This window comes from Pan troglodytes, chromosome 4, assembly GCF_028858775.2.
Source record: "Pan troglodytes isolate AG18354 chromosome 4, NHGRI_mPanTro3-v2.0_pri, whole genome shotgun sequence".
In the NCBI taxonomy this organism is placed as follows: domain Eukaryota; kingdom Metazoa; phylum Chordata; class Mammalia; order Primates; family Hominidae; genus Pan; species Pan troglodytes.
In genome coordinates this window covers 118,112,530-118,689,245 of record NC_072402.2, presented here as the reverse complement: position 1 = coordinate 118,689,245, position 576,716 = coordinate 118,112,530, and the positions used below count along the sequence as shown (strand labels likewise).

The following is a 576,716-nucleotide window of genomic DNA, read 5'->3' as shown; positions in this document are numbered from 1 at the left end:
GAGGCCTCAGATCTATACAATTTCCTGACGTGAGTTATCTGGACTCAGATCTTCCTTTTCCATTTGTAGCTGTCCATAGACAGCCCCTCACTGCTGTAGGTTGTTTGCCCAGTGAGAAGTCTTCTTGGGTGGGATACTGGTAATATAACTAATCTGAGTTATTTTTTATGATATCGACTGCCCAAAGAATATGCTGCTCATATCCTTGACTCAAATAGCAGCAACGAAGTCTGATCTGTAGCCACATCCTCTTCCATCTCTCTTCATTACCTTTCTTTGGCGCTACTTGAAGATGGGTCAAATCTAAACATACATATATATTATATATATAACATATATGATATATGACATGTCACATATATGTCTGTCTCTACTAACAGGAGATATGTCACATATAATGTCACATATATAACATATACCTCACATATACAACATATACGTCACATATGCAACCTATACGTCACATATATAACATATATGTCACGCATATATAACATATATGTCACACATATATGTTGTTATTTTTTAAGATGGAGTCTTGCTGTTGTCCAGGCTGGAGTGCAGTGGCACAATTTCGGCTCACTGCAACGTCTGCCTCTCAGGTTCAAGCAATTCTCCTGCCTCAGCCTCCTGAGTAGCTGGGATTACAGGTGCCTGCCACCACGCCTAGCTAATTTTTGTACTTGAAGTAGAGACAGGGATTTGCCATGTTGGCCAGGCTGGTCCCAAACACCTGACCTCAGTTGATCCGCCGTCCTTGGCCTCCCAAAGTGCTGGGATTACAGGAGTGAGCCACCACGCCCAGCCCTAATTTTTAAAGGGGAATTGCATCCTAATTTCCTCTTCTTATCGACCCTCCCCAAATGTTTACAACTATTTTTTCTAACATTTTATTTTTTCACTTGGCTTCAAAGAAGGGAAAACCAAGTCCCGTCTTCTTGATTGGAGGAAAAAGTACTTTAGCAATAATCCTCGAGTCAATCCACAAGACTCAAGAAGCTTTCCTCAAGTCCTTTTCTCTGCAATTCAAGTTCTTTCTGTAAACTAGTAGAACTGGTGGAGTAGTGCTGAACTCCAGGAGGAACTTTGGACTGTCTTTAAGAACCTGCACAGAAGTCTTTAACCCCAGTTTCTGACTGCTATGACCTCTTTAGAGTGAAAGACTTGTTTTCACTTGTGGATCCTGATAGCCTATTGTAGGTATCTAGAAGACTCCAAAATCCAGTTACATAGGTCTTAAGCAGAAGGACCTTACCACCTCCGCCATGGCTACACCCCATAATTAACCTCACCAGTGAGGAGTTCTGTCTTCCTCTTCATGGTAGCCAAGCAGTACAGAAAAATCCCCAGTCTGATTTAAAATTAACATTTGTATCAGTGAAGGTAATGCATATATTTTGTTCCACTTAATTAAAATCACATTAACAATGTTTCCAGCTTATTAAAACTTTTTGTGCTTTATTCCCCTGGGAGCAATAGCCACAAGAGTCACAATGGCACAGAAAAACGATCTTGGGTCTAGAGATCATGCAGTGAATCTTGGCATTGGGCCTTTGCCCATAAAGCTGGTCATTTTGCTCTGTTTTATGTTTTACACCTGCACATTACAAAGATCTACTTGTAATGGGTTGGACTGATGACCCCTTCTCCTTTTTATAAAGAAAGGAATCTGGTTTTAAATACCACATTTATCTCAGATGGCTCAAACAGAGCCATTCAGTGCTTATGTGGTGGCACTTTATAATAAAAGCAATCATAGGAATGAATAAAAATTGTTCTTAACACAATAATGAGGTTTTTTTCAATAAGCAGAATCAAAGATATAAATATAGAAAGCATTTGTGTTTTTCAAGTAATACTATTGTATCTTGAAAAAGTAGGGCAAAGAACCATAAGAACTGCAATGAGGAAATATCTTAAGAGGAAAGTGGTACAAATTATACTGATGGAAAGAAGGTCCTGGAGATAGAGCCTCCAACATATATTACCAAGTAAACCCCTTAGTCCAGCTTTGTCGATCTCACAAAAGAGCTGTAAGATATTGCTGTTCCCATTTTGCAATAGCATACTAGCTTTCCTGTGTGTGTGTGTTTGTGAGAGTTACTTTTTTCCTAATTGTCACCAAGAAAACCTTATGAACAGCCTTAGTAAAGCCTGTGCTAAAGAAAGCCTAATTCTGCAGGTCACAAGAAAGAAAAGGGTCTCAGATTCCCTCAGGAAATAGGGAGGGGTAGAGTTTCCTGAGGAGGGAGTTTTTGTTTTTATTTTAGCATTTTTATTCTGTTTTAAAAATTGTGTTTTAATTGACTAAGTAGTGTATGTATTCATCATATACAACATACTGTTTTGAAATATGTATACATCGTGGGATGTCTACATTGAGCTAATTAACTTACGTATTACCTCACATACTTGTCATTTCCTCTGGTGAGAACACTTAAAATCTACTTCCTTAGCAAATTGCAATAATAAATATATTGTTATTAACTGTAGTCCTCATGTTGTACAATAGAACTCTAAATTTATTTGTCCTATCTAACTAAAATTTTATATCCTTTGGCCAACATCTCCCCAACCCTGAATATCTCCCCAACCCCGAACATCTCCCCAACCCCGACTGCCCCTGGCTCAGTTTCAGATAACACCATTTTACCCTCCGCTTCTAGGGGTTCAACATTTTTAGATTCCACACATAAGTGAGATCATGTGGTATTTGTCTTTCTGTGCTGGGGTTATTTCACACAATGTCCTCCAAGTTCATACATGTCGCTGCAAAGAAAAGAGATTTTTGATGCTTAAAAGATGAGCATAAGAAGGATATAAGGGAAACTGGAAGAAATAGTGTGTGGTTGTGAGGGACATAATTGGTCACACTTTCCAAAGGCATAAACTCTTGGTGTTCCTTCCACCACCTCTGACTCTTTCTGAAGCACATGGAGATGAGCTAATTATTTTTGTCCCAACTTGTAATTCTTTGTGTGGCTTTGGGATGTTGACTCAACTGTTCACCTAAAAACATCAAGACATACATTAAGCATCTTTCTGAGTTAGAGTCTCTTCTCTCAGCAGAAGCCGAGGAAGAGAGAGTACCTGTCTCTAGTCACCAGGTGAGGGCCCATCCTCACAAAGCAGAGGAACAGTGTCTGTCCTCCTCATCTGCATTCCTAGGTGTCAAACACAACAGCAAACACTCCCCAGGTATGGGACAACAGATCACTTGTCTTTGTCTTCTTTTCATATCCTACCTGAGGGCATTCTATTCTGGGAAAGAAAGGATAAGTCCTAACACCAACCCTCTACAGTACTAAAAATAAAACATTGAGAAAAGATTTGGAAAAGGTTATGTTTTCTTTAAGTTACTAAATATAATAAATAAAGCAACCAAGATACACCATCCAGCATATAACTCATCTGACAAGGAGTAGAATCCTCTCTCTGCTTCTTTAATCTTTCCCTTGCTACTGGTTCTTTCCCCAGCATGTGTAGAGCTCGTGTCTCTCCCACTCTGGGTCTTCTGGCTATGTTTGTCTGCCTAACTCTATTTTGCTTGTACTCTGTGCGTTTCTTCTAGGTTTCTTGAAATGATAATCCACATTCCACATTTATCTCCTTTAATCTCTCTTCATTTGGTTGAAAACCCACTATAATCTGGCACCTTCACCTTTCCTGAGTTGCTCTTCTAGCCATGGTCGTCACAGACCTCAATATTATCAAATCTGACAAATATTTTCTGAATTTTATATTTTGTACATACTTTGACTATTATCAAAATTCTCTTAAGTCCAGAGCATCCCAGATTTTTCCTCCTTTTCTGGATAGACAGTGCCAGTGTCCTTTGTGTTTGCTGTGTTCACACTGGGACCCCAGAGTAGGTCCCCGTCCTGTGGTCTTTGCTCCATAACCACACCCAGCTCAGAGTTTTAACTCAACCACATTTATGCCGATGACTCTTCTAAGTCCTAATATGCCCATTCCACCATCACTGGACTAACTCATCTGAAATATCCTAAGAGACCACACATCAACCAATGTTCAAATTTTTCATTGTTCAGAAAAAATCTTCCTCTCTTCAGTATTCTTGCATGGTCTCTGGTTTACTTCTTATCTTCAACAATGCCACATATATTTTTAATGCATGAATTCATAATGTTTAATAAAAATCAGAAATAGCCGTCTCAATCATATGATGAAAGTGATTCACACTTTCACTCCAAACAATCAAGTTAATTGAGTATACAACTCCAACAGTTAAAAACTTAAAATCATTCACCATTTTCCTTCCTATTTGAAGCTTTTCTTGTCTCTTTTGTTTCTCTGCCACACCATAATCCATAGACAGCTTGAAATAAAAAATTGTTGTCTGTGTTTCCTACCATATTTACTATATAAAAAGTATCAAGCCGATCACATTGAAATATGTTTATTTGTGCATATGTAATTTTTTACTATAATTTGAGCTTCCTAAAGGCAAAAACTATACCCATATAGTTTTTATTTTATCTGTTTCTGGCATAGTTGACACTTAATATTAAATATTTTTGACAAAAAATAAAATCCATTAGATGTTTTCAATGTAGGATTTTCTTCTTGCTTTAATTTTTACATAAGACTTTATTAGATGATGTAATATACCCTTTGAAACATCTCTTTAATTTTAACTAAATGATCCACTATGCTTACAATAGGGACAGGTAAATAGTAACTGCTTCTGCTTAAAGAAAGCACCATAAAGAAAGATGCTGTCATCTCAGCAGTTTGGGAGGCTGAGGTGGGCAGATTACTTGAGGCCAGGAGTTTGAAACCAGCCTTGCCAACATGGCGAAACCCCATCTCTACTAAAAATACAGAAAGTAGTCAGGTGTGGTGGCACATGCCTGTAGTCCCAGCTACTTGGAGGATGAGGTAGGAGAATTGCTTGAACCTGGGAGACGGGGGTTGTAGTGAGCCAAGATCATGCCAGTCTGAGTGACAGAGCAAGACTTTTTCAAAAAAAAAAAAAAAAGAAGAAAGAAAAAAAAAACCCACCATAATTAATGAATGATAGTCCATAAAACTGTAGTAAATTTACTGCTATTCAATTTGAGACATGTGGATGGAAATCTCAATGATTTGGAGAGTTTTTTCAATTATAATTATACACCACAGACTCAGATTCTTCCAGACACTAGTTTTCATAGCCCTCCAAAAATCTTTGCCAGAAGGGCTACATTGCTGCTAATTGGATGGTGTCCTATCTTTCAGCTGAATTAGAGTAAAAAATTGTCAGAGGAAAAAAAAGTTGGAATCACAATCAAACACTATTTTCTCCATCTCTAAAAAATGGAATGAAGCATATTAGCTATTTTAGAGGAATGTTCCAAAAACGAATGGTCACTGAAAATGTTATTAAACCTTCTATAATTTTCAGAGCATTTTTATGTAATAAGATTACATGTATATAATTATATCATAATTCCTAATTCAGTTTTGAGATTTTGGACTAGAATAATGACAACTTTTAATTAAATGGATCAGAATATCATTACTCAATCAGTCTTCTGTACATTGATCTAGGCAAAGAATTTATGACTAAGACTTCAAAAGCACAAGCAACAAAAAACGAAAATAGATGAATGAGAGTTAATTAAACTAAAAATCTTCTGCATAGCAAAAGACATTACCAACAGAGTGACAGACAATCTACAAGATAGGGAAAAATATTTGTACCCTATGGTTCTAGAGGGGACTGATATCTAGGGTTTACAAGGATCTCAAACAATTCAACAGCAGCAACAAAAGCAGATAACCCATTATAAAGTGGACAAATAATATTAACAGACTTTCTTTAAAAAAAGACATACAAATGGCCACTAAGCGTAGGAAAACAATGCTCAACATCACTAGTTATCAAAGAAATGCGAATTAAAACCACAATTAGATATCATTTTACACTATTATGAAAAAGACAAAAAAAAAAACAGATGTTGGCAAGGGTGCAGAGAAAAGGAAATGCTTATACATCATTGGTGGGATTGTAAATTAATACAGCCTCTATGGAAAACAGTATGAAGATTTGTCAAAGAACTAAACATAGAGCAATCTCTATGTTAGTTCAATCCAGCAATCTCACTATTGGGTACCTACCCAAAGGAAAAGAAATCACTATATTAAAAATATAGCCGCACTCATGTTTACTGCAGCACTATTCACAATAGCAAAGATATGGAATTAACCTAAGTGTCTATCAAAGTATAATTGGATTAAAAGTGTGTAATAAGATAGATGATAGATAGATACATAGATACATGTGGTGTGTGTGCGTATACATACGTGTGTGTGTGTGTGTGTGTATATATATATATACACACACACCTCATACACAATGGTAAATGAAATAATTCAGAAACAGAAAGTCAGATGTTGCATGTTCTCACTTGTAAGTTGGAGCTAAATAATGTGTACACCTGGCCTAGAATGTGAGATAATAGACATTGAAGACTAGGAAGGGCGGGTGGTAGGATAGGGATGAGAAATTACTTACTGGGTACAATGTACATTATTTGAGTGATGGATACGTTAATAGCCCAGCCTTAACCACTATGCAATATATCCATGTAACAAAATTGCACTTGTAACCCTTAGATTTATGCCAAAAATCTTCTGTAGTTATTTCAAATCAAATTTCAGACCTTAAAAAGATCTCTGCCTAAATGAGTTCTACTTTTAAATCTTCTAAAGAAAATCAAGTTAATTATATAGAAATCTGCAGAGTTGGTCATTAATCCATGATTTCTATGATGAATATATAAAACTGAAAGATGATCTATTGGGTGATGTGGCTTCAATGGTTTTATAGTCTGAAAAGTTTTATTTATATAAAAATTTATATTTGTATAAAAACATTGTTACCTAGAGAGTAAAAAGTTTAATTTGTTGTAGTCAACAACTTGAAAATTATTGTGTCAATGATACAGTAATTTCACAATTTTAACTATAATTTTTTTTTAAAGGATAGGAAAAATAAACTCCAGGAGCATCCGGAGTCTCTTGGACCACACATAAAATCCAGGAGATTCTTGAACAAATGGCGCATAAATTATTTGTTATACAAAAAAAAAAAAAAAAAAATAGAAAAGAAAAGAAAGAAAGTAAAGTCAATACGTTGTTTGGTAAATAAAACTAAAATTCTATTACTCCAAAAATATATGTTTCACACTATTAAAAATATTTATATCCTCAGAATTCACCTGCCAAAATCATGATAATTCACTGATAGAATTTATTTTTCAAAATTTCTTTCTCAGAATACATATAGGTCTAATTCCCTTGCATTTAAAATGTAAAAGCAATTCCTCCATAGAAACAGCAACTTAAAAGATAAGTAAAAGATATAAAAGACATAGCTTTATAAAAATTCCTTTATATCTGGTAAGAATTTATCTTGAATATTCATATATTTCTACATCAAACAACTGGGCCTCTGAATTTTAGTGTGATTCACTTTACAAAACAAAGACATAAAAAAGCTCTAATTTGCTACAACTCTAATAAAAAATATGCCACATATATTCAGATTATTAATCTGTATTCCATTTCTAAAGAGAAGAAAACTTAATCTGTCATGACAGAGAAATTTTACTTACACTTTATGATAGTAAAACTTTAGAAATCTAAACAAAGATATTCAATACTTATTAATATGGGAACATTACAATTTTCTCAGTATTAGATAGAGACAGAAGCTGTTTGATGGCTTTTGGTAATGTGAGTCACCATGGCAAATATGGTATAAGTTAAATCTATCTTAGCCTTCCACGTAGACACGAAGCAGCTTATGACTGCACCATAACTCAATATGCTTAACAGTCTATTGCACAGCTTTGGCTGCCAGATTTTCATTTCCTACAGTCTAGACAGCCAGTCTAAATACTACACTCTAAAACCTCCCTGGAGCATAATTCCCCCAAAGGCTGCTTAAAGCTCCTAGTAGAGGGAACTACTCTAGAAACTCCCATTTTATTACTTTCCTATGGTACAGTTTATGTCCAGAAAAATAGAATACAGACTTCCTTAGAAGGGGGGAAAAAAACACTCAGTCATTGTTTAACTTGTAAAATCAATAAGACCTTAACAATCAATCACCCACTCAGTCCACAATCCTCCTGGTGGCTTTTAAGCTGTGTTCAGCAGTCAGGCTGAGCAGTTTTTAAAAGAGAAAAACTATTTTCATGAAACAGACAATACGTAAAATGTTTCCTGAGAGAAAAAGAAACCCCAGGAGTTAAAATGAATGCTCTCTATAGATAATTATAACACTCGATTTCTAGACAGATGTTTTGTGAAAAAAAGAGAGAATAAAATAAAATAACTTTGTCTCTAACATCATAGGGAGCAGTGAATCATAATCACTTTAAAACCCAAACAAGAAAAAAGGGGTTAAATCTGAGAATAACTATAAGACTTGGAGAAAGTCAGCCAAATTCAAGCAAGATATCCATAGGGGTGCTTAAAGTAAGAATATAATTTAGCAGTCAGGTACGGAAATTAATCTAAGATCAAAAGTCAATAAAAGACAATGAGGCAGAAGGATGGCAAGGAATACAGGAAATGGACGCTATCAAGAAACATTCAGAGAAGAGCAGAAAGATACTAAAATATGTGAGTACTAGTTTGACACAAGAAAAGCTGTATTAAAGAATATATGGAAATTATTATTTTGTATTGGCCTCCTGATATGGTTTGGCTCTGTGTCTCCATCCAAGTCTCATCTGGAATTGTAATCCCCACGTGTGGAGCGAGGGACTTGGTAGGAGATGGTTGGATAATGGGGCAGTTCCCCCATGCTCTTCTTCTGATAATTAGTGAATTCTCATGAGATCTGATGGTTTAAAAGTGTAGCACTTCCTTCTTTACTCTCTCTTTTTCCTGCCGTCATATGAAGAAGGTCCTTGCTTCCCCTTTGCCTTCCACCATGATTGTAAGTTTCTTCACAAATTACTCAGTCTCAGATATTTCTTTATAGCAGTGTGAAAATAGACTAATACACCTCCCTACAAAATTGTGATATTCTTACATTGAACAATTTTAAAATAAATTGTTATAAACTGCAGTTCCTGGAACATAACAATATATTCAGAAAAAAAAGTTTATAGAAGATATGGAATGGGGCCGGACACAGTGGCTCACGCCTGTAACCCCAGCAGTTTGGGAGGCCGAGGCGGTTGGATCACCTGAGGTCAGGAGTTCGACATTAGCCTGACCAACATGGTGAAACCCCATCTCTACTAAATACAAAAAATTAGCCAGGCGTGGTGGCACATGCCTGTAATGCCAGCTACCTGGGAGGCTGAGGCAGGAGAATCGCTTGAACCCGGGAGGTGGAGGTTGCAGTGAGCCAAGATTGTGCCATTGGAATCCAGCCTGGGCACCAAGAGCAAAACTCCATCTCAGAAAAAAAGAAGTTATGGAATGGAAGGAGACAAGAATGGCAGATATATGCACCAAAGTAGTTCTTGAATAATACCTGGCTCCTCTTACTTGTTAATGTCTAGAACTTACAAATAAACCTTAGCCTGCAGCTGAAGAGAGAAGTAGGTATGTAAAAGTTTATAGCAAGAGAAACAGGATCAGCAACTTACAGCTGGCAGATTGTGACGTAAGTTTTTCCATAGAGGGATCTCAGGAAAATAATGACTAAATATCACATTCAAAAGGAACTGAAAATCTAAACATTCAATTATGAGTATCACATTCCTAAATGTGTCTTCTTATTTACATTAGATTAATATGTTCTATTTTTTCCTACATTTTTCTTCATTTATGCTTTAAACATAGGATGGCTTTTTTTTTTCTACAAAGAGCCAGAAAGTAAATATTCTGGGCTTTCAGATAGCATATAGTTTATCTTACATATATATTTTTTCAGGTGTGTGCATATGTAATGTTTTAAAAATGTGAAAACAACCCTTATCTAGAGGGCTGAAAAGAAACATGGCACAGGCCATAGTTTATCAACCCCTGTTTCAGAATAAATTGCTTTTTGACATCATTGGGATCTCATCAATTGCTGTTGATCATAAATATATCAAAGGCAAACACAATCAAACAATAATTGGGTATGTGAGCATTCAGTTTGCTTCCTTCTCTCATTTCACCCACATACATATGATGTTAATATTCAAAATCTTGTGCATCTATTAAGCTGGCAAAGAGTAAGGATTGACATGCTGATGTGTCAGTGGTTTTCTTGAGTTCTGGGCTTGGTTTGTACATATTTGTAAGTTAATGGAAAGCAAAAATATTTAGCTAAGCTTGGAAATCCAACTATGTTGTGTTTGCAGGCATGTTTTATGCTAAATGGAGATGTTTAATTTACGTAAGTTTCTGATACGTTGAAATTCAATATGACCCAAATAAATGTCAGTATAGATATTGTACGATAACACCCCCTTTTTTTTTAAGAAACCAAACCACACACATGATTTTTAAAATTTTCATTGAAGGCATGTTTGGAAAGGCTAATGACAATATTTTCAACGTTTATTTCCATAAAGCACAAATATTTAAAACTGCCTTATCTATCCTCATTTTATTAGGGGGAATGTGTTAGGATTATTATTCATGTATTCAGCAGACGTTTATTGAACAGCTAACTTGTCTACTTAGAATATAATGAGGAACAAGATAGACATGGTCCTTACCATGATAGAGTCTATTTCCTATGAGATTGAGAGGTGATTTTTAAAAAGAAAAAGAAAAAGTAAGATAATTATAGTCTATGAAAAGTGAAAGATGTAAGCATAACAATCTGGATAAATGTCATAGCCTCTAGAAAGAAGTAATATTAAAGCTTAGAACTAAATATGGAAGAAAAAGAAAAAGTTTAAAGAAATGTGGACAAGCATTCCAAGCCTGAAGAGGATCAGTAAAAAAGCATCACACAAAAACAGTTTAGTGTGTTAAAGGCATTATTATGAGGTCAGTTGTCTGAGGTAGTGAACAAGTGGCATGAAATAAAGCTAAGGAAGAAACTGAGATTAAGACTCACACTGCTACTCGGAGAGAAGACTGGAGGAGGAAACAGTAGAAGCAGAAAGACCAGTGAAGAACGAATGTGCCCCCTTCCCTCTGTGAAGAATCTATATATTTTCCAGGTGATAGATGACAATGGTTCAGAATAAGTTAGTGGCACAAGGATGGAAAGGGATGTATGGACACGGAGATGTGGGACAAGGGGAAGGTTGAGGCCACAGTCTATTTTCATATCTGTGGGAATTATGCAATAGATAGAGAAAAATTAATTACGCAAAAGCAAGAAGACATAACTAAAAATTCAAAGTTCTTTCGAACTCAATTATATTTTATTTAACATATTTTAAATAATAAAAATAATGGGGGAAATTTGTTTAAACTCATAGAAAATTTTAAAATGGAATTTAAAATGTAAACTATGAACTCTTCCCTATGTTCAAGTTTAAACTCATTAAAGATAAATATTTGTCACATGCCAGCCTATCTGCTAGATACTGAGGTTAAAAATATATATAAATCTTGACATTTATGAGCTTATATTTCAGGTACTACTTTTCTTTGGTAAACATATTTAAGAGTATTTCATATTTTTTCTTTCTATTTTCTGTTGTATCTTAACCAAGCAAATCAATGAGATGCTTTAAGACTTCAGAAGGACTCTGCCTCTGCCTCTTGCTTTTCTTCCTCTCCCTTTCCCTTCCTAAATAATTGATTTGTCAAACCATTAAGTGAAGCAGAGCAGTGTATATCTGCATTGGGGATGGGAAATCTCTGGGTCCAGAGTAGGGTGTTGAAGCCCAAGCAGGGTGATGAGGATATCTACATAGAAACATGGGTGTGGCTGGACAGTTTTGTATGGGGAGTCAGGGCTAGAGCAAGCTGAGGTGGGTATGCATACATTGGGGTGGTCCTGTGCAGGGGGTTGGATCTCAAGCAGGATGTGGAGGAAATGCATCATCCTGCTGCAGGGTTTGGCGTCCAAGTAGGATGAGAAAGGTGTCCATGAAGGCACCTTATGTATGGAGTAAAAGCTCAATCAAGGTAAGGATGGCATCTGTACAAGAGTCAGCCCAGCATGGGTTATCAGAGTTGCAGCAGGGTGAGGAAGGAATCTATGCATGGGAGCAGACAGGTATAGAGGTTTGGAGCTCATATATGGCAAGGAGAACATCCATGTGGGCAAGCACTCTACTATGAGAGACTGGAGCTTGAGTGGAGTGGGGAAGGCATCCATGAGGCAACATGCCCCAGTGCCATAGAAGCCGAAGCCATGAAGAGGATCTAGTTAGAGTGGGGTTCAGAGGGCATCTACCTGGTGGAGGAGTGGTCATAGAGATGGGAGATTTGTTACTCTCAATCTCCCAGAGGAATCAATTGACTAAATATATATAAAGTGTAATGGGAGCTAGGATTCTCATTATCAAAGAAGGAATGGAAAGGAAAAACTGGAATGCATGCTGAGGTGTTGAATTGGAATTAGAAGTGTCATTGTGAGCCAGGTGTGGTGGCTCATGGCCACAATCCCAGCTATTCTGGAGACTGAGTCAGGAGGATTGCTTGAACTCAGGAGTTCAAGGCTGCCATGAGCTATGATTGTGCTGCTGCACTCCAGCCTGGGCCAAAGAGTGAGACACTATATCAAAAAAAAAATAAATAAATAAATAAATAATAAAGAAATATTGTGAATTTATACTACATAATACTTATAGATAAAAATATAATACAGTGTATATCAATATATATAAGATAATACTATATATATAAAATATTTTCTGTAGCTCTGTCTACTGAGAGGGCCTGGGAGTAGCAACACCCCAATGGCAATAAGCATATGTAGTATATAAATTGTGGCTTCTGAACACAGTCTTCTCTAACAGAAACTAGGGTTCCTTGGAGATTCAGTGAATTCCAGTGCTGGGGCAGGAAAAGTACAGAATAAACCTGGAACTTACTGCTGGGCCGGAAACTAAGAAAAGCTTAAAGTAAGGTGGAGACATGCTAAAAGAATACAGAAACCAGCTTCAGAAGGCTCCCACTTCTCAGGCCAGCAACCATATGAGTAGTATTAAAAGCAAACAAAACAAAGTGTTAGCACTAGATTATAAATTGGCTAACAAAATAAGAAACCATAATCTATATAGATATAAGCTAACAAATACATGAAAGTATATCAATTTAAAGCTTTAAAATGGAAGAGGTATCTATATAGTTTTAAAGTATCTTCCATAAAATTCATATTGTTTTGAAAGTAGAAAAGAGACTCTTTTAAATGGAGAAGTCAGGCAGATACACGTTTAATTAAAAATCAAGTACTATTATTTTCATTAGTAGGACAAATCAAAATTATGCATCACCTGATAGGTTGGATTGGTGAAAACAAAGTGTCACTTTTGTGGTATTTCTGCCAAAGGTGCATAAAATGAATCTAATCATGAGAAAATATCAGAAAGAACAAAATTGGAAGACATTCTAAGGAAGAACAAACAACAAATGAACAACAAACTAGCCTGTAATATTTTAAAATGTGAAAAATATGAAAGTCAAAGAAATGCTAAGAAACCCTTCCAGACTGAGGAAACTAAAGACACATTACAACTAAATGCAATGCTTGATTCTAAACTGGATCATTTTGAATTAACAGGTTTTTATTAAAACTATTGGTGAATCTTGAATGGGGTCTGTGGATTGGATTATAGTAATGAATCAATGTAAATTTCCCTGATTTGGGTTGTTATATTGTGGCTGCATACGTATATTCTAAGACATCGGGCATTAGATCAGTAGTTACTTTCTAGTGGTTATAAAAACAAACATTCTTCTACAATATTTAAAACATTTCTGTAATTTGAAATTGTTTCAAAATTTAAAATTAAAATACAATTTTTTAAAATTAAAAATACAAATCTACTTTGCTTTAATAATGGTCTCTGTTCATTTATTCAGTTAATTCATGTATTCATTTACTTTCATTTAGTCATGCAGAAATTTGTGTTAAAACTATTCTGTGACAGGCTTAGCATGAGAAGTTCAAACATTTGATATTCATGTTTCATTTAATCATAACATCCTTGCAACGTATGAATAGTTACTCTAATTTGTACACAGAAATAATGTTTGGCTAGTTGTGAAAAAACCCACATACAATATAGGAGAGCCTGAGTTCAATTCCAAGCCTTATAGATTCCAGTCAGAACCTAATATTTAACTCAATGAAAGACATTTTAGATAAGTCATGTATCCTTTTGATTAAGTAGTCAATTAACAAATAATTGTGGTATAATTTAAACTCACCTTAAAACCACAGTATCATTTTTCTACCTTACTATTACTGTTTTACAATAACTTCTAACAAGGAAAGAGAAATAACAGGTGAAAATATAATTAGGAAAAGACATGAAGGAAACAAATGTATATTACACAGTGAAAAAAGCCAACCTGGAAAAATTACATATGGTACAATTTCAACTGTATGACATTCTAGAAAAGGCAAAACTATGGAGACAATAGAATGATCAGTGATTGCCAGGGGTTGGGGAGAGGCAGAGATGAATAGGCAAGCACAGAGGATTTTAAGGCAGTGAAACTATTTTGTGTGACACTATAATAGTGGGTACATGTCATTGTACCTTTGCACAAACCCATGTAGTGCACAACACCAAGAAAGAATGAATGTGATTGAAGAATTTTTGAAATTTTTATCACATGCAGTTTGTGCAATGAAATTATTGAACATCACCTAATATCATCAATATGATTATATATATATATATATCATACACATATATACTACCACAAATATGTGTTTCATGATTTATTTTTACACATGTGTATGTATACCCACATGTTGTAGGTATATACATACACAGTAAAGAGAGAAAACATACCCAATAAAGTTTTGCTTTATAATGAGTTCGGTTCCACAATGAAGAGTCAAAGGCTCTTGGAAATACTTTAGGAAAATGCCTGATTTAAAACACACTCCCAGCCACTTTTATTAATTACGGAACAACAACATTTCCTCCATTAGAAATAGGTCATTATTTCTTTGATTGAGAACCATATAAAATTGGTTGACATTTGTGTGTCTTTCAACAGAATTACGTATAGCACTGTGAGTTTACACTGACAGATGATTTTCAGAACTGAGACTAAGGGGCAGCAGATTCCTAACGCCTATGCCTCACTCACCCATTAAGGGAACTTGGAAGACAGTAAACTGTAGAATTTAATTTATAAGCATGTTTTGTTTGTGAAACGAGTATTTAAGTGTAGATTCACATAGGTTTAATATATAAGACAATACTCCATGAATGTGTGTCTGTAGGTATGGATTCTGTTATAAGTCATAGAGTAGGCTCTGAAATTTATGAAGAAAACCTGTAAAAATACACCAGGAGAAAAATTGGTTAAAAAAAAAAAAGTTTTACTTGGTCAGCCACTTCAACAAATAGTTATCTGTTGCTAGTTCAATACTGCATGCTAAGTAGTGGGAAATGTTTCTGTCCCAAAGAAGTATTTTCGATGTGGGAACAAATTGAGTGAGAAGAAGAGTAGGAAAAGGGAGAGAGGACAGTTAAAGAAAGAAATTTTATAATTTTAAAAAACATACCTTAACTTTACAATATTTATATATTATACTAATCAATTTTGAATCATAGAATGTTTCTTAATTTAACAAACTAGAAATTTGTAGGCCCATTACGCATCAATAGAAATAAAAAATCTGGATAAAGAACTACATTAGAAAATTGAAAGCATAGGCAATGGGTTAAATACAATTTGATTGAGCATGTCTGACTGCAAGATTGATGAACAAAATAAGTTCATTGCTAAAAGTGTGTGTGTGTGTGAGAGAGAGAGAGAAAGAGAGAGAGAGACAGAGAGAGAGAGAGACAGAAATGTAATATTATTACTATCCAAGCAGCCTTGTATATTGGAAAAATATAACTTTGAAATCAAACTATAGAAACAAAAACTTTATTTAATATCTGAAAGTGGACTAAAAATACAAAAATAAAGAAAAAATGTGAGTGCTCTATAAAATCTATCCTTTTCTCTTTTCTTCCCCTGTAGGCCCATAGGGCAATTCCCCATGCAACAGCTCCATTGCTGATGTCTGTGTGGCAGCAAGTGACATTACTGGCTCATATAAATTATCCTAAGGGTGGATTGATGGTTGTTAAATCACTACTGAGTCACATCTATGTTCATCCTATAGAGTTGCAGAGGCAAGTATTACAACCAGTAACTGTGTGTAAGTTGCTGGCTCCGGTTCAGTAACTCCACAAAAGTCAAATCCATCTTGTTTCTTGTGGAGAATATCATAGAATGAGGGAAACCTCTCCTGCAGCAGGCACATGGGCACATGAGTGCAGCCTAAATGTCTTCTGGGGCCTCTCCAGCCCTCAAGAGCAAAGTAAGTTTACTATGAAGCTGCATAGAACAACAACAACAAAAAAAACTCACTAAGTTAAATTTCTGCTAATTCCTGAGAATTACCTCCTATCTCCATTTCTGTGGTTTTACACATGCTACTCTTTCACATCATTATTTTATTCTTCCCAAATATGGGTGTCCACAAAGCTCTCAATAAGTATATCATGAATTTTAGTAAATTTCACTAGAAATGAAAAATAGAGAGTGGGCTTACAGCCACATGACCTCTAAATTGCATACATTCCCCTCATTTCTCTTTCTTATACCCTTCTCCCGTTTTCAAAAAAAATACAAATAGTCAAAACATATTCAAAACAAAACACCTCGTCATTTGGAATGCAGATTAACTCCCTTCTCTATAAATGTCAGTATTATCTGACACTCAGGCTCACAATGATTCAAATTCCATCTTAAATGAACCTATCAAGAAATCACTCAAATATTACATGTACTATCAGAAGAATTCTAGTAAATGGTACATTCTCAACTTTATCACCTGTAGTACATATTGATATACAGCTCACATGTACTCAACACAAGTATAAAAATCTGTACACACATGACAGCCACTAAGTGTTTTCTGGGAAACCAGATGATTTCGCAAGAGGTTGAAGAGTCAAGAAAGACATTTACCTCCCAGTGTCTGCCTCTAATAAGATTACTCACTTTTTGATGTGGGAGAACTGGCCCAAGTTTGGTCCTCTGCTTTTCTCAATATATTTATTCCCTTTTGAAGCTAAATTTATTCAGCCTTTGATTTTCAGAAATATTGCAGACTAAATAACCCAAGACCGCTGCCTCTGAACAAAATCTATTTGTAAAGATCGCTAATACATGGCTCTCACATGATAGTAAAGGAAAACCTGTAATAGCTTTGATGTTCAGATGCCAACACTGATATTCAAATATATCTAAAATATGGTATCAATTTGTCTTCTAGCTCTAGGATTGCTTCTTTTGTAGCAATGGCCACCAAATAGAATAGGTGTCATATTACAGGGTAATCACCATTACTTTGGGATTGTGCTTTCTTGAGATTTCTTCTAAAATGCACTATTGGCCTCTCTCTGCCTGCCTCTCCAAACCCCTGTTTCTGCCCAGGGCTGGCGAATTTGGAAGAGGAAACTGAGTATACCCTGAATGCAGCAAAAAATCCTATGAAATATTTCAATTAACCTTATACATAAAGAGTAGAAAGCTGTTGCCCATCTTTATTGATGTGTTCAAAACTGTGGGCACAAGGATAGAGTGTAAAAACAAGAGTTGGTTATTGCTCTCTCCAAAATGCCAGCAAGATGTAATGTAGAGTCATGAAAAACACCTAATTTCCAATCACTATGAACTCATCAGTAAACTGATGACTGGTTTGCAGTACTCTGCAAGTTCCCAAGTCTATAGGCTGTGTAAAATACATCTTATTTACATCATAATCCTAATTTCATAAAATCTCCCACTGTAAACTTTCTCTAGTGAATAGTTGTCATGTTTTAATTGTCCAGGGTATTTAGATAATCCATTTTCTGTTTAGAGAATTCTTGAAATTCTAAGCTATGGAGTTAGCTATCTCTTTGTTGATTAACCAACACCATTAGCCTCTAAGCCTGACTTGAACCCTCCTGAAATTGTGTAACTTTCTCAATAACCTTTAATTGATGCCTTTTCTACTTCAATGGCTGTGGATACTGTTAAATATATCCAAAAATCTGAATAAATCCTCTGAACTTCTTTTAGGCAAAATTAGGCAGAACTGCCTGCTCCCACTCTCCCACCTATACTGGTTACAATGGTCTTTGTTAACCTGTGGCTTTGCTCCTAATAATATCATTAAATTCAAGAGAGGAGCTTTAACGAAAGTTCAGTGTACATCAGAGGTAGTTGTGCTTTTCAAGTCTTAGGAGAACTGTCCTTAATGTTCAAAAACTTTCTCTAAATACATCAGCCCCTCATTTGTTTCTTTTTTGAACTCTAAAAATACAAACTGCCTGTATAATGCAATTACCCTTTCTGAACTTAGATTCCTTTTTCAAGAGAGCAGAGAAAGCTAATTTTATCGAATTTGTACTATGGATAATGCACTGAGATAAATGCTTTATGTACATCATGTCCTTTGACTTTCCCTTCCTGACTACAAAAGCTACATCAGTTCTCTACTTTTACATTACAGAAAAGGAAAGCAAGGCTCACAAAAATTATACAACTTGCTGACAGTCACACAGTCAGGACTCAAACACAAGTCTGTAAGATTCCAGCTATTTTCTTTCACTACACTTAGCAACACAGATCTCAGTTTTAGATCCAGCTTATAAAATATTGAAGACCATGTCAGGTATAATACTTTGTATTTCAGGGAAAAAAAAGCCTCAGGGGATGATGGTTCCCATGGAAACATGGGAAAGCAGTAAAGAAGGGAATTGAAACTAGATTGAGCTCACACTCTTGGATAGGACAATCCTAGCTGGTAGGTCCTTAGGAGCAGGCTCCTAGGTGAACCTCTCAAAACACAGCAGCTTCATTTGCATCGTACAAAATGGTTTACATTATTTAATGATGGCCAAAAGAGCAATTTCTATAGTGGCTAACCCCAGGAAACCAGGATTATGCCATTCATAAGCCATAACTGGACTCCGAGTCAGTTCTGCTCATTTGTTATTGAGTGTCTGATATATACTAGTCATTATTAGGTATTGAAAATACAGAAGATAAGTGATTTTTGCAAAAATTAGCAACAACACAATCCAAAACCTAAGACACATACCCCTCCTTGCTATATACAAAACTCTAATTTTATGATGGATTTTATTATAAAATGATGATAATAGTGATAAACTAAGGAATATACATTCAGAAATTATTTAGACCAGGAATTGGCAAACATTTCTATAGAGGTTCAGATAATAAACATATTAGGCTTGTGGAAGATACGATCATTGTTGCAAAAACTCAACTTTGTTGTTGTAACATAAAAGCACCCAAAGACAGTAAACAAATGAGTGTGACTATGTTTCAATAAAAGCAGTTGGCAAGCAGATTTGGTCTATGGGGCATAGTTTGCTGACCTCTGATTTATATACTGTTTACAAGAATGCTATAATTTATTTAACAGTAAAAATTAAAATTATAGAATGTTTTTGAGCAAAGCTCAAAGATTGAAGTCAAAAGTACAATTATTCTCACATTTAAAAATTGCAAAAAAAAAAAAAAAAAAACTGAGCCAGACACAATCCCTGAGGGCTTAGCGTCCTTAAAATCTTACCACTGCCACATTCCACTCCTGGCTAACTTAAAGAGAGGAGAAAAAATGGGACAGGAGAGAGGGTTTTTCAACATAAATATACAAGCTTTCTATTTTATGAGAAATAAATGTTAGTAATGGGAACAAAAGTTCTTCTGCTAGAGGAACAAGAATGTCTTCTGCCCCCAAGTCAAGTTTCATGGCAGAAAGTTTTAGCTCAACCACAACCAAAGATTTGAGAAGGGAAGGTGATCACTTCATTCCTTGGGTGGATAACTCATGAGCTGTAGGATCCTGAGTTTCATCCTTGTGCCACAATTAGAATGAAATTAATCATAGGGAGGTAGTTATTAGGTGCATTTGACATATAACCTCTGCAATTTGAGGCAGTGTTTACACATTAAGATTGGTATCCATTTCTAGTCTATGGGTTTCTAAGAACTTGAAACTTGCTGGAAAATCTTGTATCAAAAGAAAGAGCAACAAACCAGTTACAATATTTTGGTGAAGAAGTATAATCCTAGTTCTTGGACACCTTCCCTTAAAAGCAGTAGAAGAAGAAGTTGGCATTTTTCATGAAGGGGCACAAACATTCAAATAGATGTCAGGCACTAGGAAACACCCAGGGACATCAAGTCTCTTGGGTGGACAATTTACCAAGAAAGACTTGGGGACATGAACCACTGATGAGATTAAAGGAGAAACATCTGACTTTTTCTTAAAGGTTCTTCAGTAATGAAAAAGAATTAGATGAAACTGATCACTCCTCCCAAGGAAACTTGTGCAAATCCCATAAAAGACAATCACATTGGTGGAGCTGTGTTCCACCAGCAGAAGATGACCTCAGACAAATTGACACTGCCCTGTGACCAATACAAACTTGCTTATAATAGAAATTATTATCTCTCATGTCTGTGTGACTACAACACTTGTAATAGCTCAAAAATGTTAAAGATGTGTTTACCATGGTTGCCCACGTCTTCCCCCTTTACTCCAAACAGAAATACAACTCAAGCCTATGATGGAGAGAATAAGGTTACATTTAAATTGAGTTTGAGGTGGAACTTTCAAAATGACTTAGAATTTTATTAACTAAAGGAAAAGTGAAAATTGTGGAAACTTCAGAAGTTAAGAGATGTGAAAGGAGTATTTTGCAGGTTATGCCTGGAAACAGTAAAATTAAAATATTTCTTATTCATTAATAACAGAACAACTCAAAATATGACACACAGAATGGTGGTTAGTTTGCTCAAAATATTTAAACAGATGATAGGATGGTTCAGGGAAACGTGTTTTAAAATTAGAAAGAACTTAGAAATTACTATATATGTATAAATTTTCACTAGACCACCCATCCGTGATATTGATCCCCAATTATGTCTATTGTTTAAGTTTATTCATTCAGGAAAAGAAGAAAATGCTGATTCCGCTCCTATTCCACCCATTTTTCATGTATTCTAGAACATACAGGGGAAATTTCTCTGGAAATAATTTATTTACATGGGTCACCTACACCTCAAGTAAGAGTCAAGGAGCAGTATTTGGACCCTGGGCATGTTTGAAGTAGCACTGCATTTTCAAATTGTAATTGAAGCTTGTTCTGTGACCATGTAATAAAGGCAAAAATATTATCATGTATCAGTGGGATGAATATACAATAACCCACTGGATATTCACTATGTGCTAATTCATAACAAGATGTTCGCAGTTACTACAGTATTAATTACTCAGTATGAATGCAGTAAAATAACCAGGCCTTTTATTTATTTATTTTTATTTTTTATTTTTTCAAGTGGCTAACCTTTTTTTTATTATACTTTAAGTTCTAGGGCACATGTGCACAACGTGCAGGTTTGTTACATATGTATACATGTGCCGTGTTGGTAACCAGGCCTTTTAAATATCATGTGATTATTAAACACCTTGTCTCACAAGATCCTCTAACAAAATAGCTCTGCTTTAACTAACAATGTTAATTCCAAATTTAAACATCCCCGAAATATAACTGTTTTGAAAATATGGGAGAGTTAGGTTTCACTTGATACGAGAGAAATAAATTGTCATTTTCCATTTTCCTATAAGTAAGTCAATATACATTGACCAAAATTGAAAATTCAAAAAATATTAGAAAGCATATCATTAAGCAAATAGTTGAAGGTACTGCCTCTGGAAAATGAAACACAAAATTGTGTTACAGTGAGTGTGTAAGCTGGGTCTCTGTAAAGATCCAAATCCTTGGTGATTAAGAGTTCAGAATTCAGTAATTTTCAATTTAGAGAGGCAATAGAGTGCAAAAAAATAATATGTATTATGTAACACTTCAAAAGGAGTATTGGGCAGCACCCTATAATCAATCACATTTATTCATATTTCTGATGTGAAACATTTGAAAGTTCATAGTTCATAGATTACAAAAAACAAAGATTCTAAATAGCCTTATGTAACTTTAGGTAAGGTTTTACAACAACTATTTTTTATCTTTTATTTTTCAAAGCTTTCTAAAAACTTGAATTGTAGATAAGGAATATTTTTACCTGTTTGAAATTTTTGGTTTTAAAACCATGTACATGTTATTTAATTAAAATACAGACACTTTTTTAAAAAGGTAAATAGGTAAAGAGTAAACCAATGTACAATTAGGAAAAGTTGAAGATTGTTTATAAACATGCAGTAAATTAAACATAAAAATAATCAACATGATCAATATATATAGAATATTTGAATGACTTCACAATGGCATCAAAAATGTTTCTTCACTTAATGATTTTATTGGTTCCACATTGAAATTCTACAGTGTACAAGAAAGGATTAAATTAGTAGGACGGGATTGTTGAAACCCCACAGGTTCCCAAGAGAGACCTTTTTTTCAGGACTAGGCCTTGACTGGCTCCTGACAGCTGAGCTCTGAGCCCTTGGAAGGTTTTGTCTAACAAAATGTTTCTGTATGCAGGCAGGCTTGGACCATGCTAACGATTTGACCAAATAGCTTATGCTAACAATGTGGTTTATGCTGAACAATTGTTCTTTTCTCTGGTAGTCTGGGGTCTGAGTAGCAGAATGGCTGAGCATTAAGTAATATGCAGTGCTTTACTGACTTACTCCCCAGTAGAAACCCTGGGAGCCAAGGCTCAAGTGAGCGTTTCTGGCCAGCAACTCTTCACACATGTTGGCCCACATCATTGCTGGGAAAATCAGGTTTCTCCTATGAGACTGCACTGTACTTGGCCCATGTACCTTTTTTTTTTTTGGCTGATTTTAATCTGTATCTTTTCACTCTTTTCACTGTCATAAACTGTAATCCTGAGTATAAGACCTTTTGAATCCTGTGAGTCCACTTAGTGAATAACTGAAACTGAGGATAGTCTTAGGGACCACCACATGTGGTGTTAAAGATTATCTTAAAATAGTAACATTTGGCATCAATTATGTATTTCTGATGCCAGAAATTATGTTACCAGGACTTCTTTGTTTTGTTAAGTTGGCCAGCGATTGTTACACTTATGTACTATACATTTCTTTTAACTTTTGATCTTATGTTTTGTTGTTGTTTTGCATATTAATAGCCTCTCTGAAGTCTAAAATTCTGTCATTTGAGTAGGAGCAATCAATGGCCACTACCTTACATTCTGATGCCTTCTCAGGAGATGCATTACACCAATTTTTCAGGTAAAATTTAATCCTGAGTTTTGGTATGAGCCATAACAAGTAATATGTGCCATGTGGGAGAAACTATTGATCCTTTCAGCTGGGTTCACACAAGCCAATATAGCAGAATCTCATTTAAGCAACAAGTAATGTAAAATTGCTAGCAACAAGTACCAAGAACAAATAACACGTTGCTTCCACCTAACTCATACTTGCTGTTTAGAAGATGGCCCGAAATAATGTATATGGGAAGGGCATTGTAAATTCAATAAAGATGCTAGTTCCTACCTTTACTATGCATTTATAGATTAAAGCAGTTGCCAAATTGCTCAGTTTCTTTTCCTCAAGATAGATACCCTCTTCAGCTCCGTAAAGAAGTAGTCTTGTAAGATTGCTGGTGTCTGGATGATGTCCCAGTGAGAAGGGAAAGGATTTCAGAGTAATATCCTGCTTAACAAGGTAGGATAGAATCTGCAATGAGGCTTCCCCAAAATCAGGGATAATAAATTTCTCTTGAGTGATCTATTATCAGATAGCTGGAATGGACCACATTCCCAAAGGAATTTCTAACTTGAAGAATAATTACAGCAGATTCTTTCTGACTAATGAGCCTGTTTTTTCAAGGTTGAGCACAAAATATTCGAAGACTAAAGGTTTTGTGTAAACCAAGTTTCATCTGCTGTGATCATTAACTGAACACCCTTCTCTAACACATAACTGATGTTTTATATCTTGTTTTATATCTTTTGTCTTTGAGCTGTATTTTTCTGCCAAGCATGCCCTGCCGCTTGCTGTGTTGTCGGGTCCTTCCACTTCTAGTCACAGTAAAAAGAAGCAAACCTGCAGAGAGAGAGCATCAGATATTTTCCTTCCTGCTGTGCTTTCAAAAATGTTCATATAAAAATATGTCAAATGTAGAAAATTGTTACTGTAACCTGTGAAAAGCATACCTTGAAAATAAATTTCAAATACAAATGTTTTATTTTCCTAGAGAAAAAGACATAATACATTGTAATTTGGAAAGAAAAGAAAGATTCTCTGTCCTCCACAAGTCTATTCCTTTCATTTTCTTCACTTTGCCTCTCATACAGAAGTCCACTGACATTAAGTAGAGTAGAATTCAGCCCATATTCCTCAGCACCCCATTGAAAGACAGAAAAGAAAGTATTGATGTAACTGAAAAGGCAGAAAGGAGCATAGTATGAGTCTGATCTATACCCATTCTCTTTCTATTTTCTGCTTCTTAACACTTCTATCTATTTCACATCCCTTAGGATTTGATTTTAGAAGAATGAAGTTATGAATGTGAAGGGACAGACTATTACCAATGCAAATTCAGCGAATACATATGATCATGGTTATTTACATCATCAAGGACTATCTATTAAAATGAAGAGTATCCCAAGTAAAACAAAACAAAGTCAGGTATCTAATTATACATAAATAAAAGGACAATAGCTGATCAAAAATTCACTGATTTTACTTTCCAATGCTTAAAGTCTTTGATAAATTTAGGATCTCATTTTGCTTCCAAAACAAATTGCCGTCATTTAATTGGTATTAAATTTACTCGTGCCAGATACTTTTCTAGGCACTCAGCATATAGCATTTAACAAAACAGACAAAAATCTGTCATGACAGAATTTATGCTGCAATGGAAAAGATTAGACAACACACAAAGTAAATGAATACATTAGATAATTTACTGGAAAGTAATAAGTGCCTTGGATAGAAAGAAAGCAAGTTGGTGTGGCTGGGGAGAGCAAGGGAAAGAAAGGGGAAGAGCAACAGGACCTGTGGTGAGAGAGGCAACTGGGCCAGGCTCACCATGGACTTCGCATAATTCATAATGACTCTGGCTTTTAGTTTGAATGAAAAGAAGGGTCACTAGGTTGTTAAACAGATGAGTAACATGTCTCAATTAAGAATTTTTAAAATCACTGTGACATGAAATCACAGAAAGAAAGAAAATAATTTGTAACCTCAATTTCTTCTTTTTAGAAACCTGGGGAATCAGATTGTTTATGTCGTTAACTGGAAAGTTATGAAATGGGCCAGAAGACTGGATTTACAATTCTTGGGGACAAGAAATAGATCCAAAAATGAAAATGCTGAGGGAAGCAAATCATTTAGAAAAAAATGTCCCTGGGATATCAAGAAATTTCTTGGGAAATAAAACAAGTGGAATCATTCCATCCCTCTTTTTTTTCTTGAGAAATCCTCCATTATTGTCAACTCCTGGCTCTCACTTCACTCATCACCCTGGTGGCTGCAGTCCATCCAGTCCTCCTGGCTTGAATGCACCTTGCCATCCCGAACATTCTGTGATCAGGCTACTTCACAGACACATTATCCACCTACCTCTGCCATAGCCTAATTCACTTCACTTGTTGAAGTTCCCTTTGATGTAATGTTTCTAAACTGCTGTTTCAGAGGCTTTACTCACATTAATTTCACAAGCCTTCTGAAGTACATATTGTACTTTAACCCCTTCATGTTCTTCAAAGCAGAAGGGATCTTAAGAAAGTGCAATGTAAGTTGTTAACATCTAGGATAAAGACATGCAGGGCAACTTACAGGAAACAAACCATATTAATTAAGTATTTAAAAATTATTTATTTTGCTCAGGAAATGAATAATTCTGAATAATAATAATAAAGATAGGTTAAAGACAGAGCAAGTTCCGTGAGTCATCAGACAGCTTAAAAGTGTTACAGACTGAATTATGCCACCCACCCCCTTCCCCAAATTAATAGATTGAATCCCTATCTTTCCCACAATGTGACTGTATTTGGAGAAAGGGTCTTTAAAGAGGTAATTAACAATTAGCAATATGAGACTATAAGGATGGGACCCTAATCTAATAAGACTGGTGACACAATAAGAAAATGAAGAGATACCAGGGTCTTGTGCTCATACATGGAAAGAACCCTGTGAGGACACAATGAGGTGATTCTTTGCAAACCAAGGAAAGGGGCCTTAGGAGAAAATCAACTTGCTAGTGCCTTGATTTCAGACTTCTAGCCTCTATAACTGTGACAAAATAAATTTCTGTTTTTTAACCCCCAAAATACCAGTCTGCAGCAGACTATCATGTGCAACACAAACTGACTAATACAAAGAGATTGAAGAAAGGCAGGACTTCAGTAAATAAGACTAGAGGTTAGGATGTGGGAAAGGGTTAAAAAATAGGGATTGGCGGCCGGGCGCGGTGGCTCATGCCTGTAATCCCAGCACTTTCGAAGGCCGAGACGGGCGGATCACGAGGTCAGGAGATGGAGAACATCCTGGCTAACACGGTGAAACCCCGTCTCTACTGAAAATACAAAAAAATTAGCGGGCATGGTGGCGGGCGCCTGTAGTCCCAGCTACTCGGGAGGCTGAGGCAGGAGAATGGCGTGAACCCGGGAGGTGGAGCTTGCAGTGAGCGGAGATCTTACCACTGCACTCCAGCCTGGGCGACAGATGGAGACTCCATCTCAAAAAAAAAAAAAAAAAAAAAAAAAAAAAGTGATTGGCTTGTCTTAACTGTGGAGAGATTAGTAGTTATATGACCATGAAGATGATCTCTAAGTTTGAGCTGAAGCCCTAGAGAGAAATCAGAACTACACAGGTATAGAAAATGCATACAAGTTACTTGCAACTTGTTAAAGACTGCATGCTTGTGTCCCCCCATAATTCATATGTTGAAACCCTGACCCCTAATGGGATGGTATTAGGAGGTGGGCCGCTGAAAGGTAACTGGGTTTAGATGAAATCATGAGGGTGGAGTCCCACAATGGGTTTAGTATCCTTATATGAAAAGGAAGAGATTAGAGCTAGTGCTCTATGCCATGTGAGGATACAACTAGAAGGAGGATGTCTACAAGACAGGAATTAGGCCCTAACCAGACACTACATCTGCCAGTGTCTTGATCTTAAACTTCAGTTTCCTTGAATAATGGATTGTTGTTTAAACCACCCAGTCTATGGTATTTTAATTATAGCAGCCCGAGTTAACAACGACTATTTCTAAAAAGTAGACTTTTTTTTGATAATTTAGTTCTGCCTGAACTGTGCTCAAATGGATAAAACAATGAATTCCAGTGAATTGTAACCCTATGTAATAAATGTAGATTTTCTCATTATGAAATATGAAAAAATGTAATATTTTACGATTTTGATTTTTTAACTCTACTAGTTATCACAAAGGTTTTATTATACTCTCATTTTTATATGACTCTATTATCTCCATGACAATAGGTAAAAGAATATGTCTAGTGGACAATAAACAATTACACTTAAAAATTGGAGAATTATACAAATAAGATACAGACTTATAGAACACTCTGACAAGAAACATTGGAATCATTTGGTGTAGTTCTCTCATTTTACAAATAATATAAGTGAGGTTTATGTAAGATAATAGGTTAAGGACTTCCTTATGATGGCCGTGCAGAGGAGTCGTTAGAGCCCAGGGTTTATGCTTCCTACAGCAGTGTTAATGTCTATCTCCAAACATGGGCTTCATAAACACAAACACATTCCAACATTCCTTATTGCTAAATGCTAAGTAGTTGCATTTTAGAGCTTGAATTTCAGGAATTGTGTAATCTGATTGTCTTTGTTTTGCAGGTGAGGGAATTGAAACACAGTTATTTAGTGGATGGAGCATAACATCACACATCATTCTCCTTACAGACACAGAGCTACAACTGAGTTACTGACTTACAGCTCTGTTAGCTAACAGACTCCCTTGTGCTGAAACTAGTGGCATGCCAATGATTGAGCAGCCAAAGCAGGCAATAAGATAATTCATTGTCTGTAGAGAAATTAAAAACAATAATAACACAGACTCATTTGGTCTGTTTTTAATTATCCCATGCACCAGTAATTACACAGAATTTCAGTGATAAAATGTTTCTCTCTGAAAAAAATGTTATTAGTGAATATCCTAAACAATTGTTGAAGACATCGTTTAATAATATACATGTAAGCTTCAAATTCGCACATATTTATTATTTATCCATTATAAACATTATCTCATATATGAAAGTAAATTTGGAGAATTTCCAGATATGCAGCTACACAATGAATCCCTGATGTACCTGAAATCATTTTATTTACTGAAAGCAATGTAGTCTATGTTTAGCTATCAGGATAGTTTTGTTCAGCCTTAGAGAGAAATCAGACCTACACAGATGTAGAAAATGCATACAAGTTACTAGCAACTTGTTATATAAAAGGACACATTTTGTTCAACAACGTGCCTATAAAGAGAATTTGAGTATATTCACTCCTGCTTTTAAATCAGTTCTCAACACCCAGAAATGAAGCAAACGGTCATACACAACATACATTACATTCATATGTTCAACAAGAAATTAAAAAGTTCCATCCAAATGAAAGAAAAATCAAAAACAAGAAGTGACAGCTTTTCAGATGAGAAAGAATCAGTGCAAGATCTCTGTCAATATAAAAATAGAGTGCTTTGACACCCCTAAAGCATCATACTAGCTCTTTAGCAATAGACTCTAACCAAAATGAAAATTCTGAAATGACAGGTAAAGATTCAAAACATGGGATTCAAGTAAGTTCAGTGATTAAAAAAAAAAAAAAGAGGGAGAAAATTTAAAACCAACACAAAGAAATCAGAAAAACAAGTAGGGATATGAAAGGCAAGATGGATATATTTTAAAAACAACAACAACAGAAATTCTAGAAATAAAAACATCTCTGAAGCTATTTTGTAATATTGTTGAAAGCATTAAAGACAGGTTAGATGAAGCAGAATAAAGAATTTCAGGTCTTGAAAACTGGTCTCTCAAATGAACTCAGAATAAAATAAAGAAAAAATAATTTTAACAAATGAAAAAATCTTAGGAAATTTGGGACTACGTGAAGTGAACAAACCTATGCCTTATAGGCGTTCTTGAGTGAAAAGAAGAAAAAGTTTTAAAAAATTGACAACCTATTTGAGGGAATAATTCAAGAAAATTTCCTCAAGCTTGCTAGAGATGTAGACATTCATATATAAGAAATTTGGAGAATACCTGGAAGAAACTCTATGAGATGAACATCAGCAAGGCATATAGTCATCAGACTATCCAAGGTCATTGTGAAAGAAAAAATCTTAATGGCAACTAGAGAAAAGGATCAAATCACCAATAAGGAAAATCATATAAGACTACAATAAACTGTTCAGTAGAAACCTTACAAACTGGAAGAGATTATGAGCCTATCTTTAGTTTTCATTCAACTTATTTCCAAAAAGTCATTCAACAATTTTATACCATGCCAAAGTAAACTTCATAAATGATGGAGAAATAAAGACTTTCCTAGACAAGCAAATGCTAAGGGAATTTGTCACCATTCTCAAAGGAATTTTAAACAGGGAAATAAAAGGATGATACTTGCCTTTATAAAAGCACATGCCAAAATAAAGTTCATAGATTCTATAAAGCAGTTATACAACAGAGATTACAAAAGAAATAGCTGACAACAACACTATGACAGAAACAAAACTTCACATATTCATATCAACCTCGAACATAAATAGCCTAGATACTCCACTTAAATGATCTAAGCTGTAAAACTGGATAAAAACAAGACCTAACTATCTGAAGAAATACACAGGCTCAAAGTAAAGTGGTGCAAAAATAGATATGAAGCACATAGAAAACAAAAGCAAGAAGGAATAACTATTTTTATATCAGATAAAACAGACTTTAAGTTAACAACAGTATAACAAGACAAAGAAGGTCATAATATAGTGATAAAATATTCAACAAGAAGATTTAACTGTCCTAAATATATATATATATATATACATATATACATACACAAACACCAAAGCGAACAGATTTATAAAACAAATACTACTAGACCTGTGAAAATAGATAGCAATACAATAATAGTGGAGGACTTTGAAACCCCACTGACAGCACTAAACAGATCATTGAGGTAGAAAATCAACAAAGAGACTCTGGACTTAAAGTGGACCCTATACCTAATGGACCTAATAGACATTTACAAAAAATTCTACCCAACAGCAGCAGAATATACATTTTGTCATCTGCACATAGAACAGTCTCCAAAATCGGCAATATACTTGGCCATATAGCAAGTCTCAATAAATTTATAAAAATCAAAATCATATCAAGTATCTTCTCAGACTACAGTGCAATAAAACTAGAAATCAATGCCAATAGGAACTCTCAAAAATATACAAGTACATGGACATTAAACAACTTTCTTTTGAATGACTTTTGGGTAAACAATGAAATTAAACAGAACTCAAAATAGTTTTTGAAATGAATGAAAATAGAGACACACAATAGTAAAATTTCTGGGATACACCAAAAGCAGTGCTAAGAGGAAGGTTTATAGTGTTAAATGCCTACATCAAAAAGATGGCAAGATCTCAAATTAACAGGCTAAAATTGTGTGTCAAGGAACTAGAAAAATAAGAACAAACCAAACCAAAGGCAAGCAAAAGGAAACAAATAACAAAGATCGGAACAGAACTAAATGAGATTGACACCAAAAAATGATACAAAGTATCAATTAAATGAGAAGTTAGCTCTTTAGAAAGATAAACAAAATTGATAGACCACTATCTGGATTAACCAATAAAATAAGAGAAAAGATTCAAATAAGCGCAATCTAAAATAATAAAGGTGACATTACAACTGATACCACAGAAATACAAAGACCGTCAGAGACTACTGTGAGCATCTGTACAATCACAAACTACAAAACCTAGAGAAAATGAGTACATTTCTTGAAACATACAGGCTCCCAAGATTGAACCAGGAAGAAATAGACACCCTGAACAGACCAGTAATGAGTAGTGATATTGAATCAATAATAATAAATTTTCCCAAAACCAAAGCCCAGGACCAGAAAGATTCATAGGTGAATTTTACCAGATGTACAAAGAAAAGCTTTTACCAATCTGCAACTATTAAAAAAAAAATGAGGTGAAAGGACTCCTCATTAAATTATTCTATGAAATCAGTATTATCCTGATACCAAAATCCACAAGGACACACAAAAAAGAAAACTACAGGCCAACATTCCTGATGAACATAGATGCAAGAATCCTCAACTATACACTAGTAAACAGAATCCAGTAGAACATCAACAAGATAATACATCATGATCAAGTGGGCTTTAATCAAGAGATGCAAGGATAGTTCAACATGCACAAATCCATAAATGGGATTCACCATATAAGCAGAATTAAAAAGAAAAACTATGTGACCATCTCAATATATGCAGAAATAATTCATTAAAATTCAACATTCCCTTCATGATAAAAAAAATTTCAACATATTAGACATTAAAGGAACATACCCTATAATAATAAGAGCTATATATGACAAACCCATAGTCAACATTATACTGAATGAAGAAATGTTGAAAGCATTTTGCCTAAGAACTGGGACAAGGCAAAGATGTCCACACTCAATACTCCTATTTAACATAGTTTTAGAAGTTCTACCAGATCAATCAGGCAACAAGGCATCCAAATGGAAAAAAGAAAATACAATTATCTCTGTTCACTGATGACATGATCTTACACCTAGAAAACCCTGAAGGCTCCTCTAAAAGACTCCTAAACCTGATAAATTACTTCAGTAAAGTTTCAGCATATAAAAGTCAATGTACAAAAATTAATAGAATTTCTATACACCAATAACCATTTCCATACAACATTGCTTATTGGTGTATGGAAATCCTACTGATTTTTATACGTTGGTTATTGGTATATAGAATAATTGGTTATTGGTATATAGAATAATTGGTTATTGGTATATAGAATAATTGGTTATTGGTGTATAGAAATCCTATCCAATAATTGGTTTTTGGGGTATAGAAATCCTATAATCTAATAATTTGGTTCTCAAGCTGAGAACCAAATCAAGAACTCAACCCAATTTATAATAGCTACAAAAAATATATATCTAAGAATATATTTTACCAAGAAGGTGAAAAATCTCTGCAAGAACTACCATAAAACATGGATGAAAAAATTTTAGATGACACAAGCAAATGGAAAAACCTCCCACACTCAAGTATTGGATGAATTATTATCATTAAGATGACCATACTGCCCAAAGCAATCTATAGATTCAATGCAATTCCTATCAAATTACCAACACCGTTTTTCAGAGAATTGGAAAAACAATTCTAAAATTCCCTTGGAGCCAAAAAAATGCCTAAATATCCAAAACAATCCTAAGCAAAAAGCACTAAGCTAGAGGCATCACATTACCTAACTTCAAACAATATAACAAGGCAACCAAAACAACATGGCGTTGGTACAAAAATAAACACATAGATCAATGGAACAGAATATGTGATGCAGAAACAAAGCCACACACCTACAACAAACTGATCTTTGACCAGGTTGACAAAAATGAACAATAAGGAAAGCACACCAAATTCATTAAATCGTTCTGGGGTTGGGCACGGTGGCTCACATCTGTCATCCCAGCACTTTGGGAGGCCAAGGCTGGTGGCTCACTTGAGGTCAGGAGTTCAAGACCAGACTGGCCAACATGGTGAAACCCCGTCTCTACTAAAAATACAAAAATTAGCCAGGGATGGTGGTGGGCACCTGTAATCCCAGCATTTTGGGAGACCAAGGCAGGTGGATCACTTAAGGTAAAGAGTTCTAGACCAGCCTTGCCAATATGGTGAACCCTGTCTCTACTAAAAATAGAAAAATTAGCTGAGTGTGATGGTGGGTGTCTGTACTCCTAGTTCCTCGGGAGGCTGAGGCAGGAGAATCACTTGAACCCAGGACTAAATTAGAACCACCATTCAACTTAGCCATCTCACTACTGAGTATCTACCCAAAGGTAAAGAAACAATTATATATATATTATATATAAAGATACTTGCACTCATATGTTTACCACAGAACTATTCACAATAGTGACATCATGGAATCAACCTAAGTGTCCATCAGTTGATGATTAGATAAAGAAAATGTGGTGTATATATACACTATGGAATAATATGCAGCCATAAAATAAATAAAATAACATCCTTTGCAGCAACATGGATGAAGCTAGAAGCCATTATCATAAGTGAAAATACTCAGAAACAGAAAATCAAATACCACATGTTCTCACTTATGTTTCAGAACTAAACATTGGGTAAACATGGAAATAAAGGTGAAAATAATAGGCACTGGGCACTCCAAAAGGGAAGAGGGTGGGAGGGGGATGAGAGCTGAAAAATTATGTTGGGTACAATATTCACAATTTGCATGATGAGTACACTATAAGCTCAAACCTTACCATTATGTAATACATCAATGTAACAAACCTGGACATGTACCCTCTGGATCTAACACAGTAATAACTAATTAGCTAATTAATTGGCTTTCATTATAGAATAAGTGACTCATATTTGGGAAGTCAAATTCAACTAATCTGAAATGTTTACTGAAAAGTAAACATTTTTTGAGGTAGCAAAATTGTATTATATAATATTGAAAAAAATACAACTTTATTTAAAAATACCTATTCACCTTTATTTCCTTTGTGTTTCCCACAGTGGCTTAATGTAGAAACTATGGTGGCTTAACTGAGCTGAACATGATAGAAGAGATATATTTTCACCTCTACTCTCCATAGTTTTCGTAGTCTATAAGAGGATACCCTCAAATAACTTTGCACACATGCACACGCACACACGCACACACATGACAGTGTTGCACACTACTTGCAACAAGTTTCTGGATTTTATTTTAGTACCAAGAAGTTACTTGAAATGATATAACTAGTTATTCAAACAATATTTTTAAATTATCTCAGTTATTTTAAAATTCTATAATTTTGAATCTTGATTTTCTAAACAACCGGCTGCCTTGTATTATTACGGACTCACTTATGTTTTATAAAATAATTGTGTCTATGGAAGCTCTGAAGTTTATTCACAATAGTTAATCCAGAAAAGGTTCTTTTTATAGCACAAGTTCTTACCTTGGACTTTGGACAATTCATAAACACTCTGATATGGGATATAACATTTCGTACATGTGCAAATTTTTCTGAGAGAGAATTCATAGCTGTCATCAGCTTTCTCAAAGAAGCTGGAAGTCTAGATGAGTTGAGAAGTTGAAGCCTCATAAGTGCTATTAACTACTGGATTCCAAGAATTAAAAAGTCTCATTTTAAAAATCTGGGTGAGAGACTTACAGACGTTTGAAATAATATTTTCTCTAAATGTTTGATTGCTTAAAATAGTTCATAACCAAGTGTAATGCATTTATAAAGAATGAATTTCCTAAAGACAAAAACGATCAATAAATTTTTCTTTAATCAAAACATTGTATCATTGTTGCAGAGTAAGTATTTGATATATAAATACAAGCAGATAGACAGATAGGTATGATTCCAAACGGTTTGTATTAAAAGAAGTCTTGATCTATTTGCTAACCTCTTACAGAATACTGGAGAATTGAAAAAGCTTTAACTATTTTATTGTGAAAGAGCTGTCATTAAACCCTGAGGCATTGTTGAGGCATTGAGCGTGGCCATTGGGATCTCTATGATGTCACCTTCTCACCACAGTGTAAAACCTATGCTCTAGAGGAAGTTCTGGCAGGGAGTGTCAGTTCAAAGCTGTTTGAATTACAGATACAATTTGTTTACTGTTTTTGAAAATTAAAATTATTCTTTCTCTTGTTTTGATAAGTACCATTTGGTACCAGGGCAATTTTACTTACTTTGTACCACTGGAAGCTGAGAGAGAGAGAGAGAGAAAGAAAGAAAGCATTTTTCTTATTGAAAAAAGCAAAATTAAATATTCTATAAAATAAAACCATCACTATTGTTCTATGTTTAATCAACATAATTGAATTTACTAATTATTTGTTTTATACAAATTAGGAAAATTTTAAAAGGTATCTTAAATGTCAAATTCACTTAAATTATTATAAGTCTTAAATCCACAACTTAAAAACTTTCCAATTCAATGCAGTATGGAATTAGAAATAGCTATTATTTGCAAATTGCTGGGTTAAACAAGGGTAACAATGCAAAAATGAATATGACATCATTTCTTCCCTCTAAAAGACTACATTCTAGTGAAGAAAACAGAAATTTAAGAAATTAATCACAATTTTAGCAAAAGTAAAGACAGAAACATTTAAATTTAAAGAACTGTTTCTTTTTCTTTCAGAAGTTAACCTTGTGTCATATGTATTTGTTTTTAAAAAATAAGATATTAGATATGTTATTGCTCCACCACCACTATCCTTTACTTCCTCCGACTCAAACCCTTCCCCAAATCACCACCTTGAAGTTGTGCTTATCACTGTGTAAATGCACCTATAGCAATATACAGTATTGTTTTGTGCAGATTTAAAATATTCCATGAAAAGCATAGCTCCACTTAAGTTTCTAAAGAAAGTAGTCTAGCTTCTGTCTTATCCTTTATTCTGCATCTATTACCGAAATTTCAATATTTGTTAAAATTTTCTCATTTGGAAAATAAGAATCTTTTCTTACCTGTGAAAAACCGATATAGATACAAGTTAGTCCGCATAAGATGGACAAAAATCCTGTGAATAACTGATATAGATACAAGTTAGTCCACATCAAATGGACAAAAATCCCTGTGAATATTAATGGTAAGCAAAACGATTAATAAGATATTTACATTTACAAATGAAACTAAGATTAGGAAAATATGCTTATCTTGCATTGATTATATTAAATCTTTATGTTATTTTTTAAAATAATGGTTCAATTACTTATATTTATGGTATATTTTTCTGGCAATTTATGTGAGCATAAATCTACATTAATGATTTTGCATTTGACTTTATTTTCACTATGTTTTTGTTAATCACTTTTATTAAATTTTCAAGTCTTCCTTAATCTATTGATATTTTAATTATTCTCTGCTGAAGCCCAATTATGTCAACACTCTTGCCAATTTTCTTTTTCAATGGTTAGTTGGCCTATCTCTGCTATAATTTTTTTTTTTTTTTTGAGATGGAGTTTTGCTGTTATTGCCCAGGCTCACTGCAACCTCCACCTCCCAGCTTCAAGCGATTCTCCTTCCTCAGCCTTCTGAGTAGCTGAGATTACAGGTGCCCACCACCATGTCCAGCTAATTTTTATATTTTTGGTAAAGACAGGGTTTCATCATGTTGGCCAGGCTGGTCTTGAACTCCTGACCTCAAGCGATCCACTCGCCTTGGCCTCCCAAAGTGCTGGGACTACAGGCCTGAGCCACTGAGCCTAGCCTCTACTATAATTTTGTCAGTGCCTTTTTAGCTTGAGCTTAATACCACCTTCATTAAGTAAAATTATTTAATTTGCAATTCGTTTGCATTGTCTTTTCATTGTGTGCTCAGATATTTAGCACATCAGATTATCAGGAAAGACAGATCAACAAGGATATTGACAGAAAATATATTATGATAGAAAAGAGGGTTGAAATCAGATTCCCTTTGTAATATACAATTCATTGGCAAATAATGTCATTTATACAAGTTTGTGTTATGAAATACCAAGATAACCTTAATGCTTCCTCGGCTTGACTAAATTTCAGTTAAATTTCTTTCTAAATATAGGCCCTTGACTTTCCTTTTCTTACAGCATTTACTCTAGATTACTTAATTGCAAATTTTTTACCTGCCTTCTTGTGCATATAAATTTATTTAACAGATTTGCCATAGTTAAGCTTCTTGGCATCTTTAAGACAGAGGGAATGTCATATTCAAGTATCTAGGAACCACCTATTTGAAATTTAATTTTTCATGAAGATAAGTCTTTTACATCTCAGTATCTTAGAGAGGGTGGGTGCCTAACTTTGGTAGGCACCTTGCTTCAGTCTTCATTAAGATATTAGAAAGTTTTCTTTTGGGCAAGACCCTGTTAGTGAATACAGGTGGCCTAAGATTTTCCCCTCACTCCACCACAATTCATAAAACTTTAGACCTTTGATGCAATGGTGTGATGTTCAATCTCTTTCCCAGTTGTAATATCTTGAATAAAGTCTTTCTTGCCCATTTAACTTTGCCCACTGCAATTTTTCTTTGACAATGTTTTCTCTAATTCATTGACCTAATTACTAGGACTCATATAATGGATTCTAAAGTAACCATATGTATTTCAAAATTTGGCAGTTGGTAGAGGGTTACTGTTTTCTACAGGAAGTCAAGAAACTTTGAAATGAATAAATTATCTTTATTAGCATGTTTATAGTTTATCCTTAAGAGATATATTGTATCTTTATTAATCAAATTGCAAGGTTTGATTCTAAAGAGCAAGGGCTCTGCCTTATATTCTTTTAATTTCTGTAATGCCTAACACAATATCTACCACATAAAGAGAACCACAAAAATATGATGTTACATGAATATAGTCATTTGTTTCAAAAATTAATATCTCAAAACAGTTAAGACATAATCACAAGTTATATTTTAATTTCAGTGTACCTACTTACATTTCAGAGAACACAAATATAAAACAAGTGAAAATAATCTAAATGTCCAATTGTAGAAAATTAGTTCAATAAATAATAATAATTATGTATGAAATGGAATAATGGGCAAAATGTATATCACAATATGTGATTGGAGGAATGGCTGATTACAGACCTGGGATAAGAAATAGACAAGATCAGACTGTGATGTTCTGTTATTACTGAGAAAAGAAGCTATCAAGTAATTTGGCTCTGGTGAAAATGGCATAGAGCCAACATGAAAGGGCCGTGAACAATTCAGTGTACAAATAAATAATAAATTAATGAATACAACTGATCAAACACATTAATATTTTAAAGACCTAGGAGTTCATAGTGCTGTTTTTAACAAGGAAGGAAGGAAGGAATGAAGGAAGGAAGGAAGGAGTAAAAAAGGAAAGGAAGGAAAAAAAGGAAGGAAGGAAGAAATCTGACTAATTTTACACCATCAGGATAACCATAGCACCAACTCCTTATTCTAAAACTTGACATTTAAAAGAAAAAAAAAGATATTGATTGTGATCTTCTGCACAAATTATTTTAGTTTTACCAAATCATCTGAGTTGATAGAAGAAAATTCTGTAAGTTAAATTCTAACAAATAAACATGGAATGATGAAATTTTAAAAATCAATATTTACAATTGCTGTTAAAATCATTGATTCAGGCAGTGTTTATTAATAAAATGTTAATTGGGAACTTTATAATGAAAGAATAAAGTTGCCACCACTTGAACCGAATGATCAATCTCAGCCCTCCTAAGCGTATGAAATGTAGACATTTAACGTTGTATGACTGTATGCACTATAAAACTAAAAACACCACCTGTGATGTGTTTTCCAGGAAAAGAAATGTCTAATCTAAATGCACTCAAGCTTCTAGAGCTAAAATATATTACAATAAATACAAATAAAGAGGAAAAGTTCATCGACATCACAAAGAAACAAACTAACTCACAGTGGAATACTTTGTCAGTCAACTGTACTGATTTTCTATGGGCAGCATATTACAAAAGATTTAGTGACCAACACAAACTTTGTTGTCTTACAGTTCTGTAGGTTAGAAGTTTGAAATGAGTCTCACTGGGCAAAAATCAAGGTATTGTCAGGGCTATAACTCTTTTTGGAGTCTCTATTGAAAAAATCTGTTTCTTTGTTTTATCCATGTAATAGAGACCACTCACATTCCTTGATTCATGATCCACTTCCTTTATCTTCAAAGCCAGAAAAGTTGCATCCCTCTGACCATTCTACTGCAATCTCATTTCTCTCTAACTTTCCTCTTGTGTCTTTCTTTTTCACTTTAGGACTCTTGTGATTAATTATATTGGGCCCATCTGGATAATCCAGGATAATCTCCACCTGAAGGTTTTTAATTTTATCACATCTAAAAAATCCATTTCTTATGTAATGTAACATATTCACAGGTTCTGAGAATTAGGATAGAACATCTTTCAGGGCCATTAATCTGCCAACCTCAACAACTGACCAATTTTCTTTAGTAAATCAATGACATTGAAAAGTTAAAGGTAAAGAACATTGTGCTAGGTTTAAATATACATAAGAGACACAAAAAATTGTTACATTGGTTATTTTCAATACTAATTCAAACTTTAAAAGGTAATTTTGTTAGGTGTAATGCTTCGTTTATGATGACGTGAGAAAATGTCCTGGTATTTTAGAGATACATACTGAAGTATACAGGGGATTATATAATTTTTGGACTGTCTTTAAAATACCTCAGCTACAAACAAAAAATAAAAGTGAGGCAGGGTAAGAGAACCAAAATGTAGCTATACCTATATATTAGTGAATATATTACAGGGATCCATTATACTGTCTCTTTATTTTTATGTATACTTGTGAATATGCATACTAAATATTATATACATGTATATTTGTTGAAAATAGATTATAAAGTTCTATGTACAATATAAACCTATTCTTGCTTTTTTTTAAACAAACAAGTGTGGGTGTGGGTGTGTGTCAATACTATGTGGAAAGGTTTATAATACATTAACTAGGTTATTTCCTAAAGAAGCAAATATGGATAACAATCCCCCTTTATTTTTTTTTTTGACTTGCCTATATTTTATAACTACAATGAGTATGTATTTTGGGATAATTAGAGTTAATGATAAAAATGAGAGGCAACAGAGGCATAGATTTATATCTTCCCAGGTTCAGAAAAATAGAAACACAACATGTTGACCACACACTTTCTGCCAGACATTGTACCCGAAGCTATAGTATATATTTCATAGGATCCTTCTGGTAGTCTCAATAGCTTCATACCATTTTCCCCATAAAGTAAATCCTTCAGTGGCATACAGCAAGCAAATAATGATTTGAGATTTAAATCCATATCTGTCTGATGTTAAATCCTATTGTTTTTTGAAATGCCATGCTAGCACTACTCTTTTTCCCTATGCTCAGCACAAACAGGCTCATGCATACATTTATCAGAGAGAGTTCAAGTTCCAGCTATTTGTTGATCTGGAAAACTGGGTCATTTCCTTTCAAACCCAGCTTGCACTAGGCGTCTCAATAAGCAAAACTGCCATCCACTTGAGAAATAAGTACCACTTAAATGGCATTGCCATACTTACTCCTACTATTCTAGAGCCTCTTGGGATTATTTTTAATTTCCTCATCCCTGCTGGAACTCTGTAACTGCATTCCACACAGCTATAATTCTAAGAGAGGTCCACTGTAGAAAATTCTGTCCTTCCCACAAGGCATCATATGTGGTTCCCTAAAGATCCACTCAGTACTCCACCACTATTGTTTTGGACATGAAGCATCTAAGTCACGTCTTATTTGTCATCATAATGTTCAGTAGAAAAAGTGGTATTTGTTTTACCTAAACATAAGGAAGGTGAATACCGCATGACAAAAACAGTGTTATTTACAGAAAGAGAGCAGATCGCTTTTACTTACTTTCAATGCAACTCACAACCCTGCCTTACAAAAGCAGCATCCATCCAAAATGCCTATGACGTGACTGTAGAAATAAATATCAATAAATTTATTAAATTGAGTCTATCAAAATAAAGGCAGGACTAGATTGTGGAAATCTAGCATTAAGCTTTCCTCACTAAAAGCTAAAATTTGAAAAGCTTAATGCTAAAAAAGGTGTGGATGCTCTCTGATTTGGGAATTTATTAGAGGATTTATGTGATTTATCCTTGGTCTTTTAGAATAAAATAAATTAATTCTATTTAAAATCCAAGTTCTTAATAAGCCTGATGTCTTTTGCACTGATTGTACAACAAAAAGAGACTACATCCCTAGCAACAAACATGCTTAGCAGCACACAAATTTCCAACCTGTTATTCTCTAAGCTCTGCTTTTTTCTGCCTCATAACATGTATGTCATCCACCCACATCCTTTGCAGCCCTCCCACCAGAATTTTAGTTGTATTATCTTTCACTAGAGCTACAGATGTAGACCCCAGTGGATCCAACTGCTTCCAGTCTTACCCTTCTTCAAACCACCTTGCACAGTAAAGCCAGTGGTTTTCCAAAAAGCAAATATACTTCCAATATGCCGTTATAATCTCAGTTATTTAGCATGATGTATACAGTCCTTCACAGTTTTAGCCTTTGCCAACTTTTCAACTTCATCTCCTATTATTTCTCAGTCTTCACTCTGCATTAAATCAAAAATCATTTGTATTGTCTTCAAAAAAAAAAAAAAACTAGGTTCTATCTTAAACCTCAGAAAGGACACCTTTCCACCCACACTTTTGCAGCTTTTTTCCCTACCCATAGACAAAAAAAAATTGATCTGTTTCTATTCAGCAATGGCCTTTGGGAGTATCTCCAGATACTTTAGGAAAACTACATTCTGTTTTCCTAAACCGACTGCCTTAATGACCTTACAATAGGCCTTTGACGCTCCTCTCACTTTTCTCTTCTTCTCTATATGTCTCCCCCAACTAGGCATTGCCTTATTCCCAAATTCTGTGCAAGTTAAAGACATTGATCTGGACAAAACAGAGAGATTCCTCAAAATAAAACTGCCATCTTAAATGTCACCTTAATGGGATATGCCTCCCACAAACTCTTGGTTGGAGTTAAAATATTTCACAACTTTCACAGGATTTTTGTCTAAATTTAACAAATATTTTCAAAGTAGTCATAGTCAAAAATACTCTTAAAATTTCTCAGAAGGGTGCCATTTTAGAGGATAATAGACTATCTCTCAGTATGTCTTTCATCATTAGGAGAGACCACTAATCAACATCTGAGCACCAGTGAAGGGATTTCTAGGACTGTGCTGTTCAATACAGGAGCCACCAGTCATATGTGGGTATTGAGCACATGCAGTGAGGCTAGTACTACAAGTTAAAATGATGACATGTGAGTAACTTGGTTAATAATAAGATATATTATTAAAATGATTTAACCACTTTCAGCTTCCAGTCTGGCATGTAAGGAGCTTAGAAGTTGCCACTCTAACAACAAGTAAAAAGTTGAACAAACTGAAAAATCAACAATTCTCAAATCCATCAGAGAAATGAAGTCACAAGTCAAATCACCACCTCCAAAATTGGAGAGACCAACAGTTGAACACAGAGAATCAAAACTCACTAGAGCAGAAACTCTTGACCATAAATCTCTGTAAGAATCAGTGCCAGATTAGAAAAAGCTGACCTGTAATTGATGAATTACTGGAGGTTCCGTGCGGGCTGATCTGTGTGTGAAAAACAACAAGCAGATCTCGCCATAGAGAGGTCCTCACACTTTTGTGAGGTTCACCTCCAGAAATTCTACTGTTAGGTTCTCACAGAAAATATCAGGAAAGTCTCCCCTGTGCTTCCGGCAGGGAGAAGGGAAAATCAATCATTCTGGAATAATCCAGAGAATTCTGTTTCATGGAAAAAAAAAAAGGTCTGCCCTCAGGAGCCTCAGGAGAAACTATTCTACCAGAGCCTAACCTGTTAGAGTTTTATCAGAGCCTAGAAGAAAGGCGAAGGAAATATTTAACTCCAGGACCCTCAAGCCATCCTCTCGCACCTAAGGTGTGTTTGAGGCAAGGGTAGAACTGAGTAGTGCTGATGAAGTTTTAGTCTGGGGCACAGGCTCACCGACAGACTGAGGCCTAATGATAGGACTATAGAATACCTGCTTTCCCCATACTACCACGACATTATTAAAGACTTAATTACTACAATTATTTTCACCCTGTAAATTATGCCAACTTTTAACAAAAAATTACAAGCCACAATAAAGGGCAAAAATAACGCAGTTTGGAGAGACTGAACAAGCATCAGAAGCAAAGTAAGAAGATCTCGCAAGAATGTTGGAATTATCAAACCAGGAATTTAAAATAACTTGCTGGGCCATGTGTGGTGGCTCATGTCTGTAATCCTAGCACTTTGGGAGGCTGAGGCAGGTGGATCACTTGAAGTCAGGAGTTCGAGACCACCCTGGCCAACATGGTGAAACCCCATCTCTATTAAAAATACAAAAATTAACTGGGCATGGTGGCTCGTACCTGTAATCCCAGCTATTCTGATGGCGGAGGCACAAGAATCACCTGAACCCTGGAGGCAGAGGTTGCAGTGAGCTGAGATCACACTACTGTACTCCAGCTTGGGCCACAAAGCAAGGCTTTGTCTCAATAAATAAATTAGTTAATTAAATTAAATAATTTGCTAAGTGTTTGGGGTTTTTTCCTGCAAGATGGCTGACTAGAGACATCAGCCACCAGTTCTCCTCAGAAAGTAGAACCAAAGTTACAGGTGAAAAATCATGGCCCAAGTGGCATACTGAGTGAAGAGTGCTAGAATATATCGGAGAACCTAAAGGAAGAAGTTGGAGAAGTTGGGGAACATACAAAGGACGGTAGAGTTTGGCAGAAATTTATCCCTGAACGTCTTGTAGTCCCAGAGAAAGGGTAGGTGGAGGCATTTTACTGCTTCACCCATCCCTGCAGCAGACTGCTGACTTTCAAACTGTCAGAGAGACCTCTACTGTCATGAGCCCAAGCCTTGAGAAATTTGGGAGCTCCTTCAGGGCAGAGTCCTGGTCTGGCGGTTTACACAGTTTCATTCACCCTCCCCCCAGAATTGAGCTGAGACCATGAGTGCCATGCTGGATGTACACTCACTGTGCATCCCCCCTATCCTGTCCAGGCATTGTCAACCCTTGTATCACCACACCACTAGTCTTCCTGCAAACTTTCCCCAGAATCTGCTCAGCCTGCAGCAATCACAAAGGACTAGCAGGACCCAGGAGATCCGTGGGATTCCCAGAGATCTAATCTGTAGGGTGGGCTGCTCCTAGGGGAAGAGAGAGTGGAGCATACCAAAGTGACCCTTAGGACAAAGGAAGCCAGAGCATGTGCTCTCCTCTGCTTGAGAGCGCCCCACTTGTGAACTGAAAGTGATTGTGCTCCTCCCAGCAGAGACACAGGTGTGGCACTAGGCTCCGTAAAGGAAGAATATGATTCCATCCCAGTGGCCAAGCAGCACAATTACCTGGGAATGAACAAGGAGAGGGGGATGTCTCTTGTCACCCCCCAATGGTATGGACGCAGCCACAGCTGTTTCCAAGGGGGTTAGTGCAGGTACACCAAAGGCTGGACATTCTAGGGCGATTATGCATGGCTGCACTCCCACTGATGGTGTGTTCACTGGCCCAGGCCTGCACAAAGGCGAGAGCCCCTTCTGCCTCCCTACATGGAGCAGCAGCATTCCTGCAGTGGAACACAGGTGAGCCACAAAGTTGCTGTTTTGGGCTGATGGAAAAGGTTCCACCCTGAAGCCATTTTGGCAGTAGCCACAGGATAGGCATTTTTCACAGCCATCAGTTATATTGCGATCTGGAGATAAATGACAGTGTCTATCTGAACCAAAAAATTACAAGCTCTTGGGAAAGAGTGTGATAGGGAGATATACTATATTTGTCTGAGCAGGATGTGTAGCTGGTACAGTACCCTCAGCAGGGACCTGGGTACACTTCACCATGAGCTCTCCTGGCCACCCCTATAAGGGCAGGTGCTTTGGCTCATCATTGGGATATCCAAGAAAGAGCTTAGTGATCCAACTCCACCCAGCTTTGTCCCCCACCAGGTACTGAGCAGAGAACTCAGGACATTGAGCATTCTGCAGACAAGCTCATCATCTATGACAATAGAGGTTCCCTCCCAGAAAAAAAGATCAAGCACATACCCATCAGATTCTGCCACAGCCAGCAGCTCTTACCCATAAGCACCACCTACTGGATTGGAGGTTAAACTATACAACCAAATAAAAAATCTGGGCCAGGCGCGGTAGCTCACAACAGTAATCCCAGAACTTTGGGAGGCCGAGACGAGCACATCACGAGGTCAAGAGATGGAGACCATCCTGGCCAATATGGTGAAACCCTGTCTTTACTAAAAATTCACAAATTAGCCGGGAGTAGTGGCACACACCTGTAATCCCAGCTACCCAGGAGTCTGAGGCAGGAGAATCTCTTGAACCTTGGGGGGTGGAGGTTGCAGTGAGCCGAGATTCGGAGATTCGTCATTGCACTCCAGCCTGGGCAACAAGAGCAAAACTCCATCTCAAAAAAAAAAAAAAAAAAAAGTTTCCAAAATTGACCATATGCTTGGCCATAACGCAAATCTCAATAAATTTTTTAAAAAGATCATATCAAGTAACTTTTCAGATCATGGTGGAACAAAACTAGAAATTAATATCAAGAGGAACTCTTAAAACATACAAACACATGGAAATTAAACAACCTGCTCCAGAATGATCTTTAGGTAAATGACAAAATTAAGGCAGAAATTAGAAGTTTATTGAAATGAATGACAATAGAGATGCAACATACCCTAACTTCTTGGATACAGCAAAAACAATGTTAAGAGAAAAGTTTAAAGCATTAAATGCCTACATGAAAAGCAAAGATCTCAAATTAACAACTTTATGCTGCACCCCTTGGAACTAGAAAAATAAAACTACACCAAACTCAAAGCTAGTGGAAGAGAAAAATAACAAAGACTGGAGCAGAACTAAATGAGATTGAGACCAACAACAACAAAAGCAAAAATACAAAGGATTAACATTTTTTTCTTTGAAGCAATAAAACTGATAAACCATTAGTCAGATTAAAAAAGAATTAAGGAAAGAAGATTCAAATAAACACTTAAAAGATAAAGGTGACAATACAACGGATACCAGAGAAATATAAAGATTACTGTAGACTACTATGAGCATCTGTGTGCTCCCAAACTAAAAAATCTAGGTGAAATAAATTCCTATAAATATGCAAGCTTCCCAGATTGAACTAGGAGAAGTAGACATCCTGAGTACAGCAATAATGCGCAATGAAATTGAATCAGTAATAAAATAATCTCACAGTTAAAAAAAAAAAGCCCGGGACTTTTTGGACTGGCTTTTAAATTATAGCCAAAATTTACCAGATGTATATAGAACTGGTACATCTACATTCCAATCCCACTGAAACTAAGGAACCCTTCCTAACTCATTTTTTGAAGTAGTATCACCCTAATAACAATCCAGGAAAGGACACAACACCAAAAAGAAAACTGTAGGTCAATATCCCTGATAAACATAGATGCCAAAATTCTCAGCAATATAATAGCAAACAGAATCCAGGAGCACATCACAAAGATAATACACCACGACCAAGTAGGTTTTGTTCTGGGGATTCAAGGATGGTTCAACATATACAAATAAAAAATGTGATTTATCACGTAAACAGTATTAAAAGCAAAAACCATATGATCATCTCAATAGATGTAGAAAAAGCATTCGATAAAATCTAGCATTGCCTCATGATAAAAACCCTCAACAAATTAGGCATCAAAGGAACATACATCAAAATAACAAAGGCCACATATGACAAACCCTCAGCCAACATCATACTGAATGAGGAAAAGTTGACAGCATTCCACCCAAGAAACAAGACAAGGATGCTCACTCTCACAAATTGATCTATAGATTCAATGCAATCTCAAGAAAAATCCCTGCAAGTTATTTTGTGAATATTGACAAACTTATTCTAAAATTTATATGGAAACATAAAAGACTTAGAATAGCCAACTCAGTGCAGAAAGAAAAGAACAAAGTCAGAGGACTGAATCTATCCTACTTCAAAACTTACTATAAAGCTGCTGTAGTTAAGATTTTGTGCTATTTGCAAAAGCACAAGAATGGACAAATAGATCAATGGAACAAATAGGGAGCCCAGAAACAGACCCACATAAATAAAGTCAATTAATTTTTGACAAAGGCACAAAGGCAATACAATGAAGCAAAGATAGTCTTTTCAACAGATGGTGCTGGAATAACTAGACATTGAGATTCCATAAAATAAATCTAGACACAGATCTTACTCACTCAGCAAAAATTAAGTCAAAATTACCACAGACTTAAACATAAAACACAAAAATAAAACTCCTAAAAGATAATTGTGTTAGTCTATTTTGCATTGCTGTAAGGGAATACTTGAGACTGGGCAATGTATAAAGAAGAGAGGTTTATTAGGCTCAGGGTTCTGAAGGCTGTACAAGCATGGCATCAGTATCTGCTTGTCTTCTGATAAGAGACAGGAAGCTTCACTCAGGGCAGAAGGCAAAGTGGAAGCAGGCATCTCACATGGTGAGAGAGGGAACAAGAGAGAGAGAATAAGTTTCCAGGTTCTTTTTAACAATAAGTTCTCTTGTGAACTAACAGAACAACCAAACTTACTCATTAACAGGGAGTGGAGGCCGGGAACAGTGGCTCACGCCTGTAATCCCAGCACTTTGGGAAGCCGAGACAGGCGGATCACCTGAGGTCGGGAGTTCAAGACCAGCCTGACCAACATGGAGAAACCCTGTCTCTACTAAAAATACAAAATTAGCTGGGCATGGTGGTGCATGCCTGTAATCCCAGCTACTTGGGATGCTGGGGCAGGAGAATGACTTGAACTCAGGAGGCAGAGGTTGCAGTGAGCCAAGATCACGCCATTGTACTCCAACCTGGGCAACAAGAGTGAAACTCCATCTCAAAACACACACACACACACACACACACACAAAGAAAGAAAAAAAAAAAATCAAGGGGTAGCACCAAGCCATTCGTGAAGAATCTGCCTCCACTTTCCAACACTTCCCACAATGCTTCACCTCCAAAATTGGGGATCACAGTTCAACATGATATTTGAAGGAGACAAGACATCCAAATCTTATCAATAACATAGATAACTTTGGGTATGGCCATGACTATGTAAAACATGAACGGCTTGTTACATAAAAGAAATAATTGACAAGCTGAATTGCATAAAAATTAAAAACTTCTTGTCTAAGAAAGGCAATGACAAGGAGAACACAAGCCATATATTAGGATAAAATAACTGCTTAAGACCCATCTTATGAAGGACTGTTATCCAAAACATACAAAGAACTTCTAAAACTTAATAAGAAAACAATCAATCCAATTAAAAAATGGGCAAAAGACTTGAACATACAGCTCACTAAAGAAAATGTATGAATGATAAGTAAACATATGGAAAATGTTCAGCATCGTATGTCATAAAAGAATCAGAAATTAAAATAATAATGAGATACCACTATACATCTATTGGAATGGCTGAAATCTAAAACTGATGAGTGTGAAGCAACAGGAACTTTCATTCATTGCTGAAAAGAATGCAAAATTGATGGTAGTGAGAAAAGATAGGTTCCTAGGCAGGAAGGGGCAGGTCCTTGGTGAAACCCCACCTTCAAGCCAGGGAGGGCCTGAAGCCTGGGGACTGGACTGCCAGTTCCAGGTGAAGTCTATGAACTGGAGTGAGAAATTCCTTGATGTCATTCAAGCAGTACTTTTTCTGGGCCCACCCATGGACCAATTAGCACATAATTCCTCCTGCTCATGGATCAATCATCACACACTTCATTCTGAGCTCATAAAAACCCTGGTTTCAGCCAGCCTCAGATGCTCATCACGACTACCTACCTGCAGATAGGAGCTACACATTTCATGTCTCCTCTCCTCAGAGAGCTGTTCAATCACACAATAAAATTCTTCTCCACCTTGCTCACCCTCCAGTTGTCAGCATAACCTCATTCTTTCTGGATACAGGACAAGAACTCAGGACCCTCCAAAAGGCAGGAGCAAAAGGAACTGTAACACTTTCCTGGATGGCTCACGGAGCTGTGGGCCGGAACTAAAGGGGCTGTAATATGTTCCTGGCTGGCTCACTGAACTGCAGGTGGTGACATGCTCCCGACCTGTGGGAGTGAAGAGTGGTGACCATTCTGGGGGCTCAGGCCTCAGGATTCCCTGAGCCAGAGCAGTAACACTATAGTCCTTCTACCCGCTGCTGGTGCTGGGTGGCCACCCCACACAATGAGAAGCAGCAGTGGGGCTGCGCTAGCCCAGGAGCTGTGGGCCAGAGTGGGGCAGCAGGACTGAAAAAGCGGTGACACAAATGGGCTGAAACATACCCCCCCGAAATACGCTCCCCCATTTTGCCACACTGTGGGCAATGAAAAGGAGAGAAGAGCTGCAGCCCTTCTGGGAGCCCAGATATCAGGGCTCCCTGAGCCAGGGCTGTGACACACTGTAACAGCCTCTTTGGGGCTCTGCAGTTCCTGGTGTCTCCAAGCTTTTGGGCACCACCACGTTCCCTTCATCCAGATGCTGGTGCCCACGGTGGAAGCCTGTTGTGGCACATCTGGTCCAGCTGTAGCCTTGCACAGAGCTAGAACCTATGCCAGTGCCAGGAGCTGCCCACCCCACAGCAGCAGCTGGTGTACCTGACTGTGTGTAGTGGCCAGACCCTGCACTCACTTGCTCACACACCCCTCACCACTCTGCACCTGGCTCGCTCTTTGCAGATGTGGGATCTGGGCTGGTAGCATGAGCCAAGCACAGACTGCCTGGCCGAGTGTGCAAAATGAGTTCAGCAGGCAGGAGCAAAAGTCAAGCAGAGGTGCTGCCAACCACAAAAGTTTCCGGTTGGCGAAGCAACACCCAAAGGATCCTGTGACGAAATGGTACAGCCAATCTGGAAGACAATTAGCAGTTTCTTGTAAAATGAAACATACTTTTAACATAGGTTCCACCATTGCTCTCATTGGTATTTATCTAGAAGAGTTGAAAACTTTGAAAACTTAAGTCCACATGAAAATCTTCACATAGATGTCTATAGCTGCTTTATTTATAAGCGCCAAAACTTGGAAGCAACCAAAATGTTATTTCGTAGGTGAATGGGTAAATAAACTGTGGTACATTCAGAAAATGAAATGTTGTTCTTTGCTAAAAAGAAATGATCAAGTCAGGAAAAGACATGGAGGAAACTTGAATGCATATTACTAAGTGAAAGAACCCAGTCTGAAAAAGCAACATACTGTGTGATTCCAATGATATGTCATTTAGAAAAAAATAAAACTATAGAGGGAGTAAGTCAGCAGCTGTATAGGTTGGAGTGGGGGAAAGAATGAATAGATGCATCACAGAAGATTTAGGGGACAGTAAAAATATTCTGTACATACACTTTAATGGATACATGTTAGTGTATGTTTGTCCAAATCTATGAAATGAATATACAATACTCAAAGTGAACCCTAATGTAAACTATGGAATTTGGGTGATTATATATCAATGTTTAGAGATTTTAATACATGTGTCATTATGGTGCAGGATGTCAGTACTAAAAGAGATTGTGGATATGTGTAGAAAAGAGGTATATGGGAACTCTGTGAGTTCTGCTCACTTTGGCCATGAACCTAAAACTGTTTTTTAAAAATAAAGTTTATTAATTTTTAAATATTCATGTTCACAAAGAAAATCAGAAAGGTCCTTTTTTGATGTTTTAATTATTTACATTCTCAGATAACTGACCCATATTTTCAAATCTACATGGATGGTGTTGCAATATTTTAAAACATTTTTATCAAAAATTACCTATTTATTTTACTTTTGAAACATATTTAGTAAAATATTTAAAATTACTTATGTGGCCAATATAATACTTCTTTTGGACGGTGCTTCTCTAGAAAAATAGCAGATTTACATTTCCCATGTCAAGCTACCCCCAACTGTAAGATTCATTGAAATAAATGGTGGATTCTTTTTCTCTTTTGGTTAAATTGTAAAGTTAATTTAGTAAATAAATGTGTGAAGGAGATCTGGTCTATTATTTCTACTCTGTTCATTACGCACATACTTTCTAATGTTTCTCAAATAAGACTTTTAGTCCTTCCTTCTCTTCATCTCATCTCTTTTTATTATTATGTGTTGTGGGTATGTTTTATAACATCATGTATATTTTTCAGGAAGCAATTTAAGGGCACAGGCCTTTACTCCAATAACATCTGGCACAAGGAGAAATATACATATTATAAATATGTATATTATAATATATATAAAGTATATTATAATATATGATATAAAATGCTTAATATATTAACTGTACATCATATTATAAATATAAGTATATATGTATATGTGTGTATGTAATATTTTATATAAATATAAAGTGAATAAAATTACAAGTTTATTTATGGCCAGTTTCTTAGACAATGCCAGTGACTTGAAAGAATAAACAACTGTCACATAAATAACTATTTCAAAAGTAATTTATTTTATTAAAAAGATACTAAATTTCCACTATAGACATTTATTTTTGTATGTGTGATTGAATTTAAAAGGAAAAATCATATATTTACATTTTAACTACCTACATTAAGATTGGATGTTTCCAAACCAAAATTATCATTTTTGTGTGATTCTTTGGAGCAAAGAAATTTTGCCATTGTCTTCTAGAAGTCCTTCTTAAAAACCAGCAACCTGGCTGAATGTCACATAATAATAATTTTTGATAGGCTACTGTGAAAGCAGAACATTTATAGGTGTAAATGTGTATCTGTTTGTGATGCATTGATTGATTGACGTTTTTAAAAAATATGTCATTTACTCATTTGATAGTTCAGACTATAAATTAATTGAATTGAACTTCTTTCGATAGCTGTAGGATAGCTTGTAGAAAAGACGCTTTCCCCAAAAAATAGCTAGGAAACATCTACCAAGGCAACTAGGATTTGACAGGTCAGAATTCTGAAGAGAATGAAAGCTCACTGAAGTGAGCTCAGCATTAAAGTACGCTATACTTTTCCTATAAGTTATATACCAAATCATAAGCTACACATGGAAGAGAGGTGGCCTGAGGCATCAGCTAGAAAAGTCAGAATATGAGATGAGGGTTCAGCAGTCACATGTGGTTGGCAACCTAAACTCAAAAATTCAGGTGTACTGAGCATACAAGGCCTCTGGGGCAACAATCCCAAAGAGAAAGTGCATTAAGGTGAACACACATATTGTGTTGCTTTCCCCAATATGCTCTTTACAAATGTCTAAGTAGCTTCATGGCCAAAGGCTAATAAACTAAGTAAAATTCTGGGAAAGCTCAAAACTTTTGGAAGTTTCATAGATTAGAGGTAATAGAGTTAGAATTCAGTCTGTCAACAGAGAATGACCCTGGCAAACACACCAGCCTTCCACATGGGATTCTACTATTGATGTAAGTTAGGAATAAGTAAATCTGAACATGAATTTCCCCTAATAAAATATTTGAGTCCAATTCTGCATGAATTTAATCCCAAATTGAATTATGGTAATTTATCCCTACTCTAGCTGCATGGAAGAAAGCAATTTTAATTCATTGTTCACTGTTGCTAATAATCTCTACAAGGCTTTATAAACAATGTCTGATAGTCGATCAAGGATAACTATTATATCAAATAAAAAAGACCATATGACTGAAAACCCAGGGGGAAGAAAAAACAAGAGAGACAGACCCAAAGGTTATCTAGATGTTAGATCTTACATATGGATTTTAAAATAACTGCGATTGACATATTTTTAAAAGATGAAAAGATTGAAATATAACCTGAGAACTGAATATATTTTAAAAGATAATTACATGGAAATTTGAAAAACTAAAAACATTATGTCTAAAATTAAGATACCAAAAGATTGGTTTAATAGGAGATTGGATATAGAAGAAGAGAGAAGGTAAACAGAGAATGTAGATCAATAAAAATATTCAGATTGATTCATGGGAAGCAATAAAGGATGGAAAATATATAGCATAGCTAAGAGAAATTTAATAATAAACTTGTATAATTGGAGACTAAGTAGAAGAGGGAGATAGAGAAGTGATAATTATTTGGAGATACCAGTGAAAAATTTTCAAAAGCGATAAAAAATATAAAGCTACAGATGTAGGACTCTTTAAGAACCAAAAATGGCAAATGCAAAGAGAATCACACCTAGAGACAACATAGTAAGACTTTTGAAAACCAAATTTCAAGAGAAGATCTTCAATAACAACAAGAAAAAAACACATCCTACTGTCAAAGAAGCAACAATCAGACTGATAGTTTTCTTTTCAACAGAAACAATAAAATCCAGAAGACTATTAAGTGACAATTTAAAAGTGCTAAAATAAAATAACTGTCAACCTAGAACTCTGTATTTTGTGAAATCAGATGGTGAAATGATAACTTTTTTTAAAAGTTAGAATTTGTCACTAACAGGTTGACACTGAAAAACACTTAAAGGAGACTATTAGTTGGAGAAAAAATAATTACAAATGAAAGCAAAAAATTTCAGAAAATAATAGACATAATTAGAAAGCACATGCTTGTCTAAAATAAAGATAATTGTTGCAGGCCAATTACCCAGGTGACCTTGGATCGACAAAGCTCCTCCCCTTTTCTTGCTTATAGTACTCCAGAGTACCCACAGAATGTACTGGGAATGCAACATCTGAGATAGGAAGGAGCTGGCTGAAAGAGGCCAGGTTTTGTTCTGCTCCATTCCTCCAAAACAGGATGTCTTTCAACAGTTTACCCCAGCAAGTCACAATGCCCTTGGGTATAAACCCCAGAGCAGGCTGCTTTCCTGGTCCCTCAGCTGCAATGCAAGTGGGTCATGTGCAGATGAGATTCCATCCACCTTAGAAAGCTTTCCTGAGCCTTAGGGAACCAGCTTGTGATGAATTCTTGGCTTCTGTTGTTCCTTGCTACCTAGCTGTAAGTAATAAATTTACTTCATGTAACTTGGTATGTGTGTGGGGGTGGTGGGGCATGTTCTGTCTTACCAGATTCAGACAAGTTGGTAATCAATCAATAGAACCTGCCTCGCAATGATAATGATGATGATGATGATGATGATGATGGTGATGGTGATGATGATGACGATGGTGATGATGATGACAACCATGATGGCAATAATGATGATGTTGCATTTTGGGGTTTAAAATATAGAACTGTAATATTCATTTCAACAATAGCACAAGAGGCTATATCTTAAAAGAAGACAAATTGTATAGGAAGTGGCAAAAGTATTAAATGATATTAGATTGTATTAAAGAATCCACGTTGTAATTTCCTGGGTAACCATTAATGATTAATAAAATAATATTTTTCAAAAAGTCATTACAGGGAAAAATGGAATGATTGATGACAACAACAACAAAAGTCCCAGATTGATCCAAAAGTAAGAAAGGAAAGAGAAGCAGAACACAGAGAAATTGAAGGGGAATTTGAAGGGGGAATTTGAAGGTAATAGACTTAAATTCTAATATAGCAGTATTTTATTCATAAAAAGCCAAAAGATTTCCAATTATTTGTTAGGTACTACTGAAGCTAGACATAGGCATGGCCGATGAACTAGTAATTGCACTCCCAGTCCTATAGCCCACAGAATGCATATGTACCTGTGTCAAGACAATTACAAGAATCTTATAGCAGCATTATGTAGTAACAGCTGAAAACTGAAAACAATCCAAATATCTATCAACTACCAATCTACTAAAATAGATAAATTGTATATTTTCAATAAATTACTATACAGTAGAGAAAATTAAATTACTACTAAAGAAATCACTTAAATGAATTACATAAACAAAATGCTAAGTGTAAAAAGCAAGACATAAAAGAGTATATAATGCATGAATATACTTAATTCAAAAAGAGTGAAAACTAATAGATGGTTTTAAAATCAGGATAATGTTAATCCTTGGAAAGATGAAGAGGTACTAAATGAAAAACTGCCGTGGGTTTACAGTATGTTGGTAATGGTCTTTCTTTTTTTTCTTGATATTGGTCATTTTTTGAAAATATATTAAGCCATACACTTACAATTGATGTACTTTTCTGAATGATGTTACAAGTGAATAAATAAAATAATTTAATGTAAATAGGTAATGAGAGCTCTCCATATAAGGCAAATTTTAATATGTGGTATTTTGTAAGTTAAATAAAATGAATTATGAAAATATTTAGCCAATATGCAAACTTTATTATTCTGAAAATATTATTTCTTGCTTGTCATCAAAATAATAAAAAATAGATTAGGCCTATTTTTTAGTATAGTCTCAACCCAGCAAAACGGATGTGTAAGTAACTTTCTCTTTATCTAATCCTTTAGCCAGTACTCACTGTATAATCTATGTGTAACTTTATGTACTTTGAAGAATATAAACGTATAAATGGCATAGTAGCACTCTAGTTTATGTGAAGTGTGAATGAGAGAAAAATTTGCTTCCTGGTTAATTTTCTGTTCTAGTCTAGCTTACTACCATAGCAAGCATCTCCTCCAAGGATGGTAACTTTTTTTTAGTCTAGGAAATTATGTCCAAAGCAGTCAGCAAGTTTTGTTAGTTGTTCTTGAGTCATATAATCACTTTTGGAGATGTATAAAAAATCTAAAATGTTTATTTTTTGTATTTAAAATACACGTTACTGGAACAAATCTATCATGATTTCCCCTGTTAATAACATTTGGGAAGAGCAAATACAAATAAAAATGTGTGGTTTAGAGCTCACATGTCAGCAGAAATATTCTAGAGCACTCTTCATGAACTGCTTAACCAGATTTTGTCTCAAACTTCAGGGGCTGGTGTGAATTTAAGTTCAGGACTAACGCCAGAATGATTATTTGATGGCAGCCTGAAGGGGTTCTTCTGAGAGGTCAGAGGTAATGCTGCATTTCCAGTGCAACATCTTTCACAAGAGATATTAAATTCAAATTATCCCAGGGAAACATTAAGTCACTTGTTCCACTGTTGATAAATAGAAAAGGTATGTGTACCATCTCTAAACAATACCCTTTCTAAACTTCAAGGTCAGCTTCTGGCCCTTGGTGAGTCTTAAAGTGCTGCTACATCTGCTATAAATCCCCAAAATTATATAATGCATCTCTTTATAGGGTGAGAAAAGCATGTGGGTTTGTAGAGGAGGAAATGTGCTACTCTGAAACTTGAAATCTATTAGAAATTGATTTAAAACTCTTGCCAAATTATTCCTGAAGTAAACTGACATCTGGAATTATGTATTTATGAAGCTTTGAGGATTAATTTGGAAAAGAACTTCTGTTTTGCTCAGGAAAGTATGTGCTCTCTCAGTCTACACATATACTCTGCAATAGTGTTTACATTTCATACCTAAAATTTCCATCTTATTTCCAATAAGCAAATTAAACAACATTGGTTAAGAGCTTAGTCTCTGCTGCTTTCAGGTTGCTGGGTCAGTAAGGGGCTCATAAATTTGTGGGAGTTATGAAACAGAAAAAGCAATATCAGTGTAATCAATATAGAACCAAATGCCAGACAATCAACACTAAGGAAAGCATGGTTAAGGAACATTCCAGGCAGGATAAAGAGTATAACTAAAGATCAAAACATTAAAAAGGTACCTGCTGTATTTGGGAGACAGAAAGGTGAAAGCCTGAGGGAGTAGAAGTTATCAGTTTGAGAAATAAGTAGTAAAGTATAATGAAAGCTAATAAAGTGCAGGGGATGGCAAAATTTGAATGCCAGAACAAGCATTAGGGACTCACCATTGACTCATTTCTTTGGACAAGACTTGCAGCAAAATATTAAATAGACTAAAAAGAGATGGAAGGAGTTTGAAACAGATGAGCCAGCTACAACATTTGCTGAGTTAGCCCAGCATGTGGTCTACAACAGTATTAACAAGAATGGAGAAAACAGAACCATTGAAACTTCATGACAAAATATATACAGCATGTGAAAGGAAACAGAGGGATTCCAGCATATTAAACACGCATATTGTCCTTCATTTGTGTTGTAATAATACTAATTCATAATATCAGTCTAGATTGTTTTAATTCTAATGACTAGTTCAACACATTTGACTGATAAGACTGAGTTGTTCACATAATTGTCTGTTTACTGATAGTTTAAATTACATAGATTAATAGGAAATCTCAAGGGGTAGGAAATCAGAGAGTACCTAAAATCTTAATTTCAGGGCTTCTATTGAGATAAGCTATTTTCAAAGGCTCGCAGCTTATTTTTTAGCATGTTCTAAAGAGAAAACAACAATCATAAACAATGACAAATAATATTTATGCAGCACTTAGCATGTGCCAATCACCACGCTAAGCATTTAAATAAATTTTTCCATTTGCTCCTCACAAAATCTTTATTTATCACCATATTATAAGACATAAGCAACATAACCATTACTCCCTGTTGACAAAACTCTGTCCTTACTATATGTACAGTCCTAAAATAATTTTTTTTTTCTTTTTTTTTGAGATGGAGTCTCCCTCTGTCGCCCAGGCTGGAGTGCAGTGGTGTGATCTCGGCCCACTGCAAGCTCCACCTCCAAAGCAATTCTCCTGCCTCAGCCTCCCAAGTAGCTGGGACTAAAGGCACATGCCACCACGCCCAGCTAATTTTTGTACTCTTAGTAAAAGTGGGGTTTCACCATATTGGTCAGGTTGGTCTCAAACTCCTGACCTCAGGTGATCCGCCTGCCTTGGCCTCCCAAAGTACTGGGATTACAGGTGTGAGCCATCACGCCCAGCCTAAAATAATCTTTTATAGCACACTCTGCTTAGTACAGTTGAAAAATCACATCACAAGAGTGAGTTAGGATATCTGTTTTGAAAACTTTGGTCTGTTAATAACTGGTTGTGTGACTTTGGGTAGGTGAATTAATCTTATTGGCTTACAATTTCCCCATATATAAAACGAGAAGATTGGGGTATCATGATTCCTTTAAGCAATAAAATTATATGACTAAATGATATACCATATAGCATGTTATTAAGTTTGCAGCACTGAAAGAATTTATAATGGGCACTTACTCTTGTGTTGATATTCACAGCAATAATGATCTCTTCTTTTTCTCTATAGTCAGAGAGTTAAGGATCCTGGCTGCTTGCAACCTCAACTTTTAATTACTCAGCTTTGTAGATGATGATAAATACTGTTTTTGAAGAACTTTATTTTGCTCTGCTCAGTCCACATGTTTTATTTTATTCTAGATTTCATTATGTAGAAGAGCTTTGCATCTTTACTCTCAGCATTAATATTCAATTATGAGTTATCATTGATGCTAGTGATATTATAATGTTAAACCCGCTTAATGCATAGATACATTTAGAAAGGACATATTTAGCATGAATTGCACTGGCACTTTACAATTAAGGTTCAGTCCCTTCCAGAAAGTTATAACTATGAGTATTGTGCATGGGGAAGTTGGGAAACGAGATTAAATTATTTTTAAAATTTTAAAATCCCAGATATGCATGTACACACACATATAGAAAATATATTTTTGCTACTCAACATCTGTTAGTAATCTGAATCACAACTTGCACTTGCTTGAGTTTGGCAGTAACTGTTTTCTTTAAATGTTAAGCATAATCTCTATGGATTTGTTCCAAAAGCGAATATCAAATTCATTTAGACAAATTTTTAACTAATTTGTCTAAACTAATTAACTAATGTATAAATAAATTATTAAGATTAAAGCAAATCTCATTGTATTCAGTTAATTATAATAAAAATAAGAAGTGACACATTTTATATGTACTGACTTTAAAAAAAAAAGAAAACAAATTGATTCAAGTCTTCCCAAAATATCAAGAATAATGAAATTTTATTCTTATCAAACATGAATTTCCAGTGTGTTTCATTATGACACACCATAAGTGTGGGATTCTTCAATTACATGCAAGTTGGTAGAATTTTTCAAAATCTAACTTAAAACATAGGAAGCAAACTGGCATCAAGCTGAACACACATTTCACTTGTACTAATTCAACACTGCATTTCAAAAAGATGTGAATGGGACTAAAATATCAATTTAAATAGTTGGAAAAATCACTCCCTTTTTGCATAAGCTTAGGCATGAGATGGGAGACACAAATTTGCTGTCTCCCAAATGAGTCTTCATCCCCTTGTGCATTTCAGGATGAGCATCTTCCTGGGTTTAGCATAATCCTGTTGGTTAAAGGTGTATATTTTACAACATGACCCCAAATAGTAGCCAAATGACTTCAACATGTTTTTAACCAAAACAAAACCAAAGAACGTTAATGTGTTCTCCCAATGGGGAAACATCAACTAGTTTTGTTGGAGTTATTAAAAGACTGTATGTCACCAACATAGTGCTTTCCCAAGGAATTTTCAATGGCAAGTTTGCTAACATTTCATTTTTTGTTTATTTATTTTGTCTACTGGCTTCATAAAAAAATTAAACTATAGTATATTTTTAAATTTTGAACACACCTGTGCATTTCATTTGACACTTTCTATAGCAGTATGATCATACATTATCATTGATCTTTTTTCTCCCATCCTTTACTGCAGTACCACACAACTAAAATGATCTTTTTGATAAATTCTAGAGACGATATCTGTTGTTCTGAAGACAAAATCTCTCCAGAGTACAGCTGCCATATTTTATCTTAGAGAAATAAGAAATATGAATTAGATTTTGAGGCAAAATATTGCAAATTCCCAGCCTGTGCAGACCAGAGAACACCTAATGTCTATAGAGAATTAAAGTACTTGCCTCTCTCCTGAATTTAGCCATTTTGGAAGACTTTTGGAAGACTTTTTGGAGACTTTTGGAAGGCCACTGGATCCAACTGGGTATCAGCAGCTCTGATGAGCAAAATTTCTCCCAGGTCATGTGGTTGGGAGAGAACGGCCTCTCCTCTGCTCTCATCCAAAGAGACCTCAAAAACAGAGGTCTCCGTGTCTTTCCACTACTTTCACACTCACCTTATTCCTAATGTTTGCTTCCATGTATAACTATTTAAAAATTATACAATTAGGCCAGACGTGGTGACTCACACCTGCATTCCAGCACTTTGGGAGGCCAAGGTGGGCAGATCACCTGAGGTCAGGAGTTTGAGACCAGGCTGGCCAACATGGTGAAATCCTGTCTCTACTAAAAATCAAAAAATGAGCCAGATGTGGTGGTGCACACCTGTAATCCCAGCTACTCAGTAGGCTGAGGCAGGAGAATCTCTTTAACCTGGGAGGTGGAGGTTGCAATGAGCCAATATTGCACCACTGCACTTCAGCCTGGGTGACAGTGTTAAAATCTGTCTCAAAAAATATATATATATCCAATTGGAAATTGAGACTTTTCAAAATAACTCATCCATCAAAGAGGAAATCAAAACAAATTACAGATTACTTGAAATTAACAAAAATAAAACTATTTCATATCAAGAGGTAAGACCACGTTGGTCTATGTTTATTAAGAACCTTGGACTTACTCAGTAATTGGAGATACCTCTGGAGGCAAGTAACTACAGCAGAGTTCAAAAGTGAGGACTTTTAAAGTCTTAAACCTGGAACATTCTAACTCTTCTTGGACTCCAAAAGAATTCTGGAAGAAAGTTGATTATTTCTGGAGAAGTTGATGAAAAGTGTTTTGACCTTGGGGATACCAGAAAGGTTGATAGAGAAAGTGGAGACAATTATGGAAAGTAGATTGAATGATTGCTTCATACTTAATGGTGGACTCCAATCAAGCCAAGAAAAATAAATTTTATGAAATATATGTTTATATGATAATCTATAAATTTTACAGGATTATATTTTGGTATTAAAATTATTGGAGCATCAACATGTAAAATAATACTTAAATACAGTCACCTTTGGCATTTTGCTGACTTTTAGTCATATAAAAACCAGAGCTTTTACACATATTTTTTATTCTGTCAATACAAAAGTATTTTCGTTGAGGGAGAAAGATAAAACATATTTTATGTAGTAGTTTGTTGGCTAGTCTTGTAAATTTTAAGTATTTAGACATTTGAAATGTGGGCCTCCATTTGTACTTTTGTCACAAGTCTTGTAGATATGAGTAATGGACCTGTTTTTCATATGCTACTTTTTAGATAAAATCTGCTCAGATAAAGTATAAATATGTGTATTTTGAATGGAGCACAGGTCATATTTTAACTGAAGTAAGAGCTTCTCTTAGCACCACTACTATTACCACAACACAACTCAGAATACCAAGTCAATAAGAGATATAATAAAGGTGATATCAGAAGTCAGTGTTTGGTCTTTATTTTTATTTAAATTTTTATCTTTAGAGTTTATTCATATTGATAGGATTTCTCATATAATTATAATGAAAGAAAAATTTATTTAAGTTAAAAACATTTCTTCAAAATAAAATTTATATGAACCAAACAATATTGGCAAATGGGCTTTACTGAGTATAGATTCCAAAAATGAGATCTTAATGGTATGTATTACCCATTAAAACAATTTTCATTTTACACGTGATGTTTTAAAGAAGCAATTACAATTGTAGGATAATTTTACCATAATTGTATTATTGGCAGTTTTTTAGGAAGCTGAAGCTACACTAAAATCTTTAACATGCTCTCTGTGAAAAAATGTGTTGAAGGAGCCTCATGCATACATAATTTAATGTGTCCATAAAAATAAATTCATTAAAAAACCCTATCTTGAAAATCAGAAGAGCCTCATGGTCTTCAATCATAGAGATTACAGCCTTTCTAAGCCATATGTGGAAGTAACATCTGGTTCATAAATTGATTAGCATTCCTTAGGACATCAGAAATTGCCTATGGTAAGAAGTCCAGTATGCCAGCATCCATGTCCACTAAATATTTAGTGACAAAGCAACTTTACATATGTCCCACAATACTGATTCTATAAATTTCATCTACACTTACAATTTAGAAAGGAAACAAATTTTTAAATCACCTTGTGTAGAACTCAACTATTAATAGATATAATAAAAAGCACATTTGGTTTATTTCCATCAGCATTCATTTGAGAGGTAACAATTTGTCTCAGAATTAAGTGGCAAAATAAACATCAGTTACAGGAATTGCCTAATCACAGATTCCTTTGTGGAATACAAATACTACTTTATATTTTGGCTATAACTGGATGGCACATTCTTAGTAGCTACCTCATAAATCATACTTTTTCTCTTTAAAATGTTTTGGTCAAACTGGAAGCTTGCATTGTTCCACTGCCTAACTGTAGCACCCCCTAAAAAAAGCATAAGTTCAAGAGAGCACAGCACACCTGATGCATGTAAACAATAGCCTTCTCTTTGTATAATATATTGATAGAGGGTAATTATGTGCCATAGCTCTGTGCTTAAAGACAGGTTGGAAGATGAATAATGGCTGCTTGCTTTGGGAAAGATTGCTTCTTAGCAATACATTTATAAGAAATTCTACAAAATGAATATGACCAATATATAATTACATATAGCAAATGGAAAGAACTGCTTGAATAAAGCCACATACAGGAACATGTCTCATGTCTGAAATGGTGAAAAGCAACACAAAGTCCAATGTAAACACCTCATATTTCTGGCGAATCTGATTTAATTTAATTTAATTTTTAATATTTAGAAAGTGTTTGTTTTCTTCCCCACCAGTTTGCTAAAAGTTGAAGAAAAATGAGTGCTATCCTTGTGTAAATGTACACACGCTTTTTATTCTGTTAACAGTAGGCTTATTCTTGTATTCCTGTAAAATACTGGTAGTCTCTTTAATCTTGATATTGTTTAGTTAAAGGAATAATAGATAGTTAAAATTTTATGTATACATTTGTTGCTGGCTACAACATTGCTTCCTTGGAAAAAGTAGGGAATATACTTGTATACTTGGATAAAAGCACATAAATGTTTAAACACAAAACAAAACCTTGGTTTGAATCTACTTTTTGATGTAACAAAAATAAAATGAACAAATACCACCTACAAATAATAGCTCAGGCCACCCTCATGAACTTTGCCTGAGGAGAACCCATGCCTTTGGCATGAAAGATGCAGCTACACTGTGAGAAGACTTTGGTTGGTAGATAAATAGTGCTGCCTTAAATAACCTGCCAGACTCAGGAACTGAAGCCAGGGACAGAACACCACAGTCAATCTTGTGAGTCACTCTGTAAGAGGAAAATATTGCAGAGAAGTATAGATGTTATCTAAAAATAAGTGGGAATGATAGAAAAAAAAGTTAGTGAGTATAGAACATGTAGTGCCATTTAAAGAAAATATTTGTATAGATATAGAGAATGTGTGTGCATATTCATGTTTATATCTGTGGGTATGTGTGCTTGGTTTGTGTGAGTCTGTCAGGTGTGTGTTAGATGTGTTTTCTGTGAATTATCTTTCCTAGTGTAAAAAACATATTGGGGATATGTGGGTATGCTGTCTTTTAGTAATATCATATTAATCTTAACGTTTAAGTATGTGTGTTTGAGGCTATTCTTTGTGATAATATGATATTGCTATCCGGAAATGAATGTCTTTCAATACTTACTTATAAAGAAAACAGAAGCCTCTTTATCTTTTCAGAAGTCAATGTACGTATCTGCTAGAATTTTCTCATTTATACCCAGTGTAATTATACATGCTCTCTACAAACATCTGGGACTCTTTTTCCTTCCATTTATTTCATTTCTACGAAAAAAGAAAACCCTGAACAAAAGGGTTTTCTTTTTTCAGGCAGGCATTTTCTTAGAATGGACATAAATATTTTTTCAATTAAAGTGCATGTAATAAAGTATGTGCAAAAAAAGACCTGAATCAATGTATTTCTTCCAAGAAAGAAAGAGAAATGAACTTACGGTTGTGCAATTTGGAAGGCAGAAACTGGGTTAGAGCCACATAACAGAGAACAACGTCAGAGAGGCATTTTGGGAAGAAGTGTAGAAAGGCCAGGCTGCTGGGCACTGTGTAAGAAAAAGGAGCCAACAGGCCAAAATGTCTTGGGCAAGTAGGAGAAAAAAGAAATTTAGGGGAAATAAAAGGTATCATACAATTTTTAGGTTGATACACACACTATGTCAGGCTGTTCTTACATTGCTGTAAAGAAATACCTAAGACTGGGTAATTTATAAGGAAAATATGTTTAATTGGCTCACAGTTCTGCAGGCTATACAGGAAGCATAGTAGCAGCTGCTGAAGGTGAGACCTCATGAAGCTTCCAATCATGACAGAAGGTGAAGGGGGGAGCAGGCACATCTTATGGTGAAAGCAGGAATGAGAGAGACAGAGGAGAGGAGCTACACACTTTTAAATGACCAGATCTCCTGAGAACTCATTCACTATTGCAAGGACAGTACCAACAAGATGGTACTAAAACAACCATGAGAAATTTGCTCCCACTAGGCCCTATCTCCAATACTGGGGATGACTATTCAACATGTGATTTGGCTGGGGACACGTGTGTGTGTGTGTGTGTGTGTGTATGTATATATTCACTCACACATATATACACACACTGGTTCTAAATTTGGAATATGGATTTATAGAGGATGAAAGGCAGAAAAAGAACAATAAGATAGCAGATATTCAGAATACATACGTTATATGATAATATTTAGTGCACTCTGTCCTAAATGAACTTGAATTTACTCTAGTAGAAGAGAATTATAAAAAGGGAGGGGGTTCTTTTAATGCACTGGTGAATCACCTAAAGTCAGGAGTTTGAGACCAGCCTGGCCAACATGGTGAAACCCCATCTCTACTAAAAACACAAAAATAAATTAGCAGGGCAGGTGGTGCATGCCTGAAATCCCAGCTACTTGGGAGGCTGAGCCAGGAGAATCACTTCTACCCAAGAGGTGGAGGTTACAGTGAGCTGAGATCGCTCCATTGCACTCCAGGCTGGGTAACAAGAGTGAAACTCTTGTCTCAAAGAAAAAAAAAAAATCTTCAGATAGAGTTCTATAGAGTTCTGTCTCCTGGGGCCATTTATACCAGTGGACTAACACAAGACAAAATTACAGGTTTATCAGATGACTTTATTTAGTGCTGCACTGGGAAGTAAATCCCTTTTTTTTTTTTTTTTTTTCCGACAAAAGCCCAGGCTGGAGTGCAGTGATGCAATCTTGGTTCACTGCAACCTCCCCCTCCTGGGTTCAAGCAATTCTCCTGCCTCAGCCTCCCAAGTAGCTGTGATTACAGGTGCCCGCCACCATGCCCAGCTACTTTTTTGCATTTTTAGTAGAGACAGGGTTTTGCCATGTTGGGCAGGCTGGTCTCGAACTCCTTACTTCAGGTGAAATCCTCTCTCTTATATCTACCTACTATCCATTCTAACAAGAGGTATGTGGATAAATTCAACCTAGATATGTGGAAAAAAATTAAGGCTGAAACATTATTAAATTACATTACATTACAAATTGCAACAAGACACAACTTTTGATTAGACAATTTTGAATATTGTTTCACAGGTGTTAACCAGACTTTTAAAAAATTTGACACTATTGAAATTTTGGACCATATTTCTTGTTCAAATATTAGATCATATTCATTGTATGGGTTTGTCCTGTACATTGTAATGTACAGCAGTGTCCCTGTCCTCCACCCAACAACTTCAAGGCATGACAATCAAAATGTATGTCTTAAGATATTGCCCAATGTCTCTGGGCTAGAGAGTAAAATTATCCCTAAAATTGATAGCCACTGGTTTAAACTAAGTAAGTTTAAACTCAGCACTAAAATTTTTGGGAACAGAATTTTACCAGAAAAAAATAAACTTTAGTGCCTATTGTTCCCAGGTAAAAATAATGTCTTCTAAATAGTCACTAAATAGTTTCAGTAATGTCAAATTTTCAAGTGTGCAATTGAAATTTGTGTGTTTCTATGCACCACAAAGTAACTGATACACATGAATCCTAATGCAGTAGGTCATAATACAATATTTTGGGCAAAGAGTAGCTTGAATACTGTTTGAATAACAACTATGTTGGATATCTAATTAAGATGTCACCATCTATCCACACCCTCAATATATATTACCTGTGTTCAAAAGACATGCTAATCATAAGCAAAATATTAAAAGAGAAAACCAGAAACAAAACTAGAATCAGATATTAAATAAAAAATTTTTGTAGTTTCCAAAGACAGAAGAGAAACTCAAAGCAGAGAATGGAGCTGTACTCACAGATTCATCCTCATAACTTGCTGGAATCCAGGTGCAGAATCAGGAAAGAATGGCTGGAAGGTGAAAGTGATAAGGGAGACTGAGGTTTGGCTCAATGATGGAAGTCAGTAGTTAGATTAGTATCTTTCTGTTCAACAAGCTTAAAAAAAAAAATAGCCATTGTGAAACTCTGCCCAAGGCTTCAATTTACGTATAGAGAGAAACTTCCTCTCTTTCATTTGAGACATTCCTTATGAGATGATTTTATTTCTTCCTAAAGTTTATCTTATAGAAAAGAGCTTCCCACTAGGGGTGTCAAGAATGGCTTACAGATGTACATGAGATACTGATATCCTCAGCCCTTAGCATAGCTGGTGGAGATTAGAATAGGGGGAGCCTTGGGGCTGATCTCTGGCCATGAGTATCCTCACCTACTTAAGCCAACACACTGCAAAAATATTATCATTTTATATGTGTGCTGCGATCTGAAAATGTTTAGGAGTCAAAGCATTAGTACTTCCCTTTATAAGGGTCTGTATTATTTTGTTAGGGCTGCCACAACAAAATACCAACACGGGGTGAATTAACAGAAATTTATTTCTCACAGTTCTGGGAACTATAAGTTCAAGACCACGGTGTTGGTAGGTTTGGTTTCTTCTGAAATCTCTCCCCTGGTGTGCAGATGGCCGTCTTTTTTGCTGTGTCTTCACATGATCTTCTCTGTGAGTGTCTATTTCTGGTGTCCATTTTGTGTCCATATTTCCAGTTTTCTTTTTTTTTTTTTTTTTTTTTTTTTTAAGACAGAGTCTCGCCCTGTCACCCAGACTGGAGAACAGTGGCATGATCTCAGCTCACTGCAACCTCTGCCTACTGGGTTCAAGCGATTTTCCTGCCTCAGCCTCCTGAGTAGCTGGGATTAAAGACGTGTGCCACCACGCCCCGCTAATTTTTGTATTTTCAGTAGAAACGGGGTTTCACTATGTGTGCCAGGCTGGTCTAGAACTCCCGAACTCAGGTGATCCGCCTGCCTTGCCCTCCCAAAGTGCTGGGCAGAATTCCATTTTTTATAAGGACTCCAGTCAAACTGTATTAGGGCCCATCCAAATGGCCTCAGTTTAATGTAATCACTTCTTTAAAAGCCCTCTCTCCAAATACAGTCACATTCAAAGGTACTGAGGATTAGGGCTTTAACATGAATTTGGGAGAAACACAATTCAACTATAACAGGATCTACTGTTGGTAAACCCTGTTAGTATTTTATCTGAAAATGTCTTTCTTTCACCCTCAATATTAAATGATAATTCAATTGGATATGAAATTGTCAGCTAGAGTTTTAGCCTTCACTAATAATGAACTAAGAAATTTGGATAAATCTTCACGCAAGTTACAATTTTTTTTAAAAGCAGAGAAAAGAAAACCTGCACATAAAGGCACTGCAGAACTAGTAAGGAAGTGGAGATAAATGGGGCCAAGATCTAGGAGAAGGAGCTCTAGAAAGATGACCTTGATGCTCCCCTGTAAGCATTTGACAATTCTGAAAGAGGTGGCTGAGATGCGGAGAGGCTGAGCAGTGATTTCCACAGGCTGACAGGCAAATGGTACAATACAAAGTAAAAAGCCTCATAAAGAAGGCAGTGTCTGGTAAAGCCTCTCTCCAGATCTGGGGCTAGAAAAACCCAAAAGTAATTGAAATTTGACCTTTGATGATACTGAAGCCCAGCTTTAAGTCATTTCATTCTCTGATTGGTTTATAGTAATTTGGCATTGCTGATGCCACTCAGTGCCCCTTCTGCTCCTGAAAAAGGAAAAATGAATCAGTTTTGGAGGAAGATACCATCATTGCAGACTTCAAATCATCTTTCATATGTATATAGTATCTAGCATATATATATACATATATATAGAGAGAGAGAGAGAGAGAATCTAGCATACATTTTTAAATGACTAGACATTTGAAGATAAAAAACAATGTGAACAAAATTTGTAAGAAATAAAAGGTAACAGAACAGATTGCAAGGGCTTCCAGATAATACAGTTATCAGATACAAATTTTAAAGTAATTATCATTCTGTTCAAGAAAATAAACAAAAAGATAAAATATTTATGAACCGAACATTTTAAAAGGTCTAACAGAATTTTTAAAAATAAATATATATAATGACTGAACTGACCATTTTATAAATATATTTACTAGTAAATTTTACATAATAAAGGAATTAATGAGTTGGGATGGGTCAGAGAAAATATGTTAAATAAGCACAGAGGAAAACATTAAAATGTGAAATACTGAAAGAATGTAAAGGTTCAGTCAAAGATATGCATAGGAATTCCAAAGGAGAAAAGACAGAACATAAAATAAAAAGCAATAGTTGAATAAGTAATAGCTGACAATTATCCAAAACTGATTAAAAAAAAATCAAGCATCTGATTTAAGAATTCTCAGGCAAGATAAATATAAACAAAACTGAAACTAAACACATAGTTATAAAACTACCGAAAATCAAAGACAAAGATAAAATCTTATATGTAGGCAGAAAGAGAAGAAAAATAACTTTGAAAAGAACATCAAAAGAAGGTTAATTTGCAGCAAACACATTGGGAGTCAGAAGACAATATTATATCCTTCTGGGTCCTTTGGGACTCTTTGCAAGGAAGAGGCAGGGGTTGGGAGATTGCTAACAAATGTTATAACCACAAAAATATCAATCAAAAATGGAAGAGAAAGGTTTTCGAAAGAGATAGAGGTGGTGGTTGCACAACATTTTGAATGTACTAAAAGTTACAGAGTTGTTCATTTTTAAATGGCTAATTTTGTCCAGTCACAGTGGCTCACACCTGTAATACCAGCACTTTGGGAGGCCAAGGTGGGTGGATCACTTCAGGTCAGGAGTTTGAGACCAGCCTGGCGAACATGGCGAAACCCTGTCTCTACTAAAAATCAAAAAATGACCCAGGCGTGATGGCGTGTATCTGTAATCCCAGCTACTAGGGAGGCTGCAGCAGGAAAATTGCTTGAACCCAGGAGGTGGAGGTTGTAGTGAACCAAGGTGGCGCCACTGCACTCCAGCCTGAGCTACAGAACGAGACCCTGTCTCAAAAGAAATAAAAAATAAAAATAAAATGGTGAATTTTATGTTATGTTTATTTCACCTTAAAAAAAATAAAAAGAAGTTAAAATAAATCTCCAATAATTAAAATTAGAGAGGTTTCATCATCAGCAAATTCATATTAAAAATATTTAATTATCTTAAAAGATTAAGTGATTATACCTGTAAAGATTCAATGACCGTTCATGATATAATCTTTTAGCACACTAGCAAGAAACCTCCCTAAGTTAGAGTAACATCATGCTAAATGGGAAAATTTTGAAAGCTTTCCCTCTGAGTTTGATAAGGAAACATCATTGTAATAGAGGTTACTGTCAAATAAATTCAAGAACAGAATATAACTATAATTGTACACAGACATTTAGTAGATTTTTTTAATTTTTGAAAGCAAGTCTCAAAATACAGTCACTAGAGGAACTTGTGAAGTTTTTATGTTCATTAGTAAGAATAATTAGTAACATCTCAAAGTGTTTACATCTGCTTTTGAAGCTATATAATTGAAAAAAGACAGTATATGTGAAAGTAGAGTTTTGGACCTAATGGGGAGGAAAAAGATAGGTAATCTTTTTGCGTTAGTACACACACAAAATTGTTTATAAAGAGACAAACTTCATCTGCATTATATGCATTTTTCTGACAGAGTTAACAGGTAGATAAAATTATGTGATATAAGATTTATATAAGATTTATATCACATAATTTATATATTAATACCAGTTTTATACTGGTATTAATTTTGGAAAAGAGAGGGGAAGCTATTGAAATTAGGTTTTAATTTTTCTTCATTTTTAATTTTTTATTCTAATCTTTAAAAATTTTACATACAAAAGCTAAACCAATAATATCATTTTAATGAGAAGGCGTGTTTCTTTTGGAAGCATATGGAGTATGAAAGCATTTGTTTTATGTGATTCCCCTTTATTTGTTCTTGATGAAAGCCTAATTAGATGTTCAAATTTGTATCAAGCTCAAGGTGATAACTCTTAGACATTAGAAAATTTTTAATCATTAATGAACTTCAGCAAATTTGATACATATAAAAATACTTTTTAAAATGTTTTTAAATATTAAAACATATAAGAAATCCATCCAAAATAACTCTATATATCAGGAGTGAGGATTTATGAAAATGACTATACCCAGACCGGTAACGTTCATGCCTTCACTTCTCCATCTCCCTTGGAATTGCAATGTGAGGAGATAATATTCTTACAGTAACGTTTCTTTCAATATTATATAGGAATTTGGGACCAGAGAGGCTTCTTCATAGTACAGCAGCAAATGAGATTCTTGGGACCTCTTTTGTGGATTTATATTTTTCTCTTTCTCTAAAGTCACTTGCAGGGACAAAAATTATGTCCAAATATGAGCTCAGAAGCCAAAAATAAGTACACATATGAGAAGTACGATTCTTATAAAACAAGAGCAACAAAATGGACAAACACCATACATGATGCAAAATTTCTACAAAAAAAAATGGTCAAGAGCTTTTCATAAAAATAATAAAATATCCTAAATCATATTAGAAAACATACGGTAGTAAACTTATGATATATTACAGTAGCAACATGTGAAGTCAAGATCCCATCCGGAATAATAACTGTAAACGATGTGGATAAGTATAGTTTTGAGCTTTCCACTGTTGCTGTACTCCAAAGCAGGCCAGAACATATAGAAAATAGGTATTGAATGAGTTCATTTGTAGTGTTTACTACAAGAAAAAATCAGCTGCAGAGTAGATAAATAATTTCTGGTGTAGTCATATGCTACATTACTATAGAGTATGGAAATAAATTATGTATTCACACATCAAATGGATTAATCTTCAGAATAGAATGGTAAAAGTAAAAAACAAGTCAGTAGATTTGATATGATATAATTTTTGTAAAGTTCAAAACCACGAAAAAGGAAACAACATTCTGTTTAGGGATACTCCTATATGTGGTAAAGATATTTGCAAAAATTAATTGAATAATAGGCTTTGAGTATTTACGTCTGTGAATACAGAAAGAGAATGGGATCTGGAATAGGCCTTCAGAAACCTCAAAAATTTAGTAGATTTCTGGTATTTTTCCCCTGAGGTAGAAAGTGAGTAAAGGGATGTTTGTTTTGTTGTTATTATCTATATTTGAATAATATACTAAATATGTTATTTTGTGTATATTCAATTTTCATAGAAACAATTTTGAAAATGAAAAGAAAAAGTAAAAAATCAGTCATCATAACTAGAAGAAAATTAGTATGTAAATTTTTAAATTGCTGGAGGAGTGGGGAAGCTCAAAGAAGTCACTCAATCTAGCGAATTCAGAAGAACAAATTTGAAGAATGAATAGAGGGATACAATCTCAGCAAGTGGAAAGGGAAAGTGCACACTTGGAAAAGGGAACAGCTGTCTAGGGAATGGCAAGGAAACTGGTGACTTTGCTCCAGAGGAGAGGTAACCAAATATGTGAGGTTAACCTAAAAACGTAGGTGACAGCCCAAAGTAACCTCAATGCCTGGTTAATGAGTTTGTGAGGTTTATTTTTGTTCCATATGTGAAAAGCACTGGGAGTCTGTTAAAGATTTTTAGATAGATAGTGTATCCTCAATACATTATGTTGGAAAGCTAAGCTGTTTGTCCTGAAGAAGATGAATTGCAAATAACAGATAAGAAATAGCAGAGTAAAGGTCTTGAAATCATCGAATCAAGGCTTGACTGTTACTTTTTGGCATTTAATGCAAGCATTGATTTTTGGTATTTATGCTTAGACCTTGTAAAGAAAGTACATTTCTGCAGTGTGACTTGCTATGTACCTTTGCTTCATGGATACAGGCAATTGGTCTGCATTTTATATGCTTGTAGTCCAAATGTTTATTGCAGTAAACAAACATTATTGGTTTCTTTCCCCCAGAAAGCACAGTGAAAAAAGGCTAAGATAAATAAACAAAGCAAAAGTCAGGTAAGAAAAAAAAAAAAAGAGGAAGATAAAGAGGGAGGGAGAGAGATAACACAGTAAAAAGGGCATAAACAGTGGTCTGGGGACCAGAAAACCAAGTTCAGAGAAGGTGGCTGGCCTTAAGCAAAGCACTTAACCTTTCTTGCCTTCAGTTTTCTCATCTGTTAAAAAAAGGAGTTCAGCTAGATGACCCAAATTCCCTCCAGATAAGTGTGTGGCATTATTCTATGACAGTTTATGATTCCATTACAGAGTTTACAGTCATTCTTAGAGAGTTTTCTTTGAAGATACTGAAGCAAGAATTCAAAAATGTTAAAACTGTATTACATAATTTTATATATATATAGATAGACATAAATTTCTTCAGTTTCAGAGTTTTACATTTTTTCAAGAGCTTAATTTGTATTTAGGAACAAAATGAGGACATTAAGGACAGTGTTCCAGCCTCCTAGCAAATTGTTGTTACTTTGTTGATAGAGAGCAAGAGGAGAAATCCAGTGACCTGCCCAGAACTGCTCATTATCACATGTTGTTTTCAAAACCAGAATTTAATTATCTTTTTGCCTTTGCTGTTTTAAAATGATGGTATTTTCAGCAACATATGCAGAGCTTTTAATTCTGTAAAGATTTGCCTTTTTAAGGTATCCAACCCTTGATCCCTAATAAGTATTCCAAAAAGAATAATTGTACTAAAAAGCAGCAGAGCAATTAGAAGATTTGATGATTAAGAAATTCAAATTAATCAAAATGAATACCATTAATAAGCTAATAATGGAATTGCTATTATAGTAATCACAATTATAAAGGATAGGGGACCAAGAAAGCTATTCACAGAAAGTCAGTATCAAGTAGATTAACTTATTTTTGTCTTTTCATTTCAACTCAGAAGCAGAGAAAAATATTGGTTGTCTGGTCTAATGTGTCTTTGTTTATATATTTTATGTTTCCTTACTGTAGTGTCTTTTCTACTGGTGACTCGCTAACAAATTTACATAGGTAAAAAAAATGCTAATAAAGTAAATCAGCAAGTGTGATTTAAGATAGCAAATATTTCGGGGAGCTTATTTGTATCAAAATTTTTGCTTAAAAATTTTGGTACACTAGTACAATTAATTCTTAAACTGATGACAAAGATCTTCTCCTTGACCAAACTGTAGCCAGGCTCCTCTGAACATTTTCTTGACTAGGCCTCAATCTTGCCCTATAAAAACCTGATCAAAACACTAACATAGTTTCCAGTAGTGAGGTCACTTTCCTAGGATGACCCTAGCCCTCACTTAAAGTGCCTATCTGTCACTCCTTTGGAACCCATCATAGTACTTGAAATGCACTCCCAGATTACAAAGCATTCATTCTTTTAAACGTCTCATCTTTTTCTCTTAACAATAGACGTAAGAAGTAGATTATGAGGTCCCATTTTAATTACCACCATTTTTTAAATTAATTTCAAGACTATCTGGGGAAAAAAATAAACCTTTACTATTGTCCTAAATTCCTCAGTTTCTCTTTTTTCTACTCAAAATTTTCACATTCAATTTTTAAATATTAAAAGAATTCTCACTTGCAGCCATCTTTTTAAAGCTATACTCACGTGGATGGGTGATTTCTGTTGCAGAGCAGCATTTTAGTTAGAATCTCTCAGCTACAAATTAATGAATACTTAACTAAGGTTGTTTAAACAATAATTATATTTATTTATTCCACACAAAAAAGTTAAAAATGGACTTTTATTTAGCAGTCAGAAAATAGATTCTTTCCAATTTCTTTTGTGCCATTTTCAGTTGTTGGTAAAGGTTTTTCTTGGCACAAAATGGCAGTTGCAGTACCAACGACCGTATTCTTTTTTTTTTTTTTTTTTTTTTTGAGACGGAGTCTGGTTCTGTCGCCCAGGCTGGAGTGCAGTGGCGCAATCTGGGCTCACTGCAAGCTCCGCCTCTCGGGTTCACACCATTCTCCTGCCTCAGCCTCCCCAGTAGCTGGGACTACAGGTGCCCGCCGCTACGCCCGGCTAATTTTTGTATTTTTAGTACAGAAGGGGTTTCACCGTGCTAGCCAGGATGGTCTGGATCTCCTGACCTCGCGATCCGCCCACCTCGGCCTTCCAAAGTGCTGGGATTACAGGCTTGAGCCACCGCGCCCGGCCGCCCAACCACCATATTCTTAAGCGATAGCACCCCAGGCAAGGAAATGAGTGATGGCATAAAGACTTTTACTATATGCTGTTCTTTCTTTTATCATAAGTTAAACCTTGACAAATTAAAAAAAAAAAAAAAAAGGCACTCCAACCAAGACTCCCGTTTTAGCTAAAATGCAATTCCAAAATTGTTGGCAATTAAGTGGACTATGTTTGGCCCAGACGAACACAACTTATTTGCCAGAGCTAGACATGGTTGCCACTCAAACACATTAAAATGTCTCAACTTAGAAATATGGAGACATGGCTATTTCCTGAACTAACAACAATTACCACAAAAAGAAACTTTTTCTCAATGTTGTGCAAATTGGGGCTGTTTTTAGTCACTATTTGCCTTTCACTAGGGCTTGGAATAAATTTTATAAAATTCTATGATAATATGGATTAAGGAATGGCTTTACTGAGAAAAGGAGAAACATAAAACATAAAAGCTAAATCTGTAAGGTAGGAGAAGGTAACTATTCTACATTCTCTATTTTTTTCCATAAAATGGTATGTTAACGCCTGAAATAATATACAACTTTCTATTTCAGTGAAGCGATCCTATTACCCCATAACTCTTTATTCTTATACTTAGTTAAAAGATGCACAGACTCTGAACAGCAGGGATTGGGTATCCACGTTTTTGAGGAGTTTTATGGGAATGACATAAAGACAATGTCACCTGAAGATAATGGGTCTTATAAAAACTTGTAATCTATGTGTCAACAGGAGGCCATTGCTCCTATGGAAACTTGCAGCCCTTCCAATAGAAAAGTTGAACAGAACTGTTACAGCCAGCTCATTTTTCAGGCAATTCAGAATGACAATACATAATCATTTTCAGAAAATTCTTCCCCGTGGTCTCATCACATATGAATTTTTCCAACACGAGAATTGACCTGTCTGGATACTGAATAGGAAGAGAATGAAAGTGGTGTTACTTTTTATCTCTTCATCCTAATCTCCCATTCCCTGTTTGACTCTGGGGTCCAATTAATTGGAGTTCATCTTAATTAGTCCAGGTTGACATAATATAGCATATATATGTCACACACAATCAGTCATCCCTTGGTATACCTGAAGGATTGGTTCCAGGACACTCCCACTATCTCCCCTAGTATACCATGTATACTCAAGCTCTGCAGTCAGTCAACCCTGCAGAACCCACATATATAAAAAGTTGCACCCTCAATATATGGGGGTTTTTCATCCCACCAATAATGTATTTTTTAATCTACTTTTGTTGAAAAAAATGCAAATGTAAGTGGACCTGTATAGTTCAAACCCATGTTGTTCAAGGGTCAACTGTTTAAGGAGGCTAGAAAGTCCAAGGTCAAGGTGCCTGTTGATTAGCTCCCTGGTAAGGGCTCTCTTTCTAGTTTGCAGACAAGCATCTTACTGTATCCTCACATGGAGGAGAAAGAGAACATCTCCTGTTTTTGTTATAAGAGCACTAATACCTTAATGAGGGCTCCACCTTCATGATCTAATTACCTCCCAAAAGCCCCACTTCCAAATACAGTCATGTTGGAGATTAGGGACTCCACATATGAATTTTGGGAGGATCCAAACATTAAGTCCATAGCAGAATTTATTCTTCTCCTTGGGAGTGAGTCAGATTATCTATTTTTTGTTTTGTTTTGTTGTGCTATTGTTGCTTAATAAGTTCTGTGAGGATAGAAAAGTTGAATTTTGTCACCTTTAGTGACCTCAAAGGAAAAGTGAGCATGGGTTAAGTACCACCAAAGGCAAAGCCCGTGTCTCTCTTGGCTCATTTAAACATAACCTGCCATTTTCTCACTAAGGTCAAGGTAGTAAAAGTACAAGGATTATTATTTCTTCTTGCCCCTTCCTCACAGATTTGTGACCCTGCAAAGGTTCCAGAGCCTTCAGTACATCAACCGGCAGGAATCACTTGATAAGGTTTGTCTGTGTGCCCATCCAAATCTCATCTTGAATTGTAGTTCCCATAATCCCCACATGTCATGAGGGGGCCCAGTGAGAGGTAATTGAATCATGGGGGTAGTTTCCTCCATGCTATTCTCATGATAGTAAGTTCTCACAAGATCTGATGGTTTTATAAGGAGCTTCCCCTTTATTCAGCTCTCATTCTTCTCTTTCCTGCCATCATGTGAAGAAGGACATGTTTTCTTCCCCTTCTGCCATTATTGTAAGTTTCGTGAGGCCTCCCCAGCCATGTAGAACTACGAGTCAATTAAACCTCTTTCTTTTATAATTATCCAGTCTCGGGCAGTTCTTTATAGCAGTGTGAAAATGGACTAATACAATCATCAACTCAATCAATCTCAAAGTACCAGCTGTTGGTAATCTCAGGAATGCAGGAGTGGAAAGGGCATGATACATTTTCTCCCCATCATAAGAGTGATAGTCAATACTCCTGTAAGAACATACAGGCTAAGAAAAAAAGCATAACAAATTTATCTAAAATTTTATGTGCCATGGAAACCTTCACAATGAGGAACCAAAGATACAAAGAAAACTATCCATTTTTATGCTTAGGTTTGATGAAGAATGGACAGCTATGTAGAAATATTAATATGATTGGATAAAAGGGTAAAATCTAATGCTAATAGACTGAATTGGGAAACCCAGAAAGGATGTCAGTTTAGATTCTTCTTGACCCCTCTGTATAATATTCCTTTCTCCTGGGAATCGGGTAGGACCCATCTGGAACAAGGGTCTCATGACTTATTATCAGGCAAGAGTAGGTCAGAGAATTTCTTTATAGAAAGCTTCTAGATAGGCAGAAGATTAATAATACTGGTTTGCATGACTGACTTTGGAGAAAATGGATTGTAGTTTCTATGACTTGCCTTGAATAAAAGGAATTCTGGTTTCTATGACTGGCTTTGAGGGAGAATGAGAGGCAGGAGGCAGGAGGGCAGAAGAAGGTCAAAGAGACCGTGGTTCTGAGGCTGCTTCTGAGGCTTTCCAACATCTTTTCATTCATCACATTTAGCATGCCAAGGGGCCATACTTTGGGGTATTATTTTCTGAGCTACAACAGGATCCGTGGCTACTTACACAGAGGATGATTTCTGAAGTCACAATTACTATTGTGGTGTCAAGCATGGATGACTCTGCTGTCTGTGTTGGTCAGAGCAGAGGTCATCACCTCTATCCCCTTAGGCAGTGTCAGTGTTGATGACGATTCCAGCTCCTGAGGTGCCGATGGCCACATGAAGGTTATAAATGTCAGGGTTCAGGTGCTAATTTATACACAAAAACCAATGACCCCTTGCTGTTGACTTTTCTACACAAATTCTACAAATATCTGTCATGACTTAAGTCCTAAGCCTCTTTATTTCCTATTTCACCATCTTAAGGTTTTTGTCATAATGTACAGGAAGATAATGAGTAAATTGCCCTTTACTACCATTGTAATACTCTCTATATATCAATGACCTGTCTGCTTCAACCAACTTCCCTTATAATCAGTTCTTATTAGAAGTTCCCTCATTGTCTCACATAAATACATAAATCCCTGCCTTAAATCACTAGTCTTCCAAATATGCCTGAATGGTAGGATGAACACAGCATAGGCTCAATTTAATCTCCTCCCTCCTTCCACCTCCCAACATTAGAATCTGGAATCATTATCCCTTTCTATATTTGCTATTTTTATCTGTTTCCCTATGAGGATTGTCAGTGAAGATCCTTAAAAGTAAATAAGCTTAAGTGATTATTTCTAAGAACATCAAATAAAAAAATGACTTTAATGCTCCCCTACATGTATTTCTTGCATTGCTTAAAGGTTTTTAAATAGTAATTCCTGTTTTTATAGTTTAAAAAAATATTAAAGATAAACAAAAAACACAAAGATCAACTATCTAGAAATAAAGAGAAAAACAATGTTTACAAAATGCGCAGTTCAACGATAGCTACTGAGATAAAAGAAAGAAGGCTGAATGTTGGAACTAAACAGAGATTCTTCCTAAGCGATCTGGGCAGAGGTCTGTGGTCAGTTGACAGAAGCGCCCCTGTGCATTCCCTTACAGCTCCCTCCCCACTTCCTCAGCTTTTTAATACACTTTTCAAACCAAAGTCTCTATACTCTGTGACTAGTATCTCAATTCTGTCCCTGTGTTCTGTTTTTATTTATTATTATTATTATTATTATTATTATTATTATTTTTGAGACAGAGCCTCACTCCGTCATCCAGGCTGGAGTGCAGTAGTGCGATCTCAGCTCACTTCAATGTCCAGTTCGCTGGTTCAAGAAATTCTTCTGCCTCAGCCTCCCCAGTAGCTGGGATTCCAGGTGCTTGCCACCACGCCTGGCTAATTTTTGTATTTTTAGTAGACACAGGGTTTCACCATATTGGCCAGGCTGGTCTCAAACTCCTAACCTCAGGCTATCTGCCCTCCCAAAGTACTGGGATTACAGGTGTGAGCCACCATGCCTGGCCCCTGTGTTCTGCTTTTTACATGTATCTGTATGAACCCTGTAACCATATATACAATGCAGAGAATGTAGTATTCCAACCTCATGTGAAACTATAATTAAATGTCATTTTCTGGAACAATATGATCAGAGAACAAGATTAATTCACACACACACATGCACACACCCACATGCACACACACACAAATCACAGAATGGCAAATTGACCTGAGTTTTCTGCCTTCCACTGAAATCGTGTTTGCCCTTGGCAATTTGAAAAACACTACAAAAGAAAATGAGGAAGAGACTCTGACAGACAAATTAATTGGAAGAACATCAAAATATGCTGGAACCAAAAGAAATCTTAACACTTTAAGTACATTACATTAACATCCTCAATTGATCACTCTCCCCTAATCCACATTCTTTGCCATATGATGTGGCAGTTCCTCCTCCCATGAAAGAAACAGAGGTATCCCTTGCTTTTGAGTTTGTCAAATGATCTGTTGTGGTTAATGGAATGTTAACAGAAGCTTGTGCTGTTGTACCTGCTCTCTTTTACATCTGCCATAGCATGAGAAGAATAAGCCTAGGGTCTCCCAGGAGGAGAACCGAGACAAATGGAGCAGAGCCATCCACAGAAGTGCTCAGCCTGAATCAGCTGACCCTCAGCTGACCTGCAGATTTGTGAGTTAGGCAAATGCACATCACTATATGCCACTGAGAATGTGTAGTTGATTGTTACACATCTTTTTTGTGGCCATAAATTAACTGACACTGAGCCCACCAACTTCAACTCCTCTAATTTAAAGAGGATAAAATTGGACCCCAAAAGTGGAACAGACTCACAGTAGTGGCAGGACTGAAAGTTAGGCCTTGAAATAGAACCATAAAGATCTGGGTTTTACCATAGGCTCATATACTTGCTGACCACATTGGCCTTAGAAAGCCAGTTAGCTTGCCTGAATTTCACCATTTCATTTTTAAATGGAAATAATGAAATGGGAAAAGTTCCCTTATCCCCCTTGCAGGGCATGCGACAGGGGTGTGACTCACTTCTTCAGTACCCCTCTGCTCAAACCCCTAAGGACAGCATGCAGTCATGCAGTTTGTGGGGAGCATTTTGGGCTCCAACCCCATGGAATCGTCTAAGGTTGAGTGTTTACAGCTCCCAAAGCCCCAATGGGCTTGTGTTACATCGTGCTATTTCAGTTTTGCCGTCTGCAAGCAGCTTGTGTCAATAAGCTCAATTAGACCTTCTGTCTTATCACAAGGACTAGGGCTTTCTGTATCCCATGTTCTTGCCTTCCTGTAAGGATCACACGTGGGCTTGGAGAATGGCTGCAAGGTTTTACTGAGTAGAGGTAGCTCTCATCAAGGTGGATAGGAAAGCCAGAAGGGGGATGGAGTGGGTTGGTGGTCTTCCCCCGTCATCGGGCCGCTCAGCGGCTGGTATCTCCTCCGACAACCCCCGACTAAATTCCACATTGTCCCACTGTCAATGTCCCGTTGATGTCTGCTGGTGCCTGTCAGTGTGCTCTTCTGTTCCTCTACTCCTCTTGATGTCTGGCCACCTGTGTGTGTGCCCACCAGCGTCTTGGGGTTTTTATAGGTTCAGGATGGGGAGTGTGGTGGGCCAGAGTGGTCTTGGAAAGTGAAACATTTGGGTGCAAAAACAGGAGTGCCTGTCCTCAGGACTGTGGGCACAGGTCTGAGGGTGGAGAAGCCCTCACCAGGGTTCCTGCCCTTCTCTACCCAGCACCTCCCCATCCCCTACTGCATCAATAATATATACAGTACCCTGCATAAACAATTATAAATTACATGGCCTAAATAAGATAATCAATGTGAAAACACTTTGTGGAAGAGAGAGAAAGAAGCTAATGTGAATTTAGTGCTTACTTTATGCCAAGTACATGATTAAACATTTATTTACACTATACCAAATTATCTCCTTTAGTCCTATTAATACCTATCTATTAGTAAGGTAGGTGCTCATTCATTTGGTCAACAACGGCTGATTATTACATGCTTACTCAGAGCCATTATTTAATGAATGAGTAAATTAAGGCTAAGGGAACTGGTGTAACTTACCAAGTAACTTAACCTATAGTACTTGGGATGATTTTATTAATCAGTAGGTAGCCTACTAGTTGTAGCTCAGGAAAACTGTTAACCATTGCTAAATAAATACATTTTTGCTATTGGTGACCTAAAAACATTACAAAGTTATTCAAATTAGAATGTCTGTTTTTATATCTTTTAATCTCAGATTGTATTAGAAAAATCTTTAGTTTTGGTATCCAAGGTGTCATAATCTATACATTATATCTCCTCCCATTAACAGTCACTCTATTCTCTAATTATAACTCCATTTCACCTGCACTGGAAGATGACTGCCCTTCTCTCTGAGGTGCTCCTAAAAGCATAAGGTGCATTTCAAATGTGCCACATGGCCTATATTATTATTCAAACTACACCAAACAAAACTTCCAAAGTCATTAACAATAAATAGATTTAACTTCTCTGGATGAGGATTGCCTATTTTTTCAGGTTTCTCCTAAGAGCTTTCAAAATGAAATATATCAAGATATGTACCTGCAAATTGGGAGAAAAACATAAGAGAAAAACAATTTTTATTTATACCAATGAATATTATTTGAGGAAATACGAGGTCAGTTCTCTAAGTTACTGGGAATGCTTATTAGCAGTACAGAATCTTGCCTTGAGTGAGACTTAACAGAAAGCCATAAGAAGATTGAACATTGTATGAGGGCACATAAACTCTCTGACTTTTTTCTCAGCTTCAAGAGTATTGAGTTAAAACTCCTTCTCTATTACATAGTGGTTTTACATATGAGAAGAGCTTTTTTTGAGATGAAATCTTATGCAATTTCTTAGGGTCTTCAGGCCTTTTTGTTAATCCAGATTAAAGTAAATCACTCAGAATCTGAGAGGATTAAATAATATAATTTTATTCTACCTCAAAATCTCTTCCCCAATAAAATTTATTTGACATAGATTCTATTAGCACGTCTTAAAATTTAACAATATTCTAAAGAAAATGAGGGAGGACACCAGAGGGAAGTGGTGGAACCCTGACAGAATCTGAGATGGCTTGCCTCTTGGCTAGGTTTCATTCTGATTATTTTCATTGCACTGAGTCAAAATCTTCAGAACACAAAGAAATGAAGGGACAAGCAATGAGGGCTTCCTCTTCACCTCCCAATAAAGCTTTGCAAGTCCATTCTGCTCTTTATTTTTGAATAGAAACCTTCAACTGATAATTTCTGAACAAAAATGGGCTATGGACAAGAACTGTGTAAACATTTCCTATTCTTTTCATTGATGAAAGAATTTTATTCATATTTTGGAAGGAAGCATGCAGTTGGAAATAATCTTATATAAATTGTTTAATAATAATAGTTAACTGACTTAATATTAATAAATAACGGCCGGGTGTGGTGGCTCACACCTGTAATCCCAGCACTTTGGGAGGCCGAGGCGGGTGGATCACGAGGTAATGAAATCGAGACCATCCTGGCTAACACGGTGAAACCCCGTCTCTACTAAAAATACAAAAAAATTAGGTGGGCGTGGTGGTGGGCGCCTGTAGTCCCAGCTGCTTGGGTGGCTAAGGCAGGAGAATTGCGTGAACCTGGGAGGCGGAGCTTACAGTGAGCCGAGATCGCGCCACTGCACTCCAGCCTGGGCGACAGAGCGAGACTCTGTCTCAAAATAAAAAATAAATAAATAACTAGTTTAATAGTATATATATGTATATGTAAAGTGGCAGGGCAGTCTTTCATTTCACGAAGGGACTATTAACTTAAAGGTCTTCTTTAATTAGCAAAACATGCAGTATTTTCAGTAGAAAAATATTAATGTATACTGTGGAAGATGCAGGTGGCTTTGTGGTAGTATCCTTCCTGCAGTCCACATGGGATTAAACTCTAGTAAGTGCTTCCTTATTTCCTGTCTGCGTTTCAAACAAAGCTTAAAACTGACTATGTCAGATTTAAATTATAATGTATATTTGCAAATCCAAAAGTGCTCTTGAAAAAAAATTTTTATTTCAAATGGAATTCATCCCTGGGTAAAGTGAGTTTTGTGTTTGTTGTTTTTAATCCCTACCCAAATCAATTTCCTTTTTATTTGGGGTTCAGGAAGAGAAATGTGTAAAGCTTTTATACCTTTTAAGTGGGCTTTTGCTTAAAGATAATAATAGATAGTATCTACACCAAAACACCTCCCCCATAGCCAAAGTATTTATGTCAATATGCATATGGTGGCATGATATTTTGAAATATTGTCAGAGATTCTCTTAATTTTTTTGTAATACTTGGCCTTTCTTTCATTCGAACACCTAAACTGTGGGATCTGCTTTAGGGTAATGATTTCATAAGTAGAGAAAAGAAATTTGAGATTTTAGGGGCAAAAAATAAAAAGCCTAAATCAGAGCCTTAATAAATTTGAAAGATGAGGAGTCTCTGCCTCCTACCATGATAGCCAAAGATTTTATTGGCATGGGGGGCATAGGTCAGGAAAGAGCAGCAAGGAGTCAAAGTGAGGAGGAAATAAGGAATGATTAGAACCTACAGTTCCCTAAGATAGGTGGATTTTGGGCTCTGTCCAGTAGTCTGATAATTGAGGGGTACTTGAAACGTCAATTTGTTTGGGGATAGTGATGGATGTACCCGGAAATCACTAAATTTATATCAAATAACATTTCAAAGGCAGGTGAGGAAAGATAAAGTATTCTAAGAACCCACAATTCTTAATGCCATCATGAGATTGAGACCCATTTTTTTGAAACACTCAGTCTTATCTGTTGGCCTGAGCTGCTCCAGAAGCAATTCTCAGCCATGAAGTCCTTAGCTAGTAAAAAGGAAGGAGACAGAGAGAAAGTAAGCCATTTGCAGCTTCTACTAAACTTCCTGGCAACTGGTCTGCAATCCACAGAGTCACACCTTGGTGTGTGAAGGTGGAGGGATAATTTAATGAGAAAGCAGCAGTAGGCATAAATATTAAACATTAAAGAGGAAATTTACATTTTAAAGGGATTGGTAAAGCAATATGCACACAAGTGAAATATGTTGAAGCACTATTAGGCAGGTATGTGTTATGCCTCCCTTGGTGGTAGTGTGAAGGTGCATATGTGCCTGGCAACCAGGAATGTACTGACTTTGCTTATGCTAATTATGGGCAAGAGCATGGAGTTCACTGCCCCAGAGAATCTGCTAAATAACAATGGTTGTTTGCCTCTCATAAAGCACAGCTATGTGACATAACTTGCAGAAATGGATAAAAGTTTGGAGAACTAAAAGGGAATGACTTTATTTTTTAATATATACTTTGCAAATAGTGCTTTTGTATTTACAAAAATTCAAATGACTAAGTTCATTTTCAATGACACCAATAAAACTAACCTGGGGTTCTCTATAAAATCAATCTGCCTTCTTTCTAATCATAGAACAAAGTAAGAATATCTAATACATGAGCAAAGAGCTTGATAGCTAAGAATCACCTCATGTTAAAGTGGTGTTTGAAACACACACTTTAAGAGGCATGTACCTACAGATTGATGTTGCAAAGAAACTGGGAATGGGCAAGTGTCAAAGAAAAACTGTACCAACAGTTAAACAAGACAGACTTTACCCAAGACTATTGCAGTAAGAGGGGAAAGATTGAACTCAACTTTGTTAAAATAGAAAGTGGGAGAGTTTTTAAGCTACTGTGAGCTCCAGTGAGCTACTGGAAAAGTCCTGAAGGCCTTTAGGGTCACAGGAGAGCTATTCAATGTGATTAGTACATGTGTGTTTGCTAATTGGTGCCTATGGAAGTTAGGCTCCTACCCTCCCTCAGAGATGGGAGAGAGGGACCCTATCTTTCTTGTTGATTGTTTTTCAAAGAGATAGCTCCTATGACCTTGAGAAAGACATTATTGGGTTGTAAAACTAGCAAGAGGCTAGGAGAAAATGCACATCACAAAGGGGCAGAGAAATAATTTGCAATAAGTTTTCTAAAGTAAATGCTCTAAAGAAAGGGAGATAAGGGATTTATAGTCAGGAAGAAACCTGTTTTAAAGTCTAGCCAAGATAAAAGGAATGTTAAGGCTGCCCTCATCAGAAGATGGAGCTGGGTTTGGGATGGATTTGGAGATACTATCACCTCCTAGCAGTAAGACATAGCCATGAGGACATGGGGACTCAGGACTGGCAGTCTCCTATGCTGTTATTGGGACTAGAAGAAAGAGGCACATCTCTGTTTCTTTCTAGGCTCTTTTCACCACTAGTAGGCTAGTGAATGTTTCCAGAACAAAAAAAAAGTTTATTTTGTAGCATTTGCTAATTTCCATGGTGTAAATACTTTCACCATGGCTTGTCTCAAGCTACCAATCTGATCACATTGAAAAGTGAATTTGGGAGGAGCTATGCATAATTGGCTCTTCCAAGGCTGAAGACCAGCCTGCTCAAGCATGCCTCTGCTCTTCAGCCACACATACTAGAAAAAAATAGGAAGGGCAGACACCGAGAAATGAAAATAATATATGCTAAGACTCCAACTCCTAGTTAGTGAGATTTTAGACAACTTCATATAGATAAGTTTAAGGTATGCATAGCTTAAGAATTATAACAGACTTACTGACTTATAACACCTTATAAATTACAGCTGACTTGATTCTCATTATTGATTTCAGATGAAAAACCTGAGGCTCTCACCTTCTCATAACTAGTAAATAGCCACACTGGTAATGAACCAAAGGATGAACCTCCTTCCCAAAGCCTCTCTCTCTCTGTGCTATGTAGAGTACAACCTGTGTGTTAAGTGGCACCCATAAGCTTGACCACGAATGACATTCACAAACCGTTTTCCCAAGGTCCACACCCTCAAGAATATGCTTTATTATTTAATTGAAGATCTCACAATTTCTGCAGATTGATACCCCCTTTAAGGGTAAACGTTCAGAATATTTGTCTGCGAGGCGTATCATTACTCCATCGGCTGCCTTTGCAAACTAGCAGTGGATATTCTGATATTACTCGATAGGTTAAAGAGGAAAGACATTCTTTTATTTGGGAGGAGAAAGGTACAGGAAATCTTTGTTATATTTTTTGTATGTATGTATCTTTTTAGAAGCAGGGTCTTACTCTGTCACCCAGGCTGGAGTGCAGAGGCACAACCCTAGTTCACTGCACACTCAAAATTCCATCTTAAGCAACCCTCCTGCCTCACCCTCCCCAGTAGCTGGGACAACAAGTGTGTGCCACCAGGCTAGGCCTTTATTTTGTTATGATTATTTTCTTTTTTGGTAGAGACCAGGTCTCACTATATTGCCCAGGCTAACCTCAGACTCCTGCCTTCAAGCAGTCTTCCTGCCCAAGCCTCACGGATAGTAAATTTTAATAGTTTGATGCTCTATTATAATAGTTGGAAAGCAAATACAAGTCTAAATGGAAGAGAAACAAAAAATAAAGGCTTTTGGAAACCATAATCAGTAGACATTCATCTTTGTATTCTTAGTTTTCTGCATGTTGCTTGATATGGTTGGGCTCTGTGCCCCACTCAAATCACATCTTGTAGCTCCTATAATTCCCACATATTATGGGAGGCACCTGGTGAGAGATGATTGAACCATGGGGGTGGGTCTTTCCCAGGCTATTCTCATGATAGTCAATGGATCTCGTGAGATCTGACGGTTTTAAAAACAGGAGTTTCTCTGCACAAGGTCTTTTTCTGCCTGCTGCCATCCACATAAGATGTGAGTTCCTCCTCCTTGCCTTCCGCCATGATTTTGAAGCATCTGCAGTTATGTGGAACCGTAAGTCCACTAAACCTTTCTTTTGCAAATTGCCCAGTCTCTGGTATGTCTTTATCAGCAGCATAAAAACGGACTAATACAGTAAATTGGTACCAGTAGAGTGGTGCGCTGCTGAAAACATACCTGAAAATGTGGAAGTGACTTTGGAACTGGGTAACAGGCAGAGGTTGGAACAGTTTGGAGGGCTCAGAAGACAGGAAAATGTGGGACAGTTTGGAACTTCCTAGAGACTGGTTGAATGTCTTTGACCGTGATGTTGATAATAGTATGGACGATGAAACCCAGGCTGAAGTGGTCCCAGATAGAGATGAGGAACTTGTTGGGAACTGGAGCAAAGGTGACTCTTGTTATGTTTTAGCGAAGAGACTGGGCACATTTTGCCTCTGCCCTAGAGATTTGTGGAACTTAGAACTTGAGAGAGATGATTTAGAAGAATGGTAGATTTAGAGTATCTGGTAGAAGAAATTTCTAAGCAGCAAAGCATTCCAGAGGTGGCTTGGGTGCTGTTAAAAGCATTGTTTTAAAAGAGAACAGAGCATAAAAGTTTGGAAAATTTGCAGCCTGACAATTCAATAGAAAAGAAAAAATCACATTTTCTAAGGAGAAATTCAAGCCAGCTGCAGAAATTTGCATAAGTAACAAGGAGTGGAATGTTAATCACCGAAACAGTGGGGAAAATGCCTCCAGGGCATGTCAGAGACACCTGTAGCAGCCTCTGTCATCACAGGCCTGGAGATTTAGGAGGAAACCATGGTTTCATAGGCCAGGCCCAGGGTCCCTCTGCTGTGTGCTGTCTAGGGACTTGGTGCCCTGCGTTCCATCCACTCCAGCTGTGACTAAAAGGGGCCAAGATATAGCTGAGGCTGTTGCTTCAGAGGGTGGAAGCCCAAGCCTTGGCAGCTTCCACGTGGTGTTGAGCCTGTGGGTGCCCTGAAGTCAAGAATTGAGGTTTAGGGACTCGGCCTAGATTTCAGAGGATGTACGGAAATGCCTCAATGCCCAGGCAGAAATTTGCTTCAGGGGTGGGGCTCTCTTGGAGAACATCTGCTAGGGCAGTGCATAAGGGAAATGTGGGATTGGAGCCCCCACACAGAGTCCCTACTGGGGCACACTTAGTGGAGCTGAGAGAAGAGGGCCACCATTCTCCAAACCCCAGAATTGTAGATCCGCTGACAGCTTGCACTGTGCACCTGGAATAGCCAGGAGGAAGGCTGTATACTCTAAAACCAGCCCATGAAAGCAGCCAAGAGGGAGGCTGTACCCTACAAAGCCACAGGGACGGAGCTGCCCAAGACCATGGGAACCCACCTCTTGCATCAGCATGACTTGTATGTGAGACCTGGAGTCAAAGGAGATCATTTTGGAGCTTTAAGAATTGACTGCCGGGCCAGTAGCCCCCCATGTTTTGGGCTAATTTCTTCTATTTGAAATGGCTGTATTTACCCAATGACTGTACCCCCATTGTATCTAGGAAATGACTAACTTGCTTTTGATTTTACAGGCTCATAAGTGGAAGGGACTTGCCTTGTCTCAGATGACACTTTGGACTGTGGACTTCTGAGTCAATGCTGAAATGAGTTAAGATTTTGGGGAACTGTTGGAAAGACATGATTGGTTTTGAAATGTGAGGACATGAGATTTGGGAGGGTCCAGGGGCGAAGTGATATGGTTTGGCTCTGTGTCTTCACCCAAATCTCATCTTGCAGCTCACATAATTCCCATATGTTGTGGGAGAGACCTGGTGGGAGATGATTGAATCATGGGGGCAGGTCTTTCCTATGCTGTTCTTGTGATAGTGAATGGGTCTCACGAGATCTGATCATTTTCAAAATGGGAGTTTACCTGCACAAGCTCTCTCTTTGTCTACTGCCATCCACATACGATGTGACTTGCTCCTCCTTGCCTTCTGCCATGATTGTGAGGCCTCCCCAGCCATGTGGAACTGTAAGTCCAATAAATCTCTTTCTTTTTAAATTGCCCAGTCTCGGGTATGTCTTAATCAGCAGCATGAAAATGGACTAATGCATTGCTGAACTCATGGTAGGTGCTTGATACTAGTTTGAAGGAAGGAGAGATAATTGGAAGGGAGGATGGGTGGAAGGAAGAATGGAAAGACAGAGAAGGAGAAAGGCCAGAAAGGAGGGAGAGGCACTTGGTGGTTTACACCCTTTAAGGATCTTGAAGAATGAAAAAGCTGTCACAGCAGGGAAAGTAGCCATATTTTGACATTAAACTATGTTCTGGCTTCTATAGGCTTCCTAAAATTAAGTGAATTTTATTTATAATATTTAACTTGCCAAAACATAAAATTCCCCTAGTCACTCTTATTTGTAGGGCATGCTTGTTAACTTTTATACTGGACAAAGGAAGGGCTATTTTCATTGAAAATAATTTCAATGAAAAGTATATATATTTGTATTTCAAATTGCATATACATTGTATGTATATCTTTTTACTGTGGAAAATAAGAAAGTTTATTTTATTCAAATTGCATAGCCATAAGGAATCAAATAAAAGTGCTAGAAAGCATTCCCTCTTTATTTAATAAAGTCAATGAACTGCCTAACTGGAGGGTATAGTTTTTATTGGTATCGCTGTTGTAGATTAATGGCTGCTCTGATGCAGCCACTGATAAAAAGTATTTTTTCTGGTTTTTAATGGAATACTGTTCTATGGGGAATATTATAATCTTCCATTGCAGTTATTTGTAGAGTAGTTTATTTTCTCCCATTTGCATAATTTTCATTTGCTATCTAGACAATACTACAGTTAGATAACACTGTACACTTAGGATTAATGGATTTTGTCATAGTTTTCTTTTTTTAATTAAGCAATTATCAAGCATTAAATACTTACCTGTTAATAAGTACTCGTTGACTAGAGAATAGTATTTATGTTATGGACACTTACATTACAAAAGAATATAAGGCCTCTCGAATTCTCTGTACAATCTAATGTTATTAGTCGATAACTTTTCCAAGACCCTAGGAAAATAAACCATGCTATACTACAACTATAATCATCAGGATCAGCTGCTCATTAAATTGGAGAAATTAGTTTGCAGAAGCAGAATCTGATTTTGATTATTAAGTTGCAAACTATCGTTTGTTGGTTTAAAATCAGTAAGAAGTATTTTTCTTGTGTTTTCTTCTTCTTCTTTATCTCTATCCATTCAGAAGAAAAATGATTATTGTCAGGAGGCACTAAGCACCTCAGGAAAAGTAGAACCTCTTGACAGAAAGTGCTTCTGCCAGATAAGAGAAGATGATGAACTAAGGTCATTTAAGGTTAAGCTTCGAAAATAAACCAGAAGAAGACACCCAAGATGTATTGGATGAGCTGCTGTGATGATAAGGCTAGCTCTAGGCCTTAGAGAAATGAGGCCTGGTAGAAAAGACAGTAGGCAAACAAGATTTAAAGAATTTATCAATTTCTACCTTAGGAACTCTAAAGATACTGAAAAGGCACCAAAATGGCTGTATTTTATTAATATTTAATTTAATAATATTTCCAAGATTTTTGCTGATTAACATATTTAAATATACATGCACATTGGGGTAATGCTCGGCAGGGCACCCACCATCAGAAAGAACAATGGTGACACTGATGTAGGGTCCTGGAGGAGCCCTGCTGGACCAGGTATTAACCCTTTAGGTCTTGGATTATGGAGACCTGGTAGATCCCTGGTAGAGAAGTGTCTTAGTCCATTCAGGCTGCTCTAGCAAAGTACCCTAGACTGGGTGTCTTATAAACAACAGGAATTTGTTTTTCCTAGTTCTGGAGGTTAGAAAGTCTAACTTCAAGACCCTAGCAAATTCGGTGTCTAGCGGAGGCCTGCTTCATGTTTTATAGATGGTGATTTCTTGCTGTGTCCTCACATGGTGGAAGGTAAAGGGCAGCTCTTTGAAGCCTCTTTTGTAAGGCACTAATCCCATTCATGAAGGCTCTATCTTCATAATGTAATCACCTCCCTAAGGCCCCATTCCAAATACCATTATATTGTTGATTTCATTTCAACATATGAATCCTAGGAGGACACAAATATTGTGTTCTATAGCAAAGAAGTTAGTGAATATATACAAGTTTCAGCATTTTATTATCAATGTCTTCTAATTTAATATAAGCACCTTCACATGTTTAATTCTATGGGTATTTATTTCTGCTAGTAGGTGTTCTCCAGGGTCTTTTGACTAATACACATTCCTTCATACCCTCCAAACCCTGACACACTTTTAATTATGCAATATTTCATCATGCCATCCAATTATAATTTTTAAATACTGTGCCCTTATGTTTTCCTCTCACTTTACGTTTTAAGAGTGACTTGCACAATGACACCAATATCATGAAATAAATAGTGAGGCCCTTATAGGTTGAATTTTTTTCCTGATTTCACTCATTCTCCCCAGTAAGTTTGCTAATCGCTACACTCTTCATCCTGCAAATGAGAACTATTAAACTCAAAGAAAATGTATAATCAACTTATCTCGTGAGCCAGAAATATGCATCTTATGCAGAAATATATGTAACAGCCACAAAAAAAATCAGCATATAGATATTTATAGTCCCTTCTTCCTCCCCATACACACCTATCTCATGGAAGATTTTCATCAGCATTGTTTATCCCTTGCCAGCTTATTATGCAAAGAAAATAATGGGAAATAGTACTTGGGGGTCAGGAAGGGAACACAAATATTAATACTCGTGTCATAATTCTTGTTACACACACAAACACGCACACCCCTTGAATGTGATTATCTTGTCTAACTGAAATAGTAATATCTAAAGGGATCTTGCACATCGCACCCTCTGAATGATGGATTTAACCAAATGAACAAATGAACAAGTGATTATCCAACCAGAAAGTAGTTCTTTCTAGGAAGAGTTATTTGATAGATATCTCTGCTCTTCCCAAATCATCAGTATTATATTTCACTGTGCAGTCAGCCATGAGTATAACCAAATATCAGAATTTGAAAAAAATCTTTAATAAATCAAATTCTTTTAGACTCACCGATGTTCATTACCCACATTCTGGCAATGTCACTATCTTTTTTTCATTTACTGAGTCCCTTGAGATGGTACGGTCAGTGCAAAACTAGGGGGAAAAAAAGAGTTTTATTAATTCACTGAGCATTTTTATAGTACTTAATACGTACTGGCACCAAATCACTCAATATCTCTTTTAAAAGTATGTAAAGTATAACTGCATCAGACACAGGCCTTAAATTTTAGAAAATTCCAGGGCATTAGTAAGTCCAGATAAGCATACAGAATAATAATACAGGATTAAAAGTACCATGATAAATGGAGAAGTGTACTATAGTAGCTATAAGATCAACACAGGATGGCAGCCCATGGAAGGGCAGTGGATAGTGACAGGTGAGGACCAATGAGTCTCTAAAAGAAAGAGAACAGGTGTTTGAAGTAATTTAACAAAATTATAAAAGGAACAGGCTATAAAGTTGTAAATGATTGAGAAAGATGTGAGTTTGTGTTTCATGGTTTAATAACTATAGGACCTAGGCTGACAACTTTTCTTCTAAGAAACTGTTTACTCAATCTATTTACACCTTAGAGAGTGAGAGAGCAAAAGAGAAAGATAGCGCTCAGCAGCATGTAAGTACTCAAAAAAATCGTGTTTTTTATCTGCAAATTTATGGTGACAAATCCAGGTGACTGTAAATTATTTCTGGGTATCTAGAGTGAAAAGCAGCTTAGATAATGATAAGGCAGAAAGAGTTCAGAGTTAAAGGAATTTCTGGTAGAAATTACTAGTTGTTGCTGGTTGAGATTTCTGGAAGCAGATGTAGAGGGACAGGTGGCTCAAAATATTTATAAGGGATTAAAACCTACGACAAGAGGGAACAGAAAACAAGAGAGAGCAGAGAAAGAGGTCAAACTGAGACAGAAGCTTGACAAAGCCTCAGCCACCCATATAGAAAGTGGAGGCTTATTGCATGGGCTAAAATGGCCAGGCCTTTATACTCCTGGCTCCCTCTGGAAGGGCATGGCCTTGAACAAGGAAGCTCTTCACAGCTGAGATAAACTGCTGGAATATGTTTGCTAACCAAACTTCCAGCAGCTTGGCAGCAAGAATGATTTGGGTAGTACATCACTTCAGCAGCCCACCAGTGTTCGCCAATAGGCTGTATTCTCCCGCTTCTGGGGGGAGTCAGCCCTTCTAAGTTCCCTTGGAGGTGATCTGAGCAAATGACTCAGTGATTCTTTGTAGACAATAGAAATCCCAGGTGTGAGTCTTCCGTTTCTTTTGTAAATGTGGCATTGTTAGAGACTGTTAAGGAAGACAGCCACAAGATCAGATTTGCCTTAAGAAAGATCAATCTGGCAACAATGTACAAATGTTTTGAAAGAGGATGAGGCTGGAGACATAACTAATTAGTTGCTGCTTGGGTGAGACAAATAGGATGACCAAGGAAAAGGATTTAGAGTAAAGGAAAGCAATTAAAACTACAATTAAGGGTTAACTACACTATTTAATAACAGATTGGTTGTAGGGCAGAGTATGCAGTCTGGAGTAAGATTAGTGTAATGCTGGTGTTGTTTTATTTCCCATCAGAGTGGCTCTGATAGAGCAACAGTAGCAGGTAATATTTACTAAATGCTTCTGTGCACCTGCTACTCTGCTTATCACGTTTCACGCATTGCCCTATCTTCTGGATAGTCACTAGTTATCTCTTCTACCTTGCTGACAGAACCCTGGCTTTATGTAGTAACTAGTCATTCATGTATATTTATGGGGCTTCCCTCTCCCCAGGGGGCAAATGTTCATTAGTCTATGCCAATCATAATAATTCTATTTCTCTTACCAATGATTTATTAGATATGATCATGTGACAGGAAAACAAGAGAACGAGAAAAGCCAAATCAGAGGCTTCTGGGATTGCTTTCTCCTCATAATTAAGAAAGGGAGAACTAAGGTAGGGACTTGGTTACTGGTTTGGGCCACTACCAGGTGAAGCCCAATGCCAGCAGTTTCCCCTTTTTGTGGTCAAGAGACTACCAGAGAGACCGACACAGGCCCTTCACATCCCAGCTCTGGACTTATTTGTTTAACCACTTTGGGTGTCTTCAGTTACTTGCAGCTTATTTTTCTCATTGTTTAAACCACATTTGGTGTATTCAGTTACTTGCACCTAAGAATTCTAACTAATATTAATGTGTTTAGCATTATCTGTGTATAGAGGAGGAAGGAAAAGGAGCAAGCAAAAGCCCCAGGCTTCCCAAATCTTCCAGGGAGAGTGGAAGGCCCTCTAACATATTTGGAAGTCATGCCAATGAAAACATTAAAATCTTAAATGCCAGCGTTTGAAAAAATAATTTCCTTTTTGACTTTTTCCTACAACCTGACCTCAGGCTTTCACAGTCTTGAGGTTTCTTCTCAAATGTTAAACATCTTTATTTCATAAGATTTAAACATCCCAGCTGTTTTTCCTCACTTCATACTATGACCCTTAAACATTGACTGCCACCCACCCCCCGCCTTACCAAAGTAAATGAAAAGTGTCATTAGCTCTGAATAGTTGTTAGTGGCTCCTAAATAACTGACTACACAAATTCAACTTTTCATTAGTAACTGTGTGTGCAGTTTTACAACATCTAATAGGGCCCTATGCTCTGCAGATCCAAGGACTAGGAGTGGTTCTTTCTGTAGCTGTATATTTTTCAAGGACTGTATTACTTAGAACAGAAGATGCTGCTACCAAATTCTCAGGTGGTGTCTTCTGGTTTCACAGTCTCATTAGTGGCTAGGGTGAAACTATACTTTACATCAGGATAAAATTGTCTATGTTTTCTTCCTTCAGTAAAAATAACTTCAGTCAGTAACACCTTTAGAATTGTATTCTTTTTATTTTAATTTTAAAGTGTTTTTCTAATGAAGGCAAGGATAATCCTGAAGGGTAAACATGACTGGAAAAAGCATGTGTTCTAAACCAAAAGAGGAATTAGACAATGTTAAGTATTATAATAACTGTAACCAAATCTTATCTTCATGATTTTCTAAAGGAAGGTTTAGTTCTAAATTGAGTATTTAAGTATAGACAAAAATAATACATTATCTTAATCAGATCCTATATTTCCCAAAAATGAAATTTGGTATTAAATGCCAATTCCTCCACTTGGGGTTTAGATTTTGTCTTATCTCCTTCTCAAAGACTTTCCTCAAACACATCTCTTTCTTGCATCAACAATTTCTCAATTATTTATAGAATATTACACCAGCTGAAAAACAAGCATTATTTTTTTCCTTGAAACAGAACCTCCACATCTTTTGAACTCCACATCATCTTTCTACTGCTGCCCCATTTCTTTCTTCCAAATTCATTGTAAACCATCTTGACAAACTTAGAGTCACCTCATATGATCTTCTAAATCCACTATAATCAGCTTTTTATTCTCTTTCCAGCAGAGAAAAATGTTGTCATGGTAACAAAAAGTTTGCTCAGTGGTCACTACTCTTTCCTCATCTTATTTAGACACTTCAATTCCTTTAAGCATAGGTGAGCACCTCCCTTCCTAAAACCCTCCCATTTCTTGGTGTCTAGAACCCCACAAGCTTCTGATTGAGTGCCTACCTTGTAACTGCTTCATCTCAGTCTCCTTTGTGGGTTCCTTTTTCCTTCTGAGCCACAAAATGTCCTTGGCTCCGTTATCTCCCTTAAACATGCTTTCCCTCTTAGCAATATTTTGTGAGTCTATGGCTTTAAATATAACCTGTTTGCTATGGCTTCCACATCTGTAACTTAAGATTCAAACTTGCCCTAAAACTTCAGACTTACATCCAACACACTTGATATTTGATTTATTAAATGTTATTCAATAAACATTTTAAAATTAACACAACCAAAACAGAACTCTTGATTCTCCACAGGACCCAACCCCCTAACCAGCTTCTATCTCAGACTAGTTAGGGTTTATTTTATTATTATTTTTAAATAAACAACTCCATCTGGTTTCTTTTTCTGTTTTGAGACACGGTCTCACTCTGTTGCCCAGGATAAAGGCTGGAGTGTGGTGGTGCAGTCTCAGCTCACAACAGCCTCTACCTCCTCGGCTCAAGTGATCCTCCCACCTCAGCCTCCTGAGTAGCTAGGACCACAGGCACATACCACCACATCTAACTAATTTTTGTATTTTTTGTAGAGATGGGTTTTTGCCATGTTGTCCAGGCTGGTCTCAAATTCCTGGGCTCAAGCAATCTGCCCAGCTCAGCCTCCCAAAGCACTGGGATTGCAGTTGTGAACCACCGCACCCGGTTTATCTGGTTTCTTAAGCCATACACTGGGAATTTTCCTTGATTTCTCTCTATCCATCAGATATTCTTGTTATTGGTGGCAGAGATTCAAGTTACTGGGAGCTGCCAGTGGTGTATCTGTATGGCTCCATAGCAACTTTAATTCTTGCCTCCTCAGATGAAAGAATTCGACTGAGGGGCATAAAGTAGAAAGAGACCAAGGCAAATTTCAGAGCAGGAGTGGAAGTTTATTTTAAAAGGCTTCAGAATAGGAAAGAAAGGAAAATTCACTTGGAAGAGACCCAAGTGGGCGCCTGAAGGTCAAAGAGAGAGAGAAAGAGAGAGAGAAAAAAAGGACTTTTAACCTTGATCCTTGGAGTTTGTAGGCTCACCGCTTTCCCCTGATTCTTCCCTTAGGGTGGGCTTCCCACATGCCCAGTGCTTTCTTTGCCGTTTGGAGTTGAGCACCTGCAGTGTGTTTAGGGAGTAATAAACAGAGGCTTTCTTTCCTTTTCCCGTGGCATGTAGCTGGAGATCATACATTGCCATTTTTGTCTCTTAACACCCATGTCCAGGAAGTTGCTTCTCCCTGGGGCTGGCATTCAATTAATATTTTAAATGTTAACAGTCGGTTGCATCAGGAGATTGTCACTTCCTGGCTGCCGAATTATCTTTTTAGAGAGGCAATGCAATAATTGCTGGTCTATCACCCGACATTCCTAGTGGGTCGTGGCGGGGAGCCCTCTCCTGCCCCACTCATGCCTATCTCTGCCTATATCATCCTCACCCTCATATATGCATATCTAAATCATCAACATATCATATGCAATTTGCTTCCTAGATAGATCCCACATCTGTCTTCTTGTCCTGCATTTCCTCTATTATAACCATCATTACCTACTCACATTATTCACAGTACCTTACCTAGCCTCCCTGCCTCAATTCTTGTCCCACCTCGATAGTGTTTGGTCCACTTGTTCTACTTATGCAGTTAACATCACTGAAGTATGAGTTACATGCATGAAAAACCACCTATTTTAAGTTTACAGTTGATGAGTTTATATACCCCCTCACACCAATCAAGCAATGAAATATTTCTATCACCCCCCCAAATTGTTGCTTTTGTCATTTGCATTATACGCTTGCTTACCTCTGGCCCAGAAAACAAATGATACACTCTCTGCTACTATAGATTAGTTTTACCTGTTCTGGAATTATTTCTACATGAATTCATATTGTGTATGCTCTTTAATGTCTTTGGTAGCTCAGCATAATGTGAAATTCATCAATGGTTTATGTCTAAATAGTTTCTTCCATTTTATTGCCGAGTAGTATACCATTATTTGCATATATCACAGCTTGTTTATCCATTCATCTATTAAGGATCCTTGTTTTGTTTACAGCTTAATGCTATTGTGAATAAAGATGCTATTAACATTTGCATGCAAATCTTTTTGAAGACATGTTTTCATTTCTCTAGGGTAGATAACTAATAGCAAAATTGCTGGAACTCATGCTGACAAACTCTTTCCCATGGTTATACTATTAAACATTCTTACTAGCAAGTATGAAGTTCTTTTTCCACATTCTCACCAATCCTTGCTATTTTCAGTCTTTTCAACTGTTACCGTTCTCATGGATATGCAATGGTATCTCATTGGAAATTTTAATTGGCATTTCACTGATGACTAATGGTGTTGAGCATCTTTTTCTCTGCTTAGTAGAAAGGATATCTTATGTATGAATTTTAGTAACATAACATTCATGTTACATTATGTTAAATGCAATGTTTGGTAACATTTTTTGTCCTTTACATATCATATATATCATATATATAAAACATATATGATATATATAAAACATATATATCATATATATGTTTGATATATATCATATATATCAAACATATATATGATATATATGTTTTATATATATCATATATAATATGATATATATGTTTTATATATATATCATATATAATATATATATGTTTTATATATATGATATATACATAAAACAAAAGGGTTATAAATACATATAAAAGGGTTTTATATATGTAAAAACAAAACATATATATAAGTGTATATATATATATATATATATATATATATATATATACACACACACACATATACTTCTTAAGTCAAACTCTGGGAATTTTCCTTGATTGCTCTCTATTCATCAAATATCCTCACTCTCAAAAGTATATATCAAAATAATCAACATATCATACACAATTTGCCTTCTATGTATATATAGAAGAAAATCTACCATTTTATAGTTTGCCTTTTCGAGTGTTTTAAAGAATAGAAATGTATAATTTTGATAAAATTTTAATTGACACTTTTCTTTTATATTTAGTGAGTTTTGTACCGTTTCACTAAGCTCTCTCTGCCACAAAGTAACAAAGATTCTTTTATGTATTTTCTTTTTTTTTTTATTATACTATAAGTTTTAGGGTACATGTGCACAATGTGCAGGTTAGTTACATATGTATACATGTGATATGCTGGTGCGCTACACCCACTAACTCGTCATCTAGCACTAGGTATATCTCCCAATGCTATCCCTCCCCCCTCCCCCCACCCCACAAAACTCCCCAGTGTGTGATGTTCCCCTTCCTGTGTCCATGTGTTCTCACTGTTCAATTCCCACCTATGAGTGAGAATATGCGGTGTTTGGATTTTTGTTCTTGCGATAGTTTACTGAGAATGATGATTTCCAATTTCATCCATGTCCCTACAAAGGACATGAACTCATCATTTTTTATGGCTGCATAGTATTCCATGGTGTATATGTGCCACATTTTCTTAATCCAGTCTATCATTGTTGGACATTTGGGTTGGTTCCAAGTCTTTGCTATTGTGAATAATGCCGCAATAAATATACGTGTGCATGTGTCTTTATAGCAGCATGATTTATAGTCCTTTGGGTATATACCCAGTAATGGGATGGCTGGGTCAAATGGTATTTCTAGTTCTAGATCCCTGAGGAATCGCCACACTGACTTCCACAATGGTTGAACTAGTTTACAGTCCCACCAACAGTGTAAAAGTGTTCCTATTTCTCCACATCCTCTCCAGCACCTGCTGTTTCCTGACTTTTTAATGATTGCCATTCTAACTGGTGTGAGATGGTATCTCATTGTGGTTTTGATTTGCATTTCTCTGATGGCCAGTGATGGTGAGCATTTTTTCATGTGTTTTTGGGCTGCATAAATGTCTTCTTTTGAGAAGTGGCTGTTCATGTCCTTTGCCCACTTTTTGATTGGATTGTTTATTTTTTTCTTGTAAATTTGTTTGAGTTCATGGTAGATTCTGGATATTAGCCCATCTGATATTAGTCAGATGAGTAGGTTGCGAAAATTTTCTCCCATTTTGTAGGTTGCCTGTTCACTCTGATGGTAGTTTCTTTTGCTGTGCAGAAGCTCTTTAGTTTCATTAGATCCCATTTGTCAACTTTGGCTTTTGTTGCCATTGCTTTTGGTGTTTTAGACATGAAGTCCTTGCCGATGCCTATGTCCTGAATGGTAATGGCTAGGTTTTCTTCTAGGGTTTTTATGGTTTTAGGTCTAACGTTTAAGTCTTTAATCCATCTTGAATTAATTTTTGTATAAGGTGTAAGGAAGGGATCTAGTTTCAGCTTTCTACATATGGCTAGCCAGTTTTCCCAGCACCATTTATTAAATAGGGAATCCTTTCCCCATTGCTTGTTTTTCCCAGGTTTGTCAAAGATCAGATAGTTGTAGATATGTGGCGTTATTTCTGAGGGCTCTGTTCTGTTCCATTGATCTATATATCTGTTTTGGTACCAGTACCATGGTGTTTTGGTTACTGTAGTCTTGTAGTATAGTTTGAAGTCAGGTAGTGTGATGCCTCCAGCTTTGTTCTTTTGGCTTAGGATTGACTTGGCGATGTGGGCTCTTTTTTAGTTCCATATGAACTTTAAAGTAGTTTTTTCCAATTCTGTGGAGAAAGTCATTGGTAGCTTGATGGGGATGGCATTGAATCTATAAATTACCTTGGGCAGTATGGCCATTTTCACGATATTGATTCTTCCTACCCATGAGCATGGAATGTTCTTCCATTTGTTTGTATCCTCTTTTATTTCCTTGAGCAGTGGTTTGTAGTTCTCCTTGAAGAGGTCCTTCACGTCCCTTGTAAGTTGGATTCCTAGGTATTTTATTCTCTTTGAAGCAATTGTGAATGGGAGTTCACTCATGATTTGGCTCTCTGTTTGTCTGTTATTGTTGTATAAGAATGCTTGTGATTTTTGTACATTGATTTTGTATCCTGAGACTTTGCTGAAGTTGCTTATCAGCTTAAGGAGATTTTGGGCTGAGACAATGGGGTTTTCTAGGTATACAATCATGTCATCTGCAAACAGGGACAATTTGACTTCCTCTTTTCCTAATTGAATACCCTTTATTTCCTTCTCCTGTCTAATTGCCCTGGCCAGAACTTCCAACACTATGTTGAATAGGAGTGGTGAGAGAGGGCATCCCTGTCTTGTGCCAGTTTTCAAAGGGAATGCTTCCAGTTTTTGCCCATTCAGTATGATATTGGCTATGGGTTTGTCATAGATAGCTCTTATTATTTTGAGATATGTCCCATCAATATCTAATTTATTGAGAGTTTTTAGCATGAAGGACTGTTGAATTTTGTCAAAGGCCTTTTCTGCATCTTCTGAGATAATCGTGTGGTTTTTGTCTTTGGTTCTGTTTATATGCTGGATTACATTTATTGATTTGCATATATTGAACCAGCCTTGCATCCCAGGGATGAAGCCCACTTGATCATGGTGGATAAGCTTTTTGATGTGCTGCTGGATTCGGTTTGCCAGTATTTTATTGAGGATTTTTGCATCAATGTTCATCAAGGATATTGGTCTAAAATTCTCTTGTTTGGTTGTGTCTCTGCCAGGCTTTGGTATCAGGATGATGCTGGCCTCATAAAATGAGTTAGGGAGGATTCCTTCTTTTTCTATTGATTGGAATAGTTTCAGAAGGAATGGTACCAGCTCCTCCTTGTACCTCTGGTAGAATTCGGCTTTGAATCCATCTGGTCCTGGACTCTTTTTGGTTGGTAAGCTATTGATTATTGACACAATTTCAGCTCCTGTTATTGGTCTATTCAGAGATTCAACTTCTTCCTGGTTTAGTCTTGGGAGACTGTATGTGTCGATGAATTTATCCATTTCTTCTAGATTTTCTAGTTTATTTGCGTAGAAGTGTTTGTAGTATTCTCTGATGGTAGTTTGTATTTCTGTGGGATCGGTGGTGATATCCCCTTTATCATTTTTTATTGCGTCTATTAGATTCTTCTCTCTTTTTTTCTTTATTAGTCTTGCTAGTGGTCTGTCAGTTTTGCTGATCCTTTCAAAAAACCAGCTCCTGGATTCATTAATTTTTTGAAGGGTTTTTTGTGTCTCTATTTCCTTCAGTTCTGCTCTGATTTTAGTTATTTCTTGCCTTCTGCTAGCTTTTGAATGTGTTTCTCTTGCTTTTCTAGTTCTTTTAATTGTGATGTTAGGGTGTCAGTTTTGGATTTTTCCTGCTTTCTCTTGTGGGCATTTAGTGCTATAAATTTCCCTCTACACACTGCTTTGAATGTGTCCCAGAGATCCTGGTATGTTGTGTCTTTGTTCTTGTTGGTTTCAAAGAACATCTTTATTTCTGCCTTCATTTCGTTATGTACCCAGTAGTCATTCAGGAGCAGATTGTTCAGTTTCCATGTAGTTGAGTAGTTTTGAGTGAGTTTCTTAATCCTGAGTTCTAGTTTAGTTGCACTGTGGTCTGAGAGACAGTTTGTTATAATTTCTGTTCTTTTACATTTGCTGAGGAGAGCTTTACTTCCAACTTTGTGGTCAATTTTGGAATAGGTGTGGTGTGGTGCTGAAAAAAATGTACATTCTGTTGATTTGGGGTGGAGAGTTCTGTAGATGTCTATTAGGTCCGCTTGGTGCAGAGCTGAGTTCAATTCCTGCGTGTCCTTGTTGATTTTCTGTCTCGTTGATCTGTCTAATGTTGACAGTGGGGTATTAAAATCTCCCATTATTAATGTGTGGGAGTCTAAGCCTCTTTGTAGGTCACTCAGGGCTTGCTTTATGAATCTGGGTGCTCCTGTATCGGGTGCATATATATTTAGGATAGTTAGCTCTTCTTGTTGAATTGATCCCTTTACCATTATGTAATGGCCTTCTTTTGTCTCTTTTGATCTTTGTGGGTTTAAAGTCTGTTTTATCAGAGACTAGGATTGCAACCCCTGCCTTTTTTTGTTTTGCATTTGCTTGGTAGATCTTCCTCCATCCTTTTATTTTGAGCCTATGTGTGTCTCTGCATGTGAGGTGGGTTTCCTGAATACAACACACTGATGAGTCTTCAGTCTTTATCCAATTTGCCAGTCTGTGTCTTTTAATTGGAGCATTTAGCCCGTTTACATTTAAAGTTAATATTGTTATATGTGTATTTGAACCTGTCATTATGATGTTAGCTGGTTATTTTGCTCGTCAGTTGATGGAGTTGCTTCCTAGTCTCGATGGTCTTTACATTTTGGCATGTTTTTGCAGTGGCTGGTACCGGTTGTTCCTTTCCATGTTTAGTGCTTCCTTCAGGAGCTCTTTTAGGGCAGGTCTGGTGGTGACAAAATCTCTCAGCATTTTCTTGTCTGTAAAGTATTTTATTTCTCCTTCACTTATGAAGCTTAATTTGGCTGGATATGAAATTCTGGGTTGAAAATTCTTTTCTTTAAGAATGTTGAATATTGGCCCCCACTCTCTTCTGGCTTGTAGAGTTTCTGCCGAGAGATCCGCTGTTAGTCTGATGGGCTTCCCTTTGTGGGTAACCTGACCTTTGTCTGGCTGCCCTTAACATTTTTTCCTTCATTTCAACTTTGGTGAATCTGACAATTATGTGTCTTGGAGTTGCTCTTCTCGAGGAGTATCTTTGTGGCGTTCTCTGTATTTCATGAATCTGAATGTTGGCCTGCTTTGCTAGATTGGGGAAGTTCTCCTGGATAATATCCTGCAGAGTGTTTTCCAACTTGGTTCCATTCTCCCCGTCACTTTCAGTTACACCAATCAGACGTAGATTTGGTCTTTTCACATAGTCCCATATTTCTTGGAGGCTTTGTTCATTTCTTTTTATTCTTTTTTCTCTAAGCTTCCCTTCTCGCTTCATTTCATTCATTTCATCTTCCATTGCTGATACCCTTTCTTCCAGTTGATTGCATCGGTTCCTGAGGCTTCTGCATTCTTCACGTAGTTCTCGTGTCTTGGCTTTCAGCTCCATCAGCTCCTTTAAGCACTTCTCTGTATTGGTTATTCTAGTTATACATTCTTCTAAATTTTTTTCAAAGTTTTTAACTTCTTTGCCTTTGGTTTGAATTTCCTCCTGTAGCTCGTAGTTTGATCATCTGAAGACTTCTTCTCTCCACTCGTCAAAGTCATTCTCTGTCCAGCTTTTTTCCATTGCTGGTGAGGAACTGCGTTCCTTTGGAGGAGGGGAGGTGCTGTGCTTTTTAGAGTTTCCAGTTTTTCTGCTCTGTTTTTTCCCCATCTTTGTGGTTTTATCTACTTTTGGTCTTTGATGATGGTGATGTACAGATGGGTTTTTGGTGTGCATGTCCTTTCTGTTTGTTAGTTTTCCTTCCAACAGACAGGACCCTCAGCTGCAGGTCTGTTGGAGTTTGCTGGAGGTCTACTCCAGACCCTGTTTGCCTGGGTATCAGCAGTGGTGTCTGCAGAACAGTGGTTTCTCATGAACCACGAATGCTGCCGTCTGATCGTTCCTCTGGAAGTTTTGTCTCAGAGGAGTACCCGGCCTTGTGAGGTGTCAGTCTGCCCCTACTGGGGGGTGCCTCCCAATTAGGCTGCTCAGGGGTCAGGGGTCAGGGACCCACTTGAGGGGGCAGTCTGCCGGTTCTCAGATCTCCAGCTGTGTGCTGGGAGAATCACTGCTCTCTTCAAAGCTGTCAGACAGGGACATTTAAGTCTGCAGAGGTTACTGTTGTCTTTTTGTTTGTCTGTGCCCTGCCCCCAGAGGTAGAGCCTGCAGAGGCAGGCAGGCCTCCTTGAGCTGTGGTGGGCTGCACCCATTTGGAGCTTTCCGGCTGCTTTGTTTACCTAAGCAACCCTAGGCAATGGCGGGCGCCCCTCCCCCAGCCTCGCTGCCGCTTTGCAGTTTGATCTCAGACTACTGTGCTAGCAATCAGCGAGACTCCCAGACTCCTTGGGCGTAGGACCCTCCTAGCCACGTGCGGGGTATAGTCTGCTGGTGTGCCATTTTTTAAGCGCGTCGGAAAAGCGCAGTATTCAGGTGGGAGTGACACGATTTTCCAGGTGCCGTCTGTCACCCCTTTCTTTGCCTAGGAGGGGGAACTCCCTGACCCCTTGCGCTTCCCGAGTGAGGCAGTACCTCGCCCTGCTTCGGCTCGCGCGTGGTGCGCTGCACCCACTGACCTGCGCCCACTGTCTGGCACTCCCTAGTGAGATGAACCCGGTACCTCATATGGAAATGTAGAAATCACCCGTCTTCTGCGTCGCTCACGTGGGAGCTGTAGACCAGAGCTGTTCCTATTCGGCCATCTTGGCTCCTCCCCCTCTTTTATGTATTTTCTTTACATTTTAATTTAAATTACTCTTTTACTATACTTGAAATAACTGCAGGACCTTTCATTCTGTCACTGTCAAATTGTCTTTTTCTTTTTTTCCTCTCTCTCTTTCTTTCTGTCTCTCTCATCAATCTAGCTGGGGGTTTAACAATGTATTTTAATATTTTCAAAGAACTAACTTTTGGTTTGATCTACCTTTTATATTATTTGTCCATTTTCTAATTTATTTATCTTTAGCCTCATCTTTATTGTTCCTTTCCTTTTGCTCTTTTGGGATTTGTTTATTTTTTTTCTAGTTTCTTTGGGTCCATGCATAGATCTTTGACTTGAAACAATTATTCTTTTCTAATATAAGTATTTGTTGCTAAAAATTTCCTCTTATGTACTATTTTCAGTACATCCAACAAAGTTCAATGTGTAATGTTTTTCTTTACTTTCAGTTCAAAATACATTTAAATTACTTTTATAATTTCTTTTTCAACCTATCAATTTTTCAGAAGGGTAATTTCTCAAAAGTTTGAGATATGCAGATTTTTTGTTATAAATTCCTCATATAATTTTGTCAGTTAAGGTATCTTCTATGATTTTAATACTTTTGAAGATATTGAGATGTTTTTTCGAAGTAATGATATTTGAACACAGAAAAGCCTCCCCTCTTACATCCAGAAAACTTTTTACAAGATTTTTTTTTAATTTCCACTTAGTTGAAGGTCTTATAAGAACCCATTTCTCACACAATCCCTGAGGCATAATTAGGAGAAAATTTTTATCAAATGCTATTTAGAAATGGCAGAAAATTATTCTATCAATAAAACCAATAAATAGGTCATAATAAAAACTAAACACTTGGAAATATAATGCTAGAAAATTCACCAAATGAAATAGCCATTTAAAAAATCATATAATCAAGGGGATATATGCATATAAGCTCATTCTGTAATGGGAAGTACTAATGTACAGTAAGTAGTTTAAACATAGTGAAAGAACAGTGAGTTTATGTGAAAACAGGCTACATTTTTCTGGGATAATAATGTACCAGGTTATTTGTGCTAAAATAGAATAAAATATTTTGACCACTTGGAACTCCTTACATAAAATAGCCAGGAATATGAAGCACCAGCATTAAAAACAGTTTTTTTCTTCTCAAGATAGGAAATGGGAAATTAGTTGTAGGATATTTCATCCTACAACTAATGGAAATCGTTATCCTACAACTAATTTCCCATTGTATTCCATGGGAATTAGTATTGACTACATCATCAATATAATGATGTATATTCCCAACTAATTTTACATTAGTATTGACTACAATGTAATAGTAAGTAGTAATGACTACAATGATGTATTTGGCCTATGAGACACCTGATTTCACATTGAAGGGAGGCATATTTTGGAAATGACTTCCTAGTGGTTACATAGACTTCAAAAGTGTACCCATCATTTGTTAAATTTGGTAGCAATTTGAATTCTGAAAGCAGGCATTTATTCCCAACTAATATTACATTAGTACTGACTACATAGTTGTAGTAAAAAAAAAAAAAAGGCCTGCTAAATAAAAAATTTATATAAAAAATTAGCCAGGCATGATAGGACTCTCCTCTAGTCCTAGCTGCCTCAGGAAGGTGAGGCAGGAGGATTGCTTGAGTCACAATTTTGAGGTACAGTGAGCAATGATCACACCATTGCACTGCAGCCTGAGTAACTGAGTGAGAACCTATCTCTAAAAATAATAATCATAATAATAATCATAATGAAATAAAACGTACTTCTTCTAGATGACACACAATTGTATTTAGCCTTTTAATTAAGTGTAATAGTCTCTGGATTTATTTGGAAAGTTTTGATTATTTATAATTAATCTATTTATATGGTTGTTTTGGGGTACATCTGGCTATTGGTTTTCAATTTGTCGCATACATTTTTGTTCGTTTACTCTGCATTCTTTTTGACTATTTAAATATTTTAATTATTCATTTTTCTCTATTATGGCCTTACTAGCTATAACTCTTAAATTTTATACAGTAGGAGCTCCAAAGTTTGCAGTGTGCATCTTAACTTATCATAGTCTATCTTCAAGTATGTTATTCCACTTCAGATAAATGTTAGAAATGTATAATCATATACTTCTATTTCACCTTTCTCTTCTTTTTACCATTATTGATGTGAGAGCTACATCTACTTATGTCATAAACCCAACAGATATATTATTTTTTATTTAAATAGGAAAAGATATTTTAAATAAATTGAAAAATGAAAGAATTAAAAAAAAATTCACATAGCTACTATTAACACCTCATTCCTTACTACAATTCTTGATGAATGTTTGTTTAGCCAGAAAAAACTTTCTTTAAACTTTCTTAAAGTGCTAGTCTTCTGATGAGGAATTCTCCCAGCTTTTCTTTTTCTGAAAATGTATTTATTTTACCTCCATTTCTGAAGAATATTTTTTTCTGAAAACAGAATTCTAGGTTGGTAGGCTTTTTTCTAGGAATTTAAAGGTATTGTTCCAGTGTATTCTGGTTTGTATTGCCTGTGGTGAAAAGTCAGTGTTAGATTTATTTCCCTGCATTTAATCCCTTTTTTCTCTTATTGCTCTTCTCTTTAACAATAATTTTATGAGATTTGAATTGCATGCCTCAGCTTCTTTTGTTTGTTTCCCTGGTTGGAATTTGTTGAACTTTCTAGAACATGTGAGCAAATTTAGAAAATGTTAGCCCATTTTTCCTTCAATTTTTTGTCACCACCTTTCTGGAAGTTCAATGGCACTCTTGTTCAACTTCTTAGGATTATCTTATAGTTTACTGAACATATTTAATGTTAATATAAATATATGTCTTATTATTTTCAATGTTTTTTCTAGTGGTGCTTCTGTATGGATAATTTCTATCACTATATTTTTTAAGTGCACTGATCATTCTTCTGGAATGTTTAATCTGCATAAAGTTTAGAAACACATAAAATGTATTTTCTAAATGTCTGGAAACGTTCCTTTTCCTGTGGCCCTAGAGCCGGTGTCCACGGTGGGGGCTCTCTCACGGTTTCTGAGCCCACAGTAAAATTTGTGATGACACACAGCTTGTTCTGTTTAATGCACATGTAACACAAAAGGAAGAAAGAAACTTCCTATACCAGCTCTTCAGAAATCGTGGAAACTTGCTTCCTTTGGTTCCTCAGAGGGAGCTATCTGCTTGGAGCAAATTCCCCGATGCCCTTGACCACATTTACCTTGTGCAAAAATCACACCTGGCCAATGAGTTCAAAAAGCACGTTTGCAAGGCTTCCTGAATGCCGTCGAGGCATGGCTTCATGAGGGCCATCGTGGGCACCCCGATGTCTCTGTGATTCCCTGGCAGGCTGCGTTTCTCAATACTGAGACCCTAGTTTGCTCAGGCATTTTGTCTCCAGGGCTCCCGCTGGATAGGCGCACACTGCCCTGGGGAGTAAATGCGGGGAGTTCACAAACTGTGCCCAACGCATGTTTTAGCCAGGGTCCTACTAACTACTCAGTAAAAGAACGTAATGTATTCCTCCAGTGTTAAGCTATAGCCATGTTAAAAGTCACTGTGTATTTTTTTCTCAGCATCAAATAGCTTATAAGTTCTTCTCTGCCTTGTTAGTGCATATTTTTACATTTCTGATACTGTAAAGAATATATCCAGTATGTAAATGAATGTTCTATAAATCCTTTGTATAGTCATTTTCTCTGCTCTTTAAATATCATCTCTATTCAGAGTATAATAAAATTATGAACTTGGTAAAAAAAATGTATTTTCTAGAGGGTCCTAGAGGTTCTATCTGGTTCCTTTTTAATATATTTTATTTTTCTGCTTACTACATTCATGTTTATATCGATCTTTGAAAGACTGGATATTTTCCTTTCCCAGTGCTCAGGTTACCATAATGAACATTTGTGGGTCATTCTGGTGAAGCATGGAGAATTACTACTAGGTATTTGTCATAGTGGAAAATTACCCTTTATCATAGGCCTAGACTCTCTTTTAGTCAATGAGGTTATGGTCTGAGCAATGGACAGATCTGGAACCTGGGGAAAGGATGGTGATTTTTCAGTGGACAGTTTTCCTCAGTTTCCTGATCATCCGTCTTTGATTTGCTTTGATTTTATAAATTAAATAAAACCCTAGTTGACTGCCTGTTAATTTTTCCTCAAGGACTGACATAAACTGCTAACTGTTTTCATATCTCACTGTGAGTAAAGACTCCTCTGCCTGCCACTCAGATGTTGCCAGTCACTGTACTTACCTTGCTTCTGATAGCTAAGCAACGCCATCTTGTCCTTGTTATTTTGAGGTCCAGTCATTCTAATAACTATCACTCAGTTCTGTAACAGCGTCTCTTGTGTTCTCTAGACCTTCTATGCAACACTGTCAGCAGTTTATCTAGACTTACTTTGTATATTCAATTTAGCATGCCCACCTCTCTGATGCTTTTTTTTCCCCACTATCTGCCTGGCAACTCTAGTATTTCTACTTAATTTATTTGGGGTCAGCAATTTTTTCATGTTCCAAAAACTATCCTAGAAGAAGATTAGTATGATCTCACAGGGTAGATGCATTAAATTATGTTTCCTAGGATGATACTCACATTTTGATAAACTCTCACCTCCCTAACTTCCTGTTCTGTTCCCTATGATTCAGGATTCTCAGCAGCAATCTCATGCACACAGGCTCATCTAATGATGGAAAATTGATACATAGTGGTCAGATTCTACAGTAACTTCTGTATATTTTAACAGTTTTCCTCCTTAGCCAACCTAACAGGTGTCCATATGGATGTTTTGAAATTTATGCTGGTACCATCTTAGGCTGAGTTGTCTGGAAATGGGGATTTGAAATGAGAAGGTTAATTGAACAGTGTTTTTAAATTTGCCTGTAACAATGTGAGAAAGGCAGGATTTGGCAGTAGAAGAAGCTAATCCACAGTGCAGTTGCAGTTGAGTAATCAGCCAACTTACAGGAAGTTCTGGAACTTGGGGTACCCTTTAGAGTTTTCCCAAAATAAGATAGTGATGACAGATCTTCAAACCCTGCATCACCCAGTTATCTATCACCCAGATACCAGATCTTCAAACTGCATCACCCAGTTGTCCACAGGCATCCTCCATCTTCTCACTTTACCACAAGAAGGAATATAATTTTAAACAATGCAGCTTTTTGATGAAGGAAAATCCTTTGGCTTTGTGTTATTCTGTCAGCAGTTGGCAGATAGATGCATTGGCCCTGAAGAGGTGATCTGAGAGGAAATCATAATATCTACTGCAGATATATGAAATGTTGAAAGCAAGTTTTCTAGTTTTTTCTCTTACTATTTCTACACTTACATTCAGCAATTGTTTAATGCTAAATTAATCATCTTGGTCAAGTTTAGTTTCATGTTATAACTTAGTAAAATCTACCTTTTTATGTTTTCTATTTTCTATTTCAGTTTGTGGCATTACTATTCACCTCATTTAATGAGGTAAAACTCTGGGATTCATCTTTGAATCCCTTATTTTTCTGTCCCTGGTCTTGCTTTTTCTGCTTACAATGCCGTTTCACCCTCTTCTCTACATAGTGAAATCACATGCATCCTTTAAGGGTGAGCTTTAATATATCTTCTTTTTTGGAGTCTTCTTTAATTGCTCTAGGTAGCATTAATTATTCTTCCCTCTGTGCTACTAATATAGTTTCTACATCCTATTAGTCAGCTTGGGTGGCTAGAACAAAATGCCATAGATTGGGTAGCTTCAACAATAAAAATTTATTTTTTTACAGTTCTGGGGGCTGGTAGTTTAAAATTGGCATGCCAGCATGATTGGGTTCTGGTAAGGACTTTCTTCCTGGCTTGAAGACAACTGCCTTCTTGCTATGTCCTCACATGGCAGAGAGTAAGAGGAAGCTCTCTGGTGTCTCTTCTTATAAAGGCACTAATCCTATCCTGAGGGTGCCATCCTCACAACCTCAGCTAACTCTGATTACCTCTCAAAGTTTGCATCTCCAAGTACCATTATATCGGGTTTCACTTCCACATATGAATTTTGAGGAAACATAATTTCATCTATAGCATACTTTATTCTATAAAAGGTCTCACCACATTGTGTTGGTGTAAATAGTATATATGTGTAACTTCTCTTTAAATGAGACTCTAAAAAGCAGGCACAGTCTCATTTTCTTTTTTCTCTTTTTTTTTTCTCTTAGAGACAGACTTTGGTTTTTGCTCAATCACCCAGGCTGGAGTTCAGTGGCATGATCGTAGTTCATTGTAACCCTAAACGCTTGGGCTCAGGCAGTCCATCCACCTCAGTCTCCAAAGTAGCTGGAACTACAGGAACACACCACCAAGCTTGGCTAATTTTATTTTTATTTTTGTGGAGACAGGGTCTCTCTATGTTGCACAGGCTGGTCCCAAACTCCTGGCCTCAAGCAGTCCTCCTGCCTTGGCCTCCAAAGTGCTGAAATTACAGGCATGAGCTACCACACCCAGTCTCATTTTCTTTTGATCTCCAGTGGCTAGCACAGAGACAACTATTGGGATACGTCTAAGGCCTATTTGCTAAATTTTGAAGTAATCTATATTATGCATGTGCCATATTTAATATAAAATGACAAGCCAATATCTCTAATCACATGGTTTTTTATTAATGCTGGTATATTGACAATATTAATATTGCGATAGTGATGAATTAGTTATGCTTAGGTGGTAAACCTTATTTTGCATTCATAGAACATTGTACTTGCACTTCATAGCACTTTTCATGAATGTAACGAATTAGATGTATAATGAACTCCTTAGCATTTTTACTATAGTTCCACAAGGATGGAGAATATATATGTCCTTTTTACCTACATATCTTATGCCGAGTGCAATGCCTTACACTGAAAAGGAACTCAATAATTTTTTTTTTTTTTTTTTTTTTTAAAGACAGAGTCTCACTCTGTCGCCCAGGCTGGAGTGCAGTGGCGCGATCTCGGCTCACTGCAAGCTCCGCCTCCCGGGCCTGGAACTCAATAATTTGTATCAAATTATAGGCATAAAAGTATTGAGCTTGGAACTGTGGAGAACATGGCTATGGAAAAATAGAACATTTCAAATATTCACCAAGGAAGAAAATTTTACACAGGTTAGCCTGGGTATTGATTGCCAGTGTTAATAATAATAATAATAATAATAATAATAATAGTCGCACTTAGAAAAGAAAAAGCCAGCTTTCTTTGAGAGTAATTATGAAGATTTTGAGGCTAAACTTCTGAACTAAAAGAACAATCTTTGTAAGGAATAACTGTAGTAACTAACCAGTTGATAAAGCTTTGAAAATTCCAGATATTGAAAGCCCTGAATGCCCAAATCACAATTTAGTCACAGGTAAACACATGTGTAGAAAAGATTTAAATTCCAAAGAAAGTGTGGTGATACATATAGTGTTTTCTGAAACAATAAATTTGTCTACACCAAGGTAAAAAGTTATGTAAAGGAATATTAGGGTACACATATTTGGTGAAATTTATACATGAGATGTTTACAAACTGACACAGTAAATGACTAGAATGCTAAACTGTCAGTGATTAAGAAATGGTAAGGATTATTATTTCTATATGTTTTATTAAATATTTTACATAACATCTATTTTTCAAAAATGTGAAAGAAAATTTAAAATTAATTTCAAAAATTTGGTAAACTTATTATTGCTAATCTTGAAAATCAACTGAGTGCAGAATTGTCCATTTCATCTCATGTATCCCTCTGATGACTCCTTCAGTTGACTACAAACACCACCATAATACTGGTTCTTATGAAGAGCACATTCAGTGGAAGTAACTAGGGCTTATAAACTAAAATTGACATTTGGCTTAAACTATGATATGAACCCATTAGCCAAAGGACAGTAATAAATACAAAAAGCACATATGGGACCCTGAAAATTGATGACTCAATAGGCTGATTTAAATAAGGATGACTCACATTCCAGTAAATCTTCATTACTCTGAGCAAACTAGGTTGTAACCTTTTAGTGTTCTAAGAATAAATTGGTTATTGATCATAAACAAAAGTCAGAATTTGATGCACGCATAATGGAATAAGAAACAGGGAAATATTCTTCATGATAATGGCAGTTAACACTTCCATGGACCTTCTGTTGAAGTAATCCAAATCTACTTTAATGAGCTTTTCTCCCACAAGAAACATTTTCTAACTTGTGTTCCTTCTGTGTGCTGGATGGCAGGATTTATTTTCTTGAGTAATGGCATCGAGCCCATAGAGCTTTCTTGTTTTGGACTTATAACCTCCTCATTCTCATTTCTTTCTTAGTTTATAATTAAATGGAACAGCACATATACATCTATGCAATTAATCATTAATATTGTAGCATTTTTCCTATGCAGTCTCTGAAAGTAATTTTCAGATATGTAGTTTTAAGTGTATCAGCAATTTGTCTTGGAGAAACACTGAGCAAAATGTGTTTTTACCTTATGTCTGAAATTATGGATGATTGTTTGTGTTTGTATAAAATTTCTTTTTGCATTAGCTGTTCCACATAAAATAACAATAAAAATTTCAATATTAATACAAGAAGTTGGAAAATGACATTTTAAAATAACTTATTTTTAATAATTATTAATTATAAAAATGGCTTAATACAGTCTGAGCCATAAATGGGATTTAACTTTTTACTAAGTTAAAAAGGAGATATTATGAATAAAAATCCTTAGTAGGAAAGAATAATTACTTTATCAATGACTACAAACACTGTATGTGAGTTTAAGGAATAATTTATGTGCCAGGCACGGTGGCTCACACCTGTAATCCAAGCACGTTGAGAGGCCGAAGTGAGCAGATTGTCTGAGCTGAGGAATTTGAGACCGGCCTTGGCAACATAACGAGACCCCATCTCTATTAAAAATTAAAAAAAAAAAATAGCCAGGCGTGGTGGCGTGTGCCTGTGGTCCCAGCTACTTGGGAAGCTGAGGTGGGAGGGCCATTTGAGCCTGGGGGCAGAGGTTGCTATGAGCCAGATTGCATCACTGCATTCCAGCCTGGGTGACAGAGCAAAAATGACAAATTACACTTTAGGCAGAAATATATCTATATGAAAATATAAGCTTAAATTTTGGTTTCTACATTAAAACATAGAAATATATTGCCATGTTAATTATCAATAAATATTAACACTTTAAGCAAGATACTGTTTAAGCTGATAAATTCTATGAATGGGTCAATGATTATTCATTACTTTGCACATTTTCAGAACTATGTACATTATTAGAATTAACATGTTTATTTGCAATGACACACAAGGAATCTGTGATTTAACCCTTCATACATTTGTACAGTAATTACATCAGTTGATCTTTTAAATGTATTATTTTAATTACTTAATGTATTACTTTAAAATATCATCTGAAATTATATGGTACTCTTACCAGAATGAGATAAACAAGATTAATAAAATTAATGTGACTTTAGTAAAAGTGATCAAGAAAAAGTAGAGAAAACACAAATTATTAATATTTGAAATGGAATAGGGATATTTTATAGATCATTTGTACTTAAAAAATTAAGTCTATTATAATCAACTTTATGCTAATAAACTTGACAACATAGATGAAATGGAAAATCCTTTAGAAAACACAACTTGCCAAAATTGATAAAAGACATAAAGTTTTAATTTCGTCTTAAATGCTGTAGAAATTTAGTTAATTTTCAGAATCTTATTACAAAAACTGAAATAGTTACATTGTTGGATTCTATCAAACACATAATGAATAAATCATGCAACTTCACAAAAACACTTTTAAAGATATAAGAGGAGAAAAGCCTTTACAATTTATTTTATGAGGCAATCATAACTGTAACACCGAAATTTGACAAAGTCATTCTAAGAGAGGGTTATATAAATTGAAAAAAACCTTGAATACAAATTGAATCTGACAACGTATAGAAAGACAATATATTATTAAGTTGAGGTTACCCCTGTAATAAAAAGTTGGCTTAACATTTGAAAAATAACCAACATAAATAACATATTAACAGAATACAGGAGAAAATGTCTTTATTTCAATAGTCTCAGAAAAAAACATTCAACCCACATGGGTAATAAAAAAGAGCAACTTTTATTCAATCTACAACCTACAAAAAGGCACCTAAAAATACAATTAAGATGATTTATATGATGAAATATTGAACTTTTCCCCCTAAAGTTCCCCCTGCATGTGAATTATACTGTAGGTTGTTCTAGGTGGTGAAAGAAGACAATAAGAATTAACTAAATATAAGGCATTAAGATCAGAAAGAAAGAACAATTCTGTTTATTTGTAAGTGACATGATTATCTTTGTAGAAAATTCTTACTAATTTCCAAAGCAACTATTAGGTTGGTGCAACAGTAAATGACAAAAAACTGCAATTACTTTTGCACTGACATAATAAGTAACAATAAGTAAGTAGCAAGGTTTCTTGGTACAACATCAATATACAAGAGTGTCTTGCCTTTCTAGATATTGCAGAAAACAATTGAGAGATGAAATTTTGAAAGCTTTATTTTTAATAATTCCAAATAACATAACATATGTAAAAAGAAATTTATCAAAAAATACAAGATCTGTGCACTAAAACGTTGCTAAGACAAATTAAAGAAAACAAAAAAGAAATGGGAAGATATGCTTTTTATGTATTAGAATATTCAGTATGATTAAAAATGCAGATTATTTCAAAAATTGACCTAAGATATGATACATCCCTAATCAATATCCCAAGTAACTGCTTTATAAAACCGACAAGCTAATTCTAAAATTTACATTAAACATGTCAAGGGGGATGGAAAGGATTTTCAGTAGCCTAATTTTGCAAATAAATAAATAAAGGTCCAAGTTGGAGGATTTACCGTGCCTAAATTTAGGGATAAATATATAAATATAGATCCAGTGATCAAGACAATGAAGTATTGACATAAATAGGGCAAACAGATCAACAGTACAGAGTCCAGAAATGTAGCTATACTATACCGTAATTCAAGAGGGTCAGTAAAATTTTTAAAACAAATGATATTTAAACAGTTAACTATATATTAACTATAAAACTAACTCAATATTTTGAAGGAGGGATGGTAAAAATTCTTGACTCTTACCGATACAGGAGTTAAGAAGAAATCACTTAGGCAGATAGTAAGGGTATGGGAGTCCTCGTAAGGCTTTTCTTTTTAAGGAAAAGCAGCCCCAAATCATTTTCTACCGAAGAGCAGCCTGTAAAGTCAAGCTGCAGACACAGACAAGCAAGCTGGGAGCTTGCACTGGTGAATACCAGCAGGAATTAGGGACTAGACATGTTCAACATGGCGGCTCCACCTTCCCTTCTCTTTCTCAGCCACGTGTCCTGTAAGGAACAGACAAGATGGCCCTGATCAACTGGAAAGTCTATTTGCATAATAAGACTAGGGTGGGGCCACCAGCCTTTCTTGGGCACTATGTAAATGTCATACCTGATTGAACCAATTTGTGAGCCCTATGTAAATCAGACACCACCTCTTCAAACTGGACTATAAAATCAGGTGCTTTTCCTGCCAGCCAGTCCTTTCGGCTTGGAGATCCCTTTCTCTATGGAGAGAGCTGTTTCTCTTTCTCTTCTCTTCTGCCTATTAAACCTCGGCACCTAAACTTTTTGTGTATGCCCTGTCCTAATTTTTCCTGGCACACAATGGTGAACCCCAGGGTATATACCCCAGACAACGTAGCTGCTTCATTACCTCACAGCAAACATAAAATACACATTGGAGAAGGATTATTATAGTCCACAACTTTTGAGGTAAAATTATAATGCTGTCAATGAAATCATAGGAGAATACCTTTGTGACATAGGAGTAAGCAAATACGTCTTTGGCAGGACACAGAAATAATTCTAGAAGAAAGAAAATAAAGTATCAAAACTTTTCAAAATCTGTAAATCAAAGGACAGTATGAAAAAGGATAGGAGCCAGGGGTGGTGGCTTATGCCTGTAATCCCAGCACTTCGGGAGGCCAAGGCAGGCCGATCGCCTGAGGTCAGGAGGTCAAGACCAGCCTGGCCAACACAGCGAAACCCTGTCTCCACTAAAAATACAAAAATTAGCCAGGTGCAGTGGCGTGGGCCCATAGTCCCAGCTACCCGGGAGGCTAAGGCAGGGGAAGTGCTTGAACCCTGGAGGCGAAGGTTACAGTGAGCCAAGATCGCACCACTGCACTCCATCCTGGGTGACAGAGCAAGATAGTCTGAAAAAATAAAAAAGGATAAGGGTTCTGGTTCAAGATGGCTGACTAGCAGCAGCTAGTGCATACCTCTCCCACAGAGAGGAAATAAAATCACGTAAATACTCTTCACATGGATCATTAAGAAGATCATTCTGAGATTCATAAGAGAAGTGACAGGACCCACAGAAAGCAGAGAAGAATGAAGCCACGAAGCTGAGTAGTGGCTGACTCAGGACCAGTGCAAAGCCAGAGGAGGCTAATGCAGAGAAAAGATGACTGATAGTTAGATGCCCAGGGATCCACACCTCTGCCATGGACCTTTACATTCCTATTCATGGAACCTCCACATTGACACAGAAGATCACCTGGAGAATGCAAAGGCACCATCCAAGCTTACTTGTAATCCTGTAGGTCTTTGCTCTGCGAGCAGCACAGTGCCAGCTGCCACTGTGTCTGGAATTTATTCCTTCCGGTGGGTTCTTGGTCTTGCGGACTTCAGGAATGAAGCCATGGACCCTCACGGTGAGTGTTACAGTTCTTAAAAATGGTGTGGCCGGAGTTTGTTCCTTCAGATGTTCAGATGTGTCCGGAATTTCTTCCTTCTGGTGGGTTCGTGGTCTCGCTGACTACAGGAGTGAAGCCGCAGACGTTTGCAGTGAGTGTTACAGCTCTTAAAGGTGGCAAGTCCAGAGTTGTTTGTTCCTCCCCGTGGGTTTGTGATCTTGCTGAGTTCAGGAATGAAGCCTCAGAACCTGGAAGTGAGTGTTAGAGCTCATAAAGGCAGTGCGGACCCAAAGAGTGAGCAGCAGCAAGATTTATTGTGAAGAGCCAAAGAACAAAGCTGCCAGAGTGTGGAAGGCGACCCCTAGCTGCAAGCTAGGGTGGCCAGCTTTTACTCCCTTATTTGGTCCCGCCCACATCCTGCTGATTAGTCCATTTCACACAGCGCTGATTGGTCCATTTTACAGAGCGCTGATTGGTCCATTTTACAGAGCGCTGATTGGTCCATTTTACAGAGCGCTGATTGGTCCATTTTACAGAGTGCTGATTGGTGTGATTACAATACTTTAGCTAGACACAGAGTGCTGATTGGTGCATTTACAATCCTTTAGCTAGATACTAAAGTTCTCTAAGTCCCCATCTGGCCCAGAAGCTCAGCTGGTTTCACCTCTCACCACCACCCTGCCAAGAAAGGAAGCCAGGCACTTTCGTGTGCTCCTGGTGTAGTTTCTGCAGCCATGGTACGGGAAACAGCCAGAATATGTACCACAGGACTCTCCATGCTGCTTCTGCCCCTGTAGTTCCTGGACCAGGGAGGGTTGGGGGAGGCTGGGCAATATCACGTGCCTCCAGCACAGATACCACAGCTGAGGTGTAGAGGAGTAGGGGGCAGACTAGGTGACCCACGACACCCTGCCTTGGCTTCTCCTTACCAAAAGAGGTTTGCTGGCTTCAGTGACAGGACCCCAATGCAGCTGCCACCCCTACATTGACCGAAAGGCAGTGCTCACCTCCACCCCCCACATGGAGCCGCAGTGTTACTGCCTTAGAGAACAGACAAAACATAAAGCTGTCTGTACTGCGCTGAGTGACTATGTTCTGCCTCACAAACTACAATCATGGAGAGTTGCAAGACAGGCATTTTCCATGGATCTCAGTCACACCGTGATCTGGAGATAGAGCATAGTGTGGATCTGAACCGAATGTCCTGAGCCCCAACACATGGATAGAAAAGGGAAATAGATCATGTTACTGCCTCTAGGATGTGGAGCTGCTGTAGACCCCTCACCCCCCAACAGAGACCACAGTGCATTTCACATTTCACCAGGAGCTCCCCACAACCACCCGTATCGGGACTTTTGCCTGTGCTCATCACTGAGTCATTCATGGGCAACCCAGGGTGTCCAGTTCTACCAAATTGGGTTCACCCACCCAAGCTGAACAGGAAGCTCTGCACACAGGGCACTCTACTGTCCAGACCATCACCTGAAACAAGAGAGAGTACCTCATAGTAAACAAAGATTAAGTATATACTCATCTGCTTTTGCTGTAACTGGCTCTTCCCCATCAGCACCACCTACTGGCTTGCAGGTTAAACCACACAGCTCAATATAAAATGTGCTGACAGAAGTGTACACAGCTATAGAAGCTAAGTCAAAAAGACTCTATCCAACATATTCTACAATTCCATTCCCTGTAGAGGGTGAGAAAAGGGAAAGAAAAAAATAGCAAAAGAAAACAAAATCATATTCAAATGAAAATAATTTCAAAAAGTAGAAGTTACAGCCTCTGAGAAAAAATCAGTGCTAGAATTCCAGCACCATGAAAAATCTGAATGTTGTGGCACCACCAAGGGATCACACTAGCTTTCTAGCAATGGACTCTTACCAAAATGGAAACTCAGAAATAAAAGATAAAGAAGTCAAAGTATGGATTGCAAGGAAACTCAACAAGAGCCAAGAAAAGATTGAAAATTAACAGTGAAAAAATACTAAAGCAATTCAGGAAATGAAAAATAGATAAATTTCAAATAATCAAACAGAAATTCTGGAAATAAAATAAATTTACTTAAGAATTTAAAAATGCAATCGAAGGCTTTAACAGTAGACTAGACCAAGAAGAAAGTTTCAGAGCTTAAAGACAGGTCTTTTGAACTAACCCAATCAGACAGAAATAAGGAAAGAAGAATTTTAACATGAACAAAGCCTTAGAGAAACAAAGTATTACGTAAAGTGACTACAACTACATCTATGATTTATTGAAAGTCCTGAGAGAGGAAGAAGAAGAAATAAGCAACATGAAAAACATATTTGAGATAATAATTCAAGAAAATTTCCCTAATGTTGCTAGAGATGTAGACACCCAGACACAAGAAATGGAGAGAACATCTGTGAGACAGTATACAAGACAAACATCACTAAGGCGTATAGCCTTCAGACTATCCAAAGTCAATGCTTTAAAAAAAAATATTAAAGGCAGCTAGAGCAAAGGGTCAAATCAGAGAACCAATCAGATTAACGATAGACTTCTCAACAGAAGCAATACAACCCCAAAGAGGGGGCCTATTTTTATCTTTCTTAAAGAAAACAGGTGCCAGCCAAGAATTTTATATCCTGCCAAATTAAGCTTCATAAATAAAGGAAAAATAAGGTCTTTCCAAGACAAAAGAGAATGTTTTCCCACTACACTGCTCCTACAAGAAATTCTCAGTGGATTTCTAAACATGGAAATGAAAGGACAATACTTACCATCAGAAAAGAAAAAATAAGTACAAAGCTCACAGATCCTATAAAGCAGCTAAATAATGGAAAATAAAAAAACTACTCAATAAGAACATTATGTCAGGCACAAAACCTCACATGTTAATATTAACCTTGAATGTAAATGGCCTAAATGCCCCAATTAAAAGTTACAGAGTGGTAAACTGAATAAAAACAAAACAAAACCCAACCACTTGCTGTCTACAAGAGACCTACCTACTGGGTAAAAACACATTCAGACTCAAAGTAAAAGAGTAGAAAAATATTTACCACACAAATGAAAAACAAGAGTGAGCAGGAGTAGCCATTCTCATATCAGATAAAACAGACTTTAAATAAACAAGCATAATAAAAGACAAGGGCACTACATAGTGATAAAAGATTCCATAAAATAAGATTTAACTATCCTAAATATATATGCACCCACTACTGGAACACCCAGATTCATGAAACAAATACTACTAGACCTAAGAAAACAGACAGGAATACAATGACAGTGGGGGACTTCGGTACCCCCACTGACATGACTATATAGATCACTGACATGGTTTGGCTGTGTCCCCACCCAAATCTCGTCTTAAATTATAGCTCCCATAATTCCCACACCTTCTGCCATGTTTGTGAGGCCTCCCCAGCCACGTGGAACTGTGAGTCCATTACACCTCTTTTTCTTAATAAATTATCCAGTCTTGGATATATCTTTATCAACAGTGTGAAAACAAACCAATGCAATCATCAAGGCAGGAAATCAACAGAAAAATTCTATATTTAAACTGTTCTCTAGGCCAATGTAACTGATAGACATTTACAGAGTATCGTGCCCAAAACTGCACAATATACATTCTCATCTGCTCAAGGAACATTCTCCAAAATTGACCGTATGTTTGGCCATAAGGCAAGTCGCAATAAAGCAAAAAAAAAAAAAAAATAAAAAATAACAACAAAAAATTATATCTAGTATTTTCTCAGGCCACAGTGGAATAAAATTAGAAATCAATACAAAGAGAACACTCAAAACTACACAAGGGCATGGAAACTAAACAACTTGCTCTGGAACAACTTGTGAGTAAACAATGAAATTCAAGCAAAAATTAAAAAGTTCTTTGAAACGAATGAAGATAGAGACACAACACACCAAAACCTCTGGGTACAGCAAAAGCAGTCTGAACAGGAAAGTTTATGGGATAAAATTCCCTAGATAAAAAAGGTAGAAAGCTCTCAAGTTAAGCAAACCTAAAGTTGCACCTAAAGGGACTAAAAAAACAATAAACTAGACCCAAAGATAGCAGAAGAAAATAAGTAATGAAGACCAGAACAAAACTTAATTAGATTAAGATGAAAAGAATCATACAAAGTATGAATTTAAAAAAATGTTTCCTTAAAAGGATAAATAAAATTGAAAGCCCCCTAGCTAGGCTAAGAAAAAAAGAAGATTCAAACAAACAGTCAGAGATGATAAAGGTGACATTACAACTGATAAGAGAAACAGAAAAGATCATCAGAGACTACTATAAACACCTTTACACTCACAAATCAGAAAACCTTGAAGAAATGGACAAATTCCTGGAAACATACAACCTCCCAAGAATGGAACAAAAATAAATCAAAACCATGAACAGACCAATAATGAGTAATGAAATTTAATTAGTAATAAAAAGCTTTCACCAGCAGAAAATGCCCAGGATAGATGGATTCACAGCCAAATTTTATCAGATGTACAAAGAACTGGTACCAATATTACTAAAAGTATTCCAAAAAATTGAGATGGGATTTATCCCTAACTAATTCTACAAGTCCAGTATCATGCTGATACCAAAATCAGGCAAGGACACAACAATAAATGAAAACTACAAGCCAATATCCCCGATGAATATAGATGCAAAAACCCTCAACAGTATGCTGGGGAACGGATCCAACAATGCATCAAAAAGATAATTCATCACAATCAAATGGGCTTTATTCCAGAGATGCAAGGATGGTTCAACATATACAAATCAATAAACATCATCTATCACATAAACAGAACTAAAAACAAAAGTCATATGATCATCTCAATAGATGCAGGAAAACATTTGAAAAAATTCAACAATTCGTGATAAAACCCCCAATGAACTAAACATAGACAGAAATACCTCAACAAAATAAGAGCCATATATGATAAGCCCACAGGAAACAGCATAGCAAATGGGGAAATTTTGAAAACATTCCCCCTAAGAACTGGAATAAGACAAGGATGTCCACTCTCACAATTCTTATTCAACATAGTCCTGGAAGTCCTAATCAGGTGAGGGAGGGAAATAAAGTGCATCCTAATTGGAAAAGAGGAAGTTAAATTGACTCTGTTCACTGAAGACATGATCATATATTTAGACACTTAGACTTGATAAGCCCCTTCAGTAAAGTCTCAGGATACCAAATCAACATACAAAAATCAGTAACATTTCTGTACATCAGTAACATTGAAGCTGAGAACCAAATTCAGAGACCAATCCCATTTACAACAGCCACTCAAAAAAATAAAACACCGAGGAATACATTTAACCAAGAAAGTGAAAGATATCTACAACAACTACAAACACTGCTGAATGAAGCCATAGATGACACGAGCAAATGGAAAAACATTCCATTCTCATGGATTGGTAAAATGAATATTGTTAAAATGACCTTATTACCCAAAGCAATTGACAGATTGGACACAATTACTATCACATTTCCAATGTCATTTTTCACAGAATTAGTAAAAACAATCCTAAAGTTCAACCAAAAACAAAACAAAACAAAACAAAACAAAAGACCAAGCCGGGCTCAATGGCTCATACCTGTAATCCAAGCACTTTGGGAGGCTGAGACACACGGATCAACTGAGGTCAGGAGTTCGAGACCAGCCCGGCCAACATAGTAAAAACCCATCTCTACTAATAATGCAAAAATGAGCCAGGCATGGTGGCAGGCACCTGTGATCTCAGCTACTCGGGAGGCTGAGGCAGGAGAATCTCTTGAACCTGGGAAGCAAGAGGTTGCAGAGAGCCAATATTGTGCCCCACTGCACTACAGCCTTGGTGACAGAGCCAGACTCCATCTCAAACAAACAAACAAACAAAAGCAATTCCAATAGCCAAACCACTCCTAAGTGAAAATAACAAATCTGGAAGCATCATATTTCATTTCCTTTCTTCAAATTACAGTACAAAGCTATAGTAACTAAAGCAGCATGCTACTGACAAAAATAGACACATAGAGCAATAGAAGAGAAAAGAGCACCCAGAAATAAAACTACATACTTATAACCAACTCATCTTTAATAAACTTGACTTAAATAAACAATGAAGAAAGGATACTCTATTCAATAAATTGTGCTAGGAAAACTGGCTAGCCATATGCCAAAGAATGAAACTGGACCTCTATCTCTCACCATAAACAAAAACTAACTGATGGATTAAATATCCATATGTAAGACTAGAAACTATAAAATTACAAGAGGAGAACCTAGGAAAAACTCCTCTGGATATCAGTGTAGTCAAACAATTTATGAGGAAGACTTCACCAGCAAGTGGAATAAAAACAAAAATACACAATCAGAAGTTAATTTAACTAAAATGCTTCTGCACAGCAAAATACATAATCAACAGAATAAACAGACAGCCTACAAAATGGGAGAAAACATTTGCAAATTATGCCTCTGGCAAAGGATTAATATCCAGAATCTGTAAGGAACTCAAACAACAAGAAAAAACAATTCCATTAAAAATTGGGGAAAGGACATAAACAGATATTTCTCAAAAAAAAGAAATACAAGCAACCAACAAAGATGAAAAAACTCTCAACATCACTAATCACCAAAGAAAAGCAAATTAAAACCACACTGAGATATCACATTTCACCAGCAGAATGGCTTTTATTTAAAAAGTAAAAAACCCCACAGATATTGATGTAGATACAGAGAAAAAGGAATGCTCATACACTGTTAGTTGGAAAGTAAATTAATTCAACATCTATAGGAAACAATATGGAGATTTCTCAAGGAACTAAAAATAGAACTACCATTCCACCCTGCAATCCCACTGCTGGGTATCTACCAAAAGGAAAGGAAATCATTAAATTAAAATGATATCTACACTCTTATGTTTATTAATAGTGTTATTTACAATAGTAAAGTCCTAGAACCAACCTAAGTGTCCATCAACACATGATTAAATAAAGAGAATGTGGTATATATACATATATATATGCACCATGGAATACTATGCAACCATAAAAAGAATCAAATCATGTCCTTTGCAGCAACATGGATAGGACTGGGTGATGGGTACACTAGAAACACAACCCCCACCGTTACACATGTAATTCTTATGTTACAAACAAGTACATGCACCCCCTGAATCTAAAATGAAATAAAATTAAAAGGGATAAGTAATTATCATCTGGGAGAAAATGTAGCAAATATTTATCTAACAAATAATTTGTATCCAGAGTACATTAAATAATTCTACAACTCAGTATAACTGACACAAATAATTCAATATAAAATGAACAAATACTTGACATTTCACAAGGAAATAAAAATAAAAGTAAATAAACGTATTGAAACATGCTTAACATCATTAGTCATTAGGAAAATTTAAATTAAAACCAGAGAAAATATCATGACACACCCACTATAATGGTTGAGCTGCGTTTAAAAAAACGAAAACAAAACACTAACAACCCAAGTATTTACCAGAATGGGAAACACCAAGAACTCTCATAATGTACTATGGGAATGTATACAATAAAAGAATTTTGAAAAACTGCTTAAAAAATTCAGCATATACCTTGTTCATTACCTGGAAATTCTAATCCTAGGTATTTGTGCAAGAGAAATGAAAACACACAAAGGCTTGTACAAAATACACACAGCAATACTCAGAAGCAAAAACTAAAAACAACTGAAATATTCATCAAGAGAAAAATGAATAAATGTATTTGATTGTAATATAATTATATTTTAGAATATTGCTCAGCAGCAAAAAGGAATATAATTCTTACATATACGACAATATAGTTGAATCTCATAGACAAGCTGAGGAAAAGAAGTTGGACATGAGAATATACACTTGATGATTCCATTTATGTAAAGATATAGAAAAGTCAAAACTAATGTGAAACAAATAGTCACCCCAGAGTGAGTAGACATTGAGTGTTAGGGACACATGAGAATTTCCATAGTGATGGAAATTTATATCTTGACAGAGTTGTACAAACATCTATCAAACTCATTAAATTTCACACTTTAGATCGGTGCATTTTTAATGTATCTAAAATTTACCAAAAAATAACTTTAAGCAGATATTGAATTTTAGTTACTAGGTTTGCTTTTCTTGATATTATCAGTTGGCAATTTTGAAACTATTCTGTCTATATTCTAGAGTTGAGCAAATGAATATAAATTTTGGGAATAGTGGGAGCCATATTTTTCACTGTTGGGGAAATAAATTACAAATATGGAAAAGGGAATGTCCAAAGAGTATGTTGTGTTGTTGATTTTGAAAGAGAACCATCAGTATTAACTCATGGCTTTTAATATATAGGTAAAACAAAGAAACAAATACAAATAAAGAAATAAATACAGTGTGTATACGTATATATACCTTAATATCTTGTGTATATATATATTTTCACTCTGCCTAGAAGCAATAAATTACCAGTGCTAAATTAATACATTTAGCACTCAGAAGCTTGGTTACTAAATACTATTTTTCATTTGAAAGGAGCTAGACTTTCTTAGAGAAGACTGATTCCAGATCTTGGGCAAGGAAAATGCAAAATAAGCCTATAACATATTTGCCAGAAAGTAATAATATTTTTGAAGAATTACAGTAATACATAAAAAGTCAAATTGAAGGGGTTCCTAATTCCCAAATCTGTATAAATTTGACTATTACCCAAAATACATAATTATAATATTACATTATAACCCATAGTGTAAATTAAGAATCCATTATTCCATTCTAATAAAAATTAATAAGCAAGTAGGACAATTTCTTACAGAAGAATGTCAAATGACAAAGAAGGAATCACTGAATTAGGGAATCATCAATGGATGCTAAAACTAGTCAGTAAACGTTTGACTGATGGTTGAATATCTACATATTAAACTCTTCCAGACTACTGATTAGTTGCAAGTGAAAAATAGCCACATTACAGTGGAGAAGAATAGTAGTCTCCACCTTAAGTAATCAAAGTTAATATGAACAATACAGGTATAAAACAAACTCATGGGCCTCCTGATATTCACTAAAAAGTCTATATCAATTTTGTGATACATCTTACACAAATGCGTAACCCGGGTCTATCCATCACAAAAACAAATCAGAATAACCCAAATTAAGAGACATTCTACGAAATAACTATTTTGTACTCTTTAAAAATGTTAATATCAAGTAAGAAAAGAGAGTCATTTTCAGATTAAACTGAAGAGATATGACACATAAGTGCAATGTGGGATCTTAGGCTGGATCCTGGACTGGCAGCAGGAGATGGAATTTAGCCATTTTGAGATATTTGATAAAATTTGTACATGGGCTTTTAGTAGGATAATATTGTTTTAACAACGTGAAATTTTCTGATCTTGATTACTGTGCTGTTGTGTAAGAAAATATCAGTGTTTAACAAATGCAATTAGAAATCTTTAGAGGTAAAGAGACATAATATCTACAACTAACAAATGGTTGAGGGGTAGAAAGAGAATGAGAACAAGTGACTGCAACTGGGGCAAAAAGTAAACAAGTGAGAAACATACATATGGGAATTCTCAATATTATTGCAACTTTTCAATAACTTTAAATATATATAGAAATAAAAAGTTGCAAAAATTAAAAGAGAGGCTGAGAAGTAGTAACTAGTAATGTTGAATATAAAAAATATATATATAGCCCTGGAATCTAAGTGCAGAGAGTGTGTCAAGGATGAGAAAATGTGATCAATTGTGTCAAAAGATGATAACAGCCCAAGTAAGATGAGAATGAGAAATAACCACAGATTTTTTTTTAACCAAGTTTTTATGCTGCTGATGGGAATAAGTCAGGAGATAATAAAAACAAAATAATGATCCAGGATAGAGAGGGGACAGTCACTGGAGTGATATACTTAAGTAGGTGAGAATGTACTCTAGTGCGTAAGTAGATGAATTAGTTTTAGACATAAGCTTGGGTGGATCATCTTGTGACAGATGGGAAGGCAGAGTCAGCCAATGCAGATACTTGTAGATGGGTAAAACTGGGGGTGGGAGTTTGTGGAAACTTTCTTCCTTCAGTTTAAATGTTCAGTCATCAGTTAAGAATGAGGATGTGAAGAGACATAATAGTGATTAGAAAAGAAAGGAGAATATATAATTTGAGTAGAAAAATAAAGGAAGATTTCTAAAGAGCATTAAAGACACAAACTCTTCTTGTTCATGATTTTATAGTGGAATGGAGGAGCGAGTTTATTGTTCTTTCCAGACTTATCCAATTTTATGGATATATATCTATATGTATATATGGGTATCTGAAGAGTTAGATTTAACCATAACTCTAGTTTAGCCTACAACTAGCCTAGAAGGGAGGGATAAAGGAATTGAAGTTTTATCAAAAGGAGTGTTTATAATAACTAAGTGAATAATTTAAGCTATGTAAGGAAGGAAAAATGTTAAGAATGTAAGTGGCTGTGGCTGCAATTGATTGAAGGGTGGGACAGGCTTTTGGAATGGGAAATGAGGCACTAAAGGAAAGGGTGGAGAAAGAGAAGAGGTATTCAAAGTGAAATACAGAAAATAATGAATAATGTAGAGTTTGGGGTAAAAATAAGATCTAGAGTATGGTTGGAAATGGTTGATGAAAGATTGAAGTCAAGATGAGAGGTACTCAAGAAATAAGGGGGAAAGATACTGGAAGATCCATCTATGTGTATATCTACATTGTCAAGAATTAAGACAATGGAAGTGTTGAAGATAGCAACAAACAGCCAGGAGCTATATCCAAGAAATGAAAAGGAATAGCCAGGGCATAGGCAAATGACAGAAAGAATGAAAGATAAAGGTTACTGTAATCTTTTATCGTAAGATTTAAGTCTAGGTGGTGGGGAGGTTTCCAGAGGATCAGACAAGAACGGTCTGAAATGGCCTGAAAGCAAACTACATTATAGATGACACCAACCCTCTCTTAAAGCTCAGTGATAAATACAACTAGGGGTGAAAAAGCAGCCAGTGATTGGACGCTTCAGGGGAAATTGATTCTTTCAGGAAAATTCTGGATTTTTTTTTAAGAACTGGAAAGTGAAGGGAAGTTTAGAGAAGAGTTTGTGAATGCATTTTTTTTTGGTATTGACAATGTACTATGAATTCCAAAGAGTATGTTAAACCTTTCTGAGAAACGGATAGAACAAGAGAGAGAAAGGGTAATTAGAGTGAGGTGACCATGATAGAGAAATCTAAGGTTCTTGGTGGTAATTATATAAAGACGAAGGGAAAGTTTAATAAAATTACTTGTTTTGGATTTAAGACAAATAGAGATAGCAAGGTTGTGAATGTAGGGAATAGGGAGTGATGAGTATCTGGTGCACCATCTTGACCCAGTTGATTGAGGAAAGCAAATCTGGGAACTTATGTCTTACTCACTCTGTGAAAACCTATTTATGGCTGGAATTTTAGGCGTTCAAAACCTGAAGAGATCTTAGACCAGTGGGTGTGTTTACCCCTGAATCCTATTGACAAAGGGGCAATTTTACATCAAATTCAATCCAACTTAAAGATTTTTATATTCTGTAAAATAAAAAGTTACACATTCTAGCTAATATTAATATTTGTTTAGTACTAGTACTATGCTATGTACTGTAAATGTATACTAAGTGTGTACATGTTTTAATTCAATTAATCCAGACAACATTAAGAAATAGGTACAATTATTTATTTTAGAAATAAAGAAACTGAGGTAGGGAAGTTTAAATAGCTTATCAAGATCACAAATCCAGAATTGTTTTTAAGCCAGGATTTTATCCCAAGGAATTCAGCTCTATAATCCATATATTTATGTAAATGACAACAAATGAAAATACAATGCTCCTTTATAGTCTGTCCTAGTAGAACTTAATTTTTATATGTTAAAAGCTCACCTACAGGACTTCCAAACCAGTGCAATGGAATGAGAAAACTATGTTGTTCCATCTCAATTCCTACCTTTAACAGAATACCTGGAATCATCATCTTTTATATTTGGTGATGAAAGTTATGTTTAATGGATTCACTTATTTCCTCTTTGCAAATTTTAACTATTGAACTATTAAAAACATTTGTTTTTTATGTTAATTACAGCTATTAGGTAACATAGAAACACGTTCCACCTCAGGAAGAGAGATTTAAGAAGTATTTTTAACAACAACAATGCTTCCAAGACTGTTCCTTCTCTTTGGCTAGAGAACAGTCATCAGAGATACAGCTGTGAAAGCAGCACAGAAGTGGAAGTATCACTAGAAAAAAAACTGTAAATAGCTCCTCAAGGAACAAGGCAATAGAGAGGTCAATTATTTGGAAAGCCATTAGACAAGAGCCTGCTCTGATTTGCATGTCCCAAGACTCTGCATTTGGGAATCTAGGGTGATAAGTGTGATCAAACATTATTTTAAGCAGCAGCCAGATGGATGCTCAAATTACATGCTTTGGCTTCCAGCAGTTTTCATGATAGGTTGATTGTGCAATGTTTCCTACACTTAGCAGGTGCCTTACTGTTCACTCTATGCAATTCAAATTGATGGCAAGCCAACAGTCATCAAACTAAACATAATATTGTCTTGGATTAATATTTTCTACAAATTTTATATGAGTTTGTAGCAGTAATTATAAAATATATCCTCAATTTTGCAAATGTAAAATTTATTCTATTAAATTTGGGGGCTATATGGGGGAAGGGGCACACAGGCACATACTTCTATTTTATCATATTTAATTTTTCCTTGCTATGAGTTATTATTAATTTTATCACTCTGAACAGAAATGGAACATAAATGTCCACAAGTGCTTCCCCAGTTTCTAGATGGGAGAAACCAGACTAAAAATCAATCAATGCCAGACTGAAGAAAAATCAGTAAACCGAGGTTTAATACAGTACACATGACCAGGAGAATTTTTTCTTTACTTTTAAAAAATCTACTTAATAAGGCTTAATTATGCCAGTTTATTTTTACTTTGTCTTCATGGAAACTAAGTGCTTAATAATCTTTTCTTTGTAAGCATTATTCACACATTTGAAAATTATTTGTCAATTTTCCCCTAACTTGTTTCTTCTCTAAGTTAAATCATGTCCAATTCTTTTGTTATCAATCTTCTTATCTAACCCTGTAACCATTTCTGTATGTTTTTGGCATTATAACTAACGAGTCCTGTAATGTTCTCCAGAGTAATAGTTTAACATATGAAGACTTCAAGAGTAAAAAATAAATAAACAAACTAAATGGAAGGTGAAAAATTCATCAACCACTCCTATTACCTATTATCCTGCTGATGATCCAGGACTATCTTCCACTTCCTAAGATATAATAATTACCAGATGCACTTTCTATATGTACATAGTGTTCTTGATACTCAGAATTCAAAGCTTATTTGCTGTTTGCCAGTAGTGATGGTAAAGTTAAATCAAACACATCTATTTCCTTGCTGTCTCCCTTGAGTAGTAAACATTGCTAAGAAAGTTGGAACAGATCCTGGAACCATGGATACTTGCATGTTGAAGTGTTTTCCTCTTTCGCAGGAAACCTTGAGGCTTTCAGCTACTCACACCCTAGATACAGGTTCTATGCATGCAGAAGAGCATATTATTTGATACTTCCAAGCTACTGGGAAAGCTGAAGGAAGACCTGACTACACCTGAGCCAGCTGAGCACTACTCATCCCAGACTGACAACTAGAAGTTTTGCACAGAAAAAGAGGGATGAACTGGGATAGGAAGGCAGGCTCAGGAAAAGCAGCATGGTATCAGGGATCTGGAGTGAGAATGAGTACCAAAGGAACATGGTTGAGATCTTCACATTTGTTCCAACAAAGAAGCGTGATTGGTTATCCATTATCAATGCCGTCTTGATAAAAGAGTCTTTATGGCCCACTCTATTCACATCCCCAAGTTTTTACATAAATCAATCATACAACCTTTCATTTGGGACCCTAAGCTCTGAGCGTGACATCTCTCCCCTATTGTGTTACCTACCAATTATCATGAGGCCCTCTCCCTGTCCAGATGAGCACCACAGTAACAGCCCTGCAGAACACACCAGTCCCTGAGTAACATTGCATCTAATCATCAATTATTGGATGCTCCTTGTTGCCCCTTTCTACTTTGTCTCTTATAATAAATTAGTTTTGGTTGCTTTTTTAAAAAAATTAACAATACGGTCTTGACCTCAGACTTAACAGTAATGCAAGCTGCCTGGATGTCTGTTCTTTCACCCTTCCAAAGCAGGTGTAATATAACTCATAATAGAGTGGCTCACAAATATCACGTGAATTGAATTTGTTCATGGTTGGTGAAGCTGGAGACTTAAATGTGATTACTCACCATGTCTAGTTCTAGACCAGCATCGCTATTGCACACCTAGCCAGATAGAATATGAGCCATCATCATGATCACCACGTGTAACCCTTGTAGCCTTGCCTATAAGAAGCTAATTTGCTCCTAACACATAGTTCAATATAAAGTATATAAATAGATTGCCCTTTGATTGACTACTATGCTTTTTGCTAAAATGAGGTTAGTCATTTTCACGTTATTTGGGATTTGACCTCTTAAAATACATTTTTATAATTTTTCATTTATCTTAGTTTTTCTTTTCTATTTTACTAGCCCAATGTTCACATAGCTCCTTGGTGTTTCTTCCTCATCTCTCTGACTTCCAAATAATGGAGTGTCCTAGGATTCTATTCTTGTATACTGCTTTATATAAAATATTGTTTTAATAACGCTTACTTTCCCAATCTTCATCATTTTCTATTCACCACACACTGCTGTATTTTTCTTTATATTTCTTATTAGCATTGGACATATTCTGTATTTGCTATTACATTTGTGTTTACTGATCATCTAACTATTTTCATTATAATACAAGCTCTATTGTTTTTCTTGCGTTATTTTATCCCAGTTCTTAAAATCATGCCTCGGCCTAGTAGACACTGATTAAATATTTGTAGAGTGTTAGTATCAATCCTGGATTTCTAACATATTTGTTTCTTGTATAATTAATACATTTGTAAAGTAATTAAACATACTGTATTCCCTCAAATGATTTCTGCCCTACCAAGTTGATAGAATTATAGAAATATTTGATTATTATGTTTTGTAACTACCAGTACAGATGATAACTTAAGCCATTAATGTGAACAGAAAATAAGACAGGCCTTTACATTTTTTTTTTTCTGTCTCTCTCTTTCTCAAATAAAATATAGGAACAAACAACAAAAAGAACAAGTTTAATGGTAAGTTTAATGGTTAGGTTAATTATTTTACCACAAGAGGGCATAAGTTCATTTATAAAAATCTATTTATGACAGTGCTCCATGTAATTGGAGAAAAACAAAACACAAAAAATGAAACGTCCACAGTGAATTCGTCAATCCTTCTCCTACAACTTCTGAGGAATTTCTTTGGACAGATGAAAAAAATAAATATTTCTGTTTATTTTCTATCCTACCAGGTGCCTGCCTAAGAATTTCATTGTTTTAACAAGCACTCTTTTAATTTCAAGCTTTTAGTGGAAAGCATTATATATATGGGAGTTTATTGAAGAAATTATCTCAAAGAGTTTTCTTGGCTTTGCAAAAGAAGATTTTAATGATAAAGTGCTTTATTTAAGAAAGTGACAATAATTGGGGTTTGAAGGCAGTTAAAGACAGAATGGTCTGAAAAATGTGGTCAGCTGAGAAGATGGCTGTACTTTGGATATGAAAGAGAGACGACAATGCGTAGGATATGAACAAAAAAAACCTCACATTCTGCAATGCAAAATGTGAAAATTTAGATTAATACTATTAATCTAAACACATTAAAACGAGTGCTGGCCCTTGAGCTAGGCTATCATCCTCCCGTATTTCTCTTGTTTCAGTAAAATTTGCTAGACCCAGAAAAGCCATGTGCTATTTGTGCTTTGGAGAAAGAGAATACAGGTGGTGTTCAGTCTGAGGAGAAACAGTGTGGAGAAGGACACCAAGTCCAAGGGGTGACCTGAGGAACCGAGCAATCAGTGGCAACAGGCAAGTGGAGCAGTTGGGGAAGGGAGAAAAGAACATTCTGCAGAGAGGCTGAGAAGGAACTGGTTTATCCTACAGTTGTGACAAGCAGGGGAAGAGGGAGTTTACTCAATGTGGAAAAAAAACAGATATTTAGAGGATTTGGGAACTCCAAAGTAGCAAAAAATTGACTTATACAGAAGAAAGGCTTTTACATCCAGTTATCTAGTTATTTTAAATTCTAGTCTTGAAAAAATAAGAAACAACAAACAGACTGCATTAGCATGCTCACTTACAAAACTTCTTTTACTGAAATGTACAGTACTTCATTGTTAAGCTCTTGGCTTTTATTGCATTTCTTGGCACTTTGTTTTCTTCTTTCTAGTGAATTAATTATATAGCTTAATATTCTTCAGTTTTGCCCTGATTTCTAGGAAGTTAAATTTTATGCTTTGCAATGCAAATGTATTAACCCTTACAGTAAAAGCATTTGCTTTATCTCCTTTCTTTTGCTACTAGGTTAGTGTTTGTGACCATGAATTATTTTGCATGAATTACCTTTGGTATAGGCTTCCTCAAGTCGTTTTTGGAAGGGAGCATCATAAAATAAATCATTTCAGAATACCACAGGTCAGGAACATATCACCCAATGGGCAATCCAGAAAGGACTCTACCTTCCATGCCCAGTTTGTGGAGTATTGACAGAAGATGCTTCTTTAGGTGATGTGCCACTCCAAATGGTGACTTTAGATATAGTAGTTTATTTAGAAATGGAATGGCTTCCTTTAAAGCAATCTTAATTTCTCTCTAAGAAAATATATATGCTTTCTGGCATCTAAATTCAATGGCATCAAGGAAATGGTTTGAGTATGAGTGAGCTCTACCATCCGTACCAAAGGTCTTCTCAGTCTGTATTTTAATTGCCAGATTCCTTGTCTGTCTCTAAAATAGATTCTAGGTTCCATGAGGGCAAGCTCTCTATTTGGTTCTTCATTCAATCCCTATTCACCTGATAAAATTTGGAACATAACTGCTCAATATTTGTTAAATGAGTAAAGGAGAATAGTGAAGAGCAAGATTTTAAATTGGACCTAGCCTAAATTCAAGGATTATGAGTTTCCTGGAAGAAGGGTTGATGACTTTAAAGTGTAGTATTTCATGAAGACTCTTTTAGAAGTTAAAGCTGCCAGTAGGTTGAGATAATTTGCCTCTAGAAAAGGCTGAAGAGAACTACTTTGGGGCTTCCTTTGGTAATTTAATGTTCATGTTATTTTTGTCAGTATTTGAAGCAGGTAATGTTGATAGATCTTTTCTGCTTTGAAAAACCTATATCTAAAAGAGCCTTCTCACAAAAAAGGGAGGCTGCTTCTCAAATCTCAAGTGAAAGCAAACTTTTATCTCTTCCCTCTTTTGCTTTTAGTTTTGGTTCAGTTGTTTTAATTTTCTTAGCAAATTGAATTATTTTATTTAGGAAAACATCAGTGTCCAGTTTATATCACATATGCTGAAGAAAATAAACCATGCCAATAAAATCCACTGGCAAAGGCAATTTCCACTTCAGCACTTCTCAGTATTCTCTCGAATGGTCTACATGGAAGGAGTAGTTTAGAACTATTTCCTTTTCCTTGGGGGATGGGAGTGTTTTTCTCTCAGAAAAATAAATGATTTTAACTTCTTAACCATCTGCTAATTGTTCATGACAATACAACTTTAATACCTACATACATTAGTTAATATTTGGTAGAATATTAATATTTTTAATGTGCAAATAGAATATTCTGACATTTGAAATTCAAATGGATACTTTTTATTTTCTTTAAAATAACTGTTAGGCTACATAAGTGGACAGTTTTATTTGTTCTACATTAATTACTATGTACATTCTCCTGTTAAAAGTGTTGAATTTCTAAGAGAAGCAATTTTGTGACTAAGCCACAATGATTATAAGAACACATCTCCTATTTTATGCCATAATTAAACAACTGTTTGTTTGTTATTCTTAAAAGTATGATTTCATTCCAGAGGGGGATAATATTTAATGGCATCTTTAAACAGAAGCCTTAACATTAATTGACATCACACAGCAAATAAAATTTAACAAACATGGTATTTTCTGGTGTTTTGTAAATATTCCTAAGGAGGATGTTTTGCTTTTTGAGATATATTTATCTTATTTCCTTGTATTTCCTTAACTAATGTCTACATCTGTACTTTTGGAAAATAATAATTACTGCACCAAAGGCCATTTCTCCAGTGAACGTTCCTATTACCTTTCAAACTTAGGTTTTTCTCCCTTTTTAATTTCATTTCTTGTTAATTGAGTAGAATTTCCTGAAATGAATGAAAGACTTTTCATACATCACTATCATTACTATCAAATAATAAGAATATAATTCAAAAATCTATAGCATTTATAAATGCTGTAACACTGGCTATGGATATTCTTGAAGAAAGAGGTGCTCTCAGTTTCTACACTGGAATATACACAAGTGCATAGAAAATCAGCTACACCAGTGGCCCATACAGTGTTGACTGTAAGAGCAGAAAATAACCTAAATACCCCATGACTGAGAAATGAGTGATTACATTCTCATTTAAGATAGATAAAGCATTATCATGAGATACAAGTAACAATTTAAAATATATATATATTATATATATATATCTTTTCATATATAGACAAAAAGATCTCCAAGATTTATTCTTTTTAATTTTTTTAACTTTTAATTTTGTGGGTACATGGTAGGGTATATGTTTATATATTTATGGGGACATGAGATATTTTGACCAGGTATGTAATGCATAATAATCACATCAGGATAAATAGGGTATTCATTACCTCAAGCATTTATGCTTCGTATTTCAAACAATCCAATAACACTCTTTTAGTTATTTTAAAGTGAACAATTACGATTTTTTTTTACTATAGTCACCCTGTTGTGCTAGCAAATACTAGGTCTCATTTATTTTTACAACTATATTTCTGTACCCATTAACCAACCCCACTTCCCTGCTACCTTCACTGACTACCCTTCCCAGTGTCTGGTAACCATCATTCTACTCTCTAACTCCATGAGTTCATTCATTTTAATTTTTAGCTCTCAGAGATGCATGAGAACGTGTAATGTTTGTCTTTCTGTGCCTGGTTTATTTCACTTAACAAAGTGACCTCCATCCATATTGCTGCAAATGACAGGATCTCATTCCTTTATAATGACTGAATGTACTCCATTGTATGTTAAGTTTCACGTTTTCTTTATCCACTCATCTGTTGATGGACACTTAGGTTGCTTCCAAATCTTGGCTATTGTGAATAGTGCTGCAATAAACATGGGAGTGCAGATATCTCTTTGATATACTGATTTCCTTTCTTTGGAGTATACAGCTAGGAGTAGGATTGCTAGCTCATATGGTAGCTCTATTTTAAGTTTTTCAGGAATCTCCAAACTATTCTCAATAGTGGTTGTACTAATTTACATTCCCACCATCAGAGTATGAGAGGTCTCTATTCTCCGCATCCTCAGCAGCATTTGTTATTGCCTGTCTTTTGGATATAAGCCATTTTAACTGGAGTGGGATGAAATCTCATTGTAGTTTTGGTTTGCATTTCTCTGATGCTTAATGACGTTGAGCACACGGCCTCCTGTAACCATGCCCTGGCTACTGCCTATGTTAGCTCAAGGCCCTGGAGCTCTACAATTAGCAGGTGGTAAAGTTAGCAAGGTCGGTTACCTTTCCTTCAGGACAGTTACCTCCCCCTGGCCAAGGGTGGGGCCAGAGGTGCCGTCTGGGAACCAACGACTAGAGTAAAAAAACGTAAAAGTCTACCTGACCTTCTATGGCACTGCAGCTGAGCTGGTTCTCAAAGTACAGGATGCAGTTATTCCCACTCTTCCCTACCCTTGTCAAAAGTAGAGGAGCCTTGCCCCATGGCCACTGCCACCACAGACCCATGCGGAGTACTGCCAGGCTACTTCCAATGTTCCCTTAAGGCACGAGGGCTCTTTAGTCCACTTGTGGTGAATGCTGCCTGGCCTGGGACTCACCCTTCAGGGCAGTGGGCTCTCCTCTGTCCCAGGGAAGCTATAGAAATGCCATCTAAGAGCCAAGTCCTGGAATCAGGAACCCCAAGAGCTCTCATTTTGTTCTATACCCCTGTGGCAGAGCTGGTACCTTTGGTACAAGACAAAGTCTACTTTATTTTTTCCTTCATTTTTCTCAATCAGAAGGAGTTCTCCTTATAGCCACCACTGCTGGGAATGTGCTGAGACTCACCTGAAAAAATCAAGTCTCAGAATATCACCCAAGGCCCACAATGTACTACCTGGTAGGGCTGTTGGTTATTTCAGGCCCAAGGGCTCTTTAGTTAACAGGTGATGAATGCTGCCAAGAATAGTCCTTTCCTTCAAGGTAGTGGGTTCCCTTCTATCCAAGGGTGTGTCTAGAAATGTTACCTGTGAGCTAGATCCTGCAAAGGGGGCCTTACAACTATGATCAGTGCCTTACCCTGCTGTGCCTGAGCTGGTATCCAAGATGCAAGACAGAGTCCTCCTCACTCTTCCCTCTCCTCTCCTCAAGCAGAAGGAAGGGATCTCTTTTGGAGCTACAAGCCATGCTACCTGGGGCTAGGAGAGGGATGGTGACAGCTCTCTCCCAGCCACCCTGGTGGTGTCTCAGTAGGTCATGTGCCACCACCTCCCCCCACCACACACACATACACTGGCTCTGAACCCAGTTCGTTCCTGGGACTTGTCTAGGAGTTGCAGTTCTTGTGACCTAGACGAACTTTGAGGTTTATTTAGGGCCCCAGAGCACTCCAGCCCAACGTGGCAAGGCTTGCCGGAAGTCAAGTTTCAATCGCTGGGATAAGTGATTCCCCTCTGTCTAGGGCCGCTCTAATCACTCCCTCTGTGGGTGGGCATCAGCTGAGTTCAGTCCCGTTTTGCTTTCTGAGATCAATGCACTGTCTCACAATTACATTTCTCTCCCTCTCCCAATGGCACAGATTCTCTCTCTGCAGGGTAAGGCTGCTGCTGGGGGATGGGGATGGGTGGCATTGGTGATTCAAGACTGTTTCTCCTACCACTTCAGTGCCTCTTTCAGCAATATCAAGTTAAAACCAGGTACTGTAAGTGCTCACTTGATTTTTGGTTCTTACAGTGGTGCTTTTTATTTGTAGTTGTTAAAATAGTATCCTTTCTGGGGCTACGATTGGTGGAGACTTCTATTCTGCTATCTTGCTCTACCCCTCTCTCCCAAGATCCATTTTTCAGTGGAACAAATTTAAGTGGTAGAGCATTATATAAATTATGATTCTATGAATGTAAAGCATATATGTACTCATATTCATATACACACAATTCTATTGTTCTGTTGACATTTATATTTACATCAAAGATGACAGTGATTCCCTCTAGAGAAGAGCGTGCAAATGGTGGCATATGGGGACTTTTGTTTTATATGTATTATTTTTATTTTTATAATAATGATGAATTTAAAATATTTCTTATGTAAAGTGAAAACTTGAATTTAAAGTAATGTAAGACACTATGTATCTTTCTCATATCATGGTCAAGCTTTTTTCCCTCAATTTCTAGTTATTTCAAGTTAAAGTATATTTCCTTTAAAGTACTGCATATTTCCTGCTTGCTAATTTTCCAAAGGAACTGTTGTTAGTGCACTAAATATTATTCATTTTTGCAGTCTTTCATGTTTCACTAAAAATTTACTATATATTTCATTTGGATTCAATTATAGAAACATGAAAATTATTCAGAAATAGATTCGTTAGCAAATTGCAGATTTAATTTGTACATTAAATAATATAAGAATAAACACTATTGAAATATTTAGATACTTTTCCAAATACACTGTAGAGCATCCTCAGGGAAATTGACTGGTGCTTGCACAACATATGTGTCCACGGCTTAGAACACTCATTTTGATTATAAGCATTGGTTAAATTAGTCTTCCAAGGATTAGCTTTAGTTTATGATTAAAAAGACCACAGTGTCTTTAATTCTGTGGACTTCCTTCTCTCTGATGGATCACACTGCATGCCATAATGGGTTCTATTTTTTCACTTCTAAATCTCAAATATTTCGATTGATGTAGTTGTTTTATAAATTCATAGCTGGCAAAAGACTAAAGAAAGTATATGACTGTGGTTAGGCAAGTGCTTATAACTGTGGAGACCTGCATTTTCTGTGGAACCCATGGATCTCCTTTACATAATTACTTTTAAATTTTGAGTGTTTTTGTTTCCTCAATCAAAGCCTCAGGAATACCTGAATACTTTGACTATCCTCAATAAACAATCACTTCTTTAGACATGCCCAAACCAAAAAGTATGAGGGATGCTTTCATAGAACCAGCATAAAATGTGCCCCGAAATGTTAAGTACTTGTTGAGTAAATACAATGATATACTACTTTAGTGTTCCTTTTTCCAAAAAACAAGCGATAAAAACACCATACTAAAATGTGCACAAATCAGTTATTGATAAAATATATCTACCAATACATTAAACTATCATGATGGAGTGTGAATGCCCATAGTTACAATTTCCCTTACAATCCCTTTTGTCACCTATAAAGTGTATTGTGCCTTATGAACCAGAACTGCAGTGTGATGAGCTGTTCACAACAGGAGATACGAGTCTCACCAACTGACCACTCTTGTGCACATATTTACAGAAAGGAATAAACATTAGTGTAGTAGAATCCTCGAAGATTAAATGTGCATATGCTGTGACTCGACTTTATCAATTTGCTCTTGAAAATACACGCTGAAAATTTTATTTTCTCATGTTTGCATATAATTTAATGCCTGAAATCCTCAATATTCAAACTAGTGCATGATGAATTAGTGTCACATTTTGGAAGTCTTGCGGCAGAGTTAGATGGTTGTGTATACCATCATTTATTTTCTGCAGCTTCTTTAGTGTCAGAATGCCAACTTCATTCAACATGGCCAGCCAAAAGACTAAATTCCTTAATTCTCCTTGTGCTTCAGATTTGAGCAATGCCAAACATACCAAAATACTGTATGAGTAGTTTTCAGTAAGTTTTCTTTAAAAGAAGGAAATAGCTGTCTCCTCATCCTACTGCCTGGAACATGCATACAATGTCTGGAGTTCCATCTACTGTTGTGCATCATGAGGAAAAACGTTATAGTTTAAGGATGTCAGAGCAGAAAGTTGAAAGAAGCCTGATTCCTGATGATTTCATAGAGTTTCCTTTTCAGGTATAAACAGACACTTATTTATTATTTTAAGTTTTCTGGCAAACATAGGCAAACACAATTTAACGCAAGTTAGTTTCAACACATTTTTTATATATGTTTATTGTAAGTCTATCTGCAGTTGCTGAAGTCATTATGAATTAATACAGGCCTACTGAATAAACTTTTTATCTCCATTGAGTATTATATCCTATAAAAGTTTGAAAATGCTTCCAAGGCCATTCTTAATTTTTTAATTTAGAATTTTGCTCTCTTTGGTATAGACATACCTCAAAGATGTTGCTGGTTCCAGGCCATTGCATGAAGTGAATATCTCAACAAAGCCAGTCACACAATTTTATTTTGTTTGTCAGTACATATAAAAGTTATTTTTATAATATACTATGGTCCATTAATTGTGCTATAGCATGTCTAAAAAATATATATATGAATTTAAAAGTACTTTATTAATAAGAAGTGCTAACAATCATCTGAGCTTTCATGAGTCATCTTTTTGCTGGTGGAGGATATTGTCTCTATGTTGAGGGCCTTGCTCTGGATTAGATTTTGGCTTAAGGGAATGTTGTGGATGGTTTGATCTTCTATCTAGACCACTCGAACTTTCTCCATGTCAGCAATAAGGCTGCTTCACTTTTTTGTTTTATCATTTGTGTTTTTACTAGAGCAGTTTTAATTTTCTTCAAGAACATTTCCTTTGCATTCACAACTTGGCAAACAATTTGGCACAAGAAGTCTAGCTTTCAGCCTATCTCAGCTCTCAATATGCCTTCCTCACCAAACTTAACCATTTCTAGCCTTTGATTTAAAATGAGAAACATGCAACTCTTTCTTTCATTAAACACTTAGGGGACATTGTAGGGTTTTTAATTGGCCTAATTTCAATATTCTTGTGTCTTAGGGAATAGGGAGGCCTAAGGACAGAAGAGAAATAGGGGAACGGCTGCTTGATGAAACAGTCAAAACACACACATTTATTGATTAAGTTCGCCATCTTATATGGGCGTCGTCCTTGGCACCCAAAAACAATTACAACAGTAACATCAAAAATCACATATTACCATAACACATATAATAATATGAATATCAATATAATAATGATGCATATGCTTGAAATAGCGTAAGAATTACCAAAACATGACATAGAGACACAAAGTAAATGCATGCTGTTGGAACATGATGCTGATAGACTTGCCCCATATAGGCCACAAACCTTCAATTTGTAAAAACCACAACATCTGTCTGAAGCACAACAAAGCAAAGCACAATAATATGAGTCATGATTGTATTCATTTTGAGCCTCTTTTTCTTATAGTTTATACTCAGTCAGATATATTTTAACCTATTGTTTCAAATATGTAACTTTCTGCATCTCTTTGTTTTGGCAGTGCAAGTAAATCTTTCCTGTTGATGAGTGAGAGAGATTATAGTGGACTTGGTGGTGGGAGGAAAATGTCATCTTAGTCTTTTCAGGAGTTAAACATACCTACATTTGTTGTACTGGATACATTCAGCACATAACCACATTCTATAAACAAGGAACCACGTATATTATACAATGGTGGTCCCACAAGGTAATACCACATTTTCAATGTATCTTTTCTATGTTTAGGTATGTTTAGATTCACAATTATCATTGTGTTACCACTGCTTACAGTATTCAATACAGTAATTTGTTGTACAGGTTTGTGCCCTGCAAGCAAAATAGGCTATAGCATCTAGGTTCATGTAAGTACATTATATGATGTTAGAACAATAATGAAATCACCTAACTCCTCATTTTTCAGAAAGTATCCCTGTTTTTAAGCAATACATGACTATAGTTCTGTCATTTCTGCATACTTAACTGTTTTTACCCTTCTTATTGTTTTACTCTTCGTTCTGTTTTATTCTTTATATTGTTTTTACTCTTCATATTTTTTGTTTCTTTACCTAGGATGTAGATAGGTAAGATCTGATTTCCATCTAACCAGTCTTCTCTGCACTACTCTCTTTTTTCTCTTTGCACAACTCTAGATTTTTTCAGGTCTTCTGATGTCTTACCTTCTTCTTCCTCTTGGCAGTGCTTTGCACATGATTTTTCCCTTTTTATCCACTAGTCACCCTTCAGATCTCAGTTCAAAGCTTTCTCTACCCACTGGGTTAGAGCCACTGGACATGTGATATCTCCAAACCATATACCTTTTTTTTTTCTTTTTATTTTATTTTTTTCTGAGGCAGGGTCTTAATCTTTTCAGGAGTTAAACATACCTACATTTGTTGTACTGGATACATTCAGCACATAACCACATTCCATTAACAAGGAACCACGTATATTATACAATGGTGGTCCCACAAGGTTATACCATATTGTCACTGTGTCTTTTATATGTTTAGGTATGTTTAGATACACAACTTCTGAAAGTCTTGCTCTGTCATCTGGGCTGGAGTGCAGTGGCACAATCTTGGTTCGCTGCAAACTCCTTCTCCTGGGCTCAAGCCATCCTCCCACCTCAGCTAACCAAGTAGCTGGAACTACAGGCACTCACCACCGTAGCCACCTAATTTTTTATTTTTTGTAGAGACAGGATTTCACCGTGTTGTCCAGATTGGTCTCGAACTCCTAAGCTCAAGTGATCACCCTGGCCTCGGCCTCTCGAAGTTCTGGATTAACAGGCGTGAGCCACCACACCCAGCCCACATACTTTTCTTTATAGAATTTAGCATATTGTAATTTTTTTGTTAACGTGTAATTAAATGTTTAATGTAGTTCTCTCCAACTAGATTTTAGACTCTATTAAAATAGAGTCTATGTATTTTTTCTCACCCTTTTGTTCCTAATGACCTGCATAATTCATGTCCCATAGTGAGCACTCAGTAAATAAGCAAGATTATCTTACCTAAGTAAACATAATAATTATGTGAATAGGGGCCAGCAAGGAGAGACTTGCATGTTATGTGTAAGACACCAGCACTCTAAAAGAAAATGTTAGGAAGTGAAGATTATCTACATTGGCATTTCGAGATAAAAATGAAACCTGTTAAGTAGTACTTCTCAGTGGGAACTGGCAATTGTTTAATAGATTTTGTAAAAGTAATATTGACTTGTGAGAATAGCAGGTTTAAAAGTTGAAGATGAAAGAAGAAACAGTGATGGACAAGTGAAATAACTAAGAAAGTAAATATAATCAAAACTTAAGAGAAAAAACAAACTAAATTCAAAGAAAATTTTAGACACTTTTTCTAGTCTGGCCACCTCCAGTCTCTAACTCACTTTGTAAACTACTACTGGAGTTATCCTGCTGAAGAGCAGGCCTGATCATTTCACATATTTGCAGTCTTTTAGACATTCGCGAGAGAGTACAGCTGGTAAAGTGCTGCTTATCACTGAGTATATGCACAAAATAAAGAACTATATTTTTTATCACATATGCTTGATTAATTTTATTGTCAAATATTTTTGGGAAAGTTGGCTTTCCTATTTATAAGTTCAAATAATTTACAGATTCAAGCAATCAGCATGGATTGCTTCATGGATGAGTTCAGGCATCTATACTTCAATGCCCATCATCTCACAGGAACTGGCAATTTGATTCCTTGCTTGATTATTTTAATGTACAATATATTAGTTTTCAGAGGTTCAAATCATGCAAAATAAACTAATTTTCTTCATTACATTGCAAGGTATTCTAAGTACCAGGAGATATTGCAGAGTGTAAACCAATTTAAGTGTACAGAACAACATGTTGGGAGTTTGATTTTATATCATAGTTTGGGAATAAGCCTAATGACCTATTCTTTTAATTGTTATAAGCAATTTGTTTGAATTGTACACTACAAACAGCTCTTTTTGATTGAGTTCCATTTTTGCTCCAGTATGATTACCTACTCATAGGTAGATGATAGATGATAGATAGATAGATAGATAGATAGATAGATAGATAGATAGATAGATGATAGATGGATAGATAGATAAATGGATAGATAGATAGATGATAGAAGTTCTTAGCAGACTTCTGGATAACAATAATGAGAACACTTTAGGTAGGATTAGTGACCTTTTTTTAAAATCTAATTATTACGTTCTGAACATAATTCCAGAAACAAAACTTAGAAAAAATCCTTACTGATGCAATACCTGAGCTTTCTGTTTTCTAGCAATGTTCCCTTGTATTAAAATTAATTCTCAATAGTTATAACTATAATATTAAAATAGCCCTTCACAAGAAAGTCATAGTGAAAAATATACCATGTTTTTCAGAGCTCAGAAAACAGAAAGCACAATTTTATACTACAAAAATACTTGAAATATCAATCTTCCATTAGTTCTGAATTAATATGACAAAAGCTTGCCAATGAACCAAAAGAAACTTGTTTTCTTGGTAATGAAAACCAAATCAAATAAGCAACTACAAACAATACAAACAACAGATTTATTTAGAAAAATAAACTGAAAATGCTGTTTGGCTATAAAAACTGTTATATGCCAAATACAAATTACAAATGACTTTTTAATTAAGAGAACAAATAGATGTTCAACACAAATGCTTAGTGTGCATTTCACTGTATTTGACTTCTTGGTTGTTAATGATATCAAATGATCTTCATTAAAAACTTTGGATCCCTTTTGGATTCATTTGACCACACTGATGCTTTTTCATTGTTATTCTGTAGATGTTTTTAAATTTGTTTTAAAATCAAATCCATTTTTTATTAGATAACTGATTTTTTTTTGAAAGAAGAAAAATCAATGTCTTGAGAATTCTTACATTTTTCCATTTTGGATTCCTGCAAGAAACTGCTTGCTGTGGTCTCAAAACTCATGGGACCATCTGTGCAAATAACAGCACACATCATTACCCTGAATGGAAGTGACAGTGCAAATATTAGAAGTTCACTGAGAAGTAATCAGTAAGAACTGACTTCCCTCCTCTTCCAACCAATATAGCGTGAAGGACTGAATGTGAAAATTTTTCAAGCAATTGACAACAATGCTATTATCTCAGTATGGCTTTGAGGCTATACACAAGATGGCAAACATTCTCTGTCTGCAAACAGCAACATTCGTCCTAAGACTGTGCATTGCTGCAATGTTTCTCTGTTCATTCAGTTTTCTTTTTGTCTGCATATTTTGAAATGATGTGTAATTCTGGCTACAGGTACCTCATCTCTCTATACTTTAACCTTCCCAAATGATAAATCAGTTTATAATATACTGGTTTAATTGCTTAATATTAATTTTGTTGGTATCACATCTGGGAACAGTTTATTTCCATAGTGAAACAAGATGAGTTGGTTTGGGGTTTATGTTTTGTTGGCTTCTTGTTTAGTCCTTTCCATTTATTTATTTTATGTTCATGGTAATTTCTGAGTGAAGAGATTTAAGGCTGTGGCTTTTCTTTACCCCCAAGGCTCTGCTCATGGCTGTCAGATAGAGGAAGATGATTTTATGCAGACTCTATCAGCGATCATTTGTGCTCCAAGGTTGAGGGATTTGCTGCTTTGAGATGGTCAGGCTTCTGGTTACTTTAGAAATAGATCTGTCCTCAGGAAGTCATAAAGATGAATCTGAAGTGAGAAAAACGAATTGACATGCCCCCAAGTAAAGGTATTCCTTCCAACCTGAAGTAGCTGTCAGAAGAAGGAAAACAAAATACAAATATGATCAGTTTAAACAGTATGGTTTAACAAAAACACACAAAGATTATTAAAAATGAAGCAATCATTTGCTAATAATAATCTTAGATTATTTACATTGTCAAGCATTTTATTTTAAATGTCTAAACACAGTTTAAATAAAGATTCCATTTAAATTGTATATATTATTTTATAACAGTTATCAAAATTTAAGTACAGTAGTATGATTATACCTAAATTAAAAGATCTTCCCTTATTCCTAACAGTGTTTAGAACGTCAGATAAATTTGTCATTAAGTATAATAAGTTCTCAAAATAGTTAAGAAATGCTTTTCCATTGAGGTAGATCTTTCATTTGAAATAATAACCACAAAGTGCATTTTCACAACACTGTATAATGTAAGAATGATGTAATTTTTATTGCAATCTATACAGTTTAAACTTATTACCAGATTAAAAAAGGGATATTTTTCCTTGATATAGCAGAGAATTAGCCATATAATTAATCTTCCTTCACTTTAGGAATATCTGCAATACTTTGAAATAAGTACATTAAAATAAATTATATCCATATCTCTAATTTGATTCTTTTTGGAAAACAAAAAGAAATGCCACAATTATCACCCTGACAACCCAACATGAGACATGTTTAGCACCACTTAATGTGGAGTGTGTCTGTGGTCTTCTATTTAAGTTAAGATGTAATAAAGAATATTGATGCTTACACTCACAATAATAGGTTCAGAATGTTATTACTATAAATCTAGTATAATGATTAATTGATTTATAAGTTATCAGAAAAGTCAGAGACAGAGGAATGCCTTTAAGTGTATTTTTTAAATCTTAAAGTCCATCTGAGAACCCCCTGTTTTAACCCTTTCATTTGGGGTTAGGCATACCCCAACTTATTTGTACAGGAAAGTGGAAAAGCCTGTTTGGAACTGGCCTAACTTTATATAATCCCAGCAGCATTGCTTGCCTCTATTGGTGCCATTTTTGTATCATCTAGAAATATAAGTCTCTATGTATGTTAAGGAAACCAGCACTCAAGCTGTTATTAATGAACAAGCAATAGTCCCACAATAATATTTTTGTTTTACTATTAAATAAAAATCTTAAATAGTATGAAAAACACACAAAGCCGACTTTCCACAAATGTGTGGGTACATAATTCATGGATTTGAAACAAAGATAATTAAATGTGCCAATTATATTTTTAACGGTTATGTAATATGGGAGTCTTCAGCAGCCTTTGATAAGCTGCTACAGCTTATTAAAACTTCAATCTATTATTTGTTTAAAAATATTGATGCATCACCTACTGTGGTCTACTCTAGAGTCCATGGATACAAAAAACTTATTTCTTGCTCTCCAAGGAGATTAGTATCTGAAAGCTAAAAAAGCAAACATTCATAGTAAAAAATTGGTGCCACAATATATGTAAATATAAAATGTTAGAATGAACACGGCGGTAGTGAGCCTACAAAAGGTGGCATTTGAATTGAAATTTAAGGGATAGGTTGGAATTTTCAAAAATAGTAAAATGTTACTAGTTATGAAATAAGGGTATTTCAAGCAGAGGGAGAAACATGATCAAAGGCATAGAAGCAAGAGAGAGAGTAAGACCTTTAATGTTGTATAGCATAAAATTATAAAGAGAAAATATAAGTTTCTGAAGAGCTTGACAGAGGACAGGGTGTCCTTTTATACTATGTAAAAGTAGATATTTATGCTAATGGTACTGGAAAATGTTGAAAAATTTTGATGAGGAGGGTGCCTGGAAGAAGTGTGGAAAGTACAATGGAGGAGGAGGAAGTAACTTATGCTCCATATTTTCAGTAAAGACATGGCGAAGACACCGGCTGAAAGCAATTAACTATGAGTACAGTTGCAGATGCTTTCTTAATGGTAAATTGAAGTGAGCAAACTAACCCATTCCTTCTTACTAAATTAAGAGAGCGTTTTATTCAATTACCATCCATTCAAGATAAGAGCAAACATTATTACAGGCGTTTCTTGTTCCACCAAATTTTTAGGTATCTTATGGAAGCGGATATTTGCCTCTCAGCCCTCAGTGGCCATACGTTAAAAGTAGAAAACAAAATCATCTTACCAGTAGAAGTCCATATCTCCTGATTAGATTCTAAGATTGGATATTAAAGGAATGTATTTAAATATCACTGAATTTTGAAGATTTGTTACATATATCCAGGCTTCTCACTGGATGGTATGAGATACCACATTTGATCCATTACCTCAGACCCACTAAACAAAGCCTCAAATTGCTTTTCATGTATAATTTTGCCTATGAAATAATTTTATGAACTTCCATTATTATTGGTTATAAAATACACAAATTTTTAAACCTCCACATTCTTTTTTGCATGTTTACTTCAAATATAGAGACATAATATACCATCACTGTTATACAAGTTAAATAAGTCTACTCCACATTGAAATAATAAAAAATAAATGATCAACAAAAAGATCTTGTACAATCAAAAATGAATTGAAGCATTCTCTATGGAAATGCCTTCTGACTCATTCTTCATATCAACGGGTTAATTGCTCTATTCTGTTTGAAATGACTTTGCTTAAAACCATATAAGATTTACTCACTTTTTGGATGGAATAGGTCAAAGTTTTCAAGCACTTCAAGGGTCATTTTCTCATTCTTGTAAATGTTTTGAGGCCCAAATGCAATATGCAAAATGTGAATGATGCTAGATAATTTTTAGTCTTGAAGCATTAAATGTCAAGTTAATTAATTTATGTAAGTAACATATTAAGTGACTGAGAACATTTCTATGCAGTAAGGGCAGTATGATTTAAAAATGCCAAAGACAGCAAGCAAAGCTAAGGAAATGCTAAAAATAATACAAAAAATTTTTCTAAATAGACATGTCTCATAATTATATATTTATTTGCATTTTGGTAAAATTTTTATAATTTTCTTCTTTATAATCTATATTTATATATTTTAATTACACACATTTTTGTATATTATAGTTTTGAAATATATTTTATAAAATATATATAATACTTAATTTAAAATATTTAATATATATAATATACAATTTAAAATATTTTAAACTATAGGACAATGTGTCATGTGTCTGTTGCATTATAAGAAGTAGTAACTGTTAAGAGACCAAAATCATGTTAAAGAAAATCTGTCTTATTTCTCCTGACTGTTAAAAGCAGCCCTCCGAAACCAGATACAGTTTATCCACTCTGATTTATTCTTATTATAGGCAATGTTGTCTAGTAATATGGCTGGTTTCCATGAAAATAAAACTTGAAAGTTAACCCAGGGTAATTTTTATTTTTATGGAAAAGAAGAATATGTTTTGCTATCCCTCTATTCACATTAAGAAACAGAAATATTTGGGAATTTAGATTACCAAACAGACAAGATTTTGTGACTCATAAAACAATAAAATTCAACATAACAGGTATGCCTTTAACCCAAGAAACCAAAAAAAAAAAATAACAAAAGCTTTCTTCCACAAACTATGAAATACTAATGAAAATTTAAAAATTAATAAAAACTAGCAAAGCTACAAAAAATGAAAAACTTGATTTTTTAAAATCATCTTTTTTTTGAAAAGAATGACTAAAATATATATATTGCCATGGAAGAATAAAAAGAAAAACATAAAGAAAAAGCAAATGGGTAACTTTAGAAATCAGGAAAAAAGAGCATTTAAGAGACTTCTAGGCCAGGCGCGGTAGCTCACATCTGTAATCCCAGCACTTTGGAAGTCCGAGGCGGACGGATCACAGGTCAGGAGTTCGAGACCAGCCTGCCCAATATGGTGAAACCCTGCCTCTACTAAAAATACAAAAACTAGCCAGGCACGGTAGCAGGTCCTGTAGTCCCAGCTACTGAGGAGGCTGAGGCAGGAGAATTGCTTGAACCTGGAAGGCGGAAGTTGCAGTGAGCTGAGATCGCGCCACTGCACTCCAGCCTGGGTGACAGAGAAAGACTCTGTCTCAAAAAAAAAAAAAAAAAAAAAAAGAACACACCCACACAGAGAGACTTCTATGTGTACAAGTAAATCAAATAATCTGATAGAAAAATATGAATTACTAACTTTGCCTTAGGAAACATTTAAACAATCAATACCAACAAAAGAAAATGAAAGGCAGTCAAAGCTTTCCCACTGAAATAAGGCGTCATGATGAGATGAGCTTTCTTGATGCTGGGCATTCTTGTAATTGGTCATGTTCTTTGCTTATGGGCTGTTATAAAAGATACTGATTCCTATTTGGGACCTAAGTGTAAGCCAGGATAACTCTCATACCCACGTATGGTCTCCATCTTTCATACTTGTCACTTTGCAGAGTTAGAAAAAGGTTGTAGCCCTAGACACTTGTCAAAACTCTCATGGAAAAAAAATAACCAATACTGCCTTACTGGCAAGCTTTGTTTATGATATTTGTATTATTCTAATGAAGCCATTAGCAAGTGTGGCCTACTGTAGTCAAGTGAGATTGTTCAGTTGAGCCTACAACTACTGGATGTTATACACAGGGAGAGATTCCTTTTATTTGCACTTATCAAAATGTTACTGGTTTCATCTAATAGCAGCGGGTGGTCAGGTGAGGTGTGGAGTAGCCTGTGTAGCACCTGCAACTAGTTACATAGTTTAAAGATACACCTAACACCTGAGAACCATTAGGATGGTGCCATGGATATTCCTCTCCTGGTCATAATGAGCCCATGGTTTTGTGATTCTAAGAGAAGAGAGAATTTTGAATAAGATGTTCAATGTCATTCTTCTAGGAAGAATTAGCAAAAAATGTAAAACGTGCTGTAATAGAGAGTTGAGCAAAAGTTTCCTTGAGACCTGGGAAAAAAGTTTCAAAGAGCTTTCATGGATAAAAATTATATTTAATCTAGCTCTTAAGACAGGTATTTCTTCTTTGAGAAATGTCTACTCCGATCTCTTGCCCATTTTTATTCAGATTTTTTTGCTATTGAGTTTTTTGAGTTTCTTACATATTCTGGTTATTGAGTTCCTTATAGATTATTGTGAGTTGAATAGTTTGCAAATATTTTCTCCCATTCTATAGGTTGTCTCTTTGCCAACAGGCATATACAAAATAAGCTCAACATATATAATCATCAGAGAAATGCAAATTAAAACCACAATGAGATATCATTTCACTCCAGTTAAAAATGGCTTTTATAAAATAGAGAAAATAACAAATGCTAGCAAAGATGTAGATAAAGTTAAGCTCGTACACTGTTGGTAGGAATGTAAATTGGTATAGACATTATGAAAAATAGTATGAAGAATCCTCAAAAAAATAAAAGTAGAACTACCACATGATCCAGCAATTCCACTGCTGGGTATATAGATCCAAAAGAAAGAAATTCAGTATATTAAGAGATATCTGTACTCCCATGTTTATTGCAGCACTACTCACAATAGCCAAGATATGAAATAAATATAAATGTCCATCAACCAATGAATGGATAAGAAAAAGTGGAACATATATAAAATGAAATATTATTCAGCCATAAAGTAGAAAGATATCCTTTGTAATTACATGGTTGGAACTGGAGGACATTATGTCAAGTGAAATAAGCCAGCCACAGGAAGACAAATACACATGTTCTCATTCATAGGTGGGAGCTTAAAAAATTATCTTATGAAGGTGGAAAGTAGAATGATGATTACCAGAGGCTGGTACAGGTAGTGGGAATGGGGGGGAAAAGGGGTTGGTAAATGGGTACAAAAATTCAGTTAGATTGTAAGAATAAGATCTAGTGTTTGGTAGCACAGTAGAGTGACTATAGTTAACAATAAATTATTGTATATTTCCAAATAACTAGAGAGGGTTTGGAATGTTCCCAACACAAAAACATGATAAATGTTTTAGGTGGTGGGTGTCCAGATACCTTAATTTGAGCATAATACATTGTACACTTCTATCAAAATATTTCACATACCCCTTAAATGCATACAACTATTATGTACTCATAAAAATTAAAACAATTTAAATTTTTTTAAAAGATAGATAGGCAGCATATTACCAGTTTGAAAAAAGAAAGTTGAGGGAAGCATCCTAGGTAGACAGAGAAAATGATCTCAATGCAGTTTTTAAAACATGATGCCATTCTACCTATCTAGTACGTTCTACATTCTGCCCATGTATCAGTTCTAAGTTTTGAGAAGTTTGTTTTGGCTATTATATGGATATATATAGAATTAAACACCAATGATTGAATTAGAAAAAGTCATTTATGGGTGCACTTCATTGTAATCTTTAAGTCTGATTAAATAGCTGCTTTAGAAAAATATTTCATTTCATGCTTCGCAAACTATGAATACTGAGTAAATCACATTGAAAATGATTATTGTAATGTGAAGAAAATGATATTACTAATTCTATCATTGGTTCTAATTTAACACAAATAATTCTTTCTTATGAATTATATATGACATTTTCTAAAATGCGATTGTGATTCTGATGGCTGCACCTGTTTTCCTGAGTCTGAGAGCAGTGCGAGCACTGCCTAAGGAATCTGTACATCCACCAGCAAGACATACTGCATGAACTTTGAGTAAGTTCTTCTCATATTGAGGATATTTAGTAAGTATGCATCTGCCTGACAAGCAACAACTTAGATGACAATTTAAATCTTTAAGATTAGATGGTCATTTTCTAAAGTAAGCACCTGATACCCTGAAATATAATGCACTTCAGAATTGCCCTTCTCATCTGAACTGGTGGGTTCAGACAGTTATATACATTAACATTAGTTCCAAATTACCAGGACCAGCCACAAAATTTGCAGGGCCCAAAGAAAAATAAAATTCAGGGCTCTGTTTGAAAAAGCAGGATAAAAGCTCTTTCTTTCTCATCCAGTCTCTCTAGATTTACCACTTAATGCCTGTTCCACTGGACACAGGGATGCTTACAGAGTGAACACAGACCTTCACAATCCCTGGAGCCCTACCTTTTAACTTATGACTGCAGTGCTTTGGTCCCCACTGAGATAGAGGGAAGCAGCATATGGGAGGGAAAATAGGTAGCCAGTAACTCATCCAGGGAAATGTGGAACCAACCCCGAGGGGAAGCGCTGAGATCCTAGTCACATGTCATTGTCCGATCAGGCTTCACTTTTAAAACACAAATTGAAAGATAAAACAATTAAAATCATCAAGATGGTGACTGTAGACCTCAATAAAACCCCAAGTGCCATGGGGTGCAGTTATGAAGGTGGGCTGCATGTATGGAGGGATTGTGGTTTTGGAGGTGGGTACTTCTGAACACTGAGCACAGGGGCCTGTGCAAATGCACTGGTCACACACTTATGAAGCTGATCCTGCAAGTCTGTCACAAATAGATGCTTTAATCTGTCCCACTCCAAACTTTTACATTAAAGTCCAAAATAACACCAACCACACACTCAGTTTAGATTGGTATTATGGTTTATTGTGGGTGTTTTTTCATTCAAGAGTCACTACAGAAGAACAATGTGCATGAAAGAAAAGTAGTAACATGAACAATAGTAGAAAGAATGCATTGAACTATTTATATGCCAAATCACTGTTTTTATTAGTAAATTACAAATACCCACTTGTTAAAGTTTTTGCAATTTTACCTAGAAAAATAGAATTTTTATCAATTCTTGCAACCTTTTCCCTTTAAAATTAGGACATAATTTGTAAGGTCTATCTACAATATTCAAATACTTGAAAAATGAATTTGGTGAAATTCCCTAAGAAAATAAGCTATAGGTATTAATGAAGATATAGAAGCTCTGTTGTCCATGAAACATCAGTATTCACACAAGAAAAAAAACTGCTTTTATTACTATCTGAAACTGTATCTCTTTTCACATATGTATATTGACGGGGTTGAGAACATGCTACTCCAAAATATGGCTCCTTGGCATACTGGGTATTTTAAGCTTAAGAAATTTGAGAAAACCACAGAAGCAGGAAGGTGTCCCTGACCTTCTCCTGATCTTCTCCCTGAAGCAGATCATAAAATCCTTACGTGAGAGATGCCTCCCATACACCAAGGAAAGGAGAACTTACCTCTGAAGACAAAACATCACAGAGAAGAATCTGAACAGGCTTTGCTCTGTTTCCTCTAGTTTATTACCATTAGATCATATTTTTTTATTCACTCATGCGTCTCCAAAAGCATTCCCATTTTCATCAAAACTAGCATAAAAATACCCAGGTCTACCCGTTTCTTCTGGTCTTCTTTTCTTTATAAATGCTTCTATGTCACATAAAACTTATATTTTAAAAATTTGTATGTTTTTCTCTTCTTAATCTCGTTAGTCTTGTTAGTCTTGTTTCAGAAGCTTCAGCTATGAATCTAAGAAAGGGCATAGAAAAGAATATTTTCCTATGATATGCCCATGTAGAATATCATCAGTTTGAAAAAAAATTGTCAATTATTTTGCCAATTAATTCAATTCAGTTGAAATAAATGTTAACATAATATTTAATAATTATGGAAATTAGATACATAGATATTTCTGAGATGGAGTCTCGCTCTGTTGCCAGGCTGGAGGGCAGTGGCACGATCTAGGCTCACTGCAACTTCCGCCTTCGAAGTTCAAGCAATTCTCCTGCCTCAGCCTCTGTACTACTGTACTGTACTCTGTACTGTACTCTGTACTCAGCTACTGTAATCCCAGTAGCTGGGATTACAGGTGCCTGCCACCACGCCCAACTAATTTTTGTAATTTTAGTAGCGATGGGGTTTCACCATGTTGGCCAGGATGCTCTCGATCTCCTGACCTCGCGATTCCCCCGCCTCGGCCTCCCAGAGCGCTGGGATTACAGGCTTGAGCCCGCCCGGCTGGAAATTATATTTCATGAAGGATGTCATTAAGGTTACTACGATATAGTAACTTTTTAAGATACTGAAAATATCCTTATACAATTATTCGATATGTGTATTGTAAAAAAACGTTGAAAAGCTTATCTTAGAAGCCTAGCTCAGACTTAATTTGGGATTTTTTGTCAACCTTTTGAAAAAATTGTAATATTATTATATACATTTTAGGATTAAATATCAAAGTCAAATTCTAGCACAGAAAAGGAGTAAATGATGTAAAACGAAAATGTTTTTCTGTCTCTTACATCCAAGTTGAAAATATTATCATGAAAAATGTTTTCTAGAAATCCCTTTCTACCGCCTGTTATGGGCACAAATAAACAATTAAATTAGTTAAGATCACCACCAGCTTCTTATAATTAAGTGTAAATTCCAATCACTTACACAGTACTCCTTCTACAGGAATTAAGCAATATTAATTAAATCATTTATTTATTTTATGTGCAATTCTATAGTACTTCCTTAGTTAAAGGCTAACATTGAACTTTTTATATAAATTGGTTAATTAGCAAATGCTGATGAACTCTAAATACAGTGCCTGGTAGGATGTGATGTTTTTGGAGTCTGGGGCTCATAATTAAGTTCCATCCCATGGTAGGTCTGAGAATCTGTACAAGAAAGTTTTTGAGACTCAGTTTTCCTTTCTGTAAACAACAACAACAAAAAGGATAGACATTAATATCTAGCTCCCAAGGTTGATGACAAAAGTAAATGAGAGCATAGGTAAAAAAGAATTTGCAATGTTCATTTATTTCCCCTTTATAAAGAGACATAAACAGTCAACAGATATAAATTTTTGTAGATCACTCCACAGGAATGCTGAACAAGCTACCCAAGAGCTTGATTCTTGAAAAGGACCCAAGGCTAGTTGGCACACCTCGATGGGAGAGCTGTCATACACCCTGAGTCCAATCTCTGACAACTGAAGGAGGTCGCAGTAGCAGATATGCCAAGAAATGAAACTAGAATCAAAGTAACTCTCTTGCTTTTTCCTTTGCTGTTATTAAGAATATCAGCATGTGCCATTTTTGCAATCAAAGAGTTGTAAATACCCTCTAATATTTAATTATTTTGGGGTAATACAATACAGAGCATAAAAAGTACTACAGTGTAAATGTTAAAAGACCCAATTTAGAAAGTCACCAGAATACTGTGTCATTTTCCACGAACACAGAAAAGCACACGAAATGCGAACATTTACTGCATCATCTGAGGAAGTGGGGGATTCAGCTATATAAAACAAGGATGTTTTCTCTAGGATGTTTCTTGATCCTAACTAATGGTGTTCAGAGGATAATTTGTTGTGTTTTTTTGTTTTGTTTTCCCTGAAAAAGCTCTGCTTTCAGAATGTTTCCATCCAGAGGATAATTTGTTGTGTTTTTTTGTTTTGTTTTGTTTTGTTTTCCCTGAAAAAGCTCTGCTTTCAGAATGTTTCCATCAACCTAAGCTAAGCAGGGATTTTATTCATGATAATGATTGTGAACTGTTTTCTCTACAGCCAAAAATGTTTTTGAAAACTTTTTCATCCTAAATCCCTGTTTTCCTGCTCCTCCTTTTAATTTCCTTTTTATTCACTGATGTGCTGCTTACAGAAACTGTTGCAGCCAGATTGGAGAGCGCTGTGAAATGAATGGCTGTGATATTTATCCCTCCTTCTGGCAAAACTTCTTTGTGTAACTGCATTAAACCCTGCGGAATCTAATGTTAACATGTGCATATTTTACTAAGTTCCATTGGAAATGAGGCATGCTGGAAGAATGACATCATTTTTTCATGGTGGAATGAGAGTACCTTCAATCAGAATAGAATCAAAATGCTAACATTTCTCCCTCCTCCTTGTTTAAACATTTTTGTCAAACCATTTCATTTCCATTTTTAATTTATTACTTGAAACAAGTAATAACAATACTTCCCTCTCTAATATCCACTGATGCTTTTCAGCCATAAAATGCATTAGACAAGCAATCAAATGCTGCTTTCATCTTTATAAAATCCCACTTCTTTTTCCCTCTGGCTTTCAAATAAATGACAAAATGCCTTCCATGAATCAGCAAGTTGGATTTTGTGGGTTGCAATTTTATGAATTTAATCAGGTTAACTTGTCTCCCTTACCAAAACACAAGCAGGGTTAGAAGTCAAAAACAGTTTGGTCAGCCATGACTAATCTGCTGAATACAATCACGTTAAATTCTGGAAAAGGAATCTGGGATTTTCCTCTGTTATTAAGGTCCCTGAAGCTACTGGACTTGGGAAAACATCTAGTTGTCTATTCAAGAGGGCGTCTCTATTCTCCACTTCCTTTTTTAAAACATTGTACTCAAAAGACATTAGAAATAAAGCAAAATAAAATAAATACAACTTAAATTTTATTTTTCTTCTAAAATGTTTTTCTCTTTAGGCAAACATGAATAATGTAAGATTAAGGATAGGAAAAATGTCTTGCTCCAACTACAATAGAATGGTGTTTCTTGAAAGCTCTTGAAAGTGCAACATTAATAAAATCTCTTAAAATGGTTCTGTTTTACTTGAGCAGAATAAGATATCCTACAAGTTTAATTGGCAGGTATCTAGGATATTTTTTACTTAACCTGAGAATGGGTCAATTCCTTACCACCTGTCTTTTTTTAACACCTATTATTCTTGTAAATTAGACAAATAACTGAATGATCAGCAGTCTTTATTGCCATTAAACTTGTAATTAATTTTAGGTTTTAGGCATCTTAACATTGCCAGGATATTTCCCAAATAGTATTTAATAACATAGTGTTATTAATACTCCAAAAGAAGTAAACTACACTATCGAAGTGCCACTGTCATACTATGTTCAGAATTAAATATAATAACCTCCATAATGGTGAAACCAAAAGTAGTTTCAGTGTTTGGTTCTAACTGTATTTTTGGTTCAGATAGAGTCTAATAAAGTCAACTTAATATTTTCTCTTTTACTTCCATGAACAATATGCAAACATATAGCACGTATGATTTCCACATTTTTAATTTTGCATTATCAATCAGCACTGACTTTAATAGATTCCCAGTATTCAGTGCGCTTCTGCATATATTGGATTCAGAGGACAATAAACTTAGTAAGACACTGTGGTATGTATAATGAAATAAATCAGAAGGCCTCTTTTTAGTCCTGGCTTTTTCACTTCCTATGTATATCACTAGTCTAGATATTGAAACTTTATGGTTCTCAGATTCTCATCTGACAAATGTAGATTTGGATAATAAAACCTGGAGAAATGCTTCATAATAAACCATAAAGGACAAAACTAATGAGAATAGGGAAAAGTGAGCAAAAAGGAAGGAGCAGGTGGGGAACTTACTCACGTGAAATTCAAGTCTTGCCTGATAGCTCAAAATTGCTAAAAAATACCAAATTTGAGGCCAAAAATAATTATGTTTTAAGTACGAAATAAAATATACAAAATAAAACACAACAGCAATTTTAAATTTGTATTACTTTTAGAAAAAGTTAAATAATAAGCGTATTTAACCTCTTATTGATAAATGTTAACAAGCACAGTGTCCGACATATGGCTGGCACTCAATAAGTAGGTTGAATAAATATATTGAACAATAAAACTCATTTGGTTATTTTCATTGCCTTAAAGTTATTAAACTTGATGATATGTTAAAAATTATTCACATCAAGTCTGCGAAAATGTCTCTTTGCCCTGGTGTTAACCTCTACTAATTTCTCATAGAGGTTCTCTATGAGAACCAAGAGCTTGGGGACCAAGCTGTGGTAATAGAAGTTGTTGTTGTTGTTTTAATTTACACCAAATTTCCTCCAGCCTTCTAGGATTTCTGAATTTAATTCAGATCACATAATATCTTAAACAAAATTTTGGATAGTGTTGCTTTATTTATACAATTTAAGCCTGTAAACCCCTACATTCTACAACCCCTATTACTGCATAAACCTTTGATCAACAATAATAAGAATTATGGTCAGAATAAAAACAGAGCAATACTTTTTAGAACATTAATACATATGTATTTTACAATTCATTATTAATTTTGATCCTATTCTGCAAATTTTGATATGAGAGAGACTTTAACAAAGATTGCAATGAAGTACAAATACAAATATAATCTATGAGAAATTTAAACATTATCTGTTATCTCTCTGTTTTGAAATAAATGATTTTAAATCTCAAATTCTTTTATTTAGTTGGTATTGTATTCTGTACATGAAACAGGAAATCATGTGAATTCCTCAAACTATTTTGGAACCTTATTTATCTATGCTCTTAATAACAGTCATTTAGAAAACTAAAATCCAAGCTCTAATGTTTAGAGCTCATATTGAACTTTTCATTTCACTCCTTCCATGAATTCATGGATTTTCTATTACTTAGTATTAAGCAAAGTCTAGAATTTCCATAGAGTTTTCTCTAATCCAGTTATAGAAATATTTATTGAAAATGTACATATGTGGCCTGAACTGCCCAAAGTGCTTGAAAACCAAAGATGAAAAGATGTTAAAGTACCAAATGATTTTTGAGCAGAAATATAAGAATGATGAACTCCACTTTGGGGAATTGGAAAAGACTTTGAAGCCCAGCTTCCTTATGAAGGATGAATAGAATTTCAACAAGGGAGGGAAAATCACTGAGGCAAAGTAGGAACAGAGTAAAACATACATATCCAATGATGACGAGAAATCAATGTAGTTAGCCCCTAGACTCCAGTGGGAGCAGCAACAGTGAGAGACAAGGCCCCAGAGGGAGCTTAGACCTGCATTTATAAGATCCTGACTGCCCTGCTGTAGTTAGGATGTTACCATGTAGACAGTAGGAAGACAGATCTTTTAGTGTTTTTATCTGGAAAGTAAGCTGGTTAGATTTATAGTTTAGGCCAGGCATGGTGGCTCACACCTGTAATCTCAGCACTTTGGGAGACCAAGGTGGGTGTATCACCTGAGGTCAAGAGTTCGAGACCAGCCTGGACAACATGGTGAAACCCCATCTCTACTAAAAATACAAAAAAAAAAAAAAAAAAAAAAATAGCCAGGCGTAGCAGCAGGTGCCTGTAATCCTGGCTACTCGGGAGGCTGAGGCTGGAGAATCGCTTGAGCCTGAGAGGTGGAGGTTGCCATGAGCCGAGAATGTGCCATTGCACTCCAGCCTGGGCAACAAGAGTGAAACTCCATCTAAAAAAAAAAAAGGAGTAAGAAAAAGAAAAAAGGAAAAGATGTATAGTTTAGAAAGATGTCTATCCAGTGGTGTGAAGAATGAAATGGAAATGAACAGAATCAGGAATAGCAGGTTAGGAAACAATTAATGCTATATTTCAACTAAAAGAAAATGAGATATTGAACTGAGAAAATGGCAGCAGGGGTAGAGACGAGGGGGTGGATTTGATTATTATTTAGGGTGTAGAATGGACAACACATGAAAAATAATTGAAGTTGAAAATGAGGAGGTGAGGAATATTTCCTATTATTGTTTCTGGTCTAGTGACTTGGACTGATAGTAATGCCATTTCCTAAGACAGGAGAAGAGGACAAAGAGGAGATTATGGAAAAATACCTACTTAACTGTATAGTATATGCTATTATGCAAAATAATGTGTATCACAAATAATATGTAATATATCAAGTGTAAATTTTCAACATGTTGGTTAAAGTGGAAAGTCTAATTTCTTAAATCACAAGTTGTCCAAAAGGGACTCTTTGTTGATATTGTTTCTATTAATAAAAAGGATTCAATTGGGAATCTTTAAACTTTATTTTAGTAAGTGTCATGCCTTTAATGAGTAAGGTTAGAGTATGTGCGGAAAAACAATGCCTGAAAGAGAAGCTTGGCTGCATGGAAGGAAGATAATGTGTGATTAATACAGTAAAACTCTTTGAGGTTGTAAATAAATCCAGTGGCTGGCTTTTGAAGTCATAAATACCTTAAGAGAATCAGATGAAAGCTATAGACCTGCTCTCTTATAAATATTCAGATTTATGTACATAATATTTTGCTTATGATTGTAAGATGGCTATTCATGGACTCCCTTGTATTGCAGGGACCTTAGCTTAATTAAGATCCCTTGGTTTAGAGTTTAGAGTTAGACAAGTTTAGTTGTAGAAAAGTATTATTTTAAAAATCACATATAGATTTAGTGGTATCCTTTTAGTACTAATAGGGAATTTCTCCCTTCCAAGTAAATTCCTAAAGATCAGGGTTTTACAATTCAGCAGGATTGACAGTTGTGCTAAATAATCTTTTATTGGGGTTGAGAAGCAGAGACTTGCCTGTGAACTGTAGAATGATCAGTAGCATCGGGTGGCTTCTATGCACTTTGTCAAATTTCTCCTAGAAGTTAAAATTGCCCCCGTTTGAGAGGTCTTACTACAGAGAATAATATTTATACATATAAAATTCCAACATAAGAAATCAAGTTAGGTATTATTTTCCTGAAGAAAAAAATTCATGAGAAAATTTTCTAGAATAGAACTACAAAGTGAGTAACCAGACAAAGCCACAGTTGAGCTTTCCTGTTTTGGGGGAACAACACAATCTTTTCTCCTGCATCCCTATTCTGTTATATAAGTGAAACTTATCCCTTCTCCATAGGTAGCTAAGAATCGTACAATTAAATCATGAAACCATAGCAGCTGCTTTTTACCTCTTTGCTTTCCTCTTGTTTAGAAAAAGTAATCTCCTCTTTAAGAAATTAAATACTCAACCTTAAGAAACTGAGAAACTGATATTTTCATAGCAACAGGAAATCTATCAACTCAAAAATAAAACATTATAAAAGCTAGCTAGTAATTAAATACACTACCATTTGCAGTGTGACTTTATAAACACATTAACTTTATCAAGTTTTGTAAGGGGTAATCTGCAAGCTACGGAATATCAAGTACAAATATATGTTAATACCCACACATAGAGATGCTTATTAATATTCAATATAAAGGCTGTTTACATCTTTTTGCTATTTCTGCCTTGCTCCACAAAACAATGCATTTAGTCTGCCTTTATCATAATTTATATTTCTTTGTACTTCATATTTTTCAGTAAACTAGACATCTGTGTTTGTTCCCTGTACTCATTTACTTGTCTCCTAATAATATCCCCCATCTTTATTCTAGTGGACATTCCCTCTCCAACTCTTAGCTCACATGATTCTGATAGTCTGGCAGAGAGATAGCCATCTTTCCTTCAAAAAAAACAAAAATAGAACACCTAATTTTTAGTTAAGTAGTTGACCATGTAGAATAAATTCTAACTTGAAGTTAGGTGTGGCCGTGTGACAAAGTCAGAAAAGGAAAGAAATGAAAGTATTGAGTGGCAGCTTCTGGAAACCCTTTGGAAAGAAAGCTAGACCCATACCTGTGGCCAACAATTTTCTTCCATTCCTCCTACTACTGACTAGAACATTGATTTGATAGCTGTAGCTCTGGCTGCCATTTTAAACAGTTAGTATGAACTTACTATGTCAGGAATGGCCAAGAGGAACATTCAAAACAAACTCAGTCCTTATGGACTTTGCAGACCAGAGCTGCCATATGAGCCCTCATCTGCCTCAAGGCTTCTTTGTAAGAAATACACTTGTACCTTATTGTTTTCAAGTCACTGTGATTTGGGGACTCTTATTCATGTGGGAACCTAATCTTAACTGATACTAATAAAAATTTTAACTGACACTGGGTAAGAGTCTTAACGGATACTAGTAAGAATCCATTCTCAAGTCAGGTTGGAGTCTGTGATCTAAGTCAAAGCCACACACAGATTACATTCCTTTGTTTCAGAAGTAGACACATGCTATAGCAATATCTATATAATATAGTATACTTACAGTACCTCAAGACTATTGTTCTTCCAGAAAAATTTGGGTGAAAGAGGTACAAAGATGATGTGAATCAAAAGTCCAAAATATCTAGTATATTTTGGCTTAAATGTAGAAATTCGTATGAGCTTCAGATAAAGTAAAATCTTCATGTGAAAACTGTATATGGCTTGAAGGGATGGGACTGAACAGCCTCAGGGTTATGCTATTAAAACAAATATTTAGAGAGCCATGGAAGATGTTTTGTGAGCATCGAAGACTGTAAATGAGATAGTCTGATGTGAACTTAACAAATTCTGGAATTTGTAGAAAACCATGGTATTTGGTGCCTAATTGCATCAAACATTTTGTGACAAAGCATTATCCATCAAGCTAAATCATCTTATATCCATTCCACTCAGCCCTTCTAGGTGGTTGACTAGTCTGTGAGAAAGAATAAAGAAGTTAGTAGCTTTTAAAATGTGGCAGAATTTTTTAAAGTACTAATAATGCTAGGAAATATTGAGTTCATTAATAATACATAAGCTTTACATTAACGGTATATCTCAAGTAATTATTACTAATGGCCACAATCACATTCAACCATTATTGAATTATGCATTCTATATGTCAGGTACTATTGTATATACTCCAGATACAGTAGTAAACAAAAGAGATTAAAGATTACAGATGAGATTACATGGTAAAGTAAGCTAAGTCAAAATTTAGGAGGGTTTTGGAGTTTGAGTGAGGAGTAGAAGAGGCAGAAAAACGCTTCTCAGATGAGAAGAAACATCTTAGGATTTTGGAACAGTTAAAAAGGAAGAAAACAGTGCTTGCAATACTTCATATTTTGAGTTTTGCATATTGCTTAAATTTGAAAAGATTCATTTACTTGTCAAATCTCAGAGATAGGACATGGCAGGTACATGATATTCCTATGCTTGTTTTTTAATGTTAACATATTCTTTCATCTTTGAATTAATACATGATTATTTAAAATCCTTGGAAAATAAGAACAGCTTAAAGAAAGGATATAATATCAATCTGACACTCAGAGGCATCCACTATTATAGCTTTCTTTTATTCCAGTTTTTAAACATTTTTTCTTATTTGATCTAATTTTCAATGCATATTTTTATAACATAAAAATCACTGGAATATAATTATTTAATGGCTACATAATATTTCATATAATATGAAGTCGTGTTTCTAGTCATTTTTAAAATTAAAGTATATATTTTCATAATATAAAATATACTAACAAATATCTTGGACATAGGATTTCAGCATTCAAGCAGTGCTGTGTTGGTACGGTTCACTGTTAATCCCCTTCAGACTGGAGCACTCTGAGTTGAGAGCTGGTGATTGCTGCTTCCTCTCCCTCATTCACCACTCTTGACATCCAGCCATCTCCTTTGCATAAAAGTTCATTTATGAATAATAAAAATGACTTTATTGTGGTTTCACCCTTAGTGTCATATTCCCTGACAAGCTTTGAGATTGAATTAGGTTTCCATAGAGACATCTCTCGATTGTATAGTGGCCTGTCCTAAAGCTCAAATCTCCTCACTCTACTAAAGGGATGATGATGTAAACTGCCAGAATCAAGACATCTGCTTTTGTGTATAGTATGCTGCATCATCTCTTATGCTATTCTCTGGCTCATACCTGGTCATGGTCAGAACTACTGCAATGTGTTTGGGTTGTTGCTAATGCATGTTGCATCATTTTGAGTATTAGTGCTCATTTTTAAGTAGAAAAATAGCTTTAAAAATTCCTTCTTTTAGCAGTCCATAACCAGAAAGCACATTCTTTGCCTATAATCTTTCTTTAAAATGTTTAATATATATTTAAAGTATACCTAAAGATGGTTCATGTATTATCAGAAAGGATTTCTGTCCATTGGTTTATTCTTTAGTCAACAAAAATACATCTAACTTACTTAATTTGAACCATGAACAATACAAGGTACCAGAAATGAATAAATGAATGTTATATTATCTTATAATTAAAGAATTCCCAAATCCAATAATAAAGATAGACATTCAAATAAATAGAAAAGATGCAAGGTGTGTGTGTGTGTGTGTGTGTGTGTGTGTGTGAGAGAGAGAGAGAGAGTGTTCCAATGAGTCAAATACTCACAGAGTTATGGGAATTCAGAAAAGCTAGTAAATGAGTTGTATGTCCTTGCAAAAAGATGATGATATCTCAATTTTGTTATAAAGTATTTGTAAGAATTTACAAAGCAGAGGCAAGTAGGGAGAGCTAGTCAGTGAAAACAGTGTGTGCAATAAAAGTTATGAAAATTGGGTTATTTGTCTACTTGAGTTGTAGGTGCTCCCTATATTTTTTATAAATCAACCCTTTATCAGATACATGATTTGCAAGTATTTTCTCTCATTCTTTAGATTGTCTTTTTATTCTGTTGATTATTCCTTTTGTTTTGCAGAACATTTTTAGTGTGATACAGTCTCACTTGGCTATTTATGTTTTTGTTGCCTCCTTTTCGTATCTTAGTAAAAAATCATTGCCAAGATCAATGTCAAAAAGCATTTCCCTTTGTTTTTGTCTGGTAGTTTTATAGTTTCAGACCTTATGTTTATGTCTTCAATCTATTTAAAGTTGATTTTTCTGTATGATGTAAGGCAAGGGTCCAGTTGCCTCCTTTTACATGTGGATACCCAGTTTTCCCAACGCCATTTGTGGAAGAGACTAATATCTCCATCATGGATTCAACTGATCGTGTCTGAATGGATTTATTTATGGGCTGTCTATTCTGTTCTACTGGCTTATGTGTTTGTCTTTATGTCAGTGCTACAGAGTTTTAATTACCAGGGCCTCATAATACATTTTGAAATCAGGAAGTGGGATGACTCCAACTTTGTTCTTCTCTGTCAAGATTGTGTAGGCTATTTTGGGTCTTTTCTGGTTTCACATGAATTTTAGGATTTTCTTTACTTTATAAAAATGTAACTCAACAATTAACAATTACCCAATTTAAAAATGGGCAAAGGACTTGAAGAAACATTTTTTTCAAAGAAGACATACAAGTGACCAACAGCTGTAAGAAAAGACGCTCAACCTCATTATCAAAGAAATGAAAGTCAAAAGTACAACGAAATATCACCTCACACTTGTTAAGTTGGCTTTTATTAAAAAATCAAAACAAGTGTCAGTGAGGATATGACAAAATTAGAACCTTTGTACACTGTTGGCAGGAATGTAAATTGGTACAGTCATTAGAGAAAAGAGTATGAAGTCTCCTCAAAAAATTAAAAACAGGACTACCATATAATCCAGCAATTCCGCTTCTGGGCATATATCCAAATGAATTGAAATCAGTAAGTCAAAAAAAATCTGCATTCCAATGTTCATAGCAGCTTTAGTCGCAATAACCAAGAATTGGAAACAGCTCAACATCTACTGACAGATTAATGGATAAAGAAAATATGGTACATACATAGAATGAAATATTACTTGACCTTTAAAAAAAGGAAGTTCTGCAATAGAAACAACAAGGAATGGAAAATGAGAAGTTGTTCAGTAGTGTATAAAGTTTCAGTTGTGCTACATAAATAAGTGCTAGAGATCCGATGTACAATATAGTGCCATAGTTAACAATATGATATTATGCCCTTCAAAATTTATTAAGAGGGTAGATCTCATGTTGTGTGTCCTTACCACAAAAAGAGGGAGGGGGAGACACAAGAAAACTTTGGCATGTGTTGTATAGGTCTATTGCCATTACTGGTGATGGTATCATAGTGTTTGCATATGTCCACATTTACCAAATTATATACATTAAATATATGCAGTTTTTGTGTATCAAATACCTTAACAAAACTATTAAAAATCAGCTGTGTAGAAGTGTTGTTCTGAGGACTAAAGAAATTTAAAGGTTCAACATTGTCTGACATTAAATAGGTGTATGAACCTCAAAAAAAAATAAAGGCATGAAGACATGAGGTATCTTAATTTGAGGACACTGAGAAGTATTTTATTATTTTGTAGATCAGGTACATGTTGGAGGATGGGTGGCTGAGTTTGCATATATAAATTTTGGTAAGACTGTCCAAGACTTTGGGTTTTACTCTTAGAGTAATGATCAGGAGATAATGAATGACATCGTTTTAATTAATTTTTTAATTAGCTTCACAGCAATACAAAAAAAGTATATCCACTGAAGACCACAGCTGTAGGCAATGTCTAAGCAGGGAAAGGAATCAATCAAACCTATTCTCAGATTATTTTCTTGCTCTTACTCTTAAATTAAATTTGCCAGATATGTGCTCCTTTCAAATATTTTTTGACTTTAATCAAAGTCTTAAAAATGTAAGCTGCAGCAACTCTGACTGCAACCATTTATTTGTTTTCAAAATAATTCTGCAAACCTTTGTTTTTCTCTTTGTAATTTCCTTCTTATAAAACCTCAGGTGAATATGATGAGTAAAGTGTATTATTCTCCCCATACTTATTGAGTATTAATTCAGGATTCAGAGTTCCTGAAGGTAGGTATTCACACCAGCTTCTATAATCAATTAGAGACAAAGTTGGAAAGTCAATAAATTCTATATATATATTTTTTACCAAATAACTGATAATTTTCAAGGAATGAAGGTAAAAAAATCATTGCTTAAAATACTATAGAGACATCTCAAAATAAGGAAAATATGAGGGATTAAAATGAATAATTTATATTGAGAAAATAACGAATAAATTACAATAGCTAGCACTGTTTCTTTAAAAAATATTCTAGAATTATATTGTGTGGTGCATTTTATAAAGACCTATCTACAATCACTGAAAACAAGAATAAGGGAAAATAAAGATTTGTTTTTGAAAATTAAAATATGTATTGAGTGGAAACTACATATTGTATTATTTCATTTATGTGATATGACCAAATGAGGCAAATTGCTAAAGATAATTACTGGTTGATTTGGGCTGGGAGTAGGTGGATGAGAATTAACTTTCAATGAGGTTTCTTTCTGGGGTGATAAAACTATTTTAAAATTAGATTGTGGTGATGGTTGCATAATTCTGTAAATATACTGAGAAACAAACACTGTACCCTTTTAAGTGGTGACTTTTATAAAAACAATTTTATTGTGATATAATTGATATATCATAAAAGTGGAGTAGCAAGAGCTCAGTCACTCTAAGTTGTGAATTTTTTTAACGCAAAAGTTGTATTTGGAAGGGGTATTGGAATTGGGATGAGATATAGTGAGAACCTTGTTTCAGTGAAGTCTTATATTCAAGATTGCCATATCTGCTATAGCTTTTTCATTTGCCTTTCTTTAAATAGTGCCTTTTTAATAGGCAATTTCTTCCTGTGACATCATGTTTGTTGGACTGTTTTCAACTTCCCTTTGTGATTTGGCTGTTGTGAAATAGTACTTCCAAACTTTATGCAATCAAAGTAATTTCTGTATTCTCAGGGAGGTGAGATTACTGAATTTAGGACTCAGATGACAAAAAATCTTTGACTCTTCAAATTGGAGTGAAGGAGAACAGCTAATGCTGCATTTGTAACCCTTCACTTATGTCTTTCCTGACATCACTTTGCCCCAGTCATGGCATTTGCTCATATTGGTGATTGTAAAGAGCCATGCTTGAAAGGATTGTGAAATACAGTATTTTATTGGAGAGTATAATTAGCATAGAACTTTGTGAAAGTTTGCCTTTGATTTGGGCATGACAAAACATATTGCCTACTTCTATGGTGCCCTGAGGCATCACCAAGTCAACCAATGTCCTAAAATCCTGCAATCTGGACTGAGATGTTTTGTCTTTGTAATAACAAGACATTATTAACAGCTCTTAAAGATGAGAGCAGCCTAACACAAATGTGAATGTTAACTTTTAACCCTTTAAAATTATTTGCTGTTGGCCGGGCGCGGTGGCTCACGCCTGTAATCCCAGCACTTTGGGAGGCCGAGGCGGGCGGATCACGAGGTCAGGAGATCGAGACCATCTTGGCTAACACGGTGAAACCCCGTCTCTACTAAAAATACAAAAAATTAGCCGGGCGACGTGGCGGGCGCCTGTAGTCCCAGCTATTCGGGAGGCTGAGGCAGGAGAATGGCGTAAACCCCGGGGGGCGGAGCCTGCAGTGAGCCGAGATCGCGCCACTGCACTCCAGCCTGGGCGACAGAGCGAGACTCCGTCTCAAAAAAAAAAAAAAAAAATTATTTGCTGTTAATTCTTGCTGTGTTCACATCAAAATGTTGTTATCCAGTTGTGACCATCTGTTCCCAAAATTTAAGCAAATGTAAGTGGAGTAACTTAAAGAATGGATACATAAACATTCTTGTTTTATTAATGTTTACATCAGATTTTAAAACATTTTCTCTTAGTATTCCAATTTCTGAAATAAAAAATCACTAATATTTGTCTTCATTCAGTCACCACTGAGGAGGAGATAAAACAGGTACTTTGAAATAAGTTTAAATCAAATATTCTACCTGCCAGAATTGACAATTAACCAGGATTATATTAACCCCATTTTTTTCATTTACTGGCATTAATAGAAGGGGCACCATTTGGGGAATTGTCAATTTGTAGCAATATGTCCAAAGGTCATTAATTTTTATCAAATGTTTATAATCATCTATTGTATACCCAACTCTATAATTAGCTGCTTATAGCCTTGTGGAAAAATAACGGTCTTGTGCTATATTGAGGATTACAGTTACTAGAAAATCAGTGCCATGGAAAATCAGAGTGAGCTGATTCACTTAAGATAAAATTTATGAAAAAAGAGGGAATTAAGCTGATTAATTAAAAGTGGGTAGAAATAAAAGTCACCACTTTGATAATGAAAACATAACCCACAAAGAAAGAAGATGTTTGCAATGTATATATGACACAATTGACTAGTTCTGAGTGTGTCAAAACTATGTGCATCAATGAAAAAAAGATATAATAGAATAGTAATAAAATAGTTGAATAGAGAGTTCACATTGGATGAAATCCAAATGGCCAATAGATGTGTTTTCTTAATGCTTAACTTTATTAAGAAAAAGAAAAATGAAAATTAAAACCACAACATGATACCACTACATACTCTAGAATAGATAAAACAAAAGCAGGCAATGACTAGTTTTGGGAAGGAGGCAGTGCAACTGGAACCCTGGAATGCTGCTGGTGTCAGGTGTAAATTTGCATTAATACTTCGGAAAGCTATTTGAAGTATCTACTTAAGCTAAAAATACAGACACAAAACTCACGGATTCCATTTTTTGTGTATAACTAATACCTAGATAGCTTTACCAAAGTACAGGTACTAAAATACTTACAGCATTACTGTTTATAATAGCCCTAAACTGCGAAGGCCACTTATTAACTATATCTATAAACACTGGAATGGATAAATTGTGGTATGTTTCCATAACAGTAGTACACAGCAGTGAGAATAACCATCAAAATCCACACGCAACAACATGCAACAACATGGTGAAGATTGTAAACACAGGATCAGTCAAAATAAGTTAGTTATAAAAGGCTATAAACTTACCTCTCCATGTATAAAACAGACAAAACTAAACAGTGGGATTAGAAATCAGGAAAGAAATTATCTTGAGTGTGAGAAATAGTGACTAAAAGGCATATGGGGGCTTTGGAAATGTTGGTAATAATCTATTTCTGGATATCAATGCTAGTTACATATTATGTTTAGTTTGAGAAAATTCATTGAGTTGTAAACTGATGATAGGTGGACATTAATGTATACATATTGCAATTCAATAAAGGTTTTTAAAAATGGATAAAAGAGGTTTAGAAAAGAAGGTAAAGAGGTTAATTTTTGTATTAAAGAATACTTTTTACAGCCAAATATTTTCAGGAAAAAAATGTTCTTTTAAATGAAAGGCAGAACTTTGAAAACTCTAAAAACTACCCCAGAGTTGGATGTTTTTCACAGTTTATATGATGCAATCTGCTTAAGCTGATTTATTCTAAACAGCTTTTCACCACTGTCACAGTCCAAAATCAACAACTGTTATTTATACATGTAAGAGACTTCCAAGGGACATTTGAATCATCAAAAACAGACTAAGATACATTCAACTTCTTTTAAGTCTATTTGGTTACACTGTCTCTCTTTAAACATCATTAGAGGCACATGCGATATGTAAGGGAAAATATTTCACAGATTATTTTCTGGTCATGCAATTGTTCATGACCCATTATTTATATTTTAAAGACCTTTTATTTCATTTTAGAACCATATAATTTTGTTCTCTTTCTGTCTTCCTTCTTAGAATTATATGGTGTTATAAGTAGAACATACATATTCAAAATCAAAATAAATATGTCAGGTTTCAAAAGACAGAGGATATCATTCATTCAAACATCTTGGGAAAGGGTGAAGAATAAAGCACTCAGGAGGTAGGCTCTTCAGTCTTTTGCAGTCATGGTTATTCCTCAAAAAGGAGAAATGATCAACACAGGCATCCTAGGAAATGATGCAAATTTGGGGGGAGGTTTTACATTGTTGTATGATGAGAAAGGTTAATGAATTTAAATTTCAAAGTAGAACCATAAATGCCAGTGGGTGGCAGAAAGTGCTAATTATTAATTATCTAATTTTCGTGATGTTAATACGAAATGAAATACCTTTGACAGGTAATTGAGGATGACCTCTACAAGTAATAAGGTGCTTAATTAAGAACTTCTAAATGCATTATATACACTTCATTCTTCAGTTGTCAACACTAAAATAAAATTTAATCTTTCCCTTGATTAATCAAGGATTTAAAAATCTTCATCATATGTTATCCATAGTTAATAGGCCACCTCGCCAACTAGTTTTGAAAAGCCTGACACCAAAATCAGAAAAGGACATGAACACACAGCGATAAAACTACAGGCCAATATCTAGAATATAGACACAAAAAATCTTCAACAAAATACTAGCAAAGTAAACCCAAGAGCACATTAAAAAAAATTAAATAATGATCAAGTGGGATTTATCCAGGGTTGCAAGGCTGGTATAACATAGACAAGTTGATAAATGTGACATATTACATCAAGAGACTGAAAAGATTAAAACATATGATAATCTCAATACATGCAGAAAACGCATTTGGTAAAATTCAATATGATTTCATGATAAAAACTTTCAACAAACTAGGCATAGAAGGAACACATACTTCAACATAATAAAGGCCATATATGATACACCCACAGAAAACATCACACTGAAAAGGGAAAGCTGAAAGCTTTTCCTCTAAGAACTAAAACAAGACAAATATGCCTTCTTTCACCACTACTACTCAACATAGTTATGGAAGTCCCAGCCAGAGCAATCAGACAAGAGAAAGAAATAAGAGTTCTCTAAACTTATAAACGTGAAGCCAAACTGACCCTCTTTACATTTAGACGATCCTACAGATTCCACCAAAAATCTCTGAGATCTGATAAGCAAATTCAGTAAAGTCTCAGGATACAAAATCAATATAAACAATCAGTAGCATATCTGTATATTAATAATAAACTAGCTGAAAAAGAAACGAAGAACCCAATTCTATTTATAATAGTTACAAAAATAAATAAAACACCTAGGAATAAATTTAACCAAGAAAGTGAAACACCTCTACAAGTAAACTTACAAAAAACTGATGAAAGAAATTGAAGAAGACATGAACAAAGAGAAAGATATCCCATGCTCATGGATTGGAAGAATTAATATTGTTAAAACGACCATACTATTCAAAGCAATCTAAAGATTAAGTATAATTTTTATCAAAATACCGACATTGTTCTTCATAGAAATAAAAAAATTCTAAAATTAATATGGAACCAAAAGAAAGCTCAAACAGTCAAAGCAATCCTGAGCAAAAAGGACAAAACTGTAGGTATCACATTACCTTACTTGGAAAATATGTCCAAGGTTATAGTAATAAAAACATTATTGCAGGCCAGGCATGGTGGCTCACACCTATAAGCCCAGCACTTTGGGAGTCCAAGGCGGGCTGATCACTTGAGGTCAGCCTGGCCAACATGGCGAAACCTCATCTCTACTAAAAATACAAAAAGAAGAGCCAGACGTGGTGGATTATGCACCTGTAATCCCACTTACTTGGGAGGCTGAGGCAGAATTGCTTGAACCAGGGAGGCAGAGGTTGCAGTGAGCCGATATCATGCCACTGAACTCCAGCCTGGGTGACAGAGTGAGACACTGCCTCAAAAAAAAAATATTGCTATTAAAATGGACACATAGACAAAAGGAACAGAATAAACAATCCAGAAACAAATCCACATATGTACAGCCAACTGATTTTTGTAAAAGGTGCCGAGTATGCCACAGACACATATTGGGAAAAATACATTATCTTTAGTACATGAGGCTGGGAAAACTGGATATTCATATGCAGAAAAATGACACTAGACCCATCTTACCACACACAAAAATCAACTCAAAGTGAATGAAAGACTTAAACCTAAGATCTCAAGTTACAATGTTAGTAGAAGAAAACAGAAAAATAACGACATTCGTATTGGCAAAAATATTATGGCTAAGACCTCAAAAGCACAGATAACAAAAACAGAAATAGACTAATGAAAGTATTTTAAATTAAATGCCTCTTCACAACAAGGGAAACAGTCAACAAAGAGACAACCTGTTGAGTGGGAGAAAATACTTGCAAAGTATTCATCTGACAAGGAACAAATATCTAGAACACACAAGGTACTCAAGCAATTCAACCAGGAGAAAACAATGCCCTTAAAAAGTGGGCAAAGAACCTGTATAGACATTTCTCAAAAGGAGACATACAAATGGCCAAGATTGCTTGAGCCCGGGAGAGCAGCCTGAGCAACATAGGGAGATTTCATTTCTAAAAAACAAAACAAAACAAAAAACAACATTAGTCAACATAATTAATCATCAGGGAAATGCAAAAATGCAAATCAAAACTACAAAAATCACAATAATATATTATCTTACCCTACTTAGAAAAGGTGTCAAAAATAGATGCTGGCAAGGATGCAGAGAAAAAAGAAATCTAACATACTACTGTTAGGAATGTAAATTAATTATTATGAAAAACAGTATGGAGATTTCTTTAAAAACTAAAAATAGAAATACCATGAAAATTTGCATCTCCACTACTGGATATTTATCCAAGGAAAGGAAATTAACATATCAAAGTGATACTTGCCCTCCACCATGCTTATTAAAACACTATAGCAGTAGCAAAGATACATGGAATCAACCTAATTGTCCATCAACGAATGAATGAAAAGAAAATGTGATATGTATAAACAGTGGAATAATAGCCATAAAAAAGACTGAAATTCTGTCACTTTCAGTAACATGGATGAAAACTGGAAGTCATTATGTAAAATTAGCCAAGCACAGTAAGATGAACATTGCATATTTTCGCTCATATATGGGAGGAAAAAAATGTTGATCTCATGGAGGTAGAGAATAGAATGATAGTTATCAAAGGCTGGGAAAGGTATGTTTTTGGGGGGAGGTAAATGAAGAGAGGTTGGTAAATGGGTACAAACATACAGTTAGACAGAATGAATAAATTCCAATGTTCAATAGCAGAGTAGGGTGAGTATTGTTAACAATATATTGTGTATTTTAAAATAGCTAGAAGAGAGGATTTGAAATGTTCCCAACACATAGAAATGATAATGTATATCTTTAATACCCTGTCTTGATCATTACACATTCTAGGCATATAACAAAATATTACATGTACCACATAAGTATGTACAAATATTAAGTACTGATAAAAAAGACAAATCTAAACAAAATATACCTTGATTTTAAAATAAACTTTTGATTTATGTATAATTTTGCAACCTCTAACTAGTAGATCTAAACACTTATGCATGATTGCTAATACCACGAACAAGAGAGAATCAGGCATTTCCGTTATATTCCTCTTTATAGATACAGTCTTTGAGATATAGTCTATGGGTAGTTTTGCCAAGGGGAAAAAAAATCAAATCCTTATCTGGGCAAGATTCTACCTCCAAACACCATTAACAAAAAATGATCCTGTTATAAACTACCCCTCGGGGATGTAATCAGCAAAGTTCAGGCCATGAGAAATGTATGAGTTAAACAATCCAGTTTCCTCAAAAAATAAACTAGAAGAAATACAGAAGATATGGAGGGAACCATGCATAGAGATTAATTAAAATAGGCTTAAAATACATATGAAGCAATAGATACAGGAGGGCCTTGAGTCTTTATTTTTAATATAAAACAATGTATAATAATAAATTTTATATGTATAAGACAATTAGAAATGTTAACACTTAATATTTTATCCCATTAAGAATTAACATTAATTTCTTTAGAAAATGTGACCTGGTTTGGTCTCCCTCCAAAACAGATTCTGAAACAAGAACTGTAGGACAAGCAACTTGTTTGGGAGGTAATCTCAGGATACAAATAGAGAAGTGAGGAAGCAAGGCAAGGAAAGGAAGGGATTCCATACAAGATGCACTATCCATCAGGTTTTCATTGTGCTACTGGAGCCCAATCCTGCTGTAATGTATATCAAACTTCAGAGGTATCTTAACTGAGGGAGGCAAGCTGGGTAATTTATCCACTAAATTCCTATTTGATATTGGTCAAAGGTTGCTCCCTGGGGCCTTAACTCTCCAGCCCTTGCAGCTTATTCTACACAAAGGTCTAATGTGATCCTGTGGTCAGGAAAAATGAAAGTATTAGGTAAAGTCTCAGGTAATTAAGCAAGATGCTTTGGCTTTAGAGGTAAATGCTAAGGGGATATGAAAGAAGCACCAGGCTCAGTCCTGTAGTACCTTAAAGATGTAGTGGTGATGGTGAATAAAACAAGGGGTTTCTTGTTTTAGATATAACTACCAAAATTTTATAAATAAAATATGATACCTGGAATATGCTTTAAACTAATATGAGGGGGAGGGAGAAGATGCAAGTATAGATGAGACAGGTTTGGTCAATAGTTAAAAATGGCTTAGGAGGGTATGGGTATATTGTATAATTCTATTTTCATATATATTTGAAACATTATTTCTATATGTCACCATATTTATATAAATTAATTTAAACATGAATTCTTACTGATATGCCCAACTTTTATCCATTACAACATGGCTTATTCTACCATCCTCCTCTTACTAATCTGTACATTTACTGCAACAGTGAGAAATATGGCTCCAATCATCCACCATTCATTTGCTTAATTATTCAATTCAATTATACATGTGTAGTAATATCAAAATTAACTTACACCCTGTTAAGAAACAACTTTATCAACAAGTACGCATATTTAGGTCTTTTTGCTTTTAGACTTAGAGACTCTAGTCCTATAGAAAATGACTTAGATTAGCACCTTTTACACACACCCCCTTCAGAGAGCAATATTATTTCATACATTGTTATTAGAGTTAGGTTCTGTTGTCATATTGTGCATTCCTTTTGGGATCCCCCAAACTTCTAAATGATTTTCAAGAAACAACTTTAACAACAAGTGTATTTATGCAGTTCTTTTTGTCTTTAGACTTCAAGACTCTAAATCCTATCCAAAATTACTTAGGTCAGCACCTTTTACACACACCCACTTCAAAGAAATTGTTTCATATTTAATTTAGATTCTGTTATTATGAATTCTTTTGTGATCTCCAAAACTTTTAACTGATTTTTTAATTTGTATACATTAAGGTTCACTCTTTGTACTATAAAGTTTTATGAGTTATGACAAATACATAATGTTACAAGTCCACCATTACAATATCATAAAATTTAATTACTCTTTCTAAAGACAAAATCTCGTGCTTCATATCTTCAACCCTCTATGCCTCCTCCTGAGCTCATGGAAGCCACTTATATTTTTACTGTATCTATATTTTATGCTTTTTCATATAGTGTTATATAATTAGAATCATATAGTATATAGCCTTTTTTAGACTTAAGAGTTCTTTATATGTTTTGGATACAAATCTCTATAAGATAAATGTTTTGGTAAGATTTTAATATAGCACTAAAATTATTGGGGTGATATGAATTGTAATGTATATCATAAGGGAAATTTTAAGAAATAATGGTATAGGCTGGGTGCGGTGGCTCACGCCTGTAATCCCAGCACTTTGGGAGGCCGAAGCAGGCAGATCATGAGGTCAGGAGATTGTTACCATCCTGGCTAACACGGTGAAACCCTGTCTCTACTAAAAATACAAAAAATTAGCCAGGCATGGTGGCAGGTGCCTGTAGTCCCAGCTACTTGGGAGGCTGAGGCAGGAGGATGGTGTGAACCTGGGAGGCAGAGCTTGCAGTGAGCTGAGATTGTGCCACTGCGCTCCAGCCTGAGTGACAGGAGCAAGACTCCGTCTCAAAAAAAAAAAGAAAAAGAAACTATGGTACAAAAATCAATGTACAACTCTTCAATAACTGCAATTTCTATTTGTATCAGCAAGAATGTTCAAAAGGAAATATGCTCAAAATAAAAAATATGACAAAGTTATATAACTGATAGACAAATATATTTTTTAGACTAATGTATTAGTTTGTTTTCATAGTACTATAAAGAAATACCTGAGACTGGGTAATTTATAAACAAAGGAGGTTTATTGACTCACAGTTCTGCATGGCTGGGGAGGTCTCAGGACAGTTACACCAACAGGAGGCCAAGGGGAAGCAAGGCACGTCTTACATGGCAGCAGGAGAGAGAGAGTGCAGGAGAAACTGCCACTTTTAAACCATCAGATCTTGTGAGAACTCCCTCACTATCATAAGAACAGCATGGAGAAAACTTCCTCCATAATCCAGTCACCTCCTAGCAGATCCCCGCCTCAATATGCGGGGATTACAATTCTACATGAGATTTGGGTGGGGACACAAAGCAAAACCATATTAACTAAGTAAAAACAAAGCTTTCATTTTTCTCATGCTCTACAACAGAATGAAAATAACTTTCCAATTTCTTGAAGAGATCATATATAAAAGCTGATAACATCTAAATGAAATTCAAGAGCTGATGCATATGGGGCCTATGATACAGAGCCCAGCAACAATAAGTCTTGAGAAGTATTTGCTATTATTACTTTCACTTATTATGAAAATCAGTACTCATCTAAAAATACTATATTTGAGAATACAAAAAATTTGCATAACATATTTCATAATAAATATAAACTATTTCCATTATTTTTGCATCAAATTTGATTCCAAATAAGTTACTGACCTAAATGCATAATTACAAATACCTACAGTGAAAAAATAGTTAATGATGTTAATGAAGTTTTAACAATAAAGTTACAAGAATAATAGAGTAACATGTTAATGAAGTCTTGATTGACAATAAAATTACAAAAGTAGCCATATTAAAAATAGTTTTACATTCTAAGTTTACATGTAATTACTCACTCCTTATTTATCTCATAAATCATAGGTTAATGATAATTTTTTACTCCAATGCATTTGTCAAAATCTTCATAGAATGGTTATGAATATGAAAACTATAGTTCCATTTTTCTATTTAAATCGAGGCTAGCAATATCACCTTCGTTTTGAGTATATCAGTCGCTACAATTTCTCAAAATAAAAGCAGTAAGAGATTTATATTTGCCATTAGTTACACGTCGCCAATTCACCAAACCTATGATCTCAATTCATCTGGTATTATCTATAATTATTACTTTATTATTTAAAATTAAATGAAGAATATCATGATTCTGTGTTTAGAAATATTTGTGTCAAGGAGTATTTATAATATAATAATGACAAAATAAATTTAAATTATTTTCTTGATTTCAAACACCACATTATTTTTCTTTTACTATATAGCAAAAGAAAAAGAAAGCCAGTAGATCAAATTTTCACCCAGAAAACACTGCTGAAAGAACTCACAGATGAGACAAATGGAGAAACATTCCATACTCATGGAATGGAAGAATCACTATCATTAAAATGGCCATAATGCCCAAAGCAATCTACAGAGTCAACGCGATTACTGTCAAACCACCAATGTTATTATTCACAGAACTAGAAAAACTATCCAAAAATTCATATGGAACCAAAAAAGAACCTGAATAGCCAAAGAAATTCTATACCAAAAGAACGAAGCCAGAGGCATCATGTTACCCAACTTCAAACTGTACTATAAGGCTACAGTAACCAAAACATCAAGGTAGTGGTACAAAAGCAGACAAATAGACCAAGAAGAGAATAAAGAACCCAAAAATAAGGCCACAAACCCACAGCCATCTGATCTTCAACAAAGTTAACAAAAATAAGCAATAAAGAAAGTACTCCCTGTTCAATAAATTGTGCTGGTATAGCTGGATGTCCATAGGCAGAAGAATAAAACTGGACCCCCTACCTACGTGTCCCCATATACAAAAATTAACTAAAGAAGGATTAAATAATTAAATGTAACACCTTAAACTATAAACTTTAGGTTTCCCCAAGAAAACCTAAAGAATACCATTCTGGACATTGTCCTTGGGAAAGAATTTATACTAAGTTCTAAAAAGCAACTGCAACAAAAACAAAAATTGACAAGTAGGACCTAATTAAACTAAAGAGCTTCTGCACAGCAAAAGAAACTATCAATGCAGTCAACACACAACCTATATAGAATGGGAGAAAATATTTGGAAACTATGAACCCAACAAAGGTCTAATATCCAACAAAGGTCTAATATCCAGAAAAGATTTGGAAACTATGAACCCAACAAAGGTGTAATATAAAAAGTTCTATTCATAAGGAACTTAAACAATTAAGCAAAAGTCAATCCCATTAAAAAAAAATGGGCAAAAGACATGAACAGACACTTCTCAAAAGACATACAGGCAACCAATAAACATGAAAAAAAATGCTCCACATTACTAATTATCAGAGAAATGCAAATCGAAAACATAGTGAGATACCATCTCATACCAGTCAGAATGGCTATTAAAAAGTCAACAAATGGCCGATGCTGGTGAGGCCGCAGAGAAAAGGAAATGCTTACATACTTCTGGTAGAAATGTAAATTTGTTCAACCACTTTGGAAGGCAGTTTGGAGGTCTGGAGGCAGGGAACCTAAGGCCAATTCACACCAACTTCCTACAACTAAATCAAAAGGAAAATTCCAACTTCCCATGCTCAAGTAACAAAAGGATCAGAGGGTACTCCCTTTGCAAGCCCCTCCCCGCTTCTGTGCAGATGAAAAATGGAAAGTACCTCTGATTGGTCCCCTACTGCAAACAATCAGACTGGTTGCAGGCCAAGTCTTCATGTGTAACTTTGTAACTTCACTTCATTCTCTGATTGGTTCCCTCAGGCAACCAATCAGACGTTTACATAAAGTGTAACTTTGTAACTTCATTTCAGCCTCTGAGTGGTCACCTTCCACAACCAATCAGACTAGTTGCAGGTCATTCCTTCATTTACATAGGGTGTAAACTAAGTAACCAATGGGAAACCACTAGAGGGTATTTAAACCCCAGAAAATTCTGTAACCAGAGCTTGAGCCACTTGCTTGAGCCCCCTCCCACTCTGGAGTGTACTTTTCTTTCAGTAAATCTGTGCTTTCATTGCTTTATTCTTTTGTTGCTTTTTTGTGCATTTTCTCCGATTCTTTGTTTAAAACAACAAGAACCTGGACTACTCATAGTCAAGAGTCACCACCAGTAACACTATTACTGGGTATGTATCCAAAAGAAATAAATAATTCTACCAGAAAGGCATGTGTACTCATATGTTCATCACAGCATTATTCACAATAACAAAAGACATAAAATCAACCTAGGTGGTCATCGACAGTGGACTGGATAAAGAAAATATGGTACATATACACCACAGAATACTATGCAGCCATAAAAATGGATGAAATCATATTATTTGCAGTAACATGGACGCAGCTAGAGATCATTATCCTAAGTGAACTAACACAGGCATAGAAAATCAAATATTGCATGTTCTCACATAATTCGGAGCTAAACAACAGGCACTCATGGACATAAAGATAGCAACAACAGACGCTGGAGACTGATGGGAGGAAGGAATGAAAAAGATAAGGGTTGAAAAACTAGGTATTGGATACTATGCCCAGTACCTGGCTGACAGGGTCAATCATATTTCAAACCACAGCATCTTGCAATATATCTACATAACAAGCCAAACATGCATCCCTTGAATCTAAAATAAAAGTTGAAATTATTATTTTTTATTATTTTTAGATTTTTTTTAAATTTTATTATTATTATACTTTAAGTTTTAGGGTACATGCGCACAACGTGCAGGTTTGTTACATATGTATCCATGTGCCATGTTGGTGTGCTGCACCCATTAACTCGTCATTAAGCATTAGGTATATCTCCTAATGTTACCCTCCCCCCTCCCAAAATGACAAAAGAAAGAAGTAAAAAAACTTAGTCAGTCACATAATACAGCTGAAAAATGATCAACCCTAGGTTTCAACACAAGCATTTTCTCCTCTCTGGTTTGTACACTCTATGATATTCTATTCCCAATTTTCTATAGCATTATCAACTAAAATATTTTCACTCTCCTTATACCTCATGGTTTCTGACTATTGAACTACGAGGTTTTGATCCATATCTTTTGACCTGGCTCTTAATTTTTAATTTACCAATGGTATAGAGTTAGCAATAAATAAAAGTAAAGATGTTATCAATATCGTATTCATCTGCTGAGGAAGACAACTTTTTACAATTTTGCTTATGTTTTAGTTATATCAGGAAGAAAACAGAATATTTCTAAAAATATTCTGCTAAATATATAATATATAAATACTTCATATATTATATATTTATGTAAATATATAATATGTAATATATTATATATAATATATAAATATATAATATATAATATATTATATATAATATATAATAAAATATAAATATATAATATATAAATATATATTATATATTACATATAATTATATAATATATAATTATATATTATATACTATACATAATAAAATATATACTATATATTATATAATATATACTATATATTATATAATATATAACTTATATATTATATATAACTTATTTGTATTATATATTTATATATCATATAACATATATTTATATAACATATATAATATTGATTATATATTATATATATTTATATATTATATATTATATTTATATATTTATATTTTTATATTATAATATCTAATTTATAATATATAATTATATATTATAATATATATTATATATTATAATATATATTATAATATATAATTTATAAATTTTATATTTATATATTTATATTTATATATTATATATCATATATTTATATTTATATATTATATATCATATATTTATATATTATATATCATATATTTATATATTTATATTTATATATTATATATCATATATTTATATATTATATATTAAGCGGAATATTTTTAGAAATATTCTGTTTTCTTCCTGATATAACTAAAACATAAGCAAAATTGTAAAAAGTTGTCTTCCTCAGCAGATGAATATGATACTGATAACATCTTTACTTTTATATATTATATAATATATATTATTTATATATTATATATAACTTTTATATATAACTAATATATATTATAAATAATATTTATATATATTTATAGAGATTTATAGATATATATATTATATAAGATATTATATATAATATATAAGTTTTATATATTATATATAAATATATAATAAAACTCAAGGGATGTTAGAGTACATATAATTAAATAACTGAAGAACTTTTTTATTCAAATTTGAATAATGATATTATATATCTCATATGGCAGTTGTAAGAATTGAACAAGGCAATGTATGTGAAAGAATCTGGCACAGTGATTGGCATATAGTAAGAACTAAAATGTTTCTTATGCCTAATTCATCACTATCATCACCATCACCATTGTCACCATTCTCACACTGATCTGAATTCTGAAGCAAGTGTAATTTTAATAAAAAATAAACACACAGATATAGATCACTCACCATTCTTTACTCATCAAGTTTCTAAGACTCCATTATTTAACTAAAAATTTCTAAATTTATTCAAGCAAAACTCATGGCTTCTGACTTGTCTCAACAAATGGGGACATTTCTTTTTGTTCTTGGCTCAGTTATGTACCTGTTCTTCCTCTTACTTGAATGGTAACTTATTATTTGCAGCATGCAAAAGACGTTTTAACCTCCTGTGGTCTTATTTCCAACCCTATTTCTGTGCTGAAATTATACTTTCACAAATGAGTGACTGATTGTCAGATTCAAAGGCCATTTCTTATTCGCTCCGCTCCTGGGCTTCTTTAGACCATTTAATTCATTTGACTTGTATTTTCCTTAAATTTCTTTGGTTTACTTCCCTCCAAATCTACTTTGTACACCAGATTGACCTTTTACAAATGCTCACTCATTGCTCTGCTAACTCCTCTGCTCAAAACCAAAATCATATCATTCCTCTGCTCACAACAATTAATGTTTCCTCATCTATTCGTGGAAAAATAAAAAATCCTTAGTGTGACATTTGAGATTATCAATAATATTATCTTAATTTATCTTTATATAATTTTTTAATGAAAGAGATGAAAAAGTCTTACATTGTTGTCTGATCTATTTCACCAGCATTTTGCCCATTCTGTACCTGAGAAAATATATTATATACATTATTGAAACTTCAACTTTCATTTTTTCATTTTCCATCTACTGCTTTCCACTGACTAAGCTAAATAACTATCTCGTAATGAGTATTTTCCCTACTTGAGCTAAATTGATTTATGAACCTACGAAGAAATAGAAACTTATAACCAAATATCATTCTTTAAACTTCTGAGCTAGATATAAAAGAAATAATATATTTATGACTTTTTATCCTGTTACACAATCTAGGAATATAGAAGTTAATAATTGTTGGTCTCACATAATGGTATCATTTCACATAGGAAATTTTTAAGGAAAATCTTATTTTCCCTTTTCTTTTGGGTCTCACTAAGTCAGTTTGGTCTAAGCACAAATAAGCCTAATCAGTGCATAGATAAACAGCAAGATGAGAAAATGTCTCTCATTTACCAATGTTAGGTCCCTTACTGTCCCTCCTTACCTTCAAAAAAACAATAAACAGGTTATGAAGCAAGGTTTCTCTGTTATTGTATATTATTTCCCCGCTTTCCTCAGGCCCACATTATCTCCACTGTTATCTATTCTGTAACCCATCATGGATGCCAAGGTCTCGTCTGGAATTAATGTATTTATAGCTTATTTCACATGGGTCTTCTCTTGTCTAATGGTCAAAGAAGTTGAAAATATATTTCCCTGGAGTAGGCAGTGATTCATAAAAAATGACCAATTTTCTATCTGGAATTCAGTTTTTTTAGCAAGTCTTCCTATAGTAACAAACTCCTAAATGATGTATAACTGTGTATGACTGTAATAACCAGGACAATGTAATATAATTAATATTAATTTATTTAGAGGTGTTTCAAGAACTACATTAAGATACCACAAGCTTCTTCAGAAAAAGTCAGTTCTTCTTGACAATGAACAATTTTAAAGATAAACTGGAAATCTTTGAACTATCTAAATAAAGAGGTTACTGGAGTTTAATATCACATAATTCTGAGGAGGCAAACTTAAATGAATATTCCAGAAGTACACTGAAAACATAAATACATAAAGGCCTACCTGTGAGCCTGTGTTAATGGAGAACACTAAAGTACTTCCACCCACCCCCTACAAAGATGTCCTGATAGTGAAATGAGATTAGTAATTCCATGTGATTGGTTCATTTTCATCCACCTGTTCTTTCAAAAAATGTTGTCACAAACTTATAAGGTAAGAAAGAAAGCATGTTCATATTTGAAGTAATTCAAATAAAAATATTTTACTTATTATATTTCTTTTGTGGATCCTGAGAGGTAAGTTCTCTGAAAATACACCATTATGAAAAGGAATTTAAACCGTAAAGCTAAAATTTAAAAAAAATGCCCAATATCACTAATCATCAGAGAAATACAAATCAAAACCACAATGAGATATGGTCTCACTGCAGTTAAAGTGGCTTTTATCACAAAGATCAAAAAATAGGGAGTGCTGGTGAGGAGGCAGAGAAAGAGGAATGCTCTGATACATGTTGATTGGAATATGCAAATTATTATAGTCACCATGGAAAACAGCATGGAGCTGTCTCAAAAAAACTAAACATAGAATTACCATATAATCCAGCAATACTTTTGCTAGGTATATCTCCAAAAGAAAAGAAATCAGTATGTACACCCATATTTATTGAAGCACTCTTCACAATAGCCAAAATATGAAATTACCTAAGTTGCCCATCGATCAATGAATGAATACGGAAAAGTGGTTCATATACAGTGGAATACTACTCAGCCATAAAAATGACATGAATGAACTCTCATCATTTCAGCAAGATGGATGGAACTGGAGGACATTATGTCAGGTGAAAGAAGCAAGTCACAGAAAGACAAATATCACATGATCTCCTTCATATACGGAAGCTAAAAAAATGATCTCATGGAGACAGAGAATAGAATGATGGTTACCAGTGGCTGGAAAATGTGGTAGGGAGTAGGGGATAAATAGGGGTTGGATGAAGGAATAAGTTCTAATGTTTAGCAACACAATACTGTGACCACAGTTAACAATGATTTACTATGTATTTTAAAATAACTAGAGAAGCGGACTTAGAATATTCCCAACACCATAAAAAATGATAAATGTTTGAAGTGGTGAATATCTCGATTACCCAGATTTGATCATTATACATTGAATTCTTATATCAAAATAACACATGTGCCTCATAAATATGCACATATGCATGTATCCATAATTTTTTTTTTGAGATGGAGTCTCACTCTGTCACTCAAGGTGGAGTGCAGTGGCGAGATCTCAGCTCACTGCAACCTCCGCCTCCCATGTTCAAGCAATTCTCCTGCCTCAGCCTCCTCAGTAACTGGGATTACAGGTATGCGCCACCACACTGGGCTAATTTTTGTTTTGTTTTTTTTTTTAGTAGAGACAGGATTTCACCATGTTGATCAGGCTGGTCTCGAACTCCTGACCTCAGGTGATCCACCTGCCTCGGCCTCCCAAAGTGCTGGAATTACAGGTGTGAGCCACCGCGCCAGACTCTGAAAAACTTTTTAAATAAAATGAAGTGTTATCCAATATGTTGACGGGGTAAAAGTATTGGTTGACTTGAATCCTATGGAGTTTTTAATTGGCTTGTATCATATCAGGATGAATCAATAATTTACCTATTAGGCTCTTATATTAAGTTTGAAAAAAATCAAATGACTGAGGCTGAATATATTTTTTCAAGAAGCTCTTTTACCAGTCAGTTAACAGCTTATTTGTTGTAAACTCCCACAAAAATATTACACTCAACTAAACCATACTGCTGAATGTTTTGCTACGTAAAGGTACCCAATTTTTCACAACAAAATAAAGGAAAAAATTTCAGAGAATGACTCATGTTGATTCATATGTATTTTTTCTGGCTTCAAACATATTCTAATCTTCATTATACCATGGGGGTAAGGAGAGGTGGTTAGACAAATTGTTACATGATCTTTTCTAAACAAAGAGTCTCTATAAATCTACAGAAGAAAGTTTGATTTGAAATTCGATATTAGAACATTTCAACATGAAAATACTCTTTGGTTCTTTTGTACCATTCATTTCTCAAGACACAGACTATTCAAACGAGAATATCCATGTGCATATTCCTTTCTGTAAACACTGTTTGTTGCTATTATACAGAATTCTTTCTATTTACTCTTGCTCTTTGAAAATAAAATTTCATAGCTTAACATAAATAGGTTTTGGTATTAATTATTTTGCATTATGGGTGAAATCAGTGATAATCTTATCAGCTCTCAATGCAAAGAGATTGGAAATGCCTATTGAAAATAGCACATAGCATGACAGTCTAAAATAAATACTCTCATTGAACTGAAAATATGTTACTGACAGTACATTGTTATGAATAGCAACACTTGGAAAACAAAATATTAAAAGACTTACATTTGACTTTTCTATAATAATTTATAACTATTCTATAAACATACTCAAGCTCAGGTAGCAACAACAATTTTGCCCATGGATGGATAAAAAATAATTTATGTGACATAATTATTCAAACTCCTAACATAACAATTTTGTCTTACTTGATATAATTTCAAGTTAAATTTTGTGCTTCTAAAATTTGAATGCTCAATTTAATCCTGCACATTTTTTATGTTATAGAGAACTAAAAATGTTTATGATGATGATATAAAAGATATCATAAAATTTTCAAATCATACCTTTATTTTTCTAGTGTTTTCTATGAAAATGAGTTTAACATTGCTTTAGTTTTAATTTATAGATATATGCATTCTATGTTTTCAAAGAAAAAAGTTTCATTACATGTTATCTATAATTAAATCTTACTATTTGACATATGGTAAGGCCTTGACATACTACTGCCACTTGGAGGTGGCATATACAACAGAAATATCTAGAATTTTTTTTCAGCAGGAGTAAAGTTGTTTAAAGTGTACAATTACAAAATCAAATGTAAGAAATTGCTAACAACAAAATATCACTCTGATTCCATTTGTATCATTTCCCTTAAATAAAAGTAAATTTTCATTCTGACATTTCTAGATTGCTGCACGCTCTCATAGTCCCTGGGTCTTCTCTCCCTTACTGTCTGTCCACAATGAGCCTTCTTTCAGATCTTTTAATTCTTCATGCATGCTCTTTTCTCCCTCAAGGATTTATGACATCTCATTTATCTATCTGCCTGACATGTTACCTATTAAATGAATGCCATTTCAATCCTCTGAGTTTAGCTCAAATGTCATTTTCTTCTATAAGTTTTCCCAGATTTCAACCTTGGATAATGTCTCCCAAATGTTTCATAAGACCTTGTATTCTTTTCGCATAGACTTATTAAAATTTTAGATTAAATAATTATGTCTTTGATTAATGCCTGTTTTTTTCACTATTCCATATTTTCCACATTGAAAGATACTTTTTTTAAGCTATTAAAGTCCCCAAATATACTACACACATATAAAATGTCAGGTGAATGAATGAATTTATGAAAGAATGAGTTATACATGCAAAAAAATGGTGTAAGGAAAATATGTGATATTTCAGCATTAGTTTGTCAAAAGTAAAGCAAATATTATGTTTTAGAAGAGAATTACTATTTGTCTGAAAGAGATAAATATTAACAAATCTTGTCTATTTAAAAATCATCAACCTCACTACAGTCTGAACATGTCATGAAACCATGTAATTTAAAAATAGGTGCAAAGAAGCAACTTAGTTTCCTATTTCAGTATTTTGCTCTCTCAAGGCAATATTAATAATCATTATTAAAAATCCCATCTATCCTGGAAATTTAATAATTCAATAATATATTGTCAGAGGGACTCCCAAATAGAGATCTGATAGTGCACGGATCATTCACATTTTTAAATTGTTGGATAATATATAGAGAAATATACGGCAGCAACGATTCATAAATGACATACTTTCATATAATTATAAAAAGAAGTAATTCTAAAATGTGGGGAATCAATTGCACAAAATGTAGATTTTCTAATTTTTTGGAACTAAGTGTATGCATAATTTTTTTTTTACATAAAGTCTAGTAATCTAAGGAAAACATAAATTACAAATATCAGGAACTGTTTGACAAACTAAATGACTTTCTTTCTTTCCTTTTCTCCTTCCTTCCTTCCTTCATCTTTCTCTTCCTTCCTTAAATTGTTTTCTATGAACAGATTAAAAGCCTAGGCTCTAAAAAGCACCTTATTCTACATGTACCTCTTGCTTTTGACTAAGCAATGCCTGTCACTTTAATATTAGATTATGTATCTACAGGCATTCATTGTGGGTACAGAATGCCAAGGGTAGCTTTCTTAGTTAACACACAATGTTGCTCCTTTTTCACAGTAATATCTACCACTGGCCATCTTACAACACCTTGAGAATCATTGATATGATTGGTTCTACTGGAGACTGAAGCATTTTCTAAAGGATGAAGCTTTCTACATCAGATGCAATCTAATTGAAAATGCAGCTCACACATTTACGGAAGTTTGGTTAATGGCATTGGTTCTTAGAGGAGTAAAAGTTGGTGTGCTTAATTTACATATCAAATTAACTAAAAAGGTAAAAAATAAAACTTGAATGTATGAAGCATGCCTAGGTAAATTGGCTAGTAGGTCAGTAAATCAACTGTTAAACGTAAATCTCCCCAGCTGTCCCCTTAGCCCCACACATTTAGCCAGTATGTCCTTTGGGGTCTTGTATGAAAAAATATGTTTGGGGTTTTCAATCACATTTAACTTTGAATACTTTTTCTTCACAGTAAGTTTCAAGTAAACCTAAAGGCGAACTTCTCTTCAACAGCGAATAACGAAATGAATCTCTTGGCAACTCTGATGAAGTAAATTACTTCAAATGGAGCTGACTTTAAATTAATATTTTAATATTTTTCACTTAAATTGAAATGAAAGCTTGCTTTTTATTCCTCCGAAGAGAGATGATTTTATCCAATAACTATGTTGGACAATAGTTTAAGTCAAAATAATTTCTCCTGTGACTCCCGATGAAAAGAAAATAATTTGTTTTCATTTATTCTCAAATTGTGGTCCAGTTAAGCCGGTATTCCCTTGCATCCCTTCCTGAAAATGAGTATTCCTCCTGATTGATTTTCTGTTACAATGTTTCTCAACTCTGGCTATACATTAAAGACCTCCAGGAGCTTTTGAAAAAAAAATACCACTGTCAGAATGGCACCCAGACAAATTGAAAACAAATTTCTGCAGCTAGGACCTGGGCAGCTATTGTTTTTAAAAATTCCCAAGCAATTCTCATACACAGTGAAGGCTGCAGACTATTAATCCAGTGTTTCATCTGCAAGAAATTCATCAAAGATAAACACTGAGAAATTATGGAAAAATATTGACAAAATTGGGAAGGATGTAGTTTTAGTTCCGAGTTGGCTCAAGAAGTCTTACTAAGATACACTTCACTAAAAAAAAAATCTGAGTTCCTCTTGTAACTCCAAATTTCTTACTTTTTTAAAGACTTAAGGGTACATTTCAGAAAATCAATTATAACTTCAGAAGAAAGTTGTTTCCCAAATCAAAATCACACTTAACTGGAACAATAACAGGACTAGGAGCAGATCTCATTTCCCTCAGCATCATTAGCTTTATGCCAAATTCAATCACAGTTCTGGTCACCTGGGCCACGGAGATCACATTCAGCAACATGTTTCTGTGTCAATCATTTTATGGAAATGATCCGAAGGAACAAAAATGTAATATAATTAAATAGGAAAAAAAAAGCTTTTAGAAAAAATTGAGCAAATCTAAACACAAGCCTCTAAAGATGACAGAATTATGCCAAATCTCAAAATTTCACTGCTTCCAAACTAAAATTATGAATACAAAGGCCAAGGGCCACACGTGGTGGTTCACACCTGTAATCCCAGCACTTTGGGAGGCAAAGGTGGGTGGATCACTTGAGGTCAGGAGATCAAGACAGTTTCACAGCCTGGCTAACATGGTGAAACCCTTGTCTCCGCTAAATAAAAATAAAAATAAAAATAAAAATAAAATTACCCGGGCGTGGTGGCGGGTGCCTGTAATCCCAGCTACTCCAGAGGCTGAGGCAGGAGAATCACTTGAACACAGCAGGAGGAGGTTGTAGTGAGCTGAGATCGCCCCACTGCACTCCAGCCTTGGCGACAGAGTGAGACTCTATCTCAAAAATTAAAAATGAATAAATAAATAATAAAATAAAATAAAATAAATACAAGGCTAAAACAAAACAAAACAAAGCAACAAACACAAGCCTCCACTAATACACTGGAGGCCATAAAATCAAAATCTGGTGGCCAGAGAAAGAGAGTATTTTTTTGTTGTTGTTTTTGTCTTAATATTCCACAAACCCTGAATGCTTCACGCAATTCCTAACAGTCCAATCAGAAGCAGAGGGAGATAAAGGTGATTCTAAGACATCCTGAAAAAATCTGCTAAAAATCCATGGATGGAAAGAGCATAATGAGAAAGAGTGGATGCCACGTAAAGAGAACAAACTTCCAAAACACCTCAGAAAAAGGAAAATGGTTGATCTTAATGATTTTGGTTTTCTGGATGGGAGTAAAGCAGAGAGAAAAAGCAGAAACATTTCAAACACTCAGAAGCAAGATCCCATGCATAAACAATAATTTCATCAAACATAAATATAGAGAAGAATAAAAAAAGAGATTTCTGGGGTAGTAAGAAGCAAAAGAATATGTAAAATATATCTGACCCACTTTGGACTCAGCACAGTGTCCTAAAATCACTTTGACAATCTCATTATCTTCTTATGATTAGGGAGGATTGGGAAAGACTTTTGGGAGAAGCCAGGGTGAAACAGGGTTAAAAACTGCTTCAGCAGCTGCTCTCTGATAAATATCAAGACTCTAAGGTTCTGCACCAAATTCATAGGTGCTCCTTGAAACCTGAAGATCTTCTGGCACGGATTAGAATACATCTTCTCTACAGTGAATTGGGTTAGAGGACATTAAGTTAAAAGATACAATTCAAATTTTCCAACTAGTTTTATATCTAGTTTCAGTTGATTCCCACTTTACCCCCCATTGACAATCCCTTTTCCTCAAATACATGCAAACCACACACAGAGGCGAGCTATAGCTTTGAGAAAAGATGACTAAAAGTCAGATAAGGGAAAAGAAAGTATTTATGACAAATATATGCAAAAATAATGATACAAATAGAAAATGTGGACTAAGTTGTCCATGTTATAAGTGAGTCAGGTGGGAAATGTCATGAGCTCTATTTTAAAAGAAAATAATGGATAATTTACATTGAAAATTTTAACAGGAAATATGAATCTAACATATCAATATTGTAACTGCTGGGCCAGTCTTATCTGGCTGTTCTCTATTGATAATGGAATGTCCAATTATTTTGCAGGCACAGAGCTAGGAGGATGCAAGATATGCAGACAGAGCATGTGCAGGAAAGAAAACTTAGACCTCAGGTAACACCCAGAACTAAAGATCTGTCTCCTTCCCCAGTCCCCTTCCAACCCTATGGAACTGAAAGATTGAGACATGGCCGGCGTCAGACAACTGGAACACTTTCAAACGTAAAGGGTCCCTTTTCTAGGAATGTCTGGTGAGAAGACTCCACCCCATGCCTTACTATAGTCTTGTTTGAAGTTCTTCCAACAAAACCTACCCTGCCAGCGCTTTCACATACCAACTTATCCTCCTTAACTCATAAAACTTGCCCCAGACCCCAGATTGGAGAGACAAATTTGATCAGTGCCTCCTGTCTGCTTGCTGGTTGAAATCACAATAAAGCCTTCCTTTTTCTCAAAAGCAAGTGCCATAGTATCAGCTTTTATGTACATTGTACAGTGAGTCCATTGCTCAGTAACAATATCTTGAAGATAAAGTTATAAAACAACAGAAAAAGATGAAAAGGAAAATTGAAGTATAAGAAGACAAATATAGGACCAATGCTACACTACTACTGAATTATTACATATATTAGATACATAAAGGAAAATAATAGGTAAAAATGATTCACTAACAAATAGGAAAAAACAACATATTCAGAATGAAAACAAAGGATAAAATAAAGTGATTAAAGCAAATAATAAGAAGACTATGAGTATGAAAGTTAGGCAAAGTTTATCAAACCAAGGATAACTGGAATCCCTGAAAGAGCAAATTCAATTAATAAGATGTAAATGCTTTCAGAGACAGAAGAAAAATTTCCGAAAATACAGCAAAAAGTAAAAGTAACCATGAAAGAGCATAACATTTTCTAGGAGAAACATCTGCTACAAAACTATTAATAATAAAATATATCTCAAGTAATTGAAATTAAAAGATAAAGTTTGCAAAGTTACTTACCATTGTAAAAATGTCAGGCTGTCTTCAGACAGTTCACTACAATATTCGAATGCAGAAGACAGAACAATAACTCTGAAATTCTAAGGGAAAGAAAATTTAACCCAACACTATTACACCAACTAAGCAGACATTCACAATGAAAGCTACAGCCCACACCCTCAAACATTTTTTTTAATCAGCTATGAAATATACCAGTGGTGAGACTTTCTTGAAAAAAACAATCAAACAAAAGCTTCTCAAAACTAAAATTTACTAACCAAGATATAAAAGTAACACTGAATTTATTTAAATAAAAGTGAAAATAAAATAACTGGGGAAATGGGATTATAGGAGGTGAATGCCTGAAAATGAACCACATAAAATACATTAGAAGAAAATATTCAGAGAAGAAAAAAGAGAAAAGAGTGTGGGAGTTGGAATAATGACACCAAAGATGTTCAGTTTCTAATCCTGGGAACCTATAAATAGTTACATTACAAGATAATAGGTAGAACAGGAGTTTTGCATATGCAATGAAATTAAAGATTTTTAGATGGAAGATTTTCCTGGATTATTCAGTTGTGTTTAGTGTAATCACAGCTTTCTGTCAGATGAAGGGAAAAGCAAGCTGTTATGATGGAAGCAGAGGTTGGAATGGTGCACTGATGGCTGGAAGGGGGCCATGAGCTAAGTTATGTGGGCAACCTCTAGAAGTTGAAAAGGGCAAGAAAATGGATCCTTCTTTAGAGCCCAGAGGGAGCCAGCCCTGCTGACACCTTGACTTTAGTTCCATGAGACTCATTGTGGACTTACGGGGTCCAGAGCTTTTAACAAATAATGTATTTATTTACATTGTTTTAAGCCACAGAGTTTGTGGTAATTTGTTAAAGCAGACAGGAGAAACAAATACAGATAGAAAAAAGTTTAGATGCATTATTTTAAAATTAATCTTTCTTTGAAGAAAGCCAATAGGTATTAAATACATGAATAAATTAAGAAACTATGCTTTTAATCTCTTTTGTAAAATTTAAATTAATAATTTTTTATTTAAAATTAAAGCAAAAATAATTTAAAACTAAAAAATAATTTAAAATTAAAAAATAAATTCAGAGATCAAGGGGTAGCTAACATTAAAAAATACATAATGAAGATACTTATCAAGAATCTGATATGCGATATCAAAAGTTTTGAATGTAAGAGCTGAGAAAAAGAGCATTATAAACGTTCCAAATTTTCTGAGGAAAATTGGCATACCTGCATACACAGACATCTAAACTATAAAAGACAGATGCAAAAAAAACAAAACCCACAAGTAACAAAACATTGAAAATAGAAGCATTAAAAATAAAGCGACAACAGAAATTCAAACTAACATGTTCATTACATTAGCAAATGTAAATGAATTTATTTATAGGCTTCAAAACCCATGTATTTTGTAAAAATAATGAAATATTATATATTGTATAGAAGAAATGCAGTTAAAACACTGTGATACAAAAAGCTTAATTGTAAATAAATGAAGATGTATCAAACAAATGCTAACAAGAGGAGAAAATCATCTTAATAGACACAGAAAATGCATTTGAAAAAAATTAATAACAAATTATGATTAAAAAGAAAGACACTTGGCAAAAAAACAGAATAGAACTTTCTAAATCTTATAGTATCTATAAAAACCCACAGAGGCCTGGCACGGTGGCTCATGCCTGCAATCCCAGCACGTTGGGAGGCTGAGGCAGGCGGATCACCTGAGGTCAAGAGCTGGGGTCCAGCCTGGCCAACATGGAGAAAGCCCGTCTCTACTAAAAATACAAAAATTAGTCGGGCTTGGTGGTGCGTGCCTGTAATCCCAGCTACTCGGAGGCTGAGACAGGGGAATCGCTTGAACCAGGGAGGCGGAGGCTGCAGTGAGCCGTGATCGGGCCAGTGTATTCCAGCCTGGGCAACAGAGCGAGATACTGTCAAAAAAACAAAACAAAACAAAACACTCCACAGAAAGTATCATACTTAATGATGAAATATTGAATGCTTTTTTCTGAGATGTGGAATAAGACAAAAATGTTTACTATTATCACGGCTATACAACATTGGCCTAAAATGCCAAAACTTTGTAATAACTGAAGAAGAAATAAAAGTTTCAAGAATGAAGAAAGATGAAATAAAACTTTCCTTGTTTATAGATGATAGATATGGTTGCATAAGTAAAAATTATGAAAGAAAGCTGGGTGGAGTAGCAGGTGCCTGCAATCCCAGCTATTCTGGAGGCTGAGGCTGGAGGATCTCTTAAGCCTAGGAGTTTGAAACTAGCCTGGGCAACACAGTGAGACTCTGCCTCAATAATAAAATAAATAAATAAATATATGAAGGAATTTACATGTAAATCATTAGAATTAATCAGTGAATTTAGCAAAATCAGCAAATTTAAGGTCCACATGCAAAATTAACTGTACTTCTCTCTCTCTCTCTCTATATATATAAAATTTTTAATTTAAAATATGCCATTTATGTTTGCAGCATAAAATATCAGATATGGAAGAATATAGCTAAAGAAATATCTTCAAGTGTTCTATATAAAATACTACACAATAATGCAAGAGAAGTTAAAGAAAAATTAAATACATTGAGGTATATATTAATAGGAAAATTAATTGTGCTCTTAATTTTTGTTAAAAAGATCTATGATTTTGCTATGAAAGTAAAATGTAAAGTTAAATGATACCTTTTTATGCTATCATACAATAAAAATAACATTTTAAAGTACAGAAAAATAAAAATAAAGCAAAATAAAAATAATGCTGCATATTATAAAAATGTAAATTGTCCTTCAGTTAATCTAAATGTTCAAGGTAATCTGTCCCCCTCCCCCAATTCCTATGAACTTTTTTGAGGATTTTGGAAAACTGGTTCCAGAATTTAGAGAGAAATGAGAAGGTTTAAAAATAGCTGAGGATTTAAACTACCATATATTGGCACACTTTGCACAGCTGTTATAATTAAGACAGTATGGTATTGATATAGTCATACAAAAGTAGGCCAAAGAAACAGAATAGAGAGGCAGAAATAGACCCACAAATGTATAGTCAGTTGATTTATGGCAAAAGTGACAGTACAGTACAGTAGTAAAAGTGTGGTATTTTCAAATAAAATGTTTAAAAGTAAAAGAGAAATGAACACAAGAAATTTCCAGTAGAAAGTCTGTGTGAATTTATTTATAAATTTTATATGGAAGTAGTCTTTTTTAGCCATAACATAAAATACAAAAGCCATAAAGAAAATGTAGATAAACTTGCCTATATAAATGTTTTATGAATTCCAAACAGAAAACATTTAACTTTAGTGAAGAAATCTGACAGACACCATACAGCTGCATGAGATACCCAGAGAATGGGTCAGTAAGAAGAGAAGAAAAATGAACCAGGGCACCATTTCTGCTTATGTGCAAATAGCATCTCAACAGAAGAAAAGCAAAGACCAAAGCCCCTTAAGTATTCAATGGCATTGCCATTATTTTAGAAGTAATAATCATTGTCCCATTAGTCTGTCATTCATCTAGCTAAGCTAAAACTTCAAACATTGAATAATAGTCCAGGGTCCTAGGGGTTATAATATAACCATTTAAGCATATGAGTATATTTGCCTTTGCCATAAAACATTTTAGTGGATCAAATCTGCCATTTCCAATTTTATTCATCTATTATATAAATTTTAAAATATGTTTTAGTATTTCAGTAATTTATTTGAAGCTTACTGAAAAATCGCTTCCAGAACTCTACTTCCTTGAACCTGTTAGGAATTGCAGAATTTCTAGAAGGCTAAAAATATGAAACATCCAATATATATTTAAAGATATTTAAGGCACTACTTCCTTCTTAAATTGATAATTTGTGCTAATGATTTTTTCCTAATGAGAGAAGAAGCAAAGAAACTTCTATAGCCAAAACATTTTTTGAAAGTCTTCTTAGAGAGTGGTGCTATTGTTAGGTTTAAATTTAGGGTTGTTGACGTCCTATGTACAATGTAAAATAAACCAATTTGTTAAAACTATCTAAGTAGATTGTATCACCTGTTAACTCATTTTGGTCCCAATTTTACCTTTCAGTATACTGTTCTAAAAGACTGATTTTTATATGCACAGCTCAGACATGACAACTGTCTTTGTTTTAAAGACTTGTTCTCATAGATGAGTTAGACAAAGAAAAGTAACCCATTGCCCTCTTATAACCATGTAAAGGCTTGAGATCTGCAGTTTCAGCCCTGTCTTTTGACAGCAACTCAATATTTAATGATGTGTGTTTAGATACATGCAACTTTGAGAGACCAAGTCTATATTCATATTTCAGCATTACAAATTTTTTTATAACAGTATCTAAATATCTCATAATATAGAGACCATCTTTTATATAAGCATCCTATTAAAGGATTGTTCTTGTTACATACTCACTCACAGAAACTTTGGTTTTTCAGCATCTTTCACTAATTTTTTCTGTTAGAGTGGCCTCCCAAAATTATACCTGCCTCATTATTCCACTTGCTACTGCTTATCTCTATTTATTTCAATTTACATGTATGTTCCCTGAAGACATGAGTCATATCTTATTAGTATTTTTATTCTTTGTTAGTGCCTGAAGAGTGCTAAAGGTAGTATGTAAATGATAGTTTTCTATGAAGGAAACATTAATGTCATACAAAAATTCCAGGAAGCAGATCTCCTCTGCAAAATTAGTATTTGATCCAGCCAGTTCCTTTTAATTCATCTTGGTTTGTCTCATTAAGGTGTCCCTGTCTCTCTGCTCACTGCTATTTGCTAAATAGCCTCTTGCAGTATGGAGCTATCTGCTAAAAGCTATGATTACTGACACTGAGCACAAATCAGTCAGTCACTCTCTGATGAAGTCCAATCAAGTTGGTACACAAATGCACCTACCAAGATAATAGGCCAAATTTTGAACTCTGTGCTTAAGAAGAGAAATCTAAGATAAGCTGTGAACTCGTGAACTTTTAAAATGGTTTGGTTTTATATGTTCATAGGTTTTTACTAGTTTAAAAGGGCTTTGTAACACATGCAAAAATCATTCCCTCACTTTCAGCCATAATGATGATGTTATTAAAGTTATTAAATGAACAAAGTGGAAGGGGGTAGTCATGTAAATATTAAAACTTGAAAAGTTAAAAGCAAATTTCAAATAATTAAGAACAAAATGTGAAATAAAAATATTAAATAAAAAAATTTTTTTTCATTAAGAATATCATATCTAGGTTGGAAACCCCAGATACTAGGCTGGCCAGGTTATTTTCATTTGTATACCCACCCTCCAACTTAATGAAATATTTAACTTTATTCAATAAAATCAAAGAGAAGATTAGCTTACAGCTATACCCACGAGCCCCCATAGTAGCTCCATCAGTAGATAGGAGCAATGCTTCAGAAAAGACTGTCAAATAATTCCATATTCCATATTCTACTGATTAAATATATTATTTTCTATATGGACAGGCTTTTCATCTTTTTTTTCAGAAATGTCTTCTCTTATGATTCTTTATACTACTCTAATACCTAGTTGCTACACTTTTTGCCCAAAAAGGCATTTTCTTAGGCTTTCTTTTTTTCATATATTTCCTGAATTGATCTCCGAAATTTGTCTTCTCTTTCTTTTTAAAGAACAAATTTCTCAACATCAGTATTGTGTTAGCATTCTAGGGACAAGTAATAGAATACCAAGAATTGTAAAATGCAAACAAAATAAATAACCTAGCAAAAATGGATAAATTATTAGAAATACAACCTATCAGGACTGAATCATTTAGAAATTAAGAAACCTGAACAGAAATATCACCAGTGAGGTGATTGAATCAGCAATCTAAAATATCCAAACAAACCAACAAAACAAACAAAATAATCCCGTACTGGATGGCTTTACTGAAGAATTCTACCAGAAACTGAAAACAGAATTAACACTAATCCTTTTCAAACTCATCCAAAAAAAAATAAATAAATAAATAAAAAGAAAGAAAGAAAAAACTAAGAGAGGGAGCAGTTCCAACAAGTTCAATGAGATCAGCATTATTCTGAAAAGTCAGGTAAAGCTATTACAAGAAAAGATGTGCAAAATACTAACAAACTAAATTCAACAACACATTAAAAGGATTATACACTATGATCAAATAGTATTTATTCCTGGAATACAAGTATGGCTCACCATATAAAAATCAATCAAGGTAACGCACCACATTAACAGAATAAAGGACAAAACTCACATAATTATCTCAATTGAAGCAAAAAAAAAATTGACAAAATTTGACACCCTTTCATTAAAAAAAAAAAAAAAAAAACTCAACAAACTAGGAATAGGAGGAATCTACTTCAACCCACTGAAGCCATATATGTAAAAGCCACAGCTAACACCATACTCAATGGCGAAAGACTGAAAGTTTCTCCCAATCAGTCAGGACTAAAGCAAGGATGTCCATTCTTACCACTTTTATTCAGCATAGTACTGGAAGTCTTAGCCAGAGCAGTTAGGCAAAGAAAAAAAGTAAAAGGAATCCAAATTGTAAAGGAAGAAATAAAATCATTTTTCTGCATAAATCATTTCTCTTCATAAATGACATGATCTTCTGTGTAGAACACTCTAAAGATCTCTCTCACATACACACAAATACATTGTTAGAACTAATAACAGACTTTAGCAAAGTTATAGTACACAAATTCAACACACAAAAATTAGTTGTTTCTGTTCACTGATAATGATCAACACCAAATGGAAATTAGGAAAGCAATACTATTTACAATAGAACACAAAAGGATAAAGTATGAATAAACTGAACTAATGAGACAAAAGACTTATGCACTAAAAACTATAAAACATTGCTGAAGGAAATTAAAGAAGACACACATAAACGGAAAGACATCCAATGTTCATGAGATGATTGAAAGACTTAATATTGTTAAAATACATACTACTCAAAGTGATCTATACATTCAATGTAATCCATCAAAATCCCAATGACAGTTTTTGCAGAAATAGAAAAAAATTCTAAAAATTCATATAAAATCTCCAGGGACCCCAAATAGTCAAAAAAAAAAAAAAAAAGCCTTTACACTTTGGGAGGCCGAGGAGGGCGGGTCACTTGAGGTCAGGAGTTCAAGACCAGCCTGGCCAACATGGTGAAACTCTTTCTGTACTAAAAATACAAAAATTAGCTGGGCATGGTGCTGCATGCCTGTAATTTCAGCTACTCGGGAGGCTGACTCAGGAGAATCACTTGAACCCGGGAGACAGAGGTTGCAGTGAGCCGAGATTGCACCACTGCACTCCAACCTGGGTGACAGACTTTTTCGTATAAAAAAATTAAAAAGAAAAGCAAAGTTAGAGGTCTCACGCTTCCTTCTTTCTAAACACAGTACAAAATTTTAGTCGAGAAAACATTGTGGTACTGGCAAAAAGACAGGCATATATGTCAATGCAGTAGAATCAACAGCCCATAATTAAAACCTTGCGTGTGTGGTCAAATGATCTTTGACAAGGGTGTCAAGCCTATTCAATGAGGAAAGAATAGCCTCCTCAATAATTTCTCCTGAGAAAATTGAGTATCCACATCCAAAAGAAAAAAATTGGATCCTTACCTTCCGTGGTGTACACAAATTAATTCACAATTGATTTAAAAAAATATAAGGCCTAAAACTAGAGAATTCCTAGAAGCAAACATAGGAGAAAAGCTTTATGACATTGTATTTGGCAATGATTTTTGAATAACACAAAAACACAGGCAATGAAAGCAAAAATACACAAGTGGGACTACATCAAATTTAAAAGCTTCTGCATAGCAATAACAGTAAAAAAATCAACCTACAGAATAGGAGGAAATTTTTGTAAATCATATGCCTGATAAGGGATATATAAAGAATATATAAAAATCCAGAATATATCAAGAACTATAACTCAACAATAACAACAACAACAACAACAACAAAAATATGAGTAAAAAACTGGGCAAAGGACTTGAATAGTCATTTCTCCAAAGATATGCAAATGGCCAACAAGCATGTGAAAAGATGCTCATGATCACTAATCATTAAAGAAAAGGAAATCAAAACCACATAAGCTCTCACTTATACCCACCAGGATGTCCACTATTTAAAAAATTCCAGAAAATAACAAATACGGGTAAGGATGTGAAGAAACTACACCACTTGTACACTGTTGATAGGATTGTAAAATAATGCAGCCACTGTTGATATATATATATATATCCCCACTTTTGAATGTATATCCAAAAGTATTGAAAGCAGAATCTTGATGACATTTTTGCATACCCACAGCCTTTGCAGCATTACTCACAATAGCCAAGAGGTGGAAGCAACACACATGTCCGCCTACAGATCAATGGATAAGCAAACTCTGGTATATACATAAAATGGGACAGCATTTTGCCTTTAAAAAAGAAGGAAATTCTGTCAAGTGGTACAACATGAATGAACTTTGAGGACCTCTTGCTAAGCGAAATAAGCCAATCACAAAAGACAAATACGTATGCTTCCATTTATGTGGTATTTAAGAAAGTTAAATTCATAGAAACAGAAAGTAGAATGGTGTTATCACAAGCTAGGGTAATGATGAAATGGGAACCTGGTATTCAATGGCCATAGTTTCAGCTTCCCAAAATGAAAAAGATTCTGGAGATCTGTTGTGAAACTGAAGTTTGAAAGAAAAATGTGTCTAAATTTTATTCATTCATCCAACAAATACTTGTCAAGCTGAATGTAAACATTGTTTCATTTTTATGTCCAACAAAGTATTCTTGATTTGTACCGATATTCAATATGCTATCTCAAACTAGTGAAAATCTCTGTAACATTGTTTTAAACTTGGGAAGATAAATATTTCATATTAATAGTAACAGGCACAAATACAAATAAAAGGACTACAGTTCTACTAGCAGAAATATGCTAGGTGCTGCAATATATACAACTTTGCCTTTTAATAAAGGAATAAAGTCAGAAAAAAATGTAAAAAGCATTTTGTTTTCTAATCAGAGGACATCAACCAATGTTTACTAGGTACTGGTATAAAAATTTTCAAAAAAATAAAATCCCAGCCGGGTTAGCATTCTTACTGTCTTTTATGTTTAGCAACAGCTGCTGCAAAATAAAAACTAAATAACATTTTTTGACTAAGTTCTAGATGTAATGACAATTATCAGGCTCAAGGGCTTTCCTTCCTAGTGAAAAGAACATATTATGAGAAAAACTGTAACGAATAAACATGCACTTACACACACACACACACACACAGAGGGGTGTGAAAAATGAGCCCCTGCTCCCTCTTGCCTCCTCACTCCTGTTTTTGTTCTTCAGCTACTTCCCCTTATGCTGCTTTTCCCTGGGAAGCCTAAATGGTCACCAGAGCCAATACTCCGTCCAGAGAGGCCCATGTCAGGAGCCCTCCCGCTTCAGGCTCCAAGCAAGAGAGGAATGAACACATGTGCAATGAATCCTAGGGCTTACATCCCCTGTGTGCCACTCCTTTCAGTTGAAGATTACAGATGTAACACATTTAAAAATAAGGCCAAAAAAATAATCAGTCACACAGTTGTATTAATGAATAAGTAGATTTTTTTTTTCTGCCTACACAAATGTACACACGTCACCGTAAGGGATAACACAGATTGAAATAAAATAAATGTAACTTTTAAGTATGTTTTAATGCATTGAAAGTATAGTAAAAACATTTTACTTGGTAAAGGGCTCCTTAATCTTTTTTGTTTGTTTTTTCAAACCAAGGGATACATTGTAAACACTCAAAATGAAAGAAAACAATTGATAAAAAATTACAAAAATTATTAGAAACTATTTTAATCAATTCATTAAAACTGTGGAAAGGCTAGGTAATCAGGCCGGATTCTAAAGGTTCTGTATTAATTACAGTTTGAAAACTCTAGCCGCTTCCCAGTTGCATAACAACAACGTTACTGAGAGAGCGGAGCATAGGTCTAATGCCGTTCATGATTATACAACTTCTTGAGCTACTGAATGAGTAATTTAAATAATTTTCAGCAATACAGGTAGAAATTTTGCACAAATAGGGATTTGGGGACTTATACACTGGGAAATGGGGTCAAAAACCAAATATATATTTTATAATATTACAGTCTACCATCTTTTTTAAACCCAGATTCCTTACAACAAAAGAATACACAATTTGAGATGTTAAAGTGGGAGGATTTCTTGAGGCCAGGAGTCCAAGACCAGCCTGGGCACCATAGTGAGACCCCATCTCTTTAAAAAATTTTAAACTTAATGGGCATGACGGCACACTCCTGTAGTTCCAGCAACTCAGGAGGCTGAGTTGGGAGGATCACTTGAGCTTGAGCCCAGGAGTTCAAGCTGCAGTGAGCTATAATTGAGCCACTGCACTCCAGCCTGGGTGACAGAACAAGACTCTGTCTCAAAAAAGAAAAAACAAATGGATATACAACTCCAAAGATACCACCACATTATTAGAATACTAGAATACTTCAGTCATATTAATAAATAGTCCACTGCATCATCACATTGTATGTTGGGTGAGGCCACTCAGGTTTGCAGGCTTCCATTCCATTTTGTCAGGTTCCAACAGCAAAAGTTGTCTCAACAAACATATAGCTTTACCCTTTCACGCATCTGGTATAATTGAGCTAACAGACATGTCATCTCTTACTCTGAGCCTCTTGTGAGGTGTTTTTATAATATCTCATTTTCCCTAATTAAAACCCATTTATTCATTCCTTTTTCTTCCATTTATACCCAAAATTTTCACCTTTGGAAGGGACATTAGAATCTGCCACTGTACTGGTCTAGATTGCAAACAGAAATACTAGTCTACCAGTACCTCCTTCCTTGCTCCACTCCCTTTCATATGGGGTAAGGTTACATAGGTGCTGACCTAGTGGGCCAACTTTACTATTAGGCAGTATATATGCATTCATTGTTAGCTCCAATTTTGCCAGATGGGGTAAAGGCGCAACCTATCCCCATCAGGCCGTTGGGAATTTTGGAATGAGTTTAAAAACATAGTTATAGTTTCTGCTTAGGAATTATATATGCTTCCAACACTTGCAGTTGCAGCCTTGATCCTAGGACCACTGCATCAGGTAGGGAAAAAAATCAAGTGATAGTGGGAAGAAAGAAAAAATAGTATAATCAATATATCAGGGTACTGCTGATATATTTTCCTCCAAAAAAATGGAGGAAAAGTCTAGTGGGGACATTCCTTTACTCCTACTCACGTTAAGCATGAACATACTCATGAAGGTGTGTAAGCCAGCCCTACATGTTGTAATTTTCTCCTCTTTCAGACAACTGATAAATTAATTGTTCATTATAATTCTTACCAAACTATTACTCTGAGGAGGATATCTCTATGTGCACTGCTGAACACTATGAGCTGCACAGTGTGTCTCTTGGTCTAAAGAAATGATGATTGGCCATCCAAATCTGTGCAATGTCTTTTGTTTTGGTTTTCCTATAGTACTCTGAGCACTTGCATCTCCTACTAGGAAAGCAAAGCCCAGTCCAGGGTCAGTTTCTATTCCTGTCAAGACCCATTTGTAGCTCCCTAGGGCTACCAGCACCAGTCTGTCTTGCCAGCTATGTTCAGGGCCTTTTCACCAGGGAATCTTCTACATAGTTATCACCAGTGTGTCTCTTTGGCTAGTAAACAGAGCACTTTTTATTGGCATTATTGATTATGAACCTGTTCATATTAATTTGATGCAATGTTCTAAATGAGCGAGCATTCAAACAGAATCAGTCCTATTTAGTGTATAAGGCACTGTCATTGCCAGCCTTGTCTTGATGTGAAAATTAAGAGTGGATACAACACTTTATGCAATTATATTTTAATGTTCTAGGGCACAAAAAAGAGTCCTACTAAAGGAGCAGATAAATGCCCCTTGCATTTTCTGTCTTTTCTGTCAGTGGTGCAAATCCAATGTGCTGGTAAATTTTAACAACTAGCTTTTCAGGGGTGGAAACAAGCCTTCATCTGTAGTTTTTTTTATGAGTTCCATGGTGTTAATATTTCCACCATGCCTGATTGCAATTACCAACATAATATCACTGAATGTGGACTTGAGAAAAGGTGTATACAATTGGTTTCTATGAGGTGGTACAAGCCAGATCCAGCACACCACTGTGACAACAGCAATCCCCAAATATTATTGGAATTGAAGCTCCCAATCATTATATGCAAGGCTTCTCCTATAGTTTAAGAGCATGTGAAGAACTATGAAGATTTCTAATTCCCATTCTTGTTCCCTCTATTCCAGAATTACATATTTAAGTTTACTGTAGATTTTTGAATACAAATATCTACTGTCCACATATATCTCTATTTTTTCCAGGGAAATATCCTATCAGATTCATGCACAGAACTTGTTAGATTCTGAGATCTGTTGACATATAAAGTATAACTTATACCTCAATTTTCTCACAAATGGGAAACCTAAATGCATATTTTAAACATGTGATTAAAGGGCTCATATTTAAGACAATCCTGTTCTGGTATATAATTTATGCTTTAATCATACTCCTCAATATTCATAGATGACAAAACAATTAACTCTAATGACCATATGAACAGTTTTTAGACTAAGTAAAGATAATTGAGTCCAGAGGCAATAAAAAGAGCAAAAGATTCTCAGCTAAGCATTGTGATAATTTAAACATAGATGATGTGGTAGTGCTAGAAAGATCATCTCAGGGTAAATAACAATTTTGTTTTCCATATGCATGAAGCATAATTTTGACTCTCTATTTGATCAGTTCAATAGACATCTTATATTTCATACCTTCACTTATTCCTTTTAAACTCAACATGCTCATGGCTTCCAAACTATCCTATTACCTCAAGTTAGTTAATCAAACTATCTCAGTTTTCTTTTTTACACTGCTTACCATTGCTTCATCTCCTTGCTGGACTCCTTATCCAGCAATTTGGTCTCTGAAGAGCCAGTTATTCCTAAGAATCCATCCTTGGTCCACTGCTCCTCTTCATGAACCTTCACTGGTTAATTTTTATCAACTCTTATAATTTGACCACTATGCAAATGACACCCAAATCTATGTATTCAGCTCAGAAATTTCCCCAGTCATCATATTTATCTACCTAACTTTTAGTTGGACGCCTATTTCTGGATATTCCACAAGTTGTGCAATAACAGGAAGGACCTAAATTGATTGCAGATCTTCACACTAAAATCCATGTGTGTCTCTGTTTTCCACCCTGGTTGTACCATGATTAATTCTTTTGCTTACCTTAAAAGCCTGAGAATTCATCCTGTAGAGAGCTGCTAAGATTATATATCTAAAGTATAAAATCTTCATACCGTTCTCCTACACCAAATACTCCATTGTCACTGCTAAAAAGCTATTTCTCTATCTATCATAAAGTAGTACAATGATTTCTAAAACGAAGCATACAGAAAAGCTCAAAAAGTAGTATTTAAATGCTTAAAGAAAATAACATTTCTGGTTGACGTCTCATACTGGGATTAGGGGAGAGAAATGGGAGTTGTAGAATAAAGCCCTGTCTATATGGCTATCTCTCCATTTCCTTGGCATTTTTGAGGTACTGTGAGGAGCCTATCTGGACCCACATAGCAAAGATTGAAAGCCACTTGACCACAGAAAAAGTTAACTTCTTGATATGGCATGCAAAGCCCTCCGTGACATACTTTTCCCCATCTTAGCCTTCACAGCCCAGCAAGATCAAACCAATGGCAGTTTTCCCAGGAACCATGCTGCTTGTCATTCCCTGTCTTCGCTCATGTTTTCACTTTGTGAGGAGCTTTCTAAGACTCTCCACTCAATATCATTTAGATATACTATCCAGTTTTAAGACTTATATGGGAGGATATTTCACTCATTCATTTAGTCAAACATCCATGCGTAAACAAAATAAATAAAATTCTTGCTTTCATGGAGCTTATAATCCAGTGGAAGAGAAATAGACAATAAGCAAACAAATACTCAAACCCTAGTAAATGAAGGACTGCTCAATCATCATTTATTTGCGCCATGTTGGCCGCATAATAGACACCCAAAAATGTATTAGTGAGCATCTTTTAGTTGTCAATCACAAGTCTAGATGTTTTCATACAACTCTTCATTTTAACTCTCAAAATTATGTTAAGAAATAAGTATTGTTCTGCCACTTTAGTAGATAAGAAGACATGGGCTCAGAGAGACACGAATTTACCTATGGCCACACGGCTGGAGAGCATGAATCTGAATACAAATCTGGAAATCTCCGATTTTAGAAACCATCCATGTTTATGATACTACTGGCTTTCTTTAGCTATAAAAAAAAAATATTGAGTCCTTCCTTAAGTCAATTCACATGTTCACATTAGTCCTGCCTAGATGGATTCTACTAAATTCTGTGAAGGTTAGAGGAAGTTTTACAATGTAACACTTTAGAATTCAAAGGATTTAATCATGAGCAGTGAATCTGCAAAAATATGCCATCAGAACCCCACTGGTTTCAGCAGAAGGAAGGAACAGTCTCCTGCAGCATCTGTTAGAATAAAATGGCCTAGGGAAGGTAGGGGAAAGCATAAATGATATACTGAACAAATGGTATTTAAGGCATTCTGTGCTATATAAGCACCAAATTAAATCTTCATTTATTTACTTTGAAAATGCATATAGCCTTGCAGTAAGATTCTCAAATAATAGATGCAGGCTTCAAACATAATCACCGACATATGATTTCAAAGTAATATGTGGCTGCTATAAGAATAAGTAGAGTAAACAATGCCAAAAATTAGGCACTTGAGTGCCTGGACTGCAGGTTACTCCTGCCCAGATGCAGAAAAGCACGCCATCCAGCTTGACAGACAGATGAAGCATTTCCCTGTAGAGTCTGAATAAATTCTCTTCTTGAAAATACCAACATAAATTCCCAAGAGAAAACAAAACTAGAAAGCTCAAGTTCATATTTGATTCCAAATCACCCCCTTATATTCATTGCTAAAATAAGGATACCATATGGGAATTTAGTATGATCTGGACAGGTATAATTGCCATCAATGGAGAAAATACCCTTAACATCACTTCATAATTATGTCATCAAAATTTAATAACTTTAAGAATTCTCTCCTTAATAGAAAACAGAGAAAAAATAATTTGTTGTCTTTGTGTCTCATGTTTAATATGAAACATCCTTCCAGGATCCTGTGTAAAAAAAAAAAAGGTTATTTTTGAAAAAATAAACTTTTTACTGTCACTATATCAAACTATTGTAGTATGTCTTAATGCTTATAATTATTTGGGATTTTTTTGAGATCAGAAACTCTTGCTTCAGCAATTTGATTTTGTTTTCTAAATTATAAAAACAAACTACAGTAAATACTATTTAAAAAATTAATCTCAGCTTCCAGATACTTACAAGCTATATTTTGAAATTTACTTTATGTATAATTTAATCAAACAATATATGTAATTCTATATAATAATTTTTTCATGTGATATTATATCACAAACACTGCCCCTACTTTCAATAGCTGCCTAATATATTGTTGAATAGATATTCTATACATAATCTTATTTTTGAATATTTAGATTACATTCAGGGTTTCTTCTATTATTAACACATTTGTCTAATCTGTAAGAATGTTCAAGCATTTTATGTATTTAAAAGTTTTCTTAATGATTTAAAAAATGAACTTATAGGAAGCTCTACTAGTAAACTTTCTTATTTTCTATATTTTCATATTTTAACATGAATATGTTAGATATTTAGATATCTAACATATCTATGTTAGAATATATCAAAATATGTTAGATATTTAACATAAATATCTACAGTCTTAATTGTATACATTACACAGGCAACAATAAAGAGTTTCAAAACCACATTGTTTGTTAAATCCATTGCATATCTGCAAAGTAATTCTTCAAGACAAATATTATTCTCATTTCACAGATAAAGAAATTTTTCCAAGTGTTTAAACAATATTCTCCTGGCTTTCTAAAATGGGTGTCTGCTGGGTGATGTCAGTGAAAGTTTGCAAAGAAAAGAACAGCACAGGTTTGTGGGGAGGAGCCTGAATTCTGTCTTAGACACATTGGGTTCACATTGCCTTCAGGATACCCAAATGGAGTTATGTGAACATACAGATTAGGCAGGTGGCCATACAGATTAGAAACTTGGAAGAGCAGATTCTTCGGAAGACACCAACTGGGGAGTCCTCAGCTTGTAAGTGGACTTGAAGCCATAAAACCAGAAAGGATTACCCAGAAAAGTATGCAACATGTAAGGCAAAGGGAGACAAGTACAGAATCTTGGAGCAGCAGATATACTTGGCATAAAGAAAAAACAAAACTTGAGACACAAAAAAGAGAAAAAAGTAAAAGAAAATACCCATGGGTGAAGTCTTAGAAATCAAGGAAGGAGAAAATTTCGGGATAGAAAGTTGATCATTCAGTGGATGATCAACTGGTGATTAACTGGATGCCATTGGCTTGAAAGAAAGCTTCAGTGATGTTCTGGGGCTGAAAGGGGATATCAGTGGGTTGATGAGCAGCTGATCCATTTAATATGAATAAATATTTTAGAAGACAAATGTAGAAAACAAGAAAAACATTTTGCTACTCTTCTAAACTATAGTAACAATGCTACTACATAGGCGGGTAGAAGAACAAGGCAGTTTGCCATGGAGATACTCAAACAGGCCTTCTAAGTATATACAGCCCTGAATTCAGCCCATTTCTATGAGAAGTTGACCCTGAATGTTTTCTCACCATCAAGAGTGGACATGTCAGTCAGAAGAGGCAATAAATATGACCAGTCAATTATCCTACATTCCAAATGAGTAAAACCAAAGCAAGTACTCCTTTGTTGTCTATTTTGTTCAAGGCATTATTAACTATCAAATCATATTAAACCATGAGCTATTAAACATACTAAACTAAGAAACATTAAAATTTGTAAGAATCAAAATAGTAAGTTATGACGATGACAGCTGCCTTTTCCCATCTGCATGCCATTTCTGTTTGTCAGGAGCCAGAAGAGAACAGTTTGAAATTTGTTAATATATGGTTCTTAAATATCTGTATTTTAAAAAAACCAAAATACTATGGGGTATCGAGGAAAGTTGTGCAGACGTTACTGTCTCCATATTCCCTCCCTGGATGACCTTTAAACTGTCAGTCTTAATGTTTACCCCCAGTTGCACTGCCACAGAAGGCTTACAGAAGAAAAGGGCAATTGTGATTTCTTGACATCCACAGATAATTACTACTACTGTTTGAATCCAAAGGATATAATCTTTGCTCTGCCTTTTCTTTGTTTAGCAGAAAAGAACTATTTACATCCCAACTTTCCTTATATTTTCAATGTAAAGCATTATCAGCAACTACCAAAATCACATGCAGTCTATGGAATTCTCTTATTCACTATATTCAGTACTGAACTGTGTAAAAAATACTTTTAATGGCATAAAATGAACAAATTTAGTGCCAAGTACAAGGCATGTGTTTAGCATAATAATCTCCCCTCTTTCCCAAGACCTTTCCAAAACATTGGCATGACTACGTCACCCACAGCTCTGGAGTCTCAAAGAGGATGGATTAATAATATGCTGCAAGTGGAATCTATTAATTTCCTTCCTTAGATGGCAGGGGTTCTTCTGCCTTCTCACTATAGTATTCATTCACTCATTCATTAATTCATTTAAGAAAAATTTATTGAAAATCAATTTTACCCAGTATTTTATTTTTTAGGACCCTAAGCACTCAGAAGAGTAAGATAATTTCTGCACTCAAGGCTATCACATTACAGTAGGGAAAGGTGTATAAACAGTTGAGAACTACAGCCTGAAAATTCCACAGTAAGAATATTTTTCCTCTGTCACTCAGGCTAGAATGCAATAGTATGATTATAGCTCACTTTAACTTAAAAATCCTGGGCTCAAGGAATCCTTCTGCCTCAGTTTTCCAAGCATCTAGGGTTAAAGGCACATGACACCATGCCTGACGTGTGTGAGTGTGTGTGTGTGTGTGTGTGTGTGTTTTAATTTTGTGTGGAGATGGAGGTCTTACTATGTCGCCCGGCCTGGTCTCAAACTCCTGACCTTAAGTGTTCCTCCTGCCTTGGACTCGCAAAGCACTGGGATTACAAATGTGAGCCACTACACCTGGCCTATTTAACTGAAGATGCACTGTGTGTCAGATTCTGGGTTAAGTCTTGAATATGGAAAAAAAAAAAAAAAAAAAAAAAAAACATCAAATTTACAACTACAAGGAGTTCAGAGTCCTGAATATGAGACTTAAATTAATCATATAGTCCTGATCTTGTCATGACATAACTCTTATCTACTCCTAGTTCATCACTCTGCTTCAGCCTCCAAGCCTCATAACTGGCCAAAAGGCCCAGTTGGCTCTCACTTCAGCACCTTTATACAATGCTGCCTTTGGTGGAAATACTCTTCCTCCAGATAGCACCATGTCTTGTTCTCTTATTTTATTCAGTTATCTTTTCAATTATCTTCTCTCTAATAATCTTTTTCAAGATAAAAGGATGACATGTTCACCTGTCATGTTTCAAATGTTTGTCTTCAAAATATTTATTGCTACTGAAATTATACTATATATATATATTTTTAATTTTCATGTGTCCTCCACCAGAATACAGATACCATTAAGGCTTGAACTCAGTTTATTAGTCATTAAAGCTTAGAAGAATGCCTGGTATGTGGTAGACTCTTCCTATGTATTTGATGAAACAATAAATGAGTTACATGGAAATTTAATTATGCACTGAGATGTTGTGCTAGGAAAGTCCGGGATATTAAAAGAGCATAATAGATGTGCGGGTAGGGGAGATATCTGAAAGGTCCCCTGAAGGAGTGACACTGTGACAGGTAAGTTAGGTCTGAATAATGTCAAAGAGTTAAACAGGCAAAACAAAAAATTATCATGATTCATGGAATCTGTATGAACATAAATGTAATGAGTGATTTAATCAGTCTCTGAAAATCATAATATAAAATCATGTAAAAACAGTAGGTAATATTTATTGCGAATTCACAATATTCCAGGCACTATTCTAAGTGCTTATCTGAATAAACACATTTAATTTTCTCAGCAACCCTTAGGAACAGACGCAATCCTCATCCCCAGTTTACAGATGAGGAATCTAAAATAGAGAGAGGAGAAGCAACTTATTAATCATTATATGCACAGCAAGTGCTAGAGTTAGAATTTGAACGCTTGGTCTGTGGCTGCAGGTCCTGCGTTCTTAATCACAATTCTGTGGAAAGACTAAATATAGTGAAAATAAGTTAATTATTCCCAAATTAATAAATTTCATGCAATTCCCAGTAGGGTTTTAGGAGAAAGTAAATTTGCAGGGAAGAGAACCTAAGAAAGAGTGTCTGAAGTTAATTTGCAATTAATAGCCAGTTGGAAAAGCTAATAAAAGTTTGAGAAAGCCATATGCTTAGGATGTCAACCCTGAAAAACATATTCAAAGACTGGAAGAAAATATTGCAAACAGAGGTCACCCACTTTTTAAGATTATGGGTAGTTTTGTGGTTTTTTTTAATGCCATAATTGTCTGTATTTTTTCATTTTCTTATTTGATAATCATAAAATTAAAAACCACTTCATATAATGCAAAACCTTAAGAATAAAATAAAATTAATAGCCTCAAATAATTCCACTTTGGAAGATAAAGTATTTTGAATATTTACGAATAATAACATAATACCAAGAAAAAGTCCTAACTAAATAAATATGTAATGCATAGGGACAAAATAAATGAACAAGAAGTACAAGGCCTGGAATGTCAGGCAATTCAAAAGCACAGGAAATTTACTAGTCTGGAGTAATTGCAATAAACGCTTGAGTAATTTATAAACAGTGTGAAGTTCAGGCTTTGTGAAAATCAAGAGTCTTATTTCTGTCTGGCACAAATATTAATATAAATGACTTGTATTGTCAAATACAAGTACCAGCACATTTGCTTTACTGAATATGTAAAATGTTATTTGACATCAGCACATTGCTTGTATGCTAATTATATGGTTAAAGTCATTAAATTTTTGTAATTATGCTTTTTTAAATTATTAATTTACTTAGGGAAACTATTTCTCATAGACAGCATAAGAATTTTCTTTTTTCCATGCTGAAATTACTGATAAGATGCACAGAAATGAATGTGGTTTTATGTTTTATAAAAGCACAATTGAAACTGCAATGAGGTTACTCAGAAAATAAACATATAAATTGAGTACCAAATACATACCAGGTATGAAGCATAATGCTAGCCACTATCATGTAATCAATTCTTCTTAGTCCTATGTAAAATCAACCATTTTATTAATAATTACAAATTACTTTAGATCACGTATCCTTAGATATAATTCTATAAAATTCTTATAGAATGAACTACAATGATGGTATTGCTGCAAAAGCGAATGTGACAACTCAAAATATGGTTTATACAGAATATTAAACTGTATCCAATTTTTTACTTTGATATGACTGCATTAAACAATTTTAATATTTGTTAAAACATCAGTAAAACTTAGTAAAAGTTTATAGCTTATTATATATATAATTCTTAAAATATATGGAGAGTATAGAGGTAAATATAGAGTTAGATACTTTAAGAATATATATATATATTATACATATAATATGTCTGTCTGTATATCTACAGATCTGCAGAGAAAGAAAATTCCCACAACTCCAGGTGCTATTGCTACCCATAATTTACAGATAACAAAAGCTTAGAGAAAGAACGATTAAGTAACTTACTCAAGTTCTCACAGCAGTATGTGGTAGAGACAACTATGGTAATGAAACAGTCTGCTCTAGAGTTCATAATCTTCACCATCTTGATACACTGCTCAGGTTAGTGAAAATTTGAGCTTCTAAGGTAATTGAGATATCAGGACTGTTCATTAGTTCTTTTACCAGAATTTTAGTGATTTCATATTTTTTTACATTGGGATTTTCCATTGGCTTGAGATAGAAAAATACTAGAACCCTCAGATATTGTAAATCACTCAAAGATATAATGTGTGTAAGAGCATTTTCTACAAAACCTGGACCTTACTATACATTCAATAAATGTGAACCACAGTTACTGTGGCTGTTGACTCTATAAATTCTATAATTTATTACATTAAAGTTTAACATAATATATCTTGCCAGGAGCTTACCCCATATTTAGATTCCTGTATTGTTCTTAAAGAGAATGCTTAACCCTGAGATATACAGAACGATAGTATCAGAGTCTTTTCTTTTTCTCTCACAACCTAGGAAATCTTGGATCTATAAGAATACTAACAGATGGAATACTATGCAGCCATAAAAGAGGATGAGTTCATATCCTTTGCAGGGACATGGATGAAGCCTGAAACCATCATTCTCAGCAAACTAACACAGGAACAGAAAACCAAACCACATTCTCTCACTCATAAGTGGGAGTCGAAAAATGAGAACACATGGAAACAGGGAGGGGAACATCATAAACCAGGGCCTGTTGGCAGGTAGGGGGCTAGGGGAAGGACAGCATTAGGAGAAATACCTAATGTAGATGTCAGCTTAATGGGTGCAGCAAAGCACGTGTATACCTTGTAACAAACCTGCATGTTCTGCACATGTATCCCATATGTATCCAAGTATAATAATAATAAAAAAATACTATTAGTATTTTATAGATTTTATAACTTCCAATGGGGCTATCTGGTACAAGCACCAGTTTTTTTGTCTGAATTACTATAATGGCCACTTAACTGCTGTTCCATCTTGAACTCTTCCTCTTTATAGTATATTCTCAACATAGAAGCAAGAACAATAATTTTAAAATGTAAGGCAGTTCACATTAGTTTTCTTTATAAAACCCAGAAACTTTACAATGGCTTTGAAGGTCCCATATAACATGGCTTCCTTCCACTACTTGCTCACAACAATTTGGCACACTGACCTCCCTGTTCTTTCTCACTCAAGGGTGCTGCCTCTTTAGGGATTCCACATTTGCTTTTCTCTCTGACTCCAAAGTTCATAATGCATATAATTTCATCGCTTAGTCTCTCATCTGCTGCCAAGTTCTAGCTTGAAAATACTATCTCCTCACTTAGGTCAAACATGATACCACTATTTGAAATTGCAAATTATATGCCCCTTCTTCCTAACCTGTCATTCTAGATCATCTCACCTTGATCTATATATATTTTTCTATGGAATGTATCACTTTACAACATGCCCTATAATGTAATTATTTAATGTTTATTATGTAATTGATTATGTTTCCCCCTAAGATAAGCTTCAACAAGAGCAGGAATCTCTGTTTTGTTCACTGATACATCTCAATGTTCTTAGAAAAATCTGTAGTAAATAATAGTCACTGAATAAAGTCTTATTTAATAAATGGATGAATGAATAAGTGAATTCCATATATTTTATTCAACAACTATTTATGGAGCATACACTTACATGTGTAATTTGGATAAGAAATTATGATGTTTAAAAGTTTCCATATGATGATGGTCATCAATATAACCTTTTCCAGTAAATGGCGAGATAAATGATGAAATGATGGAATGAGATAATGTATTAATTACCATTGCAAGATTACCATAGTTCTCTAAAATATGGGAGAATCCTTTTTCATACTGATGAAATCTGAAGGATAGGGTATTTGAATATTCCATCTTTTTATCCCAAAAAGGACACTTACAGTTCATTTAAGTAAAACTATGAAATGGGAAAAATATAAATCCATCATAAAACTGTTCAAGACACACTTTGAGAAAACATTTGCCTTAAATATAGAACACACATACAAACATAATAAAATTGTGCATAATGCAGAATTTTCTGTTATTTTGAATCAACTATTCAGGAAACATATTTATTTTCCAAATTTCAAGTTTTATAATCTCCTCATCAAAAAGTAGGAAAGAGAAATGAGAGTGGATTTCAACTATCCACCCAAAAATAATTATACTATAAATTGATAAAGCCAGAAAAACAATTGGCAGATATTGAGACCAGTTGTGTGAATGTTAGAACAATTCTGATGTGTCTTGGGGTGAGAACTAATATTCTCTGACATTTCAAGAATTAAAGCATGTGAGAGGGTTGGGAGGACTTCACTTTTTTATATGTAGAAGAAAGATGCATATATTTTCACTTGGAAAAGATGAAGAAGATGGTAATGGGTCAAAAGGAAATTTAATAAATCTTAATTTTGGTGGAAAAATGGCAGAATAAAAATTCAACAAGAAGAATGATGAAAATGAAAAAGGAAGGAAGAAAAGGTGAAATAAGTAGGGACATAAAGGTAGAGAACATGCTGAATCCTGAGTTTGGTGTGCCACATTCACAGAGACTGAGGTCCCACTTAGCAAGTCAGGAGAGAGGAGGCAAGACTATTATTCTTATGGCTATGAATAATTACTTCACTCTTGCCACCAGTTGACAAAATGAAATACCAATAAAATAATATAGACTATACAATAAATGTGTGCTCTACTTTGGGCCTGTCTAAGTAACTGATAAAATCTTCCACTGTGTGCAGGGGTTTATAAAAGATTCTTTAATTTGGGGGCAGTTTGTGCCATGACTTCTTCCAAATTAAGAACAAATTTGGTAAATATTTTATTTTAGATAAATGTTATACAATTTTCTGGGATTTCAAATCAATTAGATATAACACATGTCATTCTCACCTAACATAAATTCATATGTGAGATCAAGATAAAATAATTTTTAAAAAATAAATTTAACTGAGTCTAAGATGTGCCAAAGACAAGGGTCATAATATCTGTGTCATTAATCTATTTTATTTGAACATTTCTACAAATAGAAAATTTAAATTAAAGTTTTTCTCTTAGAGCTGCCATGCTATTTTTCTAGTTTTACCTAGAATTGGACATATGCATTTCATCAGACAACTGGCTTCTTTGGTTGTTATGCAATATGTCGCAAATCATTGTACTATTCAAAAATGGATTTAATGAGCATAAAAATCTTCCCATCGGCAACAAGTCCAGAATCTCATATCTCTCTGTCCTTTTGCGATTATAACAGAAAAATTGAAAAAGACAACCTGTTTTCTGCTATTTATGTAACAGTATAATTGAAAATTACCTTGATGAAGTTAATTTATTGTGTAATACTTTAATGATGTTTAGTATACCAATACAAACCTTAGAGTAAAATATTTTCTACAATTTATCTGACATTACACACAATCAAACCAAAAATGCCATCACATCTATCTGTAACACTATGATTATCTATCATTATTGTCATTATCACTCTGGTCAATCAAACTCACTAGGTCTGAAAAAATAAAGTCTAACAATATAATGAAGATTTATATTTCATCTTACTTGTAAATATATATCCCAAGAAAAGTATATAACAATGATATTTTACTTGTAACTGAAGCAATAACAAAAATCTTCAAGATACCTTACACAATTTTGTCAAAACTTAATGCACTGAAGAAAATTATGACATATTGCCCAAACCGCATTCATTTATAATCAGGTAGAAATAATATCTGTCCTCTAATCTTCTCCTCAGCTGTACTATCTCCGACTGCTCCCCTTAATCTAAAATTACATGCCCCTTCTTCAATGGGAGCCCCAGTAGCTTTCCCTATACACTTCTATTAGTGGTATGCATTGTGGTAATGGTTACAATCTTTTATTGTTTCATTAGTTCCCCACACTACACTGTAAAATATTTTAGGGACAGAATCTAGTTTAATTGTTGAGGTAATACTTGCCTGCCTACCTAAAGCTGAACCCTCATAACTCATTGGTAGGAGAGTCCTGATTATATTCTAGGTTCACCCCCATGCACTATGTAATCCATGGATGAGTGATGGCTTTCCTGGACCAGGGGAAACCATGGATTGTAACTACGTATTGTAGTTCCCTTCTATTTCTAACAACTTTAGGTATAGGTGGTAGACACAATGTTGGCCAATTAGAATATAAGGGAAGCCTGCTGGATGGCTTCTGAAAAATATTTAATAAGCCTTAAAAAACACACACAAGAAAGAATTGACTACTGCTCCTTTGGAGACTTTGGAGTCTGCATGAGATATCTATAACAGGGGCAATGACTTAGCAATTGTCAAGGGAGTTGAAATAAAGATTAAAAAGATAGGTTTCTTGCCTATATTATTTGCTCCTGAACCACCATTCCCAGAGTTGTGTGTCTTCTTGGTATAAAGGATAATTAATTTTCTCTATGTTTAAGCCAGTATATTGGTGTTTTCTGATACGTGAAGTCAGAGGTGTCCTATATGACATAGATTTTTTCCACTTAATTAAGTAGGGCCACAGAAATGGTAAATGAATATTAAACTCTAGGTTTCACTGCAGGATGTGAACATTAGACGGGAAAATTTTGTCGAAATATTATCTTATGCATTAGTGAGGCACATTATGATATTTTTGAAACTCCTCCACTCTCAATATGAACTTCCAATAATGTTCTAACAAGTGTAGGGCATTATAAAGATGATGGGTTGAATCCACAAGGCATTTATCTTTTGTCTTATTAACAATAAATTTTTAGATTGAGGAGGGAAAAAAGCAGAATATTAAATTGCTGCTACTTTAAATATTTAGTACTGAATGCAAGGCTCAGTTAAATGTATAAAGCAAACCTCACTAAGTATTTCTATTTAGATTCAGATATTAAAAGATAAAACCTCAATAGTTGTTTATTAAGTTTTCGTTCTGACATTCAAATTTAATTAACAGTCTCTTCATTCTAGACTGTGTGGTTTATTTTCAAACACTGATTTATAAAGAGCACAGAGTCACAGAGAGCCACAGATGAGGGAGGATATTACATAAAATTCTTCACAAAGAAAATAAAGCACAATGCTCAGATCGGGCCTTTTTCCTTTTAAGTCAAATGCCATCATCTTTCTAGATTATTACCAGGCAAGAAGAAAAGGACTGCATATGTGACAGACAGCATTGCCATTTTGTTTTCAGCCAGTGGATAAGTAGAAAATTGAAAATACACGGGTGTAAGAAGTAGCTTTGTGATTTCTATGCAAATATCTTCTGCATGAGATTATTAATCAAATCATCATTTTCATCAGGTTATTCATGAGTTTCTTTAGACGGTTTCAAAAATAAATAATCAAGGATAACTAGAAAAAATCAGAAACAATGACTAGATCAGAACTAAAATATATGCAACTATAAAATTTCCTTTCAGAATTATTTTTTTCCTCTGGCTAAAGACATATACAAGAATCTGCCACTAAATAAGTTAGAAATCCTTATTTTATTAATAAGGATTTTAATAAAAGTTATTTTAATAACTTTTATTAAAATAAGTTAGAAATCCTTATTTTATTAATACATGAAAAGTGGAGGAGCTAGTAAATAGTTAAACCTTAAAGTGTTTGTACTTTTTCATCCATTAATCTATAACTGAAAATGTATTCCAAATTATTAGTGTAGAAAAACATTTTTTAGTAATATGTTCATCACAGCATTATAATAAAACAACTTAACATCAAAATACCTGTCAAACTATGGCTGACAAGGTCACAAAAAATTGTTAGATTGTAAATTCACTGAGTATATGGGCCACGTCCATCTTCCTCACCTGTACCAGCACATTGCCTGGTATAGACTAAATGCTAAGGAATATTGATTCATTCACTCACTCCTGCATTCTACTCATTCATTCAAGGACCATGATTTTTGTTTTATTTTGTTTTGATTTTTTGAGATGGAGTCTTGGTCTGTTGCCCAGGTTGGAGTGCAGTGATGCAATCTCAGCTCACTGTAATCTCCGCCTCCCAGACTTGAGCTATTCTCCTGCTTTAGCCTCCTGAGTAGCTGGGATTATAGGAGCCCGCCACCACACCCAGATTTTTGTATTTTTAGAAGAGATGGGGTTTCTCCATGTTGGCCAGGCTGGTCTCGAACTCCTGACCTCAGGTGATCTGCCAACTCAGCCTCCCAAAGTTCTGGAAATACAGGCGTGAGCCACCATGCCCAGCCCCAAGGACCATGTGTTAAGCCTTGCATCCATTTCAGGAACTATGCCAGCCACTGGTGGTACCAGGCAGATTAAAACGCAATTTTGTCTTTAAAGGGCTAGGGCTGGTGATACAGTTGCTGAAACAGCTGGGGTAGGAAAGAAGAAAAACATGTAAAAGGGTGATAAAGTGCTAATGCTCCACAAATATCTGATGCTGGTTTATGGAGTAGATAGTGGAAATACATGTATATTTCCTTGGCAAAATGAGAAGAGTTAAAAACAAAAGAGGTGGAATTCACTTGATTCGAAGAACAAGAGGAAATCAGAGCTGCTACCTGAGAAAATCAGTCACATAGGCAGGAAGACAGATCTCTGCTGGTCATAAAGTCAAGGAGGGTGGCAGATTTGGAAAAGGGTTTGACAAAGAAACACCCCAATAAATATATGTTGAGTAACTGTAGCAAAGATGTGGGAGAAAATGATTTAGTGAGAACATTTCCTCATGTTGGAGAATTTCTGGAGATGCTTTTTTCTAAGCTCTCCTGATTTTTTGTTGTTGTTGCTGCTGTTTAGATTTGTGATATGAATGCAGATGAGACATATTGGAGGCTGAACTAATCCTCGCCACTGCTAAAGCCTAAACCCTAGTTTGATGTTCAGAATTCCATGAAGGAGAGAGATTTTTCTAGTGCACAGCGAGCAAAAGGGGAGTGGCACTTCAACGTCTACTCTATAGAGAGAAGGCCTATGTGAGCAAAGCAGCAAGCCTTGATAAATGTCTCCCTGTATTATTTCTATTTACTCTTCATCTGAGATGACGTTGGGAAGGAGAACAGCAACAAACTTCCAAATATAGTGTATCTCCTGAGATGTTCAAACATAAAAAATAACAAAAGAAAAAATACCAGTTTAACTTATTTTGATTTTCATACATCCCACCACTGCTTTTACTTGCTTTGTTTTAACATGATAATCAGGCTATTATAGGGCAAAATAATTTGGTATTTGAATTACAAAATGAAATTCAGAAGTGAAATTGCAGATAGCATTGATAAGGAGTTTGTTAACACACAATAGTCCTCAATAGAGATCATAGTAATACATATGAAGAATTATCATTAAAAATATTTTCATTCAAGTTTGACTTTTGAATGCACCTGTGAAGCATTCAATTATAGCTTACTTAATACCCAGTTAAGCCATAAATAGAATGTGTGTGTTTATATAGTTTTCATTGAGTAGTAAGGGCTATAAACGTGAAGCACTGAAATCATAAAAGCTTCCATGGACTTTTCCACAGTGCTTTGTGCCACTCATAATAAAGTCCAATAATTAATTTTAGACTCAGCATTCAGAGTTCAAAATTTATTTTTTATACTGTCTGTAAATAAAGTTTTATAGAACACAGATCTAAGTGTAAAACAGAAAACTATAGACTCCTAACAGAGGAGATGATAACAAAAGAGAAAATCTAGATGACCTTGGCTATGGCTACGACTTTTTTTTTTTTAAGTTCTGGGATACATGTGCAGAATGTGCAGGTTTGTTACATAGATATACGTGTGCCATGGCGGTTTGCTGCACCTATTGACCTGTCCTCTAAGTTCCCTCCCCTCACCCCCCACCACCAACAGGCCCTGGTGTGTGTTGTTCTCCTCCCTGTGTCCATGTGTTCTCATTTTTCAACTCCCACTTATGAGTGAGAACATGTAGTGTTTGGTTTTCTGTTCCTGTGTTAGTTTGCTAAGGATGATGGCTTCCAGTTTCATCTATGTCCCTGCAAAGTACATGATCTTATTCCTTTTTATGCTGGATAGTATTCCGTGGTGTATATGTGCCACGTTTTCTTTATCCAGTCTATCATTGATGGGCATTTGAGTTGGTTCCATGTCTTTCCTATTGTAAATAGTGCTGCAGTAAACATATGTGTGCATGTGTCTTTATAGTAGAATGATTTATATTCCTTTGGGTATATATGCAGTAATGGAATTGCTGGATCAAATAGCATTTTTTGGTTCTAGATCCTTGAGGAATCACCATACTGTCTTCTACAATGGTTGAACTAATTAATATTCTCACCAACAGTGTAAAAATGTCCCTATTTCTCCACAACCTCACCAGCATCTATTGTTCTTGACTCTTTAATAATCACCATTCTGACTGGTGCAACATGGTATCTCATTGTGGTTTTGATTTGCATTTCAGAGTTCAAAATTTAAACAGAGTTGTCACTTACAGGAGTCATACACAGGCAACCAATAAATTTCTATACCTCCCACTCCAAGTCAATGTTGGCAAAAGGTGATTTTGATCACAATACCTTATCAGAATATTAAATTAGTTCAGATTATACATTTTACGTTATGTTCTATTATATTTGATTTTAATAAATATTCTAATAAATTGCTCAATATTAATTATCAACTGTAACAATCACACTTGCCATTTTGGCTATTTCTTTTAGTGAACTTAATATTGTGATTTAATATCATATTATAAATATATCAAGCACAAAGAAGAAATTGTTTTCCTAAAAAAAAAGACATTACATTACAGAATTTTTCCTTATAATTGTTTTCTGATTATAAAATATCAAGTATATAAATCTAGGAACACTAGGAATTTTCATGGGTCTCAGAAATGTATCAAAACTTTGAACAGGGAACAGTTTTCAAATATAAATCTGGTTTTTGATACAGGAGAACCACTTGGAAAAAGATTGCTTATGAAAGTTAAAGTGCATTCACATGCTTTCATGGCACTCTAAATATGTTCTTATTTATTAATTGTACTATTACATATTTAAATGCTCAAATTGTTATAGTAGTCATATACTATTAATCTTAACAATTATTAATCTTAAAATTATCATATAAAAAGATGTACTATGAAACAAACAGAAAAGGAGGGAAAACTACTGAGGGAAAGGCCCTGGTTCTAGCTCTGGGTCACTGTGGAGCTATGGAAACTTGGGCAAGCTACTTACTGCCTTTCGGACTCAGATTCTTTGTCCACAATATGAATGGTTTAATCACACAAGTTTTAAAATTAAAACTTCACAAATTTTCTGATTTTCAATTTCTATTTCCCACATATAATATGGATTTTACTATTTTTTAAAATGGAGAACTATAAAGATCAAGAAAACAATGTTATCACTTTATATTTACTATTTCTTATTAAGAAAAAATAATTCTTCTGTGTACCTGAAAACTTGTCTGGATTAGTCAGGATGTTCTTTTCCTAGCCCATGAAAGGAAAGTTAAGAGCCTTGAATATGTACGGATTATAGATATACTATGCTACATTCATGTATCTAGGTTACAAGAGTCTGAAAATAGATTTTACACGTAAGTGAAATTATGCAGTATTTTTATTTCTATGTCTGGCTTATTTTACTTAGAATTATGTCCTCCAAGTTCATCCATGTTGTCACAAATGGCAGTATTTTCTTCTTTTTTAAGGTTAAATAATATCTGTGCGTGTGTATGTGTGTGTTTGTGTTGTGCCTCACAATTATTTTATCCATTATCTGTCCATGAGCCCAGGTTGTTTTCACATTTTGGCTATTGTGAATAATGGTGCAGTGAAGACAGGAGTGCAGATATCTCTTCAAGTTACTCATTTTATTTCCTTTGGTCATATACGTATATGCTAGGTCATATGGCCGTTCTATTTTTAACTTTTTTAGAAACCTCTATATTGTCTCCAATAATGGCTATACCAATTTACATTCCTATCAACAGTGTGCAAAGGTTCCCTTTTCTCAACACTCTTGCCAACACTTATTATCAATTGACTTTTTGATAACAGCTAGCTAACAAGTATAAATGATAACTCATTGTGGTTTTGATTTATATTTCCCTAATTATTAGTGATGATTAGTGATGTTGAGCACCTTTTCATATATCTGTTTTTCATTTGTATGTCTTCTTTGGAAAAATGTTAATTCAGATCCTTTTCCCATTTTAAAATTGGATTTTTTTTCTTTTACTATTGAATTGTGTTTGTTATATATTTTGAATATTAAACATATATTTATACACCCTTATCAGGTATATAGTTCACATATATTTTTCCCAATCTGTAAGGTTCCCCTTCATTTTGTTGATTACTTCCTTTGCTGTGCATAGTCTTACTCATATGTGGAATCTAAAAAATAAAATGAAAGAAAGAAGAGAAAAAGTCAAATACATAGAAACAGTACAACAGTGGGAAAGAAATGTATAGATGTAGGTCAAAGGGTACAAGCTTGCATTTATGCAGAATAAATAAGTCTAGAGATCTAATGTACAATAGGAAAACCATAGTTAATAGTATTGTATTATTGCATATTGTGTATTGTGTATTATATATTGAAAATTTGCTAAAGAGTAGATTTTAAGTTCTCTTACCACGCACAAAGGAGGTAACTATAGAAGGTGATGGATATGTAAAATTGCTTACACGTAGTAAGCATTTCACTATGTATACGTATACCAAAACATCATGTTGTATACCTCAAACTTATATGATAAAAAAGTCTGAATTTAGCGCAGTCATTAGTGATATACAGAGCACTAACAACATACAGTCAGAAACTTGTCAATAAGAGGAAAAATATGACACACAGGTGGTCAAATTAAGGCTAACATAATAACTTAGACACAGAATTTTCTGGGTGTGGAAATGGGAGAGGAAATTGCCTTTTCTCTCACTTCAAATGTCCATGGGAGAGGCTCCATAGAGACATATTCCTGGCCTCTCTCTGTGAATCCCGTACCCCTCCCTGTAAAGAGAAGTGTAAGTTATCTGATTGGTGAATTTGGAAGAAAAGAAGGTCATTCTTGGCTTAGCCCCCTCTGCTTTGCAGATCATAGACTATCTCACGGACTAACTCTTATGCACTACAAGGCTTGCCTCTATATAAAAGCAGGACTTTGTACGGCACAGCTTCAGGCAGCTTCAGACTTGGTGGCCAAGTGTGTCCAATCCAAGAGAGATGAATCTATAGGACTATATGGCCCAGATCGCATATCTAAGTTTTATGAGTAATAAAGTGACATACTGATTAACATCCTTCTGCTGAATGTTTGGGTAAATCTCAAACAGTTCTTAACTTAATCAGCTTGGGGTAGTAGTATTAATTTGGCAAGCTAAAATCATGGCAAACATCACATTAGATACCTCATATTGTTTTCATTCCTTTATTCAGTCTTCATCCAACCAATAGTTAATCGCCAGAAAATGAAAGAGACAGACATGATTACTACTCTACACTGAGTCTATATTCTGGTGGGAGAAAACAGAAAAAATCAAGTAAATTATAAGTTAAATAATTGTAGTTGTGTTAGGCACAATGATGGCTCTCCAGAGATGCCCACATTCTAATCCCCATACTCCATGAATATGCTGTTATATGGCAAAGGGGAATTAAAATTGCAGATGAAATAAAAGTTGCTAATCTACTAACCTTGAGATGGGAAAAAAATTTTCTGCATTATCCAGTGAGACCAATATAACAAGAGAATTTTAAATGTTGAAGAGGAAGGCAGAAGACCCAGAGTCAGAGTGATGCAATGTGAGAAAGACTTAACCAGTCTTTTGCTGGCTTTGAAAATGGAGCAACGGACCATGGGCCAAGGAATGCAGGCTGCCATTAGAAGCTGAGGGGGAAAAAAAAAAAGAGTGGATTCTCCACAAAGGACCAGAGCCCTACCAACTCTTTGATTTTAGTCCAGTGAAACCCATTTTAGACTTCTGGATATAAGAATTATAAGATAATACAAACTTCACAAAGAGGCAGTATTACACCCACTGAGGTTTATCCAAGGTATGATTCTTGCTAACTGAAAACTTTTCTCAATATCTCACCATGATGACTTGAAGTCTGATATTCGACTTTGGCAATTTTTAACAATCACTGTGGGATTGAATTTAAAAAAAAATAATAATACATTTGTGTCTTTTTGAGCCACTAATCTTGTCATACTTGTTACAGCAGCAACAGAAAACTAACACAGCAGCAGTAAGTTCTATAGAGACATCTGTAATACTAACACACTAGAGTGTAACTTGGAGTGAGATCAGTGAGCTACCATGCATGTGGTAGTTCAGATAAGCTGGCTAAAATTTTTAAAAATATTTCTAATTTTAATCCTTTTAGAAGGTCTATAAACTTTCCTGCTGGTCACATACCCCCATAATGACTATGTTTTTTCCACTGGATACTTTGGGAAGAGTACCTAGAGCCTATGAGATTTTCAGTAACCAACAACAACTTTGAGATCCTCCCCTTTCCTCCCACTAAAATGATAAATTTTTTAAAAAGCCTTGTATGTACTGTGCACCAGCCGATTGTACCACTGGAGCTATGATGCTAAACATCACTAATCATCAGAGAAATGCAAGGTCATCAGGGAAATTCACATGATAAAAATATATCATTTCATCCAAGTCAAAATGGCTTTTATCAAAAAGACAGAAAATAACAAATGCTGGCAAGGATACGGAAAAAGGGGAAAGCTCATACACTGTTGGTAGGAATGTAAATTAGTACAGCCACCATGAAAAATAGTATAGAGAAGCCTCAAAAAACTAAAAATAGAACTACCACATGATCCAGCAATCTCACTGGTGGTTATATATCCAAAAGATAGGAAATCAATATATTGAAGACATATCTACGCTCCTGTTTATTGCAGTTCACAATATCCAAGATATGGAATCAACCTAAGTGCCCATCATGGATAAATTGATAAAGAAAATGTGATATTTAAATACAATGGAATATTATTGAGCAGTAAAAAATGAAATCCTGTCATTTACAGCAACATGGGTGAAACTGGAGATTATTATGTCAAGTGAAATAAATCACGCATAGAAAGACAACTATCCCATGTTCTCACTCATATGTGAGCTGAAAAAAACCTGATTCTGTGAAGGTAGAGAGTAAAATGGTGGTTACCAGAGGCTGGGAAGGGTAATAAAGAGTAGGGAGGAAGAGGGTTTGGTTAACAGGTACAAAAATATAGCTAGATAAAAAGAATAAGATCTAGTGTTTGGTAGACTAAGAGGAGACTATAGTTAACAATAATTCATTGTATATTTAAAAAAACTAGAAGATCTAGAATGGTCACAACATAAAGAAATGATAAATATTTGAGATGATGAGCATCACAATTACCTAGATTTGATCATCTCATATTGTAAGCTTGTATCAAAATGTCACATGTACCCCATAAATATGAACAACTGATGTGTATCCATATAATTGTTTTTAAAAAATAACAACACAAAATAAAATTAAGAAGCTTAATTGCAGCCGGGTGCGGTGGCTCACACCTGTAATCCTAGCACTTTGGGAGGCCCAGGCGGGCAGATCAGGAGGTCAGGAGATAGAGACCATCCTGGCTAACATGGTGAAACCCCATCTCTACTAAAAATACAAAAAATTAGCCGGGCGTGGTGGCGGGCGCCTGTAGTCCCAGCTACTCAGGAGGCTGAGGAAGGAGAATGGCATGAACCCAGGAGGTGGAGCTTGCAGTGAGCCGAGATTGCGCCACTGCACTCCAGCCTGGACCACAGAGCAAGACTCTGTCTCAAAAAAAAAAAAAAAAAAAAAAATGTACCAAAGAGTAAAGAGTAAAGATAAATTCAGAAGATATTTTGAACAAACAATAAAATTATTTCCCGCAAAGACTTCCTGCAAGTTTTTGCAACATCTGTAGATGATCAATTAAGAATGGCCCAGGGATTCCACTATAACCAAGTGCTAATTCAAACTAAATGCGTTTGATAATGCTCATGAACCTCCTTTTACTCTGCTATTTCCATAAACTCTTAAAAAAATTTAAGTTGTGCATGTAAACTTAGTTTAATTCTGGTCTCCTTTGGTAGGATTGGGTTCTGAAACTGAAATGCTTAATCCACAAATATCTTTCTTTAATGTTTACAGAATTTGATAATCGCTTTGTACACTTACTTCATAAAATTACAAGTGTCTCCTTTACACTTTCCTTTTTATTTCCTCAACATTAATAACATTTTTAGCTTTTCCTGTCTGAGGTTTACTGGAACATTCACATATTCAAGTAAAGATGTTTTGAGAGAATTTCATGCAAGATAACCTAAGGAAATCATTTTCTGACAATTAAAATTCAACCAGGAGCTCATTACTGCTATTATAAAAAGAGGATAAAAGCAACTGATCACCACTCTATTGAAAAGTTGAGATAAATAACTGCTAGCCATAACTAGAACATTTGATTTAACTTTTAAAGTTTTTTATAAATTCATTACCACAAAGAGGAACTTTTTGTCTTTCATGTAACCTAAGGTAAAGAGCAAGGAGTAATGAACAACACTGACTACTTTATAGTAAATACATGACTGGGAATTCCCAAGGCAAATGTACAACCCTGAAGGCTACTAAATTTAGGAGATTTAACTGGGATGAGAATGGCATTTTCACTGTCATCAGAAATACTGACAAATTAGATGGTTATCATTTGTTACATTAAAAATCAAGACAAATTATTACAATGAAAATATTTATCTTTTCATGTACACTGATCCTGTACAGAGAAAATTATACTTTTTTTTTCATTCTTAGAAGCTAAAAACCAAACAGTAACTAATTGAGATGAAGACTTCTGTCTCACCAGGCCATTGGTTTATAGCCCACCACCTGGATCTGACCCCAGGATGTTTTCCCAGCTGACAAGCCTCATTCCCACATGCAAGAGAATTGCCCCTTAAGAGCCCCTGGCAAATTTTTCATACTGTGTTTCCCTTAAGGTTTTAATAAAAGAAATTATCTTTACTAACAATTGAAATAATTGTCTTTACTTGTTCTTTTCTTCTTCCCCTATCAAAAATAGTGTCTTAACTCTTGAGTAGTGCAGACCCAAATTTTCATTTAAAGAGGGTAAACGGAAATTTCCTAGAGCTATGTCATAAATATCCTAGAGACTCACGTGCTATCTGTAAGAAGCCGTTATTAAAAATACGGAACATAACAGTCAGGCAGATTATATGGCTCTTCCTGCCTTAAAATGTCATCTGTTTTTAAGTCGGTGAAATATTCCAGTTGTTGAAAGCCATAGAACATGTGGCTTACAATAGTTTTAAATGAACAGAACTTCTTTAGAGAGAAGTTTGTTTTTCCAAAAGTATCTAGAAGAGCTTTGGGACCCATTCTCTGACAATCCCTCCTATATGGGCCAGCATTCTCCTCCCATGGAGGACTTTTGTAAGCCTGAAGTGTATTGGTAAAATCACAAGCTATGGAACATAACAGAATTATGATCACCTCTCTACTCCATCATGTAATAGCTGGGAGACTAGAGCAAGCAAAAGTAACACCTCCAAGCCTCAGGCTCTTAGTAAGTAACTTTAATGGTGAACAAGATGGCCTTCATAGTCCCCTAAGCCCTTCTAAATGTTAAATAAGACTGCAAGCCTCTGACATCCCTTTTCTTAGAGCATTTAGTTTAGAAACCCTTCAATTGTAGATTTCCCTTGCTCCTTTGAGATGTAAATTTTCTCCCAGCCTCTTTCCAGTTTTACAACCTAGGAAGATCTTCTCAATCTGGGAACCATTCCTTTGAAATGTAATCATCAAAAAAGGTAGTGTCCCTATGTATAATGTCCCTGTATCCCAGTGTCTATCAGAGGGTAAGAGCTTAACTTTGATAAGTGGTAATTAGCAAACACAGATGACCTAATCACATTGACCAACCTCCTTCCCACAATAGCTTAGAGCAGTGGCAAAAACAGCCTGCCTTTTTTCTCCAAGAAGTTGAGTTCAATCTTTCTCCTTATTGAACTAATAATCTTAACTTCTCTTGAAACAATTTGAATAAAATCTTTCTTGTCTGTTTAACTGTCCTATGCAATTTTTATTTGACAAGAGTTGTTATGAGAATTAAAGTAGCATATGTAAAATACTCAGCATTGCATAAAATGGTTGCTTAGTAAATGTTACTTTTTCTCAGACCCCTCTCTTTTGAACCACAGAATTCTTCTCTGAATGGAGATCCTTGAAAACCCAAAATGTCTCTTTTCAAAGATCAGGTATAGTGGTGTGATATGGCAGTTGAACAACTTAAAAAAATTCCTTGTGTGTTTGCTGTTTTGTTAAATGGAGAAACAGGCTGAAGGAGCATATCAGCAAGTGCTATTTCTATCCACTGAGCCAATAAACAACCTGGCCAGAAAAAGCAAAAGGTCTTCAATATTAACATGAATTTCAACTACGGAGTGAAAATATGTCCCCAAAGTCAAACTGCTAGTTTCTTCTTTAGGAACTGACAAAAATCAAGAGGTAAGAATATCTACATGTCATTACATCAGGAGGCCCGGTGATGACTTGCTTAGCAACTATCAAAGGTAAAATCGTGAAGTCCATTTTAATCTAAAGGTAATACAGAGTTAAACCAAAGAAAACCTTCTTTCAAGTAGCTCTCTGAGCACAAAAGAATAAAATTGTCATCTTCATTAATATGAAAATGGTCTCTTTCTCTTGTTATTATTTACTGGGATCATTTGTAAGGCCATTGGAAGCCATTTTTGTACCCATTTAATTAGATTACATGTCTCCGAACTTTGTTATATGACTGTTAAAGCACAATGATGAAAGATACAATGTGAATTTTTGAGTAAATATGTTTTTTCAAAGGTTTCTGTTATGCCATAAGCAACCAGTGATATACCAAGCTTTTTGCTGTTAGAATACTTCATATTTTTTAGGCTCTCATGTGTTACAATTTTTTTTCTATCCACATCATCTTGTACCAGGCTCCAGTTCAAGTTTATTAACTGACAATATTGATTTCTACCAATAATTACTAGAGTCAGAGAAGAGCACTGTGAATTGTTTACAATTACTATCTTTCATATTAAACGTACATTCAAATATACATAGTGATCATAATGATTATAATGTTATTAACTTATATCCTGAATGTCAGAAAATGATTTTTATTGTCTTAGCTAAAGACCACAAAAACACAAGAATAAAAATTTAAATTTTGTTGAAGCTAGTGTGGAAAATATAAGCTGATTATAAAGAAAAAACATAATGAACAGAAAATATCATTTGGATATTTGATATTGAAGAATATCATTTTCCTTAACACTGAAAATTGACTTCTATTTCCTTAGAATAAAAACTTAAAAGATGAACAGATAAACTTTTTTAAAAGCACATGTGGAAAATACTGATATATATGTTTACTAAAATTTGTCAACATGATATATAGAAAAGAACTTGAGGGAGATCATGAAGAATATAACGTTTCTGGCAATGTTGGGATATTTTATGGGATAGTTTAGCTTAACTGCACCATCAGAAAATCTGAATAAAAGCTATAAATGAATAATTTTCATATAATTAACATAACATTATATATACATAATCACTTTAGAATTACTCATACCTAAGCATATTACTGATACCTAAGCAATATTCTTTGAATGCAAACAATTAAAACTTTGCTCTTTTGAACAATTTATTGTAGAAATGTACTCTCCTTTTTTTTTTACAATGGACATTGAGCCAGTGAATCACACAAACTTTAAGTGTTAAAGTAATGCATGGAAGTCATATATTTCCCACTCTAAACTAATCTTAAATGGATCTCTACCTCAGGAATTACTTCTTAATACTGCATTAAATTAAAAAACGTTTTAATGCTCCACGTAAACTTTCTGAAATATAAATTTCTAAGTACATTCTTGTCTCTTACACATATGGTGAAAAAATGCGTAAATAGGCTTCATGAGTACTGACTATATGCTGTCTCAATTAGGACAAAATAATAACAGATGTGCCATTCTCTGTATTGTATTATTTAATTATTGTTAATTCTGCTGATATACTAGAATCACCTGGTTCATTTGAAGCCTACTGATGTCTGAGTGCACCGTAAAGAGATTCTGATTTAATTGGTCCAGGTTGGGGATCAGGGTGTGAAGCTTCCCAAGTGATTCTGATGTTTAGGGAGGATTATGATTCATATTGGTATATAACTGAAAGCAAAGAAATAAGGCTCATGAGTTTTAAAATACTCTTGAGTACATTGGTGCTCTAGTTTCTATACCATAAAATGCTAAGAATTTTTAGAACATATATTCTTAGATTTGCTCATCTCTCCATCTGGAAAATAAAATCACGTTCTCTTTGGTGCAAATAGTACAAAACTTATATAGAAACCCTGCATTCTTTCAGGCTTGCAACACATCCTTAGGCCAGGAAAGGAGGGAAAAAAAGAAAACAGTCTCAAGCCAATGATGTCAGTTTCCCACACTCATAGAAACCAGGCCTCCCCTCCATCCATCCCTGCCCATTTCCAAGATTCCAGATTGGTTGGGAACTCAGCTTTCCATAGCACTATCTGCTCAGAATCTAGAAGTGTCTTTTGTCCTTCTCCACCACCAACAAAATTTTTGTTTCCCATACCCCTTTTTTAAAAAGCTGTTTTCTACAGAGTTATGAAAGGAGCCTGTGTTCTCTTAAGAGAAAGCTTCTTTCTTATGTTAACTTCTGTGTTTGAATTTTGACAATGGAAAAACAAAGAAACAAAAGCCCCAAATTCTATTTGTCTACCTAAGTCCAGCTGTATCATCAGTATCTAAATCTTTATAGAAAAGCTCCCCAAATACCTAGAGACAGTACATACTGACAAATCCAATTTCATCTCTGTGTACAAAGAATTGGGGTATATTACATAATCGACAGCTATTTATGTGGGCCTTAAATTATAAGAAATCTGGAATAACTTTCCTCATTTCATGGATTAGGAAATCTATAAGGACTAACCTTTAAAACTGCAAGCTAAGTAAATGTCACACTTTTTAACCATCAATAAGAAAACTCTCACACAGAGAACCAGAGACATAAAAATAGTATTTTCAAATCTCACTCCAATCTCTTCAAACATTGCAAGGAACAACACATTAAATAAAAGCAACAGACAAAGCCATGAGAATAGGAAAAGATAATCAATAAAGCACTTTACATCTGATTGTTCATTCTGTGAATTCAGTAAACAAATACATATTGGGATGGCAGCTGTATCTTTACCAAAGTGATTGCATCAAACACGAAAGAAACAATGCTGTGTATTCAATGCACAGGATAGCACTCCCCAGGAAATGAAACAATATGAGGCTTCAGTTCACTAGGCTTCAAAAATAAATTTGATGTATGTCAGGCCTCTGAGCCCAAGCCAAGCCATCGCATCCCCTGTGACTTGCACGTATACGCCCAGATGGCCTGAAGTAACTGGAGAATCACAAAAGAAGTGAATATGCTTTGCCCCACCTTAACTGATGACATTCCACCACAAAAAAAAAAGTGTAAATGGCTGGTCCTTGCCTTAAGTGATGACATTACCTTGTGAAAGTCCTTTTCCTGGCTCATCCTGGCTCAAAAAGCACCCCCACTGAGCACCTTGCGACCCCCACTCCTGCCCGCCAGAGAACAAACCCCCTTTGACTGTAATTTTCCTTTACCTACCCAAATCCTATAAAATGGACCCACCCTTATCTCCCTTCGCTGACTCTCTTTTCGGACTCAGCCCGCCTGCACCCAGGTGAAATAAACAGCCATGTTGCTCACACAAAGCCTGTTTGGTGGTCTCTTCACACGGACGTGCATGAAATTTAGTACCGTGACTCGGATCGGGGGACCTCCCTTGGGAGATCAATCCCCTGTCCTCCTGTTCTTTGCTCCCTGAGAAAGATCCATCTACAACCTCAGGTCCTCAGACCGACCAGCCCAAGGAAGATCTCACCAATTTTAAATCAGGTAAGCGGCCTCTTCTTACTCTCTTCTCCAACCTCTCTCACTGTCCCTCCACTACTTTCTCCTTTCCACTCTTCAATCTCTCCCTTCTCTTAATTTCAATTCCTTTCATTTTCTGGTAGAGACAAAGAAGACACGTTTTATCTGTGGACCCAAAACTCCGGCGCCGGTCACGGACTGGGAAGGCAGCCTTCCCTTGGTGTTTAATCATTTCACGGACACCTCTCTGATTATTCACCCATGTTTCAAAGGTGTCAGACCACGCAGGGACGCCTGCCTTTGTCCTTCACCCTTAGCAGCAAGTCCCTCTTTTCTAGGGAAGGGGCAAGTACCCCAACCCCTTCTCTCCTTGTCTCTACCCCTTCTCTGCTTTTCTAGGGGAAGGGCAAGTACCACTCAACCCCTTCTCCTTCACCCTTAGCGGCAAGTCCCCCTCAACCCCTTCTCCTTCACCCTTAGCGGCAAGTCCCCCTCAACCCCTTCTCCTTCACTCTTAGCGGCAAGTCCCACTTTTCTACAGGAGGGGCAAGTACCCCAACCTCGTATCTCTGCGCCCCAATCCCTTATTTCCATGCCACGACCTCTTATCTCGGCGCCCCAATCCCTTATTTCCATGCCCCGACCCCTTATTTCCGTGCCCCGACCCCTTATTTCCATGTCCCGACCCCTTATTTCCGTGTCCCGACCCCTTATTTCTGTGCCCCATCCCTTATTTCCACACCCCAACCTCTTATCTCTGCACCCCAACCCCTTTTCCCACTTTTCTGGAAGGTAAGAACCCCTGAACCCCTTCCCTCCATTTCTCTACTCTCTCTTTTCTCTAGGCTTGCTTCCCTCACTATGGGCAATCTTTCACCCTCCATTCCTTCTTCTACTCCCTTGGCCTGTGTTCTCAAAAACTTAAAACCTCTTCCATTCACACCTGACCTAAAACCTAAATGACTTATTTTCTTCTGCAATGCCACTTGACCCCAGTACAAATTCGACAGTCGTTCCAAATAGCCAAAAAATGGCACTTTGAATTTTTCCATCCTGCAAGATCTAAATAATTCTTGTCGTAAAATAGGCAAACGGTCTGAGGTGCATGACGTCCAGGCATTCTTTTACACATCAGTCCCTTCCTAGTCTCTGTGCCCAGTGCAACTCATCCCAAATCTTCCTTCTTTCCCTCCTGTCTGTCCCCTCAGTACCAACCCCAAGCGTTGCTGAGCCTTTCTAATCTTCCTTTTCTACAGACCCATCTGACCTCTCCTTTCCTCTCCAGGCTGCTCCTCGCCAGGCCGAGCTAGGTCCCAATTCTTCCTCAGCCTCTGCTCCTCCACCCTATAATCTTTTTATCACCTCCGCTCCTCACACCTGGTCCGGCTTACAGTTTCGTTCCGTGACTAGCCCTCCCCCTCCTGCCCAGCAATTGACTCTTAAAAAGGTGGCTGGAGCTAAAGGCATAGTCAAGGTTAATGCTCCTTTTTCTTTATCCCAAATCAGATAGCGTTTAAGCTCTTTTTCATCAAATATAAAAATCCAGCCCAGTTCATGACTTGTTTGGCAGCAACCCTGAGACACATTACAGCCCTAGACCCTAAGGCCGTCTTATTCTCAAAATACATTTTATTACCCAATCTGCTCCCGACATTAAATAAAACTCCAAAAATTAAATTCCGGCCCTCAAACCCCACAACAGGATTTAATTAACCTCGCCTTCAAGGTGTACAATAATAGAAAAAAGTTGCAATTCCTTGCCTCCACTGTGAGACAAACCCCAGCCACATCTCCAGCACACAAGAACTTCCAAACGCCTGAACCACAGCGGCCAGGCGTTCCTCCAGAACCTCCTCCCACAGGAGCTTGCTACATGTGACGGAAATCTGGCCACTGGGCCAAGGAATGCCCGCAGCCCGGGATTCCTCCTAAGCCGTGTCCCATCTGTGTGAGACCCCACTGAAAATTGGACTGTTCAACTCACCTGGCAGCCACTCCCAGAGCCCCTGGAACTCTGGCCCAAGGCTCTCTGACTGACTCCTTCCCAGATCTTCTCGGCTTAGGCTCTCTGACTGACTCCTTCCCAGATCTTCTCGGCTTAGCGGCTGAAGACTGACACTGCCCGATCGCCTCGGAAGCCCCCTAGACCATCACCGACGCCGAGCTTCGGGTAACTCTCACAGTGGAAGGCAAGCCCGTCCCCTTCTTAATCAGTATGGAGGCTACCCACTCCACATTACTTTCTTTTCAAGGGCCTGTTTCCCTTGCCTCCATAACTGTTGTGGGTATTGATGGCCAGGCTTCTAAACCTCTTAAAACTCCCCAAATCTGGTGCCAACTTAGACAATACTCTTTTAAGCACTCCTTTTTGGTTATCCCCACCTGCCCAGTTCCCTTATTAGGCTGAGACACTTTAACTAAATTATCTGCTTCCCTGACTATTCCTGGACTACAGCTATATCTCATTGCCGCCCTTCTTCCCAATCTAAAGCCTCCTTTGAGTCCTCCTCTTGTATCCCCCCACCTTAACCCACAAGTATGAGATACCTCTACTCCCTCCTTGGCGACCGATCATGCACCCCTCACCATCTCATTAAAACCTAACCACCCTTACCCCACTCAAGGCCAATATCCCATCCCGCAGCACGCTTTAAAAAGATTAAAGCCTGTTATCACTCGCCTGCTACAGCATGGTCTTTTAAAGCCTATAAACTCTCCTTACAATTCCCCCATTTCACCTGTCCTAAAACCAGACAAGCCTTACAAGTTAGTTCAGGATCTGCGCCTTATCAACCAAATTGTTTTGCCTATCCACCCCGTGGTGCCAAACCCATATACTCTCCTATCCTCAATACCTGCCTCTACAACCCATTATTCTTTTCTAGGTCTCAAACATGCTTTCTTTACTATTGCTTTGTACCCTTCATCCCAGCCTCTCTTCGCTTTCACTTGGACTGACCCTGACACCCATCAAGCTCAGCAAATTACCTAGGCTGTACTGCTACAAAGCTTCACAGACAGCCCCCATTACTTCAATCAAGCCCAAGTTTCTTCCTCATCTGTTACCTATCTTGGCATAATTCTCATAAAAACACACATGCTCTCCCTGCCAATCTTGTCTGACTGATCTCTCAAACCCCAGCACCTTCTACAAAACAACAACTCCTTTCCTTCCTAGGCATGGTTAGCGTGGTCAGAATTCTTACACAAGAGCCAGGACCACACCCTGTAGCCTTTCTGTCCAACTTGACCTTACTGTTTTAGCCTGGCCCTCATGTCTGCGTGCAGCGGCTGCCGCTGCTTTAATACTTATAGAGGCCCTCAAAGTCACAAACTATGCTCAACTCACTCTCTACAGTTCTCATAACTTCCAAAATCTATTTTCTTCATCATACCTGATGCATATACTTTCTGCTTCCTGGCTCCTTCAGCTATACTCACTTTTTCTTGACTCTCCCACAATTACCATTGTTCCTGGCTCAGACTTGAATCCGGCCTCCCACATTATTCCTGATACCACACCTGACCCCCATGACCGTATTTCTCTGATCCACCTGACATTCCCCCCATTTCCCCAAATTTCCTTCTTTCCTGTTCCTCACCATGATCACGCTTGATTTATTGATGGCGATTCCACCAGGCCTAATCGTCACACACCAGCAAAGGCAGGTTATGCTATAGTACAAGCCACTAGCCCACCTCTTAGAACCTCTCATTTCCTTTCCATCGTGGAAATCTATCCTCAAGGAAATAACTTCTCAGTGTTCCATCTGCTATTCTACTACTCCTCAGGGATTATTCAGGCCCCCTCCCTTCCCTACACATCAAGCTCGAGGATTTGCCCCCACCCAGGACTGGCAAATTAGCTTTACTCAACATGTCCCGAGTCAGGGAACTAAAATACCTCTTAGTCTGAATAGACACTTTCACTGAATAAGTAAAGGCCTTTCCTACAGGGTCTGAGAGGGCCACCACAGTCATTTCTTCCCTTCTGTCAGACATAATTCCTCAGTTTAGCCTTCCCACCTCTATACAGTCTGATAACAGACCAGCCTTTATTAGTCAAATCAGCCAAGCAGTTTTTCAGGCTCTTAGTATTCAGTGAAAACTTTATATCCTTTACGGTCCTCCATCTTCAAGAAAAGTAGAACGGACTAAAGGTCTTTTAAAAACACACCTCACCAAGCTCAGCCATCAACTTAAAAAGGACTGGACAATACTTTTACCACTTTCGCATCTCAGAATTCAGGCCTGTCCTCAGAATGCTACAAGGTACACCCCATTTAAGTTCCTGTATAGATGCTCCCTTTTATTAGGCCCCAGTCTCATTCCAGACACCAGACCAACTTAGACTGTGCCCCAAAAAACTTGTCATCCCTACTATCTTCTGTCTAGTCATACTCCTATTCACGGTTCTCAACTACTCATACATGACCTGCTCTTGTTTACACTGCCAGTTTAGACTGTTTCTCCAAGCCATCACAGCTGATATCTCCTGGTGCTATCCCCAAACCGCCACTCTAAACTCTTGAAGTAAATAAATAATCTTTGCTGGCAGGACTTTGCTGAATCCCATTAGGCACTCTCTAATCAGATGTCCTGGGTCCTCCCAATTCTTAGACCTTTTATACCTGTTTTTCTTCTCTTATTACATTTAGTTTTTCAATTCATACAAAACTGTATCCAGGCCATCACCAATAATTCTACACGACAAAGTTTCTTCTAACATCCCCACAATATCACCCCTTACCACAAAATCTTCCTTCAGCTTAATCTCTCCCACTCTAGGTTCCCACGCCACCCCTCACCCTGCTCGAAGCAGCCCTGAGAAACATCGCCCATTCTCTCCATACCACCCCCAAAAAGTTTTCGCCGCCCCAACAGTTCAACACTATTTTGTTTTATTTTTCTTATTAATATAAGAAGGCAGGAATGTCAGGCCTCTGAGTCCAAGCCAAGCCATCGCATCCCCTGTGACTTGCACGTATACGCCCAGATGGCCTGAAGTAACTGAAGAATCACAAAAGAAGTGAATATGCCCTGCCCCACCTTAACTGATGACATTCCACCACAAAAGAAGTGTAAATGGCTGGTCCTTGCCTTAAGTGATGACATTACCTTGTGAAAGTTCTTTTCCTGGCTCATCCTGGCTCAAAAACACCCCCACTGAGCACCTTGCGACCCCCACTCCTGCCCACCAGAGAACAAACCCCCTTTGACTGTAATTTTCCTTTACCTACCCAAATCCTATAAAACCGCCTCACCCTTATCTCCCTTCGCTGACTCTCTTTTCCGACTCAGCCCGCCTGCACCCAGGTGAAATAAACAGCCATGTTGCTCACACAAAACCTGTTTGGTGGTCTCTTCACACGGACGCGCATGAAAATGTAAATGCTGAACATAACCATACTAAAACTATTAGAATTTTCTCACTGGGAAGAAAACTCATGTAACTTTGTGTGTTTATTCCAGTAAGTGGACAGGTTTAGGATGGTTTAAGGAGAATGCCATCTGTACAATTCCAGTTGCAAATTGTATTTATCTCTTATATTTTTATCTTCCTGTCTGACACGGAGATCATTTGCCAGCAGGGAGTACTCATTCTTGTCCCATCTACATCACCATAGTGATTGGGACGGAGTTTAGCATGAGATGGATCTTTAAATGTATGAAATTGAATGACTAAATATAAACCTAACTAAAAGCCTCATCCTCAGAGGAACATTTATACAAGGGATCTGTCTCTCAGAAATCCCTCTTATCAGCTATATGCTTCCTGGGAGGAAAAAGCAACTTTTTCTCCAAATAAAGTCACTCAAAGTAGACAATATCTTCAAATTTGTTTTCCTTTCAAACTTGTTTTTAAAAAGTCAACATAAATATTATAATCTAAGTGATAAAAGTGTAACTAAATATTCATACATTAATTTAAGGGCCTAACTTTTATTTTCTTGGTTCAGGTCAAATTTTAAGCACAATATATTAATTGCTTATTTCTTTCATAAACTATTTATTTAAATAGATAAAACATTTATATGTATTTGTCAAGTATAACATGTTTTGAAATATATATACATTGCGGAATGGCTACATTGAGCTATTTAACATATGCATTACTTCACACACATAACATATTTTTCTGGTGAGTGTATATTTCTTAATTTTATTTTTCACTTCCTCTCCTGCTTTTTGTTGGTTACAGCATTTTACATCATTAGCTCAAATTTTTTTGCTTACCTCTTCTGAACCAAGATTCAGATACTAACACACCACTTTGTAGCAGTCCATCTTCTCTAGAGAACCACTTTGTTGGAAGAAATAGGAATATATTTTATCTCAAATGAGGAAACTTACATTTCTGTGCATGTGGTTTCACAAGTTTATTCAGCCTATTAAGAGGTCAATAAAGTGAAGGAATTCAACTTAATCATTTTAAATTTCTTCAACTTGAATACAACTTGAATACAAGAAACTATATGTTTCTTGTTAGTAAACGTAGGTATGGTAAGTGCTGCCTTTAATAATACTGCTAATTTAAGAAAAAGATGCACACTACAAAAGCATATTTAATTACTGTTTTTTTCTATATATTTTGTTTTGTTTGTGAATTTTTACCTGTGTTGTACTCATTATACCACTGTGGGTTTTTTGTTTTTGTTTTTTGAGATGGAGGCTCTCTCTGTCACTCAGGCTGGAGTGCAGTGGCGCGATCTCGGCTCACTGCAACCTCCACCTCCTGGGTTCACACTATCCTCCTGCCTCAGCCTCCTGAGTAGTTGGGACTACAGGCGCTCGCCACTACGTCCAGCTAATTTTTTTTATTTTTAGTAAAGACGCGGTTTCACCACCTTTGTCAGGCTGGTCTCGAGCTCCTGACCTCGTGATCCACCCACCTTGGCCTCCCAAAGTGCTGGGATTACAGGCATGAGCCACCGTGCATGGCCGGTTATATATATATATATATATATATATATATATATATATATACACACACACACATATATATAAGTTAGAATAAGATTTTTTTTACAAGTTATGATAAGACTCAGATAAATGGTGAAAATCTACAAAGCAAGGCTTACAAAATGAAGTTATTTCAGGCTGGGCCATAAATCCAGGAAAAGGTGCAGCAAGGCATGTCAGGGGAACAGTAATTAGACTACTCAGCTGGAGCAGCCTTCTCAGTATTGGGGTCGCTAGATTGGGAGATTATTAAGATAGACTTTGAAGTGTTTTTGTTAGGACTGCCAAGACCAGACGTAAGAATTTTAAATAGCAGATAGTCCTAAACCATCAAAATTTTTGGATTGAGATGAAATGGCGAGAGGAAAGTTTCTCCATTGGGTATTGGCAGGATGGAGTAGAAACTAAGGCAAGAGGTCAAGTGAGCAGGCAGGTGGGAAATGCAACTTTCAGAAGGGAGATTATAAAAGCCCATCTGAGGACAGTCATTGGGAATGACTTTACAAAGGAAGACATGGCAAAAAGTTAAAATTACTTAGATTTAAAAAAATGAGAGATTGAAAAGCTAACTATAGCTGAAATTTGGAGTTTAGGTAATCAGAAAAATTATTGAGAAGTCATATGGAGGAGCTAATTTTAATATTAATTCTCTAATAACTGATAAGTCCACTTAGAAAAAAATCTGTTTTATAAGGCCCAGAACTTCAGTACTGTATTTTCAATATCACATAAGATATAGTCATTATTTGATACAACTATAAAGTTTTTAAAAAAGATAAAATAAATCAATCCAAATACTCCATTTTTGTCATAAAGGGTGGTTTGAACGGGTAGAAAATAATAGTGCCAGATGATATTTTCGGACTTTTATTGGCAATATTCATATTGGTGAATGTATGAAACCATAAATCACTGTAACCATAGGACTCCAGTTCTCAGTCCTTTTGAAATGCACTTCACTGAAATATGTATTCAAATATATCACAAACTTTTATGTTTGGTCAGAATTTTTAAAATATCACTGAAAAATTAAGTTTTAAACCACAAACCTAGATATTTTTTTAAAACAAAAGATGGTTTATTCTTGTATGAATATTTTTAGAAGATGTAAAGATGACTAGTGTATTAGACTTTAATTACTTTCACGAATTATACTCTAAATACATTTATTCATGTGCTATTACAAGTTATTGTAATTAAAACTAGGCTACACTTGTCAAAACAGTTTAATAAACCATGCTTTTTGTTTCAGTTTTCTTAGAATTCTATCATGCTCATTTGCCGACTTTCTAATTCACAAAATGTAATCCATCAAAAATGAGACTTCTACAGATGAATTGGTAAGGTTCTAAGAGAATTATTAGGCTTACCTGATAATATAAACTACAAAAATATCTAAGTAAAATGATTACTTTATAAATAAGATGAAAACAATATCATTAGCATCAACTAAGGCAAATAAAAAACAATCCACCATATTAACAAAGAACACGAGTAATTTGGTAAGAAGTGTCACAAATTAATAAGAATGATTTGTATTTGTTCAAGGTTTTACTCTTAGTATTTTCACATTCATTAAGTAATTAGGACCTCATAACAACATGTTGGCAGGTGGTGTCCTTCAAAGGAGGAATACAGGTGAAATTGTTAGGAAACTGGGTGGTAATAGAAGATAGACAATTAATGTTACCAGAGAAATAAATATTTAGAAATAAAATGTGTGAAACCATGTAATTTGAGGAACGAGTACAGGACCACGACCTTGTGAAGGATTAGATAAAATTAAGCAGGGGTAATACATATCATTTCTATAAATGTTACTACAAGAAAGACATGAGTTGAGAAAGAATTGAAGTTTGAGTAAATAAAGGAAACAGAAGATACAACTGACCTTAACTATGTGTGTAACCCACTCTGTGTTAGCAGAAGAGCTTTTATCCCATGCAAATAACACAGTAAAATTTAAAGCAAAACATTGAGTAAATAGTAATTTCCTATGAGACCATACATAGTCTAGTTAGCACCAATCTAGAAGATATTATAAAAGTTTGGGAGACGTTTCTGACCTATACAAAGAATGAAGTAGAATAATTTAGTGGCTCTGTCTATTCAGTAACTCTGAAGCCTGCAGACTTGTTGAATTCTGAAATTGCATATCCGTTTTGCCTCATCCATTTTGCATTTCAGCATTGCTGTCTAGGAAAGAACTGAAGCTTGTAGTCCCATTGCCTTAGAAGTTCATCTGGGGTTTATGTAATTGTAGCATCCTTCTGTTGATATTGTTTATTACATTGTAATGGAGGAGTCCAGGTGATCTCAGGATACATACTTAATGACTCAACATCCCCATTAGGTGGAAAGAGTGGCACCATTATCTACGTTTTAAACCAAATCTCAAACCTGGTTGAGTAATTCTATCAGGAGCACTTAAGATCTAGAAGGACTGAGACTCAAACACGGGCTTTCTTGTTTCGAGTTGATATTTTTATCCAAATACATTGTCCTCTAGATTAATATTATATATACATATATCATAATTTACATCATCACGGTCCTAAATTTCTGTAGTAAGTCATGATATTTATTTGGCTATTCTGGAGAGATAAGTATGTATCTTCAATTTAGGTTTATGTAATATTTGGGGGACAATTCATTTAGGAACTTAATTATAATTGAAAGATTTATTCAGAAACTTGACAACTGAAAATTTAGTATGCAATTCTAAAGTGTTTAAATTAAAAATGCCTGTTGGTGACTATTCTCAGACAGAATTCAAATATGGTTGTTAAAAGTTGTAATAAAACTCAATTCTCATCATATTAAATGTTGTTAATTCCCCCCACTAAGCTTTTAGCAGGGTTATAGTAGATTCATTTCTATCTGTGTTTAAAATAAAATGGCATCCTAGTTTATGGTGAGGTTAAGTGAACATTAGGTAATATAAAAAGAAAGTCTTCAAGAGTCTATAAAATATTCAAATTATTCAAACACTAAAAAATTACTCCTTTGAAACTGTGATGGGTATGACTTGGGCCCACACCCATATGCACATCTCCTTCCATTTCTGGGCAAGGGGACTACAGACAAGACCATGTGACTAGCTTTGGCCAATGACACATGCAAGGGCGTCAAAGCACCAATCTTTGGTGCATAAATCTTAACTGATGTAAAAGCGCCAGTAAGATTCTCCAGTTGCCCCTTTCTATGTTGTGATGATCCTCAATGAGAATGCTGGATTCCCAGAGTCAACACAGTCTTTACTTTTGAATGACTACTTGTGAGACTCCTGCTCTAAAGATCCTCCCAGGCTCAGGGTGAACTCTGACAGAGTTCATAACAAAGAACTCAGATGTTTTTGAGATACTGGGGTTATTTGTTACCATAGCATACAGCCTAGTCTATCTTGGCTAACACAGAAATACGTTTAGTTTTCTACGTTATATCTCCCAACAGCCTTCTAAGGCAAATTCCAGAAAACGATGATGTTCAGCTCTACAGATTACCTGTACACAATGCAGGATCGATGTTTTTAGGTGGTGCTGAAAGATGGTGAAGAATATGGATTGTGGAGGCAGACTGCCTGACTTATAATTCCGCTTGACCACTTGTTGGCCCTAAGATCATGGGCAGCCAGTTTCCAATACCACAGTTTTCTCATATGTAAAATGTGGATAATAATTGTGTCCAAGACATTGGGTCGTTATGAAGGAAAAAAAGATGTTTTGAGGAAATGATGTTTTATATTCACGTAAAACCCTTCGAAGAGTGTTTAGAATAAAGTAAGCCCTTGATAAGGATTAGATAGCATGTGTCTTGCTGCCATGAACCCTGACCCACTTGAGGCACACATTGTTTTATTTAGCTGGTCTAAAATCCCTTTGATTGGTTAGGATAATTGACAATTATATTATGAAATAGAGGGAAATCATATCCATAGCCTAATAACAAAAGTATAGAAATGCTTTTATTAGAGAGAGTTGTAAGCACTCTTTAGAGGTTCCATGGAGCAGATCTATTGCTACTTTTGGCTTTAGGGGTCAATGTTAAATAGATGAAATTCACAAATGAAACACCAGTGTATGATAGTGACAGAGTCAGGGTCAATGGCATAATTCTGTGGAATCAGAACTTCTTAGGGAAAAGATCCAAAATAATAGTCTTTGAACTTAGAGAAAAAAAACTAAAAGGTGAAGCCACTGGTATAATACATGAGAAAATGAAGCTTTCATTATTCAGCAGCTGATTCATTTTAGATGGTAGCTAAATTGCCTGAAATCCCTTCATATTCTGCAAAGATCAAACACATAAAGAATGTCAAAACAACATTAGGTAACCCCTTTCAAGCGTCAAAATAACTGATCAGAATAAAGGAAAGATTTACGAAGTTCGGGGCTATGAAGAACACAATTAAGTGGCGATATTGTGGAGAGAAAAAGCATGCTGAGTCATGCTGGCAGCACAAAATGCCAGCCCAACACTTACCAAGGGGCAAATTTTGGCAGAATATTGAAACTGAGGTCTGGAATTTCTACATTTGTAAATAAGTGTACTAATTCCCATGTTATATATTAGTATTAGAGATATGTTAACTTTGAGAAAGAATATATATACCTACATTTGATGAGTCTAGAAGTTATAAATTATAAGCAATATTTCCTCCTTATTTTCCCTTTGTCTTTACACAATTCCATACCTACCATGTCGATTTAACCGTATTTTAAAGAGAGTTATTTGTAAAGCTTCTTTATATTACACTTCAGATTTTTTTTCCCCAATAGATCAGAATGATAAATACAAGTGCTTCAAATGAAATGACAGCCTACATAATTGCTACTCCTGATTCAAGATAAGGCTAACTGCAGTTTTATGTTCAACACTACTGTGTGCCCTAATCGCAGCATCACATCTGCCATTATTTCAGAATCATGTAACTTGAAGAATTCGAAGACTCCAAAATGTTTACTGTAAACATTTAAACTTATCGCAGTTACACATTGACCCAGAAAAGGTGATGTGATTTTGTGAAAATGTCTAGTAATTGATGCTGTGCACTTTATCTACTTTCGTGATATGGCTTTTTATAGAAATTTATTGCTCATAAATCATTTCCCCAGTTAGAAATCATCAGTATTTTATCAAAGTATATTACAATGTAAACTTTTGCTACAACTTGGAACATAGGCTATAGCAAAATGTGCTGGGGACAGAGAATTAGAAGCAAGTAACGAAATCTTCAGGATAATTACATGACTCAGCATCGCATTATCACATAGAATCCATGGAAAAAAAATTCAGTCACGGCAGTGATTCATGACTTGATCACACCATTCCTTGTGCAATTATATGCAGAACTACGCAGATTTTCCTCAAAGAGCACCCAAAAAGAGCTATAGTTAGACTCTGTAGATTCAAGGTCTTGTATAGTTTCAGAGACTGTGAGTAGCTGCTGCTCTAGTCATGCTGATCTGTCCACAGAAAGCCATATCGACTGTATCATATTCCTTTATTCATTTAATAATTAGGATGCAGTTATAATTCAAACACAGGATAATTTAGGTTAATTAAAACACTTCTGCTGATAGTAGATTCATTTCTTCCAATATTATTCAATGAATGAGGGAAGAAATGGATATAATAACGTCAAATCAGAAGAGTGAAAAATTTCTGTTTTTGTATGCCCTTGTATTTTTGTGAACATATTTTTAGATTTGGCTTAAGCATGACCTTAAAAATGTGTTTCATTTCCCTTTATAACTGCTATAACTATTGGTAGGTGGAAGATAACTTTGGGCAATTTTTATTTTCTTTTCAACTTTCATCAGTAGAAATACAACAAAGCAAAAATGGGAAAATCTTTGTCTAAAGTAAAAAAAAAAAAAACCAAAACACCCTGTTTATTCCAATTTAATTAATGATTACCATGCCTTTTGAAATATGTCCTATTTTTACAGTATGGATATTATCATATTATTTTATTTAAAATGAAATGTATTACCATTTTACATTTTGTGGAAACATCACCTTCAAAGGAGTATGAAGGCTGGCTCTGTGATAAACGCTATGTGTAAATAAAAGTGTTCAAATGCACATTGTTAACAAAACGTAGTTTCAAGTATTTGAGGAAAACATTTCTGTTTATGGTCTTTAGGAAGAGGAAATATGTACTATATTTTATGATGATTTAACGGATGATGTGTAGAGCTTGCACTTCAACATTTACATTTTGAAGCAATGTTGGCTGATTGCAAAAACTGTGCTGCCACTTATGACACTTTAATTACAAGTTTGCAGACAAATATTATGACGCTCTATGTTAATTGCTTTCTGTTTTACAAGTTTGTATATATGCAAAAATATAACTAAGTTCCAGTGAATGTGGCAATATTATCACTTGGGCAAGAAAACATATTGGCACAATATATTCCATGCATTAATAAAAAATGAAATAGCATGGAGTAAATAAATTCAAAATAAGTCCTAAGAGTGCTGTAATCTAACATTAAATGTTGATTATAAATAAACTGTCATAAAAGAGTAAGGTCCTTATTAGCAAGGTCAAAACTATAACATTTGGGGGATGGTATTTAACTCACATTTCTAAGCCAGCAGTTAGTTAGTTATTTATGTGTTGAATAAAAACAAGTGTAGTTTTGGTATATGTCACCAATCACACAGAAAAATATGGTCTTTCATGTAGAAGCTTTGCCTATACTTAGAGAAAGAGAAACGGATTTGGAACACTGAGATTGTTTCTAGGTGTCTGGCTCAATATCCTTACTCAACCAGCTTGAACGATTAAATTTATTCATCTTGCTTTATCGCAAGGAAATTATCTGTTCTGTAGGTGATGTGTGGTTGCTAGAAAGCTCTACCTTGGGATCAGGCTTGGATCCCCGACATCAAAAAGTGTCACAGTCTTAAACTATAGGGTGATTATTAGGTCACAGTAACTGGTGGAAGAGGAAAGATGAGTTGAAGAAAGAAAACTGCATGTCTTCTACAACTGTTTATAATATTGAACGGTCTAGCTTTTGATAGACATGTGAAAGGAAGTAATTATTTAACCCTAGAAATATGATAAAACCCTGGCTTTATTTATATCAAGACTAAATGCATGCATTAAAAAGTTAAGAACACATTATTTTGGTATTTAATAAGTCTATAATTTACCTGGCTCATATCTATTAAACATATTAATAATACAGATAACAAATTTTAGATTATGGTCTTTCTTGATTATGGATCTATGTTTTGTAACTTTCTGATTAGTTTAAGTCGGATTATTTTGCTTTCATTATCTTCATGTCCAACACCTATGAAACATAACGCATGCTGAGTAAATATTTAACATGACATTCTGTTTTTTACTCATTTGATTGTTCCTTCAAAAAATAAGGCCTATTTTCTTTTTGTATTCCATCTAAAATATATAATCATTTTTAATAGGAAGCTGTCAAAAACACTATTCAAATTACCATGATCTAGCTTGAAAAAGGCAGGAAAGAAATACGATTGAAGGCTATCTGCCTGTGCAAAGATTACAGTTTTGAGATCAAAAGCCAACTATTCATAAAAGTCATTGGATTCTTTATCAAGTTATGCCATAAATACATTTCCACAAAAGATGACTCCCCCTACTCTTACCACTAATGAACCAATTTTGTTTTCAGGAACCTGTCCTCATCATAACTCTAGGGGAGAGAAACTCATTTCCAGCTCCAGGACAAAATATCTCATCAGTTGAAATTAATAAAATTGGAAGTTAAATTTGGACCATGGGTGGGTAAAGTTTGTTAAGTTGGTAGATAAGACGGAAGAGGAGGATTTTTATTTGATGTTAGAAGGAAAGATTTCTTCTCTTTCTTTTAGAAGACAGCAACAGCCCATGGTATCTTTCAACTCTGAGGGGGAAAAACTTATGCCAAATGCTGAACACATCCTGATACCAGAAGCATTCAGATATCCCCCTATAATTCTCCTATAAATGTGGGTCCACTTGGGGAGGCAGAGAGCTTGCTAATGCAGGAGGCAAAACACCCTACAGCCTCAATATAATAGTTTAGGATACATCCTGGAAGAATGCTGAGTATGAGGAGGGCTTGGCAACATAGGGAGAGTTCAACAGAAGGCTCTTGAAGTACCAAATGGAAGTATAAAATATGTAGTGTGTAAATTTTGATTTAAGATGTGGAATATGATATTTCATTTAGAAAATTCTGATATACACTCACTGTAACTTCTCCAAACTCTGTCAGATTTGCTGCCCATATTGAGGAATGTTAAGTGAGATTAAATGAACCACTACTTCATTTTAATTCTGAGGAACATTTGCTTTTGTCATTATTTACTATTGTTTATTGATTTAACAATATTTCCACAGACCAAAGTATTTTATTACATATATAGCTGAGCATGTAATTCATAATTGTATAATATAGAAAATAAACTTCTTGGTATTGGCCTCAGCATTTAATAATGAAAAACTAGTGACAAACATCTTTAGAAAAAAATAATAAAATAGTCCTTCAGTATTAAAATTTCCTAGTAAAAAGCATTAGATCAAAGTTAAGAATATGACATGTTAATGCATAGATGACTTAGGCATAAATAAAATGAATCAAATCCCAGCTCTTATAGTAAATCAAAATAGGTGAAATCTGCAGGTTCACAGTTTGTCATAGGTCAATTGCAAAAACAATGCATCATTCATATTTTTCATCATTCTGAGGTTTTTAATGATACAACATTTAAAATAATGCATACCCAGGATATAAGCAATGTGCTGCATACTTACCAGGTGATTTTTATGCCACTTTGCTGAATGCAGGATTAATATATTTGGGCTTTTTATTGCTTGAGTAGAAAGTGCTCATTACTTATTTTATGTTTATAATATAGAAAATTAAAAAAACAATTTTTTTAATGGCATACATCACACGGTTGTAGTGGTTGACTTCCTCAAGATCGTCTTCTGTGGTTTTGGTGCAGTGGGAGGAGGCACAGTTGCAGGTCTGATAGGGGGGAAGCTGTTACTGTGGCTTATTCCCATTCCCCCATTTTCTAGTGGGAAAGGAGGGAGATGGGGTGTAGGAGGGAGGGGAGGGCCTTGGTGAGGAATCTTTCCTGGTGGGTGGACAGGTTCGCTGTGTAAGTGGACCTCCCTGTTTTTTATGTTATACCGGGTATCACAGTCAGGACAATAGCCATGGTACTGTACTTTTTCATTAAACCGAACTCGTTCTCGAGGCCCTGCCTGGGGACATCTGTCTTTTTCAGGTCTATGCATCAGAAGCTGGACTGGAGCCTTGTCCAAGTTACTGTTGGGTATGCAGCAGATATCTCCATTTGGAATTTTGTTAGGTCCACCTGGTAAGCCTCCATTTCGTAGAAGGTTGCCATTGGTTTTTACAGGATTGGCAGTTGGAACCACCCTTTTGGGGTCTTCACACTTCACAGGTGTCAACCTTGGAGGAGGTGGTGGAGGGTTTGGCTTTCTCAGGACCGTGAGGATAGCAGATGGGTGTGCTGGGGGTTTAATAAGCGGTGCATTAGCCTGCACTTTGATCTTCTCTAGGCTGGAGGCTGTTGTGCCACTTGAGCTACTATTCAGCGTGTCCGTTTTGGAGCTGTCAGTCATCTCATCCTCCAGCTGTAGGTCAGAGGTCAGGGTGTCAATCTGGTCAACCACCTAGTGGAAAGGACAAGGTAACTGTTTTGAAGAATGACCCAAACAAAGTATACTAGAAACAATTTATTTTTGTCTAGGGGAAATCTGCTATGGAAGCTTTAACTGATATTGAACTGAACATTCCATTGCTGCTTGATGTTTTCAGTCAATAAATTTACAGAATAGTGACCATCACACAGAGGACCAACTGTATGATAATGTAATTTAACATGCTTAGAACATAACATATGATTTATATATACATTCTATTTCTGACTCTGATATACCCACCCATAAAATATGAAACCTGATGCAGGAATATAACTGATTTTTAAAAATAATCAGAGGGCATTTCCCTTCTGCTTAACATGCAGAAAGCTGTAGGAGAACATTGCTTCCAATCTTGAAATTTAAAAAAAAGATAATCTGCAAAATCATAAATTTTCTTGAGACCAACAGAGACTTGACCTCACAAGGCAACCAAATGAACTCAACTGTCGAGAGTTTCAAGCCCTCCGAGGATATACAGAAAACATCAACGTTCAACCTCTAGAAAATCACAGGAAAAAAGGCAGCAACCATCAGAGTGAATGAAGAAAGCAACTAAAACTTTGATGACTAATTAAAGGTTGAATATGTGCTATTATGACAATTTAGAATCCTTGGGAGTCTCAGACACAGTATCATCTGTACTCACTCATGGCCTCCTTTACACAGACGTCTCATGCTGAGAGGAGGAAAGAGATGGAAGAGAGCCCCTGGTGGGCACACAGGCACAAAACCCCATTTACTTCTCAGACTGTTCTCCCTTATAAAGCAGAACCTTTACTGGTGCAGTAGCAAGAAACCCTCCAACCTGTAAGACACAGGCAAAGATATTTTGCTTCTGAGAGAGGGTAGAAGCAAAAGCTGTCTCGCCTTGGAGAAAGGGAAAGAAAATTATTTGGGCCCAGGACCCTAAACTAATACAAAGCAGATGTTTACTATCACTGGATGAATGACAGGAAGTCACACCAGTCAAGGGCTACTACAGGTACCAGGCAGAGGAGCCAGGGACTCAGATAAGGCTGGCAGAGGCATCAGAGCATAAGACAGGTGGGAACCCACGTTAAGGAGAGAGGTTGTGAAGATAGGAACATTGAATGGAGGTATCTTAGACAATGCAGTTCTAAGGAGACTTTGGCAAGGATACTGGGGAGTCTGACATCTCCCATAACAGGGCTACCTTAGTGTCTCTGCCCTGTTCAGTCATTGGCTGGGAGCAGCAGTGTGGTCACTGCTCAAATGCTGACTTTCAGAGTACAGCATCAGGGTCCTCAGTCATTTACACTCTGCATTCAGAGGTCTTGGAGGCCATTCTCATAGCCACCATACATGCACTGTTATACATATATGAGAATGGAAAAGTTATGGGTTGTTTTAAAAACAATTTATGTAAGGAGACAGTTCCTTCATTTCACACATTTCCATCACATTTATTCCATATGGAGATTTTTCCCTCCTCTCTTACTTAGGTCTAAGTTTAATCAACTGTGAAGTTGGCTCTTTGTCACATGGTGGCAGGATTGGGCTCAAAATGAAAACACCAAAAGCATCTAGACGTTGGACAGGATATAGACTTTACTTCCTCCTCATGAGACTCTTAAGTGATTGATTCCACCAGGCAGGTAAAGGCCACCAGGGCTCAGTCTTTGGATGTCTCGAAGGCCTGCAAACTCAGCAGTTTCAAAACATTCAACAAATATAGTAAATTCAACAAATTTCTTCTAGTATTTTCTATTTTAGCAAATGACAGCACAAACCTCACATCTGAATAATCAGAAATCCAGAAACTCTATTTGATATCACCCTTTCACTCACCTTCTGGTCAGGAGAACAAGTCCTTCTATTTTAGCTCCTAAATAATGAATCTTAAATCCATTCACTTTCCTCCATTTTCACTTCTGTCATCCTACTCTGAGCCTCTATGATTTACTGTATGGACCATCTAAAGCCACTTTGCTTTTTTTCATTTCAGTAGTCTCAATGACTTTTTTGGGTTTTTTTTGAAGCAGAAGTGTGCTTTTGTTAACTCCCTGTTTAAATCCTTTCTGTGTCTGCTCATTTCTCCTGTGATAAAGATCAATTCTGAAAACAGACTTCAGGATTCTGCATAGTCTCACTCAATGGAATACTGGTGTTTATCAGCTGGCTCTTGGCAGTGTAAGGAAGTCTTCATTTGAAAGGTTTTGTGTAAAATTCCACTGTGGTTGATTTCAGGTTAGTCATGCGACATTACTGAACCTGAGGTTGGGAATAAATGTACAGTAGCATACAATTAAAAAGTGTACTATACATAAATAAACTCAGGAGCACAAATAATAGTGAACTGCAGTAAAATAATTAAAAATAACAGGGAACAATTAGAAAACCTTTGTTTTTAATGTAATTAGTTTAAGTTTATACACTTTCACTTTTTTTTTTTTTTTTTTGAGACGGAGTGTCACACTGTCGCCCAGGCTGGAGTGCAGTGATGCGATCTCAGCTCACCGCAACCTCCATCTCCCAGGTTCAAGCAATTCTCCCACCTCAGCCTCCCAAGTAGCTGGGATTACAGGCACCCACCATCACACCCACCTAATTTTTTGTATTTTTACAAAATACAAAAAGAGACGCGATTTCACTATGTTGGCCAGGCTGGTCTCAAACGCCTGACCTCATGATCCACTCGCTTCAGCCCAGTTTCACTTTTAATAACTGTTGTGTTTAACAACCAACCAGCTCACAAAATTTTAAAAAAATATGATTGGTTTTTAGCTAGTATGAGTCAGTTCTAGTCATTGTCTCATGCTCCTAAATAACTCTCAGTCCTCAACTCTGTATTTCTGTTCCCAATCTCTCTGGTATTCTTTAGGCCCTCAAAATTGCTTGTCTGCTTCCTGCCACAGAATGTTTGCACAAACCATTATTTCTTCTTGAAATGCTCTTCCTTCTTCTCTTAGTCAGGTTAACTCTAACACATCCTTAAAATTTTTCCTATTGCATTCTAAAGGCCTAACATAACAACCGGTACTAATTAGGGGCTCAGCAAATATTTGTTAAGTAAATGCTCCGAGGGTTATTTCTTCAGTTTAAGTGTGAGCAAAAGCATTTTCTCTCCAATTTGATTCTTGGAAGTGGTTGTTATTTCAAAACTTATTCAGTTATTCTAGAAGAAAATGGGAAGGAAAGAATTTATCCATAAATGACCACCGAGTTGGTTGCATATTCTCAAGCTCTGTCTAGAAACTAAAATGAAAGGCTATCTAAAGAATGTGAGAGGTAGAGAGACAGTCTTGGCTCATGGGTCCTTGTCCTATTTCACCTGGAGGTTATCTACCCCACACATTTTATCATAGTAAATTCTGCAGCAAATGAGAGAAAACAGGTCTTTTAGGAGGGAAGTGAAGCTGATTTTCAGAGATGAATAAATGCCACCTCAGTTCCTGCTGGTTTTATGCTTCCTACCTGGTTTCAGTCTCTACGTTATTTCCCGAGTGCCTATAAAATTCCAAGAGAATAAAAAACAAACAAAACACTGCTTTCATGGAGCAGACAATCCATGAAAGGGCCTCACTTTGACTAGATCCTCAAACAAGTAATTTTAAAAGTGCAAGTAGCTCAAGCGCTCTGAAGAATATAAGATGCTATAAGAGAAGAGGAAGACCCCATCAGAAAGGTCAGTGAAGCATTCTGTAAGGATGAGTTGGAGCTTACTGGCAGAAGAGTGGTTCAAGCAGTCTACTCAGAAAAGAGCCTGATAAAGGTCCTCTGACAGAAGAGATCACCTGAGTGTGAGTGATTTAAAGACTGTTTTGGCTCAAGGGCACTGTGAGAGATGAGGTTGGATAGTTAGGTAGCAGCTATCCTGTGAGAGCCTTTGAGATGATATGATAAAGTACCACATATTTTTCTTTTAAAGAGTTGCAGAAGTGAGAGATGTAGTATTCAAACAGACAATGAATTAGTACTTTCAGAACTGAAGTGTCCTCTAAAGTACACAGAGTTTCAAACAAGAAAATATAAACAAACTCTCACTCAGACATACCATAGTGAAACCAGAAAACACTGAAAAGCAATGATAAAAGTTTTACAACCACAAAAAAGGGAACACCAAATATTTATAGAGTAACAAAAATTAGGCTGACAGATCTTCCCACAAGTAACAGTGGTCCCAAGAAAATTTAGAAATAGGTTCATACTGAAAAATAATTGGGAATGTTAATATAGTTTAACTGATATAGAAGTGAGAGAAATAGACATTTTTAGACAACAAAGACTGAGAGAGTATTGCTCTTATAGCTCAGTATTGAAAGTACTGATAAATGAAAATTCAGTGAAAGGTAAATAATCAGAAGGAAGAACTGGAATGCAAGAAGCATAGATAAACAAAGGCATTGGTAAACAAGTAAGTCAAGTTATGCATTGATTACAAAACATAATATATTAATGACTAATTTGGGACAGGGTAAGAAAAATGTGAAGCTAAATACTAGGAAAAAGAACATGTCTGTAGGACAATCAGAATTAAACTATTTAAGTTCATTGTCTTTGTTGTGTGTGTGAGGAAAATTATTATCTATCCGATACTGATTAACTTTATTAAGTCAAAAGTACATGTGTAAATTTTACAGAAACTATTGAAATAACAGATATAAAATTACCACTTCCAAAATAAATAAGAAATAAAAAGCGAGCAAAGGGAACTCAATAAATCTAACATGGCAGAAAATAAGAAATCTTAAAAAATGACAACAAAAAGCATCGTAAATGAAAGTCACTCTATACAATAGAATAAATGATGCCAATATATTTGCAATCACAAGAGTGTAAATAGATTAAAATAATGTATAAAAGTAGTGATTGCTGTCAAAAAGAGACACAGAAAGACAATATAAAGTTATAGAAATAAGATATTATCAGGCAAATATCCAGATGCAACCTAATGCAGCCATATTAATTCCAAGCACAGAACTTAGTCCAAATCTTTCTTAAGCAAAGCAACATATAGTATCTATACCAACTTAGGTGAATAAATAAAACATAATTTAGAGTTCATGTTCATGTGTACACACACATGAGTGGAAAAAAGATTATGAAGTAGCAATTCACATGAAGTGAACACAAATTTCCAAACACTAAAAACCACACACTCAGTCTTACTAGTAATTGAGGTCACGCAAACTTGAGAAAACAGCATAACATTTCAAACTCAATGATTTGGTAAAAATGAAACAACCTGATAATCCCAATTGTTGGTGATGATATCTATAATTGGAACTTATGCATTGTCAGTGCAAATGTAAATTCAGTCAGTTCAGACAACTTTTAAAGAATATCTTATAAATTGAATAAGGTACACACTTTGTGGCAATTCTACTAGGAACACAGCCTCGAACGCCAGGGAAAGTCCAATAGATGTTCACAGGGTTGGAAATACACAAGGATATTCCTTGCAGGTTTTTCACTTTTGGTATAGCAAGAAATTGGAAACAACCTAAATATTAAGAAGTGACTGTGTTAGCAAATATAAAGTAGTTAAAATGAATTAACTAGTTCTATATGTATCAGCAGGGATAAATCTCAAAAACCTAATGTTGAATATTTTAAGAAATAATAAAAAGATATATTCAGTAGGTATATCTTGTTTATGCATACAAGCACAGGTAGTTTAGTTAATACCTGGAAATAAATAATACACATCAAATTCAGAGAAGGAGACAGGAACGAATGAGGGAAGGCATCAGCTACATAACATCAATATTTTGTTTCTTTTAAAAGGATATAAAGTCATGCTAAGAAAATGTTAACATCTGTTAAATAAATTTTATTGTGGATATTTAAGGTACACATGAGGTTATAAAATGCATATACAGTGAAGTGGTTTTTACAGTGGAACGAATGAGCATATCCATCATCTCACATAGTTACCCATTTCTCCCCAACAAGAGCAGCTATAATCTACTAATTTAGCAAAAATCCTGAATACAATACAATATTATTAACTATAGCCCTTATATTGTACATTAAATCTTTCAATGTGTTCATCCTACATATTTGCTATTTCGTATCCTTTGACCTACATTTCCCCATTCCCTGTCCCCTAACTCAGACCATGGTAACCACTGATTTTGTTGTTTTTGTTGTTGTTGTTTTAGATTCCATATATAAGTAAGATCATGCAATATTTTTCTTTCTGTATCTGGCTTATTTCATTTAGCATAATGTCGTTCAAGTCCATCAGTGTGTGGCAAAGGGCAGGGTTTCTTCCCCTTTCTCTTAAGGTTGAATAGTAAATATCTAACATTAGCTAAATATATTTAGAAAGAAATAAAATAAGTAAATCTTACAGATGCTATGTGGAAAACATACTGAAGGGTGCTGCATTTTATTTACTTAACCAATTAGATTTTATTACAGCCAAGTGAGAAGTAAATAAATCACCTAGAAAAGGAATCCACTATATCCTTATAATTGCACATCTCTGTTTTGCTTAAGGTATTTCAAAGTATGAAATTGCACCTAAAGGAATAGTAACCACAGGCATGATAGAAATTAAAGATAAAACAAAATGAGAGAAAGTAGGACTGAAGGGATAGATTTTTTGCAGACATTTGGAGGTGAGAAGATAGCATGGCATCAATCATAAATCTAGGAACATCCACAACTAAACATCAGGTATCTAGAAAAAAATGTATCTCAAACTTGAAATTGAGTCGTTTGTCCAAATAATTGTGGTTATTTGGGTCTGTCGAGGACTTTGTTAATCACAGTGAAACAAAGAGAGTTTTAAAACAAGGATAATGGCAGATGTTGTGAGGTTTTTTAAACCATGTATACAAGGAAGCTATAGTAGACTGTGGAATAATTAAGAATAGTGATAAATATGAGTTAGGAATCACAATATTTTCAATATTTCAATATTTCAATCTCAATATTTTCACATATGGATAAATATATCTAATTTCAAAACAGAAAAGCAGATTAAGAAGAAATTAAATAATTATATAATCTAAGTTATTTGTGGAAATCCAAATTCAGTTTATATTACTTCTATAAATCTTAAACTGCAATGAATAAAGGTAATGGCACCACAGAGGTGTCATTAGAGTGGAATTCAGATGTTCTAGCTACAGCAATTAGATAAGAGAAAGAAATAAAGGGAATCCAAATTGGAAAATAAGAAGTTAAATTATCTTTATTTGCAGATGATATGATCTTATATTTAGAAAAGACTAGAAACTCCATCAAAACACTATTAGAATTGGTAAACAAATTCAGCAAAGTAGCAAGATAAAAAAACTACTAGTAGATCCTTTTCCTAAGCTCCTACTCTGCTTTGTCCTTTTATTACTACAATTGCCTTAATGTATTGGGACTGTCTATTTATGCGTATTCCCCTCAGAACATATAAGCATGTGTTTCCATCTTTTATCCCTGGCAGAGAGCACAGTGACTGCACATAGTAAGAATTCACGAAGAATTTGCCTAGTGAGGTAATTGAATAAATGTAGATACTATGGAAAAAGTCATTTGTTGCCTTTATTTCCATCCTACCCCAGCTTTCCATGGTTGGGTCTGATTTTCAACATCTTTAATCCCTGCAATCCCAGATGGCCCAGAAAGACACATAAAAATGGATTAGACAGAGAAAAATACAGAATTGGTGAGACTTGGTGAGCTCTCTTCCTATTTTGCCTAACTCGTAAAGCCTTGCTCCAAAGCTTGACATAAAAAGCAGTTTACAGCTTAATCCCAGCACTTTGGGAGGCCGAGGCAGGCGGATCACCGGGTCAGGAGATCGACACCATCCTGGCTAACACGGTGAAACCCCGTCTCTACTAAAAATACAAAAAATTAGCCAGGCGTGGTGGCCGGCGCCTGTTGTCCCAGCTATTCGGGAGGCTGAGGCAGGAGAATGGCGTGAACCCAGGAGGCGGAGCTTGCAGTGAGCCGAGATGGCGCCACTGAACTCCAGCCTGGGCGACAGAGCGAAACTCCATCTCAAAAAAAAAAAAAAAGAAAAGAAAAAAGAAACAGAAAAAGAAAAAGCAGTTTAGTCCAACTCCAAAACAACTAAGAGAGTTTAAGTATATACTTTTCTTCAAATAAATTTTCATATAGCACTAAGTGCATTTAGAACCTAAATCTTACTTATCTTTTTTAATTAAAAAAAAATTCAATTGCCTTAAGAACAAAACAAAATGAAAACCTCTTTCAATTTGAGTGAATCTTTAGCTCCTCCTTGTCAAAATTCTCAACCACAAGAATTTGCAATAACAAACTTAATGGAGAGAAAAAAGGAACTTAACCCTGACGGAAACCTTTCCAAGAAGATTTATAGATTCCTGTAAGATCTTTAAGATTGACTTAGAAAAACAATCACAATTTAAATATGGTGGCATTGTCAGCAAAGAACTGAAAAGAGAAATTAATGGGAGCTATAGGAATTTCTAACAAGAGAAGAAGACCGGTAAATACACTACCTTCCCATAACTATTTGACCTTTCTCAGTAGCTGAGTCCAAATGCTGGTCGGTAAAAGAACTGTGTCCAACACGGGCATAATATATAGGATAGCAACTGACATACCCTCCTCTGGAAGAGCCCTCATATAAGCCTAACAGAGGCGAGGCAGGAAGTAGTGAAGTCAACAGTGAGGATATTCCAGCAAGGACACAGTAGGGCCACTTTGCCCTGAGTTCATAGTCATCGCAAACACACTTCATATAAAATGTTAAAAATCTCTACCCACCTATCCTAATGATCTACTGACAGGATGAAAATAAGCACTTCATTATACAGCCTACAACTTCGTGTTCTGCTGCTAGATCACAGTATTTCTGATAGACTGTATATGACTTGATATGTGTGAATAAACACTGTGGTTATCTTCTGAAAGGTAAAATTATATTGAATTCTACTTGTGTTAGAAACAATGTAATAAATGGAAACATTTAAATTATATCACAATTTGGCTAACTTCTCTTTGGTATTTATTTATTTAGAAGAATCTATAAAAACCTTAAAAATTAGGAGTGACTCGGGCCTCTTTTGACTTCTGAAAATGTCCAATGTCCATTATGAAAAAGTCGCTCAGGGGAACTTCACTAAATGCTTTTTTCCAAAGGGAAGACTAGAACTGCATTGGGTTCCTGGGCCTGTCTCTGGACTTCTAGAGGAATCATATTTCGTTAACAATATTATTGTTTCTTAGAGATGAGGCCAATCGGATCCTGACATAGTTCCACATTGTTCTTAAGTTCTCCTTATCACCTAAAGCAATTAAGCATGTCTGTCTTTGCTGTCTGAAACATCTCAAGCACCATAATTGTATTATTTAACTCTTTCTTTTTTTCCTTGATATATTTGAAAAAGCATACATATATACACACATATATATATATATATATATATATAAAATAAACATAATCCAGAGTAAGTTAGACGATCTTGATGTTGTTAGAGACCCAAGGTCTAACTTTCTGCTCTGCTATACCAAGGGGGTGGGCTCCATTTTCATGTCCAAATTCAGGAATGGGGCCCTGCCTTCACTTATACATTTCAAAAGGTAGAATGAAATAGGGTGGGGAAGTCATAACTACTCTTTTTTAAGGAGATGTTTTAGGAGCAATACATTTTATTTGCTTACATCTCACCAGTCAAAATAAAGTCATCTTGATACATGGATACTGGGGAATGTAGACCTTTATCTGGGATATGGTTCTTCTACAAAATTAAGAAGAAAGGATATTCCAAAGCAACAAGCTTTCTCTGAAAGAGATACTAAAACAAACAGTGACAATAAAATACACACACCCACACAGAGGCACATATCTAATCATACTGTCAGAAAGTAAATATGGAGGATATATACTTAAAAATTTTTACGAAATTTTTTTTTGCAAGTTTTTTTTGGAAACAGAGTAAGGTGGATTTTTGGGAGGTGTTGTGTTGTTTCCTTTTATAATATGCATATAAGTGGCAACTTACATCCTGTTATCTGGAAATAAACTAGATTTTAAAATAGACAACAATCATTATTCATAGTTGAGCCTAATAAATTAAGTATTTAATACCTAATAATATTTTTGGTCAAAAGCAAGTAAAACTATAATGCAGTTTGTCTTATTTTTCTGTGTGTTCAATTGGATTCAATTATAATTTATTGTGCAAGTACTATTCATCTGGTAATATGTAAGACATTGAAGATAAAAAATAAGTTTCTAGTTTAAATGAGACTGACCATATGTACTTCATGTCTTCCTCCTCAGATCATCTTTAAATGAGAGTAAAGAAGTAAGAATAGTAATAAACTCAGGAAACTTTCAGAGAAAAGTGAAATCTAACCAGATACTTTTATAAATATACAGATGAGTTAATAAAAAGGTGGAAAAAGTACTGATGAAGTCCCAGAAGGACTTCAAATTTGAAAGTGGAATACAGAAAAAAGTGGAAGTGAGAAGTAATACAAAAGTTAGAGTGGGGCATTGTTGAATCACTGTATTTAACAAGAACACATTGTGTCTAATGGCCCCACACTCTTTCACATACAACACGATTGGCAACATAGTAACAGCTAATAACCTTAAAAAAAAACTGAAATCCTTGCTATAAGAATATGGAACAATGTCACTGGATAAGAATGCTCTGAGTACGGGTTAACAGCAGCTCTGAATAAAGCTCTCCATTTTTTTCACTGGGAAAGTCAGGAAGATGGAGTCACAGTATCCAGCCATTTGCTCTTGCTCCATATGTGGGAAGATTCTAAAACATCTATAAGAACATATGACTAAGTATCATGAGATTTTTGAAATAAGCAACAACACAAAACAGAAAGACCAAAATGAATGAATTGATCAATGTTAAAGATGAAGCTGCCATTATTAGTGAACTAAATAGAACTTTGTATTAAGTCTAATTAATCTATTTAGAGATGCTTGAAAATGTACTGCAGTTATAAAATAATAACACATATGTTAAAAAAAGCAATAAAATAAAAAAATTGGAATATAAAACAAATGTTAAATTTAAAAAATATTAATGGCTTAAAGATAAAAATAAAATCTTAGAAATATTATTAAATATAAAGCAAAAATACATTTTAAAAATACAAGAAAAAAGTTAAAAGACATAGAGCAAAAAGATCAATATTGGAGCTTCAAAAACTGATTAAGGAGTTCCAGAAACAGAAAAAGAGAAAATGTGAGATGGTAATAATAAAATAAATAATGGAAGAATAAAAATTTCATGGTTGACAACAGAAATGCAGCTTCAAATGTAAAGGGCCAACTGAGTGCTGATGAGAATGAATGAAAAATAAAGAAAAGTCAATTTCAAGACACTCAGAAAAAAATACAAATCACATGATCAATACAGTTCCCTCAGGAGGAATAGACAGTGAAAGACATTTTGCTACTAACTTCAAAAGTTCCAGAACAAATTATTTCAACCCCAATTTTAATTCCTGGCTAAATTAATAATCTTTTGTAAAAGTAAATTAAAATATTTTTAGCTATTAAGGACAAAGACACTTACTTCCTTCACATCCATTCTTTAAAAGTTAATTAACGAGATATTCTGGCACAATAAAAATGGAATCCGAGAAAGAAGAGATGCATAGGATCCAAGGAACATTACATGTAACCCAGCCTTTTTTGGAGGGGGGGCAGGGGGGCAGAGACAACAGCATATACAGCGGCATGCAGGTATGAAGGACAATTTTTTTCTATATTGGTAAAAAATAAAGTAGGTAGATGGCATATCAGTACCACACATGGCCGAAAAAGCAGTTAAGAGGTTGCAGGAGGCCCTGTAGCGTCAACATGTAAGAGTTCAGATATTAGTTGAAACTTTAAAGCTCAATTTCCAAAAGATGTGTTCTTACAGCACTGATTAAAAAAATGTAGGAAGTATTTGTACATAGACTGTAGATGAATGCACATGTTTTAGTAGTTTTTTTTTTTTTTTTCTTTGAGTAAGGGTCTCACTCTGTTGCCAGGCTGGAGTGCAGTGGTGCAATCTCGGCTCACTGTAGCCACCGCCTCCCAGGTTGAAGTGATTCTCCTGCCTCAACCTCCTGAGTAGTTGGGATTACAGGCATGTGCCACCGTGCCGGGCTAATTTTTTTTAATTTTTTATTATTTTTTTTTTTAGATATGGGTTTTTGCTATGTTGCACAGGCTGGTCTCAAACACCTGAGCTCAAGCAATCCACCCACCTCATTCTCCCAAAGTGCTGGGATTATCGGCATGAGCCATTGTGCCTGGCCTAGTACGTTCATGTTTTAAGTCTAATTATTTTATAGCCATAGCATAGATAGTATATAGACAGCCCATATCTAAATATAAAATTCCACTCTAGATAAGATTTGTGTAAAAATGTTAACAGACACTTGTAGCCTTGAAAAATTACACAAGATTCAGGAGTTTATGTTAATTGAAACACCAAATGATGTAAAAATTTTAACTCTATAATTTGTAAAACAAGATGTTTATGCGCTTTTTAAAGACCCATAAAATAAGACCAAAGTACCTGGTTTCATTTAATTCATTTTGTCATACAACCATAAGCATTTGTGAGCTGCACTTGAAATACATAGAAATGCCCGAAATCATCATGCACCACTTCTAACTTCTAATTGGCACATGCCAAAATGCTATTTAGGAAAAAGACACATAAAACAAGTACTAAGGGAGAAAGTGATACTAAAGCATCACATAGTTCCATATAGTTAAATGTATTGCATGTTATAGTCACTACATGTAATTCTCACATTTACTTGTCTGTAAGTTTTAGTAAATGAGGTTTTTACTTTTTTTCCTTTGTAACAAACATTATCCACAGATTATAATGGCTGAAATGTCATTACTAACTTTAATTCCTGTTTTCATCACCTATCTTGTGATTTTAACAGACGCATGCCTCTACTGAGGCTTCCTGTAAAGTGTGGCAAACGAAACATCCTTCATCACAATTGCTTTAGTAACCTAATAGATGTACAAGATGCAACTAGTTGCATTTTGTGTGTATACACTTCAAAATGATTCTATTATGTTAATCATGTTCAGAAAGAAAATGTAACTCAAGATAATGGAACTGTAAACTTTAACACAAGCTTATAGCTTTCAATATCTATAATCTCTTTTCGTATTTGTGAAGTATGAATTAAACAAATCCTCAAGTTGTCTAGTTTAATTTTCCCTATAGATGTTAAACTAGCTCAATAAAAAAATATTCTGCAAGCATCACAGTAATGTAATAAGAGTATGCTGTATCCAATCCACTCTTTCTTCCAATCAATCCATTCTTTGCCTTGCAGTTACAGAAGACTTTCTTTAAATATGTATCTATTACACACACACACACACACACACATATCTATAATATAAATTATTAAAAGCCTTTAATTAATTTTCAATTGCGTTTAAGATAAAGACGAAATACTTAATAAAGCTACAATACTCTCAGGATCCAGGTCCTGCCATCCACACCAGGATGCTCCTGTGCCACCCATCCTCACTCCACACTCTTTTCCCTTCTCTTAGTGCTTAGAAGATGCTAAGTTCCTGCCTGTGGGTTCTTATATAAGGCATTCTCTACTTAGGACTAGTTCCTGTGTTTCCCCCAACAACACACACACACACACACACACACACACACACACACACACACAGACCCCTCACCTGCCCTTCAAGAATTAGCCCCTGTATCTCCTCAAGGCACTCTTCCCGATTGCCTTCAAGTCCTGTTATGCAGCCCTAGAGCTCCTGTCCGTGTGCTTCACACCTTGTGCCACTTGGTGATCCAGTGATTCATTGTGTAATTAGCCCCTTAAGGTTTGTCTCCTTGGCAAGACTGTAACCTCCCAAAGGGCAGGAAATCCTGTGCATTTATGTCTAGAATAAGAATATATGTTGAATGAATGAACAATAAACATATAAGAATCAAAGGAAAAGTCTTACAACAAAGTGTTTTTATATTAGATTCTTATTGCTTACATTTTGTGCTTGATTATAAACTTTTGAAGTAATAAATCTGGGTGGTAAATAAGTTATGTTCATGAGATTTCTAACTTCTCTCTTTTTCATACATATATATACACACACATATTTAAAATGTATGGCACTTTCATAGAGAGAAGATTCACGTGATATATTAAAACAAGTTGGAAATATACAGTATTACACTTATCAATATTTTAAAATAAATATTTACATTTACATTAAAATGACATTTTGACATGTTTTTACTTTTTACATCTCAGATACTGAGCAAAATGTTTAGTATACAATGCAGAGGAAGGCAAATTTTAGTAAATTATACTTTATTTGCTTAAATTATCTCAGTATCTATGCACAATATTAAATTACTTGTTAAAAAGATCAGAAAACTCTATCCTCTCCTTGATATCTCAGGCATATATTTTCACTGTAGAAATAATAGCATTTACCATGAATTCAAAGTAATATTACTAGAAATGTTGATACTGATAACACTACTGCATGTAAAGGTAAGATGGTTAGACGTATTCATGATTTGGACTCACTAGCTTGAGATGATAAAACTGAGTCTTTTTTCTAGCATTAGTTCTGTACTTTGCAATTTTTTTAAAAGAAAGAAAAAAAGAAACTCTGATATCTGATCTTTGAGAGAAGAGGTAGAAAAAAGTAGGCAACACATTAGGCACAATAAAATGCACAGTAAAAGAAGAAGATTTGAAAAATTAAACGAGAGTTCTAGGAATACAAAATCATCCAATGTAGTACAGTGTAAGGGGTATGGTGTGTGTGTATATGTGCACATTTTACGATTTTAGTAAATAAGCAGGCAAGCTAGAAAAAGGAGGAAGTGTTTAAAGACAGAAAGGGAAAGAGATGCAGGTAAAGAGGTTTGAGAATGCCTAAGGGTCTTCAACACCATGCTAATGAGTGGGGTTTTACCTGAAGGTAATAGGCAGTCACTAGCAGTTGAAACAGAAAAGTGCCATAAAGCAAGTCATAAAAAAAGGATTATTCTTGTCATAAGCAAATCTATAGAAATTACAGAAAATGATACAAATTGGGAGATTACATTATATTATTTTTGCGTTAGTGAAAACATCTGAAAATCTCTAAAGCCCATCTTTGGAATATCCTCCACAACTTGAGAATACCAAGTTTGGTTCAACCATGAAGGGAGTGTGCTTAGCATGAATGCACATGGGGACATTATCCTTGGTTTAATAAAGGTATACAAGCATTATGATATTCCTTTCTGTGCTAGAGTTCTAGCATTCTTAATGGAGTAAGGGGGTTGCATTTTAAAATATAATACCTTCCTGACTGATTTAATCATCCAGAATACGTGACATGAGAGGGTTTAATATTTGAAATTCTTGTAGAATAGGCTTTCTAACCATTTGCTCTCACTGTCATGGGGCTGCAGAGATATTTTATAAAAATAAATTACATATAATTTGAAAACAATGAAAGTCTACACCATAAATATAATGGTCATTTAAATCTGCCAAGAGATTTTGAAAATTGATATTTTACAGCTCTCATTCTGTTGCCAAATCCCAGAAAGACTTCAACATTCACTTTTTTTCTTTATGAAAACAGAGAATTTAGTGGATCCATAGCAAAAGCCATTCATGTTGTTTAATTTTAACAAAACTGTGTTGGGAGATACTATAAATACACATGTTCTATATGTGGTACTGAGAAAGGCAAAACATAGAATATTTTTTCTAACTTCTAAAAATGTTAAGGCAATGAACCTATGAAAACTGTAAAACCATCCCATTGTGAATCTGCATTATTTATCACTTTTCACATGTCCAAATATAAAATTTGCCTACATCACCTACAGTGCATCAAAGACATTACATATTTTGCTTATGGTAAGAATAAAAGTATTGTTTATTTTATGCATTATAACATTTAAAACATTGTAATTATACCCTAAAACCTTTGGTAGTCATATAAACGCCATTGTTTATCTTCATAAATATACTGTCATTAGTTAAAAAAAATCAAAGCCCCCAGTGTTCAAAACTGTATATTTCTATTGTACTTCATTAAATTCTCTATGAATTATTACTTTAAAAAATCAATTAGCATATTTTACGTTGTGAATGTAAAACCTAGAAACACTTTTTTCTTTCAAAACAAGACTTTCTCTTTTACTGAGTTCTAATTTAAAAGAAAAGGTGAAACAATTGCGACGTTTAAATTAGTATCATTATTAAAAAAAACACCTCTTAAAATATGCTGGGTAATTTAAAATTATAAGTTTGAATAAAATGTTTTGAAATTTCAATTTTAGTATGTGGAGGATTAGATATATGGGCTCTAGGACACATGATTTTCATATGTAAAAACCAAAAACTAGAGGATAATATCTAAATATTCTGAGTAATTTGTAATATTTACCTATTCTAATAACACATTTTTCCAGAAGGCTAATGTTAATAATTCACATAAGAGCTATATAAGGATTTTTTTTAAAAAACAATAAGCCATTTTCAAATACATGACAAAGTAGAGTTGGCAAACTAAATGGGGGAGGTGTATGAATACACCACCATCAAGCAGGGAACTATGGTAAAGAGGGGAGGGTGTGAGGGCCTCATATTGCCCTTTTCAAAACGTTTTCAGAGAAACTTAAATAATTTTTATGTGAAATTTACAGATATTCAAACACTGGGGTAATAATAATAATTTTAAAAACTGATTGAGCAAGTTGTGCCAAATCTGCTTGAAGGAGTTAATCAGCACACACACAGTTCAACATTTTGAGACCGTTTGCTTAAAAGACTCAGTGTCATTACACGCAGTCACCACAGAGTTATCCTCTTATGGCACATTGGAAAAAAACACTTCGATAAATCTTCCTCAAAATTAAAATATCTGCATTAGTCTTTCCTAAACAATAAGCTACCACAGGGCATGCCCTTTGCAGACGGTCACTTTATTTTCTTAAAACATTTATTTGATGCGGAGGCGTTATTCCCATCAGTTGAAATGAAGGAAAAAATGTTAAGGGCAGCCAGAGAGAAAGGTCGGGTTACGCACAAAGGGAAGCCCATCAGACTAACAGCTGATCTCTCGGCAGAAACTCTACAAGCCAGAAGAGAGTGGGGGCCAATATTCAACATTCTTAAAGAAAAGAATTTTCAACCTAGAATTTCATATCCAGCCAAACTAACCTTCATAAGTGAGGGAGAAATAAAATACTTTACAGACAAGCAAATGCTGAGAGATTTTGTCACCACCAGGCCTGTGCTAAAAGAACTCCTGAAGGAAGCACTAAACATGGAAAGGGACAACCGGTACCAGCTGCTGCAAAATCATGCCAAAATGTAAAGACCACCAAGACTAGGAAGAAACTCCATCAACTAACGAGCAAAATAACCAGCTAACATCATAATGACAGGATCAAATTCACACATAACAATATTAACTTTAAATGTAAATGGACTAAATGCTCCAATTAAAAGACACAGACTGGCAAATTGGATAAAGAGTCAAGACCCACCAGTGTGCTGTATTCAGGAAACCCATCTCACATGCAGAGACACATATAGGCTCAAAATAAAAGGATGGAGGAAGATCTACCAAGCAAATGGAAAACATAAAAAGGCAGGGGTTGCAATCCTAGTCTCTGATACAACAGACTTTAAACCAACAAAGATCAAAAGAGACAAAGAAGGCCATTACATAATGATAAAGGGATCAATTCAACAAGAAGAGCTAACTATCCTAAATATATATGCACCCAATACAGGAGCACCCAGATTCATAAAGCAACTCCTGAGTGACCTACAAAGAGACTTAGACTCCCACACAATAATAGTGGGAGACTTTAACACCCCACTGTCAACATTAGACAGATCCACGAGACAGAAAGTTAACAAGGATACCCAGGAATTGAACTCAGCTCTGCACCAAGCAGACCTAATAGACATCTAGAGAACTCTCCACCCCAAATCAACAGAATATACATTTTTTTCAGCACCACACCACACCTATTCCAAAATTGACACATAGTTGGAAGTAAAGCTCTCCTCAGCAAATGTAAAAGAACAGAAATTATAACAAACGGTCTCTCAGACCACAGTGCAATCAAACTAGAACTCAGGATTAAGAATCTCACTCAAAACCACTCAACTACATGGAAACTGAACAACCTGCTCCTGAATGACTACTGGGTACATAATGAAATGAAGGCAGAAATAAAGATGTTCTTTGAAACCAACGAGAACAAAGACACAACATACCAGAATCTCTGGGACGCATTCAAAGCAGTGTGTAGAGGGAAATTTATAGCACTAAATGCCCACAAGAGAAAGCAGGAAAAATCCAAAATTGACACCCTAACATCACAATTAAAAGAACTAGAAAAGCAAGAGCAAACACATTCAAAAGCTAGCAGAAGGCAAGAAATAACTAAAATCAGAGCAGAACTGAAGGAAATAGAGACACAAAAAACCCTTCAAAAAATTAATGAATCCAGGAGCTGCTTTTTTGAAAGGATCAACAAAATTGATAGACCACTAGCAAGACTAATAAAGAGAAAAAGAGAGAAGAATCAAATAGACACAATAAAAAATGATAAAGGGGATATCACCACTGATCCCACAGAAATACAAACTACCATCAGAGAATACTACAAACACCTCTACGCAAATAAACTAGAAAATCTAAATGGATAAATTCCTCGACACATACACTCTCCCAAGACTAAACCAGGAAGAAGTTGAATCTCTGAAGAGACCAATAACAGGATCGGAAATTGTGGCAATAATCAATAGCTTACCAACCAAAAAGAGTCCAGGACCAGATGGATTCACAGCCGAATTCTACCAGAAGTACAAGGAGGAGCTGGTACCATTCCTTCTGAAACTATTCCAATCAATAGAAAAAGAGGGAATCCTCCCTAACTCATTTTATGAGGCCAGCATCATCCTGATACCAAAGCCAGGCAGAGACACAACGAAAAAAGAGAATTTTAGACCAATATCCTTGATGAACATTGATGCAAAAATCCTCAATAAAATACTGGCAAACCGAATCCAGCAGCACATCAAAAAGCTTATCCACCATGATCAAGTGGGCTTCATCCCTGGGATGCAAGGCTGGTTCAATATATGCAAATCAATAAATGTAATCCAGCATATAAACAGAACCAAAGACAAAAACCACATGATTATCTCAATAGATGCAGAAAAGGCCTTTGACAAAATTCAACAACCCTTCATGCTAAAAACTCTCAATAAATTAGGTATTGATGGGACATAGCTCAAAATAATAAGAGCTACCTATGACAAACCCACAGCCAATATCATACTGAATGGGCAAAAACTGGAAGCATTCCCTTTGAAAACTGGCACAAGACAGGGATGCCCTCTCTCACCACTCCTATGCAACATAGTGTTGGAAGTTCTGGCCAGGGCAATTAGGCAGGAGAAGGAAATAAAGGGTATTCAATTAGGAAAAGAGGAAGTCAAATTGTCCCTGTTTGCAGATGACATGACTGTATATCTAGAAAACCCCATTGTCTCAGCTCAAAATCTCCTCAAGCTGATAAGCAACTTCAGCAAAGTCTCAGGATACAAAATCAATGTACAAAAATCACAAGCATTCTTATACACCAATAACAGGCAAACAGAGAGCCAAATCATGAGTGAACTGCCATTCACAATTGCTTCAAAGAGAATAAAATACCTAGGAATCCAACTTACAAGGGATGTGAAGGACGTCTTCGAGGAAAACTACAAACCATTGCTCAATGATATAAAAGAGGATACAAAGAAATGGAAGAACATTCCATGCTCATGGGTAGGAAGAATCAATATCGTGAAAATGGCCATACTGCCCAAGGTAATTTATAGATTCAATGCCATCCCCATCAAGCTACCAATGACTTTCTTCACAGAATTGGAAAAAACTACTTTGAAGTTCACATGGAACCAAAAAAGAGCCCACATTGCCACGTCAATCCTAAGCCAAAAGAACAAAGCTGGAGGCATCACGCTACCTGACTTCAAACTATATGACAAGGCTACAGCAACCAAAACAGCATAGTACTGGTACCAAAACAGAGATATAGACCAATGGAACAGAACAGAGCCCTCAGAAATAATGCCACATATCTACAACTATCTGATCTTTGACAAACCTGACAAAAACAGGAAATGGGGGAAGGATTCCCTATTTAATAAATGGTGCTGGGAAAACTGGCTAGCCATATGTAGAAAGCTGAAACTGGATCCCTTCCTTACACCTTATATGAAAATTAATTCGAGATGGATTAAAGACTTACATGTTAGACCTAAAATCATAAAAACCCTAGAAGAAAACCTAGGCAATACCATTCAGGACATAGACATGGGCAAGGACTTCATGTCTAAAACACCAAAAGCAACAGCAACAAAAGCCAAAATTGACAAATGGGATCAAATTAAACTAAAGAGCTTCTGCACAGCAAAAGAAACTACCATCAGAGTGAACAGGCAACCTACAGAATGGGAGAAAATTTTCGCAACCTACTCATCTGACAAAGGGCTAATATCCAGAATCTACAATGAACTCAAACAAATTTACAAGAAGAAAACAAACAACCCCATCAAAAAGTGGGTGAAGGATATGAACAGACACTTCTCAAAAGAAGACATTTATGCAGCCAAAAGACACATGAAAAAATGCTCATCATCACTGGCCATCAGAGAAATGCAAATCAAAACCACAATGAGATACCATCTCACACCAGTTAGAATGGCGATCATTAAAAAGTCAGGAAACAACAGGTGCTGGAGAGGATGTGGAGAAATAGGAACACTATTTGGTGGGACTGTAAACTAGTTCAACCATTGTGGAAGTCAGTGTGGCGATTCCTCAGGGATCTAGAACTAGAAATACCATTTGACCCAGCAATCCCTTTACTGGGTATATACCCAAAGGACTATAAATCATGCTGCTATAAAGATACATGCACACGTATGTTTACTGCGGCACTATTCACAATAGCAAAGACTTGGAACCAACCCAAATGTCCAACAATGATAGACTGGATTAAGAAAATGTGGCACATATACACCATGGAATACTATGCAGCCATAAAAAATGATGAGTTCATGTCTTTGTAGGGACATGGATGAAATTGGAAATCATCATTCTCAGTAAGCTATTGCAAGGACAAAAAACCAAACACTGCATGTTCTCACTCATAGACGTGAATTGAACAATGAGAACACATGGACACAGGACGGGGAACATCACACTCTGGGGACTGTTGTGGGGTAGGGGGAGGGGGGAGGGATAGCATTAGGAGATATACCTAATGCTAAGTGACGAGGTAATGGGTGCAGCACACCAACATGACACATGTATACATATGTAACTAACCTGCACATTGTGCACATGTACCCTAAAACTTAAAGTATAATAATAAAAAAAAAACAAAAACATTTTTTCTCAAATTTTCATTGCCTCATCGCATCTAACAAGATCTGCTCATATGGCCATGCTTCCCAGGGTTGCAGCACGAGTACCTTCCCAGGATTGCAGCATGAGATAAGGATTTGTACATTTTGTTTTGTTTTGTTTTGTTTTGAGACTGAGTTTCACTCTGTCTCCCAGGCTGGAGTGCAATGGTGCGATCTCAGCTCATAGCAACCTCCACCTCCCAGGTTCAAGCAATTCTCCTGCCTCAGCATTCTGAGTAGCTGGGATTACATGCATCTGCCACCATACCCAGCTAATTTTTGTATTTTTAGTAAAGACAGCATTTCATCATGTTAGTAAGGCTGGTCTCGAACTCATGACCTCAGGTGATCTGCCCGCCTCGGCCTCCAAAAGTACTGAGATTACAGGCATGAGCCACCGCGCCCGGCCAGATTTGTCCAGTTTTTTACACATTTACTGTTTTAATCAACATACTAATGAATATAGTTGATTTTTTTAAGTAAATTAATTCCACAACTTCAATATTTATTATCAGTAAACAATAGTTACCTTTAGTCCACTTGAAAATGGGTTGTGACCCACCAGAGTCTCATTGCATGTCACTGAGGAACTTTCTATTACAAATTGTTTTATTGCTTAGCAAAGTGTGCCAAGAGGTTGAGAGGTAGCTTAGACTCAACTGTCCAAAGGAACAAAGTAATAATAATCCTTTCCCAAAAATACATATACTCTACAGTGATATGAATGTGTATAACAGAGAGGCAAGAGCTTCTCAGATAGAAGAAAAGTTGTTTCTAAGCTCATTTTCCTTAACTTCAAGTGTTTTAGCTTGAGCTGAAGTACAAAGTCTAGTTAAGATGGCATGATGAAGAATGAAATCTCTAGGAAGTAATAACAAAGGAAAAGTTTCTGGGCAGTAAGAACAAATAATTAAAGTAGACGGTGTGCACAGAAGAAAAGTGGAAATAAAATGACTTATAATTTTTTTTCTTTTACTTTTTGTATCCTGTTCAACTTTTTTAACCTTTTCAACAGCAAACATGCATGATTTTTACTTATAAAAAGTGAGGTCATAGTGAAAAGTTTAGAAAGGAGATGATGGAATAAAGTAGAACTCCCTTCATCAGTAACCAATAAAATCACAAACAGCATAAATAGTTACTAGCGGAAACCAAAAAAACTAAGAAGGCATAATTCACTGTGTTGAGTTTGAAATACTATCAGCTAAGGGGGAAAAAAAAGGGAGTTTTATCTTGACTTGGTAGAGACCCTAAAACTGGCCTTACGCCTCACACTGGTACCAGTGAAATAACAAAAGCCCTAGCATTTTCACAAAGAATGCCAAAGATGGACAGTGTATAGGGCAGACTACAGGGTTGACAATGGTGAAAGAAGAACGGTGAACAGGGACTGAATTATTGAGGCAGAAGTGTGGGGTCACACTGGACAGTAGGAATAATACAACACAGAAAGACATTTCCCACAAGCCTATGATAAACCCTGAATGTGGTGGTGGAATGAACTGGAACACATGTACTTATTCTACAATAAGTACAAAGAGCAGAAATTCCTTGATTGTCCTCCACCCCTATTTCTGCCCCTAAGGTCCCCAGGCCTTCAAGCTATAGGACTGTGTCTGGAATGAAATAAGCTCACCTTCGTGCTGGGCCTTGCCTAGGAGGATCATCAATCTTAGACATGAGAGAAACACGTTAAGGAAAAGTTACCACACTTTTCAGGTCCAGTGGAAGTTCTTAAGCAGAGCTTTTTAAATTAAACATAGCAAGATGAAAAGAATTGGCAAGGTGACTCTATAAACACTATTGTGATACGGTGTGCGGAAGGGGAGAAAAGAAAGAAAGGAATACATAGTGCAAAATGCAGATGAAGAGCTGTTTGGAAGAGAAGAAAAATTTCCCTGAGCGTTTTGTGCTACAAAAATACATAAGATATATACTTATTAAAAGGGAATAAAATAGAAGAGGAATTGAAGAGCTAAAGAAAAAAACTGAGTTCCAGAATAGTACTACTGACAAACTAATAAATAATATGCATGAAGTAAGATGGAGAATAGACATGATTGCAACTGAGTTATCGTCATAATCACTGTGACCACAGAAGGGAAAAAATCAGATATTTCTCACACAGGCCTGCTCCTAACATTTCCAAAGCCTATGGTAAGAGTAAAATACAATATATCCAAATATTAAATGAAGATCATTTCAAGGTAAGAAACTATTTAAAAATGTTTACATATTCTATCCTGTCACCTTGAAAAATATACCTTAATAAAAGATCTGAAAGGCCAATTTTTTTAGACAGAATTTATGGATAACTTAGCATTCCATATCAGGATGTAGCAGTGAAGAACCAACCCTAGCTGCCAAGGCCTGACCATAGCCCATTACACTCCATTTTCCACCCCAGCTGTGCCTATACCATGAGGAACCTCATATGTACATATGTGGATACCCCAGCCCACATTTCCAAGCTCTTTCCATAGTCCCTGCAAATAGTCAAATTGTTGAACCATTTCTTAGGTCTAAGGATAAGCATACTAGTGGTTTGGTCTGCCCTCAGACAGAAAATTCATGACAAGGAGCTACTACGAGTCCTTGAAATGTGTTTTAAAACAATGGTTGGGGAATTCCAGGGTCTTGGGTACTGTAGCGTGATCTAGAGGGGAAATACAGACTTTGGAAATACAGATTTTAGGTGGACAGAGATGCTTGGCCCCATATAGCAGCTGGCAGAGGACAGAGTAGAGTGTTCTGGAGGACAGTACCCAAGGCAAAGATCTCTCTATTAAATTTAAATAAATTAGAAAGGAAACTGAAAAGGAAAGAATAGGTATGGAGGATGTATAAAGTTGATATACATCATAAGGAATGCTACTTTTAGGATTAGTTCCATATTGACTCCATTATTACGGAACAGAAAAAAAAAGAGTATTCAAGAGGCTAATTTCTCTGAAAGGAATAAACTACTGAATTTGGCCATTTAAATTATACAACATGTTCCAATAAAATCTGTTGGCAAACAATTGCCACTAAGAAATTATCCAGCACTTCAATGGAACCAAGCAAAAGGAGCAATTCAAGCCCAAGGGAGAAAAGTCAGGTTGGTCTCAGATTTTCCCAGCAGAGCAATATCAAAAGACAGGAGATGGAATAGCAATGGGTACAAAGTTCTGAGGAAAGAAAGTGTGACCCAAGAAAGTCATATCTGGTTGCTGTAAAGTATAAAGACAACAGACATAACAGTTTCAAACCTCAAGTACCCAAGAAAGATATGAAGCTCAAAATGTACCTTCCCAAAACATGAAAGGACAAGCTATGATAAAGAGACTGTAGCAACATTCAATGTCCTGGTGTCTACACATTGTGAAGAAAATATGCTATCTTGGACTACTTTAAAATTGCCAAGTTATCCTTCAAGTATAGAGACAACTGACAGAAACTCTCAAAGATCTAAGAAAACACAGATTACAAAATCTCAAACATTTCTTTAAAAACAAACACACAAATAAAAAAGCAAAATGACTTGACGATATACTTGACACCATAGGATCATATCAAACATAGAAAAGAATTTCAAATCCGTTTTTTGCTTTTTATATTCCATAATCACTAAATACTATCATAATTTAAAATAAATTCTGAAATTATACCATTTATGCAAATTCTAAAAACACACATAAGACTGCATAATGTCATGAGTGCCTATATAGTAAAAGTTCAAAAGCAACAGGAAAGATAAGCTACAATGTCAAGGAGATGGAGGAGATTGGCTTGACAGCAAGGGAATCAGGGGTTTTGCTGTATCTGTGTCATTTAAATAAGAAAAGAAAAGCCCTAGGCAAATATGTCAAACAAGAGCATGTCTTAAATCTGGATCATTAGTACCTTGTATTATTATATTATTTTCTGTTGTAACATATGCTTAAAAGTGTTCACAATTTAAAATGTTAAAAAGTGAAAAAGTATTGGCTTGCCTTACCATGGAAAAGTTTTGAATACTTTAATTCTATAATATGTGAGATTATTTAAATGTAGATTCTCTGTTAAGAAAGCAAATAAACATAAAGGGCACTGTGTCATGCTTCCTTTAAAGTGATGTCTGTCAATGACAAAATTTAGAATTATAAAATATGTTGCCACTAATATCATATTATTGAAAATGTGTTGACAAGAACAAAACTGTTCATAAGAAATACAATTTGAAATTATGTAATAACTATAACATATATGTTTGAGGACTAGAAGATGGAAAATTTCTAAGTGTACTATAAAATTCTTGGTTTGCCTAAAGTTGTGAGTGTCTTATACTGTCCTTATTCTAGTTTCATAAACTTAGGATGAGTTTAGTAACGAAACACTCTTCTATGCCCTACACTCCACACTCAATCTGGATGGAGCAATCTAAGCCATGAGGAAGAGTGATCTGAACTACAGAATGCATGGCAGTGCCTGTGTAGTGAGAAGTACTGGGGCTCTGGGTTGGAAGACATGCATATTATCTCAGGTACTTCAGCAACCTGCTCAGTAGCCAAAATGTGAAGGTGTTTCAGCTATAACATCTGTCACTCTTTTTAAGCATCAAGTGATCTGGCTCAATGGTACATTCTCAAACCACTGCAAGTTAAGCCAACCTTCCCTCAGATGACTGTCTCTTTTTGATCCAAGAATGTCAACTTAGCCAAGCTGCCGTTCAAGTATAACTACAAGAGACAAGATAGTTTCAAACCTCATGTTCTCAAGGAATACAAAAAAGACCAAAATTTACCAACCCAGAAGATGAAAGAAAAAACTATGTTGAAAGGATTAAATCAATATTAATCTACTGTATATTTCAAAATAGCTATAAATGCAATATTCCTAGCATAAAGAAAAGATAAATGTTTGAGATGATAGATATCCCAATTATCCTGCCTTGATCATTATATATCACATGAATGTATCAAAATATCACATGTACCCTGAAAATATGTACAAGTATTATATATCAACAAAAACATATTCAGTGGGTAGGTCTATACATTCTGAAGGAGAAAATATATTACATTTTATATTTGACATTTAAAAATTGCCAAATTATCCAATTACAGAGAAAACAAACAGAAACTCTCAAGGAACCAAGAAAACACAGACTACAGATATCTTGAATGCTTCTTTAAAAAATAATGTAATTGACAATGAAATCTAGCCAACAAAGAAATAGAATAAAAATAAAGGATGGTCTTTGAAAAACCCCAACTACTAGGTCCTGGAATCAAATTGGTTCACCTTTGAACTTTTATTTTGTGGGGCCAGTGCTTTTGATAATTGTGTGCATCCAATGAACCCTTTGAGCATTTTAAAGTATGGTTCATGAAAGACTTGGAATCAAACTAATATAACATATGAGACCTTAAAAGAACTATGATGGGGGGTCGCAGGGGAGAGAGAAAGAGAAAACCCACACTGAACTGCTGAAAGAACCCTGATTGTGACCAGAGGGAAGAATAAGAAGTTGGCAAGGGCTGGGGAGGGTAGGAGGGAGAGAGAGAGATGAAGAAATAAAAAAAGAAGGAAATACTACTTCTTTAGACTTTTAGATGAACAAGGGCAAGATAATTTGATTTCAGACTATATTTCTGGATTTCAGCTTTAAAAAGTATTAATTTTTAAATATGATTTCACTCTCATATAATTAGAAAAATGGGAACAGATTTATTTACGTAAGGACTCCTACTGCTGGCATTTTATTATTGGAGTTCTTTATATAAATTTTATCTTTATGTCTTGGAGTTCCATATGCATATGTATTGTTGTAGTATCTTATTTTTGTCTTTCATCAAATTTCAAAGCTTCTACTAGACAGTGAGATTGGAAATAATACAGGATCAGAAAGAGATTAACAAGTAAATTTTTAGACTTGAGTACAGAGAGCCTTCGGAATTTATTTAATTATATTATTTGGAACAATTTCAGTACTTTATGGGGAAAGTGAAATAGTGAACACGAGTATTTCCGATTTGCTTAATGTTTCCCTAGTGCTGTCTGGACATCATACAAGTGTTGGTTCCATGAAGAACAAGAGAATTCAGAGCTTTTTTTTTTTTTCCCCCACTCATGGGAAACTGTTACCACAGCTGCAGAAATATTGAAAACCTATAAACCTAAGTGAGGCTGGAGTTGATATACTGGGCAGACATACATGTCACACTGGAGAGTTACCCGACTGTGAGCTTCGCAGTACAATGTGAGGAATGCCTTCCATTGTGAAATCACATATTGTTGCAGAAAAAAAAAGTGCAAGAAAATTCTGTAGTTGTATTTGCAGAGGGAAAATTGAATTTAAATCTACTAATATTTCATTTTCAAACATGGGTCCAATAGTTAGAGCTCTCTGGGAACAAAAACAACAACAACAACAACATCAAAACCCACAAAACCTCATCACCAGTATTCCCAGGAAGGTACTCAAAGAAACAATGGTTGGTATTGGGATAGCACGTTGGTGTTGGGATAGCATTAGAAAATGCCCTAAAGGAATGTCAATATCCTTCCCATATGGCAACAATCACACCCTTAGTAAAGTTCAGTTCTTAATGGTAAATTCCAAAAAATGAACAAAAAGCAGAAGGTGGGAGGCAATAGGTGGGGGAACATGCATTCACATTCCTAATGCTTTCTTCCAAGTTGTCACATCCTCACTTCTTCTGTCCTTGGGAAGGCAGAATAAACAGGAGAGTTTGGAAAGAGCATACATAATTAAAGGTCTTCCTTTTCCCTTCCTCTGATGAATAAGTTATGTGAAGAGAAGCCACTGGTTTAGCTCCAGGTGCAGGTAATATTCATCTTGTGGGACTGAATGGGTAACTCTGGGATTCAGTATTTAGACTAAGATATCCTTGCAGAAAGTGGGTAGCATTCTGTTAAATGTCTAACAACCAGCTCTCCAGGGTAAAAAAAATCCCCACTGTGTCATTTACCAATTTTCATAGTGCAAATATTCCCACACAATTTGATTTCAAGGCACCAACATGAGGTCACTGAACATGGTACTAGGAGAATGTGTAAATAATTAGCTTTCACAAGCCCCCTATGAGCTGGCTCAAGCACACCACTGCACAAGAGTCATTCTTCAAGCTGCCATTTATCAGAAACTTAGGTGTTATCTCAGCTTCAATCTGCTTACTCTAAGTTTATCCTCAATTGGTTTAAAACCTGGGCTGGCAAGAGGCATGCTAATTGTTTGTCTCCCTTAAACACCAAAATATATGTACATCATTTCTAATTTACCTTTAGAGCTCTATGAGCAAAACAGTAGCTGAACTATACTAAGAACTCAGCAAGTTAAAAGAAATAAATCAGTTTGATTTTGTGATGATTTTTCCATATATAAAAATAACTGAGGTGCAATCTTCTTTCGAACAATCTAAGCTCTTTAATTTAAAAAATCACGTGGCTCCTATAAAGTTAAATGCAGACATTTCTCATTCCAAAGCCCCAAGGAATAAAAATTCTAACCTCTTTTATTTTAACCTCAAATATTCCTACAAAAATCATTTGGATATGTTTTCTTCTTAAAGAAGCCTTCAATAAAAGGAACATTATTCTGTGCACAGACAGTTGGTAATCTCATAATAAACGTAGGTTGAATGAAATAAATTCCCAGTTTACTACAGAAACATTAAGCACAAACATATCACTTATGTATGATACTAAGTCAATAATTGGCTGATTACTTAAATTGCTCATATTTGTTTATAATAGACACAAAAATTATAGAAGTGGCTAATTTTAAAACTGGTAAAAAGCTACTTTGGCAAGGTGTATATAAATATGTTAACTGAAATGTGTGCTTTTCATAGCATATTTTTTGTCACAACTAATTATACTGGATTTTAGATATTGGCATCATACTTATAACGATTTTTCACTTATTCCAGAGTGTCTGGTAAGTACTTTAGTAATTTTTTTTTTTTTTTTTTTTTTTTTTTGGAGAGTGATTACTACTGTTAGAATGGCTTTCTATTTTCTTTGGAGCTTAATGTGACATGATAGATTATGGAGGAAAATAACAGTTTTCACATGATAGCTACCACTTATCTTACATCCGTTAAGAAGAGAGGTGCTATAAGAAAAGAAGTAATTGAACCAAAGATAGGCAAAGATATTATAAGTTAGCTATACAAGCTAACTACTCAGTTGACTTCTTCCATGATTGCCTGAAGATAGTGTACTTGCAGAATTTCAGTCAGCAGAAATTAAAGCGCAGTAAAATCCTTTCATAATGTGGTAAGAAGGCTCAAAGACAGTCATTGGTGAAAAGGCGGTGATGATATTTTGAGAATAACGAAATGAACCAGACAAGCCTAAGCAGTTAGGGGGTTTGGAATTCTGGGTCTGACTGTGTACTCCAAATCCAAGTCCCAGTTGGAATTTGGCACCACCTGGTGGCCACTGCATGCTCTGTCTAAAATATAAAATAGGTAAAAGGCTCGGTTCAGTAACTGGCTGGGGTTCCTGCACAGTGATAGTGATTCAAGGGATCTTCTGGTGGCTGGAACCTGTCTTATCATCCCTATCCAACGAATTGGGAATGATGGATACCAAGAATATAACGACCTTTCCTAAACCCACCTAGATCTTCAAGAGGGTGTCTCACTTCTCTTCACATTTAGCCTTCTCATTTGACCACCTTCATTTGAAAATATGGGTTGCATTCAGAAAAAAAAAAAAAAAAAAAAAAAACGTCAATTGCTATCATCCAAATTCACATTACCATGAGTCATGTGATTGCATGGTTTTATTTTATTGTGTTCCATACTAGGGTGTTTTAATGTACAATCCCACAGACCATATCCGTGAGTTTTCATAAGACAAATTGAGTAAAGAAATATTTTGGGGGAAAATGAAGCACTAAATTTGGTTATCAGATACTGTCAAACTACTACTTCTAACACTTCCTCTCCTTCTTTTTACTTGTTTGTACAAATGCTTCTATATATGTCTATAATAATAGGTCCATCTCTTCTTATGCTTTATTTTTACGCTAAACTATTAGGGACCATAAAAACCTCTTTTTTTTTTTTTTTTTTTAAAAAAAAGGTCAATTATTGATTTGAAGATAAATCATCCATTGAAAATTCTTGCTAACATTATACATTTCTTTTTAGTAATTTGTACAGGTAAATTTTATAGACTTAATGTCTATCAGCTAATATACACAATCACCAAGAGAAAATAAGCATTCATTATTAAGTATCGTATTATTAAATATTTATCATTACCACAGGCCTGAGTTAACATAAAAAATAAGTGAGCAGAGTGATGGGTGGAGACTGGAAATCAAAAATATCATTTTATTTCTCTTTTTCTTTTCAGTAGCTAGTATATATTCTGGCAGGTAATATATGATCAAGAATTATGATTGGTGTACATGAGATAAAGAATGCATATATGAATACTTCAATAAGTATATATTGAGTATCATTTGTTTTTGTTTTGAGATGTGTTTATATATTATGTTTTTGATCATTCTCCCTTCTCTAATCCTTCCCTCTCTCTTTCTGATAATTTCTAATAGTTGGGTAATGGATGTCCTGGGTTGATCCTACAATGTTTTTATCTTTTTTTCCCTCATTTTTTCTATTTCTGTCTTGCACTGTTTAGGGCTTTTACCATTCAACTCTTTTACTGAAGTTTTAAACATGGTCATAATATCTTTACATATGAGGACCCTTTCTTATTTTTATTACATATTTTCATAGAATCATATTCTTTTTAAGGGATGTAGTATATTCTCTCTCACTCTGAAATTATTCATAATATTTGAGGTTTACCTTTTCTCTCTGTTGTGTATCTTTCAAATTCCTTCTTATTTTTCCCCTCCTGAACCAATGGAGATGGAAGATAATTTGAGATTTTTTTTAGCTTTTCAATGTATCTCTGAATTTAATTTTTGTTGGAGGTGATATTTATATTTAACCAAGTTAAAAAAAAAGACACTTTTTGTGGCAACTCTTATGTGTCAAGTAGTTTGTTACATACTAGGGAAAAAAAGGCCATTAAATTTTGTCTTCTCCTAGTAAGTCCATTATCTAGTTTCCTATGCAAAGAAGCAAAGGTTACATGGGGATAGAAACAAAAAAATTAGGATTAGATTCAATACTCAAAATAAAAGGAGCTTGAATGAGTTAGAAGTCTCTTATTCTCATGTAAAGTAGGTAGTCCAGTGCATATTCAATTTGCGTCTTCTAACTTGTGGTCCAAGATGACTTGCAGCCATCATGTCTGCATTCCAAGCAGCAAAAAAGGGAGAAGGGGCAGCAAATCAAACACATCTCCTCAGAGGATATTTCCTGAAAGTTGTTCACATCACTTAAACTCTATTGGCTGGGTCTACATTATCTGTCACATCTACTAGTTACAAGAGAGTTTGAGAAATGTAGGTTTTTGGGACAGGGTGGTCATTTGCCTAGCTACCTTTTGGATATTACTTTATTGAAGAAGAATCAGTAATTTGTTAAGGGACAATTAACAGTCTGTGCCATAGCCTTGTTTAGGAGTTTAGATTTTTATCCAGATAGTGAGGAGGGGTCATGAAAGAGGTTTAAGCTAAGGCATTACTCACTTTTAAAAGGTCATTTTGATGTGTGCAGGCAGGTCATCATGAGAGGCACGTAAACATGAGGTGTATGGCACAAGAGGGCTGCCCATCAGAGACTGGAGAAATGCATCACTTCTAGTGAGAATAAATGACTGCATTAACTTTGTTCTATTTTTTTTAATGTGAAGCATTGTACAGTTGATTTATAATTATTTACAGAAGTACACTCACCATAAACCTAGGCCTAAGTCAAATAAATGGTAATCAGTGCTCTTGACTGCAGATATCCCTTCCTACATCTGATTAAGATTTATCTCTTTATTTCTAGAATACCTTTGTTTTTCTAAGGATGTGTCTTGTGATTTTTTTAAAAACAGACATGGTAAAAATTTAAATAATGCAAAAAAGATATACCAATATAACACTTATTATTATACTTATGGGTTAATACTATATTGTTTCTTAATTTTAAAAAATCATTTTACACAAAATGCATTTTGGTGTTTAATGCTTAATAACCCTTTATAATGTATATAATCCAAATGCCAGTGAAAAAATACTCTCTCTTTTTTTACTTTTATTGAATTATATATACAGACAAATATAAAAATCATAATTATAGCTCAACTGTTTTTTTTCCAAGGTGAACACATCCATGGGACCAACATAGAGACCAAGAATCTGAATACCGCAGGCCCTCCCAGAAAACACCTTGTGCTCCTTCCACAGTCACTTTCCTCTCCCAAGTGAAACCATTTTTCTTGATTTATAATAGCATGAATTAATTTTGCCTATCCTTGAACTTTATCTAAATAGATTAATATCTCATACACACTCTTATGTCTAGATTACTCGGCTGCATTTTAGGTGAATGATGAAATATATCTGCATTGTTGTATATATGGTTTTATTTTAAATAATCTTTTTATTTTAGAACATTTTTAGATTTACTGAATTGTTGAGAAAATAGTCCAGAGAGTTAACATACACCCTTCACTCAGTTTCCCCTATTTTTAGCATCTTACATTAGTATGGTACTTTTTTACAATTAATAAACCAATATAAATATATTAATATTACTATTATCTAATGCCCATACTTCACTGAGATGGCCTCAGTCTTCACCTAATGTCCCTTTTCTGTTGCACGATCCCACTGAAGATACTGTATGTATCATGTCTCCTTAGGCTCTCTCAATTTCTCAGATATTCCTTGTTTTTCATGACCTTAGCAGTTTTGAGGATTATTAGTCAGGCATTTTGTTGAATGTCATTCAGTTGGGGTTTGTCTATACTTTTCTTATGGTTAGACTAAGGAAATGTGTTTTTGAGAAGACCACAGAGCGAAAACGCCATTCTTAACACATCACATCAATAATACTTACTAAAAATATGATTTATTACATTGATATGAAGCTGGTCCACTTGGTTTCAGGTAGTATTTGTCAGTTTCTCCAATATAAATTCTCTTATTTTTCCTCTCTCTTTCCATACTGTACTTTTTGGAAGAAAGTAATACATACTAAAAATAACAAGCTTATATGACTCCAAAGTATATCATGACTGCTATACTATACATAAACCTACAGGAAACGAACATTTACCACAGGTCCAATTCATGATGTCCATGTAGAATATCAATAAACAAAAAAAACATAGACACCATTGCAAATATTTCTTTTCCATAGAATCATCTAAATCGATGATCAAAACAGTTGACTTGCTCTTTATATTAATGTACATCCATAGAAACAGTCATAAATGAAGTCTACACAAAACCAAGTGAAAGAACTTGAAAGTATAAAAATAATCCAGGTATAAAAATCATCTGACTTACAAGGGACATGAAAGACCTCTTCAAGGAGAACTACAAACCACTGCTCAATGAAATAAAAGAGGATACAAAGAAATGGAAGAACATTCCATGCTCATGGGTAGGAAGAATCAATATCATGAAAACGGCCATACTGCCCAAGGTAATTTATATATTCAATGCCATCCCCATCAAGCTACCAATGACTTTCTTCACAGAATTGGAAAAAACTACTTTAAAGTTCATATGGAACCAAAAAAGAGCCCACATCACCAAGTCAATCTTAAGCCAAAAGAACAAAGCTGGAGGAATCATGCTACCTGACTTCAAGCTATATTACAAGGCTACAGTAGCCAAAGCAGCATGGTACTGGTACCAAAACAGAGATATAGACCAATGGAACAGAACAGAGACCTCAGAAATAATGCCACATATCTACAACCATCTGATCTTTGACAAACCTGACAAAAACAAGAAATGGGGAAATGATTCCCTGTTTAATAAATGGTGCTGGGAAAACTGGCTAGCCATATGTAGAAAGCTGAAACTGGATCCCTTCCTTACACCTTATACAAAAATTAATTCGAGATGGATTAAAGACTTACATGTTAGACCTAAAACCATAAAAACCCTAGAAGAAAACCTAGGCAATACCATTCAGGACATAGGCATGGGCAAGGACTTCATGTCTAAAACACCAAAAACAATGGCAACAAAAGCCAAAATGGACAAATGGGATCTAATTAAACTAAAGAGCTTCTGCACAGCAAAAGAAACTACCATCAGAGTAAACAGGCAACCTACAGAATGGGAGAAAATTTTCGCAACCTACTCATCTGACAAAGGGCTAATATCCAGAATCTACAATGAACTCAAACAAATTTACAAGAAGAAAACAAACAACCCCATCAAAAAGTGGGTGAAGGATATGAACAGACACTTCTCAAAAGAAGACATTTATGCAGCCAAAAGACACATGAAAAAATGCTCATCATCACTGGCCATCAGAGAAATGCAAATCAAAACCACAATGAGATATCATCTCACACCAGTTAGAATGGCGATCATTAAAAAGTCAGGAAACAACAGGTGCTGGAGAGGATGTGGAGAAATAGGAACACTTTTACACTGTTGGTGGGACTGTAAACTAGTTCAACCATTGTGGAAGTCAGTGTGGCAATTCCTCAGGGATCTAGAACTAGAAATACCATTTGACCCAGCAATCCCTTTACTGGGTATATACCCAAAGGACTATAAATCATGGTGCTATAAAGACACATGCACACGTATGTTTCTTGTGGCACTATTCACAATAGCAAAGACTTGGAACCAACCCAAATGTCCAACAATGATAGACTGGATTAAGAAAATGTGGCACATATACACCATGGAATACTATGCAGCCATAAAAATGATGAGTTCATGTCCTTTGTAGGGACATGGATGAAGCTGGAAACCATCATTCTCAGCAAACTATCGCAAGGACAAAAAACCAAACAACACATGTTCTCACTCATAGGTGGGAATTGAACAATGAGAACACATGGACACAGGAAGGGGAACATCACACACTGGGGCCTGTTGTGGAGTGGGGGGAGGGGGGAGGAATGGCATTTGGAGATATACCTAATGTTAAATGATGAATTACTGGGTGCAGCACACCAACATGGCACATGTATACATATGTAACAAACCTGCATGTTGTGCACATGTACCCTAAAACTTAAAGTATAATAAAAAAAAAAGAAAAAAGAAAAAAAATCATTTGATAATCTGAACTAGTTGAAGTTTGAATGATTTATTTCTTATTCTTTCTTTTTGCATGTTTCAGATTTTTTCTTTCTTTTTCTTTTTTTTTTTTTTAGAAGGAGTCTTGTTCTGTCACCAGGCTGGAGTGCAGTTGAATGATCTTGGCTCACTGCAACCTCCACTTCCGGGTTCAAGCAATTCTCCTGCCTCAGCCTCCTGAGTAGCTGGCACTACAGACGCGCGCTGCCACACCCAGCTAATTTTTGCATTTTTTGTAGAGAGAGGGTTTCACCGTGTTGGCCAGGATGGTCTCAATCTCTTGACCTCGTGATCTGCCCACCTAGGCCTCCCAATAGTTTCTGATTTTCTGAAGAAAATGCCCAAAAATATACACTATATAATATTCAGAGTTAATATCACAAATACAGAATAATGATGAGAGAATTTATTCATAGAAGATTAATATAAGTTATATAATTTAATTTATTATGGGGTGCCTTATAAAAATATAATAAGCAAGATACTACCATCATTTTTATCTCCCAAGAAAACAAGTATTTAAAAGTCTAGTGGGAAATAAGACTGAAGAATATATTTTCACCATTTCTGTAGTTTAATATGTAAAATATTTTTTTAATCTAATAACCCAGAAAATAACATGGTAGATTTTTCCCATATTATATTGCAAATTATAAAATGTACTCCCCAGCTTTTTAATGTCATTCAGTAATCTAAACCAGCTTCCAAATGGCCATAGGCTGGAGCTACATCTGTTTACTTTATGCTTAAACCCAGTTATCATATTTCTTTTTGAATTGAAGTAAAAATAAGAAGCCAGATAACTCATAAACCCTGTATAGTCAATAGTAGTAAAAAATCACAATGATCCTCAAAAATAGATTCTGCTATTTTCATTCATCTCTGGGGTAAAATTACTCTTGATCTTCATCCTAACAGTGAATCATGTGGGCTTCCTTGACTGTCATACACTATAAATCTGAGTGATAAATGTAAATCGGCAAGAAATGCATTGTAACCTTCCTAGAGAAAAATACCACTGTTTCCATTACCTTAAAATTAATACTCATACTAACTTCAAAATAATAGGAGAAAAGAATATTAAAATAGACCTAAAATATTCCCTTAGACAATTTATTTCCAACATGACTTAAGTTATATCTTCTTCCAATCCACCCCAGTGGTGTGCTCGAGCCAGCGTGCACTGACTTGCAAGAGCCATTTCTTAAAATTTCTGGAATTTGTGAGCCAATTGTTAAACGATTATTAAAAATTAAATTATATAAACTTACAATTAATCATATTAAAAACAAAAGCAATAACCATTCAAAACGTGTTACTTCCTAATGGTTTACTATTATCCATGGTCTTGAGGGCATTTATATCTATTGTGTAACCTAAAAATTCCATATAAAGGTGTGCTCTTGTGCATCTCTTTCCAATTCCACATTCGGTGACATCAGGTTTGTAGCTTGAAATAAGCTACCATGGGAGTACTGACACGGTAAGAACGGGCAAATACTACAAACCAGGGCTTTGCCTTCCCACCTCAAAAAGCCAGTTGTAAAACATTTGCCAGCACATCACTGACTAACCCCGTATTTAACCCTCCCATCAATTCTCTCTCTGAAAGAAAATAAACTTTTAGTGTTGGTTCTCTTTAAAGATATTTGTTTTGGGGAAATGTCCTGGTTGTTGCCACTTTCAGCTCTGTATGTAATAGTCATTCATTTAAAAATAATAGAGATATTTATTCTCTTGAAAGAAAAATAGAAAAATAATGTTACTCCAAACAGCCATCTCTCAGGCAGAAAGCTTCTATACTGAGCTTAACAAATTCTGAATGTAAGGGAAGGCAGGGAAGCATACTGGTGGTGGAACAAACAGTTTACCTCTGATTTTGCCATTTGCTACACCAGGAACATAACTGATCTTTCAAAGGCTTGAATCCTTATTTATTAAAAAAAGCTAATACCCTACATTACAGAGTTATGAACAGTGAAATGAGGTAAAAAAAAAAGTGAAGCTACTAAACATGAAACTATTAAAGACACTCAATAAATATTAGCTGTTATTTATAGCATATAACTAGGTTCAGCAAAGTATCACCACTTTGAAAACAGAAGCCATGATTTAAAAACATCTAGTGACTACAATGTATAACATCCTTTTCTAAACTGTATATTTACATTGGAAATTAGCATATTAAGACTCAGAGAAGTTCTATATACAAGGAAGCTAAATATACTTATCAGTAATATATATTCCAAAAACTTCTCATATTTTCCTTAATCTTCTAATTTTAGTTAATTGCTAACCCATTCCTTTCCAAAATGCTATATCTAATAGTGTAATAAGTCCTCTCTGCACAGCTAAATATGCATTTATTGCTGTATCATTTCTCTGCTAGCCCCTGACTCAAGATCTCAATACCTCTTCCATCCAAACAAAATTATGTAAACTGGCAGTTTTCTCTTGCTACTTATAAACACGAGTTTTTTGTAAAGTGCTTTAGTAAATGGCATGAAGATGAGGCTTGACATGTGGATACTTACGCAAAGATCTGCAACATTTTCTAGGCTGTATAAAATGTAAAAGGATCATAAACTTTTAAGCAGGGTTCAGAAGTAAGCCAAAAGCAATTACAGGTTTTAAAGACTGAATTTATGAGTAACTCTTTCAGAGATTAGAATTAGTAAAGAAGTAATTTGAATAGTGATATTATAACATACTTGAAATAAGTCAAGTATTACCAAAGGCGTCGGTCAAATACAGTCTATACAGAGTGACAAACTAAAAATGAATAACCTTACTTTTTGTTATATGTGATTAACTCTAGTTGCAAGAATAATTTCTTGGTAGAGACTGATATTTGTCGCCCGGTTACATACAGACTATTTATGAAATCTCTTTTTTTTAAATCTCTTAAAAAATTGAGCAGGTTTTACACATCCGAACAATTTTAATTGTTATCTGTTGAATGCAAAGCAGAAGATTGGAAGACATCATAATACCCTTTTCTGTTCTACAAATATATGGTTAAAGCCAAGACATATTAGGCAACAACTGAATAATTGTTGAGCAAAATTTGTTAATGTATTCCAACATTTCCTTTTTAATTCCCATTCTATACTTCTCCCGCCATAACGTTATTCTAACTCTTTCCTTAATCATAGACTCCTTTTGAGGTTTCTATAAATCATTAATAATTTACTTAATTTTCGAAGGCATTTAATCTGACTTTTACGATTGTGTCATTCTTAAAAATTTCTAATATTAAACATTTTTTAATATAAATGACTCAGGAATCTGGACCCAAGTCATTCAACTAGAGGAACTATTGCCTTTTTTCATTATAACATGCTGTCTCTGCAACCCATGATTCCTGGAAAAAAATCCAACAAAACAATATAATGCTTGTTTCTGATATCTATTATTCTGTTGTTGTTTCTCTTAGTTATTCCATTGCTAATTTATTCCTTTCCTATTTATTTATAATTCCTCTCAATTCTCACCTGTAACATTGTTAGATATGTATTTATTGCATTTTTCCCATCTGTTTATCCCAAATCAGGATCTTAGCTCTTTCCAAATATTGATACAGCCTCTAGTCAGGAGTCCCATATTGACTTTCTTCCTCTTATATCTAACATATCATTGCCTAGATTTTCTTACTAAAACAGTGCCCTTACTCAATCACCATCCAACTCTGAAATATTAATTCTCCTTAATGGAAGCTAAAAAATCATGCATTTCATTATCTGAACTGTAATCCCAGCGTAGATTCTCACTCTTCTACTATACTTGCCTGGAGATTCAGGCAAGTGTCTGAGCTTTCCTGATTTATAACTTTGCTAATGACGGTCCCTGTACCTAGAATACTCTCATCTTGGCTGCTAAAATTCTACAAAGTCTCCAAAACCATTCACTCACTCTTTGATTTATTTAACAAAGAGGGGCATATTGATGAATAAGACTGTCACTATTCCTGTCCTTATGAAATTCCAGTACGGTGTCACAACAGAAAATAAATAATCCTGGTATGATAGATATGATAGATGTAAGATGACAAAAATTCTATAAATAAGGTGACTGAAAATTTTTTGACACTTTCTTCATTTATCTAATAACCACAGAGATTATTGTCATTTTCCCCTGCCTGTAAACCCCATGCCACTTTTACATTTCAATAACACTTCAATAATATTCCTATAATATTCATGAAACTATGATATATATATATATATATATATAAAATATGTATTTTTTTTTTGCAATTTGAGCTTATCTTCATATTTTGGCTAACTCCTGAACATTGATCAATTGATCAGCTCCAATCAATTATGATCCTCATATTGGGCAATAAGAGATAGAAGGGAAGACTCCTGGGCTATCTCCAGGGAAGGATTTCCTCTGTTTTATGAAAGATATCCACAAGATTACATGGTGTATATTCATTTTCTTCTAGTCATTGTTATTCGAGATGTAATGCCTGGAAGTGCTGCAGATAAATTGATCACTAGAGTGAGCAGAACACCAAAACCAAGGATGACATGACGGAGCAACAAAAGAAACTTGGCTCTTGAGAAAATAATTGGGCTTTTGGCTTAGCCAAACATGAAGGACCCATAAACATATGTATCCTTAAACCACTTATTGAGCAACTTCAAACATTTTCTTTTTTGTTTAAACTAGTAATTTGCAGCAAATATCATACTTATATACCACATTACCAGATTATAAACACTCTGAAATGGGGAATATGTATTTTTCATCTTCATTATTTCCACAGGATCTAATATGACTTTTGCCCCTAATAGCTGATCAAAAATAGTAGTTGGGAAAATTGAAGTTGCACTTCAACTAAAATAATTTATATTCTCTCACTCTCTTTCTGCGTGTGTGTGTGTGGGGGGGGATGGGTGGGTATTCGTGTGTGTGTGCATGTCTCTGTGTGTGTGTGTGTGTATGCATGTGTGTGTGTAACCAGACTTTCATGTATTATACAGTACCAGCCTTAAAGTCTCAGCTCCATTAGAATATGTTTCCTGTGATATTGTAACACATACGTTGAAAATTTATGATGACATAGACAAAGAAGAAAGTATTTACTCAATTTTTCTAATCTTTACTGGTTTAGTAAATAAAGGACTCATGTCTTGTTTCCATAACAGACGCTAAATGGAGCCAAATAATCTGCATTTTAAAAGAGAATTAAAAAGGTATAGGTTTCAGAGAAGTTGCAAATAACTGACCTCCAGAGATAACAAGAGATACAAACGTTGGCAAAGCATCTAGTCAGAAGAGAGGCACAGGAATAAATATTTGATATCGGTCAACAGCTGGCTTTAGACGAATTAGTTGCAGAGATGGATCTTTCTATTGTAAATGACCAGGTAAGAAGGCTTTGTATCAAAACTGTCAAGTTATTTAAATTCCCATGTGGTTCATGAACTTACAAAACAAAGCAACTGAAGTACGTAAACCAGCAACACTGTTTCACCATATGAAATACCTTCAATGGCAATATTCTATCTGAGAAATACAGGCATCATCCATTATTCTAAGAAGGGAACTCAAATGCCTTTCCAAATGCCATGTCAAATGAAGAATCATGACTATGCATCATAAAAAATGAGGTAATGCTGGACTTCATCTCAAAAAAGATTATGAAATATTTTGACCCAAAAGGCAAGATTAAGTGGAAATATAAATGTGATTCAGTTTTCTGTTGACTCAGGTGTAAAAGCAATGGCTAACTCTCAGATATTTCGCAAAGTCCTGTTTGCACTCCCTGTCTGTGTTAACCTTCACCATGTACCTTCCCAATATATTTCCAAATCCCATGAGGTTCTTTTAATAAGAATATGAACAAAATTAAACATCATTTGTTATAATATCAATGTTTGACATTTTCCAAGATTCTTAACATACTTGGGCATTTCCTTTTACCTTTTTTCTTGGCAGCCCTGCTATCGGGATTGAGCTTTTCAGAGGACAAATATTCTACAAGTTAAAGTTAAATAATAAAAATAATAATCATTTACTGAATGCTTACCCTATGCCTAGAGTTAAGCTGAAAACTTTACAGACATTACCTCAATTAATCTCAGTATGAGATAGTCATTCTTGTTTACCTGAAGTAGGAACTAGGTATTAGGGAAGTAATTAGCCTGAATACTCACACAGCTAGTAAGAGAAGGAACAGTTTTAGAACCCAAGTCATTGAGCTCTATCCAGGGAGTTCTACGTCCTCATCTAAAGGGCATCAGCCTTGTTTGTTTGTTTTTGTGTTTTGAGAAAAAGTCTTGCTCTGTCACCCAGGCTGGAGTACAGTGGCATGATCTCAGCTCATTGCAACCTCCACCTCCTGGGTTCAAGCAATTTTGTCTCAGCTTCCTGAGTAGCTGGGACTACAGACAACCACCACCACGCCGGGCTAATTTTTATATTTTTAGAAGAGACAGGGTTTCACCATGTTGGTCACGTTGGTCTTGATCTCCTGACCTCAAATTATCTGCCCACCTCAGCCTCCCAAAGTGCTGTAATTACAGGTGTGAGCCACCATGCCCGGCCTAAAGAGCATTAGCTTTAAGTTTATCTTCAATTCTCTAGCTTATCCAGGTTTACTGAGGTCCTACCTGGAACAGAGATGACCTGTTGCTTACATTGAAGGCTAATCAATCAATGTTATACTTTTAGGATATATCCTGTAATATTCATCAGGTTTTAATAGTTAAAAAACATAAACTCTATACTTTAGAATTTACTTTTCTAAGGATTTGTAGCATTTTGACCAAAATAAAACGAGTGAATATTTTTTTAAAAATCATGTTCTCATTTTTCTGTCAATTCTGAGTTTAAACATCCAGTTACCGGAATGTAAGCTAAACTTCACAGTTTTATGTAGTAATACTGACTACCAGGTCTCAAAGTACAACAATGTAGAGATGAGAAACTTTGAATGGGCTAGAGATTGGGCATGCTATTTTCAAACGACTTAACTCATAATAAAATAAAGAAGCTAAAAAGAAAATCTCACATCCAATTTGTAGGTCTCAAACAATTTGAAAAGGACAGTGATAGAGTTTTTTTTTTTTTTTTTTTTTTAGAAAAACTGTATGTCTCTTCTTTGTTTCAAACATTTTATTATCAATAAGCTTACATTTGAATTCTCATTTAATCTAAAAATGAAGGCCCATACCACTATGTCAAATATTTTACGAGTATATTTATCTTTGAAAGGAATTTTATTCTAATTACAGTAATTTAAAGGGCAAGCTATCCATTTAATTCATGTCACAAATATTGATTAATGACTAACTATGGGCAGAAAGACTGTGTTAGGTAATCAGAAATCAAGAATGAAGACATGGAAACCAGCAATTGGCCTCACCAAGTGTCTTAGAGAAACAGATGTCAAGACAGAGTTACAAAACAATATGTTATACAGGTGAAGGTAGGAATGCAGTGGGAGCATATAGAGAAAGAGTGTTTTCGTGTGCCTATGGGTGAGCAGTGGTAATGTGACATGCTCACAGATGATGCTCACTGAGCTTCAGATGGTGAGTAGCCAGTTGTTTGAAGTTCTTGATAAGGGGACACATTCTGGAAAGAGGGACCAGTGTTCAGAAAGAGGTATGATAAATCTCAGTGTACATGTGAAATAGCAAAATTTGTGGTTGCAGCATGAATTGTAAACATGCAGAGTGTAGAAAATGAGCCTGAACAGGTGAATAAGTAAGAGTTTACATAACAAGCAACAAGACAGTTTATACATTTTTTTAATACAGATCAGTGATTTTCAAGCTGTTTCTGTTCTTCCCTGCAGATGCACTGAGGTAGCTTGTGTTATCCAGCAAGATATCCAGGGAGGTTATCATGAAAAAAAACCTGAGACCACCATCTCTTTACATCTCTGTACCACACATTAAACTTTACATCTAATTAATTCCATGTAATTGGAATAAAATATCTTTTGAATGAGGTTTCTGCCCACTATAAACAACTTCAAAAACCACTGTTAGGGGGAAAAAAAACAGCTGTTGGAGAATTTTAACAGGGAAATTACAGTCTCAGATTTGCAAATAAAATATTTAAAAAGATCTCTTTGGTGGCTGATGGAGCTGAGACTGATAAGTGAGAATGGTGTCTTCATCATCCAGATGAAAAATGGTGACAGCCTAAAAGAAGGAGCAAAGGAATGGATAAATAGAGAAGTGTGGGAGGTAGGACTGACAGGACTTGGTGACTGATTAGATGTAGAGGGTAAAGAGAAAAGTAAGGCTACAGAAGGCACCTGAATTTCTGGCTTGAGTAAACGGATGGACAATGTAAGTCATACCTAAAGAGCAGTAGGTTTGAGGTGCCTAGGGTAAGGACAGTGGAGAATCAGATGGACTCCATTCTTGACATACTGGATTTGAAGTCCTAAGGACATCCAGATAAATATCTATATGCAAAAGATGCCAACCTTGAGGTCAGGACCTCAAACTAATCTGCAGATTCCGGTTAACGCTCTCTGCAGATGGAGGGTGAAGCTGCATATGGATGATTTGTCCCTGGAACATTTTTTCAGAGAACAGTTGCATTTTCTTTTACTTGCTCTTTTGATCGGAAAGAATGAAAGCCATCTAGAGCAGATTGAAGCCCAAGGTAGTCAAGAGCAGTTGAGAGGGTGTCTCCCTGTAGGCATAGGTAGCATTCTTTTGCAAGAATCCTGTGTGGGGTTCATTTTTGCCACACCTCACTTCATGCAGGGCAGTGTGATGATGCAACCTGGAAGTAGGGTTTTCCTTCATTGTAGAAGGGCTGGATAACATAGTTAAAGGAAAAGGAGGAGAAAAGAAAATATTTTCTTCCCTTTCCTATGCCCTTGCAATTTCTTAGAAACTATACAGTACTTACATATTTCCACTGTTGCTTATGTCTATCTAACAGCATTATAATTATTGGTCTGTCTGCCTCCCTCATTAATGTCCTCAGTTAATCTGTTAGCACCAGCAGACCAGGTATCAAAACTTAACCGTTGATCTTCCAGGCCTTTCACACTGATTGACACATAATCTTCAATAAGCATTTGCTGAATGAATAAAGTAAGAAAAATAATTTTTCTTGCATACAAAGAAGGCAAGTCATATTTGTTATTGCCTCAGCACAATTTTAAGCTAGACGAAAGTTGTGTTTAGCCTCTCACCCTCACGGTTTCCCTTTACTTGTTTGTTATTACCCTTTGGCTCCTCTCCTCTTCCCATCCATACTCTGCTCTTCTGGTTGCCAAGGCCTAGGCCTTACAATCGTCTCTTCTTAAAAATTTTGGGCAATGGATATTTCTCTCATTCACTCCCTCTAGGCTCTGCAGAAAGTCAGCCAAGTCACTGAGAGCCAATTCACAGACTGCCAAGTCACAGAATGGCAAAGTGAAAACTGCCTAGCCAATAAGCCAGTTCGATTTAAAGAGTTAATGCCTAATAGTAGCTCTGTAGGTGAGAGACTCAGACAGAGAAGCAAGAGAGAAGAATTGTGTTTTGTTTTGATTTGTTTATATTTTTTCTGAGTAGTGAAGTCATTTGACAGTACCATTCAGCTACTTTTTAATAAAGATGAAGGAGTTGGCCAAAAGTTACCCTGTGAACAAAACAGCAGTTAAATTCATGTTCTATTCCATATGTAATGATCCACTGACAAGTACATGCAACCAGCCTAAATGTAATTCCAATTCCCCATCTGTGTATAAATAAAACACTATTTTTCCTCAGAATATACTGCCTTAAAAACTGCTACTTCACTGATGGTGAATTACAAGACTATTATGGGGGGCATTATATTAGAATGACCACCTTCATGAAAACTTTATGTGTGCGTGGCTCATGTTTCTCTTTCTACATGGCACCAAACATGTTAATGCATTGAATATAAAATTCATTGTAGTATTTGTAGGTCACAGATTTAAATTCAGTGGCAATAATTTAAAATGACCATGAGAATATTTTTTTCAACTTTTATTTTAGGTTCAGGGGTACATGTGCAGGTTTGTTAAATGGGTAAATTGTGTGTTGCTGACGTATGAGGTATGAATGATCCTGTCATCTGGGTATTGAACATAGTACCCAATAGGTGGATTTTCAACCATTGTTGACCTGCTACCTGCTACCCTACCCCCTCTAGTAGTTCCTAGTATCTATCATTTCCACCTTTATATCCATGTAAACATGCTTAGCTCCCACTTATAAATGAGATCATGTGGTATTTGGTTTTCTTTTCCTGTGTTAATTCATGTAAGATAATGGCCTCCAGGTGCACCTATGTTGCTGCAAAGGACATAATTACATTCTTTTTTAATGGTTGCATAGTATTCCATGGTGTATAGGGACCACATTTTACTTATTCAGTGCAATGTTGATGGACATCTAGGTTGATTCCATGTCTTTGCTATTACGAATAATGCTGTGTTAAACATACAAGTGTGTGTGTCCTTTTTGGTAAAATGATTTTTTGGGGGGGTATGTATCTAGTATTTGGATTGCTGGATTGATTGTAGCTCTGTTTTAAGTTTTTTGAGAACTCTCCAAACTGCTTTCCACAGTGACTGCACAGTGTATAATTCCCATCAACAGTGTAGAGGTGTTCCCTTTTTTCTGCAACCTAGCAAACACCTGTTATTTTCTGACCTCCTGATCATAGCCATTCTGACTGGTATGAGATGGTATCTCATTGTGGTTCTGCATTTCCCCATAGATGCAGAAAAAGCTTTCAATAAAATCCAGCATCCCTTCATCATTAGAGTATTTTAAGGCAAAAAAGAATTAGAACAGCTACAATTCTTTTAGGTCTTTAGATTTTGAGCAGGCAAAAATCATTTCTACAGACATTTTTCACTTAGTTTAGCCAGTCAAATGATAAAAGAAAATAGAATATGATTTACCTGAATATATCATGAAAGAAAACAAAATGTTCTTCCTATTCAGTTAGAACATTATTTCCATTTTTATGATCTTCTTAAAGTTGACTATAATTTAGGTGTATTTTCAAACAATTATATGGTTTAAACAAATTATAATCACAAAAAGACAATATTAAACAATAAAAATAAATTAAATCCAAAATAAGCATTAAATATCTGATATCTGTAAATAGGTAATCATTATACATAAGATGACTAAGCAACAAAAATAAGTTATTGCTAGTAAAAAATGTCATTCATTTGTTCTGAGTTAGAAGACAGCATAGATTCTATATTAAGTCACTACATACTCGTTTGAAATAAAATATATTGTTTGCCAATAGTTACAAAATCAGAGTTGTAATAATTTGAGAACTTCATGAAATTAATTGCACAGATAAGATATTGGCTTCAATCATATAAAATATGTACCTCAACTCCTCTAAAATAATATCTTCCTATATTAGATTAGATGATTCATTATATTGGGGCCATTATTATAAATTGAAGAGTGAGAAAATTTTTCCCTTTTCTTCCCAATCAGAAAAACAGAGAGATAAATCAAAGTAGAAACATTGCTAAGATAATCATCACGCCATAGGCTGTGTGTGAGTGTGTTAGGGTATATGTGTTGCTATGCATGTGTATTGTGTGTGTTTGCCTGTGTGTGAATTTGTGTTTAAAAAAGAGAAAGTGCAGAGCTGTAGCTCACAGCTAGACTGTGGAGCCAGGCTGCAGATGGCCTGGTTGTAAATCCCAACATGTCTTTGAGAAAGAGCTACCTCAGAGTACTTTGTCTTTTAATGGGATTATAATAGAATCTCATGACCTTGTTAGACTTAAATAAGTCAACAAATGGAACATTTCAAACAGTGCCTGGTTCACAGTGGTATTATCATATTGACTACCATTACTGAAATTCTTCTAGCCTCTATGTGTCATGAATTCCAAAAAATGGCTCAAATACATTGTTTAAGCAGCTTTTAGATATACTTCTGTTTGAAAATACCACATTACTAATAACTGAATGCATGACTTTGGCGAAATAACCTGTGATGCCATTTCTATATAGGTTGGGCATCCTTAATCTAAAAATATGAAATCTGAAATGCTCCAAAATCTAAAACTTTTTGAGCACTAACATGTTGCCCCAAGCGGAAAATTCTACACCTGACCTCCTGTGACAGGTCACAGTGAAAACGCAGCCCAAGCTTTGTTTCATGAACAAAACTATTAAAATGTTGTATAGCATTACCTCCAGGCTATTTGTATAAGATATATATAAAACATAAATGAATTTCATGTTTAGAATTGGGCCCCGTTCACCAGGTATTTCACTAAGTAAATACAAATATTCCAAAATCTGAAAAAATCTGAAGTCTGAAACATTTCTAGTCTCAAGCATTTCAGATAAGGGATACTCAACTTGTATTTTACAAAAGGTTACTATTATGTCTGCCAACACCTTTAAGGAATTCAAAAATTAATGAATCTGGCTAACATTTCTTTTTTTTGTTGTTGAGATGGGGTCTCCCACTCTGTCACCCAGGCTGGAGTGTGGTGGCATGAATGCAGCTCACTGCAAGTGATCCTTCCACCTCAGTCTCTCCCAAGTGGGTGATTTCTGAGATTTTGGCATACCCATCACCCGAGCAGTGTGCCCTGTACCCAATGTATAGTCTTTTATCTCTTGCCATCCCCCACCCTTCCCCCCAAATCCCCAAAGTCCAATGTATCATTCTTATGCCTTTGCATCCTCATAACTTAGCTCCCATAAGTGAGTGAGAACATGTTTGATTTTCCATTCCTGAGTTACTTCACTTAGAATAATAGTCTCCAATTCCATTCAGGTTACTGTCAGTGCCATTATTTCATTCCTTTTTATGGCTGAGTAGTATTCCATGATACATACATACCATATTTTCTTTATTCACTCATTGATTGATGGGAATTTGGGCTGGTTCCATATTTTTGAAATTGCAAATTTTGCTGCTATAAACATGTGTGTGCAAGTTTTTTTTTTTTTTTTTTTTCCGTAAAATGGCTTATTTTCCTCTGGCTAGATACCTAGTAGCAGGATTGCTGAATCAAATGATAGATCTACTTTTTGTACTTTAAGGAATCTTCACACTGTTTTTCCATAGTTGTTATACTAGTTTATATTACCACCAACAGTTTAAAATGGTTCCCTTTTCATCGCATCCATGCCATCATCTATTATTTTTTGATTTTTTGATTATGGCCATTCTTGCAGGAGTGAGCTGGTATGGCATTGTGGTTTTGATTTCTACTTCCCTGATAATTAGTGATGTTGAGCATTTTTTCATATGCTTGTTGGCCATTTGTATATCTTCTTTTGAGAATTGTCTATACATGTCCTTAGCCCACTTTTTGATTGGATTTTTTTCTTGCAATTTGTTTGAGTTATTTGCAGATTCTGGATTTTAGTTCTTTATTGGATGTATAGATTGTGAAGATTTTTCTCTCACTCTGTGGGTTGGCTGTTGACTCTGCTGATTATTATTATTTATTTTTGCTGTGCAGAAGCTTTTTAGTTTAATTAAGTCCCATCTATTTTTCTTCGTTTTTGTTGCATTTCCTTTTGGGTTCTTGATCATGAAGTCTTTGCCGAAGTCAATGACTAGAAAGGTTTTCCCAATGTTATCTTCTAGAATCTTTATGTTTCAGGTCTTAGACTTAAGTCTTTGATCTCTTGTGAGTTGATTTTTGTATAAGGTGAGAGATGAGAATTCAGTTTCATTCTTCTACATGTGGCTAGCCAGTTACCCCAACACCATTTGTTGAATATTGTGTCCTTTCCGCACTTGATGTTTTTGTTTGCTTTGTCAAAGATAAGTCAGCTTTAAGTATTAATATTTGGCTTTATTTCTGGGTTCTCTATTCTGTTGCATTAGTCTATGTGCCTATTTTTATACTGCTACTATGCTGTTTTGGTGACTATGGCCTCATAGTATAGTTTGAAGTCGGGTAATGTGATGCCTCCAGATTTGTTTTCTTTTTCTTAGTCTTGCTTTGGCTATGTGGGCTCTTTTGTGGTTCCATGTGAATTTTAGGATTTTTTTTTCTAGTTTTGTGAAGAATGATGGTCATATTTTGATGGGAATTGTATTGAATTTGTAGATTGCTTTTGGCAGTATGGTCATTTTCACAATATTGATTCTACCCATTCAGGAGTATGGTATGTGTTTTCATTTGTTTGTGTCATCTATGATTTCTTTCCGCAGTGTTTTATAGTTTTCCTTGTAGAAGTCTTTCACATCCTAGGTTAGGTATATTCCTAAATATTTTATTTATTTATTTATTTATTTATTTGTAGCCATTGTGAAAGGGGTTGACTTGATTTGATTCTCAGCCTGGTCACTGTTGGTGTATAGCAGAACTACTGATTTTTGTATATTTATTTTGTATCCTGAAACTTTGCTGAATTCACTTACCAGTTCTAGAAGCTTTTTGGATGAGTCTTTAGTGTTTTCTAGGTATACAGTCATACCATCAGCAAACAGCACCAGTTTGACTTCCTCTTTACCTATTCGAGTGCCCTTTATTTCTTTCTCTTGTCTGATTGCTCTGGCTAGGACTTTCAGTACTATGCTGAATAGAAGTGGTGAAAGTGAGCATCCTTGTCTTGTTCCAGTCCTCAGCAGAAATGCTCTTAACTTTTCCCCATTCAGTGTTATGTTGGCTGTGGGTTTATCATAGATGGTTTTTACTACCTTAAGGTATGTCCCTTCTGTGCCGATTTTGCTAAGATTTTTAATTATAAAGGGATGCTGGATTTTGTCACATGCTTTTAATACATCTACTGAGATGATCATGTGATTGTTGTTTTTAATTCTGTTTATGTGGTGTATCACATTTATTGACTTTATGTATGTTAAACCATCCCTGCATCCCTGGTTTGAAACCCACTTGATCATGGTGCATTATCTTTTTGATATGCTGTTGGATTCATTTAGCTAGTATTTTGTTGAGGATTTTTGCACTGATGTTCAGGGATATTAGTCAGTAGTTTTCCTTCCTTTTTCGTTATGTTCTTTCCTGGTTTTGGTATTAGGGTGATATTGGCTTCATAAAATGATTTAGGGAGGATTCTCTCATTCTCTATCTTTTGGAATAGTGTCAAACAAATTGGTACCAATTCTTCTTTGAATGCCTGATAGAATTCAGCCGTGAATTCATCTGGTCCCGGACTTTTATTTGTTGGCAAATTTTTAATTACCATTTCAACCTTACTGCTTGTTATTGGTCTGTTCTGAGAGTCTATAACTTCCTGGTTTAATATAGGAGAGTTGTATATTTCCAGGAATTCATTAATCTCCTATAGGTTTTCTAGTTTATGTATGTAAAGATGTTCATAGTAGCCTTGCATATTTTTTTGTATTTATACACTATCTGCTGCAATATCTCCTGTTCTCATTTCTAATTGAGTTTACTTGGATCTTCTCTCTTCTTTTCTTGGTGAATCTTGCTAATGGTCTACCAATTTTATCTTTTCAAAGAACTAACTTTTTGTTTCATTGATCTGTTGTATTTTTGTTGTTGCTGTTGCTTCAATTTCATTTAGTTCTGCTCTGATCTTTGTTATTTCTTTTCTTCTGCTGGATTTGGGTTTGGATTGTTCTTGTTTCTCCAATTTCATGAAGTGTGACCTTATACTAGCTGTTATCTTTCAGACTTAATTTTTTAATTTTTTGAGACAGAGTCTCACTCTGCTCCCCAGGCTGGAGTGTAGTGGCATGATCTTGGCTCACTGCAACCTCCACCTCCTGGGTTCAAGTGATTCTCCTGCCTCAGCCTCCTGAGTAGCTGGGATTACAGGCACATGCCAGCATGTCCAGCTAATTTTTATATTTTAGTAGAGATGGCGTTTCACCATGTTGGCCAGGCTTGTCTTGAGCTCCTCACCTCAATTGATCCCCCTGCCTTGGCCTCCCAAAGTGCTGGGATTACCAGCATGAATCACCATGCCTGGCCCTCTTTCAGACTTGTTGATGTAGGCATTTAATGCTATACATTTTCTTCTTAGCATGTTTTTGCTATATCTCAGAGGTTTTGTCACTACTATCATTCAGTTTGAAGTAGTGATAGGTTGTGTCACTATTATCGTTCAGTTCAAATAATTTTTTAATTTCCATCTTGATTTCATTGTGACCCAGTGATCACTCAGGAGCAGATTATTTAATTTCCATGTGTTAGCATGGTTTTGAGGACTCCTTTTGGAGTTGATTTCCAGTTTTATTTCACCGTGATCTGAGAGAGTACTTGATATAATTTCAATTTTCTTAAATTTACTGAGACTTGTTTTGTGGCTTATCTTAGAGAATGTTCCATGTGCTAATGAATAGTATGTATATTCTGCAATTGTTGGGTAGAATGTTCTGTAAATATTTGTTAGTTCTACTTGTTGTAGGGTATAATTTAAGTCCATTGTTTGCTGACTTTCTGTCTTGATGACCTATGAGTGCTGTCAGTGGAATATTAAAGTCGTCCACTATTATTGTGTTGCTGTCTATCTCATTTCTTAGGTCTAGTAGTAACTGTTTTACAAATTTGGGACCTCCAGTTTTAGGTGCATATATATTTTGAATTGTGATATTTTCCTGTCAGGCTAGTTCTTTTATCATTATATAATGTCCCTCTTTGTCTTATCTAACTTCTGTTACTTTAAAGTTTGTTTTGTCTGATATAAGAAGAACTACTCCTATTCACTTTCAGTGTCCATTTGCATGGAATCTCTTTTTTCCACCCCTTTACCTTAAGTTTATGTGAGTCCTTATGTGTTAGGTGAGTCTCCTGAAGACAGCAGAAACTTGGTTGGCGAGTTCTTATCCATTCTGCAATTCTATAAATTTTAAGTGGTGCATTTAGGCCATTTACATTCAACTTTAGTATTGAGATGTGAGGTACTATTCTATTCATCATGCTGTTTGTTTCCTGAATACATTGGTTCTTTTTCATTGTGTTATTGTTACATAGGTCCTGTGAGATTTATGCTTTAAGGAGATTCTATTTTGGTGTATTTCAGGATTTAGAGCTCCTTTTTGCAGTTTTTGTAGTGCTGGCTTGGTAGTGGAGAATTCTCTCAGCATTTGCTTGTCTGGAAAAAACTGTATCTTTCTTTTATTTATGAAGCTTAGTTTCCTTGGATAAAAAATTCTTGGCTGATAATTGTTATGTTTAAGGAGATTAAAGACAGGCCCTCAATCTCTTCTATCCTGATGGTTTCTGCTGAAAAATCTGCTGTAAATCTGATAGGTTTTCCTGTGTAGGTTACCTGATGCTTTTGCCTCCTAACTCTTAAGATTCTTTCCTTTGTCTTGACTTTAGATAACTTGATGACTATATGCCTAGGTGACAATCTTTTTACAATGAATTTCCCAGGTGTTATTTGAGCTTCTTGTATTTGCATGTCTAGATCTCTAGAAAAGCCAAGAAAGTGTTTCTCAATTATTCCTTCAAATATGTTTTCCAAACTTTTAGATTTCTCTTCTTACTCAGGAACACTGATTATTCTTAGGTTTGGAATTTTAACACAGTCCCAAACTTCTTGGAGGCTTTGTTCATTTTTTAAAATTCTATTTTCTTTGTCTTTGATGGACTGGGTTAATTCAAAAGCCTTGTCTTCAAGTTCTGAAGTTCTTTCTTCCGCTTCTTCGAGTCTATTGCTGAGACTTTCTGGTGCATTTTGCATTTTTCTAAGTGTGTCCTTGATTTCCAGACATTATGATTTTTTTTTAATTTATGCTTTCTATTTCACAGAATTTTCTTTTTATATCTTGTATCATGTTTTTAATTTCTTTATATTTGACTTCACCTTTCTCTGGTGCCTCCTGGATTAGCTCAGTAATTGACCTTCTGAATTCTTTTTCTGGAAATTCAGAGATTTTTGTCTTGGCTTGGATATATTGCTGGTGAGCTGGTACAAAATTTTGGGGGTGTTAAAGAACCTTGTTTTGCCATATTACCAGAATTATTTTTCTGGTTCTTTCTCATTTGGGTAGATTATGTCAGACCGAAGATCTGGGCTGCTGTTCAGATTCTTTTGTTCCACAGAGTGCTCCCTTGGTGTGGTGTTCTCTCTCTTCCCCTAGGAATGGGGCTTCTTAAGAGTAAAACTGTAGTAATTGTTTTTGTTCTTCTGGGCCTAGCCATCCAGCAGAGCTACTGGGCTCCAGGCTGGTACTGGGGAGTATCTGCAAAGAATCCTGTGATGTGATCCGTCTTCAGGTCTTGCAGCTGTGGATACCAGCACCTGCTCCAGTGGAGGTAGTAGGGGAGTGAGGTGGACTCTGTGAGGGTCTCTGGTTGTGTTTTCATTTAGTGTGCTGGTTTTGTGTTGGTTGGCCTCCAGCCAGGAGGTGATGCTTTCAAGAGTGCATCAGCTGAGGTCCTATGGGGGAAGGTAAACTTGCCCTAGGGACAACTGGTTAAGTATTCAGGATTCTCAGGTGGTGGGTGGGGCCATAGATCTCCCAAAAGATTATGACCTTTGTCTTCGGCTACCAGGGTGGGTAGAGGCAGACCATCAGGTCGGGGCAGGGATAGGCCTGTCTGAGCTCTGAGCTCAGCCTCTCCTTGGGCAGGGCTTGCTTTGGCTGTTGTGGGGAATAGGAGTGTAGTTCTCAGTCCAATGGAATTATATTCACAGGGAGATTATGGCTGCCTCTACTGAGTCATACAAGTCACCAGAGAAATGGGGAAATGCCAGCAGTCACCAGCCTCATCCCAATCCCATGCAGCTGGCAGTCCTAACATCCAGTCCCATTGTGCCCCCATAACAACACCAAATCTATTTCTAGGCCACCAGTGACCAGGGCTGAGAACTCATCCCAGACCATGAGCCTCCTGTCCAGAAAGCAAGCCGATTCACAGTTTTTCAGTGTCTCAGGGAGCCTGCAGTGGTGATCCAGTCCTTCAAAAGGTCTGTTGATTCTCTTGGCTTTCCTGGTATGTTCCTGCAGTAGTTCTTGGTGCAAAAGTTCACGATGTAAGTCTCCACAAGCTGCTCTGTCCACCCAAGCTAGTTTTGCCTCTTATCTGCCATCTTAATCCTAATCCAGAATCATAAATTTTAAATCATCAACTCTTATTTTACTGTCATGATATATAATGATAAGGATGTCTCTATTTTAAATCCTTTAAATCCCCTTTGAAGTATTATGTTTTAAATAAATCTTCACTATCAATTTATTTTATTGTCACCTGCTTCTTTATGATGAGTTGATTACAAACATTAAAAATCAGTTTATTTATGGGTGATATTGGTCCTCAATATTTAGAGAAACCAGAGCTAAATAATTTAGTATTCTGGGAGACTTATATTTATCTCAATTTACTAGTCTAGCTAGACTAGATAACTTAAAACATCTCTCAAAATGCGTATCTAGATTTACTTAAAAAGGAAAGGGACTTTCCAAGGGCAAGAAACGATAGTGTAAACCAATGAGCTGGTGTGGAAATAAACCTTTGTTGGGGAGGAAGTTGATCATTTGCTGGGTAACTAAACAATTTGGGGTTGACACTGATGTAGACCACGGATAATGAGGAAGTAGAGATATCTCAATCAAAGAAGAAACCTAGAACAGCTGCACCATCTGTTAGCGGGTTGTCAGGAAAAATAAATATATCTATTCAAGGTAGAAGACATGGATGTTTTCCTCATATTCTGGGTGCATGAAAAAAAAAGGTGTTCGTTTTTGCAACATTTAAAAAACTTTACCTAGGTTTGGGGTTCAAATATATAGAACCTATACATCTTGGCAATCATCTCCAGCAGCGGACTGTAGCAATAGCACAGGAACATCTGCCAGAGTAGATGAAAGTCAGACCCTAGGTGATTTCAAAGCTTAGGATGACCTTACAAGCCAAAATGACAAAATGTATAAGAAAACAGTACACTGTGCCGGAAAGTCAGCCCAGAGAACAAGCAATAGGAATGGAAACCCAAGAACTTAGGATAATAAAAAAAGACAATCTGTGAAGTAGTATGTTTAAATTGACTAAGGACGTGAACAAGAAAATGAACAAGACAAAATGAAGTGGATAAATATAAATATATTAAAATTAGAAAAAGTGGTTAGGAGATGTAAATGATAAAATAAGAAAAAACAAAATTGATAGAAATTGAGAAAGAATAAAAGTAAGAAAAATGAAAATAAATTAGTATTTAAAGAATTATAGCTCAGAATTGGCAAAAATCATGAATCCTCAGATAGAAGAAAATCATCAGACACGGGTATAATTTTTTTTTAAATTACACATCTTGGATCATCATAAAGGCCAATGACAAAAGAAAATAAAATATCTTGAAAACAACCAGAGAGGAGATAGATAAAGTGCCAATTAATGAAATTGTGCTGATAGCTGATTTTAGACTTCTCGAAAGCAACAGTGCAGCCCAGAAAATAATGGGTTAATATTTTTAAAATGCAGAGTGGAAATAACTGTTCGCCTAGAATCCTATGCCCAGTAGTAAGTCATAATCTAAAATGAAGGGTAAAGTAAATATAATTCAAAAAGACAAACAGAGTCTTCTACTAACTGATCTTAACTGAAAGAACTAAAGGTTGTATTTTAAGAATATGAAAACTGAGACAGAAAGGTGTGTGAAGGCATAGTGAGCCAAGAAATTGGAAAGCATGTCAGTAAATTTAAAGAAGCAATGTTGTATAAAACAACTCTAGTAATGGTTAATTTATGAAACATAAAACAAATAATTCTAAAATATTAGATGGTAAGGTGGTGAGCAGAATTAAAACATTCTAAGATGCTTTCAATGTTGAAGAGGCATAATAGAAATACTTTATAGCATTTGAAAATTGCATTTTAGAAATAATGTTACAAAAAACATATTTAGAAATAATGCTCAGAAATCACTTGCAGAAATCATGTCAAAATTACCATTTCACCCAGCAATCTCATTATTGAGTATATTATTGAGTATATATTCAAAATTATATAAATCATTCTACCATGAATACACATGCACACATACATAAATAAATGTGGTATATATACACCATAGAATAATATGCATTCATAAAAAGGAATAAAATCATGTCCTTTGCAAATCTCAAAGGATGGAGCTGGAGGCCATTATCCTAATCAAACTAACATAGAAATAGGAAACCAAATATGACATGTTCTTACTCATAAGTGGGAGCTAAACATTGAGTACATATGGACACAAGGAAGGGAACAACAGACACTGAGGCCTATTTGAGCATGGAGAGTGGGAGAAAGGTGAGGATTGAAAACCTGTCTTTTGGGTACTATGCTTATTATCTGGCTTATAAAATAATCTATACCACAAACCCCTGTGACACACAATTTACCTGTATAATAAAACTACACATGTACCTCTGAACTTAAAATAAAAGTTAAAAAAGTATCTCTTTAAGTGACATATTCAGGAGTTACATATGTGTTTATTTCAAACAAATTAAGGAAATTCAACAACTAAACTCATAGGCTTCTACCTTAAGATGCTTACTGTTAGATGGGAAAGACAGATAGATGATAGATAGATAGATAGATAGATAATAGATAGATAGATAGAAGGTAGAATGATAGATAGATAGATAGATAGATAGATAGATAGATAGATAGAAGGTAGAAAGACAGAGAGATAAGTAGAAAATTTCATACAAAAAATAAAAGATACAAATCTGCTTTATCCTGGGGAAATCTAATCTCTCTTACCTACAATTTTTTTATCCTTTTCACTTTATCACCATATGGGAGAAAAAGTTCCAATACATTGATATGCTTCCTAGCCTTTAAAAACACAGTGCTAGGCTTCATGAGAAACACGTAACAGAAACAGAATCCATTATCCCACATATGCTCAGAGAGCTCTAACAAGTGCCTGCAAACTGGCCAACACATGTGCTTTACATTAAGTCCAGCCCACTCAGTCTCACTTATATCTAAAAAACAACTGTCTTAAAAACAAAATAAATAAATATAACTAGAAAAGTGTTTCCATAGTTTCCATGCATATTGCTTTATGAAAAAAGATACCCATCTTTGTTCCCTTACTGTCAGCGCATCAGGTTCTGAATACAGAAAACATGAAGTGAAACAAAACAACTGCAAATAAAAAACAAAATATGCAGGCTTGATGTCCAACCTTTCAGGGAACAATCCATCTTCACATGTAAGAAACATAAATTCACATGATAACCACAGCAATTGAAAAAGTGATTATAGGATACATGTTTTTGCTAAAAGAAGCAATGCATTCACCAGAGTAAGGACAACAGAAAGGAAATATTATTAAGAAATATAATTATGCTAAGAATAGATCAAGAGATATTGTTTTAAAGAAATCACAAACTTATTTCTTTAAGACAAACACTAAGAAAGAAGAGAGAAAATGGATTTGTAAGCTTTTTTTTTTTTTTTTTTTTTTTTTTTTTTTTTTTTTTTTTTTTTTTTTTGAGACGGAGTCTCGCTCTGTCACCCAGGCTAGAGTGCAGTGGCGCGATCTCGGCTCACTGCAAGCTCTGCCTCCCGGGTTCACGCCATTCTCCTGCCTCAGCCTCCCGAGTAGCTGGGACTACAGGCGCCCGCTACCACGCCCGGCTAATTTTTTGAATTTTTAGTAGAGACGGGGTTTCACCGTGTTAGCCAGGATGGTCTCGATCTCCTGACCTCGTGATCCGTCCGCCTCGGCCTCCCAAAGTGGATTTGTAAGCTTTTGACAAGTCTTTCTTTAATAGTAAGTTGTTGAGTCCATAAGAAATGGACTGAGATCTAAGGCTTTTAAGCATCAGGAAGTCGGCCATTCAGAATATTTTGGGGGAAGAATAACTTGAAGCTCCATCAGAGCCTAATTACACCTTTTGTAAAAAGCAGCAGGGTGGCTCTCTTCTTTTGCTGTGATGTATGGCCAGCCAGCACAATAGTTAAATAATCTATAATACTTTCCTATTTTTTTTCACAAAGCTTAAAGCCCAGTAGTGAAAAATGATGCATTCAGGAACATTATTTTCAGATGAATATGTTGTGTATGTGTAGGATCATTCTTTTCTCCATCTGTCTATTGGTAGATGCCTGAAGCACATCAAAGACTATCATAATTCATCAGTCTCAAGTCACATTTTAAACCCTTATAGCTTGCAGTTCCCATTTACTATATGCTACCAAAAGAATCTTAAAATATGATAGTAATATAACTGTTAAAGAATCCAGCTATGATATCTACTATGGCTGTACAGAATTAATCAGTACTTGTTAAGTATCTACTAATTTGAGCAATGAGTGCAGCATAGCAGGATCATGTACAGATCGTATAAGACTAGCATTGAGGAAAACGGAGTGCTAGCCACATCTCGGCCATTTAATAGCTACATGATTTAGGCTTAATCCCTGTATGACTGTTGTCTAAACTGTGAAATGGGAGAAATAAAAAATGAATGCCCTGCATATATCACAAAGTACAATTTAGCGAAAATCAAAGGACTGAACATAATAAAATTGGGTGATTGACTATAAGGAAGTGTATTAGTTACTCACCCAGGGTACAGGTAGTGGATTTCTTTTAAGCTTTGCAGATCTTCCTTTATATATAAATATAATAACATGATAAAACTTCCAATTAAACATTTTCATTTGAAAAGACAGATTTTAAATGAAGGACAAAATCTAATTTATTTCCAAAGTGAGACATTCAGTTTATCATATCCAAGAGAAATAAGGTCAGTATCAAATTCTAAATAAATAAGATTCCTATTTTATTGCCAATTTATTTTTCATGCTAGATGTTAAAACAATTACTTTTTATCTTTTATTCTACAAATTATGGAGGGAACCACAGATAAGTTTAAAAATTACAATGAATTGTAAAATTTAAACTTCGAGTCTGCTTTATGCTTATCATTAAACTATGGTACTTCTGGGCCATGATCCAATCTATTTGTGTCTTTTTTAAACTTTACTGAGACAAAATTTGCATATGATAAAATTCTTCCATTTAAGTGTACAATTCTTTTAGATAAATGCTATTTAGTAAATCTACAGATTTGTGCAACCATTGCAACAATCCAGCTTTAGGACATTTTCATAGCCTGCAAAAGATCCCTCATGCTCATTTGCAGTCATCACTATTATAACTTGTAGTCCTAGGCCACCAATAATCTACTTTCTGATTCCATAGATTTGCCTTTTCTGGACATTTCCCTATAGTCTTTTATATCTGGTTTCTTTTACTTAACATACTGTTTCTGTGGGGCTTTTTTGTGGTTCATCCATGTTGGAGCATGTGTCAGCAGTTGTTTACTTTTCATTGCCAAACAGTATGCCATTGTATAGGTATATCATATTTTTTAATCCAATCATCAGTTGATGAACATTTGGATTGTTTTCATTTTTTGAATATTATAATGTATTTATGGACATCACAACCCAGTTTTATGGGTATACACATGTTTATAACGCTTACTGAGCCTTGGGGAAATTGTTACTAAGATATACAAAGCATAAATTTAGATGTTCCAGGTGCTTGATTATTATTCTAAGGTTTCCAAGAGAGACTGAATTATAGTGTGGTTAATAGCACAGATTCTGGAGTGGGATTCTTTGGGTTTCTAAACCAGTTCAATATTGTACTAGTTCTAAATTAAGCAAGACATCCCTTGGATTCCTTTGCTGTAGAAGGGAAATAATGATAATGGATCCTTATAAATAAGCTTGTCATGAGGGTTAGATGATGCTCATTTGATGTTAACTATTATAACAACTACACACCAGATCATCACGTAAATACATTAAGAAAGTGGTAGTGCTGATAAAACCAGATGATTAGAAGATTTCTGACTCTATTGTCCTACTAAGAGATGCAAACCTCACTCTTGATTAACATGGTATACTACCAGGCACAAACCCACATGTTTTTATATGGGGGATAGCAAAGAACTTATTTTCTGGCCACACACAGTGGCTTTTACCTGTAATCCCAGCACTTTGGGAGGCCAAGGCAAGAGGATAGCTTGAGTCCAGGAGCTTGAGACCAGTCTGGACAACATAGTGAGAACCTGTCTCTACCAAAAATTAAAAGATTAGCTGGGCATGGTGGATCACATCGATAGTCCCAGCTACTCAGGAGGCTTAGGTGGGAAGATCACTTTAAATCTGGGATGTTGAGGTTGCAGTCTGCATTGAGTTGTGATTATGTCACTGAACTCCAGCCTGGGCAACACAGCAAGATCTTGTCTCAAAAAAATAAAACAAACTAAAAATTTATTTTCCCATCTGACCACTACCGCACAGTCATTGGTGGGGAAGAAACTCTCTAATAACCACTTGCTTCAAGATAGAACATCACTGAGTTCAGAGACAAAGTAGCAGAATTAGATTTCTACCAGTGAACACTCATTCTTCTTCCTGTCACCTCCTTGTGAATATGACAGTAGACACAGGACAAAAGAAAGGCAAAAAAATGTAAAAAGTAATTATGTAGCTGTATTAGTCCATTTTCATACTGCTGATGAAGACATATGCAAGACTGGGCAATTTATAATGGAAAGAGGTTTATTGGACTTACAGTTCCACGTGGCTGGGGAGGTCTCACAATCATGGCGGCAGGTGAAAGGCACATCTCACATGGTGGCAGACAAGGGAAGAGAGTTTGCGCAGGGAACCTCTCCTTTTTAAAACCATCAGATCTCATGAGACTTATTCATTATCACGAGAACAGTGAAGGAAAGATCCACCCCCCATGAATCAGTCATCTCCCACCAGGTCCCTCCCACAACATGTGGGAATTATGGAGGCTACAAGATGAGATTTGAGTGGGGACACAGAGCCACACCATATCAGTAGCCTTTCTACCTTATTTAACAAATAAGCAGTGCACATTATGATCAGGAGCAGTTCTTAATACTTTAAAAGTAGTAACTCGTTTAAAATCTATAACACCCCTATGAATTAGTATCTATTTATTATCTCCACTTTCAGATAAGATAACTGAGGCACAGAGATGTTGAGTAATTTGATCAGTGTCACACAGCTAGTAAGGGCAGAGCTGAGTTTCAAACCAGGCAACCTGGCTCCAGTGTTTACATTTGCACCACTATGCTATGCTATCTCTTTTAGAAGTAGAAACATTTTACTGAAGCAAAATATATTATTGGAAAAGGCAAATGGAGGCATGATCAGTTTTGTTCTACATACATACCATACCAATACTCTTTAATCACTCTATTTGGTTTACTTAAGCCACAGGAAGAGGTCTCTTTCAAATATGAGTGAAACAAGCCAGGTCTAAATTATATCTTACTTTCAGTTTCATCTTAAATCCTGTTATCCATTTTATATGAGTGTAATGATGAAAAACTAAAGCTTTTCAAGTTCAAAGATGTGTTTCTTTAATACTGCAGAAAGGATCCCTAACCTGACCATAAGAATGTTCTCTTCCTAATCAGTCATTCTTTCCTTATCTGTGAATTAAGAGCAGCAGCGCCTCTGTGGAAAAATACCCCACTGTGAAAAATCTTGCACAATTTATGTCCCTTGGGAAGATAGTGATGCATATTAACATTTTTTAACTTTTTAATCACACAAACATTAAGCATACAATTGTTAAAAATTAAAAACCTACAGTTGTTATGTATCTCTACATTAATAGTTGTTATATACAAATAATATATTATTATATATTATGTAGAATGATTAAATCAAGCTCATTAACATATTCATCCTTATTCACATTTTAAAGGCACTGAAAAGTCCTGACTAAATGTATTTAACTCAGTAGTTATCAAATTTTAAAATAATGAAGTCTGCTTTTCCTCGGTATAACACCCATTTACCTACATTGGAAAACACTGCTGCTCTGGATGTCTAATGAAGCCATGGCAAATTAATACAATTACTTTTTGTTCTAATATAAACTTTGAGGTCTATGACATGGTAAAGACAAGAGCTAATAATATATGATAACATGGGTAAGGGTAAAGATAATAATAAATAGAGTAATACTATATTAGCTAACATTTCCATATGTAATGCTCAAAACAACGGCATAAGGTAGGTATTTACCAATTAATCCTCATTTTGCACAAGAAGAAACTGAGTAATGTGCCCAAGCCACATAACTAGTAAGTAGCGAAGCTGGGTTTCAAAGCCAGGTATTCTAAACCCAAAATCCATGTTCTAATAATTACACTGAAGTACCTCCCACTTTGTGCTAGGCAATCAGTTTATTTATATAGGTAGAATCCTGATTAGTAGGAATGAATTAGGACATAGATAATTACATAAAATTACCAAGAAAAATCTAGGAGTGGTAGATATAATTTATTCATAATAATTTATGTTGTCTCTTGATACTGTTGCCATTATAAAATCTTTCCCCTTTTATATGTTTTTTTCTTTCCTCACTGAGGAATCTAATGACTATAACATTTTCTTTCTTCTTCTCTTTCCATCCTAAAATAACTGTAGTAACAGTACATTTTCAAGTGGTGGTATATTCTGTAAATAGTTGAAAATAATAAAATGCGTCTGAAGTCAATACATTACTTTATATTACCTTTCGTTTTTGTGAAAAAAAATTCATCAATTAATCCCTAATTCCAAGACATAAAATGTGTTGTGTTTATAAGTAGAAAATTACACATTTTTATTGTCCTCTCTCCCTACTGCATTGTTTCAAAGTGCTAACATTTAGTTTCTGCAAATCAAATTCCTTTTTGACACATAGTCTTTTAAAGAACAAAAAAGAAATAATGTAAAAAGTACAGGATTTAAAGAGTGCAAGAAGTAGCTAAAATATGAAATGCCAACTTGTGGCCGGGCGTGGTGGCTCACGTCTGTAATCCCAGGACTTTGGGAGGCTGAGGCGGGTGGATCATAAGGTCAGGAGATCGAGACCATCCTAGCCAACATGGTGAAACTCTGTCTCTACTAAAAATACAAAAATTAGCAAGGCATGGTGGCGCATGCCTGTAGTCCCAGCTATTCGGGAGGCTAAGGCAGGAGAATCACTTAAACCCAGAAGGTGGAGGTTGCAGTGAGCCAAGATCATGCCATTGCACTCCAGCCTGGCGACATAGCAAGACTCCATCTCAAAAAATAAATAAATAAATATAAAATAAATAAATAAATAACATATGGAATGCCAACTTGTGAAAAATAAACACTTGTCATGCTTTGCTCTCAGAAGACAATATTAGAGTAATGAATAAGACACAACTTCAGCTCTGTGTATCTCTTAAAATATATATACTGGTAATCTCTTTAAAGTTTCTAAAGATAGAAAACAAGAACTAACTGTAGAATCTCTTTCCTTCACTCCATACACACTTATTGTGCCATTACTTTTCTAGATATTGAGGTCTCAGAAATAAAAAAGGGAGATGAGACTCATGCTCTTAAGGGGCTTAAATTTGACAGGAGGAGGCAGTCAGCAAAGAAGAAAAGAAACACACAAACAAGAATTCATAAAGTGATAAGTGCCATGGAAAAAACTACAGGTAGTATTGTGAGACATAGAATTGCACCAAGAGACTAAGTGTGTGAGTGGGAGAGATGCACATGAACGGCTAATGCTCAGGTCAAGTGGTCAGCAAAGACACCTCTGAAAAAGGTGACATGAAATGGAACTGAAATAATACAGTGAGCCAGTTTGTGCATGCTAAGTGGAAAAGGCCAAAGATGTTGTATTAGTCTGTTTTCCTATTGCTCTAAAAGAACTGCCCAAGACTTGGTCATTTATAAAGGAAAGAGGTTCAATTGACTTACACTTCAGCATGGCTGGGGAGGCCTGAGGAAACTTACAATCATGGTGAAGGCCAGGGGGAAGCAAGGCACCTTCTTTACAAGGTGGCAGAAAGGAGATGTGCTAACCAAAGTACAAAGTAGGAAGAGCCCCTTACAACACCATCAGATCTCATGAGAACAAACTCACTATCATGAGAACAGCACTGGGGAAACTGCCCCCATAATCCATTTACCCCCACCTGGTCTCTCCCCTGACACATGTGGATTACGGGGATTATGGGGATTAAAATTCATGAAGAGATTTAGGTTGGGATGCAAAGCCTAATTTTATCAAGTGGAAATGAGCTTGAGACCCAAAACACAGCTTGTATAGTAGAGTACTGGACAGGGGGATCAGAGACTGAGACGAGATTAGCTCTGGCTGAGAAGAGATCACAGGGTTTGATTACAAGGTAAACAGATCACAGGGGAATGATCACAAGGTAAACAGACTGATCACAAAATAGAGACCTCCAAGACAAGCAGCAGGAAGAAGCCCAGGTGGCAATGGCAAGTGGCAAAAGTTTTCAATGTAGAATAGCATGAATCCCTTTATATTTCAAAAAAATCCCCATTATTTTTGCTGCTCTGAGAAAAGTGAATTGTAAGAAAGCAAAAGGAGGAGTAGAGTTTGGTAAGGAATTCATATAAGGGCAGTCTAATTAAAAGATGAGGACTGAAAAGTTGCAAATAGTGAAGATAGTGAAAAGAAGGACTCAGGATTTATTTTGGAGGCACATTTGACAAAACTTTCTAAAGGAGAACACTACCCAGAGTTTTGGTCCAAGCAATTTGTTTGATGAGGGAGTGATTTACTGACATAGAGAAAACTAAAGGAGAAAGAGAATTATGGGCCTGGGTATTGATTCTGAAGTTCTGCTTTCTATGTGTTTATTTTAAGATGCTTATTAAACATCCAATGGAGACGATGGGGAGAAGCTAATGATACAAAGTTGGAATTCATTCATATATAGTTGGTATGTAAAGCTATGGGCTGGATGAGATCAGCAAAAAGAGCTGGGATGGGGAGGAAAGAGAGAAACAGGTGGAGGGGGAGTAAACTAGGGAGAGACAAGGCTTGCTCTGAGTATTGGGACCCTGTAACATTTAGCAGCTGAGGAAGCAAGGACCCAGCAAAACACACTAATGAGAGGTGGCCAGAGAGGTAGAAGAGGAAATGTAAATTTATCTGTTCCATACATAGAACCTTGACAGACAACATGTTAACAACAATAACAAAATGTAGTACTCTCTGGTATTTTCACATACATCATTGCTATCACAGCAAGTTCACTGACCTGCATCACAGAACTACTTATTTTCTGATTAAGGCCAGGTTAAAGAATGCTTCTCAGGAATAATATCTATAGTTGTTTTGATTTGACAACAAAATCAAGCAACCTCACCTCATAAGCACATTTTCCTGCAGGTTATCAATCACTGTACCCATTTGTGGAGCATTGCAACATAATCATGAAGCTCGTCTGCCTGTTTCACCATTACAACTTCTGGCTTTGGTGTTACAATGCTCCATAATTCTTTGCTGTTATAATATTCAAGGTCACTCTTCGTGATAAATAAATTAAAGATTAATTTTATGCACTATGTTATTATGGAATTCCACAATCTTGCAAAAGTTCTGGTCTGCATTTTTCGTCTTCTTTACATTTCACAAAAACACCAAACTTTACCATGACTTGCCAATTTATTGTGAATCTTTCTTTAGAAATTCAGTTAACAAACAATACTTATTCCAGTTTTTGAGGCACATTAATTTTAGCTCCGCTCTAATATCACTATACATTCTTATTTCATAAAACTCAATTTATTAACTTTCATATTCTCTCTGACATACCTCCAACTCAGGCAGAAAACAATTATTTTTACGTAAACATCGATTTACTCTTGTATTACACTGTTTTAGTCTTCTACTTGACTGTGAACATATCATGGGTAGAACTGTGTCTTATTAATCTTTATATTTCTTTTTTCTAGCACAGTGCATAGTGCAAAGTGCATGTTCAATAACTATTGAGTAAAATAATTAATTGATTAGATTAGTTTAGACTGTTAATTTTTGGTTTGACAAAAATGATAAAGATATCAAACAACTGCTTTACTATATTTTAATATAGATTCTTAGGAGAAATTTTTGCATTCCTGAGATTCATCAGTCCCTCATGTTTTCTTACTTCCTCTTTATTTGGGTATGTAATTTTCATTAGTATGCTAGTATAGCAACAAACCATTTTGAGTGACAACTGCTAGTCGATTAACCTATGATGTTTTCAATTCTCCGGAACTAGCTCTGTGATTGAAATCAATAGTAACATTAAATGGTTGATTCTCTCTTTTGCCAATGCAACAAATACTTCTTGTATTTTAACAAAATGTATAGCCCCTATAATAAATATGGAAGGACATTGCACATTCCATACTATTATTTTTCCTAGTCAACTTTATAATTACTTCAACAGTCAATTCATCATTTTTATTCAACTGAACTCAGCTCAAACAGTTAAATATTTAGATCTGATTCTTTTTTCAAGAAAAATTAGAACTGAGTTTGAGAGATGTGTCTGTCTGATAAGTGCAGCGGCAATCTAAAGGGCACAAAATACTTGACTTTAGGAAATGATGTGTGGGGCATCACGTAATATGTACAGAGGATTGCTTCTGAATATATTGCCAATGTGGCAGACACTTTTCATCCCCAAACAACATGAATTATCAATCTATGCCCAAGTAATTTCTTCTAGATAAAGAAGGATACTGTCTGTTTATAGACCATCAAGACTTTATTCCAGTGGGAAAAGCTGGGCCTACAGCACTTTTTTTTCTGACTTTTTGCATAAAAGTCATGTCAAACAGAATACATGGACACTATGTCTTGAATTTTCTGGTCCTTTAGGTCAGGTGAACGTCTTATGAATTCCATTGAATAAGGTCTCAGGAATTCAAGTTGAATAAGTGACTTGGCAAACTGCTAATTGGCAAGTTAATATCAGAGTTGTATAGCTTCGAGGTGAATTCACATAATTGATTTAAAAAAAAGGAAAGGAAACAAAAAAATAAGAATCCCAAGTATTTATCCATTGGTCTCTCTTAGCAATAACAGACACAGGCAGACTTTTAAATTTACTTTTTCCTCTTTATCCTGAGATAATCAACAATTTATTTTCTTTTCAGTATACCTTTTTTGTCCATTTTATGTGATTTGCTATAACTTCTTTTTCACTTACCTCTGAAGTAGAATTTGATTGAGAAGATAAATATAGCTAAATTCCAAATACCATTCCCTCTTGTTTTACAACAATTAGAACACATTAAAATGAAGACTTGATTCATGACACAGCACCTAACAAACTGTTAAAAAACAGTATAATTACTATAATCTCAAAACTAAAAATAGTTTACTTATTACATTCTTAAAATCACTATATGCTAATATAGAAATTTTATTTAATGGCACTCAACAACAAAATCAATACTACTCATAAGAATTCATTCAAATAGAGTGTTGTCAAATGCATGACAAAAGAATGCAACTGATTAAAGAAAAACAGTAATTGTAAACATGTTAATATATCTCTAATATTTGACATTATCCAGACATCTTTTATATTTGATTTTAGATATAACAGATTTATTCTTAAAATCCAATAGTTGACTAATCATGGCATCTTTCAGGTTTTATCTACAAGTGGAAAAATTTGGTATCCATATTTAACACAAAAAATAACTAGAGTCTTACATAGATTAAGGGGTTGAAATGATTGTCCCAGAAGCACCAGAGCATAATGAGCAATAAACCCAAGTTCTTTTATACGAAGAAAAAAACTGAGACCAAAGAAACCTGTACTGACATCCTTTGATGATGGGAAAATGGAAAATTGCAGTAAAAAAAATTATTGACCTTGACTATGCATGTTTTCACTTCGTTAGGAATTCACAGCTGTTAAAGGTAATGATCGTTCTTATGGTCACATATGGCATAACCAAGATTATGTTATGAATATGCTTCTGATGTCATGGATGTCATGAATGAATTCTGTGCACCATAAACCAATCTTTAAAAAAAGACTATTGTCTTAATATGTGAATTTAAATTATCATATCTTTTATAAAATTTTTGTTTTTTAATGACTAAAATTAATTTCCTACAATTGACATATACAAAGATAACTTATCAAAATGTAAACTGATTTTGTTAATAAAAAGTGTGAATATTCTAACATGACCTCATTAATTGTGATACCTTGGACGTTAAATCTTGCGGTTTTGAACAAACAACAAATATTTCTTAAAATATTTTTGGAGCCTTAAAAATAAAACATTGCTGAAATTTATGATATTATTATACTTATTTCCTTACGTGGAATTTAAACATAAAACACAGACTGAAGATATGACCATTTATATGATGATAAATAGTGTTGTGTTAATCACGTTATTCATGGTCATCACTTGATAACTTTAATATTCAAAGAGACCTGATTGTTAATTGCAACTCTTACATATATTTTGAATTACAAATGATATATTGGTTTGCATGTTTCTTAGAAATGTTGGTATGTGCTGTCCAAATTCCTGCAAACATCATGTTAAGGTGGGGCTGACCTTCTTGGGCATTTCCTGATGTCCTGTTGTCACTGTATGCCTGCAGCACTGTTTCCCTGTTTCATCATGTGGGGAGGTGGGAGTAGGTAATGGAGCTTCTGTTAAAAAAATTAGAAAACTTTAAAAAATAGTTCATTTACTTTAGACTTTCCAAAAAACACTGGACTGGACATGGTGCAGGAGGTTATGAATGGATGGGGAGGCATTTGTCATGAAGGAATAGGATATACTGATGGAAATTACACATGGATGGAAGAGAAGAGTGAACATAAGAACATGTCTAGGAAGGAAGTGCATGTGAAAGACCACGTATTGTGAGTGAAAACATAAGAAGTATGAATATTGATCAGTCAATCAATCAAGTCTTCAAGAACGTTTACTGAGTACATATTCTTTCTGAGAACAGTATACCATAGCAAATCACTGGATGCTTTGTAGGTTAACACTGACTCATCATTCAATATTGTTTTTGTCTTGCAGCCCAATGAGTTATTAATATAGACATATTAGGACCAGCTCTAAGGACAGTCATCAGGAAGAGACAGTCAAGCATATCACAGAAACAGATATAAGCACGCAACTAATGTGGTAGTATAGAGTAGCCTCTGGAAATGAAGGCTATCCTCCAATATTTAAAGGGATACCTTGCATCAGGAAACCTAAGCTTGCTGAACAAAATGTGAATGGGCTGAGCCAACCTCAGGGAAACATACTCTGGGGTCATGGGAACTAAAGACTACACTAAATCTACATGACAAAGGAGGTATTAAAGCAGAGGCTAAGTGATCTCTTGATGTTGACACTATAAGGATTCTAAGTTCCAGAGGGCAGTTGGAGCTTGGCCTGTGAGGCTGCACTCAATTCAGAAATGCAAGATTGTTGCCACCGGAATGTGTGGCCCCTCATTCCCAGCTTACACTTTGGAAACATGCTCCCAAAACACTACAGCTTCTGCATTTGAGACTTGTTCAAACGAGGTATGAATAAAAGAGTAAGAACTTAAATCATCCAGCTTGCTCAATTACTGACTCATTCTTTGTTAGCTACTTGTAGAGCACTACGCTGTGTCAGTACTAGGAATGCAGAAATGAGTGAAAAAGTACTCTTCCTCAAGGAGCTCAAAAGAGTCAGTTTGGGGTGGGGGTTGAGAAAGGGCACGTTATTCTCAGCTTCTTGCTACTTCTTATGTTATTGACTTTCTTCATCAACAATAACTTGAATATTTAGTAAAGAAAAGCAAAATTATACATTTGAATAAGCTCAAGGAGTTTAACTTCATCATTCATCCACACATGAATATAGTCAATAAACTCTCACTGGGCACTAAGTATGTGCTAGGAACCCTCCTGGTTACTGGGAACGTGACAATGAATAAAACGCCCAGAATTCTCACCCACATATTAATTATATACACATGGATGACAGAAAACACTTCTGTTAAATTATAACTAAATTATAACATTTGACTGCAAAATACTAACTAAAAATAATAATCTAATGAATAGAGTATGCAGGCATTATTTAATTATCATACAGTATTAATTTTATGGTTAAAACATTTAACAAGACCAACAATCAAAAACAAAAACTGTCAAATTTTCTAATCATATTTCACTTTAAATCTACAACGAATACTCCTGACATTATTTAAAAAATTAGACATTCATAAAATTATAATGCTGAAGCAGAAAAGCAAAAAATGGCAAACACTATTTTCTCTATTTTACTACTTCAGAAGGAAATTACATATCTCTGTATCCACCTCCACTCTCCCAAAAAAAAAATTATCAAAAAAAAAAAAAAAAAAAGAAAAGACAGAAAAAGAAATCCATAGAAAGTGGCCTAAGGGCCTATAGAAGAGAATATAGATTTTCCTCTTGAACTGTGTTCTTCATATCGAGACACTAAAGAATGGTGGTAGAAGTGTGGTTTCTATAATCAGACTCATTAGCTATGTAATCCCAGGCAAGGTACTTGGGGGCTATTTCTCTGTACTTCTGTTTCCTTATCTTTGAAAAGAGGGCTAAAAAATGTACTAGCTTCATAGGGTTAATGTGAGAGTTAACTAAGTTAATATATGGAAAGAATTTCACACTTTTAAAAGCACATAAGTGCTTACAAATGTTTGATATTTTTTTTTCTGTTATACAGTCAACAGAATAGGGAAGTAACAATGCATGTCAGAATCTTTACTGACAGAGGTTCTCAGAGCACTTGAATGAAGAATTCTGAACCAAGAACTTGGGCTTTGTAATTAATCTTCAGTGTCAGATATTCTCCGGGCAATACAGCAGCAGAGCAAGCTGCTATAGCTGGTGCCTATATGTTCCTCCTCATGGCAAAGTGAAAGAGCCAAATTCTGCATGTACTGCCAGAATCCCCCAGCTTCATAATTGCCACTACTTTTTCCATTTTGACAGTATAGATTCTGTTCTGCTGGTTGGCTGAGATTGTCTGGCTATGCACAGTGGAAAAACTATTACCAAATCATTCCAGCCATAACTTGTGAACTTATTCAGCAATAGAACATTCCTGCCAACTACAAGCTGAACAATTCCTTCTTTTGTTCCTCTCATGTATTTCAGACACAGTCTCAGACAAGGCTAATCAAACCAAAGTGGAAAAGGCCTGAAAATTATCTGGTGAATGTTTGAAGTAAATCATTAAAGTGTTTTCAATTATCCAAAGTATGATGATCCATACTACAAGGAAAATGTCTAAAGTTTAGGCTTGGCATTGGCCATTGGAAAATAACAGAAAATGATTTGAATTTGTTGGAGGGGAGTGTACCAAACCTGAATTCATGACAAATGTGCATTTACATTTTTGGCCTGTGCAGAATTAATCAACATCCCAAATCTGTTTTAAAAACTCCACCCTAAGCATTTGCTTATTCTTCCAATAAGAAGATACAAAAAAGCCCACAGTATGAGAACATAACTTGAGTAGGTTTTTGAGGAATCATGATAGGTTTTACACTCAACTTGCCACATTTCCTTGTTTCCTTTATGCTCAATGACATGTATTTTTAAAACATGTCTCACGTGCAGGGTCACAGTTTGATTACAGAAGAAAAACATGTATCTGTATTAAGCCATCAGATTTATCTGGAGATCAAACAAACACCCATAAACTACAAGCTGCAAATACTTACCAATTGAATCTGTGTGTGTGAAAATGCTTTACTAAGGAAAGCTCTGTTCAAATGCTAATCATTATCCAACTGACTACATTAAAAGTCCCTTCAGGGAATTAATAACCTCTTACTCATCTTTATAACACCATCCTCTGAGAATCAAAGGAAATTTGTTTATTGCCTAAACACAACTAAAGCTCAGCTCTTAGGCTAAACAGCAGAGGGCTATTGGATTCTCAGTCCAGATTTCTTAAAGGAGCCATATATGCCTGGATATAAAAAATTGAAATGCAAGGTTCAGTCTCATTATTAGTGGCCATTATCTAAACGATGTGTTAGTGCCTTAAAGGAAAAGTATTTTAAAAGTATTAGAATATAAGTATGCTGTTGAAATTGCATAGAAGACCCAAGAAAAGCCTACAATACAAATGCTTAAAACTGGATTTAATTATATAATAGATCATATATGTAAACCAATCATATGAATTAAATAAAATACTAAAAATTTTTATTATGTTCTATTTTTTCCCAAATGGAAGCCTACATATAAGTTATTTGATAATGTTTTTGTGGGGTTTAAGACATGAATCTTAGTAATATGCTTAAGTAATTATTGAAAAATACAGAGCTTGACTTTCTATAATAATACATAATAAGATTTTTAAAAATGTAAACAGAAAAAAAATAAATTATGAAGCTTTAAATTTTATTTCCACTGAAGTTACCAAAAAAGCAATGATAAAATATGATATAAAATCTAGTATTTCTTTTTTATAAAATACCAATTCTGGTTTGAATTATGTATTCTATGAATATTCAGAAAATCAGCAGTTAAATAACAAACACAACCCTTGTTTTAAAATTCACGCTTAATTGCTAGGTTTCCTTCATTTTACTTGACATTATAGCCATGTTCCATGTGTAAACTCATGGGCAAATATTTGCATTATAAGTTTTTTCAATTTCTGCTGAACTGCCAACTGTATGCTTTGCTCATAATCTTTAAAACATATACCTCATGCTTATTTGTCTTTGCCCAATAAGTGTTTGAGTTACAGAAAATAGCACAGAGTGACTTCTTTATTAATCCATCACATTAGCAAAATAAAAATGTGAGTTTTCAGGATTAAAATATGATCATCCCATTTGAGTGCCCAGTCTCAAGGGAATACATGCATTAATACTCAAATTAAGAATTTTATGATTTGTGCAAGTAATATTATCTACATATTTCACTAAATAATGCAATAAAAAAGAATTACATTTATTAGCATTTTAGAATACAAACTAGTATATCTGCAAAAAGAATCAAATCAAATAATATGTATGTGTATTAGTCTGTTTTCATGCTGCCGGTAAAGACATACCTGAGACTGGAAAGAAAAAGAGGTTTAATTGGACTTATAGTTCTACATGGCTGGGGAGGCCTCAGAATCATGGCAGGACCCAAAAGACACTTCTTACATGGTGGTGGCAAGAGAAAATGAGGAAGAAGCAAAAGTAGAAGCGCCTAATAAACCCTTCAGATATCGTAATACTTATTCACTGTCACGAGAATAGCATGGGAAAGACTGGCCCCCATGATTCAATTACCTTCCCCTGTCCCTCCCACAACATGGGGGAATTCTGGGAGATACAATTCAAGTTGAGATTTGGTGGGCAGAACACAGCTAAACCATATCATTCCACCCCTGGCCCCTCCAAATCTCATGTCCTCACATTTCAAAACCAATCATGCCTTCCCAACAGTCCACCAAAGTCTTAACTCATTTCAGCATTAACCCAAAAGTCCACAGTTCCAAGTTTCACCTGAGACAAGGCAATTCTCTTCTACCTATGAGCCTGTAAAATCAAAAGCAAGCTAGAAACAATGTTTCTTCCTAGAAACAGTGGAGGTACAGGTATTGGGTAAATACAGCCATTCTAAATGGGAGAGATTGGCCAAAACAAAGGGGTTACAGGGCTGTGCAAGTTTGAAATCCAGCGGGGCAAATTTTAAAGCCCCAAAATGATCTCCTTTGACTCCAGATCTCACATCGAGGTCACACTGATGCAAGAGGTGGGTTCCCATGGTCTTGGGCAGCTCCGCCCCCATGGCTGTGCAGGGTACAGCCTCCCTCTTGGCTGCTCTCACCAGCTGGTATGGAGTGTCTGTGGCTTTTCCAGGTGCACAGTGCAAGCTGTCAGTAGAGCTACCATTCTGGGGTCTGGAGAATGGTGGCCCTCTTCTCACAGCTCCACTAGGCATTGCCCCAGTAGGGACTCTGTGTGGGGGGCTCCAACCCCACATTTTCCTTCTGCACTGCCCTAGCAGAGGTTCTCCATGTGGGCCCCACCCCTGCAGCAAACTTTTGCCTGGGCATCCAGACATTCCTGTACATCTTCTGAAATCTAGGCAGAGGTTCCTAAACCCCAATTCTTGACTTCTGTGTACTTGCAGGCTCAACACCACATGGAAGCTGCCAAGGCTTGGGGTTTCCACCCTCTGAAGCCACAGTTTGAGCTTTACATTGGCCCCTTTCAACCAAGGCTGGCACGGCTGGTACACAGGGCACCAAGTCCCTAGGCTGCACACAGCATGGGGACCCAGGGCCCAGCCTACAAAACCACTTTTTCCATCTGGGCCTCTGGGCCTGTGATGGCAAGGGCTGCCGTGAAGGTCTCTGACATAGCCTGGAGACGTTTTCCCCATGGTCTTGGGGATTAACATTAGGCTCCTTGTTACTTATGCAGATTTCTGCAGCTGGCTTGAATTTCTGCCCAGAAAATGTGATTTTCTTTTCCATCACATAGTCAGGCTGCAAATTGTCTAAACTTTAATGCTCTGCTTCCCTTATAAAACTGAATGCTTTTAACAGCACCCAAGTCGCCACTTGCACACTTTGCTTCTTAGAAATTTCTTCTGCCAGATACCCTAAATCATCTCTCTCAAGGTCAAAGTTCCACAAATCTCTAGGGCAGGGGCAAAACACCACCAGTCTTTTTGCTAAAACGTAACAAGAGCCACCTTTATTCCAGTTCTCAGCAAGTTTCTCATCTCCATCTGAGACCACCTCAGCCTGAATTTTGTTGTCCATATCGCTATCAGCATTTTGGGCAAAGTCATTCAACAAATCTCTAGGAAGTTCCAAACTTTCCCACGTTTTCCTGTCTTCTTCTGAGTCCTCCAAACTGTTCCAACCTCTCTGCCTGTTACCTAGTTCCAAAGTCACTTCCACAATTTCAGGTATATTTTCAGTAATGCCCCACTCTACTGGTACCAATTTACTGTGTTAGTCTGTTTTTATGCTACTGATAAAGACATAGCCAACACTGGGAAGAAAAGGAGGTATAATTGGACTTATAGTTCCACATATCTGGGGAGGCCTCAGAATCATGGTGGGAGGTGAAGGGCACTTCTTACATGGCAGTGGCAAGAGAAAATGAGGAATAAGCAAAAGCAGAAACCCCTGATAAACCTATTAGATCTCGTGAGACTTATTCACTATCATGAGAGTAGCATGGGAAAGACTGGCCCCCATGATTCAATTACCTCCCCTGGGTCCCTCCCACAACACGGGAAAATTCTGAGACATGTAATTCAAGTTGAGATATGGGTGGGGACATAGCCAAACCATATCAGTATGTATTGAAACTAATTTTAGCTTTAAGTTTTATTTATTTTAAATAAATATTTATTATTTAATAAATACACTTTATTAAATTAATATAATTTAATAAATTATATTAATTTAAGTATAATTTAAATTAATATTGCCTGAAAACTAAAAACCCATGTTGTGACATTAGGCATTCAGAGTCTAAATAAAGAAAGAGTGCAGTATTGATAGAGAATATTTTCAGGCAGTATTTAATTTTGGACCAGTTATTTCTGTAGAGCAAGAGAATTTATTCAACTGGCACTAGCAAACAGATGAAGAGCAATGGAGGATACTTCCCTCCACCGAAAAGGAAATGAAATGCTTTTGCACCTGCCTCTTCAGGATAACGGTATAGGTGCTAAATGGGCCCGTGAAATGCCACACATAACTGGGATTAGACTGTGGCAGGACTGCCTGGAGATAAACGTCCTTATTTATGAAATGTAGGCAGAGCAGGAAGATAAGCCTCAAAACCAAAGAGACTAGCACTTCAGGAGGTGCCTGAGAATTTGGAAAGCTAAGTGTGGTGCAAAAAGTAATTCTGGGACCATGGGAACAGAACTGACATTGTGGCTGCTTTCCTTGAAGTTTAGACTATTATTATTCCAGAAACAGTCCAGAGAAATGGGAAAGAAAATGGAGTAACAATTTCCAGACAGTAAAAATGACATGTTTATTTTTCTTTTCTGTCTTTTCATTGCATGAGTAATGTAGGTTATATGCAAGTATCACTCACACATATCAAATTCTCAAAATAACATGTTTTAAAAATGTGTGAGTGTTTCAGATTTCACCTAAAGAAGAAAATAATTCAATAAGATAGCCATTATTTTACTTTAATATTACTTAGAAACTCTTCATTGTTGAAAATCTTAGCTAAATGGCTCTTCATCTTGAGATCATTTCTGTTTCTATAATAATTTGGCAATGATCTCAAAACAATTTGAAAAGCTAAGTAAACAACTCAATAAAGAATATTCCTTTTTAAAAAAATTTTTTTTTAGAAAGTAGGTTAGAGCTAACCAGGGGCTCTAGGGAGACAGAAGTGGGGAGTCCTTATTTATTGATTTTGGAGTTTTTGTCTGGGGTGATAAAAATTGTTTGGAAATAGATAATGATGATGGTTGCACAGCATTGTATATGTAAACGATGCCACTGAATGGTACATTTAAAAATGAATAAAATGTCAAATTTTACTTATATATATCTAACCACAATTTTTAAAAATTAATAATGCAATATGCCAAAAACAATTGAATTGTACAAATAAGTGAATTGCAGGGTATGTGGGGGTATATCTGAATAAAGTTGTTGGAAAAAAAAGAATATCTCTTCTTATGAAATAAAAGAAAATGTTTTTAGAAGATGTGGTCATTTTAGGATGAATAATCAGCTCTCTTTTGAATACGAAGAGTTTCAAGGATTAATTTTCTTAACAGAATACCAAGACCATCAGGAGAAACCCTCTTTGGGACACCTTTCTGATTCTGAAAGAAGTATAAAGGAAATGAAGACCGAAGTATAAAGGAAATGAAGACCGAAGTATAAAGGAAATGAAGACCTCAGTTTATATTCCAGAAATCCACCAGAAATAGGTTAATCCCAGCTTATTTTCGAAGGTCAAAATACAAATAGGACCTGGATCATGGCAGGAATTTGAAAAAGCAATGAGAGATGAAACACCGTCTAGGGGGTTAACCAGATCTGATGATTGCTGCAATACACTTTTTAAAAGAAAAATAATTCTATAATTGAAAATAAGTTAGAAAAAAATCTAGCCTAATAGAAAAATTCCTGTTATGAATAGATTTAAATCATTTATTTGGTATATTAAGTCACAAATAAGAACTCTAGCCTTTTTTTCTAACTGCTAAAATAGTTGCAACATTTGGACTGTTAAGCAGTAAATAAGTAATCATCTTGTGAACATGTCTATATTTTTGTCTTTATTTTTGCATTAGTTGGATAGTTTTGCATTATTCACTTCTGCCTCTTATGTTGAAAACTAATGTAATCAAATTAAATTCTGAATACCAGTGCTGGTTTCAACATTCCTACATAGGAAGAGCTCAGGGGCATCAATCTGCTCAGAGACCTAGTCTAATAAATCTGTTTTACATAAGTAGCACACTCTTTTTACTTCAAGCCTAAGCTCATTTTAAAAGGCCAAGAGCAACAAAAAAAAATGGATATTATGCAGGGAAGGCAAAATTTTACTCCATTCTTTTGCTATCAGAAACCTCTGGATTTCACTTCTTATAAACCAAGATTCAAAACTAAGTGCTGGGTATATTATCAGGAAACAAAAGGAAAGGGCTTCCACCAAAATATGCTCCCCTCTTCCTGTGACCTTAAGATGCTGAAGCTCAAGAACATGTAGCCAAATTATTTCCATTGCCTGCATGCCTGTGACTCCAGCATCACAACTCCTAGATTTGATATCTACTGGATGGATAAATTGGAGAAAGTCGTGATTCAAAGATATAAAAGAGTAGAACTCTACATATAAGGTTTGCTACTATTGACTTATTTGTTTATTTACAAGGGGAGATTAAAAAAAAAGAAGGGTGAGAATGTCTTAGAATGTGTCAGGTATATAAGATTCATCTTGTTTTATCAAAAATGAGTTTACCAGAATTGAAACACTCACACAAACACACATGGTTATCACCTCTAGGAAAACAAAAGCACCACCACCACAAACAACCCTAATGATAAGATTTTTTTTTCAAGTTAGTAAAAATCTTTCTTAGTATGCTTTGGGAAGTGGAGAAGCTCTGGCAGGAAATTGCTATCCTTGTGAAGCAGATGGTAGAAAAGATTTTGAAACCAAGATCAACCATGGAAATGATTACAAGACTCTAATGAAGCATAGATCAAGGGTCCCTACTGCAGCATCCATATTCACAGCACAACTCTGGGAGCCAACTCCATCTGCACCCATGAATCTCTGTAATTCTCAAATTAAATCTTCTTTATATAGTAAAATATCTTCAAAGAAACTATTTATCTCCAAAAGAGAAAAACATAAAAAGTTTGTTTTAGTTTCTTCCATTTACAGCTGACAAGATAAAAATAGTTATCATATTTCACATCATATCATTGAATGTGAAACAGAGTATATAAAAAACAAACACTAAGATCTCTTTACTTTTCAGTAAAAGGTGAAAAAAGACAGCCTCTCTTTGAAAAAGAAATCTAAGATACATATTCTACATCTGCCTACATGAACAATGTTGTTTTAAATTATGGGTACATTTTACTGTCTCAAATAGTTTATTGAAACAATTGAATTGGGAACCACTATTTATAGGTTTCAATGAGGCGATTACAAAAAAAATTCACTGATACTTAAAATTTCTACATGCAACAATCTAATAGAATAAAATGATCTTTTCCAAATGGATCCAAAAAGCACTGCCCATGTTTTGGAAATTATTTGGATCTTTGCATTGTTAAATGCCTATAGCCAATAATACATAATATTAGGTAAGGGAAACAGTATGGCATACCCCAATTTTTTTTTTTAAGACAGGGTCTTGCTCTGTCTCCCAGGCTGGAATACAGTGGTGATCATAGCTCACTGTAGCCTTGTGTTTCGCAGCCCAAGTGATCCTACCACCTCAGCCTGCTGAGTAGCTGGTGCCACAGGCATATTCTACCATGCTTGACTGATTTCTTTTTTCATTTTCTGCAGAGATGAGGTCTCACTATGTTGCCCAAGTTTGACTCTAACTCCTGGTCTCAAGTAATTCTCCCATCTTGGCCTCTCAACATGCTGGGATTATAGGCAAGAACCACTGCACTCAGCTGGTTTATCACATTTGTCCTAAGAGCATCAACTGATGACCAAAGTGACTTTAGGTGATTAATGAAAAAAATCATTAATAATTATGTATTTATTTTAATATTACTTAGAAAAACATAACTAGTTTACCAAACCAGTAATAAAAAATTTCATTTTCAAAGAAATATATTTAAAAGTCAATATAAAGAAGTAATTAAAAATGCAGGTGATAAATCAATGTGATTAAAAAATACATATTTGAAATATAAATGACTAATGTGTGGGAAATTTCTTTTATATAAGTCAGATAGTCAAAAAGCAATATAACTGGATGCCTACTGCTCTGTCTCCTCAGCTCTGGGAGTCCTGAGGAGGCTCCATTACAGCCTCTGTTGCCCTATTACCTGTAGGTACTGGGAGATATGTAGAAAGGATGCTGGCACATCCTGGAAACCAGAAAATGGCATTATGTCAAGACTTAACAACTCTGAAGTTTCTTTGAAGTTCTACCCTTGCCAGCACACACGTGCCCATGGCTGTCCCACCATCATGCAGCATGCACATGCCCCACTGCCACACCAACACAAATGCACCCACAACTGCCCCACCACTGTTCACTCACCTTCATCCCCCCTGCCTCTGTTGGTGTGCACTTGCCCACAGCCCCCTGAACACAACATACTGCCTGGCTGGAGTGCTTTTGCTGGCAGCCCCATTGGAGTGTTGTTGCCATGGACTGTGAATGCATGGCCCCCTACTAAGTGCAGCAGGTGCTTGACCTCCAGGGACCAGAAAACAAAGCTACATTCCTGGTCCTAGCCTGCCAGGGTAAGAGCATGCAGCCCAGGAGTGCTGAGCTGAGCCTTGGCCCTGGAAAGCATACAGAAATGAAGCAATAAACTAAACCCAACTGATATCACAATCAAACCCTAAAGGGCATCAAAGAATATAAAAGCCAAAAGCCCCATCCAAAAAACTTCAAAGATTAAATGTAGATCAGTCCACACAGATGGGAAGGAGTCAGCATAATGATTCTGACAACTCTAAAATCCAGAGTATCTTCTAACCTCCACGTGACTACACTAGCTGTGCAGCAATGATTCTTAACCAGATGGAAATGGCTGAAATGGCAACACAGAATTCACAATCTAGATGTCAAGGAAGCTCAACAAGATACAGGACAAAGTTTAAACCCAATCAAAGGAAATCAGTAAAACAATTCAAGCATTGAAAGACAACATAGACATTTTAAGAAAGAACCAAACTGAACTTGTGGAAATAAAAATTTCACTATAGGAATTTAATAATGCAATTTGAAGCATTAATATACTAGGCTGAGGAAAGAATCTCAAAGACTTCTACGAATCAACTCAAGTAGAAAAAAATAAAAATTTTTTGAAATGAACAAACCTCCAAGAAATACAGGATTATCTGAAGAGACCACACCTATAACTGATTGGGATTCCTGAAAGAGATGGAGAAACAGCAAGCAAATTGGAAATCATATTTGAGAATACTGTCCACAAAACCACAAAAATTTCCCTAACCTTGTTAGACAGGCTGACGTGCAAATTCAGGAATTTCAGAGAATGCCTGTAAGACACTACACAAGACAACCATTCCAATGCATATAGTCATCAGATTGTCCAAGGTCAATGTGAACAACAACAACAAAAATCTTAAAGGCAGCGACAGAGAAGGGACAGGTTATATACAAAGGTAATGTCATCAGTCTAACAGTGAATTTTTCAGGAGAAACCTTACTAGCTAGAAGAGATTGGGAGCCTATATTCAGCATCCTTAACAAAAAGCATTCCAACAAAGAATTTCATATCCACCCAAACTAAGCTACAAAAGTGAAGGGGAAATAAAATCCATTTCAGACAAGTAAATGCTAAGGTAATTGTTTACAACCAGATCTGCCTTACAAGAGGTCCTGAAGGGAGAGTTAAACCAGAAACTTCCGCCACAAAAACATATTTAAGTACATACCCCACTGACACTATAAAGCAACTATACAATCAAGGCTACATAATAACCAACTTACAACATGATGACAGGTTCAAATCCTCACATACCAATATTGAACTTGAATGGAAATGGACTAAAAACTCCACTCAGAAGGCATCAAGTGGCAAGAGAAGGATCTATCAAGCAAATGGAAAACAAAAAGGACAGGGGTTGCTATTCCTGTTTCAGACAAAACAAACTACATCGTCAATGATAAAAAAGGACAAGGAAGGATATTACATAATAATAAAGGGTTCAATTCAAAAAGAAGACTTACATATCCTAGAAATATATGCTCCCAACACAGGAGTACCTAGACTCATGAAACAAGTTCTTAGAGACCTACAGAGAATTAGATAACCACAAAATAACCATGGGAGACTTCAAACTCCACTGACGGTGTTAGACAAATCATGGAAGCAAAAAATTTAAAAAAAAACATTTGGGACCTAAACTCAGTATTTGAACAAATGGACCTAACAGACATCTACAGAATACTACACCCAACAACAACAGATTATACATTCTTCTTATCTTCAGATGGCATATACTCTAAGATTGACCACACACTTAGCCACAAAGCAATTCTCCACACATTCAAAAAAACCAAAATCATCCCAAGAACACTCTTAGACTACAGCACAATAAAAACAGAAATCAATAGCAATAATATCTCTCAAAACAATATAATTACATTGAAATTAAACAACCTGCTCCTGAACTACTTTTGTGAAAAAAAGTAATTAAGACAGAAATAAAAATTATTTGAAACTAATTAAAACAAAGATGCAACATACCAGAGTCTCTGGTACACAGCTAAAGCAGTGTTATGAGGAAAGTATATTGTACTAAATCCCTACATTAAGAAGTTAGAAAGTTATCAAGTTAACCTAACATCACACCTAGAGGAACTAGAAAAACAAGAGCAAACCAACCCAAAAGCAAGCAGAAGTAAAGAAATCACAAAAATCAGATCTGAAATGAATAAAATTGAGACAAGAATATCCACATAACAGATCAATGAAACCAAATGTTGGTTCTTCAAAAGAATAAGCGTGATTGATAGACTGCTAGCTAGGATGATAAAGAAAGAGAGAAGATTCAAACAAACATAATCAGAAATGGCAAAGGTGACATTAACACTAATCCCTCAGAAACATAAAAAGCCATCAGAGACTAATATGAACACCTCAATGCAGACAAGCTGGAAAATCTAGAAGAAATGGACAAATTTCTATAAACATACAACCTTCCAAGATTAAAACAGGAACAAACTCATATCTTGAACAGACTAATTACGAGTTCCAAATTGCATGTGTAATACAAAACCTACCAACCAGGAAATGTCCTGGGCCAAACAAATTCACAGAAAATTCTACCAGACAGGCAAGGAAGAGCTGGTTCCAACTATACTGAAATTATTCCAAAAAATCAAAGAGAAGGAACTCCTCCCCACCTCATTCTATGAAGCCATTATCATTCTGATACTAAAACCTGGCAGAGACACAACAAAAAAGGAAACTGCAGGCCAATATTCCTAATGAACATAGATGCAAACATCCTCAACAAAGTACTAGCAAACTCACCGCAACAGCACATCAAAAAGCTAATCCACCATGATTAAGTAGGCTTTATCCCTGAGATGCGATGATGGTTTGAAACATGAAAATCAGTAAATGTAACTCATCACACAAACAGAACTAAAAATATAAACCACATAATCAACTGAATAGACTCAGATATGGCATTCATAAAATTTGACACCCATGCATGTTTAAAACCCTCAACAAATTAGGCATCGAAGGAACATACCTTTGATGATAGTAAGAGTCACCTATGACAAACCCAAAGCCAACATCATAATCAATGGGCAAAAGCTGAAGCATTTTTCTGGAAAACCAGCACAAGACAAGAATGCCACTCTCATCACTCCTATTCAGCATAATACAGGAAGGCCTAGCCAGAGCCATCAGACAAGAGAAAGAAATAAATGGCTTTCAAATAGGAAAAGAGGAAGTCAAACTATCTCTCTTTGCTAATGATATAATTCTATACCTAGAAAATCCTAAAGACTCTGCCAAAAGGCTACTGGAACTGATAAAAAACTTCAGTAAAGATTCCTAATACAAAATCAATGTACAAAAAAATCAGTAGTATTTCTACACACTAATAACATTCAAGCTGAGAGCCAAATCAAGAAGGCAATCCCATTTACAATAGCCATGAAAAGAATAAAATACTGAGGAATATAACTAACCAGGGAAGTGAAAGATCTGTACTACAAGAATTGCAAAACACTAGTAAAAGAATCAGAGATGATAACAAACAAATGGAAAAACATTCCACGGTCATGAATAGAAAGAATCAATATTGTTAAAAGAAACATATTACTCAATGTAAATTTACAGATTCAATGTTATTCCTATCAAAATACCAACATCATTTTTCACAGAATTAGTAAAAACTATTAGAAAATTCATATTAAACCAAAAAAGAGCCCAGGGAAACCAAATCAATCCTAAGCAAAAAGCACCAGGCTGGGCCATCACACTACCTGACTTTGAACTATATTACAAGGCTACAGTAACTAAAACAGCACGGTACAGGTACAAAAACAAACACATAGATAAATGGACCAGGTTACAGAACCCAGAAATAAAGCCACTCATCTATAACCATCTGACCTTTGACAAAGGTGACAACAACAAGCAATGAGGAATGAACTCCCTATTCAACAAATGGTGCTGGGGTAACTGGCTAGTCATATGTGGAAGACTGAAACTGGACCCCTTCCTTACACCATTAAAAAAATCAACTTAAAATGTATTAAAAACTTAAATGTAAGACCTCACACTATAAAAATTCTAGAAGAAAACCTAGGAAACACCATGGTAAACACAGGACTTGGCAAAGATTTCATGAGAAAGAATCCAAAAACATTTGCAACAAAAACAAAAATTAGTAAGTGGGACTTAATGAAACTAAAGAAACTCTGCACAGCAAAGAAACTATCAACAGAGTAAACAGTCAACGCATAGAATAGAAAAAATATTTTCAAACTATGCATCTGACAAAGGTCTAATAATCAATATCTATAAGAAATTTCAACAAATTAAGCAAAACAAACACCATTAAGAAAATAGGCAAAGGACATGAAGAGACATTTCTCAAAAGAAGACATACACAAGGCCAACAAGCATATAAAAAAGTTCAATATCACTGATCATCAGAGAAAAGCAAATCAAAACCACAAGAAAGCATCATCTCCCACCACTCAGAAGGGCTGTTATTAAAAAGTCAAAAAATAATAGATGTTGGCATGGTTGTGAAGAAGAGGGAATGCTTATACGCGTTGGCAGGAAAGTAAAATTAGTTCCGCCACTGTGGAAAGCAGTTTGGAGATTTCTCAAAGAACATAAAACAGAATTACCATTTGACCCAGCAATCCCATTATGGGGTATATATTGAAAGGAATATAAATAACTCTACCAAAAAGACATATGCAGTTGTATATGCATTGCAGCTCTATTCACAATAGAAAAGTCATGGAATCAACCTACATGCTCATTAATGGTGGGCTGGATAAAGAAAATGTGGTACATATAAACTATACAATATAACACAGCCATAAAAAACAAAATCATGACCTCTGATGCAACACGGATGCAAGCTGGAGGCCATTATCCTAAGCAAATTAACACAGGAACAGAAAACCAAATATTTCATGTTCTCACTCGTAAGTGCAAGCTAAACATTGGGCTTACATGGACATAAAGATGGGAACAGTAGACACTGAGACTACTTGCAAAGAGAGGGTAAGAATAGGATGTGGGCCAGAAAACTACCTATAAGGCACCAGGCTCACTATCCGGGTGATGAAATAATTTGTACATCAAACCCCAGAAACACATAATTTTCCCTTATAAAAAACCTCCATATTTACCCCCTGAACCTACAATAAAAGTTGAAAGAGAAATTATAAAATTAAATAAAATCATTGGGAAAAAAAGAACTATATCATTAGACATTAGTCTTAGCCCTGCTACCTCTTACCTGCTGCTCTTAGCAGGTCTCATATTCTCTATTCAGTTTGCAAATTTCTGAACTATTAAAATAATCCCAATTATCATTATGGGTTGTTGGAGCAATAAATAAAGGACAAAACTAAAAACACCTTGAGAAAGTTTTTAAAATATGAGAAGGTATACATATTGTATCAGTTTAAAGTCTTTGGGGTTAAACAAAAAAGATAAGTCAAAGGGGCTTAAACAAAAAAGGAGACATTCTAGTCAAATTGGCATAGAATGGCATGTCTTAGTACAACCCATTCTCCTACAAACATAGTAGATAATATGATTGATAAAACATAAACAGAAAAAAAAATTAAACAAAAATGGAGCTGGGCTACAAAACGAAGAGCATTTCCCTGAAATGGAATCATAACAGAAAAGATAATTGATGAGCCGAACTTAATCAGAAGTGTTATGCTTCAGAAGTGCACCTAGATGTACATAAAACTCTGGAATTTTTAAACAGAAACTTAAAGGGCTTAAAACTATACAGAGGATTTGAGTCATTCACAGGTGAAGGCTGAAGAAAATCTGTTGCAAACCTTGACATGAATTTTATATGGTCCTGTGGGCATAGGGTTAGAGAATATCAGGAACTCCTTACAAACCAGAAAGAGGAAATTGACCCATCTACCTAAGATCTGAGTCACTGGTTGGACTATGTCAGCAATAATACATGGGGAAAGACTTGGTTCTAAACTGAAAGACGCTGGGCTAGAGGCCATGTCAAGGCAACCACTAACCACTAGATGGGGAAAGGTAAACAGTGAGTGAGAAAAACAAGCAAAAATAAACTCAGAAAACGATAATACATGTTAAGAAATTGAATGCTAATCTAGGCAACAAAATCAGTAAGTGAAACAAAAAGTCACTCCAAGTAAAGATGTTTTAGAATACTGTGACAAAAACTTGAAAATAAGCATATTTATGTTTTAAGAGATCTAGGAATACAAACTGTCTCAGAGGAGAGGTCAATAAATTTTTAAACAAATAAGAGGTTAAAAAGTGTTAATGTTTTCTGTCTCCTTAAAGAAGGGGAAGGAACCAGTGAGTAAATATAAATTTAATTGAAAGAATTAATATTTCAGTAACTATATTCAAAATTTAAAGAAATCCATCACAGTAATAGAAATTTTTTCTTTAGGGAGAATGCAAAATTTATAAGTTTAGACTCAAATATTTTACATGGTTACATTTTTATGTACGACTTATGCAATGGTTTTGAATTTAAAGCTGGGGTAGGAAGGAAGGAATCAGCCCACATGGCTTCCAAATTACAATAGGAAAAAGCATAGCATAGAAAGTTTTATCTGTCAACCAGAAGGCAAGAGAGAAAGAAAAAAATCAGAAAAAAAGCAGCAAAGCAAGACAATAATAGGTAGAATGCACAAAATATAATCATAGTAATGAGACTAAACATATTACAAGAACAGCAAGTTTGAACAAAAAATCCCATGAAATATATTCTCAGACTTTCCAAAAAGCTACACTCTGATTTTAAAGGCAAACCTATAATATAAAGAAATTAAGATTAATTAAAAAGATGAACAAAAAATTCTAACAAAGTAAGCTAACTTAATTACATTAATACCAAATTAAATTGATTTTAAAGCCAAAAGCATTCATAAGAATAAAGAAGACTGCTGGGTATTGGATAAAAAAATGTGGCATATAAACACCATGGAATACTACACAGCCATAAAAAGATTGAAATCATGTCTTTTGCAGCAACATTGATGCTGCTGGATGCCATTATCCTAAGTCAGCTAACACAAACGGAAAACCAAATACTCCATACATATTCTCCCTTATAAACGGGAATTAAACATTAAGTACACATGGACATAAAAATGGGAACAACAAGTACCAGAGACTACTAGAGGGGGCAGTGTTGGAGGGAGGCAGGGCTGAAAAACTACCTGTTGGGTTATATGCACACTAGCCAGTTGACAGTTTCAGTCATACCCTGAATCTCAGCATCACACAATATAGCTTTATAACAAACATGCATATTACTCCGATTCAAAAATAAAAGTTGAAAAAGAAAAAAAAAGTACACATTCACATCCTTTTGCACAAGAAAAAGACAGGAGGCAGCCATACCAAAACATTTTCAATGGCTACAAGATAGAATATCTTGGAGATAATTCTTTTTAATTAATTAGTTTATTTTAAACTGACAAAAATTGCCTACATTTATGCTGTATAAAAAAGAGGATTGCTACATTAATGTAAAAGAAATAATTAACAAGAAATGTATAAAAAATCTGCACACATGCCCTCAATCCAGTACTTCCAAATACATAGAAAGGCAGAAATTGACAGAATATGAAAAAAATTCTCACAAGGTAACCTATACATAAACTAACAAAAAAGTATTTTTTAATGATGAGGTAGATCTTCATGGACAATATTATGAAACTTCTTCAGGATGGTCCTGTATGTTTGTATACATAATCCATATTCATGACTGGGAGACCTCCATATTCATAATCCATATTCATTACTGGGAGAACTCCATATTATAGCAACAGCCATTCACCCCAAATTATTCTACACATCCAAAGAGATTTCACTAAAATTCTAAAGGAATATTTTACAAAAATTGACAAGTTGATCTTACATTTCAAATGAAAAGGCAAAGGGAGAAAAATATCCAAAAATATTTAGAAGATTTAGAAGGAGGAGATGGAGGAAGAGAAGTAGAAAGATAACTGAGCCTTACAGATTTGGAAGAATCACGCTCCTAAATATCCAGACACTATAGTTACAGAAATTAAGGAAATATAACATTGTTACATAGTCTATGATCACGTTACTCAGATCAAGCAAGAGAACAGAATCCTTGAAATACGCCCATACTGATAGGGACCTGATGTAATAAATCTGTAAGGGGAAAGACTACACGTTGTTTGAGAATATGCTATAAATATGGGATATTAGAATACCTTTATTCCTACTTCTATGACATTCCAAAATAAATCTGTATTAATTAAACATTTAAATGTGAATGTCAGAATTTTAGTATTTTAGAAATTATAGAGAAACATTAATACACAAAAAATTCTTAAAATACATAAAATTTTAGAAAAAACACAGGAAAATATAGTTTTATAACCCTGGAATACAAATGGACTTCTTAACAAGACTCACGAAGCACAAAGCATAGCAATGGTGAAAATTTTTACTGTAAATTATAAGATATAATATTAACAATATTAAAAACAACCAATAGAACGGAAGATATTTTTAAAGCATACACCTTATAAAGTACTAGTACTCAAATACAATAAATAAAGTCTTCTATAAATCAATGTAAAAAGAGAGATGATCCAGTAAAAATATAACTTATGTAAGCAAAAAAAAATTACTGAATGGCAAATGAACACTTGTTATCAAGAAATAAACATTCATTACATTAAAAATATAAAATCCTTAATAAGAAAAATTAGAAAACCATGATTGTGACTCAACAGGTGAGTAGATAAATAAATTTTTGTATATGTATAGGATGTAATGCCCTTCATATTCTATAAAGAAATAGTTCCTGGAAATAAAAATGCATAAACTATAACCAGAAGTTCTAGAAAGAAGACTGTTGCATAATTTTTTTTCACAAATACATATAATGCAAACCAGACAGAATTTTAAAATTATGCATATTTTATTTGGACTTATACATACATGGAACATAAACACAGAAAAAATGCATTATAATAATAAATATGAAATTGAGGATTTGGTTAACATGCAGGGACAGAGAAAGGGAGAACGAAGAGAAGAGCTGAATTAGGGGGCTTACACAAATGATATACGTTGTATTTGTGATATTTTGTTTGGTGTAAAAAAGTTTAAAATCAAATACAAAAAATATTTGCTTTAAGTTGGGCAATTGATATAGAGGTATTGATTATCTCATCCTCTGCACTTTTCATATGGTTGACATATTTCATTATGTTAAAAAAATGAAGAGAAAAATGCTTCCTACAACAAAGAAGAAAAACGAAAGTAATTAAATGGCCCCAAATACATAGAAGTTTCAATGGTAAGGGAAACTCTAGGAAGAGTTTGGTCCTCAGGTTTTTCAATATAATCAGGTTCCGGTTTTGTGGAAATTGTTCAGCTCTTCCTTCAGATGTTTTAAATTCACCCTGGGGACTGAGTCTGTCCCACTGTACCACAGTATCCAGATGAAGTTTAGGTACCTTATGTAGGAAAAGAAAAAGACTTTTCCATAAGCTTCAGCAGGTTCCTTCTCATATTCCATGAGCCCAAATCAAGATTGTATAAGTAAATTGATCACAATGGCCGATGGATTAAAAAAAAAAAGACAAGAGATAAAAAAAAGAACATCTGGAATGAGACAGATAAATGGATGGATGAAGAGATACAGAGATAAAATTGTAAGTCATAAAAAGGCTGTCCTATTTCCCATCTTTAGTTATGATAAGAACATTCTGCAAGTTTCACAATCACTGCTCATCTTTTGATTTGCTATGAAAACCTCAAACTGAAAATGTGCTTACAAAATATTACATTTTGACAGGAAATATATTAGGTAATTTTAACGATAGAAATACTAAAGGTATATGCAAGTTGCAAAGTTAAATTTTTCTAAATAAGACTACTGTCAAGATAAAGCAATATTAGAGATCCAAAACTCTTCAAAGTATTTACATGAAAAAGGTGTGTACTAAATGGCAAAAGGAGAATCATAAGAACATCACAAATTCTATTAAGACCCTGAGAACAAAGCGATTGAGTCACTGAATTTTTTTAACTTTTATTTTAGGTTCACAGGTGTGTGTGTGCAGGTTTATCACAGGCAAAGTTGTGTCATGGAGTGTGGTGTACAGACAATTTTATTACTCAGGTACTAAGCATATTACCCAATAGTTATTTTTACTAATCTTCTCCCTCATAAATTGTCACACTACTTTCGACAATGGTTGAACTAATTTACACTGCCACTAGCAGTGTACAAGCATTTCCTTTTCTCCACAACCACACCAACATCTTTTTATTTTATTTTTTTTGACTTTTTGATAATAGCCCTTCTGACTAATGTGAAATGGTATCTCATTGTGGATTTGATTTGCTTTTCTCTAATGATTAGTAACGTTGAGCTTTCCTTCAGATGATGGTTGACTGCATATATGTCTTCTATATGTCTATATACTGTCTATTCATGCTATTTGCCCACTTTTTAATGAGATTGTTTGATTTTGCTTGCAAATTTCATTAAGTTTCTTATAGATTTTGGATATTAGAATCTTTCTTCCATTTTATAGGTTGTCTGTTTACTCTCTTGGTGTTTTCTTTTGCTGTGAACAAGCTCTTTGGTTTAATTAGATCCCATTTGTCAGTTTTTGCTTTTGTTGCAATTGCTTTTGGCAACTTGGTCCTTCGTCATGATGCCTATACCAGTTCCTATGTTCAGAATTATATTTCCTAGGTTATCTTCCATGGTTTTTATAGTTTTAGGTTATACATTTAAGTCTTCATCCCATTTTTGGTTGATTTTTGTATATGGTGTAAGGAATTGGTCCAGTTTCAATTTTCTGCATATGGCTAGCCAGTCATCCCAACACCATTTATTGAATAGGGAGTCCTTTCACCATTGCTTGTTTTTGTCAGCTTTGTCAAAGATCGATGGCTTTAGGTATGCAGCATTATTTCTGAGCTCTTTATGCTGTTCCATTGGTCTACCTGTCTGTGTTTGTAAAAGTACCATGCTGTTTTGGCTACTGTAGCCCTATAGTGTAGTTTGAAATCAGGTAGCATGATGCCTCCAGCTTTGTTCTTTTTGCTTAGGATTGCCTTGGATATTAGGGCTCTTGCTCTGTTCTTTATGAATTTTAAAATAGTTTTTTTTCTAGTACTGTGAAGAATTTCTTCAGTAGTTTTATAGGAATAGCATTGAATCTGTAAATTGCTTTGGGCAGTATGGCCATTTGAATAATATTTGTTCTTCCTATCCATGAGCATCAGATGTTTTTCTATTTGTTTGTATCATCTCTGATTTCTTTTCAGCAGTGTTTCATTGTAGAGATTTTTCATCACCTTGATTAGCTGTATTCCTAGGTATTTTATTACTATTATTTTTTTGTGGCTACTGTGAATGGAATTGTGTTCCTGATTTGGCTCTCAGCTTGGATGTTGTTGCTGTATAGGAATGCTACGGACTTTGGACATTGATCTTGTATCCTGAAACTATGGGGTTTTCTAGATATAGAATCATTTCATCTGCAAATAGGGATAGTTTGACTTCCTCTCTTCCTATTTGATTGACTTTTATTTCTTTCTTTTGCCTGATTGCTCTTGCCAGGACTTCCAATACGATGTTTAATAGGTGTGGTGAGAGAGGGCATCCTTATCTTGTGCCAGTGTTCAAGGGGAATGCTTCTAGCTTTTACTCAGTCAGTATGATGTTAGCTGTGGGTTTGTCATAAGTGGCTCTTATTATTTTGAAGTACGTTCCTTCTGTGCCTCATTTTTGAGGGTTTTTAACATGAAAAGATGTTGTATTTTATTAAAAGCTTTTTCTACATCTACTGAGATTACAATGTGATTTCTGTCTTTAATTTTCTTTATGTGATGAATCACATTTATTGATTTGCATATGTTGAGCCAAACTTGTATTCCAGGGATAAAGCCTATTTTATTGTGGTAGATTCACTTTTTGATGTGCTATTAGATTCGGTTTGTTGGTATTTTCTTGTGGATTTTTGCATCTATGTTCATCAAGGATATTGTCCTCATATCCTTCCTTTCATTGTGCCTCTACCAGGTTTTGGTATCAGGATGGTGCTGGCCTCATGGAATGAATTGGAGAGAAGTACCTCCTCCAGAATTTTTTGGAAGAGTTTCAGTAGGAATGGTATCAGCTCTTTTTTTGTACATCTGATAGAATTCAGGTGTGAATCCAACTGGTTCTGGGCTTTTTTTTTCTTGGTAGGGTATTTATTACTGATTCAGTTTTGGAGCTCATTACTGATCTATTCAGGGAAGCAATTTCCTCCTGGTTCAGCTTGGGAGGGTGTTAGGTGTCTAGGAATTTATCCACTTCTCCCAGATATTCTAATTTGTGTACATAGAGGTATTCCTAGTAGTCTCTAGTGATTATTTGTATCTCTTTGGGGTCAGCGGTTACGTTCCCTTTGCCATTTGTAATTGTGCTTATTTGGATTTTCTTTCTTTTCTTCTAGTTAGTAGTCTATCTTATTAGTTTTTTCAAAAAAATCAATTCTAGATTTCTTCATCTTTTGTATGGTTTTTCCTATCTCAATCTCCTTCAGTTCAGCTCTTATTTTCATTATTTCTTGTCTTCTGCTCGCTTTGGGGTTTCTTTGCTCTTGCTTCTCTAGTTCTTACAGTTGTGATGTTAAGTTGTTACCTTGAGATCTTTCTAACTTTTGGATGTGGGCATTTAGGACTATAAATTTCCCTCTTAACACTGCCTTAGCTGTGACCGAGATTCTGGTATGGGTAACAAAGTTATTTCTTAAGTTAGTAATTAAAAGAGAAATTGCAAATGAAGTAAATTATATCTTAGGTTTTTGTAATCTGTTAAAGAAGGTAACTTCAATTATCTCATGCTTCTCTAAAAAAAGAGTAATATATTTTTAGAAGTTAGTAATTTAACATTGACATTTTGGAACATTACATGGGGGACAATAAAATGTTAATAATGTAACGAAATTCTTCTACATACCCTATAAATTAACGACCATTATTATGAAATCTAAAGTCATTTGTTAGCTAAGTTATGGAGACAAAAATCTCCATTTAAACAATAAGTTGTGGTCTTCATAGGGATGGGTTACATGCACAATGGGCAACAAAGACAAAGGAGAGATGAATAATGTGTAAAGCAGTTGTATTTGAGATTGCTTTGGAAATAAACCACCACAAAAGATTATGGCTCTGTCACTCACCGAAAGCCTATCTTCTTAAATTCATGATATAAAAAATTCTTATTTACTATGAATTCACTTCATATGAATTTAATATATCGTTTGAAGCACTATCTGTCAAATCAAAACAAAAACAAATTATGTTGTCCAGAATATACCATTTTGCAACTTAGTTGCATTTACTATCAATTCAGTCAAGAACACTAGGCATCCACTTGCAGAATACAGCTCCTACTACTACAAGAGTTATTCTGCATTTTATTCTTCAGATTTACAAGTATATTTTTCATGTTAATAAGTCGAGTATTTTAATCTGAAATTTATGTTAGAAAGACAGTCTTTTGGAAGCAGCATGCAGACTTCAAACAAGTTAAGTGTGTTACCAAAATTTATGGAAGGGTAGTATGACATCTTTATCATTATGTATGGCAAAACTACAACACAGTATAATGCCTTGGTTATGCTACTTTGTCTTTTCAGACATTTTGATGATGAAAGTGATAGACGTCCAAAATGCTACATAAAGATTCAAGCTGTTGTACTGCATAATAAATAAAGACTATAACAGCAATCCTGGGCTTTTTATCTTATACATATCAAATAGGGACACAAGCTACTCTTACAAAACTGTTTCAGCATGTCTCTTCAAGAAGATGCCATTGTAAAATTTGTATCTTTACTTGGTACTTTCGAAGATTCAAGAGAAGAACTCCTCAGCCCTTCTGCATTTTTATTTACAACACGATTAATCTCTAAGTTTACTATTTTAAAATTATCCTTACCATGATATGACATATCAATTGCTATAATTCTGAAAATTGATATCAACGAAGGCTACTTATATGTCCAACACAGGCTATGAGGTTAGTTCTGAGAAAACAGAAAGTAATTATACAAATAATTCAGAAAAAATAAAATAAACTAACATAAGAATTATGTTTGTTTCTACTTAAAACCACAAAAGCAGTTATTGCATATATTAAAATAAATTAATAAAATCTATTTTGTATTTTACTTAATAATGTATAATTTATAATGTATAGAGTTCTAAGGACACCATGAAATGCAGATACACTGTACATCTTTCATAAACGAATAAGGATTATATCCATTTATAAAAAACATTTATATAGTCTCTAAATATAATGATTGTGACAAATGAAGAAACAGGGATATATGGAATATACATATATATTCTCTTAGAATTATCTGAAAATCGACGACTTGTTATAAAAGAATATATACAGTACAATTATTTTTTATTTATTTATTCTTTTTTTGGAGATGGTGTCTCGCACTCTCACCCAGGCTGGAGTGCAGTGGCACGATCTCGGCTCACTGCAACCTCCACCTCCCAGGTTCAAGGGATTCTCCTGCCTCAGCCTCCCGAGTAGCTGGGATTACAGGCGCCCACCACCACACCCAGCTAATATTTTGTATTTTTAGTAGAGACAGTGTTTCACTATGTTGGCCAGGCTGGTCTCGAACTCCTGACCTTGTGATCTGCCCACCTCGGCCTCCCAAAGTGCTGGGATTACAGGCGTGAGCCACCACACCCAGCCTACAGTACAATTATTTAATTTGAATTAGAACAGTTTGGAATAGGAATACTATAAGATCAAATCTAAAGAATAAAAAATCAAAGAAGCTTTGTTTATTGTGCACTACTCTATACCAGAACTGTGGTGAACAATTATGAGTAATTGATATACACATTCATTTTATTCATATTTATAATAACAGCTAATCCTTACTGAATGCATATCATGAGATAGGAGCTTGACTTTATAGTCAAGGTCTCATTCTATGTTCAGCAATACCATTTTATAATTTTACTTCTCCATTTTATAATTATAGAAGCTGGAACTTGGAGAGGTCACATATCAAGAAGCAGCCACATAGTGATATGAACCAGGATTTGTCTAACTTCTAAGTCTCCCAATAACTTCGTTCAAGTGTAAATCTTAGCTTCTAACAATTCTAGATAAATTAGCTATACTTTAAATTCTCAAGGTTTTTAAAGAAAGTAAATTCTCTAAAACTTCAACCTTCAACACTGAATCAGGCTTTATAGAATGAGTATCAAATATTACCAATCACAACAGAATAAGTATAAAGTAAAATATTTATTAAGAAATTCTTACTGACAAAATACTTGTGGAGAACACAAAAATGCAGCAAACTTCCCCCAAATTTGCTCACTATTTCTTAGTGAGATAAATCAAGTGCAAAAATAACTTTAGGACACAGAAGGACTGAATGGGTTCAGCAAGACAGGCAAAAATTATGATGGGCATTCAGAAGAAAGAGATGAATGAAAAGGGAGGATCAAGAATCTGAGCTGGATCCTGAAGGATCAAATTGGGGAGAGATTGGGGATGAGGCCTTGTTAAAGTAATAGAGCATTCGATATTGTTACTTAGGTTTTGTTTATAATCTGTTGAGAGTAAAACTACTCTTACAGCTAAATGTTTTCTGAAAATCATGTCTTATAAATGAAACAAAAAACCTAGCTCTTCAGGTCCTAATAAGTACATCAAATAAATCAGGGAAGAAACATAGAAATCTTTTGAGTAGGGAAGGAAAGTTATCACCATACACTTAAGGGAAAACTACTCTCAGTTCTAAGTAATCTTCTTGGCAAGCAAATTCCAAATCCAATTTCTCTTTAGCTTGTGGCCTTTAATCAGTTGGTCAAAGGATTAATGCCTGATATGGTTTGGCTCTGTGTCCCCACCCAAATCTCATCTTGAATTGTATTCCCATAATTCCCATGTGTTGCGGGAGGGACCTGGTGGGAGATAATTAATTTGAATCATGAGGGTGGTTTCTGCCATACTGTTCTCATGGTAGTGGATAAGTTTTATGAGATCTGATGGTTTTATCAGGGATTTCCGCTTTCACATCTTCCTCATTTTCTCCTGCCACCACCATGTAAGAAGTGCCTTTCACCCCCTGCCATGGTTCTGAGGCCTCCCCAGCCATTAGGAACTGTAAGTTCAATTAAACCTCTTTTATCTTCCCAGTCTCAGTATGTCTTTATCAGCAGTGTGAGAATACACTAATATACCACCCTAAATCTATAGCCTTATACTAAGCCTGTGTGTGAAGTGGTAACAGAGTTTGTACTAAGTTGGACATCCCTATACCTTGAGAATTTGTGAGTATTATCCTAGGACTAAACTATGTTATAGCAAATGTTAATAGATTCTGGCAACTGGAAAGCAGATAGAGGATATTTTATTTAAAGAGAGTGGCATCTGCAGAGGTGTGAAAGTTGGAGCCAATAAGAAATTAGGCATGTTTCAGCTTAACTGGAGTATGCATATTTTAAAAAAAGAACATACTTTGCAGAAAATGCCATTAAATTAGATAGTAAAAAATCTTGAAAATCAGGTTAATGAGCTTAATTTTTATTACTTATTAGGATAAAAAGCTTACTCATTTAATCCTTATAATAATAACCTTATCCAGTGGGTTTTATTATCATCTTTACTTTATAGATCATAAAATTGAAGCACAGAGAGATTAAGTCACATTGCTAGAAAATGGTAGAGGCAAGATTCTAATCCAGGAAGTTTACTAGGACTTTTCTGCCTAGAAATTAATGGTAGAACTGGGCTTTAGTATAAAAAAAAATCTATTGGTTAGATAGAGATAGATAACCTACTTGAGACTTAGAGAAATTAAAGATTGGATTGTCCTATTATTTTAAAAAATGAAATTAGGAACAGAGAAAAGGAAGTTTTATTCCGGGTTAAGAGCATGTTGTCAGAATTTGTGCTCTACATTCAATGATGAATTACTTAAGGTCACAATAAAAAGCTAAAACCAAGGCATATAATTTACAAATACAGGCATACCTTGGAGGTATTGTGAATTTAGTTCCAGAGCCATACTATTTTTTCTGTTTCCCACTGCATATAAAAATTATCTTTATACTGTAGTCTATATGTATGTAATAGCATTATGTCTAAAAAAATGTGCATACCTTAATTAAAAATACTTTATTTCTAAAAATGTTAATGGTCATCTGAGCCTTCAACAAGCTGAAATCCTCCTAATGGTAGAAGCTCTTGCCTTGTTAGCAATAGCTGCCGAATAATCAGGGTGGTGTTGGGTTAAGTTTGGGATGGCTGTGGCAAAGTCTTAAAATAAGACAGCACTAAAATTTGCCACATCAATGGACTCTTCCTTTCACAAAAGACTTACGTGTAGCATGAGAGGCTGATAGCATTTTACACACAGTAGAATTTCTTTCAAAATTGGAGTCAATCCTTTCAAACTCCGCCATTGCTTTAACAACTAAGTTTATGCAATATTCCAAATCTGTTGTTATGTCATCAATGTTCACAACATTTTCACCAGAAGTAGATATCATCTCAAGAAACCACTTTGTTTGCTCATCCATAAAAAGAAATCTCTCATCCATTAAAGTTTTATCATAAAATTGCAGCAATTCAGTTATATCTTCAGGCACTACTTCTAGTTCTCTTGCTATTTACACATAGGCAGTTACTTCCTCCACTGAAGTCTTTAACCTCTCAAAGACATTCATGAGGGTTGGAATCAACTTCTTCCAAACTCCAGTTAATGTCAACATTTTGAATTCTTCCCATGAATCACAAATGTTCTTAATGGCATCTATAATCGTGAATCTTTTCCAGAATGTTTTTAATTTACTTTTCCCATATCCATCAGAAGAATTACTATGTATGGCAGCAATAACCTTATGAAATATTACTCTTAAATGATAAGACTTTAAAGTCAAAATTACTCCTTGATCTATGAGCTGCAGAATGGCTGTTGTGATAACAGGCATGAAAACAACATTAATTTATGTACATCTTCATCAGAGTTCTTAGTTGACCAGGTGCATTGCCAATGAGCAGTAATATTTTAGAAGAAATTTTTTTTCTGAGTAGTAGGTCTCAACAGTAGTCTTAATTTATGCAGTTTATCGTGCTGTAAACAGATGTGCTTTCATTCAGGCTTTGTTGTTCCATTTCTAGAGCAAGGGCGAAGTAGATTTAGCATCATTCTTAAGGGCACCAGGATTTTCAGAATGACAGATAAGCACCAGCTTCAACTTAAAGTCATCAGGTGCATTAGCCCCTAAAAACAGTGTCAGAATGTCCTTTGAAACTCTGAATCCAGGCACTGACTTCTCTCCAGCTATGAAAGTCCTAGGTGGCATCTTCTTTCAATAGAAAGCTATTTCATCTTCATTGAAAATCTGTTATTTAGTGTAGCCACCTTAATCAATTATCTTAGGTCTTCTGGATAACTTGCTACAGCTTCTCCATCATCTGCTGCTGCTTTATATTGCACTTTTGTGTTATAGAAATCATTTATTTCCTTATCCCCATGATAAAACCATTGCTAACTCCAAATTTCTCTCCTACATCTTCTTCACCTTTTAGCCTTTATGAAATTTCTCAGCCTTCACAGAATTGAAGAAACTTAGGGATTTGCTCTGGACCAGGTTTTGGCTTAAGGAAATGTTTAATCGTCTATCCAGATCACTAAAACTTTCTCATCAGCAATAAGGCTGTTTTGCTTATCATTTGTGTGTTCACCAGAGAAGTACTTTTAATTTTCTTCAAGAACCTTTCCATTGAATTCACAACTTGGCTAACTGTTTGGTGCAAGAGGCCTAGCTTTTGGCCTGTCTTGGCTTTCGACATGCCCTCCTCACTAAGTTTAATCATTTCCAGCTTTTCACTGAAAGGAGAGATGTGGGACTCTTCCTTTCACTTGAATGCTTAGAGGTCATTGCAGAGTTACTAACTGGTCAAATTTCAATATTATTGTGTCTTAGGGAACAGAGAGGACCAAGGAGAGGAAGAAAGACGGAAATGGCCAATGAGTGTAGTAGTCAGAACATACACAACATTTCTCAATTAATTGGAAGTCTTATATAGGCATTTTTGTGGCACCCCAAAGAATTACAATAGTAACATTGAAGACCACTGATCACAGATCACCATAACTGATGTAATAATAATGATTATTATTATTGTAGGGATTACCAAAATGTGAGAGAAATACAAAGTAAGCACATGCTGTTAGAAAAAAAAAGTGCTGACAAATTTGCTAGCCACAGGGTTGCCACAAACCTTCAATTGGTGAAAAACACAATAACTGAAGCACAAAAAAGTGAATCGTAATAAAATGAGGTATGCCTGTATTACTTTAGAAGATAATTTATTATTACATTTGAAATAAAGATAAAATTATGCTTTCCTTCCTCTAAGTAGTTTGGTAAATTAGGTCTCTCTTTTTTTAAGACCTACAACCTAGTCAATTATTTTTTACAGTTGTTGCACATATTCCATTTAACAATTAAGATGTTGTTGTGTTCATCAATCAAAAACATTTTTTTTTTTTTTTTTTTTGAGGTGGAGTCTCGCTCTGTTGCTGGGCTGGAGTGCAGTGGCACAATCTCAGCTCACTGCAACCTCCGCCTCCCTGGTTCACATGATTCTCCTGTCTCAGTCTCCTGAGTAGCTGGGACTACAGGCATGCGCCACCATGCCCAGCTAATTTTTGTATTTTTAGTAGAGACAGGGATCACCATGTTGGCTAGGATGGTCTCGATCACTTGACCTTGTGATCCACCCTCCTCGGCCTCACAAAGTGCTGGGATTACAAGCATGAGCCACCGCGCCCAGCCCAAAAATACATTTTTGTATTTTATTTCTCTATGTAGTAAATAAACTTCAAGATAACAGGGATCCTGGAAATGAAGGTAATATGTTTACATGTACCTGAAACACATACGTTCAGCTTGAAATGCTAACTTGAAGTATTGAATAACACAGCTAAAGTTCTTCATGGAATGTAAATATTATGGGAGACAAACAAAAATTAAGCTGCATTATCTAGGGGAGATGGCAAAGGAGTGGGGTAGTGTGAAGAAGGAGCTTTTTTTTTTTTTTTATTAGACCGAGTCTCACTCTGTCTGCCAGGCTGGAGTGAACGACACGATCTCAGCTCACTGCAACCTCCACTTCCTGGGTTCAAGAGATTCTCCTGTCTCAGCCTCGTGAGTAGCTGGATTACAGGCACTTGCCCCCTTGCCTGGCTAATTTTTATATTTTTAGTAGAAGCAGGGTTTCACCATGTTGGTCAGGCTGGTCTCGAACTCCTGACCTCAAGTGATCTGCCCATCTCAGCCTCCCAAAGTGCTGGGATTACAGGCATGAGCCACCATGCCCAGCTGAGCTTTTTAATTCTAAACCAAACAGAAAACCTTGTCCTTCATTCTTCAAATCAGCTCAGTTTTCTTACACTATTGTGTAGTTGTATGTGCTGTTAGTCCAACTGACTCAAAATTTAAACAATAAGAAGTATAGCCCTCAATAAAGAAACACATTTTCCTCAGGCATATAGTTGGAATTGACATATCTGTCTTATTCTTATTTAACAACTCAAAGTCCATTAATTTTAAAGCTGTTTTAACAATTGAGTCTTTCCCAAGGTGGAAGGGCAAATATTTTGTTGTTTAGTTGAAAGAGTACTTTTGAGAGACTGAAAACAACAGCTAAGATGATCTAGTGAGGCAGAAAGACCAGGGGCTTGAAATCAGAGGAGAGGAGTTTCAGCCCCCTTCTGCTTTGATGAAGATTGAAATGATCCAGTGTCTACAAGTCTTGGTGTCTCTATAGCACCACCTGTCTTATGGGATCATTGGGAAGGAAAATAAGATAACATATGAAAGTAGCATCCAGAGGCCCTTCTACATAGAAGACTCTTAAACACAGACGACTACTATTTTATAAATATTGTGATCTTAAACATGACATTTGAAGTTAGAAATCACAAGTATTACTCCTGGTTGAGGAAATTACTAAGGGTTTGATCATGGGTTATTCACAACCCATACAAAATATCTCTTAGTCCATTATAAAATGCAGATAATCTACTCTCTGTGCCTATCTAAAAAAAATGATTTAAGAACAAATTAGAAAATGCCTGGGGAACAGAATATCAATATAAATTTAGTATAATTAATTTCAAATAGCATTCATAAAATACTTTTTAAAATTCAAGAATAAGAGCAAGAAAAAATTTTAGCAATTAAATGTTTAGTCTATTAATCAACTGTGGTATCTTTTCATTTTCATAGACCAATTTATTACCCTATATTTAGCTAGAATTATACAACTACGTGCTACATGCCCTCTAAGATTCTTTCCAACTCATAAGGTTTATAATTTTTGATGTCCTCTTTTAAAAACTCCTTACCAAGTCTCTAAGATAGTTCTCAAGAAAACAAAGGTATTTTATATAGTCATTTCAGGTAAGTCTTTTCAATAATAAACTTCTCCTTTATGTCCTAGATACTATTTACCATGTAAGCCTCAACTCCTGTCACTTCCCACATAGTCCTGTAATATATAATTAGTCCCTGGGACATCATTTCTCTATTCTTTTCAAGTGGCTTCCCTTCGCCTAGAAGACCTCCCTTGCTTTTACCTTTTATCATGGCATTTCCCATCCTGCAGTGAAATAGCCTTATTTGCATGTCTTTGTCTTTTGGTAGATCTGTTACTGAACAAAGGAGACCATGTTCATCTCTCTTCTTTCATCACAGCACACAGTGCTTGACCCATAACAGATACTTAGTAAGTGTTAAATTAAATAAATTTTTTGAAAAATCATGTCAATCTTGAAAACTTCCTATGACTCCCTAGAGTACCAATGACAGCTTGGGTCAATTGCCTAAATGATTACAGATACGGTGCCAGTGGTCTGAGATCCCTTTGTAACATCAGACAACTAGTGAATATCCTACAGTCTGAGCGCCCAGCACTTAAGAGGTAACTTCCACTCAAACAACAAACAGTACCACCCTCAAGGATCCAGCAGCCTCCAGAGGTGTCCTTGTGTCAGGCAACTAAGCTTAGCATTGACAGTTCATCATGCCCAAATCTCAAGATTTACAGTTCTAAAGGCAGTCTTGACACAGTTCTTTCATTCTTAGATCTGTTTCCAGTCATGGTCCATAAAGAAAATTACCAGTTTCTCAGTACAAATACCAATTTAAAAGACACAAAATAAAGTCTCCCCTTGTGAGTTGGCCTAACCCCTACCAAGTTTAATTAATTACCTTCAGAAGGAAAATGTGGCTCATTGTTTTCTACCTGGTTTTCTAGACCTTCTCAGATGGAAGAACAGGTTATATTCTCCAAGCATGGTGACATGGATTACGTGCACACACACATACACACATTATTTTGTATTACCCATTAAAATGTGACATTGAAAATCCTCCAGTGAAATGTGAAATCTATGCTCCCTTCTTACATCTGGCTGGACCTTTGTAACTGCCTCTACCAATACGATACAGTGGAAGAAATGTTACATGACTTCTGAGGCTAGCGTGTAAAGGACAAAATGACTTTAGCTTGGCTGACCCTCTAATTTGAGACAGTTGCTCTTGGAACACAGCCACCATATTGTAAGGTAGCCCAGGCAATATGAAGATGCCCCATATGGGCCTTCCAATTAAAAGCCACAGCAAGGCCCCACCATCAGATCTGTGAGAGAATGACAGTATAGATAATTTCAACCTTCAATATTTGAGACTTCCAGCTGAGACCCACACAAACTGTTAGAGATTATAGGTGATTATTGCTGTTTCAAGCCACCTTGCTTTAGAATGATTTATTATGCACCAATAAATAATCAATGTAGATTTGGCAGACTGCCAAGCCTTGGAAATACCAATTTATAGCTAGACTTCAGGTGGTCTGAGACCTCCCATACTCTGGGCAATTTCTTATTGACAGACTATTTGAAAATAACCACTCTGAACTTCACACTCCTACATTAAATATTACCATTATGAAAGAAATTTTTAAAAAATCATTCAGAAAATACTATACCAAATTCCTGTTTGGTAAAAGCCTCCAGATTGTTTTTAAAGTCCTTAACAATATTTCTCTATCTATTTTTAACTATATTTTCTCTAGCATAGGTCAAAGAGCATAGTTTATTGCTTTTGTTATTTGTTTTGCTTTGGTTCTTAAAATTTATTTCCTCATGCTTTTTTTTTTAAAAAAATAAGAGTATATAAATTTTAATTTATTTTATTTTAGATTCAGGGGTACATGTCATGTTTGTTACACAGGTATATTGCATAATGGTTCGAATTAGGTTTCTAGTGTACCTTTCACCCAAATATTGAACATTATATTCAATAAATATTCTTCCAACCCTCACTCCCTTCCTTATGCCCTTTTTAGAGATTCCACTTTCTATATTTCCAACTTTATATCCATGTCTACCCATTGTTTAGCTCCCACTTATAAGTAAGAACATGCAGTATTTCATTTTCTGTTTCTGAGTTAGTTCTCTTAGGATAATGATCTCCAGCTCCAGGCATGTTGCTGAAAGAAGGTGATTTCATCGTTTTTATTGCTGCATAGTATCCTGTGTTTTATATATACCACATTTTCTCTATCCAGTCAACTGTTGATGTATACTTAGGTTGGTTACATGACTTCAGTATTGTGAATTGTGCTGCGATAAACATACCATTGCAGGTGTCCTTTTTATATAATTTCTTTTGAAATTACTCTAAAATTGGCCACATAACTGGAAGTAAAACACTCCTCAGCAAAATTCAGCAAATGCAAAAGAACGGAAATCATAACAAACAGTCTCTCAGACCACAGTGAAATCAAATTAGAACTCAAGATTAAGAAACCCACTCAAAACCACACAATTTCATGGAAATTGAACAACATGCTCTTGAATGACTCCTGGGCAAATAATAAAATTAAGGCAGAAATCAAGTTTTTTGAAACCAAGGAGAACAAAGAGACAACATACCAGAATCTCTGGGACTCAGCTAAAGCAGTGTTAACAGGGAAATTTATAGCACTAAATGCCCATATCAAACAGCTAGAAAGATCTCAAATCGACATACTAGCATCACAATTAAAAGAGACAGAGAGGCAAGAGCAAACTAATCCAAAAGCTAGCAGAAGACAAGAAATAACTAAGATCAGAGAAGAACTGAAGGAGATAGATTCACGGAAAAACCTCCAAAAAATCAACGAATCCAGGGGCTGGTTTTTTGAAAAAAATTAACAAAATAGATAGACTGCTAGCTAGACTATTAAAGAAGAATAGAGAAGAATCAGATAGGCACAATACAAAATGATAAAGGGGATATCACCACTGATCCCACAGAAATACAAGCTACTATCAGAAAATACTAAACACATCTATGCAAATAAACCGGAAAATCTAGAAGAAATGGATAAATTCCTGGATGCATACATCCTACCAAGACTAAACCAGGAAGAAGTTGAATCCCTGAATAGACCAATAACAAGCTCTGAAATTGAGGTAGTAATTAATAGCCTACCAACTAAAAAATGCCCCTGACCAGACGGATTTACAGGTGAATTCTACCAGAAATACAAAGAGGAGCTGGTACCATTCTTTCTGAAACGATTCCAAACAATTGAAAAGGAGGGACTCCTCTCTAACTAATTTTATAAAGCCAGCATCACCCTGATACTAAAACTGGGAAGAAACACACACACAAAATACTTCAGGCCAATATCCCTGATGAATGTTGATGTGAAAATCCTCAATAAAATACTGGCAAACCAAATCCAGCAGCACATCCAAAAACTTATCTACCAAGATCAAGTTGGCTTCATCCCTGGGATGCCAGGCTGGTTCAACATAAGCAAATCAATAAATGTAATTGATCACATAAACAGAACCAAAAACAAACCACATTATCTCAATAGATGCAGAAAAGGTCTCTGATAAAATTCAAAATCCCTCACGCCTGTAATCCCAGCACTTTAGGAGGCTGAGGTGGGCAGATCATGAGGTCAGGAGATCAAGACCATCCTGGCTAACACAGTGAAACCCCATCTCCACTAAAAATACAAAAAAATTAGCCGGGCGTGGTGGCAGGCACTTGTAGTCCCAGCTACTCGGGAGGCTGAAGCACAATGGCGTGAACCTGGGAGGCGGAGCTTGCAGTGAGCCGAGATCACGCCACTGCACTCCAGCCTGGGCGACAGAGCAAGATCCCGTCTCAAAAAAAAAAAAAATTCAAAATCCCTTCATGTTAAAAACTCTCAATTAACTAGGTATTGATGGAATATATCTCAAAATAATAAGAGCTATTTATGATAAACCCACAGCCAATACTATATTGAATGGGCAAAAGCTGGAAGCATTCCCTTTGAAAACTGATACAAGACAAGGATGCCCTCTCTCGCCACTCCTATTCAACATAGTATTGGAAGTTCTGGCCAGAGCAATCAGGAAAGAGAAAGAAATAAAGGGTATTCAAATAGGAAGAGAGGAAGTCAAGCTGTCTCTGTTTGCAGATGACATGATCTTATATTTAGAAAACCCCATCATCTCAGCCCCAAAACTTCTTGAACTGATAAGAAACATCAGCAGTCTCAGGATACAAAATCAATGTGCAAAAATCACAAGCATTCCTTTACAACAACAATAGGCAAGTACAGAGCCAAATCATGAATGAACTCTCATTCACAATTGCTACAAAGAGAATAAAATACCTAGGAATACACCTAACAAGGGAAGTGAAGGACTTCTTCAAGGAGAACTACAAACCACTGCTCAAGGAAATAAGAGAGGACACAAACAAATGGAAAAGCATTCCATGCTTATGGATAGGAAGAATCAATACTGTGAAAATGGCCATACTGCCCTTGTAAATTCAATGCTATTCCCATCAAACTACCATTGACATTCTTCACAGAATTAGAAAATAACTATTTTAAATTTCATATGGAATTAAAGAAGGCCCCATACAGCCAAGACAATCCTAAGCAAAAATAACAGAGCTGGAGGCATCATGCTACCTGACTTTAAACTATATTACAGGCTACACCATGGTGCTGATACCAAAACAGACATATAGACCAATAGAGCAGAACAGAGAACTCAGAAATAATACCACACATCTACAACCAACTGATCTTCAACAAACTTGACAAATACAAGCAAACGGGAAAGGATCTCCTAATCAGTAAATGATGCTGGGAAAACTGGCTAGCCATATGCAGAAAACTGAAACTGGACCCCTCCCTTACACCTTATAAAAAAATTAACTCAAGATGGATTAAAGACTTAAATGTAAAACCCAAAACTATAAAAACCCTAGAAGAAAACCTAGGCAATACCATTCAGGACATAGGCATGGGCAAAGACTTCATGACAAAAACACTAAAAACAACTGCAGCAAAAGCCAAAATTGACAAATTAGATCTAATTAAACTAAAGAGCTTCTGCACAGCAAAAGAAACTATCATCAGAGTGAACAAGCAACCTACAGAATGGGAGAAAATGTTTGCAATATACCCATCTGACAGAAGTATAATATCCAGAATTTACAAGGAACTTAAACAATATTTATAAGAAAAAAATAAACAACCCATCAAAAAGTGGGCAAAGGATATGAAAAGATGCTTCTCAAAAGAAAAGAAGACATTTATGCAGCCAACAAATATATGAAAAAAAGCTCAACATCAATGATCATCAGAGAACTGCAAATCGAAACCACAATGAGATACCATCTCATGCTAATCAGAAGGGCAATTATTAAAAAGTCAGGAAACAATAATAGATGCTGGTGAGGGTGCAGAGAAATAGGAACACTTTTACACTGTTGGTGGGAATGTAAATTAGTTCCACCCTTGTGGAAGACAGTATGGCAATTCCTCAAGAATCTAGAACCAGACATACCATTTCACCCAGCAATCCCATTATTGTCTATATACCCAAAGGAATATAAATCATTCTACTATAAAGACACATGCACACATATGTTTACTGCAGCACTATTTACAGTAGCAAATACATGGAACAAACCCAAATGTCCATCAATGATAGACTGGATAAAGAAAATGTGGTACATATACATCATGGAATACTATGTAGCCATAAAAAGAAATGAGATTATGTCCTTTGCAGGGACATGAATGAAGCTGGAAGCCATCATCCTCAGCAAACTAACACAGGGACAGAAAACCAAACACCACATATTCTCACTTGTAAGTTGGAGTTGAGCATTGACAACACATGGAAACAGAGAGGGGAACAACACAAACCAGGGCCTTTTGGGGGGTGGAGGTTGAGGGGTGGGAACTTAGAGGACAGGTCAATAGCTGCAGCAAACAACCATGGCACCCATATACCTATGTAACAAACCTCCACGTTCTACATATGTATCCCAATTTTTTTAGAAGAAATAAAAAAATTATAGTAACTCAGAAAATTAAGGTATTATTATTAGTGAGGAAATAAGATAGCAAGAGTATTTGTAGTAGGACAATAAAACCACAATCAAGCAAATTTATACACAGCATATTAACTGGGGAAAAACTGCTTTAAAAGGTTTCCTTGGATTTGGGGTAAGTAACTGATCTGTTTCTTTTCTATTTTCTGTTATTTTTCCAAATGTTTTCTAATGGAAGGTATTTTTAAATTAATTTTTTCTTATCCTTGCTTTCTCTTTCTTTTCATTATTTTTTCCACTCATAAGTTAGCATACCACTTGAGTTTGATCTCTGGATTCCAAAAGTACTAGTTTAAACACATCCCAGCCACTTTCTATCAGTGTGAACTTAAGTAAGTTAGTAACCTCATAGGTTTCCAAATCTGTAAAAATTAATATACTAGTAGCATCTCCATCCCCAATTGCTGGGAAAATTAAATGAATAATCAAAAGAAAGCTTTTAGTACTGTCCCTGCTACAGAGTTCATCATTCAATAAATGAGATCTGTTACTATGTAATATTTTGCCTGTCATTTGTCCTACTGTGTCCTCCTTTACCTAATTTCAGAAAAATACAGTCTTGTTAATAGAAGAAGGCACAGCAAACATTACCTAACCAAAGTAAACATTTGTGTTCTTTCCTGTGGCATTGACTTGTGCAAAAAGATTTGCCAAACTCCCAAGAGGTAGTGTTTGTGAAATGGTGTTTCCTGAAAATATCAGGAAGGTGTCCATGTTACAAAAAAGAAGAAATCCACCCAATGAACATTGGTATTATTCCTTTGCCCCTATTTGGTTTCCTCAAAACTGAACTAGTATGCCAGTCAAATTATTGTCTGTGGGCGTGATGGGTGCACCAAGATCATTCTCTAAACCTCAATAAAACAGTCTCTCTCTACTTTCTACATTTTTCTGAATTTACAACATTTGCCAAGTCATATGCAAGTGACTTCTCAATATAAATGTTGCAAGGCTTTAAACAAGGACATGTCACATAAAATACAAAAACCTTGCTATTAGGAATTTCTTGGTTAAAATTTCAGTGCACATCCTTAGAACACATATTGATTTTGTTTGGCTATATCATGATATATATGTGAATCATATTAGTATAAACTCACAAGAATATGCAATTATTCACACATTTTTAACCATTTCCTGAAATTCACTCATGCTTAAAAAAAAGAATCTTTCAGCGTTGGAAAACGCAATCATTTAAAAATGCTATTTGCATTAGAGTTTTCCAGAGAAATAGAACAAATGGATGTTATAAACATATATATGTGTATATGTGTATATACATATGTTTATATGTAAGAGAGAGAGAGAAAGCACGTAGAGAATTATTATAGGGAATTAGTTCACACAATTATAGAGGCAGAAAAGTCTCAAGATCTGCAGTTGGCAAGCTGGAGACCCAGGAGAGCCAATGGTAGAGTTCCAGTCAGAGTATTAAGGCCTGTAAGCCAGGAGAGCTGATGGGGTAAATTCCAGTCTGAAAGCCAGGAGGCTAGAAACTTAGGAAGATCTGATATCAGTTTGGGTCTCAAACTGTCCTACTCAAGGAAAAGACCACTGTCCCAGCTCAAGCAGCCAGGCAGGAGTCCCTTGTGACATACATAGGGTTAACCTTTTTGTTCTATTCAGGATTTCAACTGGCTATACTAATTTACATTTCCGCCAGCAGAGTATAAGGGTTTCCTTTACTCCACATCCTCACCAACACCTGTTATCCTTAATTTTAGGATAGTGGCCGTTCTAACTGGAATGAAGTAATGTCTCATTGCAGTTTTAATTTGCATTTCCCAAATGATTAGTGATATTGAACATTTCTTCATATACTTGTTGGTCACTTACGTATCTTCTTTTGAGAAATATCTACTCAGGAACTGCTGCCCAGTTTTCATTCAGGTTGTTTCTGTTATTGTTGTTGTTGTTACTGAGTTGTTTGAGTCTTTTATATATTTTGGATTATATTCCTTTACCAGATGTAGAGTTTACAAACATATTCTCCCAGTCCATAGTTTATCTCTTCACTCCGATGATTGTTTTCTTTGTTGTGCAGAAGATTTTTAGTTTGTCTTCGCTTTTGCTGCCTGTGCTTTTGAGGTTTTATCGAAAAAATTCTTTGCCTAGACCAACGTCATGGAGTCATGTCCTTTATGCTTATAGTTTTGTAGTATAGGGGTCTTCCATTTAAGTCTTTAATCCACTTTGAATTCATTTTTGTATATGGTGAGGGATTAAGAGTCTAACTGCCTTCTTCTGCATCATATCCAGTTATACCAGCACTATTTATTGCAGGGGTTTCTCTTTCTCTATTGTGTGTACCTGGCACCTTTGCTTAAAATCAATTGGCTATAGATGTGTTTACAAACAGGAATAATTTGACTTCCTCCTTGCTAATTTGAACGTTTTTACATTTTGTTCTCTTGCTTGATTGCTCTGACTAGAACTCCCAGTACTATGTTGAATAAAAGTGGTAAAAGTGGGGATATTTATCTTATTCTCAATCTTAGAGAGAAAGCTTTTTCAGCTTTTCCCCATTCCGTATGATGGTAGCTCTGCGTTTGTCTATATGGCCTTTATTATGTTGAGGTGTTTCTTGTATAGTTTGTTGAGTTTTTATCATAAAAGAATGTTGATTTTTTCAAATGCTTCATCTGCATCTATTGAGATAATTATGATGTTTTGGCCTTCATTTTGTTGATCTGACATATCATGTTTATTGGTTTGAGTATGCTGAATAAACTTTTCATCCTTGGGATTAATCCCCTTGGTCATGATAAATAATCTTTTTGATGTGCTGTTGTATTCAGTTTGCTAGCTAGTATTTTGTTGAGGATTTTTTTCATCTATGTTCATCAGAGATATTGGCTGGTAGTTTTCGTGTGTGTGTGTGTGTGTGTGTGTGTGTGTGTGTGTTTCCTTGTCTGGTTTTGTAATCAAGGTTACGTCCAGTTTTTGATTATTTGAATAATCCTACTATAAACATTATTTTACATGTCTTCTGGTAAATACATCAGTCCTCATTTATCCATGATCCAAGATCCCCAAGGGGTGCCTGAAACCATGCATAATATTGAATGTCATAAATTCTCTATATTTGCCTACACATACATACCTTTGACAAAGATTAATGTATAAGGTATAGTCTGAGATTAACAATAATAAGTAATAATTAAAAGGCTACAACACTATAATAAAAGTTATATGAATGTGATTTCTCTCTCTCAAAACACCTTATTGAAATGCACTCACCTATTTCTAGACCATGGATGACCATGGGCAACTGAAACTGTGTATAAGGGGAGACTGCTGTATATGAACAAATTCCTTTGTTATGTACCTATAAATGGAATTTCTAGGTTTTAATGTTTGCATTGTTTTCAGCTTTAGTACACTCTCGAACACAGTTGTCAAAGTAGTTGTGTCAATTTACATTTTTACCAACAGTGTATGAGAGTTCTTGTTGCTGCAAGTCTTCACCAATATTCAATATCTATTTTTTAATAATTTTAGTTTACAAATATTATAAAGTGGTTTTAATTTGCATTTCTCTTTGACTAATGAAATTGAGTACTGTTTCACATATTTATGGTTAATTTGGATATCCTTTTTTTGTTGTTGTTGTTTTTGTTTTTGAGACAGAGTCTTGCTCTGTTGCCCAGGTTGGAGTGCAATGGCATGATCTTGATTCTGCAAACTCCGCCTCTCAGGTTCAAGTGATTATCATGCCTCAGGCTCCCAAGTAGCTGGGATTACAGGTGCATGCCACCATGCCTGGCTAATTTTTGTATTTTTAGCAGAGACAGGGTTTTGCTATGTTGGCCAGGCTGGTCTCGAACTCCTGGTCTCAAGTAATCCACCTGCCTCGGCCTCCCAAAGTGCTGAGTTACAAGTATGAGCCACCATGCCCAGCTGACATCCTCCTTTATAAAGTGGCTATTCATATCTTTTGTATATTTTTTGTATATGATTATCTTTTATTATTATTGACTTGTTGAAATTATTATATTCTCAAAACAAGTCCTTTCTCAAGTATAGATATTACAAATTTCTTTCCCTGTCTCTTCCATGCATTTTAATTCACTTTATGATACTTTTGATTAAACATTAGTTTATTTCCATTTGGTCCAATTGATGTTTTTGAGGTTATTAATGTTTTTCCATTACAGTTAGAGCTTCTGTATTTTTTTGAAATTGTATTTGTCTACTACAAAATCATGAAGATATTCTTTTTTTCTATACTCTGTAATGTTTTTCTGTTCACTTTTAGAATTATATCATTAATTTATACAATTTTTGCTATACTAAATGGTGTTTGATATATATATATATACACACATACCATATAAATTATATATATACACATACCATATAAATTCGCCTCCATACTATGTTTGTAATAGTATAAACTAGGTTCAAAAATTAAGGTCAATTCTATATATTCAATTGACATGGCGTTATTTATTGAAGGAAACATTCTTTCTCCATGGCTGCAGACATTTTGAGTACTAACTTTAGCTCAGTTATTACACAAATGCAAAATAACAAGCATTGTTTTTATTTTTATCATGTATCATTTTATTTATCATTGTTGTCATTTATCTTCCAGTTGAGTAACAGAGCCAGGTCTGTAACTCAGGTATCCTATAAGCTGGTTCAATGTTCTCCAAGTTTACCGTGCTCTTTCTAAAGCTTTACTAAATTAGTCCAAGAGAGAGCTGCAGCATTGCCACAATAAAATTAGCATCTGAAATGCAAAATGCCTTCAGAAGCAAGGCAGGACATATTAATAAGACAACAGATAATGGTGTGAACTATGGACAGTTGAGAAGTACAAGTCCAAAGGCTTTTAAGTTCATTTGTTTTTCTCATAGGTTTAACATTGGAATTTATTCCTCTTGCCATTTTGAAATAAGAGTAAGAAAACATCTCAAAGCAAGAATTTGAATTCAAAGTCATGACACTTTCTGGATATTTAACAGTGTGAGAGGGAGACAAACAGAAACATATACAATGGCCAGAAACAGTTCTAGTAAACATTTTTAATTCACAGACTTAAAGTCACAGACATTAGTTTTAGCATTTGACCTTAATCTGATGCAAATGCCCATGGCCCTACATTTGCCTTGGTTCAGAAATAGAGGGCAAAAATGAGAATATTGGTGTTTCATTTTGGGAGACAAGAGGCATACTAAAAAAATGCATTATGGATTTTGTCCACACTAGCTTTCTCCACTTGCTCTCCTCACATTTTGTCTTGAGATCACTCTGATTGGGCTTTTTGTTATCCCCTGGCTCAAACACAATATCTACTACAGAAGTCACCCATGAATTCCAGGTTCCAAAATGACATTCAATTTGCAGTCCTCATCTTATGCAATCAGCAGTGGATAAACAATGTGACCATTCTCTACATCTTCAAATATTTTCACTAGGCTTCCTATATATAGTTTTCCCTTGGTTCTTCTACTTCATGACCTATTATTTCTTGATTTCTTCATTAGCTCCTTCTTGAATCTGTAATTACTAGCATTTGAATTTTCATTTGGCACAGTAAGTAGATCTCTCATCCACCTACTTTCCTCATTAAATGAAACTCATGTAGTCCCATTAATTTAAATACAATCTATACACAAATATCTCTCTGCTCAAACCTCTTTCCTCATCTCCTGACTTATATATCTAATAGCCTACTTGTATGTCTACGTTGGGAATGGAACAGGCAACTCAAACTTAATATGTACAAAATGAAATGTCTGATCTTCATTTCTACAATTTTCCCTATCCCAATAAACAGTAGTTCCTCCAGTTGTTGAAATACAAAAATTAGTTCAACTCTGATTCTTCCTTTACCCTCAAGTGCTACATCTAATTCATTAGCCAAACTTAGAAGATGTTCACTTAAAATTCAACTAGAATTTAACCACTTCTTACAACCTTGTACTATGGCCAGTTACATATGGCCACAAATTCTTTGAGAGTTCTCCCATCAGGAAATGAGGTTTCAATTCCCTGCCATGGAATTTGGGTGGGCTGTCTGACTGCTTTGACCGATACAATATGAGAGACTGCTTTGACCAATATAGCATGAGACAAAGAATAGGCCAGTTTCTAGATCTAGGTCTTAAGACACCGACAGCTACCACTTCTGGTCTTTCGGGATACTTGTTCTTGCAGTCACAAACTGTCATGCAAACAGTTTGGATACCATGCAGGAAAGCCCATGTTGGGAGGTCCTGAGACTATATGGATGGAGGGAGACACTCACCTGAGTCTGACCTTCTAGATGTCCCTGTCAAGACACCAGGCATGTATGTGAAGCTGTCTTGGATCCTATAGACAAGCCATCAGCTGAGTATCTCCAAATGAACTCACTTAGGCCCTCATGGAGCAGAAATGCCCAGCTGAGGGACCAGCCCATGTCCTTCACCCATTAACATGTGATACATAATACAACAATTGTCATTATAAGCCACCAAGTTTTGGAGTAATCTTTTCAAAGTGATAGATAATCAGCTCATACTCTTCCAAGGTACCTGCATCCCTCTCTTAGATAACTTAAAGCCTTCTAACTAATCTCTGATCTCCTTCATTCTAAGCTTGATCTTTCCATTCTCTTTACAAATCATCCAGAGTAACCCTTTAAAAATATATTACTCTTTTGATCAAAAACCTCCAGTGGATTCCTGTCTCACTAAGATTAATAGCCAGGTCTTCACAACAGCTTTGATAGCCCTACATGATCTGAACCTCCTCTAATGCTCTGACCTTATATCTTACCATTATTTATTGTACTCACTCCACTTCAGAAATACTGGCTTCACTGAAGTTCCTGGAACACACCAAGCACACTCCCACTGCATTCACAATTGCACTTCCATTTACTATTCCCTCTGTGCAGAAGACTTCCTCTCATCATCCACATGGCTCACTCATAAACACACTGCATCTGTGCAAAAACTAAAGCAATGCACATGCCTTAACCTTTGCATATCAAGGACCTCTCTCCAGAGTATCAAACTGTATGCTCTGTTTGTGTATTAGTTTTATAAGTTTTTACAGGAATAAAATTCACAAGCTTATAAAAGCACACATTTTTAAAACATGGCTTATTACTTCCCTTCATCCTCTGCTCAAATGCCGTCTTCTAAGAGAAGACTCCAATGATCACTGTATATAAAATAACATCGCAATAACCCCATTCCAGCTTGGCCTAACATCCTACATTATTCATTTTCTTTCCTGAACCATAAACATTGCCATGTATAATACCTATTCACTTGTTTATTTCCTGTCTCATACTTTTTTTATAATTTTATTGTATTCATATTCTTCTTTAAGAACTTTAAGAAACTATATTTAAACCTTCGTTGTTTTTAAATTTACAAAAAGTCTATCATGTTTATAATCTTTGGGAATCCATTTTTCATATAATAATTTATTATTAAGATTTATCCATACATTTCATGTTTTTATACTTTGTTCATTTTGCCTGTGGTATTATTTTGTGACTATACATCAAAGTACTTAATGCACTATTGTTTAGTTGGGATTGAGATGATTTTCAGATTTGCCATTATGAGTAGAGCTACAATAAATATTATTGTATATGTCTTCTACTGTATTATGTATGAGAATTTTACTTGGCCATACACCTAGCATTATCCTGGGTACTTGCATGTAATGTTTTATCTATTACTCTTCTTGCATTAGGTCATGTTTCCCCTGAAAACCATTTAAGCTTCCTAGGTCCCAACATTATACATCTGGCCCAACATATCAACCTGTGCAGGGCATTTGGTGGTTGTTTTTTCACCATTTATCCCCTCTTTCCTCCATCAAGAGTACCCTACTTTTTTCTTGATAAATTCCCTTCATTCTCATTTTCAGCCATTTAGGATGGTGCCAGACCTAGGAATAGAACTGAGTGGCAGGGCCACTCAATGCACCCTATCCTCTCTATCCACAGATATCACTGGTTCAGGGATAGCTAGGTAAGCCATTTAGAGATCTTTGCTGCAGCTTTTGGGAGGAAGGGTTTTATTTATCTTCTATGTAATTTATCAACCACATGCTCTCATCTCTTCATTTGGTAGTGAAAGATACGAGGCTTATAATCTGGGAATGAAGCAAATCCTGGGGACACAGTGTCAAGAAACAATAACAGAGAAACCAGGTCCTGGTCACATCTGGAGGATTACTATGGTCCAAATAAGCCAAATCTAAATTGAATTCTATCCTTGGAATTGCAAGCTTTTATGATCTAACAATCTCCATTTTTCTTTTTCTTTAAGCAGAGTTTATGTTACTTATTTCATTTTATCCCTAATTTTATCTCAATTATTTTCTGTATATCAACCCTTTACTCAGATGTTCCCAGCCAGGTCCCTTGTTTTCAAATACTTAACTGGCATGTATTATTTTCTACCTCTGACTGGCAAATTGTCACCCACTCTTCAAATCCCAGCTTTATTCTCATGCCTTTTATGAACCCTGCCTTGATCACTCCGGAACATGACAGGACACCGTGGCATTTTTCTGCTGCTTCTTTGTGGGGTGATGTTTTGTTCTTATCATCTCTTTTAGAGTCTTCTGTTTAATGGACATCTTCTCATGTGTTTGTCCCTTCATCCAACCTGTAAGCTTTTTGAGTTCAGGGACCATGAGTTTTATTTCATTATCTCTTCCAAGACAGTAAATCTTTATTAAATAAACACACTGCATCTGTGCGTATTACATGTGGTAGCCAAATTCTCACTCCGGTTTCTCCATTTCAAGTATACAGATTCTGTTTTGAGGGGAAAATCCTGTGACCCCATCACTGCAAAAACTAAAGCAATGCACGTGCCTTAACCTTTGCATATCAAGGACCTCTCTCCAGAGCATCAAACTGTATTCTCTATTTGTATATCAGTTTTATAAGTTTTTACAGGAATAAAATTCACAAGCTTATGAAAGCACACATTTTTAAAACATGGCTTAATACTTATAGATGATACAGTAAACAATTGGTAAAAAGTCTGTCATGAGTATACAGCAGAAAAACTTGGCACATCTGACAAAATGTTTACAAGCATTTATAAACAAAAAGAAAAATAAATAACTCCTAAAAACAGGATACTGATTAGAGGCATGTATAGAATGTGAGTATCAAACTATGAGTGGAATCTATTGATCTAATGTGACCCTAGGGTCACATTAGAGAAATAAAAGATTTAGAAGTTGGGGCATAAAAAAGAGGACCTATACTCAAAGCTTTGAGAGATGGCTGGTGATGCTATTGTGTTTGTTTGTCAGGAACCAGTGATGACAGCATTCCAAAAATATTTTACTGTTTTTTCTAAATTTAGCTAAATTCATTTCACAAAAATTCTACTCATATGGTTCTGAAAAGTTAATGTAGTGATTTAGACAATTAATGTCTAAATCCTGTTCTCCAGAAAAGCATCTGAATCACTTAAAAAAAATTTTGTGTTGATGTATAAGTTATAATTACCAAAGAATGTGTAATTGTCACATTTGTATTATCCTGTTCACTACAAAATTTTAAAATACTATAGCATATATGCTATGGTATATAATATAGACAATAAATCAACAAATATTAAACAGTATTTTCTATTTAGAATGGGTTCCCTTGATTAGGTGGTAGAGAAAGTGGTGAGATTGAGGGAAAGGAGATGGGCTTTTATTTTTGCTTTTATATAGAACATTAAAAAGTCATTTTTTTCCAGACAACTTTATTTTGTTTTCTTTCAGGAAAGATCTTTCCCATAAATATCTCATATCCCTGATCATAAACAATGACATTAAGTTCATCTCTTGCTCCATGGGGTAATAATTCCCCACAAGCTGCACAGACTTATTACCTCAGGAGTTTTTAACAGTACAGGTACTTCGGGCCCTATCCCAGCTCTATCGATCCAGAATGTCCCTGAGTGGGACTGGAGTCCTTTAATTTTCCAAAGCCAGCTTACTAGGGTCATGTATCTGCCTTTGCAATCACTGGTATTACTGCTCACTGCCTGCTCACATCTGTGTCCATTTTTCCGGGTTCTCCAAACCTCTAAAATGATGATTAATATGCAAAGAAATGATTATATCATCACATAAATCTTGTAATCATTTGTCCAGAAGGTACTACTAATGCGTTAAATGTGTTAACAATCCAACCAAGCAATGCAGTCATATCATATAGAAATGAATCTTGAAACTGCAGCCATATCCAATTGACATGTTAGGCCTGAGTGGGATGGGAGGAAAGTGGAGTGGACCTGGGTAAGAGAGGGCCTGATCCAGAGTGATAAATCATGTGTGTATTAGTCTGTTCTCACACTGCTATAAAGAACTAACAGAGACTGGGTAATTTATAAATAAAAGAAGTTTAATTGACTCACAGTTCCACAGGCTGTACAGGAGGCATGGCTGGGGAGGCCTGAAGAAACTTACACTTATGGCAGAAGGGCAAAGGGGAAGCAAGCACATCTTCGCATGGCAGCAGGAGACAGAGAGTGAAGGGGGAAGTACTACACTTTTAAACAACCAGATCTGATTACCAGTCACTCACTATCATGAGAAGAGCAAGTGGGAAATCTGCCCCCATGATCCAGTCACCTCCCAGCAGGCCCTTCCTCCAACACTGAAGATCACAATTCAACGTGAGATTTGAGTGGGGACACAGAGCCAAACCATATCAATGTGCTGCACAGGGCTGACCCTCAGAAGATAGGAAGTTGTAATAATGATAATATCCTACCACCCTCTGTGTACTCTGACTATTTCATGTGAATATTCTGATTAAAGAGGTCAAATGTGATAGGTAAAGCACAGTGGCAGGAAGGTGAACTTAAGAGCCAAGCCAACGTCCAGTCTCTCAGATAAGAAGTCCTATCAGAGGTAGGCAGGTTGTCAGGACCCTAGGCAAGCAGATTGTGCTGCAGAAAAGAGAAACTAGGCCAAAACCCAGTGGCATAGACTGGGCATGCATTTTCCAGTTATGGGCCAAAACTGGTCACTGGATGAATAAAAGAATGTCATTATAGGCTTAAATGGCATATGTGAGATGGTGGACATAGGACAATGGATTTATTCCTCTACACCAATTTATAAGGTATGATAAGTATGAAAGCATAGCACAAAATGATTTGATAAACATGAAGGGCCCAAGACAAACTGCTGAAAAACTGTTAGTTTGAAACTGTGCAGGAACTGAGTATGCCTTAGGAACAGGAAAAAAAAAAATTAACAGAATTTCATGAGACATATAAGAAAACCACATTTTTATCAATTTAAAAGTAATATATCAAAGACCAGAGTGAAATCTAAAAACAGAATAATGCTGGCTAAGTTAAGGAAAGAGTTCTTTCCTGACTGAATTCATAGAGAATAGCTTCAAGAATATTTATGGAAAGCTATTCAAGAAATCATTAACAGTGATTGAAAGAGTGACAAGCATGGACATTGAGAGAAAAGAATCTTACTGTAAAGTACATGCCCTTTCACAACATTTAAATTTTATAGTGTGTACAGCTATTCAAAAATTAATGACTTTTAAAACAAGAAGTGTTTCAGTTTCTCCCTTTTATTTTTTTATACATGGATAAATTGATATTCTGAAATCAGTGATCTAAAATACTTCCATCAGCCAATAGCACCTCAGCAAACAACATAGTACTAAAGAGTTGTGGGACCAATAAATTCTAGACTTTTGGTAAAAACAAACACCAAAATAATATACGTAAAGCTCAACAAGATTCAAAAGTATATGGCAGTCATGTTATTAGTTTGGTAACATTCACTAGAATGGGCAGGAAGAGTCACACAACCTGGTCAACTGTCTTAGTTTATTTTCTGCTGCTGTAACAGAAAACCACAGACTGGGTTCTTCATAAAGGAAAGAGATGTATTTGGCTCACAGTTCTAGAGGCAAGGAAGTCCAAGATTCAGAGTCCACATCTGGTGAGGGCCTTGAGGAAGGGATCACACAGAAACAAGGGTGAGAGAGAGTGACAGCACACTGAACAGACAGAAAAAATGGGGCTGGGCTCCTTTTTATCAGGAACTCACTATGGAAATAACAGCATTAATCTATTCATGAGAAAGGAGCCCTCAAGGCCTAATGACCTTGTGAAGGTCCTGTCTCTAACTTAATACTGCTGCAATGGCAATTAAATTTCAACATAAGTTTTGGAAAGAACATTCAAACCATAGCATCAACCATGCCATAGTTATATATTTAACACAGAATATGTTGTGATCTGTGTGACACTAAGCTAAATCAAGCTATCAAAATTCAGGGGAAAAATTATGTGAAATAAATTCAGATGTCAAATACTGTGACAGAAAGAATGCATGATGCAAATGTAAAGTTAATTGCAATTATAGTAAGTCCAATACTCAAAACAATAAAATAGAATGATATTTCAGTGGTATTCATTTTGAAGAAGATAATTACTAAGGCTTGTAATGCACTTTAGAATTAACAAAGCTATTTCACAGGAAAATCTCTTCTTCCATCCTATAAGTCTTTTAGTAGCATGTATTATTTATTTTTATGTTATATGTGAGAGTAGAGATTTGCTAGAGATCTTGCAACCAGTGTTAGAGATAGGAGTTAAATTCAGGATTTATTTCAATTATGTATGATTTTTCCAGGTCACATTTTGATGAATTAGAAATTCAATCAAACATGGCAGAACCAGTTCTTTTTGAAAATTCTAGTGCTGAATGTCTTCTGCACATTTAGGCAAGGTTAATCAGATTAATCTGAATGGGCTAGTTTCTACAGACGTAGAGACTAAAAATTTCATCTCATCTCAATGACATGTATAACTACACCAACTTACCACTTTCTATATCTAGGTTATTCCTGGCCTCAATGTTTTTTAATTCTTTTTTATGCAGTTAACTGATAATATATCACACATAAAGAAATTGAAAAGTTCAGCTAGGATTTTAGCACAAGTATCAAACACATGCATATAAGTGGATCATCAGACTACTCCTCCCCAAAACATGAAAGTGCTTAAGTAATCTTAGGTTAAAAAAAAGCCCTGAGAAGGAGGGCAGAGCAAGACGGTGGAATAGAATCCTATACCATGTGTCTGCACTGCAAGAACACAAAATTTTAACAACTATATGTACACAGAAAAGCACCATCACAAGAACCAAAAATGAGGTGAGGAATCACAGTACCTCTATTTTTTTTTTTTTTTTCTGAAAACAGAGTCTCGCTCTGTCGCCCAGGCTGGAGTGCAGTGGCGCGATCTCGGCTAACTGCAAGGTCCACCTCCCCAGTTCAAGCCATTCTCCTGCCTCAGCCTCCCGAGTAGCTGGGACTACAGGCGCCCGCCACCACACCTGGCTGATTTTTTGTATTTTTAGTAGAGATGAGGTTTCACCATTTTAGCCAGGATGGTCTTGATCTCCTGACCTCGTGATCTGCCCAACTCAGCCTCCCAGAGGGCTGGGATTACAGGCGTGAGCCACCATGCCCAGCCAGTACCTGGTTTTAACTTCATGTCACTGAAAGAAGCACTGAGGAGGGCTTGAATCACTGACACCACCTTTCCACCCCCCAATAGTGGCTGTGCAGTGCGGAAAGTCTGTGTACTTGGGGAAGAGAGAGCACAGTGACTGGGGAACTTTCCATTGAACTCAGTGCTGCCTTGTTATAGCAGAGAGCAAAGACATGCTTGCCTCAGCCAGCGCCCTTGCATGTAGGGAGCATTTAGACCAGACCAAGCTAGAGGGGACATGCTCATCCCAGTGGTCGGAAGGTCGGAGTTTCACGGGAAGCCTCGCCACTACAGGCCAGAGTGTTCTGGGGTGCTAGGTAAACTTGAAAGGCAGTCTAGGACACAAAGACTGGATTTCTTAGGCAAAGTCTAGTGTTGGACTGGGCTCAGAGGCAGGGGACTAGGGTGGCATATGACTTAAGGAGACACCAGCCAGGAGCAGTTTTGGGAATGCCTGTACCACCCATCCCCCAACTGAAGGCATTGCAGCTCACAGCAACAAAAGTGACTCATTCCTTCTGCTTAAGAGGAGAGAAAAGAGTAAAGAGGACTTTGTCTTCCATCTTGGATAGCAGCTCAGCCACAGTAGGACAGGGCACTACACAGAGTCGTAGGGCTCCTATTCCATGCCCTAGCTCCTGGATGAGATTTCCAGACACACCCTGGGCCAAAAGGGACTCAATGCCCTGAAGAGAAGACGACAGTCCCAGCAGGATTCATCACTGGCTGACTAAAGAGCCCTTAAACCTTGAATAACCAGCAGTAATACCCGTTTAGTATGCCATGTGCTTTGGGCTATGAGACATGTCAACTTCAGGGATGAACCAGCACATTCCCTGTGAAATATGGCTATGGTGAAATAGTTCCTCTGTTTGAGAAAGCAGAAGGAAAAGTAAAGGGCACATTGTCTTACACCAGATAGACAGATAAATATCAGATAGATAGCAGCTCAGCCACAGTGCGGTAGAGCAATAGGCAGGCATTTGGATCTCCAAGTCCAAGCCTAGGCTCTTGGACAGCATTTCTGGACCTGTCCAGGGCGGAGGTCACACTGGCCCATGGTGAGTCTTAAACATGGCAGCATTCACCACAAGCTGAATGAAGATCCCTTAGGCTTTAAATGAACATTAGCCTGTGGCCTGGAAGAACCCTCCATGGGCTGTTGGTGGTGGTGGCCACAGGGAGAAGCTCCTCTGCCTTTAAAAAGGGAAGGGAAGAGCAGGAAGGATCTTTGTATTGTGGTTTGATGCCAGCTTAGCTTTAGTAAAACAGAACATCAGGCTAATTTCTAAGGTTTTTGATCCCTGACTCCCAGAGAGCATCTCTAGACCCTACTAGGACCTGGGGGATCTGGCCATCTTGAAGGGAAGTCCACAAATGTCACTGGCATTGCCACCTGCTGATTGTAGATCCTTAGGGCCTTGAGTGAACATAAGTAGTAGCAGATAGTGGTTACAGCAGGCCTTGGTGAGACCCAGTGCTCTTCTGGCTTCAGATCTGACTCAGCATAAGAAAAGAAAACTTTACCATAGAATAATATAGCTGGCAAAAATATCCCTCAAGCATGAAGAAGAAATAAAGACCTTCCCAGACAAACAAAAGGTGAGAGATTTCATCAACAATACACCTGTCCTATAAGAAATGATAAAGGGAATTCTTCAATCTAAAAGAAAGGGATGTTAATAGCAATAGAAAATCATTTGAAGTTACAAAACTCATTGGTAATAGTAAGCATTCAGAAAAACACAGAATATTATAACACTGTAATTAGAATATACAACCTACTCTTAAATAGAAAGACTAATGAACCAGTAAAAAATAATAACTATAAAAACTTTTCAAGACATAGACAATACAATAAGACATAAAAAAACAAAGTTAAAAAGCAGATGAACAGAGTTAAGGTGTAGAGTTTTTATTAGTTTTAATTCCATGTTTTTGTCTGTTTATGCCGTCAGTGAAAAGTTGCCATGAGTTTAAAATAATGAGTTATAAGATAGTATTTGCAAGACTCACAGTAACCTCAAATCAAAAAACATGCAATGGATACACACACAAAAAAAGTTAGAAATTAAAACATACCACCAGAGAAAATCACTTTAATTAAAGGGAAATCAGGAAGGAAGAAAAGAAGGAAGAGAAGACTACAAAACAATCAGAACACAAATAACAAAATGTCAGGAGAAAGTCCCTACTCATCAATAATAACATTGAATGTCAATGGACTAAACTCTCCAATAAAAAAAGAGTGACTGTATGTATATAAAAAAAAGTCACAGTAATCTGTTGCCTACAAGATATACACTTCTCCTATAAAAATACACACAGACTGAAAATAAAGGGATGATAAAAAATGTTCCATGACAATGGAAACCAAAAAAGCCCAGGAGTGGTTATACTTACATCAGAAAAAATAGATTTCAAGACAAAAATATTTAAAAAGACAAAGGAGGCCATTATATAATGATAAAGGGATTGATCCAGCAACAGAATACAATAATTATAAATATATATCCACCCAACACTGGAACACACAGATATATAAAACAACTATGATTAGAGCCAAAGAAAGAGATAGACTTCAATACAATAATACATGGAGACTTCAACATCCCACTTTCAGGACTGAACAGATCTCCCAGATAGAAACTCATCAAAGAAACATCAGACTTAATCTGCACTCTAAAAAAAACAATAAACCTAATATATTGTATTAGTCTGTTCTCACGATGCTGATAAAGACAGATCTGAGGCTAGGAAGAAAAAGAGGTTTAATAGGCTTACAGTTCCACTTGGCTAGGGAGGCCTCACAATCATGGTGGAAGGTGAAAGGCACTTCTTACATGACAGTGGCAAGAGAGAGAATGAGGGCAAAGAGAAACAGGTTTCTCCTTATCAAAGCATCAGATCTCATGAGACTTATTCAATATCATGAGAACAGTATGGGAGAAACCACCCCATGATTCAATTATCTCCCACTGGGTCCGTCCTACAACACCTGGGAATTATGGGAGTACAAGTCAAGATGAAATCTGGGTGGGGACACAGAGCCAAACCATATCATAGATATTTACATAACATTTTATCCAAAGGCTACAGAATACACATTCTTTTCTTCAGCATATGGGTCATTCTCAAGAACAGACCATATGTTAGGGAACAAAACAAGTTCTTAAAATATTCAAAAAATTGAAATACTATTGAGAATCTTCTCTGACCACAATGAAATGAGACTAGAAATCATTAAAAAGATTAATGTTGGCAACAAAACAAAGACATAGAAATTGAACAATACACTCATGAATGACCAGTGAGTAAATAAGGAAATTAAGAAGAAAATTGAAAACTTTATTAAAACAAATGATAATGGAAACATAACATTCCGAAACCTATGGGATACAGTGAAAGCATTCCTAAGAGAAAAATTTATAGCTATAAGGTCTACATCAAAAAAGAAGAAAAACTTCAAATAAACAACCTAATGATGCCTCTTAAAGAACTAAAAATGAAAGAGCAAACTCAACTCAAAATTAGTAGAGAAAAAGGAATAATGAAGATCAGAGTATAAATAAATAAAATTAAAACAAAGAAAACAAAAAAATCAACAAAGCAAAAAGTTTGTTTCTTGAAAAGATAAAATTTACAAACCTTTAGCCAGACTAACCAAGAATGAAGAGAGAAGACACAAACAGAATCAAAAATAAAAAAGGAGACATTGCAACTCATACTTCAGAAAATCAAAGGATCATTAGTGGCTACTATGTACAACTATATGCCAATAAACTGGAAAATCTAGAGAAAATGGATGAATTCCTAGACACATACAACCTACCAAGATTGAACCAGTAAGAAATCCATAACCTGAACAGACCAATAACAAGTAATGAGATCAAAGCCATAATAAAAAGTCTCCCAGTAAAGAAAAGTGTGGGACCCAGTAGCTTCATTGCTGAATTCTGCCAAACATTTAAAGAAGAAATGTTACCAGTCCTACTTGAACTATTCTGAAAAATATAAAAGAGAATACTTACAATCTCATTCTATGAAGTCGGTATCACCCTGATACCAAAACCAGAAAAAGACACAACAAATGTAAAACTACTGGCCAATATATCTGATGAATATTGATGTGAAAATCCTCAACAAAATACTAGCAAACCAAATTCAACAATACATTAAAAACATCAATTATCATGACCAAGTGTGACTTACTCCAGGGACACAAAGATGGTTCAACGTGTGCAAATCAATCAGTGTGATACATCATATCAACAGAATGAAGTACAAAAAAAAAGATCATTTCAATTGATGCTGAAAAAAACATTTTATAAAATTTAACATTCCTTCATGATAAAAACCCTTAAGAAACTGGGTATAGAGGTAATATATCTCAACATAATAAAAGCCACATATGGGAGACCCACAGCTAGTATCACACTGAACAAAGAAAAAACTGAAAGCCTTTCCTCTAAGATCTGGAGCATGACAAAGATGCACACATTCACCACCATTATTCAACAAAGCAATAGAAGTCCTAGCTAAAAAAAATCAGACAAGAGAAAGAAATAAAGGGCATCCAAATTGGAATGAAAGATATCAAATTATCCATGTTTGTAGATTATATGATTTTATATTTAGAAAAACCTAAAGACTCCACAAGAAAAATATTAGAACTGATCAACAAATTCAGTAAAGTTACAAGATACAAAATCAACATACAAAAATCAGCATTTCTATATGCCAATCCAAACATCTGAAAAATAAATAAAAAATTATCTATTTTACAATAGCCATACATAAAGTTAAATTTCACCCAAGAAGTGAAATATCTCTACAAGGAAAACTATAAAATACTGATGAAAGAAATTGAACAGGACACAAAAAACTAGAAAGATATTCCATGCTCCATGCATTGGAAGAATCAACATTGTTAAAATGTTCATACTACCCGAAGTAATCTACAGATTCAACGCCAATTCCTATGAGAATACTAATGACATTCTTCACAGATACAGAAAAATAATAATAATTCTAAAATTTATATGGAACTACAAAAGACCCAGAACGGCCAAAGCTACCCTGATCAAAAACAATTACCAAAAACATTACCTTATTTCTGATTATACCACAGAGTTATAGTGACCAAACAGTATGGTACTAACATAAAAACAGGCACATATAGCAAAGAAACAGAATAGAGACCCCAGAAACAAATCCACACATCCAGAGTGAACTCATTTTCAACAAAGGTACCAAGGACATACACTAGGTAAGACAGTATCTTCAATAAATCTTCAATAAGTGGTAATGAGAAAACTGGATATCTATATGCTGAATGAATGAAACTAGACCCTTACCTCTCATCACATACAAAAATCCAATCAAAATGGATTAAAGACAAATCTAAGACTTCAAACAATGAAACTACTCAAAAAAATATTAGGGGAACTCTCCTGGACATTGGCTTGGGCAAAAATTTCTTGAGTAATATCCCACAAGCATAGACAACCAAAGAAAAAAGAAACAAACGGGATCACATCAAGTTAAAAAGAAACAATCACTGCACTGCAAAAGAAACAATCAATTAAGTGAGAAGACAACACATAGAAGGGGGGAAAATATTTGCAAACTACCCATCTGACAAATAATTGTCAACCAGAACATAAAACGAGCTCAAACAATTCTACAGGAAAAATAATAATGATCCAATTAAAATGGGCAAAATATTTAAATAGATATTTCTCAAAAGAAGCCATATCAGTGCCAAACAGGCAAATGAAAAGGTGTTCAACATCACTGATCATCAGAGAAATGCAAATCAAAATTACAGTGGAATATAATCTCTCTAGTTGAAATGGTTTTATCCAAAGGCAAGCAATAACAATTGCTGGAAAGGATGTGGAGATAAGGCAACACTGGTACACTGTTGGTGGGAATGTAAATTAGTATGACCACCATGGAGAACAGTTTGGAGGTTCCTCAACAAACTAAAAATAGAGCTACCATGTGATCCAGCAATCCCACTCTAGGTATACACCAAGAGATAGGAAATCAGCATATCAAAGCTATATCTGCACTCCTATATTTGTTGCATCACTGTTCACAATAGTCAAGACTTGGAAGCAACCTAAGAATCCATCAATAGATGAATGGATAAAGAAAAGGTGGTACTTATACACAACGGAGTACTATTTAACCACAAAAAATAATGACATCCTGTATTTTCTACAACATGGATGGAGCCGGAAGTCATTTTGTTAAATGAAATAAGCCAGGCATAGAAAGACAAATATCACATGTTCTAATTTGTAGTAACTAAAAATCAAAACATGATGAGTTCATCATGGAGACAGAGTGTAGAAGGATGGTTACCAGAGGCTGAAAAGGGTAGTTGGGGAAGAGTAGCGGGTTGGTGTGGATGGTTAATTGGTACAAAAAATAATTAGAAAAATGAATAAGACCTAGTATTTGACAGCACAACAGGGTGACGATAGTCAAAATAATTTAAAATTGCACATTTAAAAGAACTAAAAGAGTATAATTGGATTATTTGTAAAACAAAGGATAAATGCTTTAGGAGATGGATACCCCATTTTCCATGACGGGATTATTATGCATTGCATGACTGTATCAAAACATCTAATGTACCCCATAAACATACACACCTACTATGTACCCACAAAAAAAATAAAAACCCTGAAGATGGTAATATGCCTAATTTCTAACAAGAACCTATACTTTGTGCTATTAAATCTAAACCTTAACCCAACATCTTACGTCCTCCCCCTCTCCAAATTTGAAATATTTTCTAAACATTATGAGGTTCCAAGTAGCATGAGTTCCAAAATGATTTTTCAGAAGTATCTACATTAAAGCATGTTATTTCAAGAGATGCTAAATAATTTCAAATTGTCAATAATCTAATTACCAGATATGGTTCATATTTCTTTTTCAAAGTATTTAATGGATTGAAATGTAATGATATATTAAAATCCATAGGTAAGAATAAAAAGAGACCATAGGAAATGCAACTATATGTAAGCAAACCCTTTGTTTTGCATGAGAAAGTGAACCACCAGAACTACCAAAGAGTTGCCCAGAGTCACAAAAATAACTAATGACAGGGTGAATTATTTGAACCCAGATCTTCTGAAACCTAATGCATATATTTTTTCATCACATCAGTGCAAGTTTAATTAGTTGTATTAGTAATGATCATTTGAAGCAATTTGCAAAAAGAACACAGATACAATGAAATCAAATATCATGTAAGTAGAAGAAAATATGAAGAGGGAGAAAAAAGTACATATGTATTATATAGATATATGCAAGTATACATTTAGATTTAGAGCTATACAAACTCTGAGGAAAACTATATCAAACAAGCAAAAAACTGGAAATTACATCTAGAATTTCAATTTTACAATTACTTCCTACTTACTACTGAAAACTTCCTTTTATGAAAAATATATCAATACCTCAGAAAAGACAGATATTTCTTGGTTCTGAGACCTGAAAAATTTTTATGAGTGTTTAAGAAAATTTCCCCCTCTTCATAAACAACATCTGTCTTCAACAGATTTCAAGAAATTAAGAAATTTTATTGTTGTGTGTCATAGCAATCTTCAGTAAACACCCAGGGTCCAGTGTTACATCTGGGTCTATAAAGGCTATTCTATAATGTAGTAGAAATGAATAGTGGAGAATCTTCTAAAATAAACATACCCTAGATGACTTTTTTTTTTTTTCATGTAGCAGTTGGGTCTACTGGTTATTTATGAGAACTCTCAGACAATTCAGAGCTGAAAAGAAAGTTGTTTAATACTGTTTGGGGAAAGGACCAGGCAAGTAAGCAAGGATTCCACATATGATTTTGTAGGTTCAGCCCTGAAGAGAGCTGGTTGAGGATTAGTGAGGGCAGAAATCTAGCCAGTTCTCCAGTTTCCAAGATGTGCAATAGGCTAGTCAACCCAGAAGAAGAGGGTTTTTATAACTTATCTGCTCAGAGGGAGTTTCTTTTTACCTGAATTGAATAAAAACATACAAGCTGTGCCAGCAACACTCTTACATGCAAATGGCAAAGATGAAACTGTTGAGAAAATGAAAGATAGAGCCTTGGTTTCCTTTAATTGGTGGTAGTATAAATGAGTATCTACAGGCTATACCAGTATTCTTCTCAGGAAATAGCTTTGCATCTGTTTAATTCTTAAAGCAAATCAAGTCAGTCCCAGAGATGTATACTGGAAAGCAGAGAAATAATGGCCTTGAGCTGAAGGATTGTGATCACAGAAATTATCAACGTAAAAGTCGACATGGGCTCCTGGTTAGTATGAGCAAGACTGCACCCCAAAAAGCCAACTGGATAAATTAAATTACAGATTATACAGACCTCCAGATAGTCAACGGTTTTGTAAATTGCTTAATGTTTTCATCTGGATAGCATGGTACAAAAAAAAAAAAACAATGAAATTGACCCTGGTAGAAATGGCACTAAAAGCTCACTGGTAATTGGAGAATAGGCGAGTTGTTTATTGAAGTTTCTCTTTGGACTTCAAAACATGCTTTCTGTATGTTTTGGAGTAGAAAAAAAAAAAGGAGAGTTGAGATAGTTCTATTGTATGCCATTTAAATTGCAAATTTTCCATTTCAGCATTCTCTGAATCTCAGTATGGTACAGGTGAAAAGTTTGATGTTTATATTCAAAGAATATGACTTAGCTGACATACAATTTCTGTCCACGGAAATAAAGTCTTTTTTAATCAATTTTTCAAGATGAAAACATAAAGGTGACAATGGTTAGGATTGTCTTTCATCAACTAAAACAAAAACCTTACTGTGCCTTATGGGAAATATTTTTTTTTTTTTTAGAAACTCAAACATAAAAAAAAAAAAAAAACCTTTCTAGGTTATATAGAAGATTGTGTCTACAATTTCGAAAAACCAGGAACTTACCCATTTTATAGATAGGCCTTATTGTGGACTAAATGTTTGTGTCCTGCCAAAATTCATATGTTGAAGCCCTAACCCCAAAGTGATAGCATTTGGAAGTGGGATCTTTGGGAAGTAATTAGGTTTAGATGAAGTCATGTGATACGGCCCCCTCCTTCCATGATGGGATGAGTGTTCTTGAAGAAGAGAGATCAGATCTCTCTCTCTCTCTCTCTCTCTATCTCTCACACACACACACCCTACCCCACCACCATGTGAGAATACAGCAAGAAGACTTTCCTCTGTAAGCCAGGAAGCAGATGCTCACTCAGAACCAAACTGGCCAGCACCGTGACTTGGAACTTTCTTGCTCCAGAGCAGAGAAATAAATTCCCATTGCTTAAGCCACACAGTTTATATTATTTTGTCGTGGCAGCCTAAGCTGACAGGTCCAAAACAATGTTATTCAAAACTGACTTATTTTTAACAGTGCTCGATTCTTTTCAAATAAATCTTATATGACACCTATGGGATGAAAGAGCTTGTTAGAATATGAAAAATTTGGAGCAGAGAAAATGTTCCGAATGAGAAAATCAACTCTGCCTTCCCATGAATAAGAATATAGCCTTGTGAATGCTGAATTTGCTCAGTAAATTAATAAACACTAGATATTTAAAAGTTCCTCTTGAAAGAATGTATAGAGATTATTAACATAAATCCTCTCAAATTGGCAATATAAACTTGCATAATAATAAAGGAGCAGTGACCTAGCAAGCATTTGGCTTCATCCTCAATGCTAGTACCATGCTCCCCAAATGGAGAGTGTCTCTCTCATGCCTTCCACTTACTGGAATGTGGAGACAAAGAAAGATATGCTGTAGCTGCTTCTGCTGTGTTTAGGTATCTTTCTTGTGTTCAAGAAAATTCTTAAGAAATTATGAGAGGTGTTTCTGGTATGTTCCTTCCTTCGAATCCCAACCTAACTTGCAATGCTTCAGATTATTGTCCTATTAAACTGGGGACAGTAGAGCTACTCTGGCTAATGTAAGCTGGGAAGGCTGGAATCTAGGCTGTTGTGAGACTTACATGAAATACTATATGCAAGATAACTAACATGAGATCTAAAACATAGTCCTTAGTCACAAATGCTAGTTCTCTTATTTACATCTTATCAGTCTTGTCCCCATTCAGGCAATAGAATTGCCTCTCAGATTGAATCCAAGTTGCAATTTCAATTTTATTATTACCTTTTCTTCCTATCCCTGAATTCCTGTATTACTATTCCATTGTCTCATACCTTCATTAAATATTAACAAAACAATCCTTAAAGTCCTTTAATACCTAGTTTTGTTTTAAAAATGTTTGCCCATTCTACAGTTACATAGCTTAATTTTTAAAATATTAGTTTAGTATTTTAAATCTTCTGTTAAATGTGTTCATGATTTCTGCCCACCATTTCAGATGGTAATCTTGTAAATGATCTTGTAAATGTGACAAGCAAATAAATACTATATATTTATGGACACCCCCGTAAAAGAAAGCACAGAGTATATTGGTAAATATCCTCCCAAGGTGAGTTTGCAAGGAGAACCTACAAAATCTTAGATGACAGTCCTGCCTACACATCTGGTTCTTTCCACACAAGCATTAAACAAACTTGATTTTAAAAATTTGATTCTAAATTTCAGTATGTTTACTATTCTTTCTTGATTGTGTATTATCTGTGAATTTAGTTAGTATTCATTCCATGGATTTAACTAATTTTAAAAAATGTTAAAAAGGGACAAAACAAAACAGAATTTACTGCAGCATGATTAGAGAAGGTGTTGGCAGTTAGACTTAAGTAGAATATTTACTGAATTCCTACTGTATGACTTGCTAGAAAATTTCCTATACCCAATCTCATTCAATGACTACTATTAGTTGATACAATCTGAATATGTTTTTTCCCATTGGTAATTATATACCAAGTTGTAATGTCGTTGAGGTTATTTCAAGCATGATAATTGATTGTGGTGTAGAGAACTAGAAAAAATTCAACACACAATCAGAATTGCGGAATGAAAGACAGTTATTATGTCTGTATGTGTTAGTAACATATTACATATTGCTTTGAAACATAATAAGAGATTACCAACTTTTGAAAATGATTCACTCGTTGCTGTGAGTTTGGCTTTAAAATCTCTCTGCAAGAATGTGAAGAAAAAAAGATTATAATGATCTAATGATCTTACAAATACCTTGTGAAGACAATGGAGTATATTTACCTTGAAAATAAAGATATTCAGATTGAAAATTATTTTTTAAACAACAGAAAGTACTTCCACAACAAAATCATGAAGGTGCCAAAATTCAGGCCTGCATGCATCATTATTTGGAAAGATTATGTGTTTGATAAACTGTGGACAATAATCCAAAACAACCCTTCTTCCTGGGTTTGAGAACAGTCCTTCCTATGTAACATAAGACCCTTTGTAAAATGCCTCACTAATGTCAAGTTATGGCACAGAGTAGTCCTTAATTTATTTTTTAGTAGTCCTACCAAACATTAAATGAATGTGATGAGATTAGTTCTTAGGGAATCTACAATATACTCTGGTCATCACTGCTTTTTTTTATATCCTCAAACCATGGTTTAATAAATCCATGTAGAATTTTGCAAGAATACTAACCTTTATATACCTTTCACTATATTTTATTTTTCACTAAAGGGAAGAAAATGATTTAAAGGGAAGTAGTCTGAGTTCGGAGTTATGTGGTCCATTCTCTGAACTATGTCATCCAGAGGGTTGAAAATATTTAGTGAAGATCATATAACTGGTTAGTTGCAGAGGTAAGCTCAGACCTCAGGTCTCCCCATTTGAATTCTAATCTTTCTTTCACTATCAACATGCAGGGAATGACTTTCAATATCAATAGGAAATGTGTGCCAAATAACTTCAGGTATGACACATTATTGAAACAAAAACGACAGTCATGATGTTCTCAAAGATTTCATCGGCAAAATTTTCATTACCGTAAGATACAATTTGCATAAGCTTAGAAAATTGCAGGAAAAAATGCATGTGGTTCATTTCCACAAGGATGCTCCACAACCAAAAAATATGTTTTAGTTTATATATGAAAAATACTAGTTTTTGATTGACAAGAATGTTCTAAAACTGTTTTTGGCTAAAAACAAACAACTACGTCAGTTTTTTCAGAACAAGCTAGAAATAATCTATATGCAATCAGAAAATATATTCTTATTTGCAAGTTTATCTTAAAATGATATAAATGGGATAAATTCTAAATAGTAAAAATGATAAATATTGTGTTTCAGTAACTGCCTTACAATTTCCATCTGACTTTGTCCAAAATAATATGTACACCTTATTGTTTTGACTCCATTTATAGTTACTCTATTTTATAGGTCATATTTATGATAATCCCAGCAAACGTCAATAAGAATCAAGCACCTAGTTCCCAGTGCAATCACTGGAGGCAATATAATAAGCCTGAAAAAAGAAATACCTCCCAATGACAACAATGTCTTTTTAACCGTGTCAATAAAAAGAGCCATGGGAGGTTTTGAAAAATATAAATTGAATCTTGACTCAGTATAAACTTCAGAGGTTCACGTGGTCTTCTGAAAATGGTTCACTCATTGTATAGCCTGCCACTACTATGAAAGATACATGTCACTTTTATATGTCCTCAAATGTCATAGAGGATTGTGAATTGGGATCTGAGAGGATGTCTAACACTCACTTTTATTTATGGCTCCTTCAGCAAGAAAGTTATTTTCTGATCCTAAATGAGAAAGTAAGTCCATAAGATGCTCTGTATATCCTGAGCTGAATTCTTGGTGAAAATATTCATCCATGAACTCAAATAGTGGCTATTTATTAAGTGTAGAAGACATGATGCTACCATAGCAAGAGACTCTGTTCTACCAAGTCAGAGAACCTACTAGTATCTTCTCTCTAGTGAGCCAAGCAACCCTTCCAGTGCAACCGAGGTCTTTCTCCACACCCCTGCATTGACATTAGTTCCACATCAACAGCAATTTCTCTTCAGCATGTTCATCATATCCTACATTTATATACATGCACAGGTCTTAACCACTGATCAAAACAATCATTGGTATTTGGTAGAAAACATTGCATTTAACACGCAGTGATATTTGCTAAAGCTTAACTTTAAGTTTGACTTATTTCCAGTATACAAAAGAAACTACCATGCATTCATCATACATTGATTATATGCCAGGCCCTATGCTAAGAGAACAACAACTTGATGAGGCAGTTCTTATTATGCACATTTAATAGACGATGAAGCGGCAAGTGAAATGATATAACCGGCTAACGGTCTCACAACCAGTTAGCGAAAGAGCCGGCATTTTAACTTAAGCTCATCTGACTATAAAAGTCAAATTTTCATTTGTCTTTTAAAAGAAGAAACATGGATGAACCTGGTAGATATTATGCTATGAGAAATAAGCCAGACTCAGGAAGACAAATACAGCATGATCTTATTTATATACAGAATTTTAAAAAGTAGAACTCACAGAAATATAGAGTAGAAGATTTCCAAGGATGACGGGGAAATGAAGACATGTTGTTCAAAGGGTGCATAAGTTCTGGAACCCTAATGCACAGCACAGTAACTATAGTTACAGATAATAACGTATTATACAGTTGAAATTTTTAAGAGAGTAGATTTTCCATATTCTCATCACACACACACAAAGTTAACTATGTGAAGTTATACATATGTTAATTAGCTTGATTGTATGAATCACTTCACAATGTCTACATGTATCAGAACATCACATTGTATACTTTGAATATATACAATTTTCTGTCAGGTATACTTAGTAAACTTGAGTAAACAAAAAGGAGAGACAGTATTGAGAGCTGGTAAAGAGGAATGAAAATACTGAAATAATCAGGCATCTGCCAATTTCTGTCCTTCCCTGCTTTAGGCACACTAAATTTTAAAATTCATGTTAACAATGAGAAAGGAAGGAATGAGGGTTAAGAAAAACACAAAATAATGGTGGAAATGGCTATGTTGAAGGTATTATGCTGAGCACTTACACAAATATTAATTAATCCTGTTAGTGTTGTTTCTATTTTCCAATGGGGAAGTCACTCCATAACAGCACCAGGATTCAAATCCAGGCCTGACTCAGAGATGATCCATTTTTCAAACACCCTTTTACTGCATGCGTTGAAGTCCACTCATTTCTGTCGGTCTTAATCAACACAAGAGGCAATGGAAATGTTCTTCCTCTCATCAGAGTGGAATAGGAGTGTAGCTGCTCTCTAAAACTTTATTTCATCTTCAGTTATTCACCACTGAACTCAGGAATGCCCTACACCCTTTGCATGTAAAATTAACATAACCCACACTTTGTCACTTACTTCTTTGGGCTTTTCCATATTTGTTACAGTCAAGTAATTTCTATTCTACTCAATTTTTTTGAAAAACTAAGACAAGCTATTCAAACCCAACATGCAGATCCATTATTTCTCAAAAAATGTTGGGATGTCTCGAACTTCATATTTAGAGTGGTTATTAAGCAGGAATACAGGACTATTTGCTTGAAGATGCTTTTCTAGTAATAATGACAAATAAATGCTATAGGACATCCTGTGCAATATCTCATTTTTCTAATAACATTTTTATGAATCACATTTTCTCTGTCTAGCATATACTAATCTCCTCTTGTCATTCAGTTAATTTTGATCCATTCTCCAATTTCTTCTAGGAAAGTTTTGATCTGATTTTCCTGAGTAGGCCACATCCCCTTAGTCATCCTTTACCATGTTTATGAGAGTTACAACTGTATATTTCTGTGAGGAATTATAAAATTTTAGTACCTCAGGATAAAACATAAACTCCAGAAAGTCAGACACTTGACTACTTTTACTCTGCATTGTATCCCTAGGTGTCTGGCAATGTTTCTGTGGATATTATGTGTTCCATAAGCATTTGTTAAATTAATTAATTTTCAAATTAATCACCTAAAGTCAAGGTAAAACAAATATGTACCCATAAAATATAATAAGCTTACGAGATTTGAATTTTACTGTAATTGTTAGTGTCCCACCCTATCTACTTTAGCCATGACATGTTTAGCTCCTAAATTATAAGATGTTCTGAAGGAAATAAAGGAAGCCTGCCTGAGTCCTGCAGACAATGAAAAAATAGTGGAAATGTTTCTGTAAATAGAAAGACCAGAGATAAAGAAGGGTCTTACAACCCAGTCTGAGATTTTAGTTGATGGAACAGACCACAGAGAGCCACTTCCAATTCTTAATAATGGAAGGACACATTGGAATTTGTGTTTTGAAAAGGTTATTCTAACAAGTGTCTCTTTTAAAGAATAAAGGAGCCTGGGCCCTGGGTGTGGTGGCTCACAACGATATTTTCAGCACTTTGAGAGGTCAAGGCGGGAACGCTTGTGCCCAGGAGTTTAAGACCATGGTGATATGCCATCTCTACAAAAAATAAAAACAAAAAAATTAGCTGGGTGAAGTGACACACACACATACACCCAGCTACTTGGGAGACTGAGGCAGGAGGATCACTTGAACCCAGGAAGTAGAGGCTGCAGTGAGCAGTATTCACCCCATCACACTACAGCCTGGAGGAGCCTCTCTCAATCAATCAATCAATAAAAGAGAAACATGCAAGTTTAGGCAACTTGGAGGTATGAGGAAAACAGGTCAATATGCTCTTTTAGAATGGCAACTTGGCTTTATAATAGGAAACGAAGTCAAATGGATATATGAGTGTGCGTGTGTGTGTGTGTGTGTGTGTGTGTACATGCATGAAAAGATAGTAAGAGGCGACAGTTTATTTTCAGCATGTCTCAATGTTTTCAGCACTCAGGTATCAGTGTGTTTAAACTCAGTTCGATGCATCAAAATCAAATTTGTGGAATCATACTAAAAACAGACAGGATGGCAGTCACGCAGTGGTGTATATCACTGTCTGTTCCCCGATTCCTTAGTCACCTCTTGGCCAATAGCAAGTCAGACGCCTTCACAATGATACATTACAATCAATCCATGAAAAGAACATGTCAAGCCCTAATTTATTTCCAGTTCTACTGATAAAAGATAGTTCCAGGACAACAAAAGAACAAGCACAAAACTTGAGGGCTAATAGTAACATCTGACCCTTAAAACTGAAGTTACTCTGTCATCCAGAAAGAACACAAACAGCCTAAAATAACTGAGTTGTTATTTTTCTAGACACATCCCAATTTATCTCTAAAACAACCCTGATTCAACTAAAGTGAAAAAGTTACGTTTAGCCAGTAGCGAAAAGTGCACACTATTTTTCAATATTTTTCTTTTGATTATTGATTGTTCTAAAAATTTGCTCAAAGAACTGTAACTAAGGCTAGCTGAGCTTTAAGGAGAGACTTGTATAAGTGTAGCAATAATGTAAAAATACTGAATAGAAAACATTGACATATCTACCTCCAAAAAATAGTGTCTGCATGTGCTCGGGTAAGCAAGCATTGCTGAGTATCAAGAAAGTGAATATATTTACAGTTGGTTACTGAGAAGTAGGTACAGTTTAGGAAACAAAGTAAATGGTTATGTAAATCATGTCTGATCTATCTACAGTATTTGAAAATAGGGCCATACATTTTTGTGTTTTTTTCTAAAATCAAGGTTCTTTACTTGAAAAACACTTTCTACTGTCCTCAGTATCTCTTTAGACTTAGCACTGTCATTGCCAGCAAACAGAGGCTGAGGAAACTCATCCTAAATCTATAATTTATCATAGTTATTCATCATAAAGTTTGGTACTTTTATTCTCATTATCTGGCATTTTTTTTCATATTGCTAAAGTAAACTCCTATGAAAATTGAATAACATGTCTCATCTACTGCCTGTATGGGTGCATTCTTTTTATAAAAATTGGTAAATTCATTGGGCATTTTAATCAATTTCTGAAGAAATAAGTATATATTATATCCATATAGACTCAGAGATCTTCACATTCCTTTGAATGTTTACAAGTCTCACAGTTTGAAAGGACTTGCTGTAGAAGTTTTTAAGTACTTTCAAATAAGTACTTTGCTCACTTCAGTGACTGACATTCTGTTCTTTTAACATCCTGTGGCAGATAACAAAACACAACCTTGTTGTTATCAATTATGTTCTTATAGATAATGCCAAAAGATAGTAGCTACTACTGTAAAAAAAAAAATGAAAATGCATCGAAATGAGGATAATTTGCCTTCCAAGGGCAGAAACACATATAAAAGTAAACAGAGGCTCTAAGTTTAGAGAGACTCAGCCAACCTTCTTAAGTAGGCCATGAGTGTATGGGATTCGGTGAAGTATCCTTGTTTCCTGTCTCACTTGGAAACCAAGATTATATACCAAGAATTTACATATTGCCACCCACCCGTTTTTACAGTACTTTCTCAGGAACAAAGGATTTAAGACTCTAGGAGTATTTTGCCAGCCTTGGAAGTGGATAATGGTTTGGGCTCTTTAGAATTCATCAAGGCCTGCTTGAGGTAGGAGATAGGCCTCACTTTTTTTCTGGTTCTGAGCATGCTAATTGGAGTAGGATCTGGTCAATGAGGAAGCCAGGTGAAGCCTGGAGATGGTGGCAAAAGGAATCTCTAGTTGCCCTAACTGCTCATTAACATGAAGACACTCCCACTTCCCTCCAGCACCATGACAATTTACAAATTCCATGGCAATGCACCATAGCAACATCTCAAAACTTACCTTTTATAGTTCCAGCAACTCCCCATCTCTTTTCTAGAAAGTTCTAAATGACCTTCTCTTAATTGGCATGTAACTAAGAGTGAGTATCAATATAACTAGCTGATAGCCCATATACTGCCACTCTGGAGACACGGCCTATGGGTTAGTGCTGCTATGCAAGGAGAAACACCTCTACTGAACACTTAATAACATTGCTTTCTTTTACCAGTGGGCCACCCTTGAGGTCTTTTCTGGGTGAAGCCAAGAACCCTTCCAGGCTAAGTCCCAGTTTGGGGGCTTGACTGCCCTGCATCACTTCCATTGAGATGACTGAATTTCCATGTTCACTCTCAATTCTCCTAAGAACTGAAAAAAAAATCTCTAGCTGAATCCTTGTTCATCTTCACACTGTGTGCTTTTACTTCAGCAGATTAAGCAGTGTTAGTTGACAAATCATGATACCTGTCTCCTCAAGTTAAACACTGACATGCAGGGATGATTTCAAACTATATAGCAATCAATTGACCAAATCAGCCATTCAGAAACAACCTGGGCCTGAGCACAGGGGCATGCTGTTGTTGGTTCCTGCTAATACCAGGCAATCAAGAATCTTCTAGTTTTTAATGATGGAAGACCTGTTGAGGTACTGGGGAGAGACTTTGAGTGGTAGGGAGGGAGCACTATGGAGCAACAACTAATTTTGATTTATAAAAATTTGCAGTATTTTCATAATCCACCAGGTACATCATTACCATTGTGTATTGAATGAATATTAACCATGCTTACGTATATAACCATTCCCACTGTATTCTAAGAAGTGTGGTGATGTAATTATCAGCAGATTGTGCATAGATCTTTGTTACACTAAATATGGATATAGAGCAACATGATACTTAAGAGCATGGGCTCTGCCACTAACGTTGCAACACTGTTATTAACTCCAGCTTCCTTACTAGTAAAATGAAAGTGATAAAAATACCCTTATGCCAGTGGTCTCAGAATTAATAATGTATGAAAATCACTTTTCATCATGAGAACTCAACAAATGCTGGTCCATGTTGACCTTAATAGTAGAAGGCCATACCATCACCTAACCATGCTATCAAAATCAATACAAAATAGAGGCTCTGGGTATATTTTAAATTACTTAATAAGAAATTGGCAAGAACTCATCCTACTTTTCAAGCTGTTGAGGAATGACATATTCCTTCAATTTAAGTTTGGGAATTAGGAATCAAATGTGTTTTAAAGAAAGTATTTTAAAAAAAAGATCAAATCTAAGGCTACCCAATTTTTAAAATTTTATTTGTGATGATACAAATGATTCACTAAGAGCAGTGTAATATGGTATTAATATTCAATAATTCATTAACAAAATATATGGTTTTAGGATATTTCTCCACAGATATCTATAAAATTATAAAATACACCACGCAAAATTTTCAAAAGAATTTAATTCATAAAGCACTAAATACCTTATTTAGTGCTTATTTTATATATGTTTAATAATTTTTATCAGTAAATGTAAGCCCTATTCACATGAAGAATAAAAAGTATAAGGTGAGCTTTTTCAGACTTCTTTGTGACATTATAAAAGCCACCACCATACATGAGTTTTCAACTGTAAAATTATAAGATATGAAAGCTGAAACTTTACTGATGAACTTGACATTATGTAGAGAACATTGATTTATTTCAAATAAAGTGTCTAGTAATAATATAAATCAAATGGACAGAATCCAATCTATAATGTCACGTATAATTATTATCTAACGAAATCTAATTTTATTTGCCAGAAAAACACTAAAACATTTGGAAGAGACGAGGATGCTTATGGACACAGCTCTGTGCATGTGAATAAGCACGAAAAAAATGCCATCTGTAGGCAATTAAAAAGAAGAAAAAATGTGATGTTCAAATTTAGATTCCTAAATAGCATATCTCTGTCTCTTCTCTCCTACCTCTGTGCTCAGTCTTGTCTTCTTGGAGACACTACTATTTCCCAGTGTACTGATGACTTGGGCTACAAGGAAATCTCAAATCATCAGCAAACAATAAATATACAGTGGTTTTGGAATGTTTCTTAAGATTAAGCTGAGAAAATCACTTGTGAGATATTTCAGATTTCTGATCTGTATGTGGGAAAATCATATTCAAGTACCAAGAATACTGTCATCTAAATTTTTCAAAAGAGTACTGAACAAGAAGTCAACCCTTGGCCAGGTGTGGTGGCTGACACCTGTAATCCCAGTATTTTGGAAAGCTGAGCTTGAGGCCTCCTAGTCTCAAAACCAGCCTGGGCAACATAGTGAGACCCTATCTCTACAAAAATAAGTCAACCCATTGGTAAATCACAAATGACTTTATGAATGTGAGTGTGATTACTTTTTTCAAGAAATAAAATAAAAATATACAGAACAGAATTTAAAAATGTCATATAGAATAAAATAGAAAACATAATTGTATTATATATATTATTGTATAAAGTTTTGGTTTTAGTGTCATACACATAAATAGATGTACATATATACACATGCATACACATACATGTGTGTGCATATACTAGGTTTTGATGAGAAAGGCATTGCTTAATGTTGGAATGAGCAAAAATGTTTGAAGTCTACTGAAATAGAACAGAAATTACAGACTAGCATACAAAGGATGGGTTCTGGCATACTGAATATTTAATTTAGTCCACAGAGTGAATTTCTTTAAATAAAATTATGTGCTAACATTTGAAGATTGTGAGAGTTCACATAAATAGCCTTTTGTGTAGCATCCTTTGAAAGGTCAGAAGATCTGGCATTCCTCTGGGCTACAGTCCCTAGCAGCTGAATAATAACTGCACCATTAGAAAGAGCATGGATTCTCTGGGTCATCAGGGCCTTGTGTTTTTCTTTTTCACTCAGTTCTGTACCTGGCAGACAACTTCAAGCATTTGTATTTGTCACTTTTGGTTTAGACCTCTGCTCCCATGATGATCGCACAGACCAAGGGGTTATTACAGAAATCCGTGATTTAGCCTAGATTATCTCCACAGCCAGACAAACACTGAATAACAACTCTTCATGATTAAAAAAGAAAGAATTACCAAATCATCCATCTGTAAAGCCAACACACTCCTTAGAGGTTTTTAGTCTAAACTTTTCATTTCACAGATGAGGCAACTGAGATTCAAAGAGGACAAGTAAAATACCAGAGATCACAGAGTTAGCGTAATAGCTCCATGATTAGAAGTAAGTTCTCCTCACTCCCATCCTAATGTCATTTAAATTATGCATAACTGCCCTTAGTTACATAATTTTCAGAAATAAAAGGCAGTAAAATCATTGCTGAGGCATAACAAAGCCAATGTAATGTGGTTATATGTAAATGATCTATCAGTAATATGGACATTTCTGATAGAAATAAAATATTAGCAATCATTATTCTATTCTTTCCGACATCATATTTTGTTCATATCAGTTTCCTTATTTAGCTACAATTTCCAAGTGTATGTTCAATTGAAGGAGTATATACTGGTATAGATTAATTACTACATAATGTATATTCTTAAGTATGAACAATCCAGTTACACTGCAATATCTAGAAATAAGTGACTGATTTCTAAGTGACTAAAATGAGAAGTGTTTCCATAATATAATTTGACATAATGGTCCTCAGATAAAAGTCAACACCAGGCTCATAAAATTACTGCATCAGTTAAGGAAGGAAATAACCCCACGATATGCTCACCAACTGCGACACTCTTGCATCTACATATAATTCTTAAACACCTATTAAGTAGTTTTAAGCAAGTTTTCATCCGTTTTTGAGGTATTTTACAAAAATTTCCCAAGCAAGTATTTTACAATATAGGAAAAGCTCAACCGTTTTCTTAAGAGTTTGATAATTACAAGTTGAATCTCTGCATCTGAAAGGTAAGGGGACTATATTTCAGCCTATGGATTTATAATAAAAACAAGTCATGCCATACATATTACAATCAGATGAATTATTTAAAAGGACAGAAATGTAATAATCCTCAGTAAAGGCTCTATTCTTACCTATTCTAAAACTTAAAATATTCAAAAGTCATCAAATAATTTCCTAATAGTTAAAAACACAGCAATAAAACCACACATTGAATAATCACTCGTTAATGACTATTATTTCTATTCTTGATTCTTTAAAGAATGACTGCTAATAATATAAACACTATCTTAGGTGTCGTCACAAGAGAGACAAATAAATGTGAATAAGCAAAAACTTATCCACCTTCAAAGAACATTTTCAGTACCAGCTACACAATACTGCAAGGGGATGACACTGCCTTCAAAATACATACTTATGTAATTATAAGATATACCATCCTGGTTCTTCTCATTACTGACATAGACCATGACACCTTGGATCCATCAATCTTTTGGTTAATCTCTATCTCATTTTTTGTCTGTTTTTGTTTTTATGTTGAAAAGATGGAGATTAAATGAGAGGTGGTATCTTGGTTTGGGTCCTGAAATAGAAGAACATTAATGGAAAAACTGGTAAATTCCAAATAGAGTTTGGAGTTTTGTTAATATTAATTTATCCATGTTAATGTCTTAATTTCTGACAAGTGTATCATGTAATGAAAATGTTAATAGTGATAGAGGGTGAAGAGTATATAGGTACTCCCTGTACTATCTTTGCAACTTTTTTGTAAATCTAAAATCATTCCAAAATAGAAGGAATATTTAAAAATACTGAGAAACCATTAATAAAGATGAGAATGCCATATGAGTTAGAAGTAAAAACAGAAGTTATATATTTATCTTGAAGAAAATATTTATTTACTTTTTCAAAAAGCTACTCCAGCGTAAGTATCACCACTCAAAACCTTGCAACAAGGTGACTCAAGGCACTAACAAGGCCCAAAAGTTGCTGCAAAAACTGAATTACAGTGCCCCTAAGAAATATAACACACACAAAAAAATAGTTTCAGCTAATAAAGTGGTATCCCTTTCTGAGATTCTTTGTAACACCTAGAGGAAAAGAAATGTCAATGATTTGGTTTCAACAAGGGAGTATCAAGAAGCTATATTGCTTATTTTTAATCTGTGGCTAAAATGAGTGCTCAAAACTGTAATTAAAAAAAAAAGAGGAAAGGAAGGGGGAAAATTCTGCCCGATATCTCAAAAAGGATCAAAAGAATAGGAAGTGGCAAAGATATCCTGGAGGAAATGTCTTTTTGGTTGATGAAAATATCTATTCCACAAAGCCTATTTAAGCCCTGAAAGTTGTATGACCCCAGTTATACTGGCAGGAACAGTCCCATATCTAGAGCCACAATTCTTTCCAAAAACTAACTCTCATTATAAAAAAAGAAGGCAGAAATGAAAGTATAAAACTCTAAATATTAGGAAACAAATATATTTTTAAATGCCCTTAAGCAATCATTTTAAAGCCCGAATCTGCTGTAGCTGAATATATTATTTAATTGCTTGTCATTAGTTCTTGAAAGTAGAATGCACAGTTTAATGTCCATATTGGTCTAGACGTAACAAAATCACATCCTTGTGACTAGAAATGACATAGAGTTGGGAAGCAAAAACATTCAGGCTTTTAAAAAACAGTCATTGGCTGGGCACAGTGGCTCACGCCTGTAATCCTAGCACTTTGAGAGGCTGAGGTGGGCGGATCAGCTGAGGTCAGGAGTTTGAGACCAGCCTGGCCAACACAGTGAAACCCCATCTCAACTAAAAATACAAAAATTAGCTGGGCATGGTGGCATGTGCCTGTAATCCCAGCTACTCAGGAGGCTGAGGCAGGAGAATCACTTGAACCTGGAGGCAGAGGTTGCAGTGAGCCGAGATTGCGCTACTGCTCTCCAACCTGGATGACAGACTGAGACTCCATCTCCAAAAAAAACAAGAAACAAAAATAAACAACAACAACGAAACAGTCATGTATTGTTATATATCTAGTCTGTATTACCTCTGTCCTGCCTCAAATACTAAAGCAATCAATTATAAAGACCTCTAAAGAATCTCTTTATAAAATACATGTATGTGTGTATGTGTACGTCTAAATGCATTTGTTGCATATCCCCATGCTCATGGCACTGTTCCAGGTGCCTAAACAGAGCTTACATTCTGTCAGGGTGGGCTGAAAATAAAGTTCCAATCACAAAATTAATAATTTAATTACAGTTGTGATATGACACATGTTAGAAAGTAGCAGTATATAATATTAAGAGCAAAAAGAGAGTGTTGATCTATTCTGTGGTCACTAGGAGGCTGAGTTCTTATAACCCATTTATTCCTGAGGTTGCAATTTTTGGAATTTTTGCAATCAGACCTTGGCGATGACCTTGAGCAGTAGGATATAAATAACTCCCACATGCTTAGCGTTCCAATAATGGAACACTAGGCATAAATAGATTGTCTTGAAGGATGGGAAAGAGTTGGTCAGGACAGACCAAAGGAGAGAGGAAGGTGGAGGGCAATACCACATATCTAAAGTCCAGGACAGGAAGGGACATCATATTTTCAAGGGACAGTATACAGGGCTAAGTGACCAAAATACTAACTGCCTAGGTGCACATGGTACAAAATGAACCTGGTAAGAGAGGCCCAGCCAGGGCACATAGGGCCTTATAAGGACTTGAGACAGAAATCTGGATGGTGTCCTAAAAACCTCAGATTTTCTGATTAAAGCAAGACCAAGCCCGAAAATCTTGTGAAGGAGGAAAGAGACATTTTTAGATTTGAATTCAAAAACATACAATCTAGCCGCTGTGTGCAAACAGATAAGAGGTTCCTCAGGGGCCTCTGCAATTGCCCTGCTGAGAATTTGTGTCCTGGCCTGAAGGGAGGCTCTCCAAGAACAAAAAAATGGAATGTGTAAATGTGCTTGGCTCAATTTAAAAAATAAATAAATAAAATAAAACAAAACACTGTTACTGCTGTCTTTTCTGTCTAATGAACCATCAAAATAAGAAGCCCTGTTAGGTTTACCAAAAGTAAATTGGTTTCAAAATAAACTCAGAACATGGCAAGCTCTACCCAGGTATGAGCCTCTGGAAAGGCAGCTGTACTCTCAGGCTTTAAAAGTGCCAGGCATGAATTTCAACCAAAAAGGGATTTTGAAACAGCAAGAACCTATAATATAAAACACAATAGGCTCTAAAAATGACTCAGTCATCTCTACCATTACACGTTAACTACTCATCCAAAAAAAAGAAAAAAAAACATAATATTCATACAGTGTTTTTCACAACATCAATTACATTATACACAACTGATAATTTAAATACTCATTAACCAATGAATAATACAAGAATCTCATGACTCAAAATGCTCTTCCTACACCCTTTTTCACTGACACAGATAGCATTTTTTTTTTTCTTTTCAAGTTCTATTTCAGGTTCAAGGGGCACATGTGCAGGTTTGTTACATGGGTAAATTGCATGTCTCAGGGGTTTGGTATGCAGATAATTTTGTCACCTGGTAATCAGTATAATACCCGATAGGTTGTTTTCCATTATTCACCCTCTTCCCATCCATAGCAAAATTTTTCCTGAAGATAACATATAAATCCACTAAAGTATTAGATGGCTATTCAATAATTATTTAATAGTAATTTAAATAAATTTCAGAATAAAATCTATATTAAAATCCTTTGGAATATCTAGGGGCATTACTTCTTGGCTTTGGTTTCTTTGTTGTTATTATTTTAAATATTTGATATTAATTTAAAATATTTTTAATCTTCCAGGGAAAATATTATTAGAAAATAATATTTAGAAAATATTTAGAAAAAATATTATTTTCTAATATTATTCAAAAATAATATTTACTGTTTCTTTGTTTTGCCAATACCATAATTTTAAAAACCTAGCATTCTTCAAAAGAAAATATTCATGAGAACCTCCATCAGTTTTTCTCTTTATGGTGTAGAAATGGCGTCAAAGCTGCCTGTCAGAAATTTCACAAAATGCTAACAGCCATACTGAGCCACTCGTTTCTGTTTTCTCAGGAGCCCAAGTACCTTCTCTGTCCTTGGAGTGGTCTCATCTGCTCCCAATTTAGCCATTTTCCTTCAAACCAATTTTCTTTCTCTGTATTTTACTTCACTCATTTTTTCACAATCTTCCTCCAGGGAACAAACTCATGATGCAATTGCTAGTCAGCAGCCAACACTTTCTCCCAGCAGTAGCCCTAAGCAGGCTGCACATGCTCATCCTACTCCAGGCCCAACTATAACTACTGGGAAAGAGAGCAGTGAGGTAATTCAGATGACTGATACCTTAAAGAACAAGATTATTTGGAACCATTTAGGAGAGTGTGGGAAGCAAGGACAACCTTCTTTTTTCTGCAATTGCAACACATTAATGCAAATGCTGAAGATGCTTTCAGTTTATAAAAGCACCCTATAGACCTGTACTTCTTTTATTTCTGAGAAATTCAAACCACCAAGCAGTTATCAAAATGTTTTAACAGCAGAAACCTTTATTTGGTCCCCTAAATCGCCACTAAAAGTGGCATTTTAATAGCATATATTAATGTTTGTAAGTTCGAAATTGCAGTATGTGTATCCAATAAATTGAATTACATGTATTTTAACAACACAAAATTTTGCAGTTGAGGTTTATAGATGACTGTTGTTTCTACAGACAAATTATGTGTGGATTTCATTTTGGTTGCAAAGTACTGACAAATCCTGACTCATAGAAATACAACTGAAAATGCTATGTTTTCTCAAGAGCTTCCCTTAAAAATCTCAGAATGCTTATCAATTAAACTAAACCGGTAGCTTGAAAGAGGATGGTAGAAATATCTTGATCAAATTTAAAATGGAAACAATAACTTGCTTGTATTTTCTAAATATTAAGTATTCAACATAAATGAAATCAATGAATAGACAACTCAGTCTTAATCTCTTTATTGAGCAGAAAGTATGTTTCAAAGTATCTTCTAATATTATGCTTATATTATAAATAACATTAAAAATTCCAAGTTATATGGGTCACCATCTCTGACTACAAAATTATTTGAAAGTTTAAAAACAATTTATTTTTTGCTGTCTCCAATTTTATTTCACTTCCACTAATAGCACTTTAACTTCAGTCATGGGCAAGGTAATTCTGTAATCTTGCTTGGCCAAATACAGCTCATTTAGCTTAATAGCAATTGGTATGGGGCTGGGGGTGGGGGGGAAGTTTCCAATATAATAATAACCACTAGTACAATGAATAAAATATTTTTATATTGGTATGGGTAACATTTGTGCAATACTTGCTGGAGAGTCACTGAGTTTTGCCTGGTATGCAACATGTGTACTGTAGCATTTGAGGAATTTTATATGGTGGCAAATTAAGCAAATGTAACATTATACCCTAGTCTAGTTAATAACACCTCTTCCAAAAGTGCTAAATATATGCCAAAACATATTAGGGAAAGTTTTATTTTAAGAGTTAATTTAGTAAAACAAATATACTTGTAATTTTCCATGTATTCAAATTCAATTCATAAATGAATGTTCTTCTGGGATTTTTATATGGTTAACATTTTAACTTTTATTTTAGGTTCAGGGGTACATGTGCGGGTTTGTTATATAGATAAACTCATGTCTTGAGGGTTTGTTGTACAGATTATTCCATGACCCAGGTATTAAGCCTAGTACCCAATAGTTATTTTTTCTGCTTCTCTCCCTCCTCTCGCCCTCCATCCTAAAGTAGATTCCAGTGCATTGTTCCCTCCTTTGTGTTCATGAGTTCTCAACGTTTAGCTCCCACTTATAAGTGAGAAAATGCAGTATTTGGTTTTCTGTTCCTGTGCTAATCTGCTAAGGATAGTAGCCTCCAGCTCTACACATGCTCCCACAAAAGACACGATCTTGTTCTTTTTTATGGTTGCATAGTATTCCATGATGTGTATTTTTAAAATTATATTTGAATCAAATAATTATCAATCACATTACAGTGCTAATTGCTCAGATTAAAAACATTAATCTAAGTAAATCTTAAACAAAGGGAACTATATTAGTGGATCAAAGGCAGACAATAGGTCATCTTAGTATTCTGACTTAATTCATCAGTGCCCAATGAGGACAGAGGTAGATGTACTAAAATGTAAACATATATCACACCTTTTTCCACATAACAAAACTGCCATCCTTTCTCATGAACATGTTTTCTCTTCATTCATTCATATATGTTTTGTGTAAACTATACAATGTATATGTGTACTTAACTTTTTTTTAAAAAAAGGAGACATTTTTGGACATTTCATCTGTAGGAGTCTTTGAACTAGATAGTGTCAAATATTTAACTGGAAAAATAAAGTAACTTTATAAAGTTTATTGTAATAGAAAATATGTGCAATATTGTAGCACTAAAAAAGAGGTGACTACAACCAGCACAAATTTTTGCAGCTGAGGTTTATAGATGACTACTGCTTCCATAGATGAATTACTTGTGAATTCCATTGCTAGATTCCCAGCATTATGGGAATCAGTGCATCACTAATATTTAAATCAATTGGTTACTAAGGAGATCCAAGCAGTAAGAACTCTCACTCTGCTGATCACAGAGAGGTTACACACACAATGTCATTTGCTAACTAACTATGCCAACTATCACAATTCTGTAACTAAACACCAGCACTAGTTGATGTGATATTTTATAAACAAGGTTGGTCACTTAATGAGAGTAAATGATGTGTGGTTAGTGACTAAACATGAGATAATTGGTGAAATTTGGCAAAGATCTATAGACTACATAATACCATTGTATAAGTGTTCATTTCTTTTTAAATAATTTATTTCTTTTATTAAAATAGAGATGGAATCTCACTATATTGCCCAAGCTGGTCTTGAACTCCTGGGCTCAAGACATCCTCTTGTCTCGGCCTCCCAAAGTGCTGGGATTACAGGAGTGAGCCATCGTGCCTGGCCAAGTTTTTTGTTTGTTTGTTTTTTGACAGGATCTCACTCTGTCACTCGGGCTGAGTACAGTGGCACAATCTTGGCTCACTGCAACCTCCGCCTCCCAGACTCAAGCAATTCTCATGCTTCAGCCTCCCAAATAGCTGGGATTACAGGAATGAGCCACCACACCTGGATAATTTTTGTATTTTTAGTAGAGACGTGATTTCACCATGTTGGCCAGGCTGATTTTGAACTCTCGAGCTCAAGCGATCCTCCCGCTTTGGCCTCCCAAAGTGCTGGGATTGCAGGCATAAACCACTGCACCCAGGAAGTGTTAATTTCTTAATCTTGGTTAAGTGTGTTGTTGTTATATGTAAGTGAAAGTCATTATTCTATGGAAAATGTACACAAACATAGTTAAGAGTTAAAGGGGCATCATGTATACAAATTACTACCAATGTTTTGATAAAACAATTACAGAGTAAGAAAGATAGAATAAAGTAAATTGGTAAAATATTAACATTTGAGGAATTTGGGTACGCAAGAATTCCAATTACTAACTGTACAAATTCTCTGTGACTAAAAACCTTTCAAAATAAAAAGTTTTTAAAAAATATCTTACAAAACATATTACTCTTCCTCATGATGATACTCAGTAAATAAATTATTGCCAAAATCTGCAATGCTATTCATGACTTTGAGGACTGGAGCAAAGCAACAGACAACAGCATCCTCACAGAAGCTTTTACACACACACACGCACACACACGTGTAAAGTGAATTCAAATAATCATTTCAATTACATATCCCTTACAATCTGGTTCATTATATTATTTAGATGCATGTATGTTACTCCTCACGATACATACTTTTAAAAATAATTACGCCCTGCAAAGTCCTGATAAAATATTTAGTTCAATAAAATGTCATTTCTAAAACAATAAACACTTCAACTACCAATAAAATCAAAATCTTTCATGTAAATTTTTTTATATTACACGTACTTACATGACTTAAGAAACTGTATTTCTCTCCTCTCTAACTTGGCCAGTTGAGGCTCACATCTAAATACATAGAGGCAACAAACATGCAAAGATTTTACATTATAAAGATCTGTTTTAAGACAATCTTTGGAAATTCACTGAATCTTTAGAAACATGCTGAAAACAAAATGATGGACCAACTTATGTTGAGTGTGTAAGGAGAGAAGAAAAAGGTCAGAGATAGAAATAAGGTGACAGATAATACATTTTTAAGTACAGATAGATTCATAATACCATCTATAAAATGATATATACAAAAAAGATACATTCCATCTATAAAATGATATATACAAAAAAGATACAATAGGATACTTCAGGTGCAGTAGAGTGTAAAACAGTTGTTAGACTTGAGTCTAACATGAGCATTTCTATTAGGTGCTGTGAATATCACATTTACATCCCTTATATATACATATTATCAAAGAAGGAATATTGGAATGTAACAGATAAAAGGAAAAATATAATATTTTTTAAGATATTCAAAAACCAATAGATGTGTGTGGGGCAGGTACTCTTTCTCCTAATGCTGAATGCTCCAGACTCAATCTTTGACCCTCTGCTCTATCTCGCTTAGTGATCTCATTAGTTTTATGGCTTTAAATAAAGAGTATCCATTTGCCAACGGCAACCAAATTTATATCTCTCTTTCAGATCTCTGCCACAAGCTCTTAAATTGTTTATACAATTGCTTATTCAAGATGTCTATGTGGATGTCTAATAAGCAACTCAATCTCCACCTGTTAAAACCTGAACTGCTGATTTATCTCCAAACCTGTCCCACATGCAGCCTTCTCCATCTTAATGTAGGCACCTAAAAATGCTCAGGCCACAAAACTTAAATTCACCTTGAACTCCAATCTCTCAGGAAGCCTTGTTATACTTTCAACACATATCCAGCACCCAGCCACTTCTCACTACCTGCAGGCTATTTTCAACACAAATATTAGAATGATCTTTAAAAATGTAATGCGGGTCATGTGTTGTTCTACTTAACAGTCTGAAGTAGTCCCCTATTTCACTCAGAGAAAAGTTAAAAGTTTTGCAAGGATTGCAACAGCCAGTGGACAGACTCTTGCTGCCTTTTTGTTTTCATCTCCTAGTGAAAACATCTCCTTGCTCCCTCTGTTCCAGCCACACAAGCTTCCTTGAATATACCAGGCATGCTTCCGCTTTGGAAACTTTTCCCTGGTGGTTTTACTGGATAGAATGTTTTTCCCAAAGATAGTCACATGGCCAACTCCCTGGCCTTAAAATCTTTGTTCAAGTATCATGTTTTCCACAATTATTCTACTGAAAACAGCACTTATCCCTACCCCTCCCTTAGCACCCAATCCCCTTCATGCCAGTCCACCTTTCTTTTATCACAGTACTTATCATTTTCTAAAATGCAATATAATTTACAGATTTATTATGGTTATTGTTTAATGTCCATCTCCCCTTTTAAATTTTAAGCTCCAACAGAGCTAGAATCGTTGTCTGCTTAATTTACTGATATATCTCCAAGTCCCTACAACAATGCCTAGCACATAATAGACACCCAATAAGTATTTCATGTGGAATATTAGGTTGATTTGTAATTACTAAATTTGATTCCTTGAAGATGTATTCAGTGGATGAAGAGAAAACACATGAAAATTTCTCCGCAGAACTCTAGATCACTCCAAAAGGGCAGGAACAATGGATTATAGGGTAAACTATCCTATTATCTTCTATCTGACACCTAGAGTGCAGTTGCCATAGCCCCCCAAGGTGGAAACAGCCAGAGGTGAAGGGGGGATGAAAAAGCAAGGAAGCAATAATCTGCCTGTGACTTCAGGGAAACTACTGCTCTGAGCCAGAACGACCCAGAAACACTAAAAGGTAAAGCGACATTACCCAGGTCCACTCATTCTATTCATTTTATTTGTATAGAGAAAAGTTTCTGTAATGACATTTACAAAAGTTACTAATTACTTTTTGGGGGTAAATGGCTTTTGGGATAGCTTTTGCTTCTTTGTCATTTCTCTAGTACGTGAATTTTTTCCTAAAAATTCTTATATAATTAAAAGTTAATTCTTAAAAAAAAATTTCCAATAAAATCCTGTATGTTTCCTAATAAAAAATAAAGTTAATATTCTTGAAAGAGACAACTGAATATTTCAAATTTCTTCTAAGATCCTTCAGTGCAATATTGTACATTATAAGACTTTTAACCACTTTAGTCTAAGGAACAATGGTTTGCATTAGGAAAATTCTCAAAACCAGAAAAATGAAATTATTAAGAATTCCTATAAAGTCTGATGTCATATAAGATTCAACAAATATTATTCTAATTAATTTAATTATCTCTATAAAGGAGTCTAAATTTTGTTGTTTTTTTCTTATTTAACACCCATAGCATTCAGGGATAGTTATCCTACTAGTCCTTGATAAAAGCTAGCCCATAAACTTAAATAATTTTAAAGACTACTATGTAAATTCAAGGAGAAAAATTACCTTAATATCCTTCAAAGGAACTATAGGTAGTTTTCCTAAAGAAACTATATATAAGTAATAAATACAGAAAATTTTTCCAAACACTTGTATAATATCTTTACCTAAAATGGAATGGCCGGATAAGCATATTTCTGTGTAATCTTGCCTAAGAAAGGAATTGGGCAACATTAGTTCCCCTGGATCGCAACCCATAGGATTTTGATTTTGAGAACATATTGTACAATCATCATATACATTTTATTTTTATTTTCTCTGTTGATAAAAAAATGCAACTCATGCTAACTTTTTCATAATATGAGAAGAGAGCCCAAACATAACCAAAAAGGGAATTTCTAATGGAGCTTCTTTATAATTAGCTCTCTAATTAACTATTAACAAGTTGGATATCATTGTCTTCAATGCATTACATGCTAATTAACAACACTTGTATCACTGTCTCATCAACTTAGTATACAATAGCTCAGCAGTTATGTCAATAAATTAATTATGCTTTGTAGCATACTTACATATTTAAATATATTGTACAAATTAAATATTTATAATTTATCATTCTTCTTAGGAGATATTCCTTTTCTGTGATTTTTGCTTGTGTTCTTCTCTATCAAATGCATGCCAATCTAGGGAGTTGTGAAGTATCATTTAGATAGTGACAATGGCAAAACGTCAAAAACAAAGCTACCTAAATAAATGAAGATACAAACAGGAAGGTGGAAATCAGAAGATTCAACTAACTTCATACAGGAAAACACCACAGATGTAGCTTACCTGGAATGACCTGCTAGAGAATGCATGCATCAGTTGATTGGTTCCTTTTATTTGGGAGTGACTGGCATTATGGATGAAAAGCTGGATACTAGACATGCTGTATCTCACTACAGCCCATCCTGCATTTAGGTCACAATGACTGCTGGCTGTCTGGGGCTTTGCAGGGTGTGGAAGAAGCCAGCAAGCTTCCCCAAACGATCCTTTTATAGATCTGAGCTACTCCCCCTAAACAACTCTATCCATGGTAAAACAATAGGATAATTTAAGTCATTTGCCATCAAACTACCACCACTAAAAAGGAAAATATGGCAACCTATCATTTGCCATAAAACTACCACCACTAAAGAGGGAAAAAATGTTATATTCTACAAAGGTTCATGGTGGACAGTTTTACTTCCTATGCATGGGAACAGACAACTTGTAATCTGAGTTTTTAAACTACCTAATTTTCTGAGCTAGTATAATTTGAATACAGAGAAAGTTAAGCTAAGCAATGAGAATGTTTGATCTGGCAGAAAGAAGAGGCTGCCAGTGCATATCTTTAATATTTCAATTATTTTTACCAACTGTATATCTATTTCTGTTTCTAACTTTTGTTGCACTAAGGTATGCACTTCATGAAATGACATAGGTAAAATTGCAAGATTCTATCTTACTCGAATAAAGCCTCATGCTAAATCCTTCTACTATTTTGGTAGCAGGGATTGTCTTAAGCTTCCTGGCTTAGATGGGAAAACAGAAACTTCCACCCTGAGTGATGGCAGGCAGTCTCTTTCCTATCCCTCAAATAACATTTACCTTTCTCCTTTGAACTAATTTCACCCTACCATCCCTTTCTCTTACCCATCTCCCCAATATCTCCTATACCTTACCTCATCCAGAATCAAATGCTGCTCAATTACACTGTTTTAACAATATGCTGCTTTATGACCATCAAGTTATCCTAGAACTAGCTTCATGCTAGTCGCTCACACTTAATCTAATTTTTTAACTAGTTAAGAAAAACATAAGTATTTAAAGGAAAACAATGAAGCAAACAAAAAAGAAATTAAGAGGCAATATGGGGGACTACAAAACAAAAAGTACACAGAGATATAATGAAAGAAAGTGAATGATGAACAAACAAAAAGAGAGGAGAAGTCAGAAGAAAAAGGAGATCGGGCAAGTAGAGAATTATTGACATTCATGTATACTGAGAGCTTACTCTGGGAAAGAATTGTGCTAACTGTTTTACATGCAGTGTGTGTAGTAAAATATAAATATATATATATATTTACACACACTTCAGGTAAAACAGCACAATTCTTTGCTAATATATAATATTATATATATATTCCATATATAAAAGCACTGCATATATACACACACACATATATATGTCTGTAGCATATTTACAAGGTCAACATTTTTTACATGAGAAATGTGTGTACTTGATTCTTAAATAGGTCTTGTTAGCTTGCTATATGACAGAAAAATTGTTTTAAGAATATAAACTTCATAAAAAGTGAAACAAATATGTTACAACACACTTTCTTTTTCTCATTTCCTCCCAGCACCCAAAACTCAATTTTATATTATTTTTGCATAGTAAAAAAGTTAATGTTAAAAAAGAAAAAAAAAAGCCTGCTGTATTGTGTTTACTATTTTCTGGTCTTATAAGAGTGACTTTACTTACATGCTCTTGAAATATGGTAAGTTACCATGGTAACTAGATCCTTTGACAATTATTCTATTTTAATACAAACCAATAAAACGGGTTAAAAATACTCTATTCTTAAATCCTTAGACTTACAGTCACTACTAAAGTTTGTCCTTACCTTCCTTGCCACATTTTTCAAGTGGATGTTTAAGGATTTTTTCCCTGTCCTATTTCACCCCTCATCAAGCTGATTTGAACAGGAACACTTCTCAAGCCATGAAAGCTGATGCACTCTGCGATAGTAAATGCCCAGCAGGAATTTTTGCACTTAATTCAAATAGATAAATATCACCAGAGTTTGTTATATAACCAAGAAGGTTATGTAGTGTGCTCGTTGTTTTACAGAGGAAAAATCAGATTTTTGTTTTAGAGACAGATACTTTTTAAAAATAAAGACACAGCATACATTATTTTAGTACACTTATGGCCTAAAACATGATTTGAGTTGTCAATAAGCCATTGTTGAACACTATCGGAAACAAAAAAATAGGTAGCTACTATCCCCCTGTGCCTCCGCATCAATTTTATGTATCTCTTCGCTAGTAGTGATCATATCATAATTAACAAAATTTCTAAAGCTTTTTATTCCGAAATCATGTCATATTTATCTTTATAACCCAAGTATATCACCTGGTATTTAGTGGGTTCTCAATTAATGCTATAAAGAGAAAAGCAAATATAGTGAAGATTGGTTGCCTTGTTCTTCATCAATGGAAGTGTACTGTTCTAATACATATTAAGAACTAATGCTGCTAAGTTGAGATTAAGTTTGTTTTTCAGGGAGGAGACAAAAATTGAATCATAAAAAAAATGATTTAATTAAATGGAAAAATATGATTTTCCACTCAAGATACAAAATACCAGCCAAGTAAATCTGTGGCAGGCTAAGCCAAACATTGCCTCTTTTCACAAGGGCTCATAGTTTTAGCTAGCTTATGAAGAACATCAAAACTATTCTAGATATTTGTGCAATCCATAATAATCTGTCTCTTGTACTCCTCATCAGTATGTCCATCCCCATTCAGCGTGTGGGTGTTAGGGACTGTCAACCATCTCTAGACAGCTGCCTCAGCCTGCCTCTCAGGCTTTAGGAGTAAAACATGGTCTTGCATCATGCTCAGACAGAACTTTCCATAAATCACCTCTGGATTTGGGGTCTCTACTATAGCTCCTTTGTACTCTTAAAATTGAGGTCCCCCATCCTTCCCCATTCTGCACTGGATCCCTAAGGCTCAGCTGGAAACTTGGATGCCTTCACTGAGCTCAAATTCATAGTTGATTTACAGATTATTTGTATTTCCTCTGAGATATCACATTTTTCCCCATTTTCTCCTTTTCCATAGCCTCCCTGTTATGTCAGGTTCTTTTCTCTACCCCATCACCAGAATATGGCAAAGTTGCCAGAGTTGGTCAGTATCTTGAGTCCTACAAAATAATGTGTCTGGCAATCACCATTCAATTGCACTGAAATGCAGGTCTTCGTAAGGTAACACCAAATCTACCACACTTCACCTGACTTTCCTCAACTATTGCTCTCTGTCTTCCTCCCTCTGACTCTCCATGATGCTGACTTAGTTCAAAAAGCCAAGTATTTTTGTCCTGGTTGATGACATATTTGGATTCCATTTATTGACCTGATTTCTCCATTCTACCTACCTTTTAGAATGTGCCACAGCAGCAGGTAAATGACACTCTATCCATCCCAGGATCATAAGATGTTCATCATTGCATGGCAGGAGAATATAAGCATCCTATCACTATTAAGACTTCTGTACACCTCTCCATTCTAACTTTTACCTAAACTAGTATTTACCAAATAACTCAATTTGGGATCTTTAAAAACTATAAGAAAGGAATCTGGGGAATATCTGTGGATTTCCCTTCACCTCTTCATATTGTTTTTACATTAGGCATATACAAAAGGCAAAGTTAATTTCCATTCTTATTGTCAATTTCTCTTCCAGGCTAGCATGTACTTCTAGGGAGGAACTGAGATGAGCATCATTTGGCATTGCCTTTGATGTATTCTCTCTCTTCTGCTAAAACAGCCACAATATCTGGGAACACTCAAATAGGAAGGCATTTGTCAACCCTGTCTAGCCTCTTTGCAGAACGCTCATGCAAGTGTAAAAAGCAAAAGGAAATTCAGTTGTAGATCCAAGAACCTTCTTTTAGAAATCAGGAACCCATGCATATTCCCAAATTTTGTTTCCAATTGCACTCTACATCTAAATATGTTCAGACACTATTACAGCTATACTTCTCACTCCATAACTCAAAATTAGCCTGAGGCTACTTAAACTGTTACTTGCTGGCGTGTTAATTTGATCAGAATGTCTCAGAGCTCTCCTGCTTTCTTAATCCTTTAAGACCAGGGTCAGCAAACCACAGCTGTGTGCCAAATCAGGCCTGCCACCTGGTTTTGTACAGCCCATAAGCTCTAAGAATGGCTTTTACAGATGAACATTAGCAATCAATTTGATGATAGGGAACACTGTGTTTGACCAATAATTAAGGAAAACACTAACCACACGAATAAAGAACTCAGTTACTCTCATCCGTAGACTTACCTACAAAAAGTTGGGCTCAATTACTTTGAATTTCATCGTTAAAATCTGTGGAAATTTGTTTGTTATACAAATACTGGTGATTTTGCCTCTCAGACACAAAGCCTAAAATAGTTCCTATCTGGCCCTTTACAAAAAAAGGTTTGCTGATCCCTACTTGATTCCACTTATATGAGGTATCTAAAAGAGTCAAATTCATAGAATCAAAGAGTAGAATGGTAAACAGCAGGACCTGGGGGGAGGAGAACTGAGTAGTTACTAATCACGGGGCAAAAAGCTTCAGCTAAACAAGATGACTAAGTTTTACAGATCTGCTGTACAATATTGCCACTATAGTCAACAACAATATATTGTATACTTAAAACATTTATGGAGGGGCTGGGCATGATGGCTCATACCTGTAATCCCAGCACTTTGGGAGGCCGAGCCAGGCAGGTCAGGAGATTGAGACCATCCTGGCCAACATGGTGAAATCCCGTAGATACAGTCTCAGAATGCTGGGAAACAGCAAATAATTACTGTATATTCTTTCATCTTTTTACTTTGCTATGATTTTTCAGAGATCAGGGCATTCACAATTTTAAGAGTGTGATTTAACCAACTATTGCACTTCCAGACAATATTATTTTGTGATTTCCAATCTCTGGTAGAGAGCAGAGTTGATACATGTGGCAGTGGCTCTACCACCAATTATGTTCCGTACCCAGGGCTGGACACACAGTTGAGCTCAGTAATACACTATAACACGAGTAAGTGAGGGAGGGAACGGCAATAATTCATGTTATTGCCAGGATTTGTTGCCTGAGGGGAAAATATAAATGGCACAGAAATGTATTCCAAATTCAGAAAGAGAAAGAAATGGCATGCAATTATATTTAAATAACATAAATGCTTATTTAAACACAGATCTGAAAGTCATGATATGAATAGATTTAGGAATGACAACAAGAGGCTAAGATGCCCTAATTTGTGTTCTTACTGGGAAGGAGAAGACAGGTGGAAAGGAATCTGGTGCATGAAAAGGAAAAAGTCTGCAAAGCTTACATATTAATGACAAGGAGCTGACCACAGGATGAGATCTTTATTATCCAGACCCACAGTACGTGTGGGAGTTATTCAACTCTGCAGCTCATACAGTTGAATGACCTATACAGTTACTTTGCAGCTCATACCATAGGTAAACTTCCACCTCAGAACAGAAAGACTAGATCTGAGATTGTGGATCTAACTGTTTCTCGGCCCCTTTCCCAGCCAAAAATGAATTAAATAAAATTTTTCTTCAGATCTGGTTTAATCTGTTGTTATTGCATGGGGAAACGCCTGTCCAAAAATGTTGTTTCTTCTTTTTAATTGTTGAAGCAGGGAGCAAAGCTTATCATTGCCTAATAATCATAATCAATTTGTTGCCTCATTAAAAAATGTGCTCAACATCTATTGCACCAACTTGACCCTTTGAACTATCCCGGGTCCTCCTAAAGGCTTATGTTTTAAAGTCTACTAACGACTTTTAAGCACTGACATGTTCTTTACCTGTTTCATGTGTGTCCATTTTATCTACATTAATTACTTTCAAGTAAAAATTTCACAAGACAATGTCCCTGACAATACCTAGCAGAATTTCCTGCCTAAGAGTTACAAAAAAAAAAAAAAAAAAAAAGCAATATTGATGTTGCTACTAAAGGAAATATATGTGTTCTTAAATTAGGTCAATATTGTATATTCATAGTAGTCTGTGGAACTGATCAGTATTATATAATACTTCTATTTAATATATTTATTTATAGTAAGCTATGTTCCAGATATGATTTAAATGGCTTGCACACATTCTTAAAATACAGCAAGATAGCATAAATTTAAAAGGGAAAGAAGAAAGAGAAACAACAATGAAGCTACAATTCATATTTAATTTATTAAGTTCAAGCCTGGATATGGAAGAACTGGCAGAAATAGGGAGCTATAATGTGTCCATGTAATGTAGCCTAGTCATTAAGAATGAAAGAATTTGAAAAGAGTCTGGTGAATTTGAAGACAACCTGATTTAACATATTAAAATATATAATGGGGCCCTCTCATATTTACATATCACTTTGAAGTTTACAAAGCATATTAAGTATATTTATTTCCTTATATCAGTAAGACTGCATTAGAAATAAGGAAACTCTCATAAGAAAGAGTGACTTGCCAGGACAAGTTGCCTTCTAGAGGTTATCATGCCAAATAGTTTCAAGAAGACTTATAGACTGGCAAAAGAGGATTGAAAGACCTACTATAAGAAACCTCCATATGACCTTACTAACAAATAAGATATTTTTATATTATCATATTTTAAGATACTCTTCTAATATTAGGCTGAGCAATACAGTAAAAAATGGTTAACCTTTTTGCCAGCGATTTCAAATGTTCAACCTAATAGTTTATTTGGTTTTTTAATTTTAAAAATGTGTGGGTACATAGTAGGTGTATATATTTATAGGGTATATGAGATATTTTGACACAGGCATACAAGGCATAATGATCACATGAGTGTAAATGGGATATTCATCACCTCAAGCATTTATCCCTTCTTTGTGTTACAAACAACCCAATTATACTCTTTTAGGTATTTAAAATGTACTATAAATTCTTGTTAACTGAAGTTATCCTGTTGTGTTATCAAATACTAGATGATATTTATTGTATGTAACTCTATGTTGTACCCATTAACCATCCCCACTTCCTCCCCTGTTCCCCACACTACCCTTCCCAGCCTATGGTAATCATTCTTCCACTCTCTATATTCATGAGTTGAATTGTCAACATAATAGTTTGGATATCAGTGAAAAAAATGTGTATCTGCATTTCCTAAACATCAAAATCCATTCAATCATACTTAATTTTGTAGCTTGTACATTAGATATATCTTTACTAAGGAAGAATTAAAAAGAAAGGCGTGATTTCAATTAGCATTAAATACACTAAGAACATTTTTCAGAATGGTAATTCAGCTACAACTCTAGACTTTGGTACTATATTTTCTGTAAGAACATTTTGGGAAGATATTAAAAACTATATCCTGCAGAAAGATTTTAAGAGTTTAGACACAGGAGTCAGCTTAGCAGTGTTGAAATCCTGGTTCCAGCTGCTATGTGCCACTGAGGAGTTTACATAAACTTCTGTGTCTTAGTTTCCTCATCTGTACATTGAAAATAATACTATTACTCTAACAATGAATGTTATATAACTGAGCAGTTTTCTCTTTCTAGTTTGGCCCCTGGAAAAGGCAGAGCCAAGTTCAAAGTTCATATTCAAGTGCCACATTGACCCTTGTGGTCTACATATGAACATTCTTCCCTCTCTGCTTTTTAAATATTAATTCTGTATATTTCTCTTGGGTTGAATTATCTATTTCTTCTTTGCCCCACTTTTATTGAGTGTTTCTGACATGAGCTTAAATCTTTTATGGTATAAGTTAGCTTTAAAAGTATTCAATATATCAATACATATATACACACTCACTCTGAAAATTTTGACTTACAGTGACTTTCACTAGAAAAGATGTTGTATTTATTTAAATATACATATAATTTTAAGCATAATAAGCCACTGACTATAGGTAGTAATGTTTATAGTTTAGTATAATGTTTATAGTTTAGTATGAAGAAAAAATTCAACTTGAAAATAAAAATTAAATCAGAATTTTAAATAATTTTTTCTTCAGTGAATGTCACTGCAACTTCAGGATAAAACAAACAGTATAAAAATAAACCATATTCATTGACATGGACATTAAATGCTGTTTATAATACTCACAAATACAAATAAATGTATTATACTGTGCTATGGCAAAGTTCATATCTGCAACACAAGACAGTACTTGCCTCATTAGTAAAAAAATAATAATAATGATGATGTCAACTATTAAGTAACAGACTTAATACCATAGGCTACAACTAAATTATTCTAACAAAATATATCTAACCTAAGAGGCAATTATACCTTTAAAAAGCTTCAAGTATTTTCATAACACCAGTGTTGAGCTATTTATTAAAATTAGATCAGAACCGCAAATAAATGTAATGATGAGATGGACTACTTTCCAAAAATGCACAAGCAGTGAAATCCACCTCTATAAGATAGCAACAAATAAATGAAAGATTTAAAAGCAAATCATTCCAGTTAACTCTTTTGAAGTTAATTTAGAATCTTAGAGCCTGGGATACATGTCTATGATTCCAAATTAAGTCAAAAAGCAGATAACAAGCTCAAAGTTTTAATATAAAAATGACTCCTATGAGTAAGTTCTATACAAAGTATGGTGACTACAGCAAATTACAATGTAGTATATATTTAAAGATAGAAGAGATTTTGGGCCGGGTGTGGTGGCTCATGCCTGTAATCCCAGCATTTTGGGAGGCCGAGGCAGGTGGATCACGAGGTCAGGAGATCGAGACCATCCTGTCTAACACGGTGAAACCCTGCCTCTACTAAAAATACAAAAAAAAATAAAATAAAATAGCCACACGTGGTGGCGGGCGCCTGTAGTCCCAGTTACTCAGGAGGCTGAGGCAGGAGAATGGTGTGAATCTGGGAGGCAGAGCTTGCAGTGAGCCGAGATCGCGCCACTGCACTCCAGCCTGGGTGACAGAATGAGACTCCGTCTCAACCTACAGAATGGGAGAAAATTTTTGCAATCTACCCATCTGACAAAGGGCTAATATCCAGAATCTACGAAGAACTTTAACAAATTTACAAGAAAAAGGTCAAACAACCTCACCAAAACGTGGGCGAAGGATATGAACAGACACTTCTCAAAAGAAGACATTTATGCAGTCAACAGACACATGAAAAAATGCTCATCATCACTGGCCATCAGAGAAATGCAAATCAAAACCACAATGAGATACCATCTCACACCAGTTAGAATGGCTATCATTAAAAAGTCAGGAAACAACAGGTGCTGGAGAGGATGTGGAGAAATAGGAACACTTTTACACTGTTGGTGGGACTGTAAACTAGTTCAACCATTGTGGAAGACAGTGTGGTGATTCCTCAAGGATCTAGAACTAGAAATATCATTTGACCCAGCCATCTCATTACTGGGTATATACCCAAAGGATTATAAATCATGCTGCTATAAAGACACATGCACACGTATGTTTATTGCAGCACTATTCACAATAGCAAAGACTTGGAACCAACCCAAATGTCTGACAATGATAGACTGGATTAAGAAAATGTGGCATATATGCACCATGGAATACCACGCAGCCATAAAAAAGGATGAGTTCATGTCCTTTGTAGGGATATGGATGAAGCTGGAAACCATCATTCTGAGCAAATTATTGCAAGGACAGAAAACCAAACACCACATGTTCTCACTCATAGGTGGGAATTGAACAATGAGAAAACTTGGACACAGGGTGGGGAACACCACACACAGGGGCCTATGGTGGGGTAAGGGAAAGGGGGAGGGATAGCATTAGGAGACATACCTAATGTAAATGATGAGTTAATGGGTGCAGCACACCAACATGGCACATGTATACATATGTAACAAACCTGCATGTTGTGCACACATACCCTAGAACTTAGAGTATAATAAAAAAAAGAAAAGAAGAAGAGATTTTGAATGTTATTACCACAAAGAAGTGATAAATGTTTAAAGTGATCCATATGATAATTACCGATTTGATCATTGCACAACGTATGTAAATATTGAAACATTACACTGTACCCCATAAATATGTACAATTATTAAGTGCCAATTATAAATAAAAAGTTAAGAAAAAAAATGAGTCCCATAAAGATCAGCAGACTGTAATTTGTAGTTCTAATCTTATACATATACAGGTCATATGGAAACAAAGTACACATATCCCATTAGAACCAAATAACAATAACAACCATAATGATTGTAATAAATCAAAAAATCTATAGGATTAAAAAATGGTGCTACTAAAGACCTGTTCTTTCTGATTATTCTAATCCATTTCATGAAACATTTTAGATAAGACCATAACATACATTAAAAAAAAAACACAAAAAAATAAAGGACTTATCTTGTCCTGAGCCAAAGGCAACTGGCTCATCCAAGGTTATGCTCCTTTCATTGGAGAATCCTGTATCCTTGGTTTGGTTGATGCAGAGCAACAAAGATCTTTGTCTCAAATCAGACATTTCTAAAGGGCCGTACCAATTTTAGAGATTCCACTAGAATTGACTGTATCCACCGTCGCAAATACAACACAGTTCAAATTATCCCTCTGCTTTACTTATTCCCTTATTGATGTTTCCTGTGGCACTTCTAATAAGCCTCTTGTGGACAAATTTCCATCTAATGGGGGACCATGACCTATGATGCTGTGTATAAAAAAAAAAAAAAGTAATGTTTCCCAAATTCAACATAAAATAAATTAAAAGAAAATATATAATCAATACAATATTTAAGAGTTTTTTTGGTAGAAAGAGACAGAACTCCAAGTGGAATAGATCCTCAAAGCTTTAAACAAAATACTACCATTTTAACTCACACATTTTATAATACTGGACTTTGTAATTTTCAGATGTAACACATATGTGACAACTCACGTAAGATGGTCAAATTGAGAACAATAAAATGCAACAGTGAAAACTTCACCCAAACCAAAAAAGACTCCTTCTTCATGAGCTACAAGTAGTAAAAGTACTAGAAACTTCAGATGTTAAAATACGGAACCATCATGAACCAAGATTTGAATAAAGAGTTTCTCTCACCCTGGGTTCTTTTAAAGTAAAGTTCTCATCTACCTAAATGTGCCTTTGTCTTGCTTCCTTCTTATTCTGATTTTACTATAATTTCAGGAATAGCAAACTATGCACAAAATTCTTTTTTATTTTTATTTTTCTTTTGGAGACAGAGTCTCACTCTGTCATCCAGGCTGGAGGGCAGTGGCATGATCTTGGCTCACTGCAACCTCCACCTCCTAGGTTCAAGCGATTCTCCTGCCTCAGCCTCCTGAGTAGCTGGGATTACAGGCGCCTGCCACCATGCCTGGCTAATTTTGGTATTTTTAGTGGATACAAGGTTTCACTATGTGGCCAGACTGGTCTCGAACGCCTGACATCAAGTGATCCACCCACCTTGGCCTCCCAAAGTGCTGGGATTTGTGTGCAAAATTCTAATAAAATATTAGATATTACTGCTTCAAAATAGGAACATTTGATTCTACACTTTAATAAACCTATTGTGCTTTCATTCCTGCAATGTTTTTTAACAATGTTCAGGATTAATGGTATCTAAAGAAGATTCAGAATAAAACTACTGAAGAAATGAGTGTATGGATGTATCAAACTAAAAAAAAAATTAGATTTCTTCAGTAAAGAAGGAGAAACCTGAAAAGTGGTATAATCAAGTGTTTTTTAAAAATGAGAAAAAAACCCATAAAAATTATTCTTTTTCAGCTCTAGGAAGCTAGGGATTTTATTTATGTTATTTACCCAGAATCTTAAGGGCCCCCCAAAATATCTGGCACATATTTTTTCTTCTTTTCTCTTAATTTCTATTTTTTAAAAAATAAAAGCTGCTCTTTCATTGTTGGCACAAGAGATGTTTATGCTGAGACATACAATAGCTTCCTGAGAGTTTTAAGTTTATAAATGAAAATAATCATAATTAGCATTGCTAAAGTTAATTTCAGGAAAGAAAACTGGCCTTTTAACATCATATGATGTGGAATTGTCATTGAGTGAAGTAATACAGGATTACTCTTCAAAAGCTTCATATTTGAAGTAGAATGCTCATGATAGAAAAACAATTACTTATATTATAAAATTGCTAGAGAAAAATGGTTTATTTCATCACTCAATGCCTATCATATAAAGATTCCTAACACAAATTCTAATCAGTTCACGTCTAAGAAGCTAGCATTCTTCTTTTTATTACGTAATTATCACTATACAGAATATCATTTTTTATATTTGCCATTAGCACATCCAAAGCTAACTTGTATACTCAGTTACAATAACAAATTGTAACTGATACAATTTATTATTCATTACTAAATAATGAATAATAAATTAATACTGTATTGAATCAGCATGGATCTTTCTCCTGAGAAGCACATACCTGCTGTCTTTCATGTCCTAGGGTCTAGATTCTCTCTCCATGCCCTCCAAACTCAATGATCTATTGGGAAATAAGAAGGCATACTCCCTCCTTGCAGGTTATATTCAGTTAGGAATGGGAAGAATGGGGGAAGGTTCAATCACAGGCTTATTTATCTCCAAACTATTAAGATTGTATTAGTTAAGACATAGGCTTAACTAATAAAATAAAATAACTACAGTATCTTAAACAAGATAAGTTTATTACTGCCTTTTCTATCTTGTTCTCAAACATCCTTAAAAGGTGATTTCCATCTCACAGTTCAAGATGACTCCTCTAGCTCCAGCCATGACATTCATAATCTAGCCAGCAACAAGGGGAAAAGAGGCAAGGGGAAGTCACGTACATTCCCTTTGCATTCCACACATGCATTTGAGAACAAAGTGTAGTAATTACACACATCACCTCTGTTCAGACCCGCTGTTCAAAATGTAGTCATCTTGCCACTCTATACTACAAAGGGGGTTGGAAATGTGATGTTTATTGTAGAAGGCCACATGTCCAGGAAAAAATTTATTACTACACAAGGTGGGCTAAATACTGGAGACAACCAGCAGCCTCTAAAAAAAAAAAAAAGATTTTAATGAGGATAGTCTTTCAACTCACAAACACAATTTTCTTTCTCTGAAGGTAAACAAGCTTTGCAAAGATGACTGGGTCAAGATGCATTTGGGTACCAGTTTCCATGCCACTCCTGGAACCCAAATTGAAGCCTCATCCCTAGTCTCCTTCTTATACAAGGAATTCCCTCTCAAGGACCCCACAGTTATCATAATTTGTCTCCTACAGAGTCAGTATATTCCTTTACAAATATATATATACACAATTAAAACAAATAATTGAAGATTAGGAAATTATTGCCCCAGGAAGTGAATAGACACCTGCAAAATTTAATGAGAATTAAGATGTATTAAAAACTTGCTTTTCTGAGTGTTCTTTATACATTACCTCATTTAACCCATAAGCTGCCTATGAGCGATATGTATTACTGTCACTCTCTTTCTAGATAAAAAAGATTGACGTAAAAAGAGGGTAAGTCACATGTCTGGGTCATAGACATCTGAAAGCAGACAAGATAGTTTCAAGCCCAGACAATTTAACACCAGATCCTGTAACTCAAGAGCTATGTATCCATCATTATAGTGACACAAAACTTTTTCCCCAGCCAAGATAATTTATACAGCTTGGAAAAATACTGATGCATTGTAGAGAATCCTAGAACTTTACAGTACAGGAAGTCCTCGTAGATCTCATAGAGGTCAAAAGTAGAAAGATCACAAAGAGAGCAGTGGCAAAGATGAAATTACAACCCAGGCCTTCTAGTACTGAAAACAGTATCCAGCTACCACTTCACACTGGCCCCTCCCTTTAGAAACAGAGTAAAGAATTACTGAGACAGATATAAAGCCAAGTTTTCCCTAGGAACACTCTTCTACTATCTACAAAGTATTAACCAGGATATTCTGGAGCTCTACTGTCGAAAAAGAACAATCAATAAAATTGTAGCTAAGTTTTAAAAGAAAAGAAATCCATGAAATTATTATTTTTTTAAACCCTGGAGATTTTGTAAGACATTTTTATCAACATCAAATGTTCCTTTCCTTATGATTTATGGTCTTTAAAGAAGAATAGAAAACTATATATTTTCTATGGGAACCCATTTCTATATGTGAAAAGGTTTTTTAAAAAAACGTATGTCTCCAGGAATACAAGCAAAAGTCTCAAGCATAGCTAGTGAGGGTTTGTGGGAATGTGTAGGGGTGAGGGAGAGTAGGAAAATAAAGAATCACTCTGTGCTGGATGGTCAGAGCAGAATTCTGCTTCAAGTGTAATGTTCTAATTTATTTACATGGAAATAAATTGAATTCATGCATTGATTGTACTACTCTAGTAAATTAAACATTAAAATTAATAATTTAAAATGAAGAAAAGCAACCTTCCCAAAGGGATTCAAATCAAGCAAATCACCCTCAGTATATTCTCTGTTGTAACATTTTCTCCCAGACTATTCCTGCACAGCGGGATAAAAGTATCTGCTGCCAAAGATTTTTTTGCTAGCAATTTTTCACTCTGACTCAGGGAAATCCCAAAGCAGCCTTCTCTTTGGGCTGTATTTACCTCATGAGAATTTTTCACAGAATTTGCTAACAATAGAAATTGTTCTTGGTTATGATACAAACCCAGCAGGATGTTCAAAATGCCACAGGTGACTCAGTGGCCCTGCCTGACAAAGCCTGCTGGTAGGTACCATATGAGCCATATGGAAATTGCTAAAACGGGAAATAAAGCAGCAGGTTCTGAAACCACCAGCATCCCTTGCTATGGTGAATTAACATTAGTCTATGGTGCAAAATATCTCTGCCTTTGAAATGTCCAAGATCTATGAAATATCACCAATCCATGGCAACATACCAAGTAGTTTTTCAGTGTATTCTGCTGATTCCCTTTTTTACTTATTTGATTAGAGCCTGACATAACCACATTTTTAAAGAAAAAATATATAAAAGCGTCCATGCACGCCATACTTTTCTCTGCAGCATTCATATTCTTTAGAAACCAATGTAGTGACAAGATGACTTTAAAGCATAGTATAAATGCCTTCTAATTGCTAGTGTGTGTGTGTGTGTGTGTGTGTGTGTGTGTGTGTGTGTGTGTCCTTCCCTCCTGAGAAATAATATCACAAGACCTCTTGCTTTTTTTTTTTTTTTTTTGAGACATAATCTCACTCTGTCGCCCAGGCTGGAATGCAGTGTGTGATTTCGGCTCATTGCAACCTCTGCCTCCTGGGTTCAAGTGATTCTTGTGCCGCAGCCTCCCAAGTAGCTGGGACTACAGGTACCCGCCACGACACCCAGCTAATTTTTGTATTTTTGGTAGAGATGGCGTTTCGCCATGTTGGCCAGGCTGGTCTCGAACTCCTGACCTCAAGTGATCCTCCCACCTCCACCTCCCAAAGTGCTGAGATTACGGGCATAAACCACCACGACCAGCTTTTTTTTTGTTTTGGTTTGGTTTGGTTTTGCTTTCTAGCAGAAAATTTTCAGTCTTGAACTGCATTGTGGAGACAATCTAGGGAAGCAGTTGTACTAAAAAGAGGGAACTTTCAGGAAAGTGAAAATTGTTTACACAAAATTGTCAATATAGAAAAAGAAAAACACTACAGATTTAAATTTGATAGATATTTTAGGTGAGGCTCTCTTAAACAAGAGATTCTTGAAGAAAGAAATTCTATCAACATAATATATACAAAAATAACTTCCAACTGAATAAAGCATAAAATTCTCATAATACATAAATGCTATAAAGGCAATTAATGCAGCATCTTTGCATAAACCTTGTTCTACACAAGGCACACTGTACTTCTCCTATCACAACATACTCCTTCAAATTGACTGTGAGAAACATGCTATATTTATCATTTGAATTAATATCCACATACAAGTATAGATTATATCAAAGATTGGTAAAAAATGCTATTAATCTGGGTTTTTTTCAGTGAGTAAGAGAATAAAGATTTTAAAAAGAAAGTGATCAGAATGTAGGGTATCCCTGAGGTTATTTAACACAAGCGGTTTCTAAGGAAAGGTGCCATGCTCAGTTACATTTTACAAAGTTCCCATCATCCCTTTCTTCACCAGTTTATATCATTATTATTAATCAAATATCAATTTTCAATGATTTATAAGAGATTATTTTAGAAAGGGACTTGTGTTGAAAATAGGATAAAATATATGACATTTTTGCTATGGTTTGAATGTGTCTCCCAAAGCTTAAGTGTTGGAAACTTAATCCTCTGTGCAAATGTATTGAGAGGTGGGACCTTTAAGAGGTGATTGGGTTATGAGGTTTCTGCCCTCATAAATAGATTAATGTGATTATCATGGGGGTGGGTTTATCATGAAAGTGAGTTCCTTATAAATGCAAGTTTGGACCACCTCTTGCTCCCTTATGTGTTCTCTCTCACCCCTTTAATGCCTCTGGGATATTATGACACAGCAAGAAAGTTGTCACCAGATGCAGCGCTTGATCTTGGCCTTCTCAACCTCCAGAACCATGAGCCAAATAAAATTCTGTTGTATATAAATTATCAAGTCCCAGGTATTGTTACAGGGGCACAAAACAGACTAAGAAAGAAAATTGGTACTGAGAAGCTAAGTGGGACTGTTGCTATAAGAAATATCTGAAAGTGTGGAAGCAGCTTTGGAAGTGGGTAACAGATACAAATTGGAAGAATTTCGAAGAGCAGGCTAGAAAAAAAACCCAAATTACCATAAACAGAGCATCAGTGGTAATTCAGGTGAGAGCTCAGAAGAAAGAAAGAAATGGAGAAAATATCTGGAGCTTTTTTCTTAAATTATTGTGATCAGAATCTGGTAGAAATGTGGACAAAAAAGGACACTGTGATGAGGTCTTGGATAGAAATGTGGAATAAGGTATTGGAAACTAGAGTAAAGGCTATCCTGGTTACACTTGCAAATAACCTGGTGAAATTGTGTCTGTCTTATGACTTTGTGAAAGGTAGAACTTAAGACTTAAGAGCTAGGACATCTGGCAGAAGAAATATCTAAGCAGCAAAGTATTCAAGGTACTTACTACATGACTTCTTTTGGCTGCTTAGAATAAAATGGCAGGAAAGAGAAATAATTTAAAGATGGGATTTATAATTAAAAGGGAAGCAGAATGGAAAGATCTAGAGAACTCTCAGCCAGGCTATGTAAAAAATAGAAAAGCATGCTGTTCAGGAGAGAATACTAAGGGGACCAAGCAACCCTTTGCTAAGGAGATTAATATGGATGGTAGGAAGCCATATTCTATTCATCAAGACAATGGAAGAATGACACCAAAGGCATTTCAGAGAACTTCCAGGCAAGCTACCACCTTGAGAGCAAGGTTTCCAGAATACTGCCTGCTCCTTTTTACAATGGCATAGAGAATCAGTAAATCATTAGGCTAAAAATGGCATCTTAGGTTCACATATTCATCATTATTCATAAAATACTTATTGGGCACCTAATATATGTGAAACACGATGCTAAATGCTGGGCATATGATAATGAATAAAACAGATGTGGCAAGGTGCGGTAGCCACATCTGTAATCCCAGCACTTTGGGAGGCCGAGGTGGGTGGATCACGAGGTCAGGAGTTCGAGACCAGCCTGAACAAAATGGTGAAACTCCGTCTCTACTAAAAATACAAACAATTAGCCAGGCATGGTGGTGGGCACCTGTAATCCCAGCTACTCGGGAGGCTGAGGCAGGAGAATTGCTTGAACCCAGGAGGCGGAGGTTGCAATGAGCAGAGATCATGCTATTGCACCCCAGCCTGGGTGACAGGGCGAGACTCCATCTCAAAAAAAAAAAAGAAAGAAAACAGATGTGATCTCTATGTTCTTAAGTCTGGCCATCAATTGAGAGAGACATTAAATAAAACTATATATAAATGTATGTAAGTCTAATTTGTAAGAAGTTCTATTAAAAAAACACAGAGATGTAATAGAGAATACTGTGATGAGGAGGGCCAGTAGGGGGAAAGGTGGGTAACGAATGTCTGAGGATCAGAAGCCAGGTAAAGAGAAGAAGCGACAAAATTCCAGGTGGAGGAAACATGTGAAGGCCTTGAGTCTTGAGAATATGAAGTATTCAAGAACTGGAAGAGGGTCAGTGCGGTCACAGCACAATGAGCAAAGGAGAGTGAGGTTTGAGAAAAAGTTGGAAAAATAGACAATAAGACTTTACCATCAGGAGAAGTCCGTCTTCATCAGGAATTCAGTGAAAGGATATAAACAGAGGAATTGAGGCAGGCAGTTAGCAAGGGAACAAACATGATTACTTGCAGGTAGCTAAATACAAATGGAATCAACGCAAGTACCAGTCCCCTAGTAGAAAGAAACTGTTATGAGAGGTTGCAACAATGAAGACAGATTGCAGACATCCTGCTTTAGGCATAGATAGGAATGCAGCAAAGAAGAAACCAGCCACAACCGGTTAAATCCAAGATGGCTGAAAGCTTGACTGACCCCCATCACTTGGCTGTATTACTCCCTTATTACCCTAAAATTTCCGAACGGAAGCCTCCCACTCCCTTTATGCACCTGACGCCATGACAGTTCCGGATTGACCATATTTAGTCTAGAAAAAGGTGGCACCCCAATTCAGGGAATTGCCTGTCCATTTACAGGAAATCCCCTCCCTTTATTATAGCATATTCTGCACCTTCATTATGCTTATCTATATAGTACGTGAGTCCTGACCACGTCATGCTGTCTTATTCTTTTGAGCATGCCTGCGCTCCTCTCTTGAGCGTGTACTTGCTTGCCCTCCCCAATAAAGCTTCTATACTCTCACTTTGGTCTCCTTTTCAAATTTTTTTGCGTGGTGAAGACAAAAACCTGAACCTCCCTACCAGCAACGGAATGGCTTCATTGTTACACAGGCTGTTTGGAGAGTGCCTGAAGGAAAGATAAACTGAATATCCTAGACAAGCAGAAAATATTCTAATATAATTAGATATCTTAGATCTTTACGAACATTCCCAATTCCATATTCTTGTCACAGGTAGGAAAAGATATGATTCTAGTCTCATATTCTTTTTTCTATGCCGCCAGAAACCACCGACCCATAAGATGCAATTCATCCCTTTCTGATGACTGGGAATAACGGTCAGAAGCAGGCCTCTCAGAGCAAGAGATGTCACCTCATCTCAGAGCAAGTGTCTCAGAGCAAGAGTGAGAACTGCCACCTCCTCTCCAAGACTGCTGACTTTTCTAGCTAGGAGCAGAACCACAGCCAGGCAATTGGGATCTTTAAAGGATTTGGTCGCCTGGAGCCCTCACAACCTCAAGCTCTCAAAGCTACCAGGAAAGTCATGTCTCACAGAAAAATTAAGGACAACAGGTGGGGGAGGGAAGGAGATGTGTCGCTTGAATGCTATCTCTGTATCTGGAGGGGAAACAAGGTCAATGGATGGGGATTCCAGGAACAGCAGGGGATTCTAGGTAAGGCTGGGAGCCTGCAAAGCTGATCAGCAGATGCCTGAATCTAGGGCACTGCTGAAATTCAGCAGCGCTGTGGTATGGAAAGTTTGTGAAACTCCATTAATGCCTTTCCTCTCAGGGTTCCTTGACTACACTAATAAAATATTACCTAATTCCAAGGGTGAATGATAGAGCTGAATAATTTAATTGTGGAGCTTAGAGGCTTCAGACAGATTTCTCTTTCACCAAAACGTTTAAAAACAATAGCTCTTCATTTTCCTAGAAGACCCCTAGAAGGAGCAAGTTTTCTCACTTTTCTAAGGTAAACCAAATTGATGCGAAGCACACAACTGCAGCAGTTCCTCCAGGTTTCTGTTTGTCTTGTTATTCGACACTAAACTGTGTCAAAAAGATAATGCTATTTCTCCTCTGTTGCCTAGCTAGTGTTTCAAACAAACTTTTTTCTATAGGATGAGACTAAAATCTGAAAAGTCTAATTGTCTCTTAAACACTAAGAACTCTCAAAATAAATACACTAATTGAGTAGAAAGTTGCCCTAGATCTGAGTTCTTTAAATACTGAATTAATCTACCATAAGCAGTGACAGTAGGGGAGCGGAGGCAGCAAAAACTTCCATGAAGAACTTAGAAATAAGGGAGATAAGCTTTCCCTCTGAAAATTAAATTATAAAATCACTACATAATAGGTCAGAGATAAGACAAGCCATTTTGTAAAGCCCAAAGTGGCTCCCAGACACAGAAAACTGGCTATAACGTGACTAAAATAAACAATAATAAATGAGAAGGAGAGTCAGCAATGAAAGTTTGGAAAAATGTGGAAAATGAACATTCTCAGAGGCTCAGTCCAAGAGAGAGTCCATTTTGGCCCAAAAATATGGGTTTTTTGGTCCCAGTGACAGACAAAACTTTATTTGCACGAATTAAGTTACCTTAGATTGATGTCATTCATCCTAAACTGATTCCATGCAACCTGTACAGGCTTTTAATTATATTCTAGTTCCTCCAGCCTTTAGGGAGAAAATCAGATAGCTAAAAATGATAGCCCCTTTGGCAGTGCTATTTCTCGTTACACATTAATACACTGACATTCTGCTTTGATTCATTAGTTTCTGGGTGCTTGTGTATGGAGCCCTAAGAGACAGATCCACATTCAGTATGCCAATAAGTCAGGTTTCTGAGATGGCAAAGCTGAGAACCAGACCATATCACATAATATTGTCCTGTACTCTCATCCACATCATATTAGTTTCCCCAGGCAAGTAGGGACGAGGCAAGCCACATATTTCTCAGATGAAAGAAACACAGTCACGTATGACAGAACCAGGATCATAATCTGAGCCTCTAATTTTTTGTTTACCTTTCATTCCATTACAAACTTAGTGCATCAGAAATGTATATAACACTGTATTTATTGACTCTGTCTCAATTTCAAGATTTGAGGTAAGCATAAATCCTGTAGGTATTCCAATCTGGAGACCATGGTAAATAGAAGTCATTTATCTAATTAAATCATTTTTAAGTCCCCACCCATCACCCAGTGCATTCTATTTCCTTCATTTGCTATATGTAGGCTGCTACTGATAGTTTGAAAAATTGTAGCATCACACAATGTCTAATATCTAATATGTGAATACAGATGCCATTTCATGGGACATAATCTTTTTCTGCAAATGATAGGAAGTGCAAAATAATCTCTCACAGATAGCAGGCTCTGTTGCACAATGATAAGCATGCCAGGCAGTAATTTTTCATTTTAGCAATTTCAACTAAGGAGCAGTTTCAACTGTCAAGACATATCCATTCTCATATTTCCATTATGAACTGTAATCTCACATACATTAACAAACTCCTATGTAACACGTTGAATGTTATTATTTGGTATTTAAATAGCTTTCTGAGAACACAAAGTGTTCTGCCAATCATAAATACTTTGCCCATAATGCCACTGCTTCAGAGACAGGTATAAATCATTCTCTTACTTTAACAGTTGAGAAATTAACACTAAGTCAGAGTAAGTTAATGACAAAAGACAGGGCACATTTAAGTGATAAGACCAGCTAAAGCAAAATGTGTATTTACCCAGTTTTGTGCATTCTAACCTAAGGACCTTTAACTCTTCATAAACTAGCTCTTCTTGAAAGCCTCTTTTGCTAGTAAAAGCCTCACTGATGCACTAGTCCAAACATGGATGTGTAAAGAACAGTATACTGAATAGGGAATCAGTTATCTTGTCATATCAGAAGCTCAGCCTGTCCAACTGGGATCACGTCCGTCCCAGAAAAAAAACTTGAAGATCTTCAAGGCCATTATGAATTAAATATTACTCAATGCTGACACAAAATTCCAATTTAGAAGGTAATTAACTCCCTGTTAGTGAAAGTTTCTGACTGAACAGATTAAAAAAATGAGTTGCCTTGATATTCACCTGACAACTTCAGGACACATTAATTTCTTCCTGCTCTAATTCAAATACTATAGGGTAAAACTCTGATGTCTATAACAGCAAAAGACAATTGAAAATTCGAAAGCAGTCAATAGGCTAAAATTTATAGCTCCTCTTCTCAAATTTAACCACTTCCAACCAGATAATGCCTAGATACTACTACATTTAACTATGAGAAATGAACAAAGGAACTGGCAATGGATAAACTCTCAGTGGAGGAGCCCTTCTTAACCATTCTTATTTGCGCCTCACTCTGAGAAAAACAGAGCCTCAGCAACCCAGCAGACGTTCTAGCATGTGACTATACCCAAGCGAACCATCTCAGTAGCCCCAAATGATTGGCCATCCTTTTTCTGGTGGCCTCAGTCAATCCTTTTATTCTCACTTGATACCAAAAGCATATGGTTGTAAACAGTTCTACAGATGGATGAAGAGACCTCAACAGAAACCAAGGAGAAAATCTGGCCTACAGATGTATGATTATACCATAGAGGGCCTGTGGTGCTTATAAACCATGTGAGCTAAAGTATTTACAAGATAAATACTAGAAACACAAAACACATGTGTACATGAAAGACAAAGATTTACTGTGCTACTACATTTTGCCAGCTAATTAAAAATTCACTATCGAGATTCACAGGCAACATAAACATAACACAGAGCTATATAATCTAAACAACCTATTTTACAGAAAGCTAGTCTCATCAGTGTATATTTTCAACTTTACAATTTTTATTTGATTAAGCAAATTATCTTTACTATCCCCCCTCTCACCCAACTAAAAGTTACAGGTTATATACAAAAAGGAGCATATAGTAATAAATATTTATTTTCAGACAATGATAGCCCTAGACCTTCTCATGACATGATTTAGCTTATGCCAGGGCAGCATTTATATATTTAATATATTCAGTGGTTGATAAAGTATATAATTGTATGATAGCATTGTCCTTAAACTAATGCTTTAAAACCTAAGATGATCCCTGTATATGGGGAAAACACTCAAAGCAAAAATGTAAAATATTTGCAGAATGACGTTATCCAAATAAGTCTCTGTTAATTAAAGACACAATTTATAAGGATATTCTGGATATACTGGAGAAGATTGAGCCCTACAAATACGGAAATCTAATGATATGGGGAGGGGCTAACACCATTGTTCTAAAGCCTTTCTTTTTTCTAATTTCTAAAGCAACTGAGGCTTCCTGGGTTGTTACCTGTCTGAAGAAAGCATCAAATACACTGCTTATATAATATTGCAGCAGACTGCTACAGAGATTAAATTGTCATCAGACTCCACACATTCTCCTTTAAGTTATTGTAACAGTTAAAAATTGTGTTCAAATGCATATAAAAGAAAACCCAAACAACACTGTTTTCAGCACACAGAGTTTTGCATAACAAGAAGTCAAATTTCAAGCAATCCGGGATGATGTAACAACCACAAGTGTATAGTAACTACTGCAGATGCCATTCATCTCAGCAAATAGTTTTCGTCCTCATCTTCTCAAGATGGAAGTTGTGTCTCCTTGCATTATATTCCTATTTTTATTCCAGGAAGGGGAAAGGGAAGAAAAGGAAGGAAAAAGAGGAAAGGTATGTGCAGCTGAGTCTGCTCCCTTTAAAAGCTTTCCCAGAAAACCCGCCAATGACATACTTAGGCACCACTGGTCTGACAGCACCACAATTTAGTAGGAGAGGTTGAGAAATATAGTTATTTAGTGGGCACATTAGTGTCTCCAACCAAAGTGAGGTTCTGATGTTAAGGAAGAAGGAGGGAATAAATAGTGGGTAGGCAAGTAGCAGTATCTGCCCTTGTTATAAATGCACTGCTTTGTCATCCAGCTGTCATCTAACCCAATAGAATATGGTTTTGAAAGTCTCTGAAAAATAGAAAGTTTATATTGATTCTTGCATCAGACAGTAATTTTTTTTAAAGACACCCAAGCTCAAACTGTCATATTTAACAATTCAGACCAACCTTAAAAATATGGTTAACTAGCATGCCTTTTCCTTAGCAGTTGTTGGTAAGAAAATAAAAAAGCAACTTTTAATTAAAAAAATATAAAACAAAGCAAAACGAAACCATAACAATGACAAAAACACTGAATATGAGTCTTCAGGCTTTATATATACAAACTATGTCTAAGTCATGTCAGTCCAACATTTTATCATCGTTCTCTCCTTACTATTAATCCTGAAGGAATCACACTTTTCTGTAAGATGATCAAAATAAATTGATGAGGTACTCCATCTGTTCTGCATGCAGTCACACATTTGCCACTTTTGCTAACCGTAAGGTTTTTCACACTGAGAAACACTGCTGATAAATCAGGAATGATGATCACTGAAACATTTGTTTCACAATTTAAGTAAAATACTTCATGTACATATTTCATCAAAAATGGAAATAAGTTGTTCATGTCTGTTTTATTTTTCACAGCATAGGTATATATAACATAAAAATGCCTTAAAGGGTAGAAATCTTTAAATATTGTAGATGCAACGTATTATATCTCATACAAACTGCATTTGTGGCATACTATGCAAGAGATGGTGCCCTTATGTTTCTAGTTTCTTTAGGGATTCTAGATATATTCTCAAAAATGAAAATAGGAGTGTCCTTTAAGACAAATCATCACAGAAAGGATTTCTCCTACTGTACTTCTTTAGCCTGGTATTACCACTGGTAGAAAGTTGAAATGAATGGAGTAGTAGACATTAAATTTACTTCCCAAGGCCATTAACAGTTGCCTTGCCTTCTTCTATTGAGGCCAGAAAGCTAAAATACTGACCCCCATTAGCCTCCCTTCTGATCTTGGGACCCCACTGTGCTCAAAGATAAGATGGGAACAAACGGGAAACTTAAAAGTATAGGCTCAATTGGCAAGTTCTTCTTAACATTTTTTTAGTCTTTTGCTCCTCTGCCTTTTTTTTTGGCCTGGAAACTGATGTGACACATAGAGATGCAGCAGCCATCTTGCCACCATAAGAGAAAAGTCATACAACATGTCTAGAATAGAAAGGATGAATGGATAGAGAAATAGAAAGATAGAAGATGCCTGGGCCTTTGATAACACTGTGGACCTGTTGCTGTATCCCTGGACTGCCTGCCCCAGAGTAATGCAAATCAAAACTATGATACGGTATCATCTCACTCTGGTTAAAATGGCTTTTACCCAGAACTTCTTGTTATATAATAAAAATGGCCAGCATAACTTTAAGCCACCGTTAATCATGTTTTCCATAATTCACGGCTGAATACAGTCCTAACTGATACAAATCAGTTGAGCTTACGTTATATTTATTCATTGTACATCAGGCCATATCTCTAACAGATTTTTATTTATTTATCTTTAGAAATAGGTAATCAAAATACATTTCAATATATTTTAATATTGTTATGCAAGAATTTATTCTAAAATAAAATTGTATTTATCTTTTCCTTAAAAAAAGATATATGTGAAATAAGTTATAAAGAATACCTAAAACCTACTTTTTATGAAAATTGCAAATTAAAACAAGCATACCCACATGGTAACTCAATGAGAACTCATGTGAAAGACCCTCCACAGCCTCTGTACAGAATATGTATTTGTCTACTTGTTTGTTTATTTGTAAAGCATCATTTCTAGGAAATCAATACTTTTAAGTTCTGAAGGCAAGAGAAGTTTCATTGGTTGTCATATGATACAGGCTTACAAGTGAACATGATGAAGTAAATGTGATGAAACTAGATGCACTCTATGCAGAAAAAAATGTGTATATATATATATATATATATATATATATACACACACACACATATATATCATCCCTATGTATGTATATATATACATATTACTCATACACATATGTATACGCGTGTGTGTATATACATACATATATACATACTTTCAGAAGAGAAGCAGTAAATTTAAAAAGTATATATCTATATCAGTTTAAAGTAGACATGCTAAATAATTCATGAAAATTTATTTGTTTTATAGCTTTTGAGAAATTAAAGACAAAGGGACAACATAAGGTTCTGAAATGTTTAAAACTTGACTCTGCAGCAATCTGTTATAAAATAAAAGTGTAAAATCCCAATTCACTTTTTCCATTGAAATAACTGACACTTGTACAGTCGCCAAATGCATTCAATCTTCATCCTCCAGTGATGGATAGCCTGATCTTTCTTATGATAAATAATCTCAAAGTAAATTTTGAGAAACAAGTTCTGGAATTTCAGTTTCAACTACTCAAGTCCTCTCCAAGTATAAAGTGGGGTACAAAGGAGCCCATTTGGGAAGTCCATTTGTGATTGGACACCTGCCCAAGCAGGAGGCAACAGTCACATTCAATACCTTTTAAGCAACCTATTCCCTGCCCTGTAAGTGTTCTTATCCAGGACTTGGATTGTTTTAATGCATTTGCTCAGGAATGCTTTAATAACCAAATGCATTAGAAATTCTTTCTTTATTAAAGACCCCTTCAGTATTTCTTTAGACATTAGAGTTTTCAATTCAAATATTTACGAGAAGCTTCATTAAGTTTATATTATCCTGCAACTCATTTCCACTAGTCAGAAAAGTGTTTGGAAAGGGAGAAGAAAGAAAGCAGGAGAAGGAAAAGAGGGGAGGATTAAATTAATCACATGAAATCCTTTTTTAGTATTATTTTGAAATGATTGAAATGTAGCATGATTCTCCAGATTATACTCCAAATGTCCAGGAACAAATAACAGCCTGAAGAACCTGAAAGGTGCTACAATAAAAGTATTCTTGCCTTCTATTATCAACCCCTCCTCCTGTTCCCATGAGTTTCTGCAATCAAATCCTTGAAGATGCAAGGCATTTCTTTGCCTATAGATCTGTAACTATGGGCCTTGGGGGATTTATTGGAATGGCACAGGTAATCCCAGGGTATGCGACTCTTTGGCACTCAATATACCTAAGAAGCAATATGAAAATTCCTCAGTTTTTGTCATACCTTTAAGAGTCTTGGCTTCAAAGGGGATCCCTGTAACTGAGGGACCTGCTTGGCTGGGAAGCAAGAAACTGGCTCAGTGCCCTTCTCTGAATTTTTGCTTGAGCTCCTCTCTTCTGACCACATCATTTTCTTCCAAAGACTGACCTTCTTACATCAATGATCACCGCCCATGTCAACCCCGTGAAGGGCGACTCACTGCTCTTTTTAAATTGGAACTACTTCTCAAAGACATGTCATCCCAGTCAGTACGTGACAGACTACTTCAAAGCAGGCAGTCTCAAGACAGTAGATGAAAAAGACTTTAGATATATCCCCACAATTTCTTCAATAACTTATCAGCTCCATGTTTAAGAAACACTTGGCAGGAATTCAAAATAATTCCTGACCCTTTTGTTTTGTCTCCACTAGAATCTGAATGTAAGACTTCAAAAGACTACTGATTCGAGTGTATTGCCAATGCCATTTTTACAACTTGAGGTGATGCAACATGGTTGGTTGTTTACTTCTAGCAGAATCAGCACCAAGGCCAGGGCAGAGGGAAGAAGAGAGTGGGTGAAGAGCCTGAACCTCTGCCAAATATCGGGAGTGGGGAGGGATAGCATTAGGAGATATACCTAATGCTAAATGACAAGTTAACGGGTGCAGCACACCAGCATGGCACATGTATACATATGTAACTAACCTGCACATTGTGCACATGTACCCTAAAACTTATATAATAATAAAATAAAAGAAAATGTGGCACATATACATCATGGAATACTATGCAGCCATAAAAAAATGATGAGTTCATGTCCTTTGTAGGGACATGGATGAAATTGGAAATCATGATTCTCAGTAAACTATCGCAAGGACAAAAAACCAAATACCGCATGTTCTCACTCATAGGTGGGAATTGAACAACGAGAACACATGGACACAGGAAGGGGAACATCACACTCTGGGGACTGTTGTGGGGTGGGGGGAGGGGGGAGGGATAGCATTAGGAGATATACCTAATGCTAAATGACGAGTTAATGGGTGCAGCACACCAGCATGGCACATGTATACATACGTAACTAACCTGCACATTGTACACATGTACCCTAAAACTTAAAGTATAATAATAAAAAAAAATCACTGCCTCCAACAGCTGGATTATTGTGCAAACAGGTTTTTCCTAAAGAAGTGTAACTCCTACTTGAGTGATAACAAATGTTCTCAGCTCGTAAGTTTTCTGAATCTCATTGCTCTCTTTTTTATCTTACCATACAATAGGTCAGAAAAATTCCATATTTACATAAGAAAACTTCCATGGTTTCCCTGCAATAACTCTGAGTCTATTATTATTTCTATTAGGGCATTCACACCACATCAACAAACTAATTTTTCTTAGCTCTAAGTGAAAACATGGAAAATTAGGGCACTTTACAGAAATTATAAATGAATGAAATAATATTATTTAAAGTAACTTCAAATCTTTAGAATTTGCACCCCTTTTTAAGTAAATATTTTTCTACAATTTTGCTCCTTTTCCCTCACTCATCAAACATGAAATTTAGGCCCTAGAGTCTGAAAACTATGCAAGACTTAAGATTTTTTAATGATATTTACAAAAATGTTCAGTACTCATATTTACTAATTTATTCTTAAACTTTCTTTGATTTATTGAAGGGCTTTCAATGTCTTTAACCAAGATTAACTAAAATTGTAACAATTATCTTTTTTAACCTAGTGGCTTCTAATATTTTATATGTTTCATTGCATAACATGGAATTGTGAACAGAAAAAAATCTTTTTTTAAGTGAAAGAATAGGTCCTAGGTTTGCTGAGCTATATGATATGAGAAGGTTTCTGAATAGCCAAAGGAGCTCATTTGCCTCCTAAAAGTAGACCATCTGAATAAGAAGAAACCACTTACTATTATTTTTTGGGACGCAACAGCATTAACTTTACAATAGACCCATAGTTTGTTGGAGTTATGAGACAGTCTATTACTCATTTTTATTAGGTTGAACTAGAAATTGCTGGTATGAAACCATTTTGACCGACAAAAATGGCAAGGTCATATGCTTCGACTAATAAAAAGAAAATTGTCTCCAATAGGGATTGAAAGATTTGCCCAAGGTTAGTAACAGGGCTAGAATCTAAACCAAGACCTCTGAATTCCCACAGTAGATGGCCTTGCATTTTAAGCACACAGAGCCTCTTCCTGTATCAGTTATCCTTCCATTACAGTTTCTGTTTTCTACCATTTAAAACATTCCTGTCACAAACACATAGAAGATATAAAAGAACTTTTTTTTGGCCTGAGAAGTAACAAAGACAGTAAGAAAAAAATTTAACCCTTGAGTGACTATTACATGTAGTTCAAATGGATTAGAATTCAATTTGTAACATATATATATAATATATAAAATATATATGGAAATAATATTTATTGGGGTTCTTTACTAATTAGGAATTAATATTTTTGGTTGGCTAAAGTTGAAAAACAAGAATAGAATAATGAAAATTAAAGAACAAAGGAAAACATATAAAAGGAAACTGTTAAGAATATTCTGATGTATACTCTTTTATTTAAAATTTTCTATGCTTCTCTGATTATTTCCTTAGGACAGATTTCCTTAAGTGAAATTATTGAAACAAAGGGCTTCCAAAGCTTCCAATAAATTTTGGCAAACTGCCCTCCAGAACTGTTGTTCCAATTCACACTTTTATTAACGTATTTCATTTGAGGAGTACTTGAGTCCCCCTTCTCTTCCACAGTAATTTTTTATACTAGCTATTGCTTTCTTTTTTTTTTTTTTTTTTTTTTTTTTTTTGAGACAGAGTATCGCTCTGTCGCCCAGGTTGGAGTGCAGTGGCGCGATCTCAGCTCACTGCAAGCTCCTCCTGCCAGGTTCACACCATTCTCCTGCCTCAGCCTCCTGAGTAGCTGGGACTACAGGCACCCGCCACCATGCCCAGCTAATTTTTTGTATTTTTAGTTGAGACAGGGTTTCACTGTGGTAGCCAAGATGGTCTCAGTCTCCTGACCTTGTGATCTGCCCGCCTCAGCCTCCCAAAGTGCTGGTATACTGGCCATTTCTTTTTCTTATTTTATGAGCAACTGGACTACATTATGTGTTCATTTTTCAATTTGGATAGTTCCACTCATTTCTATGAATGACATCTGCACCAAAATATGGAAATACCATCTTAATGTAAATATCTTTTAAACCATAGGGAAAACGTTGTTTATAAAAGATGTTCCCTAAGATGACAAACAACTACTTCTTTAATATACTACAAAAAAACTAGACTTATTTTTACTTTTATCTTCATCAAGATTCAATTTATTTGAGTGTGTGTGTGTATGTGTGTGTGTTTAATATCTCCAAGTCACATTTTGTTTCTTTCTAGACAAAAGAAATATCTGGCAACTAGTTAAGCTTTTGATGGATATACTCCCTCTTTTCCAATAATATTCCAATGTATATTTAAACCTATTTTCACATAAAAATTAATGGTAGAATTCTCCAATTAATTTGTTATTAAATTAAATGTGACACCTACAAAGAGTTAAGCCCAATTCTGAGGATTTTGTCATTAAATTAATTCTATGCATTTTTCTAAGCCTTTTCACCTTTGCTTTATATATTCCTGCAAAACCTTTTGTATTATTTTAAATTAAAAAACTTTATGCTTCTGAAGTTAAATGTTTCCTCCCTGAATTCTTTAGGAGAAAATACTTAATCTATCATTTTATATTTCTGTTGTATTTCATTTAATAGTCGCTTCCTTTTTTAAGTGTTCTGAGTTGTTATATAGGAATAAGATCAGAAAAAAACACAAAAGGGAGTGTTATCCAATAATTAAATTCTATCTAATTTATAAGATAAAAAAGAAAAAACATAAAATTTATAGGATTTAGCAAGAACTTAATAAATTATGATTATCTCCTCATGGATTTACTTTGTCATGCTTAACAATTTGTTATTTTAATAACAGAAAATAAAACATGTTATGTCCTTTGGTAAAATTTGAATATTTGGATTTTATTTAGTGATATTGACAGGATATAAAAATCTTATAAAAAAGAATAAGTTTTCCATGTGGTGTTTCCATTATCTAATTTGGAATAGGCAAGAAATCAAGAATAAATGCTTCTCTTTGGCACCTGCCATACTTTTGAGATTCATGACATAAAATTTAACATTTTAGGCAAAATTTTATTTTTTAGGACATTCATGTCTTCATTATCAAATACAGAATAAGTTTAATGTTTTGGTCTTAAAATGGAAGGCATTAACGATTCTGCTTCCAGACAGATGCACTAAATGTAATCTTGTCTTTAACTTCCACAAAGTACAACTAAAAACCCTGGACATTATATATCACACTAAGATAAGACACTTCGAAAGGGTGATAGAAGAAGAAAGACAAGCTAGGGACTTCAAGAACCAATCCCCAGCCAAAAAAAAGAGATGGTGAGTTCCCTTGGGTTTTCTTATTGCCTAATATATTCCAGACTTGTAGCTGAAGAAACTAGTAACCTGGAAATATCATAAGGCTTGAGAAAAGAAACAGTCTAGCAAGACAGAAAACTTTCAGACTATTGTTGTTCTAATCCCAGCAAACAGCACAGAAAAACTGGAGTCCCACCCTCATCTGCACCAGCAAAAGACAAGAGGGTAGGCTAGAGCCTAACCCTCAAGAAACTGTAAAGAAGTACCTTCACTCCACATTGGCATGGTATCAGAAAAAGCTGAGTAAGGAGAGAGACTGGATGTTAATACTCAAAAAACAGTAAAAAGTAGCTTCACTCCTCCACTCTACTTTCCCTCTTTCCAGTGTTAACAGAAGAGTGTTGGGAAACTGAGCTTCTATACGTTCCTGGGAGTAGTGACATGTTACACCACCTTCCGAGACTCTCATAATGTAATACCTAAAATGTCCAGGTTTTATTTTGAATCACTCATCACACCAAGAACCAGGAAGATCCCAAATGAAATGGAAAAAAAAAAAAGATAATCAGTAGATATCAACAGCTTGATGACAGAGGTGTCAAAGGTTTTAAAGCAGCTGTCACAGAAAATGCTTCAAAGAATAATTATAAACATGTTGAAACAAAATAATAGAAGTAGAAAAGAAAAAGAAAGCCTCAGCAAAGATATAAGATATAGAGAGGAGTCAAATGTAAGTTATAGTGGTGGAAAATACAAAAATCAAAATTAAAACCCCAGGGAATAGAATCAATAGCAGAACAGAAGAAACAGAAGAATCCATGAATTGAAGATATAACAATAGAAGTAGAAATCATCCAATGTGAACAACAGAGAGAAACTAGCCTGAAAACAACAACAAAAAGAGACTCGGGAATCCATGGACCATAATCAAAGAGCTAATATTCATGTCACTGGAGTTCTAGGAGGGTTGAAAAAGAGGGTAGGGCTTAAAAAGTGATTACCAGCCTGACCAATGTGGAGAAACCCCGTCTCTATTAAAAATACAAAAAATTAGCCAGGCATGGTGGTGCCTGCCTGTAATCCCAACTACTGGGGCGGCTGAGACAGGAGAGTCGCTTGAACCCGGTAGGCAGAGGGTGTGGTGAGCCGAGATCACGCCATTGCACTCCAGCCTGGGCAACAAGAGCGGAACTCCGTCTTTAAAAAAAAAAAAAAGTGATTAAAAAAAAAAGATGACTGAAAATGTCCCATATTTGGCAAAAGACTTACAAACCTACAGATTGAAGAAACTGAGAAAACCCCAAATAGGATAAATCTGAAGAAATCCAAACTAAGATACCTCATAATCAACCTCAAAACTAAAGACAAAGAGAAATAATCTTTAAAGTAGTAAGAGAAAAATAACATATTATCTACAGGGAAAAATATAATTTAAAAGACAGCAGAAATTTTTATTAGAAACCATGGAGACAAGAAGAAAATGCCATACCATTTTTAAATGCTAAGAGAAAAGAACTAGCTACCTAGAATCCTATAAACAGTGAAAATATCCTTAAAGAAGAAAGAGTAATCAAGATGTTCTTGGATTAAAAACAAACAAATAAAAAATAAGAGAACTGGTCACTAGACGACCTTTCCTAAAAGAATGACTAAAGAAAGTTCTTTAAACAAAAAAGGAAAGAAAAAAAAAACAGCCTTCGAAAATCTGGAAGAACATAGTAAACAAAAATACGGATAAATGCAATTCCTTTCCTCTTGAGCTTTCTCTCATGTTCAATGGTTGAAAAAGAAAGTATGGCACTGTCTGATGCGCTTCTACAATATGTAGAGAAATAGTTAAGGCAAATATAAATGAAAGAAAGTAAAGGGAAGTAAAAGGAGTTTTAAGGTTTCCATACTTCATTTAAACTGACAAAATGGCAATACAAGAAGACTGTGGTAAGTTATAGATATATATATATCTATCTATAAATATATTTATAGATATATATGTATATGTATATATGTATGTGTATATATATAACATAGGTATTTTTATATATATACACACACATATATCATATATATAATGTAATACCTAGAAAAACTGTTAGAAAAACTACCCAAAAAGACTCTATAAAAGGACAAACACAGAAAACAGATGTCAAAATAGATCTCTAAATAATAAGTAAAAATAAAATTCTAAAAATTTTCAAGTAACCCACAAGAAGTCAGGATGAAGAAAACAGAGAGAAGGAATGCCAAAAACAAAAAAAACACAAAACAAAAATTAAAATGGCATACATAAACCTTAACATATTAATAATTATATTAAATGTGAATAGCCTAAATACATCAATTAAAAGAGAGAGTTAGTAAAATGGATGACTATATTCTGTCTATTAAAAACTCACATCAATATAATGATATAGACAGGAATTAAAGATGGGAGAAGATATGCCATGCAGACATTAATCAAAAAGCAAGAGTGACTATATTAATATTAGAGCAGGTAAATTTCAAATAAAAAATATATATAATGTTATGTATATGATAATATTAAATAATATGATATATGTTATTTTTATACAATGTTGTCTATGTTATCATTATATAATGTTCATTTCTGAGGAGAGACAAATATTATGTAATAAAAGAATCAATTCAGGGAGCTGTGGCTCACGCCTGTAATCCCAGCACTTTGGGAGGCTGAGGTGGGCAGATCACAGGGTCAGGAGTTCGAGACCAGTCTGGCCAACATAGTGAAACCCCGTCTGTACTAAAAATACAAAAAATTAGCTGGGTGTGGTGGTGTGCACCTGTAATCCCAGCTACTTGGGAGGCTGAGGCAGGAGAATCGTGTGAACCAGGAGACGGAGGTTGCAGTGAACCAAGATCACGCCATTGCACTCCACCTCAGGTGATAGCATGAGACTCCATCTCCAAAAAAAAAAAAAAAAAAAAAAAAAATCAGTTCATCAAAACAGGGGAAGCAAAAACTGATAGAACTAAAAGGAAAACGAGAAAAAAAAACACAATTATAGTTGAACAGTTCAACATTCCTTCCTCAAAACTGACGGGGTAACTAGAAACATACAGCAAGGATACAGAAGAAGTAAACAATACCATGAGCCAATAGAATCTAATCAATATCTGTGCAACACTCCTTGAAAGAGCAGAATGCACATTCTTCTTAAGTGTCCGTGAAACATATACAAAAATAGACCATATTCTGAGCCTTGAAACAAGCCTCAGCTACTTTATTAGAATTGAAATCATAACAGAGTCTGTTCTCTTACTTCAATAGAATCAAATTAGAAATTAATAACAAAAAGAGAACATTAAAATCTCCAAACTGGTGGAAACTACACAACACCCTTTCATATAATTCACAGGTAAAAGAATAAATCTCAAGGAAAATTAAAAAATACACTGAACTGTGTAAAAGTGAAAATACAACAAGTCACTATATGTGGAGAACAGCTAAAGCAGTGCTGAGTGGGAAATGTGTAGCACTGCACACTAAAATTAGTTAAGAGAAAAAAATCTAAAATCAATAAACTAAGCATCTACCTCAAGAGCCTAGGAACAGAAAAATAAACCAAAGCAAGCAGAAGGAAGTTAGCAATAAATATAGGAGCAAAAACCAAGAAAATCAAAAACAATATAGACAAAATCAAAATAAATAAAATATAGAGCCCTTTTTCTTCAAAAAAAATAAATTTACAAATCTCGAAAAAGATCGACAAAGAAAACAAGAGAGAAGATATAAATTACCAATACTATGAATGAAATTGGGAATATCACTACAAGTCTTGAAGATATCTAAACAATGAGAAGGGAATACTAAAAACAACTCTACAAACATAAATTTGGCAACTTACATGAAATACATCAGTTCCTTGAAAAACATAAACTACCTCACCATGTCCAATATGAAATAAATAATTTGAATAACTCTATAACCATTATGGAAATTGAATTAATAATTTTTAAATCCCCAAGAAAGAAAATCTGCAGTTCCAGAGGGTTTCACTGGAGAATTCTACTAAACATTCATAGAAGAATTACTACAAATTTTATACAATATTTTCTAGAAAATAGAAGACGTGGGAAGACTTTCCAATTCATTTTATAAAGTCACTATCACTCTGTTAACCCAAATCAATCAAGAACAATATAAAAAACCCACCAAAATTACATGCCAATGTCCATACCATATCTATAGATACAAAAATCCTTATCAATTGTTTTTACCAAATAGAATTGAGCTATATACAAAATTAATTATACAGCATGATCAAGTAGCATTTAATTAAGGGATGTAATACTTTTTAAATCAACCATATTAAAAAGCTAAAGAAGAAAAATCACATAATCCTATCAATTGGTGAAAATATTTGTGAAAATTCCACATCCATTCAGGATAAAAATTTTCAGAAAACTAAAAATACTGAGAAACTTCTTTAAGTTGACACAGAGCATCTACAAAAAAAAACTACAGCTAATAATTTAATTTTAATTTAATTTAAACAGTGAAAGAATGAACACATTCCCCCCAAAACTGGGCAAAGAAAAGGATATTCAATCTCACCACTCTTATTGAACATATTCTATTCAAGGGAATAATGCAAGAAAAGGATATAAAAGTCATACAAATTAGAAAGGAAGCAGTAAAACTGTATTTGCAAAGGGTATGATTGTCTACATAAAATATCCTAAATAATAGAAAAGTCACAGAATACAAGGTAATCATATATATCTCTCTACACTAGCAATGAGCAGATAGATACCAAAATTAAAAATAACATACTACAGTCAGTCTTCTGTATCTGTGGATTCATTCAACTGTGAATGGAAAATATTTATGGAAAGAAATTCCACAAAGTCCAAAAACCTAAACTTGAATTTTCCATGTGCTGAGCACTATTTTGAATCCACATGAATGAAGTGATATTGTAGGCATTGTACTAAGTATTATAAGTAATCTACAGATGGAGGCTGTGTGTAGGTTATATGCAAATACCATACCATTTTATATATGAAACTTCAGCATCAACAAATTTTGGTATTCTCAGGGGATGTGGAACCAATGCTCCATGGATACCAAGAGACTAATGTATTTACAATCACTCAAAAAAATAGGTAGAAATCTAACAAAACATACACATGACTTGTATATTTAAAACTACAAAATGACAATGAAATAAATCTAACATGATCAAATAAATAGACAATCATGTTCATGGATAAGAAGATTTAACATTGTAAAGTTTTTAATTATGCTCGAAAGTATACAATTTCTCTAACTCCAGCAGTATAGTAGATATTGACACAATTAGCCTAAAGTTTTATTCTGAAATGAAAAAAAAAAACATAAATTATAATAACGAAAGCCATTTTGAAAAGAATATAGTGGGAAGAATCAATCTATACAGTTTCAAGACTTACGTGGCTACAGTAATCAACACTATGTGGTATCAGCAGAAGGACAGACACACAGAACAATGGAACCGAATACAGATCCATAAATAGTACAACAAAAAGGTGGAGAACTGATTTTTTTATAAAGGACCAAAAGCAACTCAATGGAAGAAAGCTAGTCTTTTCACTAAATGGTGCTGAGCAAATGGACATCCTTAAGTAAAACAACACACCTCAACCTATGCCTCACACTGTATACAAAAATTAACTCAAAATAGATTACAGAATTAAATGTAAAATATAAGGGAAAAGATAGAGGAAGACCTTCAGAATTTAGGGCTAGGTTCTTATACTTAACACCAATAGCCTGATTCATAAAATTTGCAAATTGATAAACTGAACTTCATTAAATTTAAAACTTTTGCTCTAAGAAAGACCTCGTGAAGAGGGAGAAAAGACAAGATACAGTGTGAGAGAACATATTATCAAACCCTATATCTGACAAAGAACTAATATCAGATATATAAATAACCCTCAAAACTCAATAGCAAAAAGAAAAACCAAATTTTAAAATGGACAGAAGACATAACAGACAAGGCAAGAAGATCAATTAAGGCCAGGAGTTTGAGACCAGCCTGGGCAACATAGCAAGACCCCATCACTACAAAAAAATAAAAGACATGAACAGACCCAGAGACGCTATGTGTACAGCATATAAGCAAATGAAAAGATGCTAAAACATTATTGCCATCAGGGATATGCAAGTTAAAACCACAATGAGGTAGCACTACACTCAGAATAACTAGAAAAAAGTAGTGACGATATCAAATGCTGGTGAGGAAGCAGTGAAACCAGATAAGTTATACATTGACGGTAGGACTGAAAATAATATAGTCACTCTGGAAAACTATTTGACAGTCTCTTATAAAACTAAACATGTAGCTGGCATTTGATCCAGTAATTGTATGCTTGGACATTTATTGTAGAGAAATAAAAATTTATATTCACACAACAAATGTACATAAATGTTTATAGTGGCTTTGTTAATAATAGTGCAAAACCAGAAACAACCCAAATGTCCTTCAGTCGGTGAATGTTTAAACAAACTATGGTACATCTATACCATGGAAAATGGGTTAGCAAAAAAAAGAATAAACCATAGATACACATCATAACCTGCATGAATCTCCAGAGTATTATGTTCATTGAAAAAAGCCTAACCACAAAAGATTACATATCATTTTATTCTGCTTATATTGCAATCTTGAAAAGATAAATTATAGAAATGGAGAACAGATTAGTGATTGTCTGGGGCTAGGAAGTCTATGTCAACAGTAGAGAAGTGGGTATAGCTATAAAAGGGCAACAGGAGAGATCCTTGTGGCAATGGTGCTGTTCTGTAACTTGCCTATATCAATGTCAATATTCTGATCATGATCTTATTCTGTAGTTTTTCAAGATGTTACCACTGGAGGAAATTGGGTAAAGAGAAATGGGATCTCTCTGCATCATTTCTTATAACTGCATGAGAATCTACAATGATCTCAAACTAAAAAGCTTAAATTAAAAAAATAAACAGTATCAACTTATTAAAGACTGGTCAAATGAGAAGAAAAAAGTGTAAAAGCGATGCTGTAGTCTATAACACAATCACATTTCTCAAAAAAAGATTACAAATAGCCAACAACCATATGAAAAAATGTTCAACATCACTAATCATCAGGGAAATGCAAAATAAAACAACAATGAGATACCACCTTATTTCTGCAAGAATGGCCATAATTAAAAAGTAAAAAAACGGTTGATGTTGGTGTAGATGTGGTGAAAAGAGAACCATTTTACACTGCTGGTGGGAATGTAAATTAGTGCTAACACTATGGAAAATAATATAGACATTCCTTAAAAAACTGAAAGTAGATCTACCATTCAACCCAGCAACTCTGCTGCTCGGTATCTATCCAAAAGAAACGAAGTCATTATATGAAAAAGACACTTGCACACACATTTATAGCAGCACAATTAACAATTCCGAGGATGTGGAACCAAACTAAGTGTCCATCAGCCAACAAGTGGATTAAGAAAATGTGGTATATAAACACCATGGACTACTACTAAGCCATAAAAAGGAATGAAATAATGTCTTTTGCAGCAACTTGGATGGAACTGGAGGCCATTATTCTAAGTGAACTAACACAGGAATGGAAAACCAAATACCATATGTCCTCACTTATAACTGGGATCTAAGCTATGAGGACCCCAAAACATATAGAGTGATATAACGGACTGTGGGGACTCATGGGTGATGTCAAGGGGCAGGGATAAAAGACTACATTGGGTACGGTGTACACTGCTCAGGTGATGGGTGCACTAAAATCTCAGAATTCACTACGAAACAACTCATCCATGTAACAAAAACCTCCTGTACTCCCAAAACTACTGAAATTTTAAAAAGTAAAACATATAGAAATAAAAATAAATTAAAAGAGTGGTCTATAACACAATCAATATGGCTTTTAAACTAAAAACCAAACAAATAAGCAAAAACCAGTAATAGTTACAAAAATTATCCTTGGAAAACTGAACACTATGTGTTTTCCACATATGAATTAAATGTAAAGATGGCTTGTAATACCAGCATTTTGGAAGGCTAAGGTGAGAGAATCACTTGAACTCAGTAATTAGAGACCAGCCTAGAAAAAATAAGGAGACCTTGTGTCTCTCCACACACACACACACACACACACACACACACACTCAAATTAGCGGGCATGGGGATGCATGCCTGCAGTCTCAGCTACTTAGAAGGCTGAGGTTGGTGGATCACTTGAGCCTAGGAGGCTGAGGCTGCGGTGGATCCTTATCATTCTACTGCACTCCAGCCTAGGTGACAGAACAAGGTGCTGTCTCAAAAAAAAAAAAAAAGAAAACAAACAAATAAAAAACAGTAAAGGTGAACAAAGAGATTGAACACTATAGTGTATAAACCTTATTTACATTTTGTAATAATATTTATATTGGTAATTGTGTCATTCTAAATGCATTGATTCAATCAAACACTCCTCATGAATTTTGTTATCAAAGTTTATGATTTGGGAAGCGACATAATTTCCTTAAAATAGGAGATAGTTTTAAAAAATGAAATCAATAAAAACAAAGAAAAAGTGTATGTCAGCTGGGCACAGTGGATAACACCTGTAATCTTAGCACTTTGGGAGGCCAAGGCGGGCAGACTGCCTGAGGTCAGGAGTTCAAGACCACCCTGGCTAACATGGTGAAACCCTGTCTCTAATAAAAATACAAAAATTAGCTGGGTGTGGTGGCGGGTGGCTGTAATCCCAGCTACTCAGGAGTATGAGGCAGGAGAATCACTTGAACCTGAGAGGCAGAGGTTGCAGTGAGCCAAGATTACACCACTGCACTCCAGCTTGGGCCACAGGGCAAGACTCTGTCAAGAAAGGAAGAGAAAAAGAGAGAAAGAGAGAAAAAGAGAGACAGAAAGACAGAGAGAAAAGAAGGAAGGAAGGAAGGAAGAAAAGAAAGGAAAGGAAAGGAAAGGAAAGGGTATATGCCTTTAGATCTTGTACCTAAGTTAATATAGAATGTACAAGAAGGGAAAATAATTAAGAAATATTATAAATAGTATTTATAATGCACTTTCAATATCAGGCTTACAGATTTCCCAGAAAACTAATCTCAAGGCCAAGTTATTTTCCATTCTTTTCCAGTGACTTCTCATGCTATATTCACTGTAACACCAGGGAAACATTAAAAACTAAATCTAGAAATGTCCCTGTCTGACAGATTTTAAGAGAGTAGTGGCTGTCCCAGAACATAGCTGGAGATCTGAGAATGGACAGACTGCCTCCTCAAGTGGCTCCCTGACCCCCGAGTAGCCTAATTGGGAGGCACCCCCCAGTAGGGGCAGACTGATACCTCACACGGCCGGGTACTCCTCTGAGACAAAACTTCCAGAGGAATGATCAGGCAGCAACATTTGCTGTTCACCAATATCTGCTGTTGTGCAGCCTCCGCTGCTGATATCCAGGCAAACAGGGTCTGGAGTGCACCTCCAACAAACTCCAACAGACCTGCAGCTGAGGGTCCTGACTGTTAGAAGGAAAACTAACAAACAGAAAGGACATCCACACCAAAACCCCATCTGTATGTTACCATCATCAAAGACCAAAGGTAGGTAAAAGCACAAAGATGGGGAAAAAACAGAGCAGAAAAACTGAAAATTCTAAAAATCAGAGTGTCTCTCCTCCTCCAAAGGAACGCAGTTCCTCACCAGCAACGGAACAAAGCTGCACAGAGAATGACTTTGACAGGTTGAGAGAAGAAGGCTTCAGACAATCAAACTACTCCGAGCTAAAGGAGGAAGTTCAAACCCATGACAAAGAAGTTAAATACCTTGAAAAAAGATTAGACGAATGGCTAACTAGAATAACCAATGCAGAGAAGTCCTCAAAGGACCTGATGGAGCTGAAAACCACGGCATGAGAACTACGTGACGAATACACAAGCCTCAGTAGCTGATTCGATCAACTGGACGAAAAGGTATCAGCGATGGAAGACGAAAAGAATGAAATGAAGTGAGAAGAGAAGTTTAGAGAAAAAAGAATAAAAAGAAATGAACAAAGCCTCCAAGAAATATGGGACTATCTGAAAAGACCAAATCTAAATCCGATTGCGGTACATGAAAGTGACGGGGAGAATGGAACCAAGATGGAAAACACTCTGCAGGATATTATCCAGGAGAACCTCCCCAATCTAGCAAGGCAGGCCAACATTCAGATTCAGGAAATACAGAGAACGCCACAAAGATACTCCTCGAGAAGAACAAATCCAAGACACATGATTGTCAGATTCACCAAAGTTGAAATGAAGGAAAAAAGGTTAAGGGCAGCCAGAGAGAAAGGTTGGGTTACCCACAAAGGGAAGCCCATCAGACTAACAACTGATCTCTCGGCAGAAACTCTACAAGCCAGAAGAGAGTGGGGGCCAATATTCAACATTCTTAAAGAAAAGAATTTTCAACCCAGAATTTCATATCCAGCCAAACTAAGTTTCATAAATGAAGGAGAAATAAAATACTTTACAGACAAGCAAATGCTGAGAGATTTTGTCACCACCAGGCCTGCCCTAAAAGAGCTCCTGAAGGAAGCACTAAACATGGAAAGGAACAACCGGTACCAGCCACTGCAAAAACATGCCAAATTGTAAAGACCATCAAGACTAGGAAGAAACTGCATCAACTAATGAGCAAAATCACCAGCTAACATCATAATGACAGGATCAAATCCACACATAACAATATTGACCTTAAATATAAATGGGCTAAATGCTGCAATTAAAAGACACAGAATGGCAAACTAGATAAAGAGTCAAGACCCATCAGTGTGCTGTATTCAGGAAACCCATCTCACGTGCAGAGACACACATAGGCTCAAAATAAAGGGATGGAGGAAGGTCTACCAAGCAAATGGAAAACAAAAAAAGGCAGGGGTTGCAATCCTAGTCTCTGATAAAACAGACTTTAAACCAACAAAGATCAAAAGAGACAAGGCCATTACATAATGGTAAAGGGATCAATTCAACAAGAAGAGCTAACTATCCTAAATATATATGCACACAATACAGGAGCACCCAGATTCGTAAGGCAAGTCCTTAGAGACCTACAAAGAGACTTAGACTCCCACACAATAATAATGGGAGACTTTAACACCCCACTGTCAACATTAGAGAGATCAACAAGACAGAAAGTTAACAAGGATATCCAGGAAATGAACTCAGCTCTGCACCAAGTGGACCTAATAGACATCTACACAACTCTCCACCCCAAATCAACAGAATATACATTCTTTTCAGCACCACACCACACCTATTCCAAAATTGACCACATACTTGGAAGTAAAGCTCTCCTCAGCAAATGTGAAAGAACAGAAATTAGAATAAACTGTCTCTCAGACCACAGTGCAATCAAACTAGAACTCAGGATTAAGAAACTCACTTCAAAACCACTCAACTACATCAAAACTGAACAACCTGCTCCTGAATGACTACTGGGTACATAATGAAATGAAGGCAGAAATAAAGATGTTCTTTGAAACCAACGAGAACAAAGACACAACACACCAGAATCTCTGGGAGACACATTCAAAGCAGTGTGTAGAGGGAAATTTATAGCACTAAATGCCCACAAGAGAAAGCAGGAAAGATCTAAAAATGACACCCTAACATCACAATTAAAAGAACTAGAGAAGCAAGAGCAAACACATTCAAAAGCTAGCAGAAGGCAAGAAATAACTAAAATCAGAGCAGAACTGAAGGAAATAGAGACACAAAAAACCCTTCAAAAAATCAATGAATCCAGGAGCTGTTTTTTTGAAACGACCAACAAAATTGATAGACCGCTAGCAAGACTAATAAAGAAGAAAAGAGAGAAGAATCAAATAGACACAATAAAAAATGATAAACGGGATATCACCACCAATCGCACAGAAATACAAACTACCGTCAGAGAATACTATAAACACCTCTACACAAATAAACTAGAAAATCTAGACGAAATAGATAAATTCCTCGACACATACACCCTCCCAAGACTAAGCCAGGAAGAAGTTGAATCTCTGAATAGAATAATAGCAAGCTCTGAAATTGAGATAATAATTAATAGCTTACCAACCAAAAAAAGTCTAGGACCAGATGGATTCACAGCCGAATTCTACCAGAGGTACAAGGAGGAGCTGGTACCATTCCTTCTGAAACTATTCCAATCAATAGAAAAAGAGGGAAACCTCCCTAACTCATTTTATGAGGCCAGCATCATCCTGATACCAAAGTCGGGCAGAGACACAACCAAAAAAGAGAATTTTAGACCAATATCCCTGATAAACATCAGTGCAAAAATCCTCAATAAAATACTGGCAAACCAAATCCAGTAGCACATGAAAAAGCTTATCCACCATGATCAAGTGGGCTTCATCCCTGGGATGCAAGGCTGGTTCAACATACACAAATCAATAAACGTAATCCAGCATATAAACAGAACCAAAGACAAAAACCGCATGATTATCTCAATAGATGCAGAAAAGGCCTTTGACAAAATTCAACAACGCTTCATGCTAACAACTCTCAATAAATTCGGTATTGATGGGACGTATCTCAAAATAATAAGAGCTATCTATGACAAACCCACAGCCAATATCATACTAAATGGGCAAAAACTGGAAGCATTCCCTTTGAAAACTGGCACAAGACAGGGATGCCCTCTCTCACCACTCCTATTCAACATAGTGTTGGAAGTTCTGACCAGGGCAATGAGGCAGGAGAAGGAAATAAAGGGTATTCAATTAGGAAAAGATGAAGTCATATTGTCCCTGTTTGCAGATGACATGATTGTATATCTAGAAAACCCCATTGTCTCAGCCCAAAATCTCCTTAAGCTGATAAGCAACTTCAGCAAAGTCTCAGGATACAAAATCAATGTGCAAAAATCACAAGCATTCTTATACACCAATAACAGACAAACAGAGAGCCAAACCATGAGTGAACACCCATTCACAATTGCTTCAAAGAGAATAAAATACCTAGAAATCCAACTTACAAGGGATGTGAAAGACCTCTTCAAGGAGAACTACAAACCACTGCTCAATGAAATAAAACAGGATGCAAACAAATGGAAGAACATTCCATGCTCATGGGTAGGAAGAATCAATATCGTCAAAATGGCCATACTGCCCAAGGTAATTTATAGATTCAATGCCATCCCATCAAGCTACCAGTGACTTTCTTCACAGAATTGGAAAAAACTACTTTAAAGTTCATATGGAACGAGAAAAGAGCACGCATTGCCAAGTCAATCCTAAGCCAAAAGAACAAAGCTAGAGGCATCACGCTACCTGACTTCAAACTATACTACAAGGCTACAGTAACCAAAACAGCATGGTACTGGTACCAAAACAGAGATATAGATCAATGGAACAGAACAGAGCCCTCAGAAATAATGCCACATATCTACAACTATCTGATCTTTCACAAACCTGACAAAAACAGGAAATGGGGAAAGGATTCCCTATTTAATGAATGGTGCTGGGAAAACTGGCTAGCCATATGTAGAAAGCTGAAACTGGATCCCTTCCTTACACCTTATAAAAAATTAATTCGAGATGGATTAAAGACTTACATGTTAGACCTAAAACCATAAAAACCCTAGAAGAAAACCTAGGCAATACCATTCAGGACATAGACATGGGCAAGGACTTCACGTCTAAAACACCAAAAGCAATGGCAACAAAAGACAAAAATGGCAAATGGGATCTAATTAAACTAAAGAGCTTCTGCACAGCAAAAGAAACTACCATCAGAGTGAACAGGCAACCTACAGAATGGGAGAAAATTTTTGCAATCTACTCATCTGACAAAGGGCTAATATCCAGCATCTACAATGAACTCAAACAAATTTACAAGAAAAAAACAACCCCATCAAAAAGTGGGCGAAGGACATGAACAGACACTTCTCAAAAGAAGACATTTATGCAGCCAACAGACACATGAAAAAATGCTCATCATCACTGGCCATCAGAGAAATGCAAATCAAAACCACAATGAGATACCATCTCACACCAGTTAGAATGGCTATCATTAAAAAGTCAGGAAACAACAGGTGCTGGAGAGGATGTGGAGAAATAGGGACACTTTTACACTGTTGGTGGGACTGTAAACTAGTTCAACCATTGTGGAAGTCAGTGTGGCGATTCCTCAGGGATCTAGAACTAGAAATACCATTTGACCCAGCAATCCCATTACTGGGTATATACCCAAAGGATTATAAATCATGCTGCTATAAAGACACATGCACACGTATGTTTATTGTGGCATTATTCACAATAGCAAAGACTTGGAACCAACCCAAATGTCCAACAATGATAGACTGGATTAAGAAAATGTGGCACATATACACCATGGAATACTATGCAGCCATAAGAAATGATGAGTTCATGTCCTTTGTAGGGACATGGATGAAGCTGGAAACCATCATTCTCAGCAAACTATCAAAAGGATAAAAAACCAAATGTCGCATGTTCTCACTCATAGGTGGGAATTGAACAATGAGAACACATGGACACAGGAAGGGGAACATCACACTCTGGGGACTGTTGTGGGGTGGGGGGAGGCGGGAGGGATAGCACTGGGAGATATATCTAATGTTAGATGACGGGTTGATGGGTGCAGCACACCAACATGGCACATGTATACATATGTAACTAACCTGCACATTGTGCACATGTACCCTAAAACTTAAAGTATAATAATAAAAAAAAATAACTAAATCTAGGCATAATTTACACCAACATCTGCAAGTCCCACTAGTAACTCATTATGAACAGTTCACTGTGTTTTACTCTATTCTGTGCACAATACGTCATTGCTTCCATTTAAGAGAACTTCAGCAAATCCATTGCAAGAAGAAACAGCATATGTTGTAAACATGTAGATAATCATGTCAATGTCTGCTAATGTTGGCATTTGCCATTAACCAAAATGCGTCTAAGAAACGTGCTGAAAAGTATACATAATTACATATATGGTCTTTTTATAATATTTCATTAATAAAATGTCTGAAACAGGATGATCAATATTTATCCTAATAATTTTTCTGGAATCATGCAAAACATTTTAAAGAAAAGCATGTCACAATTATTTACAAAAGCTCAATTATTATATAAAACATAGGGAAATACTTTTAAATCCACTCTTCTAAATGGACTAAGACATAAAATATAAATGTTTAGCAAGTTAATTAATATTTCATTATAATTGTAAATTAGGAGTGTTTAACTGCTCATTTAAAATGTGAACAAAATTGTGTATGTGAAATAATTATACTAAAATCAGATAATCAGCTACACTATTTAAATCAGAGTAAAGATTATTTTCCAGAAGTTCAAGAAAGAAAAACCTTATCTATTCCTTCTCCCATGGAATCATATGTATTTTTATTGACAAAAATAAATACAATGTTTTAAATCGCAGAATTATATTTAAATGATATAAGAAATTAAATTACATTAAAATATATGTATGTATACTCTTTAAAACAGCTCCTTACAAGAATAGACACCAACTTCCTAATTATTCCATCATCTTACTAGGAAAGAAAATAAGAAAAAAATCTATATGACACATTTTATTTTACAAATTCAAGACCGCATTATGACATTGTGTTGCAATTTAACATTGATGGAAAAAATGATGTACTCTGAAAATCCCATGTTTCTGAAGGTTCCAGTTTTTAGGAATAAAATATATATATATAAATGTGTATATATATTATATATAAGTGTATATACAATATATGTATAATATATTATATATCATATAGTATATACAAATGAATATATTTCATATATACAATATATAATTATATATGATATATTGTACATACATTTATATATACAATATATAATTATATATTATATATCATATAATTATATAAACATATATTAGATATAAAATATATCTAACATATAAGGTATATATTATATATAATTGGTATATATTCTTATATATTATATATGATATATATAATATTCATGTATTATATAATATATTTTATATGTAATACAAAGTATATACATTTATATATGATAAATTATATATTATATATTATATATAAGACATATATTTATTTTCTTTTTTAACTTTCAGTACTAGAATCGGTAATCATTTCGAATGTTTTATACATTTGCCTCACATTTTAAAAGTGAGTATGCTAATGGTAATTAAACTTTGTTCAGATAACTTGAGTAGTTAAGAAATAGGAATATTTTCTTCTATTAAACAATATTGTTAGTTATACGCTTGCTTTTTTAAAAATGTCATCCTGGGTTTTTCCTGTGTTGAGCTATATGCTGTTTCATACCTCTGACAGTATGCAAATTTTTAGAAGGAAAGAAAACTTGTAACCCCTTCTAATTTGGTATCTACAATCTACTATAGGCTGAAAATTAAGATTGTTAATGTTCTGTGCCAATTAAGGCCAAGTTGGAACTGACTGAAATAAAGTAAGTTTGTTTGAGTGCATGACCTTCATGCAAATTTGTTAAGAATCACTTACATCAACTGTAGGTATTTCTTTGCCCACTTAATTCCAGGTTCTTGGCCAGATTTGTTATCTGAGATATTCAGAAATTTATATTCATGATAAACTAAACAATATTTTATTTTTTAATTTAAAATTTTACTGACAAGCACAATAAAAGATGATATATTTGTGAATTTACTATAGGCTAAAGACTCCATTAAAAATGAGTTTCTTCTGTTTATGACACATTCTGACATTTATTCAATCGACATGATCAAGAACAGTGTTTCCTAAAACTGCTTCATAGAATACTAGCTCTGACATATGGTCTCCGAAAATCAGAATCTTTAGCCCAATAAATTTGAGAAATAATGTCAAATGTATTGAGTTTAGCAAATCTTCTGTGAGAAGCTGTGTTTGTATGTATGTATGTATGTTGAACCTATCTGATAAAATAAATATTCCATAAACCTTATTTTGAAAAGGAAGAATCCAAAAATAGTAAAGTTCTGGCCAAGACAATACAGGGCTCATCAAGTCCAAACTGATTTTTTTTTCATCATAGATTTATAAGAAGGCTTTATTTCTCTTGCATTTCACTTGGGGATACAGTTCTGTATGCACAGGTAATCTGTGTCATTTACAAACTAAAACACACAGGTGTGGGTATGAATTCTTGCATTCTTTTTTCCCTGGAAACCATGTGTTGAAATAGGGTATCACAAGAGGCTGGATTCCTGAGTGACTCTTTGGAGTAGAGCTCCTCGCCAACTTGCACTGGAGAATATACCATGTTAGACAAATGAACGTTTGTTGATTTAAACCACTGAAATGTCACGGTTGATTTATTACTGCAGCATTCCCTAACCTACCTAACCTACCATAACCAATAATATAGTTGAATTCTAAAATAATGAAAGTGACACAAAGGGAGCTAACTTAAAACTAAAATTACAGTTGTTCAGACACTGAAAACTCCTTATTCATCCTATGTCATCTAAATATACTTGCCAAGAAAAAATTTAAAATGTTATGTTCGCAGATCTTCATTACATATACTTTGCTATGTTGCTACATGATCAGCACTATGGTAAGCTAACAGGGTAAAATAACGTAAAAGGCATACAAGGTTCTTACTCTCATGGAGCTATAAATTAGTTCAGTCACTGTGGAAAGCAGTTCGACATTTCTCAAAGAACTTAAAATAAAAATACCATTAAACCCAGCAATCCCATTGCCAGGTATATATCCAAAAGAAAATAAATCATTCTACCAAAAAAACACACATACTCATATGTTCATTGCATCACTATTCATAATAGCAAAGACATAGAATCAATCTAGGTGCCCATCAATGGTGGACTGGATAAAGAAAATATGGTACATATACACCATGGAATACTATGCAGTCATAACAAAGAATGAAATCATGTTCTTTGCAGGGACATGGATGCAGCCGGAGGCCATAATCTTTAGCAAATTAACACAGGAACAGAAAATCAAATACTGTATGTTCTGGCTTATAAGCAGGAGCTAAACACTGGGCACTCAAGAACATGAAGACAGCAGTGATAAACACTGGGGACTAATGGGGGGAGAGAAGAAGGGGGAAAAGTGTTGAAAAACTATTGGGTACTATGCTCACTACCTAAGTGAAGGGATCAACTGTACTCCAAACCTCAGCATCACACAATATACCCATGTTAAAAACCTGCACATGTACCCCCTGAATGTAAAATAAAAGCTGAAATTATTTTTTTAAAAAAGAAAGAAAATGTCCAGTGGGCAATAAGCTCATTTTTTAAAAAGGTGACAAATTTTTCATTCTTTGTATAACATACTAAATTGGATAATAATTTAGCATGTGAGTAATTTCTGCTCCCATGTTAAATTTCATTTAAAGACATATTAAAATTATGGCACTCATAACAACAATAAAAAAGAACCATTAGTCAATTTTCTGTTAGAGTGACAGATTGTGACCAAATCAAATTAGATACTTCTTGGTTCTCTCGTGTAATGGAGACCTATTTGAATATAACCATTAAACAATTTCAAAATTTGTTTTGAAACAAAATTATTCTAGGCAAATTGAAACAAATTTCACAAAAATGCTACAATTTAAAATTTTATCACTAACCAAATTCTGTTTTTACGACACAGTACATGAAGCACCATTTTTGTTAGAAAACTTCTCTTAAATGTGCAGAAACATCTTATTTTTAAATTATATTTCTAGCCATGTTAATCTAACATATTCCACTGTATTGATTAAGGTAATCTGCTTTCTACAATTAAAAGGAACGTTATTAAAATAATACAGTATTATTTTTCAAAAAACAGAAGCTCTCCAAAGACTTCCATAATTTTATAATGCATACAATACATGTATGCTAAATTCCCTTCCTATACTAATCATGGAAACAACATCGGCAATGATATATTTTAAAACGGGCCAGGCGTGGTGGCTCACGCCTGTAACACCAGCACTTTGGGAGGCTAAGGCAGGCAGATCACCTGAGCTCAAGAGTTCAAGACCAGACTGGGCAACACAGTGAAACCCCATCTCTGCTAAAAATACAAAACTTAGCCAGGCGTAGTGGCGCACTGAGGCAGGCTGAGGCAGGAGAATAGCTTGAACCTGGGAGGCAGAGGTTGCAGTGAGCCCAGATTGTGCCATTGCACTCTAGCCTGGGCAACAGAGTGGGACTTCATCTCCAAAAAAAATAAAATAAGATATATTTTAAAACATTGGTAAAGTAGCTGTGTTTAATTTGAAAATTCACAAATATCAAAGGGAATTAGATGGGCCAAAGTATTGCCTGCCATGTACTTTATATTGAAAAATACTTCAAGTCAATGCTAATTTGATTAGTGTGGTTTAAAGGAAAACTTCTGAAGACATGAAGTGAATCGGACCTCATCTATTTACTGTTAGCACAGAGTGAAAAAAAAGAATATTTAATATTATAATTGCATAGGAAATCAAAGTTTCTTAATAAAAAATACTTAACTGGTTTACTTTCCTCACAATTTAAGACAATCATCATCTTGTTTCAGCTCAGTAAATAATGGTCTATCTGTAGGTTCACTAAAGATTTTAACAATAGTATCTTGTTTATACAAAACAAGACTTAAATATATTCTTCATTCCCTGTTTTTCCTTGCTGTCTGCAACTCTGTTTAGCTGCCAGTGTTTTTTCATTAACTCTCTTTCTTCATCAGTTTGCAGACACATTATCAGAAGCCAAAAATAACATAATATGGTTAGAAACATTTCAAATCTAAGCAACAGCTAATCTGTATACTACAGGAGTTAACTCCATTAGATAGTACTACATTGTCAGTATACTAAGTATGACTTCACTTTTTCTGTGGGAGCACAAAAAGAAAAACATTATGGGCAAAAATTGTCTTGGATGGTTTCTTGGTAACTATCCCCCTCCCTGCAAAAAAATAAAATTGTATAAATATTATTGGCTAACGCAGTACTCACGCAAAGTAAATCTTAGGTTACCTGAGCTACAGAACTAAGAGGTTATTGGTGAGTATTGGAATTCATTGGACAGTATGAGTATTAGTAACTTCAGGAAGCAGATGTTAAACTCTTGAACATTTTGGTGCATACTCTATGATTAATGAAACAATCACAAACACTGGGCTCACTGCAACCTCTGCCTCCCAGGTTCAAGCAATTCTCCTGTCTCAGCCTCCTGAGTAGCTGGGATTACAGGCACGTACTGCTGTGCCATATTATTCTGTATTTTAACAAATGTTAGTTTCCCCAAGGGCATACAATGCAGCCTGTTATGAATAAGGTTTCAGTATCGAATATAAATCTCCCGAAAAAATGTTACAGGGTGTATGTCTAGTTTTGAATTTTATTTTAAAATGAATTAATCATTGTAGCATAAAGTACTTCCACAAGTGAATACAGCTTACAAAACAACGTCTCATAAAGTTATTGAAAGTAATTTATTCTATTTTGTTTTACTTCATCTAATGATGACTAACTGAACTAGTAGGTATCAAAGTTACTTAAGAACTAGTAGGTATCAAAGTTACTTAAAAACTATGGGGCATCAAACAAATTTGAATACTATTAGATGTCAATTTAGAATAACTTAATTCAAACACTAGTCCCTGATTTTAAAAAATCAGTAAACGGCAATAAGTTACTTTTACAATGTAAAGTTATCTTCTTCTTTACAAGTGCTAGCAACTATTAATATTCTATATTAAATGCCAATAGTATATATTTTTTCTTTGACTCATTTTTTAATCCCAGGGATTTCTTGGTGATTTGTTAAAGCAGTTTGAAATCAATATATTTAAATAACATTTTAATATATTAAAGCAAAATGATCTCATTAGCTTATTTAATTTCTATGTTCAAAATAATCCAGTAGTGGTTATTCTGGTATATAATATTTCTTACTTTGCATAAATATAGCATGCTGGAAGGTTTATGTTCATAGTCAAACTGCACAACTAAAACCTGGACTTCAGTTATAAAAACTGAGGGAGAGTTTGCAACATAGCATGGTCTTTAAAGACAGAGGTCCAACAGTCTCCCTGATTGAAGTGGACAGATTGAAAACGCATATGAAAAGGCCTCGCATGACTCAATCCCCACAAGCAATGAAAGAGAGCATGTGTTCTTAGACAATATACTGAAAGTTCAGTAACTTGATAGGATAATCTCCAAACAATATTAGTTAGGAAAGCCCCATTTCTACCTTAACGACTGTAGTACTTTAGTATCTGAATAGGCTGATTATAAGTACCCATATTTTTGAACACTAGAGGAAGTATATAAAAGAGAAGAAAAAGAAGCCAAAGTGATATTACCTAATTTCTCGGTGTTTTAAATTGCATTAGGTCTTACCAATCTGCTTGCTTGTTTCTAAAGCACATAAGTAGAGTGCTTAAAACTTACTTAAACTATATCCAATATCCATTTTTAAATGTCATTTTCCAGTTAATTTAAAATTTGTAATGGCTAAAGGCAAGAAAAATGCATGATATTCCAGAAGCAGAAAAACAGAGAAGGTTGTAAAAAGTAGACATGCTTTCTCCCCATTTTAGTTTATATATTCTATTAGAAGAAAATAGAATTACATCTGATTTAGAATATATAATTCTAAGTGCTTCAAAGAGTTTAAAATTACATTCCTAGGCAAAAAGGAAAAATGGGCACTCCTAAATCAGAGTCAGACTTTTGCCTAAAGATGAAATCCTGAGATTACAGGCCACGTTTAGGGTTTACATAGACAAAATGTCTCCAAAATTTCTACCTAGGAGGGACAATGTGGGAGCCACTGGTTGGGAGGTGAGAGGTGTCAGGACTTCATGAGTTAATATTTTTAAAAAACTCAGAACTATGACACACAATAAGCATTCAGGATACTAGCTATTGCTGAGAGATCCTTTGTCTATTCCAAAAAACAAGAACATGGGTTGAGTTGAATGGGAATGAGATGAGTTTAATGAAACTAGTAGATTATGGAATCAAAGTAGGAGAAACAAGAGCTCCCGCCAGCCAATCCAAAAACCACCACCATATATATTAGGCAAGAAGATAAATAATTCATATGAAATCTTTAATAAGTATCTATTTCTTGTTCCTTCTCTGCAAATATTGGATTGCAGTAGAAACTAAAAGGTAATAGCTTTGATCCTTGAGAACTTTGGAAGGATGAGTTTAGAGCTGAAAGAGATCCAGTAATTTATTAATTCATTTAATGAGCATCTACTACATGCCAGCCACTGCTCTAGAAACTTGAAATACAAAAAGAGAACAAAAACAGGTCACTGACCTTCAGAAGCTGGAGGCAGGAAACAATAATAAATATGAGAAATAAATTGTTCGGTATACAAATAACTGATAATTATTAAGAAAAAAGGAAAGAAGAACAGGAAATGCTGCAGCATTCAGCAACATGTGGAGTTGCCTGAACAGGCTGTGATGTTGTGCCACTGGAGCAAAGTTTGAGTGAGGTAAGCGTTTGCTCAGGTGGGGATATAGGCGTGAAAATGTACATAGCGCCTTTGTTCCTGTAACAGCCGACTACTGTGACTGAGCCTGAAGTAAGGAGAGCCACAGAGAAAGTAGTAAATTGGGGAGGACATTAGAACCATAACAAGGAAGGGAGGACAACTGTGAAAGGCCTCAAAGCTACAGTAAGTGCTCTGACTTTGAGTAAAATGAGAAACTGCTACAGGGATCTGAAAAGAGTAATGTGGTCTAACTTCACACTTACTGATAATGCTGAGAAAGGTTTAAGAGAGCAAAGGAGAATAGTCAGGAGGCTATTGTAGCAATCAAAGTGAGAAATAATGTGTGGCTTGGACCAGGATGGTAACAGTGAAAGAGGTAAAAATTGGTCAGACTTTGGAAATATTTTGAAGATGGGGCTAACTAGGCTTTCTAGTGAACTGAACATAACGCATGAGAGAAAGAGGAATTAATAAAGACTCCCAGGTCTAAAAGGATGGAGATGCCGTTAACTGACAAGGGAGGGGAATAACTGCATGGGATTAGGTTTTGCGGGAGGGAGAAGATCTGGGTTCAGTTTGCTATATGGTAAAATTAAGATGTCTCTTAGCCAAGTAGAGATAGGGAGTAGACTGTTGGCTACACAAGTTCAGAAAAAAGGTTTGGGCTGGAGACACAAATTTGGGAGTCGTGGACATATAAATGGAATTTATCCACAAGGCTGAATAAAACACCAAGAAGAGTACCTTTTTTTAAAGAATAAAAATTTCAGTTTAGACATCCTAGAGGAGGAATAAGTGAAGGTAACAAAAAGAAAAATCAGTGAAGTGAAATGGTAATTCTTCAAGCTAAGTGAAGAAAGATTATTAAAGAGACTGTCAACTGCTGCTAGATTAGGCCTGAGGGTTGCTTATTGGATTAATTAACATGGAGTCACTGACAACCGTGATAGAGGCAGTTTTGGTATGGTAGTGAGAGTACAGATATGACTGGATTTAGCAAAGAACAGGGAAAAATAGGTGACAGCAAATACAGAGAACTCTTCCAAGTTTTTTTATTTTTTATTTTTATTTTTGTAAAGAAGAACTGAGAAATCAGATAGTAATTTTTAGGGGAAGAGGGCTTAAGAAAGGGTTTTAACACTTATTTCATTTGTATGCTGGCAGGAATCATTTAGGGGACAGAGAAAACAATGATGGTATATGAGAGGTAGGGGAGGATTGTTCATGATGTTCTTGAGTAAATGGGAAATAACAGGCTCTCACACACAAGTAGAACGATTGACTTTTGGTCCCTAATAAGTATTACATGGAATTGAATTTTCAAGTTCAACTTCCTGATCAGATAATAACAGTGAGACTTTCAAAATGTTTTCTTGAAGGTTACATAGTTAGTAATCAACAGAGAAAGATTACTAGATCTTAAAGTAATGCACAACCAGGGAATAACTGTGAAGTGACATAAGCAAATCCAAGATAGTGGGGTAATGATTATAAACATAAGGAGCACAGATATCAAGTTGGGTAAAATATTGTGATAATATCAAGATTGCCTGGGATGGTCTCTGTGTTACTCACTGAAGGAAAGACAGAGACAAGGCCAAATTGGAAAGACGGGACCACTGGATGTCAGGCTGGAAGGCTGGGTTTGGTCATTTGACATTTTAAGTAATAGGAGATAGTGGATGATCTTTTAAGCAGGGGACTGGCCCAAAGAAAGCAGTACATTAGATTAATCTGGCAGTGTTTAGAGAATGAACTGGCAGAGGAGAACAAAAGGCAGATAAATTAGCTCTAGGGCTATTAAAACGCCATCTATGAAATTAACAGCATAGGGATTAGAGAGATGGCAGTGGGAAAGAAAGCAGCTAATCAAAATCCTCTTCTCAGCAAGAATCAACAAGACTTATCAATGATTTTGTGCTCTTGTTGCATCATGTACTTTTCTTTTATAACCCTTAATACTCTTCCATAAATATTATTTATATTATTATTTGAATAATGTCTCTCTACTAAAATATAAGTTCCAAGACGGCAGGGGCTACATATGTTTTGCTGACTATTTTATCTATATGGACTAGCCCAGTACCCTGCATATAGTAGGCAATAAAAGAAATATTTTTCTGGGTTTATTTTTATTTTTTGAGGCAGAGTCTTTTTCTGTCACCCAGGCTTGAATGCAGTAGCATGGTTACAGTTCAGTGGAACCTTGAACTCCTGGGCTCAAGCGATCCTCCCAGCTCAGGCTCCAGAGTGGCTGGGACTATAGGCACATACCACAGCACCCAGCTTATTTTTCATTTCTTATAGAAACAGGGTCTTGCTCTGTTGCCCAAGCTGGTCTTGAACTCCTGGCCTCAAGCAATCCTCCTGCCTCTGCCTCTCAAAGTGTCAAAAAAAATTTAGTAAATAAGATATGGATTTCAAAGAAGAGGATAAGGAAGCAAAAGGCAGAAAAACAGAAGAAAAAAAGTAAGACAGAAAGTAGAGGAGAAAGGAGAAAAACAAGAAAGGAAAAAGAGACGTGATTTAAAGAAGGTGGAGGATGAAAAAGAGTAAAAAGTAACTATGTTGAAGTTAGAAGACTGAAAAATAGCAGAGCAACTGTGTGGCTGCCAGGAATCGGGAAGCAGGTCATGGACTTCGGCTTAAAGGGGGAAATATCAGGAGTTCAACTCCAAGACTTGCTCTTAATTAACCTCTCTGTCTGTGCTTCTTCATCTATAGAATAATTATAGGTACCTCAAAGGGTGGCTATGAGGATTAAGTGAGTTAACTCACAAAAGTCCCTGGCACACAGTGAGAAGTTAACAGTTGTCAGTCATCTGTATCATCATCATCGTCATCATCATCATCTATAATTTGTCCCCTACTAGACAGCAGTGAAACCATTCTAAATTCTCTTCTGTCTACAGAAATGAAAATGGCAGAAGCAGCATAAGACTAATTGATGGATGAGACAAAAGTCCTTCCACTAGTCAAGGTTGCCTCTGACCTCACTCACAAACTAACTGGCAAGAAGACAAGCAGCTCAGCCTCAACTGCTCCCTTCATTCTTTCTGAGTTTCTCCTTTTTTTCTCCCAAATCCTAAAATACACATATTTACCCAAATCCCTTAAAAAATATCAATTTAACTTTTATTTCATTGTGAAAACAAAATGGAAAGCAAAACAATGGAAGTGGTGGATGGAAATTGGAAGGCATATTTTTAAAGTAGGTTGAATTAAGGGAAAAAGAATGAGGTAAATGTAAAGAAAAATACAGATGATGGTTTTTTTTTTTTAAAAAAAGATAGCAAATACAAGACACAAAAGAGACATGAAGTCTGAATGTTTGATGGATAAGCATAAAGAAAGAAAAAGGTAGATAGCAAAAACAATATTAAGTAATATGGAATAAGATGGAAGAGCAAGAGCAGTAGTTCTCAAAGTAGTCCTTTGGGTTCCTAGTTCTACTATTGCAAAGTAGGAAGAGGACATGTGGCATCATCTAGAAACATTTTCCATTGTCACATTAACATTTTGGTTGCTACTGGCATCTAGTTGTAGATGCTGCCAACCATCCTACAATGCACAGGACAATCCCCCCAACAAAGAATTATCCACTCAATATGTCAATAGTGCAGAGTTTGAGAAACCCTGAGCCAGTGATTAAAGGTAAAAAGATGGAAGTATAGCAGATTTAGTCACCTCCCTGCTCAGAAGTCCCATTTTACTCTAAGGAAGAATCAAAATCCTTAGACATGTCCCCCATATCTATCTGACCTTATCACTGCTACTCTTGCCCTGCTCCTCCACTCCTGCCACCCTGGGCCCTTGTTCTGCTGCAAATGCATGGGAAACTTGTCCACTATAAGGCCCTTGGGCTGCTATTCCCTACTTGGGAAAATGCTCCCCTAGATTTCCTTACTGCTTGCTCCTTCACCTTCAAGCATTTCCCCCAATGCCACCATGCCACTTTCTCAGTAAGGCTTATTCTGAACAATCCTATTTAAAATTGCACTTCCTCCTCATCACTATTCATCCCATTATAATCTTCTATTACTTCATAAGATCAATCACCTTCCAATATTTGATGTAAACTAGTGTTTATTTTACTGAGCTATCTTCTCCCTACCCTCCCCATCCACTATGTAAACTCCATGAAGGAATTTTGTCTGTTTTGTTCCCCACTGTATCCCTAGAAACTAGAACGGTGCCTGGTGTACAGTAGGTGTTAAACACTACTTGTTGAATAAATGAATAAAGGGGCTCAAATTCATATAATAACACTAATGACAGATACACAAACAATGCTTGCTTTATGCATAGGAACCATTCTAAACGTTCTACAAAGAACTCATTTAATCTTCATAACCAACCTGTACTGCACATAACATTGTCACTATCGCCACACTATGGAGAAAATGAAAACAGAGAGAAATTAAATAATGTGCTCAATATTGCACAGCAGAGCAATTTGAAAACAAGCAGACTGGCTTCAGAGTTTGTGCTCTCACCCTTCTATACTATGCCACCTTACTGAGCAACACAGACTAAAAATTCTCCTATTCTTTAAAACAAAAGATAACCCCAAATATTTATCAAAAACATTGAGCTATGCAATAAAGAGGCAATCAAATTTATACTTCATTCTGTATATAATTGAATAAACATAAATATACCTCTGATATTTGGGCTTTAAAATTACAAAGTTATGTCAATTCATAATAGCCTACAGTGTTATCACTGTCATCAAAAGTAAACAGAAAATAGTTACTTCAAGGGCAGATCACTAAGCTTATTCATATATGCATCTTTTACTTTCTTCAGCACAGTGACTTACACATATCAAGAATTCAATATGTCTTTCATAATTCATGTTAATGTGACATAAGAAAAAAATAAAACAAAGAAAAATGCTGATCTGGAATCAGTTTTAAGAAGAGAATATGCTTAATTTACAATGAGTTCTGAAAACCTTTTGTCCATCTATTTACTGATATACTACGGCACACATCATAAGAAACGACAAAATGAAAGAGTTAACTTTCAGACACACAAGCATTCTACAGCTTTTGCAAAGTAGTGAATTATAAATATACCACCTATTTTCCCACTGACATCACATTCTAAGAGAAATAAACTGTTGATATGCCACTCATTTTTTTCCCCTACATAAAAAACATCAAACCACAGCCATCAGTATTTCTTTTTTTTCTTTTTGTAGAGCCAGGACTTTTAATTCTGAAAATTATGGAGCCAAACCTCAAACAATTAGCTAAAATTTCTAAAAAATAAAATGGCAATCAACCACTTGTTTTGTCTCTTTACCTGAGTCATTCCCACCCACCCAAGATTCCCTGAACATGTGCAGGAACCACGTTTGTGTAAGCTTTTGTTCCAGAAGAAATAATCCCAACTTTTTTCCCTTTTTTCAAAGGGGTTTGTGATATGGGGGAAGGGAGACTATTAAGAACCACTGATGCTAGAAGGCAATTGATTTGACTGATATTGTTTAACCCAGTATTTTTCTCTCATATAAACACACAGTTTGAAATCTTGAGATAAGGTGATATTATGAAAGGGGAAAATGCACACCAATGTATCTGTTAACATTTGTGTGGTACTACAAAAAGAACCTGTCAGAAATCATCAAATTTTCTTTTTCCAGACAAGGATAACATATGCTATCTGTAGTTGAAAATCTATTTATAGTGTCCCAAACATCATGATAACTGTCTCATTGAGCATAAGTATGTAATTTGCCTAACTTCAATTATTCTACAAGTAAACATTTATCTCAAACACCAATCTGAAGCAGCATTTGCAAAGTAGAAAGAGAGAAAACAAAGATGATGAATATAAATTCAGTCCTAACAGTGTTAATATTTCTTGCCTGAAAGTGGGGTCTGGGAGCTTAAATTCTTTGGAATCCTCATGTCTTTCCATTCTAAATAAATAAATAGCTTATCCCATATAAGCAAGACAACATTTGTCCTGAGTTGACAGACTACCTTGTGAGTCTACTTTGATTTGGATATTAGATATGTCTTTATTTTCTCATTTCAGTTAATGCTACTTTCTGGTTCTTGTTTAAAGATGAATTACTGCTGACTTTGGGTTCCCAGTTCCTATGGGAAATTTAATTCAGAGTAATTATCCTAATGAACTAACTTTTAATACAATAAAAACATTTCTATTCATTACATACTGGAAAAGAAAACAAACAATTTTAGAATAAGGCCATTTCTTATAACCCTTATATGTGGGAGAGAGGAGGTGGTTTATAATCGATAGCACTAAAGTTAATACAAGAAATCGAATTATAATATATACATATGACATCATTAGCCAGTTCAATAATGTTGTTCCTAGTAAAGAATTCAACAAGATTCTCTAATTCATCAGTCATAGCAGAAAGCAAGAGAACTGTCAAACCTCAAACATCTCAGAAAACTTAAGGATAGTGCCTCTCTTCTAAGGTAATTTGATAGCAACAAAAGAGAATAATATATTCCAAATTATTTGTATTCTTTGAAACAATTATATACAATGCTAAGTATCAACGAGCTTCCATATTAGTTGTTCCTTTATTTTCTCAGCCAGAATATTAAAAATCTATGTAATATTCTTATCTACATTTTTGTTGAATAAGTTAAAGGTAATTAATCACAGCACATCTTTATTTGCAAATTTTAAATTGCAAGGTCTAATTTACTCACTATTAATTTTGTCTCAATACTGTTTTCTGCAACCTACAAAAATAATGACTGTTACCATGAAGATAATAAACTACACAGCAAGCCTTAATGAAATAATGACATGGTTTATTAGCTTCACTCCCAATTTAAGAAACAGTGTCCATACATACGCTGCTGCTGCAAGCAAAAATTTGTGAAAACTCCCTGGAAGACAGTTTGGCGATATGAATTGAGAATTTTAAAGCTTTTAGATCCTTGACTTCTAAGAAAATGTTAAAAAAAAAAAAAAAAAGGAAACGTGAAAGAGCTTGGCGGTTAATGCTGTTCTTTGACACCAAGCTACCTGGCAATGAAGCTTCACTTCTCCACTTACAAGTCAAGTGAGTTGGGCAAATGACTTACTATCTCGGACCTCAGATTTCTTATGTGTAAAATGGGCAATATCAGTAACTTCCTCATCTACCTGTTTTGAGAATTAGATAATTTAATATAAATAAATGCGCTGAGAAGAGTACCTGGCAGAGAGTAAGACCTCTGTTAGATATTCATATTGCCAAAACTGCTCTTTCTAGTGATGTTTAATAACCGTGAAAAGCTGGAAATAAATAGAATACCCAATATTAAGGGAAGTATGAAGTAACTTATAGCAAATCTGTGTAATAGTTACGATCTATATCATTCAAGAAAGTAGAAAATGTCATTGCTTATAATTTATAACTTTGTATAACTTCATCTATGTTAAAATATGCATACAAAAAGACTAAAAGAAAATATAACAAAATGTTTAGTATATTTATTTTTATGTGGTACTAAAGATAATTTTTGTTTTCTCCTTTATATTTCTTTAGATATTTGCAAACTTTCTATAATATTCATGTACTGCTCCTAACATCAGAAAAAATAAATTTGATTTTTTTAATAGCGCCCTTTGTTGTTTGTTAACTTTGTATTTGCAGCTTGATGTCAGTTATGTATATTTCAATCAGAGTTGAATCAGTGACCTACTGGAATTTTATTACTCTAAATCTCTAAAATTGCCCCTGAAATTTTTCAAGAACTATCTCTACAGAAGAAAAGTTCTATAGTTTGGGAAAATATGTTTTGCTCAAACTTGCATTTCTATCTTTTTTCCTACATTTAGATTTAAGTACCTAAGATCCTCAGAGAAGCAAGGATGAAAATAACATAATCCAGGTAATAATGAAACCTATTACACTGGCTTTATTATCTATTACTTCACTGTTGCCTGAAACACACTATCTATTACTTTAAGGCTGCTTGAATTTCTTATCAGCTAATTCTCTAAGTGTTGAATGTTTTAATTCATTGGAAATAGACAGTGATGGATGATTATTGGCTACCTCTATGTTCTCAAAATTATTTTTGGTAACATGCTAGGCCATCATGCCTAAGTAAAGAAAAATTTCAGAGCATTTGAGCATTTGGTAAATATACCATAGTTTGGGGAGGTAGACTGTGGTATAAAGTAGTAAAAGTATGACTATTGCTACAATTTAAAGAACTACTAAATTCTATTTATACACAACTTTAGAACTTGGAAAATACTTCAAGCCAGACATGGTGGCTCATACCTATAATTCTACCACTTTGGGAGGCCTAAGCAGGAGGATGACTTGAAGACAGGTGTTCAAGATCAGCCTGGGGAATATGGCAAGACACCATCTCTATCAAAAAAAAAAAAAAATTAAAAATTAGCCAGGCATGGCGGCGCATGCCTCTAGTCCCAGCTACTCAGAAGGCTGAGGTGGTAAGACTCCTTCAACCTAAGAGATGGAGGCTGCAGTGAGCCAAGATCTCTAACACTGCACTACAACCTAAGTGACAGGGCAAGATACTGTCTCAAACAAAAAGAAAATAGTTCCGAGATTATTCTCTATAATTTTTTCTTGTAACGAATTTTCTATGCATGGGCTCATTAACCAAAAAATACTCGGTAGGAATTTCCAGACAATAAACTATAGAACATCAAGTGGTTAAGACATTAAAAGAGGGAACATTTAAAAGTGAAAATATTTTTCAGATAATTGTTAATTCTGTTTTCATCAGTTCAAATCAGACTGTTTCCTATGGGGTTCAAATTTTTCAAAATTCAACTTAAATTTATTTCAGTTTATGCCATTATAAGACAAATTATGGGTGCTTTCCAGTCCATGGCAACAATGCTGACATACTTCTCACCAATGGAGATCCAGTCACTGAGTGATTCTAAGGCAACAACAAAACAACTTTATTTTAATTTCTCTGTTAGAGTCATGTCTATTCAGAAAGCCTCTCAAGAAATTATTTACATATGTTTTTCAACTCATATAGTAGCCTTGTTACTTGAAATCATAAAAATAAACACTACAAGAAAAGCTCAAGGTAATAACAAGTCTAAACTAAAAGAGAATCCAGCTAAAGCTGCAATTAATTTTGTTTCCAGATAAAAGGCTGATTATTACAGATTCCAGTGTCACTCTGACCAATAAGATATGTGATCCCATATTAATACCAGCATTTAATGCAAAATAGTTTACCAGTGAGATCTTCATAAAAGAACAGGCATATTGCTACTCAAAGGCATTAGATTATTTGAGAACTATTTTAAAAAGCAATTGCTTTGTTTCTACATTTCTTAGTGAAAAAGTATCACTCACACCTACTCTACCAGTTATGGTTAATTTTATCACTAAAACTCTATTTTCTTCTTTTTTTTCAATGTGTAGAAAAATGCAACATGGATTACTCTTGTAGTCCAAACCTATTTCCTTTTACCTGTGACTACCTCTTAAAACCCTATTTACATTAAGAAAAAGAAGAATTCAAAATCTTCCTTTTTAACTCTCCATTTCTCCAAAAGACTTAGCTTTCATGGAAATCTTCAGTATTTAGTTACAACATTTGAATATGTAATCTCCTGTATATGGTATTGATCCATTTATGTTAACCATGACAATCTAAGTCAACTGTAAATTTCTTAAAATTCATATATTTTCATGTTTTTAAGCTTATTTCTTCATCAAAGACTTGCCATACTACTAAGTATGCAGCACGCATCATTTTATAAATCAACATATACTCACTCTCATTCTCAATTCTCGATTTCCCCAAGCCTGCAGTGAGAGTGGCCACTAAAGGCCACAATGTCTTTTTATACCGCTGATGTTGGAAGACAGGATAAATATATCCCTAACTAACCTTTGGAGCTCACTGAGACCAGAAACTATGCCTTATTCATCTTGGTAGCAATTTAAAAGGTGTTATAGTACTTTGAACATGGTAGGTGCTCAATAAGTATACTGAATTATATTTAAGGCTTTTCCAATATATTAATATCATAGAAAACCAAAGGACCCATATTATTTCTGAAAAGTCAAATTACTTGAGATTTTACTAAATTCTGAGAGTAGAATAAGGCTGCCCTTTGACTTTCTAGAAAGCCTGTTCCTCTGCTTCTAATATATAATCCAATTATAACTGATTAAGTAATTATAACTAAATAATCATAAAACAGATACCCAAAATAACAACTCTTCTTGCTGAGCAGACTAGAGTTTTGTCACTACTTATTAAAGTGTTTCAAGCAATTACTATTATGTTTGATTCTATCCTACTGAGTTTTCAGATGACTTAAGCCCAGAAAACTTCTACGAAGAAAAGCAATTTCAGAGTAACCTCAAACCAAAGTTTAATATTGTTGGTGCATAAATTACACAAAAACAAAGAACAGAATTAAAGAAGATTGCATTTTAACTAGATATTTTTTAAAAGCAGAAAGAAAAAATAAATACTATATGATGAATGACACAGTGATATAGTCATAACTACTTTTTTATTTTTAATTTCTGTTGCAAGTTAAGAAGAGCTCGCCGATAATTTATATTAAAATATATTATGGTCTAAAAGCATAGCATTGCCAATAAAGGAATTAGAATTCTAAATATAGCAGTTTATATTTAACACGTACTAATTTTAAACTGCCAGAATACTGAATATGATGAATAGCAACATTCATGTACAGCAACCAACAAGCTTTGTAATGTACAAAGTTTTGTTATTTCTTTATCCAAAACTATACCAAAGACATGTTCACTCACATATGCAGGATTATCCTAAAAAGATACACGCTGGACAACTGCAAGATGTCATAGGTTAAACATACCCTACAAATACTTTGTTCTCAAAATATTTTCATTCATATTCTATGAATAGCCGATGTTTTGGGATTTGGCCATTGTAGGTACATTTTCTTGTGCAAATCTAGGATGATGATACCCACACAAAAGTAATTAACAATCACATCACATTATTTATGTCATAAATTTCAGTTTCATGGTGAGATTTTTACTCAAACAGATCCTTAAGACAAACAAATCTTCCAAAATGTTGAGTCAAAATTGTATCTCTAGATCTGTCAGATAGTTTCATCTACTGGGTTGTACATTATCTCTGCTTTTTATTCCTCTTATAAACAACCTTTTTTTTAACCTTAAAAAATCTTCAGTAATGAAGACACAGAAAGTGGTATCAACAGATTTCCTGACTTACATTTTTGTGATTCTAACCAATAACCACAGGGAGGTTGAAGATTTCACTACTTAATCTCTAAATGTCCATAAATAATGATGCAAAGCAAAACCAGGACCATGTGCAGTTTCTTGTCATTTATTCTGTGCAAAAAAAGTGAGTGGACTGACATTAAAACATAAGGAAGTATGGCTCACAGATGCAGAATTCTGTTTAACTACCTTTCTTTTAGTCTCAGCCTCATGAAAACAGTAAATACGTTTCTGTGCCGCTGTAGGTTTTCCACATCGCCCATGGAAACCTCACCAACTATTAAGCACAATTCTGCCGAAAGGAACATGCCCAATTTCATTTTTTTAAACGCCATGTTTCAGATGAAAACACAGTCTACCAAAGATGTCATATAAAAGAATAACAAAGAAAGGGACAGCATTTTTAGAATTGAATTTCAATGCATAACCCCCACCATCTGTCAACCAGTTGTGAAGCAATAATCCTAGAGAAACCCTGAAAACACGAACAAGTTTTATCCCTGAATCTATGTATACTAACAGCCACTCTCAGGACCTCAGTACTAATTATGTTCTGTCTGTGGAGTAACCTACAGGAACGACATTTACCATTGGCAAACTTAACCCTGGTGACGAATGGCCCATTTTAACAGACTTGTATTAGGTAACAAATGCAGAGTTCAGTTCATAGAGGTAACGGGGGAAGGGGAGGAAGACGAGGGGGCTCTTGAAATTTGGTTTGGAAATTGAATACAGGAGGTTAATCTCTAGAGGCCAGTCATCCAAACAACCCTCAGTCTCCTCCCCCTTGGCTTCAGAAACAGGATTACAATTTTGGACCTAGACTACGCCCCACCCCTTTTCCCGCTGCAGCCACCACCACCTTCGAAGTTCTAGTCTTAGCTCTCACGCAGCGGAGCTGCGGACTCCCTCACCGAGAACCGCACCAGGACCCCATTCAGTAGTGAGCGGCGCGCTGGGACTCTGCCACCAGCTCCGCGACGCCGCCGGCAGCCAGCCTGGCTCGGGAGACCCCACCCCTCCCAGCCCGGCCCCCGCCCCCGCCCGGAGCCGCCGCCTGAGTTACGCAGCCTCAGCCCTGACACCTTCTCTGCTTCTTTCCATCTGGATCACCTGGGGCTAGGGGCGGGCGGGAGTAGGGCTGAACAGAAGTGGGATAGGAAAAGCGGGGAAGAACCGAAGCAGTCCCAGCTGCAGAGAGCCAGGACGCCAATGGCAAGACCCCGGCCACACATACACTCTCCTGCGCGTCCTGCTTCTCGGGTTCAGTGCCAAGTGGCGACAGGGTGGAAGGAAGGAAGCAGAGGTAGGGTGGCGGGAAGGCCCAGAGTTACTGGTAACGACGTTCGGAGGAGAGCAGGGGATGCTTCAGAAATTGAGAAAGTGAGAAAGTCCCAGACCGCCTCCTTAGCCCCAAGGCTGCCAGCAGCCCGGGTCGCCTTCCCTGCAGCGAGGCTCGGGAGACAGGGAGGGTAGTCTGAGCCAAGCTTCCTCCAGGCTGCCCTCCCTGGGGGCAGAACCCGGCCCCTCTTCAGCCCTGACTTGGGGAGGCTGCCAGATAGGCAGCGGACTTGCCAAAGGACTCTGGGGAAGCAAGAGGGCAGGAGAGGAGCATCTTGCACGCTCCGGCCGGGCTGCTCACGACTTCCTCTGCCGACACACCCCCAGCTAACCCTCTCCCCCGTCGTCACACACACAGATTCAGAGACACGCGTGCGTTCATCCCTCCCACCAGCCCAGGTCCATCGATTAAAACACTAGTTGATTTCTTCCTGATTAAAAAAAAAAATTAAAAAGTGCAACAACAACTCCTCTCAGGACTCCAGGAGCAAAGAAAGTCCGTCTGCAGGCGCCTTTTCTGTAGTTTCCCAGGAGTTTGGAAATCTGGCTGTCCCTGCTGAAAATCGGAAAGGGGACCCCGGAGGGGTCGAAGGGTGCCGAACTCCCTCCCCACCCCTGCGCCTCTCACCTCCTTAAGTTCCTTGGCCACGTCCTTCAGGTCGCCCAGGACTAATTCCAGATCCTCCACGATGATCTTGATCTGTTCCTTCACCTTGGTTTTGGAGGCTGCCGGCGGTCCCTCGGCTGGACAGGACGAGGAGGGGTTCCCCTTGGACTTGGCTGACATTCTTTGGGGGCAAGCGAGGCAGGTCAGGACAGGCGGGCGAGCGGAGGCTGCTGCGTGCCCCCGTCCCTGGCGCTGCTACGGCCGCTGCCGCCCCGGTCCCCCCACATCTTGGGCGCTCCCTGGGCAGCGGCGAGTGGCTGCGCTCCGCGCTCGGCCGGGCGGCCGCACAGTGGTGCTGCCATCAACTCCCGAGACGCGGCGCTCGGCTCGGGGCTGCAGACGGGCGAGCAGCGCGCCTGCGCCTCCTCCCGCCGCCGCCCGGCGCTCTCGCGCACACGCGCTCGCTCCCCGCCCGCGGAGAGGGGCGCCGTGCCGCCGCGCCGGGGTTGACGCTTGCAGTCCCCTCGACGTTGCCCTTCGAGATATCACCCAGACGCCACCTTGGCATCAAGGTGGGGGAGACAAGTCCGTGTCCTGCCCGCCCCCTCCTCTTGGTTCTGAAATGTCCCCATCATCTCAGCCTGCTTGCTGTATGTCATCTCACAACTAGCCTGGATTCTTTCTGCTTCACTTGCTAGCAGGGACCTGGATCAATTCAGAAAGAACCACAGTGGGATCAGGAGTTGGAGACAGTCTGTAAAGTGGCCCTACAGATTTATCCAAACCCAAATGATGTCCAGAGGCCTTTAATCAATCTCTTGGTGACCTGCAAGTTAAACAGACTTCTTAACTTCTGCAAGAAAAAAAGGGGGGGGGGTGCATATAACAGCTAATGGTCATCTATTGAAACCATGAAATTCAACCAGTGTTCTTGAAAGAGTTACCCTAATCCTGCTAATTCCACAAAGCTAATACCGGATTTATTAATTTGAAGTCCCCACACCCCAAATCCTCTCTGATTGTCTCAGTCATCTTGGCTGTATGTCTTATCTGGCCCAACTCTTTTTTTTTTTTTTTTTAACTGTCCTTCCTCTTTTTGTGACCTATGCTGATTTACATTTTGAGTGGAGTGGGGGAGACATCGTATTTGGACCTCGTGAAGGAGCTGAGTAAGAGATTGCCTCCAACTTCTCTTTCATCATTTTTTAAACCTCCATTTCAACTCTTTTGCTACTAAACAAATAGGAAACAACTTTCTGACTGTTCTGTCAAAAAGACCCAAGAAGGGAAGTTAATAGGAAGCCTTCGGTTCACTCTCAGTAGGTGTCTACAATTCTCATTAGCTAGAATTTTAACTTCCTTAGTTGTAAACCCATGGGCTATTAGCTACTGACCCCAGCAGGCTGGCTCTACTTTATTTTCTTCACTGCACACTCCTCCAGATCATTCTTTTAATAGGCTTCCCCTTTTCGTCGTGCCTTAGCAAGGCTCTCTGTTTCTTGCTTCTCACACTCTGGGTAGCTCCACTGTGCTACACATAAAGAAAAGCTTGGCAGCTCTCCTCTTCCCAGTTCTGTAGGCTCTTAATCAATCACTCTCTTAATCCTGGACAATTCATCTTTAGAAAACCTTTGGAAGTCATATGTGGAATATAGAGGAAGAAAGAGAACAGAAGAAAAAATTGAAATTTCAAAGTGGTGTCAAAAGAAAACCATTGAAAACTGCATTGAAAAATCAGGGGAAGAAATGAGGAAAGGTGAAAAGCAGATGCTGCTGGAAAGACTTAAGAAGAGATTATAAGAACAAGTCTGCAGCATGCAAACTGGAGAAAAGAAAAAGAGAAGAAATGATTAGAAGTGTGAAATAAGTAATATGCTTGAGTTCTCTGAGGTAGGGAGAATTAGATTTTTAAAACATCCTTTTTCTCCTCAAATTCTTTATTTTATAAAAAAATACAACATTAAAATAATTATATCAGGTTTACAGACTCCCCAAAATTGTCAAAACTAGCAAAAGCTAATGGTAGGGGAAAAGGGAAAGTACTATTCTTCTAGATTGGAATTATTTTTGACTCTTAATAGTAGGCAAGTGTGTAAGAAAGCCGCCAAACTCAAAGTTAAGTGACTTTAGACAAGGATATTGGAAAGGAGGAAAGGAAATTGTGTTTTCCTTCACAGTGACAAAATAATCCTCTCACAATATAAGAAGATGTCCATGCTACTCTGAATCTCATTCACTAAAGATTAAAAAAAAACAACAACAACAAAAAACAGGCTAGGCACAGTGGCTCATGCCTGTAATCCCAGCACTCTGGGAGGCCGAGATGGGTGGATCACAAGGTCAGGAGTTCAAGACCACCCTGGCCAAGATGGCAAAACCCCATCTCTATTAAAAATACAAAAATTAGCTGGGCATGGTGGCAGGAGCCTGTAATCCCAGCTACTCAGGAGGCTGAGGCAGAGAATTGCTTGAACCCGGGAGGTGGAGCTTGCAGTGAGCTGAGATGGTGCCACTGCACTCCAGTCTGGGTGACAGAGCGAGATTCCGTCACAAAAACAAAACAAAAAAAAACTGTTCTCTTCTGATACTCTGATATCCACTGCTGCTACTGAAACAAATAATTCTGACTTAAAATCAAATCATAATTATTGCTTAGAAACACACCACCCACACCCATATCACAATTCACTCTGAAATAATGACTATCATCTATCTATCTATGTCTTTATACAATATAGAGTTAACTGAATAGGGAAAAGTTAAAATTGGCTTCCAGGCCCAAACTGAGAAAGCTGGTAGGATTGCAGCAGTGGTGTCTGTCCCTATCTTCTAGTCATTAAGGATCACTTAAAGCAAATCTCCATAAAATATGTCTAAAGAAGAAACTTTTATAAAGGGAATTATAAATATTGAGGAGAAGAAGACAGAATAAAAAGGGCCCATGAATATAAATCAAGTGTATTTACTTCCTATTTTTGTATTACCCTATGGAAAAATCTTTCATTCCTTTGGGTAATCCTAGACTCTCTCAGAGATCAGTATATAGGATGTTTTAGACTCCAGTTATAGAGACCAAACAGCAAAAGTGACACCTAATAAAATTTCTGGTAAATCTTTCTGTAAGTTCGTTAATGTACTAGTGCTAGCTGCAAATGTACACACCCAAACCACATTACTTATAAACTTAGACAGGATAATACATTTCTAAATAAAGGAGGGTCTTACTCATTTATAGACGTGATTGCAAACCCAGGATTTCATTCTCCCTGTCTCTCTATTCATCATTTTCTGAGTTTTGTAACAGGAAGAATTGGATAATTACAGGAGATCATCTAGTTTTTGTTTCTTCAGTTACAAGCCTTTATCAGTATTCTCATGTGCATGCATGTGTGTGTGTGTGTGTGTGTGTGTATGTGTAATCCACTGCAGTTGATCCCTAGTAATTAACCCACAGGAAAAAACTCTGTGACACTGACATAATTTTAAATTCACAAAAAGCATAAGAATATTCTCAAAATATTTTGTCTCACAGTTCAGCATACCTGGGGAGGCCTTAGGAATCTTACAATCATGGGGGAAGGTGAAGGGGAAGCAAGGCACCTTCTTCACAAGGTAGCAGGAAGGAGAAGTGCGGAGTGAAGGGGGAAAAGCCCCTTATAAAACCATTAGATCTCATGAGGACTCACTCACTGTCATGAGAACAGCATGGGGGAAACTGCCCCCATGATTCAATTACCTCCACCTGGTCTCTTCTTTGACGCATGGGAATTATGGGGATTACAAATCAAGATGAGATTTGGGTGGAGACACTAAGCCTAACCATATCAGTGATATAGCTATGAAAAATTAGAAATGTTTTCCATACATATATTTACTATTAAACATATTGTATATGTCCAGGCAGTGGTTGAGAAAGCCTAGTACCCATCAGAACTTCTTAAAAAAAAAGATTGCTATACTCCCTGCCCCAAGGTTTGTAGTTCAGTATGTCTAGGATGAGGTCTAAAATGTGTATTTTAACAAATTTCTAGGATGCTGGTAGGGGACCACACTTTGAAAACCACCAATTTGAGAGATTAAAATAAAAACTTTAAGTTTCTTTTTACCTGGAATAAGCCTTAAAAATAATCTAGTTAAATTTCTGTTTGTTATAAGTTTTAAAGAGCATCTAGATAAATCTTAAATAAGTATAACTCTAAAGAGCATCTACTTAAATGTTAAGGCCTTAGTAGGCTAAATGGCATATCCAATATATCACATCTAGGGAACAATAAATTGAGAGCTAGAACTCCTTGCTCACTCATACATTTTGTTAAATTGTCTTTATTGTTCTGGAGAATGTCTCCTTTTAATGTATCAACTGCTTTTGGCATGATGGCTATGTACTGTTGATGTATATAGGTTTTAAAAAATGAGATCTGGGAGTTTAAATGCAAGTACTCAACACAATATCCTGAGTAATTAGAACTGTGTCTATTGCAAAAAGGCTGATCAATAAATACTTAACAAAATGAATGAATGAGTAAACAGTTGTCTCGGTGTGTTTTGAAATTAATTCAATTCAACAAATATTTTTAAATGCTTGAGCAAGAATCAGTGCTAAAAGTAGATGTGCCACTAGGTTTAATTAGACATAATCCCAGCAGGAACCACTAGATAATTCTCTACATGACTCTAATACAAAGTGGGATTACTCGGAGTATCTCTTCCTGCCCTCATTCTTAACTATAGTGAGTTCATTTTATTTGACCTCTGCTATGGCCTGACTATCCCTCCAAAATTAATTTGAAATCCTATCTCCCAAGATAATGGTATTAGAAGATGGGGCCTTTGGGATTTATTAACTCATGAGGACAAAGCCCACATGAAGAGGATTAGTGTCCTCATAAAGGAGGTGCCAGAGCGCTTCCTCCCCATTTCCATCATGTGAGGCTATAGTGAGACCTGTCTCTAAGAAGAGGCAGAACCTCACCAGACACGAAATCTGTTAGTGCTTTGACCTTGGGCTTCACAGGCCCCAGAATTGTGAGATATGAATTTGTATTGTTTATAAGCCATCCAGTCTGTGGTACTTTATTATAGCAGCCCAAATGGACTAAGAGAACATCCAGTGTACGTTATTTGGAAGACTTTTTAACCATGTGACAAAATCTGAACTTTTGCACAACTCAACAGAAAAAATTGTCTCAGTTGAACCATAGAAAAGTGAGGATAAAAATATCCTCAGGTAGAATTGGAGCCAGAAATTCTAGAATCATTGGGACTATTTCTTTCTGACTCTATTTCCCACTCCTCTTTTGTGGATTGGCCTCTTGCCTGTATACCATTTTCTCCACAAAGTTGAACCTTGATCACTGGTAAGTTCAGGCTCACATTTTCACAACTTTACAACTAGAAAAGGATGGTCATCACAGCAAGCTCCCAGGAGAAAATTTTTATAGATCTAGCTTAGATCATGGACACACACTCCAGCCAATCACTGTGATTTGGATGGGGTTGAAGAGTACAAAGCTACTATTACACTTGTGCCATTCTTATAGAAAAGTCATAGGTGTGTATATTTATTACTATGATTTTCCAGCAGATGTCCGTAAAATGAGTTATTCTCTCAAAATATGTATATTATGGTAATTTTCTGATAGTTGGAAATTACGTATTTTTAGAAAGTGATTCTATTTTCAAAATTAATGCAAAGAAAGATGACATATGAATTAGCAGTCATCCCTCATGGGTCAGTAACCGGTAGTGAAGAAGTATAATGATTCACTCAACTTGGATAAAATTGCCTACCCTGTGGCCTATTTCTTCCCCCTCAGAAGGTGACATACCTCTGAAAAAATAAAAACTATATATATATATATATATCCACCATATAGTATTTATATTGGATTATTGTGGGCAGCAAGCCACCCAGGTGCCAAGGTAAGAGACCGAGGGCACAAGCTGTTCCAGTATCATAAAGAAAATATATAGAATAAGAATAGTTATACTAGAAATAGAATATAGATATGATTACATATGAATATTATTAATCATTAATTTGTAGCATTACTCTTTATTCCAATATTATAATAACCTCTGTTCTACAATTATAACCTAGGAAAAACCAGACCATACAGAGATAGGAGCTGAAGGGACACGGTGAGAAGTGACCAGAAGGCAAGAGTATGAGCCCTCTGTCACGCCTAGACAGGGCCACTAGAGGGCTCCTTGGTCTAGCGGTAACGCCAGTGCCTGGGAAGGTGCCGGTTGCCTAGAGGACCTTGGTCCAGCGGTAGCGCCAGTGCCTGGGAAGGCACCCCTTATTTAGCAGACGGGGGAAGGGAGTCTCCCTTTCCCCAGGGGAGTTAGATAAGACTCTGCTCCACCACCTCTTGTGGAAGGCTGACATCAGTCAAGCCTGCCTGCAGCCATCTGGAGGCCTAAATGTCTCCCTGTGATGCTGTGCTTCCGCGGTCACACTCCTGTTTCACTTTCACGTTCTGCTCTATACACCTGGCTCCGCTTTCTAGATAGCAGTGGCAGAATTAGTGAAAGTGTTAAAGTCTTTGATCTTTCTGAGAAGAGCGTAGAAGAAATAATGACGTAAGCCGTCCTCTCCCCACCTCAGCTACCTAAAAGGGAAAGGCCCCCTGTCCGGTGGACACGTGACTCACGTGACCTTATCAATGGTTGGAGATGACTCACACTGCTTACCCTGCCCCTTTTGCCTTGTATACATAAATAGCAGTGCGGTCAGGCATTCGGGGCCACTACTGGTCTCCGCGCCTTGGTGGTAGTGGTCCCCTAGACCCAGCTGTCTTTTCTTCTATCTCTTTGTCTTGTGTCTTTATTTCTACGATCTCTTGTCTCCGCACATGAAGAGAAAAACCCACAGGCCCTGTAGGGCTAGACCCTACGGATTATATACTTTACTTTTATCTCACAGATGGATGTTTTTTAGTTGTTTTTACTTCCCCAAATTAGCATCTATCAAGTCCTAGATTTGGCATTCAGTTTACACATGCCAAGAGCCACCAACCCCCTCATCCTTTCCAATCTCAGGCTCAGGTCCCATCTATAAATATCTCACCTCAAGCATCCCAGTCCTCTGTTGAACTGCCTACCAAATGAGCAAGCAATGCTCAAACGACTAATCCATTTCACTCAAGTTTTTAGGAATTACCACTTGTCCTGAAACCCTGAGGCCAGTGCCTAACAGGGTAGTCCCAAACTCATTCTACCTCACAGCTTCAAATTGCTGGATTAAGTGGTAAGAGAACCTAGGACTTTACACATTCCAGGACACTCACAGCCGTGGCCAGGGAGGTGTTCCTAAAATCTGACCAATTGCCACTCTACACAGCTTAACAGCCCCTTTCCTTGGAAGTGGATTCAGCTAGAACAGAGGACACCTTAATCACTTAGCAGAACTCAATACGCGCATGCATCAAGATAATTGAAAGCCCTATTCAATCATTCAGATACCCAGATAATTTTGAAGGTATTTGGAGATTTCTGTCCTTATTAAGTTTCAAGGTCCTTTCCCCGCTCCAAGGAAATGAGTAACTGTGATCAAGGATAAAATCACAGAGGACAAATAAGTTGTCAAAAGCTATACCCCATGACCTTCAGATATAAAACCATACTCCATTAGGTGTTAGGTGGTCACCAATACTGTGTGTGACCACATAGAGTATGCAGTTTTAGTTCTTCATCCAGGAACTGGAATGGAATGACTGACATAGACCTGCAGCCGGGCAAGTATGTAAGGGCATTCTGTGTAAGGCTAAAGTGTAAGGCCTTAGACAGCATGCCAATCTGAACTGGTGGACCTTGATAAAATCATTTCCATCTACAATGATGCCTTTAATCTATTTAATTGGCATGCTACTTCCACTATCTACCCCCTCCTTACCACAAGTCCGTGAGCTATGATTTATGCCTCAAGCCTGTCTTCAACTGTATAAAATGATATTGTTATAGATTTGATGTTTTAGTCTCCTCACCAAAATTCCTATGTTGAAGCCCTAACCTCCGATGTGAGAATATTTGGAGATAAGGCCACTGGGAAGTAATGAAGCTCGTATGAAGTGGTGAGGGTGGGGCCTTTAATCTAGGACTAGTAACCTTATAAGAAGAATAAGACCTCTTCCTTTTTTCAACAGTAAAGCAGCAGGTTATAACGGAAACTCTATGGATTGGACATTTTACATTTGAGACTAATGTTCTGCCAACAGCTTTGTAATTTTAGACACTAAAACTCCAATAGCATTTGTTTATCTGCACATGTGGATATAATACTTATTTATCAAAAATGGGTGGGGAATCAGAAGAGATAATTATGTGAGAATGTTTTATTATCTGTGAATTACTGAACAAACGTTAGCCATGGTTATTCTTTTTGGTGTTTACTTTGATTGATCTTCTGTGTGCATCAAGGAACTTGCTAACTTCACTGTTTAGGATTTGGCTGCTTTCCAGAATTACTTGATTAAGCAAATCCCTCTATAACAGCATTTTTCCAGGTATATTCCAGCAGTTTCAACTGACATAAAATTTTGGAAACTCTGCCTTCCCTATACCCCACTTTTTGTAATGATGAGGTTAAATATCAGGATATTAAAGTTGGAAAAATCTTACCAGTTTAAATTTAGTCTCCAAATTTATTTTGACAATGGAATCTCCCTTTTATTGTCTCTCCCTCTCACCCTCCATCCTTCCACTCTTCCTTCCTTTAACCTAACACTTATAAATAGCCTGTTAAAAGCATTTCCATGAAATACATTTTGGTAAATATGGTAATAAAAGTTTATATTAATTACTTTGATCATATTTTGCCTTCACAAATGATTGATTCCGTAAGCCTTGATTATTCTGTATAGAAAGGCTTTATTGGGAATCGTGTGTGTGTGTGTGTGTGTGTGTGTGTGTGTGTGTGTGTCAATAGTATTTTTATGTCCATGTACGTTTTCATATAACGATTTATTTCTGCTATTTTTATTTATGTTGTATTTGTACAGAACTTTACTATTTCTGTAGCATTTTCTAATGTCATAATACAATCTCCCTTGATTCTCAGTATAATCCAATAAACTAGAGCAGGGAACTGCTATTATCCTCAATTTTCAGATAAGGTTTCCAAAGCTAAAAGATTTAGTTGGCACTGTAGGACAGACTTAAGAGCAGAACTCAGGTGTCTTTATTCTTACTCATTGAGATTTCTCCTACAACACATGGCTTCTTAGACTCATTGCCTCATATTCTGCACCTCCAATCTCTTTTCTGTCCTTGAGTACCAAAAAGTAGCGTATTTTCTTCTTCAGTACAGAAATGTGAGGGTAGAATTTGACTGGGTATGGTAGCTCACACCTGTAATCCCAGCACCTTGGGATGTTGAGGCAGGGGGTTCACTTGAGGTCAGGAGTTTGACCAGCCTGACCAATATGGCAAGACCCTGTCTCCATTAAAAATGCGAAAATTAGCCAGGTGTGGTGGCTTATGTCTGTAGTCCCAGCTACTGGGGAGGCTGAGGTGGGGGAATCACTTGAACCTGGTAGGTGGAGGTTGCAGTGAGCAGAGATCGTGCCACTGCACTCCAACCTGGGCAACAGAGAGACTCTGTCTCAAAAAAATAAAAAAGGATAGAATTTGCATGCTTAGTTTTAGCTCCCTGATTATTGAACTCCTATCCTTATTTGCTTCTGGATATTTAGAAATAGGGAAAGGAGGTTGGCCAGTAGATACTTGGTTTGAATTACTAAAGGAAAAGTCTCCTATTCTCAACTTCAGACTGAGAATTATTCAAGAAATTTCAAAGCCTGTGGCTATTTCCAATTTTTGAAACACAAGACTGAATCCTCAAGGGTTTGGGTTAATAATATTGTAGTAAAACAGAATGTACTACAACAATGGATATTTCCCTGTCATAATGGCATGGCAATATTTTATAAAAAGAAAAGCACTTCTTCAAGTGGTGCCCATCTGGAGCCACAAAGGAGCTCAGAATACACTAATGTAATCAAGAAAACAAAAGGGAAAGCTTTCCACCATGTACTTTCTACCATGCATTTGACATATTGGCAGCTCAGTAACATTCCTGACATTTCTGAGCTGTTCTGTGGAGCAGCATATGAATAGAAAGTGTGACTTAGACTACATTGGCAAATAACCATGCTGCAGCACACGGTAAGATTCAGTCAGCTTTTCTTTAATAGGCTGAATGCCTGGTAATTTACAGCCAAGTGAATTAATGGTTGAAACTCTGTGAAAAAACATACTGTGTACCAAATTCTGCAATAATGTGACCATTGGATTCAACTTCTTCCTGACCCAGGAGTTTTTTTGATCTAGTAATTGCAGCATAAAAATCAGTGACGTATGCAATATTGTTTCTAATGGGGTACATACTGTTCCTTATCTAACTGGCATCATATATGTTTCCAAGTTTGAAAATCATTGACAGGTATAGTGTTTCACTAAATCTAGTGATAAATTGCATATTAGAAAATTAATTTTATTATTTGTATTTTGACATAGTATATACATTAAAAATTTTCATTCAATTTTGTAAGTATAGCCCTAATAAAGTTATAAAAATAAAATGGGAGTCATATGTCAGTTTCTACTGAAATTATTCTACTGTTATAAAATATTAACTGGAGGGCAGGTGGAGGGTAATAATGTGATGTATGGAGCCTGACGGGGGAGTTACCAGAGTGAGGATTTGAATTAATAAAACCAGATGCACTGTCTACTTTTCTTTGCAATGATCTGTGCACAGCTGACTATCCATATAGACTACATCCATGTGTTCTTTTGTTCTCTGTCTTCCAGATTGGATCAGGTAGTGGGAACTAGAGAAAGAATATTGATTTATCTTGCGTATTTTCTGTAAGGCTGGCTGTACCCCTGAGTCACATATGTTGACAAAGACATTTCTGGATTCTGGTTACCTTTATTCCCTTCAGACCTGATCTTCTTCTGAGTTTCTGCATCACTGCTTGGTTTTACTACACCCTATGCAGAATTTTGTCAGCTGTCTCTTATTAAGTTCTTTTCAAATTACTCACTAGGAAAGTGCCATCTTTTACCTGACTGTGCCTAATATAGACATGTTTGCACATATCTGGCCACCCAACCAGTTAGGTCCCTATTTACAAAAATATGAAAGTAACCCAAAGTCATTCAGTCTATGAGAAGAAAGACCTGGAGTCCCCAATCTTGGTCTAAAGGTCATCCTCCCATCAACATTTTAGCTTATCCTAAAATGTGAGGGCATTTGTAATCAGTTTATTTAATAAACCAGTTATATATTAGGTCAAAACATAATACTGATGAGTTTATATGGTGCATACAAACATGTTTTTACAGGTGCACAAAATTTCACGTTTTTCTTGTGATTCTTTTTTCAGTATTCATAAATTGTGCAAATAACTCTACCATCATAGATATCTAGTACAGATTATATTCCTAAGCCATTAGATATATTCAGAAACCATTACTGTGCAGAAGTAGTGTCAATTGTTTCTTCCATAAGCAACATAAGGCAAATAAAATATATTGGATAACCTAATCATAGATGAAAAGAAATATTTTAAAGTGCACTTGGATTATTTTTAACTTTTGTGCTCATACGTTTTCATAGAAGAATAGTCAGTTAGACTGCTGATGAACTTGAAAAGAACATATTAAAATTTATTTATTTGTTAATTAGTTTAGAAAGTCTATTAGAGGTTCAAGTTTCCTTTCATGCTGCGCAGGCAAATCTTCTCATTTGAGTGTTCTCACCTAGATACTTTATAATGATACATGTATCTCTATATTGTATGGTTTCTTATATCATTCTAATGTTTAGAACAGTGTTTAGCATGCTTTCATATAGAGTTTTGTACCGTTGGACCCCTCCAATCTCCAAAATATATCTATATAATAGAAGACTGGAGAAGAAATGTTGAACAGATTCTCACTGGGGCATGAGGAGGGTGGGAATGTTGCTGACCATATCCCTGAGGAATGTTCTCAGGGCATGTAGTGAGTGTGAATTTGTCTTTATCCTTTGGGAAAATGTAGCTAAAGTTAACACAATATTGAAAAATATCAAAATGCAATTGATTGCTTATAATTTTAAAAAGTTTCTTGCTAGTATTGTTTGATTCTGCCCTCCCCCCAGTTTTCTTTTCAAATTTCTATAAAGACAAAGAAAAAAAGAAATTAGGTACCTGGCTACTAAAATGATATTAGGCAAAACCAGTCTCTCTATCTATTTGGGGGGACTTCTTTTAGTGTGATCAGAATACTTCTAATGTACACTTCTACAGCTCCACATCCATGCAGACATTGTGGCTGACAGATAACAATGGACCTGCTCTGCGAAGAGGACATGTAGATTAAAATGCTGGTGGAAGGGTAAAGTCCTTGAGAACAAAATGAGCTAAATAATGAAAGGACCATGAGGTACCCCTGGATACTGGAAATTGTACTTATTAAAGTTGGAAATATAAGAAGAAAGGCAGAGGATAAAATAAGACCATCTCTTAAAGCAGATATACACCAAAGAGGTACCACTTATGCACCAAGAATTAGCCTGAAATCACTTATCCCAACCTGCCTTATTGGTTATGTACTAAAGTTTTCAACAGTACCCAAGAAGAATGTGCAAAGAACAAGGAAACTGACATACCATGATTGTTGGCAAATTCTTAGGTAGAATCCATAGAGAGGAGAACCAAAGGACACAGGGACTATGATTAAATACTGAACAAAATAAGTAAAGAAAACTATTAAATTATGAAAAAACAGGAAGAAAACGATTGAAGAAATAATTTAATGAAGAAACCAGCCAAACAGTATTTTAAAAGACACCTCTTTAGTAATTTCAATGAGTAGCAATATGGCATCTATGTGATGGCAGTGGTGGCCCCAGACGCGGCTGCTGCCATGATGCCAGCAGCAGTAGGGGAGGTGCAGCTTGGGCTTCATGTGTACCCAGCTGGTGGGAGCCATGAACAGGAGGAAGCCCTACCCCCTTCCGAGCTGGCGGGATGGAGCCTCTCGATCCCTGGGTGCAGTTGCAGGCACCTAGTTGCCCCTGCAGACCCAGGCATCCCTCTGCTCTTGCAGGTAGACAGCAGGCAAGAGATCTGCCCTCCTGGGTGCAGCAGCAGCCGCCCAAGCTGTGGCCGCGGACCTGGGCACCTCTGCACTGTCGGTGGCCCTGGAAGTCAACAGAGTTGAAACACACCCCTTGCTTGCCACATTATTGGGGACAAGAAGGAGAGAAGAGCTGCAGCCCTTCAGGAAGCCCAGACCTAGGAGTTCTCCAAGCCAGGGCTGTGACACCCTCTTTGGAGTTCTTTGGTTCCTGGCATCTCCAAGCTTCTGGGTGACAACGTGTTTCTCCGGTGCCAGCCATGGAAGCTGCTAGCGTTATGCCTGGTCCAGCCACAGCCTTGCAGGGAGCCAGAGCCCATGCCAGTGCCTGGAGCTGCCCACCCCACCATAGCCCCCAAGGTACCTGGCTGTGTGCAGTGGCTGGACCCCATGCTTGCTCACATACCCCTCAGCACTCCACTCACCCTTGGCAGGCATGGGATCCAGGCCAGTAGCGCAAACCAAGCACAGTCCACCAGGTTGAGTGGGCCCAGTGGGCCTGAAGAAAACTCAGGCAAAGGCACCCCTGTCCACAGTGGCTCCTGGCTGGTGAAGCAACACCCCAAGGATCCCATAATATATGGAACAAGACTAGAAAAGTATGGTAAAAACCAGGTTGAGGAGTCAGGTAATATACTTTCTCTTTGAATATTTCTAGAATACGTATGAAATGTTTTAAGCTCCTAATACATTTTTCCTAAAGCAGATCTTATATGACATATTCTATGATCAGATTACCATAAATTCAGAAGCTAATGTCAGAATAATTATGACATTAACAAAGGTATTTTTACAAACTACTATCATTTTTGATTAATAAAATACCTAGTAAATAACACTAGTGAGACCACAAGCCTCTGAGCCCTGTGAAACTGGGTAAAATGTTTGTCTTGTTTGCCACTGCATGTTGAGTGTAGGCATGTCTGGCACTTGAAACATACTCACTAAATAAGTGATAAACATCATTACTATCCTAAGTTGGTTCTTGTAGGAGCAGATCCTGAGATGGGAACTCTTGATTGAGAGAGTGCTCTCAGGAGAAGCCTGTAAGGACGAGAAGAAAGCAGGACGGAATATGAAGAAACCATGCAAATGCATTGTATTAGCTTGGGCTGCCATTACAAAATACCGTAGACTGTGTGGCTTAAATAACAGAAATTTATCACAGTTCTGGAGGCTAGAAGTTCAAGATCAAGTTTCCACCAAAGTAGGTTTTATTCTGAAGCCTGTTTGTTCTCTTCACTTGTAGGCAGCCAACATTTCCCTGTGTTCTCAGATAACCTCTTATTTGCATGCTGGGAGAGACAGAGAGAGCTCTCTGGTATTTCTTCTTACAAGGACATTAATTGCATTCTGATGGCCTGACCTTCATGACCTCATCTAATCCTTATTACCTCCTAAGATCTCATGTCCAAATACTATCACCTTGGGGCTTAGGGCTTCAACATATGAGTTTTAGAGGAACGCAATCAGTCCATAACATGTAGTTTCAGACAAATCCCAGCCCTTTATTGAGACTTAATCTTGTCCCACCAAGAACTCTAAAATATAAATTGAACCACTGATGTTTTGTAGCTATATACAATCAATATTCCTGTTGGGTACCTCTGGTATATCGTGCTTTATGTGTCATCTTCTGGGTCAGATATCAGATATTTCAGGGCTACCATTCTAACTTAGATGCCCATTATGATCATTACACCCACTTTACTTCTAATGATTAAGGACTTCTCCCTGGCTGTTGCTATTCTGAGATTCTCTCACCCCCACTGTTAAGGGGAAGTGACAGAATCTCCCACTGTCAGCCCTGTCATACACAGGACAACCATTACTAAGGCATTCAGGAATTCTGGTGCTTCTTTTGCCAGTGCATCTTTTATTGCTTTGGCATATTCAGCTGGTGTGTCTTTGAGTCTTAGAAATATTCATTCTAGCATAGGCTCTTCTCTGAGACTTTTGATCCATTCTTGCGTATTCTTCCACAGCAGTTCTGCTATTTCCAACTCAATGTAGGTCACTGCCTTTTCCAAGTTTCTAAGAGTCATCCAGGAAGTATATTAAAATCATCTCCAAAGGCCTGTGTGTGGGTCTTAATTCCTGGCATGGTGGATGGACTCCAAATGGAAAACTCTTTCATGTTCATAATTATATTCTTGTGATTTCTGGTTCAGTACCTTCAATATATATTCCCAGTCATACCTACCAATTACTTTGGGTACGTATTATACATTTTAACCAGATCTGACAGTTCCTTTGGTATAAAATTCCTCTTCTCCTTTCACATGGGGAGCTCTTCCCCATTCAGTTTATTCTCAGATATGACAAAATTATTGGTCTGGTGGCAGGAAGGGTAGGTGAATGAAGCTTTTGAGTAGGTCAAGGTTGCTCTGTAAGGTACTTGTTACATTTAAGGCCTCTACAGAGTCTTCAAACAGTGGGTACCATCACCTTCTTTCTCACAAGGCAGAGTAGACCAATTCACAGGCCTAGAGGTCTAAGGGGAATCTTGAAGCAATGTATTTCAGCCACCTCAGGACCTCTAACTGAAATGCTTTTCTTTCACTCACACAACTACAAGATGCACTTCCTCACATTTTGGTAGTTTTTTTGTTGTTGTTGTTGTTGTTGTTTTGTGTGTGTTTTTTTTTTTTTTTTTTTTTTGTTTTTTTTTTTTTTTTTTTTTTTTAGACAGAGTCTTGCTCTGTTGCCCAGGCTGGAGTGCAGTGGTGCCATCTTGGCTCACTGCAACCTCTGCCTCCCAGGTTTAAGCTATTCTCCTGCCTCAGCCTCCTGGTTAGCTGGGATTATAGGTGCCCACCACCACACCCAGCTAATTTGTTTGTATTTTTAGTAGAGACGGGGTTTCACCGTGTTGGTCATGGTGGTCTCGAACTCCTGACCTCAGATGATCCACCCGCCTTGGCCTCTCAAAGGGCTGGGATTGCAGGAGTGAACCACTGCATCTCACCTTTGGTAGCCAGTTTTAAAATAGTATCTTTATAGTGATGCCTTCCTGGACCACACTACTTTTGCGTTTATGATGACTACTGATAATACTGATTATATTTTTTTCTAAATGAATGCTAAGAATTTGAAAAACCCATGACATGTTTGCCTTGACTTTGAGATAAATTATGCCTATCATGCCTGGCACAAATTCCAATTACATATCGTTTGATCCACTGTATTACAACAGAACTTCATGAACACCAATCATATACTAATCATGTTACTAAACATGGCCTCCTTTTTTTTTGGCTTATTTTGTATTAGCAGTGTGGCAGAGAATTGCCCCAGACACTCATATCCACCCCTCAGTGCAGAAGCCACCTAGCGTTGTCCCTACTGAAACTCCTCATTACTGCATCTTTAATAAAGGCTTAATTTGTCCAAATATTCTAAAGATTGCAGTGGCCAGTTTGCTCTTGGGCAGCCTGTTAATTATGGGTAATAGAAGCAATCAGGGTAGAAGAAATCAAGGCTGGACAAGAATACCATCATGATAGTGGGAAGACATTGGAATGAGTCATAAAGAAAATATTACAAGAGCATTTGAGTGACTGCTGCCTCCTTCTATAGGTCTCCATAGGGATGTAGACCATATTTTCAACTTGAATGCTTAGCTAGTCAGTGCTTGATGGAAAGTCAGGGAGTGATGCAGAACAAGAATAGGATAACATCTGCTGTGTCCTTATGTACTCTGCTCAGTGCATTATATGCATTAGCTCATTTCATCTTTACAAATATCCTGTGAGTTAGGTAATACATTTATCTTTATGTACAGATGAGAAAAGTGAGGCAAAATAGTTTAATGGTGTATGATCACACAAGAAGAAGTAGCAGAGCTCTGAATTATTTCCCAGTTCTGGCTGACTACAATGTCAGCTCTGGGACCAACTACAAGCGTTTGAGTCAATAAAAGGAACTCTTTTTTAACTGTTATGTACATACAAACTGGAATATGTTTTGTTCTTTTTTGGTCTCATTTTTCATCTACACAATAAGGATATTTTACTTGATGATGTCTAAGAAATTTTCCGCCTGCAAAACTTCAAATATTTATTTAATCATTTACCTACTGAGCTTACATCAAGTGCCCAGATATTTTAAAATACAACACTAGATTTTCTTAGCAATATAAATTCAAATTATTCATTTTTTTCTTGCATTCCTTTTTTTTAATAGGAGATTGTACAAGGAGACAGAAATAAGATATCATTTGTGGTTTTACTTTATTTCCTGGGTACCTTTGATGTCAATATTACAGATACACAAACATGTAATTTGTTTCACCAAGAGTAGGCAACATCCTCTTTACCCTGATCATATTTTCTTTCTTCTAGAGACAGAGCCTACTTGTTGAATACCCTGCATGTTTATGTAATTGACTATGTTTCTCTCATTTCCCTTTTAGCTCTTTAATGAAAACATGAAAATAAAAAGTCTGGAAAGTTTTCTCTGATGGTTGAAATTTATTACTTGCACCATAAATTTGAGGTCCGAGAAACACAAGATTGTTCAGGATCACACAGTTTTATATTCCAGAAGCTGTAAATGTTTCCCACTTAAGTAAAAGCAAATACTTTTGCCATTGTGCGTTTTGTGTTTCTAGCAGCCTTACGTAGTCTACATGCCAGAAATAATTACTCTCACCATGTTTCTTCTTTGTTTATGGGTATAATCCATTTCACTAACTACTCAAAACATGTTTTCCTATACATCATGCTGGTAACATCTTTTGAACAAGTGTTGATTTAATGCCTGTATAACACTTTCATTTCTAAATAGAAATATTTTGTTCCACTCTCTTTTGAAATAATAATGTCAGAAAAGACATCTACTCTGAATTTTTCTATACTGAATTATTTTTGTGTTCCATTGGCTGCAGGCTAGCTCCCTCAGAAATCAGTCTACCAGGTAGCTTACAGGATCCACTGTAGTGGGCATTTGTTAATGACTCTAGTAATCATTTTCCTGTCCCTACTCCACTGTTCTACATCACAAGGAAGGCCATTTTCCTGCCAGCTGGCTTTTTTTTTTTTTTTTTTTAACCAGTCAGCCTCTGAGCAAGTTTATTAATGGTGAAAACTGGAAAAGAGCAGTAAGAGTGAAACAAAAGTATTTCTTCATCTCTTAGGAGAGAGTTAGATACCATGGCAACATCTTTAGCAGTGGCTGTATCATCTCAGCTCATAACAGAACAGCCCCTCTCTCTAGGATATGATGGTTCCTGGCAAGGAATCTAGCTTCCCTTATAGATTTGTTATCATCATTTCTTCCCTTTGTCCCTGCTCCAGGGTTGTCCTGCTTCCAGCTGCTGTTAATCTCTGGCTTGCCTCACCAACCCTTTTTGACTCACCAGCTCTTCTATCACCCATGTAAACAATTCCATGGATTTTATTTTCTCTGTTTGAAACACTTAGTAGTTTCCGTTTCTGGGCTGTTTATGTTTTTACACAGATTAAGCCACACTTACTCATTTGACAGGCATTCACAACTACTGCATTATGAATCGAGCTTGTGTAAGGCATTGTAAGAAATCTATGGTTAAGGGTGTCCCTATGGATAAGTACACATTTTTCCTATCTTTTATGGAAATTATAGTCCAGTATGAAAGGGGGTATTTTATAATAAATTGAGCCTACAATTAATTATTGAAATAATATCTATTTCTCTTTACATATAATTAATGATCTGATATTATCACTTTTTGGTTCATAAATGGAACATTCTAGCTGTGTCTTTACATGGTGGAAGGGGTAAGTGGTCTTTAATGCCTCATTCATAAGGACATTAATCTCACCTCCCAAAGTGTCTACCTCCTAATTCCACCACCTTAGAGATTAGCATACAATAAAATAATTCTGGGGAAATGGAAGGAACACAAACATTCAGAACATAGCACTTACCATTCTTAGTTTTCATTTCACCAATGCTGAATTTTTATCAATACTAACCTATCTCAGTGTAGATAACAATGCAGTTGTTCCTTTCCATGGGTAATTATTTTACCTTGGCTCTTCTTCACAGCTAGGACTCTTAAATAAACCTGTCAAATTCTCCTCTTTCATTGTTCCACTATTTTCTTTTAATTTTCCCTGTCTATTGTTAATAAACATGTGATTGTTTCCACTTTATACAAAGGGCCACTGCTTAATTCCACCTGTGTATGTTTCTGTCCGCTTGCTTCCAACTTTGTTTCTCTCTCATACAATGTGAACACATTCAAAGTAACATTTACACAAATTGCTATACTAACAAAGAACAAGGAATGTGTAGCTGTGGAGTCAGGAAAAGGTTTTTTAAGACTGAGGTCCTGCAAAATGCATAAAATATTTCTAGAGTAGTGGTCCTCAAACTTTTTGGTCTCAGAACAATTTTATACTCTTAAAAGTAACTGCGGGAGCCAAAATTCTTCTGCTTACATGCATTATATTTACCTATATCTACTATATTGTAAATTAAAACCAAAATTTACACATATTTTTATTAATTCACTTACAGATAAATAAAAATCACTGCATGCTAACATTAAAACATATTTTTCTTTTATAAAAAGTTGCAATATTTTCAAATAAATCAGTGATATGAGTTTGAAGAATATCATTGTTTTACAATTTTGTGAATCTTCTTAATGTCTGGTTAACACTGCTGGTTTCTCATATCTGCTCTGTATTACATCTGTTGCAGAATATTGTTTTGCTTGACATATGTAAAGAAAGTCCCACCTCATACAGGTATATAATTGAACAAGGGAAAATAACAGTGTTTTCAGATAACTAAAAATAGTATTACACTAAAACTCAAGTAGTAGTAAGTTCTTACATGTTCGTTGTAATGTGCATTCTGAAACTGTATCAGTAACCTTATTTTACCCTGCTCGTTTCATTAAAATCAATTGGTCTGTCCTGCACTTTGATAGTTTATCTTTAAACCATTATATACTGATCATTTGAAAAATATTTGTTTGTGGAATTATGCAGAATTAGAATTACAAAATTTTGACACATTTCATTATACACTATAAAAATCACATCCATTAATATCATTACCAATATTCTCAGAAGGGTCTTTAAGTACTGAGAAACACTCAAGCTCACAGTGGAAAATAGAAGTTTTTCAATATTCAAATTTTCCTGTGAAAGCTCAAATGTTATCCTTGGTTGTGTATAACATCAATAATTTGTTTTTTTGGAGTGATAGGGTCACTTTGTTCATTTTCCAGAAAATGTCTGCCAAACTCCCAATTCTGAATAACAATTTTCAGTTATTCCTTTGAGTAAAAATGATGTTCAGATCACAACTCAATTGCACAGTGTTTTTGGAATAACCACTGTTTTTTAATGCCCAGCCTAAGTGCTTTATTTGTATTTCCCCTTTTGTCATACAGAATATTTTTAAGTTCAATAATTGAGTCAAAATTTAATAAAATTTATAATCTTAATAGCCTCATTAAAGACATTCTTGAATAAAATTTTCTTTTTAAAAAAAAGCTGTAAGTGCCTGGCTGTGAAGACTACAATAATGATGTATGTATTTCTGCGCCACTGTCTTGATTGGTGCTGTTTAATCTATCATGGATTGCATAAAATCAGTACCATGTCAGCATACAGAAAAAGCCAAATAATGTCATAGTTATTTTGAAAATATATTTGACTTCCTGGAACCCTTGAAGGGATCCTAAGAACCCTCAGGGTTCCACGGACCAAACTCTAGATATTGCTGCTGTATACAGAAGCCTGAAGAACATTCTGGCAGAAGTAATTGCATACCTAAAGACTGAAACCACACATATTTATCAACAGCACCTAGTTAACAAGAGCTTATAATTATAAATAGCACACACTCTGCCCCCATATATGATTATTCTTTTTCGTCTCCATGCCATTGTACTCTCAAAAGGGCAGGGTAGCTAGTAAGAAGGCCAGAAAGATTTATGGAGAAGATTATGAAGTTTGTTTGCATCCTTTGGTCCACTTTGGTGGGAGAGTCAGCAATGTGCTACCTTGTTCTTACCATTTTCAGTTCATTGTTCTTACAGATCTGTAGAACTATACAGTCCAATATGATAGCCATTAGCCCAATGTGCTTAATGAAATTAAAATTAAATATACTGAAATAATTTTAAAAATTCAGTTCCTTGGTTAAACTGGTAATATTTCAAGTGCTCAATATCACATGTGGCTAGTAGCTAGTATACAGCATTTCCACCACTACAGAACATTCTATTAGAGAGGGCTGCTGTCGAATATCGTACTTATTTTCTTCCTCACACAAAAAAAATGTATTTCATTCCCCTTATGGTAGTTACCTCAAATGAAAAATTTTACATAATCTGCCTTATTCATGGTACTTTGCGTTGTTTCTATCTGTTATTTTGTTTAATATAAACCCCCATGAGAATGCACTTTCCAATACACTAGACTCACAATTTGTTGATGTTCTATATTTCCAATCTCCTTTACCTCTGTGTTTCTCCTTAAATAAGCCAGAACTGCTCCATCTCTGAAACTTCATTGTCTCATTCCCAGATCACATATCCATCTTCTATCTCCCATTTCCTTATGTCCATCTTACTTGGTATTTGAACTTATTAAGAACAGAGCACAGCCATAGACCTATTTTACATGATTAAGTAACCGCTCTCTCTCTCAAAATAGAAAGAATTTTCTGGCCTGGACTCCTGGATGCTATCACTTGAATGGAAACTCTGCCAAACACCTCAAGTGGCGCCCATGAATAGTATCATCCATGCCAGTTTAATTGTTTTAGGGCCTGCATTTTTTCTTTTCTGTCTGTGTTCTGTCTGATGTTCGCTCTACTTTCATTCTACCCCTTTGAAGTTGAACATACATCAAGAATTTTGAAATATAATCATGACAGTTACTGAAGCCTTTTAATCCTCTTCTCTTCTCCCCACCTACTTGAATTCCTATACTCTGTCTTCTACCCACGTGCCTATAGCAGAATCCAGAAAATTGACCATAACTCCTTCCAGTCTACCATACAACACATACAACTGGTCACTAAGTTTTGCCCTTTCTGCCTTCTAAATGTCTCTCATATCAATTCTCTCCTCTCCAAACCTCTCAAAACAAATTTGCTGGTGGCATTGGGAAGGGGGATTGGTTGACTAGAATTAGAAGTTGTTCCTGGAACAGATGAGGCTCCAAAAGGGTAATTTGGGTTTTTAATGAACTTCCAGAAGTCTTCTAGAAAAAAAGGACATAGAGAGAATTTCAGATCATGAGACAACAGGATCAATAATTTGTAAACATGTAGAGGCAAGTTGGAAAGGTATAGCCCACAGCTTCTTGAAGCTGTACAGAAAGAAGAAAATAAGCTATTACAGGCAATGAAAAGAGCATTTTGTGGAGAGATTTTGCAATGAAAAATCTATGCATGATGGTAGCCAGCGGTGAACGACGGTGATGGTTGTGTAGAATACAGCAGCTGTCTCAGAGGGAGCAGAAGCCTTGGTATTAAAACTCTTGTTTCAGTCTGTGACATAAAATTTTGCCAACTTTATCTGCACAAACTCTCAGCACCCAACTTCCTGCCTAAGGCAAAGGAAGACTATGTGTAGAATAGCATCCCTTCACATCTCCTAATCCCTGTTGCTGCATGGGAGGCTGGTGGCTGCAACAGCTGATTGTGAACTTTTCCAGCAGCACTTGATCCTCTGAGAGATGTTGGGGGAAACCAGGAGTAGGACAAAGTAGTAGAAGACATCCAAAAAATAATCCTTGTCCCTTAAATCCTCCATTATCCTTGTTGAGACAGAAGGAAGTAGGTGAAGAATTTTCAGCATCAGAGCAGCTATAGTGCTAACTTCTTAACATGATTCCTATGCTGGTGGCCTGGAGATATGAACTTTACAGGGCCATTTCTGTAGTTTTATTGTTTCTACTATAATACAAACTCCTTGAAGACAGGGTGTATGTCTTAATAATAATTACATACTCTCTGATAATGTATTTAATGAAATCTCACTGTTTGTGATTTACAGAGAATATTCAAGAGGGCATTCTGTCATCTGCGAGAATACTGCATAGAAATTAATTTAGTAATTAGCTCTCCTATGTAATTTATATTATATTTTATATTTCCTTCTCTTTTCAAAGTTACTCTCAAGATAATAAAATCTGACATCCACAATATTTTAACACCAGTAGTGGTTTATAGCATTTATAATATATTTAGTCAAATCTCCCTCACTCTCTCTGTACTCCCATTCATATATATCACACACCTTTATGTCATAGAAGCACAGAATTAGAAGTCAACAAGAGTCTATTATACTATCCCACACTTTCAGGCAGGCTTGAACTTATAAGAACAGAGGCAATATGTAAAGGTTATTACATTTAAGCATTGCTGTGGAAACTTAGCCTCTGTTGCAGCTGAATATATATATATATTTTATATATAGTATATATACGTACTATATAGTATATATAAAAAACTATATATATTTATGTATATAAATATATATATGTGTATAGATACACATATATATGTGTGTGTGTGTGTATATACACACACACACACACATATATATTCACCAGGTCCATATTTACTAGGAGGTGTTGGCAAAAGATACTTGTTCTACTTCTAAAGACAAAAAGCATTTGAATGGCAAAATTTGAACACTTAACCTTGATGAATTAATGGAGAAAATAGGCCATTTTCTCCATATGTCCATTTGTATGTATGGCAGCCTCATATAACTTTCTAACTCTTCATGTGTTTTCTTTTTCTTTATCATATTGATCAATCCCTGACATCATTTTATATATTCACTTTTTATTGTCTATCCCTTCCATTAGAATAAGCTCTGTGAAGGAAGCACCTTTGCTTTGCTCAAAATTTCCACCATCTGGAATAGCACACATATCTGGTGCTCAAGCCATATTTGAGTGGATGAATGAATACATGACATATAATCACTTTTCTTCGAAGACAGGAATAGTTTTTTTTTTTTTACAAAATGTCTTCCATATGACAAAAATTACATTAAACACTTTATGCACATTTTCTTCAATGCCAATAAAATCTTGAAAATTAGACAATATTACATTCATTTTAAAGAAAAGACAACTAATCTCAGAGAAGGTGAGTTGATTGTGAAAAATCAAAAGCTGGTTAGAGGCGGGCTAGTTCTGGCATTACAGCATAAAGATCTCCATGGATACACTCCCCAGTCAAACTGGCAAACATTATTTTTATAAAACAAACATTTAACTTTCTAGGGTTGGTTCTAAGATCATAGAACAAATGAAGAAATATTTATTAAAGAAAATATACTAAACTTCTCTATGGCATTTGAATTAAGCCCCCACTCCTTTCATTGTCTCTCCCTGGTCTGGAAGAAGGAAACTCCACCCTAGGCTGGTGCAGCCAAGAACAGAGCCCTCTCCATGCAGCTCCCAGCTAGGGAGGGGAAGGCCCTCATTCCTCATCCTTCCCCCAGATTTCTGATGCTGAGGATGTTTTAGGCAAGTACCACCAAGGGATGGCAGTCTTCTGGGCTCCATTCTTCTGCAAGGCCCCACTGGAGGGATAAAGGCTCTACTTTGGGTATGCCACAGCTAAGACTACTGGACACTGATTGTCCTTCCCCTGGCTCATATTATTTTTAAAATTAATTACATTATTATCAAAGCAATTACTATCAACTCTCTTAACTGTTGTTTATGGTATTCGCTGAAAAAAATACTTAGATAGTTAAATTTAACAAGGTTAATTTGAACAACAAAAAAAGATTCTAGAAGCAGGCTGCTTCCAACTGAAGATGGTTCAAAATGCCCGTGCCTACAACATGAGCAGCAAACTGATTAGTACAGTTTGGCCTTTGCCTTATTTGGGCAAAATTTGGCAGCTTTCTGTTTGAGATCAGTGAGACTCAGCTGCCTAATTATAAGGATATACTACTAGTTAGGTTACAACTCGTTTAACCATCAAGCTAAGGTACAGCTCATTGTGTATGGAGGCCACTTTGAGCCAAACTGAATTTAACGTATTTATATCTGCATTTCTAATTAATAGGCTTATACTGTTATTTCACGATTCATCAATATTACAGATGACCCCTTTACTTCTGGCCATGATGGATGATGCTTTAACTTGTCAATACTCTCCTCAACCCCATAATCTCTCCAACCTCCTCCTACATAGTTATAACTTGTACTTTCTTTTTTTTAGTAAACCACTAGTCACTGATTACATTACATGATTATGACTATGCAGGTGTTTTTGTTTACTGATAAAACAACTAAGATATGAAATGTATTTTTCCATTCCTGTTTCTCCATTTTTTTCCTGGAATTGATGATTGCCAAATTGATTTATTCACCTTTTTTAAAAAGTCTATCATTTTTTCCAAATGTGGAAAATTTTTCACTGCATTTATTGTTGCCATTTATATACTCAAGTACATTATTTCTATTTTTTCCTCCCTTGATTCTTCAAATCCAATTAAATTCATTTCTTTCTGCACTTGCTATGCATTTGTCCATTTGGGATGTTTCTTTCTCATTGTCTTGGAAATTAGTTTTTTCAGTATCCTTTAATGAGTTGCCTTTTTCCTGGATCCTAAGTCTATCATTTTCTTAATTTAATGCTCCATTTGGCTACAGTACATCCTCTGGAAATGTCCTAAAAATGCATGCATAGCAGACACATTTTTAGTCCTTGTATCTATGTCTTTATTTTGCTACAACAGGTGAATAAGAATTAACTTGGAATTCTAGCATAGAAACAATTTTTCCTCAGAATTTGGATGGCATTTTTATGCTATCTTTTAAATTCTGAGGTTGAATACGTGTTGCCGGTGTGTACGATATTGATATTTCTTGAAATATCTTAGTGAGCCTGAGCCTTTTTCTTTTCTTTTTTTTAGTATTTAACATTGTCTCTAACATATTGTATTTTATTTTTCAAAATTATATAATGTAAGAACAAGCAATCGTTTTTAAAATTAAGCCCCAAATAGATGACTTCAATCCCTTCTAGTTTATCCCAGAGTATCTTACAATTTTTTTTTTTTTTTTTTTTTTTTTTTTTGAGACAGAGTCTTGCTCTGTCGCCCAGGCTGGAGTGCAGTGGCACGATCTGGGCTCACTGCGACCTCTGCCTCCTGGGTTCAAGCGATTCTTCTGCCTCAGCCTCCTGATTAGCTGAGATTACAGGCATCTACCACCATGCCCGGATAATTTTTGTAATTTTTTTTTTTTTTTTATATATACTTTCAGTTCTGGGATACATGTGCAGAACGTGCAGGTTTGTTACATAGGTGCATATGTGCCATGGTGGTTTGCTGTACCCATCAACCCGTCATCTAAATTAGGTATTTCTCCTAATGCTATCCCTCCCCTTGCCCCCCACCCCACGACAGGCCCCGGTGTGTGATGTTCCCCTCCCTGTGCCCGTATGTTCTCATTGTTCAACTCCCACTTATGAATGAGAATATGTGGTGTTTGGTTTTCTGTTCCTGTGTTAGTTTGCTGAGAATGATGGTTTCCAGCTTCATCCATGTCCCTGCAAAGGACATTAACTCATTCTGAAGACATATGTCTTTAGTTTCAGTATTTTTTCTTGTATAAGCCTTGTTAGTATTTTTCCATCCTTTTTTTCTGTTACTAAAAATATCATATTTCATATGTTGGCTTTCTTGGATTGGTCCTGAACCACTTTCTTATTTTAAATATTTTGATGCATACTCAAATTTCTAGGCAATTTCTCTGATTTTATTTTCCAAAACTTCTATTGATATTTTTCTTATGTATTTAATTAATTAATTTATTATTTTGTTGTTATTGAGACAGGGTCTCACTCTGTCACCCAGACTGGAGTGCAGTGGCACAATCTTGGCTCAGGGCAACCTCCGCCTCCCAGGCTCAAGCGATTCTCCTGCCTCAGTCTCCTGAGTAGCTGGAATTACAGGTGTGCACCACTATCGCCTGGCTAATTTTGGTATTTTTAGTAGAAACGGGGTTTCACCATGTTGGCCAGGCTGGTCTTGAACTCCTGACCTCAAGTGATCCACCCACCTCAGCCTCCCGAACTGTTGGGATTACAGGCGTGAGCCACAGCACCTGGCCTCTCATGTATTTTAAATGCTTAGAATCGTGTTTGTGCTCTCTGATTTTTATTTTTCCTTAGAATTCTTCTCTAGTTTCATAAATGAACTTTATATCTCTATGATGATATCTAGAGCTGTACTCTAGCTGTACTTTATGGTTTTTTTTCTTCTTAATATCTGTTTTGGTCTCTTTCATGTAGGAGGCTTCCTTCAAATGGATGGTAATTTTTATCTGTCTACTCATATTCAAGAATGAAGTAGTAAAAAGTGGCTAGTTACTCTGAGTACAAATGTACTTTGTTGTCTTTTGCATTTTTATTCAAAGTGTGACTCATGGACCAGCAGAAATGCAGAAGTATTAGAAATGGTGAATCTGAGGCCATACCCCAGACCTAATCAACTAAAGTACGTATTCCAGTAAGACCTCAGGTTCTTGCTATGTGCACATTCAAGTTTGAGATGCACTGATTTAGTTCATTTCACTATAATGATCATAAAATCAGGCTTTTCATTATCCCCATCTCATTTATCAATATTAGTAGGTATTTCTTCCCTGGGACCCTTTAGTTTCTGTCATTTTCTTGATTTAATAATTTTTTCATTTTGAGGGGATGGTGGTGGAAAGCAGTGCATGCTGGCTTCCGGATTCTGGGAATTAAGATAGTAATGGACTCCAAACATCTACAGAACTTTGCTTTTGACCAATCCCTGTTTTTAGTTCCACATATTCCTCGCACTTTGTCAATTTGATAGCTCTAAGGTTTTAGCTTTTCTTGAGTTATTTAGGGCAAATTGCCTTACTTGTCCTTTTATGCCTCCCTGAAAGTTCTTTGGTTTTAACTTCCTCCATTTTGTTAAGTCAATTATGATTCTCCATTCTATTATGTTGTCTGTGCTCCAGTTCTTTTTCTTCAATGTAATAAAGCCATTGCAAAAACTCATTTACTGTCATTGAATTGAGTATTTGAAAAGAGAACACATAAACACCAATGGTCAATGAGGGATGTAATTTTGAAGCAGTGGAGGAGCAAGTGTTGGAGTAAGAAGGCTCTGAATAAGAAGAGAGAAGGCTGCCCAAGGGTTCCAGGGAGATGGTTGGCTGGAATATGAGAGTAAAGGAAAGACACTGAAAAAGGAGCTACTAAAAATAAATCACCGGCTTTGCTATTTTTGCCTGCTTTGGTCCTAATGTCAGGTGTCAATCCTTGCATCAAGCAGAATCCTTGTTAACTTAAGAGAGAGGAGAATTTGGGTTAATGCAGGTCACTTTGCCCCATTGCCTCTAACTGTTCAAAGAATAAGACCTCTTTGGTGTCACTATGTGTTGTAAATGCTCCTTGGCCCTTGTATATTCTAGGAAGGTGGCTGAATTTTTCTTTTATTAGAGAACCCTGAGACAGCCACATCAGACTCCTAGTTATTCCAGGGGAAATGGTGGTGTTAGAAGCTTCCAAGCAGGAAAAATGTTTTAGTATCTTTAGATGAGCAGAATGGCAAATGTGGTAAATGGGATTTTGAATGCAAGTCTATAAACTTGTTCCATGCAGCATTACCCCAGTAGATCCTCCTTGAAAAAAGAGTTCTGGATCAATTCCATTAAAGGCCGTTAGCACTGAAAAAAATCAAGTTTACACCCAGTATGCTTACCAAAATAAACACATTAGACTGTGGAACAAATGTAACCAATCCAACCAAATTTTTATTTTTCCTGGTGTTAACTTCTTTGATGCCTTAAGCAAATATCAGATAACAAAACAATTTTTTCCAACTTTGCTTGTCCCAAACGTATATTTTATCTAAAAGTTAATGGTTATTCTGGCATGTGTTCTATACTTAAATAATTTGGGGGAAGTTAGGCATTTTCTCTAAAAAATCCATAATGCATGTGAGTACATTAAAAAGTTGACAATTCATTGGAGAGAAAAATGTGCAAGCTTAACATAGCATTTCCAAATCCTATGTGATCATAGAACTTATTTTTTGACAAAATTTCTATTAGTATTTCATTGAACTAATGGTCTGCAGAAGATACTTGGAGACCACGGCTTAGTGGTCTAAAGTTGAACAAGACAGATATCTGGCTCATGCAAGCCACCCTGTGTCCAAGATTATGCACAAATAGACATGATGGCACCAAAGACTAATCTTTCAGAACATTTGTTCTTTTAATATGGAACATGAATCTCAACCATCTAAATATAATTCTTGCTTTTACCAGACAAAATATTTTCTGCACCTCACTGTAGTGTAACATTACTGGTGCTATTTTAATTGCCACTTGATATCATTGCAGAGGCAGCTGGTTATGTTTAGACTGTGACAGAATTGACAGAAGTTGCATTTGTGTAATATAAATTGTAATTCTCTGAAGTTTTCATTTATGTTTTAAAAGTGCCATGCACTTCAATAAGTGATAGATTTCTCAAGGTATTTGAGAGTCCAACAATCTGGTTTTAATTAGATAAAATGTAGATTTAACTTATGTGTAAATTGAAAGGTAAACAAAAATAACTATGTTTTATTGGCTCAGTTATATTCTATGTAGTATTACAAGGTTATTGCAGATTATAATTTTAGATTAAGTTCATCAAGGTCCAGTGTGCTAATGTGGCTTCCTATTGGATGCACTAGAATTTGTATCCCTGATATACACAATAAATATAACCATCAAATAAAGCAAAAACAGCTCGAGGATTGAATTCAACTGTATTATGTAGTAATGAAATGCTAGTAAGGAAATTGGAGTTAACAGCACTGAATCACTCTGCTAGACATATATTTTGAGCTATTTTTTCTAGTATAATTTATGGATGTGTTTTCATTCATCACATTTGTTCTATTTCTTCTTGTGACCAACTGAATGAATAAAATAAGTCTGATGGAGATTCAGGGTGTGTTCTATGATTATTAAAACCATTCAGCTAACTTGTTTGAGTCAGTGTTATATCACTAATTAGCACTTTATTACCAAATAAATTAATGAGCTACAATATATGGTTTCATAGTGCATATAATATAGAAGTTCTTAGTGTTGTTCTATTTTTAACATGGAAGCTAAATGGATGCTAGGAAATCTAAAAGCACTGTGTTCAAGAGAAGACTGTATTCATGACTATAATGATAATGCTAATATGAATAATGGCCTACTGTTATTATAAAACCAGTCTTAGGCTACTTTTAGAGCAATTTTAGGTTTACAGCAAAATTGAACAGAAGATACAGAAATTTCCCATTTACCTTCTGCCCCTATGTATGCATAGCCTTCCCCATTATAACCATTCCCCACTAGAGTGGTACATATGTTACAACTGATGAATCTGCATTGACATATCATTATCACCCAAGATTCCACAGTTTATTTTAGCATTCACGTTTGATGCTGTACAATCTGTGAGATTAAACAAATGTTTAATGACATGTACCACTGTAGAATATTATACAAAGAAGTTTCCCTGACTTAAAAGTTCTCTGTGCTCTGCTGATTCATCCCTATCTTCTCTCTAATACCTGGAAACCACTGATTTTTAAAAACATATTTATTTATTTTAATTGACTGATCTTTTCACTGTGTCCATAGTTTTGCTTTTTCCAGAATGTCTTATATTTGGAATTATACACTATGTACCTTTTTCAGATTGGCTTCTTTCACTTAGTAATACACACTTAATTTTCCTCCATGTCTTTTCATGTTTGATAGTTCATTTCTTTTTAATGTTGAACAGTATTATCTTATCTGTATGTATCAGTTTATTTATCCAGTCACATAGTGAAGGATATCTTGGCAACTATGAATAAAGCCTCTATAAATATCTGTGTACAAGTTTCTGTGTACTTATGTGTACACATCAATAAATACCTTGGTACAAATTTTTGTGTACTTATGTGAAAATGTAAGTTTCAATTCTTCTGGGCAAATACCAAAAGTGTGATTGCTGGATCATATCATAAGAGTATGTTTAGTTTTTTAGAAACTACTAAAATGTCTTCGAAAGTGACTATATTATTCTCATTCCCAGCAGGACTGAATGAGAATTCCTGTTGCTCCATATCCTTACCAGCATTCGATGCTCTCAGTATTCTAGATTTTGGCCATTCTAATAGGTGTGTAGTGGGACCTCATTATTGTTTCCCTTTGCATTTCCTTGATGACATACGATGTGGAGTGTCTTTTTCTATGTCATCTGCACATCTTCTTTGGTGAGGTGTCTGTAAAGGTCTTTGGTCCATCTGTCAATCAAATTGTAGTTAAAAGTTCTTTGTATGCCCAGAGTTTCAGGACTGAAAACTACCCAAATAATATCATTATTGCATAATTTACTTTTTGGCCAGTGAAGTAAAAGAGACCATTCATGACTTTTTCTTAATTTTCCAAATGCCATATCTTAAAACCTTGCTTAAGAAATTTCTTCCTCTTAACCACACACCAGTCAGTACTAAGCTCTAAGAGGCTGTTGGAACTATGATAGTTTATTGGAATGACCTAAAAATAGAAAAAGGATCCTGTTTCAATGACATGTCTTTAATTCAGTCCTAGCATAAATAAAAATAATTCTCATACCGGAATAGATATAAAGTAAATCTGGATTTCTCTATAAAAATACGAAAAAAAATATGAAACACATTTTATTAACTAATTAAACCACTAAAAAACAGTTTTGGCTGTTGGCCTCCATGGCAGCCTGTGTGGTTCTAGGCCTAGCCTCATTCTCCCCTCAAAGTGGGGGCTGCCTTGCCTGTTCCTCCATCCCCCGTTACTTAGCAACATTGGTGGCACCCCATAAGTGGTGACACAGCCACATGAATTTGCACAGTTCTGGAGGGTGAGAAGTCCAAGATCAAGGTAACGGCATTCGATGTCTGGTGAAGGCCTTCTGGTTGCATTGTCACATGGCCGAAGGGATGAAAACTATCCTCACATGGCAGAAGGTGGAAGGGCAAAAAAGGACCTAAGCTAGGCCTTCTAGCTCTTTTATAAGGCACTAAACCATTCATGAGGGGCCTGCTTACCCAAACTCTGCCACAACTCTTAATGCCACCACAATGAGGATTAAGCTTTAACAAGAACTTTGGAGGGGACACATTAAAATCACAGCACTAGGGGAGCAGCTGCTGAATAGAAGCAGCCCTGCTCTGCAGCTCCCACCAAGAAGGGTCAAAACTGCGAGTAAGCTCTGCGTCTTCAATTGAGGAACGAAGATTCTCTCACTGGGAGTGACTCAGTGGTTGGTGTGAATCTCGGAGAATGCAGAACAGCAGGGTGGAGCGAGGGCCCACACGGGAGTTGCACGGGGGAAAAGGGAACTCCCTTCAGCAACCAATGGAGACGGTGAAGGATTGTGCTTCCCCTCCTTGAAATCATGCTTTTCCCATGGATCCTTGCAACCCATGGATCAGGAAGTCCCCTCCTGAGCCCACTCCACCATAGCCTTGGGTCCCAAGCACAAAGATGTAGAAACTCGCCATAGGAGGACGGGCAGCTGTGGCATCATGGATCAGTAATCTTAGTCTTTTCTGCCTCTTGGTACTGGAGAGTCAGAGGAGCCCAGATGAGGAGATTTCCCCCAGTGCAGCACACCTGCCCAGCCAAGGAGCAGCCAGACTGCTTATTTAAGTGGGTCCCTAATTCTGGTCCTCATGACTGAATGAGACCTCCCAACAGGAGTCTCCAGGCACTGCATAGAGGGGTGTTCTGGCTGGCACCAGGTCTGTGCTCCTCCAGGACAGAGCTCTGAGAGGAAGGAGCAGTCTGCTGTTTTTGCTGCTCTGCAGACTCCACTGGTGATATCTCCAGGTGTGGGAGAGACCCAGGAGAATAGGGTCAGGAGTGGACCCCCAGCAAACCTCAGCAGCTCTACAGAAGAGGGGCCTGACTGCTAAAAGAAAAACAAGCAGAAAGCAACAACACAAACATCAAAGAAAAAGACCCTACAAAAATGTCATCCAAAAGTCAGCAGCCTCAAAGATCAAAAGTAAATAAACCCATGAAGGTGAGAAAAAAATCAACACAAAATGCTGAAAACTCTAAATCCAGAGTGCCTCTTCTCCTCCAATTGATTGCAACATGTCTACAGCAAGGGCACAAAACTGGGCTGAGGCTGAGATGAATGAATTGACAGAAGTAGGCTTTAGAAGATGGGTAATAATGAACTCCACTGAGCTAAAGGATTATGTTCTAACTCACTGCAAAAAAGCCAAGAGCCATGATAAAATATTAGAGGTGCTGTTAATCAGAAGAACCAGTTTAGAGAGGGACATAAATGATCTGATAGAGATGAAAAACACAACAAAGGAACTTTATAATGCAAACACAAGTGTTAATAGCTGAATAGACTAAGCAGAAGAAAGGATATCAGAGCTTGAAGACTATCTTGATGAAATAAGACAGGCAGACAAGATTGGAGAAAAAAGAATGAAAAGGAACCAACAAAAGCTTTGAGAACTATGGGATCATGTAAAAAGACTGAACCTATGACAGATGGGGTACCTGAAAGAGATGGGGAGAATGGAACCCAGTTATAAAACACACTTCAGAATATCATCCAGGAGAACTTCCTCAACCTAGCAAGACAGACCAACATTTAAATCCAGGGAATCCAGAGAACCCCAGTAAGATACTCCATGAGAAGATCAACCCCAAGACACATAATCATCAGATTCTCCAAGGTCAAAATGGAGGAAAAAATGTTAAAGGGAAGCCAGAGAGAAGGGCCAGATCACCTATAAAGGGAAACCCTTCAGACTAACAGCAGATCTCTTAGCAGAAACACTACAAGCCAGAAGACATTGGAGGCCAATATTCAACATCCTTTAAAAAAAGAATTTCCAATGTAGAATTTCATATCTGGCCAAACTAAACTTCATAAGTGAAGAAGGAATAAGATCTTTTTAAGACAAGCAAATGCTGAGGGCATTTGTTACCACCAGGCCTGCCTTGCAAGAGCTCCTGAAGGAAGCACTAAATATGGAAAGGAAAAACCATTACCAGCCACTACAATAAAACATACTGAGTACACAGACCAATGACACTATGAAGCAAATACATAAACAAGTCTGCAAAATAACCAACTAGCATCATGATGTCAGGATCAAATTCGCACATAACAATGTTAAACTGAAATGTAAATAAGCTAAATACCCAAATTAAAAGACGTAGAGCTGCAGGCTAGAAAAAGAGTCAAAATCCATCAATGTTCTGTATTTAAGAAACCCATCTCACGTGGAAAGGCACACATAGACTCAACATAAAAAGATGGAGGAAAATTTACCAAGCAAATGGAAAACAGAAAAAAGCAGGGGTTGCAATCCTAGTTCCTGACAAAACAGATTTTAAACCAAAAAAGATTAAAAAAAAAAAAAAAAGAAGTGCATTACATAATGGTAAAGGGGTCAATTCAACTAGAAGAGCTAACTATCCTAAATATATATGCACCCAATACAGGAGCACCCGGATATGTAAAACAAGTTCTTAGAGACCTACAAGGAGACTTAGACTCCTACACAATAATAGTGGGAAACTCTGGCACCCCACTGTCAGTATTAGGCAGATCATCAAGACAGAAAATTAGCAAAGATATTCAGGACTTGAACTCAGCTCTGGATCAAGTATACCCAACAGATATCTACAGAACTCCCACCCAAAACAACAGAATATACATTCTTCTTGGTGCCACATGGCACTTACTCTAAAACTGATTACATAACTGGAAGTAAAACACTCCTCGGCAAATGCAAAAGAAGTGAAATCGTAACAAACAGTCTCTCAGACCACAGCACAATCAAATTATAACTCAAGATTTAAAAATTCACTCAAAACAACACAACTACATGGAAATTGAACAGCTTGCTTCTGAATGACTCCTGGGTAAATATGAAATTAAGACAGAAATCAAGAAGTTCTTTGAAATCAATGAGAACAAAGATACAATGTACCAGAATCTCTGGTACACAGCTAAAGCAGTGTTAAGAGGGAAATTTATAGCACTAAATGCCCACATCAAAAAACTAGAAAGATCTTAAATTGACACTCTGTAAAAGAACTAGAGAACTAAGAGCAAACAAACCCCAAAGCTAGCAGAAGACAAGAAATAATCAAGATCAGAGTGGAACTGAAGGTGATAGAGACATGAAAACCCCTTCAAAATATCGATCAATTCAGGAGCTGGTTTTTTGAAAAAAATAATAAAATAGACCACTAGCTAGACTAACAAAGTAGAAGAGAGAAGAATCAAATAGACACAATAAAAAATGATAAAGGGGTATCACTACTAACCCCACAGAAATACAAACAACCATCAGAGAATATTATAAACATCTCTATACAAATAAACTAGAAAATCTAGAAGAAATGGATAAATTCCCGGACACATACAACCTCCCAAGATTGAACCAGGAAGAAAATGAATCCCTGCATAGACCCATAACAAGTTCTGAAATTGAAGCAGTAATAAATAGCTTACCAACCAAAAAAAATCCCAGGACCAGATTGATTTACAGCTGAATTCTACCAGAAATATGAAGAGGATTTGATACGATTTTTTATTCTGAAACTACTCCAGACAATTGAAAAGGAGGGACTCCTCCCTAACTTATTCTATGAGGCCATCATCACCCTGATACCAAATCCTAGCAGCACAGATACAACAATAAAAGAAAACTTCAGGCCAATATCCCTGATGAACATTGATGCAAACAATCTCAATAAAATACTGGCAAACTGAATACAGCAGCACATCAAAAATCTTATCCACCATGATCAAGTTGGCTTCATTCCCAGGATGCAAGGCTGGTTCAACATATGCAAATCAATAATGTAATTAATCACATAAACAGATCTAAAGACAAAAACCACATGATGATCTCAATAGATACAGAAAAGGCCCTCAATAAAATTCAACATACCTTCATGTTAAAAACTCATGATAAACTAGGTATTAAAGGAACATACCTCAAAATAAAAAGAGCCATTTATGATAAAACCACAGCCAATATCATACACAATGGGAAAAACTGGAAGCATTTCCCTTGAAAACCAGCACAAGACAAGGATGCCCTCTCTCATCACTCCTGTTCAACATAGTATTGGAAGTTCTGGCCAGGGCAATTAGACAAGAGAAAGAAAGAAGCTGTATTCAAATAGGAAGAGAGAAAGTCAAATTGTCTTTGTTTGCAGATGACATGAACCTATATCTAGAAAACCCCTTCATCTCAGCCTGAAAGCTTCTTAAGCTGATAAGCAACTTAAGCAAAATCTCAGGATACAAAATCAATGTGCAGAGCATTCCCATACACCAACAACAGGCAAGCAGAGAGCCAAATAATGAATAAACTCCCATTCACAATTGCTACAAAGAGAATAAAATACCTAGGAACACAGCCAACAAGGAAAGAGAAAGACCTCTTCAAAGAGAGCTACAAACCACTGCTCAAGGAAACCAGAGAGAACACAAACAAAAGGAAAAATATTCCATGTTTGTGGATAAAAAGAATCAGTACCATGAAAATGGCCATACTGTTCAATGTAATTTATAGATTCAGTGCTATTTCCACTGAGCTACCACTGACATTCTTCACAGAGTTAGAAAAAACTATATTAAAACTCATAAGAAACAAAAAATGGGCTCATATAACCAAAAAAAATTCTAAGTAAGAAGAACAAAGCTGGAGGTATCATGCTACCAGACTTCAAGCTATACTGTAAGGCTACAGTAACCAAAACAGCATAGTACTGGTACAAAAACAGACACATGGACCAATGGAACAGAATGGATAACTCAGACATAAGACCGCATATCTACTGCACATCTGATCTTTGACAAACCTGACAAAAACAAGCAATGCGGAAAGGATTCCCTACTTAATAAATGGTGCTGGGAGAACCGGCTAGCCATATGCAGAAAATTGAAACTGGACTCCTTCCTCACATGTTATAAATTAACTCAAGATGGATTAAAGATTTAAATGTAAAACACAAAACTATATAAACTCTAGAAGAAAGTCTAGGAAATACCATTCAGAACATAACCACAGGCAGATTTCATGATGAAATCACCAAAAGCAATTGCAACAAAAGCCAAAATTGACAAATGGAATCTAAATAAACTAAAAAGATTCTGCACAGCAAAAGAAACTATCACCAGAGTGAACAGGCAACCTACAGAGTGAGAAAAAATTTTTGCAATCTATCTATCTGACAAAGTTCTAATATCCAGAACCTACAAGGAACTCAAACAAATTTACAAGAAACAAACAACCCCATTAAAAAGTTGGCAAAGGATCAGAGGAGCCAAGATGGCCGAATAGGAACAGCTCTGGTCTACAGCACCCAGCGTAAGCGACGCAGAAGATGGGTGATTTCTGCATTTCCATCTGAGGTACCGGGTTCATCTCACTAGGGAGTGCCAGACAGTGGGCGCAGGTCAGTGGGTGCACGCACCGTGCATGAGCCGAAGCAGGGCGAGGCATTGCCTCACTCGGGAAGCACAGGGGGTCAGGGAGTTCCCTTTCCTAGTCAAAGAAAGGGGTGACAGATGGCACCTGGAAGATCGGGTCACTCCCACCCGAATACTGCGCTTTTCCTATGGGCTTAAAAAACGGCGCACCAGGAGATTGTGTCCCGCACCTGGCTCGGAGGGTCCTACGCCCACGGAGTCTCATTGATTGCTAGCACAGCAGTCTGGGATCAAACTGCAAGGCGATAGCGAGGCTGGGGGAGGGGCGCCCACAATTGACCAGGCTTGCTTAGGTAAACAAAGCAGCCAGGAAGCTCCAACTGGGTGGAGCCCACCACAGCTCAAGGAGGCCTGCCTGCCTCTGTAGGCTCCACCTCTGGGGGAAGGGCACAGACAAACAAAAAGACAGCAGTAACTTCTGCAGACTTAAGTGTCCCTGTCTGACAGCTTTGAAGAGAGCAGTGGTTCTCCCAGCATGCAGATGGAGATCTGAGAATGGGCAGACTGCCTCCTCAAGTGGGTCCCTGACCCCTGACCCTCGAGCAGCTAACTGGGAGGCACCCCCTAGCAGGGGCAGACTGACACCTCACACGGCCGGGTACTCCAACAGACCTGCAGCTGAGGATCCTGTCTGTTAGAAGGAAAACTAACAAACAGAAAGGACATCCACTCCAAAAACCCATCTGTACATCACCATCATCAAAGACCAAAAGTAGATAAAACGACAAAGACGGGGAAAAAACAGAATAGAAAAACTGGAAACTCTAAAAAGCAGAGCACCTCTCCTCCTCCAAAGGAACGCAGTTCCTCACCAGCAACGGAACAAAGCTGGACGGAGAATGACTTTGACAAGCTGAGAGAAGAAGGCTTCAGAAGATCAAATTACTCCGAGCTACGGGAGGACATTCAAACCAAAGGCAAAGAAGTTGAAAACTTTGAAAAAAATTTAGAAGAATGTATAACTAGAATAACCAATACAGAGAAGTGCTTAAAGGAGCTGATGGAGCTGAAAACCAAGGCTTGAGAACTACATGAAGAATGCAGAAGCCTCAGGAGCTGATGCGATCAACTGGAAGAAAGGGTATCAGTGATGGAAGATGAAGTGAATGAAATGAAGTGAGAAGGGAAGTTTAGAGAAAAAAGAATAAAAAGAAACGAGCAAAGCCTCCAAGAAATATGGGACTATGTGAAAAGACCAAATCTACATCTGATTGGTGTACCTGAAAGTGACGGGGAGAATGGAACCAAGTTGGAAAACACTCTGCAGGATATTATCCAGGAGAATTTCCCCAATCTAGCAAGGCAGGCCAACATTCAGATTCAGGAAATACAGAGAACGCCACAAAGATACTCCTCGAGAAAAGCAACTCCAAGACACATAATTGTCAGATTCACCAAAGTTGAAATGAAGGAAAAAAGGTTAAGGGCAGCCAGAGAGAAAGGTCGGGTTACCCACAAAGGGAAGCCCATCAGACTAACAACTGATCTCTCGGCAGAAACTCTACAAGCCAGAAGAGAGTGGGGGCCAATATTCAACATTCTTAAAGAAAAGAATTTTCAACCCAGAATTTCATATCCAGCCAAACTAAGCTTCATAAGTGAAGGAGAAATAAAATCCTTTACAGACAAGCAAATGCTGAGAGATTTAGTCACCACCAGGCCTGCCCTAAAAGAGCTCCTGAAGGAAGCGCTAAACATGGAAAGGAACAACCAGTACTAGCCGCTGTAAAATCATGCCAAAATGTAAAGACCATCGAGACTAGGAAGAAACTGCATCAACTAACGAGCAAAATCACCAGCTAACATCATAATGACAGGATCAAATTCATACATAACAATATTAACTTTAAATGTAAATGGACTAAATGCTCCAATTAAAAGACACAGTCTGGCAAATTGGATAAAGAGTCAAGACCCATCAGTGTGCTGTATTCAGGAAACCCATCTCATGTGCAGAGACACACATAGGCTCAAAATAAAAGGATGGAGGAAGATCTACCAAGCAAATGGAAAACAAAAAAAGGCAGGGGTTGCAATCCTAGTCTCTGATAAAACAGACTTTAAACCAACACAGATCAAAAGAGACAAAGAAGGCCATTACATAATGGTAAAGGGATCAATTCAACAAGAAGAGCTAACTATCCTAAATATATATGCACCCAATACAGGAGCACCGAGATTCATAAAGCAAGTCCTGAGTGACCTACAAAGAGACTTAGACTCCCACACATTAATAATGGGAGACTTTAACACCCCACTGTCAACATTAGACAGATCAACGAGACAGAAAGTCAACAAGGATACCCAGGAATTGAACTCAGCTCTGCACCAGGCAGACCTAATAGACATCTACAGAACTCTTCACCCCAAATCAACAGAATATACATTTTTATCAGCACCACACCACACCTATTCCAAAATTGACTACATACTTGGAAGTAAAGCTTTCCTCAGCAAATGTAAAAGAACAGAAATTATAACAAACTATCTCTCAGACCACAGTGCAATCAAACTAGAACTCAGGATTAAGAATCTCACTCAAAACCGCTCAACTACATGGAAACAGAACGACCTGCTCCTGAATGTCTACTGGGTACATAATGAAATGAAGGCAGAAATAAAGATGTTCTTTGAAACCAATGAGAACAAAGACACAACATAACAGAATCTCTGGGACGCATTCAAAGCAGTGTGTAGAGGGAAATTTATAGCACTAAATGCCCACAAGGGAAAGCAGGAAACATCCAAAATTGACACCCTAACATCACAATTAAAAGAACTAGAAAAGCAAGAGCAAACACATTCAAAAGATAGCAGAAGGTAAGAAATAACTAAAATCAGAGCAGAACTGAAGGAAATAGAGACACAAAAAACCCTTCAAAAAATTAATGAATCCAGGAGCTGGTTTTTTGAAACGATCAACAAAATTGATAGACCGCTAGCAAGGCTAATAAAGAAAAAAAGAGAAAAGAATCAAATAGACGCAATAAAAAATGATAAAGGGGATGTCACCACCGATCCCACAGAAATACAAACTACCATCAGAGAATACTACAAACACCTCTATGCAAATAAACTAGAAAATCTAGAAGAAATGGATAAATTCCTCGACACATACACTCTCCCAAGACTAAACCAGGAAGAAGTTGAATCTCTGAATAGACCAATAACAGGAGCTGAAATTGTGGCAATAATCAATAGCTTACCAACCAAAAAGAGTCCAGGACCAGATGGATTCACAGCCGAATTCTACCAGAGGTACAAGGAGGAACTGGTACCATTCCTTCTGAAACTATTCCAATCCATAGAAAAACAGGGAATCCTCCCTAACTCATTTTATGAGGCCAGCATCATCCTGATACCAAAGCTGGGCAGAGACACAACGAAAAAAGAGAATTTTAGACCAATATCCTTGATGAACATAGATGCAAAAATCCTCAATAAAATACTGGCAAACCGAATCCAGCAGCACATCAAAAAGCTTATCCATCATGATCAAGTGGGCTTCATCCCTGGGATGCAAGGCTGGTTCAATATATGCAAATCAATAAATGTAATCCAGCATGTAAACAGAACCAAAGACGAAAACCACATGATTATCTCAATAGATGCAGAAAAGGCCTTTGACAAAATTCAACAACCTTCATGCTAAAAACTCTCAATAAATTAGGTATTGATGGGACGTATTTCAAAATAATAAGAGCTATCTATGTCAAACCCACAGCCAATATCATACTGAATGGGCAAAAACTGGAAGCATTCCCTTGGAAAACCGGCACAAGACAGGGATGCCCTCTCTCACCACTCCTATTCAACATAGTGTTGGAAGTTCTGGCCAGGGCAATTAGGCAGGAGAAGGAAATAAAGGGTATTCAATTAGGAAAAGAGGAAGTCAAATTGTCCCTGTTTGCAGACGACATGATTGTATATCTAGAAAACCCCATTGTCTCAGCCCAAAGTCTCCTTAAGCTGATAAGCAACTTCAGCAAAGCCTCAGGATACAAAATCAATGTACAAAAATCACAAGCATTCTTATACACCAATAACAGACAAACAGAGAGCCAAATCATGAGTGAACTCCCATTCACAATTACTTCAAAGAGAATAAAATACCTAGGAATCCAACTTACAAGGGATGTGAAGGACCTCTTCAAGGAGAACGACAAACCACTGCTCAATGAAATAAAAGAGGATACAAACAAATGGAAGAACATTCCATGCTCACGGGTAGGAAGAATCAATATCGTGAAAATGGCCATACTGCCCAAGGTAATTTACAGATTCAATGCTATCCCCATCAAGCTACCAATGACTTTCTTCACAGAATTGGAAAAAACTACCTTAAAGTTTATATGGAACCAAAAAAGAGCCCGCATCACCAAGTCAATCCTAAGCCAAAAGAACAAAGCTGGAGGCATCACACTACCTGACTTCAAACTATACTACAAGGCTATAGTAACCAAAACAGCATGATACTGGTACCAAAACAGAGATATAGATCAATGGAACAGAACAGAGCCCTCAGAAATAATGCTGCATATCTACAACTATCTGATTTTTGACAAACCTGACAAAAACAAGCAATGGGGAAAGGATTCCCTATTTAATAAATGGTGCTGGGAAAACTGGCTAGCCATATGTACAAAGCTGAAACTGGATCCCTGCCTTACACCTTATACAAAAATCAATTCAAGATGGATTAAAGACTTAAACGTTAGACCTAAAACCATAAAAACCCTAGAAGAAAACCTAGGCATTACCATTCAGGACATAGGCATAGGCAAGGACTTCATGTCTAAAACATCAAAAGCAATGGCAACAAAAGACAAAATTGACAAATGGGATCTAATTAAACTAAAGAGCTTCTGCACAGCAAAAGAAACTACCATCAGAGTGAACAGGCAACCTACAAAATGGGAGAAAATTTTTGCAACCTACTCATCTGACAAAGGGCTAATATCCACAATCTACAATGAACTCAAACAAATTTACAAGAAAAAAACAAAAAAACCCATCAAAAAGTGGGCGAAGGACATAAACAGACACTTCTCAAAAGAAGACATTTATGCAGCCAAAAAACACATGAAAAAAATGCTCACCATCACTGGCCATCAGAGAAATGCAAATCAAAACCACAATGAGATACCACCTCACACCAGTTAGAATGGCAATCATTAAAAAGTCAGGAAACAACAGGTGCTGGAGAGGATGTGGAGAAATAGGAACACTTTTACACTGTTGGTGGGACTGTAAACTAGTTCAACCATTGTGGAAGTCAGTGTGGCGATTCCTCAGGGATCTAGAACTAGAAATACCATTTGACCCAGCCATCCCATTACTGGGTATACACCCAAAGGGCTATAAATCATGCTGCTAAAGACACATGCACACGTAAAGACACATGCACACGTATGTTTATTGCGGCATTATTCACAATAGCGAAGACTTGGAACCAACCCAAATGTCCAACAATGATAGACTGGATTAAGAAAATGTGGCACATATACACCATGGAATACTATGCAGCCATAAAAAATGATGAGTTCATGTCCTTTGTAGGGACATGGATGAAATTGGAAATCATCATTCTCAGTAAACTATCGCAAGAACAAAAAACCAAACACTGCATATTCTCACTCATAGGTGGGAATTGAACAATGAGAACACATGGACACAGGAAGGGGAACATCACACTCTGGGGACTGTTGTGGTTTGTGGGTAGAGGGGAGGGATAGCATTGGGAGATATACCTAATGCTAGATGACGAGTTAGTGGGTGCAGTGCACCAGCATGGCACACGTATACATATGTAACTAACCTGCACATTGTGCACATGTACCCTAAAACTTAAAGTATAATAATAATAAATAAATTAATTAATTAATTTAAAAAAGTTGGCAAAGGACATGAACAGACACTTCTCAAAAGAAGAGATTCATGCAGCCAACAAACATGTGAAAAAAGCTCAACATCACTGATCGTTAGAGAAATGCAAATAAACTACAATGAGACACCATCTCATGCCAGTCAGAATGGCAGTTATTAAAAAGTCAGGAAACAACAGATGCTGGTGAGGTTGTGGAGAAATTAAAAAAAATAAAAACTGGACCCCTTCCTCACATGTTATAAATGAACTCAAGATGTAGTTTTACACTGTTAGTGGGAATGTTGATTAGTTCTACCTTTGTGGAAAACTGTGTGTTGATTCCTCAAAGATCTGGAAGTAGAAATGCCATTCAACCCAGCAATCCCATTGTTGGGTATATACCCAAAGGAATATGAATTATTCTGTTACAAAGATACATGCATGTGTATGATCATTACAACACTATTCACAATAGCAAAGACACTGAAGCAACCAAAATGCCCATCAACGATAGACTGGGTAAACAAAATGTGGTATGTATACACGATGGAATACAGTGCAGCCATAAAAAGGAATGAGATCATGTCCTTTACAGGAACATGGATGGAGCTGGAAGCCATTATCCTCAGCAAATAAATGCAGGAACAGAAAACCAAACACCACATGTTCTCATTTATAAGTGGGAGCTGAATAATGAGAACACATGGACACAGGGAGGGGAACAACACACACTGGGGCCTATCGGGGGTGAGGTGGGGTGAGCAAAAGCATTAGGTAAAATAGCTAATGCATGCTGGGCTTAATGCCTAAGTGATGGGTTGATAGGTGCAGCAAACCACCATGGCACATGTTTACCTATGTAACAAACCTGTGCATCCTACACATGTACCCCAGAACTAAAAATAAAAATTTTTTAAAAAGTAAAACCATAGCACCTTCTGAAAAACTTTTTAGGATGAATGGCATAACGTTTTGTCTCTTAGCATAGAAAAAAATATTTACTGAATATAAGATATAGAAAACAATCAGGTTTTATAATATGCAGTGTTTCCCAACAAAGTCCATATTTCTGGAAAACAATATTTTACATGTTAGGATAATATTCATGCTTTTGAAGATATCAATCTTTATATGCACTAGAGCTTTTAACACGATGCATGATACCAGGTAGATTTTCAATAAATATTTATAGATTACATTATTTTTCAGAAAATGTATAATTTTACTTTAAGAAACTTTAAATATTCTGTCTTACTAAAGGTGATTATTAAATTCTCAAACCAAACATGTATTAACTGCTTTGGACATTTCTCTGAATGAGAAAAGGAAATCTTCACCTGTGATATTCACACCACATCCCCTGTCACTATATCCCCTTAACATCAGTTAAGTAGACCCCGTCAAAACCATTCTCAAATCCTCTCCTCAATTACCTCTTAGCACACTCCATCTCCTAGTCACTTAAACGTCACTCCCAGAGACAGTGCCCAGGCCTTGCCCAAATTCTTAGACTTACAGCAATTTTCTCACCTGATAAACCTATACAAGAGTCTCATTTTCTAATTTAAAGCCCTGTTTACCTATCCCCATCTTCTCCTCACTGCACCACAGCTTCTAAATTGATGATTTCTTCTACTTTTATTCTAATAATTAAGAGATGGGTTCCTCTTTTAGTGTTTGACCTGGCGGCTTTCAGATTCCCATCTTTCTTTCCTGCTACCCGACACTGGGCAACTAAGATAAAGGAGTTTCTGTGCTCCACTCATCCTTTGTGGCTGGGTACAAACTCTGTGGTGAATTCCCACCCTGCATGTGGTCTCTTCTCCAGCCACAACCCCTAGCCATTATAAGGACCCCAACGTCTGCTCTCTGCTTTTCTCTTGTTTCGCTTCTTTCAAAATCTGAGCCCTTCACCTTGGGAAACATTTTTGTGGCTTACTGTGTGAGTAATAAAATTTATTTCATACCCATTAGTGCCTACATGTCATTTGTCCTGGCATCTGTTATAAATTCTTAGGAGTAATTTATAGCAGGAGACACTAGTCACCCAAATAAAACAATTCTTTTACATTTTTTATGCCAAATAAATCTTAACCTTGTTATTCATACTTTTCATTCAAAATATTAAAATTATTACTTATTTTCTTTGTGTCCAATGCAGACATTTATCTAACAATGGAGGATATAATGTATATAATAAATGTCTCCACCTACACAAATTGTTCTCTGTCTTGTTGTGAAGACTATTAGTAGCCAAAATTAAATCCTATGTTCTTATGTGATTGGTATATTCAAATAGTATTTAATCGATTCTACTTAATTTGTACATATATGGATTTAATTAAAATGGAAATAAACAGCATAGCAAAAATAAGTTTTTTTTACCCTCTAAAGACTAACATTGTATCTTACACTTGATTGTTCAGTACCATTTCTTGATAATACGATATTCATTTTTTCAGTTTGTTTTGTATCATGGCTTAGTACATTCACATGCCTTAAGGTCTAATCCCTCATTGAAGTTATTCTTTCAAGCACTCATTGAAGTTATTCTTTCAAGCCCCCTTCCTCAGTTTGTTCTCCTTATATATTAATCTAGTGGCAAATTTGTGTGTATAGCTCTTGTGTGGATTAGCAGTCATTTCTTTAACATTACAACCTTTTCTAACCACACCTCTTTATATTATTAGTAAATGTAACTTACAAACTATTTCCTGTGAAAAATTGTCTTCTTATTGTTAGAGTTTATGCCAGCCACCAATTATTCCAAATATGTGGAATAGAGCAGAAACACTTGGTATCTTTCCCAAAAATATCTGAAAGACTAAGAAACAGTATTATACAGTCAAATGAACAGTATAAATGTACAATGGAGAAAAGTGTAAAATCATTGAGGTTATTTAAAGATGTGGAAATGTAATCACATAGCTTCTTTCATGTGACAAATGTAGCAATTATCCAGGCTACCTTCATTTAGAAATCACAAAATATTTTTTTTTTGACAGCAGTTTCTCCAGTACTTTTTTACATTTACACAATCCTGCCAAGGGATTGGCACGAACACAACATCCAACTCAATGACATTCAAATGACCATGGCATGAATAAAAGTGCTCCAGAGCCAGAAAGGAAAAGTAAAACAATAGTATTGGGTGCCATGATCTTGCAATTCTTGTCTTTCTTGAATCTTGTCTAATAGCAATGACCTTTCTTGTCTAGTAATTTTCTTTGTATTTGACCTTAGTGAAACTTTTTCTAAATAAAACTAATAATTAAATGACTAAATAGTTACTTCAGAAACTTGAGTGCTATTTTCCATTCTCAGCACACTTCTGATAACTTTTTAAAATGCAAATAAAAGTTAGCTCCAGGCAAGTGAAATAAAATTTTAATCTAACAAAATATACATTTTATGGATTTTACATGTGTTGAAATATTTAACAGATACGAAATTAGCTGAAATAAACAGTTCAACCCAACAAGGGAAAAATTTTAATAATACCTTGTTGAATCATGATTTTAGCAAATGTATTAATAAAGAATACAACTGGTAAACTCTAAGAGAGACTAATACATCATCCAAATTTAATGGGCAAAAAAAGAGAATTTTATATATAACTACTAATACTGAGGAAAAAGTAGAGAGGAAAGAAAGACATCCGGGTTAGACAAGAAGTTTCAGAGACTTGTTAAGCATGACCTGTGTCATTAATGATTCACTATCTTACCATGATGGCCTAAGAAAATAGTTTAATATATTCTGATGGCTTCCCTTTCTCTGGAAACAACCTCAACACAGGAGACCCACTAACTCTTAACTGCCATGTGACCTGGCCTCTGCCTTCTCAAATCTACTCTCTTAAAAACAATTTTAAACTGAGTCAATCAGAGAAATTACCCAAGGAATTTGAAAATGGACAATGTAACAAAAGAATTTGATGGAACAGTATTACTTTGATGAACAGTTCTTAGAAAGACCTGTTTATTACTGTTGTGAAGGTCTCCAGAAATTTCCTGATTCAATTTTTCTCCTGGCATCACTTTTTCAGTTATTTCTTTGATTTCTGTTTTCTACCCCAGCTATTTTTCAAATAAATCTTTGAAATAAATCAAATAAATTTTCCAGCGTTGGTTTCTGTTCCTTGTCAACAAAGTGGAATCTTGAATTACACAGTTATAGGTCCCAGAGAGTGAATATTAGGCACAGATCTTTAGGGACATGTGGAATATTTAGAATTAAATGTCTGGCCAAGGAAGATTGATATGTATTTAGTCCTTTTTAAATCGGAGGATGGCAAGTAACCTATGATACATGGGGACAAAACAAGTTAATCAGGTTGTCTCCTGTGATCCACTGACCATATAAGTTCACTGAGTTTGAAACTCTAGGGAAGTAAACAAATGATAGTCTAGAAAATTTTAAAGCAAATAGAAAGGGGCCAGAACAAGAGAAATACACAATATATTTTTTGACAGCATTCAATAACATAAAAGACTCAAATCTAGATACCAAATTCTGGACTGATGATGTCATAAAATAAAATTTAAGCTTCTGTGGGTTGCTAAAAATAAGTCCACTCCATCTAGATAGAATCTTGTGCCATTACAGCTTGTATCACTTGGGTACTGAAAGGGCAATTGGCAGAATATTGAGTTGGACACTTTTATTATTTACTTGACTTAGAAGAAGAGGTAGAGCAGCCAGTGGCTAACAGTGTAGTCAGATGATCAGGGGTTGAGAAGATACCTCAATCTGGAGGTAAAGACAATCTGGAACCCTATGTGGCAAGTGAAGTCACACATTTTTAAGCAATTCAACCATTCCTGAGACTCCTTCATGCTAACATGAATTAAGGTATGTTACATGTCACCTGGTGGCAGATTGATTCTACTAGGTCCCTTTCATCATGAAGTGAGCAGTCAACATTTTATTTTCTTTTAAGACATAGTTTGAATTTACCTCTGGCAGTCATTTGTGGGCTTACCAAATTCTCTACATTCCATCGTGTATTTCCACACAATAGTGCATGGGCATACCAATGCACTTAATGGGGAAATAAAGTGAGTTAATAGGTACCTATGTTTGAGATTCACTGGTATTGTTATGCAATCCAATATCTGGAAACATTGGAAGAGTAATAATGTCCTATTGAAGTCCTCTCAGTGGCTTCAGGTAGATGAAAACTGATGAGCTTGGAAGCTCTCTTGCAGGATGTTTTATGTGTTTTCTACTCTGGGCTCTGGTAGAGTAGAGGTTTAATTATTCAGAAAAGAAGTGGTCTTTCCCCAAGAGTATTTTATATTGTAAATGAACTGCTTAATACCCATTCCAAACCACTTCTCATGTGGAGGAGATAGAATAATAAAAACTACATCTGTTTTTCAGATTCTTTTGCAGCTTTAGCTCACTATGTGATCACTGTTGAGCCAATCAGATGTGAACACGGAAGATTTTTTAACACAGAATTAGATTTTGTAAGAATGGGATCTATATTTTTCTGGTTGTGTTGTCACAAAGTCAAAATCCTCTTGGCACCAGCAGCTTTTGCTATGGCTTGCTGATACTGTAATAGCCTGACAATGGCAGAATTCGAAGCATCTTTGAAATGCCTTGTTCTTTGAGGTTCAAACAAGAGTTAATGCTTCAGCTCTATGATAATTTGGAAAAGCTGTCCACACTCCTTAGAATATTCCTTTCTACTAAAACTAGCCAAAATGATTCATTTATTTTCAACTAAGAACCAGAAATGATAATGATTGGAAACTGAAACCAAAACTTAAAAAACTGAATCTCATCTGATCATTTGTGATTATTAATGTCATTATGAGAGGAGGCCGAAAATAAGGTCACATTCTCTGGAATAATACCTCTGGAATATCAAAGGAAAATAGATTTGCTAATAAATATTTTAGGAATGTTACTACTTTTATCAGGAAGAACTATAAAGTGCCTTCCGTATCTAAAAAATAAAAATATAAATCACTCTGCTTGGCAAAGCATCTAAAAATGCTGGCTAAAGAGCTGCATAAAGGCAAAGTAAGTGGGGAACAATATAATAATATAACAGACCAGTACTGTGTTTTTGCATGTGATGAGCTGCATATACAAGGGTTATATTTTTTCCCTTATATTTTTCTCCTTGAAGGACAGTGATTTTTTTCATATATTATATGCCACTACTTTGTGTGGTGTTTTTCAAATATGAGTGGGGGGTGTGTGTGTGTGTGTGCATATGTGTTAAACATGCTAACTAGGCTGGTATTTGGAGAATTAAACTTCTGCAATATTAACTAGCTCAATAGAAATTAGACAAACAGCAATAGCTGTTACTGATTATAGATTAATCTACACTTTTCTAAGAATAAGGAAGCAGGGCTTGAATAGGGAAAAGGATATGGAAGACATAGATATTTGAATTTCTATCTATCCATTTCTCAATTAGCTAAGAGGAAATTCTGATTGCAAGGAACACTGTACTGACATTTACATCATCTTTAATAGATGAATGAACTCTACTTTAATTTCGAAAAATACTGTTCCGTTTGTCTTACCCACATAAACTCTCCTGATCCTTGAAAAATTTGCCTTTATAAAAAGAAATCAGAACAACTGACTTCCTGTACTAATACTACTTTTAAAAAAACTTTTAAGTTTTATATTAGTTTAGGTTTTAAACTTTTATACTTTTATAAAAAGTAGCATTATTAGTACAGGGGTACATGTGCAGGTTTGTTATATAGGTAAATTGCATGCCGTGGGTTTTTTATTTTTTCATCACCCAGGTAATAAGCATAGTACCCGACAGGTAGTTTTTCAATCCTCACCTTCTACCCTCCACCCTCAAGTAGGCCCTGGTGTCCGTTGTTCCCTCCTTTGTGTCCATATATACTTGATATTTAGCTCCCACTCATAAGTGAGAACATGCAGTATTTAGTTTTGTTCCTGTGTTAGTTTGCTTAGGATAATAGTCTACAGCTCCATCCATATTGCTGATAGTACACTGTCTTATTCGATTTTATAGTTGTATAGTATTCCATGCTGTATATGTACCACGTTTTCTTTATCCGGTCTACCATTGATGGGCATTTACATTGATTCCATGTCTGTGCCATTGTGAATAGTGCAATCATGAACATACACGTGCATGTGTCTTTATGGTAGACTGATTTATATTCCTTTGGGCATATATCCAGTAGTGAGATTACTGAGTGGAATGGTAATTCTGTTTTAAATTCTTTTAGAAATTGCCACACTGCTTTCTACATGACTGAACTAATTTACATTTCCACCAGCAGTGTATAAACATTCCCTTTTCCCCACAATCTTGCCAGCATCTGTTATATTTTGACTTCTTAATAATAGCCATTATGATTACTGTGAGATGGTATCTCATGGTGGTTTTGATGTGCAACTCTCTAATGATTAGTGATGCTGAGCATTTTTCGTCTTTTCTTTTTTGTTTCTTTTTCCTTTTTTTTTTTTTTTTTTTGTTTGAGACAGAGTCTTGCTCTGCTGCCCAGGCTGGAGTGCAGTGGCACAAGCTCAGCTCACTGCAACCTCTGCCTCCTAGGTTCAAGCGATTCTTCTGCCTCAGCATCCCAAGTAGCTGGGATTACAGGCACCTGCCATCACACCCAGCTAATTTTTGTATTTTTAGTAGAGACGGGATTTCACCATGTTGGCCAGGCTGGTTTTATATGCTTGTTGGCCTCATGTATATCTTCTTTTGAAAAGTGTCTGTTCATGTTCTTTGCCCATCTCTTAATAGGGTTCTTTGTTTCTTGCTTGTAAATTTGTTTAAGTTCCTTATAGATTCTGGGTGTTAGACCTTTATTAGATGTATAGTTTATAATACTACATTTGAGTGATTCCTTTAGCAGTTGATGTTCTATTTTGTCCAGCTAGTTTCAATCGCCAGGGAAAATGAAATGCTCTGATGGGAATTTTTAATGACATCTTTATTGTCTTAGTTCTCTTTTTACTCACAATATTAAACAATTACATGAAAAACAAGAGGAAAATGAAAAAAATAGAGGCTAGTGTTAAAGATTGGCAAAATAATTCTTTGTAAGAATTCTTTTATTATTCTTCTCTGTACTTGAAAAATACACTAATTATTCTCTAGTACCAGCTGGTTTCACTGATGAATTATATTCACTTTTTAAAAATAAGTAATATTAATATTGTGTAAACTTTTATGCAAAGACATTGAAAATTATAGACCAAAAATGATCATGAAAATTGATACAAAAATCCTTACAAAATATTAGCAAATTGCACACAGCAATATGTAAAATGTATAATATATTACAGCCAATTGGAATTTATCCCAGGAATGAAAGCTTGATTTAATATTTAAAAGTTAATCATCAATTGTATTGATTATTAACAGAATAAAGTTAAAAAATCAATACAATCAACTCATTTATAATAAATAAAATACATTCTCAGCATATTACCTAAAGGGAGAACTTCCTCAATCTGATCAAATGTATCTATAACAAACCTACAGCTACCAACACAGTAACCTGCCAGTACAAGGAAGTAAGACAAATAAATAAAAGGAATTAAGATTGGAGGGGAAGAAATGAAGCTACCTTTATTCCTAGATAACATGATAGTATACATTGAAAAGCCCAATGAATCAACAAATCAGAAGTGAATTTAACAAGCTATGGAATACAAGGTCGAGTCAAAAATTAATTGTATTTCTACATATAAGGAGAAAAATTGGAAAGTGAAATATAGAAGCCATTTAAAATAGAATAAAAATAATACACTTATGAATTAACACAAGATGTGGAAGAGCTCTACACTGAAATCTATACAATATTGCTGAGTGAATTAAATAAGACCTGATAAATGAAGAGATATATCATCTTCATAGCTTGGAAGATAATAATAAAGTATGATGTCAATCACTTCCAAAATAATACACAGATTAAATGCAGTCCTAATCAAAATTCCAATGGGCTTTTTTTTTTTTTTGGTAGAAATTGACAAATTGGTTCTAAAATTGGCTTGAAAAATACAAAGGGCCTTGAATAAAGAAAACACTTGATAGAAGGACAAATTTTCAGGAGATGGTCTAGATTACTTTGGAATTCCAATAAAACTGCAGTAATAAAAACCATGGAAATAGTGTAAAGGTAAATGAATAGAGCAATGGAACCGAAGAAAAAGTCCTCGAATATCCCTACACATATACAAAGCTGCTAAGGCAATTGAATAAGGACAGAAAAGCCACTTCAACTAATTGTGCTGGAAATACAGGTTAAAACATATCAACTATTTATGAAAATCCTTACTTCAAATTAAATCTGAATTCAGTACTAGTAATCTTACCTTAAATTAGAATAGGGGTTAGCAAAACCTTAGGAAACTCCCACTGGCCTACCTTTTTTTTTTTCCAAATATAAAGGTCAAGATATCAATCAAGCATTAGGCATGTGCTGGATTGCTGTCAGTTAGTCCTTAGTTATCTGATATCTGTATGAATAGTTTTTCATTTATTATAATTAATAAACAATAATCTAATAAGCATTATAGCTAAGTAACAAGTAAACTATCATGTGTCAGGCCTTGAAAAGTATGCAGTGATGAACAAAACCAAATGTTCTTTGTTCTCAAAGGTATCTCAAATGTGATAAATGTTTATCACATTTAAAAATGTTTGACACATTTATTGACACATTAGTCAAATAAACACATAAATACAGAAACAGTTTATTTTGTAACTGCAATACAATTTGTGCAGTTTTTAACATTCATTTTGGAATGAATCTCATCCATATTTATATGTCAGTCTATTTTCTTCCAATCAACTTATACTTCACGTTTAATCTATCCTTTAAGGAAAAACAATGGAACAAATAATCTGTCACGGATTACTTGAAATAATAGAGGACACAAACAAATGGAAAGATTGAAGATCACTCAATCATGTGTCCCCCAAGTGCACTGGATCCATTCCCAACACAGTACCAGGACTTGTCCAAGAATTGCAGTCCTTGTGGCCTAGACTGGCTTTCAAGTTTATTTAGGATCCCAGAGCTCTCAAGTCCATGGTAGCAAGCATTAATGCAACTCAGGATCCAGCTGCTGTGATGGGCAAGTTTCCTCTGGCTAGGGCTGATCTAAATGCTCCCTCCATTGGCATCAGCAGAGTTCTGCCTGGTGTTTTCCATTGTGACAGGGCAGCACTGGGTTCCAATGCAAAAATCTCCCAATCACTGCACTCTCCCTCCCTCAAATACACACATTTTTCTCTCCACACCATGCAGCTGCTGCCAGGGAATGGGAGACGGGTGGCATCTGCAATTCAAGATAGCCTTTCCTACCTTCTTCAGCGCCTCTTTCTGTCATATGAAGTTATGACCTTCATATGTTTCTGTGATATGAAGTTAAAACAAGGTACTGTGAGAGCTCACTCAATTTTTGGTTCTCATGATGGTATTGTTTTGTGTGCGGATAGTTCAATTTGGTATTACTGCAGGGGGGACAATCATTGAAGGCATTTATTTAGTTGTCTTGCTCCAAGTCCTCTGATTTCTATCTATTTCTAAAGTAGCTATTTGCATTAGTCCATTCTTACGCTGCTCTAAAGAACTGCCCGAGACTTGGTAATTTATAAAGGAAAGAGGTTTAATTGACTCACAGTTCTGCATGGCTGGAGAGACCTTAGGAAACTTACGATCATGGTAGAAGGGGAAGAAAACACGTCCTTGATTACATGGCAGCAGGAGAGATAAGTGCAGAGTGAAGTGGGGAAAAGCCCCTTATAAAACCATCAGATCTTGTGAGAACTCACTCACTACCACGAGAACAGCATGGGGGAGCCACTCAATGATCTAACCACCTCCCACGAGGTCTCTCCCTGAACACATGGGGATTACAATTTAGATTACAATTCAAGATGAGATTTTGGGTGAGGACACAGCCAAACCATATCACTATCCTAGCGTTACAATGGTCAGTATTTGCCTGGTGTGTTCTTTTCTCTTTATTTTTCATTCTTTCTGTATGCTTATTGTTAATTACATTTCCTTTAAACAGCACATATCTGAATTTTACACAGTCTCAATAATTGGCTTACATATTAGGCTATATATAATTATACATTATATATAATTTCAGTTAACTTCAAATTAGGTAATATTGCTGTTTTATATTTTCCCAGTTGTTTACCAATTTCTTTTTTTATTTTTTCATCTAGCACCCTTAGATCTTCTTTATTGAATATTTTTTCTTATTTGTAAATACATCCTTCAGTGCTTTCTGTTATAGGATTTGCTGTTGGTATGTGATCTCAATGTCTATTTGTGTGAAAATTGTAAACTGTAGCACTTACCTACAGGAAGCAAGTTTCCTTTAGCTTTTTTCATAGACAGCATTGTCATTAGGCCGTTTTGCTAAGCACCTTAAATACTGTTTGAAGTGTCTGTGCATGGTAGAGATGATAGGCAAGTCCCACCAGCTTAGCTTGCAAATGGCTTTATGCAATATGGCCGTGCTTTCTGGAAGTGGATTATTATTGTATTACCACCCCACCTGGACTTGGCCCTAAAGAGCAGCAGAGTAAATTTCCTTATAGGCAAAATATAAATTTTTTCTTGGAAATTACATATATATATATATATATATACACACACACACACACACACACACACACACACATACACACACACTAAAGTTCAGCTTATACTTAAGTGTTAGAGAATCACCTAAAAATGGATTGTTACGATAATCATGGACTTGGAAGGGATAAGAATGGAGATTTGGCAAAAATTTGGAAGTTTTGCTTTTGGAATGAGTTCAGTTTGATAGAAACTTTGTCCTACAAAAAAGCTTATGCAGCTGCTAGGATATGCTCAGTAATGAAGTTAACAAGATAAAGTGTTGTATGGCTATCAATCAGTATTTTTTTTCAACAGCCCCAGAATTTGTATAATGAGTTCATTAACAAATGGCTACAGTAGAAGGAATAGAGGTAATACGTAGACACAGAAGCATAAGCTAGCCATCACTGAAGTTGACTTTTCTCCACCAATTTTTACCTGATTTAATAGCAGTAATTCTGGCCCCAAGCCCTCCACATGGCTATACAATTAAGAAACAAACCACCTCATACCAGATTTCCTTCTAATAGGAAGCCCATTAGAAGGAAATTTGTTCTTATTGTAATAAACACATATTTGGTATATAGTTATAATTTTCTTGCCTACTGCACTTCTAAGAAGAGTAATAACTGTACTCATATCTTATAAAATATTTAATACCATATTTATTTATTTATAATATTTATTCTGATTAAGAAACTCATCTTGCAAAAGTAGTAAGGCAATGGAGCTTATGTTCACAGATTTCGCTGTCTTCATTATGTACCTCATCACTTACAAACCATCTGAATTAGAAACCACCAGAGGAAAAGAATATTGAAGACAGTTACAGCACCTGCTAGAAGATACACCTTGAGGTGCTTTGGAACAGTTCTTCAGGAGGTAGTATACATTCTGAATCAGCAATTAATATAGAGTGCTATTTTCTTCTTTCCCCAAACCAAAATATGTGGTCCCAGAAACGTTGTAAAGCATCAAAATGAGTGTGGCTCCTCTAACTATCATGCCAAAATGCTACCCACATGTTGAATGTCCTGTAATTAATTTCATTTATCTCATATTAGTGTATCAGTCTGTTTACATGCTGCTGATAAAGACACACCCAAAATTGGGCAATTGACAAAGTAAAGAGGTTTATTGTACTTACAGTTCCACATGGCTGGGGAGGCCTAACAATCGTCGCGGAAGATGAAAGGCACTTCTCACATGGTGGCAGACAAGAGAAAAGAGAGCTTGTGAAGGGAATCTCCCCCTTATAGAACCATCAGATCTCATGAGATTCATTCACTATCATGATAACAGCAGGGGAAAGACCTATCCCCATGATTCAATTACCTCCCACCAGATACCTCCCACAACATGTGGGAATTCAAGATGAGATTTGGATGGGGACACAGCCAAACCACATCATTCCACCCCTGGCCCCTCCCAAATCTCATGTCCTCACATTTCTAAACCAATCATGCTTTCTCAACAGTCCCCCAAAGTCTTAATTCATTTCACCATTAACTCAAAAGTTCATAGTCCAATGTCTCATCTGAGACAAGGCAAGTCCCTTCTGCCTATGAGCCTGTAAAATCAAAAGCAAGTTAGTTACTTCCTAGATACAATGAGGGTACAGGTAAGTAAAACCATTCCAAATGGGAGAAATTGGTCAAAATAAAGGGGCTACAGGCCCTATGAAAGTCCAAAATCTATCAGAGCAGTCAAATCTTAAATCTCCAAAATGATCCCCTTGACTCTGTGTCTCACATCTGGTTCACACTTACGCAAGACATGGGCTCCCATGGTCTAGGGCAGCTCCCTGTGGCTTTGCAGGGTACAGCCTCCTTCCCAGCTGCTTGCATGGGCTGGTGTTGACTGTCTGTGGCTTTTCCAGGCATACAGTGCAAGCTGTCAGTGGATCTACCATTCTGGGGTCTGGAGGATGACAGCCCTCCTGTCACAGCTCCGCTAGGTGATGCTCCTGTAGGGATGATGTGAGGGGGCTCCAACCCCACATTTCCCATCTGCATTGCCCTAGCACAGGTTCTTCATGAGAGCCCCACCCCTGAAGCATGTGTCTGCCTGGACATTCAGGTATTTGCGTACATCCTTTGAAATCTAGGCAGAGGTTTCCATACCTCAATTATTGACTTCTGTGCATTCGTAGGCTCAACACCATGTAGAAGCTGCCAATGCTTAGGACTTGCAGCCTCTGAAGCCACGACCTGAGCTTCATGTTGGCCTTTTCCAGCCACAGCTGGAGTGGCTAGGAGGCAGGGCACCAAGTCCCTAAGCTGCACACAGCACAGGGACCCAGGGCCTGGCCCACAAAACCATTTTTTCCTCCTGGGTATCTGGGCTTGTGATGGGAGGAGCTGCTGTGAAGACCTCTGACATGTCCCACAGACATTTTCCCCATTGTCTTGGGGATTAACACTCGGCTCCTTGTTACTTATGCAAATTTTTGCAGCCAGCTTGAATTTCTCCTTAGAAAATGGGATTTTCTTTCCTATCACATTGTCAGGCTGCAAATTTTCTGAACTTTTATGTTTAGTTTACCTTTTAAAACTGAATGCCTTTAACAGCATATAGGTTACCTCTTTACTGCTTTGCTGCTTAGAAATTTCTTCCTGCAGATACCCTAAATCATCTCTCTCAAGTTGAAAGTTCCACAAATCTCTAGGGCAGGGGCAAAATGCCACCAGTCTCTCTGATAAAACATAACAAGAGTCATCATTGCTCCAGTTCCCAACAAGTTCCTCACCTCCATCTGAGACTATCTCAGCCTGGATTTAGTTGTCCATATCATTATCAGCATTTTGGTTAAAGCTATTCAACAAGTCTCTAAGAAGTTCCAAATTTTCCTGCATTTTCCTGTCATCTTCTGAACCCTCCAAACTGTTCCAACCTCTGCCTGTTACCCAGCTCCAAAGTGGCTTCTACATTTTCAGGTATCTTTTCAGTGGTGCCCCACTCTACTGGTACTCATTTACTGTATTAGTGCATTTTCATGCTGCTAATAAAGACATACCCAAGGCTGGGCAATTTACAAAGAAAAGAGGTTTATTGGACTTACAGTTTCACATGGCTGGGGAGGCCTCACAATCATGGCAGAATGTGAAAGGCACCTCTCATATGGCAGCAGATAAGATAAAAGAGAGCTTGTGTACGGAAACTGCCCCTTATAGAACTATCAGATCTCATGAGGCTTAGTCACTATCACAAGAATAGCACAGGAAAGACCTACCCCATGATTCAATTACCTCCCATTGAGTTCCTCTCACAACATGTGGGAATTCAAGATGAGATTTGGGTGGCTACACAGCCAAACCATATCAATTAGCAATAGTGGGTTCTTCTTTATGTAAATAAGAATAGAATGTTGATAAAAATTTGGAAAGGTTTTTCTTGAAATGAGTACAGTCTGAGAGAAACTTTGTCCTATCTGAGTGTTCATCCAGCTGCTGAGGATATGGTCAGTAATTAACAAAATAAACCACTTTACTGATATCAATTATCCTTTCTTACACAACCATCTCAGATTTTGCTTGAGTTCATTAACGAAGTAGCTATGGCAGGAGGAATGAAGGTAATGCATAGATGCAAAAACATGAGCTGGCCTGACAGATACAGGGGTTGATACCTATCCAAGATATACTGATTAAATGTTTCTGAAGCCAAAAATGGGATTATATGAAACCTAAATAAGATAATGTATGCAAACTTTTATAGTCAGTGTGATTCACTGGCCCAATTAAAAAAAAAACCCACACATTTATTATTAGAAACTGTGAGTACAAATCTGGACAGTAGTTGCATGACTCATCAAGATTTTCCAGAGCCTTAGTTTTCTCATATTGCTTTAGTTTCCTTTCAGAGTTGGGGGAATGTAAATGCAGATCTTGCTTGTGAAAGAGCTGAATTGTGAATTTCAATTATTTGCAAGGACTATGACTTCCATATTTGGATATACTCAGCATCTACCATGATATCTGACACATAGTGTTAATAAATAAATATTAATAAATAAAACTGGTCAAATTGCAAAGTTTTTGTACCATGAACATGTTAATTATTCATATTAATAAATTTAGCCTTTCAAAATACCTTAATAATATTCATTATTTATAAGGATCTGGATGTAGAAAAAAAATTTTTCTGTGTGTGTATAGTAACAAAATACCAATAGTTTTATTGAGGTAAAACATGATAAACTTGGAATCTGCTATGATTTGAATGTCCCCTCCAAAATTCATGTTGAAATTTAATTGCCAGTATGATGGTATTTGGAGATGGGGTCTTTAAAAAGTGATTAAGTCATGAGGGCTTCACCCTCATGAATAGACTAATGTTGTTATCACAAGAGTGGGTTGGTTATCATATGGCAGGGTAGTTATAAAAGTGAGGCCAGCCCCTGATGTTCTGCTCTCTTGCATATGCTTGCTCTCCCTTCTGCTCTTTTGCCATGGGATATTGCAGCATGAAAGCTCTCACCAGATATAAGCACCGTGCTTTTGGAATTCTCAGCCCCCAAAATGGTAAGAAATACACTTATTTTCTTTACAAATTATCCAGTCTATAGAATTCTGTTATAGCAACACAAGACAGAATAAGAGAGAAGCTATATGTCCAGGGCTATGGGTGGCACTGTAGTAACAGTGTATCCTGGCACTGTAATAACACAAAGAAATTCTGAATAAGCAATTGGGCAGGAAAAAATAGATTTAGACTGTGGAAGGAAAGTTGACAGAGAGGTGAAAAACATGTGACAGGTGAAGAAGAAATTTATGGGAGGATTGAAGTGCCAAATGAGATATTTACTAAAATATTTTCCACATGGAATTTGTTATAAACGTTTTTTATCTCCTCTCCTAAATATGACTCCTCTCCCCGCTTTTTTTTTTTTTACTTAAATCTACACACAGCCCACTAATGATGTGGTAGTGGACTTGAAGTCAGAAGGCTTCTCAATCTTTTTCAGAGATCATGAAATAAATACAAAAATTTTTAAAAAGTAAAGTCAGAGGGCTAAGATGAAAAGTCAAGTCCTGCTTCAAGGTTGGGAAATAAAAATTACAGACTGTTTAAGGAATGATACAAACTGGTTACACATTCAAACTGTTGTTTGCTAGTGGCCTCCATAGAACCTGCATTAGAAATGGTTGGCGATATCTAATTAATATAGCAATTAGAATAGTTTACATTTTCTTTCATTAAGCATACAACAAACTAACATACTTAGTATATTTATTTTTAAATATCTTCAATATTTACCATTATTTTGAGTATTAATTTGTTCATTCAATCTTTCTTAAACATCTTTATTGAGAAATAATTCATATACCATGCAATTCACCAATTTAAAGTGTAAGCTTTAATGTTTTAAAATATTTTATAGGGTTGTGAAACCATTACCACAATCTAAATTTAGAAAACTTTCTTCCCACCTAGAATCAGCTCCATATCTATTGCCTCTCCACAGCATCCCTCTCCCTCACAAATCTCTAATCGGATTTCCTCCACAGATTTGCCTATTCTGAACATTTAATAGTCAGTAATACTGTATGTGGCATTTGTCACTGGCTTCTGTAACTTAGTATAGTGTTTTCAAGAATCATCCAGGTGTAGCATGTATTAGTATTTCATTTATTTAACAAATAATATTCCAGTGTACCAATATACTACTTAGTACTTACCTATTCTTTAGTTGATATTTGCATTTTTTCCACTTTTTGCTATTTTGAATAATACTACCATGAATATTCATGTAGATTATTTGTATGGACATATGTTTTCACTTTTGGGCAGAATAATTGAGTCATATGATTATTCTATATTTAAATTTTTGAAAGAATTGCTGATCTCCAAAGTGGCTGCACTTTGGTGATTTTACATCATCACCAGCAAGGTCTGCAGATTCTAATTCTCCACATCCTTGCCAACACTTGTTATTGTATGTCTTTTTTATTACATCCATAATTGATGATTGTGGGAGTAAAATGGTATCCCATTGTGATTTTAATTTGCATATCACTAATGAGTAATGATGAGTATTTTTCATATGCTTATTGAGCATTTGCATATCTTCTTTGGAAAATGTCTATTCAATGCTTTTTCTGCTTTTAATTGCGTTATTCACATTTTTATTATTGAGTTGTAAGAGTTCATTCTATAGTCTGGATACAAGTATTTAATCAGATACATGATTTGTAAATATTTTTCCCATTCTGCAGATTATCTTTCACTCCCTTGATGGTATTACTGAAACACATAATGAATATTTAAAAATTTTGTTATTCATTTTACCTATTTTTATTATGTTTTTGTTGACTTTTCTAAGAAAACATTGCCTAAACAATAGTTAAGGAGGTTTACTCTCATATTTTCTTCTAAGTAGTTCATAGATTTTAATTCTTACATTTAAGTCTATGATCCAGTTTGACTTAATTTTGTGTATGATTGAGGTGAGAATTCAACTTCATTCTTTTGCATGTGGATATTCAGTTGACTCAGCAACATTTGTTGAAAAGATATTCTTTCCCATTTAATTGTCTTGACATCCTTGTTGAAAATCAACTGACCCTAAGTGTAAAGATTTATTTCTGGGCTCTCAATTCTTTTCCATTGATATATAAACTCTCCTAATGCCAGTACTATATTTTTTGATTACTGTAGCTTTGTAGTAAATTTTGAAATAAGGATGTGTTCATTCTCAAACTTTTTTAAAATTTTGTTTTGGTTATTCTGGATCCCTTGCATTTCTATATAAATTTTATGGCCAGATTGTCAGTTTCTACAAAAAATACCAACCTGGCATTTAACATTCAGATAGGGAATGCATCAACTCTTTAGATGAATTTGGCGTTATTGCCATCTTTACAATATTATGTTTTCTAATCCATGAGAACATTATGTTCTGATCCAGGAAATCATGGTATGTCTTTCCACTTATTTATATTTTCACTAATTTATTCCTTTGTAGCTTTCATTGTATAAGTATTGTTTAAGTATTGTACTTCTTTTATTAAATTCATTACTAAGCCTTTTGTTCCTGATGCTATTTCAAATAAAAATTTTTTCCTTAATTTTATTTTTGGAATACTCATTGTTATCATATAAAAATACTCATATTTTTGTACTGATCTTTTATCCTGAAATCTTGTTGAATTTATTAGTTCTAATAACATTTAATAGACTACTTAGGATTTATCTATATAGGTGCATGTCATATACAAAAAGAACTAATTTTATTATTTTTTCAATCTGGATGTTTTCTGTTGTTGTTGTTTTGTTTTGTTTTGTTTTGTTTGAGATGGAGTCTCACTCTGTCACCCAAGCTGGGTGCAGTGGTGTAATCTCGGCTCATTGCAACCTCTGCCTCCCTGGTTCAAGTGATTCTCCCACCTCAGCCTCCTGAGTAGCTGGGATTACAGGTGCGTAACACTATGCCTGGCTAATTTTTGTATTTTTAGTAGACATGGGCTTTCACCATATTAGCCAGGTTGGTCTTCAACTCCTGACCTCAAGTGATCTGCCCACCTCAGCCTCCTAAAGTGCTGGGATTACAGGCGTGAGCCACTGTGCCCAACCTGTTATTTCTTTTTCTTACTTAACTGCCTTGGCTAGGACCGACTGTACAATTTTAAATAGAATTCAAAGAGTGGATATTCTTAACTTGTTCTTGATTTTAAGTAAAAAACATTCAGTCATTCACCATTATGTGGCTCTGTTTTATTTTTTCCTGTATGTCTCTTATCAGATCAAGAAAATTACCTTCTATTACTAGCTTGTGAACATTTTTTTCTTTTTTTTGAGATGGAGTCTTGCTCTGTCGCCCAGACTGGAGAGCAGTGGCGTGATCTCAGCTCACTGCAAGCTCTGCCTCCTGGGTTCAGGCCATTCTCCAGCCTCAGCCTCCTGAGTAGCTGGGACTACAGGTGCCCGCCACCATGCCCACCTAATTTTGTTTTTGTATTTTTAGTAGAGACGGGGTTTCACCATGTTAGCCAGGGTGGTCTTGATCTCCTGACCTCATGATCCACCTGCCTCGGCCTCCCAAAGTGCTGGAATTACAGGCGTGAGCCACTGTGCCTGACCACTTGGGAACATTTTTATCATGAAAATGTGTTGGATTTTGTCAAGTATTTTTTCTGAATCATTTGAGATAATCATGTGGTTTTTTTTGTACTTATATTATTAATATGGTGGGCTTTTTTGTATTTGATTTTTAGATGTTAAACCAACTTTGCCTTCCTGTGATAAATCCCACTTGGTCCTGGTATATAATTATTTTTATGTTTTGCTGGACTCAGTTTACTGCTTGCTTTTATTTTTAGTAATTTATTCAATTTATTAATAAATGACAGATATTTTTCTACTCCCTAAAGATAAAATTGTGCTCAAAAATATGTATAATCCTTTCCTTCGTAACAGTTTAGTTGGGAGACACATTTTATTCAAATAGTTACACAAATTATTACTATTTACTAAGTAAACCATATAAAGGGAAGGAATGTGGCTCTTTGTGAGGCTATAAATAACAGAAGAGACCCAGGTGTGGTTTGTTATTGTATGAGTTCATTCTCATGCTGCTACTAAAGGCATATCTGAGACTAGGTAATTTATAAAGGAAAGAGGGTTAATTGACTCACAGGTCACCATGGCTGTGGAGACCTCAGGAAACTTACAATCATGGCAGAAGGGGAAGCAAACACATCCTTTTTCATATGGCGGCAGCAAGAGGAAGTGCAGAGAAAAGGTGGGGGAAAGCCCCTCATAAAACTATCAGATCTTGTGAGAACTCACTCACTATCATGAGAACAGCATGGAGGTAACCTCCTCCATGATTTAATTACCTTCCACAGGCTCCCTCCCATGACACATAGGGATTATGGTAACTACAATTCAAGATGAGATTTGGGTAGGAACACAGCCAAACCATATTATTCCATGCCTGCCCCCTTCCAAATCTCATGTCCTCACATTTCAAAGCACAATAATGCTTTCCTAACACTCCCCCAAACTCTTAACACATTTCAGCATTAACTTAAAAGTCCAAGTCCAAAGCCTTATCTGAGACAAGGCAAGTACCTTACAACTAAAAGCCTGTGAGACCAAAAGCAAGTTAGTTACTTCCTAGACACAATGAAGGGTACAGACATTGGGTAAATACACTCATTCCAAATGCGAGAAATTAGCCAAAACATAGGGGCTACAGGCCCCGTGCAAGTCCAAAATCCAATAGGGCAGTCATTAAACCTTAAATTTGCAAAGTGATCTCCTTTGACTCCATGTCTCAAATCCAGGTCATGCTGATGCAAGAGGTGGGCTCCTACAGCCTTGGGAAGCTCTGCCCCATGGTTTTGCCGTCCCCCTCCTGGCTGCTTTCACAGGCTGGTGCTGAGTGTCTGAGGCTTTCCCATATGTACAGTGCAGGCTGTCAGTGGGTCTACCATTTTGGGGTCTGCAGGACAGAGGCCTTCCTCTCACAGCCCCACTAGGCAGTGTCCCAGTGAGGACTCTGTGTGCAGGCTCCAACCCCACATTTTCCTTCTACACTGCCCTACCAGAGGTTCTCCATGAGGTTTCTGCCCCTGCAGCAAAGTTCTGCCTGGACAACCAGGCATTTCCATACATCCTCTGAAATCTAGGCAGAGGTTCGAAAACCTCAACTTTTGACTTTGGTGCACCTGCAGGCTCAACACCATGTGGAAGCTGCCAAAGCTTGTGGCTTGCACCCTTTGAAGCCATGGCCTAGCTGTACCTTGGCTCATTTTAGCCATGACTTGTGCTGATGAGACACAAGACACGAAGTCTTTAGGTTAGAAACCATTTTTTCCTCCTAGGCCTCTGGGCCTGTGATGGGATCAACTCCCAAGAAGGTCCCTGATATGTTCTGGAGATATTTTCCTCATTGTCTTGGTGATTACCATTCAGCTCCTCATTGCTTATGCAAATTTCTGAAGCTGGCTTGAATTTCTTCCCAGAAAATGGGTTTTTCTTTTCTGTATCATTGTCAGGCTGCAAATTTTCCAAACTTTTATGCTTTGCTTCCTCTTGAACCCTTTGCCGCTTAGACATTTCTTCTGCCAGATACCCCACATCATCCATCTCAAGTTCAAAGTTCCACAGATCTCTAGGGCAAGGGCAAAATGACACCATTCTCTTTGCATGGTAAGAGTGACGTTTACTCCAGTTCCCAACACGTTCCTCATCTCCATCTGAGAGCACTTCAGCAGGGACTTCATTGTCCATATCCCTATCAGCATTTTGCTCAAAGCCATTCAACAAGTCTCTAGGAAGTTCCAAACTTTCCCACATCTTCTGGTCTTCTGAGATCTCTAAGTTTCTAGGAAGTTCCAAACTTTCCCACATTTTCCTGTCTTCTTTGGAGCACTCCAAACTGGTCCAACCTCTGCCCGTTACCTAGTTCCAAAGTTGCTTCCACATTTTCAGCTATCTTTATAGCAGCACCCAACTCTCTGTGGTACCAATGTACTGTGTTAGTTTGTTCTCATGCTGCTAATAAAGACACCTGAGACTGGGTAATTTATAAAGAAAGAGATTTAATTGACTCACAGTTTAGCATAGCTTCAGAGGCCTCAGGAAACTTACAATCATGGTGGAAGGGGAGGCAAACATGTCCTTCTTCACATGCTGGCAGCAAGAGGAAGTGCATAGTGAAGAGGGGGGAAATGCCCCTTAAAAACCATCACATCTTGTGAGAATTTGCTCACCATCACAAGAACAGCATGAAGGTAACAACCCCCATGATTCAATTACCTTTCACTGGGTTCCTTCCACAACATGTGGGGATTATGTGAACTACAAGTTCAAGATGAGCTTTGCATGGGGATACAAGCAAACTGTATCAGTTCTGTAACTTGAAAACTATTTAATCACTATAAAATGGAGGAGAAGGAAAGCATTCTATAAAAAGAAGAGCATATTTGAAAAACTGAGGAATAAATATTCCACCAAAACAGTTATTTTTAGTGAGATTTGGGTAAAGGATAGAGGTTTGGACATGGTTCACATTATGCAGATCCTTCTAGACCATGTTAATAATTTTCTACTTATTCCAAGAGCAGTAAGAAGCCATTGAAAGTTTAAATAACTGGAATGATATTACCAGATATTCGAGTTTAAAAGGTAATTCAGACTACCTTGTGAAAACAGATTGAAGTGAGAAAGTAACGATTGTCAGGAAGATACTTCAGCAGGTCATAGTAATAGTTCAAGAGAGAGATTCTGGCATAAGTTGATAGCAGTGGCATTCCAGACAAAATGAACCGTAAAACATAAATAAAACTATAGCTCTGGCTTTGTTTGCATTGCTACTAATTATGAAGTGGTATAAACCAAATTCTTCAAATGTTGTTCTTTATGCCATTGCAAAATTCATAATTTTTAGAAAGTACTTATTCCCAAATTATTCTGAGTTTAGACCTTTACGGCATATGGACATAATCATAAGTGATTAAAAAAGGAACATTTTTAAGTTTGTGAAAATAATTGTATAACAGTGAAGCAATGAGACTATGCTTACACATGCATGTTTAAATGTGTGATAAGGTGAATGAAGAATGAAAAACCTTTTAAACTCCATTTGAAGGAAAAATACTCTCAAATTAATCTAATGTTTTCTAAAGCACAGATGTGCTATCAAGATCATTCTTATACTTCTGCTTTTATAATATCATATTTTTGTTTTTTAACATTCATAAATTAGTTAAGGTTTTCGTTGTTTCAGAAGTTAAGTCCTTTTTTTTAACATGTAATACTGGTGTAAAATTTAATAAGTCAAGAATTTATGTTGTCAGAAATTGTGGCTTCTAATATTTTCATTTTACACATTTACAATTATGAAAACTCTAATTTGCACAAAAGAGCAAGGGAAAAATAATTTAAAAACACATTTGGTTGCACATATGTTTGGAATAAAATTGTTGTTTTAAATGGCTTAATTAGAACAATTTGTCATGCTTATTGGAAACTGGTATAATGGCATTACTTTAACCACTAGTTTTGGCAGAAATCAAAAGAGAAAGAGGGTTAGAGACAGTCTTGAAGCTTTGTTATTCTGCGCCTTTCAGAATAGTTCTGTCTGGCTCATTATATCCAAGGTGCTTGTCACAATAAAACCGGGATATTCAGAAAGATGTTAAACTAGAGTATAAAGAAAGATCAGTTTCTCAGTTCAGTAAAATAATGTCTATTCGACATTTGGGAGATGCATACACTTTTTAATCTCTGAATGTGAAACTGGTCTAAAGAGAATGATTTCTAATAATAAATTTCTTATTAAAATGTAATGAGTTAAATGCCAATAGAAGGTCAAAGAGTAGGTACTTTGTTCAACATGAGAAGAAACACAAATCTTAATACTCAACTAGGGTCCCATTTTCTCTTTTGAGATATCCATGATTCAGACTTTTCACCAGACTATTCACATGCTACTTGTCTGTGTCTCCTCCTATTATTCTATAGACAGTGTTTATTCTGAGCAAATTAGGCTATTTAATAATCATCAAATATAATCCATATTTTCCTTATTTGGTTTCTTCAGAAGATATTCCTGTCACATCTTAACTCCATTTGTCCAAACCCTTTCCAAACATCAAGAAATAGCTTTTCAAATGCCCTAACCTTCCCCTGACCCAGTCCTAAATGGAGATTCATTTGCCTCTCTCCATATTGCCATAGTAATCATCTTTTTCCTTGCTTATATCCTTGTAATACAGTTGTTTATATACTTGTCTAGTTTATGCACTCTATGAGATTATAAACTCCCTTGAGGCCAGTTTCTTCTTATCTTCATATTTCACCTCTTTCTTTGCCTCAAATAGTTCCTGGTGCATAGTGTAGCACTGTCAAAATGAATTGCCTTCACAGAGTTATGGGTAGGCTTAGGCTTATGACGCATATAATGAGTGAGTGAGTGACTCACAGATTGAACAGAGAGGAGAGGAGCCTCCCTCTCTCAGCTTTTAATAGTGCCCTAGGGATGCATTTGGAGAAAGACTTCTTACAGCAAAGTTTCTTACACAGGAAAAGAAAAGAAAAGTAAAGAAAAAAGCCAGGGGAGTTAAAAAATTTGACCCAGAAAAATAACAATGGCACTGAAAATTAAAGAAAAATGGAGATAAGACCAAGAATGAAGGAATCACTGTACCTCCTCAACTAAAGCTGAAACCTTCAACCAAACACTGCTTTTATACTTTCTGATTGAAAGCCTTGATGCCCAGTTTATTTCTGGGAACTTATTTAACAAAAAATTAAATTGTGGATTAAAATATATTAACTATATATCATGGATATTTATTATTTCTTTATGGAGAATCAGTGTCTTAACTTCCTATGCTTATAGACCTACCTCCCACAACCTTGTGAGTTTTGATGAGTTTGATTGGAAAGAGTGTGCTTTTCATCACAGAAGCTAAAGTTACTTATACACCCTTGCAGCTAGGATTCAGGCAAATCCACTAGGTTTTGCAAATCAGATGAAACCAACCAATACATAGGCATTTTTGAAGATGATGGACTAAAGAAACTCTCTGGTAAAGAGGAAAATTAAAACAAGATTAAATGCCAAGAGCAGACAGAACAGGAATGCTAATGTGAATGTCATATGCTCAGGGTTAACTGCGCTGAGGTGCAAGTTGGAGCTTTTACTGCTTTGTAGGAGTTGGCCATTATGCATCACAAAATGCCTTCATAAAGGAGTTTGGAGAAATTTTCTAGGCTATATAACTTGGAGTCTGTTTCTCCTGGCATTATGATGATTCCACCCACAAGCTAATATGTGTGTGATATGGTTTGGCTGTGTCCCCACCCAAATCTCATATTGAATTGTAGCTCCCCAAATTCCCTTGTGTCATGGAAGGGACCCAGTGGAAGACAATTGAATCATGGAGGCAGGGCTTTCTCATGCTGTTCTTGTGGTAGTGAATAAGTCTCATAATATCTGATGGTTTTGTAAAGGGGAGTTCACCTGCACAAGCTACCTTGCCTGCCACCCTGTAAGACATGACTTTTCTTCTCCTTTACCTTCCACCATGATTGTGAGGCCTCCCCAGCCACATGGAACTGAGTCCATTAAACATCTTTCCTTATAAATTACCCAGTCTTTGGTATGTCTTTAGTAGCAGCAATGAGAACAGACTAATCCAGTATGTGTGTTTGTGTGTGTAGTGGTAAAAACACTTAACCTGAGTTATACTCTCTTAACAAAATTTTAAGTGTACAATATACAGTTAACTATAGGTACAGTGTATACAGCAGATCTTTAAAAGTTACTCATCTTGCATAACTAAACTTTATACTCATTGAACTGCAACTACCCTCTACCTCCTTCCAGTTCCTGGAAACCACCATTCTATTCTCTTGTTTCTATAAGTTAGATTATTTTAGGTACATCATATAGTTGGAATTATGCAGTATTTCTGTGACTAGTTTATTTCTGTGACTAGTTTTCTTCACTTAGTGTAACGTTCTCCAGATTTATCCTTCTTGTAGCATATGGCAGGATTTCCTTATTTTTTAAGGCTGAATAATATTCCATCCTGTGTATATGGCACATTTTCCTTATCTATTTATATATAAATTGATGATAACATACATAAATATTTCAATACCTTGGCTATTGTGAGTAATGCTGCAATGAACATGGGATTACATCTTAAAGATGTATCTTTAAGATCCTGATTTCAATTCTTTGTGATATATACCCAGAAGTGAGATTGCTGGATCATATGGTAGTTCCTTCTTTAATATGTTAGGAAACACCGTATCTCGTATTGCTTTTTACAGCAGCTGCACCACTTAACGTTCCTACCAGTAGGGTACAAGGTTCCAATTTCTTCACACTTTTGCCAATACTTATCTTGTTTTTTAATAACAGCCATTCTAATAGGTATGAAGTAATATCTCATTGTTTTGATTTGCTTTTTTTCTGATTATTAATGATGTTGAGCATCTTTTCATATACCTATAGGCTATTTATATGTCTTCTCAGGAGGATATATGTCTATGCAAGTCCTTTGCCCATTTTAAAATAAGGTTATTCATTTCTTCACTATTGAGTTGTAGGAGTTCCTTATACATTTTCGATATAAAGCCCTTATTAGATATATGGTTTGCAAATATTTCTCCCATTCCATAGGTTATCTTTTCACTCTTGATTGCATCCTATACTATATAGAAGCTTATTATTTGATGTCATCTCATTTGTCTATTTTTGCTTCTGTTTCTTATGCTTTCGGTGTCATATCCAAGAAATCGTTGCCAAATCCAATGTCATGAAGGTTTTCTCCCATTTTCTTCTAGGAGTTTAACGGTTTCAATTCTTACATTTACATTTTTAAACCATTTTGATGGATTTATTTTTGTGTATAAATAGGGGTCAGATTTTATTTTATTACATGTGGCTATCCAGTTATCCCAACACAATTTGTTAGAGAATATATTTTGTCAAAGGTGCCTAACATAGTTTTAACATCTTATTTTTTAAATGTAGCAGGTGAGTTCTTTATCCACATACCCCTTGCCTTTTAATACCTGCCAATAGACTTCCAAATATCATCAACTTCTCTTTGCCTGAGGGCTTGCTCTGGCTGCAGAAGCCCACTCCACCTGTGCATAAAGCAGGCTGGAAATGCTGGGGAATCAATGTTCCACAGGAGTGGCTTTTAATCATTAGCTGCCAAGATTTGGTTCATATGATGCAATTCTCTCCCCTCAGGGGTAATACGCTTGTGGGACTAAGCTATAGTTGCCCGCTATAGTAATCTGTTTGATGATGCAATTTTATTGGCTTCCTTCCCTTTTCTTTATCGCTTCACCACTCCTCTACTTATGTTTATGGGACCACCTCCCATATGAATTATTTGCATATACATCCTGCCTCAAAAAGTGTGATTCTGGGATCCAAACTAAGATACGAAATCTAAACTTAATTTCTGTTACTTACAGCTCATAAGCCTATCCAGCTGTATTCGAGAATCCCACATCATGTAAAAATGTCTATTCACATGATGAAAAATAATCTAAGCCCTCATGGCATTTTTTTTCTTTGCTCATTTAGAATTTTGTAAAATAGCATGAGCATTGGTGTTATAGACATCTCAGGTCAAATACCAGGTTTTGCTCTTAATAACCAAGTGACACAGGACTATTTACATAATTTTGCTGAATTTCAGTTTCTTTTTGGAGAAATGAGGGTACTTATAACTCTCTTATTGTGAAAAGTATAAAATAAGCATTTCCAGACCTATGTTGCACCAGTCACACAAATACTCACCATATACACATTCCTATTCTCCTTTTGCTTTGTTACATTTTTTGACCTCTTCTTAATTGACTTTCTTTCATTTTTACATAAACAATAATTAAACAAAAGTTAAAATACCCAAAGAAATATAGTTTTGGTGAAGTAACTAACTACACAAGGCACTTAGATACTTGATAGAACATTTCACTCAAGGTGAAAACTTTATTCTACAACTGAAGATATTTTTACTAAGTGTAAGCCCCTACTCAATATTCAAGCTACAAAAGTTACCTTGCACAAAGCTCATCCCTCTAGTAGAGATATGAGCTGCTTTCTGTACCTACTGCTTTTGGCAGCCCACACTTTGATTGTGGTCACATATTCAGCAATTTTATCATACATCCTTGATACCCCAAATATTTCCCCTGACATTGCCTTCCCCATAGCTTCAGGCTCTAAACTTTTCCCTCGACTTATTTTCCTCATCTCTGTCCATTCCAACATCCTCTTGAGTCTGACTAACCTGATAAAGAAATTTAATCCAAAATGTTCTTCCAAATTTTTATTTGGGCTTTGTTAATTCCAAGGAATAGCTAATATGATAACTATAAGCACACAAACAGAAGCTTTAAGGCATATATATTTGGACAAGAAAATATTTTTCAAATCCTACCTCACAGGTGAATGCTTGTTCCTGAAAAATATAACAGTGGCTCTGAGACTCTTAAGTTAAAATAAATCTCCTATTTCCTCAACATTTTAGCCATTATCAATTGTCATTCCAACAATATTTGATATACCCTGACTCTGAAAATGAGTGCCTTTTTAAAACTATTTATTTAACAAATACTTGTTAAATATTACTATGTTCATAACATTGTTCTAGGCATTAAAAGTTAGCCAATAAAGAATTCCATACCATAAAAGCTTAGGTATTTGTCTTGTTAGTTCAGGCTGCTACACCAAATTACTATAGACTGGGCAGCTTATAAACAACTGAGATATATTTCTCACAATCAGTATACTGGAGGTCTGAGATCAGGGTGCTAGCATGGTTGGGTTCCAGTGAGGGTCCTCTTTCAGGTTATAGAATACTGACTTCTTGTTTTATCCTTATATGGCAGACAGCAAAGTGAAGCAAGCTCTCTTGGGATGCTTAAAAGGGCACTAATCCGATTCATGAGGGCTTTACTCCCATGACCTAATCACCTTCTGAAGGCCCTACCTTCTAATACATCACATTGAGAGTAGGGTTTCAGCACATAAAATGTCAGGGACGCAAACATTCAGCCTATAATTGTATTGTAGTTGCAAAATCAAAAAATATATGCTTGAAGTTGTTATATATAAGTTTGAGACTGTATTTGACTTAATGTCTAAATGAATTTGTTTGCATAATACATTCTATTTGAGTTCTAGACGGGTAAGGTAAATGGGCATTAGAATAATTAAGAAAGACTACACTGCGTGTGTAAAGACTGAGTCAAGCCCAAAAGAAGGGGGATCATTTGAATATAAGTACAGAAAGAATAGCATCTTAGGTGGGGAGACTGACTAGCAGAGGCTTAGAAAAGAGATGGAGAATAGCTATATGGAAAAGAAAAGCAGCCCAACTGGCTAAAGAAGTGTTCTAATGCTGAGGAGTGAATAACTTGACGGTGGCTAGATTTCCTATGCTTAGTTAAAAAGATGTATGTGCCTACAGGTTTTGAGATTTTGTGTTAGAGTATATGGGAAGTCATGAGATATATACCATATATCTTTCTGGAGTAACAATTTTACTCACATTTAATAAAAACATTAATTGACATCAACACAAAGAGCACTATCGAGTGTAGGTTGTAAGATTCAAATGAAGCTCAGCTGAAAGACCTAAGCTGACAACATAGATGTAAGCTTTGTTAACATCCTATTGGTAACTGAAGGCCCGAAAATGAGTGTGATTATCAAAGACAGTGTTTAGAGTAAGAAAAAAAGAGTTTTGAAGCAGACAGAGAAGGAGCTGCACATAAAGGAGCTTGAGAGAAAGTAGTGGGAAAAGTAGCAGGTACCCTAAGACAGAGGTGTGATGGAAGCCAGGATTTCAAAGAAGAAATTGTCATGCTTGTCAAATACTGTAGAGAGTTCAAATGAGATACACATTCAAAGTGTATTCTTTAAATTTAATATTTAATAAGTGATTGGCAACACTTGACAGAAGATTTTTCAGGAAAGTTGTGTGTTGGGAAGCTCAAATAAGGTTAGAATTTTAGACTGATGAGGAGTGTTTTTTCCCTACCCCCAGAAAGTGGCTCATGTGTAGGTCACAGCTTCCCTTTGATGAAATCGTCTGGCTCCCTACAAGTGAGATTATGAGTTCCTTCTCAACTAGTTTGGAAACCTGTATACCTCCTACGTGCTGTTCAAAGCAATGAAGTGACCTCAAACTACTGGGGTTGGCAGGGGGAAATTTGAAGGAATTATCCTGACGTGAAGAAGCGAGCATGTGGAACAAGAGTACTACCCATGCAAGGGCGAAGGTCTTACTTGAGGGGTGGATACCCCATGTACCATGATGTGCTTATTTCACATTGTATGCCTGCTTCAAAACATCTCATGTACACCATAAATATATATACCTACTATGTACCCACAAACATTAAAAATAAACAAACAAACACAAAACCAAATTCGCCATTGGGTGATGAGTCTGTCTTTAAGAAAAAATGGAAAAATATTTTCCCAAGAATGGTTGAATGGTTGTTAGAGTCTTAGGTAAAGAAAAATTACTTTGTTAGGAGGGAGGAAGGAAGCCCTTATCAAAAATAAAATAAACAGGCAAAATACAGTAAAACTATGATACTCATAAGCGTTAGTAACTGTGATTTGAGACTTGCGGATCTTCACATTTTTCAGTCCTTTACTACCTGCTGTGATCTGAATGTTTGCATCACCCCAAAATTCATATGTTGAAATCCTAACCCCCAAGGTGATGGTATTTAACAAGTTGGGCCTTTGGGAAGTTATTAGGTCTGCAGCACAGCCCTCATCGATGAAGTTGTGCCTTTATAAAAGAGGCCCAAGAGAGATCCCTCCCTCCTTCCATCACATGAAGAGACAGTGAGGAGGTGCTGGTCTATGAACCTGAAAGTGAGTCTTTACAAGATCTGCACTACACTGATCTTGGACTTCCCGGCTTCTGGATCTGTGAGAAATAAATTTCTGTTGTTTATAAGCCAACCAGTCTAAGGTGTTTTATGATAGCATCTGAACAGACAATGACACTTCCTAAGGTGATTTTCAAAACTAGGTATTTTCTTATATATTTTAAAAGTTAGAATGTAAAATTTGTATCATATATTTCAATAGCTAAAAAGGATATTATTTCCATTTTAAATACAACTGTTATTTTTTAAAAGACAGCCAAAAGGATTATAAATATAATAGTAATTATGTGATTAACCTATCATTCAGTATATGAACAAATTATTTTTAATATTAAAAAGGCTCATTATTTTTTCTCAATGAAATTATATTTTCATCCAATTTGCCATAGAAATGTTTATCCTAGTATATATTTATGCTTGAATGTTTCTATTAAACACCCTATCATACTTCTTTAAAATATGAATACATAATTAAATATAAAATTACATTGTTTCTAAAAATAGGCTTCAAGTATCTAAAATGTCTCCTGAAATTAGCTATTGCAATTTTTTTTTTTTGAGATGGAGCCTCACTGTTGTTGCCCAGGCTGAAGTGCAGTGGCACAATCTCAGCTCACTGCAACCTCCGCCTCCCGTGTTCAAGAGATTCTCCTGCCTCAGCCTCCTGAGTAGTGGGATTACAGGAATGCGCCACTGCACCTGGCTAATTTTGTATATTTAGTAGAGATGGGATTTCACCGTGTTGGTCAGGCTGATCTCGAACTCAGGTGATCTGCCCACCTTGACCTCCCAAAGTGCTGGGATTACAGGCATGAGCCACTATGCCCGGCTATTGCAAAATTTTTAACCAATTTCTCAGAGCAACAGTAGAAATCATTATAAATGAAAATTCAAAAACATAAAAAGTAATAATTTTATTGGAAAGAGATCTATCCATGAGATAACTGGGAAGGAAAGTTATGGTCCCTTGATTAAAGGAGTTTTCCTTTAGCATCTGGAAGTTTTGCATCTCTAGGCAGTGAAACAAAATTTAGGATGAGGAGAGGTACCAGAAAAATAGTGATTGTCAAAGGGGAGCCAGGAAAGGAGAACAGGCATGCAAAAAAGACTGGGAGACACTGAAAAAAGTGGTGCCAGTGCTGGCCAGAGAAGACTGTTACAGAGCACAGCAGAGGCTTTCACATGGCAGGCATAGGAGCAGATGTAGGAAGAAAGGTGTGCATACATATAAAATGTTGTTGCTGATATTAGAGCTAGTGCATCCAACACTAGTAAAAGAAAAGAAATTATACAAACTGACAGAAATGAAGACACTGAGCAAAGTATGAATCATATCCTGTTCTTGTAGAATTTTGTGGTTAATTCGGTTATGGGAATCAGCCACTAGAAGTTTGTATAAATGTCTTTTGACTGAGCTGTGCAGAACCAAAAAGGACAAACAGTTTCAAATAGAGGAAATTGCTTCATCTTTAGAGTGAAACTCTGGCATTTACTTAAATTTGTGTTCCAGATGTCAAATTCAACAGAAGGCAAAGGTTAGCTGTATATAGGATCTAATAAATACTTGAGAAATACACTCAGCATAGAGCCTGCCCACTGGTAAAATATTCCACACACATCTGCTTAATGAATAAGTGAACTAATTAATGAATGAATGGTCAGCATCCCCACCAAAGAGGCAGAAAAATCCTGCAACCCTTTATACTGCATATAGGAACAAAGACCTGAGACTTTGACATCTGTGAAAACCTGATGCTACTGTGATAATTTTAGGAAACGTATCGATTGAACTTCTGAAAGTGATTTTAAAATGTTTATTTTAATTGTATTTTTCTAGTTCTTCCACTTTGTCATCACAAATACTCTTAGTCTAAGGTACTTATGAATTATTTCCCCAGCAGAAACACCAATTCTAATTTAAAGCCTCAAGGTTTTATTTTGAAAGGAAAAGCTAAGCTAGAGAACTGAGATTTAAATTGATTTGAGTGAATATTCAATTAATATGAAAACATCTATGAATAATGGAGATAAAAAGAATTGGGAATTAAATAGAACTATATCTCTTCAGATTTATTTATTTTAGGTTATGTAAATTAAGGTTATCTGAGAAACAAATGCCAAGATGGAATTAGATATGAAAAACATTTACTGGGAAAACATCTGCTAAGGATAAAGGCAAGAGAGTTGGAGAAGGTGAAAAGAACCTCCAAACCAAGATGCAGATCTAAACCTGTAGAAGTAGAAGGGGAAGGAAGGATGATGGGGTAGGGAGGATTTCACACTGCAGAGCAGTTCTGAGACAGTTGGGTCAGGCCAGTTGGGGAAGGAGGCCTTACACTCATACCTGTTGTAAACTGAATGTTTGTATCTCCCCAAAACTTGTATGTTAAAGCCTAATCCCCAAGAGGGGTCTTTGGGAGGTGATTAGGTTATGAGGGCAGAGCACTCAAAAATGGTATTAGTGACTTTATAAGAGTCTGAAGAGATCAGAATTCTTCCCTTCCACCATGTGAGGACACAGGTAGAAGATGCCAAATATGAATCAGAAAGTGAGCCCTCCACAGACACTAATCTTCATATTTTTCCATTCTTTACTCTTTGCTGCAGTCTGAATGTTTGTGTCCCAAACAAAATTCATACGTTGAAATTCTATCCCCCAAAGTGATGTTATTAAGAGGTGGGGCCTTTGGGAGGTGATTCAGTCTTGGGGCAGAGACCTTGTGAATGGGATTCTTAACCTTATAAAAGGGATCCAGAAAGGACCCTCCCTCCTTCCATCACATGAGCACTCAGTGAGGAGGTGCCGTTCTATGAACCTAAAAGTGGGTCTTTACAAGATCTGCAGCACCTTCATCTTGAACTTCTCAGCTTTCAGAACTGTGAGAAATATATTTTTGTTCTTTGTAAGCTACCCAGTTTATGGAATTCTGCTACAGCAGCCCAAATAAACTGAGCCATACCTCCATCATGATGGCTCATTGAGTGTGGTCACTCATTGAGTAGGCCTCAGCAGTACCTGCCAGGTGATCCAGTGAGGCAGCAGCATGGAGCACCTCTCAGTTCTGCCTGCAGTTGGAGATAAGAGCCACAGATTTTCACAGATGTAGCAAAACTGGGATAGACATGTTTTTATATTTTAATGTTTCTTATTCTAATTTCTAACATTTCAAAACAGAACATAATGGTGATTATGAAAAAAATAACAACTTATAATCATAGCCGGTCGCGGTGGCTCACGCCTGTAATCCCAGCACTTTGGGAGGCCAAGGCGGGTGGATCACCTGAGGTCGGGAGTTCGAGACCAGCCTGACCAACATGGAGAAACACCATCTCTACTAAAAATACAAAATTAGCGAGGCGTGGTGGCACATGCCTATAATCCCAGCTACTAGGGAGGCTGAGGCAGGAGAATCACTTGAACCTGGGAGGCGGAGGTTGCGGTGAGCCGAGATCGTGCCATTGCACTCCAGCCTGGGCAACAAGAGTGAAACTCTGTCTCAAAAATAATAATAATAATAATAATAATATCATAGTTCATTAGATTTACTTATAAGCACATGTAAACACATATGAGTAAATGTCACACAGATACAAAGGCACACAGATCAATCTTAGTAATCTGAAGATCTACACTTTAAAGTCTTGGTTATATATTATGACTAAATATTTGAAATATATAGAAGAAACTACTGAGCCCTTTAAAAAAAAAATTAACCAAGAAAGGCCAAGAACAAAGATAATGTCTGATGGGCTCTGGAGGTCAGTTTCTCTGCAGAAACAATGACAAACTTTAACCCTGGACAACCAGCGTTTTGAAAATAGGCACTTCTGCTCAATGAATTACATGTGTGTGTTTTTCCCTAAGCCAATATGAGCTACAGTTTTCCTCTGTCATTACTCACATTTCTTGCTTTCTTTTTTGATACTTGGTTTCTAGGGAACTAAACAAATAAAAATATCAAAATTGTTGAAAAGAATTCCATAAACAAAGAATTGTTTATAGAATATAAAATGGCATTGTGCATTAATAATAGGTACAATGATCTGATTTAAAAAATCAAAAATTAGTCCATAAACGATATAAATAAGGTTGACATTTCAGTTTGATATAGAAAGAATGGATTTAAAAAAATAATCATTTCTTTATAAAGGAAATGTTTGTGCCTCATCTTTATGCTAAAATGAAATTCTATTAACCAAGTTTAAGTTTTAAAAAGTTGTATGGAAGTGGTACATGCACATGATAAAATATAAAGTAATTCTGGATTATAATAAAAAGCAACAGTTTTTAGCCATATTTTTCCCACTCCTCACAGAGACTTACTTTTATATTTTCCTATTTTAATTCTCCTGCTGATTAACTTCATAACTACAATTTACTTACATCCCTATTTCTTGATTTATTAGCCTTGATATCATATCTGTAAATAACCACAATGAAACACGCAGATTTGGCTCCAGGTTAAGTCATCCTCATTTCAAAAGTCATCATCCACTTTCCATTTAACAAAAAATTTGTTGAAATCTATCACCTGCTGGCTGGGCATGGTGGCTTACACCTGTAATCCCAGCACTTTGGGAGGACGAGGCAGGCAGATCATCTGAGGTCAGGAGTTTGAGACCAGCCTGGCCAACATGGTAAAACTCCGTCTCTCCTAAAAATACAAAAAAAAAAAAAAGTATCTGGGCATGTTGGCAGGTGCCTGTAATCCCAACCGCTTGGGAGGCTGAGGCAGGAGAATCATTTGAACCCGGGAAATGGAGGTTGCAGTGAGCTGAAATTGTGCCACTGAACTCCAGCCTTGGCCACAGAGCGAGAGTCCATCTCCAAAAAAGAAAAGAGAGAGAAATGAGAAGCTGAATTAAAAACTCGAGAAAAAAATGAGTAAAAATAAAAATACTACATGTATTTCTATAATGCATGTGTGTATGTACAATGGAACCTGGGGAATGTAACCTGGGAGAGCCATTCTAAGCAGAAAACCAAGATTAGAGAGAGAGAGAGATAGAACTTAAGGACTAAATGTGTTTTTATTAAAGGATCAGAAACATAATTCAAAGAAAATAATTAACTGAGAAAAAATTATCTGCTCCATACATAAAGTATTAATATCTTTCTTGTATAAAGAGGCATAAACACAAAAATAAAGGTGGACAACATTATATGAGGGATATGAAGGTAAATGCTGAAGCCAAACTTCTTGGCTTCAAACCTTGAATCTTCCACCTATTTGTCAAGTGGGGATAAATTTAATACTATTTTCATATTAGGAAAGTTTTGAGAGTGTGATGATTAGGTACACATAAAGTACTTAGAAAGTACCTGTAATGTAAAGTACCCAATAATTGGTAGCTATGAATTTTTATTAATATTGTAACTATTTAGGACACATTAATGAAAAAAATGGGCAAAAAATATGAAGAAGAAATCTCCTAAAGAACTGCAATAGTTGTTAATAAATGTGAAGCAGAGGATATAAGTTATAGGCAAGATATATCGTTATTCAATTACTTGGTTGAAGACAATGTCAGTAGAATTTATAGGTATGTAGGAAATTGAGTATCCTCAAATATTTTTGTGAATTGTGTATAAACTATTCAGTTTTTCTGAAGAGGACCTTGACCCATGATTCTAAAGCTTTAAATATGTGCATTCTTTTAATTCTACAAATTCTAATTCTAGATATTGATCTTAAATAATAATCAGACAAGTTCTTTGGAATTCTCAATGCATTAGTGTATATCATAAAATAATAAAAACTACTTACACTAAAAGCAATGGGGGATGCATACAAAATTACTGAATATTATACAATGATATTCTGTCAAGATGAAATGTGGAATATGAAATAAGATCAAAAGTAAATGTATGGCACATGAGTCTGTACACATCAGATAAAATCAATAAGCAGGCAGCAAAATGGTATATATAATATTATATTATACATTATATATTATATATAAGATATATAAAGTATAATATAATGTATTATATATTACAATTACATTAAAAATAATATGTCTATCATATCTATAATTTTAAATTTTCACCTGGATATTCCAATATTATATAGATACTGTCACATTGTTATCTATATCACAGGATGTAAAATTTACAAATAAAGAATTTGGAAGGTTGAAAACATAATTGTTTATCATTTTCTCTGATTTCTTTTTTGACAATATTAATATAAAATTCTAACAGCAAAGACAAATTATTTACATAATTAAAATCTAACCATTTATTGTAATAATTTCCATTTAGCATTTTTTTCTTTAATTTAGAAGTATAGAGAAGGGGTCTTAATAACAGTATTACAGAATTTAAATATTGGCTAACACACTTTTTTTAATGTGAAGGCAGAAATGTTCATTAACTTGCGTTCTAAAACCCGACTTTACACAGCTGGAAAAATAAAACTCAATGTGATTGTTAACTCTGGTACCCAGCATTAAGATAACTTTACTTATCTGGAAACTGAGGTTTTGATCTTGTTGTAATATACATGTACTCATATATTAATGTTATAGAACCCTACGCTAAGTCAATTTTGCTCACAGGAGTAGGTAAATATAACAAGATATAATATTTTAAAACAGAAGATAAATACATAACATTTCACTGTCTTCTAAATACAAATGTTCCTCAACTTACAGTGGGGTTATGTCCCCATACACCTAGGGTAAGTTGAAAATATCAAAGTCAACTTAGGTCAAAAATGGGCATTTTGTAGACATAATGAATGGGCATTTTGTAGACATGATGAACATTTAAACACAATATTCAAATATCTTGGGCAACCCAGTACATTTTTGAATATCATTGTTGAGCCTTGTCATCCTGTGGCTGACTGGGATCTGTGGTTTGCTGCTACTGCCCAGAATTTCAAGAGTATTCTGCCACATACCACTAGTACTATAAAAGATCAAAATTCAAAATTCAAAGTATGGCTTCTACTGAATGTGTATCATTTTCACACCATTGCAATGTTGAAAAATCATAAGATGAGCCATAGGTAAGTTGGAAGCTGTCTATAGTTAACTGAATTTTCTATCTGAAAAATAAATTTATTATTTATATGATTTCTAATTCAATCCCTAACCAGCATATAACTCAATGTATTTGGAAAATAGTGTCTTTAAGATAAAGCATATATTCTAAGAAATCTCAAATGCTAGGGCTTTTAATACAGGCATATGTTGTTGCATTGGGATTTTTCTTTGTTTGTTTGTTTTTACAAATTGATGGTTTGTGACAATCCTGCATTGAGCAAGTTCATCAGAAACATTTTCCAACACCACGTACTCACACTGTGCCTCTGTGTCATATTTTGAGAATTCTCACAATATTTAAACTTCAACAATATATAATTATTATTATTATATCTGTTGATGGTGACTTGTGATCAATGATTATTTTAATGTTGCTATTCTAATGGTTTTGAGGCACCACAAATGACACTTATATAAGACCACAACCTTAACTGATAAATGTTGTGTGTGTTCTGACTGTTCCACTGACTGGTCCTTCTCCATCTTTCTCTCTCTCCTGAAGCATCTCTATTCCCTGAGAAAACAGTATTAAAATTAGGCTGATTAAACTCCCTACCATGACTTGTAAGTATTCATGTAAAGGAAGTTTTTCGTATCTCTCACTTTAAATGAAAAGCTAAAAATTATTAAACTTAGTGAGGAAGGCATTTCAAAAATAAAGTTGGGCCAAAAGCTAGGCCTCTTGTGTCAAACAACAAAGCTGTGAATTCAAAGTAAATTTCTTGAAGGAAATTAAAAGTACTATTCCAGTGAAGACCTGAATGACAATAAAGCAAAACAGCCTTATTGCCGATATGAAGAAAGTCTGAGTGGTCTGAATAAAAGATCAGACCAGCCACAACATTCCCTTTAGACAAAGCTTAATCCAGGGTAAAGCCCTAAATCCTTTCAATTCTATGAGGAAGCTGCAGAAGAAAAGTTGGAAGCTAGCAGATGCTGGTTCATGAGGTTTAAAGGAAGGAGCCATCTCTATAACATAAAAGTGCAAGGTGAAGCAGCAAGTGCTGATGTAGAAGCTGCTGCAAGTTATCCAGAAGATTTAACTAAGATAATTGATGAAGGTAGCTGCACGAAATAACAGATTGTCAATGTAGACAAAGCCTTGTAATGAGAGATGTCATCAAGGACTTTCATAGTGAAAGAGAAGTCAATGCCTAACTTCAATGCTTCAAAAAACAGGCTAACCCTCTTGTCAGGGGCTAATGCAGCCGATTACTTTAACTGAAGCCAACGCTTATTTACTATTCTGGACATCCTAGGGGACTTAAGAATTTTGCTAAATTTACTCTGCCTGTGCCCCCAGAAACAGAATAACAAAGCCAGGATGACAGCACATCTATTTACAGCATGGTTCACTGAATATTTTAAGCCCATGTTGAGATCTACTGTTCAGAATAAAAGATTTATTTCAAAATATTACTGTTCATTGACAATGCACTTGGTCACTCAAGAACATTAATGAAGATATACAAGATTAATGTTGTTTTCATAGCTGTTAACACAATATCTACTCTGCAGCCCAAAAATCAAGTTGTAATTTTGACTTTCAAGTCTTATTTTCCAGGAAATACATTTCATAAGGCTCTAGCTGCTGTAGACAGTGGTTACTCTGATGGATCCTGGCAAAATAAGTTGAAAACCTTCTGGAAATAATTCACCATTCTAGATGCCATTAAGAATATTTGTAATTCATGGGAGGATGGTAACATGTCAACATTAAAAGGCATTTGGAAGAAGTTGATTCCAACCCTCATGGATGATTTTGAGGAGTTCAAGACTTCACTGAAGGAAGTAATGGCAGATGTGATGGAAACAGCAAGAAAAGTAGAATTGTAAGTGGAGCTTGACTATGTGACTTAATTGCTACAATCTCACAGTCAAACTTGAATGGATCAAGAGTTGCTTCTTTTCAATGAGAAAAAAAATGGCTTTTTGAGATTAAACCTGCTCTTGGTGAAGGTACTGTGAATATTGCTGATATGACAACAAATAATTTAGAATATTTTGGAAACTTATTTGATAAAGAAGCAGGAGTGTTTAAGAGGATTGACTCCAATTTTGAAAGAATTTCTACTGTGAGTAAAATGCTATCAAACAGCATCATATACTATAGACAAATCTTTCAGGAAAAGAAGAGGCTATTAATGTAGCAAAATTACTTGTTGTTATATTTTAAGAAATTGCCACAGCCACCCCAACATTCAGCAACCATCACCATTGTTAGTCAGCAGCCATCAATATGAAGGCAAGACTCTCCACCAGCAAAGAGATTATGGATCCCTGAAGGCACAGATGATTGTTATGATGTTTTAGCATTAAAGTTTTTTTTTTTTTTTTTGAGATGGAGTCTCGCTCTGTCACCCAGGCTGGAGTGCAGTGGCACAATCTCGGCTCACTGCAAGCTCCGCCTCCTGGGTTCATGCCATTCTCCTGCCTCAGCCTCCTGAGTAACTGGGACTACAGGCGCCCGCCACCACGCCTGGCTAATTTTTTGTATTTTTAGTACAAAAAATTAGAGACCAGTTTTCACCATGTTAGCCAGAATGGTCTCAATCTCCTGACCTCGTGATCTGCCCACCTCGGCCTCCCAAAGTGCTGGGATTACAGGCTTGAGCCACCACACCTAGCCACATTAAAGTATTTTTAAATTAAGGTATATGTGTTTTTTAAGATGTAGTGCTATGACATTTAATAGACTGCAGTGTAATGTAAACATAAATTTATATGCAATGAGAAGCCAAAAAGTTTGTGCGTCTTGCTTTATTACAATGTTTGCTTTATTACTGTTTTCTGGAAACAAACGCGCAGTATCTTCAAGGTATGCCTGTTGTATTAGTCCATTTTCACACTGCTGATAAAGATATACCTGAGACTGGGTAATTTAGAAAGGAGAGAGGTTTAATTGACTCACAGTTCAATATGACTGGGGTGGCCTCACAATCATGGCAGAAGGCAAGGGGGAGCAAAGTCACATCTTACATGGATGGCAGCAGGCAAAGAGAGAGCTTGTATAGGGAAACTCCCCCTTATAGAACCATCAGATCTCATGAGACTTATTCACAATCATGAGAACAGCACTGGAAAGACCCACCCCCATGATTCAATTACTTCCCACCAGATTCCTCCCACAACACATGGGAATTGTGGGAGCTGCAATTCAAGATGACATTTGAGTGTGGAAAGAGCCAAAGCATATCATTTTGCCCCTGTCCCCTCCCAAATCTCATGTCTTCACATTTCAAAACCAACCATGCCTTCCCAACAGTACCTCAAAGTCTTAAGTCATTTCAGCATTAACTCAAAAGTCATGATTCAATGAGTCATTTCAGCATTAACTCAAAAGTTCACAGTCCAACATCTCATCTGAGACAAGGCAAGTCCCTTCCACCTATGAGCCTGTACAATCAAAAGCAAATTAGTTACTTCCAAGATACAACAGAGGTGCAGGTATTGGGTAAATACACCCATGCCAAATGGGGGAAATTGGCCAAAACAAAGAGGGTACAGGCCCCCTGCAAGCCTGAAATCCAGCAGGGCAGCCAAATCTTACAGGGTAAGTCAAATCTTACCGAAGATTTGACAGGGTAAGTCAAATCTTACCGAAGATTTGACAGGGTAAGTCAAATCTTACCGAAGATTTGACAGGGTAAGTCAAATCTTACCGAAGATTTGACAGGGTAAGTCAAATCTTACCGAAGATTTGACAGGGTAAGTCAAATCTTACCGAAGATTTGACAGGGTAAGTCAAATCTTACCGAAGATTTGACAGGGTAAGTCAAATCTTACCGAAGATTTGACAGGGTAAGTCAAATCTTACCGAAGATTTGACAGGGTAAGTCAAATCTTAACAAAATGGTCTCCTTTGACTCCATGTCTCACATCCATGTCACGCTGATACAAGAGGTGGGTTCCCATGATGTTGGGCAGCTTCACCCCTGTGGCTTTGCAGGGTACAGCCTCCCTCTTGGCTACTTTCATGGGCTGGTATTGAGTGTCTGTGGCTTTTCCAGGTGCACGATGCAAGATGTCAGTGGATATACCATTCTGGGGCCTGGAGGATGATGGCCTTCTTCTGATAGCTCCACTAGGCAGTGCCCCAGTAGGGACTCTGTGTGGGGGCTCCAACCCCACAATTCACTTCTGCACTGCCCTAGCAGAGGTTCTCCATGAGGGCCCTGCCCCTGCAGCAAACTTCTGGCTGGGCATCCAGGTATTTCCATACATCATCTGCAATCTAGGCAGAGGTTCCCAAACCCCAGTTCTTGACTTTGGTGCACTCACAGGCTCAACACCACATGGAAGCTGCCAAGGCTTGGGGCTTGCATCCTCTGAAGCCACGACCTAAGTTCTACATTGACTTCTTTCAGCCATGGCTTGAGCAGCTGGGATGCAGGGCACCAAGTCCCTAGGCTTCACACAGCAAGAGGACCCTGGGCCCAGGCCCAGGAAACCATTTTTTCCTCCTAGGCATCAGAACCTTTGATGGGAGGGGCTGCTGTGAAGACCTCTGATATGCCCTGGAGACATTTTCCCCATTGTCTTGGTGATTAACATTCAGTTCATGTTTACTTATGCAAATTTCTGCAGCTGGCTTGAATTTCTCCTCAGAAAAATGATATTTTCTTTTCTATCACATTGTCAGGCTGCATATTTTTCAAACTTTTATGCTCCCTTATAAAACTGAATGCCTTTAACAGCACCCAAGTAACCTCTTGAATGCTTTGCTGCTTAGAAATTTCTGCTAGATACCCTAAATCATCTCTCTCAAGTTTAAAGTTTCACAAATCTCTATGGCAGGGACAAAATGCTGCCAGTCTCTTTGCTACAACTAACAAGAGTCACCTTTGCTCCAGTTCCCAACGAGTTCCTCATTTCCATCTGAGTTCACCTCAGCCCGGACTTTATTGTCCATATTGCTATAAGCATTTTGGGTAAATTCATTCAACAAGTCTCTAGGAAGTTCTAACCTTTCCTACATTTTAGTGTCTTCTTCTGAGCCCTCCAAAATGTTCTATCCCCTGCCTCTTACCCAGTTCCAAAGTCGCTTCCACATTTTCAAGTATCTTTACAGAAGTGCCCCACTCTACCAATACCAAGTTACTGTATCAGTCCGTTTTCACACTGCTGATAAAGACATATCTGAGACTGGATAATTTAGAAAGGAAAGAGATTTAATTGACTCACAGTTCCACATGGCTGGTGAGGCCTCACAATCATGTTGGAAGACAAGGAGGACCAAAGTCATGTCTTACATAGATGGTAGCAAGCAAAGAAAAATCCTTTGCAGGGAAACTCCACTTATAAAACCATCAGACCTTGTGAGACTTTTTCACTATCATGAGAACAGTATGGGTGAAATTGCCCAGATGATGCAATTACCTCCCACCAGTTTCCTCCCACAACACGTGGGAATTGTAGGAGCTACAATTCAAGATGAGCTTTGGGTGGGGACACAGCAAAACCATATCACCTGTATAACTTAATATGTAATTCCCTAAACAATCTCCACACATATTTTAAATTATTTTATGTAAAATATATAATTGGATTGGCTATTGGCTGAGTAGTGTCACCCAAAATTCATATGTTGAAGTCCTAATTCCCAGAACCTCAAAATGTGACTCTTTGAAGTTAGGGACTTTAAGGAAGTAATGAAGTTAAAATGGTATTATTAGGGTAGGCCCTAATCCAATTTGAATGGTGTCCTTGTTAGAAGAGAAGACTAGGACACAGACAGGCACAGAGAGAAGATCATGTGAAGAAACAAGGAGAAGATAGCCATCTACAAGCCAAGAAGAGAAGTCTCAAAAGAAATCAAATCTGCTGACACCTTGATCTAAGATTTCCAGTTTCCATAAATTGTGAGAAAATAAATTTCTACTGCTTAAGACACCAAGTTGGTGGAATATGGTCTGGAAGCCACAGCAAACTAATACATTATCTATTGACTATTTGATGAATCCAGATATTATACTTTATTCTTTTTTCTGTTTTGCAATGTTTCCATACAGATACTGTCAACATTATGTAAAAATGGCCATAAGCCTTGACATACCCAACATATAATGAAGATGCTTGATGTATCAAAATATCATATAGTAATTCCCAATGTATTATCTAAATCAAAAGGCTGAGAGAATTTTAAGATTACAGTGAACATGCTTCTCCAAAAAGAGGTTTTGTTACTTATTGATTATCTGACCAAAACAACTCTAAACTTTAAGAGCAGTGAAATTATAAGAGTTCCTATTACTTAGGGCTTTTGTATGAACTAAATAATACATGTAGTCAATTATGGCATTGTCTGCCTGAAAGTGTTAGTAAACCCTATCATTATTTTTGTGGAAAAAAAATTAAGTGCTTTTTTTTTTACAGTTTGTCTTTAAGAATGTTTTGATTCTTATTTCTACTTGCTTGAATTCTTAACTTTCTACAATAAAATATATAATATATATTTGGAACAATAAAGTTAGTGAGAAAAAAACAAAAAGCTAGTTATAGCAAGGTATAAATACATTAAATAAAAATTGTCTATTTTATACATATATATATAAACACATATATTCCTCTGTAATTGATTCTTATTTTCTTTTTTGTATTCTTAACTTGATTCTTTGTTATAGTTTTCATCTCTTTCCTTACCAGATTGTTTATAGTACTTGGAAGTCTGTGCTTATGCTTATTCTGATCCTTTTCCTGTTTTAACCAATTTGCTCCTGATCCTGATTTTCTCCTTTCCATTTAAAAAAAAAACAAAATATATTTCATTGCAGGCTAATTATTACTAAATATTTTCTAGCTTTTGGTGGCTGATATAGAACTCTAGAGATTGCTACATGACAATCTTTCTAAAATGCTAAAGATAGCTTTGCTGGTTTTTAAAATACTGTTTCTGTGATCCTAAGTCCTAATGGTTGGTATTGAAACTGAGCATAAGTAACCTAGATGCTCCTGGCTTGAATCAGGTTTTTGTACTTAGATATAGCAGGCTACCTAAAGAACCATCTCAAATTAAGTAAACTATGCCTTGACAAAGAAATCCCTCCACTCAAACATTAAATTTCCCTTTATTTTTGGTCTACTATTTTGATTTTTAAATTTATAACAAATGAATTATATTTTTTAATTAAGAAATTAATATTTTGAGCAAATATCAAAGAAAATGGCATGCTTTTAATAAGATACTGCTTTTTCATATTGTATGCTATTTGTCTCCATCACTCTGGTAAGGTTATAGCAATGCATGTTATTTCAGAGAATAATTTACATAAAGGGCAATATGCTGAAAATATTCAATCTTGTATCTGACATGTTTTTGGTTCTTTGTTAATTTATTTCTCTATTTGGCTTCTTTTGTTTTTGCTCATCCTTCTTGCTTCATTTTTTCCATGAACTGATAGTTACTGAGAGCCAACCCAGATAAAATGTAGTGAGTCTTCAGCTCCTGAGGCTTGCATAATCTCCTTAAAGTAATTTATTATTGTCAAAGTGAAACATTTTCCAGAGTAAAAGAGTCTAATGATTTGTATTTTGGTTTAAGAAAAAGTTTTACTCATGCATAAAGATTCAGGCAACTGTCTGTCCAGGAGAAGCAGCAACCATAACTTACAATTACTGTACATATTGGCTATTACTCATACATCTAAGGCATATGGCTCATTGAACCTATTTTAGATATGACATAAAACAAAAACATAACTTTCTTTTAAAAAAGGAGAATACTAACATTATTAATGATTTGTTTGGGATGAGAAAAATAGTTAAAAGAAAGGGACTGAAAGAGGTTACATAATGCTACACAATGATCTACTGCAAGCAAGTCCACTACAGAGTGACAGACTCCTTTCACTGCTTTAATGTGATAGTTTTTCCCTTGGCTCTTAAGGTGGAATGGAGCAGTCAAATAAGTTTAATACCCTATGTTGCATCTACTGCAAAAAGATAGTAACTCATAGACATGCAAACAAATAAAATCAAATATAAATCTTGTTCTTCCTTGGGCAATAAAGAAATGAAAACGAACTAATTTGATAGGGTAGCCTATATACATTCCATTGTGTTATTAAAATTATATCAAGAAGATAGAACAAAAGCCTTTATCATATTATTCTGACCTCATGTCTTTCTTTGTAAAAAGATGGAAAACGTTCTCCCTAAGTAAATTATTAACTAATAGAAATTCCTTATAGAAATCTTATGAGGATGACATCCGGAATAAATTCAGCAGGCGAGTATGCCATCAAAATGTTGGTCATTTTTTCCTACTGAATGGAGTGGGAGCTGAACCCAACATATTCATTATTTGTCTAACATGTTTTATATATGGTTCACACAGAATGGTGTTTATGGTATTGCTGCAAATTCAGGTATTTTGGGAATTCACTTCCATTATAGTTTCACAGACATTGACTTGTGTTTAGAAAAAATGAGAATTTAGTGTTTTAAAAAAGGTGTTCTTTGCAATTTCTCCTTTTAGAGTTAAGCTAATCATAATTTTGATCCAAAACAATATCCTACCTCTGCCAAGTTAATATCAATGTTCTATTTATTCAACTTCCAGTTTTTAAATTTTACTAATATTTTGCTTCAGTGAATTACACAATATTCTCTCTGTGTGCCTGCAAAATTCCCACTGCAAATAAGATCATTTTAAGTGTACATAAAGTGTCAAATTATTTAAGTAGATTTTTGAAGATATTAAAAGCTCTATATGACTTATTTTTTCTTACAGAAGTGTTTGCTTTATAAATAACAAAGCAGAAAAAGAAACAACTAAATAGGTAACTGCATAAATATTGGTACATTTAAAACATGGAATGAGATGTTTTCATTGCGCTTACATGGAAAGACCTCCTAAGACACGTTCAAATGTTTCGTGTAAAATACTTCATTTCTCACATGGCCAGATTTTCACAATTTTATTTTGCATAGACATTTCCCCCTGAGTTTATGTATTTGCACGAGTCATAATTTCTCCTGTCTCTTTCTCTTATTTTTCCTTCATTCATTCATTCAACAAATGTTTGCTTAGTGCCTGAAATGTGCTAGGCACTGAGGGACGTACTGATATTGAGTGGTGAATAATAGAGAAGATGCTGGATCTCCAGGAACTTATGTTCTAGACTTTACATTATTATGATACCTATGAAGGCTCAGTTCCACCCTAGACTAATTGACTGAGGTGGATGGAGAGCTCTGGTACCCCCTCTCCTTCTCCACTCATCCAGTGGTCTTGGACATACACTCATAAGTAGACCAAGGATGCAGAATACCCAACTCACTCTGCCATGCAACTTTGACCATGTAAATGATTGCTTGATGCTGACATTAATCTCCATGTGAATTCCCAATGCTGTTCCCATTCTCAAATGAACTCCAGGCCTCTCCAAAGCTTAATAGCCCTTTCCTAATATCCGTTGGCTCAATGCCTTAGTGAGAAAAGTGAACTTTTTATTTGATACCCACCAATATCGCAGGGCTTGCTATAGCAGTCTGCCTGGTTTTTCTCTATTTGTCTGGGGATGAGGCCTCTTGTCAACTGAAAGTGTGCATTTCTGAGGACCGGAGTCAACCCTTAACTTCTGTCTTTTGTTTAGACTTCATCTTCATTGGTGACACATCACAGAAGCTGAGGTCCATCAGGGATTTCTAAAGATAATTCATCCAGATGCCTCTTTGGTCAGCTCCACTAACCAGCTGGAACACATCATTTCTTCCTCTCCAATCCCAGCACCAATTATTCACCCAAGTAATGACCAGACGTTACCAGCTTACTTGGAAATAGTGTCCTGTGGTTCCAGCTGATTCTCTGTCTCTGACAACTGCTGGGAAGCCTCCATAGGCCTCTTCCTTCCCACGCTGCATCATTCCAATATAGCTACCAGGAAACTCTGTCATGCAGATGATAGATCTCATGTGTCTCTAAATCTGCACACCATCACCTATCTGCCTCTTGTTGCCTATTATGTTCCTTCTATTAATGAATTCATACAAATACATACATTTTATTTATAAGAATTCTTGCCTTCTGTCCCTTTCTTATTCAAACAAAATTTATTGTTATATTCTCTCTTGATTTCTTATGAAAGAAATTAAAACATTTTACCTACTCAACCCTTTGTCTTATAAATAACTACAAACTTCCAAAATAATTCTTCAAAATCTGATACTTTGGGAAATTATATTTTACAATTCATTTCAAGTAGGCATCCAAATATTGGTTTTCAATAGTATATTGTTGTTGAACATAATTATTCAAAGATAAAATGAAGAAGTACAAATTTTCTCATGAGGTAAATTGATGGCCAAATTGTGGCTTAATTTCCAGAGACTGAAAATGGAATTGGACTCTATTTCATTTTACTCCATATATCTATATTTTTGTGGGTATATTTAAATTCTTGTGCTATTAAACTTGCTAAGTATATTCCTTGTGTAATAGGCAAAATTTTTTTTTGGCCAATGAACAAAACTGTTAGCTCATAGTTTAGTATTTAATACCTACATAGGAAATCCTAATTCATAACTCAAGATTTGGTGTTTTTTTCAAAACTACCTATAATTCTTAGGTTTTACAGAAATTCGGTAATGCAGGCTGCAAAACAACTATTTAAAAGTGAGCAAAATGCCTGTCTACTATTAGTATAAAATGGCCCTGACTCTGCGGAATGATAGAGGATCCCTGGGTATGCTTAGATTTGTAATGAACAGCTTTAAGAAAATTCTCTAGTGGCTGCCTTGATTTTTCTAAATGTCATGTTCCTGGGGTTAGCACTTTCCTATGTTAAGAACATGCCTACAAAGTGAAATATATGTGGTGCACAGTAGAGATTGGAGTACAAACTGCATTCTATATGTGCTAATACTTACATGGACTTAAATGTGATAAAACAGTAGAATCAAAACTTGAGGTGGGCTAAGTAATATTAGAAAGAACTCTTAGCTATGGGAAAGAACAGAAGAACAGGTTTCTTTTTTTCTTTTTTCTTTTTTTTTTTTTTTTTTTCACACAGAATCTCACTCTGTCACCCAGGCTGGAGAACAGTGGCATGATCTTGGCTCACTGCAACCACCACCTCCTGGGTCCAAGCAACTTTCCCGCCTCAGCCTCCTGAATAGCTGGGATTACAGGCCCTGCTACCACATCCAGCTATTTTTTTTTCTTTTGTATTTTTAGTAGAGACAGGGTTTCACCATGTTAGCCAGGCTGGTGTCAAACATCTGACCTCAGGTGATCCACCCGCCTCTGCCTCCCAAAGTGCTAGGATTACAGGCATCGAACAAGTTTCTAATAGAAAGTTAGAATCAAATTCAATGAGCAGCTACTTAATTTACTAAGAAAACAAAAATAAGAACAGGAAATAAATGTATCTGAATTTCCATCAAGGAAAACTTTAAAATGGAATATTTAAGTGCAAGTTAACTATAAAACATACTTATTTAATAACATAAAAGCAATAAATGACCTCTGGATTGACTGACCTATTAATTATATTTTATATAAAATATGTATGTAACCTCCTTCCTCTCATTTTAAAATAAAATCAAAATGCTCATCAACATGTTGTCAAATATAATCCCTACTAATAGTATAGTCCAAATGATGCCAACCTGTCTTTTGATCTAAGTGAATGCAGCCACTTGCTGATTAAATAAATAAACACAGTGGTCTGGACAACATATCTGGCTGAATTGTAATACCTCTGAAACTTCTGTTTATCTTTACATGAGGCTATGCATTGAGTCACATAGCATATCTAATGCATGTTCTCTGTAGGGTATTGGGCATCATTTTTTAAAAAACTCTGATCATCAGATCATCCTTGTGATTATAGTGCGAGAGAGAAACAAAATCCTTTGATTTTATAAGTTACCTTGATGCAACATTTGATTTATTAAAGTCATTTACACCAAAACTAACTAAAAAAACTAAAAATGTGGAGCTCTATATTTTGTATCTACCATTAAACTCACTTAGAAGAATGGTCCAGGGTAGCACTTGAAAAAACAAAGCAGCATATATTCTGTGTATAAATTTTCATTTTCAGCTCTGAATCTTACCTATTAAAATTAGCGGGTTCCTAAAGCATAGGAGAGATGCATGACCAGAGAATCAAAAATCCTTGATCCTAGTCCTGTTTTTGCCAATGATGCCCATTATCACCACTCCTATTAAAAATAGTACTAGAAGCCCTAGCCAGAGCCATCAGGCAAGAGAAAGAAATAAGAGTCATACAAATAGGAAAAGAAGAAGTCAAACTATCTCTCTTCACTGATGATATGATTCCATACCCAGAAAACCCTAAAGACTCTGCCTAAAGGCTACTAGAACTGATAAATGACTTCAGTAACATTTCAGGATATAAAATCAATGTACAAAAATCAGTAGTATTTCTATACAGCAATAATATCCCGGTTAACAGTCAAATCCAGAACACAATCCCATTTGCAATAGCCACAAAGAAAATGAGATACTTAGGAATACAGCTAACCAAGATGGTGAAAGTCCTCTATAGGAGAACTATAAAACACTGCTGAAAGAAATCAGAGGCGACAAAAATAAATGAAAAAACATTCCATGCTTATGGATTACAGGATCAATATCATTAAAATAGTCATGCTGCCCAAAGCAATCTACAGATTCAATGCTGTTTCTATCAAACTACCAATGCCATTCTTCACAGAATTAGAAAAACCTTTTCTAAAATTCATATGGAACCAAAAAGTAGTCCAAATAATCAAAACAATCCTAAGCAAAGAGAACAAAGCTGCAATCATCACATTACCAGACTTCAAACTATAATATAAGGCTACAGTAACCAAAACAACATGGCATTGGTACAAAAACAGACACACAGGCCAATGCAACATAATACAAAACTTAGAGGGGAAAGGCCACAAACTTACAAGCATCTGTAATGGTTTAAATCCTAAGTATCTTCCCTCAATTTCATGTATATTTTATTCTATTTGGCAGTGACTGTTCCACAGTTTTGTTAAAAATAAAGCCTTATTTTTCTGTCCTTATTTATTTTTATTCCACCAAAATCACAGAGGAAAGTAGAGTTAGCAGTGACTTTAAACAATAACTTTTAATCACAAAACTTCACACTAAGTTTATCAAACAAAAGTTTCCATCAAATACCATTATTGTCACAGGATCCTTAGGGTGTTGCTTCACTATCTGGAAACCTCTGTGGCCAGCGGCTCCTCTGCTTGAGTTTTGCTCATGCCTGCTGGGCTCATTCTTTTCACTCAGCCCAGCAGGCTGCACTCAGCTAGCACTACTGGCATGGATCCCATGCCTGCCAAGGGTGAGCCAGGTGTGGAGCAGCAAGGGGTGTGTGAGTAAGCAAGTGCAAGGTCCAGCCACTGTGCACAGCCAGGCATGCCAGCTGCAGCAGAGCGGGCAGCTCCAGGTGCTGACACAGGTGCTGCCTCTGTGCAAGGCTGCAGTTGAACCAGGTGTACCACAAGTGGCTTCCGCTGAGGGCACTGGGGAATGAGGTGGTGCCCAAAACTTGGAGATGCCAGGAACCACAGAACCCCAAAGAGGGTGTTACAGTGTGTCACAGCCCAGACTCAGGAAACCCAAGGTCTGGACCTGCAAAAGGGCCACAGCTCTTCTCTCCTTCTCGCCACCCACAGTGTAGAGCGCAGGTGGGCTTATTTCAGCCCGTTTGTGTTGCAGCTCCTTCAGTCCTGCCACCCTGCTCTGGCCAGCAGCACCTGGCCTAGCCCAGTCCCACCACTACATGGGCTGGCTCAGTCCATTACGTGGAGCAGCCACCCAGTGCCAACAGAGGGCGAGAGTGCTATAATGTTACAGCAGTTCTGGCTTAGGGAACCCCAAAGTCTGGGCCTCCAGAAGGGTTGCCATTCTTCACTCCCACAGTCCAGGAGTGTGTCACTGCCTGTAGCTCAGTGAGCCTGCCAGAAACGTGTTACAGCTCCTTTTGCTCCTACTGTTTGGTCTTGTCCCACATCCAGGAAGAATGATGTTACTCTGACAACTGAAGGGTGAGCAAGGTGGAGCAGAGCTTTATTGAGCAACAGAACAGCTCTCAGGAGAACTGAAGTGGATAGCTTCTTTCTGCAGGCAGGTTGTCCCCACGAGTGTGTCAGTCTGGCTAAGTCAGGGATTTTTATGTGCTCAGAATGGAGGAAGTCCATGCTCATTGGTCCATGGGTAGCCATAGGTGGGCCTGGAAAAAGCATCATCCCATTGCCCAAAAGGTGTCAACGTAGTTCTCACTCCGGGTCATGGACTCCACCTGAAACTGGCAGCCTGGCCCCCAGGCTTCAGGCTGTCCCTGGCTTGAATGTGGGGTTTCACCAGGGACCTTCCCTTCCCCACCTAGGAACCTGTCTGCCTCCTGCTGCCATCAATATGCTATCCGCAGTGCCCAGGCTGTCTGTGCTGAGGGGCGCACACAGGCCTGCCCTCACCACCCCTACCCCAGCCTCCCTCCCTGAGCTCATCAGCATCCAGTGTTTCAGAGGAAGCCAAGGTGATGGTGGGGACTGGCTGTCATGTCAGCGCTGCCCTGAGCACACGCACACCTAGCTGGGTCACAACAGTGCCCAGACTTGTCTACAACTTTGCTCTGCACTGGAGCATGTGCCAAGAGTGGGGAGAGGCCAGGAAGTAGGAGGAGGCACTTCTGAGCCTGCAGGGGCAGGGATCTCCCGGGCCCAGAGAGCACAGGGGTGCCCAGGTCTGGAGTCACAGCTGTGAGGTTGCAGCTGTGCCTGGGAGCACAGGCTCCCACTCCGCCAACTCAGTAGGGTGCAGGGCTGCCACTGGGATCACCTGTTCCTGGTCCCCACTGTCTCCATAGATTGCGCAGCCCTGGCTGCACTTCCCCCACTGCAGCTGGTGTCCTCACAGTGGCCACTCCAGACAAGCCACGGCTGCCATCATTATGATGGAAAAAATATATATATTTTTCTGCATTTGTTATTTATTTTAAAAATTCTTTAGAAATAACTTTTGTTACATGAATAGAAAAAATATACTCATTGTAGGGTTTTTAAGTAATACAAATTAATGTACATGTTAAATCCTATTTAAAATATGGACATCCGAGTACATAATAATAAAATTTTTTGGTGATAACACCAATCGTGGATACTTAGACGCAAGTCATCTTTCTTAACCAGAGAGCAAAACAAAACAGAAAGAAAGCTGTTAGGGAAGAAAAATGGCAGAACAAGTTTTAGATAAGCTATCCTTATTGAATACATATGTACACACATACACACATGCATTTAGATTCTAAATAGATTTTCACAAAATTAAATATAATTAAAAATAATTAAAAGCAAATTGAAGGAAAGAATATGGATACGGAGGAAAGATAACACTAAAACAATATTTCCTTAGCTTCCTAGAAGAACCCAAAGCCCTTATGACAGAATGTTCTAAATATATTAACATATTATACATGTATTCAAGATTCAGGAAACATTAAACAATTTAAGATTGTTACTGATGATTTATATTTATTATTTCCAATGACTATATTCCCTCAGAAATTTATATGTTTAAGTATTTCAATCCACATACAAAGATGAGTATACAGTTATGGCTTTTAATATTTAATTCTCTCAACCATTGTGTATTTTTCTCATGTAAGTAATCTATATTCTGTTACTAAAGAACTTTGGAACCAAGTCTTAGCCTTTTCGGGCACCTCACACTTCGCTAAAATTTGCTAGAGTGATTACATTTGTAAAATGCAAATTAATTAACAGTCTTGTTGCTATTTGAATTCTCAAACAAATGCTTTGAGGTATATCAGATTATGCTAATGTGTCAGTATTCGGGGGACAGCTTGATATCTGACTGTGTTACTTTAAACTAAGTAATTTCAATATTATTTTTACTTATTTTTAATTTTAAATTCCATCTGTCTCAATATCTCATAGTTACTAATAGAATAGAGAAGATGATGAAATCAAGGAAAATGTTCCTTTTATTTTAAAGCAACCAACATTTATTTATCAAACAGGTCTACCAAGCATAGATTATAGATATAATAGTTAAAGTCTCAGCAATAACGACATAAAAAATTAAATCCAATTCTAGTATATTTTTAAAAAGAAATTATGCCTCTAGAGACACATTATACTGTTTGAAGTTCTTCCCTTAGGGCAACTTTCATTTAAAGGATTCATCTTCATTTGTTCCAGTTATGTGGAAGAAAATATCAAAATATAGATTGACAGTCTTTTATATAACTTTACTGCTATTGTGTGCTGACACAATTTTCTTTCAGCTAATTAGGACATCTAAACTGGCCCTAGTAAAATCAACTCAGGATCATCTGTAGGAAAGAGTATAAAGAAGTTTGTTCATAGTGAACAAACTTCACTATTTGCTATTTTTCTTCTCTCTCTTACATTATGACCATTAGAAAGGATATAGCTGTTATCATTCAGCTAGATGTTACTGGTTATTTATTCATTCAACAATATCTGTTAATGAGGAGTCTGTCTCTAGGCCAAAATCCTGCATTTGATATTTTGAGGCGGACCACAGGCAGTTAGCAGGCTTTGCCACCAGACTGATTGTACAGAGAGCACATTGCAGTTTTCTGGAGGTAGCTGCAGTCAAGGACTCAGGACTCTTCTGTGTGAGTCATGCTCACACGCGTATACGCATTTCTAGTCCAGACACCTCCATTTGGAGGCCTGTTTATCCAAAGTCTTGGTGTAAGTGAAACTGACCCAATAGTCCCATAGAGATCACCACATCCAGACGATGAGATGCAGGACCGCTCATTCATCATGATTGTTTCCTTGCCTTTTCCTAGTTCCTGTTTCCTTACACATTGTTACATTTCCTCCTTGCTATAAAAATCCCTAGTTTTAGTCAGCGGGGAGGTGGATTTCAGACTGAGCTCCCATCTCCTCAGCTGCCACACCTGATTAAAGCCTTCTTCCTTGGCAATACTCATCATCTCAGTGATTGGGTGGCAAGCAGCAGGACCTAGAATTAAGCCGTGGTGTTTGGTAACAGAGGCATTTCCCAGGGGTTTCCACTAAGATCCCTTCATAAGAAGCCTTGGCTCATGCACTTTTTCCACTTTAACTCACTCATTCCTAGTCCCACCACCTCTCTGTCTCCCACTTATAGGTCCATAAAGATACAGAAGTTCTGGACTTCCTGGCAGTAAGAGATTTTCTCCCATTTTTGCTGCATCCATCTGACCGTTGGCTGGTACTGTTTATGAAAATGGAATATGAGGGAACTAGCATCACTTTTTGCCTCTTGCTTGTATTGTGCCAATTAAGTGAAAAAGGGCTTGTTACTTTCAGTTTGGCTCATAGTCCTTGACCACTATTAAGGCCATTGTCATTGACCACCTTGACACCTGATTGCTTGATAGTTAAGTACAGTTATGCGTCACTTAATGACATTCTAAGAAATGTGTTCTTAGGCAATTTCTTCATTGTACAATCATTATAGAGTATATTTACACAAACCTAGATCATTGTATGAGCATTACAGATGTACTTACATCTAGGTTATATGGTATAGCCTACTGTTTCTAGGCTACAAACCTGTTCAGCATGTTACTGTATACAGATACAAGTGTACCATATTGAATACTGTATACAAGTGTAACACAATGGTAGGTATTTGTGTACCTAAACATAAAAGAAGTACAGTCTAAACACAATAAGAAAGATGAAAAACGGTCCAACTATATAGGGCTCTTACCATAAATGGAGCTTACAGGACTGGAAGTTACTCCAGGTGAGTCACTGGATGAGGGCTGAGTGAATGTGAAGGCCTAGGACATTACTGTACACTACTCTAGACTTTATAAGCATTGTACACAGGCTACACTAAACTCATAAAAAGTATTTTTCTTTCTTCAATAATAAATTAACCTAACATTATGGTAACTTTTTAACTTTATAAACTTTTAAAATTTTTATAACATCTTGACTCTTGTAATAATATAACACACATTGTACAACTATACAAAAACATTTTCTTTATCATTATTTTATAAGCTTTTTTCTATTTTTAAAATTTTCTATTTTTTATTTTAATTTTTTAATCTTTTTTGTTAAAAACTAAAACATAAACGCACACATTAGCCTAGGCCTACACTGGGTCAGGATCATCAATCACCACTATCTTTCATTTCCATATCTTGTCCAGTTGGAAGGTCTTCAGAGACAATGACATGTATGGAGCTGTTTTCTCCTATAATAACAATGCCGTCTTCTGGAATAGCTCCTGGAGAACCTGCCTGAGATTTTACATTTTTTTTTAATAAGTAGAAGAAGTATACTCTAAAGTAATGATAAAATGCATAGTAAGAAAGCCAGGCCCTGTGGTGTGTGCCTATAGTCTCAGCTGAGGTGGGAGGATTGTTTGAGTCCAGAAGTTTGAGTCCAGACTCAGCAACATAGGAAGACCCCATCTTTAAAAAAACCAAAAATGTATAGTATAGGCCACGCACGGTGGCTCATGCCTTTAATCCCAGCACTTTGGGAGGCCGAGGTGGGCAGATCACTTGAGGTCAGAAGTTCGAGGCCAGCCTGACCAATATGGTGAAACCTCGTCTCTACTAAAAATACAAAAAAAAAAAAAAAAAAAAAGAAAAGAAAAAAAATAGCTGGGTATGGTGGCACATGCCTATAGTCCCAGCTACTCGAGAGGCTGGGGCAGCAGAATCGCTTGAACCCAGGAGGCAGAGGCTGCAGTGAGCTGAGATTGCACCATTGCACTCCAGCCTGGGCCTCATAGCGAGCGAGACTCCATCTCAAAAAAACAAAAAATGTATAGTATAGTAAATACATAAATTGATAATACAGCCACTTATTATCATTAGCAAGTATTATGTACTGTACTTAATTGTATGAACTATAATTGTATATGACTGGCAGCACAGCAGGCTTGTTTACACCAGCATCACCACAAAAACGTAAGTAATATGTTGCACCATGACTTTTCAATGGCTGCAACATCACCAGGTGATAGGAATTTTTCAGCTCCACTATAATCTTACGGTACCATCATCATATAAGTAATTCGTTGTCTGAAATGTCCTTATACAGAGCATGACTGTACTTATCAAATTTCAGGTGTTACTTTAGCTATCATAGAGTTTACTACTGTCAAAGATCCTTGATCTCAGAGATCTGGTCATTGCTAAATGTACTATTGTTCTCAACCATATCTGCTTTTCATAATAGTACTTTTGAAGAAATATATTTTGAAGCAGAAAGAATAATCAAAGAGGATGGAATTTCAGTCTTGTGATAACTGGTGTAAGATTGAGTAGCATACACTTTGAAGAGATAGAGGTCGAACCACATTTCTGTACTTGGTTGAATCTTTAATCTACCTACTGATAGAGCCACCTACAACTTCCTTTTCCAGTTAGTTACTCTCAACAATGCATTCAGGTATCTGCATAGCTGGACAGCCTTCCCATATGTGTACTCCTTATCTCTATCTTGCAGAGATAATGTGAGTTTGTAAACACTAACCCAAAGTAAAAGCCAAAATTCTTTCAATGACTTAGGGGCATAAGCCCATTTTGTCCTCATCCCTAGATATTTCTTTGGTCTTATATCTTACACTTGTCTTCTTGCTCAGCCTGCAGCTGCATGAAGACTTCAGACACACTTCTGTTTCCAGGTCTTTGTGCTTGTTTTTCCTCTGTCTGAAATACTCTTTCCCCAAATATCAACTGGCTTGCTATTTTACCTTTACTCAAATGTTATCTCTGAGCCAATATTCAAAATTAAAACTTCTGCACTTAACATACTCCACCTATGTTCCCTAATGAACCTCTAATACCTAAAATAGTATGTAGCACATGGAAGGTGCTTAATAAATATTTGTTGAATGAGTGAAATGAATAAATGAATCTTACAAACTAGAAAATTCATAATATAATTTGAAATCATAAGGTATGATATATTGTTATTGAAGCCCATGTGTTACTTCAATGTAGATAAATAGTCTACATGATAATTCGTTATAATGGTGAATTGAAATAGATAGCAAATTCCTAAGTCGCTGCCACTAGGGTGGTTCTTCAAAATTGTAGCTGTAGAAAGTAACTTACAGTCCAGAATTTCTGTGTACAGCCAAGGAATCATTCTGAGATCATATATGACCTAGAAGCAACTCTTTTCCTACTTAAAGCTCAAGCTGAAAAACAAAAATCTCCCACTTTGGCAGCACAGTTCAGAGAGAGACGCGACACAGATCAGAGAGCACAGAGAACAGAGAGAATGAGCAAGCGAATGCAGGGCGCAGAGGACATTCCTCCTAATAAGCAGCTTCAGGCAGCATTTGAGAGAGCAAGCAAGTCTCCTAAAATTCTAGCACTCCATAGATTCATGGAAATAATTAATTAAAATGATTACCTCATGTCTGAACCTTCAGCAATTTCAGAGACACTAAAAATGAACTGAAGCTGGTGGTAAACCTATTCCAGAGTTAGTGACTATTAAAGCACAAGTAGTTAGCTAACTTCTACTTGCTCTTTACAATATGTTAGGCCTTACCTTATTTATCCTTCACGATAATGTCACACAGTTGTGCTTTATATTGACCTCCATGTTAGAAGGAAAAAAAGGTGTAAAAAAGTAGTTATCTTGCTCAAAATCACAATCTAGGAAGCAGTAAGTTCAAGACTTTAATCTGCAACCGCAAAGTGTAGCATATGGAAAAGAGCTAGCAAATGAATCGACAGAGAACAACTGGATCTGAGCAAGATCCTTAGTCATGCCAGACAAAGCATTTCTACAATCTCCCGGGTAGGAGGAGGAGTAATAGGAATGCCATGCCCACAGTTTTATTAACATTAATTAGTGGATATATTTTTGTTTAGTATATCCCCAAGTTGGGGTTTAATTGTTTGTGATTATTTTTTTTTTTTTTTGCCCTCAGAAAGGCCTGAATAAAAGTATTCAAAATTTGGTAACAGTATTTTTAAATGATTTTCTAGATTTCCTAGGGATTTTTTGAGCAACTTTGATCATTCTGCAATGCTGTCTTAGCATGAGCACAAGACTAAAATAATAAATTATAACTATCATTTATAGAATATTTACTAAGTGCCATGACTGTGATAAGTGCTTTGTATACATCATTTCAATAAATATGCATAATATCATAAGAAAATTGTTATTATTATCACCTCCAGATTACATGTGAAACTAGTGAGAGTTACAGAAATAGCAACCTATCTAAAGCCTCAGAGATTCGAAATCAGTTGTGGCTGATTTCAGATCCCCACCATTCACCAAAAGATCATGCTGCCCAAAGGACAATAGACTATATAAAGAGCAATACATGGGTATATTTACTCCATAGCATTTTGAATGAAGACAGTTCCAGGCAACTATTTCGTGGTTTTAAAACAATGATTTGTCTGCATGGTTTTTTGTTTTATCATCACTTACTTGGTATCTGATAATGTTCCTATTAATGATCACTCCCCATAATTTCCACTGCTCATTTCTGAAGTTCCTCCCTGCTGAGGACTTCCACTATCATTGGTTTGTAGGTTAGGATCATCCTGTGTCTTAGGAGTGTAGTATAATGAGATCATGGATTTGGGTGAGCAAAGATGTAACATGACCATTATTACGAACAGCTGTAATCCAAATTGTGGACATGAAAGTATATATTTCTAGTTGCAAATAGTTCAACCAGATGGAGATTGTGTAAGAGAAAGGATCCTGAAATACTGTTTATTAAGATATGGTGGCTGGAAGACTACAAACTTACTGGTCGTGGATGCAAAACCACCCACCAGATTACATTGTATCCGTATTTTCATTATGATTAATAAGCACAGATTGGTCCCTTAAATATCAAATCCATATTTCTTACAAGGAAGCTAATTCTGAGTCTGCCTTTGAGATACACTTCATCCCTGGTCAGTGTTTTAAGCTCCAAATACCTATTTTATTATGTTAAAACAGCCAGAACTACTCAGGGCAAACTTCTCATATCATAATGTAATCCACATAAATCCAAGGATTTGGTATATAAAATAGTTGTTCTAATATATTCAGGCTGCAAAAGGAATTTCAATACTTACATCCTTTATATGCACTCATATACTCTTATTTTGTCTCCAGCTTATGCTACATTGCATTATCACAAAGCATTTAATATGTGCTGTCATTTCTCTTAAAAGAACATTCAAATGAATACAAAGCCTCATTAAAAAAAATACACAATGTTTGTGCTGCTTTGAGAGAAAATTTAACAAATAAAGGAAATCAAGCAATGAAAGAAAACATTTTTAACAATATTATTGAGAGAAAATGTTCCAGTTCAATAAATGAATTCACATTTACAAATAAGGGTAATGGTAAGACAACATAATTCCATTCTGAAACACTGAAAAGTGTTGCTTAAGATCTCAAACCAGCAAAAAGGACAAATATGAAATCTCAAATTTATTTTATGCAACTAACTTTGAAATCATACAGTATTTAAGTCAACATGAAACATTTTTTTCCCAAATAAAGTTCATCAAATATGAGCTGAGTCAGACAAACCTGAAGTAGAAAATTACTCTAGGCTATAAGCCACTCAAAGACAGGATCTGTTTCTTACTTAAACTACTCAGAATATTAGGAGATGAGATTGTTTTTGGTATGAGTAGGGTGTTCATAAATATATTATCCAAACTAGGATACCTTTGTAAGTCAAAGGGGCACTCCTCCAGGGCAAGAGCTGCAAACATGGAGGACTATCCCAGGCAACCTGAAATTTAGGTCACCCTATTTATAAGGTACCACATGATATCTATTAGAAGGATCTAAACATTTTCCTCACTTATTTCTAAATGTATTCAATTTTTAAAATACAGTCATGTACCACATAACATTTTGATCAATAACAGATTGCATAGATGACAGTAGTCCCATAAAATTACATTGGAGTTGAAAACTTCCTAACACGTAGTGACATGAAAGTCATAGTGCAGCACATCACTTACGTGTTTAGGGTGAGGCTGGTGTAAACAAACATACTGAATTGCCAGTCATAGAAAAGTATAGCACATACAATTATGTACAGTACATAATACTTGATAATAAATGACTATGTTAACTGGTTTATGTATTTAATATATATTCTACATTTTATTGTTATTTTTAAAACTACTTAAGACTACTTATTTTAAAAATGTATGTTACCATATATCATATAAACATATTATTATATAAACTTATTATTTAAAAAACTACTTATTAAAAAAATTGACTATAAAAGCCTCCGGCAGGTCTTTCAGGAAGTATTCCAGAAGAAGGCATTCTTCTTATAGGAGATGAAGACTTCCAGTGGGACAAGATATAGAGATGGAAGATGATGATATTGCTGATCCTGACCCTATGTGCCTTAGGCTAATGTGTGTATTTGTGCTTCAGTTTTTAATTTGAAAAGCTTTAAAATTAAAATTTTTTTAATTTTGAAAATAAAAAAATCTTAAAGAATAAGTATATAGACAAAATATTTTTGTATAGCTGTACAACGCATTTGTATTTTAAACTAAGTGTTAAAAGTTAAGGAATTGAAAAGGTTATAAAGTAAAAAACTTATAGTAAGTGAAAGTTAATTTATTATTGAAGAATAAAAAATATGTTTTTCCAAATATAGTGTAGCCTAAATGTACGGTGCTTATCAAGTTTACAGTAGTGTAACAGTTACGTCCTAAGCCTTCACAGTCACTCATCACATACTCCCTGACTCACTGGGGCAACTTCCGGCTTCATTTGTGATAAAAGTCTCATATAGTTGGGCCACTTTTTAGCTTCTACACTGTATTTTGACTGTTCTTTTTCTGTGTTTAGATACACAAATATTAGCATTGTGTTATAATTGCTTACAAAATTTAGTACAGTAATGTGTTGTGCAGGTTTTTAGCCTAGGAGCAATGGGCCATTGCATGTAGCCTAGGTGCTTAGTAGGCTCTACCATCTAGATTTGTTTAAATATACTCTATGGGCTGGGCACAGTGGCTCACATCTGTAATCCCAGCACTTTGGGGGGCCGATGCGGGTGGATCATGAGGTCAGGAGTTCAAGACCAGCCTGGCCAAGATGATGAAACTTGGTCTCTACTAAAACTACAAAAATTAGCCAGGCGTGGTGGCAGGCACCTGTAATCCCAGCTACTAGGGAGGTTGAGGC

At 35.7% G+C, this 576,716-nt stretch overlaps 1 protein-coding gene and 1 non-coding gene across 14 annotated transcripts; one reads left to right on the top strand and one right to left on the bottom strand.

Annotated features, from left to right (window-relative positions):
- Positions 1-140,365: 140,365 nt before the first annotated feature.
- PRR16 (proline rich 16) lies at positions 140,366-529,212 on the bottom strand. 13 transcript variants are annotated; one of them, XR_008548073.2, is made up of 4 exons: positions 527,843-529,096; positions 527,221-527,271; positions 248,957-249,850; positions 140,366-145,872 (listed from the first exon to the last, which is right to left on the bottom strand). XR_008548073.2 is itself a non-coding variant. In XM_054684538.2 (4 exons), the coding sequence occupies exons 2-4, from the start codon at positions 527,954-527,956 to the stop codon at positions 249,095-249,097; spliced, it is 921 nt and encodes a 306-aa protein (XP_054540513.2). In that variant the 5' UTR covers positions 527,957-528,039; positions 529,135-529,212; the 3' UTR covers positions 240,250-249,094. The 13 variants fall into 13 exon arrangements, 8 of the variants coding, with proteins under 8 accessions (XP_054540513.2, XP_054540514.2, XP_016809164.2 ...); XM_054684538.2 differs by lacking the exon at positions 140,366-145,872 and adding an exon at positions 529,135-529,212 and having other exon boundaries at positions 240,250-249,850; positions 527,843-528,039; XM_054684539.2 differs by lacking the exon at positions 140,366-145,872 and adding an exon at positions 529,135-529,201 and having other exon boundaries at positions 240,250-249,850; positions 527,843-527,993.
- LOC112209399 (U4 spliceosomal RNA) lies at positions 225,199-225,339 on the top strand. The gene has a single exon (XR_002944127.2). It is a non-coding gene; the product is annotated as a U4 spliceosomal RNA (small nuclear RNA).
- Positions 529,213-576,716: the final 47,504 nt, after the last annotated feature.

Coding starts and splice junctions, on each gene's coding strand:
- PRR16 (XM_054684537.2), bottom strand. CDS start 528,088: ATGCAGATGGGAAATGTGGGGTTGGAGCCCCCTCACATCATCCCTACA. Junction 527,272..527,842: donor CATGGGAGCCCATGTCTTGC/GTAAGTGTGAAC, acceptor CCATGTGAGAAG/TGCCTTTCATCTTCCGCGAC. Junction 249,851..527,220: donor CTCCCCAGCCATGTGGAACT/GTAAGTACAATA, acceptor CCTTTCCACTAG/GTGGTTGACCAGATTGACAC.